The sequence below is a fragment of the Talpa occidentalis genome, unplaced genomic scaffold (genome assembly GCF_014898055.3).
Source record: "Talpa occidentalis isolate TD23 unplaced genomic scaffold, MPIMG_talOcc4v2.1 talOcc4.8, whole genome shotgun sequence".
Lineage (NCBI taxonomy): Eukaryota > Metazoa > Chordata > Mammalia > Eulipotyphla > Talpidae > Talpa > Talpa occidentalis.
Window position 1 is genome coordinate 36688118 of NW_023605194.1, and position 572801 is coordinate 37260918.

The 572801-nt window shown below is 50.9% G+C and overlaps 3 protein-coding genes and 1 long non-coding RNA gene across 8 annotated transcripts; 2 read left to right on the top strand and 2 right to left on the bottom strand.

Moving 5' to 3' along the window:
• Nucleotides 1-11144: 11144 nt before the first annotated feature.
• Nucleotides 11145-68844, top strand: ZCCHC24 (zinc finger CCHC-type containing 24). The gene is made up of 4 exons (XM_037497530.2): nt 11145-11478; nt 23037-23237; nt 58793-58957; nt 64283-68844. Exons 1-4 carry the CDS (start codon nt 11233-11235, stop codon nt 64394-64396), a joined length of 726 nt encoding a protein of 241 aa, XP_037353427.1. The 5' UTR covers nt 11145-11232; the 3' UTR covers nt 64397-68844.
• Nucleotides 68845-82848: 14004 nt separating this feature from the next.
• On the bottom strand, nt 82849-89964 carry PPIF (peptidylprolyl isomerase F). Its single transcript, XM_037496793.2, has 6 exons — nt 89773-89964; nt 88524-88554; nt 87862-87950; nt 85791-85887; nt 85297-85372; nt 82849-83850 (listed from the first exon to the last, which is right to left on the bottom strand). Exons 1-6 carry the CDS (start codon nt 89962-89964, stop codon nt 83715-83717), a joined length of 621 nt encoding a protein of 206 aa, XP_037352690.1. The 3' UTR covers nt 82849-83714.
• A 26448-nt stretch (nt 89965-116412) lies between these two features.
• Nucleotides 116413-343629, bottom strand: ZMIZ1 (zinc finger MIZ-type containing 1). 5 transcript variants are annotated; one of them, XM_037496161.1, is made up of 25 exons: nt 343587-343629; nt 296752-296849; nt 277347-277441; nt 259132-259208; nt 223543-223651; nt 217432-217545; nt 210459-210564; nt 151114-151258; nt 140724-140838; nt 139553-139770; nt 138762-138960; nt 137590-137880; nt 134710-134892; nt 133694-133771; nt 132889-133063; nt 132180-132321; nt 130472-130682; nt 129227-129332; nt 128132-128292; nt 127070-127137; nt 126718-126786; nt 126048-126292; nt 124885-125051; nt 121486-121743; nt 116413-120089 (listed from the first exon to the last, which is right to left on the bottom strand). In XM_037496161.1, exons 5-25 carry the CDS (start codon nt 223600-223602, stop codon nt 119982-119984), a joined length of 3219 nt encoding a protein of 1072 aa, XP_037352058.1. In that variant the 5' UTR covers nt 223603-223651; nt 259132-259208; nt 277347-277441; nt 296752-296849; nt 343587-343629; the 3' UTR covers nt 116413-119981. The 5 variants fall into 5 exon arrangements, with proteins under 5 accessions (XP_037352058.1, XP_037352061.1, XP_037352057.1 ...); XM_037496164.1 differs by having other exon boundaries at nt 137590-137862; nt 259132-259211; XM_037496160.1 differs by having other exon boundaries at nt 259132-259211.
• A 38714-nt stretch (nt 343630-382343) lies between these two features.
• On the top strand, nt 382344-442517 carry LOC129144964 (uncharacterized). Its single transcript, XR_008549860.1, has 3 exons — nt 382344-382407; nt 383090-383181; nt 442076-442517. It is a non-coding gene; the product is annotated as an uncharacterized LOC129144964 (long non-coding RNA).
• The last annotated feature ends 130284 nt before the right edge of the window (nt 442518-572801 follow it).

Sequence of the window (572801 nt, forward strand, 5' to 3'; positions counted from 1 at the left end):
GTGGGGGTACTAAAGCAGCCTTCTGCACGTGACTTTGCATGCTCCCTCATGATTAGACAGAGCCTGGGAGCCCACAAGGGTACTCACATCTATATTCTAACTGGAACTTCTCGGCCCTGGGAAGTAAGTAGGCAAAGCTCAGACCCCTAAGCCCAGATATTGATGAGAAAGCTGAGGCTCAGAGACTTGTTGAAGGTCCACAGAAGGGATCTCAGGGAGGGACACCGCTCATGCAGGGTGAGTGAGGCAGTGGCAGAAAATTTCGAAACTGGACACCTGCTGTAGATCCTGGGATGCTAAAGCTTTCCAGCCAGTAAGAGGGTAGGTTGGGTGCAGGGGGAGGGGAAGCACCTGAGACAGCTGCCACCGGGGAGAGAGGGAGAGGCAGGGAGAACGGAAATGGCCAAAGCTCAGAATGGGCTAGTAAATCATTACCCTTCATCGGAACACAGACGCTGCGGACTGTGATTATAAAATAATGAAATGAAAAGAAATAGAACAAATAGAAAACTCAATAAGGCAAAATAAAACAAGTATAAACATGCCAAACCATTTAATAAAAGTTCAGGAGAGCCAGGAACAATTGCAGGGTCAGAGTCTGAGGGAGATTCAAGGACAAAGCCTTTGGCTATAGACTAGGTGCCTGAGGGCAGCAAGGGGCAGTGGCACCTCGGCTGCACTCCTTACTCTGCTCACCTGACCCTCATCCTCAGTGACCTGACAGTATCTCTTATCCTTTTCCCAGTCTTCTGGTCATAGTGGGTGAGCTAGATAGGGGTTCACAGCCCGGGTTCTGCAGAGGCGCACTCTTGGAGACATACAAGGATTTTTTTTTTTAAATAAATGAAAGTATCACAAACAATAAATATTTTGTGCAGTGTATTCTCATAGTATCAATTCTTCTATTCCATTAAAATAAAAATCAGATCATGACCCATTAAATTAATTTCACAACCAGCCAATTGGTTGTAACCTTTATTTTTTTAATTTTTTTTTTTTAAATAGAGGCATGTTTTATTTATTTATTTATTTGTTTGTTTGTTTGTTTATACATGCACTGGGTACAGTCAGAAGCACGGGAGGGTGAGAGAATTCACCAGAGCCAGAGCAGGGAGCAGGGAGCAGAGCAGGCAGAAGGACCGAAGTACACTGCTGAGGGGAGCAGTGGGCGGCAGGAGAGGTCTACGCGCCATGTGGGACCCTCCTCCGGTGGCTGGGGAGCAGCCGGGGATCGAACCGTCGCGGCAGAGGCCGCGGGCAGACTCGCAACCCAGCTCTCAACCGCTGCGCCACCGGGGAAGCCCTGGTTGTAACCTTTAGATTGCACTGGTTTAAGAGCATTTCTCAGGCTGTATGTAGGCTGTGAAACATATTGTGTGGGAAGATGGGAAGCAGCAGGAAGAATCAGCCAGGAGAATGTTGCACAAATCCAGACACAAGAGGGTAGAGGATTGGGCAGGAGTGTTGGTGAAGGCGACCAGGCTGATTATTTTAGAAGCAGCATGGACAGGACTTATTAATGAATTCGATGTAAGGGGAAAGAGGACGAGGAATTAGTAATGACTTGGTTTTTGGCTTGGGTTTCTGGGGGAGCAGCAGTGTTGATTGCTGGCTTGAGCTACCCTGGGGAAGGAGCAGATTTGCAGTTAATGGAGAGTTCTGCTTGGGTCATGTCAATTTCAGTGCAATTCCACTCCTCTTAATTCTGCTCTAGGCTTAGAGTCAGTTTCCTGAAAGCACACAATAGGGAGAAAGCAGCTCCATGGTGAAATGGGAAGACAAAGCAGAAATCTTAGTTAATACCAAGTCATAGCTTCACTCTGTGCCAGGCAGTGTTAAGAAATTACATATATCCATTTAATTCTGAGGACAATCCTATGAAATGGGTGCTATTATTATCTACACTTCACAGAAGAGGTACAAAGAGGTCTCTTTACTTGTCACTCACATACCAAATTTCCACCAGAACTGAGATTTAACCAGATCTGCCCGCTAGCAAAAATTGAGCTCTGTCAAGAAAGATGTACTCAACCTCTGGAGAAGGCAGAATCTTGATTTGGAAAGATAATCACATGGTATAGAGTTGAATAACAAAAGCAGGATTCAAGTCATATAGTTTTTGATCTGCTTTTTTGCATGTGATGCATAAATAAGACTAGAATAATGTCGATCACAAAGTTGACACTAGTTATCACTGGCTGGGGGTTACAGGTGGCTTAAATTTTGACAGTGATAACACACAACCTTTATGAAAGAATTTCTTTTAAAACTAGGAAAAAAAAATGGACTCAGTGCTCTGCACATTTAGACCTCAGGTGATACAGACGTGGGTAGGAAGATGCTGCAGCGGACATGAGGGGGGTGTGTAGCAGTGGGGGACTTGGACTGTCATCCGGGGCTACTGATGTCTCATTGTGTGGCCCTGGATGACTCTCAAGCCCTCTGAACATCGCAAGGACCTCAGAGGGGATCTTCTGGAAAGGGCCTAGGAGCAGTGATGTCCCAGTTCGTGTTTAACAATCAGCTGTCCAAAAACCAAAACAGAATGAAAACCTCTTGATTTATAGCATTTCCTGATTTCCATGGGAGCACAACTACTCCCAGCAGTGTCAAGGCAGTGCTTCCATGACAGATGCGGGTGGGGAGGAGACATACAGCGGCCCACCATTATATAGCATTTCCACCATGAAAATCAAATACATAAACCATACAAAAACATTAGTCACAGCAAAATGGAATAAAGTAATTAGGACATGATGAGTTTCTAGTATGTACAACCTTTTATTTTAATGTAATTAATTTAATTGTAATCTTACATGACTTGGCTTTAATGACTGTATTTTGGGGAATTATAAAATCTCTACGAATTCAGCCACTAGCACTAGTGAGTCGGTACGAGCTGCCTCCAGCACACGGCAGCCTAGGAGCCTTTTGGGCTGGAGGTTGGAGGTCCAACGTTAGAGGGAGAGCTGAGCCTGCTGGGGCCACTGAAGGTGGGACTGAGCCCACTCCCACCTCCTTGGCCCCAAAGTCATCTCAGCTTGAATCACAGTCTCCGGAAGGAGCACAGGCGAGGACTCCAACCAGGAAGGCAAGAGCAGGAAGGGCTGGCGGCATCAATGTTATCGTGGGAGCTGTTTTTCTCTTATCAATGGCGGAGAGCAGGGAAAACAATAGCCCTGACTTAATATCACTTCATGAGCCAACAGGAAAAGCCCCCAAGTGTGGGTCTGTGATGAGCTGACCAATCTGGGTGGGCCTGGAATGTTTTCTCAGCCTTGAGCGCTCCCGTTCTGCCTGCTTCTGCCTCCCATGTTCTAATACTTGATGATGTAGCTCCAAGTCTCAGTTTCTCCTCTGAAATGACCTAATCTGCCAGGTCCTGGAGACTTCAGAGGGAGAGGCTGCCTGTTGCTCACTGTGAAGACACCGCAGAATCAGGGCCAGACTTCCTGCACCCTCCTTCCTGTGCCCTGCCTTCCTGTGCCCAGCAGGACAGTCCCTTCATGTCGTTTTTGCTTTGGGAACTGTAGGACAGAAAATATCACCTTCCTTCAGCAGATTTGGAAGCTGGGGCCCAGGGAGGACAGGGAGATTGACTAGTGTCGAGAGAACTAACTGTACACATATTTGGCAAAATAAAATCTGAAATCAAGTGTTGCAGAGGGTGTGGACCCATAGGGCCTCCTGTATTGGAAAACATTTAGCAGGATTTTATGAAGGCGAGGATTAGCTAGGTATTCTCCAATATAGCACATGCATGTACTCAAGAGATACTCCTGCAAGTGCATGTCAGGGAGTGTGTCCACAGCACCGGGACAAGCATGGTTGGAGAAATGATGCTATAGTCACCCAATGGGATAGAACAGAACAATCTAATGAGCAAATTATAGTGGGATCTATCAGTTCAATTAAAATTTAGCAGTATAATATTAATGAAGTAGGTCATAAAGATTTCAAGCAGCATGATACCCTTTTAACAAACAACAAATCAAACATTTATCTTTCGAATACATCTATATGTACTTATAGAGTATATATATTCTATATATATATGAGACATAACTCTATGAATAGGTAAGCAAGGGAATGGTTACAGGTGGTGATTATCGCAAGTTGGTGGGGAATTGACTAAGGGTGACTACATCAGTAGATATAAGTTATTGTCAAGTTCCTAGTTTTTTTGCTGGCTGGTTTGTTCACAGGACTTATATTAATAAGAAGTGAAAAACGTTATGAAGTGAGGATTATAGTTAGTGCCCTTTAAGAGCTTCGGCTAAACAAGAAAGGAAGATTAGCTGTTGAAATCAGAAGACTTGGCTGCTGTCGCCAACTAACTTTTCAGGGAATCCAACTCAAAATCACGGAACCAGACACCGTGTGAATTTCCTCTGCTAGGCATCAGTTTTCATATGGGCAAAAGGAGGTTTTCAGACCAGATCACTTTTAAGAACCTCTATTAGCTGATCTTGAGCAGACTCTGGGGCTATAACAAATAGGCCCCCAATCTCAGTTGGCTGAACACCGGAAGGTTTACATCGGGAAGTCTTCCTTGACAGCTGTTCTGCATGCTGATTTAAGGATCTGGCTTCTTTGGTCCTGGAAACTTTCACTTCCCACCTCAAAAATGAGAGAGAGTAAGCATGGAGAGCCCACATCTGCTCTCACTGCCTCACTGGAGACACTGTACCCACCTCCTGTTGCCCAGAATGAACCCCATGGCCCCAGCCCAGCTATAAGGGAAGCTGGGCAATGGAGGGAGGACAGGGAAGCTCAACAAGCAGGGACTATCCCTGCCAGGGCCCTTGAATTTCTGCAGTCCTCTTCTCTGAGTTGTTCCAGACCAGATCTGACAGCCTCTTGTCTCTGAGTCTACAAACCACAAAGACTTTCTTAGTTTATTCCTTCATTCCTTAAGTAAACAGAGGGCCTGGTCTGATCCAGCACTGGGTCAGGCAAAGGAGCTCAGAGTGCAGGGGAGGGGGTGGGAGTACTGGGTAGGAAAGGGGTGGCAAAAGAGAACTGACCATTTTATAAATATCGATACCATGTGAAGACTCTATAGTCAAGAATAAAAAGAGAATGGCTAAAGTGTATGTGGGGGTAGGGGTTGTGATTACAAACGGCTGCTTTGGAAGAGTCCTCTTTCACTTGTGTCTTGAGGAGTGATTGAAGACTGCCAGCAGGACTAAAAGAAGAGTTTCTTCCTGGCAGGGGAACGGCATTGCAAAAGCATGGAGGCAAAGAAGCCTGTATGAGTGGCAACAGTTAGTTGTATCATTTTGCTGGAGGTTGGGATACCTGTGACTTGTAGGAGGTGGAGTATAGGTTGTACCTGCAATTAGAATAGAAGGGTAGGCCTCCCCGTTAGCACAGCAGTTGAGCGCTGGGTTGCGAAGCTGCCCGCAGCCTCTGCAGCACCAGTTCGATTCCTGGCTGCTGGGCAAGGGTCCCACATGGCCCGCAGACCTCTCCTGCCGCCCACTACTCCCCTCAGCAGTGTACTTCATCGGTCTGCCTGTTCTGCTTTCTGCTCTAGCTCTGGTGAATTCTCTCACTCTCCTGCGCTTCTGACTGTACCCAGTGCTTATATAAATAAATAATTAAAAAAAATAAATTAAAAAAATAGAATAGAAGGGTGGTCAAAGGGCCTTGAATGCCATGCCCAGTAGATCTTTGGATTTAGTCCCTTGGGCAGCCATGGAAAGCTCCTAAGTAAGCATGGAAGATCAAGACTGGAGGGGTAGCAGTTCCTCCCAAAGTCTCCATTAGCCAGCTTCCCTTCCATTCTTTAATATGAACAAGACTTTCCCCCAAACAATGTAGAGAGTTCTGCACACTCAACTTTAGGGTGTCTTAATCCTCATCTTCTAAACAGGTGCCCCACAAGGTTAAATACATGGAAATTCCAGAGCCACTCCCTCTTTTCCCCCACAAGAAGACCCTCTGACATTTTGATCACCGGCCCTGAGTGACAAGGCATCTTCTTTCTAGTACTGGAGGCCTGGGGTCTGGGGTCTCTCCACTGGTTGAAATTTGATAAGAGGGTTGGGTTTTGTTTGTTTGTTTTTTTTTTTTAAGGTAAGTGGATATGAAATTGGAAGGAGGGGAGGAAAGTCATTAGTGTTCATCTTCAGGATGAGGAAGAGCCCATCTCTGCCCGGACACTTTTCTGAGGAAGCAGGGGGCCTGCTAAGCCTGCTTCTATGACTTCTAACAATCAGAGGTCCTGAGGTTCTGGCAGCCAGCTCCAGGTAACACACAAGGGGTGGGCTGAGAACCTTAGGCCCCTGACATCCACGCCAGCAGCCCTCACACACAACGCACTGTGCCCAGCCTTGAAACCAAGCAAGGACTCTCTGAGGGCCTTGTAGAGGCCAGGGCCATCAGCGCATCTAACACTTTCCTGCGTCCTGGGATTCAAACAACATTGGGAAGATTTTACACATGAAACAGTGCAGGGGAGGAAAGAGCGTGCCAATGTCACACGGCTAAAAGTGGACAGTCTCCAAAGAACCAGGCACTTTGCACAATTCAGAGCCTGCATGGAGTGGCTGGCTGGGTTTCAGGTTCATGGATCTACCCACTTTTTGTGGTTCTCTTATGGTCAAGAGTCAGGGTGGGGGGGTTTTCTGAAGTGGTCAGGCTGTCCCTGTGGTTTTACCAACTGAGCACTGCTCAAAGATATCTGAGGTTAGTGGGGCTGAATCCAGCTAGTTCTTACCAAGTTACAAGTCTGGAAATAAGGAGGTTGCATCCTTCGGTCAAGTGGCGTGTGCTGTGCACTCAAAGTTGCCTTCTAAACAAGATGTGGGGTAGCTTCTTTTCTGCACAGAGTCACCATCTGGGTTAGAGAGTATCCTGGGAGGGTAGATACCAGGCTGGAAGGGTAAATCACTCTCACCTTCTGGGTCAATTCCAATCCTTTGACAATATGGACTGCTGTGTTGAGAAGGAATCGCAAGTCACAGTCAAGTCTGGGAAGGAGTTCTGCACTCAGTGATTTCTGTCCTGGCTGGGGGGTGGGGCAGGAGAGTATTTGCCATTTTGCTATCACTGCGGTAAACTGACACCTTCTGTGTCAACACACAGCCCAAAGGAACTCAAGGCCTGCCTAGCCCTGGCCCAGAGGTGAGGCAAATCTCAGTGTCTCAGTGTTCTATCCTGTTTATCCCTGAGGTATGGGGTATGGGCAGTTTCAAGAGGGTTAGGGATTCCTTTGCATTATAAATCACCGTGAGACATTTTCTTAAAGAGATATAAGCAGAATTAATTCACCCAGGATTGTAAAGCATCCACTTCTTCTTCTGCTCATCTCTGCCTGAATTTCAAGCCCAAATTGAAGTCTCACCCCTTCACCCCATAGATCCATGTTTGCTCTTCTTTCCAAAGTTTGTCCTGCTTCTTTGAGCACAAAATTCTTGGTTTAAAACCACCGAAAACCCATGAGTCCTGTTGCCTGGGCAACATTAGGGGCACACACTTCTCTACATGCTCCTTCCTGCTCTTAATCACCACTTCACATAAAACAAATTTTACTCTTATTGGAATGATTAATACCACACTCCCCTCACCACACATACACATGCATGTGTGTGTGCGCGCACACACACACACACACACACGACTGTTTATTCATAGCTAGCAAAGTATCTTCCTGTTTGCATTTGCATTTGACCCCATCACTCACTAATTAAGAAAACTGAGATTTGCTGAGAGGGCAGAGACCTCTTCTTGGTCACTCGACTGGGTTCCTTTTCTTCAAATCCTGCCTTCTCTCCATTGGCCTATTCTGGAGATCACAGAGTGGACAGACTCAGCCGACAGAGAAGGGGGCAGGGGCCTGAGTCTCATGTAGGCATTCCCTCCTGCCTGTGGTTTTGAGCATAGTATGTGGGGCCAGGGTTGTCACCCAGAAGATTGCAGACGAGGATCAGTGAAGAGAGAGCTAGGATGTGACAGCAGAGTAGGGGCAGTCAGCTTAGCCTTCAGGCTTCTGGGGAACCTGAACAATGCTGGGGTCCTTTTCTGGGCCATGCTGTCTTGTCTATACTATGAAGGCTTGGGCCAAGATGTAAGATATTTCAAGACATGGCTTTTTAATGTGTACCTGAGGGAAGCGAGGAGATACCAAGTTTGGACTTGGCCCAGTCTTGAGCCTGGCAGCCAGGCCCCTGACACCCATCTGTTCACCCTTACCCATCACCCCCAGTGCAGAGGATGTCAGCTAAGGGACTAACTTCAGGTCAGTCAGCTGCTATCTAGGCAAATTGTCAGTTACTCAAATTCATTGATCACCTACTGAGTAGCGAGCCCACATATTGAGCAGGTGTGCTGTGGGCAAGGGGAGGGAGAGACGTATCAAACCAAAGAAGCCATTCAAGCTTCAAAAAGGAACGTAACTGGGCCATTCCTCACTCCATTCCTTCATCCAACCATCGACCTAGCAAGCACTTTTGAGTTGTCTATATCTGTGCACCAGGCTCTGTGTTGGACTCTGGGGCAGTGGGTGGGAGTGGGTGAAAGGGGCAGAGGTGATCAGCATAGTCCTGGGGTGTGACAAGCACCCACCCTCACAGCACCAAATCTGTAAAGGAGGGGAACCCCAGACTGGGTCTCACATTCTCAGTCTATGAACCACAACAGCAGAGTTTGTGTGGCCAACACTTTAGTTCTCCATGCACCTCATCACTACCTATTTATCACCTTCTATCTGGTTACCTGCCTGTCCCCTAAAGCAATCTGAATCTGGGCCTCCCCAGTGGCGCAGCGGTTGAGTGCTGGGTTGCGAAGCTGCCCGCGGCCTCTGCGGCGCCAGTTCCATCCCCGGCTGCTCCCCGGCCACCGGAGGAGGGTCCCACATGGCGCGCAGACCTCTCCTGCTGCCCGCTGCTCCTCTCAGCAGTGTACTTTGGTCCTTCTGCCTGCTCTGCTCCCCGCTCTGGCTCTGGTGAATTCTCTCACCCTCCCGCGCTTCTGACTGTACCCAGTGCATGTATAAACAAACAAACAAATAAATAAATAAATAAAAACATGCCTCTATAAAAAAAAAAAATTAAAAAAAAATTGAAAAAAAAAAATAAAGCAATCTGAATCTATAGCTCACACTAGGGGAAAGTGCCAGCACTGCCACAAAATGGGGCTACTCTCACCCAGAAGAGTAAGGGGAGACGTGACAGAGAGCCCTGGGCTGGGCTTTTGGGTCAACCCTGGGCTCCCCAACTGCCTGCTGTACAGCTGGAAGATGTCCCCTCTCTGAATAGCATTTTTCTCTATAAAATCTTGGAATCTGGAGTAGTGACTTCAAGTCCTATTCCCCTCCCTCTTGGAAGCTCAGTAGCAGAGTCCCAGAGATGACTCCAAATATTTCCAAGAGTAAAATGCTTACCACGTTTATTCCTGACAAATGTGTACCTTCTCTTAAAACAAGTGCATTTTACACTGTCTTAAATTACAAAGGGTTCTGCCTAGATGTGTCTCTAGTGAATAAAAATATTAAGTCGATAGGTTTATGTGCTATCATTTGTGTTAAAAAATCGTAAATTATTTGATAGACAAAAAACTTGAAAAAGGGATCTGAAACAGAACAAGATCTAAGGGTTCGTAGTTGGTGATAGGTAGGGAAGGGTGGCAACTGGTCATCGCTGAAGTCGTTTGGGACCCAGCACCCACAAATATCTGTCGGTGTAGACAGTGGGAGAAATTCTTGTGGAGGGGATGAGGTGAACACAGTATCTTCTGATACCAGGTTGAAACTAGTAAATCACACACATTCCAAGACGCAGGACTATTAAGTCCCCATTTTACAGAGAACAGGCTACCTCGCAGAGGTTAGGTCCCATACGAGGTCACTGAGCTGAAAGGTGGCGAGCTGGCACCTGAATGCCTGGAGGATGGAGGAATGCTCCAGAAGGTCCCTGGCACTGGTGCAGTGCAAACTCCCAGTCTACCAGACAGTGAAGGCGTGGAGTTTGCGGGTGTGTCAGAAGGCAAAGGTGGGGCGCCCCACAGGCAAACTTGGACAAGCTGGGTCATCCAAGCTCGGGGGACAGTCGTCTCCCCGAGCTCCCCAGGCGTCATCTGGGGTCCTGGGACCCGCAGAGGGAACGGGATGGGCTGGGACCGGGGACCTCGCGGAGGAAAGGGGTGAGAAAGGAGGAGCCTTCAGAACAGAAATAGGAGAAGGGAGAGAGGGAGGAGGGTGAGCAGTGGGGAGTCCTTCCTGGGGCAGGAACCCGGGGGCCCCCCTTGGCGGAGCCAGCCCGCAAAGCGATTCTGCAGATGGAAGGAATTAGGTGGAAGGGGGAGGGTCTTACAGTGATAGCCAGGGCGAGAGCGAGAAGAACTTGTGTCAGAGAGGCTTGGAGAGGGGAAAACAGACACATCAGACTAGACGTAACTGGGAGAGAGACAGACACACAGACAGACAGAGAGAGAGAGAGAGAGAGAGAGAGAGAGAGAGAGAGAGAGAGAGAGAGAGAGAGAGAACAGCCTGCCAGAGGGAGAGGGGCATGGGAGTTACAACTTGAAGAGAGAGCGAGAGTAGGGGAGAGGAAGGAAACAGAAAAGGAAAACCGAGTAAAAATGAAATAACTGGGATGATTGCAAAGAAGGGGAGACAGAGCCGACCGCAGAGCGAGAAGAGACTGGAGGCTGCAGCAGTGCTGAAGCGCGGCGGGCTGCGGGAGCTGGGTAGGCCGGGCGGGGTGCGGGGTGGGGTGCGCGAGGGGAGGGCCGCCCAAGGGCGGGCCAGCACCCTACTACATATGTAGATGAGCTCCATTTCCCCGGTGACCCCGCCCCCTACTCCATATTCAACGAGGCAGCCAATAGAGGGCGAGCACAGCGCCGGAGGGGGCGGGGCCTCCGGGCGCCCGCCTCCGCGAGCGGCCGCTGAAGGGGTAAGCGCCCAGGCAGATAGCGGTTTGCCAGGCGGGCGGGGCGGGGCGGGGCGGGGCGGGGCGGGGCGGGGCGGGCGGCGCTGGGGGCGGGGCCAAAAGTTTCCTGCCCAACTTTCGCTGCCTCCTTCCTCCGCCTGCGCGCGCTGCGGCTGCAGTCGGGGGGAGGCGGCGGTGGCTGTGGCTGCGGGCGGCGCGCGGGCGCAGGGCACGGGACGATCGCCGTCGGGGCTCGGGCGGCGGACAGTGGGCGCAGACTCCCCGGTGCCCGCCCCTCCACTGGAGGGGGGGCGCGAGCGGGCGGCCGGGGAGGGGCCGGCATCACCGCCGCAAAATGAGCCTCCTGTCGGCCATCGACACGAGCGCCGCCTCGGTGTACCAGCCGGCCCAGCTGCTCAACTGGGTCTACCTGTCGCTGCAAGACACCCACCAAGCGAGTGCCTTCGATGCCTTCCGGCCCGAGCCTCCCGCCGGCGCCGCGCCCCCGGAGCTGGCCTTTGGCAAGGGCCGCCCGGAGCAGCTGGGCTCGCCCCTGCACTCCAGCTATCTCAACAGCTTCTTCCAGCTGCAGCGCGGAGAGGTGGGTGCCCCTGCGCGCCCCCGCCCTCCGCCCCACCGCGCGGGGCCTTTTCTCTCTGCCCGGCTCTTCCTGGCCAGGCCCTGCTGGACTCGGTATTGCCCGGCCCTGCTTGGCTCCGTTTCGCCCTGCTCTGCCAAACTCTACGCCCGGTGTCCCCGGGGCGCCGGAGCGCGTCACCTCCCGGCTGAGGCCGATCGGGAGCAGCTTGGGCGCGGGAGGGGCCCAGCCCCCGCCCCCCGTTCCTGCTGCCCGGGGAGCCCTTCTCGACAGTCAGGGGAGGGCGGGTGGGCGGCGGATTCCGGATTCTCCCCAGACCGCCTGGGCGCGGCTAGGGCGGGGAGCCCCTTCCAAGTGTCCTTCCCACGCCCAACCCCATCCCCCTCTTGGCCAAAGCTGTCTGGGACCGAGATTCTGCTCCAGGCTCTTCTGGAGCGGCCTAAGGTCTTTTCTCCTCCCACCTCGGTGGTTCCTGACTCGAGGGGCACCCTGGAGAGCTGTGACTCCTTCAGAGGGCTTTTCCTGCTGTTCTCACACAGGGACCCCCAGATACGTCCTCCAGCTACTCGCCCTCCCCCAGCCACATAGGAAGTGGTTTTGAGGGCTTGACCCCACAGACTGCGCTGTCCCCAACCCTCCCAGCCTGGACGGAAATGAAAGGGAAATCCTCTTGAGCTCTTGGGAGGGGGGTTAGATAGTGGGGAGAGGTTCCAGCTGCCCAGTGCCTGCTCCAGAAACCTGGGCAGCTGTGTTGCGGAGTCTGCCTGTTGGGTGAATTCTAGCACAAAGTCTACCTAAGAGCAGTGCATCTTCCCCAGTAGGTTAATACACAGATTACCAGGACTTCTTATCCCTTTTGAGGTATTTTATCCAGAATCTTCCTAGATACCATCCCTTTTTCCTCTTTCCCACTTACTCCCTCCTCATTTGGGAATTGCAGATAACCTTTCTGTGGCCTTCAGTAGCTCCCCTTCTGGCAGCTTTCTGCAAAAGTGCAGGGCCAGGGGTGGAGGAGAAGACACACCTGAGGGTCACTTTGCTTCTGGACATACTAGTTAGTTTTAGGAAAGGCAGAGACCTGAATGGGTTGACGGAGGAGGCCTTTGTGTGGAAGAGTATGCTGGGGCTGAGAGGAGAGGCCTTATAGGAGTCCAACTCTGTAGTTATTGATTAGGGGAGACATGTGCATACAGAATGCTGGCCTGAGGCCTAGACATGACCCAGCCCTGAGAAGTACAAAACCCGTGAGGATAGAAACGGTGTTGGACCTGTCAGGCGTAGTTGAAGAGGATGAATCTGGAAAGGCACCCCTTGGTGCCAGGCAAACGTATGTGTATGCCAAAGCTCTTTGCAACCATAACACACACCCTCCACTTGCGGAATTGTTTCTGGCTGGAACTCTTTAGTTCTCTTCAGAGAGTTTGCTGTCTCTTGAAGGAACTGACTTCGTGGATCAGTGACTTTGAAGAACAGTTTATGAGGTGTTTCTTCAGTGCCTGGGTCTTCTCAGTCGTGTGTTCTCTTTCCAAACACATGTTATGCTCCATGGGGGCCCCTGAGGATTCAGTTACCGGCCAGTGAGAGCCATAGACTAGAAGACAGACAAACTGATTCAGTGTGAATTGATGGGTGATTTCGTGGGGGTATTGTGCGAGCCCTGAAGGGAGAAGGGTGACCATGACCTACAAGTCAGGTCGAGGTTCCTGATCAGCTTCTACCAGCCTCTCTTCGCTCCCACCCTGTGGTGGTTATGTTCTCCAAATGTGGGTGTTTACTGAGAAGGCCTGGGAAATTTTGGCCATCGAGAGTCCCTTTGGGAGCAGGATGTTGTGCATCATCTTGGAAATTTCTAGCAACCAGAATCCCTCCTGTCACTTTGCTGCTGCTTGCCTTAGTTTCCCCAGGAAGTGGCACATTGCTTTGCTGGAGTCAGTGTTAAAGTTGGTAAAGGTGATCTAGAGCAACAGTGGACCTGCTTTGGGGGAAGTCCCTGTCTCTGTCTGGACCTCAGTTTACCCAGCTGTTAAATTTAGTCTCGCTGTCCCCCAGGGTGGTGAGTGTGGGATTTGAGAGTTGTACAAAACAGGAGGGGATGTGCCTAGAGACAGTCTGGGTTGGTGGGGGGAGAGGAGGCACTTTTCCCACACTCGTAGGTCAGTGCTTCCCTGGAGGGGCTGGAGGGCTGTGCCTGCTGACTTCTAGAAGACTCTTTTGGCTTCAGGCTCAATTGCTCTCACCCTCCCACCCCCCACCCGCTTAGTCTCCTAAACCCTCTTGGAGCCCCAGCTGTGCTCCTGAGGACAGGCTTTTCCTACATCTAGGGCTTAGCCGGTGACCTAATATGGCTCCAAAATAGCAACTGGCTGTGAAGGCAAGAAAATATACCCCCCACCTGAATGCCACCAAGGGGCTGGTTAGAGAGGAAGCAAGTCGTGTGTAGGCTGGAGGGGACTCTGTGAAGGGACCCAGGGGCCCAGGAGCATCGCCATTCTGTTCAAGGCCTGGCAGACCTAGTGGCAGTGCCTGCGGATGTGACTTGCATGCTGACCGTTGACCACGGCCTGTCTGCGCCAGTCCCTGTGCCAAGAGCCCACCCCCTCCTGCACCACCCCCAAGCTGCTACCACCACAATAGCAAAACACCATGAATGCAGCTGGGACTTGGGAGGGGGGGCTGAGGACACGGGGGGCACAGAAGCCCATTGTGCCCCTGGAATCTCAGCTCTGGAAGCTGAAGATAAGCCAAGGGTTCTGAGTGGAGCACTGGGTCTGGGAGTGAAGAGGGATATGGCGGAGTTCATATACAAGTGCAAGAGCAAGCATCAGGAGGTGACTTGGATGCTGGGGGTAGGGGAGCTCCTCAGCTTCTCAGTTTATGCTAAGGGTGCCAGGCCAATGCAGGCACAGACACCAATTTATAAAAAAGTCTTTCAGTCTAGAAACGGGGCCCTGTGAACTTGTTTGAAGCCCTGATCTGTGGCAACACTATATCTTTGGAGAGAGACTCCTGAGGCCCTTGGCTGAGCCCCTCATTGCTCAGGTATCCAAAGAAAGCAGTTCTTAGAGGGTGTGAGGAGTGGGTGGCATAAGGGTCCTCCCCTACCAGCTTTGTTTGGAATTAAAATTCATAGCTTTGTGGGGGTTGTGAATCTACCGCCAGAAAAGTGGAGCTCTCCCCTTGTTGAGCATTAGCTCTGAGGCTGCTCAGAGGCATGCTCTGAGCCCCTCCTGGGGAGTCCTTGTACCTGCTCAAGGGAAGGTATGACTGCTCTAATGCAGGTCAGATTCTTAGGGACAGTTGTGGGCTAAAGGTGCAATCCCATAGTGCAGCGATGCTTTGTGGAAGTTAGAAGAAGCTTTGGGGTTGAATATATTTAGAAAGTGGAGCATATAGTCCTCCCCCTGGCAACCTACCATGCCCCTTAGCATAGTAAAGGCTCTGAGAAATTCTGCAGTAAAAGTCCACCGACCTTTCTTCAGCCCCCAATTTCCCAAATCCAGAGTATGTTTCGAACACAATACCTGCCAGTGTTCTAAACATCTCCAAGCCCAGGGAAGGCTTCATCAAGGCAGACCTTTCCCTTGCTGGATCATCCCAACCCTTGGGATGCTCATCCTGGAGCAGTTAACCCAGGATCCTAGCGCTGGCTTCTGCAGCACTGAAGATGCCCTGTCTTCACCATCCATCAGAGACTTGCAAATAGCAGTAAGAGTGCGTGAGGCTGAACAGACAGACCCCACCCAGGGCCTTCTGCACACACAGGGTATTAGAACTCTTAGAGGAGCGACTGGATTGTGCTGCCTTAAAAAGTCCCCAGGTCTTGACCATCTTCTGAAGGTTTTAATGAGCCACCTATAGGTGGAGATGAGCCAAATGGCCCCTGGAGGTGTGAATATGCAGGACGAAGCCACATATCTGAACAAGGAGGGCTGTTTGCCTCGCTGGGGCTGAGAGAGGGCTTCTGGAAATGACGCCTATCCCCCGCAGCCTCTGTGGTCAGCCCCACACAGACCCAGCGGGCAGCAACCCTGGGTCCTGGGAGGAAGTCGAGCTCTGACTCAGGCAAGGAGGACTGTCGTTCGGGGCCTGTTGGCTGAGGTGGCCTGACCCTCCCTCCATCAAATTACATTGATTGGGCAAGCCTATACTCAGGAGGGAGACCACACCTCGGGGACCTTCTGAGTCAGGTGGGAGGGAGCAAAGCGGCAGCATTAGTAGCTAGTAATTATCAGCGGCAAAGAGCCAGGTGCTGTCAGCACCAAGAGGAGAGGCCTGCAGAGAAGATGGCCCTTAACTAGCAGTCCCTTATTTTGGGGTGGGGGGTGCCCTGTTCTTGGCATCTCTTTCCTCAGAGCTCCCATTTTACAGAAAACAGAGGCCTGGTCGGTCACCTGGCAAGTCATTGGCGGAGCCAGATCAAGATCTCTCCCATATTCTAGTGATAGTTGTCTCTCTGGTCCATCCTGCTAGCCTCCAGGTTGCCTCTCACCTGGATCATTGTCTGAACCCCAGTACAGGCAGTAACCTGGGGAGTTGTCAGGGCTCAGTGCCTCTGACATCTTGTTCCTGACATTTTGTTCCTGATCCCACACCTTCTGAGGAATGGTAGGGATTGATCCTGACCATGGGGTGTCCTGCTCTAACCACTCCCCAGAAATCCACCAAGGGTGGCCTGGTGGGAGAGGCAAAGGAGATGGACACTGAGCACTTCCTAGTACTTTTGTCTCATCCCCTGGCCAATGTGCAGCATTCCATTGTCCAGATGGGGAGACTAAAGCTCTTCAAGAGAATGACGCTACCTGGGAATCAGCGTCATGCTGGTCTACTTGAGGTTTCTGAAAGCACCAAGTAGTCCCACTGCTCCAAACTTTTGCCCTTGCTCTGGCTTCTACCTAAAATGCTCTTCCCTGCCTTGTACAAGCGACAGCTTACTTCTTCTTCTTCTTTTTTTTTTAAAGATTGATTGATTGATTGATTTATACAAGTACTGGATACAGTCAGAAGCACGGGAGGGTGAGAGAATTCACCAGAGCCAGAGCCAGAGCGGGGAGCAGAACAGGCAGAAGGACCAAAGTACACTGCTGAGGGAAGCAGCGGGTGGCAGGAGAGGTCTGCGCGCCATGTGGACCCTTGCCGGTGGCCGGGGATCGAACTGGTGCTGCAGAGGCTGTGGGCAGCTTCGCAGCCCAGTGCTCAACCGCTGCGCCACCAGGGGAGGCCCTCAGCTTACTTCTTTATGGCCTATGTGATGCACCCTCTCTGAGATTACCTGGCCGACCTGAGGAGCACAGCTCCCTCCAGCATCTGTGTTCTGTGCAGATGACTTGTACTGCATCTGGTAAAGTGCATCGTAACGTTTGCCATTGTTGAGAGGTATGTACTTCGTGTGTCTGTCTCTATGGCCATGTTGTGCACTCTTGAGGGGAGCATCCTGTCCCTTTCCACTTCACAGTCCTAGCCTCTGAGGCTTAGTCAGTGCCTGGGGCATACTAGGTGCTCAGTTAATGTTTGCTAAATGGATGAGTGGATGGAGGACTTGAATCCTCTCTTTCAATCTTCCTTCCCTAGACCTGTACCACTGCTTGATAACACTGTTTTTATAGCACTGAAGAAATGATTATGGGTTGCTTGATGAATTGGAAATAGCTGACCGGGGATTGATGAAACCTCATTCCTAGAGGTATTCCAGAAGCTTAGGTGTGCTCAGGGCTCCTGACCACCTTTGCTTATAGGCCTCTTTGAGAAATGGAGGACAGCTAGCATTCCTCTCCTCAGCACAACGCACAGAACACAAGCATATGTGCACACACAGATGCACATGTTTGCACATGATTTCAAGGAGGATGTGGATGGCATCCTCAGGCTCACAGTGAAGCCCAAATCAATATCTTTGTTATAGAGGCTGCAGGTCAGTGGTACCCTAGACTGGCTCAATATTTGGGTGCTTCTAATTCTGATTCTCAGTTTTGTGCTTTCTTCTTTGTTCAACAACTGTGCTCTGGAAGTGAGAGGCAGCCTGATCCCGAGACCCTATGCTCTAGCTGGGCAGAGGACATACAGCTATGCCATGTGAACACCTGTCAGGCGAGTGGTGACCTGGGAAGGAGCAATAGGGACAGAGTGGGGAGAGGAAGTCTCCCCTGGGTCTTCTCTGCTTTGTCCTGCTGCCACTGTGCACCTGCATCCTCTGGTTCTCTCCTTACTCCACCTACCAAAACCACCAGGACTTCTTATTTTAATTAGACCCTTTCCCTGAGCACTGGCTGTGTGCAGGGAGTTGTGTAGGCATGCCCAGGGGGGTGGACCTCCAGGAGACAGTGGTGCCCTTGGGGGTCCTGGGTGATCGGCTGCCACCTCTCTTGTGGCCAGCTCTGCCACCCTTCTGGCCCACAGGTCAGCTTGGAAACAGGAGTCGAGCTGTGGCTTGACCACAGTTGGGGAAGCCTTCAGTCAAGACAAGACTCCATTTTCCCACTGACCAGCTCCTTACCCTGATAGCCAGTTGTCTCCTTCTTTTCCTGACTCAGTGCACACCCACCACTTTGTGTATATAGGGGTATGTGTGTGTATATATTTGGTTGGGAGGGGGCAACTGGATTCCCAGAAATCCTCAAGGGGTGGTGAAGTGCAGAGCCCCTTGGAGAAAGGGTAGAGTCATGGATGAATAGTTTCTTGTCCCAAAGAGAGGATTTGGGTGTATATGTGTGTGTGCCTGCGTACACGTGCATTTGTGTGTGTGTGCGGGGAGGGGTGTCAAAGGATGTCTTTTGGGGATAAGAAAGCAGTTGTTCATCTGATGAAAGAATCCCCACAGAGCTGGGGACAAGAATCTGAATCCTCCTAAGGAGCTTGGGGGGCAGGACTCAGCATTTGCTTCCACCAGCCTTCCTTGGACACTTCCCTTCTCATTGCCTGCCTGACTACCGCATCCTTCCCAGGGGTGCTGCTTCCATCTCTGCCTGCTTTCCCACCTCTCTTCTCTGTATCTGTCTCTTCTTTCTCTAGGCTGCTCTCGGAAGCTTCTGTCCATCTACACTAACTCCTGGCTGCCCACTTACTCTCTTAGGAGGTGTGGGAGGTGGATAACAACTTGACAGGTTGAATCAGGCCTGAGAATCTCTCTTTCTGCACCCCAAGTTCCTCTGCAGAACCACCAACCCCAGGCCCCCCCCACCACCACCACGCAGCCCAGAGAAGCAGGTGCTTGATCTTGCCAGGGTCAAGGACTTGGCAATATGGAGTCTCAGGGCCTCTCTGCCAAGGAGAGTGGTCCACATCTGCCCTTTTCCTCTGTGTCCCTCAGAGGAATATTACAGGCCAGCAGATCTGAGTGTTAATCTCCCCTCAGCTGCTGCCCACCTTGGACAAGTTTCTCGGGCTCTCTGAGCCTCAGTTTCTATCTCTATAAAATGTGGCCAATAATGCCCATCCTAATAGTGTTCTTGCCAGGTACTAAGAGAACTAAGAAAGGAAAGGATCCAGTCAAATTCATGGCACAACTGGGATGAGAATGCATTTTAGTGTCTTCCCTCTTAACTGTCCCCAATAGCCAAGCTAGAATGTTGAAGTCCCTTAGGCACATGTCTCACACTCTGCTCCCTAATGCTTCCTGCTAGCTGCTGGGATCACTGACCCAGGGGGGATGGTCCACGCTGGACCTTCCTCCGTCATTGCTTCTTCCATGCTGGTGATATGGACTCCGATGGCCCAGAGCTTCTACCTAACATATAACCAGGGCCCAGAGCAACTTAATTCGGGGTAAGGACACCTTCCAACTTATTCCACAGGAACTCAGACATCCCAACCTAAGTCCTTCAAGGCGTTAAGACATCCCTTAGCTCATTTGTCCATGGTGGACGGGCGACTCCCAGATCCTTCCCTGCACCAAGACAGCCATGGCATAAAGGAGCAGGAGCAGATGACCCAGGGTGCAGAATCTTTGCCTTCGGGACCTACAGCCTGTGGAGAGATGCACAGGTGTCGCCTGCAAAGAGATGGACAGAGACTCCAGAGCCCCCCTCAGACAAGAGAAAGGGAGTCACAGGGGTCCCCACCCAAGCCTACAGCATTGAGAGACAGGACTAGATCCCTCTGGAGGAGGCCAGGGCCTCTGTGGTCTGTGGGACGTTGAGGGCACCTGAATCTGTGCTTTTCATACTGCCTTTGGAGACCCTGGCCTAAGTAAGAAGAAGGGGTGCATTCAAGGCCGCACCCCTGGAGTCAGAACCAGATCAGGAGCAAGGCCCTGAGGAGGGTTGGATGGACACAGAGAGAGCATAATGGAGTGGATGCCCAGTGCAGAACTAGAAGGGGAAAAGCAGTTGCTGGAGGGATCCTGGGGGGAGAGGCTTGGGTGTTGCAGAGTTAGGGGCTGACTGTCCAGCCATCTCCAGCTGCAGATGGACAGATGGAGCTCCTGTTGATGAAGTGCCCTCTGCGTGCTGGGCTTTGGGGGGTGTGTTTTCAAGGCTTGGGTGCTTTGACCTGAAGAAAGCAAGATTGCAGGAAAGCTTGCCCTCCTTTTCCTCTCCACTTGACATTTAACACGTGGGAAACCCAAGAAGTCAGGCCCGCTCCACAGGCAGAGGGAGAAACTGCGCGTCCTGGCCTCCACCCTATCCAGTCCCCATAGGCTGTGAAACTGGGCTCACCTTTCACCTCCATGGCCTAAGCTCCTTCGAGCTTCACAGAACAAGCAGCTCCTGCCCCACCCACCCGCAAGCAGGACTCCTGGCTCTTCGGCCTGCTGTGTGCCCGGTCTGTGATGCTGGGCCTCTCTGGTCCTCAGTTTGCTCCCCTGTAAAGCGAGCATGAGGTTGGGTCAGCTGACCGCTCTCTGTCCTTTCGGCTCTGAGGAGGTGTCCTCTTGAGTCCACAACCGTGGAGGACAGGCTGGACTACGCTGGAGGTGGGAGAGACAGGAAAGAAGGGAGCACTGGCCTCCCTCCTCTGACCTGGATCTGCGTGTGCCAGGGGTAAAACTATGACCCTGGTTTGGTTGTGGATGGGGTGTTGAGCTGCCAGGGAGAGAGCAGCTGCTCAGAGGCCTCTGGCTACCCAGGGATACCACGGGGCTGCCCGTGGGCAGGGGAGCGTGGCCACAAGACGGGGGAGAGGTTTTTCACGGTGTAATTAGTGCACTTTCTGGCACCCACCAAACTTCCCCTTCCTCTTGACAGTTTGCTGCCAAAATAGTCCTGATTCCTGTGGACTTGCTTAAATCTTATCCAGGAAAAAAAGGAAAGAGAGAAAAAAAGAAAAGAAAGAAAGGGGGGAAAGAGGGCTGTTATTTGTGAAATTGCATTTCCCAGCCATGGGGTGAGTCACACCATTTGGAGCTTCAGATTTCTTGTTTGGATGAACTTTGCTCTGGGAGGCTGGGATGCTGCTGCCCTCCCTCAGGCCAATTTGGGTAGGGAGTCAAGCAGAAGAGCTACCTGAGTGGTTGGAAGGCTCAGGTGCTCCCAGGGCCAGGTGGGGCTAGGCTGGGTTGTGCTTGGGCTGCCTGGGAGAGCTTTAAGCATGTAGATTTGTCTGGGGGGGGGGGGGAGGTGGGAAAGAGGCATTTAGTGTTTCATGGGGACAGTTTCAGTTTGCGAAGATGAAAAGCTTCTGGAGGCAGCGATGATGATTGCACAGACTGTGGATGTACTTAATGCCACTGATTTGTACACTTAAAAATTATAACAGGTTTTATATTATGTATATTTTACCACAGTAAAACAATACAGGGTCTGCCCTTCAGGCCCAGGTGGCTAATTTGGGAGGCCTGAGGTGGGGGCCAGAAAAGTGTATTTGTTAAAAGTACCCCACTTCATTCAATACAAGTTTGGACATACTCGTCTCATCTGTAAGATGGGGCTGATGTCTTCAGGGCTCTGAGCATCAGCTGCTTGATACGGGTCAAGTTTCAGTACCTGGGCATAGTAAGTGCTCAGTGTACGTTACTGTTTTCTAATCTCATTTCCATCCTCCCCATACACCTAAAATGTGTCCATCATCGATTCCCACACCTCCAGAGATCGGGGGGGGGGTCCCTCTGCCTCTGTCTTGGGCCATCTTAAAGCTGGAGTCACCCTCAGTTTGACTGCAGACTTGGGTGATCTCTTCCTCCATCCTGGGCTGGATGGTAGCACTAGCACTGGGCAGCGGGACAGTAGAGGCGGCTGGGAGGGGCCTCTGAGTTCTGTGCCCAGTTACTCTAGGCTGCCTGTGTGTCAGGCCTGGGCTGCCCTGGATATGGTTATCTGCGTCTCTCCTTCCTGATCCCAGAGGGAAAGGGCTGACCCAGACTCACACAGCAGGGTGTCGGGGAGCTGGTGGCACTCAGATGATGAGGGCTGTGTTCTCTCGGAGGGGACAGGCAGACCCCTAGAGGTGGAACTAGTAGGATGTGTGCATGGGTGGGCTCTGTCCTGGGAAGAAGTGCACCTGATCTCTTGACGCCAGTTCTCAGCTCACCTCCCTCCCCTTCCCACACTGAGGGGACTCAGCAGAAATGGTTGTTCTCACCCTAGACTGCTGTCTGACCCATCTTTATCAGGGAGCTGGAGGCAACTTCTTCCCAGGGGCTCTTCCCCCACTAACCTAAGGACTCCCAAGAATGAAGCCATGTCTCTCTATTAGAGACAAATCTGTAGTCCACATATGCTGTTGGTGGGCACCTGAGCTGGAGCCCAGGGGATTCCACTGCTCCATGTCTAGACTTGTCATTGATCCTCTCGGGATGCTGCTGCTTTCCAGTCTTGGCTTACCCCAGGAGAGGGGCCCATGGCTATTTCTTGCCAACTTCACTGCAGGCCCCACCTCACTAAATTCCTATGTGCCTGGCTGCTCGGAGCCTGTGACTCCTATAAATAGAGGCTGTATCCACCAGGAGCGGTCCTGGGCCATGTCTGCTTTGAAGCCAGGCGAGACATCTGGTTCCTGTCAAATGGAGGTGGGAGAGGTAGGAGAGGTGGGCCACTTCCTCCCTGGGCTCCCAGAGCGCTGGTCAGGGCCTGGTTGAGGGCTCCCTAGACAGGCTACACGGGCCTCATGCCACAGGAGATTAGGTAAAGTGCTGAACTTCAGTCTTCATTTCTGTACAATGCTGCATGCTAATATTCCTCTTCCTTACCAGATGGGGAAACTGAGTCAGCTCAGAGCGAAGTGACTTGCCTAAAGTCATTCCTCCAGTAAGTAGCAGCACCCTAACCCGATACCTTGCCTCCTGCTTACTGTACCTTACGTCTAGGCAGCATGTAAGAAAGTAAAGATCACTGTCACTGATTGTTTCCTAAGTGCTGGAGGAGAGAAAGTGCTTCACATTCTTGACTCTAACATTCTAGAAATCCTGTTGTTCTTCCTGTTTTCCAGACAGGGCCAGGGTGGCTAGCTGACTTGTCCGAAGATGCAGAAGTAGAATTAGGGTTTGTACTCTGCTCCAGAAGGCCAGGGCCTGTGGCAGCTGAAGGGTCCTTTTGAATTCATCTCTGGTGTGTGGAAACTCCACCAAGGTCATGGCTGCAAAAGTGCATATACCCGGGCTTGGGGTCCCTCACAGCCTCTGTCCCCCACAGGCACTGAGCAGCAGCGTGTACAAGAGTGCCTCGCCCTATGGCTCCCTCAACAATATCGCGGATGGCCTCAGCTCCCTCACTGAGCACTTCTCTGACCTGACCCTCACCTCCGAGACCCGCAAGCCCAGCAAGCGGCCCCCGCCCAACTACCTGTGCCACCTGTGCTTCAACAAAGGACACTACATCAAGGACTGCCCCCAGGTAAGACAGCCTGGCCCAGGTGGGGCTCATGGGCTCCCTGCTGACCTGTGGGCTGACCTCTGAGAATAAAGCAGATGGCAGGGTCCCCTAGGGACAAGCATGTGGCCCATTGCCCTCTGCTTTCCACCTTTTCCTTCCCTCTGGTGTTTCTGAGCCAAGACTGGCTGGTGTAGATGGGACAGAGGCCCAGCTTGGGCTAGGACTGGTTAGTCAGTTTGGGTGGAGGACCCCAAAATGAGGTTCTGTGCCTTCAAGTCCCCCGCAGTCTCACAGCCAGGGTGAGTGCTATTACAGTGGAGCAGGACGGGAGCCAGCAGCCTCCTCACAGCTCTCTGGAGACCCCATCTTCTCACACTTACATGGAAGGAATGTGGGCTCTGGGCCAGGAATCCAGATGTGTGCCCCCCTCCCCCAGTCTCACCTCTGTCCGCTCTGCAACAGTACATCCTTCTGAGCCGGCTGTGGTGAGAGAGCAAGGGAGGGGGGTCCTGCCCCCAAGAGAGGTCTGGGTGAAGAGATCTTGGGCACTTTGGGACTTGGCATCTTTTGGGGTGGGACAGGGGCCTGGAGAGCAACCCTGTCTCTCATCCCGTGCTTCACTGTGACAAAGTTGGGCTGCTGGCACAGACCCCACTCACGGGTGACCCCTGACTCTCAGACAGACTTGGCTTGGGAATCCTGGGGAGTGAGGTTAACTGTTGCTTTAAACACAGTATGAGATTATCAGTGATTTTTTTCCTATTATTCCTATTTTCCAATGTTTTTATAATGTGGCACTTCTTTTACTTTACATATGTAATGGAAATGGAATCTTGGAAACTCAGAAAATCCATGCTGTCTTACTCTCCAGATGTTGGAATTGAGGGCGTGGTTGGGTGGGGCCAGGTCCCTGTAGAGCCAATGGGAGGCTAAGATGCACTGTTGCCTCATTGCTCTTCTCAGAAATGGCCATGCCATGCGTTAGGTACTTCTCATGGCACAGCTGCATCAACATTGCCTGGGGGCTCATCGGAAGTACAGAATCTTGGGCCCACCCAGAACCTACACTTTCCTCATATTCCTCAGGGATTCATGGACACCAGTGCTCTCTGCCTCCCCCACCCCTGGTCAGGAGAGGCCAGCTGGAACCTAAATAGTGGGAGCTGACCCCCTGGTGGCTGTCCTCCAGATCCACACTTCAATGGGCTCTATGTACCCCTCAAGGGGTCCTTGGTATGAGGGGATCTCAGCAGAGGGTGAGGCTTCTACTTGAGGGGTTCTCCGGACAGGATGAGGGACTAATAGGCCACCAAGGATCCACTTGGTCCTCAAGGCTGTGTCCATAGCCCTCCACCCCAGTCAGCAATCCTGTGCCCTCCCCAGCTAAGCCCCCAATGTAGGGGCACTGAGCAATGTCATGCTCAACATGACAAAACTTGCCTCTACCATCTCCTGCCTAAGCTTATGAAGTGGACAGAGCAGGACTTCCCTACTTAAGGAGACAAGGGTGTGTTAAGTGTACGGCAAGCATTATTTCTGTCAATGCTCACAACTACCTGTTGTGTTAAGTGCCCTTGTTAGTTTTATTTTATACGATGCTGCATGTGAGTCAAGAATTCACAGAGGATCATGGAGTTGGTCGGTGAAAGAATTGGAATTTTTACCCTGGCCAGGCAGGAGATACTCAGACACCAAGAGGAGCTCTTGGGGTTCCCAGGAAGTGTGCTTATGCTAGGCTGGCAGCCTAGGAAAACTTTTGAGACCAGCAGGACTTGTGTGGAGCCGACAGATTGATGGGAGAAGTGTGACAGTGCCCCCCGCGCCCCCCCCCCCAGCATATAGCATGACAGTATCCAAAGGCCAGTGGATGGTGAGCCAGAGGTGAGGGTGGTGAAGGGGTGTGTGTGTGTGCGCATGTGCGCATACTGCCCTCTCTCCAAATGGACCAGAGCTCTTTTAAATGTGGGGGCAGAAGGTCCCTGACCTCAGTGTCTCTCACTTTCCAACACAGTGCTAACCCTGGTTCTTCCTTTATGTGGATTACACAAGAAGTTCATTTATCTTGTGCAGGCTTTTAACTTTAGCAAAAATAAGAGTTATAACTCCATTTTACAATTGACTGTAAGCTCCAGGGGCAGGTGCTGGACTATCAATTCTGTACCCCTCCCTGTCTGACTCCCACACCAGCCCAAGATTCTGCCCACAGCAGGTGCTCAGTACAAGTCTGCCGGAATGAAGGAATAGGTTGACAAGACTTTTACAAGTCATGGAAACTTTTGTTTCAAATGAAATATGTGAGAGCTCACCATATTTATATATAATATGCAAAAGTGGAATGCTTGTTTTGGTAATAGCTTTAAGGAGATATAATTAACATCTCATGTAATTCACACATTTAAAATGTACAAAGAAATGATTTTTAGTATATTCACAAAGCTATGCAGTCCTCACTATCATCAATCATAAAACATATTCATCATCCCAGAAAGAAACCTCATACTCTAGCTCTTCCTTCCTGATCACTCCATCCCCTCGCAACCCCTAATCTACTTTCTGTCCCTATAGATCTGTCTGTTCTGGACATTTTATATAAATGGACTCATATCAATGTAATACATGGTCTTTTGTGACTAAACTCTTTTGCTTAGTGTGTTTTCAAGGTTCATCCATGTAGTAGCATTTATCAGTTCACATAATTTGGGAAGTGTTCATTCTGCTCTATTTTCTGGGTGAGTTTGTAAAAAATAAATATTAATTCTTCTTTAAATAATTGATAGAATTCAGATGGAAAACCATCCGTACTTTCTTTTGCAGATAGTTTTTTTTATTACTTATTCAGTCTCTTTACTCATTACAGGTCTATTTAGATCTTTTATTTCTTCTTGAGTCAGTTTCTGTATTTTGTGTGTTTCTAAATTTTCTGTTTCATCTAAGTTATCTAATTTATTGGTATGTGGTTATTCAGAATATTCTCTAGTAATCCCTTTTATTTCTATAAAATTGGTAATAATGTTTTCTCTTTCATTTCTGATTCTCCTAATTTCAGTCTTTTTTTCTTGGTGAGTCTATCTAAAAGTTAGCCAATTTTGTTGAGCTTTCTTCTGGTTTGGTTTATTTCCTATGATGTTTTTCTAGTCTCTATTTCATTACTGTCCTCTAATCTTTTTTAAAATTGTGGTAAAATACACATAACCTAAAAGTTACCATTTTAACCGTCTTTAAGTACACAGTTCTGTGTTTATTAAATATGTCCACTTTGTTGTGTAACCATACCATCATCCATCCACGGAACTTTTATCTTGCAAAACTGCAACTCTCCCATTAAGCAATAGCTCCCTCTGCCTCCCCCATGTCCTGGCAAACCACCATTCTACTTGCCATCTCTATGAATTTCACTATGCTAGGTACCTCATATAAATGGAATCATATAGCATTTGTCCTTTTTGTAACTGGTTTATTTCACATAGCGTAATGTCCTTACACTTCATCCATATTGCTGTATGTGTCAGAAATTGTCTTCCTCTTTTTAATGCTAAAATTCATTATATATACCACACTTTCTTTATTCTTTTATCCATCAATGACAACTAAATCGTTTCATCTTTTGGCTATTATGAATAATGCTGCTATGAACATGGGTGTACAACTCTCTATCTGAGTTCTTGCTTTAAATTCTTCATTCTAACCTTTATTATTTCCTTTAGCTAGCTTTAAGTTTGATTTGCTCATCTTTTCCAGCTTCTTCAGGTAGAAGATTAGGTTATTGATTTTACAGTTTCCTTTTTTATTTTTTTAAAGATTTATTATTTATGCATACAAGAACTGGGATGTAAGCCAGAGGTGCAGGAGGGTGAGAGGATTCATTCACCAGAGAGAGTAGGGAGCAGAACAGGCAGATGTACTGAAATACACTGCAGAGGGGAGCAGCGATTGAGACAGGAGAGGTCTGCTGTGCCACGTGGGTTAGCTCCCTGGCTGGGGATGGGGATCACACTCTTGCTGCAGTGATGTCAATAGGTTGATAGCGCTGTCTTTAACCCCTGCGCCACCAGGGAGGCCCCTATACCTCCCTTTTTTAATGTAGATGTTTACAGCTGTAAATTTTCCTTTGAGTTGCATTCCATATGTTTTGATATGTTGGATTTTCATTTTTATTTATTACTGGGTATTTTCTGATTTCCTTTCTGATCTTTTTTTTTTTTTAATCCATTGGTTATATTCACATACTTGGGGGTTTTCAAACATCTTATTTAAAATGATTTTTTAGTATCATCCATTGTAGTTGGAGAACCTAGTTAATATTATTTCAGTGCTTCTGAATTTCTTGTGATTTATTTCATGCCCAACTTTTGGGCTATCAGGAGAATGTTTCATGTGTACTTGAGAAGAATGTGTCTGCTGCAATTGGGTAGAGTATTCCATAACTCTCTGTATAGATGTCCAGTTGATTTATAATGTTTGTGTCTTCTGTCTTCTCGTTAATATTCTGCCTAATTCTTCAGGTGTTGAATTTCCAACTGTTATTGTTGAATTGTCTTTTTTCTTTAATTCTTTCAGTTTCTGATACATGTATTTTGGTGCTCTGTTATTAGATGTTCCTATGTGTACAATTGTATTTTTCTGATATGTTGATACTTTTATTACTATAAAATGCCCCTTTATCTCTAATGTTTTATGTTTTAACCTTTATTTTATTTGATGTTTGTACAACCCTCTTTTTTATGGCTGCTGTTTACCTGACAGATCTTATTTTATTCTTTTATTTTCAATCAATTTATACCTTTGAATCTAAACTGTGTCTCCTCTAGATAACATACATTTGGATCTTGGTTTATTTTTTATCCAATGTGATAACCCCTGCCCTTTTGTTGGTTCTTTACTCTATTCACCTCCCTGATAATGCTGTTATTAATGCTGTTTTCATACATTCTATTCTTGTTATAGTCAGATTTAGGTCTGCTATTTTACTCTTTGTTTTGTAAAATACTCATATTTTTTTTGTTTCCCTAATCTACCTATACTGCTTCATTTTGTATTAAGTGATATTTTCTAATGTAACATTTAATTTAATGACTTTTTCACTGTATTTGTTTTTAGCTGTTTATCTGTTTCCTGTAGCTATTTCCTTAGCAGTCACTTATGCTTATTTTGTACAGATTCTTAACTTACCACAATCTGTTTCTGGTTTATACTAATTTAACTCCAATGAGAGATAGGAAAAAGCTCATATATTTTTATTCTCTTTTCCCATTTTTGTGACATTTTTGTTAAACATACCACACACATATATTACAAATTCAGCAATACTTGTTATAATTTTTATTTTATTTAATTTCTTATGTCCTAAGCTGAAAAAATAACAGAGAACAGTTATATACCCACAGTTTTTGTCATATAAGCCTCCATATTTCTGGTTCTCTTCATTTATCCCTGTGGATTCAAATTAACACCAAAAGTCATTTCCTTAGCCCAAGTCAGATTTGTCCCATCTGCATTCTTTCATCTATTCTTGGCACATATGTTACATTTCTTTATCTTATAGGACAAATACTATAATTACATAGATATAATTTTACATAATTGCTTATTAAATTAGCTAATAGAAGAAAAGAAAAGAAATATACATTTATACTATCTTTCACAATTATATAATCACCTTACCAGTGTTCCTTATTTTTTTCATATGTATTTGAATTGCTATCTGGGATCATTTGCTTTCTATCTGAAGAGCTTCCTTTAGTATTTCATTAAATGTTGGTCTGCTACCAATGAATTCTCTGTTTTTGTTTCTCTAGGAATGTCATTATTGCACTTGCATTTTTTTAAAGATAGCTTTGCTGGGTATAGAATTCTTGACTAATAGTCCCCCCTACCTCTCCCTCCCTACACATGCACACTTTAAACACATTAAATATGTTATCCCACAGCCTTTTGGCCTCTTACCATTTCTGATGAGAAACCAGTTGTTAATATTATTAGAAATTCATTGTAAATGATGTGTCATTTTTCTCCTGCTGCTTTTAAGATTTTCTCTTCTTTTGGCTTTCAGCAGTTAAACTATGATATGTTCATTTGTGAATGTCTTCATGTTTATCCTACTTGGCATCTGTTGAGTTGCTTGGATGTATTGATTAAAGATTTTCTTCATATTTAGGAAGTTTTCAAGCATTATTTCTTTTTCTTTTTCTTTTCATTTACTTTTTATTTATTTAGCAAATACTTTTTTTAGCATAGTTTTTTTCATTTTTATATTCCCCATACAATTGCACCCCCCCCTTATTTTGACCCCAATCTCTCCTTTCCCCACCCCCCCCACATAGTGTATCTCTGGTTTATAGTTGCTTGTTGATTTTGATTTTTTCTTTCTTATAGTTATTCTTTTTCCTGGTCCCTTATTTAGGTTTTCTAGATTCCTGCTATGAGTGAGACCATCCGGTATTTTTCTTTTTCTTTCTGGCTTATTTCTCTGAGCTTGATCCCTTCCAGCTCCATCCTTGTTGCTGCAAATTGCATGAGTTATCTTTTTTGATTGCTGAGTAATTTTCCATTGTGTATATGTACCACATCTTCTTTTTTTTTTTTTTTAAGATTTATTTATTTATTTATTATTCATTTATTTATCCAAGCACTGGGTACAGTCAGAAGCGCGGGAGGGTGAGAGAATTCACCAGAGCCAGAGCGGGAAGGAGAGCAGGCAGAAGGACCAGAGCAGGCATAAGGACCGATGCACACTGCTGAGGGGAACAGCGGGCAGCAGGAGAGGTCTGCGCACCATGTGGGACCTTCCTCCGGTGGCCAAGGAGCAGCCAGAGATCGAACCGGCGCTGCAGAGGCTGCGGGCAGCTTCGCAACCCAGCCCTCAACCACTGCGCCACCGGGGAGGCCCTGTACCACATCTTCTTGATCCAGTCATCTATTTTTGGGAATTTGAGCTCTTTCCAAAGTCAAGCATTATTTCTTTGATTTTTTTTTTTCTCCTTTTTCTCCTCTTCTTCTGTGGAATGATTTTTAAATAGTCTAAATGTTTTTAAAATCTTAAATTACTTATCAAAAGTGCAGAATCCTAGGCCAGCTCCACCTACATCCTGAAGCTGCCGATGGAACCCCAAGCTCTGAGGAAGGCAGCAGTGAAAGTATAATTAAGTCAGTCATTGCCTGTGGCCTAGGTGGTAGAACACAGGAACCACAGGAGGGTAATCTGTTGATTCTTTTTCAATATTAAGGGTAAGATAGAGATGTCTAGAGCTTTGCTTTTCATGGGATTTCTCATAGGTTCCAGAGGAGGATTTGGCACAGACTGGGATACCCCAAAATACAGGTGAAAGTTTTGGGAAGCTGATTTCCAATGTCTCCCAAGGGCAGTTCCTCTTTGAGGGGTGAGTCTGTACCTGGGTCATGGTCCAGTTAAAACCAGTGTCAACACTGGCCCAAGACTTCTGAGCCAAGAATGTTTATCATTCAGTTCTTGAAAAACCTGCTTCTGCTGTTGTCACCACATAGAGTGGTAGGTCTCCAGTTCAATGGTGAGGTGATAGTAATAGTAACACCAGTAATAATAGACTCTAAGCATTGAGTTTATCGTTGAGTTTAATGTGTGATATATACTGTTTAAGTCTTACAAAAACTCTCTCAGGTCAATTGCCAGATGATAAAACTGAGGCCCAGAGAAATTAAGTGATCTGCCTAAGGTCACAGAGATACTGAGCATCAAAGCTAGAATTGGAATTCAGGGTTTCCTGATTCCAGAACCTATGCTTTTTCCACTAAGTCTTAGCATCTAGACTTTGCTCTCCACTTTCATTCTCAGAAAGCCAGTTTTCTTTAAAAGGATGGGCTGCTGGAAATAAAGAGGGGCGAGGACAATGTCAGCAGAGGCCCTACTGGGCTTGGTCTGGCTAAGTCAGTGTATCTGGCAGAGTCCACCCCTAGTCTACCAAGGGTATCTACTGCCTCAGTGCAATCAAGGAGGCCAAGGGTAGGCTGGGGCTGCCAGCTCTTGTGGTTGCAGAAATCCCAGCTGGCTATAGCAGAGGCATCTGCTGGGCATCTCATGTTGGCTTCTACACACTAATGCGGCAGGACTGTGAACCTGGGTGGCAATGTCTCACTCAATCATCTATACTGGCCTACATAGGTATATGTGTTTGTGGTAGGGACTTGGCTTGGACCATATCTGTGCCCAGGATATACGATCTGTCTAGACAGAGCAGACCCAGGACCTGTTGTAATCATCCAGCCCTTTCTGAGCTCCTACTATGTGCCAGGTCTGTGCTAGATAAAGCTCTTTACCTGTCCTTGTGGGACAGACAGAAACTCTGTATGCCACTCAGGGTGGCCAAGTTAAGGTCTGTGGTGAGGGACCAGCTCTGGCTGGGGCTTCATGGGAGGCCTCAGAGAGGAGGAGTCTGGCCCTGGGGGTGGGGAAGGCTTCCAAGAAAACCTGTAATAACAGAAGTATGCTTTCCGGGAACCATGAGCCCTTGGTGACGGCTGGCACTCTGGTCCTGAGGGGAGGAGCTAGAGGTATGGCCAGAGCAGGTGGTGAGGGGGTTGTGTGGCAGGCTGCACAAACTTGGACCTTATCTGGAGAGCAGGGAGAAACCATCCAAGGGTTTTAGGTGACATGCTCAGATTGGCATTTTGAAAGATCGTTGGTGGCAGGTTGGAGGCCAGACTGCAGAAAAGAAAGAAGGCAGGGAACTGGAATAGATGAGAAGACCAGATACAGGGCAAGGGCAAGCAAAGGTTGAAGGGAAGGGTCAAGTTCTGGACACTATGAGAAAGTAGCATCTGAGGGCCACAGTGACCAGGCAGGAGAACGAGGAGAAGGATGAGGTGTCAGGGAGGGCTCCCAGATCTCTGAGGTAGCCATCTTGGCAAACGGAGTGCCACTACCCCCAGGCTGTGCAAATACACCTGCCTAAAAAGGCAGGGTTTTCTTCATTTACTCATTCAGCAAATATTTGTTAAACACCTGCTGTGTGCACAACATGGAGAAGGTAGGTATTTGAGGATGCTGCAGTGAACAGACCAGGAAAGGTCTCTGCTTATGTTCTGGTTCCAAAGTCACACAGCACAATCTGCAAGAAAGTGAGGAGTTTAGATCGCAAGAAGTGCTGCAGAGCAGGCCAGGGCTCTGCTAGAGAACGCCAGCCAGCTTCTCCAGGAGCAGCACCAGGCACACCCCCTGGGGCTTGTGATTTCTTTAGGGCCTCTCAAAAATGTTCTAATTTTTAATTTTTTCAAAACTAGAAGAAAAAAAATGAATGTAATAATAATGAGTATGTAATAATGAATCCAGCCTGGATAATATTTGCCTTTATAGCAATTTAGTCATCACATATAATTTTAATAACTTTTTTATGGAAGAAGGGGCCCACAGGAGTCATAATGTGGCCCTGAAGAGTATCTGGTGGCTGCTTTAGATTGGGTGGCCATGGCAGGCCTCTCTGATGATAATATATGAAAACTCCAGAGAGTACCTTTCTTCAAAGCTCAGGTAGGGTCCAGAGACCAACAGTAAGGATCCTGGACATTCTGTAGAGGTCAAGAAAAACAGCTTCAAATTTATCACCCAGAGACCAGACTTCAAGTTCCAACTCTATTATTTACTGGCTGTGCAGCCTTGGACAGTCATTAAACTTCTCTGAGCCACCTTTTCTCATGTCCAAAATACAACTGCAATTTGGGGTAGTTGCAGGGCACCCTGCTTTGATAACCCACTCAGTACCTCTAGGAACAAAACTGGGGTACAGATGGGGCAGGGCTGCCAGGATCTGGTAACCTTGCCCTTAGCCCTCTGCCCACCCTTCATGGCATTCAGGCCCAGCCACACCCAACCTGGCAGCTACCCATCAGGCACTGGGCTAGGAGCAGAAAGTTTCTAAGCTGTCATTCGTTACCACTCCCAAAATGTTCTAGGGGAGCTGGTTCCTCCTTTGAGGGAGGCCTGAGGGGTGTTGTCACCTGTGCCTTCCGTGTCCAGCTAGGGACCAGGCTGGCCTAGGGAGGGCCTGAGCCCCAGGGGAGCTGCCATTCCTGAGTCAGCATGCCCGGGCTGCTAATGAAATCCAGATGTCAGACAGAAAACAATCATCGCCCCCACCCATCTGGCAGCTCGGGTTTCTTGGAGATTGCAAAAGAAGAAGAAAAATAGAGCAGGGAGAGAATCAATCCTAGAACAGCTGAAACCTTAGAGGCAGGATGTAAATCCTTTCAGGGTCTTGCAGGGGGGAGGGGCAGGAGACCAGGGAAAGCAGAGGCTGCCTTTCTTCTCCATGACTCTGGTCTCTGCAGCCCCTGACCCCTGGCCTTTGCACCTCTCCCCAGACCAGAGTAGGCTGTCCCCCTTGGGTGTTCGAAGGAGGCAGGGAGGGCCATGGCCACCAGCCATGTCTGATCCCTACCTGGGGTTACTAACCCTTGATTCTGGCCCTAACCTCCCTGGGCCTGGGTTTCCTCAGGAGCCAGAGTCACTGGAGCCCGGGAAGGCACTGGCAGAAAGGGACTGAGGATGGGTAGGGCTTCCCCCGCAGAGCTCAGCCCAGGACTATTGATTACTGCAGAGCCACTGGCCTGACATACTGATGGGGAAACAGGTTTTCTCACTGCACGAGGTCAGGACTACAGGTTATGAAAGATCAATAAAGGGAGGAAGGGAAGGAGAGTGGAAGGAATGGAAGGAGAGAAGAAAGGGGGTGGCGAGAAGGATGAAAGGACGGGAGTGGGTGGGGAAGGGGAATAAGGCAGGGAAGGAAGAAAGAGGGAAGAGGGTGGATAACAGATGTCGTTATGTGATTCCCGTGAGGAAGGACCGGGCCTCAGGCTTGCGGCCTGCCTCCCTACATAACTGGAATGGCCGGCTGACCTAAGTTGACAGGGCTTGGCTGTGACGTTCCAGTGCTTGTCACAGAGCCTGGAGAGTCGAGAACCCTCTGAGAAAGATGGCCGGGCTGGTGTTGATGGCCATGGTGTAGGGCCTGCTGTTGGGTGCTGATGTTGGGGTGGCCCCCCAAACCCAGTGCTGAGGCTTTGGGTCTCTTCTCCCTCCTTTCCCAGGCCATCTCCTTGCAGGTGGGGTTCTGAACCCTGCCCTGCAGCCAGCCCACCATGGTTGAAACCCCAGCACTGCTCATACTAGCTGTGTGCCTTTGGGAAAATTAACGAAATGTCTCTAAGTCTCAGTTTTCTCCTCTGTAAGATGAAGATAATAAAAATCTACCTCATGGGATGTTGTGGATATAAGTGAGTTATTTTATGTGAAGTGCTTAACAGGGAGCTGGGCATCTTGTGGCACTGTGTGAGCTGTTGTGACTGTCAGGATCACTATAGTGGTTCAGCTCAGCTTTCCAAACTGCTTGGAGTAGTGCCAGAGGCCTAAGAAAGTGCTTCAGAACTTTCAGTTGGGGTGCTCAGTGGGAGTCCTCGGTGGGGCTCTGGAATAGGCTGCAGGGAGGCCTGTGCTTCCTCAGGAGTCCTGGGATGGGGGCAGGGACCAGGTCCTGGAGGCCTGACTCTGCCGGGGGTGGAGTAGGGAGCTCCATGAGAAGGAGCGACTGGAAGGTGCCCGCTGCTAGCTTGTGGGCTGTCAGCTTCCTTCTGACCCAGGCAGTGGGATGGCACCGCCAATTGCTTGTCCTGGCATAGACAAGTAGAAACAGCTGCTGGGTTGTGGGGGTGGGGAGTGGAGGGCGGGGTGCAGAGTATAGGGGCTCATGGGGTAGCCACTTTTACATCCTTCCTGCCGCCCCAACCCAGGCAAGAAAGAATCTGAGAGGGCCAGTTTCACATCCTCAGCTGCCAGTTCTCCTTTTGAGAGGACCACAGACAGTGACTTGGAGCCCCCAGGAATTTAGTCATGTTTGTTAGCCTCACCTTCTCAGTCCTTTGCCCCAGTCCCAAAGGACAGGACAGGTGGTCCCTGAACCACCTGGAAGGCTTAGTGGTAGGAGAGCTAGAGCAGAGCAACTGCATCCTTGGGCTGAGTAACTCCTTGGTACACCCTCTTCCAGGCAGCCATCTCTGTTCTCCCATGTCCTCCAAGCTCAAAAGGACTGTTCTCTGATAATTACAAGGACTCCGTTCACTCACTTACTCACTCACTCACTCACTCATTTCTCACCTGCCAGTGGCCTTCCGTGTGGCTGGCTCTTGGCCTGTACCTCTCACACTGTTTTCCGCTTAGAGTAGCTCAGGGTGGTTCTGCAGACACTGCGGACACTGAAGATTCTGACTATGCCATCCCTTGCTCTCCTCAACCTACTAAGGACAGGGGATGCAGAATAACTGAGTCTGGCTGTCCTGGGCTTAGACTTCACTTCTTCCATCGCCCAGCTGCACGTTGGAGCATGCTGTACGACTTCACCCTAGCAGCTGTAAAATGAACTCACCCATTTTGTAGAGTGTTTGTGGGAAATGTGTGAGCAAAGCAGCTGATAGAGAACTTGGCACCCCACAAGCATTCAGTAAATGGCAGCTTTTGTTGGTATTACTTATTAGGTTGTTGGGCCTCCCCAAGTCTTATCTGCCCTCATTTGTGAACTTGAGGCTCAGGAGCTTGGATTTGCAAGGTTGATGGGGGGGAGATGAGAAGCTGCCTCAGTTACCACAGTCCCTGACTCTTCCTGCCCCCAGGCTTCACCACATACTCAGGTGCTCACACATACCTGCACGCGAGCGCGCGCGCACACACACACACACACACACCCCAGGGCTTGCTCAGCCTCTTTGTGTGGCCATGTTACAAAATGAAAGAAAGAAGCAAGAAAGGGAGGGAGACAAGAAAAGAGAGAAGGTGGGCAAATGGACTGCAGACCTGACCCCGAGTAAAAGGCAAAGCCAACGAGATAATGAGACAGGGGTGTTTCGTAAGCCTCTGTCTCCTTTCCTGCCTCCTACCCTGCTCCATGGACCTTCCTTTCCCGAATCCTTTGCCTGACTTCTCTGCAGCCCTTTGCCGGGAGGAAGTGGATGCTGAAGATTGGTGGGGACGCGAGCCCAGCTCTTAAAGGCAGGCCAAGTCAGAGGTATTACATCCTCACAGCAAACTTGCCCTTGGTCCTGTGGCTGGTTAGGAACTGTCTGACCCAGGGCCAAGCTTCTGCACTGCCCTTCTCTGCCCACAAGAAGGGGCCCATCCCTTGGGACACACCACATTACCTGCTGTGCACTGACTAGACAGAAATGAGGCTGCAGACCAGAGTGCACTGCCTGCTTTCAGCCTGCTTTGCACTTGTTACCACCCCCACTCCCACCTTTGGCTAGGGAGGGAGGCTTTTGTGCAGGAGTTGGGTTATGGTGAGGAGAAGGCTAACCCGAGTGTAAAGCTCAAACAGGGCGTGTGCCCGCCCACAGGCCGTTTGAGCTGTCTCTGTCCTCAGTCATTCCGTCCTCTGTGTTTCCAAAGGACCAGCTTAGTGCTTTTATGTTCTCTTTTAACTGTGATCTAGGGTTTGGGGTGGAGCAGGGCAGGAAGCCCACGAAATCACTAGCACATTGCCTGGCACACTGTCAGTCCTTAGCAAATACGAGAAGCTGTTGCTACTTTAGTGCTGACTCCCATTGTCTGCCATGACACCTGCTGCAGAGCTGGGCCATCACAGGGAGATGGTGTTAGCACAATAGTTGACATTCGTGGTGTCAGGCACTGCTCTAAGCCCTTTGTGTGTACTGACTCATCTAATCCTCGAATCAGTCGTCTCTGAACTCTTACTATCCCCTCAGCACAGAGGAGAAAACTGGTTAGCACTGAGAGGTTAAGTGACTTACCCAGGGTCACACAGCTCAGATCCAATCTCAGGCAAACTTCCTTCAGAGGCTGTGCTATTATATATATATATATTTATATATATATATATATATATATATATATATGTTTATATATATATATGAGGAAGGAAGGAAGAAATGAACAAGACTCAATTATGACATGGAAAAAAGAAGGCAGAGAGCTAATGTTGATTGAGCTCCCTCATTGTACAGGGATGGTGCAGAATCCTTGCACATCATTGATGTTCTCAGAGAAGTTAAGGAACTCCCCCAAGGTCACACAGGAGCCAAGGACACAACTGAGATTTGTGCCTAGTGAGCCTGGCTCTACAGCCTGATTCCTAACCCTCTGCTCCATCAACTCAGCCCACTGGGAGCCAGATCAGTAACCAGAAGGTTCAGCAGGGCCCCACTGGGGTCTCCCAGGAGGCCTCCAGCAGAGGAGCTGGCTTTACCTCCAGTTGAGTGGGAGGCAGGTGAGGGAGTCACCAGGTGAGGCCACTCATTGTCTAGGTATGTGGTTCCAGCCAGCCACAGAGGAGGAGTTTAGAGGAGGGAGAGCAGCCGGATGGGTGTCCGTGGCAGGGCCCTGGTCCTGGCTGCACTTCAGTGTCCCTGGTTCTGTGCGCCTGGCGATGTGGCTCGCCTGCCCCTCAGTGCTATGTGGCTCTCATGAACTGGGAATGAATTGCAGGCCAAGCTGAACAGAAATAAGGGGTTCTTCGGAATAAAAGGATTTTTGTTTATGAGCACCTAAAGGCTTGCTTCTCGGAGTGTGGTCTGTGGACCAACAGCAGCTGCAGCATCTCAGGAGCATATTGAAAATGCAGAACTGTGGGCCCCACGGTTGAACCGTGGGCCCCAGACCTATTGAATCAGAATTGGTATTTTTGTAAGCTCTCAGGTGACTCATGGGCATATTAAAATTTGGGAAACAGTGGTCTAAGGAATATCTGGGTCCCCACCTCCCCATTATGGAGGTTGCCACTTGGGCCTTCTTTCCATAGCCAATATGAATTCTTGCCTAGAAATCCCTCTCACTGGAGGAAACGCTGGCCCAGCAGGACCCCGACCTGCTAGAGGCTCTGATAGCCTCTGATGAGCACCTCCCCCCAATTTGTTTGGGAGTACAGCTCCCATTGGAGTCAGCAAATCACCAGACTTACAGCAGGAGGGAGGGAGAGTACCCTTAGCCAGGGTACAGGAGGGCTGGGGACACTTAAACCAGTGAAGGGCATTTGTGCCCAGAGAGTCACCATCTTCCTGTAGGAGGCAAAGGCTGAAACTGCAGCTGGGATGTTTCAGGTTGGATTTAAGAAGGAACCTCCTAATTGTCCAGAAACAAGCCAGCAAAGGCTACTGAGGGCTCTTGTCACTTCAATGTGTGGCCATGCTGTGTGAGGTGAAGAGGCAGAGCTGGAAGGATTCCCAGAGGTTCTCTGTCCAGCCTCTTCTTTGAGGTCATTTTCACCATGAGAGGCCAAGTGACCTGTCTAAGGCCTCATAGCGTGCTAGTGATAGCGAGGTCCCCTGGCTTCTGAGTTCCCAGGCCTGGGGTCTTTCTTCGTTTACAGGCCAACCTGGAAGCTGGGGATTGACCTCAGTGGCCTTCATAGTCCCATGCGACCTCCCTTTGAAACAACCTGGAGGGCTTTGTGCATGTGGGGGAAGGGAGGCTGACTTTGTGAGTCTAGAGGCCTCCAGGTGTCTCTGTCCTAGACCGCTTAGTCCCCAAGACTCCCAGAACACCCCCAAGCAGGGGAGCTCTGAGGCAGATGCAGCAACTTGGGGACAGGGCCCTTGGAGCCAAAGGGGCCCAGGCAGAGGAAGCAAGTAGAGGCCTGAGGGCCTGACGGTGGTGTGGAGGCTAAGGACAGTGCTGTGTGTCTTGGGCGTTACTTGCATTCTCTTTGTCCCTCCATAACATGGAAAAGATGGCCAGGTCAGTGTTTCTGAACTGGACCCTGTATTAAAACTACCTGGGGAGTTTCTTTTTAATGTGGTGCTGCTCATCTGTTCACCTTGTGTGTCCTCTCCAGCCAATGTTCTGTGGTGTGCGTTTCCTCCAGGATTTTGATCTCACGGTTCTGGTTCCCACTCTTGGCATTCCAGACATGGTCAAGCCTGGTGGGTGTTCTAAAAAGGGGAGAAAAAGGAGACATATCTCTTTGTACAGCGCTGTTGTCCTAAGGAAATAGTAAAACAATTTGGTAAATCATCTACTTCTTAGAATGTTATTCCACAGTCTACAGCTTCTTTCAAGAGTAAGGTTTGCAAAAAAGAATGTAAGGGCAAATCAAATGTTCCCCTAAATTTGAATCCTCTGCAACATGATGCTGGGCAGGGCCCGCAGAGCTCAGCTCTTCTGAGAGGTGGGGCCTGACGTCCAAGCTCCTCTGTTCCTCAGGAGAGCCAGCCAGCTGCCTCTGCAATTCACTAGGTCACATTTCCCTGCATCAGAGAAGAAGCTGTCAGAAGCCAGAGACCTGTATCCACTTCGGAAATGGTCCCTAGCACAAAAGCAGGATGGACGACAGAAGGAAAGACATACCATAACCACATTATTCTCAGAGTATTTATCTGAAGAAATGAAGTCTTCTATCTCACTCTGTCCCCCTCACTCCATTCTCCGCTCGATGCTTGTAACGAGAGGCAAAAATGTTCAAAGTAAAGGTTCCAGAGTAATGGTTCAAGGCAAAACCCAGGCCAGACTGCTTGAGTTTAACCTGATGTGCCACTAGTTATGTGGCACAGTTAGTCACCTTTTTGTACCTCAACTTCCTCATATATAAAATGTGAATAGTATTAATCAGCACCTACCTTTTGGGTTGAGAATGAAATGAGTTAATAATGTAAAGCATGTGGAGCAGCCACTGGCCTATGTAAAACTATCTGTGGGCGAGTGCTCTGCTCCTAATGTTGTTCCTAATGTCATGGTGAATCACTTGCTAGCTTCTGTGGAGCCCTGTCCCAAACAGTGGTGTTATCTATTTTTTTTTAAAGATTTATTTTATTTATACAAGAACTGGGGTACAGGCCAGATGCGCGGGAGGGTGGCAGTGGTGACATCTTATACACACGGCAGCTGCGCAGCACTGGGGAACCCTCATGCTCCACACGGAACCCCCCAGCTGAAGTGTAAATATCATGGTCCTTGATATGTTTGCCGGTGTCTGTGCTCCTGCCACTCCAAAACACCCACGGGGAGAAAAGGAAAAGAAACAAGTGCCTCCTTATAAAGGTTGTGCTGTGCGGCTAAATGACCTAATGAAAAGGTCCTGATTCTAAGGAAATTCCTCAAAATGTTTTTCATGGGGAATGGTACCATTATAAAAATAGGAAAGACAATGCATGGGCAAAACTTCTCCCTCAAAATATGTAACATTTCCTACAGATTATTAGACTTCTGAAATCCTATAGTCCACATTTAAACCACAATTGAAATTATTTCCAGGTATTAGCTGGGACTGTGCCATTGAATATAGCTACCGGCAATGTGACACTACCAATAGTTGAAATGTGGCTAGTCCTAATTAAAATATACGTTGATTTTGTAAGACTTAGTTCGAAAACAAAGTGGATAAAATATCTTGGTTATATATTAAATAATATTTTACATCTATTCTGTTAAATAAAATTATGGAAATTCAAAACAAAGTTTGGTGCTGGAAATTTCGATTCAGTGAATTCAGGATAGGCCTGCTGTGGCCTTTCTACAGGTCTCCGGCACCTTAGCCCAGGTGTGAAGTGACGCTGTACTCAGGCAGAGGTGGGGGAAACCTCTGCAGCTGAGCAAAACTGTCATTGTCCTCTGAGGTCCTGGGAAGGCAAGAACAATATTCCAGGAGACTTGGAAATGAATGTTCAGCTTCCAGCACTGTGATGTTCCCCCAGGTTACTTGAATGGTGTGGTTACCAAGTGTTATTATTCTGGGAAACTAGGCTTCCCACACTGGCTGTTTCCAACGCTGGTTATTCTGAACTGTGATTTGAAGTGTCTGAGGTTCTGAGAGGTTCTTAGCCATTGCGTGTCTAAACTATGCCATTCTGAGCTTTTCTACATTTTTCTATGTTTCATTGTGCTGCTATTGCTATTCTTTGAAATGAAGATTCTCCACATCTGTGATTCAAATACATCGTTATTCTGTATTTTACAGGTTCTAAGAATCTAGGCTATTACAGTACTAACATTTAAAAAGCGTCTAAATTCTGCCTCCCTGTCATCTGTCATTGCGTCCAGGCAGTTGGCCACCAAGACCGGGAGCCTGCCTGGCCTTTGTCTCCCCTGACAAGCTGGTGATTGTGTAAGCTTGGACCGTGCCCCTTTTGCTGCTTGGCCTGGGTGGCCTCTCAGATGAAAGAGAGGGTGGGAGAGCAGAGACCTCACTGCTGAGGCTCTTGCTCCATCGCTAGCTGTGGAGAAGTGCAAGGTGGAACACTGAGGAGGAGGTATTTGGTTTTGAAGGAAGAAGGGCAGCCGGTTACACATGCAGCAGCATTTCTCATTTGCTCTGTGCCCTGGACTCAGCTCACAGAAGTGTCACTCCCCAGAGAGTCAGCTTTGGTCAGACATCAGAATCTATGGCATCCAAAGCACCCCTCCCCTAAACAGACACACTCTTCCACTGAGGAAATAGGCCCAGAAGGAGGTGACTTGTCCAAAGGGCCCAGGCCTAAACCCAGGAATCCTGGGTATCCATCTGCTGCATAGACCCTGCTTCTAGCCCACCCTTCTCAGGACTTGGTCTTTGCATAGAACCATCAACCTTCTACAGGATTTTTGTGACAGGGCCCAGCTGTCTATAGCCTATAGCCTGGTGGATTTCCCCAGGCCAGGAGCACCTCTCCCTGGCCCCGTATGACCTCCCTGGCATTTCACACCTGCCAAACCACACACCACTCCCCCAGCATGTCAGGCTGGAGACCAGGAGACAGAGGGTGGGCTGGGCAGTCAGGCGTAGGGGGCCACCTGTGACCTTGAGAAAGTCCCATTTCCTCTCTGGCTTTTGCATGCCAGGGGCCAGGGAGATGGTAACTCAGAGTGACTGTGAAGACTGAATGAGATCCTGTGTGGGGAGACCTGCTGTGCTGGGAGGGGAAGCGAGGCCTCCCCTGCTGCCGCCTCCTCGCCCTCAGTACCAGATTCAACTCTGACCTGCTCCTCTTGTTTGTTGAAGGAAATTGAGTGGGTTTATTTATATTCACTCAGTGGGTAAAATCTGGGGTTTCAGAGATTTTTCTGGGGGTTTCAGAAAGCTGGCAAGATGGAAGAGAAAGAGTATAAAGGCCTTAGATATCTGAGATTTAGGCACATGTCCAGAATCTGATGATGTCTGCTATTTACTGAGATCTAACTATGTGCCAAGCACTTTGCATTCATGAGTTCATTCAATCTTCTCAAGGTCCCACCCAGTAGATATTGCTAGAACCCCATTTGAATGATGGGACACTGAAGTTCAGAGAAGTTTGGAAATGTCTCTAAACTCTTACGGCTGGTGATGGCAGTGTCAGGATTCGAACCCAGGACTGAAAGCTGCACAGCCAGAAATGGCTCACCAGATGGATGCAGCCACCTCTTCACACACCCAAGGAACAGAGACATTTTCTAGGAGAGAAATTTCTCCCAGTTTTCCATGCAGTTACTTTTATCATTTTGAGAAATCCAGAGCAACCAGTCCTGGACTTACCCTCACTCCACCGAGGCTTGTGGAAATGGGTGTAGGGCAAGGGGCTCACACAACCATGAACACACACATGTCCATGGGGCTTCCAGTTTGTGCCCTGGTACCTACGTCCTTTACTGCTATGTGGGTGACACACAGGGCTCAGGATGCTGCACATCGCTGCCAAGCCCCCAGGGGAGGGTGTGGTTGATGGGAAGTTCGGTGAGCCTGCCCCCGTTGGGATTCCCTGGAATCCCAAAGGGGACAATGCTGCCATCTTGGGCATTGCTTATCTATTGACTTAAAATGGAGCTGATAAATCACTCTAAGATGTGTGTCAGTGGGAAATACCCATGGTGGCATTCCGTTCTGTGCACAGAATCACCGCCCCTTTGTGGGCAGAACAAGTAGGCTTTGCTGGAGGGCTTCTACACACCAAGATCTCCAGGCAGTCCCTTCCATTCCTGAGATGCGAGGGGGCCAGGAGAAGGAAGGCTAGCCTGGTGTGGTCTGGCCTCTGCTGGCTCCTTGCTTCCCACCATCCCGGGCCTTTGCAGAAGCTGCTCCATCCACATGGAACATGGAACCCTCTCAGCCTCCCACCAACTACCCTAGTCATATGCTCCCAAAACAGAGGACTCCACTCTTTCAGAGCACGCCTCTCAGTGTGTAGACCAGTGTTTACATGTGTTGCTTTGTTTATTCGGCACGTGTTTATTAAGTACCCACTGTGGGCCAGGCACTGGGGGCTTTCTCTGGTGAACAGTAATGGCGAGGGAAGAATGCAGCTCATATGCTTGTGGACCACAGATAATAAAGAAATGGGTATAAACGGATACACTATGGTATTGGGTCGTACTCAGGTAGGGTCTTTGGGGACAGCTCCTCTGAGGAAGTGATCACTTGAATAGAGATAAATGAAGCAAAGAACAAATAATGTGGAGATATGGGGCGAGGGTGCTCCCGGCTAAGGGAACAGTAAGTGCAAAGGCCCTGAGGTGAGGCAACGATGTGTATGGCCTATTCCAGGAAGAGCAAGAGGGCCAGAGAAGCCCGCCCCCCACCCCCACACTCCCTGACAACTCTAGCTCAGAGGAAGAACTGGTTGGGAAGACAGGGACTGAGACACAGGGGTGAGCACATCCCCAAGGCTGCTGAGCCTTCTTCCGCCTCCTCCCCCAGCTGGGCAGCGCTCCTCTGGGGGACATAGACGGGCACTTGTCTTGAGAGCCCCTCCTCTCCCCCTGTGCCCCAAACACTCACAGCGGGGACAGGAAGTGTTGGCCCTCGCCTCCCAGCTGCCCGGGTGGGACGCCATCGCGCCGAGCTGGCCTGCCCAAGGAGGGACAGAGGCCCCATTGAGATCATTCTCTGGACCAGCCGGCACAATAGCCATACTGAGGACCAGGAACATCGCTGGCGTGCTTGTCCAGGAAGTCTCCAGGCTGCTGCCCTCCCCATGCCTCCTCAGCCCCTCCTGACTTGCTCTAGCTTCTTATTTCAGTGTGATAGTGACGTCCAAAATGGTCACTTTGTCCTTCACCTCCTCCCATAGGCTCCCTGCTCTGTGCCAGATCCTTGCAGATTGCAGGGACTGAGGCAGAATCCTCCAGGGCCCCTGTCTTTGGGGAGGGTCTGGGGAGGAAGTAGACACAAACCAAGTGGGTCCTTCCAAGTGCCTCCTAGGGGATGTACAAAGTGCAAGGGACCCTCCAGGTGTGGTTCTCTCCCACAAGGGCGGGCAGGGGAGGTTTCCTGGAGAAAGAATCGTAGTTCTGAAGAGCTGCAGCAGCCAAGGCACCTGTGGCACTGATGGGGGGCAGGGGGTGGGCAAGACAAGCATCTGTACAGGCCCTGGTGTGAGGGTAGCAGCGGCCTCTGCCTCACAACAAGCCAGGGGTGAGCACATCCCAGTGCCGGGTGCTGGGTGGTGAGTTTGCCTGCTTCTCCAACCTGCCTGCTGTCTAAGTGTGGGACGTTTGCACCCAAAGGAGCTAGACTGGAAATGGCAAAACCTCCAGTTCTGTGTACCCTTCACAGTCGCGCCAAGGCAGACATCATCAAAATCACACCATTCTTTTTTTTTTTTTTTTTGAATAGATACTTTTACTTTTTAAAAAAAATTTTTAATTTTAATTTTATTTTTATATTCCCCATACCATTGCAACCCCCTTATTTTGACCCCAATCCCTTCTTTCCCCACCCCCCACCCCCATAGAGTGTCTCTGGTTCATAGTTGTTTGTTGATTTTGATATTTTCTTTCTTATAGTTATTCTTTTTCCTGGTCCCTTATTTAAGTTTTCTAGATTCCTGCTATGAGTGAGACCATCCGGTATTTTTCTTTTTCTTTCTGGCTTATTTCGCTGAGCATGATCCCTTCCAGCGCCATCCATGTTGCTGCAAATTGCATGTGTTTATCTTTTTTGATTGCTGAGTAATATTCCATGGTGTATATGTACCACATCTTCTTGATCCAGTCATCTATTTTTGGGCATTTGGGTTGTTTCCAAAGCTTAGCTATTGTAAATAGAAAATCACACCATTCTTTTTTTTTTTAAGAGTTTTTTTTTTTTTTTAAAGATTTATCCATTTATTCATACAAGCACTGGGTATAGTCAGAAGCACGGGAGGGTGAGAGAATTCACCAGAGCCAGAGCGGGGAGCAGAGCAGGCAGAAGGACCGAAGTACACTGCTGAGGGGAGCAGCGGGCGGCAGGAGAGGTCTGCGCGCCATGTGGGACCCTCCTCCGGTGGCCGGGGAGCAGCCGGGGATCGAACTGGCACTACAAAGGCTGCGGGCAGCTTCGCAGCCCAGCGCTCAATCGCTGCGCCACCGGGGAGGCCCAATCACACCATTCTTGACTGTTGAGCGAGATACAGCTACAGAATCCTCAGCACGGTGCTCCAGCAGCAAGTGGTCAGAGTGGATGGACAAGGAGAAATGTTTGTTGCATCCCCTCACTGACTGGTGTTGAACATTCACATGGGGAGGGGTTTCATGCCAGGCATAGAGTATGTTGGAGGTAGCGTGCTGCATCGGGGTCCAGGTCGGGGTCCGGAGGTGGAGGTCAGAGGCTTGGGGGGGAGGGTAGAAATACCTACTTTAAAACAGTTCCAGTTGTGAAACTTAAGAAGCAGGGACAACCCTGTAGTGTGGCTTCCCACTCTGAAGAAGGGATCCCTAGTAACCTCTGGCTTAGCACCCCATTCCAACAAGGCTGTCAGCCCAACTTTAATTATTTAGGACACTTGTTTTCATTGTTTCCCACCTGACAATGAGTTCTTGCTGACCACCGTGCCCCACTGCCTAATGGACCTGGGGTGTGAGTGTTGAGTGCAGGAGTGGAGGACCCAGTGGCTGGGGTAAATGCACGTGGCAACTGTTCCCTCAGTTCTTTTCCCTGCTCCATGGCTGGTTGTTTGGCCCCTAGTGGCCTGTAGAGAACAAGTAGGGGCAACTTGGGCTGAGGCCTCAAGCTGGCCGGACAAACGCTAAGTAGTCAGCCCAGGCAGGATGGTGCCTGAGCTTCCTGAAGGGAAACTGAGGCCCAGGAAGCCACAGTAATGAGCCAGGAGACTTGGAGATTGAGCAGGAAGCTGAACCTCCTGCGACTCCTAACTTCTGGGCACCTAACCTGGCCACCAGCCTCACATCTATAACCCACGGGCTGGCTTTTCCTGACAGCTGGGCCTCTGGGGAGCTGTGTGTGCCAGTGCCAAGGCAAACAGTGGTGGTGGAGGTGGGGCCTGGAGATGCCTGCAGGCCCTGAGTTCCTTTGCTCTCCTGAACAGACGGGCCAGAGCCCCCAAGCAGCCAGGCCCCCTGCTCCTTCATTGTTCCCGATGATGGTTTCCAGATGCTGAGGAGTCACAGGTTTGGGGCTGGGCCAGGAGAGCCAGAGCAGCCCTCCCCCAGCACCCTGCCGCCACCTCCACCTCAGCCAGTCCTGCTTTTAAAGAGATGGTCCTTCCTCCCACCACAGGCTGTCCCTCCCCTCAAGCCCAGCAGCCTCGCTGTCCTACATCCAGCCCATTTCCTGAGGTGAGGAGGCCTGGGCTCACTTCCTGGCTCTGCCCAAACTTCCTGTCTGGCTTGGTCTGGTCACTTGCCTTCCTTGTGCCTCTGTTTCTTGGGCTGTAGAATGGGCTTGTGGACTGGAGGCTGGGGGCGGTGTGGAGAAGACAGTATCTGACTCACAGTCCTACTTAACGGACTGTTATCAGTATCACCTGGAGCAGTGGTTCCTAAAGTGGGTTCCTGGACCAGCTCCATCAGCGTGACCCAGGAATAGTAGGAGAAGCAGATCCTCAGGCCCATCCCAGACCTAAAGATTCAGAAACCAGAGATGGGCCCAGCAGCTTGCATTATAAAGAGACCCCCCAGATGGTTCTGCTGCATGCTCAAGTATGAGAAACAACCTCTACTCTAGAATTGAGAGTTTGGGCATCTGGAGTCGGATAGGTGGAACTCAGGCTTGGCAGCTATGTGGCCTTGGAACTGAACCTTAGTTTCTCGGTAAGGAGAATGGGAACTTGGGGTTCAGGGAAGGGACTGGACCACCTGGGGCCACACAGCACAGTTCCATTGGCCTGTCTCCTGCAGGCCCACCCTGCACCCACCACCCTCGCCCTTGTGAACCGTGAGGAAGGGAGGTGTGACCGACTTCTCCAGCTTTGGGTTGAAGAAGCAAGGTCAATTGCAGCCTGTGTTGGAGGCATAGTCACAGAAGAGTGGCTCTTCTGCTTGGCCACACCCTGAAGCGGGGGCACCCCGGGAAGTCTCCCCTGTGGTTTGGTGCCCTGTGGTAACCAGAAGAGGCACAATCACCATTCACAAGCACGCACCCTCCTCCCTGTGGGCATTCTCTGATTTCCAACACCGGTCAATAGTGTGAAACTACGGGAAAAGCTGGCAGATGCTTGGACTGACCTCTAGGGGCCTCTTAACCCCTGCTCTGCCTGATTACATTTGCCACAGATGACCTTGAGACTAGTCCTCGGCCTTCTGGACCTCCCTCAGTAATGAGGGAACGGACACCAGGCAGAAAGACCAGGGTTCCAGGCCTGCCACTTGCTTGCTTTGTGACTTAATAGATGACTTAAACACTCTGGACCTCTCTCTCCTCTTCTGGAAACGAGGTCACCATTAAGCTACCTGCAAGTCAGGCGTCCGGCCAGTGCCGACAGGCAGTGTTTCTCAGCGCAGTCAGCTCCTATCTGGTTGTCACAATCTCTTAAGCACCTTAGCTCTGACACTCACCTGATGACAGTTCTCAGATGTGGAAAACCTGCTTCTCTTTCTACCCTTCAGTGTGCAGATGAGGAGCTCAAGGCCCAGAGAGAGGAGGAATTGGTCTCAGTACAGAGTGAAGCTGGACGTAGGGCCTGCAGCCTCTCTCCCTAGGCAGCCGTGGGAGCCCCAGCCCCTGGCTCCTGCCAGAGTGGCCCCAAACTGCTGACTTCAGCGTTTCACTGGCCAGGGCAGATCAGATTTCTTTTCTGGCACTCAGCCACCCTCCACACCCTTCCCCCATCGCTATTTTGAGCAGAGTTCTGTCCCCTCCTCCCAGGCCTGTGGCCCTCACACCCAAAGCTTTACTCCAGGCTGAAGCCGACACCTGTAACCCAGCACCTTCCTGTCCCTGACCCCACAAGAGCCTGCTTCCAGGGAGCTGGGCCACATCCAACCAGGCCCCGGGACACCTCAGGTGCAGAACCAGGAACCAGCACACTGGTGGGAATGGGGTTGCTGGTCTGAAATGGCCCTCCAGAGGGGTTAGCGCTGCCCAAGAGGGACAGCCTGGGAATGACGGCCCATGCCAGGACCGACCCCTGCACTGCCAACTCCTGCCTGTGTGATTGGCTCTGGCCCACACACCTACCCATCAGGAGCACCGCCCACACGGAGATCTCTTCTAGCATGTATTCTGAGCCCCACCCAGGGTGCTTGGAGGGAAACAGGACATAATGGAGGCCCCTGGGATAGCCACAGTACTCTTAGACCAGTGGGAAGCTGGGCGCAGAATGGGCTAGTTTGCCAAACTTGTGGCCTGCTGGAGTCTGGGTCAGTGCAGGACATGACCCGGAGCCAAGTGAGTGGAGCAGACCACAAAGTCCCCTGGGAGTTCAGGGAGCTGGGACCTTCTCTGGGGGAGGCAGCAAGGGGATTTTCAGCTAGCCCAGCGGTCTGGGACTCAACTGGTGGAGCGAGCTTGCTGAGGAGGACAATTAACCCTGCACAAGATGGGGGAGGTCCAAGGGGGTGGTCTTAGAGCTTGGCCTTGAAAGATACAAGGTCAGTCATCAGGTGGGAAAATGTTTGGGGCCTCGGTGAGAGCAGGAGCACGGGGCAGGGGAGGACATATCAGTTGCAGGAATTTTTTTTTGGTTTAAGTGTAAGTTGTGTAGGAGGGAGAGCACAACCAAGATTAAAAAGTCAGCCGAGCCAGGTGGAGAAGGGACCCCAAAGCCTTGGTGTTTTGTCACAGTCCTGCAGGTAGTAGGGCCCCCAAGCCTAAAGTGGGCATCGAATTACCTGGGGAAACTGAGCCAGAGAGAGGACACAGTCAGAAAAAGGGGATACTCAGTAATCAGGCCCCAGACAGGGATGCACAGGGACCTGGAACCCCCCTCCAGAGGACAAACGCCTTTGAGACTCAGAGTAGCCCAGCAAATGGCAGGGTGGCTGCGAATCTTACGCCACACCCCTCTGGCAGGGCAACCCGCAATCGCTGTGTCTGCAGTCACAGGAGGGGAGGAAAACCTAGGTCTTTTGCAATCTCGGTGATTCGGATGTTTTCCACCCTTTGGACGGGCCCCCTCTTCCCCTCCCGCCCCTTAGTTCTGATCCGTGCGGTTTGCTAATGGAGGAAAGCCAGAAGCAGGAAACAGATAACTTAGGGAGTGGCTGTTCATGTGATTAAAAAGCCCTTGCTTTCCAAAAAGTTTTGCCTGAGATTACTGCAAATTGCCTGGCCTTGGAGTGGGATTTGGAGAGAGGGGTTTCTGTTGCCTTGGGGGCCAGAGCTCCTCGGCCCATGGGCACAGTGCCTGGAGGAATGTGGGGGTGCTGGGGCCTCTGCTTCCCTCTGGGTCCTGGACAGGGCTTCTTGGCGTCTGTGGGCCCTCTGCCCTCCGTGTCTGTTTTCTCTTTCCCATTTGGTTTATTTCCCCATCTTCTCTGCCACCTCTGCCTGTCACCCCCCTCCCACACTCCTGTCTTCTCACTCTCCTGGCTCCCACTCTACCCCCACCCACCGGTCCCTTATTCCTGAGGTCTCGCCTCTCTTCCCCTCGCTGCTCTGTGTCTCCCCCTTGTTTTCTCTCTGTCTCCACACCCCCACTCTGTGCCCCCTCCCCAGGGTTTTCCTGCGACCTTTTCCTGGCCCTGTGAAAGCTTCCATTGTTCCCTCGCACTTTGACAAACCCTAGTGTTGTGGAATCAGGATGGCATTTTTGCGGTGGCTTTGGGCTGGGAACCGGGTTGGGTGGGGGGGCGGGAGGCTGGGCTTTCTGGGCCCCTGCTGAGCTGCCGCAGGAACCCAGAGAGGGGAGGGGGGCTGGGGAGCAGGCAGGACGCCTGTACTCAGACAAGGAGGCCCTTGAGGCTCCAGAGGAAGCCCAGGGTGGCCTCTTGCCGCGTCCTTCCTCCCTCCAAGCAGTCTGCTGGCCGCAGGGCCCAGCCCACCTGTCCCTCTGATGGCCTGCTTCCTCTGGGGCCTCTGTGGAGCCTGCAGCTGCTGGCCCCAGGCTGCAGAGACGGAGGCAGCCCTTCTGGTGACCCCGGAGGCCCTGTGTGTAGACTCGTGAGCGTGTGGTCTTTGGAGGGTCCCGAATGCAGTGTCACTGAGCACAGCGAAGGAGAAGTGTGGGTTTCTGCTCGGGACAGACTTGAGCTCAGATCCTGATCCCATTGCTTAGTGATTATGTCACTTTGGACAAGTCACAGCCCAAGCTTCAGTTTCTTCGTCTGTCATTAGGATTAAGAGTGCTGGTTTCATCCCCAAACAAAGATAAGCTCAAACTACAAGTGGACTCAAGAAAGGCTGTAGAGAGTTCATACGTGGTAGATTTTTTTTTAAAAAAAGATTTATTTATTTATGCATACAAGAGCTGGGGTACAGGCCAGAGATGCGGGGAGGGAGGGGGTGGTGGTGGTTGAGAGGGTTCACCAGAGACAGAGTGGGGAACAGAACAGACAGACTGACTGAAATACACTGCTGAGGGGAGCAGCGAGCGAGACAGGAGAGGTCTGCTGCGCCATGTGTGTCTCTCCCTGGCCGGCCAGGGATCGAACTCGTGCTGCAGAGATTGCAGATTGCTTCATAGTGCGGTGCTTAACCCCTAACCACCAGGGAGGCTCCATGGCAGATTTTTAAATAAGGGTTAATAATAGAAGCAATAAGGATTTTGATGAATGTTCTTAATATTCTCTAAGTGGTGTTAAAATCCAACTTGCCCTCTCAAAAAAATGTTCTGGACTGGCATCTGGCAATTCTAGAAGTTTTATTTGTAAATGTTAAGATGTGTGCCATGTGCGATGTTTTGAATATCACTTCTATGTAATTCTAGCTTATAAATATTTTAAATAAAATGCTGGTTTTGTGGAGCTGTTGCATTAAACAGAGCTAATTCCATGTGTCAGGCCTTGGTCCCCTGCCTATCACCTAGGAGGCTGGGCAGGGAGTGGCCTCTGCCTGCAGATGTAGGGCCAGGGATGTATCTACAGGTGTGAGGCTAACTTGGGCTTGAGTCTGGAAGTGTGTGACTGAGGGTGTCTGTGACGGGCTTAGTGAGAAGATCACAGGGCCGACCCCTTTGGGAACTTCCAATGGTGAGAGCATTCCTCATTTGTCTAGTTTATTTTGCTATTTGTGGAACTTTCTATAGAGCCTGGTACAAAGTTGGTGCTCAATAAATGAAAAATTGAAGTGGCTGGCCAGGGGACAGAGGTCAGAGGTGGGGTAGTGTTCCTAGAAGCAAACTTGCTCTCTAATTTTCTCACAATCATTTCATGGTGAGACTGTGCTTGAGTTGGAACCTATCGCTTTGGAGCAGAAGATGGTGTCTAGACCTTGGCTGCATGGCTATGGAGCCCTGCACAGATTGCTTGGCCTTCTGGGTCTACATTTGCTCTCCTGCCAAATGAAAGGACTGTGGAGTGACAGGTTGGGAAGTGGCTGGCACATAGTAGGTGCTCATTAAATGTTGGTATCCCAGCCACTGCAGAGCAGACCCCTCACTTGACAGATGAAGAAACTGAGGCTCCAAGATAGGTATGAAGGAGCCAGGACTCAACCACCACCTCTGACCCAAGTCCCTGTTTACTCCCCACTGACCCAGGCTAAAGGAGAGACAGCAGGGAAGGCAAGGGCCCCTCTGGACCTGAAGAAGGTGCTTCTGGACGCAGGGCACTGCCTCCTCCAGGGTGAACCCTCAGCCTCCAGAAAGGACCCCTAGAAACCTCTTGAGCTGTGGGTCATTCCCCTTGCTTCCTCCCACACCCGAGGTAGCTGGGCTCCATCACCCCTGCCCCTCAGCCTCCATACCTTCATGTGTGGAAAGAACACCTCAAACCCCTGATATTTGGGGCTCTTTCTCTCTCCACTTGAAACCAGGAGCACCTCAGTAGCCCAGCTGCAGGACAGCATACAGGCCAGGAGGGAGTGTGAGCTGCCTCTGCACATCTACCCCTCCCCCGGTCCTCCTTCCTCTCAGCTGGACACTATGCTAAACTGGCCTAGCCCTCCATGGGGGATAGGGGCATGCTGCTGGTCACACACTGATGGGCCATTCCACTCTCATTCTGGAAATGGGGAAACTGAGGCCAGAGGGAGGAAAGGACATCCCTAGCCACCCATGCCAGAGCCTATGATAGTAACACCTCTTTCCTATTTCTCACCATCCTGACTTGGTGGGTTCCTCTTCTTTGTGTGATCCAGGGAGCAGGTGAGAGAGTAGCCTGGGTTCAAACCAGACTCTACCACTTACTTGCTATTGGTATAGCCCTGGGTGAGTTATTTAACCTCTTTATGCCTCAATGTTCTCATCTGAAAACTGGGACTTCGCTCATCAGGGGGTGGCTGTAGTACGAAAAGGGCCAGGCCCTAAATAGAGCCCTAATGAGTATGACCACTACTCTGTCCCAGCCAGTGGTTGGCTGGGCACAGGCTGTTCTCCTGGGCAGGCAGGAGTGGCGCGGCCAGGGCTGGGGTGAGCCCTGCAGCTTTGGTGTACAACCGGAGCTGTGGATCCAGAAAGCAGACACCGTGCATCTGGGGCAGAACCCCGCATGGGGTCACGACATGCAGGGCACAGCACAGGCCCCCAGCTTCCCCACCCTACTGCCACTTCTGGGACCAGTAATGCTCTGCCTTAGGCTGCCAAAGGCAACGGACTATGTCTGAAAGGGGTCAAGAGGACATCAGGCTTTTCCATGGAGAATGACTGGCTCGTGTGGACTTCATGATGCAGGGGCAGGGAATGGATGGGGAGAGCGACCCACCAAGCCCTGTGTCACGTGACAGGTGTGGGCGCTTTTGGCATTCCTCAAAATTGAGGGAAGCGTTGGATCCAGGAGGTGGAGAGTCCTTTCCGTGGCTGGGGTAGGACACTCTATGCACATGGATACCATCTGACAGCACCAGAGGTCAGTCGGTGCCCAGCACCCAGTCTCCTAAAGAGGTACATGCGTGGGCAGAGGCGCCATCTCTGATGGGCTCCCACCACCTTGGGAGAACGTAGGGTGCCCCCTTGTGGTCAGGAGGGGACTGCAGACCAGGGAGTCCACTGGTGAGCCATCCCCACCAGTCACACCTACTCATTAAAGACAATTCATTAATTAGAACATAATAAGCATAATAAGCAGAAATAAAATCATCAATAGGTCTGTCTCCTGGAGGTATCTCTGAACCCTCCTAGCTAATTTCCTGCTGGCCCTTTTCTTGCACATTTTTCTTTTTTATGGTTTTACTCTAGGAACAGTTTATATTCAATCGCTCATCTTTATTTCATTTCCCCAAGCCTTAAAAAAAAATCCTCAAAACTTTTTTAATTGTTTTGTTGTAATTCATCCAATGGGTGCAACATCATTTAGGGCATCGGTGTTCGAGTGTTTGGCTTGTTCCACTTTCTCACTGTAATAGATAATCTGTGCCACAAGCACCTCCTTCATCTACATCTCTGATAATTTCCTTGGGACAGGCACCCAGGAATAGATTTTCTAGAGGGGAGGGAATGGGTCTTTTTAAATGTATGAAGGCTTACTGTCAGGTTGCTTTATAGAAAGACAGTAGGGGGCCTCCCCTGGTGGTGCAGGCAGTTGAGCACTGTGAAGCTGTCCACAGTCTCTGCAGCGCTGGTTCAATCCCGGCCGGCCAGCAAGAGTCCCACATGGCGCGGCAGACCTCTCCTGTCTCGCCCGCTGCTCCCCTCAGCAGTGCATTTCGTCAGTCTGCCTGTTCTGTTCCCCGCTCTGTCTATGGTGAATTCTCTCACCCTCCTGTGCATCTGGGCTATACCCGTGTTCTTATATAAATAAATAAATCTTTAAAAAAAAGACAGTAGGGAATCTACCAATTCAGACCCCCCCCCACCCCCAGTAGCATCTGAGAGTCTGGGTCTCCACACCTGCCTGCCTGCTTGGCCTTCACCTGGAACCCGAGTTGGAAGGACTATGGAGTCGTAGGTGCCCTCAGAGCTACCTGGTCCAACTGCCTGACAGGGCAGAAGTTCCCCTCAACAGCATCTCTGATAGCTGCTCAGCTCACCTCTGCTGACATACCTCCAGTGACAGGGAGCTCACCACCTCCCAGTCAGTCACAATAAATCTCACAAACTGTTCGGAAGTCTCTCTAAACCATTCTGAAGAAGTGCCCAAATCATGTCAGCATCATCTGCCTCTCTTCCCAAGCTGCTGGCTTCTCTGGCTGGCTCCTCCCAACTTTGCCCTCTCTGCTCCTTGACACAAGGCCTCCTTCCCACTCCCACACCAGCCATGACCTGCCACTTGAGGCTGCCCTGGTCTGGAGGTCAGAGGACCCATCGCCTCCTCCCAGCTCAGTCCCTGGTTTGCTGTGTGCCTTTGAGCAAATCCCTTTGCTGCTTTGGTTCCCAGAGGGCCTGTCTGTGCTACCAGAGGTGGTTTCTGAGTCCCATGCAGCTTTGCCCCAGCTCCTGGCAGATGTGATTCCCCAGAGGGGTACGTGGCAGGGGCCAGGGTCAGGAGAGCCCGGTCAGGCCTGGCGTCCTTCCCAGCCGGCAGGGAGCCTTGAGCAGTCCCCGTCTGTCTCATGCTGAAGTTTATGAGAAGAGGCCGTGCCTTTCTGGAAGGCGGCTGGGGAACGTGCGGAGGGTAGAGAAGCCTTTGTTCCATCAAAAATTCCTACTCTTTGGCCCTGCCCTTTTCTGTGAGCATAAACAATATGGGGCCTTAGCCCTTCCAGGAAGTGACTCCTTGCTGAGAGCTCCCCCCGGCTTGTCCTCCCATCCATCCATGACCTCTTCACCACAGCTCTGTAGGCCATTTCTCCCCTCTGACCTGAAAAAGGGCAACGCCAAGGCCTGACCCTGGGTTTGGCTGGGTTGAGCTGGAGGCCCTGGGGGTTGGAGGATTTCTCCTCCTGAGCATTTAGCACTCACAGTGGGGCCACACTTGGAGTGACAGAACAAGTGAGCCAAGTGTGCCCTTGTGGAAGTCTGCTGGGCCTGTGGAAGTCTGCTGGGCCTGTTCCTCATGCTGAAACCCTTTGACTCCTTCAAGATGACTTGCCAGCCCTCTGTCATCACTAAAGCACACCTGCTCTCTCTCCCTCTATTACCCCAGGGAGAGATTCTTCCCCAAATCGGTAACGATTATTGAGCATTTGTGATGTCCAGCCACCCAGCAAAGACCTTCATCTGCATGAAGGCATCAAAATCCTTCTAGCAGTCCTGGGAGGCAGGCTTCTTATCATCACCCCGGGTGTCTGGAGAGGAATCAAGGCTCAGGGAGATTGAGAAACTTGCTGTGGGTCCCCCAGAGTCAGGCAGAATATGATCACAGCTCTCTGACCCTGAAGTCCACTGATATAGCTTTTGACACACACTAGGTGTCAAAACTGGGCCCTCCAGGTAGGACTGTGACATCAGGACCTGCAAGAGGCCAGAGCCCCTGCCCAGGGCTCAGTGGTTTACACTTCCTGAAGGAGGGCTCCAGAATGGGTGGTTTTCTAGTTAAATCATCTTCCAGGCGCAACACCTTGCTCCTCTCTCGCATCTTCCACCTTCTCTCTTTGCTCTACACTCTGTCTTTTATTTGTCCACCCTGTTCGCTTCTGAACCAGAGATTCTTTGGGAAGCAAGTTGTCAGTCCTGCCCAAGTCCTCACCCTTCTCTCTGCTGAGTGCTCCTGGGTGCCAGCCTGACCCCTGCCCTTTGCCCCAGCTGCGTGACACTAGGCGCCAGGTGCTGACCCTAGAGGCCCGCAGAACCACATCCCATGCTGAGCCTGGCTGGCGGGGGCCTCCAGACGTCTCCCTTCCACCCAGGAGTCTCAAATCCTCCTACCAGTTAGGTGCCCTGTGTTTATTCCCTTTTTACAATGTGGATGCTGTGAAGAAGGGGACACAGGGAACAAGTCCATCTAGTTCTTTCAGGATTGCTGATGAAACGAGGCCATGGAAGCTGGACTTGCTTAGAAGCTGTGAGTACCAGGCACCAGAAAAGACAGACAGAATAAGTGAGCCAAGTGTGCTCACCAGAAGGGGCTGGATGTATACTCTAACTTGAGACCAACAGAGCTCAGAGTGGCTTCAGAGGCATAAGTTGACCCTCTACTGCAAATAAATCGGGCCTTGGCCCTGACTACAGGCTGAGTGCTCCTCTTGACATAATTAGTCTCTCCCATAGCCTGACCAGTGCTAAGAGCCAGTACTGAGCTCTCCCCAGGGTATCACAGTCAGGAAAGCCAGTAAAGACCCCAAAAACATTGTTAGCAGGCCCAAGAGATCAGGGTGTTGGTGTTGATGGGGGCCCCTCTTTCTAACTATATTTACACAGTGAAATTCAAGTAGGCTGTCACTGAAGCATGATAATGGCTCCTGGGGGAAAAAGATATGATTGTTAAGGGTAGAAATGAATAGTTTGTATGCCACTATTATTATAATATTAACAGATGATAATAGTAACTCATATGTCTGCTTCACTTTTATGGCCAGGCTCTTCCTACACATACTATTTCATTGAATTCTCACAACAGTCCTGTTTGGTAGTTACTATCATTATCTTTGTGAAGTAACTTGCCCAAGATTACAGAGCTAGGATCACATGCTAGAATATGGGCGAACCTTAAAAATATTACACTAGGGCCTCCCCGGTGGCGCAGCGGTTGAGCGCTGGGTTGCGAACCTGCCCGCGGCCTCTGCGGCGCCGGTTCGATCCCCAGCTGCTCCCCGGCCACCGGAGGAGGGTCCCGCATGGCGCACAGACCTCTCCTGCCGCCCGCTGCTCCCCTCAGCAGTGTACTTCGGTCCTTCTGCCTGCTCTGCTCCCCGCTCTGGCTCTGGTGAATTCTCTCACCCTCCCGCGCTTCTGACTGTACCCAGTGCATGTATAAACAAAAACAAACAAACAAACAGATAAATAAATAAATAAACATGCCTCTATAAAAAAAAAAAAAATATTACACTAAGTGAAGGAAGCCAGACACAAGGACACCTACTATAGGATCCACTTATATGAAAGTTCCAGATAGAGCAATCTATAGAGACAGGAAGTAGGTGGGGTGGGGAGGTATGGGTAGGATGGGAAGTAACTTTTTGGGTCAAAAATGAGGGTGACAAAAATGGTCTAAAATTAGATTGTAGTGATGGTTGTATAACTGAATATACTAAAAACCTTTGAGCTGCACACCTTAAATGGTACAGTTTGGGGGGAATGCAAAGTATATGAGTCATAGCTCAATAAAGCTATTGAGAAAATACCATGCAGGAGAGAGCTAATTTATTTAATATCTAGAGTGCTGTTGCAAATCATCAGGAAAATAACAAACCCCAGCAGAAGAAAAAAAATCATGAAAGATGTGAACTATAACAGTTCACAAAGGAATTACAAATGGTTCTTAAATGCCTGGGGAAATTCTCTCTTGCTTATAGTACAAGGCTACTCTCTAAGATTTTCTACCTCTCAGATTGGCAGTGATGAAAACTTTGTTGTTGAGGACATGAGCCATTAAGCCGGTACACTTGCAAGAGGCAGTGGCAATTTGTCATTGTCTTTAAAAGTTAAAAGTGGACCTACCCATTAACCCAAGGATTTTCTAGGAATTTATTCCACAATGTACGCTGACATATGCAGAATTTTATGTGTATGTGTGTGTGTGTTATTCATTGCAGCATTGCTTATATTAGTAGAAGTGTGGAAATAAACTGGATTTTCTGTAATGGTAACTGGTAAACATGTTATGAAACTTGCATAGATTTACTACTTTGCAACTGTTCTACCGAATACAGTACTGTTTTATTTTTCCAGCTGACTTATGATGGGGGGAGCGTGGTTTTATACATATACATATAAAGTATGTTTTATATATATTATGTAATTGTAATATGTCTAAATTATATTATAAGTAAGAATGAGAACCAAATGCATAACCTGTTTCCATATGAGTGGAAAAGAAAAGCGTATGTCCATATGTGTGTGTTAGAGTTGGTAAATGCAGAGCCTGTCTTTGCAGTGGTCTAAAGGAAATGAAGATTGCCGCCAAGTAGGGGAGCAGGTGGCTGGGAGCAGGGGTGAGGGGAGACGGGCTTTCCCTACATACCTGGATGTATTCTGTGCCTGTGTCGCCTCTTCAGTAACCATTTCCAACACCCTCTCTGGCCACCCCCTCTTTATGCTGTCTGAGTTAAAGAAGCAATTCCTAGACTCTATACTTTGCTCCCCTGAATCTAAAAACAATGCGCACCATCCACTGTCTCCTGTGTTCTCTGTCCCCCTTGCGGGTCTCCCAGCCTCGGAATTCCTGGGTCTTCTCTGGATTGGGAACAAAAGGGGCCTGCAATTGGGACACAGGGTTTGAAGACTGAAGGGGAAGACCAGGGAACGCCACGGGAGCATGATTTTCACCTGATGGACCCCAATTCTTGTGTTTGCTTCTGTCCTTCTAGGCACGTCCCAAAGGTGAGGGTCTGACTCCATACCAGGGCAAAAAGCGCTGCTTCGGAGAGTACAAATGTCCCAAGTGCAAGAGAAAATGGATGAGCGGGAACTCCTGGGCCAACATGGGGCAGGAGTGCATTAAGTGCCACATCAACGTGTACCCGCACAAGCAGGTGAGCCTGGCAGGGCTGGCGCCACCAGAGTGGGGCTCAGGGGAGGAGCATGGGGCTAGGATGGGGAGTGCAGCTAGAGAGGGGGGAGCGTCTTTGAAGGGTCCCAAGAGGGTGACTTTCCTCCTTATTGGGTCCCAGGGAGGTCACCTCTCTACAGGTTGGCTCTTTCTTTCCTTGCATGTTCTGAAATGGGGGTGAGAAAGCCTGTTTTCTCAGGAAGGGGAGGAAGATAAAGAGACCACTGTCCCGAGACCCCGAGACCACAATTGCCAGGCGAATTTTCAAACTCATGAACTGAGGGTGCTGTTGTGAGACTGAGGGACGTGAGGGCAGCAGGATGCTGTATTTGTGCCGCTGACTCATGACACAGGGTCACTGCCATGTGTCGGACCCCAATTCTTGTGTTTGTGACTAGTGGCCAAGGGGGAGAGGTTGAGGTAGCTCTTCGTAGAGAGGATATACTTACTGGAGGCTGCAAAGAGGGGGCAGTATTTTCCCTGGGCTCTGAAGCAGGGAGGAAGCCTCCCCTATAACAGGTGGGCAGATGGCTATTCTAGGAAGAGGGTACCACAGGTGCAAATGCCCTGGGGTCATAAGAATTTGTTTTGCCCAAGGCTCCAAAGCTCGTGAAGGAGCAAGGAGCTAAATGGGGTGTTCACCAGAGCCCTAGGTGATTCATAAGGAAACCCTGGACCAAAGGACTTCCCGTTTCATTTTGAGAAAGTTACTCCGTTTGAATGTAGAGATTGAATGTGGAGCGTGCACTGGAAGGCCGTGGCCATAGACCCATGTGAACTGAGCCGGTGGCCCTGGACTAGATGTGACACAAAGTGCAGCTGGATTGGATGTGGAAGGTGAAGAAGGGGCAGGAATCCAGAACCACACTTTGGGCTTGAGCGCTTTAGTGGATGGAGGTGGTCATTAGGGAGGAGGGCAGCTTGGCCACAATCGCAGGGGTGACCACCCTCTGGGTGCTGTTTATTGAGCCCCGGCACACCCTTCTTGTGTGCTGTGCCCTCATACGGGGGTCCATTCTCCCCATCCCACAGAAGGAAAGCACAGGCCTGAGAAGCCATGGGACCTTTGCAAGGTTCCCAGGTGGAAGTGGTTCCTTGGAATTGAATTGCTGCTGCTTGAAGACAGGCTGTCAGACTGTTGGGAGGGCTCCTCTGAGGCAAGGCAGCCCTCAGGTTGTCTCCTGCCGCTGCTGCCGCTGAGCTGGCGGGTCTCAGTGGACAGGAATTGGAGAAATTAGAACAGCAGTGTCGATGGCTGGGCACCCTTAAGTACCTCATGTCTGTCGTTCTCTTAGCCACCCATGAGGTCAGCATAATTGTCTGTCCATTTTGCAGAGGAGGAAACTTAGGCAAGGGTATAACTGACCCTAGGTCAGTAGAGAAACATATTCATGAGCAGGATCAGGAGTGGGGCAGAGGGCCAGGTGCAGCCTGGAGGCGTGCAGATGAGTGGTCTGGAGGGGAGGAGGGGCGAGGGCCTGGGGGATTCAGTGTTCAGAGCTCTCATACCTCTGTGATCAGAGAAGCAGGGCCCTCCCCATGCACTAAGATCCAGACCCAACTCCACAGTGGCTCCAGCCTCCTTAACCCCTGCCCCTCTATTGCTCTGGCATCTGGCAGGACAGGGCCCCTCCCTGTGATCCTTCTACAATGCCAGGCCCATTCCTGCCTGTATCGCTACCCCCAGACCAGCTCCAGCCCTACCTGCCTCATCTCCATCCTGCAAAGCTCAACCCAAGAACAGCCTCCCTGACTCCTGCTTACCCATCTCCACAGTCAGAAGCAGATTCTCTGAGGTCCAATCCAGAAGGATCTTCCATGGGTACCTGTCTCTGTTCTTCCTCTCCCCAGCCATTCAACCCTAGCTTTTTGAGCACCTACTGTGTGCAGCAGGGAGAGAAGCCCAGGGAGGAGATAAGGCTTGAGCAAGATCACTCAACAAACCAGTGTCACAGGGGCTTCCCACCACCCAGCCCCCAGCCTCCTGTTAGGGGTGCATGTGCTTTTCTCTGTGGCTCTTCCCCAGAGAAGTTGCAAGCTGGGTGGGACAGGAGGTGAGGTGCCTCTACTCCTCTGCACAGCAGTCAGGGCCCTTTGAAGAGCTGAGAGGAGGGGCTAGGAGCCCTCATCCCCCTGTGGCACCCCCCATGCACACATACAGTGGAGAGGGGCTGGTTCATTTCTCTTGCCCCCTGAGCTCTGACCCGTGCGCCATCCATCTCCTGAGAGCCTCCCATTTTCCCCTCCTCCCTCCCTCCTCTACCACATCTGTTTCCTGTCAGGCTCCAGCTGCGGCTCCCCCCTGCCGGCCCTGCCCCCCAGGAGAAGAAAACACTGATGGGCTTTGCCTCACTGTTGAGGGGGTGGGGTGGGAAGGGCCCTGGGGTGATCAATCCCAGCTGCTGAATATTTTCCCTTTACAGAGGGGAGCCGCTTGACATTTCTCCCAGCTCCCTTCACCCCCCTGGCCCCAGTGTCTGGGCAGAGCTGAGCCAGGACCCATAGAGGGAAGGGGGCACTGATAAGGTCACAGCCAAGGAAGGCGCAGCGCACAGATGAGCTGCCGGCAGGGAAGGATGGCAAGGATGCTGCAGGAGTGTTTGCAGATGGTTTCCTCACTCCCAGCCTGTTCCCAGCCCTACAAAATAATAACAGTAATAATACATGATATTAACACCAGCCAACATTGCTTTTTTGTGTGTTCCAGGCACTGTCTTAATAACTTTGCATATATTAACTTATCTACTTTTCACAACAACCTTATCAAGTAGTTTCTGTTATTAGTCTCATGTTGTAGAGGAGACAGTCAAGGCACAGAGAGGTTAAGTGACTTGCTAAAAGTCACACAGCAGTTATAACTCTTATAGAGCTCTTATGGTTATAAAATACTTTATGTAGAAAGAGTCATCTCATTTACTTCTCAGCCAATGTTGTTAACCTCCTGCCTGGGTTACAGAAGGGCAAGCTGAGCTTCTAGAGGAGAAAGGTCTTGCCCAATAGCCCTTGCAGATAAATCAAGTTATAGGCCTCTAGGCAGGACCCTTAATGTCTTGGCGCCTCAGGCAGTTTTTCTTGTTTGTCAGGCAGATAGTAATACACCCTTCACAGGAAGTTTGTGAGGTTAGGTGGTATGACTTATGGGGCTACACTTTACAAAATGTAAACTGTGGGGGACAGGGTGGGATCAGGCTGCTCACTGTGGCCACCTGAAGACCAGTTCAGGGAGGGGGTCCTGGCCAGCATGAAGAGTGGGGGGCTATGCTTGGTCTGGGATAGGGGAGACCTTAGGAGCACCTACATCAGGCAGTCCTGTGGAAACTGAGCAGACAATCTGTGTGGCCCATGTGCCTGCGAGCACTAGGAGGAGGGCACAGGGACCCAGATTTCAATTCTAGATGAGGAAGTCCTTCTTACATAGCCTAGGAACTAAGCCTGGAGTTCAGCCAGCAGGGCACTTCCACCCCTAGGAGCCTGCAAGCAAGCATCCCAAGCCCTCGGGATGCTGCAGGTGCTCCTGGGGATGTTTGGGAGAGCAGGTGATGTTACCTTCCTAGGCCCTTTCAGCTTGGGATCCTAGCTTCACCTTTGGGTGACTCTCTCTCAGCTGGCATCCCCCTCCTAATAATAATAATAATAATAATAATAATAATAATAATAATAATTAGTGACCCATTAATAACTACTATATATCATGCTCTTCCTTTTTGTTGGGTGGTTATAATAATCTCTTGAGAGAATATAATCAAGATCCCCTTTTGTAGAAAGGGGAATGAAGGCTGCGAGGTTGGGTGACTTGCCCAAGGTGACACAGCCCATAGGTAGCAGAGCTGGTGTTCAAAACCAGGTCTGGCATTTGGTCAAACTCTTGGCCTCTCTCCCCTAGCCAGGAAAACGGGTCATAGAAAACCCCAGTCCTTTTCCCTGCTCTCCCTAGTGTGGCTTTCAGCCTGGAGGCAAAGGGATAGGCTCCGGGAGCCCTGGATGGAGCCCTGCCCACCATGGTCCCTCCAGTCACCCTCTAGCAATCTCTGATGTCTCCATTCCCCAAACTGCTCTGAGTGCCCCGTGGGGCCAGGCACCATGCAATTGGTCAGAAAAGCTACTGTGTGGTTCTGAGCAGTTCAGTTTGGTGTGTGTGGGTGGGGAGGGGGCGGCGTGCTCCCCCTCATGCTCCCTTCATGACATCCTGGGTCATGGCAATGAGGTTCCTTTGCCCCACACCAACCTGCACCCCATGTTCCTGTCCCCACCCTAGCCTGTGCCTCCTAGCTGACCCTGACCAACTTCCTTTGAGTCCCCCACTACCAAGTGTGTTTGGGGGACCCTTGTACAGGCACGGGTTCTGGGCTGGGGCTGCAGGCACCAGCCTGGAACTGCCCATCTTAGGAGGTGTGCCTAATAGCCTCCCCACATTTTCCAGGGAAACAAACCTTTGCTGACTCTTGAGAGCCAGGACAGGAGGGAGAGAGTGAGCAGGGAAGCCCCATACAGTAGGAATGTACTCAGATGTGCCCAGCGGCGCTCAGTAGACAGGCATCTGGTCATCTCCCAAGTCTTCCCATCATAAGGCGTGACAAAGGTTCACATTACAGATGTGGAAACCTAGTCTCTCTGAGGCCACTCATGAGTGAGTGCATCATAGATCTGGCCAGACACCTCTCTTCTCTGGGCCTCAGTTTCCTGAACAGGGCAGGCACTGTGTCAGGCCCCAGGGGTGAAGGCTGAACCAGAACTCAGGCTGCTGACCTCATGCATCTAAGGGCTGGCTTGCCTGAGCCTGCAGTGCCGTGACTGTGTTCACACCAGCTTCCCCGAACCCTGAGTCCTGGGTAGGTGTGGGGATGACAAGTGGCCAGGGAAGAAATGCTGGGCACTGGCAGGACATATGGGTTGGGATCTCCATTCTCTGGGACTCAAAGGAAGCTGTCCAGTTCCAGCTGGGGCCACCTGCTGAGGAGAAGGGGTAGGAACTGCAGTGCTCCCGGAAAAGGCATCCTCAGGGAGCACTAAGGGAGGTCAAATGGTGTTTAGACATGGGGCTCTGGTTAAAGATCCCCCTCCCCCACTGTCCCAGCCCACGGTCTGAGCCTGTGCCTTTTGGGACAGGAGCTTCATGCAGGCCAGATGAAGGAAGGGCCCTGGGCACATTGGGAATCAGCCTCTGTGACCATGGATGACCTTGTTACTCCTCTCTGTCTTTCTGCATCTCCCTCACTTTCCCTGCTTCTCTCTCTGTTTCTGGCTTCCTCCCCACCCTTCTTGTACCCTGCTCCCCCCTCCCCACCCTCTTCCTCCTTCTTCTTTGCAGAGACCCCTGGAAAAGCCTGATGGCCTAGATGTGTCCGACCAGAGCAAGGAGCACCCCCAGCACCTGTGTGAGAAGTGCAAAGTCCTGGGCTACTACTGCCGCCGAGTGCAATAACCTGGGCGCGCCTGCCGTGCCGGGCCACCCTCCCACCTGCCAGAGAAGATGGCATCCCCCTGTGTGTCTTCGTATCGCTGCGTGTCCCTGTGTGCATGGGGCGTCCTTGCGGGCCTGCGGATTTGGGCAGGGGACATCTTGGGTTCTGGTCTCAAGTGTGTTGACAAACAGTGTTACTGATGTAGCTGCCCCACAGAAGGCCAGGTGTCCAGGACTCAGAGGTGGGCCTGGGGTCTGTGTGGAGGGGACAGGGACGAGCAAAGGTCAGTGCACAGGACCCCCACAGAGCCCTTGGTGTCCCCCAGGCAGCCTTGTATTGGCCACAAGTGCACTAAATTTACTGTGAATCCCAAAGCCTGCAGGGGACCTTCTTCCCAAGACCAGCCAGGCTACCCTCTCCCACCCAGAACCTTCCAGTCTGCCCTGCGTGCAAAGCCACTCTGGGAAAACCCTGTTTTTCTGTCCTGTTTAAGTCAGCAATTGTGGCAATCTGGCGCCTTCTCTAGCAGCTGTGGGGGAGTGGTTATCTATGCCCCCTGCCCACTGTGAGCCCCAAACCTGCTGCCTCTGATGTCATTGGCATTATACCTGGATACTGCCCCCCATAGGCCCAAAGGTCAGGGACAGTGTCCCAGGTATGACCTGGGACACATGAGGGACACAACCTCCCACCTGCCACACACATTTCCCAGTTGCTAGAATTTTTGTCAGCCCCTCACCCCTCCTCTTTCACCTCTCACCCACATTGGGGTCCAGCCCTTGATTGAGGTTGGCATGAGGACATGGGCCTGGTGGTATGGAGACCTAGGTTCAAATGTGGGCCCTGCCACTGACACACTACACACCCCTGGGGAGGACTGCTCATCTGTGGGCCTCAGTTTCCCCACTAGTGAAGTGAGTAAGTGACAGTAGAGAGCAAAGAGGCCGTTGAGTTCTGATGTTCTGCGACTTGGCCTGGCTCAATACCATGCCTCAAAACAGACAGCTTTGCTTGGAGAATGGCATCAGGTCTCTGACTTGACACCTGTCACCTGTCACTTAGGAAGTCCATCTGAGGGATACCAGTCCTCCCCTGCCACTCCCTGCCCCCCCAACCTGTGCAAAAATGAAGGAGACAGACCCACCCCCGCAGGGGGCACCCTGAACCAGCTGCAGAGCCTCTGGTGTGTGCCACAGTGCAGTGGTTTCTGACCTGCCCGGGCTGCAGGAGGCATGTTGACAGGACACACCAGCCAGGGCGAGCCTGGCCTGGATAGCGGGAGGGATCTTGCTCTCCTCTGCCCCCTCCCCCAGTGAGAAGCCCTATTTTTATTGTTATATCATCCTTCCTTTCTCCCAAGGAGAGGGAAAGAGTCACCTGTCAGGACTGGGTCGCTTGATTTTACCCTAACTTTATGCCTCTGTGGAAAAAAAAAGTCAGACCACAAAATGGGCCTGAAATTCAGTGTTTACCGTGGCTCAAGGGCACCCGATTGGTGCCCAGTAGCCTTCTGTTTTCAAATGATAATGTTTTGTATGGCCGAGGAGTTACAGTGAAGTGTTAACCAGGGGTCCAGGGAGCGAGTAGAAGAGATGGAGTGAGTGTATTTGCAGTCAAGAGGCTGCAGCAGAGATTTTGGGGGACCATGCTCTCTGCGCACTTAGAGTGTATTTGCTCTGGCCTGAGCCCGAGAGCCACTCCCTCCCGCCCATGGAGGCTGAATGGCGGGCAACTGACTATGAACACCCTCACCACCTCCAGCATTGCCACTGAGAGTCCCACCCAGCTGCCCCTTGCCTTCTGCACGGTGTCAAAGTGAGCCCCAGCTGCCTGCCCAAGGCTCTCTGTCCCGCAGGAGAAGCTGTCAGTGACCCTCATCCTCCTGCACTGCTAAAGATCATGTTCACAGTGGTGGGCACTGAGCTTGTCTCTGTGGTGAGAACCAGGCCCCCACCCTTCCAGGTACCTGGCTCCACAGGAGCCTTGGATCCAGAATGCTTGGGCCCTGCCAGCTGAGCTGCTGGGGAATGGGCATTGGGGGAAGGCCACTCCCTAAAAAGACCCCGGGCTCCAGATTCCTGAAGGCCAAGGCCTTCCACGGGCCAACGAGAGATGGCACGTCACCCCAAAGTGACCTCGTCAGTGGGCCTGTCCAGCTGGCAGCCATGCCCCTGCCATCTGGGCAGAGCAGGCCACCATGGGAGCTGGGCTCTCTTGCCCAAGGCAGCCTTCCTGAGCAGCCCCTCCTGCACTGTTCCAGCTGGATTTGGGAGCTCTCTGTGGTCAGCAAAAGCCACTGCTGTCAAGGCCAGGTGCTGTGAGAACTAAGTGCTCAGAAGGCCTGGGTGCCCAGGGGACAAGAAAGTGTGTGGTCTAGTACGTTAAAAGGGACAATCGCTTGCAGTTTGTAGATCTAGCGATCTAGTCGGGAGATAACAGTGTTTACCCCATATGAAGTATTCAGTAGTTCTACTTGTGAATTTGTATTTATTTTGAGTTATACTTGACACAGAATTCCTTTTTTTTGTTTGTTTTGAAGAGAAATACTATGTGTGTATTTTGAACAAAAAATTCATAGATGTTAAAATTTCTGCATGGGTTACCAATTTTTCTCACAACACTGAATTTGTTATCTCCCCCCCAAAATCTTCACAGTGATTTTTGTCTGTATATACTTGAGGGCCTTTTTTTAAAAAAAGAAAAAGAAAAGAAAAATATAATTGCTTGATTCTTGAGATTATAAAAACAAAAAGAGAGGCATTTTCAAAACTTCAGGCCTTTCAGGAGGGCAATAGAATATCAAAAATGAAGATTTCTGGAAGTATTTTGCAAACCTTCTGGTTGAGCTGCGAGAAAATATTTATGGTGAGAACTTTTTCCTGTTGTTGTTTTGATTTTTTTTTTTTTACTATGCTTTGGTCTGTAAAAAGTATGCAACTGAACTACATTAAGAAGGAAATATTGTCTACATAGAATATTATATAAAGTTGGTACATAATTCTGATGAGGAAAAAAACCTTTGCAATTCTTTAAGCCATATTGTTATTCTGTGTTGTTTTCCTGGATGAAAATATCAGTATTAAGTAGCCAGCCTATTATTCAAGTGCTTAGACTTATTAATATGTTCCTGTCCTGTATTTATACATATGTGTATTTTGGAAAGTATTGCCTTTTTTTTTTAAGGGAAGCTATTAATAGATAAGTAGCAAAAAAGGGAATGGGGGGCCCTTGGGCCTCTTTGGCTGAGGATAACAAACACAGCATTGTAATCCATTCTCTTGCACCTTATTATTATCTTTTTATTATGGTTATTAATTTTGTAAGGGGGTAGGGAGTGGGCTGGGGGAAGAGGGGCCATGTGATTAGTAGCCTCTCCATGGCCTGCCCTCTCCAAAGATGGCCTCAGTCTGGTGAAGGGCCCCCGATCAGCAGAGCCCAAGGAGGAAAGGAAGCAGAAGGCAGACTTCTCCACAGCTTCTTTGGAGCTTTGCCATCTGAGCCATGCCCATGCCTCAGGACTCCGGGCTCTTTGAACTTGGACTTGTCAACTGGAGCCCTTACACCTGCCCTCCAGCATCTAATAGACTTGAATCTACTCTAAACCAATATCTAACCCAACATCACTACATTGTAGCCCAGTGCAGCAACTAACCCTGAAGTTTGGGAGGCTTTGGGGCCTTCAGGCAGGTGGCCAGGCCACTCCTCTCCCTGGGCTGGTGCTGCAAGCTCATCGCTCTCTGCCAACCTCACCGTTTGACCTCCTCTCGTGTGTTGACTCTCTCCGTGTCTGTCTGTTAATACGTGTGTGTCCAGCTAAAAAGACAAAACAGAACCCGAGGGCCCAGCGTGGAGGGTACACTGGGAAGGGTCCCGCCCCTCCGAAGGGCCGCCCTCGGGATGGCATTCCGTTGTGTGCCTTATTCCTGGAGAATCTGTATACGGCTTGCCTATAGAAACATAGCCTTTTCATGCTGTATTAAAAGGACTTTTAAAAGCAAGAGAGGCTGCTGGGTTTCCTTGTTTATGCAGAGCAACAGTGGGGAGGTGGACGTTTCACAGATGCGTGAGGCCCAGCGTGGTGGGAGGGACTTGGGCTGCCCGACTGGGCTCCCCTGTGTTTGGTCATCTTGTCCTCGCCCTGTCTCCACACCACTGACTGGCCTCCTCCCAGCCCCTCTGCCCCCAAGTGGACACTCCCTCCATGGCCAGGGCCCTCCCCACACTGGGCCCCTGGCTGGGCGAGATTGTCAGCACATTAGGTCACACTCAGAGATGGGGCTCCCGGGTGACCATATATAGGAGTGAATCTTCCTCAGAGACGGCAGCCCCAGCCTCGCCGCCGCTGCTCGTGTTTGGCCTTCTTGCCAAACTAGGGTCTTAGCCTCAGACACTGGGCATCACACATGAGCCAATGGGAGTGTCTGGGCCTCCTGGAAAGTCCCCGGGAGAGGGAACAGAGGGGCCCTTTTCTGAGCAAGGCCAGATGGGCTGGGCTGTCATGGGTGGGGCTCTTGCTGGGGGTCACGGACAGGCAGCCACATCCACAGGGCCGGGGGCTATGGTGGAGCCACCTGCACGTGAAACCTTCAGCTCAGGACTGGGCTCTTGTTGCAGCTAATCTGAACCACTTATGGGAGCTTTAAAAGCACTGAAGCCTTGGGCCAATCCCAGAGACATTTGAGAAATGGACCTGGTGTGTTCTAAGGTTTTTAAGGTGCTCAAGTCAGTCCTGTGTGCAAGGTTGAGGAGAACAGGACTTTGGAATGGTCGCTGTAGTTCTAAGGTGATGGTGATGTCAGTGGGGAGGCTGGTGAGGGGGTCTCTAGCCCCACTGAAGGGGAACCCCATTCTCAGCTCCAGCCAATTGATCTCTGAGAATATATAGCCTGGGGGCATTGGAGGAGGAACACTGAAAATCCAGGTTATGTGAAATGTTCCAATTTCAAAATATTGGAGGCTAGTTTACTATATTTTAAAATAGTTCAGCTCAAACTATGTGTCTGGGGGCCAGCCTGTGCCCCCAGCCTGTGCTTTCTGAATCAGAGCAGAGAAAACAAAACGTGAGTTCTTGGATTTGGGGACCATGACTGAGGAAGGGGGAGGGCCAGGCAAAAGAGACCTCCGACTCCAGATGCAGGCGCCCTTGTCTTCTCAAGTGTGTACAGTGAATCCTGGAAGCTGCCAAGCCTAATTATTGGTACAGAGGGAGACTTTGCCTCTTCTAGTGCCTGTCCTTGGGGGTGTGGATGGCCGGGACTATGGATAGCCAGGGAGGGGTGCTACCTTCTTGGTATTGATCTGAGGACATAGAGCCCTGAAATCTAAGTCTGTCTTGCACCCATCTCCCAGGCCATCTCTATCTCCCCAAGCTATAGAAAATGGAGCAGTAACTCCTTTTCTAGGCCCTGACTTCCATGGGGACGTTGTATGATAAGACAGCCCAGTGAACACAGGCCCAGAGCAGGGCTTGGCACCTAAGGAAGCCAGGGAATATGAGCCTCTCTCCCACTGTCGGTGGCTCAGGCAAAAATGTCCTGGTCAGGTCATAGAGGTGAGGGGGAGCCATTCCTGCCCCCAGGATCCCTGGGCTCAACTGCTCGCCCAGTGAGCACTCACTGCACACCTACTGTGTGCTGGTCCAAGGTTACCATGCAATCATCTGACCTCATGGTCAGGGTGCTGTGCCCAAGTGTTTGTTTTATTTTCTGTGAAAAGAAAACAAACCCAAGGCAAACAGCCTGAATTTCGACATCTCCCAGAGCCGTGGAAACCAGTAATTCCCCTGGACAGGAAGGATTTCCGGTTGGACTTAATGTCCATGTCCAGAGGCTGCCAAGGGCCCAGAGAGAGCAGAGTCCACCGCAGAGAGGGGGGGTCATGGGGCCCGGAGAGGATGGCCCGGTTTCCCTTCAAAGCTGACTCCTACTCCCACCCTCCTTTTCTGTCTGGGCAAAAACTGAGGCCCCTAAAGAGGAAGGGATCATTGAAGGTCAGTCAGCAGGCAGGTGGCAGGACCAGAAGTTGAACACTGTGTTCTTATCTCCCCGTGTGGGGATCTTTAGAGACAAGCCTGAGGTTAAGATCTGAGCAACAAGCTGTGCCCAGAATTATAAAGGTGGGACAAGGAGTGAGGGGGCTCAGTGGCTCCCACCCACCAGGGCCTTTGTGTAGGATGGCCCTTAGTGCCTGCTCCAAACACAGGGATGGAAAGCCAGGCCAGTGGCCCAGGTGGAGGGAAGAGGCTCAGCCACCCTTATCTCTTCCAGCTCAGCGCCAGAGCCACGGGAGCTCAGGGACCCCTGGTCTGGTCCAGTAGGCCCCTAGCACCACCCTTTCCTCAAAATGTGTGATGTGGAGCCTCCATGTCTTGGGGAGGGGGGAATCAGGGCACACTGGCCCGCTGCTGAGGTGCCCCCTCCCTCAGTCTCCCCTGGGAGCAGCAAAAGCTCTGGGTTGGTACCTCCTTCCAGTTCTGCTGGCCTGCTGTGGGGCTGCTGCCCAACCTCACACTAGGAGGCTGGGCCTGGGGGCAGCCGTGGGGCTTTGGTGTTGGGTCCTGGGCACAGGTTCAAGGCTTTCCTGACTCTCTGATGCCACCCATATCCTCACCACCTTGGCAGTAGCCAGGGTAGGGAACAATATGCCAAAGCAGCAGCCATGGAAGCTGGCACCTGGGGAGGGCTCTGATGTCTGAGACATTCAAATGGGGGCCTCCACGGCACACTCTGACCACCACAGTTTCTGAGCCTGACAAGAGACTCCAGGGTGGGTTCCCACGAGACTGCTCATGCCACTAAGGATGTTTCCTGAGGGGCTGGTGCCCTGAACCGGGTCGGGCCCCACGATGGGCTAAGCAGTCTGTTTGTGGTCACTCTCAGACACCCTGACCCCTCAGCTTAGGAAACCCAGGCTCTGGCATCCAAACAGCGCCCCAGCTGCTCTCAGGCCAGTGCTGCCTGGCCTGGCCCGCCCCCACCCCCCCCATGGTGTTTGGGAGCACAGGAGGTGCTGAGACGAAGGGGTGGCAGGCTTGGGAGAGATTCTGCCTCCCAAGTCAGGCATCTGCTTGTTCCAGGAGCTCTAGCCAGATCCAGGAACAGCCTGTCCTCAGGCACAAAGGCCCCTCCAAACAGCCCCTCGTTTATGCAGAGATGTTAGAGACCTGCCTTCACCCCTCCCAAGACACACATGCACATTCACACACTCACACACACTCACATAGACTCACATACTTATCCACACACTCATGTATGCACAAGCACATTTGTGCGCACACACACAGACACACACAAACAGGGCAGCTGCAGCCCCCTGGGAGTCCGGCAGGCATGGGGAGCTCTGGGGCGCCCTCTCCAGCTAGCACAGTGCTACTGCCGGCAGTGTCCTGAGTCCCTGCCCCCTTGCAGCCCCTTTCCCTGCACCTCTTAGCGAAGGTTCACTTTTAGGGACTGGGGAACTCTGACCCAGAAGGGTGGTGGAGTTCATGTAAATCTATCCACCCCCTTCCACTCAGGCCTTGAGTGCCTCACCAGGAGCTGGGACTCTGGAACCCCCAGGTGGGTGAGAGCAGCCAGACCCCAACTCTCAGCCCAAACTGCAAGGGAAAGCCTGTCCTTGTGTCTCAAACAGTTCAGAGAATTCAGATTTCTTCAGGTGTGATGATAGCACTGGGGTGTGTAAAAAATGTCCTCATCTACTTGACTGTGGAGTATTTATGGGCAAAATGAGACTTTTTTTCCCCCAAATAATCTAGAATGTGGGTTGGGAGGTGCTGGCAAAATAAGATGACTGAAGTGGGGAGCAGGCGCCTGGGGGTGTGCTATGACACCCTACTTTGGTGCGTGCTCCCCTCTTGGGCAGGAGAGGCGCTCAGAGAGGAGCGCCTGATGTTGGCACGGGCATGGTCGGGTGGATATGTGGATTGGACACCGAGCCACAGCCTCGCTAGCTGTCTGCCTAAGCAACAGCCTCCCCTCGCTGAGCCTCAGTTCCCTCCTTGTAAAGTGGGAATCACACCTGCCCATCTACCTGAGAGTCTGCCATAACTCGATGCTATGTTAGGGAAGGAGGCAAAGTGGTACCTGGTAAGTGTTCAAGGATTGTCAGCTTCTGCACTGTCACTACCAGAGGTGGTGACCATCCCGTGGGCATGTGCTGCCTCTGAAATGCCCCCCATGTCCCTCCCCCCATCTCCCACCCCCCCATCTCAGCTTCCTACTTGTCATCACCTTGAACTATGAGTACTGAAATCTTCATCCTGACCACTACGAGTGCTGAAATCTTCATCCTGCCCCTCGGTCAGGATGAAGATCCCACATTTTGCCCCTAGAGAAGAAGCTGAGATCTGTCTGGCCCTGAACCTGTAGGTCATTCTCCTCTCCTCCCCTCCTCAAGTACCCTCACCCCGATTAGTCAGTTCTAATGGGGGTTTTGCTTCAGTTTCCCTCTTGTGCTGAAACAAGGAACATTTCCCAAAACCAAAATAGCCCTCCTGTTCCTGTAGACCCGATCCCAGTCCAGCAGCACCATGTGGAGACGCCACTTCAAATTGCTAGTCCCTGCCACCCCCAGCCCCCCATCCTTGCCAGTTTACAAGCCCCTAGCAGGCCTCTTACTGGAATCAGCTGGTCTCCTGCTGCCTCCTGGTGTCTAAAGTTGAGCACTGCAATTCCTGTTGGTAGCAGGCCTGTAGAGGAGACTACAAGGGATTTTTTTGCTTTCCAAATCCAGGTGAGTTCTGATCTCCCCAGCACAGGGCTACTCTGGCTCATGCACCTGTGCTTCAGTAGAACTGTAATATCTGTTTCCTCTGCCCCTTGGTTGTAAAAATAATGCATGTACAATGTGAAGTGGAAACAACACAGAAAAACACATAGAATGTGAAAATTCCCAGTAACTAAATTTCTCCCAGAAATTCTAATGTCCAGAGTTTGGTTATATCCTCCCACAGTCTTTTTGTTTGTAGACCTATATGTGTGTGTCATGCACACGCTCATGCCCATGCACACATGCATTGACAGGTTGTATTTGACCTGCTGTTCTGGAACCTGCTTTGCTTTCATCATCATCTTTCCCTGTTAGCAAAGATTTGTTTCATTTGCTTAACATCTGATTTTATTCCTTTGTCGGGAAATGTATTTATCAATTCTCTGTTGAAGAGTCTGAAACTTTTTGTTTTTTAATAATCCTTATGTTTGGTACATGAGGAAGATCTGGGGTCAGGAAAGCCAGGGTCGGACTTGACAGGCCGCTGTCTCTCATCATACCTCCCAATACCCCTCTATCCCTCAGTCTCCCCATCTACACATTAGGGTGTTAGGCTCCATACAATCCTTAACTCTGACAATCCCTCTGATGTGTGATTCCATGTGGGGTTGGCAGAGCCTTCAGGCTGCCCTCGTGTCACCTATATAGCTTTTGGGCCAGTGCAGGGAAGGGAGCTAGGACCTAGCGACACTCATGGGGGAACCAGTCTGCAATGCTACCCACTGTCCTGCAGTGGGTGAGGTTGCTCTGAAGCAAAGCTGAGGTCTGACCCAGCCTCCTGTGCCAGTGCTCTCCAAGGGCATCTGCACCGACTGGATTCTCTGGGAGGGAACGTGAGCATCTATACCCCAGCTCACATTGTATCGTACCCAAGCAATGAGAGAATGCATCCCGCTTGTAACCAAGTCAAACAATGAAGAAGATTTCTGCTTCTGGTCAAGATAGAGTAAAATAGACTGAATTTACCCTACTGCTTTATTTATTTATTTATTTATTTATTTATTTATTTATTTATTTATTTATTTATTTATTGCAGATTTATTTATTTTTATACAAGAACCAGGGTACAGGCCAGATGCGTGGGAGTGTAAGAGGATTCACCAGAGAGAGAGTGGGGAACAGAACAGGCAGACTAACTGAAATACACTGCTGAGGGGCGCAGCAGGCGAGACAGATGAGGTCTGCCACGCCATGTGGGATTCTCTCTGGCTGGCTGGGATTAAACCCGGGCTGCCGAGGCTGCGGACAGCTTCACAGTGCGGTGCTCAACCGCCTGCACCAGCAGGGAGGCCCTACCCTCCTGCTTTAAACAATTAAATCAACAGGCAAAATAAGATACAATGGCTTTCAGACAGCAGACAGAAGGCGCACAGGGCAGGAGTTCCAAAGAAAAGGGATGCAAATGAGGTGAGCCCTGCAGCTGCACAGCTGGAGTTTCTGTCAGCGAAGGGAAAGCCACACAGAACCCAGCGAGCTCCCTTAGGTGCAGAGTTGGGCATTTAGGGAGGCATAGGCTGGGTAGAATTTTTTGATCAGAGCATTGGAAGGAGGAGAGCTGCAGAGGCCAGAGACAGTGTGGAGTAGTGCAGCCAGTGTGGAGTCAGCCCCAGCACATGTGTGTGAGGAGATCACCTAAGGCTGGAGAAAGGACCTCCCCTCACCCCCAGAAGGAACAGGCAGGGCTAAATTCCTAGGGTTCACAGGGGACCAGAAATAATCTGAGTTCCCACCAGCCGGTCTGGAAAATTTCCTAATAAACAGGGCACAGTTAGTACAATAGGGCCTCACTAGTGGAACAAAATTTATCTCCCTTGACATCTGGAGTTATAGTAAATTTTTATCAGTAGGGGGTACTGGAAAGACACTTTGTTCTTCAGAGCAATTTCTCTTAATAGGTAAACTCACGTGATGGTTAATCATATTTTATATTAAACATTCCCTGTTAGAATTACTATATTTTATCTGTACCTTGTTTTGACACTGACCCATATAGAATTGACACCGGGAGTGGCCCTCTGGTGTAAGCCCACAAAGTGAAATTTAGAGATTTGCTTGGCTGTGCCCAGAGCTTGAAGGCAAGGCTGAAGTACCTACCAATTGCAATGGGATGTTGGCAATCCCTGGCATGCAGTGACATCACAGTTTATCATGCTCTTACCTGTAGTTACGTGATGAAAGAAGCCTGTGCCCGGGGAGGCCAGATGGCTGCAGTGCTTGCCCATTATGGCGGGAATGATGAACACAAGGACTGTGGAGTAAGATGAATTATTTTGAGAGTGCTTGGTTGTTTATCAAAGCAAATGACAAACTTATGTCCTTTAATTCTCAGTTACACTTATGAGGATCAGGATGTTTCCATGACAACTCTAAAAGATTCTCTTATTTCTTATAGTCACTGATAGGTTGCTCAATTGCAAAATCATTTGAATTTACCTTCTCATTAAGTTTTTCATGTGAAAAGGCATTGATGAGAAAGAATGGGATCCTGAAATTTATAACGGGGATATGAGGTTGGATCCCTTCATACAAATTAAATACAATACTATGTAACCTTTCATGTCTGGCTTTTTTCTCTTAGTGTAATATTTTTAAGGTTCATCACATTGTAGCATGAATTAGTACATTCTTTTTTGTAGTCAAATAATATTCCACTGTGTGGATATACCACATTTTGTTCATGTGTTTTCCCTTTGACAGATACTTGGGTTGTTTCCAAATTTTGATTATTATCAATAATGTAACTATAAACATTTGTATACCAGTTTTTGTGTGGATATGTTTTCCTTTCTCTTGGGTAGATACCAAGGATTGAAATTCCCCTTGCTGAATCATCTGAGGCGATGCCAAGCTGTTTTCCAAAGCAGTGGGGACAATTTTACACCCACCAATAGCAATTCTCTTCTGCTATGTGGGTTGTTTTTCACATTCTTGATGGTGTCCTCTGAATCACCAACATTTAAAATTTTAATTTTAGTGGAAGTCAATTTATCTATTTTCTTTCTTTTCTGATTGTACTGGTGACCTATCTACAATCCATTAGCAATCACAGATATATTTCTCAGTTGTGATTTTATGGTTGCACTCATCAAAGGAATTCTTTCTTTTTGGTATCATTTTTTTTTCTTCTAGGATCTCTATTAGATTCTTTTAATTTCTTTCACATTAAGTCTGTTTGTCTTTACAACTAATGTGAGACTCTTGTGTGAATAATACAGATGAGTGATGCTTTTTTTTAATCAAACCTGTCACTCTATGTTTTTTGATTGGTGAGTTCAGACCAATAGAGTGATTATTGATAGATGAGACTTTTTACTATCATTCCTTCTTTTGTTGTTGTTTATCTTTCTGTTGTTTCTTTTTTCCAAGTGTTTCTGCTTTCTAATGTGAATGGTTTATCCTGGTGGCGCTCACAGTTTCTTAATTTCTTCTTCTAAGTGCCTCTAGTCTAGATTTTTCTTTTGTAGCTATCAGAAGCTTTGTGTTAGACTTTCTATAGCTAAAATAGTCCTTTTTGTGCTGGTATCAATGAATCATCATTTAATTATACAGATTCTGTCCTTTGCCCTATAGTGTTCTGTTGTTGTCTCATATTATTATTATTTATAATTTTTATTCTGTGTTACTTTTTACCACCTTGCTCAGGGTTTTGCATTCTTGTGGATTTTTTCTTTTTCATTTTTTTACAACCAAATTTATCATTTACCAGTTACCTTCCCATAACAAAAACATCCTTGTAATAAAAGACAGCAATGAAACAAGAACAAATGTCAGATATCTATCCAAAGGAATGTTTTTGGAGTAAAGACTTCAGATACCATCTACTAAGAGGACTGCAAGGGAATACTGGGAGGGATTTTTGGATAATGATTGCTATCTTCTCCATAGCTTAATAAATACCTCACGAATCAGCCCCATTGGTCTTGTCTCCTTGCTAATTAATTGAGACTTTTCTCATCACAGAAATACACAAAAATTTCATTCTAAAAGAAAATTCAATTATTCAAGAATATGTGTGTGTGTGTGTGTGTGTGTGTATTTCCAAGCCTCCTGGGATTTTTCCATGAAGTCATTGATGTGCAAAATACTCTTACTATTGAAATTATCAGCGCTGTACGAGAAAAAGCACAAAACAGCCTGTCCAGCCTTTCTCAAAGCTTCTTGGGGGCAATGATGGAGTAGGAGCATTCACTCTGACTTCTCAGGCTATTTATTTATTTATTTATTTTTTGCTTTAAGTATCATTTATTATTATTATATTTTTACTCTCTCCACCAAATCACCTGTGCCCAAACCCTATCTTTTCTTTTCAAGTAGAATATTTCTTGTAGGGTGGGTCTGATAATAGTAAACTCCACTAGCTTTTGTGTGTCTGAGAAAGCCTTACTTTTCCATCATATTTGAAGGACAACCCACACAAATATGCAAGTTTTTTGATATTTGTCAAAGTTAATTTTCGACAGGAGCAATGACCTTACAATGCAGAAAGGAAAGGCTCCTTAACTAGCGGTGTTGGGAAATTTGGACAGTCATATGCAAGAACAAATTAAAAATGAAAGAAAAAGAAAAGAAAAATAAACTACATCATTACTAACTCCATACACACACACCAAAAGAAAAAAAAAATGTACTAAAGACTTGAATGTAAGACCCCAAACCATAAAATACTTAAGAGAAAACATAGAAGATACACTCCTGGACATCAACTTCAGAGACGCATTTGGGAACTCAACTCCAACAGAAGGGAAACTGAAGTGAAAATAAACAAATGAGAAGACATCAAACTAAAAAGCATTTGTTCTATGAAAGACACCACCACAAAAACAAAATAGACAGCCTATAGATTAGGAGGATATTAGCACATGTCTGACAAGGACTTCATTAATTTCCAAAATATATAAAGAACCCATGTACAAATCAACAACAAAAGCAAACAACTCAATAACAAAAATCACTGGCAAAAGACCTAGTCGACACTTCTCTAAAGAACCTATATAGAAGGCCTACAGGAACATAGAAAAATGCTCAATGTCACTTATTACGTGGGAAAAGATAATCAAAGCCACAAAGTACTATCACCTCATCCCTGAGATAATGGCCCAATATCAAAAAGGTAAGAAACAACAAATTTTGGCAAGGTTGTGGAGAAAAATGAACTCTTACTGTTGGTGGGAATGAAAATTAGTGCCACCTCTATGGAAAATGGTATGGAGATTTCTCCAAAAATGAAAATACCATATGATCCAGCAATACCACTTCTTTGGTTTTCTTTCGTTATTTATATTCCATAAATAAGTTAAGCCATTCTGTAACTGTCTTTTACTTTCTGGCTTATTTCACTTAATATAATCACCTCAAGTTCCATCCATTTTGTCCCAAAGGAAACGATTTCATCTTTTTTAATAGCTGAGTAGTGTTGCAGTAGAAGCAGAAGTAGTAGAAGTAGAAGTAGTGTTGCAGTAGAAGTAGGTATTTACCCAAAGAATCGGAAAACACTAATACAAAAAGACTGGTGCACGCATATGTTCATAACAGCATTATCCACAACAGGTCAAGGTACACCCTCCACAGATGAAGAAACTGTTGACAGTGTGCACAATGCAATACCCCTCAGCTATTAAAAAAGATGAAATCGTTGTCCCGTTGGGACAAAATGGCTGGATCTTGAGGTGATTATACTAAGTGAAATAAGCCAGAAAGTGAAAGACAGTTACGGAATGGTTTAACTCATTTGTGAAATACAAATAACCAAAGAAAATGAACTGGCAAAGCACAGCAAAAAAATAATCCCTATTCTGTGAAAAATAGAGTGGGACCAGAGAGGAGGTGGGAGAAGAGGGTGGGGAGCGAAGGGGGAGGATATTGGCGCTGGAGTTTTGGTGCAGGGTGAGTGAAGCACGTGAACATATGGAGGGGTGAAGTGATACCCCCCAAATGACACAGTTATGTAAATAATTGACAATCAATAAAATTCAAGAAAAAGGTAAAAGTGGTATGCATTCAGAAACCATGAGACAATACTGTCTTGTGATGCTGGCTGCGGCCCTGAGCCGCAACTCCCAGGCAATATTTTTGACATAGGATATTTTCAGTTTATGATGTGTTTATTGATATATACCCCTATCATATGCTGAGAGATAAGTTTATGAATATAAAGAAGTTTATTTTAAAATATTGGCTCGGGCATCCCTGGTAGCGCAGGCAGTTGAGCGCAGCGCTCTGAGGCTGTCCGCAGCCTCTGCGGTGCGGGTTCGATGCCCGCCGGCGTCGGAGCAACCCACATGGCGAGCAGACCTCTCCTGTCTGGCCCGCTGCTCCCCTCAGCAGTATATTTCAGTGGGTCTGCCTGTTCTGTTCCCCGCTCTGTCTCTAGTGAATCCTCTCACCCTCCCTCGCATCTGGACTGTACCCCGGTTCTTGTATAAATGAAAATAAATCTTTAAAAAAAAAAATATTGGCTCATGCAGTCATGGAGGCTGACAAGTTCCAAGATCTGCAGCTGGCAAGCTGGAGACCCAGGAGAGCTGGTGATGTAACTCCAGACCAGGTCCGAAGACCCAGGATTGGAAGAGCAGTGGTGTGAGTTCCAATCCAAAAGCCAGTAGGCTTGGCAGCCGAGAAGAGCTGATGTATTAGTTTGAGTCCTAAGGCAGTGAAAGGTCCTGGTCTCCAGTCAGACAGGAGAGCCCTCTAACTCGGCCTTTGTGTTCTATTCAGTTCTTCTGCTGATTTGATGAAGCCCACCTATGTCAGAGAGGGCAATATGCTTTAGTCCATCTACCAATTCAAACATCAGCTCCATCCAAACGTCCTTCACAAATACAGACACACCAGAAACAATGCTTGACTAAATGTCTGGGCATCCCATGGCCCAATCAAGTTGTCATACAAAGTTAACCACTGCAATATAATAAAATACAATAATAAAAACATTATTCTAAACCATCTCAAAAGGCTGAAGCTGATGGGATAGGGGGAGCAGGGTGGATCTAGGGCTTTCTCTACCCACCCTGCCCTGGTGGACATTTACGCAGATCTGACCTCTGGCCCCCAGAAGAGATGCTCTCCCACCTGGTCCTCCAAGTCAGACCTTTCTCCTGGACAGCAAAGGAAGAGCAGTGGCTTCCAGGCAGGAGCTGCTCCCCTCTGAAACACTTCCATAGGCCGAGGCTGTGGGAAGCTGCCTTTACCAGCGCTGTGGACAAGCACAGATGCCCACCAGCCCCCACAAGTCTCAGGCTGAACATGCTGGCCCCCACCTGTCATCTGAGAATTATCAGTGGAGGGTCTCACTCTAGATACTCAGAATGTTGGGCAAAAAATTTTCCCAGAAGTAAACCGTGATTAGTAGTGAGCCATGCCCATCTTTTTTCAATCTTGTCCACTCTGGCCTACGCCCAAATGATTTTAAATTCAGATTCCTCGATCCCACCCTTAGATTTGTGCAGGTATCACATTGGCCCAGGAATATGTATGCTTTACTGACCCTTCAGGATTCCCAGGAGAAGCATTGCTTTAGGCCTTCTGGGCCTGGAAACATTTACATACATTTACTTTCAAGGAGCAAGATAAAATTAAAAAAAAAAAAAAGAAAGAAATAGAATTTAGTGGTTGCGCAAGGAGATAAAGTTTCTGGAGAGATGGAAATGTTCTGTCTTAATCTGGTGGTGGTTATTGAATGTAGGCATTTGTCAAAAGTCATCAACCTGTATACTTACATGTGCAAATTTTATTGTATGTATGCTGTACCTCAGTGAAGTCATTTGGAAAAGCTATCACATGTCTCAGAAAGTTGATATTTGAGATATTAAAAACATGTTTACAAGGTGACACAAATGATTACAGCTGTGCGGGCAGGGGCATGAGTCACTGCTTTGCTCAGACATTATGCACCATGTCAGCAACAAGTCACTGTTTCATTTGCATATTGGGTTGCCACTCTATGTAAGAAATACCACGAGTCTCCCATGTGCAGAGGGTAGGGAGGAGAATGGCAGACCCCACCTTCAGGAAACAGATTTTAGGAAATTCCTGTGTCCTGGCTTCATGCTCTTACCTCACACCAGGCCCCTCTGGATGGAGGCCCATGCACATGCTTCCTCCTCATCAGAAAGGAAAATCTATGCGGGGCCTCCCTGGTGGTGCAAGGGATTAAGCAACACACCATAAAGCAATCTGCAACCTCTGTAATGAGTTCAATCCCCGGCCTGCCAGGGTGCAACCCACATGGCACAGCAGACTTCTCCTGTGTCACCCGCTGCTCCCCTCAGCAGTGTGTTTCAGTCAATCTGCCTGTTCTGTTCCCCACTCTGTCTCTGGTGAGTCCTCTCACCCCCTGCATCTCTGACCTGTACCCCAGCTCTTGTATACATAAATAAATAAATCTTAAAAAAAAGAAAGGAAAATCTATGAATCAAACACAGGGCCCATAGGTCCTCTGACCCTGACAGATACCCTGAGACACCCTAGAAATCACTGAGGGACCAGGTAATCACTCAAAGGGCTACTTGTCCATAGCACCCCTGCTTTCCTAGTATCCAGATTTCAAGAAAAAACTCCAGAGGGACTGCAGTCGTAGTTTTGACCTCAGAAATCTGAAAAGCTCTGAATCATGTGTGATCTTGCATTCTGCAAGATCTCCAGCAGAATCCCCTCTGGATAGGCAGGGTCTTGGGTTCAAGCCCCTGCTCTGCCAACTGACTCACAGGGTCACTGTGGGCTATAAGATTCCTCTTGGGGCCTCATTTTATCCATCTATAAAATGTTAGTCTGATGGCGCAGTCACCAATTCTTACGATTTGGCTCAAGAGCCAGTTCTTCAAGATGGCTCAGTAAGAAAAATGAAGAGGCTCAGTAAGAAAAATGAAGGATATTTATGATTGAAAATGGGATTCAAGGGCCTATGGCACCAATAATTCTTTTGTTCTATTCCAAGGACCCTAAGACTCTTGAGATTTGTCTGAACACTACTAGGCCAGTTGAACTCCATGTACTGAACTCTTACTTCATAGAAACTCTCCACGATTTCATGACCCAACTCCAGCCACCATGACCTCAGAATGACCGCACTGACCTGTGACCTCACATGACCTACCTCAGGGAACCCCTACTCCAAATGACTCAACTCCAGCCCCTGTGACTTCAGTATGATAGTGGGGCCCTGTGACCTCAAGTCAGCAAGCTTAGGGAGCCCAAAGGTGAAATAATCCCACTAGATGCACAAGCTTGCCATCCATCTTCCTCTCAAGCCCCGATTCTGCCCTCTCTGTGAATTCAGAAGCACCTAGATATTAATTCCAAATGTAGATGGTACATCCAGGAGTCATTTAACCTTAGATGACCATGGCTCCTCTGAGGCCCTGACACATGGGAAACATCATCCTTTCATTCTGATCACACGCCAGACACTGTGCTCTGTACCTCACATGGTTTGCATGGAAGCCCTGCCCTGTGAAGTGGATGTTGCGATTCCATTATGCAGCTGAGGAAGACAGACTCAGAGTCACCTGGAGGCAGTGTTTACAGAGCGGCCACGATGCTAAGGTGTTCTGAGTCCAACTTCTTATCTGTGAAACGGGATGACAATAATGCTCACCCAGGTTGCTGGGGTGATCAATGAGACAGCCCTCGGCACAGCACCTGACAGCATAACTGAGGAAGGTTGGCTCCAAATACGTGAATTACATACAATGCTGCCGAAAACCACTGACAACAGACAGTGTTTTATAGAAAATAGGATTTATTGTCACATTTAAGGTAAACACAAATATACGTTCCAGAAGTGTATCATGTCTATAATTAAATTTGATTTACTAAACACAGAAAAAAAAATCAAAGCCCGCCAGGCAACACACGCTGACTTTCAGGGAATACAGTATTTAGGGGCCATTTCCAATTCAACACAGCAATTCACATTGACAGGCATGGCTCGCAGAGCGGTTGTTCCCAGGTTCACCTGCCTCTACCTCCCCAGTCTCCACAAACTCAACAGCAGCAAACCAGCGGGATTCACAGTAGCTGGGATAACGGCCTCAGCCACGGGACCTTTCACAGAAGCCCTGATTATGCCTCAAAGGCCAAGCTCTGGGCCTGGGTCACCAACTCAGGTCACACCACAGCATGGTACAGCGTCATCTCCAGGCAACCTTGCTCATCAAATTATTACAATTAGGAAGATGGAAGTAGACAGATACAACAGTCCCTTTGCAGCAACGGGTTTTCCCCTGTGGTCAAGAAAAAAAGTAGAGACCTTCCCTGGAAGATATTTCTCACCATGCTGATGTCCGAGGCACAGGTGAACATGGGCTGGGCCCTCACAATGAGGCCTGAGGAGCAGAGTGGTGGTGATACTTGGCCATGATGCACAATGTCCAGAAACAGGATTGCGAGGGAGGGTGGACACTGGGAAGCAGTCTGGTGGGACCCCATGGGGTCCCGGATTCCTGAGAGATCTTCCTTCAGTGCACTGATGGCGGAGCGAGCACAGGCCACTCTAAGGGTACCTTCACCAGAAGCCGTGGCAGCCACCCAGGGAGTCACACATGTGTGCTGCTGCTGGCCAGGAGCCCCAGCGGGTTAGCTCAACTGGCCACAGTCTGTGATGACAATCTTTTTGGATGGTTTCCCACTCTTGGAGCCAAAAGACTCTATTTTCTTCACAACATCCATGCCCTCTTTAACATGGCCAAACACAACATGTTTGCCATCCAGCCTGTGGGGAGAGGTAAACCAGGTGAGCAGAAACAGTTGTAGAGCAAAGTCACCCTACATCATAGCCTACTTACCAAAAACAGCAATTCTGAAAGGAACATACACTGAAAAGCTGGCTCCACCCCTCAAAGCTCCTAGTTTTAAGTCATGCTGAGCTCCCCCAAACCCCCAGAGGATTCCTGCCTTCCAGGCATATTTGCCTCACATGTGGTTTGACCTTGCTGAGGCCCATTCACCTGAATCCTGGTCACCTCACCTGTGAAGAGTGAACCTTGTTCTGTACAGGCAGCAAACAGGATATTGAACCACCCCAAAGAAATAAGAGGTCTATGCAAATAGAACTATCTTAGCAGTCATGAAATAAGAGATGAGCGCCAAGAGAATAAACGTGGTAAAATCATGTACTTCCTCAGCAGCTCTCAACCTGAGAGAGTTCCAAGAATCTAAAAGTAACTTAGTCCAGGGCCAGCAAAGCCCAGCCTGGTCATGGCCACGGTAAAACTGCAGGATCACTAAAGTCTCATGGAAGGAGCACAGTGGGCAGAGCCAGTCACAACCTGCCCAGCCCCAGATATCCTATCCCTTCTGGACTAGAGGCTAGAGGCCCAGAACCCATCATACCACCAGGCCACAGACATGTGCTTTATTTTATTTAAATTTTTTAAAATTTTATTTATTTATTTATACAAACACTGGGTACAGTCAGAAGGGTGAGAGAATTTACCAGAGCCAGAGCAGAGAACAGAACAGGCAGACTGACGAAATGCACTGCTGAGGGGAGTGAGCAGTGGATGGCAGGAGAGATCTGCACACCATGTGGGATCCTTTCCAGCAGTTGGGGATCGAACTGGCGCTGCAGAGACTGCGAGCAGCTTCACAACCCAGCGCTCAACCGCTGAGCCACCGGGGAGGCCCACATGTGCTTTATTAAGTCTTACCCCCTAGTGAATTGTTGTCTCCTTAATCCCAGATAACCCAGGACTAGGACACAGCAGAAACGTACCAGGATCACATTCCTAAAATCCAGGAGCCCGTGGGAAAGAGAGTTCTAAGGCATGGGTGGCTTTCTGCCAACTTATGCTAATGCCTGGTGAAAGATCTGATGTGATATTCCAATGCCTGCTGCTGCCATTTTTAAGGTGCATTTCAAGGTCGAAGTCAGTCCAGGAAATAATACGTTAAACCACCCTGAGGACTAATGTTTGGCAGCATTTCCCAAATGTATCTTATCAAAGGATCCGTGTGTGTGCACACACATCTAGTTAAGAGAGGGCTACAAGAGCCACCCACTTCTCCCTTCACCATTTCGCTAGCTTGCTTTTTCTCATATATAGCCCCAGGGACAGCAGAATTCAACCTCCACTTTGCCCTGAAGCACAGGTACCCTCCTCCTGTTGCAAGGCCACCCCTCTTCCCAGAGGCCTAGAGTCAGGAGCAGGGCACTTACCAGTCCGTCTTTATGGTGCAGATGAAGAATTGGGAGCCATTGGTGTTGGGGCCTGCATTTGCCATGGACAGCACACCTGCAAACCAAGCAGGGGTGAGTCACACTGACCCAGGAGGCACTGGGAAGTCACTGGGAAGAAAGGGTCTTGAGAGTGCTCTCAGTGGCAGAGCCAAAATGGGACTCCCAGCCTGACTCTAGACTTTTCCACACTCCATCTTATCTTGGATCTTAAGGTCAATATATCACCAGGGTTTTGCTTAAAGGTTCTCTCTCCAAGGCTCCCAAAGGAACATTTGTTTTTTAAACTGAGAGCTTGGGATGAAAAAGCTCTTAGAAACCCAACAGGCCAACAGGGAGTGCTGAAGGAAGGAAGGCGTGCCTCTGGATATTGAGCAATCAAAGATCTGACTGCAGCTGCCCAGGGCCTGCAAGGCGGGGCAGAGGCTGGGCCTAACCTCCTGGACACTCAGACAAGGGGGTGGGGCCCCACATACCTGGTCCCACGTGCTTCAGCGTGAAGTTCTCATCCGGAAAGCGGCTGCCATAGATGGACTTGCCCCCTGTGCCATTGTGGTTGGTGAAGTCACCCGCCTGTGAGCACAGAGCATTTTCTGAGTAGCTGCTACCCAGATGCTGCAGTGTTGAGGCAGCCCCCAACCCATCCAAGGCCCCCGTCCCCCCACCTCAGACATTGGGGGTCAAAACAGCCCTGAAATAAGGACTAACAAAATAAGGAACATAAGCTAAAATAAAGCTTAAATATTTTCCTGCCACAGTCACTACCCTAGTTTCTGAATAATTCACTTTTAGTCTGAGCAAGTTTTCAAATGATCCTCCAAGGAGTTAATCATTCTGAGATGATGCCGAGTGACCCAGACTTTTCAACTCACAATTCTTAGAGGGTAACTGGGGTCCCCATTCCAGTGTGGTGTGTGGAAAGCAGAGGTAACTGTCCAGAGCCAGTTCCACATGGTGATTCCCCTCTGTGTCCCAGTATCACCCCCAGACCTTGCAGACCCAGGACAGAGTCCACCCAGGGGTGACATCCTTCCTCAGCACTTGCCTATGGCTTCTGTGGGGAGCTGCTCATGGTCAGAAGAGCCCAGGGGCAGCCCCGACACTTAGTGCTGCCCACCTCCAGTCCTGCTAGTCATGTTGCTATTTGCTAAGATTGGATCTTCAGGTGAGAGGTGTGAGTAGCCAGGTGAAGCATCCACAAATGCCAGTAAGGTGGCCCAAAAGAGGAATGAGTCAAGAAATGGCCTGGCAGACCTCCCTGGTGGCGCAAGGGGTTAAGCACTGCACTGTGAAGCTATCTGCAACCTCTGCAGCACGAGTTCGATCCCCCGGCCAGCCAGGAAGCTACCCACATGGCGCAGCAGACCTCTCCTGGCTCACTACTGCTCCCCTCAGCAGTGTGTTTCAGTTGATCTGCCTGTTCTGCTCCCCATTCTGTCTCTGGTGAATCCTTCCACCCCCCCCACCCCCACATCTCTGGCCTGTACCCCAGTTCTTGTATGCATAAATAAATAAATCTTTAAAAAAAGAAAGAGAGAAATGGCCTGGTCCTCCCAGTACCATCACCTCCAGCCTCAGAGAGCCCTCCAGCCTTAGAAGTGCCTGCTCTGCCTACTGCTGTTCAGAGGAAGATCCTGGCCCAGCTCAGGACATCTGCCTCAGTTCTTGCTTCATCCACAGCCTAGGGTGGAGTTAGGAGCCTCTAGCAAAAAAAAAAATAAATAAATCTAGAGGCCTTGGCCAGGCCTATCCCCCAGCCACAGTCTCCCTCCCTGTCCCTGCATCCACCACACTCACCACGTCAGCAGGCCCAGCCCAACCTACTGCCACTCACATGATTTATAATGACAGCCACTGGTTCAGAAGAAAATTCTAGGCTGAAAGGACTTCAGAGAGGCCATGATATCCATGCCCCTGCCTCTAGGCCTGCTGACCTCTGGATACTAATCCCTAACCCAGCAGGGTATAAGCAACAAGAGGATAACCCACAACACACCTACCCCAAAACCTGACACAGCAATACTAAAGAACACTGTCATTTAACCGAGAAAGAGGCCCTTTCCTGGAAACAAAAATGCCAATTCCAGGCATGTGTGCTCTGGTCTATGCCTTCTCTCCCCTCCCCTATGCTCTGCCCCACCTTCTCCACTCTCTATCTCCTATACCAAGTGCCCAGTGGGACCTGGCCTCTGAATACACTGGTCTTCCAAATCCTTATCATCAACCCAAAGCACATGCACACCCAGTGCCAGTTTTTCCTCCACAGACTCAACTTTCCCCACACAGTTGGGTAGGGACATCCTTCCACCTGCCCTGTACCTGCTCCCTGGGGAAGGGATGGGCCATGGCAGCCAAGACCAGCTCCAGCCTTTCAGGGTGAGAGGAGAGGCCAAGGGAGTAATTACAGTCACCCTCCGCTCAGTACTTTCTAAGCACCAGGGTTCACTCATTAATCCTCATAATGTCCCTACGAAGTGGCCCTCACTACTATCCCCATATACAGAAGAGGAAACCGAGGCACAGAGAGGGCCTGTGCAGAAGAGTTACCTGGCACATGAAGGACGGAATCACTCGGTGAAAGGTGGAACCTTTGTAGCCAAAGCCCTTCTCCCCAGTACACAGGGCTCTGAAGTTCTCTAAGGATTGAAAGACATGTCAACTGGACCAGGCCTCAACTCCGGGGTCACATCTTGTTCCATCCAGCATCCCCTTGAAGCCCCCATTAGGTGAGCCTGGTGTGAAAAGACCCTAGGTCTGTCCCTGGCTCTGCCCTGACGATGTGACCTGGGACAAGTCATCTCCTTTTCTGACCTCAGGTCTAAGCGCTGTGGAAGGGAACACGCTCCTGGCTATTCCAGCACCAGGTCTGCAGGGAGAGAGTCCACGGGCTGTGTACCCATCACCCTACCCTATCAGGCAGCAGGAGGGAGGAAGCGCCTCAAAGGAAGTGGATATGTGCCTTCTGCTCACTCTGCTACTCTCTGCCTTCCGCTCATTAGGTACTCCTAATGGATAGGTGGGTGAGGGCCAACAATGAAGCCCAGAGAAGGACTGAAGGTTGCTCAGGGCACTGAGCAGCTGAGCCACATGTGTTTCTCCCATCTGGTTGGGGTCTCCGAGCCCCAAGTGTTCTACCCAGCCCACCTGCCCACCTCTTTCCTTTCTCTCTTCTGTCTAGATAAACTCAGGAGGCCCCAGCACTGTCTTACCTGCTGTCTTTGGGACAACATCTGCCTTCAACTGTGAGGAAAGAAGAGGGAAGAGAGGTTAGTCCCGAGACAGGTGAAGGAAAGGACCTCAGAACCACCCAGGCCCCACAGAGGCCAAGAAGACGGAGAGGCACGGTGGCCATTCCATTCCTGTTACTCCCAGTCTGTGTAGGAGGCCACCTAAGCAGCTAAGCAGCTATCATTTCTGCCAACTGCTTCCTGAACCCAAAGCCAGGAGGCAGCCTTGGTGTCCTAATCTGTCAGAAGAGATGACAGTGCCATCCCGCCGACTTCTGAGGGCAGAGCTGGCAGAGCTACAGCAGCAGCTGGACCCAAGCATCAGAGTGAGACTCAGGTCTGAATAGGGGCCAGTCCAAGATCCTCAATACGCAGAAGGGAAACTGAGGCTTCCCAGCTTCAAGAGTCACATGGCACCAAACACTTTAAATAAGTGGGACCACAGAGGGTGTTCTCCATTTTCCAGATGGGAAAACTGAGGTTCCTTTGTTCAAAATGGGGCCACGTTTAGGACAACATTAAGTTCCCTGTTACCTTTGAGACTACTTACTTCTGGCTTTTTTTTTTTTTTTTTAAAGGCCCAAAGGGTCAGGGCAGGCATTGAGTGTCCAAGCAGGATGGCTGGAGTTGGGACTGGGGTAGAGGGCGCCTGTCACACTTCCCCAGCTAGCAGGAAGGCCATTCTGGGGTACATACGATGGTTGGAGCCAGCATTTGGCCCAGCCCACACTGACGGTTGAAATGAAATCATCTTTGCTCAATGCCCCGCGCCCAGGTGTAAACCGCTGGCGGGGGCGGGGCCCGGGGCTAGATGCACGTTATGCAAGGGCCACCACGTGAGCGCCAGCCTGGCCCACCCCGCGCACGGCAGAGCCCCCAACAGCCACCTCCGAGATCCGATCCGGGTCTAGGTTCTGACCCAAAGGATCTCAGAAACCCGCCCCCACTCCGGGGCCTGCCAGCAGGGCCGGGGCCTCACAGCCTACCGCCTGACCTTGAGCTTTCTCCTTTGCATGCAACCCTCTCCCGCCACCACGCCAAAAAGTTCCAAAGGGTGACCGTGAGGCCAGTCTGATGCCCATTCTTTGAGCTGGGGAAACTGAGCTCCAGAGCCGGGGAGGGGGGCGCAGTGCCCCCCTGCAGGCCAGGCACAGCGCCAGGCCGGGGTCTAGGGCCCTCCCGGAACCGTGCCCGACCCCCGGGGCGGCGCGGCCGGGTCCGGCGGTCTCACCTCCAGCACCACGCGGCCGAGGGGCTGCCCGTCGGCGCCCACGTCCAGGTACACGAGCGGGTTTCCCGAGGAGGCGTCGCGGGCACCCCCGCCGCCGCTGCTGCAGGCCCGGGCCTCCGGGAACCGCAGCGGCGCGGAGCGCGGGGCCGGGAGCAGGCCCAGCAGGCGGGAGCCGCAGCGCAGCGCCAGCATCGCGAGCGCGGTCGGGGCGGTGGAGCCGCGGGTGGAACAAACGCGGCAGCCGGGAAGGTCACGCGTGCCCGGAGGGCCGAGTCAGCCCGGGCCGCGCGCCGCCGCCTTTATTGGCCCATTGGGCCTCGGGGCCCCGCCCCTGCCCCGCCCCGCCACGCCCCCCAGGGCCGGCCCGCGGGCGCCCCCTGCCTTCCCCAGAGGGCAGCGCAGCCAGATTCGGGGGATCGTGGAGAGTGAGGACTCTAAAGCCCCCACAAGGCGGAGAGAAATCAGCATTGAAAAAAGATAAACTCATGCAATTTGCAGCAACATGGATGGCGCTGGAAGGGATCATGCTCAGCGAAATAAGCCAGAAAGAAAAAGAAAAATGCCGGATGGTCTCACTCATAGCAGGAATCTAGAAAACTTAAATAAGGGACCAGGAAAACGAATAACTATAAGAAAGTGAAAATCAAAATCAACAAACAACTATGAACCAGAGACACTCTGTGGGGGGTGGGGGACGGGGAAAGGAGGGTTTGGAGTCAAAATAAGGGGGTTGTAATTTTATGGGGAATATAAAAATAAAATTTAAATTTAAAAATAAATAAATAAATAAATAAATAAATAAAAATAAAGACCGTACTGCAATTCTATCAGTAGTGAAGTCCCCAAGTGGAAACATGAATGTAAAGATAATAACTGTCGTGATCTTTCTTCATCATGACTCTCTCCCCATGGCAGCCAGACTAGGACAGGAAAAAAAATAAAAAGAAATGAGGGCAACTCACCACCTCGCTTAAGGAGGGGGGCTCCAGTCTGTGACGTCTTAATAGATGGAAAAATTGGGGAAAGTGTTAAATTGTGATTAAGGCCAACATATGAACATCTATGTGCTTTTACTTGAATATAACAAAAGTATAATTAAGCCCTTGGTAGAGGCCCCCCTCCTACCACAGGCCCTGAAGACAGACAGGGAGACAAAAGGGGGCACTGAGAGTTAAAGAAAGATGGAGAGGGCCTTCCTGGCACCGCACTATGAAGCAACCCGCAGCCTCTGCAGCACAAGTTTGATCCCCGGCCGGCCAGAGAGAAAACCACATGGCGCAGCAGACCTCTCCTGTCTCACCCGCTGCTCCCCTCAGCAGTGCTTTCGGTCCATCTGCCTGTTCTGCTCCCTGCTCTGTCTCTGGTGAATCCTCTTACCCTCCTGCGCCTCTGACCTATACTCCCCAGCTCTTATATAAATAAATAAATGTTAAAAAAAAGAAACAAAAACAAAGAATAAGGGTGTGAAGATGATCCTTACACTACTTATTCCTCAGGTCTGTCTACTGATAAAATTAACAGGAGAGAGGATTTTGCCAGTTGTTAAGTATTGTGCCCATGAGCATCAGTAATGGAGAGATTCTTTGTGCTCAGGGCCTGGTCTAGACAGCAGTGGGGTTCAGCTGCTGGGGCTCAGAGGTCTGAGGGGCCAGAGAAGAGGGTGGGCTGGCCTTGGAGTCAGGTGGGTGTGAGTTGGGGCCAGCTCTGGACTGCCCTGCCCCTGACTCTGAATCAACTTGTGGGAATGGATCAGGTAGCAAAGGGCTGGCCCATGCAAATCCACAAGGTCAGAACAGAGAGTCCGAGGCTGATGAAAATGCTGGCTTGGGCTCTTTTGTTGTTGTTGTTGTTGGAAGTTCACAATCTTCTTTTCAATTCCTGGCCCAGGATGGGGTGGGGTGGGGGTTGACCACTCAAGGATGTTCCAGCCACCTCCTGGGCCCCAGGTGGTCCCCAGTCCTTGGGGTCTCACTCTGTTCTAGGGAATGTTTCTTTCTTTCTTGTGATTGTGCCCTGAAGAACAGTGGGGAGCCTGCTTGGCCCTGCCAGATCTGGGCCCTCAGCACATCTCCCAGGCTCCACCCTCCCCTCCCATATGACTTCCTGTATATTTGAAAGAGGAAGCGAGGAATCACATAACACGTCAGTTCCAGGCCCTCTGCTCACACTGCCCATAGCATGCCAAGTGCATTAGTAGTACCTTAATGCTCCTCAGGACTAGTCCTGGAGAGCATCAGTTTATCTCCTGCACCCATGAAGGAGGATAACCCTCTTCCAGGAAGAGCAGCTTTTATTTACTTAACTACTTTAATTCTCAATGCTCTTAGCTCATCTACTCTCCACATCCTGAGGGGCAGTTTCATTTTATAAATGGAGAAGAAAGCCCAAGAGTTGAGCGAGTGACTTGCCGAAGGGCTGGTAGGAATCTGAGTCCACAAGGAGGCTTTATTGCATATGTCAGACCCTTCTCACAGTGATCAAGACCTGATGATTGGGGCATGGTGGAGAGGGGAAGAGAGACAAGCCATAGACAGACAACACAATGAGGTGGGGATTGAGGTGTTCCACAGGGGCTTGAAACTCAGGGAACAGATCTGCCTGGAAGATCAGCCTGGAGACAACTGCCTTTGAGGGACAGAGACACAAAAATGTGAAGAGATTTCAATGGGAGGATGAGCCAAAGTGAGCCCAGAGTTGGGAGAGCTGGAGGCGCCTTCAAGGAAAGACTGTGAGTTGAAAACCTGGGGCCAGGAATGGGAGTGACTGTGTATGTGACAATCTCATGCCCAGCCCTCCTGAGCACAGGCTGAGCGCTATCATTATTGTATGGCCATGGGGAACCTGCATCCCTAGGATCCTGGACTGGGAGCCAGCCTCCTTCACACATGCTGCTCCTCCCACCCTCATTGGGAAATCAATCATCACTACATCCTTCCTGAGTCAAAGAAAAGTTTCACCTTCCCCACAGTCTCAGCTGTGACATCATCCCTACATGTACTGTCTTCGGTGGTATCAGGAGGAGGGACAGTCCCTGGGTTGAGCCATGAACTGACACATGCCCAGCCCTCCTGACCGAGGTGAGATTGGACAGGTGTCATCACTGAGGCTGTTTATAGATTCTGTGTCATCCTCAGTGCAGCAATTTCTCTCCACTCAGTCCTACAGTTTCCTTATCCAGGTGTTAATGGGTTTTGTCACCTGGGAATGCTGTAACACCATTTTCAGGCCTCACAGATCCAATAAACAGTCAGGTCGTGCTGGACTCAGGGGTGACACTCAGGGGTTGCAAACCTCATGTCTGTGGGGGGTAGGCAGGTGACACATGTGCGTGGGTAAGGCCATAGGGAGAGAGGGAGACAGCACTACATCCAGATGCCCCAACTAAAGGGGCAGCTGCTGCCAGACCAGCCAGTTGTTGTATGCAGGACTGTGAGCTCAGTGTGGCCAGGTTTTCTCATTTTTTAACAAAAGCTGAAAACTTTAGGTTTTCTGGAAATCCCCCAATTTTTAAAAGTTGATAACCAATTTTAAAATAAAGTTAAACACTGACTGAGTGATAAAAACATATCTACAACCTGGATGAAGCATCTAGGCCAGCAGTTGCAAACTCTGATCTGTACAGATGAGAGAGCTGAAGCCCAGAGGACGGAGACTCGCCTGTGGTCAACCAGCTGAGAGCACCGGGACTGTGGTCAAACCTCTCTTCACTCTCACCACATCCCTTCCTGCAAAATTCACTCATTGTAGGTGTTTTCAGAGCATCTACTATGTGATGGGCCTGAGCTTTGCCCTGGGGATACAGAAAGATAAAGGTAAGGACAGGCGGTTATTTGCAGCATGATTTTAAGTGCTGCTGAGCATGCTTCTCCCGTGTGCATGGCAGGGATGAATGGTGCGTTTGTTATGGGGTATGAAGTTATGGTCCAGGAGGGGCTGGGGTGGAGGTGGCCCTGCTGTGGACATGGACTGGCGTTTTCATGATCAGTTGTTGCCAGTGTCAGTCACTGGGATGATGTACCTTAGTAGGAGGCCTTGGGTTTCATCTCTCTTTGTTCCTTTTGAGAGGGTTGGGGGCCAGGAGAGCAACTGCCAGGGAGCCTGGAACAGAGGTTCTTGGGCGAGAGCTCAGAAATGGAGCTTAGTATTGCCCTGTGGCATCCCCAACCTTCACGAAGTTAGGATGAATGCATTAGTCTCTCTGTTGGTTTCCGACGACATGGATGGATCTGGTCTAGCAGAGGCTCTGAAACAGAGCATGCTGGGGGGGTATGGAGAAATGGGAAGGGGAGGTTTTCATTAAGGGAAGGGGTGATGATGAACACAGTGACCAAAGAGAGGCCAAGAGGGAAGCACTCGGGAAATGCTGGTTTTATTTATTTATTTTTTTACAACATTATTCATTTTTAAACAATATTTGCTTCCCCCACCTCAGTTGTAGTCCTCATATAATTTCTTTCATCAGTGCACCCATGCACCATCAGCTAGGTTTTGAAAGTCATCATGTGGGCACCTGGGGGAGGCAGCCAGCTCGGCATGGCAGGGGAGGACTCCCCTCAAGCCCTTGGCTCTTGCAAAACCCACCTGGCAACAGAACGGAGCAGGAGAAGCTCACCTTTTGGTGTATTGCTGACCATTGTGATCTGGTTGACCCTGGGGGCTGAGAAGCACTACCTGAGGAGCTGCCATCAAAGGGAAGAGCTTGGAAGGACTGCGGAGTCAGGCCCTGTTGGATGGGATGGCTGTCACCCAGCACCAGGTCCTGGAAGTATAGGTTTTGGAGGCAGCAGAACTCTGGACACCTGGCTTCCTGTTCCATTTATTCATTCATCCATTCATTCCCTCCCACAGCTTTTATCTGCACCCCTGCGTGTGCCTGCAACTTAGGGCCTGGAAATACGGTGAGCAATAGTAAAAACTATAAGCTTAATTTCTTTTTTAATTTTAATTTTTTATTTATGTAGTTTTACATTGTTATTCGTTTTTTTTGTACGATGTTTGATAAGCTTATATTCATAGCAAAAAAAAAGAGATAGTGGGCCTCCCCTGTGGCGCAGCGGTTGAGCGCTGGGTTGCGAAGCTGCCCACGGCCTCTGCGGCGCCAGTTCGATCCCCGGCTGCTCCCCGGCCACCGGAGGAGGGTCCCACATGGCGCGCAGACCTCTCCTGCCGCCCGCTGCTCCCCTCAGCAGTGTACTTCGGTCCTTCTGCCTGTTCTGCTCCCCGCTCTGGCTCTGGTGAATTCTCTCACCCTCCCGCTTCTGACTGTACCCAGTGCTTGTATAAACAAACAAACAAACAAATAAATAAATAATATAAAAAAAAAAATGCCTCTATAAAAAAAAAACCAAAAAAAAAAAAAAAAGAGATAGTAACAATTTTTTAAAAAAAAGAATGAGAAGTAGGAAACCGATTTCAGAGAGTAATGTGTGTTACTCATGCGTGAAGCAAGGTGATGTGCAATGGGGTTGAGGGGTCAATGTGGCCTGACTAAGCATTCACACCAAATCACATGTGGCCATGTGAACTCAGGGAGGGTAATTGTGGCTTCTCAGGGCCTCTTCCTCCTCATCAGTATAGAGAGGTTAATTATACCTATGTCACGACAGCATTCATAGTAAGAATGATTTGGTGAAGGACCTTGAACATGCTCAGGACTCAGTGAATGAATTAATGTGTGGATAAATTAAAGACTGAATGCACATCACCCAGTCCAGGCAAGAGCAGGGTGAGAAGGGTGATTTTGAGTAAATTACATTGTGCCCTATTGATGGTTCTGTGGGCATCTTATGGGTGGATTTTTTTCCTACCGTCTACCCAAGACTCCCTTTAATAATATATTTAATAATAAATTGTTATCTGTGTCTTACACATGAAGGAATGGGAGTCAGAGAGAGTGTGCTATTGCCCAAGGTCAATTGGTAGGAAGTTCATGCAGTCCTTACACCAACTGGCTGGTACCATTTGGAGACTTTTTCAATTGTATTAACAGCCCTTGTGACTACTGATCCAGGTAATGCTCTGGGAGGTTGGCTGAACCAGGCTGTTTTCTCCTTTGATAGAGGGGTTTTCTGGGGCAGGAAGCAATGAGGAACAAGCAGCCCTTGGCTACATAGCACAGCCAGTGTTTGAGAGAAGTCATTGGGTTTGGGCTCTTTCTATAACAGGGTAATCCCCAGGGACGTTTCAGGTTCCCTGTCCCACCCTAAGGAAGGTAGAACAGAGCAGGGAGGAGAATCTAGAGGAGATGGGAGAAGGAAAGAAGGAAGGAAATCAAGAAGACCTGGAGGAGACAGAGAGGTTTCTTGGCCAAGGCTTCTTGGCCTTGGACTTGCACCAGGGACTTGGGGGACATGGAAGCAGACACTTGAAAGAGACAGAGATGTGGGTGACAGACCCACGGAGAGGTTAACAAGGGCAGCCTTTACCTTGACTTATATTTTTATTTTGCTCCGTTTGTCCCAGACTTGCCTGTCCCCCCACCCCCCATAGTTCCCTAGTAGTAGTCAGAGCTGGCATAGATTCCACTCTTTTCTCCTAATGAACAAAATGCAGCTGAAGAGCTGGATGCTACCTCCAAGATTAGGTTACAAAGAGACTACTGTTTGTGCCTTTGGTTCTTCTCATCTTACTCTTTTTCTTACCTCTCACCTACTGGCTGGTTGTGTCACTCAGATAGTCAATGGAGGAACGAAGGCCTGCCCATAACTGTGTGAGACATTTGGACCTAGAACTTTTGTAGCCTGCCAACAGGCACGTGAGTGAGCTTAGAAGTGGGTGCCGAGGTCCAAAAGACATCCCAAGAGACCTGAGCCAGAGGTGAGCAAGGCACGGAGCAGGTTCTCTATGGATCCAGTAGATGGGTTTAAAGGAGAGTCCTGGAGCTCTCAGAATTTTTTCAGGCTTTTAATAATCTTTCTACATCGTTTGTAGTGCAGGCAGGGGTGCCAGGGGTTCTTTGGACCCTCAGCACTCTGCCATTCACTGTACTCCACTGCACGGTCCTCTGCTGCACTGCTTCCTCTCTGACACCACCATTATAGGCACATTCTGTCAGCTCAGGTGTGCGCATTGATGCATGCCCACACCATGCTCCAGGTGTCCACCATCAGGCCTGCGTACCCCGAGTCCACACTCCCAAGTGTCTTCTGCATTCAAGGCCGCAGGTGATAGCCACAGAGGCCAATGGCGCAAAAGCCTAAGCAATCTTCATTTACCCTATAGGCACCCAGTAACCACACCCAGACGTCTGACCACAGAAACTGATAGCAAGTGCTTGTTGTTTTAAGTCAGTCTGTGCTGGGGTCGTTTGCTCTCTTGGAATAGACTATTAACACATGCAGCATCCTGCCCTCAGCCTGGGCCTGTCAGGGTCAGCTCCTAGCCCACCACTCACTCCATCTACAGCCAGTCACTCACGGGCCACCTCAGCAGGCTTGTGTCATCAGTCACTCTTGGCCTGAACTCCCCCCGAGAGACAGGGCTACCTGTCTTGCTGAAGTTGTGGAATGGCATGGCTAATTTTGTCTCATTCCTCTGAAAGTGAATACATGAAGTCTGTGAGAAAGAAGGAGCCAGCAGGAAGTGCCCAGCGAGAGGGCCTGAGCTAGGCTTGGTCATGGCTATTCAGTGTCCTGGGAAGGGAATGTATCTCGCTTTATGGCTCCATGCTCATTAAGCTCTGTGTTGACATTGCTCTGATCTTCAGAGTGACCACGCCCCCACAAAGTGGATATTGTTATCTCTGCCTTACAAGTGAAGGAAAAGCAGTCCAGAGAGGGTAAATGATTTGCTTAGTGAAACCCTTGTACAAAATTGAGGCGAATTCTTTTCAGTCCCCTCTGATTGTGCGTTTCTTTAGGAACTGGTGAACTCCAAGTGGTGTCTCTTACATGGCTTTGCCAGGTATCACTCCCTCCATGCAACTTTGTTTCCTAGTTAGCTTGGTGAGTTAGATCCTCAACCCCATCTAGGTCTCTACCAGGGGGTGTGCAGTCTCCCTGCAGTCTCAGCTCTGAGGCTGAGAGGGAGCCTATGACTTGCCCCAGACCAACCCATATTCCAGGTGACTGAACCGGATTTGAATCCAGGCCTTGCTGATGCCAGAGCCTGTGCTCTATCCCACTGGCTGAGTCTGCTTGCTTTAAAGAACTATCATAGGCTTTCAGCCTTGCATAATGCACCCACGAGTATTGGTGAGCAACATGGTTCTTGCCCAGGATCAACTGGAAAAGGAAAACCCCAGGCATACCAGCTTAGCTTTTGTGCATGCCCTGCTCCCAACCTTGGCTGATCATTTACTGATTGCACTGGCTTTTCTCAATACTCAATCCTAAGAAGAGGACCCAATGCCAGGTTCCCAAGTGGTGTTTGAGTCTGCCAAGTCTAAAATGCTGCTGGTTCAGATCTCATCTGAGCTCTGGGTTCTCTGCCCACTCGTTGCAAGGAGGCAAAAAGCTTACAGTTCTAGAGTCTGCTTTCCCTTTTTTGTCTGTTTCTCCTGTTGACCTGTGCAATTGTCTTGAATCTATTGACTTGACCCTCTTAATCTCTACTTACTAACAATGATACCACCTCTTCCTCCATTAGAATAAATCCCCTTCTAATCAATATTGCCTGCCTTCTAATTGATTTTGCCCACTATTGATGGCAAGTGTTTGTCTTTTCATTCATTTATGTGCTGCAGTCTTAGATACTTGATAATCATAAAGAATAACCACCATTTATCGCACTCTTAATAAACTACATGCGATAAGAACTTAACATCATTTCTTAATCTTCACATGGCCCTTAAGAACAAGTATTTGTCTTAACAACTCTTTATAAATGAGGTCTCCAAAGCTGATTAGGTTACATAAGCCACCCAAGGTTACAAGGACCTCCCCTTGAGTTAACTAAGCGGCCCAGCAGCTTCAGTTTGACCTGGCTCTGCCAACTCCCACAACTTGGCTCTTCTGTCTCTTCTGGGGCTGAATTTTAGTACAAAAGGTCAGCAGGTGCAGGTCAGGCTGGGAGAAGTCTCAATTTGTGAAACAAAGAGCTCATTTTTTAGATGAGCGGAGGCTCAGAAAATTGATAGACTCACAGGCTAAATCTCTAAAATAGCAAGTGGTATGACAGTCCTTCTTGGCTAGTCTAAACATGTCCAGAGATCACAGCAGGGGCCTCAGCTGTGAGTGAATGGGCCCAGCAAATTCAGCAGAAAGGCAGCCAGGAAGGTGTGCAAAGGACCCTGAGAATCAGGATATGATGTCACTCTAACAAGCCCCAGTGCTAGAGCAGAGAAAGGAGGGCCGACACAATGCCACCTCCAGAATGGGCAGGACTGTCATGAGCAGAGCACCGAGTGGGGCTCTGTTGACCTCGGTTAGGACCAGCAGGAGGCAGTTTGGCAGGTTTGTAGAGGAGAAAGCTTTCTGTCAATCAGTGAAATTACTTACCAGTGCCTGAAAGCACAGTTGACCCTTGAAAGACATGCATTTGAACTTCACAGACCCTCTGATACATAGATTGTTTTCTATTGGTATGGGCAGTTCTATTGTAAGCACATTTTTGGCTACATGGGGGTCTGTGTCCCTAATCCCTGCATTTTTCAAAGTCAACTGCAGTGAGAACCCCAGGGCCAGATTGATGCCACAGAGAGGATTCCTATCCCTGGGGCTAAGAACAGGCCATCCAGAGGTACCTTTCAGTTCTGAGATTTTGTGCTTTATGACCCCTAGGTTGAGGCAAATTGGGTGAGCAGAAAGAGCAGGGCCCAAACTCAAAAATCACATGTTGGCACATAAGTGAGTGAAATGTGAATGCACAGATGCTCAACTCTTTGGCCAGGGTGGTGCTCACTTGAGCTTTAAAGCGCACCCATTAGAAACTAGGCCTCCTCCTGGGGCGGGGGCACGGCACTGAATTGCCAGTAATTTTCTGCCACTGTAGTTTAATATTTTTAAAAATTAATAAATTAACTTTTAACTGAGGTAGCATAGGATATCCCCATCAGGTATTACCACCACAGTGCACTCACCATCAATTTATTACCACATACCATAATGCTTCGCTCCCTCCATCCCATCTTAGTATCTCAGTTCTATAGTTAGTTATCAAGCCTTCAGCTTGTCTTTATCTATTAATTTGCAATTCTATTGCCACTCCTGACATCAAGAGGTGGACTATTACTCCTCTTCACTTGAAGGTGGTGGGGCATCTAGCTGGCTTCTAACCAACAAAATGTGCCTGTCTTTCCATGTTAGGCCATTAAAGTGGCACACTTTCACCTGACTCTTGCTCTTTCAATCTGCTGTCTTACTGTAAGGAATCCCTGGCCACAGGAGGGCATGAGGAAGCCTGTGAGGACTCCAGCCTGGACTATGTGAGATCCCTACGTGAGAACCATCCAGCTAAGCCCAGCCAGCTCTATGGACCCTGACAAGTGGTAATAACCAGTGGTTGTTATTATCCCACACCACTCACGAGTGCTTTGTTATGCAACAACAGATAACAGAACACCTGGTGGAGTGGGGAGCGGTGGACACCCAATAGGGCTGGCATGAGAGCTGGATTCCTCCCTGAGGCCAAGCCCTGTCCATGTGGTTTGTCTATGGACTCTCAGACACCAGTGGGAGCTCATTACCCCTCCCACTCCCACCTTGCCCCTCCTAGATGTCAGTTGATGGCACCACCTTCCACCCAGGCATCCTAGTTGCAAACTGAATGTTACCTTTGAATCTTACATCCCTCTGACCTGTCCCATCCAATTTTCTCCTGTCCATCCATTTGTTTAACAAACATTTATAGAACACCCACTGTGTGTCAAGCTTTGAGAGGGAAACTGACCTGAGTCTGACCCTCAGCAAGTTTCCAGAAAAGCAAATTGTAGCAGGTCTTCAAATAATGCCATTCCATTCAATGTCATTTTGTTATTACATTGACAAGGGGTAAAAAAAATAAAGCAGTCTTGGCTGCCAAACAAAACAATGTTATTTGAGAGCCTGCTTTCATTATGTGTCATTTTGCTTAAAGGCACAGTTTCTAAGAACCTATCAACAACATTAACTGAGCATTTACTGTTTTCATTACAAGTGCAGCAAAAGCCTGTTTCATTAATTAATCAAAGCACCATGTTGAGTGCTTCACCTTCATTTAGTCATTGAATCCCTATAATAACCCCACGAGGAGATTATTAGCTCTAGAGATCGACCATGAGCTCCATTTTATAGATGAGGGAGGCAGGGCACTGAGAGATTGAGCGGAGTCTTTGAGGTTACCCTCTTTTAAGCAATTACAGCCTAGAGGGAGTTTCTTCCCAATCCACCCCTCCTATTCCCCTTTCTACCACTGCCATGCATGGGAAACAGAAGCCTAGGTATTCCTAGGAGTAGTCATACCTGTGAGAGTCAGGCAAGAGAAGAGAGTGAAGGGGCCAGCAAGACTGGGCGAGGCCAGCCTCAGCCTTCGATGTGGATCTGCCCACGGCTGGGTCCAGCAGGAGCTCTGAGCACAGATGGCCTCGAGTGTCTCTTTACCTCCTGGTGCATTCTCTGTTCAAACCATGTCTGGGACAATCTTCCTAAAACACACGTCTCTCCCCTATGAAATCCACTGCTAACACCCACCTCCTATGGATAAAGAGCAGATTCCTGAGTTGATGGTCAAAGTCTCCATCCACCCAGTTGACACCCTCCATGGCTCCACTGACCATTTAAGGACAGGGGTTCTGGACTAAGCCTGGGCTCTCTCCTACCTTCCCTATCAATTACCTGGATGACCTTGGGTAAGTCACTTTATGCTGCTCTTTGTACATCCCATGAAGGTTGTTTCGGGGTCCAGTGAGATGCTACAGGTAAATCACTTAGTGCTTGGCAGAAAAAAGGGCAGAAATGATCTTTTTTTTAGCCCAGATCTGCCTCTCGGTAAATATGGCCCCCAAGCACATAAGTATCTAACTTCTGGTCAGGATGTCTCTGTCTCCCCTAAGCTCTGGGAGAAATGAGCAGAGAGAGGTAGCTCTCAGGCTCTCTCTGCCTATTGAGGGACTAGAGAGATAGGGCCAGGCATGGCAGGAATGGATGCGGTCCCCTGACCACAGGCTGACCATGAGCGGCTGAGCTCAGGCAGGGAGGTAGGAGAGAAAGAGGGGGGTATTAGTGTGACTGCTAATATGGGTGTGGTGGGGATCTTGTGGATGGGGCCTGGGGATATGCTCACCCCACCTCCACCTGCTCCCCTTATCGTCTGTCCCTGCTCCAGCTCCATTAGGCTCTGCAGTTGCAGTGTTCAATGCCTGGTTCTGCTCCCATCTCACAGGCCCCTGTGTAGGAGGCCTTGTTCACTCTGAGGCCTCTGGTCCTGCCTGGCACTGACCTGGCCCACTCAGTGGAGCCTCTCCTCAGGGCCATCTGCTGGATCCATCTCCTTAACAAAAGCAACATTGTCCTCAGAAGGGCAGGTGATGTGCAGGCAGGATGGCAGCCAGGCCTACAGGGATTCTGGGCCATCAAATCAAAGAGGAATGACTGGAGCTGGGGTGGTTGGGGTCAGGGTCTATGGGTTTTTCATTATTTTGTTGGTTTTGAGCCAGTGTGGGATAAGGTTAGAGCAGGAGAGTCTCAGGCTGAGAGCTCAGGTATATTTGCCAAGTTGATAGCTGGAAGCTAGATAAGTGTCCCCTAGAAGGGATGCAGGTTTTCTACTTTATCCACTGCTTGGGGTCCCCCTTCAAGCCCCAGTCTTCAAATTGACCCAATGCCCAGCATCAGAAAGCTGGAATCCGGGCCTCCCTGGTGGCGCAGTGGTTGAATGCTGGGCTGCGAAGCTGCCCGCAGCCTCTGCAGCGCCGGTTCAATCCCTGGCCACCGGTGAGGGTCCCACCTGGCGTGCAGACCTCTCCTGCCGTGCCCGCTGCTCCCTCAGCAGTGTACTTCGTCATTCTGCCTGTTCTGCTCCCTGCTCTGGCTCTGGTGAATTCTCTCACCCTCCCGCATTTCTGACTGTACCCAGTACTTGTATAAATAAAATAAAAAAAAAATCTGGAATCCATCACCTTTAGGCAGGAATGAGACTACCCTTCTGCAGGCAGATTGTGTTTCATTTCTCTTGGCCAGATCCAGCAGACTACTGAAATGCCTGGTCAGGCCCATTGCTCACCTCTCTGCTGCCATTGGGTTGCCTATTTGCTGGTCCTACAGGGCCAGCTTTCAGACATCCACTAGCCACTCAGCCCTAGGGAAGGTGTTCCCCCACCACCACCACCTCTCAGAATAGGCTGACACAAGCAGAATTTAAACCAGTGGTGGGCCAGGGCTACTGACCATCTCATGCTATGTCAATAAAGGCTAAGTATCTAAAATGAGGGAGGTAAGAATCCCCTTTGATATTTGCAGCTCAAACTTGTTGAAACGGCATTATCTAAAAATATTGGAAGCCATGTCACAGAACAAGGACAAATAAATGAAAATTTCAGAAAGTAATGAACAAAAGCCACAGATTTTAGAATAGCAAAAGGATAGAAATCTGTCAAGGGCTTTGTGTATGCTGTATTTTTCCTAGCTCACATCATAAGCTCCTTGGAAGTCTTGTTCATCTCCATAACTCTGCCACCATTTGAAGCTCTGCCACCATTTACTACCTGTCGTCACTCAGTTCATGGTGATGGCAATAAATACTGGAATGATTGATGGCTAGCTGGATGGATAGATGTGTGGGTAGAAGGAGAGGATGGATGGGCGGGGATGGGGAATGAGTGTGAGGTGAATGGATGGGTGGATGGGCAAACTAATAAACAACTGACTTCACAGGTGTCAGATGGAGCCAGGTAAGTAAATAACTGACTCCTGCACTGGAAGAAGGTCAGAATAAAAGCAGCGTGACCAGCCCAAGCCGGGCTTCTCAAAGATTTCTTACAGAGGTTGCAAAGGGCACTAAGTATAAAAGACAGATAACTTAGCCTTTATTTATTTATTTATTTATTTACTTACTTACTTGCTTACTTAAGATCTATCCATTCATGCACACAAGAGCCAGGGCACAGGCCAGAGATGCCGGGGGCGAGAGGACCCACCAGAGAGAGAGCTGGGAACAGAACAGGCAGACCGCTGCCTGCTTGAAACACACTGCTGAGGGGAGTAGCAGGTGAGACAGGAGAGGTCCGCCTTGCCATGTGGGTAGCTCCCTGGCCAGCCAGGGATAGAACCCGTAGCACAGAGGCTGGGGACCGCTTCACAGCGCAGTGCCCAACCCCCTGCGCCACCAGGGAGGCCAACTTAGCTTTATTAAATTAGTAATTTTTGTTTATCAAAATATATCTTGAAGAAAATGTAATTAAGGGCCTCCTGGTGGCTCAAGGGGTTAAGACACACCCTATGAAGCTAACCGCAGCCACTGCAGCACTAGTTCGATCCCTGGCCAGGGAGCTACCCACATGACGCAGCAGACCTCTCCTGACTTGCCCACTGCTCCACTCAGCAGTGCATTTCAGTCAGTCTGCCTATTCTGTTCCCCTCTGTCTTTGGTGAATCCTCTCACCCCCTGCATCTCTGGCCTGTACCCCCCTTCTTATATGCATAAATAAATAAATCTAAAAAAAAAAGAAAATGTAACTAAGAGGTGAAGTCAGAGGCCTCCCTGGTGGCCTAGGGTTTATATCGTAGCATTTTCACAGCAAGGGCTTGAGTTCTATCCCCTGCCAAGGACCTAACCCACATGGCAGAGCAGACCTCTACTGTTTTCCCTGCTGCTCCCCTTAGCAGTAGATCTGCCTGTTCTGCTCCCCACTCTGTCTCTGGTGACTCCTTTAACCCCCTCATCTCTAGCCTATACCCCAGTTCTTCTACACAAAAATAAATAAAATCTTTAAAAAATGAGAAACTTCATTTTTTTTAAAAAAGGAAAGTCAGAAGCAGAAAGAAGGCATTCACTAGACATTTTGTCTGACTGACATTCATTTGCAGTACCTATGAAGAAACCATAAATCCAAGCAAAAAGCAAACAACCCAGTAGACAGTGGCCAAAAGATTCAAGCAAGCATTGTACCAAAAAAACAAGCATTGTATCAAAGGACCCATAAGCATATGCAAGGCCACCCAGCATCATTAGTCACCAGGGGAAAGCAAATTAAAGCCTCAGTGAGATACCATTATACAGACACTGGAAAAGTTAGAATTAGAAAGGGTTGGGGCCTCCCCCGTGGCGCAGCGGTTGAGCTCTGGGTTGCGAAGCTGCCCGCAGCCTCTGCAGCACCGATTCGATCCCTGGCCGCTGGAGATGGTCCCACATGGCGCGCAGATCTCTCCTGCCGCCCGCTGCTCCCCTCAGCAGTGTACTTCGGTCCTTCTGCCTGTTCTACTCCCCGCTCTGCTCTGGCTCTGGTGAATTCTCTCACCCTCCTGCATTTCTGACTGTACCCAGTGCTTGTATAAATAAATAAATAAACAAACAAACAAACAAACAAACAAACAAACAAATAAATAAATAAATAAATCTTTTTTTTTTTTTTAAATAAATAAATAAAAAGGGTTGGTGAGGAGGTGGCCTAACTGAAACTTTCATACATTGTTTGTGGGACTGAAAATTGGTATAATCACTTCAGAAAACTGCTTGGCAGTTATGTACTAAAGCTAAAAATATGCCTGCCTTTGATCCAGAATTTCTACTTCCAGGTATATGTCTAAGAGAAATGAGTATTCATATCTACACACAAATTCTTTATATGAATGTTGATAAGAGCTCCAAATTGGAAACAACCCCAATGCCTATTGACAGTAAAATAGATACATGGTCTGTCTATACAATGGATTACTACTTAGCAATAAAAAAGAACAATTATTAATATATACAACAACATTATTTTGAGCAGAAGCAGAAAGATTTTTATAATTCCATCCACATGAAGTGCAAGAGTAGGTAAAACTAATTCATGGTGAAAAATGTCTGAGTAGTGTTTACTTTGGGGGTGTGGGATGGTGGAAAGGGGGTACAAGAAGTTTTCTGGAGTCTTCGGTATGTTCTGTATCTTGATTTGGGTGGTGGATATGTAAAACCCATTAGACTCTATACTGACAATGTGCATGTCATTGCATTTACGGTCTACCTCAATAAAACATTTTTACTTTTTTTTGCTTTTTTTTTTTTTTTTTTTATAGAGGCATGTTTTTTATTTATTTATTTGTTTGTTTGTTTGTTGATACATGCACTGGGTACAGTCAGAAGCGCGGGAGGGTGAGAGAATTCACCAGAGCCAGAGCGGGGAGCAGAGCAGGCAGAGGGACCGAAGTACACTGCTGAGGGGAGCAGCGGGCGGCAGGAGAGGTCTGCGCGCCATGTGGGACCCTCCTCTGGTGGCCGGGGAGCAGCCGGGGATCGAACCGGCGCTGCAGAGGCCGCGGGCAGCCTCGAAACCCAGTGCTCAACCGCTGCGCCACAGGGGAGGCCCTCAATAAAACATTTTTAAAAGTACATGCAAGTTTCCTTTGTTCTAGAAGAAGTCAGTGTACCGACAATGGAAGTGGGATAAATAGAGGAGCCTAAATGGAGCACTGTCGCAGCCCTTCAAAGAGGCACATTTTCCAGATTCAGTGTAAAATATTGCAGGGAAATATTCAAGAAGGAGCTGTGTGCTTGCTTGAGGCAAGGGGCAGGACCAAATGACGAGGGAAGAGCGAGGATGAGGTAGATGACGATGCAGTAACACACAACTGGACATTCTCACCACCTCCTGCCCAGCCACTGCACTCCTCACAGGCTGAGGCACACAGAGGGGGTCAGGGGTCAGCTTCTATGTCTCTGTGCCCAGCTAGGTGCATTCTGAGGGGCAGGGTAGCTCCTCAGGAACTCCCCACCTACGGGAAAGAAGGTCTGTGTTGGCCAGCTGCAGCCCACCAGCTGAAATCACACACCCGAGGTGTGTGGGAGGAGGTAGGAGCTGAGGGTCCTCTCAGTTACAAAAGAAAGTGGGAGTGTACCTCCCAGGTGGTTCTTACTGGATTTCAGAGGATTCTCTGTGCACCCCTCACCATGAGCTGAGGTGGCTTAACAGGCCTGCACCCTTCTCCCTGCAGGGTAGCAAGCACAGCTGGAAAACCCAAGGCTTCTGCTGACCTCACAGGGGTGAAATCACCTGTACTTCTTTTGCCATGAGTCAGGGAATGTCACAAGATGCTGCCATGGGTGACAATGTGTGAGGCTTCTAGTCAGGGCAGGACACTCGGCACACCTGGAAATAGAGCAGCCCACCAGGCCCACAGGAATAGGCTGAGGATCCACCTATCACAGGCACTGAGAGAGGAAGCTGTTAGTCACCCTCGCCTCCTCCCGTTCCCACTGCCCCCACCCTGCCAGTCAGGAGTGCTCTCCCCTTACGACCCTCTGCACCTCTTTATATCCCTCTCATGCATCCTTCTCCCCATTCTGCAGCCTTGCTCTAGGTCCAGACCACAGAGCTTAGACCATGTGCTGCAGCACCAGCCCCTCAACGCAGCTTCCTCAGTGCTTCCAGGAGGAGGTCACTGGGGACTATTTTCAAGTATAATTTACATTCGATAAAATGCACAGATCTTAAGAATAGAGTTGAAGAGTTTTGCAAATGTATCTCCTTGTGCAATCAACACCCCAATCAAGGTATAGAACATTTCCATCTTATACTCCCTTCCAATCACCCACCAGCACCCAAAACCACCTCTGATATGACTTCTACCCCCACGCATGTGTTTTGTGGGTTCTTGAATTTTATATAAAATAGAATTTCACAGTCATTACATAGCACATTTTCCTGTATGTCTGGTTTCTTTCATCCAAAAGACTGTTTTCCATCCTCATCCATCCATCTTTTCAGACAAGATTTCATTTTATGAACATAACTCAATTTGTTTATCCATTCTCCAGTGGATGAACAGCTAGGATGTTTCCAGGTTTTTACTGTGTAAAAAATGCTAAAAATGTTATGAGTTTTTCAATTTTCTTGAGGAAATACCTATAAGTTGAATTGCTGAGGTGTACTGCAGATAGGAATTTATCAGACATTGCAAACTTTTTCCAAAATGGTTGTACCGTTACAAACTCCTACTAGTGACCCAGAAAGTTCTGGTTGCTCCACATCTACACCAACATCTGGCATTATCTTGTATTTTAGTGATCAGAGGACCTTAAACCACATCTAAACAACCCAGATGTCAAGCAACATATGAATGGATAAATAAAATATGGTTAAGTCCATACGGAGGGATATTATTTGGCAATAAAAAGTAATCAAGCACTGATAACTGGTAACATGCTGAAAAACCTGCTAAGTGAAAGAAGACACAAATGACCAAATATTGCATGATTCCATGCATATGAGATGACCAAAATGGGCAAATCTAAGGAGACTGCCAGTAGATTACTGCTTCCCTAGGGATGAGGGGAGGGGAGGGCTGAGGAATAACAGCCAAGAAGCATGGATTTCAATTATGAAATACCCCAAAATGGGTGGCCATGATTCACCACTCTGAATATACTGAAAGGCATTGAACTGCATACTTTAAATGGGTGAACTACATGGTCTGTCAATTGTATCTCCATAAAACACATAAAGCAGTTTAAACCACTCTACCACACTTAATTAGCCAGCTATCTCCTACCCTCATAGTTTCCCAATATTCTCAAGGTAAAGACCCAGATTCTCCAACCGGATTGATCAACGTTTCCCTCTTCCTCAGGCACAGTGGAAATGATGCCATTTTGACAAGCACTACATACTTCGTCACACATCTGAGTGTGTGCACATACTGTTTCTTCTTGCTAATTGTTCCACCTCATTCTGATTCATTCTTTATGATTCAGCTCATCTGACAGTCTTCTCTCACCCCTCTTAAGGCCATTCATTCATTCATTCATTCAATCAACATTCATTCATTCGGCAAATATTTAATAATCATTAGACTTCTGCTGTATGCAAGCTTTATTCTAGGCAGTGGGAATATAGCAGCAAACAAAATAGAGTAGCTCCCCCACCCCACCCATGGAGATTTTGTGACTGCATGAAAAAATGGAGCACTTAGTAAATATGGAGTTTTATGCCCCAGGCATAAAACTGCTCGAGCTTTGTTCCCTTATACGCTCTTCTGTTTTGATACTTACCCTCTGGACTTTTGCAGTCAATGGCAGTCTGCCTTCCCAATGAGGCTGGGGGCTCCGGGGATCAGGACCAGGGCTGACTCTCAGCAGCAGCAGATTGAGGATGATACCCCATCAGCATGTATCCTCCTCCACAGTTACAGAACCTTGCATAGCCCTGGTCTCATAGGCCTGCTCACCTCGGTGTTTGGCATGTGAGAAGTTGTGAAGAGGTGATGAGAAGGCAGGGCATCCACAGCCTGGATGGGGTATCTGAGGCCCTGGAGGACAATGGCTGGATTGATGAGGTCACACTGTATGGGGGACTTTGACAGGAAACTGACTTCTCCCTTCTTCCTCCAGCAGGCTCCTTGGGACCTGGCCAGCTGTGAATGTTGAGGACTGACCATTTCCCACAGCAGGAAGTGATTCCAGGTGCAGCAGGGACCATGGCCAGGGACTGGTGCTGTGTGTCACCACCTGTGGGCATTTCCATTACTCAGGCTGGAAGAGCTGTTGGCAGGATTGTTACTGAGTAGCAGTGTCTTCTGAGCCTTCTTCCCTGCTCTCAGCCTGGCTCAGGTGAATCACAAACACCTGAGCATGAATTCACCCTCTGAGATTCCTGTCCCAGGAGGTGTGCAGTTTACAAGGGAAGCCACAGGAGGGACACGTGAAAGCACATCTGCTTAATGGTGTGATTAATGCACAGGTGTACCCTTCACAGTGACACTTGCCTCCAGAGCCCCACAGACACTTGTTCCCTCTGATCTTTTCTGGCAGTAACAGGGGTAGGGCTGGCTCTTCAGCATGCAGTGTGGGATATCTGAAGCCCCCCTGTAACTTGTGTCCGTGTGCATTTCCAGTCCATTTCTCACTGGATGCGTGGGGTCAGGCACCCGAAGATTGGTGGAATCACTTGCTTGGTTTCCTGACAATGTCCTCAATTCCCCTGCTGCAGCAGGAGGGCAGGGAGCTCCCATAAGATCAGTGGTTCCCAGGATTCTTCCCTCCCTCTGTGGGCACCAAGTGCTGGGTCCTCCTGCACCTGGAAAAACCGGACTGTCAGGATATGCTCCCCCTTCTCCATCTGCACACCACTGGGGCCAAGGTGCCCAGCTCAGTTCAGAGGCCACAGTGAGAGCAAAGGAGATGCCTCTCTGGACCCAGGAGATACCTTGCATTGGCCTAAATTTGCAGACCTTCACCTGTCAGTCAGGGCCCCTGTGGTGGTGCTGATGGAGCTGTGTGGCCATTTTGAAGCCTCAGAGACTTTGGGGTTAGGAAAAGGAATCAGGACTGGGTCCCTCCTAGCACCAGCCTGCTCTCCTCAGACTGGAGACATGTGCCTTTCTGCTTGGGCAGGAGGAGCTTTTACCTCTGCAAAGCTTCCCACAGACCCTGCTTGCCATTGTCTCCATCTCTTCCCACCATTCTCTCTTCTCCTGGGACGTCCCTGCTTTTCTTGACACCACAAGAAAAATCTGCACTTTCTTGAACCCCTGCACTACTATGGGGCTCAGAGCACCTGTTTGGAATAGACCTGGTGTGATGCCTGGGGAAGATGGTGAAGGTTTATCCCCCATCCCCACTCCCTGAACATATTTTCTTCTAAAATAACCACACTTCCAGCACCTCCTGCAGGGCAAAGTTGAATTTCTTTCATGCTGATGGCTTGGTGACCAATGACATGACGTATGACATATGGTTTTATCATGTGAGAAATTAGCCCAGGACAGCAGCTTCAAACAACAATAGTGAGTGATTCTTCTCATGGATCTGGGGGTTGACTGGATCCAGCTCTGCAGTTCTTCCTTGGGGGAACCTCAGCCAGATGGTAGTTGGGCTGGGGTCATCTCGAAGGCTTCCTCACCCCATGTCTAGTATCCAAACTGAAAAGACTGAGACAGGCAGGGCTGGAGCAGCCAGGGCTCCATGGGAATCTCGTACTTTCTATGTGGTCCCTTGACATGGCATCTTCAGACAGCTGATGTTGTACCTGGTGGCTGAGAGCCCCCAGATCTATAAGAAATACTGTTTTTCTATCTTACATAAACTTGACTTTTTTCCTGACAGTAATCTTGATGTTACTTGATGTTTCAAGAGCTCCCACCCCTGCTTGTACTGTGAGGCATTGTAATGTAGCTCTGCTGTTGACAGTGAAGGGCATCCTGTTCAGATTATTTCATTTTAACTCCTGGTTTTCTTTCTAGAACACATAACTGGTGGGGAGACATTTCAGTTTGAAAGCAGACAGATACACACATAGACACGTGTGCACACACTCACAGTACACACACACAAACAAATATATGGTTCACAACCATATATTTCAGAACTGTTCACTTGAATGCCCCTGCAAAGGAGTGGGGGTATAATATTCCTAAGTGCCTGGAAGGTTAGGCGAACCAGGACAGAGGTAACTGTCACAACAGCTCTGAAAAGAATAAGACCAGGGCAAAGAGACAAGTTAGGAAGCTGTGAAATTGTACAAATGTGAACTGCTGGTAGTCTTGCTTGAATTATGTTAAGTCGCTAGGGATGGAGAAGAGATGCCAGATTAAAGAGATATTTAGGGAGCCAAGTCATCAGCACTTGATTATTATGGTCATAGGGTGTGTTAAATGTGGTGCATGGATGTCCTGCTTTTGCCCACTCCAACGATCTACTACATGTCTCTTTCCCCAGCATCACCCCTGTCCCCCCATCATTCAGTCTTGCTCTTTCTAGGCCTCTGACCAACTAATAGGCTATTTTCCATTGCCCACACATATGTGTATGACTTTTGTTTGTCACTTCTTTCTCCAGTACATGACCAGGTGTCCTGACCAGTCTTCTGCCTATTGGAAGGATCCCCTCTCACCCAGTTTTTCAGTCTCTTGACCTTTTGCCTCAGGCTCAGTGCACTTTGTGGTTTGCAGCCACATGCTAGGTTGTCTCATCTGTGAATCAAGCTCAGGAATTTTCCTTTTCTGTTGACCAGTTATAATAAACCCTCCATGCGGTGATAGATGTTTCCCAAGGGGGAGGACTTGGTGGGACTATTGGGTCTTAGGATTCCACTCCATCCCCCTAGGGGCCTGATTTTGGTATAAAGTCCCGCCTGAATGGAGAATTCAGCTCTACCCCAAGCTCTGCCACCACCACGATGAAGTCCTCACCTGCTCTTCACTCTGTCTGCTCTCCAGCTGTGAAGATAAGTGTTTCAATGCTTCCTGCCAAGAGGTTTCCTCTGACTCTCCCATTTTGTTTTAAATTGCCAATAAAGAGATCTGAGACTATAATTTCCTTTCTTCAATGAATCGGTGACACTGAGCAATCACCACTCAGTTCCATAGTTTTAATAGTTATTTTTTCCTCCTACGTCCCAAAGGCCAGAGACATTGCATTGACTGGCACAGTGCCCACCCCTACATGCCATTCCAGTTCACTGAAAGTGGAAGTCATACCAGATGTGTGACCACGCCCAACCTTAGGCCTATCCACAGTGGTGGGGCCTCATTCCCATTTGGTCAGTGATCAGCCTCCAATGTCCTGTCCCCAGAGGCACCTGCTGTCTTAGCATGTAGGAGCAGAACCTGAGACAGGCATTAAGATTCCACGATTTACTGAGAGTGCTCTTGGAGAAATGTGTAAGGGAGAGAGGAAAGCAGAAGAGGAAAAGGAGAGCTAAGCCAGCATATGGCCTCCTATAGTCTAGTCCTTCCACAGGGAAGACTCCAGGACACAAACCACACTGCAGGAGAGGCTGTCTTTAAATTCCCTTTAGCACCCAGTCATTGGCTGTAAGCTTCCTGTCATGGTGGGTGTGTGTGTGTTTATGTGTGTGTGTATGTGTGTATAGACTCCCAGATAAGGTGGTCCCTGTCTCCTAAGTGCAATTCTCTGGTGAAGGGAAGTTGTGAGCTGCTGGTAGCCAATACCCTTAGCAGTGGAGGGATGGGTGCCAGGTGGTAAAGGAGAGTTAACATGGTAACTAATGTTAGTTCAGGAGCCTGTAAAGGAGACAAAGAAGCACCACACCATCAAAGGGATTCAAGGAGGACTGAAAACACCAAAGAGGGGCGTGTCATGGAATCCAAGAGGAGTTTAAAGGGAGAAATGGCAACTCCCAAATGTAGCTGTGAGGCTCCATCTCCAAAGGTAGCATAGACATCAGCAAACAAGAGGTCACCAGGGAGCTTACAAGAGAAGTTGCAGAGAACTTCAGAGATGCGGACTGCAGGGCGTTGATGATGATTGGTGATCAGTGAAAGTGGGCAATTTACTTGACTGACAGAGAAGTCTGAGGAGGAGCAGGAGGCTGAGCACAAAGGGTGGGGGTGTTCCAGGCCCAAGAGAAGGAGAGGGGAGGACACAGGAAAAAGGCTGAAAAATACATGCATCTGGGGCCTCCCTCGTGGTGCAAGGGGTTAAGCACCGCACTATGAAGCTATCCACAGCCTCTGCAGCACGAGTTCGATCCCCCGGCGGTCAGGGAGCTACCCACATGGCGCAGCAGACCTCTCCTGACTTGCCCACTGCTCCCCTCAGCAGTGTATTTCAGTCAGTCTGACTGTTCTGTTCCCCGCTGTGTCTTTGGTGAATCCTCTCAACCCCCCCACTTCTGGCCTGTACTCCAGCTCTTGTATGCATAAATAAATAAATCTTTAAAAAAAATACATGCATCTAATTTCGTGTTGACACAGACACAAAACACATTTGGGTTCAGAAAAAGGTGCCAAACTAAAATGTTCATTCTTCCTGTGAGTGAGATAGGGGGTGGGAGTGGGGCTGGGGGAGGATTTCACTTTTATAAATTTCTGGATTTAGTTGTTTTCAAACCAGCCAATACTGTTTTTCCAATAAAATATGTGTATGTATTAAAAAATAAGTAAATAAAACTATTCGTTCAACCTAAAAAAAAAAAAAAAAACAACCACCCTAAAAAAAGAGGCTGAAGTCTCTCCCAGAAGAGGAGGTGATGGTGTCGGGGGCTGGGGGAGGGGCTGGCCCTGACTGGAAAAGGAACACCACATCCTCTGGGCCTGGGCGGAAGACGATAAGCCTGGGGAGGACAGAGATCAGTTTGTGGGTGGGTTTGGGGGACATGAGGGTAGTGAGCAGGGCTCCATGTAGTGGTTGGGTAGTCTGCTTAGTGAGAGGCAGGCACGGTTGAGCAGAGGAGGGAGCTGGGGGGAGGGGCTGGGAGACCAGGCCCAGAGGCCTCTGGAGGCTGGAGCCCCCTGTACAGTGTCTTCCCTCACGGACACTCTGCGGCCTTACATGGAAAGACAGTCATGGGACACAGGCTGGGGCCTTTTCGGGGTGGGTTGGGAAGAACAGAAACCCAAGATGACCCAGGTGCTGAAGGATGTGATGTGTGGTTCCAGGTGTGGGAGGGAAGGGCAGCAGGGGAGCCCAGAGGGGTGCTAAGCTCCAAGCTGCCCTGAGCTGGGCACTCTGCTGGGCTTTTCCTGTGGACTCTTCTCATCCCTAGAACTGTTCTCATTGTAGGACCACAGAAGGCGGAGGAGTTGGTGGGCTGAGACGGCGGTCTCCATGCAGCTCTGAGGCAGCCACAGACCTGTACTTAACTGGGTCACTGGTTTCAGGCTCTCAAGCTGGGAGGCCAGGGAGGTTTGCCTTTTATCATGAAGTTAGGGGCGCATACTGCATTCCCCTCTCCCTCCTCACCCCTTGCCCATTTCTGCCTTTCAAACAATGGCATTCAACCTTTTGTTTTTAACCACGACCCACAAGTAAGAATTAATTTTATGTCAGGATTCAACAGACACACTCAACTACAAGGGAAGTTTGACGATACAATCCTACCCTTACTCTTCAGGGTGTACTCAATGATTTCTGGTTGATTCTCATCTAGTTCATGAAAACGTGGTCACGCCCCACCAGATGGAGGTGCTGGGGCACTTGAGAAGCCTGGCTCTAAGGTGTAGGTTGCTGGGGGGGCCCTTTTCAGAAGTTCTCACCAGTGCTGCCCCCTCTCCTCTCAGAGGTGTGCTCCCAGGGTCAGCACCTCCTGTCTGGGTGAACAGCTTAGCAGTGACCAAGATTTCATTTTTAATGTAAATTCTCCTTCTCTCTTCCTGTCTTGGAAAAGGCCGAGTCAGGAGACTTCAGGTGGCCAACTACTCACAGGTAGCTCCCTTGTGGATGCAACCACACTCTATCCTGGCCCACTCCTGGGCACACACATGTGCACACGCGTGCACACACACACCTGCTTACACCTAGACCTTCATACTCTGACACACTTTCCCACACACACACTCCAAGGACTGTTTTGGGGTGGCTGCCAGCTCCTATATCCTTCTTTGGACTTGCCTTTGCCCACAATAACTGTGGAGGGCAGGCTATGCAACCACACGATTTTTTCTAGCTTAGTGGAGGAGGGGTGGTGATTGGCTGCTGGCTCTGAGTCAGATCCACTTTCCCAAACTTTAGCAAGAGACAGAAAGTAAATACATGCAGTTTGTGTCAGGTGCTGAGACTGTAGACAGGACCACGGGGGCCTCCCTGGTGGCGCAAGGGGTGAAGTACCGCACTATGAAGCAACCCGCAGCCTCTGCAGCACGAGTTCGATTCCCAGTCAGGGAGCAACCCACATGGTGAGGCAGACCTCACATGGCACAGCAGACCTCTCCTGACTTGCCTGCTGCTCCTCTCAGCAGTGTACTTCGGTCAACCTGCCTGTTCTGTCCCCCACTCTGTCTCTGGTGATTCCTCTCAACCCCCACATCTTGGGCCTGTACCCCAGCTTTTGCGTGCATAAATAAATAAATCTTAAAAAAAAAAAAAGACAAGACCATGACCAGGGTAAGGGCTGCAGCACCAGAACCCCACATAAAGCTGTCACAGAGAAACCCAACGTCCCCTGAGGGTGCAGGACAGGGGTGCTGGGAAGTGGGATGTCCAGAGACTGCCAACAAGGAGTGTGACTGAGGCAATACTACAGGTTCTGTGAGAGCTTAACTGAACGTCCGTTTCATCATTCCTTTGGACAGCATCTTTTGGGGGCTTAACCTGAATAGGTTCCAATTCTTTATATCGAGAAAATTCACAATGGACTCAAAATCAGGGATAGGCCAGCACTGCACACCCTCCCAGCCATGATCCCAACCAATTCGCACATGACCCGGTCCTGTTGAGGTACCCCTTCTCCCAGCCTTTCTATCCCACCAGCAGAAGTCCCTCCAGCAGCTGGGCCCTGGACACTCACCTGCCCCCAGGTTCCAGGGACACCGGGGCAGGGGCTCTTCCTACTCGACACTCAGCTCATGTGGCAGTTTGCTGCTGTTTTTTTTTCCTTTTCTTTTTTAAAGGGAGATGAGCAGGGGTGGTGGTTGAAAAAGAAAAAACAAAAAAACAAAAAAACACCCAAACTACTCCTTAGCATTCACAAAATAGCTAATTCGCCAAACCTTCGTTTTTTGTCCATTTATTTAGAAAAAAATTAACATGGGCAAATGAGATACCTCAGTGTTACAACAGAGTATAGAAATGTCTAGCAATAGTCAAATAATTTGATCTTTAAATACAAAATAACCACATGAACACCTAATATACAGGTTTCATCTGAATACATATTTATTAGATAAATATTAGAGGTTGTCACATCATCTAACTACATACAGCTTTGCAAGACTAGAAACCACAATTAGCTTTCTGACCAGTTTAAAATGAAATGATTGCATTGTACAGAGATGTACAAAGACGATGATGCTTTCTGTGGGAGTTACTTCAGGCCGCACTGTGCTGATGTGTGTACGTGTGAATCACCTGTGATCATGATATCAAAAATTATACAAAGTATGAATTTGGTTACAATTTTCTTCTGAAATTCCCATTTCTTTTCATTATTTCCATAGCACCCTAAAAATACACAGGTGGCAGGACTAGTACACTGAAGCTAAATAGTACATGTAGGTAAAATAAAAACAAAAGAGAACAAAAATTCCTTTCCACACAGGGTCAGAGTATATTACATGAGTGAGACAAATGCGGAGAGACCTCACAAATGCTAGCAAACAGGATCTAGTTTTTCCACGTTAAGATGGAGTTCCAAGCCTTTTTTTCTTGTTTTGTTTTGTTTCATAAAATAAAAACAATACACATTCCAAGGGAAATGAATGCATCTGTTAACATGTCTCTATTACTCATTTACATATGTACACACGTCCCTTGAGTCGCCGCTGCTGACGCTGTCCTATCAGGATGGGTCAGGCTGAGGGAGCAGACCTGGAGCTCTCTGTGGGGTTAGGGCTTCCATGAGGGAGAAAGTATTAAGAGATTTAAAAAAAAAAAAAGGTTACAGGGAACATGATACACGGGTAAAGCTTAAACCAAGAAGATGGGGGGTGATTGCCTGTACTTGGGCCTTCCTGTCTGCCAGCCGGCACCCTGTCCATCATGTGGAGTGGTGGCAAGAACATGCCTGTGGCCTGGGTGGATGCTTGTCATAGAGTGGCTTGCTGAATCCTCTTTTTTTGCTGAGGTGACTTATGGCTCCAAGTAGTTGTCCAAAAGAGTCAGGGAAGCATATCCCTGGAGTTCAAAACCGCCTCTGCTTAGGGAGGTTGTCTTCACTGAATCTGTCACTAGTTGGAGTTTACTCCAGCCCTGGATGCCTTTATACCTCCCTTACCCAGTCCTGGCTCCAAAACTCTGGAAGAGTATGTTTTACATCCCCAGAGTGCATGCTTCAGGCACCACGGTTCAGGAAAGCTTTGGGGAACTTGCTGGTGGAGGCTTGCTTGGGAGGGGACCCAGGAAACCCGCCTCTGGGGCTGAGTCCATGGCTCCCCCAGAGAGGGCTGAGGGAGGTGCCTGGAGCTTGGGCTGTGGGGGGTAGGTGGGCTCTCTGCAGGAGAAAACTGAGGATAGGTTGATGAGCAGAGGGGGGACACCCGCTAAGAACCAGAAGGGACCCCACGCCTTTCTGGGAGAGTAGCACGGCAGGAAGCAGAAACTTCTAAGGAAGGCATCTGTAAGTCTGGGGCGCAACATTCCCAGATGGTCCTACATAGTGTGGCGACCTGCCGGGGTTATTGGTCACCAGGCAAAGACATACTACGTGGTGTCATCTCATCCCCACCAGTTGACTGGGGAGGCCTCTAAATGGTGGACAGCCTGGTCTTCTCACTCACGGTACAGCCACCCATGCTTCACCCCTTCATCTGTTCAAATAGCCCTGGTGGCTTTTTTGTTTTTGTTTGTTGTTTTTTTAAAAAAAGGACTCGGTCTTTGTTGTTGAGTCAAGGTATTTTAAAAACACCAGCAAAGGCGATAACCAGGTCATGAAAATGTTGAATATTATCAAAGACGATACTAAAATATTCACAAAGATATTTACAAAAGCAATTCTTAAAATAATTGATTTGCATACTGAACACCACGCTGTTTGAAAAAACCTCGACAACAGGACAAAGGAAAAGGGGGGCAGGGCAGGCAATGGCAGCTTTCCTACAGAAAACCTTGTGCTGGCTGTCTGGTACAGCGGCTGGAAGTCAAAGCTGGGGCCACCATTCTGGGCAAATGCAGAGGAGTGCTGGGGACCACCAGTCACGGAGAGAGAGAGAGATGGAAACTGGGAACACAGACAGTGGCAGGGGGAGCCTGAGAGGGCCCCAGGCAGTAGCAGGGAAGGATGCAACGAATTTACAGAGGCGACCCAAGTGACCCAACGGCCCAGCAGCATCACAGGCCATGTGGCTTAGGGGAGCACAGATGAGCCTGAAACAGAACGGACGCACAAGCTACCCGGGAGATCCGAGAGCAGAAAGGTGGATGGAGCAAAGCCAAAGCCATGGAGGGAATACCAGAGGTTGCTTCTGTTGGAGCAAGCGGGAGTATGGGGTGAGCTTGCAAGGGCAGGGGGACACAAAGGGAAGGAGAGGCTGGCAGCTGAGGGTGGCATCTGAGGCAGCCACAGAAACACCACTCAATGCTCGTGGGCATATCCCAACACGCATGGTGATGAGCTGGGCTGGAGCCAGGGGCAGCCTTGAGTGCAGGGACAGATGGACAGAGAGGCTGGAGTGCCTGGGGCCAAGCCCACTCCGTGGCCAAGCCCATGCCTCCCCTGCCCCTCCGCCACCCCACCTGGCTGTCTGGGTGGACAAAGAACTAGGACAAAGGGCAGTTGGTGCCCCACGTAACAGTCTTGGAGAGGTGGGTGGGGAGCAGGAGGAAAGAAACAGAACACATGAAGAGAAATGGTTTGCTTGCTGTCCAAGCCTGATGTTCCTTTTCTCCAGATGACGTCATAGCTTTCGATCGTTGCTTAAAAACAGGGATTGGCTTGGAGCAGTTTTAAGTTGCCATTCCTATTTGACTCTGGCTGACTGCATCCTCCTGCACCCCCGCCCATCAGCTAAGGGCACAATAATTTCAATAGGGTACTTTAACTCTCTCTGCCCCCCAAAGCCAGGCCCCGGCCTGAGTCCAAAGGCCATGGGGCTGTCCGCTGCGCTGTCCTGGCTCCAAGGAGCCCCTGACCCGTCCCCACCAGTCCCCAAGCAGGAATGGCACGCCTTCTCTCAAACAGAATATTGTCTTTTCTCCGCTTTCTGAGAGAGTGTTTACAGGGTATCTTGGCTTAGAGGTCAGGGGTCAAAACGACGACCATGGCCCCTGAGAGAGCGCTTTCCCAGAGGTTTGTGCTTTTCTGTGGTGGCTGATGACGGTGGCTCTCACTGCCACCAACCGTCACTGCTCCTCCAAGGCTCCGGGCCCCCCTGGGTCTTGGGGGGCCTTCTCTCAGGCTCAGTCACTTGAAGGAGGCTCTGGGCCAGGAAGCAGGGAGGCAGGATCACAGTCTAGAAACTGGAAGAACCTTGGGGGCACTGGAGGGCCGTCTGGAGTCGGCACGCACAGGGGACCGGGAAGCCATCGTCAGCATGGGCCTCGCACCCGGCTGGTTCCCCATGGCGAGGGTCATCTTCGGGGCCTGCTCCGGGTGAGGGCGGGCCAAAGACCCACACAGCCTTCACAGTGCGCCCTCCCACCCCCTCCGCTCTGGGAAGGCCATAGCAGGGCGGTCTGAGGGCACAGCTCCCAGTGGGAAAGTGTGTGTGGGACTGACAAGGGAGGAGGCAGAGTGGGGAGGGGCGGCCCCGACGGAGGGGTGGGCTTCAGTTGTTCTCAAAGAGAGACAGGAGGTCATCGTTACTATTGCTCGGCAGGTCGGGGGGGTCCAGGTATGAGAGGAGCTCGTCAGGATTTGTGAGTTCTGGAAGGAGCTGGAAAAGAAGTACAGAAGCCCAGATGAGGTGTGGACTGAGGGGCCAGGCCACCCAGGGTGTGGAATGCAGGGACATCCCCGCCTACTTCCCCACTACCGGCATCCTGTATCCAGGACAGAACAGAGAAACTACCAGCACTGGCTGTCCCCAAACATATCCAGGCCACTTAGTCTGGGGCGCACACGCTCATTTCAAGCCTAAGAGAGAGGGGCCCTGGCCTACCAGCTGACAAGGCACCACTGTGAGGAGTTGCAGGTCACATGGCTTCTCACGTGAGTTTGCCATAAGGCCAGGTGGTCCCTGTAGCTCCCACCACCCTAGATCTCTACTAAGAAGTCACTGCTCCTTGTTGAGCATGTGTCTGGACAGCGACACTGTCCTTCCCTGTGGTCTCCCTGGGCAGAGGCTGTGCTGTCCCTACCCTCTACCATGAGGTCTTAGGGGTCCTTTCTGTTGCATGAAGACCCTCATGAGCCTAAAAAGCACCCTACCCTTGGCCTGGTCTGGGGAGGACAATTCATCCAGTTGCAGAGCTGAGTAAACCCCAGTGAAGACCCTGCCACTGCATGGGGCTGTGACATGAAGGATAGGAGCGCCGAGGCGAGAATAGGCCTCTTCTCTGGGAATCTAGAGCCTAGGGGTATGGGATGGGAGAGGTGGAGGCACGACCCTTACTGGCCAGCTGTGGCCAGTTGTCCAGATCCCAATGTTCAAGCCATCCCGGCCACCTTCCAGGCTATTCAGGTCTCAAGGTGGAAGACCACTAAATCTCAGCCGCCAACTTCCGCCTCAGTGACCCTCCCTTGACTTCGGCTGATTCTACTGTCACCCCACACGAGGGCCTCTCTCAGAGTGAGTGATGGAGCAAGCAGAAGCAGCCGGGCATGGACAACACATGGACAAGAAACTGGAGACAGACAGACGCCAGCGAGATGGACAGAGGGACCCGGTCACTCCGCCCCTCCCCTGCCTTGGGCCAGAGAATGTGGCAGACACAGAGATGGCAAACTCAATGAGGGGAGAGAGGGTAGGGGAGGAAGGGCAGGGAGTCTCCTGTGTTGCCTCCAGAGTCCCCACCCGTAGGGGCTGAGGGCTGGGGGGAGGCGGGGCAGGACTGTGCTGCAGGACTATGGTCAAGGAGACCAGGGGCTGGCAGGGTGTGGAAGGGGATGCTTGGTCCCTGGTGAGGCTTCCGGTTGTGGGAGTCCCTGGTTCTGGAGCCAGGAGAGGCTGGCTGGCTGGCGGGCTGGGCCCACCCACTGCCCACCCGCCCCCTCACAGCTGTACCTCCTCCACCCTGGGCCTTGAGCCCTCAACACCCACCCCTGCTCTCTGGGCAAGTCCTGGGGCCAGGCCTAGCCCCAGGTCAAGGCAAATGGTGACCCCAACTTACATCCAGCGAAGGCTCCGGCATGTCGGACGCTCCCTGCGCTCCGGCCTGACCCTCTAAGGCTGAGGAGGGGTTAAAGGTCAGGTCGCTGTGAGGATGGTTGCTGGGAGCGGCCTGTGGCGGTTGCCGGGGAGGCTGGGAAGGAGGAGGAGGAGCCCCACTGTGATGTAATGGAGGCCCTGACTGGCTGCTGGGGTGTGGGACGTGCAAGCCTTGTTGTATGGAGGGATGGGGCTGGTCAGAACTGCCAGCGTGTGGCATCTGTGGAGGAGGAGAGAGCAGGAAAAAAGAAAGGTGAGGTGACGAGGTACAGCGACGAGATGCCTGGAGAAATGAAAACCAAACAAAACCAGGAAAATAACAAACCCCCAAAACAAAGCCACCCCTTTACAAAGCTGAATGTTGTCTTTTTTTGGGAAGCAAAACAAACAAAAAGGTCCTCCCCCAGAGCCTCCAGTCAGGAAGGCTGTGGAGAGGAAGGCGGGCCAAGGGCCTCTGAGGCTGTGTGGGGTGGACGGGGAGGCGGATGGGGCTCTGAGACACACACAGACACTGAGAGCGGGGCCAAGGCCCTTTTGAGCCCCTCCGCCTCTCCAGCCCGGACACCATCACCACAATGAACAATAGCAAGGGCAGAATGGAGAAGCAAAATGGGCATGTTTCCAGGGAGGTGGGAGGGGTGCTGCTGGCAGTGTGGTGCAGGCCTCCTCAGGGCCAGGGCGGTAGAGAGCAGACATGGACAGACAGCATGGGGCAGGCGTGCAGCTCAGGGGTGGGTCTGTGCCTCCCGCTGGGCAGGGAGTGATCCTGGCATGTAGGTTCCTTCAGGAGCTTTGGCACAAGCCCAGCCTACTGCCTGTGGTGGGTGTGGGATTAAACTCAAGACCAAGGAACAGGGCAGGGCTTCCCAGTACTGCTGGACCTTCCTCTTGGACACCCCATCCAGGCAGTCACAGGCGTCACCACAGGTTTCTAAGGAAAGTGGGCAACTGCGCCTCCTGATTCATTATGGGGGTACCTTGTTGAGGTTGGGGCAGATGATGTTTCCCTGGCAGATCACCTAGGGGACCCACAGCCTCCCACGTGTGCATGCACTGTAACACTAGGCTGAGGGGGCAGGGGTATATGCAGGGTGACCACACGACCATGGGGTTGGTGACCCTGGGAGACCACGTGTGGGTGAGATTAAAACTTCCCTCTTAGTCTGTCTGCTATCTTCCCTTCAGATGTCAGATCTCAGAGACAAAGGCCCAGTCCAATTCTTCACAAACCCCCCAGAATCCCCCCATAGGCCCCCAGGCCCACTTGTGCTCTGCCTATCAAGGGGAGCTTGATACTCCAGATGCTCAAGTGCCGCCTTGATTACTTAGTAGCCCCTCCTTGCCCTGCCTTCTGGCCACACAATTATTTACATTTCCTTGCGTTGTGGGTTTGGAAACCACCCACACCATCCCGAAACTTCTCCAGACCCTAGTTTCTCTTCCTGTTTCTCCTAAAAGCTGCTTCCCAGGCCTTCTTGAAGGTTGGCCTCTGCCTGAGGTCCAGGTGACCCCATGTAGCACAGCACCCCTCCACCCCCCTATGAACAGGATGACTGCATCACCAGGGGGCCATCACCATGCCGTCAGTCTGAGGCCAACTCTTGACTCCCAAATATGTCTGTGGATGCCCCACAGTGCCCATTCTGGGGGGCAGGGAGGGGGTCCACAGTCCTGGAGTAGCCCAGCCCAGGACGGGCAGTCCCCCAATGTACTGACACAACTCTCCCTCTTGGCCTTGAAGCTTGTTGGAATGATCCAGAGCTCTGAGGAACAGGTGCTCTCTGGGAGCTGCTGGTATACATACACCTGTCAGCCCGCCACCTGGCATGGTCCAATTTTTGGGCCAGTCAGTGCCTGGCTGGTACCCCCCACCAATCACTGTGCACATGGGAATCCTTCTCAGTTGCAGGCTTGGCAGGGACCAGGCCATTCCAGTTGGGCAGGTATGTCTGCACCACCCCACCGTGCACAGCTGGACTTCTGGGTCCAGCTGACCTCAGGTGAGAGCCCAGAAATAGGGAAGGACAATGCATATCTGGAAAACATTCTGGGGATTGTGAAGTCAATTCAGAGATCTTTTGCAAAGAGCCCAGGTAGCAGGGCTAACAAGGCAACAGAAAGTCTTGCTGGACACAGGATGTATATGGCATTTTTTCCGATGGTGGGAATTGAAAGCAGCTATTTCTGGCTTGGCATTCTGGGGCCCTTATGGGGAAGCTATTGCAGAGCCCCTCACCAGAGACCTTCTGCCTCCTAGTTACTTTGTCTGAGAACCCGGTGACTCTGGCCCACAGGAAAACCCCTGGCCTAGTGGCAGAGCACAGTACAAGCCAGAGGCCCTTCCTTTTAGGCCATGTGATGGAAGATGGAAAGGTCCAGAGTGGTGCCTCAGGTACCAGTATCAAGTGTCTTCACCACCAGTACTGGTGACCAGGCACTGGTGAGAGCCCTGGGCCCTTCTCTCCAGCTGATATGGCTCAGGGCTCCTACCGAGGCCTCACTGACCATCCTTTGTCCTCCATAGATGAGAGATGAAAAACAAACAGAATGACTGAGGCCTCAGACTGCAGCCCCCAGGCCTCGGTTTCTCCAAAATGGTTTTTCCTGTCAGGGACTACCAGAACTTTTGCTCCAATAGCACAAGGCCTGTGTCTGTCTTGCCTATCTCTGGTATAAGGTCCGGTCCAAAGCACAGGCTCAGGAACTGTCTGCTAAACAGAGTGGACCATCAATGCCCACAAGATGAGGACTTGAGGTAGCCGGGCCTACTAGTCTGTTGGGGCCAAGGAAGGGGAGGCTTCTGTGTGGAGCTGGAATTCAGATCCACAGGGGGCTTTCTCAGTAGCACAGGTTATGTATTAATAAATGTGAGAAAGGATGAAAAGTGAATTCTCTAAGGCTAAGTAGTCTTCTCAGCATTTTGTTTTGCAGGAGATGGTGGCAATGCTGAAGAACCAGACCCAGAGGAATAGGGGTCTGGGTTGGGGACAAAGTTTTAGATGGCTGGGGTTACAACATGTTGGTGTAAGAGTGTGTGTGAGTAGGGGAGAGAGGGGATAGGTGGTGAATGGGGGGCTTGTGTAGGGATGTGCATATGCGTGCTCAGGAAACACCCTAACCCTCCCCCACCCCGCCATCTCTTTGGAATCTGGAGTCTAAAGATGCTAAAGGGCCACAACTGAGACTTGGCCAGGCTGTCACTCTTCTCTGAGGCCCCAGTGCTGTTCTCAGCCCTCCTGTTGGTCTGGGAGGATAACAGGCAAACATTGGAAAGAAAGGTCCTGGGGGAGTCCTCTGGCCTGTTGGCCCCATACAGAGGCTGGGAGGCAGGGGGAGTTCGGGGTGAGGAAGAGGTACTCACAGTTTCCTGCATGGGGTGACTGAGGGGTTTCTCGAGGGCGGCCATGTTGTTGGGCATGTCCGGGGGGTGGGAGAGCTGGGGAGGCCCATGCATGAAGTCATTCATGGACGTCCCACCGGGGTTCCCATGGGGGAAGTCAAAGTTTCCATGGGCCTGGTAGTTGTTGCCTAGGGAGGGAACAAAATGGGGGGGTTGTCACTCAGAAGGAAGATGACCCACTCTCAGGGAGCAGAGAGTGTGTAAATCAAGAGCCCAGTGCTGGAGACGGGAACTGGTGGCCCGAGGCTTCCAGGCTGTGTGCAGGGGCAGCATATGGCCTTTGCACCCCAGGGCATGTGCCACAGCCACAGGAGGGGCAGTGGGAGAAAGGGGTGGATGGGAATGAGGCCCACGTCTCAGCCTTCCACAGGATCTTCTGAGCTAGACCCCAGGCCCGTTCTCCTCACTGCCTCACATGGCTGTGCTTCACCAGGAAGTCCCAGGCCCCGCAGAAGGGTCAAGGCCAGAAGATCTAAGAGCAGGACAGTGCTGGGAGCTGCCTTCCCATGTTTGAGGCGATGGGGACTTTCCAGGAACCAATGACAGAGCAGGTGAAGCATGGTCAGGGCAGCAGAGAGTAAGAGGGAGTGACAGAGGTTGGAATCTAGGTCTCAGGACTGTCCCTAGGAGGGAGAAGAGTTGCAAGGACAGGGTCACAGGAGGGTGGGGAAAGCAGCAAGAACCACAGGCGGAGTACTCTGTTACAGGTTCCCGGGAACACTCGTGCGGGGGAAGAGATAGCAGGTGTGCCCCAGCAAAGCAGACTCTGAAGCTCCTGTGCATGGCACCTGCCTGCTTGGAGTAGTTGGCTGGGAGCTCCAGAGTCAGGAGGGGAGGCTGGGCAGTGTGGGGTGGGAGAGGCAGGAGGTTGGCTCACAGGGCAGATTCCCACTTACGCTGTCCCTGGGGGTGCCTACACCCAGGGCTGGATGGAACCCAGAGAGTAGATGACGAGGGGAGGGTGGCACTGTAGGTGCTGTCGTACTGATATAGGGTTGTTTCTGGGGAATGTGTTACCTTTATCTCCTCCATGCCCACCCCCTGTGCCTGCACCATCAACCCAGAGACCTCATGCTCCTGCTGGGACTTGGGGCTGCCCTCCCCCCCTATCCCACATCACCCACCTTGGCTGCTGTAGTCATTAGAGCTGGTGCCCCCAGGGGGCGGTGGGAGTGGGTAGGGGGACGGGCCAGGGCCCAGAGCGGCGATCATCTCCATGACGTTGGGCATGATCATTTGGCTGGGGCTCATGGTCTTGAATCGCTTAGAGGGGATGCCATCGGGGTCATCCTTAATGTGAAGGTCTGACTTGATGGGCACTGGCCGCCAGCTGCATGTGGGGTCGATGGTGACCTCTTCAAACTCGGAGCTGTGGAGAGGAGGGACTGCAGCTTAGGCTCTGGGACGCTGGGCTTCGGACATGAGTCCTGAGCTCTAACAGACACCGAGGGGTCCATGCCCATTCCCTGCCCCCATTCCCGCCATGCTCTGCACATGACAGAGGGGTGGGGGATTTTTACAACTGTTTGAAAGTGGGGCAACTGCGGTCAAGAAAAGAAAGTGGTTAGACACTGAGCAGTTGGAGGCTTCCCCGCTCAGGAAGCAGCTGTCAGGGGCTGCAGCTGAATATGATCTTTTCTGGAAGCTCATTTGCCTCCAAGTAGTCAGAGAGTAAGAGATGTGGGTTAGTGGTCTGCCTGCTTGGAGAGGAGAGGATATCAGGGGTGCCCACAAGCTCGTCAAATCCAGGCTGGCACTACACCCTTTGCCCCCACCTCGGGGAGGCCCACTTACTGTTGGATGGCATTCAGGATGCCCCACATGTACTGATCCACCTCCAGGCCCTCGAGCAGAGCGGTTTTACTGGAAAAAGAAAGGGAAGCATTTGGTGTTTGCCCCTAGACCCTAGGTGGTGGGGGCCCAGGTATGCAGGGAGACCCCACCCCTGCCACCGGTTATCACGGCAGGCACTGAGGCAGGCCTTGTGGGAGCTTGTTACAAAGGGACTGTGCCCTGAGCCCTTCTGCTTTGCTTTCAGGGCAGGCGGAGGAGGCTGAATCCCAAGGAGCAAGGCCAGAGGAAGTCAGTGGCACGCCTCCCCTCTGCAGCCAGAGGAGAAAGTCCCCTCGGGGTGGGCGTCACTCACTTGCACACAGGACACCTCCAGGTCCCTCTCTCGCAATTCAACTGCAGATATGATTCCAGGTCAAAACACTGCGGGAGTTAGGAGACAACACAGACAGGCCGGTGAGACCAAGGACTCGGAGAAACTGTCCAGACACAAGCACCACTGCCTTTGGGACCCTTATGAAGGCCTTCCCTCGGGAAGGTACAGGTGGGAGAGGCCCACAGCTGGAGGATGATGACCATGTCATCTTTCTGCTGTTCAGTGAGCAGTCCAGAAGTTCCTCATGCTCTTCCCAAGCCTCCTAGGACCAGCCCATGTCCTCTGAGAAGGTTACTGGTTCCCCCACAGCTGCCCCTCACTGATTCTGCTCCGCGACAGCCCCTCTCCAAGGGTGGGGCGAGTGTGGACTCCCACCTTCCCACCAGTGCAGCCCAGGCAGAGGACACATTAGGTCCAGCTCATCAATGTGTGCAGATGGAGAAAGTGACCGCACATCCACAGGAGAAGCCCTAGGAAGCAGCTGCGTGCAGGGTAGGGCTCAGAGTTCGCCAGGCAAGGACCCTGCTGCCCACCCTGCATCCTCATTCCAGGCTGCTGATTTATGGGCTTCGGGGGGTAACTTCTAACCCCTCTTCTGGGATTCCTTCCCTGAGCAGCTCCCACCCAATGAATCTGGCCCACACCAGCACAGGGTTTTGTTACAGTCTCCCAGACTGGCGGTCACTCATTCTGTCACTTCCCAAGCACCTGCTTGGGGCCAGGCTTTGGGACACTGCAGCCGCCAGGCAGAGGTGTCCCTGCTCTCAGGCCTGGGAACAGCTGAGGTTGCATGTGTGGAATCTCCAGTTGGCATCTGATATCTGCCAGGGCAGTGCCTGTCTAAATCCAGGTCAGCCATCCTCTGGGAAGCAAGCCCTGAGCATGCAGAGAAGATGCTCTAAGGACAAATGGCGGCTGAGGGAGTGAGTGGCATCACCTGCTGATGGCCACAGTTTCCTTCAGGGATCAGAGTCAGGCCCTGCTTCCCCTGCCTCCCCCTCAGACTCCAGAGCTGTTGTGCCTGCCTAGGGGACTGCCCACCTGGACGTGTTTGCAATCATGGCCTCGAGCAGGCAGCTGGATGCGCCGGAATGTGATGGGGCACTTCAGAGACACCTTGATGGCTGTCTGCTCCACACCATCCTCCCCATTGAGGGTCGTGTTCCCCGAGGAGGCAGCCACACTGCTGAAATTCCGCTTGACTATGGGGTGGGAGGCAAGGGGAGATGAAGAGGGAAGGGTGCGCCTGCACGTGCCCCCCCACTCATCTTGTGGCTGAACGTACCTATTTCTCTACCCCCATCCCCTATAAAATACAAGTAGGGTCTATGAGTGACTGTAGTGTCTCCCCGCTCCCCCACTCCCTTGATTAAAGTGCAGCTTGGCCCACCCAGCCCTCTGGAATAGCAGGGCCCTTAGGCAATGAGTGGTGGACACGTGCCTCGGAGGTGGCGCGTGTCAGTTTCCCAGTCTCGGCAGAAGAGGCTTTGCCTTCGCTAGTAAGGGGGACTTTCTGCAAAACTTGCAGAAACTCAGTCTGGCACTTCATTGACTTTCTGGGTCAGTAGAGGGCTCCCCAGGCACCTAATTCTGCAAGTGTGGAAATGGACAGCTTCCTGGTGAGATTTGAGAGCTCAGAGGTAAATGGGAAGAAGCACAATTAAAGGGGGGTGCAGGGTACACTCTCTGCACAGTATCGCCCCCCACTCTGAGTGGTCACCTGGCTGTTTCCTCCAAAGGAGTAGACCCTGAGCCATGCCTTCCTTCCAGGATTTAATCATGAAATATTGGGGTGAAGAGGCAAGAATTTACCTCTTTGCCTCCCTCCTGGTGAAGATGCCCCATTCTCAGTTCCTCCTTTTCTTCCAGGTGATCATTTCCTCCCACATTTTGGCCTGTCTATACCACATTTTGTTTTATTCTGCCTCATATCTTTTCTACCCTTGGTGGGTCTGAATTCTCACCAGTTCCTGTAGCACCAGGCTCAACTCGTCACCCACACAGTCCCAGTGGGGGAGCATGTGTGTGGGGGTGGGGGCAGGGATGACTGGTACCAAGGAACCTCTGGACCCAATGACCACTTCCCAGCCCCAAGCATAGGTGGGCTGGGCCCGCTCTCCCCTCTGCTCCACTCACTTTTCGTGATGCAGTGTTCTGCGGGCAGGAGGCGCTTCTTGAGGAGCCCTTGTAGCACGGAGCGCACAGAGGGCCGGTGGACCAGCTGCAGCACGAAGAGGTGGGACTGCCGAGAAAGAGGGGATGCTAGGGGTTGCCCAGGGCCCCATGGTCTGCAGTCTCTGCAGACCTAGGCAGCCCTGCCTGAAGGTCTCTAGAGGCCAAGCCCAGGAAAAGGCCCATTGTCTACAGTGATGCTACCCAGCAGCAACCTCCTGGGACCTGACGTGAGAGAAAGGTGGCTTCCTGGGACCTGTGAGTCTGCTGGATCTCTTCTAGCCTTTCAAGACTGACTTTGGCATTAAAACATCCATGGGATGAGGTTAGGGGGCCCACTGCACAGGACTGGAGGTGGTCTCATCCCTAACCTTGCCTACCATTGCATCCCATCAGGCATTCTCTGCCCTCCCTGTCAGAGGGTGTCATCCTTGTCCTCTGTCTTCCAAGAAGTCTTCCAGGACTGCACACACCAACAAGCCCCCACATGCTGGGGGCATCCCTGGTCTTGCAACCCCTATCTCTAGGTGGCCTTGGTGTCCCTATGCTCGTAAGGGCAGGATCAGAGCTCTGCCATCTCCTATGTTTCCCAAATAGGACAGCAGAGTAGGGCTGGCAATCCACTTCCATACAAGTCCCCAAACAAGCCCTGTATGTCAGACCCTGATCTCTGGGGAACAGAAGCTTGGTTCAGATGTGGTCCTAAGCCAGTGAGTCACAGGTTGGAGGGGTGTACACACACTTGCATTCTGACAGCAGGACTGGGTGAAGAAATGGAAGTTCACTCTAGATTTGGTGGAGCTGAGTCTGGGGAATTTAGAGTCTGGTATTTAGAGTATACAAATTTCTTACAAACAAGTCAAGACAGAGCCTGACTTTGGGTATATACACAACTTTACCAAGGGAGTAAGGTGACAGGCCTGGGGGAGGTGATCAGGAGGAGGGGCACAGGAGTAAGTAGGCATGAGTGTGTAGGTCAGATGGAGGGTGTAGTGTGAATGAGGAGTGCCAAGACCAAGGCCAGAGCCTGGAGGCTTCGTGGGCCACCTGAGTCTTTTATTCCATAGCCTGGGGGAATTGCTGTACGTTTCGGGAGGAAGGGTGGTGTTCCAGAAAGCTGTGGGGCCAGCGATGGGAGACCCAAAGACAGGGCCCAGGGGGATCTTGGCTCCCCCCACTATGCCCTCAGCCCCTGCCCGGCACACTCACGCAGCAACAGGCCGTGACGGTGATCTGGATGGTGTTGCGGCCTGGCTGGCACACGTGCTTGAGGTGCAGGGGCTTGTGGGAGGTCTTGTTGTCGCCACGCTCGATGGTGAGGGGGGTGGCATTCACGCTGACCTGCACCGAGGCCGGCCAGTTGGTGTTCATCTGTCGGTCCTCATGGTGGTAGCACTTGAACTGCAGCTCCAGGTCAGACCTGGGGGCAAAGTGAGGTTCACAGCAGCTCTGCGAGGGGGCTGCCCAGAATCCCTGATGCCAGACCAGTTGCCCACCGCTAATTCACCAGTCCCATGAGAGTCCCTCAGGACCCTGTCCTCAGCTACAACTGTCCCCTAACTTCCCAGAGGTCTCCTCTGCCCCCAAAACTCCCCCTGCCCAAATCTCCAGTCAGACCCATCCCAACCTCCCAAATTCTTCTCTATCTCCCATGTGCTGTTCCCTCCAGCCACAAACCACAGGGGTAGTCATGATGTCCCCTGACCTCTTCCTGGAAGGGTGAATTCTATCCCCACACCCTCCCGCCCCCCAAAACAGACAAAGGGACAAAAAAGAAAGACATTAATTTGATAAGAACAATTGGGAAGCTGATCATGCTTATCCCCAGCTCCTGTTGGGGGCAGAATCCCAGGCCAATGTCATTTCTGGTCAGTCCTCTCCCACAACCCCAAGTGGGCCCTGAGCACAGGGCACTCACTGAAGGGGCCACACAAACATAGCAGTGACCACATGTGTGTGGAAACCAAGTGGGGTCAGGCCAGGACCGCAGAAGCCTCTCAGGTGAGGATACTCATGGGTGGGTGAGCAGGGCGCCTGCACTGTGGTCTCTTCACCTATCTTCTTGAGGGAGTTTCCAAGTTTGCACATGCACCCCAGCTGTCTCTGGCCCTCACCGTAGCCTACTCCACATGGCCAGTGCCCTGGGACAGCAGTGTGTGCGAGCTTGCCCAGTTTGGACCTATCTCGTGCCCTCAGCTGGGCAGCTGAGGGGCTCTAGTCACAGGCACTGCAGTGCTGTGCTGTGACTGAGTCCTGCCTGAGGAGCAAGGACCAAGGTGGAGACCCCAAGTTCTGGCAGCTAAGTGAGCAGCCCCAAGTGCCAGCTCTGCCCCTGGCTAGCTGTGAGAACTCCCGCAAGTTTAACTTCCCTAGCCTCAGTTTCCTCACTGTCACGGGGACACACACTGTCTACCCACAAGATCAAAGGAGGTCAGGAGAAGAAGATGTGGGATACCACAGGGAAGTCTGGCTCTGCACGCCCCGGTGTTGAGCAGCCAGTCTGCAGGACTTGTTGGTCCTGTCCACCCAGCCCTGCTCCCATCTCACATCTCTACATTCCCAGCTCTGGCCATGAGCACATTCAAGTTCCTTCTTGCCAACTCAGGACCTCCACTGGAATACCCTTGTTTTCAGTCTCTAGGATTGAACTAGCCACCTTTTCCACTGGAAGTTACCCCTGCCCACTCTCTCAGGATTGGGGGATTGACAGTGACTCCCTGCCCTCTGGACACTAAGCAGAGGCTGCCTGTTTGTTTCCCCTGTGCCTGTAAATCCCCATGGCACCCCCAGGGCCATGCACAGAGCAGGGCCCAGCATGTGATGTTGAAGAAGCAGACACTGCACCACCTGGGTGCAAAGATGCACCACCTGGGACTCCTCTACCCAGCTTGGGTCCAAGTCCCCATCTGACACTCACCTCCACATCAGTGTCTGGTGAACCGTGGGCCTCAGGTGAAAGACGTGGTTGCTGACAGCCAGGTTGTGCTCGAGGCGGAAGGGCTCCAGCACCACGCCATCCCGCACAGGGAACGTGAGCCGAAGCTCGTCGTTGTGGTTGGCTGGGAAGGGGAAGGGGCAGGATGAACCTCCTGGCCAGGGGCACACAAGACCGTAGGCTCTGAGGCCATGGTGGGGCTTGCTCAGCCATGCTAAACACATGGCAACACAGCCACGCTGAGCATGTGTGTAAACAGGATTGTGAAGGGTGGGCCATTTGCCCAAGTGCATATCAGGGAGCCACAGGTCCTGCCAGTCCACCCAATGCCACTCTGACCATCCTCTGTGTCCCATTGACCCCGCTCTACATTCCCTCCCATCCCACCAACTCCTCCACCAACTCCCTGCTCTGGAAGCCCCAGGTCCTGCCTCCTGGCTCTCTTACAGCTGGTTTCCAGGGCTCGGGCAGGTGGCAAGGAGGGCTTCTGGCAGTGTAGGCCCCCCAAATGTCCCATTTGGGTGGGGGATTTCTAGGTCCCTTACCTGCTCTCAATTCCTCCTCCTGTTCTTTCCACATTCCCAGCCCCCACAGGCAGCCTAACTTCCAAGCCCCGGGCCCTGGCCTGCTGCAGGCCCCATGGGTGCTGGCTGAGAGCTGAAAGGCAGAGGGAAGGAGAGCGGGTACTCACCTGGGGGTGGCGGCAGAGCACTCATATTTGGCTTGATGTCAGGTGGGAAGGGTGGTTTAACATCTTGGCTGGGGGACAGATAAGGGGGGATGCTGCTCCCGGGGGTCATGGGGGGTGTGGGGTTCCCTGGAACAGGTGAGTGGGGGTAATTTGCCACAGGAACTGGCCTGGGAGGCTGGAGGGAAAGAGAAACCATATATAAGTTCTAGTGTCACAGGGCTGGGGGAAGTGGATATGTACTCACCCATCCAGGGAAGACTTCTCCCCCGTAGTTGGCACTGAAGTCTCCACCCCCATGAGAAGACAGATAGGCCTGGGAAGGGCCCCCACTCCCGCCCTCCATTATTTGGCTCTTTGCACTTCTTAGTGCCTCCAGTTTCAGCAGGGACAGGGCCACCCATCCATTTGACAAATGAGGACACAGGTTGACAGTAATGGGAGACTTGCTTAATATAACCCCAGGGGGAGAGGAGAGCTGGGGTGAAGCCCAGGTTGTCTCCTGCTCATATCATGACTCTAGCCCCACCCCACTGGTGCTTCCACATGGAGTGAGGCCTGCAGGATCAGGGGCCAGGGAGTCCCCCAGGAGCCCTCCCTTCCTCTCTTGGTCTACACTCAGCCCAGGGCCACCCACCAAGCACAGCGGATTATCTGTCCAGGCATCTCTGTGCCTCAGAGCAGAAGACCCAGGAGTGCACCCCCATCTGAGGGCCCTTCTGATGTCCAGAAGGGCTGAAGCCAGAACCTGTGATCCCTGAGACAGTGTGTGTGGGTTTTAATTCCTAAATTGACAAGTGGAACATACCCTATTCACATTCCCTTGGCTGTAGTTACTGTAGCTGTTTCCCGAGAAGGTGTTATTTTGTCCATTAAATTGCTCTGGCTGTTGAAACAAGATAAACAATGTCATGAGAGGAAGGCAGGGAAGCCACCAGAAGCCTGCTCTCCCTCCTGATAGGAAAATCTGCCACAAGTACCAGGGACGCTGTAGAGGCCTGCCCTGTGCGGGGTGGGGTGGAACAGGCAATCCCCGGGACAATGGTTTACCTCTCTCTGCCCAAAGCTATTAATTTAGCCAAGGAGTTTACAAAAATAGAAACACCTAAGTGTGCTGAAGCTGGAGCCAAAACAGTAGACCCACATGGCAGGTGGTCATGTAAGCTGGCATGATTCCTTGGCAAATAAATGTAAAATATTCCCAGAGTCGTCCTCACTCCGAGCATGAACTCCACGATCATCTCAATGAAGGAAAAAGACATGTGCCTGGAAGAATTGTCATCGCTGTGTTTTTGGGGAGTGAAAAATCAGAAACAACCCAAACGTCCAATAGAAAAGGGAAGATAAACTATGGCATGGGTGTCTCCTGGGGAGTGTCTGGCAGTCACCGGAAGTGAAAACCACAGAGACTCGGCAGCCAGAAGTATAACATGCTCATGACTTCATGTCCAGTGAAAGAAGTGGATTCAAAACCACAGCCTCAGTCATATCTATAGAACATGAGGGCGCCCACCTGCCCAAGGAGAAATTACAATGATACGTTAAAATATATTCGGGTGTGGGCTTTCCCTCGCTAGGAAGTGCACCTCTTTTCCTGCTATCATCTCATGTGCAATCAATAAAAAAGGAGATGGAAAATCATCATCTGGGCCTGGTGAAAACAAGGACCCATGAAAAGCTGGGCTGACACTTAGGCTACCACATGCTCAGCAGTGGGCACACAGGACACATCCAGAAATCTCTGCCTGCCCTTTGGGGATGTCAGAGCACACACAGGGCCAGGATGACACAGGAAGGGATAGGGTGGGTGGTGGTGGGACTCACCTTGTAATACTGCCCCATGTTGACTGTGGGGGGCGGGTACTGCCCGGTGCTCGGCTGGCTGGGCATTCTCTGGCCAGGGTAGTTGGGAGAGGTGAGCGGCCTTGGGGGGTTGGGGGTGGGGTACTGGCCTGGCTGGGTGGGGAACTGGCTGTTTGGTCCATATTGCTGGTTTCCATAGTTGGGCTGTGGTAAAAGAGAAAGGATGGGGAGAAATCATTAGAGTCACAGAGCCAGGGTTGTCTCCCACTCCTTTGTCCCTGCTTTTCAACCCATAAGACACCCCAGTTACAAAGGGGAGAGAGAGGCTGACCCACGTGATGCCTGAGGCCCTTTCCTGCCCTGACATCCACATTGTGCCCATCAATGTGCAGGCTGCCTCCCCACCCAGCTGCCTTTCTCAAAGGGCCATGCCCCTCGCCTCTGCAGCACCATTAGAGCCTCTTGTTGCTGCCACGAGGAGCGGGAATCAATTCTAAAGCCCACCTTGCGTCTCTCCTAGTGCTTGTATGTCACAGGGGATGATGACCACAGGATGCACCTCCAGAAAGTAACTGCTCTACCCTTGCACTGAGGCTGACCAGAAGGTGCTGTTCTGTACCCCACACTAAGCAAAACACACTGGGGTTCAGTTCCAGCCATCTGTGCAGAGGGTGGGAGAACCAGGCTGGTGATGAGATAACACAAGCCTTCTTGGGAGAGGCAGTTGAGAAGGGAGAGGAGACACAGTGCTGGGAAGGGCAGGGTCCCCGTCCTCAGAGTCCCAGGTGACACGAGGTGACACATGTCACTCCTGCTCACACTGGTTTCCACATGTAAGAGCAGATGACCCTCGGGGTCACCTGCCATCCAGACAACCCAGGACGTTATGTCCTATGAGGTCAGTGTTTTTTTTCCTGTCTGTTGAAACTCCTAGTCTATAACGTGTCTCTTGTGCCCTCAAGGCTCAGAGTCCAGAAGACAGCTGGGTCCAGGGTCTGACTGAGAAAAGGTCCTCAAAATACTGGATCAACAAATGAATGAAGGACTTGTGGGTGAATGTCAGAGGGTGGAGACACCTGTGTCTTTGCTTAAGAACTGCGTCCAGCTCACACTGCTGCTTAGGAAGACGGTCTCCCATCACGGCAGGGGGGCAGTGAGAGTGGGGCTAGAGAAGGGAGTCCTCTGTAGGACCAGGGGACCTGCCTCCAGTTCTGCCCCAGGTCAGCGGTTCAGACAGCACATGCCACTGGGAGGCAAGGGCAGCGTCCCCAGCGTGGGTCAGATCACGCATACCAAGACCACCCAGTGTCACGGCCCAGTGTTGGGCATCTTGTAGCTGGGTAGCAGCAGAGCACACTGAAGGGAATGGTTAATTTAGTAGAGATAATTGAGAGTCTTTGGTGGCAGGCTGGAGCTGGGAGCATGACATTGGTGCAGGTGCCAGGCTGATGTCGGGTTAATGGCTGGAAAATCCCTGCCTTTTCTGCAGGCCCCTCCCTAAGTGCCAGTAGCTGATGCATGGTCTATGGATGCATCCCCAGCCAAGGGTTTGAGCACAAAGGGGTCCAGATGTGCATGGGGGCTGTGCATTTCCAAGCCCCCCCAGGACAGACAGGACCTCGGGGGCCAATTTCTTTCTTGCTCCTGCCCTGAACTGGTGCTGAGGGTTAGTCTTGACCCAGGTTCCTGGGTGTTTGAGAGGTCCCTGACTTCTGCCTCCTGGACTCGGAGGGGAGACTTCCACCAGCAGCCAACCCTCCTTCTAGCCTGAGCTTAGCGTGGATGCCAGAGGGCGTCACAGACCTTTCCAGCAACTTAAGGTCTCTGAGCTCCAAAGCCAGTGGAAGCCCACACTGAGGGTCTGAGCCAAGAGGGCAGGGGGAAGCTGACTTGAGAATGCCATGGAGCAGAGCGCTGGCGGAAAGGCTCAGGAAGAATCTTATTCTGGGGGAAAAAAAATCAAGGCAGGCTTCCCAAGGGGCATGTCTGGGCTAGGATTCTGGGTTCCCCGTGTCTTCTGCAGGTGAACCAAGTCTTTCACAAGCTCCTTAGTGTCAACTTGTTTTCTGAGTGCTCATTGTAGGCCCTGTGACACCCACTCCAGGAAGTCTTCCTCTGTTCGAATATTGAATTCTGTACACTCTGCTGTGCATCATATACTTGGGGGCCCTGCTCAGACCTTATCATTTCTACTAAAATCCTGGTTCCTGGAGGGTAGGAGGTGTGGGCTTCACTCCCCTAAATCTTCACCCATATTTGGCTGAGTGGGCTGGCAGCCTGGCGGGCGGCACACCTGACAGGGCCTCTGGCTGTCCATAGAGAAGAGCCCTCAGAAATTAGCTGTCTGCCTTCCAATCATGTCTCCAGTGGGCACAGCTTTTAGATATGTACGGGGTTTTGTCTCCTCTCTCATTTTTAGAAGGAAATAAGGAAGCCCTCACATAGGCATGAGGAATGTAGACCCAAAGTAGTCTAGTCCTTACTAAAAATCACCCAGGTCATGTCTGAGCCAAGACAAGAGACAAAAGAGCTGCTGCGTGCTCAGTGCCCGGCCATGCTGGCCCAGGGCCACAAACCGCATGTGATCCCTTAGTCAGGCCCTCCAAGCAGCCAGAGGAGGAGGAGGTAGGTTGGTTGGATAGTTACAGCCATTTACAAACCAAAAAGCTGACTCAGGCAGGCTCCCTATCTTTTCCAGGCATGGAACTGGCAGGCCTGGGACATGGCAGAGCTGGTTTCAGACCCAGTGGCACCTCACCCTCAAGGCTCTACCTTTCGGTCCAGGCTTTTTGAAGGTTAACCCATACCCTCTCCAAGGAGCCACCCACAGCCCCAGCATCTTTGAACCCTGGGTCCTCCCCATCTCCCACCCTGCCCACCACCTGCCCATGTCACACTCACCTCTCCTGGGTATGGCCTCTTTATGCTTTGAATAGGGAGGGACTGGGGCCGGGGGCCCGGGTAGGTCTGCTGGGGCATCCGCTGCCCATGCGTGCCAAAGGGGCTGATGCCGGGTGGTCGGGGCTGGTTCATGCCCATGGGAGGGCCGCTCATCCCCGAGGGTGTCATGCCAGCCGCCATGCTTGCGGGGTTCATGCTGCCCCCCATGGAGGCAGGGCCCCGTGGCCCGGGCTGGTTCATGAATTGGCTGTTATACGCCTGGGTGGGACCCATCTGGAAAGAGGAACAGACCTTCAACGGGAGAAGAAGAAAAAAAAAAAGAATAAAATGCCACATGCATTGAAAGTGCAGGGAGAGAAGGGTGGGGCAGGTGTGGGGCTTGGAGTGGGTGGGGGGGGTGCACTTTCCTGTGTGGCTGCTGCTGGTGACCAGGCCCCCAAGGGCCCACTGACCTCAGGGGCTCGCTGCTGCCCTCTGCAGGCCACACAGGAAAGGTGCAGCCCAAGGGTGTTAAGGGGTGGGACGTGGTCACTCCAATGCACAGGCAGCATTTCCAGGGAGGCAGGCAGGGAATGGGGAAGAGGGTGCAGGGGTAGGGAGGGACATGGGAGGATGGAGGCAGATGAGGATGGAGGCAGAAGCCCCTTTCCTGGAAGCCCTGGCCTCGCCCTTGGTCCTGGTCAATGTAGACATACCCTCCAATCACAATGTCTGATGGGGCCCCAGTTCTCATCTCTACTCTGCCCACTTCCACACCTGTCCTGAACTCCGACAGGGGCTACCCATCACCTCACACCCCACCCATCCTGAAAGTCAGGGGAACAGAGCTGGGACCTGGCAGAATCCACAGATGGGATAACTAGGAAAGCACTGAACTTCAGAGGCCACCCAGGGGACAGAAGAGTGACAACACTATTTTTAGATACTGGGCCTATTCAGGATCCTTTCCTCCTATATGCAGACATACATGACATACAAGGGGCACCAAATGCACTGGCAACCCCCAAGCATGCTGACACAAGCATATCCTAACACGCATCCTTCCAAGAAAACTGAGATACGCCCTGACACCATCAGCTCCCCCATAGGCACCAACACCCCAACTCTGATTCCCTGGGGGCTGTCTGCTTGGCTGGCTGGTGAGCCTGGACCAGGACTAGCAGGGCCCTTACCGGTCCATACTGGTTTATATCCTTGTTCTGCGTCTCCTGCAAGGCTGCCACAGTGGCTGTGGCTGTGGCCGTGGCCGTGGCTGCTGCTGCTGCTACTGCAGCTGCTGCGGCAGCGGCCGCCGGCTGAGTGAAGTCAGCAGGCGGCCGGGTGTGCGGAGGGATGCCCATGCCTGCAGGGGCATTAGGACCCCCAGGGTAACTGTGAGGGAGAAGAATGGAAGAGTTAGATACTGCCTGAACCTAAAGATGAACCCCCAAGTCTTGGGTTGGGAGGGAGAGGAAGGGATGAGGTCATGATGGTCTGGGACAGAGTGGGGTGGCAAGAGGAGCAATGGGGAGCCTTTGCCCCACCCATGATCCCAACTGCCCTCTTGGGGTTCCTTGCCCCTTGCTGCCGAATGGAGAGATTCCCAGCCTCTGCACAGCTCAGTCTCCACAGCCAGCAGGGAGCTTCAACTCCTGACCCAGCTCTCTCCAAGTCTTTCAACTTACACAGACATAAGGCAGAGAAGGGTCTTTTTGAGACTGGCTGAGAACATGGTCCTCCTACCCTGTGGGGCTGATGCTCTCACAGCAATACCCAGCCCCTGCAGCCACCTGAGCATGGGGGACGACCGTGCCCTTTGGCTAATGGGAAAGCTGAGGATAAGAGAAGTGCCAGGCTCTCCCACACATCGCAGGCCCAGAAGCAGGGTGCTGGGATTTAAACTGGACTCTTCTGCCTGGATGGAGGGGAAGAGCAGGACTGACATGCTGCTTCTGAAGGCCTCTGCCCGGGCCAGCCCTCTCACCTGGCCCCGAAGCCCCCGCTGCCGGGGTAGTTGGGCCGGCCATACATGCTCTGCTGGATGTAGGGCTGAGCAGGGCCGGCCTTGGCCGAGAACTGCTGCTGCTGCCCAGCAAACTGGGGGGAGTTGAGGCCGGGGTTGCTGGTGGTCATGCCCGATGCCATGGGGTTGCCGCCTGGATTCATGGGGTTGTTGGCATTGGCCATAGGGTTCCCGAGGACCTGTGGGCAGAGAGAGTGGTTGCCCCAAGCTGGTACCCCAGGCAGTGTGGAGGGGAAAAGGGAAAAATGGGGGTGGAAGGGTTGAAGAGTGAAACAAGGGGGGATGATAACAGAGGAAAAGGAGAAAACAGGGGAAGGGGGAGGCAATATTGTTCCCAGAGTGTGCAAATGATCACAAGGGGATACCAGGCCTGGAAGCAGGCAGTGCAGGTGCTGAGAACCTCGGCCTGTGATGGAATGAGGTGAGGGGGCGGTCAGGATAAAGCCAGTGCAGTAGTGCCTGGAGCCTGGATAGCTCCAGGAAAAGGAGTTGAGACCCTGTCAGGGAAGGCTCGGTCCTGCACCAGATGGCAGGTGGGGACAGCACTGGACTTCTCAGCCACACCCCCTGTAAAGGAGCCTGGATGCACAGAGGATCAGGCCATGTGGGCCACGTGCCAGCTCTGGAGGGCAGCAGGATCCCGATGGGGAGGCCCCCGTGGCCTGACCCTTACATGTGGCCACAGCAGAGGCCGAGAGATGGGAGGGGAGGGAGTGGAGGAAATAGGAAACAATGAGTGGGTTGACTAGAAAAGTGGGTAGAGGTTTAAATGCGCATTTCATTGAAATGAGCTTTTCATTGAAATTGTAGCAGGCCATCCAGGGTCCCAAACTCCAGAGGTTGGAGTCCTGAGGCCAGTAACAGGAATTGTTCCTGTTTATCTAAGCTAAGTCAAAGTCACCTGGGGAAGAGTCCCTTGCTATCAGTGAGAGAAAGCCATTCTCCCTGGAAGGCGCTGTATGGGGTCAGTCCACAGGGGTCAGCTGCTGCCCTCCTGAGTGGAGACGTGTCCATAGCTAAGTGTGAAAACTGGTCTGTCCAACTGGGCAGAGCCTGTCCAGTGAGGTGTGTTGGGCTGGTGCTATGGTGACCCCAGGGTTTGACAGTGGTGGGAGGTGGGACAGGTTCTTACCTGGCTCTGGGACGTGTTGGTCACTCCCCAAACTGTGGTGACCACGGAGAGGGAGCCGGGAGGCTGGTTGGCGCTCTGCTGCCAAGGGACAGAATCGTAGGGGAAGGACCCATCACTGCAGAGGGAGACAGAGGGGGCTCCTCAGTGCCTGGCAGCATGGGGCACAAGGAGCTGTGCCCCCACTCCTTACCAGGCTCTGCAGCTCCCAGCCAAACAGGAGGACCCCGTCTTAGTCAGCTGGGGATCTCCCGGGCCTGGCACAATGGCTGATGTGGAAGAGGTGGGCCTCACCTCACAGGGACATGCCATACCAAAGGGACCACCTCTTCACCCATCGCTGTGAAACCACCACCCTATGTCTATCTGTCTTCCCTCAGCCGTAAGTCTGCAGGCCATGCCACAGAGGAAGACTCCTCCCTCAACCACACTCAGACTCCAAGAGCCTCCGCTACACCAGCTTCCTGCCAGAACTTCCCAGTCTCTTCTCTGAAAAGACTGGGGGATCAAGTTGGAGTCTTGACTCTTCATCCTTCCTTCTGACCCCTTTCAGTCAGTTGGCCACCCAGCTCAGCTGATCTGGCCTTTGGAAGGGGGACTACCTTATGCCATCCTTTCTCTTCGACCTCACAGAGCAGCCACAGCCTACCTGTGGCGTTTCCTCCTCTACTCCAACCCAACTGCTTCCGCATATCCCCCTCAAACACCCAGAACGCCCGGCACAATGAAAGACCTTTAGTGGCTTCCTGTGTTTACTGGGCAAAGTCCAAACTCACTTCAGAATGATTTACCCAGTTGCCTAATCCCACCCTGGCCAGTGTCCCATTTGGCTCCCACCTCTTCCGGAGTCCCGCCATCACCCCCATGTCTCCCCAGTCTCCTCATTAGGTCCAGCAGTGCCAGATGTTTGGTGACATCTCCCAAGGAGCCCCCAAACATCAGAAGAACTGAACATTAGGTCTATCACCCACCCTGCACTAAACAGCAGTTTCTATCAGTTGCTGGGGTGCAGATGGTGTAAAGTACAGTGAACCCTGGGGAGAATGCAGGGGCACATAGTGGAGAAGAGGGCTCCCCCCTCTGCCCGAGCCAGCCCTGCATGGACTCTAGCACCTCTCCCTGAGAGAAAATCCCAGACACGGTCCCAGAAAAAGCAGAACAGCAGGGCGCCCACAGCTGTGCCTATCCCAATGGGAGTGAGGTCTGCCAAGCAGCACAGCTGGGCACTGGGGGGAGGCACTGGAGACTCTGGAGAAAGGGCTAGAAAAGCAACTCAAGCCTCTGTCTGCCTTGTGCCCTTGCCACAGAAAACCAGCAGGAGGCAAAAGCTCTCACACTCCAGAGGTTGAGGAAACTGGAGCCAGCCCAGGTCAGGTCTTCCAGGAGGAAGGTGGAGTCCTGTTTGATGGGCAGGCAGAGGGGGTTTGGAGCTGAGCCTTGTGTCAGCTCCTTGCCTGGCAGAGCCCTCAGCAGTGATAGTGACCAGACTGGGCAGCAAGACCATGTCACCGTCTGTTCATGCTGGCTCTTCCCCTGCCTCTCCAGCCTCTGAATTCCTTCCTGCCACCTCACCGGAAGGGTCTGTCCAGACCTCCTGGTATAAAAGAGCAACCGCTTTCCCTCTTCTCCTGGCTTTCGTTTATACCCTGGACACAAGTTCTGGTTCCACCCCCCAGCACCAGCTCAAAGTCCAGGTGTCAGTTTCTGAGCCTGTCTATACTCTGTCTTCTCATCTGTAAAATGGCATAAGAACAGCAGCCCCTACATCCAAATTGCTGGTCATGAAACAAAAGCAGGGCAAGATATCAAAACAGCACGAGGGGAAAACAAGGGAACAAAACACAGAGTAATCAAGTGGGTGCCCTAATAAGGATGAGTGTCATTCCTTGAACTTACATCTTGATTTCAAGTATAAGTATATGCACACCCCGGGTCTACATCTCTACAGGGTGTAGAGATCGTGTATTTACTGTGGGTCTCAGTCACTGAAGCTCGAATAAGACATGCTTCAGTAGTGTAAGTCTGATGGGGCTCAAAGAGAATACAGACAAAAAGGCTTTCTCAAATGGAAAGTGACACAGAGTAGCATTACTCATGGCTTCTGGGGGAAAAATAGCAGGCTGAGAGTTGGGGGGAGGGGCACTGTCCTCAGGGAACCCAGCCCTACTGCCTGCCCCTCCCTCTGCAGGCCAGACATGCCATGGGTCAGCAGAAGGGTTGAGGCCCAGATGCACAGGCCAAAGGTGACACAGCTCACACTCTGCACCTGGGGCAACTGGCTAGGGACCTGGGAGTCCAGTGAGTACGGGTAGGGCAGAGAAACACAGGGGAGGAAGGGGTGAGCCTGCTTCTCAGTGCAGCTGTGCTGGAAAAGCCCCTTCTCTCCCAAGGCGGGGTGGTCACTGGGGACCTGGGACACTGCCAGTCTCACAAGGAGGCCCAGTAGGCTCGGTTTTAAACAACAGAGACCCCTGGATCTTCTGCAGACCCCTGGTCCTAGGTGTGACTGGATTGAACCCAAGACCTCCTACAATTAACAAAGCACTGAGTCTGTCTTCTCTTCCCAGAACTTGGGCCCCACAGCTCTCATCACCCTTACAGGCTGATGTCAGGTTCTGAATTAGGCTTGTGTGTTCTTTTAGAACGTGCCTGGAAGCCTTGGGAAGTCAAGCCTTCTGGGAACCCCCAGACTCCATCAGGGTCCCACCTCAGGCAGAGAGGTTTCAGCTTACAGGGATACCGCACAGGCCCACAAAGAAGCTCCTGACTGCCCTGCAGCTCCGTGGGTGGGCCTCATGAGCGGAAATGGGCTCCTTCCTGTTTCGACCCCTCCACCCCAAACTAGGTGAGAAGCAAACTTAACTAAGGCTCCCAAAATGGGCATCCCTCTGTGTTGCTGGAAGGTTCACCTCAAGGCCTAGGCACACACCCAGGTGCACACACACTTATGGGGGGATACATATGTGTACACATACAGGGGCCCCGCTGGCATGAGCACCGGCTCGGGGGAGACAGGCGCACGTAAGTAGAGGCGGTCTCGAGGCTCACTCGCCCCCACTTGCACCTGCTGCAGAAGCAGAAGTGGCAGCCGCACCGACAAGGCTGTGACTCATCTCCTGGGGAGACAGCTCCTGCTGTCACAGCAAAGGCATTCGCCCCCACAGGCCCACGGCGGCAGTCGGCCTGCAGACGCCTCTGCCTGGACTCAGACATGGGGTGGGATGGGGGAGGGCACCCAGCTCCTACACTCAAAGATCATAGATGAGTCAGGTTCCTGTGCCTTACCAGGGGTGGGAGGGCCCTAGGGTCATGAAGAGTAGGTCTAGGGGGTGTCCTGAGGCCCTACCCTCATCTGGCTCCTGTATTGTTTATCCAGCAGATATACCAAGTCCAGTCAGAGGCCCCTAGCATTCCAGGCCACCCATTGGGAATTACTTCTCTCCTTTTGGCACACATGGCCACAGTTCAGAGGGAGGTCAGAAACCTGGGACTTGTGAATTCACTCTTGGTAATCCTGCCTGGCTCTGGACACCCCTAATCCACCGTGGCTCGAGATCATACCATAGTCCTATCCAGCCAAAAGTGCCCCAAGAACACTGTTGCTCCTCCAGAGGCACCAGTGCCAGAAACTACTTGGCTTCCTAACACATGTGTGTGTGAGTGTGTGTGTGTGTGTGTGTGTGTGTGTGTGACTTTCCCACCTCCGCACCTCTCAACCTGGGAGGCTTCACCCCACCCTGAAATGCCACTCATCTTGCTAGGCTCCTCCAAAGGCCACCTTGTCTGGAAAGCCCTTGCCATCTCCATCAGCCCGAGTCCCGCCTGCTCCTCATGTTCCTAGGGCCCCAATAACAGCCCTTCTGCTTTTGTCCTTCTGCCTCAGGAGCCCAAGCTCTCAGGCTCCCTGTGCCTAGAGCGATGTCTTTATACATCTAGAGGGCATAGGAATCCGGTGTCAGGGAGCACTTCCATCTCTCTGAGTTTGCCCTCAGAGAGGTGCCTGAGAATGAATGAACATTTCATTAAGCCTGATAGCTGCCCACCTATAGGACCTGGAAGTGGGAGGGCTTGGGACCCTAGGGAGAGTGGCAGAGGGAAGTAAAGGAGATAGCTGCTCATCAGTGTCTCTAAAATGGGATGATAGTTCTTTCCCAGAGGCTGTCATAAGGAGTAAGTGAATTCACACACGTCAGGCCAAATGACCATGTCCAGCATACTCTGGGCACCCTTAAAACTGCGGGCTGCTCTTATCATTTGCTATAATTTATTGAGTGGTTTCTCAAAGCAAGGAATTATGTAAAAGTGACTTTGACCAAAAACTCATTTAATCCTTTTAAGTGCACAAAACAAACACATCTGAGACTCACAGGGGTCTAAGAGCTCGTCAAGGGCAAGGTGGCTGGGTCGGCCTGGCCATGTCAGGCACAGTGTCTCAGGAAGCTTAAGATCCAAGAAAAAAGCTGCCCCCACAAACACGGTGACAAAGCAAGGGAGCAGGCACTGCAAAGGCAATCTAGAAGTCCCCAAGAATTCCAAAAAGGAGTGCAGCTATGCAGGGGCTCTTAGGGAAGGCGCCTTTCAGAAGCCACCCAGCACAAAGGTACAGAAATGTAAAATTTGGTCTCAAAGACTGTGTTCAGAGTAATCCCAAATAGTATCCCAGGAAAAAACACTTCATACATCAAGTCAGTAGCTGTAGTCTGAACTATGTAGGAAAAGAATCAGGGACTTTGACTAAATATATATATTTTTAAATTTAATTTATTTTTTTTAAATTTATTTTATTTTTTGCATAGAAGAGATGGGGTGTAGGCCAGAAGTGCAGGGAGAGACAGAGTGGGGAGCTGAACAGGCAGATCTACTGAAATACGCTGCTGAGGGGAGCAGCAGGCAAGACAGGAGAGGTCTGCTGTGCCATATGTGGGACAGCTTCCTGGCCAGGGATAGAACTCAGGCCGTGGTGATGACAGCACTGAGACTTAACCCCTAGGCCACCAGGGAGGCCCTGACTAAATATTTTTGAGGTTAATATTCAAATGCCAGAGCAGAAGCATGGTTAACTCTCAGGGCTCTGGACTTAATAGTCTTTGGGGCTAAACTTTCACTCTTTCACTGATGATTACTATGACATGGGACATGTTATTTAAGTTGGTCTCAAATTTCTCATCTGTAAAGTGAGGCTAATACTCTCCTAGGATAAAACAGAAATCTAGCACAGTGCCTGGCAATCTGAGCTCAGCTGTACTTCTGCTTTTCTTGATTTCTTCTGTCTGTGGTATAGGTACCCACATTTCCTTACTAGTGCAGAGATGGTGCCCAGATGTTTTGCACGTATGCTATTAATGGGAGAGAGTATTATTTTCATTCCTGCCTGCTGACCATATTTTCCAAGCTTCTGAGGCTTTCTTCAGTGTTCTCTGCCTTCTTTTCTCTAGTTAGTCAGCTCCTACCTCTACGGCAAAGCCCAGTCTAGATAGTCCCTTTTGTGATTATCCTAAACAGAACCAAGGGCATTTTCCTGTTTCCTCAACACGCCCCACTTTTTCCATATATTTTACAAAGAGCCTTTTATATTGCAGTTACAGCAGATGCTTTACAAGTCTGTTTGCTAGCTCCATGTTTGGGGGGGTGGGGCACTGACCAATGTTTGCTGAATATGAGAGAACATTTTAGAGCCAGGAAGAGAGTGATGATTCTGGATTCTTGAGACAATGTCTATAACGACATTCATGGATGGAAGGAGAGGGGAGGGCTGAGTTATTCTTCCCTTGCACTTGTAACAGCCACTTTATTTTGGAGAAATAACAAATTCCTATTAAGGGTATTGTCAGACCCTAATTAATTTCCCTGATCTGGCTATATTGGTCCTGTCTCCGTGCAAGACTATAGTGTTAGTACTAATGAAACACCAGCCAGTGAGGCGCTGAGGCTCCCACCCTCTTTAATTTAGGGGAACCATTAACAATGCTCTCCATCATCACAATTACTGGGGCCTGCTTCCTTCCCTCCCTGCGGTGAAACTCAGAGAGGAACTTGTGCAGCTAACTGCATATTAGAGGGTTTTAAATTTTTTCAATAGGAAAGAGGAAAGGAACATCTTGGCAATCTGGAACTGATGGCGCAGAATTTTCTGGGGGGAAAAGGGCCTATTACATACTGAATTTTAGGAACAGCTATGTGAAAAGAGTTTTAGAAAACAAAAGGGGTGAAGGTGATGTGACATAACTAGGGAAAGGGGAAGGTGGGTTGGTTTCGATTGACACCTTCATGTTAGTTAACTATGAATGCGCATGTCAGTTCCTGAGGGCGCCAAGCTGAGGGTTGGGGGAGTGATGACCAGTCTGGCGTTCCCTGTGTGTCAGGCCTGGCAATGATCTCACTGGAGACCCTGCACAGCTGTTATTCCATACTATAGATGAGGAAACTGAGGGACAGAGAGGAGCACCGGGATTGGACCAGAACATCAGAACCCCACTCAAGATCTGAGGGAAGAAGGGATCTCTGCTCTAGATCCAAAGGGGGAGGACACCAGAGGGCCTGCCCAGGATCCAGGGGTCGCACAAGGGGGTCTACCCAGGATCTGCAGGGAGCCCCAGAAGTCCTGGGGAACATCACAGTCCCTGGACTCTCTCCTCTGGGGGCCCACAAATCTCTCACCTGGAAGAAGAAGAGTGGCACCCCTGGTCTTGGAATCTTTCCCAGCTCTATCAGGGCTTTGATTGTAATCAAATTAAGGGTGTAAACAAGATTTATTAGGCTTTTAATTACCTTTGCAGCACTGATTTGCATACAAACAATGTGCTAATCACAAATGGCTTTTTTAACTACTCATTGAAAATCTGGGAGAAGGCAGAAATAGTGGTTGGCATCCATTGCGTGTGACTGAAGGGACTGTGAAGGAGTCTGCTGTCCGGCTACAGGTCCAGGTCCCTTCCTGCACCGGACTGGCCTCCCCAGCCTCCCGCGCCTCTGTAGGTGGAGCGGATAGGACAGCACCCACCTACAGCTCTGTGGGGGAACCAATCAGGGAGCGAATCCAAAGACTGCTCCACAAACAGTAATGCTCTCCAAATGTGTGGGTACTCAAGAGGCCCCCTTACCACTGTCACCTGCAGAAACTGCCTGGGGGCCGCAGCGGTCTGATCTTTTTCTAACACCTAGCTCTGTGTGCTTAGCTCTACCTCCGCCCAGCAGCTCTTCAGGGGTCACGGCTGCACTTGGGGGCACAGGCTTTACATAGAAGCCTAGTGCTGGGGTCAACGTCTGTAGCCTGATGCCTGAGCTACAGAGGTATGGCAATCACAGGGTCCCTAGAGACACCCCGAGGCTTCTGCTTCCAGGGGTCCCTCATCCTCTCTGTGACTGTCCTCAGTGCCTTCAGAGAAGGGGACTCAAGTCTTCAGAATAGCTGGGGTACCATTTAGTACCAACTCATGCATATCGCAGGGTCCCCAAGCTGAGGACCCCTGGCCCGATGTCTCCTTAGTGAGAAGGCTAGACCAGCCTCCTTCCTTCAGGCTAGTCAGGACATGTGGAGGATGATGATTAAAATGGTTTCTATCTGCCAAAGTACCTGACTTTCTCTTCTACTCTTTCTCTTCATTGGGTAATTGATTAGTGACTTAAAACGTGATGTACGTTACTGGAGTTTCCCTGGAAATGAGGGAATCCCCCCTGGGGAAATTCATAAAGTCACAAGATAAGATCCCCAACTGCCACTCCCCCAACCATTATGGGTCCTCAGAACAACTCTGGACCTGAAGGGACATGGGTTGGTCCCTATACAAGAGGTTATTATTTTTTTTTAAAGATCTATTTATTTATACAAGAACGGGGATACAGGCCAGATTCGCAGGAGGGTGGGAGGATTCACCACAGACAGAGTGGGGAACAGAACAGGCAGACTGACGAAGTACACTGCTGAGGGGAGCAGCGGGCAGCAGGAGAGGTCTGCTGCACCATGTGGGGCCCTTGCCCACCGGCTGGGATCGAACCGGCGCTGCAGAGGCTGCGGACAGCTTCACAGCACTGAGCTCAACCTCCTGTGCCACCAGGGGAAGCCCCCAAGAGGTTATTTTTGGCCTCAACCAACACCCTCTTAGAGTGGGAAATAGGGAGCTGATCAAATTCGGGTTAACAAGCAGATACCATTTGGGTGATCCTGAATGGTGAGCAGAGGGCGAAGAGCTAGGCTGGCTAGGCTCATTGTGGTTCAATGCCCTGCATGCCCCTTGCTCGCTGTGTGTTCTTGGGCAAGTCACTGTCCCACTCAGACCCAATTTCCCTTCTAGTTCTGCTACTAGGGATGGGAGGTACCATCTAGGATATAGGACACCTCATTGTGCTCTGCCAGGAGACTGGGTTCCATGGATCCAATTGGTCTATTAACACTTAGCGAGTTTTCGGGTGCACACAGCTCTCCCCTTTGACAGTTCTCCTGTCTAGGATCCCAAGCACACGCACAGCTGAGCCACTGGTGGTGGCAGAGTTGCCAAGCACTGGGTTCCAACCAGGCTCCTCAGGCCCACAGCATTTCTGGGAAGTCAATTTGAGCTCCAAGGAGCACTTGCTCGGTGGCCAGTCTAAGTCCTTCAGGGTAAAAGTTCATGTTCTTTGGGCAGCCTCATGACAGCCAGCCCGGCCCATCTTCCTCCTTCTAACCCCCAAGGCCGAGACTGCCAGTCATGTAACCCTAACCTTGCCTTTATGCCAGCTCTTGATTTTTGCCTCGAGCTTATTTCTCCAGCTAGTGAGAGTCAGCTCCTGGAGCACAGGCTCCCTTCATCTGCTCAATCCCAGGACTGAACAGTCTCCTGCCTTCAGCTCAATTCAGCAAAGACCTGGCAAAGGGCTGGCCATGGGCCAGAACCCTGGCACTCTGGGGCTCAACGGTCATGCCCAGGTAGCTCTGAGGCAGGTCTCTGTTGGGGCCCTTGGGGTCCTGGCCTGCCATCAGCAACAGCTTTACTGAAATGACTTGGAGGAGGGAAGGTTGGGGAGGACATGAAGTATGGGATGATGAGAGGCAGGAGGAGAATTAATGAGCTAAAACATTGCAAGGGTAAATGCAAATTACACAGCTTAGGTTGCATTCAGCCACAGCCTATGCTTGGTTCAGAAGACCTGTGGAACCAGGAGCGAGGGGTGAAAGGCAGATGAAGGCGGGCTTTGCCTCTCTAGAGCAGGGGTTCCTAACCAGGGAGATACTCCCACTCCACAACATGTGTGATGGTGTTTTAGTTATCTTGGGGAGCAGGGGCATGCTAAAAGAATCAAGTGGGCTGGGATCGATACATTAAATGCTCTGCAAAGTCCTGCACCATGAAAAATTACCTTGCCCAAATACCAACCGCGACTTCTTGCAAAATACCCATGGGGGGTCGGGTGAGGGGCTATTCTGAAAGTCAGAGCTGACCTTGGCCTGACCCTAGGTGTTGATGTGCACTTGCTATCATGCAAAGTGCTTGTGACTGTGGCAGGGAACCACATTTGGGGGCCACCCTGCTGGACAGGACACTGAACTCCAGTTGCTCTGAGGTCCCTTCTGACACTGAAGATCAGTGGATTCTAATTAGATTTCAAAAGCCTGGTCAACACCTGGCTCCCCAGCAGCACATTTATGGTGTGACCCAGGTCTCTGGGCTGCAGCTCCCTAGTCAAGCTGGGTAATGAGAACTGAGCTCTGACCACAAATGCCCCTTCTGGTGATCTCTGATGACAGCATGAAGGGCCCCGTTGTTCCAGAGATAGCAGAGCTTGGAGAGGGCATCCCAGCTCAGCAAGGGACCTGCAAGATGATTCACTGGGGAAACTGCCCATCCTGACCATGAGTCGTTCTGAGGCTGGTGCAGGGCAGCCAGGCCAGCTCTTTCATGCCGATGGCCTGTGTTGAACCCTTCCCCACCTGTGCTGCACTTCCCACCCCATCTCTGTGCTGAGCCACCTTCCAGCCTGGTGGGCCTGTGTTGGCTGTCCCCCTATCTGGGAGTAGGACCACCAGTCCAGGAACTTCCTGAATCCTTTCTGATTCTGGTTTCTCTGCTTTTGCCCAAGACCCTGCTCAGGAGAAAGGGAAGGCCTGAGTCCAGAGCAGCCAAGAAGTCCAGAACTTCTGCCAGAAGTCTAGAATCTAAGGAAGAGGCAGCTCCCCATGTAAGGGACAGAACATCCGGGTTGACTAAATCCAGCACTTTCTACCTATTTTGATGGGGCAGAAACCACACTCAGCCACAAGAATGTGAACAACTGGACTTTAGATGTGACATCCTCAAGGCTTTGCAGAAGCCCCCACCCCTGTTCTTCCCTGAGGGCATCTCCAAGAAGACTATGGGCCTGACAGTGGCTGCCAGTCCCCAGTCAAGCAGCCTGGCCCTGGCGGCACCTGCCCGCTCACCTGTGCGACAGAGTGGGTTTCATGGAGCTCATGGAGTTGAGGGGGGGCTGCATGGGGAGTTTCCCAGGGGGGTCGCTCTGGCGGCTCTTCTGATGTCGGAGCAGCAGCAGGCGGCCGAGTTCCTCGCACCAGGAGGACAGCAGGGCTGCAAGGAAGGACAGGATGGTCAGCGGGCACCTTGGCCACCACACCCTGCCACGCCTGCCCCCACCTCTGTGTAACATCAGGAGAAGACTCAGTATTCGTAGCTGAAAAGTGGGGCTGACACCCTGGAAGAGGACTTAAGAGCTTCTGCTACTATAAAAGTAGATCCAAGGAGGCTGATTTCAATGGCAACTAATTTAAGGAGGACCAGCCGGAGGCAGCAAAGGGGAAAGAGTCAAGATGAGGGCATGGTGCCAAGTGAAGATGGTGGGAATGGGGTGGGGGGAATGGGAGGGAACGGACAGACACACATGCTGTGTGGGGCAAGAGACACCATCATTAGCACTGCCAGTGGCCCCAGGCTTCTTGGTGAAGCTTGCACCCCCCACCCCACTGGACTCCTGACCAGGAGCCAACAACGCTGCTTCTTCTGGGCAGGGCCCAAAATCACAGGGTTTAAACATAATCCGGAGCCTTTCTGGAGCCTGCTGATGATCCCAGGAGTGATGGCAGGACCTCCCTGAAACTTCCAGAAAGTGTTCTGCTGAGCACGTGAGCACCTTCCCAAACCTTTGACCCGGGACTGGCCCCACACTACAGGGCACAAATACCCCAGAGTACAAAGCATTTCCAGGCAGAGGGCGGCGCAAGGGTGCTGACGGAGGGTCTGCCGGGGCACCCGAGTCAGGAGCACAGGGAACCCTGCATATCTACTCTTACAGAGGTTTACAGGCCAAGAGAGAAGCCATGAAGTAATGGGTGCTAAGAGGAAAGTGAGTTTCTTTCATGCTTCACTGTCCCAATGTGGCAATGCGGTGGGGGGGACCAAAAGAACCCTCAAGGTCAGGGTGTCAGGCCAGTCCTTCCGAAGTGCTTGACCACTGAGTGTGGTTGTGGGGAGGGAGCTGGGAGTCGAGAAGGCTGGGCTGTCACCACCTTGCTGTGCAACTCTAAGGAATTCACAGTCCCTCTCTGGGCCTCAGTTTGCTTGCAGGGGAAGAGGAGTAATGAATGACTCCTGCCTTACATTCCACCTTCCTCCCAGGGCTGTGAGGAGGGGCAGACAGAGGAACTGCTAAGTATGTACAGAAACAAAGTCGGGTGACCACATGCCCTGCTGTGAGACTGCTGACACATTGACCTGATAGTTCTGGAAGCAGTCAACCCAGTCACTGGCTGAATGCAAAGACCCCTCCCTCACTTCCAGGCTCTCACCTCTGGGTGCTGGACAACACACTTCTGTCCTTTCCTCAAGTCAACCCCACATGCACCATTATCCCTATTCTATAGATGGGAACACTGAGGCACGGGCAGGTAAAGTCACTCATTTCAGGAAGCACAGTCAGAGGTGCAGGGACATCGACGGTGACCCTGCCCCAAGCACTGGTGGTGGATCTGAGGCTAGATAGAAGGTGGGGAAGGTGATGAAACCTATCAGAAGACAAACTCCGAGGGGCATGGTCTCAGCTCCTCCAGTTCAACGAGGAAACCCTTAGGCATCCTCTGAATCACCCTTCACCAAGTTCAGCTGGCCAGGAAGGATGACCAGAGAGAAGCATAATGCCTAGGCCTGGAGAGGAGGGCTGGGAACCCTTGGAGCCCTGCCAGGCTCTGCCCCTGTCCAGGGCCCAGGTAAGCTCTATCAAGGGCGGGGAGCGAGGAGGACCATCAGACACTTCTGCGCATCACTGGGTGGGCTGGATGTAGGAAGCAGCTTTTGGGACTAGCAGAACAACCCCATCCATCCACTTCTGCCTTGGGCAAGCTGGGAGGGAGGTGCCCACATTCCTGGGGTTCTTCTGGTGTCAAAGGACAAAGTGGTTCTTATAGGGAACAGGGAGAGGTGGGGTTAAGGGCTCCTGCCAGGGCTGCTGGGTTTGTTAATTTGACTTGTGTGGTGTGCAAAGATGCCCAAGTAGGAGGTGAGCGGGACTGAAAGCCAGGGGGCACACCTGTTTCTCTCTCTAGGCAGGGTGCCAATGATCGGCTATGTCTTAAAAGATGCAGTCTGCCCCTCTCTGTGGGGCTCACCTTACCTCCAGCTGCAAAAGCAGGAGGGTGCCAGAGAGGAGAGGCCCCCACCCTGTGTCTGTCTGTCCAGAAACTATGGCAAAATGCCCCTAAAGCAGGCAACCAGCATACATCTGCCACAGCTGGGGGTGTGTGTGTGGGGGGGGATTTGGGGGAGTGGGTGGGAAGCAGGCTATTCAGAGAGGCTGCAACAGACAGAAGAGAATTTCCAGATTGCTCCATTCTTCTCCCAGGCCCCTAGTTACTGCTTCTTGTGCAGGGGGCATTGGGCATCTGGAAACTCATTTGCACACCAAGCACGAGCCCTGCTGGATCACAGCGAAGGAGGGATGGCTCGGCTGCCAGCACAAAGGATGGCCACAGATGGTGCTGCCCGCTGCCCACAGCCGCCCCTCCCAGCCTCTCTCCAGGGGGCCAGCCTTGCCAAGTGGGAGGGGATGGGAGGCACCATAGGGGCATTCAGAGATTCCCTCCAGTGTCATAGGCCACCTCCCTGCTTGGTCAAGGACAGCCCTCATGGCCTCCCTATCACTGGTGAAGTGGTTTTCTGCAAAGGGAATAAAGAGAGGTTGGTGGCATGGCAGGGTCTGCATGCTGTAAGCAGATGTGATATGTGTAACAGGCAGCCACGACACAACACAGATGCCAGGACAGCGACGTTCCTACATCCAACAGGGGAAGGGGGGGAGGCAGCAGATGAGGAGGGAGGCAGCACACCTCACCTCCTGGGCCTGAGAGGCCAGCTAGTACAGAGGCCATGCTGGCAGACAAGTGGCAGGAGGACGCATGGAGGACGGACACAGTGCATGCTCCCATCACGGTGCAAACCAGCACGAGCTGCTCAGAGGTAGTGCTTGCTAATGATAATACATGGCAACCTGCAGCCAGAAAGGGAGTCTAAGCACTCCCAGAGACCCTGGGGGACGATCAGAAAGAGGCAGGCAGAGGATGACAACATCAGACAGAATGGCAGCTCAGCTGGGTGGGGTCTACGTGCCTGGATCTGGGCCATGCTGCGTGCTCCTTCCGTCCTGATGTCTTTCTTTGGGCACTGGTTGGGGCAGGGCATGAAAAGGGACCACTGAGCATAGCACAGGCCCTGGGATTTGGGAGGGATTCCAGGCATGTAGACTCCCAGGCTGGTGTGGGACTCATCTTTTAAGACACAGGCATGGCGCACAGAGCCTGGCCTGCAACAGGATTTCCAGGAAGAGACACCAGCCTCCCTAACCCATTGCAGGCAGGGTCAGGAATGCCCCTCCGACTGTCTCGCCAGCTGCCATGACTAGCCCTGTCTCATCCTGTGAGTACCACTCCCCAGTTGTAACAGGGCTGACCCCAAAAGCCCCCTTTTCACACAGAGGGCTCTAATTTTCATATTAAGATAGCAGCTATGACTGTGTCCTTTCCCCCCGTCACACAGCACAGCCTGCTTGACTTCACCCAGGTTTCTAAGCACTTCCGCACATCGCAGCAAGAAACATGTACGCCTGCGCTTGGCTCTTGAGCACATGGGGGCCTCCCGTACCCCTCCTACCTGGCATCTTTATTTGCCAGGTTTCCCCCAATCTCACCTTAAGTACTTGGTTGTTTGATCATTTACCCAGTATTCACTCTGCAAATGGCTGCTGAGTACCTACTGTGTGCAGGAGTTCCTGTGGTGAAGTGGGTTAGGTAAATGCCCTTGCTAAGACCTTTCATAGCTTCCACTGGAAGTGGAAGTCGAAACGTGTAAAATCGAAAAGACTAGGAGGCAGCCCTGACCCTCATTTTCTATTAACTTTAGGGACCAGTTATCCCTCTGGGGTTCACCAGTGGGATCCCAATATTCTTAGTTCCACTGCTTAGAGTTATGTGGCCTCAGGCAAATCACACAAGCTCTCTGCACCTCTGGCATGAAGTCGGCACAGAGTCCCAGAAAGCTGTGTGTGTGGTCTTGGGAGAGCAGGTGGGACATCTGCAAAAGTGTCATTTGCTGCAGGCAGCAAAGTGTTTTGTGAATGGGAGGAAATTTTCCCAGCTCCCTGAAGGGGTCAAGGTCACCCACACCAGCCTAGGAGAGAGGAGGGGGTGGGATGGGTGTGGGCAGGTTGGGAGCCATGGCTAAGCACACTGGCTTGGAGTCCAGACCGGGTTCGAGCCCCATGGCCTGCCACAAGCTGTGAGATCTCACACGGGCTGCTTTACCAACTGAGGGGACCCCAGTTTCCCCATCTGTAAAATGGGTTAAACTGAAACTTCCTGCTTCAGAGTAGAGGTGAGCTGTTAATTAGTATCAATCGGCCAAAGGGGTATTCAAGTGGAAGTCAAAAAGCAGCGGAGGGTGGGTAAAGAACCAAGGGACCCAGTAACCCATGGCAGCCTCTCAATCCCACACCCACCACGGCCTGGTGTATCTCTGGGAGAGCTGGTGAGACCCCCGACTCCAGAATAACTGGCAAGACCTGACCCAGCTGGGTGTCCACCACCATCTGACAGCTCCAAGAGGCCTAACCTTTCAGTGCCTGTTTCCTCAACTCTAAAATGGGGGCCGGCGGGGGAGTCTCCTCATCTCATAGGGTTGTTGTAAGGATAAGCTGAGTTAATATCACTAAGCGTAGGAAGAGTGACAGGTAGGCACAGTCCAGAGGAAGCAGAGTCCTGGGGCGTCAATGAAGGGAGAGGAGACTCCAGCAGGGAAGAGCCATGACTGGCTGCCTCTTCTGCTCCCACTGCCTGTACCTGTCTCTGTACTTATCCTGAAAGCCACAGGGGTGCAGGGGTTCCTTATCCAGACCTGCCAGGACTTAAACGACTATGGTCATTGGCTAGAGGCATGTGTGCAGAGTTGATGCTGTGTCTTGGTGTGATTAGCAGGTGTTTTCCTTCCAGGCGGTTCACAAAAAATAGTCTGAGTGACCACAGGGGCATCTCCTATTAATGGGATCTAATAGACATGTCTAGGCCCCCCTCTTTCCCCCAGAGCTAAGGATAAGGCAGCATGAACTCCTCTGGAAGTGAAATGGAAGACAACGCCCAGTCTGAGAATCAGGTCTGGGAGAGGCACTGAGGAAGAGCCACGTCCCTGACATTTGCTCACCAAGATCTTTCTGGTTACTCTGCCTGCAGCGAGCAGCCACCCGTGTCCTTTATGGACAAAGGAAAAGCAGATGTAAGTGTGTGTGTGTGGGGGGGGGGGGCAGGTCCACAGTGGAGTCCTGGGTGTCAGTTCTGGTTTGCCCCACATGTACCCTCCCTGGGGACTGTGCCAGGCCCTGCATTTGCCTCCGTACCTTAGGATGAGCTAACAAGATGAGGTGGTGCCTGAGAGGTGGAAGGAAGAGGCTGCACGTCCCAATTCAGGAATGACCCGGGCTCCAGGTTGGGGCGGGGGGAGGCAGAGCTGCCTTCTCCATACCAGTTTATAACTGGCAGACAATGAGCTGGTAGGGAGTAGAGGCTGGAGTCAAAGCATCAAAAAGGCATACGAGCTTGCCTGGCACATGTAAAGGCTGAACTCAAGTGAAAAGCCAGAGGCAGCCATTGTAGCCACAGAAGCATGGCATTTATGCCTATGGAGGCGAGTAGAGGGGTGTTCACACAGTGTGAGGCAGCATGCTCATTTCTGGCATGGTCTGGGGATCAGAAAGGGATGGCAGCAGCAGTGGTACAGGAAGGAGGGTGCAGAACCTGGTGGTAAGGGCCAAGCAGGAGAATTATGCTGCAGCCTGAGGAAGCTAGATGCAAAATGAGACAAAGGCGTATTAAGTATCAAAGAGCATCTTCGTGGCTAAAAGGCTGCTGGAGAACAGAGCAACCGTGCCTGTGTGTGTGTGTGTGAGTGAGTGAGTGAGAGAGAGAGAGAGAGAGAGAGAGAGAGAGAGAGAGAGAAAGGGAGGAGCAGGCTTCTGAGGCTCAGGGATGGGGTCAAGTGCCCAGGGCAGAGAGTGGGTGAGGAAGAGTCAAACAGAAAGCACCCCTGGGAACATGCAAGTGCATTCCCTGTTCAGTTAAAAACATGAACATCCTTCAGTGCTTCCATATATCAGCTTACAAAATCATCACAAGACCCTCTGAAGCAACTACAGGAGCATCTGGGCGCAGGCAGCTGGAGGGCCTTGCCCGAGAGCCAGGGCAGAGGCAGGTTCCCACCTCCCCTTTCCTCCTTTGCATGCCCAATTTCCTGTTCCAGCATGTCCTCCAATTCCCAGGAGCGCCTCCAGCCACCTCAGGAAGGTGCCCCCCACACCCCCTGCTCTGCCCCAGCCTCTGGCTATTGCGGCCTGATTAGCTTTGCAGTCTGTCCCCTTTGCTTCTTGCCTGCTCCAATCACCTTCTGCAGCCTTGTCCGCTCTCCCCTGAATTATGACAAGCGCGTCCCATGATGTATCTCAGTCTCTAAACCCACCTCCCACCAACCCTCACTGCAAGGCGGCCAGAGGAGTTTTCCCACAAATGTATTCTGATCACCTCTTTCCAGCCCGTGTCCCCAGAGGCTGCCCAGGGCTCTGTAGACAGTAGATGCTCAATGGCTGCAGGAATGAGAGTCAGGTTATCTGGGGGAAAGATGTGGGGTTCTCTAGTGACAGCAAAACCCTGAGAGCCACCAGGAGACTTGAGGGGTTCACTTGTGGTGTTTGGCAGAGGCTATGCAGCCAACACATGACTAAAGGACTGAAATGAGTCACAGCTGCAGAGGACAGCCCAATACACAGAGGACAGAAGGAATTGACGGACAGCAGTCACACTGAGTAATAAGGGCACTGCCTGAGGCTTTTAAACCTCCCTGGAGGCAGGAGACCCAGCCTGAATGGAACCCTTTCACAGATGTGACCAGAAATTGGCACTGTCATCAAATAAAATCTATAATTGAGTCAAGTAACACGTATTCTGAGGTATGCGCAGCCACCGTGGGCCGTACTGAAATGGGGGATGAGAGGGAAGCGGTTTACAGACACAGTATCAGTTGGTGTGACGTGGCGGGTCAACGGCAGCCCTGGCCGCTCTCGGCTCATTGGGTTGGCATCAGTGTTGATGTTAATGGTGCCTTTCCACAAGGGAGGGGGAAGGATGGGCCCAGAGAGGCTCAACCAGGACTCCCTGGAGATGCTGCTGCTGCTGTTCCTCCTCCTGGGCACGACCCCTCCTGCCCTCTGACCTTTTTAGCTGTCAAAATTGGGGTTCTGAGACTAGGCACAGAGAAATGCCAGGATCAGAGACAACAGAGACTCCCGTGGGGACCTGGACTCCAGACGCCAAACCCTGGCAGAAGAAGAGAGTAGTAAGGGTCCAGGAGCGGAGGGGGAAAGGTGACACTGGAGTTTGAGGTGACACAGGTCTGGGCTTTCACATCTGCAAAGTGGGGAGACAATGTGAGGAACCTCTGCTCACGGTCCTGGCGTGAGGAGCCCCAAGATAAAGGAAGGGCTCTGAGCTTTAAGTCACATGACAGAGATGGCGACTCTTGTGCCAGGGAAAGAACAGGAAACTCCCCGCTTCGCATATGAGATGCAGACAGCCCAGACTGGGTCATCTCAGTGCTCATTACCTCTCCTGCCCCCATGCGGCAGAGGGGTCAAGAGCACAGACTCTGGAGTCAAGCTGTCTGAACTCAAACCCCAGCTCTGCCACTGAGCAGCTGTGTGATCTTGGGTGAGTTACTTAACCGATCTGTGCTTTGGTTTCCCTTTGTGTAAAATGAGGATAGTACCTATAACCCAGCTCCTAAGCTGTCATGAGGATCATAGAAGCTAATACACATGGCACTGTAGAACAATGCTGGCATGTAGGAAGGAATAATAAGAATGAACTGTTACTGTTTTGTTTTTTTGTGGTGCTTGAGTCCCTTTAGGACTAAGAGGCTTCTCTGTCTTCCTATTTACATGTTACTGCTCATGTAAAATACAAATTTCTTTCACCTATTTCCCAAAGGATCTCAAAATGATTACACGCCTTGGTCTGGTCTTGCACCACCTCTCACAGAGACAGGCAATGTGGCTCCCTAGCACCCAGCGGTGCCCACACCCCATGTTTTCCCTGCCAGACACCCGGTATCGGGCAGACCCTGGGACCTGTGGAACTGAGCCCGGACGGCTGGTCCCTTCTGCCGCAGCTCCTAGGCTACTTGGAGTGGAAGCGGGGAGCACCGGAGTGTGGGGCCTGGGGCAGACGTCGCAGCGGTCCTGACCACACTGGACCAACAGAGGCTGACAGAGGGCCTCTCGTCTGGCCCCAAACAAGGGAAGCCCGGGCCACAGACCAGCTCTCGGATGGCCCATCTTCCTCCCCATCCTCGTTATGTACCACATGGGTGGGGACAGGGGTCAGACCAGGAGTCCTGCTCTCGCCCGGATGCTCCCAGCAGGAATGGGTGGTCTGCCTGTGACCCCTGAGAAGAGCTGTCCACAGAACTGTTACTCTGCCTGCCCTCAGGACTGGGTTTCCTGCCCGGCCTCCTGTGGGCCCACCACTGCTGGGCGCCCCCAGAAGTGGAAAAAGGACCCTCCCTGCTGGCTAGCTCAGTCATCTCCTCCCAAAAGGAAACAGCACAGGATGCACATGACCAAGGCGTGGCCAGAGCCAGGGGCAGTGACCTGGAGCCCCAGGGCCAGGGCTAACACGGGGACCCTGAAGTCATGATGATACTTTCCTTTCCCCAACTGGCTGGGAGCCTCACAACCTTCTAGTGAGGAGCTGACCTAGGGGGAGAGGGTCTGTATTTTGTGAAGCAGCCCGAGGCTCAGGGGGTGAATCAATCACAATCACACTACAGGTCGAAGATGCTGGTCCAAGATGGTTTCTCTTTCATCACCCCCAAGTCTGCGATGTCGCAGACTGAGAGCAGGCAAGTCCCCAGGAGAAGGCTCTGTGCCCCCGTACACCTCCCACTTCTGCGACTCAGCCCCATCCCAGCTTCTTGTCCCTAGTGTGCCACCAAATTCCTGCGTGGCCTCAGGCAACTTCCCCCTTTCTTTGGGCCATATGTGAAAGAGGGGGTGGGCACTATGAGCTCTGAAGTTTGTGGTCTCATGAATCAGCCTGGATTTCACAAGGGGCCACATCTCTTGGGGCTCAGACCAGCTTCATCTCTTCTCAGTGCTACAGGAGCTGAGGGATGGGGCATCATCCTCACACCTGCCCCTAACCCCAGCATGGGTTATAGATGGAAGGAGTTCCAGAGATCTTACCTGGGTACCCCATTTACTAGGGTCAAGAGCCCAGAGTGAGCTGGTGTGTGTGAACCCAGGGCTGAGAGGGAGGAAAGGACTCTGCAATCTCAGCTGCCAGGAGTTCCCCATGGTTACAGGAAATGTCTTTCTAGGGGTTTGTAGGCTGGACTTGGGTGGCCCTAGCAGTTGGCCCCTGGAACATAAAACCCGAGAGGTTTTCCTTGGGGGTAAACCTTGCTCTCTTGAAAAACAGCTCTTTCTGAGCCACTACCAGCAGCAGCACACTATCCAGAGTTTCAACTGCTTCTGGTTTTTCTAGATCGTTCTCATACTCTGCTCGGTCATTTCCCATCACCATGTGGTACTACGTTAAAACAAAGAGGAATCATCTGCTGGCCCTTCAGTTGTCTATGACCTCTTTATCTGCCTGTCCCTCATCCATGCTCACCTCGGGCCCCAGGTACAGGGTGGACCAAGGTTGGTGGTGTGGAGGTCCAGGGTGCACATGGAGGCTTTGCCCTGCCCCACCTCATCCTACCTGCCTTCCTATGCCTGGCCTCTCCTCTCCCTCCCTCCTGGAACACTCCTTTACCTCCCTATCCCTCTCCCCAAGGGCTGTTAGGTTGGCAGGAGTTAGTCTCAAGGCCTGTGAACTCACCCTGGGAACTGAACTCTGGGGGACCTGAGAGCCAGCAGGACTGATTCCCAAACCGGTTTGGCCATCCCTCTGCCAGTGGAGGTTGGGCCTGGAGGCTGGGCCTGCAGGGCAGGATGCTTGGACACAAGAGCAGATGCCAGACAGGTTGAGCCTGTCTGTGGGCTTCAGGAAAATCCCAGCCTGGAAAATTCCCTGCTCACCTCACACTACCATCTGGGCCTTCCTAGATAACTCAGGTTCAAATGAAAAGACACTCCAAAACTAACTTAAGGGAACATTTTCATCAGAATAAGAATGCCCCCTTATTCTAGGTGCTGTCCCCTTGGTCCTGCAGCCTGAGGGATGGGCCTGGGCAGTAGGCAAGGGCCAAAGTACTGCTCTTGGTTGGGAAGAGTTGGCAGGGGCCACTTCACCCCTGTGGACCTGGCTCACCTGCCCCCGTTCTGGCAAGCCACCTGGTGATGGGGTAGTCAGTCACAGACTCCACCTTAGAGATTGCAGGTGGGCACAGGGAAATGAGGTTGCTGGCTCAGAGCACACTTTGGGGCTCCAGGCAGGATCTTCCTAGTCCAGGGATATTTGCTGGCAAGAGGGCAAGGGTGAGGATCTAGATCACCTCAGTTAAAAATTACACAGCATTAACTTGGAAAAGTATGTGTGTTGGAGAGAGGAAGGGGTCCCTGAGCCATCCTCCCAGTAGACTGAAGCCAAGAGGCTTTGTGCATCTGTCCCCATGTTCTGGGAGGCCATGGTTTTTCAACAGGACAGGTGCCACTGGCTACCCAGGCAGAATACCCACAGGCGTGAGGGGAGGGGAAAGTGTAGAGTGGAGGAAGAAGCATAGAGTGCAGAGTCCACACCTCTGCTTCACTCCAAGCTCCAAGACAATGCCTGAGCAAGGCAGGGGAGTATCCAGAGGCCTAGGGCAGGGAGGTTACTCTCCCCACACCAGCAGGCCCTGGGACATTCCCAGCACATCTGCAAGGTGGGAGGGGCCAAGCCTCACCTGCCCTGCCTCCGCAGGCCTGTGAGCCAAGCCTCAGGAACACGGAGCCCAAGTGTGGCCGGTTTCAGTGGGGCTCCTGCAGAGCTGGTTTTCTATTCTGCACATACAGTGTATTCTGCACATACAGTTTCTCCTGGGGGCTAAACACCACGGCCGTTGCTGGCTCTCAGGGAGCCGGAGGGGTAAGGAGGGGTTACGGAAATCAATTTCTTCCCTGGGTAATTTACTTTTCTGAAGCTTCCCAGCTGGGTACTTGCAGTTTGGCTGTGTCTTCCTGCTGTTAGCAGGAGTCCCCCAGCATAAGGAGAGGTGCGGGTGAGGTTGGGCCCTTGCCAGGGTCAACGAGACCCCTGAGCCGAAATCACTGAGTCTGAGACTGAGAGGTGTCGCCGTATACTCTCCTCTGTCCCTCTGGCCCCGTGTCCAATTCCAGGTCCTTGGAGCTTCCTGTGGGAGCCAGGAGCCAGCAACAAACCCCAGGACTCCATGCATGGAGGTTGCCGCCACCCAACCTAGGTTCATGTAACCAAGGGTAGAATGTCCAGGGGGTCTGGTCCTGAGACTAAGTCTTGGGGAGGTGCTGACCCCAGAGCACCCAGAAAGTGCTAGGGGGAGATGGTGAGGGTATCCGCTGCGGTGATAGGAGCAGGAGAGAGATTTGGGGCAGGCAGCACTTAGCCAGGGGACCTACAGTTGGGTTTAGGTCACTTGCTGCTCTTTGAGATTCAGGAAAAACCTGCTAACCAGACCCAGCTTCCCAGCCTTCAATCATTAGGAACCCCCTCCACCCTCACTACTCTCCCCCTCATCCCTGGTTAACCTCTAAGAATCTCAGGTTCCCTGTACAAGAAACACAAGATAATTCCTTCCTTCCCACTCCAGGCTTGTGAGGGTGAAGACTGAACCTCACCACAGCTGGGGCCACAGATCAGGTGGCTTAGAGGTGAGACAGGCTCCTGTTCCACCTGCAATTGCTCTGGAAGTCAAGCAAGTGTCAAGTTCCATGGGTAGCATTCAGGGGCAGGTCCAGAAGCTCCTTCCTGACCCCACAACAAGGGGGAAGACACATTTCTAGTGAGTTCTCTATCTAAAACCCAAAGGAAAACCTGATGCAGAATTTTCTCTCACCCATTCATCCAGCAAGAGCAGCCAATCATCCACAAAACTCATACTTCACACATCTATGTCTAGGCTTCCTAGTGGGTCACTCCACTCCTTTTCTGAGAAGCCCTAGTGTGGATGCAGCACGGAGCCCTGGAAACCACCCATGCTCGGCCTCTTCAAACTCTGCAGGTGCCCAGCAGCAGCTGGCAAGAATCCTTTGGCTTATTCTTGTAGAGGATGACCTGGTTGTGTGAAACAGACTGGCCTCCCTTTGTCCCTGGGTTCTGCTCAACTGCAGGGGTCCCTGCTGCATTATGGAGACAACCTGTCATCCTTCGAGCACACCATCTATTTGTTTTAGTTATGGAGAGGTAGGCACCCTTCAAAGAAAACCTGACACAGAGACTGAATTTATAGAACACTTGGGGGGAGGGGGTAGCAAACGAAAGAGAACATTTTTCTTTTGGCAGAAGCGCCTTTATGTGATGAAATGATTCTCTCTGAGGTTTCATTAAACATCCAGCTGCCTGGTTGCAATGAAAATAAGAGTCGTTTGAAAGAATTCCATTTACATGGAGTGCTTCCTGGCTGCACCTGTTACTCCGAGTGTAACACACCTGGGTGATATCTGGGTGAATCTGCACCCCTAAGTAGTGAGGTCCCAGGGCATGACGAAGCACCTGGGACTCAGGGAAGGGATTCTCAATTTTCTTTGTGCATCAGAATCATCTGGAAGGCTTGTGAAAACAGTGTGCCAGACCTCACCTCCGGTGGAGGTTTCTGATTCAGTGGGTCTAGGATGGAGCTTAAGAAGTGGCAGTTCCCATGATGCTCTTTAGTCAGGGGACCCCACTTTAAGAACTACTGCTCTAGACCTAGGGGCGAGTTTGGTTGCCATCTGATGTGTGAACAGAAGGGCAGGAACTAGTCTTGCCTCCCGCTTTCTGGGTTCAGAATGCATGCAAGCTCTCGGTTCAAGAAAAGCCTGGGCTTGGCATTTGTTTCCTGCTGCTGCTGGCACCCCTTCCTCTTTGCCTTCGGGGTCTGGAGGTCTGACCCTAGATTCTTTTGCTGGCTTTGGTGCAAGAGAAAAGAACACTGGACAGGGCATCAGAAATGGGTAAGCCGGTCTTGTCTATTAGCAATGAATAGTGTGTTCTTGGGCGAGGCCCTGACAGGTATAATCAACTCCCTTTCTTCACCTGTATGCTCTAAGAGTAAGGGGGCAACCTGCACAGTGACTACTGCAGATGGAGAGCTTGATTCTGAACACACTGCATGCACTGTGCTACTCAAGCCCGCACTTGACCAGGTAATTACCACTGTCTCCCCGTAATGGTCCCCTGTTGCCAGCGTGTTGGCTGTGTGGCTCTGAGCCCTCTCTGCCTTGGGCTCCCTTACAGAGTGGCTGTAAGGACTGAGTTAGATCCTGCAGGGCTCGACATCCCAGCCCCACGTAGGTAGGAGACAGACAGCAGCCTGGGCCATCTGCAGTTCAAGCCTGGCTCCTGTTTTTTCCTCCCAGAGCAGCTGGGGGCGGGAGCAGTCATTTGTTTAGGCCTCTGCAGTGTTTAATCACCATCCTGCTTCTCCCTCCCTTCTCACCGCTCCACCCTTCAGTGCCTACTCTCTCCTTGCAGGCAATGACTCTCAGTCTTCTGTCTCTGGTGGAGGCCATGAAAAATTAACACAGCACCCAGAGAAGGAAACTGGGGGTGGGGGATGGAGTGGGGTAGGGCTGAGCTGAGTGACCAGCTGGCCCCAGCCGGAGTAGGCCGCAGTTGTGCAAGTGGGATTCTGACAGGGTCTGGGTGGCCTGCAGTCTTGAGACTGACCACCCAGCGTGGCTACAAGGTCTTGGATGGCCTCCAGGATGGGGGTCCAGAGCAAATCCAACTGCTTTGGAGGATATAGGAATGCAGGCCCCGGGCTTTCATGAGATCTTGAGCTCTAGGGGAACCAGAGGACTGGATTCTCTGGCTCTACCCTGAAGAGAGCCAAGCCCTAAGTCCTGCAGGCATGTGGTCTGGGAAGGCCAAATGCAGGCCAAACAGATACTCCATACATTCCTCTTCTCTGTTCATTTTCCTGACAATCTCGTGAGGTCAGAATCACTACCCCCATTTTACAGGAGAAAACGTGCTCAGAGAGGTTAAGGAACCTGTCAGAAGACAAGCAGCCCAAACAACAGGCAGAATAGAATCTATGTGTAATTAATAAAGTTACTTTGTATACAGCTTTAAGAATCACATAAATTCCTTTTCCTTAGGAAGCTAACATTTCAGATAAACCAGAAGAGGGCTAGGACCCATGTCTACCAGCCCCCCAAAATCCATAGTCCTCCCATTACATCTGGTGGTCCCACCTCACGGTTCTATTTCACCCCCCTCTCTTCTTAACTTTTACTTATTTTAAAATTTATTTATTTATGCATACAAGAGCTGGGGTGTAGGCCAGAGGTGTGGGGTGTGGGGTGAGAGACAGAGTGGGGAGCAGAACAGGTGGATTGACTGAAACACACTGCTGAGGGGAGGTCAGTCGCTGCTGACCATCAGGGACTGCTGATGGGTCAGTCCCTGGCCAGGCAGTGGTTGCAGATAGCTTCATGGTGCTGGCCTCTCCGGTGGCGCAGCCACTGCAGCACGAGTTTGATCCCTGGCCAGGGAGCTACCCACATGGCACAGCAGACCTCTTCTGTCTCTCCCGCTGCTCCCCTCAGCAGTGTATTTCAGTCAATCTGCCTGTTCTGTTCCCCACTCTGTCTCTAGTGAATCCTCTTACCCCCTGCACCTTTGGCCTGTACCCCAGTTCTTGTATGCATAAATAAATAAATCTTTTTAAAAATGAATTAATTAAATGTTACTTTGAAGAAGTCTTGAAGAAGTAATGTATGTATGTAATTAAAAATATATAGAGGTAGAAAAAAAAGGTATGTCCTGAGAAACTGTTTCCGCTCCACCTCCATCCTTCCTGCCCAGTTCCTCTTACCAGGGGAATCACGGTGGTGGCTTTTGGTTTTGCTTCCCAGAGTTATTCAGTCATTTACATAGATCACAGCCTGGACAACATCTGCCTGGAAGGCTCTCGCTGTGAATTTTCATATGGGTCACCCCTTATCCATTGTGAGAGCTTCCCTGCCCTTTCCGGTTTATAAACTCTAACAGCTCCCTGCCACCCCACGCCACTTCTCTATCCTGCTGAGCCCTTCTCCGTCACACTGATTACCTTCCACTGTTTATCGTAGTGACCATCTGATGCCCCACCACTCCCTGTGCAGAGGCTTCTGTGTGCTGCCCCCACTACCACATCCTCAGTGCCTGGAAAGTGCCTGACCCGTGGAAGACAATCAACAGCAGCGGCTCTGGGCAGGAGCATGCAGATGGGTCTATGTTACCCTGGCACTGAGGGTGGCGTGTCATACATGCTGCCGGCGACCTCCTTTTTAAGAACATGTTTCAGCTCTCCCGGAGGGGAGGGCTGCTCTTTCTATCCTTTTTCTCTCCCAAGGACCCACTCTGGACTGGGCCATGCAATAGATGCTCAGAGCTCAGAGTGACCAGACTGGAAACGTGACCCCTACCTCACACCACAGACCAAAAAAAACAAAAACAAACACACAAAAAAAAACAGAAAGCAAAACAATACCTTCCCTAGAAAATTTATATAGGAGATTATCTCCATGCCCTTTGAATTGGAGAAGATTCTCAAAGAGAACACCACTAGCACTAACCCCAGGGGAAAATGATACATTTTCCAACATTAAAGCTAAGAACTTTCTGGTAAACCAAAATACCTGCTGAGAGATGGATGGCAGGGAACAGAAGCCTACAATATATAGTGGGGCCCAGATTCAAGGGCTCTGGGTAGTCGGGCTGCCCAAGACTGGTAGCAATCCAGGAAGGCTTCTCAGAAGAGGTGGAAGATAACTACATCTTACTTCTCCCCCAGGACTAGCCTCTTCCTTCTCCTCTCTGAAAAGTCAGAGACTTGAGACAGACAGAACATGCCCAGCCCCCCTCCCCTGACCCACACAGAGATAACGAAGCAAGAAAAACACATTAAAGAGCCCAGGAACCTGGCAGGGCCCTGAGAAGTTTGGCTTGACAGGGCAACAGCATTTAACAAAGCTCACATCATCCATCACTGGGGCCCAGTCATTTAGATACTGGGCATTTGATTAAACTAATATGGGTGGCTGGGGCGAGGCATGGCTGGGCGCTTCCTACCCTCGCCTACAAATTAGACCGTCACACACAATCCGATTACCTTGACTGCCACATTTATCTCCGGAGAGGAGCCATCCATCACTCCTCAGCAGCTGGCTCTGAGCCTCCTCCTTCAGGAGGAGAGTTAAGTGGGCCCCAAGTTTCAGCAGGCAGTGCTCACTCAGATGTTCATTCCATCATCCACTCAGCAACACTCGCCCCCAAATGCCGACCCTGGGGCAGGCCTTGGGCTGAGTACTACATACAAGGTCTTGACCCTGGAGGAGTCCACAGAGCGCCGGTGAAAAGGCAAGTATCCCAGCTGGGTTGTATGGTGGATGGGTCCAGGTTTGCACGCCAGCTCCCTCCCCTCCTCTCCAGCCAGAGTCCTGAGTGTGATATGGCGCTGACCTCAATGTCACGTCTGTGACATGGTCACATGGGGCTCTGGCTCTGGGGTTGGACATCACTGACACATGGCGTGCTGCCCGTCTGGAGTTGGAGTGAAGGGTATGGGAGACAGCTTTGAAATGCCCAGCACAAAGCTCTGCATGTGCCAAATGCTGGGCAAGGGCAGGGTCTCTTCCTTTTCAAAGGAAGGCTGGATTCTGAGGTCAAGAGTAAGAGGGGCTGTTACTTGAAGACCCTGAACTGATGACACGCTCGCCTTTGCCATCTTGTAGTTCAGTGAGACAGGCAGACGACCCCATTTTTAAAGAAAAAGAAGAGAGGTGAGGATGACACAAACCATATAGTGGCAGAGCTACAACTGGGTCCAGGTCCTGCCTGGGCTTTGAAACTGTCTTCCCACAGGACACCTGGTTACCCAGGAGACACACAGCAAGAGTAGGGCTCCTGAGGGTGGGTCTGCAGCCTCTCCTCTCAACACCAGCATCAGGGAGGTAGGTGCCAGGCACAGAGGCACCCCAGAGTTGCTCCCGATCCCAAGCCCTGCCCAGCTTGCCCCAGCCCCTCAGGCTAAGCCCAGGGTGGCAAGGAGGCCCCTTCAGATGGTAGGCAGAGCTGGAGCAACTGACAGAATGTTTGTTTCTAAATACTATACCAACTCTGGATGGAGTCCTGCTCTGAGACTTTTGCAGTGATCAAAGCAGCCAGACAGGAGCCTTCATGACACTAGGACCTGCAAAAGCACTTAGGGACACCAGCTTCCTTCTGTTTTACAGGAGGCCAGCTAGCACAGGTGGGAGGGCTGTCGGATATGGGTTTAAACCAGCTTCTGACACCAGGAACCTGAATGAGTCCCCTCAGTGAGGACCTGACCATTCCCCTTGCGGGGCTTCAGTGGGGATGCCAGGTGCTAACAAACCTGGGAACAGAACCCGGTGCCCTGCAAGTGTGCTTGTGGGGGCCTGTTCAAATTAGTGGTATTGTCCGGTGGTTTAGGGAAGCACAGAGAACCCATAAGACCTGCGAGACCCCAGCCTTTGTCCTTAGGTCTGGGATGAAGTAGTCAGGCAGGGGCACAGAGCAGAGCAGGGGCCTGAAGACCTGCCCTTTTCACCGATCTGCTGTGTGATCTGCACAAGCTGCCTCACCCCAGGGTCTCCTTTCTTTATCAAAATCAGGGCCTCCCTGGTGGTGCAAGGGGTTGAGACACAACCTATGAAGCTTACCGCAGCCACTGCAGCGCGGGTTCTATTCCCGGGCAGGGAGATACCCACACGGCGCAGCAGACCTCTCCTGTCGTGCCCGCTGCTCCCCTCAGCAGTGTATGTCAGTCAGTCTCTCTGTTCTGTTCCCCACTCTATCTCTGGTGAGTCCTCTCACCCCTCGCACCTCTGGTCTGCAGGGTCCCCCTCCCCCCCCTTCTTGTATGCATAAATAAATAAATCTTTAAAAAAAAATAGTGAAAGCCACAAGCATGTGCAAATCCTTCTGTGATGATTAGATGGAGCAAGCAAAAGAATTTATAACCTGGGTCTTGACAACTCTGATGGAATCTAAGTGAGCCAGTGGGGAAGCTTTCCTGGTGACTTCAGAGCAGACTGACCCTGGAGAGAAATTGCTTCCCCAAGGGAAGACGTGCCCCACTCCCCATCCCAGAAACAGGCAGAGCTTAGGAATGCAGGCTTCAGACACTCAAGAGGAGTCCTGCTGGCAACTGGAAAGAGGCAGGCCCAGATCTACAAGAGGCCCATCTTGTGAGCCCCTCTCAGAACCTGCTGGGGTGGGGGCCAGCAGGCTCCCAGGAATGGGATGACTTGGCCCACTGGGCTGGGCAGCAGGGGAGGATTCAGGAACACATTGCAGCTATAGGAGGAAGTAGATTGCCCTGGATGGAATGTAGGCGGTTCCTACACAGGGCTGGGGCATGGGGAGGGAGAGTTACAGGATGGGAGCCTAGAAGAGCCGAGAGCAATGAGGCAACCAGACCAGTAAGAGTGAGAGATGTGGTGGAAGTGGGGAGAAGGGCATACCAGGAGAGCTGAGGAAAACTCCCCACAACATCCTGTGGAAGGTATTTGTAGTCACTCACACATTAGTATAAATGAGTTTACAACAAACTGGGGCAAGGAGCAGTAACTGAAGGAAAATGAATGGGGGAATGAATAGGCAGATCTCCCTAGCAAGCTGCTTCCTCAATGGTAAGGAAGGTCCCCTGAGAGCTCCCCAGTGGGGACTTTTGGCTGCCAGGACCACCAGCATTCTCCCTACCCCTTCCCGAAATGCCAAAATGCCAACACTCTTTTGTTGCCACTTAAACCAATTTGGGGGTAATTCTGCAAGCAATTGTCTTCCGATTTACAATGCGGCTCAGTGATTGCATCGAGGCTGATGGTTCAGGCTGTAATTGTATGGTAATCACTTCTGTTTATGATCGATGCGGAAATCACCATTGTTTTCCAGCAGGCTTGTTAAATCAAAAAAAAAGTGCAGGGGTGGGGAAGGAGGGTTTATTTCTGAGAGTTGGAGCCCCGGGAAAATGAAATTAAGCAGAGCCACCCAATGTGGGGGGAGGTGGCTCTAATGGCAAAGGCACCCCTCACCAGCGCAGAACTGACAGAGAGGCACAGAGGGACACACAACTAGCGACAGAGACGTGGAAGGTGCAGCGGGAGAGGCACAGAGACGCAGGCAGGTAGACACAGGGAGCAGACAGTGTCTGACTTCGGACAAGGATGGTCAGGTACATGGATACAGAGATGCCCAGTCAGGGCCCACTGATCAAAACTGCAGAGGTGCCAAGAGAATGATACTTGGGGGATCCCTCTTAAGCACATCCAAACTTTACCAGACCTGCTTTCATCCATTCCTAAAGAGGTGGGGACCCAGGTGCCAGGTGGCAAGTTGGGCATACCCTGACCCTCAGAGCTGGAGCCCCTTACCAACCCCATCTGGGATCTGTCTGCTTCTCCTAGCCCCAGCCCTGAGGTCTCCTACCTGCTGCCTGGAAATGGGGTGGCAGATGGCACCTGGGGGGCTCAGGTGGCAAAAGCAGGGCAGAGTTGTGAGCTGCCCACCTGGCAGGCAGAAACCTGAACCTCCCAGAGGCTGCAGCGAACAGGCCTGGGCTGGGTGGGAGGCAACACCTCCCAGGGCAGCCCCAGGCATTCAGTGGCACCACAGGACCGAGCCAGCCCAGGTTGTGGCCATGGCCCACAGGGAGCAAGCAGGCACCAGCTGGTGCGCGCAGTTCAGACAAACCTCTAGGTTGCAGGCTGAGCTGGGCTACAGGCATAGGCATTCTCAACGACACACCCTTCTTCTCCAGAAAAAGTGCTACTAGGTGTTTGGTTTCCAAAGTCAACAGGCATAATGGCCCTGGTCTCTGCCAACTTTCCTTTCATTGCCTGCCCGCCTCTACCTGTCGAAATCATCCTCCATGTTCCATGGTTCTGCCTCACCTCTCCAGATGCCTTTCCCTACCTTACTGGACCCTCCCCTCCCAGGTCCATGGCATGCCTGTTATACAGGACCCTGAGGCCCACACATCTGGCTCTAGTAAGCCCAGTGCTTGAATGGAGCTGAGGAAGCATTGCCCTGTCACTGGTGAACTCCCAGCGGTGTGAGCAAGAACAGCGTTCAGCAGCTCTCCTACTACATTTCCCAGGGGCATGAAGCCCATCCTGACCTGATGATGTGACTTCCCTCAGACCCAGAGCACCCCGACTCTGCTCTTGTGTCCTGCACGTTCACCTCCAAGGCAGCCAGGACCTGGCATTGTGAGCAGTAAGCTCGACACTCCATGAGTGGGAGACAGGACCATCCCTTGCCCCCCGCAGGCCCTCCTTGGCTAGGGTTCAGGCTCCTGAACTTGCCCCGGCCCAATCCTCAAACAAGCCACCCCCAAGCCAGGCTGGGCCCTGAAGTGGGACACTCTGGCTGTCTAATTAGGGGCTCAGCAGGGCATGCCAGGCAGCCACTAGAAAACCTTAGAAGTGGAACAATCACTCCTAATTGGACTTCCAGGATTCAGCTTCAGAAAACAGAATACTTCTCCCCCGGGGACTTTGTTTCTGAAGTATAGACAAACAAGTGATAGTTGTTCCACATTAAAAGCAAAGTTGGCTAAAATGAGAACTAAAGCTCAATGAAGTCTAAATGGAGATGGACAACGAAGGTGGAAGAGTGTGTGTGTGTGTGTGTACATGCACACAGGTGCACAGGTCTGTGTAATACCACACAGGGAATGCTAGACACTCAGCAGGTGGGTATCCTTTGGGGTCACAGTCCTCTGCTCAGGGAGCCCAAGCCAGGATCCTGGGGTCCGGACCCACATCGCCTCAGGCACTGTTAGGCATGTGAGAGGGAGTCTTCAGCTGGTGTGGAAGACACAAACCCTGAAGGCGGAGGCCAGAGCTGAGGCTTCCACTCACCACCTCGACCCAGGTCCCCTCCACCTTCAGTCCCCCTACGTGCCCATGCCAGCAATGACAGTCTTCTGTGCTAGGGACAGAAGGTACCACGTAGGTGGAAGTATCTTTCTGGCCTCTGGAGAGCTCTGAAAACACTTCTCCAACTGTAGCTTCAACTTTGGGAGTGTGGTCAGCAACCCAAGCAGCTTACTTAGCACCTAAAGTCAGATTTCTTGGGGGAGGGAGTTTAAGGCAAGGCCACCTGGCCAGGGCATTCTCCCTCCCCGCACCCCAAGGGAAGAGTCACTCACTTGAGCTGGCAGAGCTTGTAGCAGGACACAAGACTCAATGGGAAGAGACCGGGGCGGCTTGAGAGGGAGCCAAGCCACAAGGGAGCCCGCTACTCCCTCCACAGTGGCTGTGGCCAGAGCAGGGCCGGGAGAGCTCAGAGACCAGTCCGCCTCTGGGCCTTTACTCCTGGCGCTAAAGACAGGAATCAACAACCCCATTTCTTCAGATGGGAAACACAGGCCCTGCGGCGAGTGAAAGAAGGGTCTTCCAACTCCATGGTGCCATTCAACCAATAACCTGAAAGTCTCTGCAGGTGGCTCTGAGAATACTCACAGAACTCCCTAGACAGGTGAAGAGGAAGCTGAGGACAGCCAGGCCTCCATTTCTAGGCAAGCACGGAACACTGTTTCCTGAAGACCTGGGAGGGTCCACAGTCATCTGCCAGAGGATGGGATGGTGACCCACCCTTCTGGGGTCAGCTCCAGCCAGCCTCCCCAGACCCTTCTCCCAGCCCCTGGAGTGGCACAGTGAGAAGGGCCCCTGGTCTAGAGGACCTTGTCATTTCTAGACATGCCCAGGCTTTGGGGTGCACTCCCTCTCTGAACCCCAGGTTTGAGTGGGGAGATTGGGGGCAACATCTCTCCTACCATGGCCTTATGATAACTAACAAACTAACATTCATGAAACGCATGCTTTGTGCCTGCACCTAGACTCAATGGGAGCCGGATAGCAACCACCTGTCCAGGCTGTTGTCATCACCCCTCTTTCTGAATATAGAGGCTCAAGCACAGGCAGGACTTCAGCCACCTGCTTGAGGACCCACAATGGCAAGTGGATGGGCCGGTCACACACAGACTGACCCTGCTTCTTCCTTGAGGCCGCCCAGCCTGGTAGGGAGGGCTGTATGCCCAAAGAGATCAGAATGTAGTGACGCTCACCCACACACGACCTGGCTCCCAACGTGCCCCTCTTATGTCACAGACCCTCACACAGAACCGGCGAACACCCCTGACACCCTGTGTTCGCGAATCTGCACAAACATATAGGAACACCATCACCCAAACATGCTCACCCAACAATCATTCAACTTGTCACATGTCTACATGCATGTTCAAGCGCAGGGGTGCATGATATATGTACACAGATGCAAAAGCCGAGTGGCATTTTCAAATGACCCATCTTCTACTTCTATTCTCCAGCACAACCCCCTGTGATAGACTCGCTTCCATTTCACCTCTTCTCTCCCAGGCCCATGTCCACCCTGCACACACAGTGCCTTCCAACTCCGATAGTCGCATCTGGGGACTTGAAGCTCCCAGAAGGGAGGAACCCTGTCTTTTTTCACATGCTCACAGTGCTCTACCCAGAGTGCGCTCTTCATTGTTCATTCATGCATTTAAAACACATTAGTCTGCCCATTTTGTCGATCTGGATGCTGATCATAAAAACTGGAATAAGCTATAGCCATGAACTTGTAGAAATACAATTTCCTGCGCAAGCCAAGAGCTGGCTGTAGTGCTGCAGTTATGGCACGGGGAACCGGGAGAGGGTCCTTGTGTACGTAAGTGCACAAGTGTGGAGGGTGTGCACCAGCACCTTCTGTGGGATGCATACACCCATTCCCAACAGGCCGATGAGGTCGTGGCCATTCCCAGTGGCAGAGGGAAGTCCCAAGCTCCAAATCACCTAGGCAGGGGCACAGCAGGGAGGGGTAACAGGTGCCTAAAGTCAGGGAGGTGTCTGGGGTGGCCAGCCCAGGCTAGGCCTGTGGGATCCATTTGGGCAAGAGTCCATAGGGCATCAATGGGGTAGCACACTCCTGGAGAGAGAAGGGGGATTCAGGAAGCCACAACCCGTGGACACAAGAACTGTCCACGGCAGAGGCTCTATCCGGAGACAAAGGTCTCATCCAGGTCACTGAACGTATTTCTCAGAGAAGGTACAATTCCGTGCCAAGCTGTGAGAGGATTATCGGCCCCTGACAGATATAATACTGGGAAGGCTTAATTCCAGCCTCACTGCAGTTTGTGGGGAGCTGGCTCACTGAGGTGGTGGTAAGGTGATGCTGCCTCTTCTAGTGCCTTTGGGCAGGGGCATGAAAGGGTGAGGAACCATCTCTGCTTCAAGGGGCAAAGCAACCCAGGCACAAGAGCCAGAGACTCACAACAGGGAGCAGAAGCATGGCTCCGGCCCCTTTTTCCGATCTCTGGGCACCAGATTGGCCTGCCTTCCAGGGTGGGGAGGGGGTGTCCAAGCCCAAAAGTCACTAGAAACTCAATGGTTAAGGTGGCCCTGGATCCAGTAAGGTGGGGGTGGGAAGTGGGGCGTTCCCTGCTTTTTGTGCTCCTGCCCTGAGCCCCAGGTTTGTCATCCCTCCGAGGCATCCCTGGGAGCGCCCAGGAGCTTTCCAGGCTTGTCCTTGGCAAACAAAAAGCAGACACACCTGAAGGTTGCAGAAGCCATTCCCAACACCCTGTAGAGAAACCACAAGTTTCTCTCAGCAATCACAGAGAGAGCCCTGAGCTCCCAGAGGTGAGGCAAGGGGGCTGATGCCTTCAGGAGTTTTCAGGCCTGTGGGGGAGGGCGTTCCACATGTGGGCCAGTTCAGGGCTTGCACTGAATTAAAAGGTGCCCCACGCAGGCACATGTTGGGTGGAGGAGCAGGGAGTGTTCAGATTCATTCAGGCTGCTGCGAGGATGAGGCAGGGAAGTGGGAGGATGTGGCCCCGGAGAAACAGGCCCTGCACTAATAGGAGACGCACAGCAGTGCAGCAAGGACAGGGGAAGCTTTCCAGCTCTGAGCAGCAATTTGCACTGAGCTCAAGGCTGGAGCTGGAATATACTCTGTAATCCTCCCATAACCTGACGAGGTGAGTGCCACTCCTCCATTTTACAGATGAGGAAACTGAGGTGTGGAGATGTTAAGAGGCACCAGTGTGTGGAGGGAACAGAAATAGAGGGGAGAGATAACTGGTGACTGAGGCTCAGGAAAGAGACCTCTGAGGGGGTGATGACCTCTAGCTTCTTATGCTGGGGAGGGTGCAGAAGAGGGTGGCACCTGGTCATGCCCTGCCCTCACCTCCTCAACTTTTTCCCGTAAGACAGAACCAGGGAAGCCCCTTGATCCAACCCCAACCGTCTGCCCTGCCTGCACCCTGCCTGCACAGAGTGGAACAGTTCCTGAGACTGTCCCACCTCCCGGAGCCCAGCATGGAACACACCTTGCACTGAGTGCCTTTCCTGAGCGCTTTGGACAGCTGGAAGTCAGGCCTGGACCCTCAAGCCCTACTTTCTTCTGTGCTGTTGGGGCCCCAAGAGCCCCTGTTGGCACCACACGTGCCACGGCTCCTAGACCCTCTGTCCAGAAAACACACCACACAAACAAACGCTCTGTGGACCTCAGAGGGGAGAGGTTCTGTGCAAGTCACCTCGAGTATAGACCTACAGCTCCTTCCCCAAAAGGGAAAGGAAAGTGGGTATGTGTGCAGGCCTGTGGACTTCCTCCTGAGCAGGGACACAACCACTGAGACCTCCCAGGTGGCTGCTGGTTAGGGGCTGCCAGTGGGGACAGCCTGCAGCTCCTCATCAGGACAGAACAGGAGACAGCCCACTGGCACCCCTTGTCAAGCTCTCCTGTTGCAGGGAGAGGTCCACTCCCATACAGCAAGTTCTCTCTGGTCACAATTCCAGGAGCATCTTACAGATAGGGCCACTGAGGCCTGAGGTGGAGGCAGGGCAAGAAACAAGTCAGTCTCGCAGACTCGGGAACGCAAGGGAACCCCAAAGTCCAGCTTGTTTTGGCAGCTAAACCCTAGGTAGAAGGGAATTAAGTCAACTGATGGTAACGAAATTGGCCGTTTACTAGCAATTACTATGCAGCAGAAACTGAGCTTTCAGCCCCATTTCATTTACTTACCACTGAAACCCTTCCAGGCAGCTCTATTTATTGATTAGGAAAGAGAGGCTTAGAGAAGTTAAGTGACTTACCCAAAGTCACCCAGTAAATGATAGATGTGGGTTTCGTAATTACTCCCTCACACTGTCTCGGTAAGGACACTGGGTGGCCCCATGTTAAGAGACCCAGGATGAGGGTGGGGGGATGTATTTCACAGAATCAGGGCTAGGCTTCACAAAAAGGACAGGGCAGGGATGCGGGGAGAGAGTCTGGGGGCCTGTACATGGGGGTGGGGAGGGGAGGGTGGGCAATAGGAGCAGTAGCTGGAGCTGCCAGCAGGGAGACAGTCCTCCATCCTTCAGGCCTGGGAGCTTGCCTCCCTGTAGAACCACAGATCAACAGAGCCACAGGGGCCCTCAGAGACCCTCAGGTCCAACTGCCCAACAGAACTTTCTGTGATAATGGAAATGTTCAGCCCTTGCACGGTACAACACGGTGGCGGCCAGCCCCCATGGGCTAGTGATGGAGCAATAAAAATTTCACTTTTCCTAACAGACCTTTAAATAACCCCTTTATCAGACAGCACAGTAAATCCAGTGCTTCTTCCTATAGGCGGGAACTTCAAGAAGGAACAGTCTATCACCCAGTTAATTTGGGAAGCCAGAGCTGGGCCAAGAACTCGGGTCCCTCGATTTCTTCTGGGGTGACTGCTGTTGTTATGACCTACCTATGCTGATCATTTAATGACTCTTACGGAACACCCAGCCCTGATCCAAGTCACAGATGCCCCTCCCATAACTTGCAATGAGGCGGACACCTGGGCGGGCAAGTGACCACATAAAACAGATTGACGTAAGGTCCGGGGTGTACAAGAGTGAAGAGACTGCCAGGGGGCAGGGACCACTGCAGGGGTGCGTGCTGGGGGTGGGGCCATGGGAGGCCTCCAGAGTCTCTTCAGGCTTCTTCTCCCCTCCCCTTTGAAACACTTTCCTCCCTCCCATAGACAGGGGCTGAACCGGACCCTGTTCAGTCTTCAGAGCACACCATGAATCTGCCAACCAGATTACACTCTTGGGAGGCGCAGAGAGTGCCTATAAATCTCTAGCCACCGCAGGGCCTAACCAAGTCCAGAGGCTGTCCCTTGCTACCTGTCCCCTCCAGTCCCAGCCCACAGTGGTGTAGACCCTCTCTGGAGACGAGGGGGGGGGGGACACAGACTCCACAAACAGTATTTTCTAGGAGAGAGCAGAGGGCGCCGCGGGGTGATCTGGACAAGTTCCACCAAGTTCCCGGAGTTTCTCAGAAGGAAGAGCTGGCTGCCCTGGCCCCCCACCTCGGCCCCACCACTGGCAACCACAAAACAGGAACCCTGCAACAAGACAAGGCTTTCCATTGCGTCAGCAGAGGCAGGGACATTCCCGCAGCAAACTCCGACCTGGCACCGCTCCCCTACTCCTCCTCTGCACACATCCCTGTCTGCAATTCAGCAGCATCCATGCTCCTGGGAACCCTGGAGGGAGTCCCAGTGGACGCTGTGGCTCCCCACTGTCCCCAGGATAAAAATCTGTGCCCCCTACTGGGGTTTCAGAAGAGCTGCACTCCCCCTTCCCCTAACACCTCCCATGATTCACCTGGAAGGACACCTTCCCCTACTCCGCCTCCCCCCCACCTCTCCTCATTTCCAAACCTTTACATCTACTAATCTTCCCACTTGACATTCATTTCCCTTCTTACCCAACACCCAAATCCTGCCAATCTCCCCAAACAAGTTGTACCTGGAAGAATTTCAGGCTCCTCCAGCCACAAAGTCGCCAGTCACCACGGTTCTTGCTTCTACAGCGTTTAGGGCATCAAGCCCAGGCTGCTCCATTAGGGCAATTCTCCTCGGCCTGCTGCTCCTCGTATTGCCCCCTGCATCCTCGGATGCTGCTGGTAGCCGAGGTCAAGGCTTTCTCATCCCCTCTTCCCTCTCCCCCCTGACCTAGAATCTACTAGCACAAGACCGGAAGCTGAACTCCTGGAGTGGAGTCTACCTCTCAGAGATGAGACACAGAACAACATTCTCAGTACAGAGATGAGAAGAGAGGTTCCCAGAGGGGAAGTGACTTAGTAAAGGTCACACACTAATTTGGCACCAGATCATAGATGTCATCACTGAGGGCTAGGAGCCCTGTTTCCACAAACAGTATCAGAATTATCTGGGGAGCTTTACAAAACTAAAGCCAAATCTCAGAGGCTGGGCCCTACCCCAGAAATACCCAATCTCCACGGTGACTGGGGAGCCCTGGCCTCTTGTGGGTGTGAATAAATGTTGGTGTCCTCGCTAAAACCACCATTTCCCAAACACTCCTGCCCTGGGCCAGGCATTCATAAGGCCTGGTCTCACCCCACAGGTGGGAAAAGGAGAACCCAGAAGGGTCCAGGGGTTTCAGAGAAGCCTCAGAAGCCAGCTCCAAGCAGGCGCCAGTGCTCCGTCTGGGACTCCTGAGAGGGAGGCACAATTCCTGAGCCTGCCAGGTGGGAGGGCGCAGCCTGGCGTGCCCAAGCTAAACACTCGGGGTGGTGGGGTGTCCGTCAGACCTGTAGGGCATGCAGCCCATTGGACTGGGGGAAAACGAGAGCTGGGGGCATCCCTAGGGACAAGCACAGTAAACAAGGTCCTTAAACACTGCGCCTACTTCAGTTTCGGGGACTGGGAACTAGAGAGTTGCCAAAGGTCTTTTCACCCCTCAAGCTGCCCTCGACGGGCCTTGAAGACCCCCTTTCAGGTTTGCTGGGGTCCATGGCAGAGAGTCACCCCATTTACAGACCTCTTCTTTTAATTGTATCAGAGCCATAGGAGTTGGAGACTGAGGGGAAGCCTGATGCTGAGGGGAGGTGGGCACCTAAGGACACAGGCGCAGAGACAGGGTGACCTCACCTCAGGCTGGAGCAGGAAACTGAAGTAACGACAAGTGAATCTTATATAAACCTCAAGTTCAAAATGGCAGACTGGGAATTGCAGGGGACTCCAAGAGGACATTAGCTCCCTCCCAGGCCTGTTCTGCTGTGTGACCTTGGGGCAGGAATTCCCTTCACCCATCTGGGCAGTGGTGGCCAGATGTCTCTCCCTTGCTTATGGCTGGCAGCCTGCGAGCTCCCGAGAAGCTGGAAGTGCTTGGAGGCTAGGGGACTTGTTTTTCCCTGAGCAAGCTCCCTCATGAGGCTGCTGCTTCTCTGCCAGGCCCTGGGAGAGTTTCCTCCTGCAGCTTTTGAAGAGGGGCTTTTGGAGAGGGGAGGGCAAGGGTGGCACAGTGAATGCCCATGATATGAAGGGCAGCAGGTCCTGGCAAGGTGGGAGCAAAGGGCATTTTCTGCCAACCAAACACCCCCAAATTCCTCCCTCCCTTGGGTTGGGGCCTGCATACCTCTCTGGGGCAGTGCTAACGAACCTGGCCCCAAGCCCAGGGACACGGTCCTTCCCCGTGGAGAAGAACCAGGCTCTCCTTTGGGACCAAAGCTGCATCGATCAAGGTAAACACCTCCTCGCTCAGAAAGACTCTCTCCCTTCTTCCAGCACAGAACTCTCTGTTCCTGGGGAGCCGAGGCTGAGCTGGCTCTCCCGCCTGATCAATGGATGACTTCACAAAGACTGACGCCTACCGGGCACCAGGGCTGTCCCTGGGGAGGTGTGGGGCTGTTTCTGGGCCTCCTGCCCACCCTTGCCCCCTGGCTGACCTCTGCTGGGTGGCAGAGTCCTGGTGGAAAAGTCTGAGACCTGGGCCTCACATTGCCCCCTTGCTGGGTGACCTTGGGCAAGAAGGAAACTTGGCTTTCTCCCGTGTTAACTGGGAGCCCCTGGCTTGGCTGTACCCCTCATCTTCTCCCTCCTACCCCCCAACCCACCATGCTGTCAGGAAATAAAGTACTAAGAAAGGGGAAGTTTCTTCGGGGAAAGGACTCATCCTGCATTGTCACACCTGTGGGCTCTGGACAAGTGTCCTCACACTAACTTTCTGTTCTAAGTTCCCATGCTTCTAGACCAGAGAAGTCCAATGGAACTTCCTGTGACAGTAGGGACTACCCCAATCTGGTATGTGGCTGGTGCAAATGAGAAACTGAACTCTTACTTGTAATTATTTTAAATCTATAAACAGTCACACGTGGCCAGGGCCTACCAGACTGGATGGTGCAGTTCTAGATGTGGCTCCGTCATCCTTCTCCTTGGTATGTGACCCACCAGGAACCACCAGGAAGTTTCACAGGTAGGGCTTTGGGCTGAACATCTGGGAGCACCTTTCCCAGTCTGACTGGCTGACTCCAGACTAGGGACTCACCTTAGAGTTCCCAGGAGCTGAGCAGAGCCTGACTTAAATCCAGAAGTGTTCTTGAACCCTTCCATCACCTCCCCACTCCAAGAGAGAAGGCAGCATTTGCCAGCTCTCTGCTCAAGTTGCCAATACTGAGCAATCATTGAGCCTCTGTCACCTGTGGCTGGCACTAGGGTAGACAGGATGAGTGACATATGGTTCCTGCCTTCAAGGAGCTCCCAGTCAAGACCTTGCTCCAGTGGGAGCTCTGACTGGCTTCCTCTAGCTCCAACTCAATGGGGCTCTGTTTTCACACATCAATTTCCTCATCTGAAACTGGGGATCCCAAATCCTTGAGCGCACAGGTGGTGGTGAGAACCAAGAGGCAAGACAGAGAGGTGAAGGGGCTCTGGTGGACATGGAGGTGGTGTGGAGACAGTATTATGAAGAAAGTCTCAAACTGTGCAGACTGCTGCTTCCGGTAAAGACCCAGATTCTCACCATGCATTGCTGTTTGGTGGTTTCTCACTAAGGAAGTTCAGAGTAAAAATAGCTCAGGAGGGGACTTGAATCCAGCTAGTTGGGGGTAGTCACTGCTTGGCTAACACACAAAAAAAGGGGAACAGGCTTATTGGTAACCACGTGGACCCCAAGACTCACCAACCCCACCTGCCCAGCCCCCACATGGGACAAGGCCTTATCCTCTGTAGTGGATGGGAAATGTGCTTCATGCCCAGAGCCCCAGAAATGGAGGAGCCTGAGTCTCTATACATCAGCTGGGGTTACCCTGCCCACTTCAACTCATTCCCCAGTCGGTTTTATGGTCCACTCCGAGGACCATTCTCAAGGACGGGCCATTAAGAAGCACTCTCTGGCACCATCTCCTTGCCAGCTGCCACACAAAAACCTTACTGCTGGAGAACCCATCAGCCATGAACAGCAATTGCTCCCCAAGAGTGTCGATTGTCCCTGAAGTCCATTTCAGGAGGCACCGCCTCCCTGCACTGGTGCAAAGGGTTAGGGCAGGAAAAGTCAAGTCCTCACTTCTCCCCTGTTGGCCCTAGGAATTGGGACCTACCTACTGCCCTGGACACCAAAGCTTTAAAACCCGACACCTAAAGCCTGTGCCATAGCCTGGGGCAGTCCTCTGAGATATCCTCTCTCTAAGGTCTTAAACAAGATCTTCCCAGTCCACCGTCAGGATCCCCCCCAAAGCTCCTTCCTGCCCTCCAGTGCAAACCTTTCTCGCCTCCTGCAGCTGGTTTCCCAGCAAACACTTGTCAGAAGTCTGCTCGGCACCCACCCAGTCTCGGAAGGACTCCCTGCCACAATGATGGCAACACTGGGGGCGCCCCTGGGGGTCTCTGGGTGCCTCCAGCGTGAGGGCTGCATTCTGACAAAGGAGCAGTTTGAAGTTAAGGACCCTTGGCCGCTGTCTCTGCGCAAGGCTTCCCGGCTGATTCTTATTTTGCAGTAAGAAACCAACCGAGCCTTGTAAAATGTCTGCTGGAGAGCCAAACCTTCACCTTCCGGGAGCGGTTGCGGGGGAGCACCCTGGCCCCGGCCGGGAGGAGACATGAGGGCCCCCTCCGTGGGCGCACAAAACAGCCTGGTGCACGCCGGTGCCACTCTCGCGGCCAAGCCTCGGGCTGACACCATGCAGCACACGGTGCTACCCACAATGCACCGGCTCCTCTGTCACACACAGGCACGCACACTCACCCCCGCGCCCCGAGCGAGCCCGGGCCGGGCCCGCGGGCGCCCCGGCGGCGACCCCTCCAGCCTGGCACTTACCTACAAGTTGCACCGGCCGCGACGCAGCCCAGGCGCCCGTGGGGTCTGGGGCCCGGCCGGGGGCGGCCGCGGCGAGCGACTCCGGGCAGGGTTCAGCCGGCGCTGAACAAAGGCTGCGCGCAGGCAGCGGGCGCCGCCTGCATCCCCGCTCCGCGCCGGGGCCGCGGCGGCAGCGCGGGGGCCCGGGCGGCTCCGGCGCCCGCTCGCTCCGCGCTGCCCGCTCCGAGGGCGCTCTGGCTCCCGCGCTCCCGCTCGCTGCTGCCCGCCACCGCCGCTGCCGTCCGGCTACCGCACCGCACACATCAATTATTCATCGCCCGTCTCCAGCTTCCCGGGCGAAGCCAATCACAGGCGGAGGCTCCGCTAATGGGGCCGCCGCCGCCGCCGAGGAGGCAGCCAGCCGCGCGCCCGGGCGCAAGCGACAGCCCTCCGGGGACGGGGATGGGCCGGGGCGCGCGGGGGGCGGGGGCGCACGGGGCGCGCCGGCGAAACTTCCCACGGCCCGCGCCCTGCGCCGCGCGCCCGGACCCCGCCGGCGCGACCACCCACCCCGCGTGCGCCCGCGTGGGGCTGGGGGTTCGGGGGAGGCCCGGCGCGCCGCAGCGGGGGGAGGGGAGGGAGAAGGAGGAGCGCGGTAGGAAGATGAAAGGCGAGCAGACCTGCCTCGGCGTCTCCAGGGAGCCCCGGCTCGCGCGCGCCCTCCCCGCCCCGCGCGCCTCGCTGTCCGCACCCCCGCCCCCCAGCCCGCCGCCCGCACTCACTCGCGCGCGCAGACCGCCGGCCCTGCCACTTTGCTGCGAGAGCGCGTCAGCGAGTATGAATTGGAGGCAGCTCACATTTCAAACTTGCACGCAGGGGTGGTGCTGGTGCACGCCGCCGCCGAGCGAACGCACGACCCGGAGAGTGGCGCTCCAGCCTCCGGGCGGGGGCGGCGACCCGGCCTCCTGCCCTCCCCCGCCGGGGCAATTAATTGGAAGCAACACTTGTGCGAGTGGATCTCCCGGAGCGCTGTCGCCCGAGGGGGCCGCCGGGAAGGCGCAGGAGGTGGATGACTTCGGGCGTCTCCCGCCCCCCGGCGAATCCTCCCAAGTGGTCATGCTAATGAGGGTCCAAGACGGGGTGGGGGCGGCGGGGGGAGCAGGCCCCGAGGCGCCCCTGATCGCAGGGAGGGGGAGAGGGCGGGGCAGGGCTGGGGCATCCGGATTGCGACCGAGGTTGAAAGGATTTTCGGACCTGGCTAGGGGACAGAGAAGGCAGGTGGCCTGGCATCTTCCCTGGCACAGGACCGCTGCCGCCTTTGGGATTCCTCGAGGACTGAGTCCGGGGACCCGGGTGAGCAGGCGCACGTACACGGTGGCTCCCTGACTTCGGGGAGTTCCTGTGCCCTGAAGCCAGCGGCCTTAGGGAAGCCGGGGGCGGCTGCAGAGCGGGGCCCCGCCCCGCCCCGGGAGCGGCTGCCTTCCTGACAGTGCATCCTGTGGTGGCCGAGGCCTCTTCCTTCCAGCCTGTCTCCTGGGCTCATGGCGCTGAGCTGAGCTGAGCTCAGCTCGCCCCCTCTACACCCCTCCGCCCGCAGACACCCCTGGAAGCCCACCCGCTGCCCCCAGGGCTCTGCCGCCCTCCCTCTTTCTCATCGTCCCGTCACCAGCAACCTCGCGGAAGAAAATACATTTTATAGCCCCCTCCCTCGTTCCCGCCCACCTGCCATGGCAAGTTTTTTTGAACAGCGACCTAACTGCCCGAGACAATTAGAAAGTTTAATGGGGCCCATCATTCACCCTTAGGAAGGGTAGCCAGAACCGTCTCTAAAATCTCCACCCTGGACTGTCCTATTCTGTTCCTAGGAAACTGACCAGAGCGACTAGTTTTTGACTTTGCTTCTCCTGACTCTTCCTTCTGAGATACCTCCCCACCCCCACCCCTACCCCCACCCCCCACCCCCGCCCCGCCCCGCCCCGCCCGACCACCTTTTAATCCGAGCCTCTGGCTGGTCCCTAAACCTTCCCGTCTATCGTACTGCCTGCCCTGGAAGTGGCTGAGACAAATCACTTATCTCGAAATTAATGTTTTTGCTCCTTGTTTGACATAAATCGTTAGCAGGCTCTAATCCCACCCACTGCCACTTGAAATATCACTTTTGGGGATGGCATTTGGAAATGCAGTTGTCATGGGCTTTCCCTCCAAGGAGCTGGTTAAATGGATTAATTCATACTTCATAACTTGCTGCCTTTTGGACAAGAACTAGCTTCCTGCAAGAGAGATTAATTGGCATCCCTTCCTCCTGGGCCAAGCTGGGAGCAGCAAGAGGAAGGACTTCTCTGCTGAGCACTGATTCCAGAATCTGCTCAATCTTATCTCCTTTAAGGAGCCTTCCCTCTTTTTGGCTTTTAATGCCTTCTTTGGGGGACAGTCATTTATTTACTGAGACATTCATTGGGGCCCTGTCCTCTCTAGCAGCCCTATTGGGATTTGGGATCCCAAGAGGGAAGGACTCTGGCCCAGGGACGACTGCCCTCTTTCTCACTCTGTTGGCCCAGTCCCCATAGTAGATCCCCGAGATGATGTGCTCCAGAGTCCAGTGCTCAGGCAATGGCACTTACCAGGCAACTCCAATATGAAATGGGTTGCCTGCCAGAGGGTGGGTCCTCACCCATGCACTTAGGAGTTCCTTCAGGATATCTTCCTCACTCCTCCCCCAACAACACCAAGAATGTCACAGATGGAAAATAACAATTTGGCCGACCTTTCAGAATGGATGGCCCTAAAACCTGGCCTCTGACATTTATCTATCTGATTTTATTGTAATGTCAGGGCTCCTTAATGACATAGAATTCAAAGAACCAGCACACCTTTTTTCCTGGATCCTCCTCTCGCAGAAGTTTTATGCAATGATAGTTCACAATATGAAGCTGATCCTCTGTGCCTTCTGGTCCACCAAAGACCCAATGCTGGAAACTTCCAGGTTCGTTCTCAAATACTCTGTGTGGTACTACATGACCAGTTCCAGAAACTGAGATCAGAAAAACCATGGCTATTAAGTTGAGCTAAAATCTGCCCTGGAACTGAGCAGAGGTTTTACACCAGATGGACACAGACCTGAAACAGTCTTTAAAACTAAGACAGCCCTACCAGTGCTCCTCCCCCACTGCCAGTTCCCTCAGGGTCCCAGCCTGGGAGAAGCCGCAGGGTACAGTGGGAACAGAGGATTAATACACTTATTTAAACTTCAGGCCTGGGACTAACCGTATTTTTACTTTCCCCAGGTAAGCTTTAAAAAAAAAAGTAAACACTCTTCATTAGCAGATTTATGTAATTAGGAAAACAAATTGTTTTCAAGCATTCATTCTTTAGCCAGCACAGAAGGCCTCCCGGCAAAAGCTAGGGTTTTCACATGCTAATCTCAAGGCCTGCCCAGCCCTATTCAAGTCCCTCTCTGGCCCACTTGGTTAACAAGCTCTTATTAATACTACACGCCCTGAGTCTACAGAACTACGGCTACTCCAACCAGTTCTTGCTTCAGAAGGGCTTCTCCCTATCCTATAACAATTCCACATTCCAATTCCACTTCTCCAACTTCCAAAGATTTGCTCACAGGCCAGGCCCGAAGTGGCCTGCTCCACCCCCTGGGCGCCTGCCTTGATAAGATCTACAGGAAAGGGGCCCACAGACAAAGGCGCCCTCCACCTCGGCTCGCAGTTGCTCGGCCAGCTCGCCGAGTGACCTCGGGGAGGGGGCACGGCCCGGGGGAATGACTGGGGAGGCAGAAGAAAGGAAGAGAAAGGGAGTGCTGCGCCCGGCGCCACGGTTTCTTGATGAATGCCCTAGAGCGCTCAGGAAGGCTGTTGCGGGGATCAATAGCGGGTGGCTTTTCTTGTGGGTGTTTGAACTCCTGCCGTGGGCCCTGGCGAGGAGGAGCCGCCAATAAATCACAGGGCTGCAGCAGGAAAGGCAGCAGCGGCTCACTCTGAAGAGCACAGGAGGGAGGAGGCTTGCCTAGCTGGGGAAGCCTGCCAGGCAGAACCACCCCAGCAGGACCAACCTAGGCCACCAGGGGAGGGCCCCTGTAGCCAAGCCTGGGGTGCCAGGGAAGCCTCTTCGGGGATCCCCAGCTTGTCCATAGAGGGATGAGTCTCCTGATAACTGTACTACTCCTCTGGCTAGTAAGGAGTGCAAGAGCAACAGCACCTAGGATGTAGGTCACCCGGGTTTGAAAGTGGCTCCTCCGCTTTGTGGGTTTCCCAGCTCAGGGCTGCACCACTTCCTGCTTTGTGAGGTGGGGAGGCCTGGGGGCATACAAAAGCCTGAGACTGAGGATAGGCCAAACAATAAACCCAAGAAGAAGCTGCTCTTCTGGAACACTGGGTTCTACACTACAGAGTTAGGGCTTCCTCAAGCAGGGCTTGCAGGTTCAGCTACTGGCCGGGGCTGGTCACCCAGGTGGGCTCTGGCACTCAGAAGAGTGAAGAAGACAGGGAGGTCCTGGGGCAGGTGTGCCTGTGAGTGTGACTGGTACAAGCTCAGGCCCAGTTGTCTAGATCATCTGCCTTTGCACAAATGGTCCTTCTCAGGACCCCTGGGAGGGAGTGCAGGGTTTCTGCCCACCCCTGAGGGTCAAGGCACGAACTCTGTGTCTCCTGATAACACTGTTGTCTCTGCCCCTTTCCTTTCCTTCTTGGCCCTAGTTATCCTCCTCAATTCTCCCGGTACAACCTTGGAGAAGGAAGGCCCAGGTGAGGTTTTGCTCCCACTCAGTGCAGGTGTACCTGGCAGGCCTCAGAACTCTACCCACACATGGGGACAGCAGGAGGGCACACTCCCACATGGGAACCAGCTGATCACCCCAAGCTGGATCCAGGCCTTCCCTCTCTCTGTAACAGCTAGGAGCTCCTGGTGACCAAGTGCTTGCTGGTTGCCAGGCATGCATAGTTTCGGGCATTTCCACCGTGGTGATGTAGCATTGATAGTTGCTCCCAATCTACAGAGGTAGAAATGGAGGCACCAAGAGGCTGAGACAATCTGCCCAAGGATTTAAGTCACTCTGCACCCTAGCACCATCATCCTGTACTCCCAAGAAAGGGCCCCAAGATATAGAGGAGAGTAGATCTGTTAGGGGGAAAAGGATGTCCTAAAGCTAATTCCATACAGGCTTTGTGGACTCCACCCCCACCCCAGGCCAAAGCCAAAGACACTGGGAACTCCAAATCCCATCACCACCAAAGGGAAGGTGGCTGGGACCTGAGGGTGGGGTTAAGCAGCCAGGTTGGTATAAAGCCAGACACGTGGGCTTTGGAGGGTTCCCCCATTTTGGCTCTTCGTCAGCTCGCAGCGTCCAGCCAGCTTGGAGAGTGCTTTTAGGGTTTCCAGGTCAGCGGATCGGGTAGGATGCATTAAAGACTTTATTTCCCTATTTTCTCCCTGAGTTGTACATTTTCCTTATTTCCTTTTCCATTGTTAATAAACCTTTTATTAACCTTTTGTGTGTGCCTGTAGTGGAGTATTAATAAGTCCCTTGTAAGCGCGGGTGAGGACCCACAGCCAGGCAACCCGTTCAATATCGGGGCTGCCCTATAACAGACTTTCAAGGTATCCGGAGAATCAGAGTTATGATGAGAACTGTATCCCCCAGACTCTTGTTTCATGTACTTTCCAGCACTCCACATTAGATATACCGAAGTCTTATCTTTCTTGGCATGTTTCTTTTTCATATTTAGCATCGGGGTGATTACAAGCATACACCTGACATACTGGGATGGCAGAGCTCCACCTGTGGGGGTTGTAGGATTTGGAGGCAAAAGGCTCCTCCCTGGCTCCTCCTCCTATCACTGCACCCCATCTTCCTCCTGGATTTATCCCCCAGAAGGGCCTCATCATAGGCGCAGGCTGCATTCCCAGAAGCCTGCATTTGGCTTCGGCCCAAACCTTAGAATCATTTCATTAAGAAAACAAAACCAACCCTTGCCCCACACCTACATTCAACACCTCTGAGAAGCTCGAGTCATTGGAAATCCAGGAATACCTCCTGGAGTGAGCATGGGGGGAAGGAAACCTGGTTGATGGGCACAAAATGGGCATTCAGGGGGTAGCAGTCTTCTGGAGCTGTCTGCTCTTCTACCTGCTCAGCTGGGAAGGAGGCCACACCCCAGGCATCCCATGCCACGGGATGTCCACAGTCACACAGCCACCAGGGTATCTGGTGGGCAGAGAAGACAGCAGGCGGGCAGGAGACAGGAAGGAACTGGTCACATCCCTGCTTGCCAAGGAGCGGTGGAGGGAGCAGACGCGGCTGGGCTTGGAGGCTGAGGCTCAGGAAACAAGTACTGATTATCTGGTGGCCCTGGACAAGTCACTTGAGTTTCCCAGACCTCTAGTCTTCTCCTTTGTAAAACAGGAGTGAGGTCATCTAAGGCCAGGAACTAGGGGGACCTAAGGATTTCACAGTGACATTTCTCAAGAGGCTGAGAGACTATGGTATTATAGGATGAACTATGTTCCCCCCAAAAGATGCTGTAGTCTTAACCCCCAGTTCCTGTGAATGTCACCTTATTTCGAAATGGGTCTTTACAGATGATCGGGTTAAGATGAGGTCACTGGGGTGTTCCTTATCCCATATGACTGGTGTCCTCTTAAAATCAGACATTTGGACACAGAAACCGATATGCAAGCACCCGTGGGAACACTGCTGCCAGCGCCTCTGCCTCCAGGGTCTGCAGACAGACACCTTGATCTTGGACTTTCCAGAACCTTGAGACAAAAAAATGTCTGTTGTTGATGCCCCCTCCCTCGCCTGCCCCAGTCTAGGGCACTCTGCTATGGCGTTCCTAGCAAACATACACACAACAAGGCTGTTAACACCCAAGTCACAACACACCACTTTGCTGTTTAAATCCCTTCCGCTAGGGGCTCCTGCTAAGTGAGTGTAAAAACCCTGGTCCTTGTTATGACCCACAAGACATTGCTTGACCTTTCCTGTCCCCCTCCCAACCTCATTTCCTTCTCTTCCCCCAGGCTCCAGCCTCACAGCATGCAAACACCCCAGGCTCACCCTCAGGGGGTTGCTGAGCAGACTTCTCTCCTCCAGGTGACCCCTTCTCAGAAAGCCTTCCTCCTGCCATGCTGCCAAAACTGCAGCCCCTCCCAGCTTCCCAAGACTCTCCTGACTTAGCTTTCTCCTTCACATTTATGACTGCTGTACTTCAATTATTTCTCTTGTTTAATGATGTCTCCCTTCCGAGCTCCGTGTCAACAATGACTTTTTTATCTGTTTTTTTGTATAGGTTATATGACAGTATCTAAAATATGCCAGGCATAGATGTGTGATACTTGCTGTACATAAACAAAACAAGAACCAGCTGCCTGAATGAATGATTGAGCAAAGAAATGAATGAATAAATGAATGAAAGAATGAATGAATGAACAGTAGGGTCTGTGGAGCTCTGCTCCCCCTGCCTGCCTGCCCAGAGTGGAGGTTTCCAACCTGCTGTCTGTAAGAACATGGGCTGTTTCTCCGTGGAAGCAGCCCAATGCGACAGGAAGCTCAGGCTGGTTAACAAAGGGGCTGCCGCCGCCGGAGGTGATGGGGCGCTTGCCACCCAGGCCTCTAATGAATCTCATCCCATTGATTTCTGGAGTCGCCTTTGAAGGGAAGGGACGGCCAAGGCAGCTCGAATGTCTGTGCCTCAGCAGTCCTGGGGTTTTATTGCTTCTCCCAGGACACTGCTTTGACAGGGGGCTTCCGGATGGCCCCCAGGTTGGACTGACATAAGCTCCCTGTGGTTAGAAAGGCAATTTCCCTTCCTGCTGAAGCTGTCAGTCTGTCTGCGCTCCTGGCTGTGCACACCTCCCTGTCTGGGCGGGGGCAGCCGAATTCCGCTCCTGATGCTTCCAAACAAAGGCTCGCACAGGCACCAGGAGATGCCATCCTCTGCAGAGTGCAGAGGCAGAAATGAGGCTCAGATCAGGGCAGGATTTAAGGCCACACACACACACATCTGGCCCCAGTCTAGGGGCCAGACAGAGCTGAGTGCAGGCTGCCCCAACAACCTTTTGCCAGGAGTGCACCCCTCAAACCTGTGTGTCCTGTTCCCTCCAGCCCTGTTCCCTCTAGAGACTCTACTTGCCCAATTGAGATCATCACCTCTGCCAGCATTGAAATGAAAAGACCCTTGTCTCACTTTTCAAATGAGAAACTGAGGCTGAGAAAGGGGCCAGGGCTTAGCAATAGCAAATTAATGGTAGCAAATTAATAGTAGAGCCAGCACTGGACCCAGGACTCCTGGCTTGTTCCAGAGCTGCGAGCCTGGAACAAGGGCTACGTTATTATCTATCTCTACGTTACCTATGCTACATTATCTACGCTATCTCTCTTAGGGCTATGTTCCAGTCAGCTATAGTGTCGAGGGTATGTGATCTCCAAACTGTAAAGTGCTGGCCAGATTTGAGAACTTACTATCTTAAAGAGCTCTTGTTCATCAATTGCCTCTTTCTCCAGCACAGTGTGGGATTTGGAGCTGGAGAGGTTTGGATGGAGCCCACCCCACTCTAACTCTATTCTTCCTCCTCCTCACAGGAGGTGGGGGCGGGGGGGGGGGTCAACCCCTGACCTTTGAGGTCCTTTCCTCATCCACAGTGGGAGTCACATACTCCAGGAAGATAGGGAAGGGCACCAGATTTGGGTTTGAAAGAATGAAGGCGCTTCTGATAGTCCAGGCTGCCTGGGATGGTGGTGAGCACTGTGTCACTGGAGGATGGAGAGGTGCAGAGGGGATCCCACACTGGCAGACTGATGGCTTCTGAGGCCCTTTCTGCTTTGGGGCGCTGTAATAGGGAAGCAGGGATGAAGGGTGACTGAGAAGTATGCCTAAGCACCTCAGTGAGTTCTAGGCAGCCATGAAACAGCTTTATGGACTCCCAAGCCCACTGCAGTTTGCCAGGAATCCTTCATCACCTGCTGGCCTCCCTCCCCCCCTCTTCTGACAGTCCTTGTGAAAGGACTTTCTCCCAGGTACCTATTCCCTTCCAGCCTCTTGTTCCTAGTCCACAGCAGCCCAGGGGATTCGGTGGCTTCCTTCACTCCTCAGTGTGGTTCCAGGTGTCCCCCACTCCTGGGGGCTCAGGACGTGAGCAGACAGGCCACGGAGGAATGTCTGTCTGGGGAAAATCCAAGGTGGCCGCCAGGGCAGGGCAAGGAGTGGGAGGCCTGATGTTGAAATCAGGATCTGCAGAGCCGAGCTCGGCAGGTGGGAACAACACACTCCTTTGCCCGGAGGTCAAGTCCCCAACTGGATAGATGCCGCCTGGGAGAGAGGTTTGGGGGTTTGCTGTGTGACCAAGAGCATGTCACTATCTGTCACTGGGTCACATCTTCCCCGCCCAGTGAAGACCCCTGGTATTGATGCTGGACCTCTCTTTGCTGCTGGGGCACAGGCTTCCCCAAGTCTGGTTGGGAAGACCCAAGAAGGGTTACTATTGAGCTGATCCCCACTGATGTCCTATAAGCCCAAGCAGCCAGGCAAGATGCCTGGGATATACATAATCCTATTAAGACAAAGAAACTAGTCCCGAAGTATCAGTCCACTGCGGTCCTATTATTTGCAACATATCTGTAAGCATGGCATTTTTGGTGACCTATAAGCTCCACGAGGACAGGGATTTTGACTGTTTTGATCACTGTCACATCCCTGGTGCCTCTGTATCTGGCACAGGTTAGTTGCTCAACAAATATTTGTTGAATAATGGTTATTCACCAAGTTAATATCCCATGGTAGTGGGATTTCAGCTATTCTTTCTTTATAATTTTCTGAGGAACTTAGACTACATTTGTGATTAGGGGAAAAAATATCCTGGAAAACTTTCATTTTAGAATTAAGAAATCTTGGGGCCTCCCTGGTGGCACAAGTGGTTAAGACTAAGCAGCACTGTGAAGATATCGGCAGCCACTGCAGCACGAGTTTGATCCCTGGCCAGGGAGGTGACCCACGTGGCACAGCAGACCTCTCCTGCCTTGCCTGCTGCTCCCCTCAGCAGTGTATTTCAGTAGATCTGCCTGTTCTGCTCCCCACTCTGTCTCTGGTGAATCCTCTTACCCACCACATCTCTGACCTGTACCCCAGTTCTTGTATGCATAAATAAGTAAATCTTAATAAAAATAGAATTAAGTGAGTCCAAAGTTAAGACTTTCCCCCCTCTGAAAGGTGCTGTGCACAATCTTCAGGACCACTAACATGACAGTCGAGCATAGAGCAATGGCAGCATCACCAACTGAGCTTCTAAGGGTCCCACCTGCAGAGGCTTGGGACAGGGCATGGGGAATAGGCATCACTAGAGAATCACCACCTGTCCCATTTGCTCTACAAATGTCATAATTCCATCCCAGCTCTCTCTCTCTCTCTTTAAAGATTTATTTATTTATGCATACAAGAACTGGGGGACAGGCCAGAGGTGTGGGGTAGGGGGGGTGGTGGCGGTGATGAGAGGATTCACCAGAGACAGAATGGGGAACAGAACAGGTAGATCTACTGAAATACACTGCTGAGGGGAGCAGCAGGCAAGTCAGGAGAGGTCTGCTGCACCATGTGGGGTCACCTCTCTGGCGGGGATCGAACTCGTGCTGCAGTGGCTGCGGATAGCTTCATAGTGCTGTGCTTAACCCCTTGTGCCACCAGGGAGGCCCATCCCAGCTGTCTCTTGTCTGGACACCTGGAGCAACCTCCAAACTGTTTTCTCTGCCTTTGGCCTCTAGGTCTCTGTTCTACCTGTTGAGGCTTTCTAAAAGGCAAGTCTGATTATGTTACTCTGTTGTCTAAAATCTTCCATGGCTCCCCAGTGCAGTCAAGACCAAGTTCAAGTTCCATCTCCTTAGATTAGCATTCAAGGTGCTAGAGATCTCATGCAAGGTCTCTAGGAGGGCCCTTTTGCTACCTTCAACCTACATGCTCCTGTCTGGGTACCCCTGGATAGTTACAAACCCTGGTTTATAAACCCTGATTTGCTCGACTATACTGGAAGAATGCTTTCCCCCCAAGCCCACATGTTAATCTAAGTGCCAAACAGTGGCTGGGTGCCAGCCTGCAGCTGGAAGAAAAAATGCCACAAATTCAAAGGTGGCAGGGAAGCTGAGCCCCACCCTCCCCCGAATCTGGGTGCCCTTCCAGGAGGATGAGGAAAAGTGGGGATAAATCATGGGCCAGCGGTCTGGGCTGAGGTTCTTAAGAAGGGGAAAAGTCGGCCCTGAGGATCTCAGCCCTGAGGATGTTATGGTTTGGGCCCAAGCAGTGCTGCCTCTTCCCTGACTCAGTTTCCCCAGCTAGGATGTACCCAGTATTCTCTGATGCACAGTTGGAAGTCACAGTCCTGGGAACCAAGCCAGTGTTCTTGCTGCCCCCCCTCAGCAAAGGGAGCCCACGCCCCCTTCGGGCCCCAGACAGACCTGGGAGTGTGGTGTGTAATTGAATTTGGCCTAATTACCTAATTGTGCTGAGGAACAACTAGTACTGACAGAGGCCTCGGGTGTTGGGGGTGGCTGAAGTCAGGAGCCAAGAGGCAGCCTCCAGATTCCCTAGGCGTTCAGGGAGTCAATGCTAGGCACTAGCACTTTTTTGTGACCTGGAGAGCCAGGTGACACTGTTTCCATTCTCCAGGCAAGGAAGTGGAGGTTCAGAGAGAAGCATATTATACAGGGACACCAAATCATAGGAAGCAGAGAGGACGTTTGCTCTGGGCATAGTGTCTCCTTAGAACTTTCTCATAGGATCATTTCTTCGAGAACGCCCTCCCTAAGCTCCCAGGTTCATGGCCCCTCCACCTGTCCTTTGTAGAACCTAGCAAAAGAATTACCTCATTGTCGAGGGTGTTTATTCCAAGTCTGTCTTCACCAAGCCTCAAGCTCCCGGGCAAGGACTGCATCTGCCTTGCTCACACATGTCCAGGCATCTAACACATCCAACACGGACATGGTGGAACTCAATATAATGTTTGCTGAATGAATGGAGAATAACCTCTAAATTCTGTTTTGTCCCCAGTCTGTTCCCCATCACTGGCTGGATCTTGGGGGTGGGGGGGTCTCATCTGCAAGGAGTATTGCATTTGGGGTTGTGCCAGGTGACCTCAGAGTCCCAGGGGGGCTGGAGCAATGCTGCATGCAGGAAGGAGGGACACAAGGTCTACCCTGTGAGGTCTTGTGCTGCGGCTTCAGATATGAGATCTCATGCTTGGTGGGCAAAGGGACAGGCTCCCTGCTTGCAAACAGAGCAGAACTGGAAGCCAGACCTGTCTGAATGTGGGAGCTGGCCACGCTGGTCCTCACTGTGTGACACTGAATGACAGAGCAGATGAACAGGCTAACCTATAGAGGGACAAGTACTTTAATCCAAAGAAAGCCACTTGAATAGTCAAATAAGGCAGGAGAGAGACAATTAGATCCCTTCACAAAGGCAGTGGCCCTTGGGCTAATACATAAGGCAGCTCTGCTCCCAGGACACAATGAAGCTCCAATATCTCCAAGACCGGGGCTTGTCAAGCCTCCTTCCTCCTTCTGGAAGGTGATCAGAGCTTTGTACCAGAGTGTGCAGTTCTGGAGTGGGACTGTCTGGGTTTAATTCTACCCCTGTGACTTGCGAGCTGTGTGGCCTTAAGCACATAATTAACCTGAGTCTCAGATTCTTCTTGATATTTTTATAAAGATGAAAGGAGAGGAGGTACATGCAGTATTTTGCCCAGTCCCTGGAACATGGGAAGGAGTCAATAAAAATTAACACCTTCATTGATGACAATGATGGGAGTAACAGGATGAGTAGTGGTAATGGGAAGCACATGAGTAGTGAGCATTGTGTCATGCCAGCCCCAACCCTGGCATGAAGGGGGATGCTGGGAAGATTGTTTCTTCTTCTCTGTGCCAGCCTCTCCAGGTGGGGGGTTTGGACCCAGTCATCAAAAGGCCCTCTGCATTTTGACATTCAAGTCCCTAAGTAATAGCAGCAATAAAACCAGTACTACTACAGACACTTAACACCTATTACTAGATACCTCTCGATCTCCAAAAGGACACTGTCCACCTGCTTCCTGTTTGCTGTCCAGCACACAGTATCTTCCTTCCCCACCCAGTCTTCTGCTCATAGCTGAGTTTTGGGGGTGGGGAGAAGGTACTATCTACCCACGAGTTTTGCCTCAGCTGAGACACGGCAAAAAGATCCTAAGTTTCAGAATCGGAAACTAACAGCTCCCCCACATCACCCCATCTAATTCTCAACCTCAGCATAAATGACCCTGGGAAAAAGTAATGTTTCAGCCCCATTTCCTGATGCCATAGCAAAGGCTCCGAGAAGTTATGTCAGTTACCTAAAGTCACACAGCTTGAACGCAGAGCAGGATACAAGCTCAGGGTGGACTGTCTCCATGGCTGGATGCTCACCATGCAGTTGATTTCTATGCCTGCAATGGTCCTTCCTGCTCACCCCCTTAGGTTCTGCTCTATCCACTCCCCAGCTGATAGAGCAGGCCTCCTGTGTCCATACTGAAGATGGCCTGGTCCCACGTGCTCTGCAGACCAGCCCTTCCTCCTCCTGTCTGTATGGGGTCATCTGTCCGCACCTTGGTCCTTATGATTTAAGTTCCATGCCTCCACTGGCGAGCTGAAAGCCAGCCCTCCATGGTAGCTAGACTTAAATTCAGGTCTTAAATAAGAGGAGGGTGACAACATGAAAACCCTCAGATTTATTGCATAAATCTGGAACTAGAAGTTCTGGACATGTGTCTTGTAAAGTCTCAGGTGGCCCCTGTGTGGTGGTTGCTCATTGAGGGTGCTGGGCTCTCAAATTTCCCAGACCTACTCTGTATCTTCAGCCTGGATGCCACTGCTTTGTGCCACCTCCCAGCTATGTGGATATGTGCAATGCAGGGCGAGGCAGCCCCTCCCACACAGGGGGCTGGGACCGGACCCTGAAGCCTAGGCGTGGCTGGTCCCGGGCAGCAGTGCCCACAAGGAAACAGACTGCATCAATGGTGCCTCCCCCCTCCAGACTCCCTTTAGAAGGGCAGTGCCTTTTTTCTTCTTGTTTTCTCCTCTCTCAATTCCCTCTTCATTTGGGGTGGGGGAAGAAGAACCAGATGTTGAGGCCCTGTCCCCAGGGGGTGGGCATGCCAATCTCTCCCTGGAGACCACCAAGGAGCCTGGTAGAGCTGCTCACAGCAAAGTGAACAGGCGGGCATCTCGCTGCACTTCCAGGCGCTTGGCTTCCCCACGGAGCTCAACAGCGCACCAATTTCCCACAGTCTGTGCATGGGGAGGGAGAGTTCCCATTTTTTCTCTTCTAAGACCCATTTGCACAGACGTGGGCCCTTCGCATACACAGGCCCCTTGCCTCCCGGCAGACGCTTAATTGGAAGGAAGTGATTCCAAACATCTGGGGCGCACATCTGAGAGTGGGCTCAAGACCACATGAAGCCTGGAGGAAATGGGGAGTCATGCAATTATGTCACTTCCGCAGCTCAGGGTGCCTGGGAGGGGCAGCCCTAAACAGCAGCAGGCATTGCTGGGGGTGCAGCTCAGAACTAATGGGGGCAGGATCTGGATGGCATACTAAGGGACAGTGAGCCTGGAGCCTAGAGCAAGAGGCAACGGGTGAGTCCAGGGCAGAGCTGAACTGCAGCCAGGAGGGCCAGTGGTGCATGGAGCTGAGGTCCCAGGGGAAGGGGAGACAAAGGAAATGCAGGAGGAGGGGGATGGAGAGCCAGGGAGAGGGAGGGGCAGGGAGGGGAAGAGAGAGAAACAGAAAGAAAAGGGGGCAGAGGACAATTTTGCTCAGCTTGGAGAGAGGTTTTAGGCTTCCAGAATATGGAGACTCTCTGGGCAGCCCACCCAGAGAGCTGCGTCCTGTCTCAGGACTCCCTGTAGAGACAGGCCGGCTCAGTTCTCATCTTGGCCCTCTGTGTGACCCTGGCACAGACTTCACTGCTCTAAGCCTCAGTCTCCTCATCTGGAAAAGGGCTGCTGTAAGAGTTAAGGGGCTCACCTTTCTAAAGTGATGCAGGGCAGGAGTGGGTCCCTTCGACCCCTCCTCTTTTTCCCTGAGCCCTGTGTGAGAGCTTCCTGCTGGAAATGGCTGGCCCCAGTGGGTTCCAGTCCTCCCCTCTCAACTGCCTGCCTGCTGATGTGGGTCTGTTAACATTGTCTTCTTCCTAAGCACGTCAGGTCTGTGAGCTCCTGAAGGGCACAGACAGTCTCTAGGGCTACCTAGGTGCCAATCATAAAGTCTGCACATAATAGGTGCCCATGCACGTTTGTTGAAGGGGTGAATTTAGTTTATCCTTTGCACAGAGTTTTTGCTGTCATTATAATTATGTGCCATTTTGAAAGGCAGACTCCTAATTTTTCTCCCCAGTAATTCCTGTTTCCTGCCAGAGACAATAGTGGCTCTTCATCCCAAACAGGTGAGACTGGGTCCTTTGGAATTCCCTACAGGAGTCCAGCCCCAGGCAGTATTTCCCACCTGGCCAGCCTCAACAAGCCAGGAAATGTTCCTAGGAATATAATGAAGCAGCTGTTAATAATTCTTCAAGGAAAGTCATTGGCCAGGGTACTCATGCTCTGGGGTCTGTTTTTCTCTGGGCCCAGGAAGAGCGAGGGCCACCTGCCCGGCCACCACCCTGTCCCCAGAGAGGGGAATTACCACCTTGCAGAGCTTTCTCTGCAAAACACAAACACCTGGTTGCCTGGGCAGCACCTTGCCAGGGTGACGCGATCCAGATGGTCTCTTGAGAGGCAGCTGGGTTGCCATGGAAACAAAATTGCTGCTGCTCCAGTCAGGAGACCCGGATTCTAGATCCACTGGACCCCAAGCTTAGAAAAGTCGTGCGGCAAGTGGGTTTCAGAGCCTGCACTGCAATGCAGGCTTAATAATCAGAACACAGAGCACTTTTGAGATGCCAGCTTGTGTTAAGTGCTTTGTCCCCATAATCACGAGAGGCTGAAAGACGTGACCCGGGTCACACAGAGCGTGGCAGTGATAGAGGCCAGCTGAGTCCAGATCAGCCTGAGCCTGAGGCTGAGCTTAGATCCCCACTCTGGTTTCCAGATGTCAGCTCTGCATGCCCTGCCTGTGACTAGCCCTATCCCGAGGTGAGCTGAACTTGACTTGGGGGTCACTGAAAGCGTGAGACCCAGAGTTTCCAAAGCCTGAATCCCTGTTGACCTGGCCAGCTCGTAAGGGCAAGAGGGCAGAGGTCTGTGGACCAGGTCCTTCTTCCCTGTCCCAGTTTGGCAGGTGGGGACAGGTCAAGTGAAGGGGACACTCACAAGGAGCCCCATCCTAGGGAGGGAGAGAGAAGGCATGGCCAGGGAGAACAAGGAGCAAGTACTTGGTCCACACTCCTCTCTCAAGCTCTAGCTTCTTTCCTTCTCTTCAGCCCCAACAGTCAAACATCCATCCATTTAGGGCTGCCTAACCATGTATCCCCTCCTTGTTACTGAGGAGGACCTCCCTGGTGGTACAAGGGGTTAAACACAGCACTGTGAAGCTGTCCACAGCCTCTGCAGCATGAGTTTAATCCCTGGCCGGCCAGGGAGCTGCCCACATGGCGCAGCAAACCTCTCCTGTCTCACCCGCTGCTCCCTTCAGCAGTGTATTTTGGTCATTCTGCCTGTTCTGCTCCCCACCCTGTCTCTGGTGAATCCTCTAACCCCTCACATCTGTGGCCTGTACCCTAGTTCTTGTATGCATAAATAAATAAATCTTTAAAAAAATAACAAAAAAACGAGGACTAAGTTACTCTGAGCAAATGACTACATCTCTGGGTACAATCACTTTTTCAATCAATACAATGGGTTGGTCCTTGAGCTGTTGGTCAGTGCTGATGTTCATAAAATAGCTAGTACTGGCGTCTGGCATGAAGCAGGAATGCACAAAAGCGTACTTTATATGTTGCTTCCTCTCTTGAAAGAAGCTTGGGAAGCATTGCTGGGAAGACTTGGTGAGATAAAGGCCCTCAAACTCCCCCAGCACCCAAGACTCAGACTGGGTGCTGTTGGCTCTGTCTGACCTCTCTTAGCTAGCTCTCTACTCTCTACTTCTGCAGACCTCCTGCCTCTCCCAGCTTCCCCTTCTTGGGGGTTGGGAGCGGGGGAGGGAGATGCGAACCTTTGCAGTCTTATGGCTTCTGGCTCTGGCCCCCAGGAAGCAGCCATTCCTCTATCTGTGCTAATGGGATCCTACTCATCTCCTACCCACTCAGTGGGATGTGGTTGGCATTCACCTTGGCTCTATCTATGCATACAGCTGCCATATTTCCACAAGGTCTGTGACACAAGGTCAGGCACAGCCTACCTCCAGGTTTGAGAGGAATCCTAAGAGAGCCTGAAAACCAATGTGAGGAATAAAATTGTCAAGCCATACACTGCGTTGTATACACTAGACCTTGTTCTGAGCACTGTACACAAATTAAGCCACTTAATGCCTACGATACTAGTATTATGGTTACCTGTTTTTATCAACCTAGGAAACCAGACACTGTTATTTCCATAATTAAAAAAATAAAAAATAAGCAGCGGTAACCACGGCAAAGACAGGTGAAGTGACTTTTCCGAGGTCACACAGCTGGTGAGTGGAGGGTGAGGTGGGTTTCATATCCAGCCAGGCTGCTCCACTGGCTATGCTTTTAACTACTATTTTTTGAACAGTTTCTGGAAAAAATAGTTGAAATTGGGTTGGCCAGGACATTTGCCAGTAAGCGCGCTGACATGCATTGAAGGCTTACTGGGTATTGGGCATCCTGCTACCCACCATCATGGGACGCAAAGATGGGAGGGTAGTTAACTTACCAACAAGGGGAAATCATTGTCAACACTGTCAAATATGCAGTACCTCCACCTGCAAGCAATTCAGTTACTCTTGACATACTCTTTGAGTCTCTAACACGTCTTTCCCAGGCTTCATTTTCACCTGCTCAACAGACAACAGGGAGCAGCTTATGGCTCCAGGGTCAGATATTCTTGTTTAAATCACAAGTCTGCCTCTTTTTAGCCAAGTGATATTGGTCAAATTATTTGGTCTTCTTAACCTCCCCCCATTTCCACATCTATAAAATGGGGAGGACGCGGGTCTGGGGACATCATGTGGGTGAGTGAGTTCATGGGTGTGCCATATAGAGCCTGGTACTGAAAAAGCATTGACCAAATGTTGGCTGCCATTGTGACTGAAAGGAGCTATATATTTGATTTCTTCCTAATCCAGACGCCCTGGCCTGGCCTGGCCCTGTAAATCTAAATAGGCTGATGATACCTGCACCATCGTTAATTCCTGTCTGTCTAACCCAGAAGGTATTTACAAGGCTGTGGCTTGCAATGCTTGCTTAAAAAGTTCCATAACCAACTCGCCCACTTTCTGCCAAGGCCCTGCTCCATTTCACTCTCACACCCTGGAATCCCTTGAAATCCCTCCTCTGGGGGTGAGAATGCTAAGCTCATCTTAAAACCAAAGCTCTGGCTTCTTTAATCCTCTTACCTGGCTCTTTCCTCTGCAGAATTAATTGCTGCCGATGGCTTTATTAATGTCTCGGGCAGCCAAGGCATCCTTAGGGCATTCTGGGGCGGTGGGAATTGTTTGGGTAGGTCGCTTGTTCTGGATGCACCTTTGGGCTGGGCGGCACTATGGCTGCAGGGTGACAACTTTGGTGCCTGTAGGGTGAGCCTGTAGGGTGATAACCCTGTGGCCCTGTATCTCTGAGAGACTTGCCAGCTGCTGGAGGGACACCCACAGAGAAGCAGGGGTGGCCCAGGCACAGCTCAGGTTCTAGTTCTGCCCTTGTCCTCAGAGCCTCGGTGTCCTCTTCCCTAAATGGGAGTAAGCCTGCCTTGGGGATCTCATCGGGCTGTCTGGGTGTAGGATTACTGTCATTTTGCACCCACAGAAGGGGAGCATCATTTATTTCAAACCTCTAGTGCAGGTAGGGACGGAGTGTGTTGTATTTACATACATTTGTGGCCCCGTGCTTAGTGCTGAGTGGGCTTGGCACAAGACATAACCATTCCTTGCCCTTAAAAGTCCCATTTAATATTTTTTGAGAGGCATGCTCATGCCCACAAGCTCATCATTCTGTAGCCATGAAGGTAGAGAAACAGCAGAGATCACTGGACTGTGGGATACACTAATGCTGGACGGGGCACAGGCTACGCAGGGGAGGTAGGGGTGGAGGGTGGTGCCCAGGCCCCATCTTGACTGGAGCACCCTCAATTGTGGACTCAGGGGGTAGCCCCACGATGGTTTAAGTGGACCCAGAAAGACAACCACTGCTAATCAGCTTCTCCCCACGTTTGGGCTGTTGCTATTTCAAGAAGGGGAATCTCCCCTTCCTAAATCCTTACCTCCTTGTATAACTGACAGAGAGCTGGCCCAGCCTCAGCCCTGAGCAGGCACCAGTAGCTACACTCAGACACAGAACATGGTTTCTACTGTCTTTATTTTGATAGTTTCTAAATGTGGCAAGGGAGCCTGGTCAACCAGGTATAGTAGGGGTATAAGACACAAAGTTTCCTCTTAGCAATCCCATTGAAGTAAAAATAAATAACAATGTAAAGAATACATCCATAATAAAAGGGGGCTGAAAAATGGCAGGAATGATGAGAAAAGGATGCCAATGACTAGAAATGGGCAATAGCCTCATGGCTGGCACCCTGGAAGCTTATCACACGCCCTGCACTCACCATGTACACGACTCTATGGGGTGTCTTCACCAAGGTGACTGCTTGAGGGTACTCCACCCAAGTAGCCTGCAGCCAATCATGGATGCCAGATGCTGAATAAACACCTCCCCATCCTTGTTTTTTAAGTTGTCGAAGGAGGGGCAATTTCTGTTCCCCAGAGCTCTCGGCAGGTGCCCACAGTGGGTAACGTGCTTAAATGCACACTTGTCATCAGCCTCTTCCCTTGCCTATCTCATTTCCCCAATTCTCTACCTGTGTTTTCGATGGTCCTCTTAAGTAAAATCACTTGCACTGGAATTTTTGTTGCAGGGAATGCATCTGGGGAAACCCAAACTCAGATTGAGGTGCCTCCTGCAGCCTCACCTACACCCACCACGTAGTTCATGAACCCCACCCCATCCCTTGCAGACCTCAGGTGCATGGAGTCCAGTTTGGGTGTCAGGACAGAGATTGCAAGGGTCCAGGTAAGAGAAAAGGCCCCCTCTTGAAGGGTTCTGCAGCCTGTCAGGGCCCTGTGCCCCACTCCCCCCATGCCTTCTTCTTCCTGCCCCCTCTTCTTTTGGACAGATCTGAAAAGCAGATATCCCCCAGTTGAGCCTTAGGCAGTCCTGTCCTTGCAAATCCTGGCTGGGGGGAGGGGGGGCCGTGATGAGCTAATCCCACAGAGGAGAGGAGACAGAAAGAGTAGCCTTCCAACAAGCAGAGGCCTGCCCCCCAGGGGCTCCAGGAACCAGAGAAGACTTGGTCGGGAAGCTGCTGAGCCAGCCTGGAGACAAGGGCGCTCTAGTCTCACCCCAGCCAAACTCCAAGGGAACTCACAACACCCATAGCTGCTTCTGCTTAAAAACAGAATGCCTGCTCCAGGCAGAAAATGTGGGACATAAAGAGTCACCTCCCTCCTCCATCCAGATAAATCCATTATTTATAAGTTGACATTTTGGTATAGTCCCTTCTGTTTTCTGTGCCTAAAGAAATGTATATTTTGTTTTTTGCACCTGGTTGAGGTCATACTGAACACACCATTTTGTCCATTTTCTAAAAAAATTATTATTATGTCACAAGCATTTCCATAAAGTAATAATTTGGGGTGGTGGGGCTCATTTGTAGTGGCCATAACGTGGCTTAGGAATACTCAGCTCCCTTTTCCAGGCCCTTGAAGCTGTTTACAGATAGACTTTCCCTCATTCTTTCGTGGCACTGCCCCCCTCCTTAGTGATCACTCTGGACACCCCAGGGACCATCACAGTCACCCTCCCCCCAATTCCTTAGCCTGGGAACGCTTTGTCCGCAAACCCTCTGTCACATGGGCTCCTCCCCACTGTTCTTTTTCTCCAAGAGCTGACTGAGGCCACTGGATCCCAGACCTTGGCCCTCAGGGAGAGGTGGGGGGGAGGGAGGGGAGCCAGGGGCTACTGGCCTAGGACATCACACCCACCGGCTCACTCAGGGTCACTCAGAGGTGGGTGGCTTTCTGTACTCCAGATCTGACCATCTGGAGGCCAAGTCCCGCCTCCAGCACTGGAGGCCAGGCCACCTGTGTCTGTCACTTCCTTGGGGGAGTCTCAGTTTTCTCCTCTATAAAGTGGGCTTGCTGGTAGGTGTCCCAGTGGTCTCTCCCCCAGCATGAATGGGTGGGAGGTGAGCACATGAACAGGTTTTGTCCAGCAAACAGAGCTGACCTCGAGTTGTTCCCAGGGGCCTGGTGATGAAATCCAGAGCCCTTTCCCAAGTAGGACCTGACCTGGAGCAGAGAGGCTGCTGAGCAGGAGGAAGGAAGCCAAGTCCCTCCCCACATCCCAGCTCTGCTGAGCTCAGATGTGGGGGTGGGGGCTGGTGTCCAGGAGGAAGTCCGTTCTGGCCTTGACAAGGCACCCAGCAGGGCGGCCTGGCATTTCAAGGGCGAGGGCCCTTCTGCCCACTGTCTCTAGGGAGCTGGTGAGCGTTAACAAATCCCCTGCAATTTGCACCCACCAATCCTGCCTGCTTGCCGGGCGGCTGTGAGCCGTTTTTCACGCAGAGCTGCGCACAGCTTTGTCTTGGAGAGACAGCTCTGGCAGGGTGTCCCTGAATGAAGCCATTTGTCCTGTCTCCGGTGATGGTGACTAGAAGGTGGCTGTGTGCTCCGGGATGGGCAGAGACAGAGGCGGGTGGAGTGAGGACACGGGGGGGAGGCGTGAAGGAGGAGATAGGCCAGGAATGTCCCCACCACCGTGCGGGGTCTGAGAGTGCCTCATTCAGCCAGGTGGGACCTAGAAGGATCTTTTTCAAAGACAGGGGGACAGTTTATGACCCTCCTCTCTTGCTTAAGGAGTCCTGGGTAGAAGCAGCGCACATGACCCAGCTGGTCTCTGGTGTCTGTGTCCCTTCCCAACCCTCACCCCAGGTCTGGGGGGCAGGTCTCTCTCTGAGCTCTGGGCTGCAGCGCAAGTTGCTACAGAAGCCCCGGATCCTCTTCCCCAGTCCTTCCGTGGGCCTCGGGCTACAGACCTGGGGAGGAGAGGCAGGGACCCCATCACGTTCCTGATTCTTTATCTCCTGCACTGTTTGGGGTTGGGGGAAGAACATATCTCCGACCCCTTCCCGTTGACTGCTGTTGTCTGGAGGTTATCAGCACCTCAGAGAAGCCACACCGAGTAGATGTTGGGTTGACACAGCAAGGGATCCACTCCTGGGCCTGGGACGCAGGCTGCCATGTGGGGTGTGAGGGTGCTTAGAACAGAGGTCAGAAGCACACGTGTCCATAGCAGGGGGATTGGTGGGTTTCCAGCTGCAGGAGATGTTTGGGGTGTGAGACAGTGGGGGATGGGTAGCACAGCACCTGTTTGAGGGGTCAGCCACCACCCAATCAGCTGTGGGTTGTAGGTCCAAGATTCCCATCCCAAGGAGCCGGGCGTTTGACTTGACAGTGCAATCTCCCAAAAATCAAATGTTAGCAGCTAAGGTGCATCTTTTAAGCCTTCAAGCAGTGGGACCTCAGGTATCTATGAACCACATCTGGCCCAAAGCTGAATGATTGGCAAGTGCCCTCTGCTGATCCCTAAGGGCAGCGGACTTCCTCTCCCTGGGTGTCTGCCTCTTCTAGCTCTAACCTCTCTGAGTTCATTGGTTCTCTTCTCCAAATATCTGAGTTCATTGCCGCCTTCTCCCCAGGATGTCCCTAGGATGTCCTGATACCACTCACACACACACACACACACACACACACACACACGCAAGCATGCAAGCACACAAGCACACACATGCACAAACACACACACATACACATACCTCTCTATAGTTTCCACTCACTATGCTATGCTAATAGCCTGGTGTCCCTCACCTCTCAGGACGAGAGCCTAGGGAGACAGGCTGGAGGTGAGGACTTGCAGTGGACACCCCAATCTCATCTGATCTCTGTTGCTGTCTTGCTGTGATATGGACCAGGTTCCCCCTTCCCTGGGCCCTTGGCTCACCCTCCCTTGGGTTCTGATGTACCTACTCTATTATTTTAACACACTGCCGGGCTATTCACAGGGGTCAGCTGAGAGGACACAGGGATAGAGGGGATAGTGGCTGAGGGATGCCTTGGGCTCTTGGGGGACTCGGACACAGCAACTGCCTGGTGCTTGGCGCCCACGTAGCCAGCAGGCGTGGGCCCGCGCGGTGCCGGGGAGGCTGACATTTCAGCGTTGCCTGCCAAGTCACTGAGGGCTGGCACGCAGTGGTGGGTGGGGTGGGCATGCTGTGGTCTCGGGGGGCCAGGGGATGCACAGGCAGGTGACCTTCTGTTCTGAGGCAGAGAAGGGAAAAACGGGCCCCCAAGGACCTTTCCAACCAGGAGGCTCCTGGTGAGTGTGCGCGTGTGCACATGCTCCCGTGTGCGAGCACACAGGCTAAAGGCTGCACCAGAACAAAGAGCTGGGGGCTGGGTATCTGAGGGGCCCACGTGGAGACGCCTGACTTGGCGGTTTGCTGCAGTGTCTGCTCTGCGCTCACGCTCCATCTCTGTCTGTCTCTCTCTCTCACTCACTCTCTCTCTCTTTCTCTCTCTCTCTCACACACACACATACACACACCCGCACAGCACTGCCCCCAGGCCTGAGCTCCTGCTCCAGAGTCCACCAATGCCGGCATGCACAGCCCAGCCCAGCTCCCCACCATCTCCCCTGACAAAGCACCGCTCCTTGCTGTATGATCTCATCCCATCGGCCCTCATCTGGCCTCAGCTTGGCCTCCTGACAAGAGAGACAGACAGGGAGATGGAGCAGGAGAAGAGGTGGGGGAAGCAGAAGGGGAGAGAAGGGAGAGACACTCAAGGGCACAAGTACCAGCCACACAGAGACATGCACCCCCACAGAGGCACTTGCAGACATGCATACCACATCCAACATGCACAGACACGCTCCCCCTACACATATGAACATATATGCTCCCCACCTCCCACAGACATGCCCTTTGCCACACACACACACACACACACACACACACAGAGGCATGTGTACAGCTTCCAACACACACAGACATGCTCACCAACACACAGAGAACATACACCACACAGGGAGGAAGTCTGAGGGAAGACAGAAGAGAAGGCTAGACAGAGACAGACATACAGACGTCAGAGATTCCTCAGAGAGAATGGTGAGGGGCAGACTGGAAGGGAGAAAATGGCACAAGCCAGTCAGACAGAGTGGGAGTTGAGACAGAGACTGAGAGACAGGAGGGTGGAGAGGCTCAGCAGGCTGGTGCAGGAGCTCCGAGGACGAAGCAGGCTCTGCGCTGCAGACACTGGCCGGGGAGACCTCAGTCAGCTGAGGGGTATGCCTGGCGTGACTGCAACACATGCATACCTGAGGCTGCAGGGACCCTCACGGCTGCAGCCAGAGGTGAGTTACAGCAGGTCACATGGCCCCTTGCAGAGCCTGGGGAGAGAGGGGTCTTGCTGGGGCAGCAGAAAGGTCTTTAGATAGGTGGGGAGCCAGGTTGGGGAAGAGACAGATAAGCCAAGAAGGCAGGATGCAAAATAACATTTGCTCAGCACCCACTGTGTTAGCTGGGCCCCTCATTTCCATCATTAGGGGATCTCATTTAATCCTAGCAGGCAGTCTGAGGTAGATGCATAACCCATTCTTTACAGGTGAGGCCACAGATCTGGGGGGTGGGCAACATGATCAAGAGTGGGCCAGTGCTGGAGTGGTCTCTGGAACTCGGGTTCTCTGCTTTGCTCCCCCAGCCTCTGCCTCTCTTATGGCCCAGACTGCGTGGGCGGGCCCTTCACCCTGCCAGTGAAATGAGCCTGGAAGCCTCCTCCCTCAGACTGGTGCCCTGCCTTCTGGGAAGATGGGTTGGGCAGGGGAAAGACTGGGATCCTGAAAGCTGTGAGGCCCACACCCGTGTGTGTGTGTGTGTGTGTGTGTGTGTGTGTGTGTGTGTGTAGCGGGGGGGGGGTGCCTAGTCACGGCTGTCAGAGCTGAGGAGAATTTAACTCCTAATGAGGGAACTCAAGTGATAGCTAAGCCTCAGGCATTGCTGGGCCTCAGTGTTCTCAGCTGCAGAGTGGGGACACTAAAAACTGGCCTCAGGGCCCCAGGGCATATCATGTGACTTAGTAGACACAATGCACAAGAAAGGTTTCTGTAGCCTGTAAAAAGCTGCACACAGCTGGGGATACAGGTGGAGTACAGACAAACCCCTGTTTCAGGACAAGAAGCAAGGAAGGAAATCCATTCAGAGGTAAGCAGGGCCGTGATAGACTTCAGTCAAGTAAAGGTCCCTCCCAAACATAGTGGCTTCCTAGCTCCTGGCCCATGAGAGCTGAGGGCTCCTAAATCTGGGTCCCCAATCAGTCCCAGGTTGAGCTGTGGTGGTGTAGGCACAGCCTGAGACCTGGACTCAGGAGTTCATGAGTTCAAGGCCCAGTGCTACCACTGATGAGCTATGTGACTTCAAGTAAATCACAAGACCTCTCTGAGCTTCAATTCCTCATCTGTAAATGTACGTAATACCCTGTGTCTCATGGAGCTGGGCACTGAAGTAAAACAGAGTGCACCCAGCATGTACCAGTAAGGGCATAAGCGACCCCGGCGTCAGGGTTGGGGGTGGCTGAAGAGGGAGCAGTGGGGGCTTCAGGGACAGTCCTTTCCTGTTTTCCTCCTACCCCTCTGGCCATGTTTCCTTGTCTTAGTTTGCTTCTTCCATATCCCTTGGATTCAGCCTTTCTCTTCACTTCATATGAAGTGGAGCCTTTCTGGTCTAGCCACCATCATCCTCACCCTGACCTCCCCAAGCCATCTGTCAACTGGCCCCTGCAGCTGCTGGTCCCCTGTGCAATCTGTCCTTTTGTAGCTGGAGTGATCTTTGAAAAATGAGAATTTGGTTGTGAGCTTTCTTGTTACTCTTAGGAAAAAGACTTCAATTTTCAAGACAGGCTCTGGGTCTAGTTGCTGTTGACTTCTGCCTCTGGGCACTGGAACCACAGCCCTCTCAGTTGTGCCAGAAGCCATGTTCTCATCCCAGGGCCTTTGCACAGCTGGTTCCCTGTATCTGGGAAGAAACTTGTCCTCCTAATCTTCATCTACTCAACTTTTACTCAAACTTCAAGTCTCTGGGAGTCTTTTCCCTACCCCTGAGTGGTCTCCTAGCACCCCTGACTTTTCCTTCAAGGCACTTATCATAGCTTGGATTACATCCACACATCCACACTGTTGATTGTTTGATCAATACTTTTCTCTCCTTCTAGAGAGCTCAGGAAACTCCAGCCTATGAATCTGCTTTTGAAAATACATTTTACTGGAACTAACCACACTGTCTGGTTGCTCTTGTAGCGCCTGGAAGGCCCTCAGTATTGACCATCTGGACCTTTACAGACAATGTTTGTTGGCCCCTGCTTTAGACTGCAGGTTCCCCGAGGTGAAGCCATATCTGTTTCCCTCCTCATGGTAACCCAGTCCTGGCTAGGGGCTGGCACAGAGCAGGCCCTCAGTGGAGACTTAAGTTATTATTAAAACTGCAGATTCCATCACGAATAGACATAACTCATGACATTCAAAGACCATTTTCTGGCAAGTGGTTCACTACAATAGCGGTATCCCAACACAGCCGGCCCGTCAAGCAACTCCGAGTAGCTATTAGCTAATGAGACCTCCATGTGCCTCTAACCAGTGACCCACGACCCGCACGCACAGACAATAAACACACACAGAAGGGAGAACAAACCCGCACTCGAGACATTGTGGGTTTAGCAGATTGATGAAAACACAACGTGAGATATCATTTAAACACTTTCATTAAGGCTGTTACTGTATATACCCCAAAGAACTGATTGACGAATACAGAGAAAACGTCTGTTTTATTGTTGTACAGAGGAAATAATTGATTTTTTTCTTTCTCAATGCATTATTCTGACTCGATAAAGAATGTTAACAACATGTAGACACTGTGCTTGGCACTGTACATATTTCGAGAACTTACAATGACACCTGCAAGGTAGGTCTCATTGTCACTCCTGCCTCCCCAGGGGGATAAACTGAGGCTCAGAGTCCATGCCCCTAGTAAATGACAGGGCTGGTTGTCACCAGTCTGTTCAGTTAAAGCCTACATTGCACCCCCTGCCTAAGCAAGAGACTGAGGGTGGTGGCAGATGTAGAATTATACCTTTAACATGCTTATAGCCCTCACAGACAGAATCTGCCCCCTGGGCTGCAGAGTTGCAATGCAGAATACTGTGCAGAGCAGACTTTTAGAACCCTGGAGGAACTGATTCGTTCTTCATTTTAATTTGTGCTTTTTAAAAAATAGATATATATTTTTGGTGGTGGTGGGGTGGATATAGTGGAGAGTCAGTGTTAAGAATGCTGACGCCCTAGCACAGGACTGGGCTTAAATCCCAGTGCTGCTATTTTCCAGGTGTGTGACCTGGGGAAATCTCTTCAGCTTCTCTGAGCCTCATTTCCCCATCTGTAAAATGGGGATGATCACAGTGCTCTGGCCAAGGACATACTTTGGTGATCCAATGAAGTGATGCACTTCTGCCTTCAGCACAGTGCCTACTGTGGGGGCCAGGGTACAAGCCCTTCAGTGTCCCTGAGGTACCTCCACAGGTAAGAATAGTTCTCGAGATCAGGGACAAGCCTCACAGTAGGCTCCAGAGTCCAGCATATGAGCAATGGATGCTCAGGGGCTCACAACATGCCTGGAAAAACCGAGGTTCCAGCGTATAGGGGTGGCAGCCAGTCTGGCTTAGAGTCAGTTCCCCACCCATCTCCCCATGAGGTGATGGAGCCCCAGGGGGCACCTACCGGCAGACTTCGGAGTGAACTTGTCTCGGTTGGCGGCACACACAGCCAGCAGTCTGTAGCCGAGGTCCAGGTCGAACCCTTGCTGAGCTGCCACCCGACTGACCACCTGCCAGGGAAAGAGGGAGGAAGGGCAGGGGTGAGCTATTGCTTGTGTCAAGTCTCTGAGTCCAGAATGTGGATATCCATTTTACAGGTGGGCCAGGTGAGGCAAAAGGGTTAAGGCTGGTCCCCAAGATCAGGTAGAGCCGGAACTCAGACTATGCTTTGTCTGGTATTCATCAAACACTAAGAAGTACCTCTTTCATGAGAGTTGGGTCCCGGTCCCTGCTCTCAGGGGTTTCCAGTCTGGTGTGTGGGGAGTAGGGAATGGGGGGAAACCCCAAAGTCCAGGCCCTACTGCTTTCAAGGCTCATATCTGTCCACATTCTAAAAGTTGGTTGGGGGCCTCCCCAGTGGCGCAGGGGTTGAGTGCTGGGTTGCGAAGCTGCCTGCAGCCTCTGCAGCGCCGGTTTGATCCCTGGCCACTGGGTGAGGGTCCCACATGGTGTGCAGACCTTTCCTGCCGCCCACTGCTCCCCTCAGCAGTGTATTTCGTCAGTCTGCCTGCTCTGCTCCCAGCTCTGACTCTGGTGAACTCTCTCACCCTCCCGCGCTTCTGACTGTACCCAGTGCTTGTATAAATAAATAAATAAATCTTTAAAAAAAAAAAAAAAAAGTTGGTTGGGGATGCAGTACCGGTACCGAGTTTGCAGCAGCCATCTGTCTTTCCAACCCTTTTCCAAGGCTCTGGTTCCCAGGAATTCTCTCATGCCAACCATCCCTCCTACAGTCACTGGGCTCCTATGCCCACCTTTCATGGTGGGGTGATTGCTCCCTTCACTACTCTAGAAACAGTCCCTGTCCAACAGCACTGGCCCCTCCTGAGCCAGAATCTTCATGGAAGAGAAGCATGGACGGAGGATGCTCTGCTCCCACGTGGCCACGCGGCGCTGCCTGATGGCCGGCTGACTCTGCCCTAAGTGGCCAGCTCTCACTGTCCTCGGTACTTAGCTTCTTGCCAAGCACCCAGCTGTTCCCTAGGCCCCCCGCTCAGAAACTGCAGGATTCTCATGCTCAGCCTGGGGTCTGCCTCCTGCACCAGCGCTGTTCAGCACATAGCAGCTCCCATAGCAGCCAGTGGGAGCTTGTCAACATCTGTGTATGTGGAGCCTGGCGCCCCACTTGTGAGTCGTGAACCTCAGAAGCAGAACCTGAAAGAAGTAGTGGGGGGAGGCCAGGGAATGGGAAGGTTGTCAGCCTCTGGGCATGGGGTGGGACAGGGTTCTCTAGGGCCCCAGAATGGCTCTGCAGGCTCACACCCATCTGGCTTCTCTCCTTCATTCCCAGGTGTCCCGACACTGCCAGATCTGCTCCCTCCTGCCCGCCTTCCTCATTAACAACAGCAAAATTAGGTTTCCTTATTAAGAAGGAAGGACCTTGGAAAATGCAATCGTTTCAGGAAGCAGCTGGGGCGGCTATGGCTGACTGGGAAAGCAGTGCTCCCAGATGTGGGAGGCCCTTCTTTGGAGAACGGGAAGACTCGAGCGAGCGTCAAGTCCCGAAGAGACCACCAGCTCCAGAGGCACTTGGCGGTCCTGGGAGGAGACTCCACCTGCCATGGGGTTTAGATCAGCCCTGGAACCATTAGAGGAGTTCCCCATTAGCTGTTTTACATTTAGGGGTTTGCTACAAGATCTCTAGGGCTAAGAAGGTTGGAAAATCCTCTCATTTAGAGAGCGGGTCCATGGTGAACCCAGAAGACAGGGGATCCCCTCTTCCAGGACCACCAGAGTCTCTTGAAATGGGACCTGCTCCTCCCGCACCCCCCCCCTCCCAACTCTGTTCAGGAGAGGATAAAGGACTCTCAGGGTAGAATGTTTGCTCAGTTTGCTGGTCACAAACAGAAGCCCCTGACACAGAAGTTTCCTGATCTCCCCAGGCTCTTTCCCATTCACCCTTTTTGGCCCGGTGCTGTGATTCTTACGACACTCCCCACCTCCAAAACACACACACACCATGTTCCAGAGTCTGAGACACCACAGGGTGGGTGGGTGGGGGCATCATCACTGCTAGTCTCACTAACCAAGTGAAAAAACTAAGGTTTCCAAGATTCTTTAGGGCTTGTTGGATACTTTAAGTCTTTAGATAGACGCTGTGTGAAGCGGGGAGAAGGATCATGTTAGCTCAGATATTGATTATGGTGACTCCTTTCTTTAGTAGGAGAAACTTGGGGTGGATGCAAGTACATCGACAGGTTTGTTTGGACAGGTGCATCAGTGAGGCTGTGATGTGTGGGAGATGTCGATGCAACAAGCAGTATAATGAGGCTGGCTCCCAGGACAAGGGCTAAGTAAATGCTTTGTAAGCTGTGAAGTACCAAACTCTCTCAAGAGCTCCATGAGGTGGTATTGTTAGCTCTGTTTTACAGATGAGGAAACTGAGGATGAATAACAGCTCAAGGTTACAAAGCTTGTTCTTAAGGAGCCAGGATGCAATCCCAGGCAGCCAGGTCACAAAGTCTGGGCTCTTACCATGAGAGGACTTCTATTTTACCCATCAAGGGTTAAGGCCTTAACTTCCACCCACCTTAGAGAGCTGTCAGGCCCTAGGTGAGGGCAGGAAGGTAATGGTCCCTTGGTTTGGCCAATACTGGCTACTCCTGTTGTTCTGGTTTAAAAGCTAAAAGAAAACAACTAGCTAAGTTGACCAAGAGGGGCCTGGTACTAGTATAAGTGTTGCCCTGCAGCACAGGGAGTGTCGGCTTGTCACTAAATTCCCAGAGCCCCAGTGTTCAGAAGGGTCATTGGTTCCAATAGTCTCCTTTCACGACAAGGAAGCTGAGGCCCAGAGAGGGAAGGGCCTTGCTGAAGGTCACACATCACAGTGTGGCAGTGGGCTACAGTGCCTCATGTGCACCCCTAGCTTCCCTTGGCCATGCCTGAAGATTCCCCAGAACAGTCCTGTGAGGTGGGGTCTGACTGACAGTGATGGGGAGGGTGGGCTCAGCTGAGTGGTCAGCTGTGTTCTGAAGAGGCCTCTCCTACCCCAGTGGTCATGGCACCCAGGGAAGGTCCTGTGGGGTGGGAAGACCCCTCCTCACACAGGCCTGTGGAAGGTGGCCAGGGCACTGCTGCCCTCTGCTGGCTGCCTGGGCCCATTCAGCCCAACCCAGTCTGCCAGGGCTCCAAGGCCCAGACCATGGGTCTCAGGGAGGGGAACTACAGATTAGTGAGTCCAGCCCCTCATGTCACAGAGAGGGAAACTGAAACCCAGAGATGAGAGAGGGGGTTTGCTCAAGACCATGTGGCCAATTAACACTAGTGCCATAAAGGTCGAGTGTGGCCCTGAAATTCCTTGAGCCTCCTGGGCAAGAGGCAGGACAGGCTGTCTGGGAGATGCTAGAGAAGGGGTGTCTGCTCCCAGTGAGAGGGAGGGGACAGCTGAACCTAACAGTCCTTTCTGATTCTGGCATCCTCTGAGGCAGTCAGGGAAGCTGGAGGCATGCTGGGCCTGTGCTCCAGTCCTGTTCCATGCTATAATGTGCATCAGGTTCCTCTCTGTTAAGGTGTCGGGATGTCCCCCATTTCCAGGGGTGAGGATAATGGAGTCTGACAGTTCCATGGGGCCTGGCTCTGTCTCCAGGGCTATACTCATGGTATAGGGGCTCTCCTCAAGTCCCTCGGGGCTTGGCCCTCATTCCCACCTGGTGTCATACTCAATACCAGGCTAGGCAGCAGGTGCTGCTGCTCTTTGAAGTCGGACCTGAGAATGGGTTCTGGTTCTGCCACTTACTAGCTCTTTTATCTCACTCAAGTGACTTCATCTCTTTGGGCCTCAGTTTCCTCAACTGTGAAATGGGTATAAAATGTCCTTCTTGCAACAAGACGGGTAGACAACTCAGTGGATGCTGCATGCGACCTGCCAGCCCTGGCTTCCATGGGGCATGCTTTGAGGGGACACCTCACTGGAGAGATGGGGAGGATGTTGCTAGTTGGCTCCCTGGTTTCTGTTTTCCTTTTCCACCTCCTCTCCCACCTGTCTTTCCTCTCCTGTGCCCCAGTCACCTGAGTCTCTTCTATCCCCTGAGCTTTCCAGCATGCTCCCCTTCCGGGGAGCAAGAAGGAGCATGTTCAGAGAGGACTTATTTCGACAGACCCCCAGAGAGGCAGCTGAGCCCTGCTGCTAAGGGAGGGGGTCAGTGGAATGAGCTGCTGGGGAGAACCCGGTCCTGAGGGGAAGAGGTAGCCCAGGACTGATGCCCCAAACTGCCCCCACACTGCATCCTGGGGTCAGAGGGTGTGAAGGGGAGGGGGGACGGCCAGTGGGCTCTTTGTCCCAGGGCTCAGAGCCTCTCACTTGAATTGTGCTGAGCTGCTTAGAAGCAGTATTAGCAAAAGAAGAAAAAAAAGGTGTCCATTTAATGCCTAAGACTGAGTGGTTTTTAATTTATATTGTTTGAATAAGTGGGATCCAGAGGAATTTGCTGCCAGAGTCACCTGGGGGATTGTGGCAACCTGGAGTGCTCAGTGCCACCTGCACAGGGAGGGGTGCATGCATGTGTGTGTGTGGGGCGTGTGTGTATGACAACCTCCCCCTGCTTAGGCCCCTTGGGAATCTCTGATCACCCTATTCCATTCTCCCATGGGGCAGGGCTGGGGCTGAGGATGCCCAGGGGGAGGGGAGGATTGGTAGCAGGGTTGGGGTGCTTAGAGGATCAGCAGGACCAGCCTGGGACTGTAGCAAGTTGCTCCCCCTATCTCACTTGTTTGTAAAATGGGGTGATGATCCATTCCCTGCCCATCTCTTCATTTATACCCCTCTCCCTCTCCTTTGCTCTGGTTCTCTGAGTCTTCTTGCTATTTCATGAACAAATCAGGCCTTCAGGTCTTTGCACTAGTAGGTTCTGCTTCCTGGAGCACCCTTCTCTCTCAAACTCCATGGCTGACTCCTTCTTGTCTTCTACCTGGAGGTCTCTTCCTGACTCCACAGCCTCCAGGGTGTCTGTCCTCATTTAGTGTCACTTTCCTCCTCTGGAAGGTAAGCTCCTGGAGAGGGGGCTGGTGTGCTCACGGCACTTCCTCTGATGACCAGCGCAGGGCTTGGCCCACAATGGGAGTTATGTTTGTTGAATGAATAGGCGAATGACAGAGCTGGGGCTGTGCCAGTCACTGGCCATCTCATGCCCATCATCCAGCAGGGCCAGGTTCAGGGTGGGATGGTGGCGTGCTGAGAGGTTGTGACCCTGAGCTGTGTGGGATCCCTACCCTCTCTTTCATTATGGCTGGGTGAGAGTGAGGGGGCTGGTAACATCTGTTCCTGCCCACGGGGCTTAGCGTGAACCAGGATCCCTACAAAGAGGATTAAGGGAGCTAGAGGAAAGAGAGGAGAGCTCAGGGGCTGACGGATAAGGAGAGCTAGGAGGTTCAGGCGGCCACCTGATTTGGGCTGGTGACCTCAGGGAAGCCAGATGGTGTTGGTTTCTTGCAAATGGAGGAGTCCTGGGAGGGTCTTGGCTGCCTCTCTGCCCGGTATCCCCAGCGGCCACGAGCATCCTCTCCAAGGCAGACGGGCCCGGGTTTCTCCCAGGTCCACTTCTAACTGGTTGGGTGACCTTGTGAAATCAGTTGCAAGTCTCCATTTGGGAAATATGGTAGGACCAGGCTCATGCAGAGGGAGTGATGACTCAGTGAGCCGGCACAAACAATAGGCCAAGTTCAGTGTCACGGAAGATGCACTGTGCATTGGTGGTCCACGTTATTGCCACTATTTCTTTTGTTCCAGATCAGGGCCATGGAGCTTCCCTCCTGTTTGGAACTTCTCAGGAAATATGGTTTCCTTGGACTTTACTCACTGCTCCCTTCTAGCCAGGCCTCCATCTTGGCCTCTTCTCTCCAAGCTGGGGGATGGCCAGGCTCCCCTGCAATCTGTTTCCCCACAATCCCTTCAAAGTCGACTCAGCGTCCACTAGGAGCTGCCCTTGCTGGCCACTGAGGCCTCTGACACTTATGGACACAGGTCACATGGCTGGGAATGCGTGTAAGCTTTGAGCTTTCCACATGGCTATTGGCCCACAAACTTATAAGCTTAGAAATCATGCTGAAAGCCCTGAGCTGGGCCTCTGATAAGCTCATATCTTAGATCCCTACCACAGAGTTAATTTGACTTTGCGGGGTTCTCTTGTACATCTGGAACTTCGCACATGTTGTTCCAAGTGCTAAGAGAGCTCTCGCTATCCTCTGTCAATTGGCAAACTCCTACAGATGCATAAGTGGCCTCTCTTAGCTTTTCATGACCCACCCAGCTTCCCAGGCAGTGAATACTTCCCTTCTTTGTGCTGTCTTCATCTTGTACATGATTTTCTCAGTCATCTCTGTCCACAAAGAGGAAATTGGGTTTGGCAAAGTCTTATTCATCTTTGGTTTCCCAGAACTTAGCGAGGGGATCGTACATGATAAATGAGAGATCAGTCAATGTTTATTTGGATAGATGGATGGATGGAATAGGAACTCAATAAATGTTTAGCTGAATGGATAGATGGATGGGTGACTATAAAAAGAGTTCAGTAGATGTTTGCCCAAATGAATGAATGAATGATTAGATAAAAGGACGGCAGAAAACCCTTCGAGTCTTTTTGCTTTGTTTGTAATGGAACATTACCTCCATTTTACTTAAAACTCCCTCAAAGTTGGCCCTATGTTTTTCTCACCAAATGTGGAGCACTCACATAATCCCTGGGGGTTTAGGTCTTCCCTCAGGTTCCCTGACGGAGTATGCGTGTTTGGGGGTATAGGCAGAAGGGTGCTTCTCTCTGGCACCAGTGTCTTCCTATCTCTCCTGTCCCTTTATCTGCAGGTTCTCCAACACCTGGACAGACAAACTAATCCCAGCTGTCTCCCCAGGGCACGAGTGCAGGTGGGAGCGGGTACAAACTCACCGTCAAACAGCCCATCAGGCTCTGCTCGAAGGGCCGCTGGAAGGCTCTCGGGTCTCCACACCAGTCCAGCAGCTCCGTGGCAGCATTGTGGAAGTTGGCAGGGTTCTGTAAGTGCTGTGGGAAAGGAAGTGGAGGTCTGTGAGGCACTGGGAACAAGGCAAGCATGGGGAGGAGGTGGGGGTTTGGAGCAGGGGAGACCCAGGTCTCACTAGGGAGGAGACTCGCAGAAAGGGGCAGATCAGAGTAACAAGCTTTCTCAAATCCTTCTTATTCTCCTTCCTTTACATGCCCACTCCACCTCATCCCCTGGCAGAATGGGAAGCAGCCCCACATCAAAGATAGGAAAACCAAGGCCTGGCCATGGGCAATGGAAGTAGATATGAAAGTGTTTTCTGGATGCTGGCAGTAGCGGGAGGTGAGCCCTCCTGGACTCTGCAGGGTGGTATGTGGCTCCCACACTTGAAGCTGCTCTCCCTGGTCCAGGGCAGGCTGGCCCTGGAAACCCCTCCTTGATGAGCTCCCTCTGCGGATCTGGCATCAGAGCCAGCTGTCCCATAGCCAGATAGTGTATGTGTGGGGTGTGGGGACCAGCCTGTAGGTTTGGTGGAGGGTGGACTGAAGCACGCTGTGTGCTGTTATTGCCCCACTATGGTCTGGTGTATGCAGCTTTACAAACCCAGTTCCCCAAACCCAGTGCAGTCTGGCTTGGATCAGGGGACTGCTGGCATTGTTGAGTGGTCCTGACCCGAGCTAAGGCCCCTCCCAGTCAAGGGTCTGAGTCAACAGAGATTGAATGCTGGGGCCACGGTCACTAGATTCTGCTGCAGACAGAGGTCACAAGGCTGGTGAATGGCCGTGGTGGCTTCCAGGGTTACCTCTGTGATCTTTTTTTTTAAGATTTATTTATACAAGAACTGGGGTACAGGCCAGATGCGAGGGAGGGTGAGAGGATTCACGAGAGACAGAGTAGGGAACAGAACAGGCAACAGAACAGGCAGATTGACTGAAATACACTCCTGAGGGGAGCAGTGGGTGCGACAGGAGAGGTCTCTGCTGCGCCAAGTGGGATTCTCGCCAGCCGGCCGGGATTGAACCCACGCTGCAGGGGCTGAGGACAGCTTCACAGTGTGGCACTCAACTGCCTGCGCCCCCAGGGAGGCCCCACCCCTGTGATCTTGAATGCTTGTCCATGGCTCCCAGGTCATGCTGAGTTAGGCCCTGAGTCCAGGAGAAGAATGATCCTCTCAGCATCACAGAGCAGGCGAGGAGCAGAGCTGGGACCCCCATGTTAGGTGTGATCACCTGGGGGTCCTCCCACAGGACCCCTAGAGGGTGTCTACTGGGGTCATTGTCAGCCAGCTGAAAAGGGGGAGGTGGGAGCTTCTCAGGCCCTTGTGGCCTGTGTGCCGGGAGGAACAGGAATGGCGGCTGCCCAAGACAGCAACTCTAGCCTGCAGAGCGTCAGCCTTGGAGCCAGGGCAGGGAGAGGCCTTGGATGCTGCTAGGTCCTGGAATTGGGAGAGGAATGGAACATGCTATGGGAGCCCACTTGGGGCAGGGGCCCAGGGGTCACACTCTGTTGTCACCTCCTCCTGGTCATTGACTTAGCCACCCCCATTTCCCTCCCCTTTCTGAGCCTCAGTTGGCCCATCTGTAAAACGGGGGTGGCAGGTCACAGTTCCAGGTTCGGAGATGAGAATTTTTTTTTCTTTTACTTAGGGTTTCATGACTGTTACATGGTGGTTTGTGTAAGGTAAGATTTAAAAATGGATGGAAGAAAGTGAAGCAAGTTGGAATCTCCTCCCTCTGTGGGGGAAAAAGGCAGAGGGAGTGAGGATGGAAAGAGGAAAGGCTGCAGCCGCCCAACCTCTGTCGCAGGGCAGGGCGAGGATGACATAAGAGGCTGCTGGCAAGGCACCTGGTGCGTGGGCTACCCCCACATGGGGCTGCCCTTAGCCGGGAATAGGTCTCCCAAAGGCTCCCCGGAAGCGCAGCTGCACTCAGCTGCTCTCAGCTGCTCTCAGCACTGTCTCTGCGCAGAGCTCTTTCTGCAAAGGCAGAGCTCCTTGCATCTGATTTGTAGAAGATGGGGAGCTTCCACATATAGAAACGTGCCCTTTGAGAGGGCAGCAGTGTGTCCTCACTCACCTCTGCTCCCCTACCCTCTCTTTAAAATGTGCCCCTTCAGAGGTCATGGGCAACATCGGAATCCATGTGGAAGACCATGCAAATTGGCTCATTCCCTGCCCAGCAGCCTCGCTCGGCTAACCAAGTTATTCCGTTTATTTACGTGATGTCACACCCAATTATTGGGGCACAGCCACCATGGGCTGCTCTCAGATCTGCCTGCCCTCAGAACCCCTCATGTCTGGCACCTGCTTTTGGGGTGCTGGGTCAGTTTCAGGGGGCCCAATTTTGTTCTGGCTTTTAGCCTTCCATATCTTCCCTGTCTGTCCCTGGCTTCTCTACCCTCGCCCCAGCCAGCTTGGCCTTCAGCTTGAGCTCTTGGTGGCCACTTGTGGGTGCAACTCATTGGCAGAAGGATCAGGCATTTCATGTGATGGCCTCAGCCCAGCAGCTCTGCGACCTTGGCCACGCCCTCTCCCTCTGTGCTTTTGTTCCCTGTTTGATTATGGCTGGAGTGACAGACTGAGTGACGGTGAACTGTGCCAGGCGGATTTGGAAACCCATCTCTGTCACTGAGTCATGCTGCCCTGGGTACTTTCTGAGCTTCAGATCCTTGACAATTGCAGGATTGCTGCACAGTGTGAAAGCAACACACATAACAATGCCCCTGTTACAGCGTAAGTGCGGTAAGGCTGCTACTCCCTGGGATGCCAGGCCTCTGTGTGGTGCCTTATTTCTCTTCTGAACGCCTTGGGGGTAGAAATAGCTCCCTGTTCACCCCTGGAATGTGAGAACATGCTAGGCTGCCCCCCCCCACCCGCCAAAAGTGGTTGTTGAGCAGTTAACTGTCTGAAGGTTAGCTTTTGATGATCTGGGGGCAGGATCACAGATTTGCTTCAGAGGCCAAGGTCTGCCTGGTTGTGGCTGTTACTAACACTAATACCAGAAAGTATGCCTATGTCCACAGAAGACCTGGGCTATATGCAAAGGCTACCAAGTCTGGTGGGGCAGGAATAGAACACGAATACCCAGACCAGGGATCACTACCCAGGTGCTGAATTTATCTTATAAATCCATCTGTGAACCAAATGGTCCAGCCCTTCACCCATCCATTCACCAAAAATTACTCAATTTATCCACTCATCCACCCCCAAAATGAATCAGTCCATCCATCCATCCATCCATCCATCCACCCACCCACCCACCTGCCCACCCACCATTCATCCATTCACTACTTTATACTGCACACATTTACCCATCCATCCACCTGCTTACCTATCCAGAATTTATCCTGGTACCCACTCATCCATTCATCCATCTATCTATCATCTAGAGCTACCCACCCATGCACCCACTTAACTACCCATCTATATGCCATTCTATCCATCTATCTATCTATCTATCTATCTATCTATCTATCTATCTATCTATCTATCTATCTATTGATCGATCGATCAATCAACCGATCTTCTGCCCCAAGGAATTTAGTCTGTGGGAGACCTGATAGATGCGCCACAGGAACATAGGAAGGGTGAGTAGCTAAGTGCCCAGGAAATACCAGGGTTCAGAGATGAGGGGTGCAGATGTCGAGAAGCGCACCTGGGCCTTGGGGAGGCTGCCTGGCAGGAATTAGCATGGGACAGCAGGTGCGTGTGACCTTAGTGTGGGACACCTTGGAGAGGGAGCACTGGCTTTCCCTGTACCCCAGCACTCAAAGGGGGAAGGGAAGCCAAGCCAGAGGCCTAGAGGGAAGATGGACAGCAAGGTCTTGGGTGGGGGTGGAGGGGTGAAGGTGAATAACAGCAATGGATAGAACCAGGATCTATTGGCTTTATCCATTAGATAGAATGGGAGAGGGAAGGCTATACCAGAGAGGTGAGGTAGGACAGAGAGTCTGAGGCTGTGAGGCCCCACCAGTCAGAGGTAGGTACAGCCAACACATCCGTCATCCTCAGAGCACGCAGACCTTTCTTTTCTGATTAGGATACAGGACGTCTGAGAATCAACAGTCTCAGCCAGCCGTGGCTGCCCTCTGGGGCAGCTGTGGAGCAGACAGACGTCAGTGCTGAGCTGTGTCTGACTGGAGGTGGGGAGGAGGGGTATGATGGATGCAGGGAGCTCTGCATGGCCCGGGAGGCATCTGGCCAGCTCACACGCACAAATGCGCCACTGTCTGGCCCCGTGCAAAGCTCTCCGCAAGCGTGTGTACACATGTGTGTGCATGTGCGGGGCAGGCTGGGGGAGGGCACACTGGCTGATCCCTGGCCTCCAGCTGCTCTGGCACTCACTGCCTGGGGGGCATTACGATGCTCCTTCTATAGCTCCAGAGAGGTGAAGCACAGCTTAACCCAGGCCAGGTAGCAAGTAGGGGGTGGGACAGGACTCAGGTTCGATGACAGGTAAATTTGAACCCTATGTGCCATGTTTTGAAGGCTGCTCCCCAATAGGCCTCTCTGCCCATGTTGGGCCCTGGGAGGTCCAAGGCTTCCATGGCACCCCGATTCCTGGTGATGCAGAGCCATCAGTAGGGGAGAAAAGCCAAGTTGTGGGCAGGCCTTGGGAGGAGTTGTGTGCTCGGCACATAGAGGGGATGAGACACAGTGGGGAGCGACTGTAGTGTAGGGAGGGTGCTGACAGCTGATCCCTTTTGGGTGGGAGAAACTGGGTCAAAGGCAGAGCTGGGAGAGAGCCCTGCAGAGCCCTGAGGAGGAGGAGGGAAGGGCAGGGGAGGAGGGAGCTCATCGTCTGGTTTCTATTCTGTGACCGTGAGCAGAGGCGTAATTGGCGTTTGGGAGAGCTGTTCGGGCTGAGTTCAATCTGTAACAAGTCTTCTTCAATTTCCTCTCCTCAGGCTGCACTTGGGCTCCCGAGATTGCTCTGCTTGATGCTAATGAGAAGACACACGTCCCTCACTCCTGAGCTCTAGCCTCAGTGCCGCTGGCCTGGTGCTCAGGGGGGACAGGCCTGTTGGGGTGGGGCTGAGCTCCGTGTCCATCAGGGCCTGAGGTCAGCAGCCTTTACTGCTTACCTGAGCTTCCTGCCAGGCCCATGCAAGCCAGCTATCCTCTCCCTGTCTCTGAGGACAACAGCTCCCACTCCCACTGGTGACCACCTGCCTAGTGCCAGGGCCAGCTAGAAATGTCACCCACGGTCTCACAGCATCCTAGGAGGTAGGATTTACTGGCCCTATCTGACATTGGGGACACAGAAATGCAGCGACAGTCCTAAGATGGCACCGTGGGCACACAGAGGACTGGGAATTCAGGCCGGTCAGTCTGATGCTAAAGCCCCTGCTCTCCCATTATAGCTGCCCCATCCTGAAGTTAATCAACACTTTGCCTGGGCTCAACCCATTCTCTTTAAGTGGGGGCCAGTGGGCCCCCTCCTCCAAACAACTGAGATGGGGAACTGGCACGTGACTCACCTCCTGAGCTTGCAGAGATCACTGGCGGGAGGGAAATTCACTACCTCAGCAAAGGGGCCCTCCTGGCATCTGTGAGTCTGGGCTGCATGACTTTAGAAGACTCCCTCCCCTTCTCTGTGCCTCAGTTTCCTTTTTTTGTACCTTTCCCAGGCCTTTTCCTTTCTCTTTCTTCATAGAGAGCTGGAGCAGAGGGACAGGTAGCTTAGGCATGGGGAGGGGCTGGGAGAGAGAGACCTGTGTTGGGCACTTCACTGCATCCCCAAGACAGCCCAGAGCACATAGCAGAGCCCAGAGAGCATAACACTGGTTCCAAGTTACATTAGCTGGCAAAGAGACAGATGGAGCTGGCATTTGACCCCAGGCGTGTGTGATCCCAGGGCTAAGCTGGTCTCTGTCAGCAATGTTCTCAAGAGGTGGGTTACTGCCCCAGGCAGCTGGTCCACACCCACATCACCTCCTCCAGGGACCCCCATGCCCAGCTGCACTGCAGCTGGCACCCCCACTGCTCTGCCCTTGGTAGCTGCAGGCGGGGAGGAAGTGAGCCCAGGCCACACACGCACCTGTTTGATGCACTGCAGTCGGTCATTGGTCTGCTGGATGTGCCTGTCCATAGAATTCATTCTGGCCGTTGAGCTGGGTTCTACCCGAGAGCCATGAACGTTGTCCAGCCTGTGGAGAAAGGAGAGAGGGTGTCACTGGGGTTAAACCAGCCTCACAGCCACCCTCTGGCTCCAAGACCAACTTCCTGGCCCCAGAGGCTTCCAGGTGGTTCCATCCTTTGTGAGCTGCAGAGGCCTCTGTCTAAGGCCACCCTTCTGTAAATGGGGCTCTGAGGGAGCCCCTTTTGGGCGAAGGACAGGAGGTACTCCTGGGTATTTTCCATGTAAGCATGGGTATGAGCATTTCTGCGCGCATGCGTGTGTGTATGTGTGTATGTTAGGTGGTACTTATGTTAGGTGATTCTCAGTTCAGGCACAAGCCTACCTGGACTCTACATGTGTGCACACACGTGTGCATGCATGTGTACAAGTGTATGCATGTGGATGGGATCATCCCACATCGCAATCTTGCCCTGCCTGTGGGTCTAAGTGCAGCGAGCAGGTCATGGGTGCCACATCCCCCAGAGCCCCCATGTGTCAGAGTTTTTCATGTTTTACAAACCACTCACAATTCTATTTTCTCCCTTCCCCTCCTGGGAAAGAAGGATCGCAGAATGAGCACCATTTGCATTTTCCAGGTAGGGAAACTGAGGCTCAGGGAGCAGAAGAGAGTTACCGCCAGCCTATGGCCAAGTGGTCAGGGAACATGAACATCCCGGTCATCAGTCTCACCCTTCCTGTAGGGGGTGGGCTCTGGAACATTGACATGAGTGTGAATTCCTTCCAGGTAGAGAAGCTACATAGAGATGGTGTCCCCAGCTGCAGAAAGCCCCTGAAGTCTCCAGTCCTCCCCAAGGAGTCCATGACAGCAAAGTCAGAGATGGTGCTAGAGAGACAGAGACCGAGAGAGGGGGCAGAAGGGTCTGCCCAAGTCCACCTACTGCTCAGGGACCAAAGTAGAAGTTTGTCCACAACCCAATGGGCATTTCAGGCTGCAGACACATGGTTTAGACACGGTGCCGATCTGAGGCCTGTGGGCCTGGCCTTGACCACCATCCTACGACCCTTGCCTCTGGTCACGTCACCAAAAGCCCTGCTTACTGGCATTTTCCATATTCTGGGCCCTGCATTCCCTCCCATATCCTCATGCCCACTCTCTAAGACGAGTATGTACTCCATTTTATGGATGGTGTCCAGAGATCTGCCACATCCCCACAGCTGATGGGACTTTGGACTATGTGCGCCTGACTGTCTGCCCCCATCCCTGTATCTGCCTCTGGAGAGAACCCTTTGTTGAGGGAACCCAGAGCAGCCTGGCCCCAGCATTGGGAAGAAAGCCCTGCTCCTCCTCTAAAGAGCTTGCAAGGGACTTTTCTACACAGTTCCTTGTAAGCACTTCTCATCATTCCCTTTGTGTCTGAAAAAGCAACTCGTCTGTGTGGTTCAAGAATCAAAAAGTCCCCAAGAGTATCTAGTGAAGTGCTCTCCTGTGCCCACCTCTAGGAGCCCTTCCTGTGACAAGCCGTGTCATCAAGATCCTCTTTCCAAGGGTCTTGGCTTAGAGAAGCAAGGTGAACTGTCCTCCACCCTTTTCCTGAAAAGTACATGATAGCATTCCATACATACTACCTAGCCCTCCCAGAAATATGTCAAAGCTGATTACGCATCAAGGCATAAAGAGCCTTTTATTTTTGACTGGCTGCACAGTATTCCAAGGTATGGCTGAATCATTCATCCAACTAACAAGTGAGTGTCTACCCTGCCAGGCAGTGTGCTTAGTCTCCAGGCCCTAGACCAGGCCCTTCTGCTGAGGGCTCACACTCCAACCTGAGTGATAAAGCCTGAAGCTCTTACCAAATTTTATTATTGCAAACAGTGTTTGTACTGTTACACTGCAGTCACCTTTCACGGTGGCTGCCTCATACACGTGCGAATTAATCTAGAGAACATACTCTTTCAAGTGGAGGTGCTGGATCATTTGCATCTATGATAAATGCTCTCTGGGTTTACTTTATCTTGGAACTCTCTTACAAAAAGGTAAAAAAGAGGGAAGAGTCCTATTTAATTTTTCCACCTTCCCCTGCCAACCACCCCTCCATTCACTTCACCTATCACACCTGCACCCAGATATCCAACTTCATCATTTGGATGAAGCCCAAATGCCGGTCTGTCCATCTGCCCTTCCAAACTTCAAGAATGCTTCCAACTCACCCAGTAAATACCTTTCAATATTTATACTGTGCTGGGTCCCATGCTAGATTTATGGGGCGTGCAGAGATGGAAATGAAATAACTTTTTGTGTTCAAGGAATTCCTGGTCCAAGCCTATATTCACTGCAGGTCACCAATTACGTGACTATCTGTTGAGTTCCTGCTGTAAGGGAGGCACTGGTCCAGTATGAGGCACACACAGACAGTTACTGTGGCCCCACTTTGCAGATGAGGAAACTAAGGCTTATAAGTTTAGGTTACAGTAGCAGCTGGCTTCAGAATCCTGGCTTTCTCTTTACAACCAAAACTTTTTTTTTTTAAAGATTTATTTTTATTTATTTATTTATTTATGTATTTATGTATTTATGTATTTATTTATTTATTTATTTATTTATTTATTTATTTATTTATTTATTTATACAAGCACTGGGTACAGTCAGAAGCGCGGGAGGGTGAGAGAATTTACCAGAGCCAGAGCAGGGAGCAGAACAGGCAGATTGACGAAGCACACTGCTGAGGGGAGCAGCGGGCGGCAGGAGAGGTCTGCGCGCCATGTGGGACCCTCCTCCGGTGGCTGGGGAGCAGCCGGGGATCGAACCAGCGCTGCAGAGGCTGCGGGCAGCTTCGCAACCCAGTGCTCAACCGCTGCGCCACTGGGGAGGCCCACAACCAAAACTTTTGTACCGGTACTGGGGAAGGGACAGGGGTCTCCTCTGGAGGCTGCAGTGTCGCAGATTGTATAGAGGAGAGGGGAGAAGAAAGTGGAGGTTTCACAGGGCAAATTTCTCCTCTTGAGTTTACTTGACAGTGCCTTAGCCAGCATTCATAACAGCCCCCCCCCCCCGGGGTCAGGGGCAAGCCATGACCTGGGAAGCACCAGAGTGGAAGTGAGCCAGTGCACCCTTGGTGAGGCTACCTTGGTTCCTGAAGCCAGACTCCAGCTGAGCCCAAGGGACTGTGGTGGTCTTCTAGGATCCCAGGAGGTTGGGAAGCGCCCCCATTAAAGGGTACAGTTTCCACAGCCAGGTAAGGGCAGGGATGCCAAACAGGATAGACTTGTTCAACAAAGCTTTGCATCAGGTTAGGAAAAGGCTGACAGAAGTACAAAGAAACCCCAGGTCTGTGCTGGTCTCAATCTCCCTGTCCACAGGCTGTAGTCAAGGACAAAGAGCCTGCAGTGACCCATGTGGCCAGCAGGGAGCACTGTTGCCGAACCTAAGCGCCTAGAGAAGGCTTGGGAGGCTCTGTCCTCAGAGCCCTTCTTCATGGAGCATCTGAGTCTCCCCATCAAGAAGGTGTTGTGAGCTGGCTTCTCCTGTTTTCTAGCCTTGGTTTTCCCATTTATTCAGCATGATGGGGTGAGGGTGGTGAGGGAAATTAGGAGGCTTCCTAAGGCTCTAAGCAGAAACTTTTCTCAGGTTGGGGCTGGCATTTTTCCTAGCGCCAGAGACTTATTGGGACCATGGTAAATGGTTGTTGAATGACTAACAAATCACTTCTGGAGCCTAGAGGTCCTTAGCCACCCAGAGAAGCCCCAAGCAGGCAACCACTTGGGGTCCAGAGGCTGTTGTTCTCTGTTGAGCCCCATTGGGGAGAGGGACACAGGTCTCACCTCAGGTAGTAAACAGAAAGAGGGGAAGATAGAACTTTCTCCATGCTGGCTCACAGGCAATCCTGTCTGGACACCAGTGGCTGAACTGAATTGGCTTCTGGATCCAGAGTCTCAGAGTATAATTGTCCAAAAGTGCTTTGGGGTCTCCTGCCTCCCTAACAATTCAACTGGCTTTACTATAGGAAGCCTGAGGCCCAGAAGCAGCTTGTCCCAGGCCACACAGCACATCTGGGCTGGGTCCAAATCCCAGGAGACTTTTCTCCCAGACCAGGGCTCATGTTCTTGGAATCAAGAAATGAACGGCTGGACCCGGGACACCAGTGAAATCCAGAGGGTGGGTGGGCGGCTCGCAGGAAAGACATCCTAGATCAGAGGGCCTACTGTGTGTGTCTTAATCTATAAAAGAAAAAAAACTTCTGCCTGATTAAGGGGCACTCAGAGGTGAGATGACATCTGTAAATTGCCAAAGTCAATGGTAAATCAGGACTGGATGGGGCTGGTGGCTCCCTCCTACGGAAGAAGGAGGAATGCAGGCATGGAGAAAGGAGGAATAGGCCAAGGGAAATGTGAGAGAGGTAGCTGGTTGAGGGGTGGTCTGTGGTCTTTCATTTATCCTGCTATATGCAGGTACCAGGCCAGGCCCTAGGCAGTCCTAAAAGCTCAGAGTGGTGTGGTGACTTGCCTGGGGTCACAAAGCCAGGAAGGCGTTGGGCTGAGATTCAAACCCACTGCCTTTCTAACCCTTAATGTGTTCTTTTTAGTTCTCTAAGACCGAAGGCTACAAATGGGTCTGAGATGGGCCAGAGATGTTCCTCTGGCTCCACTCAACCTGTTTAAACCCATCCACTTGCTCCAAGTGCCACTGGGCTGCCTGCACGCTGGCACAGAGTGGAGGGGAACACTCAGCAGCCAGCAGAGGTCGCCCTCCACCATGGCACCATTGCTCAGCTTGGCCACTGCCTGGCTTCTTGAAGCCTGGGCTCCTTTAAGCCTTTACAAGTTGCTACAAATCCTCTGTGGCTGTAACTCCAGTGCGCAGCCCCCACTGCTGTACTGGCTCCCTCCCAACTGGCCATAGCTGTCAGCCTGGTCCCGGGTGCACCGCTAGCCTCAGTCTTTTCTGCCCTTGACTGGGGACAGCTCTGTGGTGTGCCCCAGTCCCTCTCCTGCCTGAGCAGCCAGAGCCCGAAGGAAAAATAAAGCTAGTCAGCTTATGAGACCCTGCTTTCCTGACCTCCTGCTGTGTGTACAGGGCAAGAAGCTTGGCCTATCCTGGTCAGCCTCAGTTTCCTCATCTGTAAAATTCTTGAAGACTAGCTATATCCCTTCAAACTCCAACATCTTGCGACTTCTGTGTAGGAGCTCCGGCTGTTTGAAAAACTCCACCTTGATGAGTATAGAATGTTTGGCTTTAAAATCGCAAAGCCTGTCCCGAGGCAGGCCTATGGGGAGTCTGCAGGCCCAGGAAACTCTGGAGGAGAGGCTGTTCCAGCAGAGCCTAAGTCGGCAGACGCTCTTTCAGCTACACAGTTTGCCTTGCTCCTTATGCTCAGTTTGGCTTAAGGACACATCTGTAAGCTTCCTGATGGTGACATCTGGGCTGGCCTGTTCTTCCCAATTCCCAGGTGAGCTCTTGAAGGGCCAAGCTTCTGTCTGACACTTCTCGCCACCTAGCAAAGCACCAGCCCAGTCTACACTCAGCAGTGCTGAGCACAGAAGACACACACAAGAAACATTAGCTTCCCCTACGCACATAGGCTGCTCAGAGAGGAGGATCCTGACTGCAGCTCGGTGCCTGGGCGCCCCTGGCCCTGTGTCCTCATGTTGCAGGATGGGAGGGAGGAGCAGAGAAGAAAACAGACACGGGGGAAGACAGAAGCCAGGAGGGACTGAAGCTCTCTGGCTGTTCTAAGTAAGTGGGTCCTCCTCGGGCCCCCTAGAAACATTTCTCCTGGTCTGAAAGGTTGGGGAAGGCACTCTGCCCTCAGCAGGCTCCTCTCTAGATATAGGAGGTAGGGTGCTCCTTTGATGCCTCATGGAAATGTGCAGCTCGAAGCTCCCAAGGGTGGCGGGCCAACAGCAGTTTTACTGACATCCATGGACTTTATTTTTCACCTTTGAATCCAAGTTAGTTAACTGGAACAATTAACACACATACTAATAAGGGGACAGGCATTTACATATGTGTGTGCACACTCACATACATGTGTAGCCACTTGCACATATAAAGGAAGGTCCATGCACACACTTGAGTACTGGCACAGATGCACTGGAGCACACACATCTCATGACAGCTTGCACAGGCAAGTGGCGGAGTCCCCAGGGGAGCTGTGTGAGCAGTGGTGTGCAGAAATGATTCAATCACCATGCACATCTGCAGCTCAGGTCCCCCGGGGCGAGTGGTGCTGGAGGCGGGGGTGGGGAGCCTGTACCTACATCCTGCAGAGAAAGGCTGTGTTCCAAGACATCGCCAGGGCCAAAGAGCTTGGGACCTGCCTGCTGCTCAGCCTGATGGAACGCCCCAGGTGTGGGGACCCATCCTAGCCAGCCCTTTCCCAGCCTTCAGGTTCCCAGCGGGAACATGTCATGGGCCCTGGGTTCAGCTTTGACCTGCCAGCCTTGCATGTGTCAGAGTCAGCTGGGTTCTCCTCAACCTGGCTTCTACCTCTCACCACCCCTGCTCCAAGTATGTCTCCCACAAGGGCTGACCCCACCTCTTGGATCTGAAGATCATGCTTCCAGGTCTTGGTTTCTGCTGCCCCTAGAACGCCTGGTCCCCTTCATCCCTCAAGGCCAACTGTCACCCCCTTTGTCGGTTTCCCCAGCAGAGCTGTTCACTTCTACTTCTATGCCCCCAGCGTCTCTATCATCGCCCCACCTTCTACCCCAGTCTGAGGTACTAGACCAGTGGTGTGTCTTTGCATTTATCTCCCCCGTCAGCTGGGAGGCCGTCTAGCTATGGATTCCCAGAGCCCAGTTCAGGGCCTGGTACCCAGCAAATGCTCAGCAGTGTTTGCTAGATGGGAGGATGGCCACTGTTGGGTATACACATGGCCTAGAGTGCAAAAGCTGAAAACCCAGTGGCCCAACACTACTGAGAGAAATCTCAGGACTGGGGGTGACATTGGTTACCCAGACCTGGGTTTCCAAAGAGCATAGTGTGCACCACTGGTAGAACAAGATGATTTTAGGTGATCCATGGACATGTTTTACATTTTCATAATGGAGTATTTCAATGAGATTATCACTGGTGGGGTTCATATTATTACTTTATGAGTAATAAATAGGTTAAATTAGGGAGCAGTGGCAGACCTAGGTGGATTAAAGAAACATTTAAACATGGTGTAGATGCATGAGGTTAACACAGCACTAATGGAGTTTGACACCCTTCTCATCTTAAAGGCGAAGGAGCAGAAGCTCAGAAAGGTGCACAAGGTGCTTGTGGTCACACAGCATGTGACTCACTCTCAAGCCTCAGAAGCCTGCATCAGGCATGCTGTCCGGTGGCAGAAGAAGAGGGTGGTAGAGTAATGAAGGCAGCTGGAAGAGGCTGGCTTTATGTCCTACCTCGGGGAAGTCAGGGAAGAGGGCAGAGGGAGGCAAGGAGTACCCCAGTGGCTGCCCAGGCATAGCTCCTCCCACTCCTGGTTGAGCAGCTTGGATCCTTGACCCAGTGGGCCCCTGGGCCAGCTTGAGGCCTTGCACAGGGTGAGCTATTGGGAGGGTGGGCCCTGACAGCCCACCCTTCCTGGCTGCGAGATTGTGGAGGCTACTTTATCTCCCTGAGCCTCATCTGTCCAACAGGAAGGAGCATCCTCTCCCTGCCCCACTGAGCTAAGGAACTGAGTAAGTCAAGTCACCTAGGGGTGACTGAAAAGGGAAATTCTGATTTTGACAACAGCTCTTTTAAATCAAGTTCCTCCTTCCTCAGCTCAGGGAGTGTCTATGCCTAGGGATGACAAAGCCACACACCTCCTGGCTACAGAGGTCAGAGGCTTTGGCTTGGCACTCAAGGCTCCTGGAAAGATGGACCCACTTCTCTTCATGTGGACCCCGTGTCCCAGCACCCACCCTACTCTACAGAGAATCCCTTGCCAATGGTGGTTAATGGGGCAACATAATGTACCCTTGGTGTTTCAAAGTGGGGGCTTCCTGAGGGTTATACTCATATAGCTATAACTGACCACCTGTTCTGGGTCACAAAAGTTAATCCAGAGGAGAAAAACTTACTTGAAAGAACATGTGCTGAAATTCCCCTGACAAAGTGCCGGTCCCTGTCCTGACCCTTGCCCTACTGGGAATCTAAATTGCATTTGGGTGTGCCTCATCCCTCTGGGGCTTATGACGCCTTAGCAGGCCCAGGCCATGCACCTGATGCCAAACTCCTGCCACCCCCTGGCCACACTCCAATCTCTGGCCTCACAGTGAACTTCCTCCGACAGCTATTTTCCCCAAAAGGCAAAGGAGCCCTGGATAAGGTCGTTGGGTTTTTCTCATCCCCAAAGCTATGCTCCTGCCCTGCCTTTTGTTTCCTTAGAGTGGAGAGAGAAACTAAACGACTACTGAACCTATATGTGCCTAACACTAGCTTTTCTATTTATATCACCTCACTAAAGCCTCCAAATTCTTCTCGATGTTCCAGTGACTATTACAGATGAAAAAGCTGAGACTCAGAGATGTCCAAGGGCTTGCTCAAAGTGACACCACTGAGAAGTGGCTATGGCAGGATTTGAATTCCAGTCAAATGACAAGATCATGTTTTCCTAAATCACACTCCCATGGAAAAGTGGCAGGCCTTCCTCAGCCAGACTGCCTTTCCTGGCACCCATTGCACTGCACATGAAGAAGGTGACTATCATGGCTGTGCTGAGGAGGGTGCTGAGATCGAGAGTCACAGTCATGCCTGATGTTGTCCAGGGTGGGGCCCAGGTCAGCCCAGGACAGCAAAGCTCATACTGTGGTCCTGACCTAGCTGTGCCTCAAGACACTCACCTACAATTCCTTAGGCTCAGATGCCATGAAGGGGGGAAAGGAAGAGTAGAAACAGTTTCCCAAGGGGTCTTGGAGGACACGGGGTGGGACAAGGCTAGACATGGAGCCAGTACCCCCTGACTACTGGATGGTAGCCTCTGGAATGCTGTAAATGCCCTGCAGATATTCTTATAGCTCTGGTTTTAGGGAAAAAGCGGTGTTTTCCACTATCTTCTCTTTATCCCGAATACTTAAAGTTTCAAAAATACCCACCTGGTATTCTGCAGGAGCTCTAAACAGGGGCAGGATCAACAGACACCCCAGATAGAACCAGGTGGATTTTAGGGACCATCTAACACTGGGATGGTAGGGTGTGGTATGCAGGGTGTCTCCCCCACCTCCTGCACCGTGGCAGGCATGGCTAATCAACCACCACACTCTTGCCACTGAGTCAGACATGCCCAGTCAATCCTGTCCAGCCATTCTTAACAAGCTGGTACCTGTACATGAGAAGGAAACTTCTGGGAGGCTCCATCTTTGAAAGGATGGTGAACAGAGATCCAGAGAGGGCCAGGCTTAGCCTGAGTTTACCAGTCAGTTAGGCATGAGCAGAGATCCTCATGCAGACTTCCCTATTCCTGCATTTTATGACCTTTCTGCTAAACTGTGAGTCAGAGTCAGTGTCTTCTCAAGCGGAGAGCCCATGAACAGACACCTCAGATGAGCCAGCCATGCTTCAGAATATTACATCACAGTCTCACAGCAACTTGCAGGCAAGTATTATCCCAGTTTGCAGATGAGAAAATTGAGGTTCCAAGGGAATGGGAGAGTTCTACCCAGTCACATAGGGAAATGTATCTGATCCAGAATAGTGGCTTTTTTCCTGGTCCTATGCTTTTATTTTTACTAACTATATATGTCTTTTCTTTAGTTACTTGCTATGAACTATCAGAATATTTTTTAATTTTTGGAGAAAAAAATTAGGACACATAGGAATCAAAAAGCAGACATTTGAGCTAAAAAGCTGTAGATAAAAAAAGAGAAATCGTAGTTCTCATAAACTTAGATCTGGAAGAGGACTCTGCGCAGGCCTATCCTAACATTTACAGATGAGGAAACTGAAGTTCAGGACAGAAGTGCAGTGGGACAGACTCTTGAAATTCCCATTTTGGGTCACAGAGAAGGCCAGGGACCACATCCAGGCCTCAGGAGCCCCAGCAGCCTTGACCTGGCCCTCTCTGATTCTAAACACCTCCATGTCTGCCCAGATGATATCCTTGAGGCTCACATAGGCCAGACCTGCCCTGGGGAGTGATCAGTAGCCTTGAGATGGGTGGGGTAGGATATGGTGACTGTGACAGGCAGTGCCAAGGCTGATGGGAGCAGGGACTCTGTCCCCTGGGGAGAAGCTGTGCATCTCTGCAGGAGTCCTGAGAGATCACTGGCTTCTTCATGTGGAGGTTCTCAGCATCCCAGTTGGGCTGAGGCTGGTGAACTGACCAACCCACCCTCCAGAAGGGCTGTGGTGCAGGGAGCAAATCTGGGTCTGGCACCCATCAGTCTTTGGATGTAACACTAACTGGGGACTGGGCCACCTCCAGTCCAGGCCAGGAGTGGGAGCCTCATCCCTGGGACCCCCCAGGGACAAGCTGGGCACCCCATAGGCAAAACAAAAACACACTTCCTCAAGGTCTGCTGAGGGACAAAAATTCACGAGAGCTAGGTGCACCAAAGCTGTGTACCACAGATGCTCTAACAGCTCACAGCACTCTACAGTTTACAAGGCACTGGTGTCATAACCTCATGTGGCCCTTGTGTCTACTTATCTTACATGGGCAGTGCCACTTAGTGCCACTAGGCTGCCTGGATTCAAACCCTGGCTCTGTCACTTACTAGCTTCTGTGACCGGGGACAAGATGCTCCCCCCATGTGCCTGGGCTCCCTGACTGCAAAGGAAGCAAAAATAATCACTGTAGCCACTTCATAGGCTGTGGTGCTGTTAAGTGAGTTAGTGAATAGGAAGCACTTAGCACAGCCCGAGCACATGAGCTTCGGCTCTAGACGGCCCAGGTGGCCTTATCATCTCCATCACAGACAGGAGGAAACACGGGCCTGAGAGGAGCCGGTGCTTGCTGGGGGAGGTGGTTAAACGCCATTACTCTAGACACTAACGACCCCCCGCCTTATTTTAAACTTATTTTTAAAACATGTAATTTTAACCTTAGGTGGAAATTCAATTTATACAACGAAAGGGGCAGAGCTCTGGATGGAGAGTGGGGGCGGGGCTGCCTGCTTCATTCACCTTCACCCAGGTGCCTGGGAAGCCCCAAGGGTGCCGTGCAGGGACTCGGAGAATATGGGTGGTCGAGGCAGGGGCGCTGTGGCTACCTGACAGAGTGACAGCTTGAGGAGCTAAAGGGATCTGTCCTAGTGGCAAAGGCGAGTTGTGGAAAGTTCCAGAAGGAAGGAGGGATAAGGGTGGAGGTTGAAGACATGTGAGGTGAATGCTGCTGCTTCAGGGCAGTGGTGGTATGTCCTGGTTAAGTCTGTTCAGGTGTCACTATGGAGGCAGTGAGACTTGAGAGGAACCCCTGCCATTTAGGGCCAAAGGGGGACCGTGGCGGGGCACCCCAGAAGAGGATGCCCACCCATTTCAGGAATCCAGTCTTGGACACTCTCCCCAAATGAAGGATTCTCTGGTCAGATGAGCTGGGGAAAAGTTGCATTTTTCATACTCCTCTGGGAACCTGGCTTTTCCTGGTCTCAAAGCACTTTTTTTCATAAACTATGCTTTAAAACCCCATGAAACTAGTCTTCCCAGGATCTGGCTTTGAGAAATATCAACCTAAGGAGAGTACCTACATAACGGAGAGGATGGACAGCAGGGACAAAGAAAGGAAGGCAGACAGGACTGACGAGGGGTGACAGTCGGGCAGGGACCAGATGCTGAAGTGTCTCTGGGAAGAGAAGGCACAGGTGCCAGCGCCAGACCCCAAGCTGGGGTCCTGGATTCTGAATCCAACACCGGGACCAGCTCCACGAAGCCACTGCCAGCTAGAAATACCAACCAGCCAGAGCCTGCCTGGAGGCCCCCCATCTCCCCATTCCCAGCAAGCTGGCTCAGGTCAGGAGAGGAGCCCAGACCACTTCCTGGAAGGGCAAAGGTCAGAGCTGGAAGGTCACACTGCTTCTTCAGAGGCTGAGAGACGAGGTTATCTGGGGAGACTGATACTTCCCCTACCCCACAAGCTAGGCGCTCTAAGGGAGGGCTGCCATGGCCTCAGAAACTGCGGGCTCTGGTCAGGGGTGACTGGGACAGTAGAGTCCTCTCCCTGAGGCTGTGGTGGCTCCCAACAGCTATCTGAGAATCTCTGTCTGTAACTATGAATAATAATGAAAATGATACAGGTATCAGTCATTATCTCCTGTGTTCGGCAGTGAATTTGGCATTTTACGTGAATTATCTTTATAACGATACAGCCAAAGGGAGCGTGATCAGCACTGTCTATAGATGGCAAAACTAAGATTGAAAACGATCATGGAACTTCCCCAAGATAAGAAAATGGCAAAGCTGAGATCTGAACCTCACGCTATCAGACGTGAAAGCCCAGGATCCATCCCCCAGTCCAAGCTACCTCCACACATTCCAGGGCTGAGGACCCCCTTCAGTTCTGTCACTCACCAGGCACTGCTCTGTTCTGTGCCTGCTGTGCCCAGCCCAGGGTTGGACACAGGGACAAGAGTCATCTGTGCCCAGGACCACCCGGTCTAGGGTGTGTGTGGGGAGGGGGCAGGGGTCCCCAAGCCTTCCAGCACACATGCAGTGCTGTGGGCACATAGCTGATCTCTCTAGGCTGGTTACTCAGTCCCTGAAGGATGGGCTGGTTGAGAATCATGCAGCACCTCCTGCACCTCCAAACCTCTAAAGATAGGAGCGGGTGGTGATTCGCTCTGCACTAGGCCTCACCTTATTCTCACACTGACCCGGCAAGGGGCCCATCACTGCTCAAGCTTTACAGATGAAGAAACCGAGGCTCGGAGAGGTGATGTAACCTAGGCAAGGCCACACACGGGAGCAGTGGGGCTGCTGGGGTTGAAACCCTGGTGGGACTTACTTCAAAGGCGTTGGCCTAAGCTCCACTGGTAGCTCCCACTTGACCTGGTACAGGGTCAGACAGTGTGCAGGGGAAGGAGTCTCCCATGCCACCCTGTGACTGTGGCACTCAGCCCCTTGACTCTCTTGCCTTAGTGAAATGAGGACTGGGGAAGGTGGTTCCTAAGGCATCTTCTAGCTTTAGCGCTCTAGCAGGAGGACGTGAGAAGAAAGGATTAAGCCAAAAAAAGTAACATAGCATCCCTGACCTGTAGAAGCCTAAAGTCCAGGTGAAGGTGATAAGCCCCCTGCCAGCACTGCCTACTATAGGGTTGGGAGTTGGGTTAGACTATGGAAGGTGCGGGGCCGGGCTGGGGGCATCTCTATAAGCTTTCAGGAGCAAGAGGGTTGGGGACGGACCTCGAGGGCTAGGACAGTGTGGCTAGGCAGATGGCCAGATGTGGGGGTGGGCTGGGCTGGGGCAAGGAAGACCTATCTTATTTTGGAAATAAAAATACATGCCCAGGGACCTCCTTGGTGGTGTAGGCGGTTGAGCGCAGCGCTGTGAAGCTGTCTGCACCCTCTGCAGTGCCGGTTTGATCCCGGCCGGCCAGTGAGCGTCCACATGGCGCAGCAGGCCTCTCCTGTCTCGCCCGCTGCTCCCCTCAACAGTGTTTTCAGTCATCTGCCTGTTCTGCTCCCCACTCTGTCTCTGGTGAGTTCTCTCACCCTCCCGCGCATCTGGCCTGTACCCTGATTCTTGTATAAATAAAATAAATCTTTAAAAAAAAATTCATGCCCAGCATTCTTTTGACCAGGTCTGGCCTGGCAGCCTGGCAGGGTGGCATTGGGGTCTTTCTTAAGGGAGAAGGTATTGAGATGAAGCAGGACGCTCACAATTCATCTGCTTTTTAATTAACTCGCCCTGCTGCCTTAAGTGATTCCCTGCTTACACTCATTCTTTTGAAAATTCCAAAGTGCTATTTCTGACCTGTGATTTACTATTGCCGTACGTCTCTATAAGCAGTGTTTTAGCTTAAGTGGCAGTTGCATATTAATTACAAAGTTAATTATGTGCTGTGTAATCATGCTGTAATTCATTAGTTTACTCTACACTCTGAGAGCCTCATGCTAATAGCAAGATCTGACAGAGGGTTTCAGGAATCACTAAAGAAAGATCTGTTGAAAATCCAGAGTGGGGCTGAAATGGCCTTCAGACCCCACCAAAATCCTTCCTTAGGGCCTTGGCCCATTTGCTTGCCCAAGTCCAGGTCTTTCTGTCCCTTGTAGCTGTTTCCCAGGGCAGATCTCTGGACTTGTTTGCTGTCCAGAGGGTTTTAACAGACCCAGAGCCGAGAACACACGCTGAGGATGGTGGAAAACCCAGCCGGGTCTTGTTTTTTCCCCCACGGAAGTGCAGGGACAGGAACAGAATTTGTTTAAAATTACTTACGGAACAGAGAGTCACTTCTGGGTGAAAAATTAACTGCTCAGAGCAGTAAAGCAAAGGGGAACTCTGGCGGGGAGGCAGACCTGGCAGAGGCTAGAGAGGATGCAGGTCCCAGGCAGTGGTTCAGATGGGGAATCCCAGGACAAATTTGGACCCCATACTCATTATTTCCTTTATATCTTTATATCTTTTTCTGTCTCAGCTGTATCCCCCCAGCATCCAGGCATCTGAAAGTGAATACTGACCACATTTTTCTCTCCCTTCTTTCCTGTCCTTTCTTTGTGTGTTTCTCCGTAAAATGACCCACAGGGTCCCCAGGCGCTGGCTGTGAATCTTGAATCTACTCCTCAATCTCAAAACCTTGCTGAGGCCCAGGGGCCTTATCTGTGAAATGTGGTGAAAGCTCCCTGCTTCCCGGGTTGGGAAGGGAATGTGGGCACTCCAGACCCTCCTCAGAACTTGATGCTCAGGAGGTTGTTTTCTAGAACCATTTCTTGCCAGGCCCAGAGTTGTCAGCCATTGAAGAATCATCCATGATCCTCCAATGGCATTTAAAAGTCAACATGAGTAAAGACAGGCCGGCTGCAGCCCCCCCTCCGCCCTACCCCCCACCCCCGGGGCAAATCTACAGATCAAATTTCAAGCCATTGCTTCGTGAGGGATACAAAGGCTGTGGCCTACCCGGACATAGCCACCGGTGGCTGAGACCCTCTGCTTTCCAAATATAAACCTGCTTGTTTTATTTTTGCTGACAGCTGAGCGAAGAAGAAAAAAAGACATGTAAGTCCTTCCCCTTCTGGCTCCAGTCAACAAGAGGAGAGAAGGACTTGGAGCCCCAGCTGGCATGGGAGGAAGATAAATAAGAAAAAACAAAACATGTCCTTGTGCTACAGTGGAATGTTTAAAAAAGAGGTGAAAAGCACAAGGTCAGGGGCAGATTTCATTTTCTGTAATTTCAGCAGGCCCGGGGAGGAGGCAGGATGCTGCCGACTAGACAATTTCAAGGGAATCAGTTTTGGAGGGAACTCATTTTCGGGGGGGAGGGGGGGTTGGACAGAGGCATCTTAACAGCCAAAGCACTGTGGCTTCCTTTCCAGGGAACACATTGGTTTCCCTGGCAACAGGGAAGTCCAGCCTCCAAAGTTCTGTGGGGAGACCAAGGCTTGGCCTGGGATGCTCCCGACAATTACCCACAGCCAAGGCCTCATCATGCTGCTCAGCGGCAGTGAGCTGGGTGGGAGAGGTGCAAAACTGTCCGCTCTGCAAAGAATGTGGGCAACCGTCCCTGTCTCTCCCACTGCTCTTGTGCAAGCAGCTACTCATCCCCAGATCACCGATTTCCTGGGTTTTATGGCTGAGCAGGTAAAAATGCCAGAAACAGCTTGGAAACAAGCTGCATCTGACAGCATTTGAGGACCCTCAGGAGAAGTAAGCTCTGGGGTGGGTGGTCAATGGACCAGCAAGGGCAGCCTCATGTCCAGTCGCTTCAGTGAGGCTGGCCCAGGGGAACTAAATCAGGAGACAGCAATCTGAATTTCTGAAGTCATCTCCCTCTACCCAGGCTCATTCCAGCAGCTCCAGGGGCACCGCCTGGATTTCATATTTTCCTAGAGAGAAATACGTTCATGTCTGGCCTGGGAAGATGCCATCCATGCATCAGGTATGGGAGGGCCCAGGGAGTGAGGACTAGAGGAGAGAAGGCAGGGAGAGGCTGGGGTGGGGGGGGGTGTCACATCACAGAACACCAGAATGGCCTGGCCGAATGGGCCCCGTGGTGCTAAGAGCTGCATGCCAGTTATCTCATTCAACTTGCTGTCTAGTTGCCTGTGAGCAGCTGCAATTATCCCTTGCTGGAGGGAATGGAGAGGTTAAGTGACTCGTTCAAGGCCACCCAGTAAGTGAGTGGCAGAGCCATGCGTCACACCTGCCATTCTCTGAGCCCTGTTCTCAGGAGAGGGGTGACGGGCGGGAGAGGAGAGCAGTTCTGGCTAGTGTTACACTGCCATGGTGGCAACTGGGAGACAGAGGTTCCTGGAATTCCTTTCCTCTGCTCCCCTCTCTGACCTCCCTCCACATCTAAACATTCCCCAGGAAGGCTGGCCTCAGAGAAGAGCCACCTGGAGGCTCCCAACCAGGTCCCATCTGCACACCCTACCTCAAGGCAGATGGGCTGATGTTTCCTGAGGGCCTGGCATTGCTGCCTTGGTAAGTTTCATCTCCTTTAGGCCCACAGAGAGTCCATTTTTATGGATGAGGGATTCGGGGCTCAGTAGCATGTCCAAGTTCAAACAGGCAGCAAGAGATAGAGGCAGGGTCCAAGCCTTCGTCTGACACCAAAATCCAGACATTCTCAGGGAAAATATGATGATGATGATGATATCCAAAACTCCCAGAGGTCTTACTATATGTCTGTTCCTTTTAAACATTCTACATGTATTAACTTATTTTGCTCTACCATGTGTGAAGTACATGCTACATTGAGTCCCATTTCACAGATAGAGAAACCAAGAGCTCTATAGGCAACATGGCTAAAGGCACACGACTGGTAAGGTCAAGGTTTGAACTCAGCCAGGGCATCTCCTGTACTCACATTCTTAACCTATGGGATGGCTTTCTCCAACCTGCCTCCTGGGGGAACTCTTGATGGGCAGGTTCTGGGATGCTCTAAGGCTAAGCAGCCCGTGAGGGCCCAGATCTCTCCCTTCTATAAGCTTAGCTCACTGGAGTGTGCTTCTCCTGCTTGGGCGGCGATTCTGTGTGCGCGAGTGTGCACGTGTGCGCCTCAGGCCCATGCTACATCGGGGTGTGTGTGCAGCTGATTTATAACCCTCAGAGAAAACAGAATTGCAAATCTCACCTACAAATCTTCCCTATCGAAGTACGAGTGACATGCAGACATGCTGTGAATCCCCAAGAGCAGATAGACTTCATCCTAGCTTCGGCCCCCTCATACTCCTTGCTCTTGAATTGGCCCCGGGGCTCAGGCCACCCATGAGTCAGCTCTCTTGAGGTCTGCCTGGTCAACTCAGGCCTGGTGTGACTCAGGGGGACCCAGTCCTGCTAAGCAGAAACACTGGCTCCGGAGTGACCCAGTCCCAAAGAAGCCCCATTTGGCACACCCTTTTCACCTGGTGGGTTCACTACACTGCCTACCCCCACTCTGGTGGTACCCCCACTGCCTACCTCCACTACACTGCCTACCTCCACTCTGGTCCCTATTGCTTAGATGGTGGGAGCAGGGCCTGCATCCCCCACAGAACTGAGGAGGATACTAGTGACCATCTGTGGGCTGGGCTGTGCGCCTGGTACTATACTAAGTGCTCTAGATTAGTCTTGCTCAATCATCACATCATCCACCCTGAGAGACAAGGCTGAGAGGTTATGTGACTTAATCCCAGATCATAACACAGGCAGCCAGATTCCAGAGTCTGTGCTGGGAACCACTCTACTGTGTCCCTCAAACCCCCAGGCTCCTCAAATCCCATTAGGGTCCTTGGATCCTTATACATATATTAATAGCGCAAACCTATCTCTAGCACACAGACATTCACCCCATTTTCCCCAGATGGAATGAAGGGAGGGTTCAAGTTTGGGTCTGCCTGGAGTCCCCGCATAGGTATTTAAGCTCATCCCAGTTCCCAAGTGTGAACTTGGGAGAAGTTCCACCTTCTGTATACTGGTGCTGCCACATGCGGGGTCTGGCCTGCACTGTCCTCTCCAGGCCCAGGGGCACTGCAGCAGCAGAACAGAAAAGGGATGCATGCGCTCTCCACCAGACCTGACCCTGATGATTAAATTATTTATTTATTTATTTTTGGATAAACTTTTTTTTTTTAATAGAGGCATGTTTTATTTATTTATTTATTTGTTTGTTTGTTTTGTTTGTACATGCACTGGGTACAGTCAGAAGCGCGGGAGGGTGAGAGAATTCACCAGAGCCAGAGCAGGGAGCAGAACAGGCAGAAGGACCGAAGTACACTGCTGAGGGGAGCAGCGGGCGGCAGGAGAGGTCTGCGCGCCATGCGGGACCCTCCTCTGGTGGCCGGGGAGCAGCCGGGAATAGAACCGGCGCCACAGAGGTCACCAGCAGCTTCGCAACCCAGCGCTCAACCGCTGCGCCACCAGGGAGGCCCCCTGATGATTAAATGAACACAAGGAAGCCCTTGGCCCTCTTGAGAGGTATGCACACACTCAAACACACACCCCCAAAGAACACGTGCACGCACACATACATAACCTACACACATTCTTAACCTACACACATACATACAAACACACAGAACACAAGCAAACACACCCACAACCCACCAACATATACATGCAGACACCACAGATCGCACATGTGTACATATGCACATAGCTGGTGCACCCACAGAACATATGTGTATACACGTGCATGCAGCCACATATGCAAATACATATGCATGCACACACACGCACACACAGAGCTGGGATGACATCAGGGTATAGGAATCCCCATCCATGCCTAAATAGCTCTCTACAACATGCCCGCTGCCCTTCCTGTGAGGTGTTTCTCAGGTCTGGCACCAGGGTGAGGGTGCCAGCTCCTCCCCTTCCAGCTTAGACGCCCTTAGCCCCAAACCTATAATCCCCAGCAGGGAAAATGATAGCCTTATCCAGTAGTTGCCCTTGGCTGACAGGCGGGTTGCTGGGCAGTGGCTGGAATGGTGGTTGGGAATTGTCCTGGGATGCACAGCCGTGGAGTCAGGGGAGGTCAATGCAGGGAACAAATGCCATGGTACTGTGGGCTTGGGGCAGACAAACAGTTGATCAAAGATAAGAGGGCAAGGGATAGGCACTAGGCCCCAGGGTTAGGTTGAAGTTAGCCCTCTGCAGGACAAGGTCCAGGGAGGGTCAGTAAGGGGTTGTGACCCTGGAACTACAGCACACGGAGGGACTCTGCCAGGGAGGCTGAAATTACATGGTCTAAGATCCTCAGGCAGGCTAATCAGGCCCCCGGAGGCAGTAAAGCAAGTGCTGCACTCACACAGCTTGGGGTTTGGGTGACTACAGACACAGATTCCTCCTCCTTGGGAGAGCCTGGGAATCTGCATTTTAATGCTCCCCTAGGATCTGGTCACAGATGGCTGCTTTAGAATGTTTGGACTTCCTCTGCCCCAGGGAGGGGCTGGGTTTCTCCGGCTGTGCTGCCTCGCCTTAGCACCCATCTCCTTTTGGTAGGAGGGTATGGCCACAGCAGTGGTGCAGAGCCTGGCCCACCTGCAGAGCTCACCTGTTCATGGCTGTCTCCTGGGGCAATTGGGGTGGGTGAGTCAGCAAGGCTTTGTCAGTGGGGGAGTACAACCCCAACTCCTCCCCACCAACAGCAACCCCCCACCCACACTCTCCTGGAGCTCTCTATCCAGGGCTACAAGGACCTTAACCCATCTGAATGGGGAACTGAACGCTCAGCCTCCAGCGAAAGGGACATCCTGCCCCAGGCAGCTCTGCCCCATAATCCGAGGCCTTGGACAAGTCACATGTTTACTTGAGGTTTCCTCATCTAAGACAGGAAGTGGGAGGAGGCTGACTTGACAATGTACAGGCAGAGAGGGAAGGTAATGCAGGGTGGAAGAGAAACTGGGGTCAGGGACAGCAGTTGGAAACATGCCAACCAGAAAGTTGGGGCTGAAGCTGGGTCTGGGGATAGGGTCAGGCTGAAATCATAGTTAGGATCAGCGTTGAGTGTTTCTGACCATCTGAAGGGAAAGTCCCTATGGGTACTCACAGCCAACAGGAGCTCTTGGCAGCTGCCCCAGTGTCTCTGGGTCACACAGGGGACTGGCCAGGGCTATCTGCTCAGAGGGAGGTGGCAGTGTTTGCTTGGGGTCACTCTAGAGAGTCAGCTTGAGCTCTCACAGCATTGGGAGCCTGGACGAGATGGGGCGGGGGGCAGTCTGTCTCCCTTGGAAAAGTCTTAGCAAAGAGGAGGCAGGGCTGGAGTCTACTGGGGGAGCTGCTCCCACAATCAAGCCCGGGGGTGACAGCCACAGGACACATGGTACCCAGGTCCTGGGGAAAGAAGAGCTCATTTGGGCTCTGGCCAGGCTCAGGATTGTGGCGCCAGGCCAGCTCAGGCCTGGAGCCAGAGACACCTGCCTGGGGCTCCTTAGTCCATGACTCTGCAGGCATCCCCACAGCCACCACCACGCCCATTGATCTGCTGGATATTTGAGACCCAACTTCTGTTAATAGGGTTACACTTGAGGACAGGTCACCTGGATGACCCTTGTCTCAGGGGAATGCTCAGATATACACAGCCTGGTACCTTGAGCATTTCCTCAGTTCACGTCAGTCCATAGGCCTGGAGCCCCAGGGCTGGTCTCTGCTGGGGAGCACCCCCCTACCTCCTCACTGTCCCCTTGCTCTTGACCTTCAGGATGGTGTGAGACACAGGCCCATCTTTAGCCTAAGCATCCCCAGGAAGGGGACAGATGGACAAGTGATAGAACAGATGGACAGGTGAGGGGTGGGTCAGTGGAGGATGCGACTGCCTGCTTTTCTCTGCCCAAAGACAGAAGGATGGTGAGCTGCAGCCAGGGACCGACGTGAAGAAGGATGGCACAAATGGCAATTGCTCCTGTGGCCTGCCCACCAGGTGCGCCTGCTCACCCGCCGCCTGGTCCCTCCTTGGCAAGGCCTCGCCAGCCCCTTCCCTGCCCCCTTGTGGGCCTGAGATGGCTGTCGCCATGGCAACCTTGCTCATTCAGTCCGGGATAATGAAGCCAATGTGTTTTTCATTTCCATGAGCTGGAGTGTGGAGCAGAGCGGGGGAAGGGGCTCTCCTTTCTTGGCCCCTCCTTGGGGGAAGAGGCAGGCTGGTGAGGGAGAGTGTGGGGCCTGCCCAGGGGAGGCACAGACAGGAAGGGGGTGAGACCTGGAGTCACAAGTTCTCTGCTCACCACAGTAGCCATTGGCTGAGCAACTCCAGCTGGAATGGCATGCCTCCCTGCCAACATCCAAACCAGAAGAGGTGGCTGGGAGCCAGGCAAAGAGGGGCTCTATTTCTAGCTGTGTGACCTCGGGCTAGTGACTTCACCTCTCTGGGCTCACTTCAGTAGAACCAAGTTCACCAAGCACTTATTGGGTCCTTTCTGAGTGTCTGGTCCTTGGGGAGCCAGCGAAGACAAAGACAGAGCCCCTGTCCTCCAGGACCCACACGTCAGCCGGAGGACTTTGTATCGGACACATTTCTCAACTAAAAGCATGAGGCCAGTAACTCTGACCTGCGGCTGCCTATCTTTGGTCACGATACGTGGAGGTTTATGGGAAGTCACACATGTGAACACACGGTATGTGTTTTAGATGTACTAGCCTCCCTTCATTCTGGGTCCCTGGTCTGCAGCACAGAGGTAGCAGATGTTTAAGAAATTCTCATGTGTGAGTCAGTAGCCAAAACTGCCCAAACACCTCTCCTTCCTCCCTGTGTCTGAACAGAGACCTGTCCGTTTGGGGGTGGGGGGTGGGGGGGGAAGGAGTAATGGCCCCTGGCCAGCCCACACCATCAGTGACAAGGCTCACCTGTGGCCCAGATCAAGGAGAGCAGGGCTGTCTGGGAAATCCACGGTCCGCCATCACCCCCCTCCCCCTACTCCTCTCCAAGGGCAGGAAGCCAAAAGCACTCACGCAGAAAACCCTGGCCTGTCTCCCCCCCAATAATTCAATCACCTTGGAGGCCGGTGGCCCTCTCCCCTGGCTGGACTGACAGATTAGAGGGGGAGGGAAGAGAAGTATGCAGGGGACGAGGAGGGGGAGACCAGGAAGCCGACATGGAAAAATCAGAGCCAGGCATGAAAAATGAAGAAATAAACCTGCCAGGAGGGACACAGCCTCAATCCGTCCTCCATAAAGCTGTCTTAAGGCCACCAAGGACGTGGGCGGGGTGGAGGGGGCCGGAGAGGGTGCCTCCTAGGACTCCTGCTACTCCCACCCAGCTGGGCTCCAGCCTCGCCTGATGGGGGGCCGTCAAGGAGCAGGGTGGGCTTGTGGGCTGAAAGAGGCCAGAGTGTGGAGGCATAATGGTGGGGAGAACAGGGAGGGCAACCAGGGCTGATCATTATTCGAGCAGACCCAGACACGTGCACACAGTAGGTCTGTCCACCGCCCATGACTGCAGGAAGGCCTCACTGTGTGGAAGGCAGCCGCTGAGCAGGGTCTCTGTAGCAGGCTGACTAGCCACCAGGACTCCAGAGAAGCCCGTTTTCCAGACAGAGAAACAGGTCAGAGAGACGCAGAGTCGGCAGCAAATCAGAGCTGCTCAGGTTCTCGAACCCAGGGTCCAGGCCAGGCTGCCTTCACCAGAAACTCCACTGCAGGGTTGGGGGCCTCTCCCCCTGTGTCCCTGACAATGCACATCACACCCAGCCCACGCCGGGGGTCAAACAGACCGGTGAGGGGGAAAATGGCCCTGGCCTTCCTCCAAGCCATTAAGAATCACATTTTCTAGTAGCAGCTAATGACCCCAAAACCTGTTAAAGACATAAGTCCACAAGAGAAGGAAGAAAATTATAAAGTGACTAGAAAGAAATATACTAGCATGTTGACTGGGGTGGCCTCTGAGTGAGAGGATCAAGGGCAGTTTTTATTTTTCTTCCTTTAGCTTTCGGGCGACTTCCAGAATTTCTACAACAAACATGCAATACTTTTACAATAAGGGGAAAGAGACCCAATTAAAGTTTAAAATAAATAAATCATTTCTGCTAAATGCTACTTGTGCAATCTTTAAGTCTCTCCATTTACAGGACAAAGCCAAAGAGTCTCTTGCTAGATCAGGCAGCAGTTCTGCTTAGGTTTGCTTGTCCACACTCGAGAACCTCCCTTGATGGCCTGTAGGCTCTGTGAGGTCACCCCAGATGGGAAGGAGATTGGGTTGCCCTCACTTTGCCATGTGAGATGAGTCCTATACCTCTGTGCACGGGTCTTTTCTCGTGGCCCTTCTCACAATCCAGGATGGGTGCTGAAGACTCGTGGGCGTGCCTGACTAAACTTGGACAACTTCATGAATTGGGGACCCTGGATTTCTCCTATCAGAGGGTGCTATCTGGGGCAGAGGGGGCAGCTGAGGTGCCTCTAAAGACTGGGCAGGTTGGCACAGGGTGGAGAAGTTGAACCAAGCAGTGCCAGAAGGCGAGGGGCCAGCTTTCACCCCCTGTTTACAGTGGAAACACAGACTTGAAAAGGTTTCACTTTTCCACTGTTTTTGTGGTAGTGCTGTGGGGAGCAGGGCTTCCTGACAGCCAGGCCAGCTTTCCAAGGCCACACCGAGTCCAGCCCTGCGCTGGCCTCCGACAGGAAACATCATGTTTTCAATTTACGGGTCCTTGCCAGGCGCAGGGAGAAGGCCTGAGTTCTACCAGCCTGACTGTGTGGGGCAAACAATTCTAGACGCTGCCACAGTTGGGGACCCATGGCCGACCCCGTGGAGCACCAGGACCCGGGAAGGACTCACGGCATCCCTGGGGGTTCTTGATCCCCAACAGCTCTGATCTGGGTGCTTGGCACAGCAGTTGGCACAGCTTTGCTAGCAGCTGATGTGCCCAGTGACTCCCCTCTATATCCCAGTCCCTGACCACTAGGACTCAGATTAGGGAGTCCTACTCCCCAGTTGGATAGATGGGGAAACTGAGGTCCAGAGAGAAGAGGCTTTCCAATGCCACCAGATTCTTTGTGAAGAAAGAATGATCTCAGCTCAGACAGGAAGATCTACAGGGGAGTCCCCTGGCAAGAGGGACTGTCCCTCCTCTACCCCCCCCCCCCCTTGATGGTACTGACTGCTGGCCTCCACTGCACACCTAGAGCCAGGAACTGTGAAGGCATTTAAAGCACAGAATAAATTTGTGATCTGTCTTTCAGATGTCTTACAGATGAGGAAAGTAATCTAGAGGTTTCTAGGATTTATAAACCTCTCTAGGGTCATGTGGCTTGCAACTATGGAGCTGGGAGTCATAGACTGCACCCCAACGCTGTCATCTGCTTCTTCCAAATGCTTCTCTCAGTGCTGCTCCTTGCTGTCTGGAGCTGCTCGTGTTCAGGGGGCCAGAGAGCCTCACTACCCCACAGGTCCTGCCAGCCCCTTCCACCTCCAGGCGCTTGTGGGAAACTCCCAGTAAACGGGCAATACCTGCAATAGCACAGGAGGCTGTGCCCTGGCACACAGGGGGCCTGCCCCCCACTGCACAAACAGGGAGAGTGGACAGGCGGTCAGGAAGGCCTCGGGGCTCCAATGACCTGTTCCTTCTTGGCCCCACTATGATGTCAATTCTCTGAGGGTGGCAGCCTGGCCTCCTGCTCCCTGAGCTGCCCCAAACACTCAGCAGAGTGCTGGTTAATGGTGGTGCTAAATGACTGCTGAAGGACTGAGGGGTGGTGGGGTGGGTTTGGAAGCCTGGAAGCTTTTCCCGTCAACCATATATTTATTTCTATAGGAAGAGGAGCCACAGTCTCACCCTGAGGGTCCCCAAGCCGGGACAGTGGCCCCATCCTAGGGTTCCATCGGCTTTCGGTCCTGGCCCCATCTGCACAGCCCTCCCTGTGCCCCTTTTCTCACTTTCTGGGACTTGCTGGGCTCCAGCACTAGACAAAGGGCACATTTTCAGGGATCATAATCCTTTGCTTGTTTGTGTTTTTCATAAACTGTCCCCTCCCTGCTTTTGCCCATCCAGGGCATTCCTGTTCCCAAATGGGAGACACTTTCCATACCAGGGGATGGCCAGTCCGTGAGCTGCAGACATAGACACAGGGCCTGCTTGGCACAAAGAGCGCCAGCGCTGCCAAGCAGGAAGGTGTTCTGGGCTCAGGCTCCAGGCTGCCCTCCTGCTGGCTGGCCTACGGGAACCAAGCTGTGCCCTGAGGAGGAGGGAGGAAGCTTGGCCTAGTTCACAAGGGGAGTGTGTGTGTGTGTGTGTGTGTGTGTGTGTGTGTGTGTGTGTGTGTGTGTTGGCTGGGGGTTCTCCTCTGGCAATGTTCAGAGTGGGTGCTCAAGTCAGATAGTACCAGGTTCAAATTCAGATCCCACCTCCCAGTGGCTATGGGATCACAGGCACACTCCTTTACTTCTGTGTTCCACAACTTACTTCTTTGCAAAATAGGGTCTAAGAAGATTAAATGAGATGATGTACATAAAGTACATGAGGTGGGGGCCTCCTTGGTGGCGCAAGGGGTTAAGACGCAACCTATGAAGCTGTCTGCAGCCACTGCAGCATGAGTTTCCAGTTTGATCCCTGGCCTGCCAGGGAGCTGCCCACTTGGCACAGCAAGCAGACTTCTGACTCGCCCGCTGCACCCCTCAGCAGTGTACTTCGGTCAATCTGCCTGTTCTGTTCCCAACTCTGTCTCTGGTGAATCCTCTCACCCCCTACACCTCTGGCCTGTGCCTCAGTTCTTGTATGCATAAATAAATAAATATTTAGAAAAAAAATAAAGCACATGAGGTGAATGCTAATTAACACAAAAACCATTAGAATTCTCCAACACACACACTCTCTCTTTTTCTTTCTCTCTCTCTCTCCAGTATATCATAGTGATTAATAGAAAGGACTGGGTCTGAAATTCTGGCTGGGTGACCCTGGGCAAGTCACTGGCCCTCTCTCTTTGCTGATCTAGGTCTATTCTTAAAATTCTTCCTATTACTGTCCAGGGCGACCCTTCCCTTAATTCCTAAAATAGTAGCAGTTTGTCCTCCAGCTCTCAGGAATTTACTAGCAAGTGGGCTACAGAGGGTGCCCTCTGACCCTTTGCATCCTCTCGGCACTCACAGCCACAGTTCCTGCCCCCTTCCAGAAGCTCCCAGTAGGTCCACCCTCACTGAGGTCTCCCCGTTTCTGGTGCAGAGACCATATATTTGGAAAAGTAATGTTGAACTGAGATTAAGCACCTTTAAGTCCTGTTGAATCTCCCATCTGACTCGCTGCTTCCTCCCCTGGCTGGCCCCATAGTCATTGCCATTTAAACACCTGAATTATCAAAGTGCCAGGCACCAAAGGCTGGCAAATAACTTACTTCTTCTGTTAGAAAAAAACCCATTCAGGGGAAGGGTCTGTTCACTATCCACTGGGTGTTCATCTTCCCACAGGGCTGCAAGGCACCAGAAGGATGGGTATAAGATCAATAATGGAAGACTGCAAATGATTTTTCAGAGAGTTTGTGTCCTTTCTGTCAAAAAAGATGCTGGGGTGGGGGGTGCTCAAATTCCCTTTACTGGCAGTGAGGGCTGCGCGAGAGGAGCCCTTGGGGGAAAGGAAGAACAGTGAGGAGTTGGCGGTCAGGTGACACTAGTTCCTATTCTAACCAAAGACAGTGGTTTTTCCTCTCTCACCCCTGGACCCACTTGAAATCCTTTGAGTGTCTGTCTACTCCAATCAGCCTCCTCCAGGAAGCCTACAAAGCCCCCAATTCCCAAGGATGACTCTGATCTCAGCACCTCCCTGGCCACAGGGCACTAATTCTCTTTCCTGTATGGGAGCCTTGGCCTAGACTGTGCCAACCTGCAGAGTGGCAGAGGGTTTTCTGCTTCCTTGTTTCCCCAAGAGTAGAGCACAGACCCATATAAACAGTAGGTATTTACTAACTACTGCTGCCTTGCTGACTGCAGAGGGAGAATGCAGGAAGGAGAGATTGACTTATGCAAAGGCCTGGAGGTGGGTCTTGTACCAGGCATATGTGAATAGTGTGAATGGAGTGTGTTGGACTACTGGCCTGGGGAGGAGACAGTGCCGCCTACCCCGGCCTACACCCAAGGCTGGCTATGCAAGCAGGATGCCAGTGGTCACAGAAGTGCTGGTCCTTCGACTGAGTGACAGCGCAGCCCAGACCCTGAGTCTCAGGCTCTGACATCATCCCAGGTGGGGGCGGGGGTGGGGGGGGTGAAGGCCCTAGTGGTGAATCATTCCTCTTTTGTCACCTGCCAGGGCCCAGCTGCTTCAGATGAGGTCTCTTTAGGACAGGGCCGGCTTTTCCACCTCTGCTTATTAATTCTCTTGTGTACTGGCAAGTGGAAAAGGGGAGGGAGCCAGGGAGTGAGAGCTTTTCATTTCTGGAGCATGCTGCCCTCTGCATGGATATTCCTGGAAACCTTCCACGCTGGCTGGGGCAGGAAGACCCAGGAGCTGAGTGGGGGCTGCTGATTTAGGCTGACAGTGTGGCTCAAAGACAGCAGCAGACAGCACCTTGGTTCCTATCCTGAGATGGCCCCATTTCTTCCCAAGGGCTGCGGAGGCTGGGGGAGGCTCAGGTCTGACATGGCTGCCCATCCCAGGTAGATTGCCCAAAAAGAGGTGTGGGTAGGTGGCATGGCATGGCCCAGGATCAGACTGCAAGATGTCTAGGTTCCTGGACTGCTCCCCATTGTCTCCCACTCTTCCTAGGTGACCTGGCAAGGCATGTAACACCCTGGGCCTCAGTTTCCTCATTAAAAAAAGGAAGGGCTTCACAGGGCCATCCTCCAGTTTTAACACTCTATGTGTGATAACTATTAAGGCCTAGGGGCCCCTCAGATTTGCTGGATGACCTCACACAACCTTATCCTCCTCAACTGGCTCAGAGTGAGTGCTTCCAGCTCAGCTTGCAGAAGAGATCTCAGATTTGAGTGAATCCAGCAGTGCCCAATGATCTAAGGCCTTCTGGAAGGTTCAGGGGAACTACCTCTAAACGGAGTGTTATGTCCAGGGAACAGCTTTCATGTCCCTGTACCTCTGGGGCTGGCAGGAGCTGCTGACCCAAAGCTCTGTGGCCAGAGGGAACGGGGCTGAAATCCACAGCCCTGCCTCAGGGAGGCTGGCAGAGAGAATGCCAGGGAATGTCCTTCTAATTATCATGGGGTTTTATGAGCAGAAAGAACCTTGAAAGATCATCTAATCTGGTTTATTCATGAGAAAACAGAGCGACAGAGAGGGAAGAGCATTGCCCATGTTTGCTCAGCGAGGCTGCACCACTGTCAGGGCCCTACCTCCAGGCTCCCCCAATTACCCCCCACCTCCTTGCAGGCCCCATTGTGTCCCAGACTGGCTGATCGGAGATATGACACTGGGTTCTGGTTGAAAATTCAGAGCCCTGGGCCCAACTCTGGACCCACAGAAAAGACTCCAGGAGAGGAACCTGAGAATTTGCATTTAAAAGGTGTCTCAAGTGGTTTGTGTACTTTGGCACTTGCGGTTAGAGCTGCATTTCCACCTTCAGGTGTCATCCTCAAAGTATCCACTCAAAATCTCCAGAAAGGGAGACCAGTATCCCTGGAGCAGTGAGTATCTGGGTACTGGAGTGGTTGGATCCCAGTCCCAAGCAAGGGCACCAATGCTATAGGTAGAACCTTCTACCATCAATAGAGAAGACCAGTGCTGTCCAGCTACTGTGGCCTTCCAGTCCCACAGCACTCCTATAGGCAGGTGGGCTTGTCCCCATTTTTCAGATGAGTAAACAGAGGATATTCTCTATGAAGTGACTTGTCCAGATTCACCTAGTTGATAAGGGGCAGAGCTGGGTGGGATTTGAACCCAGAACACCTGTCCCTAAAAGCCATGCTTTAACTACATTGTACAGCATCCTTTAAAATTTACATGGATGACCCCTTGGGTAGTGAGCTTTCCAGGATTGGGGTGGGGGGTACCAGTGGCATCTAGAGGAAGCCCTGGCAGTATCAGGTCACCTTGATCAACCATGTTGGAGCTGTGGCTGGGGCCAGGCTAAGCTGGTTAAAGGACGCAGGGTGTTCTTTGTGTTTCCCCTAACATGGAGAAATGTGTTCCAGATTATTTACAGGTTCTAGTTCCTCAAAGTTCTCCAGATTCAAACCTTGCCACCCTGGAGCGGCTGGGTGAAGAGTTTGGGCTGAGAGGGCCTTTGTTGGGGGCAGAGATGGCAAGGGTAGAGGGACTGATTCTCTAGGTGGTGACAAGGTTGGGGGGGGGTCTGTTTGTGGATGGGGCTGAGAGAACCCACCAGGGGCCTCCTGGGAGGGCTGTCACATGCTATCTATCCCGCCAACCGGAGTATGGGCCAGACGGCCGGGGCTCCGCGGGAGCATTCCATGGAGGTTATGAGGCAGAGATGCTCCCACAGGCTCCAAAAGAGGCCCCCAAAGATGTCTCAGGGAAGCAGTGGAGGGTCCCAAACAGCTGTGAGGCAAGATGTGCTGCTTCCCAAACCGGAACTGAAGAAGGGTGAGAAGCACTTAACGGGAAAGACAGATGGGAGGGAAAAGCGTCCATGGATTCCTCCTCCTCCCCAGTAACCAGAGTGTGGGTGTGGGGCTGGCACTCCTCAGTCCACTCTTGGAGGTGTATGTTGTCCCATAACCTGGGGTCTCTGGAAGGTTCTCAGGGGCACATTTTGTCTAGCAGTCAGGGCGGACTGACACCTGAGGGACCCATGAAGTCACTGCCTCTTCCCTAGGTCCACACTGGCCACAGTCCAGAGCCAAGACACCTGACAAGTGGACCTGATGCCCAGGGAGCCAGGGCTGAGAGGGCAAATGTGCGCCACGCAGCATACAATATGACTTCTCATGGCCTGTGCATAGTCAGAACCCTTAAGAGCCCATTCAGCACATTAAGAACTGGCTCACTGGGCAAAACCTCACTGCCATCTCTGGAGGAAGCTGAGGGCACACAGGCTGGGCGCTTGCTTGCTTTCTGCTGCTTTTCAGCACTGGTGTGTCAGAACTGTGCCCAATCACTGGGGGTGAAGTAAGAGCCTGTTGTGCGCTCTCAAGGAGCTTACAGCCCAGTGGGAGAGACAGCAGGCAGCTGACATGGAGGAACAGAGAGAAGGAGAGGCATGGTGGGTGCATGAGACTGCAGAAAGGATGCCTGTGTCTCACTGGGTTGGGAAGAGGAGCTTCAAGCTCAGTGCACTGAGCTTGGCAACGCTTGGCTGGCCCCTCTGAGGGGCTCTGCCTTGGGCAGTGGTCCCAGTCCTGTCTGTGGTAGAGGACCATGCTCAGAGGTCAAGGCCAGCACCTGCACCATGACTTCCCACCACACTGCCTGAGCAGTGGTAAACAAGAGTGCCAAACTGTCAACAGAGCACCCGGCAAACTGCAGTGGAAGGACTGAGGGTGACAAAGGGGAAAATCCATTCTGGCGGCCAGAGGACTCCGGAGGGCTGCCCCAGGCTCCGGTGAGACAGGATTCCCTTCTCCCCCTCCCACTCCTGGAGATCTCCTGCCCCCGCCTCCCCATCCTGTGCGCTCGTGGAACACTCTATGGGGACCTCTGTAATCCAGACCTCATCCTGGATGACATGGGAGAGGGTGGGGGACAGGGATACCCTTCCTTCCTGGGGGGAAGGTGGGAGCTCTAACCTGAACCCTGCGTGCTAGGCTGTATGCCTGCTGCCAGAAGGCTGGGAACAGTGAGGGCTGGTTGACCTCACACGGCACAGCCTGTGGTTAGTCGCCTGGGCTGTTTGGGGATTAGGCAGGAAAGCCCTGGGACATTGGAACCTGCTGTGGGGGGAATGGAACCCTTATACCACCTTCCTGCTGATGGAGGCTCAGTCACCCAGGTACTAGCCACAGACTTGCCTGCCTCCTGCTTCCTTTATGACCAGTGAGGAGGCTCCCAGTTCCTTAGTGTGAATGGCAGGATGGCGGCTGCCTTGCCTAGAGTGCACACTCATGATCATCTGCAAGATTGCCTTTCCCACGCTCAGTTTCCTTGCCTGCCAATGAGGAAACTGGGTCCACCAGCAGCGGGGAACCATGCATGGCGATGGGACATAGACACCTGCAGCATGGTGTATGTGTTCAATACATACCGGGCTCCAAAGACTTGGGAGGAAAAAAGTATCAGGGAGGAAAAGGTCAGGGCCCCTGAGAGAGGAGGTCATGGGACCCTGGGGAAGGAGGCCATGCTCAACCTCGGGGAGACAGTGTAGCTTGAAGAAGGCTCCAGAAGGTTCAAGCCATACGGCAAAAGCATAGGGCTTACGAGGCAAGAGGAAGTGCAGGAAAAAAGCTGCAGCAGTGGGGTGTGTGAAAAAGATGGGAGTGGGCTGCCTGGTGGGCTGAGCCCAGACAGAGGCAGTGCATATAGCTGTGAAGGGAGGCTGGGGCCAGATGGTGGTGTCTCTGAATGCCAGATTGAGTTGGCTGGACACACAGCAGGCTAGCTGATGGGAGACAGGCTCGTGGGAGCCCCTACAAGGGCATCCAGGTGAGGGGAGAGGAGTCCTGCCACCTGGACCCACCAGCCCACCTCACAAACCATTGAGAACTTCCAGGCCCGCAGTTCTCTGGGAGTGCACCCTCTAACTTCTTCTCCCGTTGGGGGAGGACAGTTTCTTTATTCATAAGCACAAACTCCTGTCAGGCAGCATGCCTCTGGACACCTCTCTTTTAATTATAGCAGGAATTTCACTAGTGCTAGAGGGAAAGGCCAGATTTCCAACGGCCCCTGTGAGTGCACACAAGCCTCTTGCTCCCCTATTCTAGCCTATGGCCAGAGCCCAGGATGGCCTAGAGCGGCCAGAGAGGCAAATCTCTGAGCCTGGAGTTGGGTCTCCATCTTGAGTGGTTGGCACGGGCGGGTCCATGGGGACAGGAGGTGACTGCTCCCCACTCCTTGGCCACACACAGTGAGCAGTCCAAGTGGCTGGAGTGTGAGGCGTTGCCTTGGACACCTCCAAAGAGCAGGGTGGGAGGGAGCTGTATGTTGGCCAGGGCTGGATAAACAAAGCGAAAGGGGTGGCAGGTTGGAAACCTGGGAGGTCTCAGTTGTGCAGAGTCCTGGCCATGATGAAGGTGATGACACAGAGCAGACACAGCACTGCTGGGAAGCCTGGCGAGGAGGGTCTCCAAGGGAAAGAAGCAAGAAAATGAGACGGCCCTGGGGCTCATGGAGAAATTCCAGAAGGGGGGTTATAGCGGGAGTCACAGATATGACAGCACAGGAGGGAGGGCTGTTGTTGTGAGGAGGCAGGAGAAGGGCATGGGTACAGAGAGAACCAGAGAGACAAAGACAGTCACTCGGAGGGACACACACACACACACACACACACACACACACACACACACACACACACGGTTGAGCTGAGATTTGGAAGCCAAGGGAGAAGTAAAGAAACAGCTAGGCCATGTGGGCTGGCTGCTCTGAGGACTTCCCAAACCCCAAAAAGACCTGGTTCCGCAGAGGGGGACCTAGCTGGGATCACTCAGACACTTCAGGGTTGTGATTCTGGAGCAGGAGGCACAGGCCTCTAAGAGACCTTGTTCCATGATGGGATGGGAGATCATTGCTCTTAGTCTGCATATCCCCTGGGCAGGGGTCCAGGAGTTCATCTCATTCCCCCACACTGACCCTCTGTCAGCAGCACCGTGGTAAGCAAGGTGGCAGGGCCCTTCTGGACAGTCTGAATGTGAGGCCAGAGCCAAGTCTTGTATGTGGAGATGGCCTGAGGTGCCAGGGTCTTGACAGTGAGCTGCACACAGGGTGGGGGGACTCACACATATGTGGGCACTCTCTGTCCGTCACACACGTACACATATTCCCACACCTCACTCCTTATATGCCAGCCTACACAATCACACCCATATCCCCATACCTGTTCATGGCTAGGTACCAACACACACACACACACACACACCCCTGCACATCCTCCTTCCCTCCAGGGAAAGCAGACACCAAAGCATCATTGTCCTGCAATGTGCCCCTTTCTTGGTGACCTCCTCCAGCTTCCCTCTGGGAAGGGGTTCTGCAGGGGAGAGGTTCCACTCTCTGCTAATCCAGCCTCCCCAGGGTCCATTCTGGAAAGCCTCATGCTCTCTCCCAGACTCAGGAATGCTCTGAGGCCCTCCCACCTGCCACCTGAGTGCCCTGTGCAGCCCAACTCCAGCTTGCATACTTCTCAGTGATGAGGAGCGCACTACTCACCTGGCAGAGCAGCTTTAAATAAAAATCTCCAGACAGCTCAGACTCTTGGAAACTTGAAATTGAGCATGCCAGGGAGATATTGTGGTTGCCACCGAGGGACCCAAGCTCTGTTGGCCAGAGTCCACTGGCAAGACTGTCTTTTTTCATTAGTGTGGAAAATGACAGAGCCGGCCCATCACCTAGCTGTCTACTCTGAATTATAACAGAATTAGAGAAACAATGTCCTTTAGCCCAGTACTCCCTCCATGATTAATGGTAGCTAACAAGGATTCAAGATAATCACTCATTCATTCACTCACTCATTTAATAAAATGTCAATTGGGCAGCCACCAGGTGCCAAGCACTAGAATATGGCAGTGAGCAAGGATAATAATTTAATATTCTTTCCTAGTCTGACAACTGCCTTTCACCCATTTCACAGGTGGTAAAGCTGAGTCCAGGAAGAAACAGAGACTTGCTCAAAGTCACACAGGGGTCTGATGGTTAAGGGCAGAGCATCACGTAAGCGGCTGCAGGCGCCGACCATCTGCCAGCCCCGCAGGGAAAGGTAAAAGACTGCACACCCACCAGCCCCCGCCCAGCGGTTTCTAGGACATGGAGGTATTGATTACCACCCTCGCCATGGAGTGGTTTTCTTTTCTTTTTCCGTCAAGGCTTTCTGTTCTTTTCTATTTTTTTTTTTTTTTAGAATAAACTCCACGCCGCTCCTATGATTAATTACCAGCTGCCTAATGCTCCGCCACTGGCAATTTCTGGAAAGGGAATGAATTACCTTGAAAAACATCCGAAGAGAGAACCCACCGTGAAGGAGAATTTCAAAGGTTACCTCACAATTAGCAGTGGGTTCCCCTAGCCTTATCAAGTAGCCGGCAGGCCCTCTGGGGAGAGGCAGACCGCCAGCCTTGGGGGCCACCTCTGGTTCCTGAGGGCAGCTGGGCTGGGAGAGCTGGGTAAAGGCTGTAGACAGAAATGGAGGTGGTTTCCTGAGCACTAGCTGGGATTCTGACCCTGGTTCCATCCCAGGTCTCTAAGGCATCGAGTGCTGCTGAATTCCAAGGGACCTGGGTTCAAATCCCTACACTACCACGTACAGCACTATGGGTTTCTTAACCACTTTGAGCCACTGGAGAGCAAGGCCTTAAACACACCTCCTCAAGGGATTATGCGGGGAGAAATATGTATTTAAGGAGGGTATTGCCTAGCATACAATATACTCTCACTAAGCTGTTAACATTTAAGATCATTCCAGCCTGTTAAGCAGCCTCATAATTTTCCTCTCTGCAGTGCTGGTACAATTATCTTTGTTTTCAAATGAGAACACTGACTCCCACCAGAAGTAAAAAGACTAACCCAAGGTCATGAATCTGAGCAGGGAGCTGGGATTTTCTGCAGCAGGATGAAAGCTCCCTGCTCCAGAGCCCAACAAAATGTGTGAATCTCCAGGGCTCACCTGCCCTGCATCTGGGCCCGAGGGAGCACAGAGGCTAAGGTACTCTCATCTCTGGATTGGGAGCCAAAATAAAAAGGGATGACACAGGTGACCCTCTGGCATTGGGTTGAGTGAGATCAACCCCGAAATACCACTCTGATGAGACAGGCTGGTGTTCAGGTCAGAGGCCTGCCTGGGAAGCTCTGTCTTGGGTCCCACTGACTCCAGTGGCTCTTTCTCAGGGCTCTCTGAGGGACCTTAGCTTCCCACCTGCGGGGGCACCAGTCTGTCCATCTTGGCATTGGTGGGTCCTTTGGGGAGAGGGGATAGAATTGAGGTATGCAGGAAGAAGGAAGGTCCCAGCATCCTTGAGGGAAATACTGATAAAACTTGTATGCCATCGCTCTTTTATCGATAGCAAAGAGGCCAAGAGTAAGGGTGGACAAGTGCCAGAACCAGGATTTAAACTCAGGCATTGACCCCAGAGTCCAGAGACTTTGAGCGCTCGTGTGTATACCTCAGCATGGTGAGTGGGGTGGGGCAACAGAGCACCCAACTCAGTGAACAGCTCTCTCTGCCACCCAGGCCTCTTCCTGTGTGGCTGCCATGTTGTTTCACACATGAGACCCACATCCTACCAGGTACAGAGTGGGACGGAGTGGGCATCAGTGAGAACCACAAACCTGCCCCTCTCCTTGGGTGTACCCCACCACTCTAGAGAAAGGTCAGGTCTAAGAAGTCTCTGAGGAAGAGAAGCAGAGTGCAATGAGGTCTAAGCAGGAGTAGCTACACTCAAAACCACACATGAGGCTTGAGGCTTCTCAAAGACACAGAGGAACTGGGCTGTGCCTGCCTGGCATCCAAGGCCCACTGCCTCCCAGCAGCCCAGCTGAACACCTACCTCTGTGACCCTCGAATCACCAGCGTCCCACGTGCTGGTCAGCAGCTCTAGGCCCTCTGCCTCACTCCAGTTCCATCCTGCTGATATGAAAAGGGGTGGTCAGTGGGTCCACTCATAGCAGGGGCCCCTGAACCCACTGTGCTGCCACAGCCCACACGCCCACCTGCTGGGAAGTTTTCAGCCAGCAAAACTGAAATATCCCCATTTGATAGATGGGGGATCTGAAGGACTGAGAGGAAAAGGAGTATAATGATGGGGTGCCCAGATGCCAACTGGCCCCTGTCACCCCACATCTGCCAGTTCCCAGCTATGAGATCATTGATATGCTTCTGGTTTGTCTGGATTTTTCATCTGCTAAATGGGGCCACAATCTCTCTCCTGGGGTTTCTAGGAGGATCTAAGGACACAGGATGGCAGCACTTGGCATTCATTCATTTAAGAAACATTTAATGATCATCACAAGTTGGTGGTCCCTTGCTCTCATGGGGACTCAGACAAAGCAAAGAATCAAACAGTACATAGTTAAAAGTGGTGTCTGCCAGAAAGAATGAGTATGGCTGCCTAGCAGAAACTCAGGGATGGGAGGTGAAGTTAAGAGACAGCTCTCCTATCTGCCTACCAAGTCAGCTGAGGCACCAATTATCCTGTAGGGGCAGGCACTGGGCCCTGAGGAACACTGGGCCCCCAAGCTCTCAGAGGTAGCGCAGCATCCCCACCCCAGTACAGGAAAGAGGATGTGTTTACATCCTGACCCTTTGACTCTGGCAGCCCCCCAATTCTGCAAGCATGAACACAAAAGCCCTCTCCCATTTTACAGAGGAGGAAACTGAGGCCTGGAGAGGCAAAAATTGTTCCCACCCCATGCAGGAATCACGCAAAAAGTCCGCAACTGGGGCAAAACTGAAATCCGCATCCTGCTTCCCCACCACTCACAGCGCAGCCTTTCCCAAAGGCAAGCTGGCCTACAGACCCGCTGACAAAGAGAAAATAATTATTTTGGCAGCTGAGACAGAAGCCAGAGCCGGAAAGTCCTCGCTCACTCAGTGAGGATCGCCCAGGCCCCAAGGGAAGACGTCCGCCCAGCCGGTCTCTCAGGGGTGCTTGGGCTCGTGGCACACACTAGCGTGCCTTGCAGCTCCCAGACACCCCAGTTTCTTGGTACTGGCTTTGTGCAAAGGGGCAAGCAAACCAGAGAAGGGAAGAGACTTGCCCAAGGTCACATAGCAGTAAGTGGAGGCATTAGGATAAAGAACTGGGGCCCGGGTTGGGGAAAGAACCCCCACCATGAGGTGAGGAGTAGGAGGCTCACCTTTACTGAGTCCAGATTGGGGGTTTTCCTGGAATATTTCCTTTAACGCTCAGTGAAATGTTGTGAGGCATAAACTGGTACCTCCAATTTACACACGAGGTCCAGAGAAATTCTATAACTTCCTAAGGAGCTGATAAGAACGCAGCCAGGGTGTGAGAAACAGCCTGCGCCCGCTCATCCTCTGTCTCTCCAGGGCCACCAGCCAGGCAACCCAAACCCTGCTCAGCTGCTTGGCGCTGCTCAGCCACCCTGCACAAGACCGGGTGGCGCAGGGCACCCAGGCCTCCCTGCCACCATGCAGGGCACCCCTTAGACCGTACTGGGTTCCTGGCTGCCCAGGCAGGCTGGGGTGGGTGGGTGGGGAATGGCGCTTAGGAAGCAGGAACCCAGGCGGGGCTGGGAACATGGAAGTGACATGGTGTACCCTGGCCCCAGCCCTGCTGGTGCCCTTAGCAGAGGTTCGCAGCCCGTGGGCTTGGCTACCTGGTGAGGCCAGGAGAGGAGAAGGCAAGACAGGTGGGATGTCACTGGCTGCTCCCAGCCTCGCCAGGCACAACCAGAAGTAATGGGGCCACTGCAGGGAGCTGTTCTCTGCTTAAAGGTGCTCATAGGCATGGATCTGGGTGTAGCCTGAGCCTCAGGGCCAAGTGGGTTGGTGGCGCCATCCAGTCTCCCCAGGGGATGGGTACCCCACTCCCCATAGGGCTCTTGTGGGTGTCTTCAGCTCATGGTTTTCATTTGGGAGTTGGGCGGGAGGGGACACAGGGTGGCTCTGACTGAGGGAGAAAGGGGCGTGTGCAGGCCACAATAAACCAGGCCTTTTTTCTGGAGCACCAAGGGCAGGGCAGGGCAGGGCAGTCAGGGTGATTGTTTTGTAGAATAGGATACTAAGCTTCCAGCGAGGATGAGGATGCCAGAGGGATCACAGCCAGAGAGAGTCAAGGCAGGGTCTGGGACACAGCAGAGGTCACCCAGGTGGAGACTGTCTTAGGACCCAGAACAATTCTCTCAACCTCACCCCCTTTTCCATTCCCACCTCCCATTCCCACCTTCTCCTGGGATCCCCTAGGGGGACTTGGGTGTGGACTTGGTGGAGGCACCTGGGGCTGACTGGGGCTGGGGTCAGCCTGCAGAGACACAGGGTGCATGAGGACACCACCAGCACCCAGGTGGGCTTCAGGAAGGCTCTATGCTTGGGACTCGAGACCTGTGGCAAAGAGACTCCCGTTCTCTACAGCTGCCAAGACTGGGAGCCCGCATTCTGGCTGGATCCTTGGCCCTGTCCTCAGTGGGGAGGTTAAGGGCATGGTGGGCAGAGCTGGGTTTGAATCCCTGCTTTGTCCTTTAACTCTGGGTGACCTTGCACAAGTCACTTAGCCTCTCTGAGCCTTCATCTCCTCTCTGAACAGGGGCTAAGTGCCCCTCCAGCAACTTCCCCACCAAGGGAGGCTCTAGGCTTTCCCTGTGGAGCCTGGACCAGAACACACACTTACCCACATGCCCCTGGGGGTCGGGGCTGGACTGACCCAGTGTGGTGTGTAGCACAGGAGGTCACTCCGTGGCACCTCTGAACCAGAGTTCAGGCTCCTGCCACCTGTTGCTAATCATACATGTGCCCGTGGTGCCCTGGTGGCTGTGGGGACTTACTCCTATGTAGATACAGGAGCCACAAAGGAAGGAGCAGCTTAGTCAACAGTGACTGTTAAAGTTCAGGGTGGGGGGAGATTAATTGCTCAAGGTCCTCAGTGGTCACGTGGGGACCAGAACCATGCTCATGTGGGCATCTGCCCAAACTGGGTCCAACCTGCTGCTCCACTGGCTGAACTGACCTGAACTGGCTCTCGCCGGTCTGACCCTCAGTGCTGGGGCTACACCAGAGAGCAGTTCCTACCCCATTTTACGGATGGACCAAATAGCTACTGGTCCCTTGGCCCAGACGCCAGGGGCTCTGCTCTGGCCCTGCACAGGGAGGGTGGCATCAGACCCAGCTCCCTGGCTTTCTAGGGTGACATGGATGCCCCCACTCCAGAGATCCACCCAGAGAAGCATCCCCTTACTTGACCCTCATCATCCTCTGGCGGCCAGGGCTGGCTCCAGGAGCAAGGCAAATATTTACCCCGATGGTTATCCAAACCAGGCTGGCGCCCCGCCTCCCACATTCCTGGAATACGTATTCCCTGACCTCACCAAGCTTGGGGGGGTTGGTGGTGGTAGTGGTGGCTGGGAGGAGGAATCCAGACATAGGGGAAGAGCCAGCCAGACAGAGGGTCCCAGGCCTACACGGAAGGCAAGGCCCACTCACTAGGGGGAAAAAGGGCAGCTTTAAATGGTCCTGGAGCTATTTACCCACTAGGAGAGGCTTCAAGCTGATCGTGTAGAATAGAACATCAGCCAGAGCACTGACCTCCCCACAAGCCACTGGGGGAGGGGCTGGACTGCTCAGTGTGGTGTGACAGGGTAGGGGCTACAGAATGTCACCTCTGAGCCTGCAGTGCAGGCCTCCAGCTCCTTGGACTTACTGCCAAACACCCACACACACACCCACGCACACACCCATTGTGCCTACAGATTGAGCAACACAGCCTGCTGCAAACAGGGCACATTCTCCCACCTCTCAGAACCCTCCCCCAACCCCAGCAGCTCTCACGGTCTCACTCCATCCTCAGTACAGTCCTGCCGCCAGGAGCTGTAAGCTCCCCTTTACAGGTGAAGAAACTGCCCAGCAGAGACCAGAGGTCATGCACTGTAAGCAGCAAAACACACGCCATCTCACCCCAAACCATACTTTCTATAGCTCTGCCCATCGGAACCCTGTTCATCCTTCAAGGCCCAAAGGGCCTCCTCCTCTGTGCTGCCTTCCCTGATAGTCACTCCTCTGCCCTCCCCTCTCATGATCTTTCCCTTCCCTGAACATCCAGACATTTTGATGACTTCTTTCTCTTTGCATAATTAAACTCGATCCCTGCTTATCTTAACTATGATTGTGAGGCCCTTGCACTCAGCTCAGGCACAGCAGAGTGGAGCCTAGAAACTTGGGTGGCCCTGAATGCTCAGGGGAGGACAGAATTCCTGAATCTTTTCACCGGGAGACCAATAGCTGCAGTTGGCCTCAAAGAACAAACAGATAAGAAAGAAGACCTGCAGGTTGGTTCTCTTGGGTGTGGGGGGGTCCTCCTGGGCAGAGCCGCCTATGAACCATGAGGCACCCCTGGTTCAATCATCCTGTCTGCCTTCGCTTCCACTGGGTATATATGGAGCTGTTCTGGCACCCTGCCTGCTCCCAGACTCAGGGAAGGCTGGCCCCTAGCTCCATGCAGCAGGCTTTCCAGCCTCCCCCTTTCCTGCTGGGACCCTCAGAAGGAACTAGGGAAAGGTGCTGGGAACCTGGAAAGCCAGGCCTGGGAAGCTGGGGTGAGTCCACTCAGGGATGTGAGGGATGCCCTCTGGTGGGGAAAGCCTGGGAGCCAAACCCTGGCACTATGGGAATCCCAAAGAGTGGGTGTTGGGGAAGGGTGGGGTTCCTAGAACTGTCCCTGCACCCAACATCTCTGAGACTTGGTTTCTTCAGTTGGAAAGTGGGCATTGTAAACCGAATTCAAGGAGTTGATCCTTCTTTTGCTTGTTTATTTTATTCATTTGTTCATTCCTTTCTTTCAACAACTAATGACAGTGCCTACTACCTGCCAGAGGAAGGATGGGCACAGCTGCGCCCTTGCCAAGGGTCTGGGTCTTGCCCATAGGGGTATCTGGCTGGGGTGGTCAAACCTGGCCTCCTAGTACCCAACTGGGCACATGCTACTCCTAATGCCAATGATCTAACTGATTTTTTGCCAATAGCCCCCTCTTAGGGACTTTGTCTCTCACCTCTGTCCTCTCTGTGTGGGGTGGTCTGGCACCTGGCACCTGGTCCTGCACTGACCATTTAAGGGCTGTTCAGTGGGCCACACTGAAGGAATGCCCCTCATCCCTACCCCTGGGATGCCTGAATACAGGCACTCAGGAGAATCTTGGAAATTCTGAGTCCAAGTCTTTCACCTTACAGAGGTGGGGACATAAGAGAGGGACAGGGCAGGCCTATGGCCAGGGCTAGTACCCAATGCAACTCTGGCATTGGAAGTAGGGCTGAGGGGGAAGTATACTGAGCAGCCAAGGGGTCCACTCCTACCCTATGAGGAAGTCACAGTCCCTCCAGTTTGTTTCCACATCTGGTGCTCACACTGGCTTCAGGATAAGATGAGGGACATTACATGCATGATGGGTGCAGGGCTGGGCAGCACCCACAGCTGTCAGCCCCAGGGGGCAGCCTGGACTTCAGGCCTGGTGCTCCCTCCACTTTAGGAGGCAGGCAGGCAGGTCAAGAGGCTGAAGGGCATGGGCATCCCAATGGCACAGGCAAAATGCCTAGCACCAAGTGTTCCTGATGAACCCCTTCCTGGGCCAGAGGGCAGGGCCCTGGCAATCATGTTCCCCAAACAGACATCCCTCTGGGATTCTGACCACATGTGGGCCAGGCCAGTCTGAAGTGATGGCCAAGGCCCAGATTTACAAATGCTGGACAAAGGACAGCACTGTTCTTGCTAGCGGGAGGTGGTGGGTCTGAGCACGGCACTAACGTCACCCAGGCCTGGGTGAAATCCTGGTTCTGCTACTCACAAGCCATGTGGCCTTAGCCAAGGTCCCGCACTCCCTCCCCAACCGCCCACTGCTGACTCGGTTTACTCAAAGGTGCAATGGGGAGGGAGGAGATTTAACTGGGATGAGTGCATGGCCCAAACCCTGGTGCTCAGAGGAGCCAGGCCCTGAGAAGTCTTGCTGCCTGCAGAAAAGCCAGCTGTCTCCAAGGGCAGCCCAGTTGTGGTCTCCAGGGGAGCTTCTGGGAAGGCTAGGGAAAAAGGGGGTTGGGGAGTGTTAATCATCATACTGCACTGTGCCACCTGTCCCAAGGTGCGCTACCAACACAGCCTCCCAGGGAGGCTTGACTTTCCTCACTTGCTGGCTTACAGTAAGGCAGGGGCCCGTCCTGCCTTTGCCATATAGCTTCCTTCACCTGGGGCCAGTGCTTCCCTCTCCTTCGGAGTCGCCATCACTTCTACAAAGTGGGAGGAATGGTGCCTGCCTAACCCCCCAGGTTGCTGGGAAGACTCTAGAAGATGGAGGGTGTGACCAGATCCGGTATGGGCAGTATGGAGGCTCCTGTTCTACTGTGTACAATGCCAGCCTTGGCTGTTCCTGCCTTGCCGGGCAGCCCAGGACCCAGCCCTGTCTGAGCCGTCACATACCCAGAGCACGCTGTGGGCCCTGCCGGGAGGCACTGAGGACATCCCCAGGCATTTCCCAGCTGGGGCCATCAGGACAGGCCTGGGATGCCCCTCCTTCTCCCCTGAGTCTGGGGTTTCCCTGAATTATAGAAATAGGGGCGCCCTCAGATCAGCAACTTAGTTGGATTCTTTTTTTTTTTTTTTTGAGATTTATTTATTTATGCATACAAGAGCTGGGGTACAGGCCAGAGGTGCAGGAGGTGAAAGGATACACCAGAAACAGAGTGGGGAGCAGAACAGGCAGATCTACTGAGGGGAGCAGCAGGAGAGACAGGAAGGGTCTGCTGCACCATGTGGGTTTCTCCCTGGCTGGCCAGGGATTGAACTCATGCTGCAGAGGCAGCGGATTGCTTCATAGTGCAGTGCTTAACCCCTTGAGCCACCAGGGAGGCCCTCAGTTGGATTCTTGGGGGACCCTCCCTGCACCTGGCCACCCATCCCTGGGACTGACAGAATCTGCCCTTTGGGACCAGACCCTTCAACAGGCTAAAAGGTGAAGCCAGATCAGCCCCAGGAAGGGTGTCTTCCTCCCAGCCACAGGGCTTGCAGGTATAAGGACTCAGAATGTTTGCTGGGTGAGTGAATGAACAGTGATGGGCACGGTGGCAAGAACACAGCAAGATGCTTGCCCAGAGCATACCACATCCATGCCAGGCCTGGCTCTAAGAGACACTGTTACAGAGAGGACTCCATTTAGTCCCAGAGAGATGCTGTAACATAGGAATGTTATTCCCATCTCACAGATGAGGAAACCTAAGCTCAGAGACATAAAGATTTGCCTGCACTGTTATAAAGAGTGAGAGCTGGATTCCATGTAGGCTGAGTATTCCAAAATCTATACGCTGGTCCACAGGGTAGCTTGGGGCACCAGAGAGGCTGGGGAGAGCAGCCATCAGAGGCCAATCAGACCAGGGGTTCCCAAGCAGGCTGCAGGCTTGCCCAGGTCCTGATTTATCTAGTCTGGGGTAAGCCACCTTTCATAGCTGAGAACCTCTGGCCAGTTCAAACCTTATTCCTCAACCATGAAGACTGGCTTAAGGAGGGAGGGGATAGATCACGGTTACTCTGTGTGTTAGAGGAGCCTGGCAGAAGGCCCTTGACGTCGCCATCGTGTGTTCTTGGAAACTAAGCCCTGAGACCTAGCAGAGCAGCCCACGAGGCGCAGAGGCGGGTGGGAGATGAGGCAGAAGCGCGGGGAAGCCAGCCCAGCATGCAGCCAGATGACACAGAGGCTCAGCAATTCCTGACTCATAGCCACCCATCCCGTGACTCCACCCACTGCCAATGTCCCCACCCTGGCTCACACTCAGCCCACTGCAGCTTCTGAAGTCCCTCCCATTTAGGACCAAAAGCCACAGAGGGAGGAAAGAGTAGTGGGGCCCCACCCAGGGCTGGGTGGGAAGCTCAGAAAACTTTGAGGTGGGAGGGATTGCAGGACACCAGAGGACTAGGCATCGGTCTTAGCGCTGGCTCCTGTCCCTCCCTGCATTGCCCCTCTCCCCCCAGCCTGAGCTAGTCAGTGCCCCGTGGACTTTGCACCCAGTCTGCAGGAGAAAAACTGAGGCTGGCTGAGCCCCGCTGGTGTTGACATCTACTTGGATCAAACTTCTTAGCCATGTGACTCCTCCTGAATCAGGGCCCCACCACACCCGCATGAGTATGCCAGGCGTCCCTGCTGCCAGTTCCTCTCCCCAAGAATGCATTACTCCCTTGTCCCAGAACCTTCAATGGCTCTCCATTGTCTATGAGGCACAATTCTAAATCTTCAGCCTCATAGTCAAGGTCCCAGCCTGACTCTTACCTGAACCTTACCCTAAACGTGTCTGGCCTCCCCCCTATTGCACCCCTGCCCAATTTAATCCTGTTGCCAGGAATGCCCCATGAGCTGAATCACAGAAAGAAAATTAATACTGAGGGGCCCCAGGGTGTCAGACACTGTGTTTCTAGAATCTCAAGACTCCTCAGAGCTCCCTGCGACACTGGCTCTGAAAGGTCCATTTGACGGATGTGGATGCCAAGGCTCAGAGGGGCGATGTGTCCAAGGTCACTGGTCTTCCCTGTGGCTCACAAGCTTTCAGTGATCTCTGGGAACTCAGTGGCCCAGAGTCTGTGTTAACTCATCCACTGTCATGGAGACATGGGTCTACTACCTTGGCTTCCCAATCTTCCCTCTGGCCTGCTCAGGGTTATAGCTGACAGGCAGACTGCATGCCCTGCTGATACTTAGCTGGGCTGGGGAGGAAGGTCACAGCTCAGAGAAGACCAAAGCACAGTGGCCATGAGCAGCAACCCTGGGGCCAGGTGTCCAGGTTCAAGGCCCAGCGTAACCACTTTGGGAGGTCTATTCAGCTGTGCCTCAGTTTCCTTCTGGAAACAGGAACAATAGGAGTAGTCGCTGTGACAGTGATCATGGATTTCTTTAGATCATTGGAGCCACATCTCCAGAGCACTAATGAAGCATGTAGAGTTTTCAGTATCACCCTGCTCTTCCCAGCACCTTGGGCTCAATACCACAACCAAGGGAAAACGAAGACCTCAGAGGACCTCTGAGGAAGGAGGAGGTGGAGGGAGGGTGGCCAGAGTGCCTGCCTCTCAGCATCACCCCACACGTACCACTGACCTGGCTCACCTGCCATGCAGAGCAGAGACACTGGGAGTGAGGGTGACGGGAGGCCCTTTCCTGCTGAGATGCCCAGATTTGCACTATGTGTCAGAAATGGGATGATCCAGTGACGGACAGTGTCAGCATCACCCCTATTCCCCAGGGGGACACTGGTAGTGTCCCCTGCTCAGGGGCTATCAATTACAACAAGTGCCCCCACTGGACTAGAGGCAGGGCTGGAAAGCACAGGGGGGCGGTATGGCAGGGGGAGGGAGGGGGAGTATTAATTTCTAATCAAATCCTTCATCCCTGGGACACTCATGGGCAGAACACTCTCCTTTTTTTTTTCCCCCAGATAAGGCCCAGAGTGGCCTTACCAGTCGGCTGGTAATGGATCCTAGGCCAAAACCCCATTCTCTAGGACCCCTGCTTAGCTCCATTATGAGGGTTCTCTTGCCAGGTCCCTAAAGGTCACTGAGTGTCTAGGAGGAGACAAGTCATCAGCCTGTAGGAGGTGAGGGATGGGCGTGGGCCCAGACTTCCACTGATGGGAGGCCCCAGGAGGGGGTCAAAACAGGTCAGAGGCAGGCAGTCGAGAGCCTGAGGTACAGCTTCCTTTCTCAAGAGGGCATGATTCCTGGCAGCAGCTCCTACGGGAAATAATAGAAGAGCCACCCGAGGCAAACAGGGGGTGGGACAAAGAGGGTGCCTGGGCAGGGTTTCCTGTTGGGTGGGCGGGTGGCCACTCTCTGAGGTCGAGTGACCACAGTGGCTATGGTCCTGAGGCCAGGCCAGGGTTGGGTTTCACCTCATCCCTGGCTCAGACCCAGGCCACCCTGAGTCCCATCCTCCAGGCCCGCCCTGGCTTCCTGTCCCACTGGTCCCACCCAGCCCAGGAGAGAGGGAGGGATGGCCCAGTGGAGTCTTCCTCAGAGGCAACAAGGTTTTCTGGGACAGGATTGGGCTGGCTGCCCTGGACCTGCTTAGTGGCCTTTGTCCTCTGACCTTTAGGCCTCCAGCTATTTGATTTCCAGCAAGAGGCTTGACAAAAGCACCACTGGGCTTTCTTTCTAGGAGCTCATAACTCCAGACACAGCTGAGCAGGGGCTATAGATCTCCCCAATTCTGAGCAGAGGGGCAGTGGCCCCTCTAAGGAGCTGAAGGCACCATGATAGGGGAAAAGCTGAGGGAGAATTTCAGATCTCAAAGACAGAACTTTCTAGGGGTCAAAGATGAGGGGTAGTGTGGTATCCAGAAGGTGTGACATCCCAATCAGGCAGTGCAGCCCTTTCACCAGGAGCAACATGATGTCAAACCATTGGCATAATGCCCAGAGTAAGACCCCCTCCCCTTCCACCCCTGCTCTGCATGCCCTGATGCTTAAAGTGACAGGAGTCTGGGTGGCACAGGAACACAGCCCAGGGGCTGTGGGGCTACCCATGGCCTTTAGGTGAATCTGATCCATTCCCTGTGCTTCAGGAGCTGGGGACTCACCTGTCCATGGGTGGGGATATGCGAAAGTGGGCAGGTTGATGGCCTGGCTCATGAGAGCGAGAGGTTTGCACAAGGGACCCCACCCCCATCCCTGCTCCCTTGGTTTCTCCAGGCACAGGCTGTGGGATCCTTAGTCTCTATCAAGGCTGCTTGCAAATAGGTGACTCAGAGAGCAAGCAGGCCAGAGAGTGGGGAACTCTTCCAGCCGGTTTGGGGGTAGGGATGTCATGTACATCTCTTAGCTCAGCATCGGGGAACAGTGCAGACAGGAGTTAGCTTGGACCTAAATGGGACTGGTTTACTTGATGTTGGCCCAGGGACAAGGGCAGATCTGGGACCCAGGTTTCCTGCCTGCACAGTGGAATGCCCAAGGACCTCCTGAGGACCCATTGCAATCCCCTCGTGGCCCCAGGAAGGGGTGTGACAGGAAGATGAGTCTGCTTCCTGGGCAGGGGCTGACTTTAGCCACACGTTGGCTGCCCAGACATTGATGTCTTGTTCACATTACAACAGGCCCCAATGGGCTGGTTGTGAGAGCAGCTTGATGCTCAGCCAAGGGGTATGAAGCTAAAGGGGAGCTTGGTCAGGGAGTCAAGAGGCTTAAGGTCGGTGGGTGAGTGGGGTGAAAGTCAGAGCCTGTTGGGAGCCCAGGTACAAGTTTCCAGGAAAAGTTACTGAGGTTGTCAGGGGGTGGTAGTAAGTCTCCTGTCTCTGGGGGCAAGCAAGCCAAGGTCGAGGACCCATGGGTCTACCTGGTATTCTGGAACTCTAGCCCTATAGCTTAAGAACCAGCCCTGCTTACACTCTGTATTCATTCATGGTGACGGGATGGCTGGCCTGTGTCACCAGCTCAACCACACACCACCCTGCCTCCATCCTTTTCTGGAGGGGAATTTGCTAGTGGTAACAAAACAGCCTTGAGCTCACAAGCCCAGGGGGCCCATCCAGGTTTAACACCCAAATCATATCAGCAGCAGAGACCAAATCTGTTAATATTCTGTGTAGCCCTGATGCCAGCTCTGTGCCCCTCATGCCGAATACCTGGTGGCTCACCATCACCCATGCAGGAAAAGTACCCCTAAACTCCCCAGAATTCATGGCAGTCTGTGGGGCCAGCAACACACTGACCTCTGTCCCTGGCTGCCTCTCTCCTAGGCCTCAGCTCAGCCTGGACCCTTGGCTGCCCTGAGCTATTTCTTGATGCTACTTCAGGGCCAAGGAATACAGGCCTGGCACAGACTCAGCTGCGCAGCAGTATCTGTCAGAGGAAGGGGAGAAGAAGCCAGGAGAAAGCAAGACAGACAGACATGTGAACCCAGGTGGGTGCTCACAAGCATGGCCCTCACAGGTCACCACAGTTGTCTGCATCTGGGCCCCAGGGAGACTGTGCCTTTGATGGCCACACAAGCCTGGTAAACCTGGAGAAGGCCTGGGAGGCCAGCTCGGGCATTCCCCTGAGCAACTTTCCCTGGGCTCTGTTGCCCAGGTGGACTCAGAGAAGACCCCAGAAGTCAGCCTCAGCGCTCTGTCCACCTCTGCTCTGGAAGTCCCCACCTAGCACCTATTATCTGGGGGAAGGGGACCCTCGCCCTAGCCACTCAGTCCATGAGGGACGTAGTGACATCTCTTCCTTTCCTGTTGCCCCTGCCGAATGCTGGGGTTCCATCTTCCCAGAATGACTGGGGTGGGACATGACTACCTCATAGTAAGAACAGTCCCCTGCTGGGCAAGGTGAGCCTGCCCAGCCAATAGGGGGAAAATATGTCACAGGTGTGTGGGATCAACAGAGGTTCTGGAAGATCTGTGTTTTTATGACCCTACTTCCTGCCCAGCAGAAAGTAGGCACACAGTAGGCACTTAATACCTATTTGTTGAATTAATCATTGATCTGATGCAGCAAGCAGAAAGCCTGACTTAAGCACTACTTCTGAGAGGCCAGGACTCAGCCCCGCGCTCCTGGGGACGTGACAGACAGGAGAATTGTCCATGTGTGCCCTTCTCTGGCCTGGGTTCTGTCTTTTTGAGCTCCTCCTAGACAGAAGATGCCCACCTTATCCATTTCAGGGCTAGGATGGCTCTCTGTGGTCAGCCCAATGCCCTCTTGACAGACGGAGGTGCCAGGCCTTCCCACCCCAAATCCAGAGGCCCAAGAGCTCCAGACCTGGTTCAGGGCTGCCCTCTGCTCCTAGCGAGCCCTGCATCCACCACCCATGCCAATGAGGCCCTCCTCCCCTGGTTCCCCATCTCAGCCTCCTGGCTGCAGCCGGCCTGCACTACTTACTTGGACCAACAGTGACAACGGCCATGTGACAGGCTAAGATTTCCTGGATTGGACACACACACACACACACACACACACACACACACACACACACGGCCACTCGTGGCAGGTCAGGTGGTCATGCAGCCCAGCACGGCAGGGACTGAGCCAGCTCAGGTTTCCGTGTCTCTGAAGGACAAGTGGCTGGGCCTGCCTTTCTTCACCCAGAAGAATGCCTTCTCCAAACACTTGTTTTCTGCTTCCTGGACGCGCCAGGGACATGCTGGATGGGAAGTGAGCAGAGTGGGGGGAGCCGAGGGGAGAGAAGGGGGAGGATCACACCCAGCCCGAGCCTCTGCTGGTGTTTTCCTTCTGCCCTCCCCACCCGGAGGGCAGATGCCTGCTGGGAAACTATGGCCACCCAGCCAACCTGACAGCAGGAGAATCCCAAAGCCCAGTGTTTGGATGTGTTGGAAGTGAGACGGGAGGAGAGCTGAGGCTCAGGGAGGGGTCTCCATGTGGGCCAGGACAGACCGGAATGGCTTTGCACAGGACTTCATGGCACGTCCCTGGGGTGCAGGGGAACAGAAAGTGCGGGAGAAGGATTGTCTAGTCAGACTTGGCAGGAACAGTTCTGCCTTTGTTCTGTTGTTAGATAAAGATCTGTGTGCCAGGATCTCAAGGGCTCTTCCAGATTTGGGGGCCTGTGCCTTAGCTACTTCCTGAGAATGACAGGCCTGTCTTCAAATCCCTGACACCATTCCACCAAGGGAGAAGGAGGCTGCATCTCTTGACAGTTAGGGCCGACATTCTGCTCTGTGGGCACCAGTACAACAGTACCTGTTGTATGGGAGGGGTCTGTGGCTGGCTCTTCACCTGCCTTGACCCCAGAAACTCACTGTAGGGGCATCTAAGTAGGGCCACAGAGAAACAATGGGTGTGACTGTGAGTTCGCAAATGACAGCCGCCAATCTGGTCAGACCCCTGCTAAACCTTTCATATATATCTCACTGAACTCATAACCACCAGAGGAGGTAGGCAATGTTGTCACCCCATTTTATAAATGAGGTAGTTACAACCTGAAGTTAAAACCTAATGTTAACGAGGGCAGGAATCAGGGTCTGAACCCAGAGAGTGGTCTTAACCAGCACCCCACCAGATCAGGGGCTGGGTCCCCATCTTCAGGAATAGGCCCATCCTTTACAAAGTTCTTGGCAAGGTTTCGAGGCCAGTCCCAGGTTTCCCAGGGATGCAGGCCAGCCAGCCCCACCTCTCACCCTCTGTCTTCCTAAGGAAGCAGCCCCTCTAATGGCTTCTGGGAAGCTCTCTAAAGCAGAAGAGGCAGGAGAAGGGGTGTGTGTGTGAATATGGGGTACAAACAAGGATAGAGAAAGAAAGAGCCAGGGAGGAGGTGGGGTAAAAGGGGCAGAAATACCCAGAGGAAACAGAAATAAAGGGAGAGAGATGGAGTGACAGAGCAATGGAGGCGAAGAAAGATGGAAGAGATGACACTGGGAGGGAGGGCGAGGGAAGAGGAGGTGGGAGTGATCACAGGGAGGGGAGTGGAGGAAGGAAGCAGGAGCAAAGGGGAAAGAGGGAAAGGCAGACAGGGGTCAGGGAGGGAAGCACACCCACCCCCCTGAACATTAAATACCTAACAGGAGATGACAAATCAAATGGGAATTACTGCGGTAAAAACATAATTAGAAACTTGATTGAAGTTAAACAGAATTTACATAACACTGCAAATTAACTTTACACGGAAACTATTCACTGGGAAGGCAATGAAAAGGCATTTCATTAGTAATCTATATTTAAACAATAGGCACAATGGAGCCTTCTGATGAGGAACTTGGTGCCTTCAAGCAGAGCGAGTGCGAGAGTCTGCCAGAGGACAGCAGCCAGTGGGTGCTGCAAGAGGAAGCGGGCAGTGTCCAGGACAGGACCCCTGCGCCCGACGGTGGGGGCTCAGGTGGTGGACACACGACGCACGTGGGCCAGATCAGATTCTGCCCTAGACTTGCTGTGAGGTCCTGGACCATTGTCCTGCCTTCTCCGGCTCTCCCCTCCCTCATCTGCAAAACGAAGACATTAGAGAGGAGGTAAAGGTACCTGCAAGCCTGGATATTCTAGGAGTGTTTGGGAGATGGTAGAGGGCAAGTAGGAAGATTCAGATTATCTGGGGTCAAACCCCTGCCCTGACACTGCTTAGCTGCAACAGCTTGCAAGCTTCTTCCTCTCCAGCCCTGGTTTATCCATCTGTTCAATGGAGATAAGTCCACTCCCACCCGATGTCACCCAGGCAGTGGAAGGATTTATCGAGAGATGGGGTGGGGCCAGCTTAAAGAAAAGTGAATCTAAAGGCAGAGGATTACTTGACTCATCTGCCTGGCACACTAATTAGATTACCAGTAGCCTCTTGCCACCAACCTCCCACGAAGCCATGCGTCAGCAGAGCACCTTCCCAAGGCTCCTCAAATCCCCCTTGCAGACTCTGAGGGGCAGCTGCTGGAGGGATGGGGGCTCACCAAATCCCTGCCCAGCTCCATCTTATCCTCAGCACGGAGAAGTTTTGCCATATCAGGGTGCATTTACTCAGGACAACAGCTGGACACTGCCCTGCCCCCTTGGTCCCGTTAGCTCTCCTCCCACCTCCCATGGCCCTGCTGAGCATCTGCCCGGCCTCAAGGCAAGTTCAGGGGCAGAGGCTCCTTCCTGCAGCCTTCCCAGAATGAGCTGTGACTCACTGAGTACTGGTGAGTCCTGAACATCACAGATGCACAAGGGGAGACTCTCAGGCCCCCCAACATGCACATGACTGCCTACCTAAGGCTCCACCCCTTTAACTGGGGAGTTCCAGTGGACAGCTCTGGCACACGCTCACAGGCCAGGAAGTTTTTATAGTGTCTTTTAAGGTAAAGGATCCAGGTAGTGCTTAGGGTTCAGTAGGAAGCTGTGGGCCCTGACCCCTGGGGCAGCAGTTTGAGTCCTGTGTTTTCAGACAAATAACAAGGCAAGGAGAGGGAGGTGAGAGGTCAGCAGAGGCAGGAGGTTCTTGAAAGAAAGTGCCAAGCGTGCAGACTTCAAGGCAAGAAGCTCATCTAAGGCCAGGAGTGCTGGCCAGGGCAAGGGAGGGTCTCAGACATGGGCTCACCCACAGCCCAGCCAGTCACCACTGCGTGTCCAGGCGTGAAGGGTAAAGCTGCTCCAGGCTGCCTCCTTCTCCACCACCCTTCTCCCCGGGTGGTTCATTTACTGAGGTCTCAGAACCTTTGGTCTGCTGTCCCCTTTGCTAGAGTGCCTCTTCTCAGCTTCACCAGTAAATCTTCCCTGGCCATTAAGAGCCTGCTCGCCTACTTCTCTTCCTACATCCTTGACTGGGCCTTCTCCATGCCCATTACTGCCCCCACCCACTCTTCCCTCTCAGGCTGGATGCCCTATGACTCAGATTCAGGCTTCTGACCACTCCATCTCCACTGACCTCTGAGGTGACCTCATCAGCCTCATGGCTTACACCACTGTCCACACACGGCAGCGCCTACATGCGCATGTCCTGTCGGGACTGCTCTGCCTCCCAAATCATCTGTCCCACAGCCTCCTCCGCCCTTCCCCTTGGATGTCTGAAAGGCGTCTCAAACAGAACATGCGACTCTGTTCAGCCCTCCCCTGCCAGTAGCCGTGGCTGAGTAAATGACACTTCTGTTCTACCCGTGGCTCCTGTCCCAAGCCTAAGGGCCTTCCTTGATCATTGCCCCACCTCTACTCTACCCGCAAGCCCATCTGCTCTGAAATATATTCATACTTTGATGGCTTCCCACCTCCTCCCCTGCTGCCTGGAGCCTAAGCTTCCCCCACCATGTCCTCCCTGCTCCACTCTTGCCCATCGACATGAGTGGGACCCCCAAGTTCTCTCTGATTTCCCCTCCTCCCCCTCATTCACTGTAGCCACAAGGCTTCCTTGAAGGTGCCAAGTGCACCCAGCTCACTCCCTTCTGGCAGTCATGTTACCTTGTCAGAGGCCATCCTTCACTACTCTATCAAAGAACACTTTGCCCCACCCCGTAGACTCTTACCCAGCTTAATCTCCCTTCTTAAAACAGCACAGACAGTCCCTTCCCTGGGCAGAGACACTGTACAAGCTCTGAGCACTGGGTCGGGAACTGGGTCTGGCTCTGGGATCATGTGCTGCCTCCCCCATGGGTGACAGTGCTCTTTCAGGGCAGGGCTATTTCTGTTCCATCTTCAGAACACAGCCCGTAGCGCAGGCCTGAGCTGGTACAAGGGTCAGTGAGCACTTGAGGTATGGATTAATGAGCACATGAATGGTTGGATGGACAGATGAGTGAATCAAAGGATGGCAGGATGAGGGGATGGATGGATTAAATAATGGACAGAAGGAGGAGTGGGTGGGTAGGATAGTTGGGTGAGAGGATAGTCAGACGGGAGGATGGACAGATGAGTAGGTGAGTGGGTGGATGCTCAGTGGGTAGATGGACAGACGGCTACCACCACAGGCAACCGATAAAGACTTGGCCTCAGTAGCAGTACTTCCCTGGGGAGGAGGGGCTGGAGCAATGAAGTATATACAAGCAAAAGGACAGAAGCTGGTACAGCCAATAGGAAAAAGCCGGGCAGCTCTGGTGCAGCCAGAGCTTGTTGTGTGACCCCTAACAAGGCCATTAACTTCTTTGTGTCTTGGTCTCATGGTCTGAAAATGCAGACAATAATTCTCGCCCAGAGCTGTCAAGGAGATCACTGTGGAGTTTCAAACACTCCACAAATACAATCACGTGCACATCCAGCAAGACACACCTTGGCCAGGTTTGCTTTAGAAAAATCCTTTCTTCTCAGGCCCCATCTGCCCTGCTGACCTTGTTTGTGGCCTTAATGCTACATCCACAGGGACTGAAACCCTTGGTTATACTACTCCAGAGTTCACACAGAGCCAAGATGCTAGGGTGGCTTAACTTCAAATAACATCCAAGTCCAAATGATTTCCATAATCTTCCAGAACTGGAGTAAATGGGGTCCATTTTAGAGATGGACAAGCTGAAGCTGACACAGTCTGTACAGGACACCACACATGAAGTTACAGAGAAGTCGGGCAGCGCGGGTTAAGAAGCTCTGGGAGAAAGTGCCGCCAACTCTCTGCTTGTCAGTCCCCAGCCCTGCTCAGTCACTGCTCATTCACCCCCATGGCCCAGGCGTCAGGGTTTTGGGGTCCGGTGTTACCTTTCTGGGAGTGGCAGCTGAGTGATGGACGTTGACTCTTCTCCTCACACCCCTCGCAGCATTGGTCTGGCACAGCAGGCCTCCTCCTCTGTCGTCTGGGTACACAGGAGAGACAGGACACTTATGAGCAGCCACGCACCCAGACAGCAGTGACTCCCTCCTAGCTCTGTCCCTCCCAGCTAATCTCAGCGGCCTCTTGGACCACTTAAACACGCCCAGGATGCCTGATTTATCAGTTGGCTGTCTCCCCCACCCTGCAGCATTCCCACGAGCAAGTCAACTCCTCCAAATGGGTTTTAAGAATTTTTCTAAAACATATATGTTATGTTTTTTCTAGAGCTTCAGGGCTTTGCATTCTTGTCTTTTCCTTGGTAAGAAAAGCAGAGTGCCATGGCCTCCTTGTGCGGCCCCCAGGCAGGGTGACAGGGAGAAGCTGTCGGGTATTTTTAGCTAGCCTGCAAGCCCTCGCTGAGTTCTTCTCTGTGCTGCGCCTGGCTTCGGGGAATTATCTCACGCGCCGGCAGGCAGCCACTTCCAAAGCCACTCTCTGACCCCTGCCTGAATTCCTTCTCCATTATGAACCGCTCACCAGATCTCTGGCCAATAATGAGAGCCATTTCACGTGGCACACCTCCTTGGGAAGACCAGCCCACTCCCCGCCGCGTCCCCTCCTGCGGGTAGGCCTGGATGGCTTACGTCAATCTACTCAGGAGGCCCAGAATCAGGCTTTAAAGCCTGCTTTAAAGAAGAGCCCTGGTGATTATTTATTTTGTGTTCCCACACTTCGGGCCTTCGCCTATGCCCTTCATGATTCTTGGTCCTAGCTGAATCCCATCAGTATGATGACTGAATTAATATTTATCTTAACTTCAGCTCATTATTTTTTGGCTCCAATAAATCTAGACTTGTCCAAAGTCATCCTCTCCATTGATTTCATATGCTAGTATATATTTCTAATAAACCATAATAAACATATAGCTAATGAAAGAAAAATATATGCTCTTTCTGGTACTAATTCTAGAATCTTGTCACAGGTTACCAGAGTTATGTGGGCCGAGCTTTGGCAAACTCACATGTTTATCAACCTACTCCGTGCATGGAAGGAGAGAGTTGTGGGGGGAGGTGACTGGCTGACAGAGCCCCAAAATTTATTGGACTATAAAGCCATGAGAAGTAAGGGGCCAAGGTCAGGGAGTCCTGGAAGCTTTCAATACTGTTCTTTCTTCCCTGAGCTGGGTGAGGCCATTCCTTTCCCTGAACGTTGCTGTAAGAATCCAGGCAGATTAGGCACAAGGCCTCATGAGAAATTTAGTCTCAGGATGGGCTATCCCAGTGGAGGGCTGCAAGTTATGCAGAGACCTAAGGTCCAAAATGGAGTCTTTCCCCAACATCTTGAGGCCTCTGGTGTATCTGCCTTTTTCCATCAAGCTCCTCCAGGTTGGAACGGGGCAGCACTGGGCTAGAAGTATAATTCCCTCTCAGGTTAGATTTGGAAGCACAGAATGTATCTCCGAACCCCGCAACCTGAGCTCTTGGCTCTCTGCTGGGTTCGTGGGGTAGCCTCTGGCTTTCCCTGTGCCAGGGTTTCCCTAGATGTGTCTTGAGGGGTACAGCCTGGTGATCCCAAAGGCCCACTTCACAGCTCGTGGGACTTGTTGAGCCTCTCTGCCCTCTCGCTCTGCCCACAGCTCAGCGACCCCAGCTGGGCCCCTGGGTTCGTGGCCTGGCTGCCAGCCCCTCCTGCAGAGAACAGGATGTGGGTGTCAGGAGGTGAAGGAGAGTGTGGGGTCGGGTGGGGAGTGGCCTCGGGACGGGACTTCCTGAAGCCAGATCGGTTTACCACAGTCAGTTGGGCCCAGGACCGCACAGCTGTGAGTTATAAATGTCCCTGTCAGAGCCCAGGCTGAGGGGCCCTACTGCCGGTGGAGGCGCCAGGGCCTGCAGCACCCACTTCTCTGGGGGCCTCCTCAGCCAGGGGTGCCCTGCCTGAATGTCTGTCCCTCATGACCTTTGGGCTCTCTTGACTCCTGTCCCAGAGATGCCTGATGTGAGAAGGTCTGCTACCAGCTCTCCTGCTGTTCCAGGTGTGAATCTTGTGGTTCCAGCTACACTGAGAGCAATCAGGACAGGGTCCATCATGGGCCTCTACCTGGCACAAAACTGGGGCTGGGAACAGTCTGCCAGCCAGGCAACAGCTTTGGGGCAACTATTCCAACTCAGCAACCTGCTTCTCATGACCCCAGCTGTCCTGTCTGTGTGCCTGCCCACTGAGGAGGTGAGGGAGGGAGGGCTCCAGCCTGTAGCACAGGGTCACCCGGCCCACAGGCACAGGTTTCTGTACCCTGTACATCCGGGGGAACTTCCCTGAAGGAAGTTCTGCCTGTCCTCAGAGGTCCTTCAACGTGGGGTGTGGACCACACAGTCTCAGAGGCAAGCGTGCCCATACATGACTGTCTCCAAAGCAAAAATGAGGTCCCTCAGCTCCAGGACCCAGGTCATCCTCTCCGGCTGGGACCACCTGCTAGACCCCAGACCCAGACATACAGTAACAATAAGCAGGGGTGGTCCAGGCTTGCGGGACCTGCGGTGATACTATTTTGGAGGTCCTTACATCAAATTACAAATACATATTTAGAATAGGGGAAGAAATCAAAACAAATTCCTAGAGACGTAGTGATCCAGTACCTTTCTCAAGAGGCCCCTTTATACAATTTACCAGAAATGCTCATAAAGAAATGTTCCTGCCAGCAACCTGCTGGCCCTCCCCACCTAGAACACTCTACAACTGCCAGCAAAACTCACCAGGGCATGCAGGGGAGGGACGGGGCAGTAGGCTTAAGCTTCAAGAGCTCCCCAGAAAGTTTGCCTCTAATCAATAAGAGCGATAAAACTGATGATAACAACAACACTGAACATTAATGGACCTTTATCTGGTAAAGTTCTAAGCACTTCATTTGAATTAACTCATCTAATCTCACCACAGCCTAAGAAATGTATGCTGTACCCATTCGTAACAGATGAGGACACAGACACAGAAAGGTTAAGAAACCAGCTCAAGGTCACACAGCAAGGATTTGAATTCAGACAGCTTAGTGTTGGTGCCATTGTGAGTTCCCAAATTCTTTGCTACTTCTCTGGAGGGACCAGGAGAGTTTTCCCTTCCTGGGCAGCTCCAGCAACAGCAGTGACCCAGGTCCAACAAATCCTTACATGCCCAGCACCAAGCTCTCTGTAGTCAATGGGAGGCTCCTGCTGTTTCTCTCTTCCCAGAGCATGCTGGGGTGGGTTCTCTCCATGGGCAGACATAGGCTCCTGGGAAGAGGGGGAATCAATCCTAGAGATGCATTTGACCTGCTCCAGAATGATTCTGGCCAGGGGGCGTGGTCTGATAAAGGTCATGCAGCATGCTGTCCAACGCCTTCAATTTACAGATAAGAATAAAGTGGCTTGGAGAGAAGTGACTACGCAAGGGTCAGCCAGAGAGTGCTGGATGCATGTGCGCTCCAAGGCTAGTCTCTGGAGGGTGGGGCAGGTCTCCTGCAGCCTGAGGATGGCCACAGCCTGGCGCTGGCGGGACAATCTGGCCAGGCGGCAGAGGGAGGAGGCACCCTGTCTTTTGGCCTCCTGGGAGCAAAGCCTTTGTTTGTTCTCTTTGTTTTCCATCTGCCCGAGCCCCTGTGGCCTTCCAGGCTTCCCCTGATTGTGTACAGGGTGATAAAAGGGCAGATGAGCAGGAGATCTGGCGGCAGTGGGGTCACCTTGCACAGACATGGTGGCGGCGGGTGGGTGGCCAGGAATTGGGCTCTGCAATGGCTTAATCTGCAGGGTGGGGGAGAAAATGGTATGCGTTGGGGGCATGGTAGGCCTGGGTGAGGGATGGGGCCATGGTGGCCTGTAGTCAGGGACTGGCCAACTCTGCCCTCGGGCCCTAGCTGACCCTGCTGGACCTCCTGACCTGGTGTTCTCAGATCCTCTCCAAGGGTGTCCTCAACTTCAGTTACTAGTTACTTTAAACCATATCTATGTTCCATCTAAATTATTTATGTCCTGTTATTTCAATCACTTTGAACTAATCACTTTCTTTTTACTTAGCCTCAGCTAAAGCAACATTGTCTTGGAACAGGGTTTGATGTGTTATTTATATGTTTCGAATCACATGAAAATAAATAAGAAGTATGAAGATGTGAAATTCAGATCCCCGTGCCTGTCCTGGCAGTCCCTGGCAGTGCCCAGGAGTTCCCAGCAGTCCCCAGCTGGTGCACAACCAGGGACTGAGGGAGCAGAGCCCAGCCCTGCACGGGGAAATGGGCGGCAGCCGAGGTTTCCACGCACCCACAATGGCTTTGGTTTGGCTCATGGGCTCAGACCAGGCCACCTCTTTCCTCAACTCAGGTTGGAGTTTGGTGCAGACATCCTCTAGCTGCAGATAAATCCATCTCCCTGCAAATTCCTCTGATAAGCACTGGAGGAGGAGCCCAAACACCTGGGTCAAGGGTCTTTCGCTACCGCCATCCTACTAGACCTCAGTTTCTCCATCTGCACAGAAACAGCGAATGAGCCAAAGTTTCCTCCAGTTTTATCAGTCAGACGACCCCCTGAACCTAAATGCCGGTGATTTGTGGTGTTTCTGTGACCCCCAGGACCCTTTAACTACCTCTGCGGACCTCCCTTGGTCGCTTTCTTCCACACCTGACTGGAGACCTCGAGTGGCATCTGGGGTGCAAAGGGGAGCCAGGGCTATCCTGTGTGACAGCTATAAAATTAGATAATCAGCTAATCACCAGCAAATTAGCATCCCATCTTTACATAGAACAAATATAGTATTTACGTAAAAGTTGTTAGGAGTTTCTCTCTTTTTAATTAGCAGAAATAAATGCAAAATGAATGGTAATTAGGCAGCTGATGGATTCGGTAGTACAATTATGCCTGCAGCAGTGCCCCAGTCCTTAAACGCTGCGTGCTCCGAGGAATCAGAGAAGCCTATTTATATAGTTTATTTATAAAACAAAGTTAGCAGGAACAGAGGGGCGAGGCTTGGGCAATGCTGAGGGAGGGGGGTTCTTGGCCACAGGGGCAGGGTCCTGAGAAGAGAGGGTGTTTCAGTGTCTAGAATAGGGGGCTGCTTGGCATGGGGCTGTGAAAGTGTACCACCAAGGCCCCCACATGTCTATTTCAGGCCTCACATATGTCGCTGGGAATGGTCTCCCTGGCAGGAAGTAGGCTGGAGCAGTGTGGAGGGGCTGGGAGCAGCTGTTCTGTGCACTCCAGCCTCTTTCCCTCCCTTGGTCCCCACTTCTCTCTTCTTTGCTGGCCCTGTTCCTTCACTGAACACTTCTGTGTACTGCACCAAGAGGCACATTCTTCTAAAATATTCTCCCTTTCTGTCACAAATTCAAGGTGAATCAGGTCTAGGACTAATGTATTCAAATAAGATGAAGACCTGAACCAGTGGAATACTCAAAGGAGTACAGAGAAAGGAGTCCTGAGAGGACACAGCCCAGAGGAAGAGAGAAGAGTTGGGTTTTGAAGGATGTGTAGGAGTTTCTGAGAAGGTGGGAAGTAGCAAAGGACATGCATGGGCAACGGCAGGGAGGTGGGATAACATCCTGTGACTACAGGAAAGAGTGCATGGGGGATAGAGGCTGGAGAAATAGGCAGGGCCTCATTGGAATGGGTCCCAGTGCCAGTCCAAGGCTTTGAACATGATCCAGAAGCGGTGGAAAGGTGTGACTCAAAGGAATGGGGCAGAGTCCCTTCCCATTCATAGTTCTCTTCTTAGCTTCTCTTCCCCCACCCCTAGGGAAGGAGAGGGGCAAGTTGACAGGCCATTAGAGGCAGCTGGCCCAGCTCAGCGGAGCGAGCATGGAGCAGGAGGCTAACCTGATTACAAGGGACAGGAGGTTTGTCTGTGGGGGAGGGAGGCTGAGTGCTCTGCAGGCGAATGGAAGAAGGCAAGAGGGGCATGCTGGGCCATTCTTGGGGTTCCTGGGTAAGGGGCTTGTCCCCCAATCCTGACTGCTGGGGAGGCCTTAGCAGCCCTGGTAAAGGGGCGATGGCAGGGCCTGAGAGGCTTCCCAAGCTGGCACCCTGGCTCCACCACTGCCTTGGGCTGTGACCTTGAAGAGCCACTCCCAACTCCAGGCCACACCTTCTTGTCTCCAAAACAAAGGTTGAACTAGAATGGAGGAGAAGCAGTGATACATTCCTCCGAGTCCCAGGCAATCTATGCAAGGCCTTCTCTGGTTTGCCAAAGCCCTTTCCTGTCTTACCACCTCCCTGCATCCCCACCCAATTCACACACTCATGTGGTATGCTGCAGGGTGCTGAGTTGAGACCCCTCCATGAAGACCACCTAGGTCTTCCCAGCTGACAAGTTGTGACCCTGGCTTCAGCACAGTGAAAGTCCAGGGCTAGGTAAAGGGAGGGCAAAAAAGGCCCGTGGTAAGGGGAGCTTCCCTGTCATTACCTCACAGAGAGAAATGGGAGCAGGGTGGTTGTTCTTTGTCTGGAAGCCTCTGCCCCAGGAGCACAAGCAGTCTTACTCCCACCCAGGGACTGACAGATCTCCACTTGGGCTGCCTTCTCTAAGTTGGGAACAGTAATATCTGGCCACCCAAATCCTGGGGTAATTGAAAAGCTCAAACAAACCCGTGCTCCTGGCAGTGACCCTGTGTGGTGGGTCAGCATTGACTTTGAAGACTGGAGGTTCTGAAGCATTTCACAAAGGGAGTTTTGCACTCCCCAGCACAGACAGCTGTCTAACCCCCAGAACCGCCCCTGAAAAGAAGCAGCGACCCAACTCCGGCAGCCCCACCAAGGTCTGGAGAAGGAGCCTGAGCTGTTATCCGCTGTCACTCTCCAGACCACGCTCTGAACTTGTAAGGGCAGACAGATCACACCGCACCACTTCTCTGCTCTGTAAGTTGCGCTCCTGCCTTTGGCCAAAATCAATAAAAATCTCCACTATGATCGTTTCACCAGAACAAGGGCCCCTTGCGATGACATTCCACCCGTGGCAGGCTGAGATCTCCCTTCATCACACTGCTGCCAGCTCCTGCAGGCGGGGTGACCGTGGAGGTGGGTGGTGGATGGGAGGCAGCACAAGGGGGGCAGTGGGGGCTGCACAGGGCGCCTCTAAGTGCCTCTCCAAAGACCAGGCTGGTGCTATTCATCAACTGGTTTTCAGGGCTGTGAGAAATCAATGGCATTTGTGCTGCAAACTCATCATTAGGACAGGAAAAACTCTGCAATGGAATTGATTTGTTTAAATATAATAACACAATTTAACAGAGATCTGTGGGGGAGGGGAAAGGACCCAGGCAAACAAAACACAGGACACCTCAGGGGCCCAGGGGAGGAACCTGCCTCAAGAAAACCCTCCAATGGACAGCCCAACCGGGTGCCCCTGAGCCCTTCCTTGCCGCTCCCAGATCCGAGAACCCAGCGCCACAGAGGCCTGAGTGGGCATGATACGCTGTCCCCCAGCCTGGCAGCCCACAGATGGGCACAGAGGGCCGCTGGTCAGTGCTGTGTTGTTCTTGGGGGACTTTGGCTTGGAGAATGTTGCTTTAACCTCACAAACTCTTATTCGGCACCTACTGTGCTTTGGGCACCTAAGAGAAACTGCTTCAAACTGGTCCACAACACCTGAGATTGGTGCGGTTCAGGCAGGTGTGCGGGTGACAGCACAAGGTGGGGGAGGACTGGGCTTCCTGGTGTTCTAGGAGATGCAGGAGAGGAGTGCTGGGCTAGGATGAGGGACGGAGGGGACAGAGTGGGGGCAGTAGAAGATCATTCAAATTACCAGAAGGAGCCCATTTGAAGGGCAGGACCCTCATTTCGTGGATATGGTGGTAGCTGCCAGCCCCAAGGATGATGATGTGCTCTGACTTTATTAATGCTGAAAATGTCCCAGGACCCTGCAAACACTTAACATGGATCATTTTACTGACTCTCACCAGCTGGTGGAGGAGTGACTATTTTTACCCACACTGCACAAATGATATCACTGAGGCCCAGAGAGGTTAAGTGCCTGCCTGAGGTCACACAGCTAGAAAGTGATGGAGCTGGGATCAGACCCCAGAGCCTGTACACTAACCACTGTACCTCCTACTCTCATTCAAGCTTGGTCTCCAAGTGAACTGGGGAGACAGATGGCTCTTGCCCTCCTGCTCTGTGAGCTGGGGCATGAGATGCCTGGGGCAGTTCAAGGCAGAGTTTGAGAAATGGCATGGAGTGGACAAGGCACTGGGCTGGCATCCTGGTCACAGGCTCTGATTTTGGAGCCCTGGGTGCAGAGCTGGCCAGGTACTTGGGGTGCCCTGACACCTCACGCGGGATCTCTTCCCAACTTCCCCCAAGGAATGGGGGTCCTGGAAAGGAAAAGGGGTAGATGAAGTCCCAGGAAGGCATGCCTTCACACAGGGAGGGATGCCAGGGAGGGTCTCAGCCATTGTCTCAGGGTAGAGTCCTGCCTGAAGTCCTCAGGAGAGGACTGGCAGCTCTGGACTGCCTAACTGAGCTCAAGAAGGGCCTCAGGTCAGCCTTGGAATGTGGACGTTATTCCTGGTGACAGTGGGAAGCCAGGGCGGGCAGTGGAGGGGCGGGACGGGCTCAGTAATTTAGAGCAAGAATAACACCAGTGGTGGGGGATGGGGTGGGGTTGTGGAGGGCACACAGGTACAGAGTTAAGGAGGTTAAGGAGGTGAGGGAGACAAAGGTGCCAAGGACAACCCAGGCCTCAGGAGATTTGAACATGCAGATTCGCTGAACCAGCGGCTGCCTAAGTCAATATGAATTGACCAGGACCCCAAAGAGCACCGGGCCCCTCCCCCCAGGAAGCCTGGCCTGGGGGAGGGCACTGCTGGCCGGCCTACCGCCACCAGCTCCGCTCTGTCCCCCTGCTGACCTTTCTCCTTTGTCAGCAATGCTCTCTATCAATGCACCGGAAGGGCCAGTGCAATCTCTCTGGGCTGCCTGGGCCAGGGTTGGGGGCAGGGTCTCCTCTCTCTTCCCTCTTTTAAGGAAGAAGTTTACAGAGTGTGTCTAGAAAGCCCAAGCAGAGGTGCCAAATCTCTTCAGTACAAACAGGCACACTGAGTCTGGTAAAGGGCAGCCCAGGACTCACCAACCAACTGTAGGCCCAGCCCTCAGTACACAGAGTCCACTGTGGAGACCCAGGCCTTCCTGCTGGCAGAGGAGAGGGAGGGAGGGGAAGAAGGGGCCTGGGGAGCTGCAGCTAGGCCAAGGGGGATGGGTAGGGGTGTCTGTCTACAAGAGGGGAGGTGGTCAGCAGGCTCAGAGTGCACTTGCCAGCCCCGAGGCCAATAAGTGGGATGGGGGCCAGAAGTCTTAGGAGCGGGGTGGAGGAGTTAGATGCGGCTGGTATGGTCAACCGTCCTGGTGTGCCTGGAACTGAGAGATTTCTGGGATATGGAACTTTCAGTGATGAAATGGGGGGGATTCAAATGGTTGGTCACCTAGCTGGACTGAATCTGAATTCTGTTTTTGATCCTATCACTTTCAGGCTATGCTTGACCCTCAGTTTCCTCATTTGGAACATAAGTTATGAGTAGCTGGTGTGGGGTTGTTATGAGATTAAAGAATATATGTAAAGTGCTTCTAGCAGACGCAGCATCTGATCCTAACCACGCAACAAATGCAGGTGGCAGCTGTCATTATTACAGACCGCTACCATAAGTGTCACTACGACTACTTCCTAACTCACAATGAGCGCTCGTGAGGCCAGACCTGGTCCTCAGTGGGGTACCTGTGCTGCTGCTTTAATCTCAGATGAGGAAATCCAGGTGTTGGGGGTTAAGCCACTGGCCAAGGTTCTCGCAGCTGGCAAGTACAAAGCCAGTAAACCACTTCCATTTCCACCAGGCTACCCCACAGTCAGGGGTGTGGAGGCCAATATCAACACAATTCTGGTCACTCTGACCCAGGGCAAGAACTGGACAAACACACAGGCAGGGCAGGTGTGGCAGGGCCACTCTGGAGGGGCACAGGGATGGGTAAGTTCTCCTGTTTCAGGAAGACCGAGTACCCAATTCTTAGCCTGGGTCTCCAAGACCTTCCCAGTCTGGTCCAAATGCATCCACTCAACGTCTGAGGTTTCAGTCTGTTTGGACAAAGGAGAAGGAAAAGCCCCCTGGGGTGTGTTCTACTGGCCTGGGGCTTGTCTCCCTCTCCATGATTGGCACTTGCCTCATTTCATTCTTGCAAAAACGCTACAAGGTCAGCTATGATGTCCATTTCAGAGATGAGAATAGAGGGGCTCAGAAACGTGCTAAGCTCACACAGCTGGACTTCAATGTGTCCAACTGTGTGACAAGCAGCTTGAAGGCAGGAGAGCTCACACCTTGTATGTCCGTGTTGAGTGGCACAGTATAGGAACAGTACAGGATTTGAGGTGAGCACCAGATAACGCTACACAGGAAGGGCACCCCCTACCCCTTTAGAGTCTAGGTAATTCACAAGAAACTCCAGTAGTTCAAGGAAGGGCCCAAGACCCCAAGATAGGGTGGCCAGTCTGGCAGGTATACCCCAAAAGGAAGATGGTGGGAGGCCAGAGTTCAAGTAGGGGCCCATCATCCCTCTACTTGGGGAGCAGGTAAGCCTTGCAGAGACCCCTCTTCAGTCCTGGGAGCTGAGCATGCAATGCTATCCCTGTCTCAACCCCTGGGAAGTCCTCAGCACAAGGAACTGCATGCTCACAAAGCAATTAGCTTCCAGCACTCAGGAAAAAGGTCGCCTAGGCAGGCAGGCAGGCAGGGAGGCAGGCACTGGCTGGGCAGGGGCCTGGGAAGCTGGGCCGGTTATTTTTAGCATCTTAATTCAAGAGGGAGGCAGTCCTCTTCCCCACCAGGTAAATGTCAGCACCACCACTGGACCCTGCCAATTAAAGTAGCAGGAGCCAAGGACAGAGACAGTGACTCCACTCCTCACCCCCCAGGGGCCGGCTCCCTCCACCTCTTCTTCCCAACCCCACCTGCCTATAAGCAGGAAACACTGGCTTGATCCCTGATGGAGTTTGACCGGGGCCTGGAATCCTGGGTTTAATTCCGGCGTTGGCCGTGCAATCCTGGCCAAGTCTTGTGCCTTTTCTTCTCCTGACTCTAGTGTCCTCTTCAGGAGAATGGGCCCCTGCTGAACCAACCTGACATTACAAGGGTGATAGCAGTTGGGTCATGATAGGGTTTTGCCATGAGGACAGCGTGCCCTTCCTGCATGAACTGGTTGCTCTGTTATTCCAGAAAAGAATTCTGGGCCTCCAGAGCAGGAACACAGGCCAGCCTGGAGCTGACGGAGCCTGAGCTGGCTGCTTTGCAAACTGCTGGGGGGATTTGCGCAATCCTAGGTACTGGGAGTCCAAGAGCCTGTGGCTGCCGCTCCCCTGACAGGCGAGGGTGAGAGAGAGGCTGCTGTGGGTCAGTGGAGGTATGGCAAGCGACCTGGCCTGAGCCCAGGTCTCCAGGAGGAGCCACACCCAGAGGGCGCCAGGTACCCACAGCCTGCAGACCAGTAGACCACAGGCCTGGCCCGTCTGTCAGTCGTTGAGCTGGTGGTCATGGACTTGGAGAGGGGAGGCTACCCCTGCCCCCCCGCAAATGAAGAGGGAATGGGGCAGCTGTTCAGAGGAAGGAGAGGGGAAGCCCATCTCACAACTCATAACCCACTAAAAAAACCCTTTCAGCTCCTGAGTCTACCCTGGAGTCCAACCATAACCTAAATGGAATCTGCCCCAAGGGGCCCAATTCCCCATCCTCTCAGACTGGAGGAGACTCCTGGCAAACCCCAGGAATCAGAAACCAGCTCCCTCCAGCCAGAGGGAAGCCCCGGGTCCAGCAGCGGTGCTGTGGCTGCTGCCCACTAACTCCTGGAGGAGGAGAAGGGGGAGTCCAGGATCCTGGCACCTGCTCACACCCTCCCCAGAAGAGACCCTTCCACTGAGGCACTGCCCTGATGTGGCTCTTAGGTGCCTGGAACTCTGGGGAGATCTGAGGGAATCCGAGGCACAGAGGTGGGGCAGTGACCAGCTTGAGACATTTAACAAGTTAGAAGCAAAGTACAAACTTCCTCCTTCTGTCATCTAGCCTCCAGGGGGCATCTCCAACCTCATTTCCTTCACTGGGTCCTCCACCCACTGATTTGCCCCCCAGGATGCTTGCCCCAGCTGCTCCCTTCACAGCCACGGTCATTCTTCTGGGCCCAGCTGGAACTCCACCTCCTCCAGGAAGTCCTCCCTGATCCTCGAGTCCCTTGGAGCCCCCAGACACTTGTCCTGGGTACTGCAGATGCTGACTCTCATTCAGTAGGCAGCTGGGCACCCTGCTGTGCCCAGGTTCAGTGGAGGGGACTAACTAGGGACATGGGTGGCTCCAGGTTTCCTGATTCTACTTTCCTTCCTCCCTCTCTTGCACCTGGTCAGCTTTCAAATTGGGCACTGGCTCCAGAGCATTCTCTCTGCCCCAGGCCTCTGGGCCTGCAGTCTCCAGGCCTCACTGGCTCTCTGGGTAAACAGATGGGAGGAGAAGCTCTAATGGTAGCGGGCCTCAGCAGGAGGTGGTGATCACAGGAGGCAGAATACAAACGAGGCTTAATAGTCAGGTCTGAGGACGGCCCCTGCACTTCTCAGTCCCAGTTCTGGGCTGATCTCCAAAGACCCCTAGAACTTCCTCAGTTCTATTCTTCACACCCACCCCAACCCCTGCCTTTCTGCGAACCAGCATCTACATCTGCCATACATCCAAAGCAGCTTAAGATGGCAGCAAGCCTGGCTGAAAGCCTGGAGTGCCATTCTGGGCCACTGCCAGGTGTACGCTCCTATAGCTGAGCCTCAGTTTCTCCATTCCTACTATGAGGGGCTGGGCCAAATGATTTTGAAGACCACTGCTTCCCCAGGCAAAGGTGCAAAGGTGGATGCTGATTCAAATAAAGATGCCACCTTTGCTGCCCCACCCAGTGTTTGCTCTTTTACTGCAAGTCACCATGGGCATGGGTGTGACTGTCTTCACCCTCAGTGTGTGGCTTATGGACCAGAGGGAGTTCAGTGAGATCCAGGTGAGCAAACATCAGTGGGAGGGAGAAGCACTCAGTGAGTAACACCCAAGGAATCCTTCCCAGAGTGTCTACCGAATCCTTGGAGAGCCCTGCTGCTGGTTGTGGTCAGAGGTCCCTGGGGTCGCATGTAGCCTCCCCACCTACAACGTGATCACACACAATTGGTGAGATTCCCAAAGGAATCTGGGAGAGCTGGGGGAACCCAGACCCACCTCCCTGGGGGAAGGATGCCTCTGTCTGGCTTACCAGTCCCTGCACCCGCCACAAGATGCAATGTGATCTGGGCTGGTCTCTGGGCCTTTCTGTTCCCCCATGTCACTGAACAGGTTTGTCCAACCCCTCCTTTCTAACCCCTGGGCTGAGGTCAGACCCACATCAGGCAGGGGTGCAGACAGCAGCAACAGAGGGTGGCTGCTGGGCTCCACCTGGGCAGTTTCACATTTCAGCATTTTGGAAGACTGGTTTCCCCTGGTAAAGAGCTCCAGTCTTTGCCCAGGAGAGGCCGCAGGGCTGCCGGGTTGCTGAAGAGGGACTGCTGTGTCCTGGAGTCTGGCCATCTGGAGTGGACACGCCCCCCAGCACTGCTCTTCTCTCTGGGTGAACACCCCCCTGGCAGGCCAAGGCCAGGTCTCCCCTCCTGGCCCCCACAGAGGAGCAGCCACTGGTTCACAGTGGCTTTTGACTTCCCACTCTCCAAAGAATCAAGGTCACACTCTTGTAGTCAGCATTCTAGGCCCTTAGGAGCTGCCTCAGCACCTGCCTCCAGCTGCGGTGGAGTGAATACATTCCAGCTGGGCACCTTGACCACCCAGCAAGCTGTGTGGAGACACCAGGAGCACCCTACTCTCTACACCTCTATATGGGAGCCCACCCCTCCACCCCGCCCAGCAGTCTCCCCTACCTGCCTCCTCCAGTATCAGGGAAAGCTGCTCCTTCCAACCCTTACTGCCTTCACGATCCCCTGCAAGGAAGGCTCCATGAGATCTATCTGAGCCACGGGCTGTTCTCTCCCAGCTCCCCAAATGCAGATTTACTTCCAGATGCCAGTGTCAGTGTCTAGCATGGTGCCTAGCATGGAGCCTGTCACTGGCTGATAGAGTGAAATAATGTATGTAATGAGATAATGTATGTAAAGTGCCAGTTACAGTATTTCACACCAGTAGAATTTCAATAAAAGTTAACATCCTTTTCCCAACCTGTAAACACACAAGTACCTACTGGAGACAGTTTGATATAGTGGGGAAAACAAAGATTATGGTGTCAGATAAAACGGGCTGAATCCCAGGTCTATGGATAAATCTGTGACCCCAGGTAAGTATCTCAATCACTCTGTGCTAAGTTTCCTCCCTCACAGTGTGGGACGATCCTAGTTTTACTGGGGTTGTTGAGACCCTTGAGAAGACTGCATTGTGGTCCCTGATCTGTCCCAAACTTCTGGTTTTACAGACCAATGAACAATTGCTCAGAAAGGGGCAGTGACTTACCCAAGGTCACCTAGGCAGGTCTGCAGTGGGACTGAGGCTTGAGTCCCACCCTGCTGGCCCAGGGAGCACCCCTCCTTGCCCAGCGAGCTGTAGATTATATCCAGTTCCAGGCTGGGGTAGGGGTGGCAGGGCCAGGGCAGCCTGCAGAAGCTGGGGCCCAAGGGCCTAGGCTGCAGGCAACAAATTCCAGGCAGGGAGAGGGAGGTGTGTGCATTCTCAGCTGGTGCTGATGACTGATAGGCATGCCACATGGGGACCCTGGAATCCCAGCTCTGTGTGGCCAAGGCCAGGCCTGCTGTGAGCTGGGCTTGGTATTCAAGTTCTTGTAGCCAGTCCCAAGTCTGCCCTGTGCCCTGTAACCCTGGAAGTCTGCTAACTGACAGCTGAGGGTGTACATTCTGACAGCAGGCAGCCACAAATCAGGGGCTGGAGGGGCTAGCCAGATAGAGTGGCCATCACCCCAAATCCCTGCCCACAGAGCTCAGATCAACAGCTCCTTGTGATCACCTCATATAGAACCCAAATTCAGCCCAACCCCAATCCATGCTGGCCTGCTACATCATTTCTCGAGGGACAATCCAACCATGTCACTCCCTTGGAACTGCGACTTTAAGGGAGATGGCTTACAATGGAAGCAGGTCCTCAAGTAAGGTCCTTTGGTTCAAAGTCCACTGGGATTCTTTTTCTCATTGATCTTATAATGAAACAAGGTTTTAGGGTATGACATTATTCAAGGACCTGCAGTACATGGCTTACCTTATGGAATTCCTCCCACCTCAGCAAAGAGGTTCTATTATTATCCCTGCTTCACAGGTGAGGAAATGAGGCCCAGAGAGGTTAAGCCACTAATCTGAAGTCACAAAGAAAGAGGAGTGGCAGCCTGGAAAATCCCAAAGCCTAGCCCAGAGTCTATACCCTTAATCATATCTGTGCCCTGTAAATTCATTCACCAAAGGTATCCTGAGTACCTTTTATAAAGTGTCAGCCACAAGGGACAGCTTGTCCTGCCTCTGACGAGACACCTCTCATCATATCAGCCCCTGTGGGCTATAAGCCTCAGACCAGCTGGGGCCTTCTCACTTCTGCCTGATGTGGGACTTACTCAAGCCTTGGAGCCACAAGCCCCTGGCTCCAGTCCGCCTGCAGTGGGTACTGGGCCAAGTCGCCAGAGGGAGGAGCTGGGCTAAGGGCATGTCTGCTCCAGCTGGCCAGACCTCCAGCCGCACCAGGCTCTTTCAGCAAGCCTGGCACTTCTGGAGCTTTTCACCAGAGAGAAACACCAGTCTTCCAAAATGCCAAAATGTGAAGCTGACCCAGAACAAAGCCCAGGTGCCACCTCATGTTGCCACTGCCTGCACCCCTGCCTGATGTGGGTATCACCCCAGTCCAGAATTCGGGTGAGGGCTGCACCTCTGAGCCTCTGTTTCCCCAAATGGTAAACAAAAATAGGACCTTTAAGGGCTGGCACCATGGTCTGATGGGGTGTGAAAGAGCTCTGTGAACTACAGAGAACTCAAGAGCGCAAGAGGTCATTGTTACTGGAGGGGCCATAGGGCAAAGGTCATGAGGGTGGGGTTGGGGTCAAAGAAGACTCTGTGGCATCTGACCTGCAGGAGTGAGTCTGCCATGCACAGATGGGCGAGGCAGGGGGTAGTCAGGCAGAAGACTTTGCAAATAAAACACAGAGCAGACCCCTGCCCCTCTTCTCCCCACCCCACCCTGGCCCCCTACTACCCCACCTGTTCCACCTCTGTTCTGTTGGATTTGGAAAAACTAGGCTGACAAAGCTCAGGAAATCCTCAAATACCACTGCCTGTGAGAGGGGCTGTAATCCCACCCTAAAGGAAGCCATTGTCCTGGGACTGCTGAGGACAAGCTCGATGTAGGCACTGCTCGGGGAGGGCAACATCTTTCCCCTGGGTCATGAGACTGACAAAGTGGGAGAACTTGCCCAAGGTCACTGGCAGGTAGCTGGTGGAGCCTGCAGGGGACTTAGTTCTTCACACTGAATCTCACAGCAGCTCCCCTGTTCTACAGCAGACTGGCTTCACGGGCACTGGCACAGGGCCTGGGACTTAGAAGGACTCCACTGCTATGTAATGTTCTGCTACACCACCTTGAAAACCCAAGTTATTTGTGAACAATGGGCCCTGCATTGTCATTTTGCCCCAGATCCCACACATTGCATAGCTGATCCTGACTCTAGGGGAGGCTGAAGAGCACTGCTGAGGGCCAGTGGGGAGACCAGTGAATGAACTTTCATTCTCTGGAGTTTTACCAAAGCTGGGCCCTCTACTTGGTCTTCCTTTTCCCTTTGCATCAGCCTGGCATCCTTTTCCCTTTGCATCACCTCCTGGGAACCTTTCTCAGATTTCCTCCCCATATGTGGACCTGACCCCCCAACCAAGCGCCATGGTTCCATACCCTGACACTACTAAAGAGCCTGCTACCAGGTGTGCAAGCAGTACCTGCCTTCCCCAGAGCCAGGGCACCCTGGAACTTCCAGCAGACCATGTTTCTAAAGGAAATTTTATGAAAGGGTCTTGAAGAAGAAATTGGGTCTTGAAGATCATGCCCAGATGTAGGCCTCAGAGAACAATCCACTTTTTCACTGGCAAGGAAAAGGATGCTTTTTTTTTTTTTCTGGCCAGGGAATACTGTGCCAGGCTAAAACCCAGGAGCCAGGAAACTCCTGGAGATCCCCTATCAACTTGGAAGGGAGCTATTGGGAAGAAGGAAGAGAGAGGAATTCTTGACTCTGGGGGTACAGCTGCCACTTCCTAGCTGTGTGGCACACTCACTTTCAACCTCAGTTTCCTCATCTAAAAAATGGGCGTTAAATGACCTGTTCTCAAAAGGATTTCACCGGAGAAAAGAGCATAAACTCTGCTATCTGATGGCCTGGTTCTGAAGCCCAGTTTAACAGGTAGGAGTAAGAGTCTTTGAGAACCTCGCCTACCCTCTCTGTGCCTCAGTTTCCTCATCTGTAAACTGTTGAGTAAGGTCTCCCTTGCAGGGCTGTGGGGGATTTAGTGAGTGTGTACAAGTAACCTGCCTGGAACTCTAGTGGGCTGGTGTGACAAAGCTGGCATCACGGACCCCGTCTTTGCAGGAGTCCCAGGGGAAGTGCTGATAGGGATGGGTACAGATGACGTAGACTGCACCGCTAGTTATACACATGACTCAAAGGACAGCCAGGAAGTTGAGATAGAGACCCCAGGGGGGAGGGGAAGATTCAGGGGCCCACAGACACAGCATGGTAATGCCCTTAGCCCCCATAACCTGCTCTCTCCTCATGGGAATATTAGTTCTGATTTGTAGATGCTAGAGTGGCAGGAGTTGTTCTTGCCCCTGTACACTGGTGATCTCTGACCCTCACGATCACCCTGGCCAGGAGCTGGGGGGTGGATGGTGACTATTTCCTCAGGAAGCTTTCCTGGACTTTAGACTGCACATTCACTCCAAATTGTGATGTCAACCCCCACCTTAAATCACAGCAGTTTTTCTACCCTCATGTCCACTCACTACCAGCCAACAGCAAATCCTGCCAACTTCCCTGCCTCAGCCTCCTGGGATTCTCACTCTATGTCTGTGCCCATCACTCCGGCCCTAGCTAGGCCTCTGACCTCTCACTGGGCCCTTGACACCCCTCATTAGTCTCCTTGTTTTTAACCAGGGTCTCTCTAATGCAGTTACATTCAGTTGGCCACTACCTGATTTAGAACCTTCCTTGGCTCCCTACTGTGCGGGAATCTAATGCTCCAGTCTGATATTTGAGACCCTTTAACAACTTCCTATCCCCTTGCCAATCTGGCCCCTCATCTGACCAGTCTGTACAGTCATCCCACTGTCCCTGGCTGCCCACAACGTTACTCACTTTTGGTTATCTCCCCAAGAACGCTCCCTTTTAGTCTCTGAATCCTTGGACCCCGTGTTATAGGACTTGCCATATCTACTGTGGCCTCCCTGATTCTGTATCCAGCACACAGAATGGGGCAAGGCCATTGCCTCTGCATCCCCAGGCCTGGCATACAGTAGGTGCTTAATGGAAGCTTGGGAAAATGAATTTGGGAGGCACAGGGAGAGCTTTAACCAGTCAACATACCCCTCCACTAGAAGGGGTCCTGGGTGCCACCTCATGATTCATGTCACATCATATCCACAAATGAGTCACGACTCCAGACAACCAGCAGCCACTGTCACCTTATAAAATCTCCCTCCCTTTGCCTTGAGTTGGGACAGGATCCAACCCTCTAGGGACATCCATGACAGCCTCAATCTCCATCCTCAAGAGGTCAGCGGAGTTGGGCAAGGCCAGCATGAGGGGCTGGTGTACCGAAGCCACACAGACCTGGAATTGAACCCCATAGGGCTGAGTCAGATGTGTGGCCTTGGGCAGGCACCTGCTGACCATAGCCTCAGTTTTCTCATCTGCACAATGGGGGTGATGACAGACTCTCACAGTCTTGTTGTGAAAAGTGCTGAGCCAGTGCCTGGATACAGCTAAGTGCCCAGAATGTAGAGGATGTTCTCATTACTCTCGTGTGCTAGTTGAGTGAGTTGGGGCTTTCAGTAGTTGAAGGCAGAGCTACCCATGGCTGCACTGGGGGCTGGCAACAGAAAAGAACCAAACACCGGAGTCCCTGGCCAGGGCTTGCCGTGCTCTACACTCTAGCTCCCTCTCAGAGGAGGAGGCAAAGGTGAAATAAAAACTAAAAAGTAAGCCCCTCCCCCTAATGCCTCCGTGATGGCAGCCTAGCTCTGTGCTCTCCAGGCCCAGAAACAGCAGAAGTCTCTTGGGCCAGGTCCCACACTGCAGACCAGACACAGCACCAGGAGCCAAGCAGCCTGCTTACCTGCTAAGGCCTCCACCGACGACCAGGACTCAAGGCTGCTGTAGGAAGGAGGCAGCAGCCCAGCAGTCTGACTTGGATGAGTGCAGTAGCTGCAGGTCCTGTGAGAGAGAGCAGAGGGCACAGTGAACCCCAGGTTTGATCCTGCAGGCAGCCTTCACCACCTTCACACACCTCCAGGCCCTGCCTGCTGCATAGGCCATTTCCTGGTAGGCCCAGCTGGCCCTAGCCATCCTAGAAACCAAATGTTACTCCCTACCCCCCCGTGAAGTCCCATTTCTTGTACTTCACATATGAGGCCCCAGAACTGGCCCTAGCACCGAGGTGAACCCTTCCATAGGCCAACACCACAGCCAGAGCCAAGTGGCACACCCCCACTGCACTGCAGTCGGCCCGGCCCCCCTGGCCCTGGGCCTTGGGACATGCTAGGTGCTCTGCCGGAGCCCTTCGCCACAACTTCTGTCTTTCAAAGTCCCATTGGCCTTTGAGACTCTGCTCAAATGCCTCAGCAGAGTCCTCGCTGAGCTGCCCTCCGTCCTTTTCTCATTCCTTCAGCAGGCCTGGGTCTTGCTGACTGTTCTCCTCCAGCATTCTGGAAGCTAGTGTCTTCCCTGTGTGGAGCTCCTGGACATCAGGAATGAGATCTAGTTTATCTCCCTATCCTCTGACTCTAGGAAGGCCACAGAGATGGACAGATGGGCGGATGGACAGACGGACGGATGGAGCAGTGGAAGTGTTCAGTGAACAAGCTGAACAAAATTGGCCAACTGACAAGTATTGAAGTGAGGACGACTGCTGAGATCTCCGAGGGGCTCCTCCCTGTTAGATTCTAGAATATAGGGTTCAGGTTGGTCAAAGGAAAAGCACTTGATAAGAAATGGATTTCCTCCCATGATCTCAGTGCAGAGAGGCAAGGTCAGATGCAGAGCCCAAGTCTCCTGCCCTTGCCTACTGCCTGGAGCTGTCATGGATGGGGGCTGCAGTGAAAGTCCCCCCAGCTGCGCTGACTGTTGGGGGACCAAACCAGTCATGAAGCAGCCTCTGGTAAAGAAGAGGCGGCAGTGGAAGGGCCCTAGGGCAGGAGAGATCCCACGCAGAACAGAGCCATCTGGTTTTAGGGTGCCACTTGCTGCAGCCTGGAGGCCTGAGGTGTAGAGAGGACAGAGACAGCATTATCTGGAGCCCCAGGATCAGAAATGTCTTCCAGTGCAGACACCTCTCTGCACTGTTCATCTTCACTTGTGGGGGTCTTTTTAAAATCCTCACTGCCTATCTCACTGCCCTCGAAGAGACTCTTAGCCTCCCTCCTGCCCCCAACACTGCTGGTGGGGCATACACTGGTTACCAGCCTGGAGGACAGTTTGGAAGTACAGGAATCCCCGGCTTTTCAAAATTATACTGCTTCACTTCTATAAAAGACCTACATGAGTACCTGTTTTCACTAACCAAAAGAAATCCGAAGAGGATGTTTGCTTTTACGACAAATATTGTCTTTGCAGCAGCTGTTCCAGCCTGCACCCCCATCAGCAAGACAGACCCACAAAGCTCCTCCCCAGAACTGCTTTATGAAGGCTATGGAGTTAACACATCACTCTTGCTTTTACTAGATGTCAGTATTGTTTTGTTTGATGTGTTATATGGTATGATTTAGAAGGGATTTTTGGGTCGGGGAATGCTCAAAATATTTTTCATGTAAAGTAATGGTCATTGTTTCATTTCCTTAAATCATTTCTGTTCATGAAAGTTTTCATTAGCAATAATCTACTTCCAGAGAACAAGGAAACCTGTATCTTCTGCTCTGTGGCCTATCAACAACCCAGCAATTCCATTTCCACAGAAATGCACACACATGTTCACCCAGAGAGATGTACTAGAATGTTCACAGCCCTGCAATTCATAATGTCCCCCACAAAAGAAACTCCCCAAATGGTAGAATATAAATTGGTATATCCACACAATGGAATGTCACACAACAATGAGGATGGATGATCTGTCCAACCAAATAGATAAATCTTTTTTTTTTTTTTAAGATTTATTTATTTATATAAGCACTGGGTACAGTCAGAAGTGCAGGAGGGTGAGAGAATTCACCAGAGCCAGAGCGGGGAACAGAACAGGAAGACCGACGAAATACACTGCTGAGGGGAGCAGTGGGTATGGCAGGAGAGGTCTGTGCACCATGTGGGACCCTCGCCGGTGGTCGGGGATCGAACGGGCGCTGCAGAGACTGTGAGCAGCTTTGCAGCCCAGCGCTCAAACGCTGCGCCACCAGGGGAGGCCCCAAATAGATAAATCTCACCAACATAATGTTGACCAAAAGAAGCCAAACACAATAGTGAACATACAAGGGTCCATTATATAAAGCTCCAGAACAGGCAAAACGACACTCTGCTGTGGCAGTCTAAATATGTCCATAGGCTCTCCGCACCACTCCTATCAAGAGGCAGGCTCTAGTCTCCATCCCCCACATCTGGGCTGGCCTTGAGACTTGTTTTGATAGTGGCACTGAGTGACTAATAGAGAGGAAGGTTCTTTTTTGGCCCTGACTGCCTTGGCACCCTGCCTGGCCATGAAGGAAGAAGGTGTATCCCACAGGAGAATGGAGGAGAGCTGAGGCTGCTCCGCCAACAGCCAGCTCCAACTGCCAGATGTGACCATGGCCACCTCTGACCTTCCACTTTAGCGGAGCCCTCAGGTGACAGGCGCTCCAGGAGTCCAACGGAAACCACAGAATTAGGGGACACCGTAAATGATGGTTGGTTGTTTAAAGCCACTAAGTTTTGGGGCAACAATAGATAACTATATGCTTGTTATGTTGTTAGTTGTTACCCTGGAGGGGGATAGAGATCAGAAGGGGGCACACAGCAGGCTCGAAGGGGTCTAGAATGTTCTGTGTTTTGATTTGTGTGGTGGTGTAGTGTGTTGACGTCATGGCAATGGCCAGCGGCACACTTAGGATAGGTGCACTTTTCTGCATGGATGTAGTATTTTGATAAAAGCTGAAAACAAACTTCCTCTGCGGCTCTCTGTCAGGTGCACCAGGTCCCAACCTGCCCGGGCCTGCCTGCCTCTCTAGGAGGTCCCTGCCCTGCTGGCTTCACCTTACTTTCCTCTGCACGCTCACAGCCCAGCTCCCCATCTCTGCACCAGGGTTGCCCTTTCCGTCCGTACTACGTTTCATGCCTGCAGGGAGGTGGAACCTTTTCCTGAAAGGCTTCCCTGTCCTCCTCAGACCTCACCCAGGTACCCGTATTCACACAGTTCTCTCTGGGGTTGGTCTTCCAGAGCATGAGGTGAATCTTTCTCTTCTGTCTCCCCAGCTCATGGGGCACTCCAAGGAGGATCCTGAGAGTGAGAGTCAGGCAATTCTCCTCTTCCTCTTTCCCCAGAGTCGAGCCCCCCCCCCCCGCCCCCTCAGTGACATTCGGTGATCAGAGCAGGCTTTGGGTGTGAGAGGGTTTGGGGGAGCCTGGTGATCACAAAATGAGTCATATACCATCATCTGTAGGGACCCAGACTTCTCCCATATAGATGGAGAGCAGGCTGAATTTGGGGGTGCAAAGGTGTACAGAGCTCTTGGGAGGGAAGACTTTGCAGTGAATGATGACACCCATGAAATGTGTACCACTGCTTCTCTCTTAATTGTCTATTAAAATAAAATAGCAAGTCTGACTGGCAGACAGCACTGCATCTCTGCAGAAACAATGCAAACTGGCAGGCAAAGCAAAGGAAGAGTTGTAATCCAGACAGACAGGCATTCACTCTGCTAAAACTCCTCAATGTATTGACTCTTCTCCATCAATGCTGAGCAAGAATGCAGAAGTCCTTGCCTATCCTTATCAGCCTTCGGGGCTCTGCTGATCCTTGCTGCAAAGGGCCTCAGTCCTGGGCACCCTCCCTGGGGCTTTTGACCCCATCTTTGCAGCCCCAGCTATCCTTAATGGATAGATGACCTTGAAGAGAGCCCCCTCTGGCCTCAGTTCCTCCATGTCATCCAAGAGATCAGGATTACTCAACAGCCTCCGATGAGTCACAAGTTTCTCTCCTGTGGGCGGAATGACCCCGGACAGGCCAAGGCAGTTCTGAGGCCCTGCTCGCTTTCTGCCTCCCGCGGCTTCCCCCAGGTACTGATGATGGTGCCTGCCAGAGGAGGCAGGTACACCCACTACAGTCCACCACAGGAGGCCCCAGCACCATGTTACCTATGCCTGGGAAGGTGCACCCAGGTTTGCTGTGGAGAGTCCCTCCCTACCCCCATGCCTGGGTCATCCCTACGGTATTTTCTTTGGTACTCGGAACACTTTGCTAAGGAAGGAAGCTCCCTGGCCAACAGAGGCGCAGATAAGCCAGAGATTGACCAGGAAGGGAGAGGGCAGGATACTAGGTCCCAGGAGAAGCAGTATATCCTGTACCAGAGGGAACACACACACACACACACACACACACACACACACACACACACACACACACACGGGCAGCCAGGGAGGTCCCATCTAGTGCCAGAAGGAACTCTGGGCTGGAGTGTGTCTTCTGCAGGTAGGTGAGCTGGCTCACAAAGTGGTGAGCATCCCATCCCCAGAGGTGTGCAAGCAGATGGGAGTGCCCATTTGGTGCCGTGAGTGTTATAAGGATCAGAACTGGGGCTGGACTCTGTTTTTCCCAAACTTCTTGATAAGAATCACCTGGGCTGCTTGTTAAGCCCACAGCTTCCCAAGTCTCTCCCCTGAGAATGGAAGTCTGTGGGTCTGGAATGCTGCCCAGAAATTTAAATTTTTAACAAGTCCTCCCAGGTGATCTTTTGCATCTGGAAAGTTTGGGGGAGCATTGGCAGATGACCTTCCAGGTCCCTTAGGGCCCTGAGATTAGTAATTCTGAGCCCTCCCACTGCATACCGCCCCTATCCCATCTGGAAGACTTGGGCAGGGAGCAAACTAACTGCATCATTAAAATTAAAATGACTTAAAAGCTTTAGAAGGGGGCAAAGATGTCAGGGGGAGGGGGGTTCAGTTGGTGGTGGTACCAGCAGCAGCTCCTTCTTAGCCCTCCTGGACCCCCAGAGTCATCCAGAAAAACTCAGCATTGGTGGTGGGGGGGGAGTCGACAGCTGTTCAGAGGCTGCTCAGTGAGACCCGGAAAAGCAATTATCTTGCTCTTAGCAGAGAGGCTCTGGCTTTTACCCACCCCCTTCCTCCCACCTTCACACACGCGCACACACACACACACACACACACACACACACACACACACTCCCTCCCTCTGCACATGCACCCAGGCCAAGATGCTGCTGGCTGGCTCTGAACCCGCCTCCCCCACCCCCAGCCTCCAGATTGCTCTGACTTGCTCACCCTCCATCCTCAGAGCACATTTCCAACACTTAAATCATTTAGCCCGCTAAACCGGAGACGGCAAAATGGGTGCTATTCCTTAAAAACATACAGAGAGCATATTAAATTATTGATAGCCATTAAACAGGGGGAAAAAATTAAACAGCTCTCAGCTCTTATCAATCATTCATGCAGTTTCCACTGGGGTGTTTTCTGGAGAGTGATCGCACGGGCAACCCAGGGAGCCGGCTCCTGCCAGCAAGGAAAGCTTGGGCTTGGTGGAAACGGGGCGGGGGCCTCTCCATTCCCTAGCAATCAAGGTCTCGGAGGCTGCAAAGGGGCTCAGCCTTTCTTCTGCCCACCTCCCGCCACCCCTCTTCAACTACATCATTAACAAAGGGACACTCCAACACTGCTTTCAGGAGCCCCCTTAATTAAATCCAGCCTGCTTTTATTGAGTGTCTACTATATATCAGGCATGCAGAATACACCGATAAATATGCCTCAAAGCATTCATGGGGCAAACAGGGGAGCCTTTAGCAGGGGAACATGACTATACTACTTTGTGCCAGGAGCCTGAATGGAGGTCAGGAGCTCAGAGATAAAGGGTACAGCTTTGGCTGGAGGAGCGGCTGCCGGGGAGGGCTTCACCAGAGAAGTAATACTTGGGTCAATTCTTGGATGGGAAGCAGAAAATGGCACAGAGGACAAGTGGGGATGGGCATTCCAGGAAAGCAAGACAGCCCCACAAAGGCATGGCAGTGGGACCCGCCTCTGTGCCCGTCTGTCTGAGAGCACCATCCAGTCAGCAGCACTGCAGGTCTTTGGCAGTCAGTTGCCATGTGGGGCAGGGGGCTTGGACCTCAGAGTCAGCTATTACCTGGGATCTCCTCCAGGCACTGGTCAAATCCAGGCCAAGTCAGGGAGGGATGCTCATGGCCAGGTCCCCTCAGAGTGGAGGGGCGGAAGGCTGGGGTTCACCCTAGCTGCCCTGCCCGGGGCAACGGCACCTCCACCCCCGCAAGGCAGATCCATTTCCTGGCTCTGACTCAGGACACCTAAGCCAGCATGACGCAGACCACAGAGGCTGCAGGGCTGGGACACCTCTGGTCTCCTAGCCACAGCCAGGCCTGGCAGAGCTGCCCTCTAGAGACAGGCTCCCTCCTGCCACTCAGCTGTGCCAAGGACCCGGGCACTAGGGCTACAGAGCCAGCCCTGCGGGATACCTGATACTGCCCTGCCTCTCTGCTTGGGGGCCATCTAAAATCAGAGGCCATTTGAGGCTCCCAGGCCAGGCTAGGCTGCTAGCTGCTGCAGGAAACAAAGAAGCAAGGCTCTGGCCTGCCCAGCCTGGCCAGCAGGGCACCCTATCACACCAGGAGAGCTCCACATTCTTGAATGCCTTTCAGAAGCTCTTGCTTCTCAGGAGCTGGAGCTGGGGAGCCTGGAGCAGGGAGTGGGGAGGAGGCCCTGCCAAGTGTTGATAGCACCATCGCCAGAGAAAGCTGCTGTCACAGGGAAACATTCTGGGGAGAGCGCTTGTTTACCACCAACGCCTGGGACTGTCAAGAAATAATCAGAAGGAATTAAATTTGCAAAGTTGAACAGATATAAAGGAAATCCCCTCCCTAAATCCCAGGACATTTCATCTGGGAGGATCAGGCAACACTATTTTGCTTGGTTCTGGGAACATAGCCTTAAATCTGCAGGGGGTAGGGGAGCAGGGGAGGATATGGATGCAGTCCATCACAACTGGGTGACAGAGACCCTGTGCTCTGCTATTGCCATGTCCCTCTCAGCCTCAGAACGCACGGTGACAGATACACATTCGCGCTCTGTGAGACCACGCTGATCTTATAGGACAGGGGTGACCTAAGCTGTGTATCCGCAATCTGAGAGGAGCACGCAGCTCCTCAGGCCTGTCTCAATACCCCAGCCCCACCTATCTGAGGACTTGGATCGACAGATCCAGAAGAGTCTGAGGAAGTTTTCAGCCTTCCCATCCTCTGCACAGATCTGTACTCATGCCAACGGCACTTGGTTTTGCTAGGTCCCTGTCACCCTCCCCTGTGTCACCCCGTCCTTCTAGTGCACCTCCACACAGGTGAGGGGGCTGAGCTGGCACACAACAGGCTGTAAAAGGTTTGCTGACCAGCAGAATCAAGACACTACGAGATAAATGACTCTAAGGCTCAAATCAACATACCTGTCCCTGTTCAGCTACCAGATCTGACCCCCGACGGCCAGCAACTTCCACTGACAATTTCCCTAGTCCTAAGCCCTTTAACTGTGAATTGTGTTCATACGTCTATAAGTCTCTCACACCCTCTACACTCCAGCCATACCACAACTACTTAGCCCTCCCATGAACAACCTCTCTTAGATTATCATGCCCCAGGGCCTTAGCATGTGTTATTTCTTTCTCAATCCAGTCAAATTTTGCTCTGGGTCAAGCTCTACTTCCCCCTTTGTAACCACTGCAATACTTTCACATTACACTAGACTGGGGATAGGGGGTGGGGAGCACCATGAAAATAAATGGAATTCCTTCATCAGCACTTGGCACGTGAGAGCAGAGAGAGGCCTCTAACTTTACTACATTCAAACCAACCACCTCAGCCCCTGGCCTGCAGCCCAGAATCAGTTCTTCCTAACAGCTAACCTGCATCTTCCCTGCTGTAATTTTAAAAGCCATTCCCTGGATAGTGGGTGAGATGTTTTCAGCCAAGTGTAAATGAGACCGTACTCTTGGAGCTCCTGGAGTTGAGAGAAGGGGCAGGCTTGGGAATTTCCAGGCAAAGGCCAGCAGAAATTGGCCACAAATGAATCATTAACTCTCGAGTTGAGAGCTTGGTGGCTGGTGCCAAGGTCTCAGGCTTTGGCCTGTGTGGGCCACTTAGCCTCGCTTGGCTCAGGCCCGAGGGTGGCCCTGCCCGTCAGCCATCTGCTTCACCCCATGGCCACTGGTCACTGAGAGCAGAGGAGGTCGAGGCCAAAGCAGCCCAGATGTCTTATGGGAGAGGACACGCCTTTCCCCAGGAATGGCTCCAAATCTTTGCCACACACTTCTGTCCTTCTGTAATGCTGTCCCTTCCAGCAAGTAAATTCCTCTTGTCTTTCAAGGTCTGGCTCCAGCCTGGCCTGTTTCTTCCCTTTCTAGCCTATCTGGGTCCACCTTGACTCCCACAGAGACTCTGAGCCCCTGAGTAGGGGGCTCATTTCTTCAGCAAAGCCCCTGCCAGGATGGGGACTTTGCATTTCTATGAACCTGAGCAGCTGGCATGAGGCAGGACACAGACCAGGGAGCCCATCTGTGATGGGGGTTGCTCAGGGTGCTCAGCCTGCAGCTGGCAGAAGTACCTAGGCTGTCAGTGGGGGTTACAGTCCTTGCCTGGCTCAGGTAAGACATGTTACCTGAGCAACCCCTCTGGGCCTCTTTCAGGACCTCAAGCCAGTGGGGTACAGTGGAGGCAGGGTCACAGGTGACCACTGGCCTCCCACAAGGAAGTCAGGTGGTTTTGGGGAAGCCCAGCACCCTCATTCCCCAAGAGCCAACAGAGGTCATTACTGGCTACCTCCTTCCTGGGGGGCTCCCTCCTGCAGGTTGGGATGTGATTTTGCCACAGTCCTTCCAAGTTGCCCTGAAGAACAGCTCGACTCTTCTCGGGTGGGGAGCTGAAGTTTGGAAATGCAGGTATCATTGTAATATGATATCACTATGTGTCCCCAAACATCGTGTCTACTTGTATGGCAACAAGGCTGGCAAAATAAATGATAGATACTTGACTTCTGATTCCATGTTCACTCCACACTCATCTCTCACAAATCCGTCCACACACCACTAGGTAGATACAATTAACATGTCTATTTGAAAGTGAGGAAGCCACAGTCCTAGAGATTCAGATAAAAATGCAGCAATCTGTCCAAGTCCCAAAGCTCAAGTATGGCAGTTGAGGGTTCAGAGGCAGGCATCTGACACCCGGGCCCTGCACATCACCACCCCACAGGCCCAGAGGCCCTCATCTCCTGTGCTCTGAGCCAGAACAAGCTCTGGGGTCATCCTCCTACCTTTCTACCCTCCACACCCTTCACAGTCCTTTTCTCATCTGATGCTCAAAATAGCCACAGGAGGTGACAAGTGAGGGTCAGCTGGGGAAACTGAGGCCTACTGAGCCCTTTGAGCCTCACACAACCCTCCAAGTGGCTGTTGTTAAAGCCATTTTGCAGAGGAGGATGGGAAAGGCACAGGGGTTGCTACCCCAGGCTGGTGACAGCTGGGTTTGTGCCCTAACCTGTCTCACTCCCGACTGGGGCTCTCCCGAGACACAGAGCTGTTCCCAAGGCTCGGCACAGAGTTAGTGTGGGCCTGTGGGCAGGAGTGGCAGTCAGGGGGGAGGCGGAGTGGTGGGGGAGAAACGGACAGTGGCTAAAAAGCACAATGTGAGGACCTGGGAGTGGGTGCTGTGTCCCTCCCTTCCAGACACCCTACAGGGATGGGCTGGTGCTCTGGAAGTGCTCTGAGGCCAGGCCCAACTCCCCACTCCCCTGTAGGACTCCTGGGCGGGGCACTCTGTGGTCATTTCTGGCAGCAGTCCTACTAATGAACCTAATCTTTAAGCAGGGATGTCTCTGTACGTCACACACATTCACATGCATGTGTGTGCACGGGTGTGCCCCTAGTGTTCACGGGGCCCATCTAAGGAATACCAGAGGAGGTGACAGCCTTTTGCCCACAGGCACGTGCCCCAATACACCTGGCACAGACACGGAGTGCATCGCCACTCACACAGATGCGAGTGCTCTCCTCAGCAGGGCACGCAGAGACATGTGCACTGGGCACACATGTGTTCATCTGCACACATGCTCACACCCAGAACAACACACACCTGCATTCAGGGCTGATGCAGCTTGGGGGGCCGCTGAGCAGGGATGTGGACAGCCTGATGCACATGTAGGCACTGGGCCCGGGAGAGTGGGCAGGGAGCAGGTGGGCAGGCGGCCATCTGCAGCACTGTGCTGGGAGTCCCTTGCTGCCTCTGTGCTCATGTAGTCAGGCCTGTCTAAAACAGGACCATAAATCAGGAAGCCGCCTGCCGCAAGCATTAAATCACTGTCCCCAGGACGCAGCGCTCAAACCAGAGCAGCAGCCAGCATCAGGCCGGGGCCCACTGTCTGTGTGGGTTGGTAGTGGGGTAGCTGGTATATGGCATCCCCCAAACAAGGCTGTCTCCCCACCCTCACCCTCTATCAAAGCCCCTTTCCTACTAGTCTGCTAGGCTCTGCCTTCCTCCGGCCTTTCCTCTTCATTCTTCCTTGCTTCCTATGTTCTGGGCCTGAGACCCTGGTGTTCCCCTGCTAGGCTGAGGGCTGTCCTCCCATGCCAAGCACTGAAGGCTTTTCTTAGTGACTTTGGTGTGCCTGGGCTGGAGGCAGGAGTGAAGGGCAGTCTACTTTGGGGCAGGAACACTGGGGTATTCTTGCCCGACCGAGGATCTGGTCCTGGGGCCCAGTTTCAACTGCCCTCTGGTGAGTCACCTCCCTTTTCCTGCCTCACATACACCATCTATAAAGTGGGACCTCCAGAGGCTGCTTGTCCTGAGGATTTGATGCCCAGGGAAAAGATCCTCTGAGGATGCTGATTAATTATGACTATTAATAATACGACCATCTGTATCTCGTGGTGGAGCAAGGATGATTAAAACTGGGCCCCATGCCCCAGTGGCAGAATAAATGGGTCTCCGGGTGGACTGGGGTGTTAACACCAAGCCTGCAAGCAGATCTGTGGTGGCTCTGTGTTGGGGAGGGGTTGTGTACACCGCGCTGCACACACAGATGCAGAGGAGAGACCGGCAGGCAGGCAGACAGACAGACTGTGGAGCTAGCTCATCAGCCAATGAACAAAAGACAATTACCCCATGCCAGGGCTCCCGGGCACGGCTCTTTTTGCCTCCTACTGAAACAAACCGACTTGGCCTTCCCACTTCGCCTCACCCCTTAACCCACTGCACAGTGGAGTCCAAAAGTCTCAGCTGCAGGAGGATAACAAAGGAAGTTAGCATGGGGGCCTGCCTCTGTCTAGAGAAGTCCTAGACACAGTCACCTGTGTCCAGGCTAGTCCCCTAGCATGGGCACTCTATGACTAGGCCCTGGGACCGCTCCATCTCAAGCCTCTGTGCCCTGTACACTCAGCCTGGCAGGCCCTCCTTCCCCTTCGCGAGCCCTATTCCAATGATTCCCTTTGAGGGGGGAGCCTTTCTCAACACCTCCTCCTGCAGAGGAAGGGATGTACTCTTCCTACAGCACCTGTGTCTTGACCAGTCCACCTGTAATGCGCTCTCCTGGCATACATGTCCACCGCTCACCTCCAGTCACACATTGTGAGCTGCTCTTCGGAGCCCCCTTCCATCACCTCTCAGTACCCAGCACCAAGGGGGAGTCTCACACTGCACACGGAACAGGTGACTATCACCAGCAGGGTCTCCAGAACCCTCACCCTGAGCTGGTGACTGTTGACCTATTAACTGTCACCACAGCGCCATGTGCCCATTTTAGAGAAGAGGAAACTGAGGCACAGAAGGATGAGGAACTCACCAAAGTTCACATGGCCAGGAAGTGGGTGCAATGCAAAGCAGACCATTTGGCTACAGAATTTTTTTTTTTAAGATTTATTTTATTTATACAAGTACCCGGGTACAGGTCAGATGCGTGGGAGGATGAGAGGATTCACCAGAGACAGAGCGGGGAATAGAACAGGCAGACTGACGAAATACACTGCTGAGGGGAGCAGTGGGTGAGACTGGAGATGTCTGCTCACCATGTGGGTTGCTCCGAGGCTGGCGGGGATTGAACCGGCACTGCAGAGGCTGCAGACAGCTTCACTGCACTGTGCTCAACTGCCTGCACCAGCAGGGAGGCCCCAGGCTACAGAGTTTTCACTCACTAAGCTACAAAGTTTCCAACTCAAGGAATGTTAAACACCAGAATGTACAAAGCCTTTTGAGTGATTATTGCAAGTGGATGGTAAGGCGCTAGAAAACCAGTGTCATGGGTTACCCAGCTGTGTGACCTAAGCAAGTCACTTGCCAACTCTGGGCCTCAATTTTCTTAGCTATAAAATGGAGGCAAATGGGGCTGCCATGTCTACTGGCCAGATAAGAAGGCAATGGTAGAGTGAGCTCTCTGAGAATGATGAAAAAGCATGACAGTGACATCTGTATACCTGGTGATCAGGATTTCCACACCAGAAGCCTGCTCTGGGGGACCTTCAGGAACAACAGATGAGAGATCTGAGACCGAGGCAGCAGAGCAATTGTCTGGTCAATACCCTTCCTGTGCATCTATCCTGTGTGCAGCCCTAGTGGGCAGGGGGCACAGGTTTCATGAACACAGGGCCAGATGTTTACCTTCTGGCACCTCTGACATGGCTGGGGGCGGCCCCCTGCATAATGGGCAAGTGTGACCCAAGGAGCACATGCTTTTTCCACAGGAGCTTCTGGCTCTATCAGTAGCGACCCCTATGCCTGGTGCTGGTGATGCAATGGGGACAAGATCCAGCGCAGCCTTGGGGAGCTCCCAAGCAACAGTGAGGCAGGTGTGCTATCCAGCTTCCTTCCCACATCCCTGGCAGCCACTACTGATCAATCCCCATGCTGGCTTTCGGAGCTCAATTAGGACGTCAGAATTACCTTTCTATGTAGCGTTCTGAAATGTCATGTCCAGGCAGGGCATAAAACAAAACTTACAAGTATTCTGCATCCCTGTTAGAAGAGCAGCTACTATACTCCACCAGCGGTTAGCCACATCTGGTGGACATAAGGCCTGGAACAGGACAGGGTCTCCTGCTCTGGAGGGTGGTAACCATCTCTGAGTATCATGCGGTTGGAAGACAAGTCGCTGAGACATCCTCACAGCAGCCCCACCCCATCCACTCCTTCCACAGGATAAAAATCAGTGAACACGCAAGGAAAGGGCCGACCGAACAGTACGCAAATCTCCTCGCATTTCCAAGGCATTCTCCTGGTTTTTGTCATTTCCTCCTGCATCTAGACGGCTATTTGTTTAATATTTTTCTTCAACTCAGTTCACAGTTTTTGCTGAAATACATTTATTTTAAAAATAACAACTTCATGGTATTACCTTAAACACAAAATTAGTCTCTCTCGCCACGGATGGAAGTTAAGCACAAAACAAATGCAAAGAGAGTGAACGATGGTTCCTTTGCTGCCTACCTGCTGGAGGCTCCACAGGGCTCTTGCCATGGAAAAGGGGGCCAGGCAGCATCTGGGCTCGGAGGCTGTCCTGGGAGGCTGTGCTTGGCTCGGCCAGAGGGCAGCAGAGGGCTGGCAGCGGTCATGATCAATGCCGTCCATGAGCCCCCAGCATCACCTTTGTACACCCTGGACCAGCACAAGCACAGCTCAGTGACACCAAGAGGTGGCAGAGAATGTCTCTGTTACACAGATGAGTAAGGAAGCTCAGAGAGGTGAGGCGCTGGTTTGAGGTCACACAGCAGCGAGTGGCTGAGTCAGGCTTCTGATTTGGGGCCCCGACTAAGCACAGGTTCTTTCCTCGCCGCTGCTGCTGCCTCCTCCGTGCCCACGGAGTCATTTAGGCAGAGCGAAGTCACTCTGACCCGTGGTGGCTCGGTAACGGTTTTTACACCTGAGGTTAACAACTGTGATTTAAGAGGTTATTTGTCTTAATTTTCGGGAATCAGTTTCGCAGGGAGGAGATAACTAACACATTGGACTTGGGAAGCTAGTCTTTTTAGAAAATATTTATAGCATTTCAAGACAGTTTGGTGGCAAATGGATACAGCATCTGCTATTTTCCTCACTTTCCACCACAGTTCTAAAACCCAGAGCAGTTAAAACACACACATGCATGCACACGCACACACACACACACAACACAACAACCACATCAATGCTGATAGGAAATCAAAGCCCATCTCTTCTCCGAGAAATAAAACGCAAAACTGGCACGATTTCTGAGCGTTCTTTACTGCCTCTGGTTAACCCTCCAGGCACCTCCAATAGCTGGTCCAAGGCCGTTGCTCAGAAAAGCCATGGCTAGTGGGCCAGTCCCAAGGCCATGGCGAGGTTCACTGCCTCTGAATGAGGCCTGGCAGCACTCCCAGGCTTGGGATCATGGCTCTCCCAGGAAGCCCCAACTGCAAAAGAGTCTTCCCCTAAAATTGGGAATCTGGTTGCAAACTGGAGAGGGGCAAGGAGAAGGCAAACTCCAGAAACTGAAGACATTCTAGGAGCAGAAGCTGAGCTGGTCTCTCTTCACATTCCCTCAGGCCACTCAGGAGTAGTTATTCTTCCCTCTCAGGTCAGTCCTGAAATTACCTGCCACTCCTACCCCCCATCCCCCGCTTTACAGATGCCAAAACAGAGGCTTTAAAAAAACCAAGAGATTTTCCTGAGGGCCGAGTGTTTGTCTGGTACGCTGGTTCCTTCGACCTTACACACACACAAACACACATACACACACACACACACAGAGTCAGGCGTTCCTACCTCATTTCCACTATAATTCTTTGGGCAGCCTCTATTTCATACTCATCTGCTCCATCTCAGGCCCTGAGGTGTCTCTGCAGTCCAGTCCCTGGGGCTTTTCTTACGCCACGACCCTCAGTACCAAACCTCTGCAGTGACTCATCCAAAGTGGAGTCCTGTAGGACCAGCCCTTCCACTCCATCCTGGTGTCTCAGGTGAGATTTTCAAGGCCTCGGGGAAAGGAGGGACATGTACAGGGTCACACAGCTAGCTGGTGACAAAATGAAGGAGAACCAGGTTTGCTGTTAAAAACCGACTCGACTGCAGCTCCCTCCATCCTTCTCATGCTGGTTCAGGTGCATAAGGAGCCATTGGTATTTCACAAGAAGTCAGTGCTGCTGAGAATGAGACTTGGAAACAACACCCAGGGCTTGGGTCTAGCCCGTGGCAAATGGTGCTCCAGTGCCCCCCAGCAGGGCACCTTCTGGTGGAGACAGCCTAGCGGGTGTCTCAAGCGGGTAGAGCTTTCAACCTCCTCTGCATTGAGGCTGCCAGCCATGCCCCTCCCTGCTCTGCCCCATGCTCACCTTCACACCAGATGACTGGAAGGTCCTTATCCATGATTATTGGATAAAACTCTGGGCCAAGCCCTGTAGGAGTGCCCTCCCACAGTGCCTAGCTCAAGGCTGGCAAAGAGTCCCTAAAGGGAGAGGGGCTGCACCAGCTGGGGACCTGGCGTGCACAGACATGGCAAACGTGTGTGTCCAGCATGGCCCCTCCTCCTGATCCGGTGCTCCCTCCACCCCCACTGACCCCTTCTGGATCCAGTGTCCTCCTGACCCTTACTCCCAATCCAGGCATTGAATCCAAGTCAAGGAATCACCCTTGACTCTGATGTTCCTTCTCTGCCATGCCATCTGCCACTTCTGTGGTTCCCCCTCCCTGTGTTCTAGTCTGCACACCTCTCACCAGCTCCTTGGCCTGGGTGAGGGCAACAGTCCCTCACTGGCCTCCCTCTCTCGCCTCCCTCCTGCAATTTCTTATAATTGTAAAGTAAATTTTTTCTTGTTTACAGCCCTCCTCAAGTGATCTCCATGGTCCACATGCCCCATGTATCTGGCCCTTGCCCACCAAAGTGCCCTCCAGCCCTAGTGGTTTCCCTGCCCTGGTGCCTTTGCACCAGCTATTCCGTCCAACCACCTCCTCCCTTCACTGCAGCTGACTCTCTTTTATTTAAGCTTCTCAGGGATCTTTCTTGATTGCCCTTGTCTAAAATACAGTTCCTCATCCCAGCTCCAGCCACCCTACTACTTATCTCTCTCTATTATTTCTGTAGCTGATTATTGTTTATGGATATATCCAGTGGCTAGAATAGTGTCTGGCACAAAAATGATGTTCAGAAAGTGTTGAATGAACAACTGAGTGAACATTCATCATCCTATGAGCTCACTCCTACCCCCACCAGACAGGCTGGGAATTATCCCACTTCATGGATGAGAGCACCGAGACACCGAGACGAGCTCTGCATGCCTGGGAGCACAGTGGTGAAGGTTCATTTCATTTGGGACTAGGCAAAGGGTCACATTCATTTGGGACAGGGTCTGCTGAAGTCCAGACCAGGGGAGATACAGGGGTTAGGGAATGAGAGCCCATGGAAAAAGCATGAAATTGTGTGGCTCCAAAATTTCTCTTGCAACTTGAAATGTCGCCTGTCTGAAAACCACATCCTGTCCCTTGTGAGCTGGTCTTGATCTTTGCTCCTGGCTATAGGCAACTTCACTGAAAACACCCACTAGGCTCCTGCTCTTAGTGGGTCCCAGGTTTCCCTAGCCCAGCCCCAAGACTGATGGAGGGGAGGGCAGAGAGGCAGAAGTGGGTTCCACTCCTGGGTGGGACAGGAGAAGGGGCAGAGGCAAATGCAGGTCACGCTGCTGTGCCCACAGCCCTCCCAGAGCTAAAAATAACCCTGTTTACACACTTCCAGAGCTGGGATTTCTGCCCTGCTGTCAAAGAGGGGTCCAGGACTTCATTACAATCCATGTTCCCCGGTCACACATCTTCAGCTCAGGCTGGATCATGCCCGGCCCAACACAGGCGAGAACCAGGGCTTTCTGGATTTGTCTCCTTCGTGTGTTTTAGGTGGAAGGAGGTGAAGAAAGCTGTACAAGCTGGAGATTTCATCAGGCGAGCAGGGAGATAGTGCTGGGAGATAGCTCCCCTCTCCCTGGGGTCATAGATGGCAGCAAGAGCAGGAGTGACAGAGGAGGTGGCTAGATCCTGGGCCCTGTGGGGTTCCAGTTGGTTCATCCCAAAGCACATGGTACCATGGTGCCATCATGGTGGGGGGAGTCTTGGTTGCTGGTTGGTGGTCCTGATTGCTGTGTGACCAGGGGCAGGCTACTTTCTCTCTGGTCCTCAGTCACCTCTCTGGTGGTCAGTAATTAACAGCTTATATCTCCAGACTGTGGCGGGCTGATGTTGCATTTTGTCTGTGTGTATGTGTGTGTGTTTTGGAAGGGGGGGTGCAGTGTTAGGAAGTTCATGGGGCCCCGAGACCCTGACCCTGTCTTCGTGCAAGATGACAGGGCACACCTGCCAGGTCGGCCATCACCTGGCTGCCTGGCCTCCTCCCTCTCTCTCCCTGCCCTGTTCACCCAGATGGACTTTAACACTGGAGGGGCAGGTGCTGGTTGCCTGCCTAGAGGCGGCCCCTCCCTCTGGACAAACAGGCCCTCTTCTTAGCTTATGTGAATATGGCCAAGAAGAAACATGCAGGCTGTTGGAGGGCTGGCACAGAGGCCAGTCACCCTCCTTGGGCAGGCAGCACCTGGCATGCACTGACCTCCTCCAGCCCCCCAAATGCCCACTGGGTTAAGAACTTCAGGGCCCCTCAGATCTAGTAGCCCCTGGCCTATCTTCTCTGAATTGGGAGGCCCGACCTACTAGGTGCCCCTAGATGGGAACAAAGTCCAAGCCTTCTGGCCTGACTTGCAGGGATATGTTTGCCTGACAATATCCCCCTGGGACTCTGGGCCTTTGCAGGTACTGTTCCCACTGCCTCAGATGACCTTCCCTCACTTCTCAGCCTGAGAATTTTCTGCTCTTTCTGGAGGACTGACTCAGTTGCCTTTTCCTCCAGCATGTTGCTAATAGTTCCCTCCAGGCCAGGAAACTGTCTGGGTCACACACGGGGCTGGCTCAGGCAGGGCACTCTGCAAATGGTGGCAGAGTTAACTCTCAAGGTCAGAACTCAGTCCTCTTCTCTCTGGCCAAGTTCGCACCCTGCAGCACCTCTCTGTAGATGGTTTCAAGAGTCTGCATACTGCAATCAGCTCCGTTCTTCCTCTGAAGGATCTTGTCCTCTTGGGACCCTTGAATCCCAGGCTCTGTGACTTGCACTTGTCAGCCAGATTTCTAAATGCTCCTGTCCAGCTGTGCTGGGGTGAGGTTCAGCATCTGCACTTTTAAGCAAGCACCAGAGGGTTCTGTGTGCAGAAGCCCAGAGGGACAAAAGCACTCACAGCATTTGGAATTTACTGCTCTCGAATACCACAGCATCCAGTGACCCCCATCCATCCCACCCCACCAAGCAGCACTGTATGCGGGTCCCTGCCAGCATTGGCTCACATGTCTCTCTGCTGGACCATGGCACAGGTCCTCGGGAACCACTGTGAGAACATCCTCCAAGCAGCTAGCAGCTACCACAACATTGGCTTCACAAATCAAGTCTGTCTGTATATGTCACTACTCACACTAAAACCGTTTCTTGTTGATCCTACATCTAGGCTCAACTAAGGCACACATGGCATTGAAGGCCCTATGGGATGTGATCAGGGCCCTGTTGAGTTCTTTGCCTTACCCCACCTAGGAGATGTCTTCCACCGTCCTCTTTCTGCTGATTATTCCCTGACTGATTCTTTGGGGGAACAGCTCTAAGGTCATCTCCTCTGAGAAGCCCTCCTTGAATGCCCATCTCCAGCAGGCTGACTTGAGTCACTCCACTCAGCGGGGCTCTCATTGGGGCCATGAGGCCCTCCTGCTGTAGGAAGGTGCTGACCTGTCTTATTCCCTGGCAAGGTTTTGAGCTCCTGGGGTCAGGCCAGGACCAGTCATCCAGAGCCTGATTCAGGGGTGGTACTCAAGAGCAGACATGTTCCAAACATCATGGGGCAAGGATCAGCATAACCCCAATCAGGTGGACATGAGCACCCCCATTTTGGTGATGAGGAAAGTGACATTTAGAGAGGTTGAGGGTTTGTTTAGTTGTGGTGGAACCTGAGCAGGATAGGACCAGCCAGTGCCCAGGTGCCCACCTGCCTCTACAACCAGGGACTCCTGGTAGTGATAAGAGGGTCATTTGCAATTCCTTCCAGTGCACCTTGAAGCTTCTCTCCTCACCCAGCCCCCACTCCCACAGGGCCTGGGTTGTCTCTAGGTGGGAGGGGATACTTCCTCTAAGCCCAAGCCCTGGGGGTCTAAGGAGAGAGATTCTTTCTAGGCAAGTCACCTGTGAATTGCAGGACCAGGAACAAGTAGCAGTGTCCTACACTCAGCATCAAAGGGGGCCAACAGGGGTCACGAAGTTCCCAGAGGCTCAAAGGAGCCTTGGACAGATCCAGACCCAAGCACCACCTCTCCTGGCTTGCAGTGTAGTGCAGTGCTGGGCCTCTCTGTCTTTTCCACACCCCAATCTAACAAGATTGCTTCCTCTTTCCTGAGGCCCCAGGGGGCCTCACAACCTGGCCTTCCTTTCAAAGCAAAAACAGATGCAGAACTAGCCAAGAGTAAATCCTGGGGTTCCTGGAAACTCTTCTTGGAGGGAAGAGCACATTAAAGGCAGGCCCATGGGTAAGGGGCCCTGTGCTCAGGGGACCCCCTAGGAGCACCGGTCTCCTAGTCCTGGCACATCCAGAGTGGGTCCTAGCAGATCACGGCTACATCAGGACAACGCCCCTCAAGTCCTCCCCTGCTTTGGTTCCTAAGGCTGTGGAAAACGAGTGGCTGTCAAGGAGAGTGAGGGCCTTGCTGGTAGGGGACAGCCAGGAGCATCTGAACTGTAGGTAACCCATAGCTGGGATTTGCTAACAAAGTGGTTCCCATTTGGCTTATCTGCCAGGAAGAGTCAAGCTTCTCCAGCCAAACTCCAGGAGCCAATACTGACCCTCCAGAGTCCCAGAGTTTCTCCAGCCAGTGCCCGGGCTCCCAACCAGCGAAGCCTAGCTCACCCTGCTATTAACCTCCCTGCTGATCCTCCAAGGGGGCCGAACCTAGCCCCACACCACCTCCTCCTTGTGGACGCTAAGGTCCACTTTTTCTCTCAGCTGCGCTCAAACCTCAGCTCTGCTTCCTGCCCACTGTGTGAGTCTGGATGCCTTCTTTGCCTCTCTGAGTCTTAGCTGTTTGGCTCTCAGGTTACCAGGGGGCTGAGAGAATTGGGCAAAAGTAATGTCAGTATTTGTCAGGGGCTTGCAATGTACCAGGTCCTGGTCTAAGCTCTACACAAGCATTAATTCATCTGTGCCCATAAGATGCCTCCGAGGTAGGTGGTTATGCTATGACACCCCCATTTTACAAGACTGAGGCTCTTGGTGGTTGAGTCCCTTCTCCAAGGTTGCTCAGCTACAATGCAGTCCCAGAAGTCTGGGCTCCAGCCAATCTCCACTAACCACCAGGCCATGCTGCCTCCAGGGAGCTTCCACCCTATCTCAATGCTGCTGGGGGCCACTCTGTCAAACTCCTTGCTCCCCCATAAATTCCAGGGTGTACTGTGCTCTGGGCCTGTGAGCTCCCCCTCTCATTTCTGGCACATACTGCCACATTAGTTCAGTTCTAACACCTGACCCTTAGGTAGATATGACCACTTGACCCCTCCCTGCTCCCCAAGTCCTTGGCTTCCATCAAAGCCAAGCAGTGTTGAGGACCCAGAAGGGACTCAGTAAATGCTTATGGAATAGTGGAGTAACCTGCGGGGTCAGGTGCAAGGGCCTCTGGCTTTGCCTATCTACTCAACCCACGTCGCCTGAGAAGTTCTTGGTTAGGGTTCCAGGCTAGGTATTCACCCTCCCCCCAAAAGCTCTTGTTCCTCACACTACTGGGGGGGGGGTTAGTATCCCAGCAGCCCCACAGAGAGGTGCCATGAAGACCACATATGTAGTGAGCACAAAAGCCCAAAGTGACAGAAATTGATAAAAACTTCACCGCACTGCTGACACCCCATATATCAAAGGCCCCAAATCTCATTCTCTGCTTGCCTCCAATTTCTATCAGAGTTTGCCAGCTGCACATTTATTGAGAAGTTTGTGATCTGACAGGCACTGTATTACCAACATTAATGATGCATCAGTCTCTAGAATTACTGGGGAAACAGTCCAATTGATTTTATTATTATCTTGAGTTCTTCACATTTCATTCCAGGCAGCTTGCTACCAGAGTTCCTGAGCAAGGAGCAAAGTAAATAAATAAAGGTTGTGGGGACAGGGCTGACCTCAGGTGGGGAAACTGAGCCAGTCCTGGGACCCTTGGGGATGGTCCTTCTATCCCTCTACCTCTTCCCTCCTTGATGGCAAGACGGTCCCTGAAATTCCAGGTGGTGGAGAGTGGCAAGCATGGCTTCCCCATGGAGAGATGAGCTAGGGGACAGATCAAAAACTCAGGCCAGGCCTTCCATTCAAGCTACAACAACTGAGGTGGGCGGCAAGAAGAAAGAGGTAAAGATATCATCTGTCACCTGCCCCTTGGCTGGGGCAGGGAGCTAGCCCCATGTGGAATCCACAAGTAGATATGGGCCTTGTCCACACCTGGTCCAGTAGCACACCTATCCTATAGTCTGCTGTAATTGGTAGCAAATGGAAGACCCCAGATGAAATGGGAGATGTGGGTGGTGTCCACCTCATCTCAGACCACATGGCTCCAGTCACACCAGACTCCTTTTAGTTTCTAGAACATGCCAAGCTCTTTTCCATCTCAGGGCCTAACTTTGCACATATAATTCCCTCTTGGTGCAGGCTCTCTCTTCCCCCCAGCCCCATGTCCTCATGGCTCTCCTAACAAAGGCCTTCCTGCCTAAAGAGCAGGTACACCCCTGCTATTCTCTACCCAGCACTCTCCTTGATTCTTTCTTAGCACTTATCATAGTTTATATAAGGGTCACTGGTTCACTTTTTGACCTGTTTTCCCCCTTTGGCTCCCCGCAGATAGGGATCTGATCTGTCCTGGTCACCATCATATATCCCCAGAACCTAGCAGGGTGCTGTCCCCCACAGGTGACTAAACCCATGAGTGGAATGAGACGAGAGTCTGACAATCATCAGGGACTGAAGGAGTCAGTTTCTAGCAATCCCTGTCGGCTGCATTTGGGGTCAAGAAGTTCTCAAGAACACGGCTGGATGTTTCAGGGCTGACTTCCCCCTTCCCGCCCCTGACCTTCACGCTAGAAGTTCTGTGAAGCTCTCACTTCTAGCTCTTGTGCAAACATTTGTCCATCAGGACTGATTTTCTCCTCCCCTCCCAACGTATCCTCTGCCCTTAGCTTCTTCTAGGAGCTCTCAGTGGCAGCAGGGCCAGTGGAAACTGAGGGCTTGCAGTCAGGTCAGAAGCGAGGTTCAAATCCTGACCTGGCTCCTTAAGCAGAGCATGTAACTAAGTTCTGCCCAAGTACCTTCCTATAAAATCAGTGTGATTTTATATGGCCCCCACCACGCTGTCATTTCACAGGGACCTCAGGAGATGGCAGTTGCAACAAAAGTGTACATATCCTCAAGTGGACACACAAAGTACAAATGTGAGGTGCCTTTACTGCTGCCTACTTCTGGGTTAACTAACCATAAGTAATGAGGTGCAGGGACCAAGTGGTCATGAGACATGGGTCCCCAAAAGGCTTGGCTCAAAAAATAATTGACCCTGAAAAAAAGAGATGTACTGTACCCTGGAGAATAACCAGGTGCCTCAAGGGTCACAGAAGTCTGGGTAGTGTCTCTGGGTGCATCGGTACCAAGGGCCTCATCCATGTGGTGGAATTTGTTTGGTGCGTTCCAGGCCCAACGCCCCAGACAGGCACAATGAGCTGTCAGAGGAAGCAGCACGTCTGCCCTCGGAGTCCTCAGATAAGAAAGGCAAGCTGATCCCTATCAGAGGCTGTCCGGCAGGAGGGGGCTGGTTCAGTTTGACCCAGTGGGGTTGTACAGTGGAGTCACCTGAGTTTACCATGGAAGTTCTGGAAGCTTGCGGGGTAAACAGGTATCATAGTTATTATTGCTATTATGTATTATCTGGAGTTAAATCAAAATATTTGACTTAGCAGTGTTCTGATTTGAAAGTACTTTTTTTTTCTTGAAATAAAGATTTTAGGCATAATCTGTGAGCATTCATCACGTACCCCGCTCTATGCTAAGCACTAACCATACATTCTTTTTGTGTTTGTTTTTTAAATATGCATTATTCTATTTCATCCTAACACCCCCACATTCCCACTTTATACCCATGTAGACTGAGGTGCTGAGAAGGGAAGTCGAACCCCTGAGGTCCCACTGATGAAAGCTATGGAAGGTGCAGGATATGAATCCAGATTAATCTAAGAGATGACGCCTCTGGACCTGGCGGGCAGAAGAAGCTCCCTCTGGCCCGAGGGCTCCAGGTTTCTGACCAGCATTCGGCCCACTGCTTTCAGAAGAAAGGACCCATGTCTCATGGCCACTTGGGGTCCCTGTACCTCATTATTTGTGGTCAGTTAACCCAGCAGTAGGCAGCACTAAAGGCAACTCACATTTGTACCTAATGTGTCCACTTGAGGATATGTACACCTTTGTTGCAACTGCCATCTCCTGAGGTCCCTGTGAAATAGCAGGGCTGAGGAGAGAGGGCGGGGGTAGGGGTGCACAGGCTCTCACCCTGATTTTATAGTAAGGTACTCCGGCAGAACCATGGAGGCCTTGGACTTGTCCCAAGTTGCCCAGTTATCCCAGAACAGGGCAGGGACGACCGATACATCCACGTGGACTTCATCTCAATTCTCAAAATAACCCAGGGAAGTACTACCCATTTCATGGGCAAGGATGCCAAGTCTCCAGAAAGCAAAAGGACTTCCGTGGCAGCATGAAGGTTTGGACCCAGCTCCAGAGGCGGCCTGGTAACCACCTCGCAATAGCCCAGACTCCCAGAGCTGCTCTAGCACCTCCCTCTTTCCCTCCCTCCCAGCTGTGGTGGAGCAGAGGCCCGGGTCCTGGCAGCCTTCTGAGTCGCCCGACAGCCATTGCTGCGGGTTCTGTACCTGGCACGCAAGGCCAGCAGCCACGGTAAACAGGCCCGGCCTCAGCCGGACTCACCCGGCTTGCCTGTGCCCAGGGAAGCCAGGTCGGAGGACGGGATCCTTGGCATTTCTAACCGTGTGCTCTTACTCAATTAGGCCCTTTCTGTCCAAAGGGCAGCTGTGACGTGCGGAACGGGTCTGTGGTGTCAATATGAGCCCGGCATTGTACAGCTGGGGACACACAATGCCCTCGGTCGTCTGTTTATTTATAAATTCACCCAGCGCTCACTGCGGCCTTTACACTCAGCTCTTTCCCAAAATGCAAATTAGCTTCTTCCTGTAAGTCAAACCGGCTTGCTCAAGCTGATAAAAATCATCCCAAACGGGCTCTTTTATCTCCCCAATACAGAAAGCGCTTTGCACCCACACCTCCTAGAAAGAGGAAGACACCCTCACAGGGCTGGCTTCTCGGGGGGCAGGCCCAGGGAGAGGCCCTGGAGGGTACCCGGGGGGCGGGCGGCAGGAAGGCAGTGGGACAGAAGGTTCTAGGCTCTAAGATCAGTGTTCAAATCCTGTCTCTGACCCGTTCTAGCTTTGTGACTGGAATCTCTCTGAGCACTGCTCCGTTTGTACATGCATGTTCAGTGGGGGAACTGGCCCTTCCTCACGGGGTTCTTGGGAGAATTGCATGAGATGATGTTCACAAACCGCTTCACAGTGCCAAGACCCTAGAATCCTCCTGAACACAGTGGTGGTGAATAATAATACAATATTTGTCATGATTATCACCTGAAGCTTGCTGCCGCCACTCAGTCCCTCTTCCTGGGTGGCTTCAGGACGTCCCTTTTGCTCTGAGCCTCAATTTCTCCCTCTGGAAAGTGAGACTTGTGGAGCTTTGCTCCTATTGGCTGGTAGCTCAGCCCCTTGCCTAATTGCATCATATTCAAACAGCTTTGGGGGCACTGTTTCCGGTAGCCTGTCTCTTCAATCTCTCAAGGGCTCTTTTTATCTTACAAAACAAAATATGTTCTAATAAGAAAAAAACAACAGCCATCTTACAGAAAAACCAGATACCCGACCACCCCTGTGCCAGCTGGAGTTGGCATTTGTAAACAGCTACAGCATCACTTAAAGGCACACACCGTGTGCAAGGCTTGTTGGGAGTATCAGGATCTCATCAGGGTTTGCTACCCATTAGACTAAAAGAGGCTTCAGGAAGTGGACAGGAAGTGCAAGTACATGCAAAATGGACCTAGAAGTCGCCAGAGATCAAAAGGCGCACACCGGAATCTCTTGGTGGACGTCCCAGGTCTCACAAGGAGGCAATGAAATGCTGTTGTGACAACTGGGTTTGCCAGGAGATGTGGGTCCCTGCCCATGGCGGGACACCCAGCCTCGGTCTCCTAGCATGGAGCAAGACTTCACCACAACGCTGAGCACCCAGGTAGGCAGAGATTAGTATTACAGACCCATTTTAGAAGGAGAAAGCTGAGCCTGGAGGAGAAAAGTGACTAGCCCAAGGTCACATGGCACATTGGTAATGAAACCCAGGTGCCCAGATTGCCTCAAGCCAGAGAAACAAGGGAGGCAGCAGCCATAAGAGGGCTACATCACTATGGCCACCAATTTTCAGGAAGGGGATAAAACCTGACAATGTCAACTCACAAAGACTTTCCCCACCCTGTGCCTCATTTACTTCAGAGCAGCTGGGCAGACAGGTTGGGCAGGGGTTGCTACATCTCCCCATTTTCTAGTTAAAGATAGAAGCACAGGGCCACTGTAAGAGAGCAACTGGGTCAAGCCTGCTCCAAAACCTGCAGAACCCCCTGCTGCTTCCACCTCTTCCTCACCCCCTCAACCAGGAGGGGCTGGGTGGCAGGAGCAGCCTAGCCCATGCTGATCTTTCATTCCCTGGATCAATTCTTGATCAGTTTCTCTGGCATCTTCCTTATATATCGTTCTTATTCTGCCAAGTAACCAAGGCTTAGTTCCCGGTTCAGGATTTTTGTTTGGCCATCCTCAAGAAATACTGCCTTAGCCTATGCCCCTAGGTCTCCTGGATACAGAAGGCAGGGATCTGGCCTTCTAGAAGCAGTTCATTTAAAAATAGGAAAATAACGAAGGAATTTACCCGCCTGCCCCTCCCCTCCCCCCCATTCCCCCGCCCTGCCACCTGCAGCCTTGTGAGTCTGCAGCAGGGAAAGCAGAGGGGACTGTAGGAATGCTGACCAGTCCAAGTTCTTATTCTCCATCGGGGAGGTCCCGACCATGCCAAGCACAGAGCCCTACCCTAAGGAGACGCTCCAGCAGGTCTCCCGGTGGACTGATATTGCAGATGAGTGATTGCTCTGTCACATTTTAAACAAAGGAGGTCTGGGTGGGGGCCTGGAAAAGGCAGGTCGGTCTCCAAGGCTGGGGCTTTTACCAGCAGACAAGCAGGAGAAAAGACTGGAACCTGAGTAAGAAGGAGGCTCCCTTGGCCCAGGGGGAGGACCAATCCATCCTGACAGAAAAGGTGATGAGAAATAGGGCTGCACCTAGCCCTGCAAGGCTCAAGGGGCAGGGTGACCCTGGAACCGATATCCAGGGCTCTCTCAAAATAAGTACCCCATAAGCCTTGGCTCCCAGAAAGTGTCAGCCTCGTGGGTGGGCGCTGTTTTTGTTTTCTCTTTTCTGAGCAGGCCTCTCCAGATGGGCTGGCGATGGGCAATGCACCACTGCACACTGCTGGCTCTTGGCCTAGTGGGCCCTGGCTACTATCTGCAGCTCCGAACATCTCTACAAATGGTTTCATTGTTCTTGCATCCTGGAGAAGGGCATGGCTTTCTAGAGAAATAAATAAATGGGCTCCTACATGTTAGTGTGGGGGCCTTCAGCCACACCCCCATCTTCAGCTCACTGTTACCCAGTTTGGTTCACAGCCCACTGTGGCCCCTGGCCCCATACTCCAGGTCTTTGCCTGGCTCCAAGCTCATGTGGCAACTCACCGTGTCCTTCCTCCCTTCAAAACCTCTTCCAAGCTGGAACTCCCTGTGAGTCTTAAGCAGTCTCATCACAGCTCAGGAGGATGGGGGGGAAAGTACTAGAGCTCCCCCACGCCACCCCCTGGGGTCATGAGGAAAACTCCCCCAACTGCAGGCACTGCACTATGGTACTGTCAGCAGCTTCCCTCTGGCTGCTTCAGGGGTATTCTGGGTAGTTGGACTTGGAAGCCCCTATCCCTCCAGAGCTTGCTTTCTCATCAATAAAATTGGTGGTTAGATTTGATGAGGAGCATGCCACCTCCCAGGCCCCGACTTTCATTCTAACTGACTGTGCCAGAAGAAACAGCAATAAGGCCGGTGCCCTGAGCAGCGCGGGGAAGCCAGGCGGGAGGAAGAGGAAGGCAGGATTGAGGAAAGGTGGGGTTGTCAATAGCTGCAGGAGCCTTAAAAGCTGGTAAAAGACTTAATCCTGCATAATGATTTACAAAGTGACAAGTAAAATAGATTTACTGTGACAGCTTGAAAGGAGAACCACAGAAATAAAATTACACTTGGCTCATCCTGTCTCTGCAACCTGTCCCCTCCTTTCCGAAAACCAGGAACTTGCATGCGTACCCAGGGACATATGTGTTTAGGTGAAAAAGGAGCAGGTGGCCCAGAGGGTGGGGTGTGAGAAGGACAGAAGAGGAGGTAGACCTGGCGCCTGTCCTGAGATGGCCAGTTGGTCCTCTATTCCAGGCGCGGCTATGAGGTCTTACTCCTGCCCACAGAGGTGACACTCACAGCAGCCCTCCAAAGCCGGGGCTGGGGGGGGATCCTCATTAACAGATGAAGACATACCTGGTTGACAGAGCCTGCGTGGGATTCCACCTCCTGGGAGCACATAAGAGGGACCCTAAGGACCTGTGGGACTCAGCTTCCTCAATTTCTACCTAACCCTTATCTGAGCCAACATTATAGTCTTAAGTCGTCTAGTCTCCAGGTTTTCGGGGCCCAGGAAGGGGTCTGCTGCCTCTCCTGGAATAAGGCAGGGGACTCGAGCAGCACTAGGTCAAAACCAGCCGAGAAACACGCTCAGCCAATTTCATCTCAGAACAAGTCACAGGGGCATCTTACTTTTTCTGTCAATGCCATGACCCTGAATCTGTGCTTATACAAGTGTGAAGGGGTATGAGTTCGCCCACTGAAGGGGGCCTGTTCAGCTTCAACAACTTGCCAACGCTCCGGCCTCGACCACAAAGATGCCCTCCTCAGTGCAATAAACTCCACTGGCTGCTTCCGGCTCAGTGGCCACCCCCCCCGCCTCTCCCTACCCCCTTACTCCTCCACTGTACCCCAACCCCTTGTGCCACACTGGGCAAGAAGGCACCTGCTGGAACCCACCAGTCCATGGCAGGGGTTGGCAATCATGCCCTTAGGGTTACTCATGTGCACCAGCAGGCATGGATTTAAAAAGAAAAATGAGAAGGGTCATGCGTAGGGAGAAGGACACCAGATTCCCCTAAATAGCTTTGGACCTGTGGCAACTTCACTCCTCTAAGCTGCCGCTCCTCCTGTGTAAGACAGGGTGATACCACCCACTTCAGGTTGTTGTGACAATAGCCAGACCCCAAAGGACTGTGTCGGCGGCGCACACCAGGTTTTCCCAGGGAGGTGGGTGTGCTCAGGTGAGCATGGACTATGTATTTGCAGTGGGCCCAGCCAAAGAGAAGCTCTGATCACAGCGCTGGATTAGTAAATTAATCTGCATCCAGGTCCCAGGGAGCTGTTTGTGTTGCAGTAGAGAAAAGAGTACCAGAGGCTGGCTCAGAGACCCTGAAATCTCCTGCAATCTCTGTTCTGCTTCTGACAAAGACTGGACACGCCGAGTCCCAGGCACGGTCTGTGGAGACCCTTGTCAACCTCCTGGTCACTCTCGGGCTGACACCTGGCAACTCCTTGTTCAGGGAAATGCCGTCCTATGCCTCTGACCGATATAGCACAGGGATGGGCCTAGGCAGGCCTGAACACCCTTGTTTACCCAACAGAAGAGTGTCCCTCCCTCCACCCTCCCTCAGCACCATGGCAAGCCAGAGCGCATTTGCCCATAGATTCGCTTGGTGTGGACAAGACTCCAGCCCCTGGCCCTGCCCAGGGAGTCTTGCCCAAGAGTTCCCTGAGGCCTGACCAGACTGCTGCTGCTGAGCCAATTCTCCTGGGAAGCCATGCCGAGGAGGGTAGCGACTGGAGCACAGCTGACTCCCTGCAGCCTCAGACTGAGGGAAGATTTGGGCAAAACAACCCGGCCCTGAGAGGCACTCCTGGGCATCTGGCCTTGCCTAGCCACCCCTGTGACTCAAACTAGAGAAGGGGGTGGCAGAAAAAAGGAGCCAGTGGGTCAGACTGTATACATGGGGCAGCTGGCACTCTGGGGACTGAGTTATTCAATTCTTTCTCAAGCAAAGTATGTAAGTCACTTCCATGGCACCCACCAAGAGTGTAAATATATATATATATTTCGAGTGTAAATATATATATATATTTCTAAATCACAACCTAACAGCGTTGCATAAAGTATGGCCATTGTTTATTCATTCACTTATTCAGCAAACATTCTGAATTGTTCATTAGATGCCAAGCATGGTGCGGGGTGTCGGGGAGTCAGGATCTGCCCATGTCTGGGTACCCTGAAGATAGATGAGATTCTGCCAGATGAGCATTGCAACTGTGGTCAGAAAACCATGTTGGGGGAACTGGAGCAAGGGCTGGAGATAAACCCACTTTGACCCGGCTGGTGTACAAGAGCAAGCTGAGGCTGGAGCAGGGTTTCACAGGATGTCTAGGAGTTCACCAGGCAGACAGAGTAGAGAAAACATAAGTGAGGGTTAAGTTGGGACCAGAACAAAGGGCCTCAGAGTGCCAGGCGGTAGGCAGCAGGGAGCTACAAAGCAGTTTTCAGTAGAGTGGAGGAGGTTATCAAGATCAGAGGTGCCTTTTATTAAGGTCACACCGGTGTCCAAGTGGAAGGAGGATAGGAAAGTGGGTGCTAGAAGCAGAGACCTGGGGAGTGGGCTGCTGTGTTTAGAGAGGAGGGGTAGCTTCAGAAGCATTCAGGAGGTGAAGTCTGGAAGCCTCAGTTCCCCGAGTAAGTATTCCCACTGGCCGGGCTCTGGAAAGGGTACTGGGGGACAGGGAAGATCCATTGTCTTAGGTTGCAGTTACAAGGAGGTGCCAAGAGGGATTCCCGTTTCATTCCAGGAAGTGAGCTATTGTCTCACTTTTGTCCTTACTGTGACTTTACAAGAATTAAAACAAGGCTTCCTTTCCTCAAAATGCTTTATTACCATCCACCAGAAACTTCATCAGTAAATGTATAGTCTATAGGGTTATAATGTGAGTGCCTTCCGAGTTGTGCAGTATGCAACATACACTACCCCACATGACAGTCCTAGCAGACACCATGTCACTGAGCAAGCCCTGGGACAATGGAGGTCAGAGGCCAAGGGTTCAGGCAGAAAGAACAGGAAGATAAAATCTAACACACAAAAGAAAAAACATGACAAAGGACAACAAAGCAAAGTTTACTCCCTCCCTGCCTTTTTGGTATGAGAAATCTGACTAAATGAGAAGTAGAATTATTTACTAGATGGAATCCAATAAAGAAAAAAGGAGCTATTTAAAAAAGGTAAATAGAGGAAATCAAAAAATGCCAGACAGACAGCATCGACTTTAAAAAATGGGGATCAGTTAAAGATATAGAAAACCAATCCCTGGTCTTAGAGCTAACTAAAATACTGATTTTTTTTTTTTTAAAGATCCTACATACTGAGACAAACTCCAGCAAGCGAACTTAGCATAGGTCTCACATGCTGAAAAAACTGGGTTTTCTGGCCAATTTTCTGGAGCTTCTGAACTTTCTGGAACTATCTGGATAGCAGGGGGTTTTCATTCAATCCATCACTCACCAATCAGTGCTTCATTGAACCCCTTTTCTGCTCCAGGCCAACTGGGGATACAGGAATAAGATGCAACTGGTACTGCCAAGACGGGACAGTCCAGTAGAGAGGAACGCAGGGAACCAAGGGAGTCCAGAGGGGGACACATGACAGCAAAGGAGGAGCTCATGACAAAATGAAGGCTCCCCCAACTGGCCACAGATGGCAGACCTGTGTGACCAAAGTGAGAGCGGGGTGAGTAGAGGTGACATAGGCAGCATTTAGCCTCTGGAGGAGGAGGTGGGATGCTGGTGTAGGGAGTCTAGAAGTAAAAATGCTCAAATAGACTTTCAAAAGAGAATCCCATCTAGAAACAGCCTCGATGCACAGCTGGGGAAACTGAGGGCAGAGGGAACCAGGGTTTGGTGAGTTTGATCATGAAGCTCATCTGTGGTCCAGGAGGGAAGTGGGCAAGGTCTTTCCTGTGGCCAGTGCTGCCCTAGGGGTGTTATTCAGCCCAACAGCAGACACACAGGGAGTAGAGACAGGCAGAGAAAGCATGTCCAGATGGCCACACGGGTCTCTGGCCTCTGGGAACCACTGAGGAAAGGAGAGTTACTTCCTCTCCTTTATATGCAGTTCCAGACTCTTGTTCTTGAAAGGTTCAGGTTTTTGTTTCCAAAAACGGTGTCCACCAGAGTGTTTCTCTGGCAGAGGCCTTGCTTGCCTCCGGCTGGCAATCCTATCAAGTTTTTTATTGGCCACAAACTGTCTTCCCCAGCCTCCCCTCCTGGCAGCCCTGGGAGGTGGGCAGTCTCTACCCCTTTTACAAACGAGCAAGCAGGCGTAGAGAGCCCCAGAGGCTGTCACCTCTTACGCATTTTCTCTCTGGGCCTGGATGGGAAGGCCAGCACACTCCTGAGCACCAGGTGGGAATCAGGCAGATGTCCCAGGCTCAGACCTCTGCCCATTAAGCATAATGGCAGGTGAGCATTTGGCCCAGGGCTGGGCCCAGGGCTAGGCATCTCGGAGCTTGGGCCCCACTGGGGTAGGAAGCCAGATAGATCCGAGCCCTGCATGGCTGCTGCAGAGCCCCCAGACCCACCCCGCCCAGGAGCTGCAGGGCTGCAGAGGGTGCTGGCAGCTAGGCTGCGGTTTTGTGCTCAGCTAACTCTCGGCTTCTGAGCAATGAAGTGGAGAGAGAAGAGACACAATTGAGAAGGCGCTGCCCACCCACTCAGCCCCATCACTGTGGGCGGGCTCCTGGGCTGCCCCAGGACTGCAGCCTCAACCTCTACTTAGAGCAACAAGGCATTCGGCAGAGGCAGCAAGGCCCACAGCAAACACGTCTCTGGCCATCTTCAAGGTGAGGGAAAGAGACCCCGGAGCCTGCACAGGTTCAGACCAGAGTGAACTGACCTGGTAGCGTCCCACTCCAAGCTAACTTTTTGCTCCCCGCTGCCATCTTGGGAAGTGGGACTTGCCTCTTTATGCCTCTGTAAGTCACAAGAATCCCACTTTAGCCATCAACTCTGGGATTTTGCGTTTGCTTGGCTCAGGCAGGTTTCTTGGAGGAGAGAGATGAACAAAACTGAGCCCCAAAGAGGGCAAAGGGTCTACCTGTGGCTGTGGCAGAGTCCGAGGCACAGGAACAGGGAATATTAGAGCTGGAAGTGTCCTCAGAGAGCAAGGCAATCCCAATGCGGGGGGGGGGGGGGCGGTAAACAGAGGCTCAGGGGTAGGAAAGGATCTATCTGGCAAAGGTGACCTTGAATCATTAAGAACCCTCTGCTGATCATGCTGGGCTCATCCTATGAGGCCAAGAGAGAGCTGCTCTCTATGACCCCCAATCTCAAAAGTTAGGGGAGTTGCACCACTTCTTTGTTTCCATAGTAACTAGCTACAGCTCCAGGAATACACTGAATGTGCCGGCCCTGGGCCAGGTTGTGAGGACACAGAGGAGAAAGGAGGGATGTGAAGGGAGCACAGACCCAAGCCCAATTTTGGTTGATCCCAGGAAATGGAACAAGGGAGGGAAAAGAAGAACTGTGAGTGAGGAGGACATTCCCAGTGTCCAAGAGTGCCAGGGAAAGAGTTCAGCAGTGGCGACTTTCAAGATAGGCTCTTAGGGGATACACAGGAGTTCACCAGCTAGAATGGTCGGGGTGGAGGAACTGACATATGCAAAGGACCAGAACTTGAGGGTGCAGGCGTGTTAGAAAACAACAGTGTGCAGAGGATATGAAAGTGTAGAAAGGGAAAAAACAGTGTAGAAAAGGGATGGAAAAGAATCATAATAAAGATCAAATGCAGAATGGCAAGATGCAAGTGTGGACTAGTGTACGAGAAACAACTCACTGTGCCTCTGTTTTTTCTGTTGTTAAACAGGCACCTTTTTGACGCAGCAGCTTATGGCTACATGGGAGGTGGCAGGCATAAAAGGAAAGCTTTTAGGCCCACAGGACTGGGAGACCTCCTGCCTGCTTTGCGGAGGTGAGTAGGCAATCCCGCTGGATTCCGGGCATGACCTTGGTCAATCTTCAAGATACAACCAGGACTTGACATTGTCTCACAATCTCTACTGAATCTGTCATCTAGGCCACTAGCATTCTTACCTGGGTTACCCTAGAAGTTGCCCAGCCGGCCTCCTTATTTCCAGCTTTCTCCTTATAGTCTCTCTAGTCAGAGGATTCTCTTTTAGAGGATGTATCAGATTGTCTTGGTCCTTTAATTAAAACCATCTAGTCCAAATTACTGAGCATGAAATCAGAAGTCCTTCTTGTGCTCCATAAGGCCCTCCATGACCTGGTCCCTGATCACCTTCCTCTCTTACCTTCCTGTCTTATCTTGCCTCCTCTTTTCCCCAATTCAACCACACTGGCCTCCCTGCCTTTCTCAGAGCATGCAAACGTCTCCTGCCACAGGACCTTTGCACAGTTTGTTCTCCAGCCTGGAAATTCTTCTTTCAAATGTTTCAGGATTTATTCCTTTACCTGCTTGAGTTATCTGTTCAAACACAACTTCTTCAGAAGCTTCCCTGGTCTCTCCATCAAAAGCAGCCCTATCCCCTACCCATCTCTCTGTGTCATCTTATCCTGATTTGATTTTCTTCAAACTACTTTTCTTATTATGACATCATACATTAAGTGGTTAACTTGTTGACTATCTGTCTCACCTATGAGAATGTAAGCAAGACCTCTTTCAAATTCACCACTGTATGGCCAGAGCCTAGAATAGTACCTGGAACATACAGGCACTCAAAAAACTTGATGAATAAGTGAATGCATTTTTCTTGGGGACAAGGGGAGGCACAGAAGGATCCCTGCTCTCCCAGGGGCAGAACAATGGGGGCTGGAGGAGCTAGGAAACCTTGTACTCAAGCTGGCATAAGGACCTTCCCACATGGAACATGTGCCTCCTTCCCAGTGCACCAGCTCCCCAGCCCTCCCCAGGGAAGCAGGGCCTGGGGGGCTGGAGGAGTCCTGAAGGAAAAACAGCAGCCGCTAGTCAGCCCAGTGTCTGGGTCCCATACACACCTGGTAGGGTAGCTCAGGAATCAGCCGCAGGGAGTGAAGTATGGAAGGAGGCCAGACCAGGGCAGGGAAGGAGGAATTAGTATCTGGCTGGCTCTGCAGTCAGCTTCCTTCTCTTTTTGAGTCTCCGTTCCCAAATCTGGGATGAGATAGTTTGGGGCCCAGGTGCCTCCTGCTCCAACAATCGGGGCATCTTTGGGTCTTCAGAGCCCTGAGAGGGATTGTTATAAGTTGAAACTACGGCCACAAATTCAAGCCCCAGTTCAGGGCAACACCCTGTAGCCAGCTTGGCCAGACACCTAAGTGAGGGCTAGGTTCTTGGGGAGCCTGCTTGAGGAATGCAGGACAGCTGGCAGAATGCAGGACAGTCCTGCCTAAGCCAAGAGCTGAAGAATGTCCTGTCTGTGCCATCATTCCAGGCTGGGGGTACTGGCAGTCTCACAGAGGCCCCAGGGAACACCTACCTGCCCCAAGGCCCAGCAGTGCAGGTGAGCACAGCCCAAGGCACAAGGCCCAGGAACTGTGTGAGATGAGGGTGATAAGTCCCAGGTGAGCCAGGTGTCATCCCCACCACTATGTCTCACTCCATCCAAGGATTCCTGTCCAGCGATGAAGAAGCTGGGATGATAGGATTTTAGCTCCAGCTCTGTCACACAGTTGCCTTGTGACCCTGGGGAGGCCTCTGTCCCCTCTGGGGTCAGACTCAGTGGCTTAATGAAGGGGTTGTTCTGGATGGTCTCTAAGGCTTTTCTGGGCTGACATTATCATCACTGCGATAATAAAACATGGCCCTCCTCAACGAGGTGACACTGCATGCACAGCATGCAAAAGGCTGGTCCTTCCCTCTGACAGTCGCAACAGCCCCAGAGGATGCTGTCAGGAGGCAGTGCCAGAAGTTCTGACTCCAAATCTAGAGCTCTTTGCAGACACCCCAGATCTCTGGGTCTTCAAGACACTCAGGCAGGATGTTCCCTGACAGAACTCAAGCAGCAGAACAACCAGAGCCAGGCTCAGGAGGAGGCGGGTAGAAGCAGAGAGGAAATGAACACTTCTCACCAACCCCGACCCTTCAGCAGGGGCCCATTTTCAGTGGTAGGTGGGCCTGCTAGGAGAGGCTAAGCATCTCCCAAACCACCGGCCTGTTTGGCCCTACTCAGAGAATGGATGTCAGGCCACTTTCTTCCCCTTGGACCACTACAAGTCACTGATGGGCTCTGTTTCCATGCCTCACGACCTGGGTTAGACCATGTCCAGGGCAGGCCTGAAGTCTCCAAGCTTCCAGGTTCTTACTAGAGACAGAAATAATGAGAGACCCCAGGGAGAGACAGCTAGCTCCTCCACGAAGCCCAATCTTGCCCATTCCAGTCTTGGACTCAGTCTGGAAAGGAAAAGTCTCTGGGGGTCTAAGCCTTATGTCAAGCATGGAAGGGAATCCTGAGAACTGAATTCATCATATTCTGCATGGTCTTGCGATGACAACTAGGGGCATGTATCCTTCCAGGCTCCATATAGGATGGAACTTCCTAGGTGGAGAGAGCCACTGGGAGACAGGGAGCAGCCTGGAGGGATGCTGCAGATGGGGCCGAAGATATCTGTGTAACAGGCATCAGAAAAGGTGACTGCCACCAAGCTCCCTTGTGGTCTTGTGAATCAAAGGTCCAATGAATCCTGGAGACAGCCATGTCAGGAGCCTCTGGGGAGGGGGTATAACATGGGCCCAGAAGTCTCTAGAGAGCTGGCTAGTAGGGCAGCCATCCATGAGTAAAGTTCTGGGAATTCTGGGGCCCACAAGGATTTGAACCCCCAAAGCAGTTCTACTCCTTCTGTGTAAAGGGATCAGCCCTGCCAAGGAAGAACAAACAAATATATGAAGGTGTCAGACCAAGCCACCCTTTCGCAGGAAATCAATCAATGCTGAATCCTTTGCTTAGAGGAAGCTCCTTTCACAGCCACAGCCTCATCATCAAAGACCAGGCAAGAAATCACACCTGCGTATCCTTTCTTTTCCTGGGATCTGAAGCACAAGGGGGTCTGGGAGCTTAGATAGGCTACGCAAGATGGGGAAGGGAAGCTGATGATCAAGGGATCCTCTGGCCTGCTTCCCACTGGCCACAAAGCCCACTCCTTAGAATCCGAGAAAGTCAGGGACTTGAGGACTGTGAGCCGGCGGCGGTGGGGGGGTGGGGTGGGGTGGGGTGTGTGGTGGTGCATAAAGTGACTTGTCTATAGTCACATAGAGAGCCTGCCAGCTGGGGCCCAGAGCTCTCCTCCCCAATAACAGCAGCACGGTACCCGAAAGAGAGGCTCACAACTAATTCATACCAGCAAGGCATTGTGAAGACATGGCGGGCTCCCCTGTATGCAAATGCAAGCAGGCACCAGTGCCCATGAAGAGGAAACATTAACCTGAGCAGGAAAAACAGGCAGTGTAGCCAGCAGGGTTGAACTTGGCCTCCTGACCCAGAGAGGTGGCCCTAAACCAGTTGTATACAGCCTTCCTAGAAGAGGGGGTGGGCGGGCACTTCCTTCCTTTACCCTAATACCTAGCTCTTTCTAGGGCATTAAATCCTTTCTGAAGATGCTCCAGTACATTGTGTAGAGGATCAGACCAAATGGTCTCAGCAGTGAAGCAAGCCAGCATGAAAGTCATCCTCTGGGGTACGCCAGCTCCTGTGACAGGTCTTGTGTCCTGAGGCCTAGTGCTGTGAGTGACCTTGGTCAGGTCTCTTCCCCTCCCTTGGCCTCCACTTTCTCACCAGCACAAAGTCTAGCTGGATTAGAAGATGGACATTGATCACAAATGCCTCCAAGATCACAGAGATGGATGGGAGGGGAGCGTCTGTAGGCAGGAGTGGGGAGACAGCACAGCACCCTATTCCAGAGACCCTTGGATTAAGGCCATGATTCTTATGCTCCTTTCAGCTGTCCAGACTGACTTAAGAATCCGAATAAAGCCATGGACCATCTCTCCAGATAAACATGTTTGCAAGGCTGTGCCAGCAGGTTCAGGGGTTCACAGCCCCCCAGGCTGGCTATAGGGCCTTGTCTGCTCTGACAGTCAGCAAGACTTTGAGGCCCATCTCTAGGGACATGGCAGAGGTCCCGGCCTTGCGTTAGGGACTGCCCAGCCGCAAACAGATTTGTGGTCTGGTGACCAAAAAGAGGATAGCCAATGCAAATAACACAGACTGGGAGGGGACTGGGGGGGCGGGGTTGAAGTCAGGTCTAAGACCAAGAGAGCAGGCTGGGGAGGAGTTCTGTCCATGGGGAAGTAGACTCCCTGAGAAGGTGGCTCTTCAGCAGGGAAACCATCTGCTGGACCGAGTTGGAGAGACCAGAACTGGAAAGGACCATCGAGTCTGGCACTTCCGAGATGTTCCACAATAGTTATTTTCATAAGAATACATGGTGGAGGAGTCTCCTGTAGATTGGAGAAATGCTGGGGGTGGCAAAGGGGTGACAATTTCCCAGTAGAGCGAGGGTAGGCTCTGCCATCCTTTCCTTTCCTTACCCTACCTACCAAAAAAAGTCTAATAACTTAAACCAAAGTTCCTGAGAGAATCCACTTTGGGAAAACTTGATGTGGTCTCAACTCACAATTTTCAAATGAGAAAACTGAAGCTCAGTCAGTTATGGTTTCTGTGATTCTGTGAAAGTTTGTGTTTGACAAGGCCTGATTCTATCCATGCTCTTCTTTTCTCCACACAGGACGAGCCAAGAGGAAGATATTATTATCACTCGCTTCAATTTACAGGTGAGGAAAATGAGGTTCTCAGACACCTTCCCAAACATCTCTCCAAGGGAAACAGGCTTCAAATGGACAGCAACAGGGAAAATCAAATGTACTTGGGCTATTACAGGGGGCTTCTGACCCACTAGTCCTTTCTGCTACAAAGGTAAGACTGTGGAATATGGCAGAAGACTGGTGTCCAGAAGCCTGGAACCCGGGTCAGGCTTTGGTTGGTCCTGAAGGCCCACGTGACCTCGGGCAATCCACCTGACCCAAGCCTCCTCCTCTGTAAGCTGCAAGTAATGCAGTGCTAACAGTTGCCCCTGGATCCACAAGAACAAGGGCCACAACACCAACTGAGGCTGGCATTAATTGAGCATTTATTATGGCTCGTTATCTGTATGCCATCTCATGCACAAGGCAGCATGCTATTTTTACACTACTAGTAAGCTTGTTGTGCAGATTTGGAGACCACAGTTGGGGAAGTTAAACATCAGGAACCCAAAGTCATAAGATCACAAAGAGTGGAACTGAGAATCAACCCAGGCAGTCTAACAACTTAAAACAAATTAGCTGCTTAGGAAATGCCAGCTATTCTGATTTTTATGGTAGCTTTAGGTGAGTTGTTTAAAAGATGTAAATAATAACAGCAGGAGTGCCAAAGCATGGCATCAATAGAAAATTCCACCCCTCCTCACCATGCACTTGGTTCCCCTGGGTACCCTAGTGCAGGTGAGACATCTTGCTGTGTGAGCCACCACCAGCACCTTCATCTCTTTGGCCTTTACCTTACCTACCAAAACAAGTAGGTTGGACAAAGACTCTTAAAGGGACTTTCCCGCTTGCAAACACCAAGTAAGGGCTTCTGGACCTTTTCCAAGCGGTCTCTCTGTGCCCCGTTTGTCGCTCAGCCCTGTCGCAGCCTGGCTGTGTACTAGATTTCCCAGCTTTGGTCAGGGTCTACCTGGGAGCAGAGTGGGAGTTTGGGTGAGAGCCTGTGGACAGGGCGAGGTCCAGTCACTTGGCATCTCCTCCCTTGTCCTGTAGCCAGGCTGGCTCTCACAGGGCCTGAAGCAGGTGGCTCTCAGGGTGGAGTGAGGAGGCTCCCACCCAGCTTCTCCTTCCACAGAGGAAGTGATAGCAGGAAGAAGCCAGCAGGCAGTAGGCCTACAACAGCCTACAAAAGTCAGCAGAGGAGGGCTGTTGGGGGCCAGAGACAGGCAGAGGAAGCTCCCCATCTTAGACTAGAGAGACCTGGGCAGATAAGAAACCCTGTGCCCTCCCAAGGAGGTTTTGACTTTACACCAAACACAAATCCAAAATGCAACCAGCTTATTATCTTTTAAGAAATAGGTTGCTGAGCTGGGGCACTGATGTGACTCCCTCCAGCTGCTTAGAACAGGGGTGGGTATCACTGGAAACATTCTACCCTTCTTCCTTACTCTGAAAGCTTAGACAAGAACTGACTTGGGTTTAGCAGTTCCTCCCAAGTCAAAGATGGAACAGCATTTATTTATGAGGCTCTGAAGGGTGGCTAACAGGACTGGGCCTGGCCAAGAGTACATGCTCAATAAATGTTTAATGAACTAATGGACTGGGAGAGACAGGGTTCCAGGCCTGGCTCTGTCACTATTCGCTGCTGCCCTTGGATATGGCCAATCGTATCTTTCCATAGCTGGGTTTCCTGGGCTAGAAGAGGAACAATCAAACTAGGTAACCCCTCCTAAATGCTTAGGGAGGCAAAACCCAGAGCCAGGGAGCTTCCAGACTGGAAGGAGATTCCAAATATCTCTGTCTGCTGTTCCAGAATGAAGAGGAAGACAGGGTATAAGTGCTAGGGGGAGGGGGGTCCTCCCTCCCAGGCAGGGGCTCTGAATGCAGGATAGCCACCCCCTCCCAAGGCCCTGCAAGAGCCCACCTCTATGGATGGATGCCTGGAGCTGGTGGGGAGTGAGGCTGGGGGTAGGGTAGCAGAAAGGTTAGGGAGTGAGGACAGTTTCCATTTATGCCAGCCACCAAAAAATGATTTGGGAAGAACAACTCACTGAAAGTACAAAGAGATTGTATTTTAATACCATTGCACATAACCTTCTTTGCTACTCCTCTTCCATCAGAATAGTTTTCGCTTTTTTTCTGGCAAAGCAATAATCTGCACTGAATTGGACCCTCCAATAGGTCAAAAATCTGAGAGAGACATCTGGGGGAGGGGGGAGCAGCCTCTCCGTCTGGTCTGCAAGCTCTGGGAGAGGCAGACCTGAGACCTCAGCAGAAACCCTGGCCAGCAGAGGCAATGGCATGTATGTGAAGACAGGTGGGCATGTACATTTGGGGAGAGACCAGGTAATGCCAATTAGGGAGAAGAATTTGCAACAACAAAAAATGCCCCAGCCCCTATCTCGGGGGTGGTGGGGGGGGTGGTAGACTTCTCTGAAGGTTCACTGACCCCTGAGCAATTCCAGATTTGCCCTGAGGTTTCTAGGGACAAAGATCACTGAATCAGACAGCAAGTTCCAGACGTCCTGCCAATAGCAAACATTTAGGTCCTGGGCCAGACCCTGCCTCTTGGGGCCTCAGTTTCCCCATCTATACAGTGAAGGTTTTAAGCTGATTTCTAAGGGCCATGCCTGTTCTGACGGTCTGTGACACTATGATGCTACGGAAATGCACGACACCTACTATTACTCAGACCCCCACGCCAGAGACCTAGAAAGGGAGTCCCCAGCCCCCGCTGACTGTCTAAGGCTACGGCTGGGGCAGAGTAGTGTCCCCACACCGTCTGTCCTCAACAGCCTGCTAAGGCTGAAACCTTCAAGTGGTTACAATTACAGCCAGGCTAACAGGATTAGGGGAGCATTGAAATCTAAGAAATCTAATTAGCTCAGACACCCCGGCCTCCCCCAGCACAATCCTGCAGTAACCCCGGCAGCTGGGCCTGACAGGCAGAGCCCAGGGCCCTCCAGGCCTATGGTCATTACCTGTGCAGGTGTGCCAGGCTGAGCCAGGCTTCCTGGGGAGGTGCCAACTCAGCCTGCTCCCCACTCTGGACCCTGCCAGCTGCAGTCTTGTCCTGGGGTGACACTGAGGCATTCCACAAAACCAGGTGCAGGGTCCTGAGGAGCAGGTGGGTTGTGTCAGGGGGCAGAAGGAACCCAAGACCCCCCACAGGGCAGCCACCCCACGCGGCCTGGGCACTGACTCAGCCAGAGGCGGGGCAGGCTGAGTCAAGGTCTGTATCTATAGAAACCATCTCAGCCCAGAGAAGTACCTCAGGTCACACAGGGAGCTAGGCCTGGAAGCATCTCAGCTTCCTTCTTCAGGGTCAGGATGAAGCCAAAAGCAGAAGCCTACCTACTCCCAATTGACATTCCTTCCTTCCTGGGCACAGTTCTTCCTGGTTAAACTCAGTTTCCCACAACCGCCATTGTCAGGGACCACACCAACTTCTGTACCCAGTTCCCCAGAAAGGTCTGGGAAGGGGACTGGGGAGGCGGTAGCAGAGTTGACATTGGCAAGGCCTGGGCTTTTGTCCTGGCTTAGCACAAGCCAGGCTCTCTGAACCTCGATTCTGTCCTCTGTTACGTGGTGGTAATGTCTAATATCAGCAGCCTATGCTGTTGTTACTGGGATTAGACCAAACGGGAGAGTGCTTCTAGGTCCACCAAGTGCTGTGCAAAGGCGAGGGGCCGGGGTTACTGCTGTCATCAGGCACTGTGGCAGGCAGCCAGCTGCTGGTGGTTAATTATTTATTTGGACTGATCTTTCTGCCCTTACTGGACTGTAAGCTCCTAAGAAACAGGAACTGACTTACACATTTCTGGGTCTCTGACAGGCCCCCATACTGTGGGCTCTCACTAGGTATCTATGGCATCAGTGCTGGGCCCTGACCTGACTGCACCCCTGTTATGTATTTCCTGCCTTCTCCTCATGCCCTGTCAAGGAGAAAGTACCAAGAGGTGAATTCAGCACACAAAGGCAGATGCCAGTGAGCCCCTCATGCGACCCTCCTCCATTCCCCACACTCCCAGTAAGGGCAAGAAGTAGTCATTTGAAAGATGTCACCTCACTGTGGGTCAGTGTGGCCCACCTGGTCCTGACACCATAACACTGAGGAAAGATCAAGTCTGGGATGTGGAGGATGCCCAGCACCTCTAGCCCAGAGTGAGGGTCAGGAGGGTTGATTTGCAGAAGGCATGCTCATATGCACTGAGCTGTCCGCTGAAGGCAGATGTTACCTCAGGTGGTGAGCCCCCTGTCACAGACGGCATGCAAGCCCAGACAGCACAGTGATTTGCCAGGGAGGTAGACTTGGATGGAAGAACAGCTTCTGGAAAACACTTCTGGTACCCGCCAGTCTAACTCTTTTGTGCTCCAAAGCCTGCTAGAACTTCGGGGGACACAGGCCCAGGGCTAGCATGGCCATACCTACCTCACAGCCATCAAATAGGATGGGAGGGGTTCTGCCCTAGGACCCATTTTACAGATGAGGAGACTGAAGTCCAGCAGTGACTGCTACTGGCCCCAAAGCAGCCTGCCAGCTACAGTCCTCTCCCTCCTCTCTTCAGGTAATGGGAAGACTTGCATAATCACAGTGGGTTTCTGGAGTCTTAACCCAGAACCTGTGCCTGGGACTGGTTTTCTGTTTCTCTTCATCCTCCCTGAGGGCAGGGCCCAACCTCAGAATCACCTCTAGAGCTTAAGCCAGGAAGGCCTTGCCTTCCCTCCCCCATCCTCAGGGGCTCTAAGGGACAAAGAGTCCCCCTTGGAGGGTGTGGACAGAGGCCACCAGTCATCAGGCCACCAGTCACCAGGCAAGGCTGCAGCAGGGGTCCAGGGTAATTAAGGCAGCCCAGGCTTTGTTGTCCACACAAAACTTAAGGAACCTCATAAAGATGAAGTAGTGATAGGGGCCAGGCAAGGGGCCTTGGGAACAAAGTTATGAATGAAAACGTATGGGACAGTCACGACCTGGCAGGCCCTGCTTCCTGGTTCTCTGACAGAGTGCCCAGAGAAGCTTCCGGAAATTAACTTGTTGGTGCCCAAGTCTCTTACAGCAGCATCACACCCTGAGGCTAGGGTCACAGTTGCCTGCTGGACCCAGGCCAAGGCCAGAGAACTTTGTATTCGTGGCTTCACACACGGGTACTCTTGTGACAAAATACTCAGAACACAGCAGGCCTCCAAGTATCTGCCTTCCTTATCCATCCCCCATCTCTGTCACTCAGGAGGAAAGTGAAGCTGTAATTCTCAACTGGGTCCTTCTCTCAGCAATTTTCCAGGTAGAGACCTGTCCTATGTCAAAGCCCATCTCAGGGGGTATGGTAGGTGGTGGTGGTGGGGGGCGGTCAACAATGGATATAAAACCCCAAATCAAAGGTGTATGAAATCTTAAAACTCTGAAGAAAACACCACCTTCCTCCAAATGCATTCCTTTGGTTCCGAAGTAACACACATTCTATGGCAGATAGGGTTTTCAATGTGTTCCTGGGGATAGGGGGGAGAGAGAGAGAGAGAGAGAGAGAGAGAGAGAGAGAGAGAGAGAGAGAGAGAGTGTGTGTGTGTGTGTATGGGGGAGCAGGGAGGGAGAGAGAGAAGCCCTGACTCTGTGGCCAAACTCCACAGTCTCTGGACCTTTCTCCACTTTGCTCCTGGCTGTGAACAAGGCTCCTCCTCCACCTCCCCCCTTTCCTTAGGAGGAAAAAGGGACATTTTGTCCCCACAAAGAAGCCAGAAATCCTTTTTTTGCACAGACAGGGTTAGTTATCAAAGTTTCCCCAGCAATTTCTTATTCCCAGTTCTTCTCTGTGAACCATACCCTGAATGCCTCAAAACCCCAATCCAAAAGCCATTTCAAACTCTTGAAAACTCCCTACTGCTCCACCCAACCCCCCACCCCCAGTCTCCCACCTCCATCCCCTAGTCACTGCCACCAACCATCAGAGTCTAAAGTTTTGAGGTTTACATGTGAAAGCAGCATTTCATAACCTCGTGACTTGGGACAAGGAGATGCTTCTGTCCTTCTGGGACAAACAAAAACCCAATCAAAATCATAAAGCTCAGAAGAAAACACCATCTCCCTCCAAATGCTTTCCCTTGGCCCCAAAGTCACACGTGCTCTGTGGCAGATAGGGCTTTCAATGTGTCTTTTGTTTGATGCTGGTGTTTCAACATCCTCAACTTGAAGACAGAAAGGTCAGCATAAGGCTTGGGGCATTCACAAACCTCGCCACCAGGGCCAGGCAGCAGGCAAGCCAGCAGCCAGGAATCCTCCTATTCTGGACCCTCTCAAAGAGCAGCCAGGACAGAGAAAGTTAGAAGCGAGAAGGCTTGCTCCTTCAGCTAAACTTCCCTGATCATTTGCTAGCAACTTTTCAACTCTGAAAACCTTACAAATGCCAGGGAAGGCAAATCAGAATTCACGCGAAGCCCAGCCGCCCATTCTTCAGCCCCAGTGCCTGCCTCTTTATCTCTACCTTCAAAAAAAAAAACAATAATAAGCAAACTCAGGCACCTCTGGGAACAGCCTCTGGCCTCCAGCCCTTCCCAGTGTAACCCGCCTGTCCTCACACCCACGAGGGAGGAGGAGACCGCACTGGTTAACCCTCTAGTCTACCAGGCTCTGTTCCCAGGTTGCAGCAGGGAGACAAACTGTTGCTCAAGAAAATCCTCCAGAAAACCCTTGGCACCAGGAGGCAGCTCCTAGCAGCTCTGCTCAGTGCCAAGCAGGGGCTCTGAGGGGCGGCTTCCCACTACCCTTTTAAATCTGAGGGGTTGGGCCCTGCTCTGCCATGCCCTGGGCAGTCCACCCAGGGGGCTCCAAATGGCAGAGCAGGGAGGAGGAAAGGCTGGCCCAGCAGTGCCCTCACCCTGCCAGCTTCTTGGAGGACCTCTGAGAGAACATTTGTTTGGGCTGCCAAGTTAAATCTTCCTCCCTCATGTCAGGGCATTGGAAAAGCAGCCAGGGGAGTGGAGAAGAGGAGGGGGTGGAGCAGCAAAGGGAGGGAGAGGGAGGGGGGTGGTGGGAGAGAGGACCGCAGGCTCTCAGAGCCCCAGTTACTCGGGCACTGCTGCCCAGGAAGCGGCTCCCAGGCACAGCCAGGACACTGGGCACCTAAGCAGAGGTCCAGCCGTCAGGCCTCCAGGGTCAGGAGCCAGGTACCAGGCGCCCTTGGCCCCTGCCCGAGGAGAGGCCCTCGCACGGTGCCTTGCTGGAGGGGCAAGGGAGAATAGGGAAGAGACTAGAGGAAAAAGTTTGCGGCAGGGCAGGTAGAGGGGTAAGGCAGGGCGGCCCTGCAGTCGGGCGGTCCCCCGGGGAGGGGTGGGGGGCCCGGGCCCGCTGCCCTGGCGCGCTCCCGCCCGGGTTGTTTACATTCCTGGAGTGTCTTTTAAACCCCGGGCTAAGGCCGGCTCCCGGCCTTCTCCGGCGGCGGCTCCGGGGCAGTCTCCCGTGAAAATCTGCTGGCGCACAATGGCCGGGGAGGCGACCGCCCCTCGCCCGCGCCCCCGCTGCTCCGGGGCGGAGAGCCTGCCCTCCGCACCGCGCCCTCTCCCCGCCCGGCGGGCTTCCTGGACAGATGTCCCCGGCGAGGGGGCGATGCGCGCCCGCTGCCCGCGCCCCAGACGCCGAGGCCGTGCTCCCCACTGTTTTCTGCCCAGTCCAGACGCCAGGAATGTGGAACAAGCTTCCAGATCCCGCCCCCCCACCCCAGCTCCAGTCTTGGCCCCCCAACCTCCTCCCGGGCCGGCCTCCCACTCCCCCGGGGCCGTCGCAGCCGGAGACCGAGAGGAAGAAAGAACACGGGGAAATTACTTTCATATTTGCAACGCGCGCGCGCACACACACGCACATCTTCCCTCCGGGCTACCCTCCCGGCCCGGGCAGTCCGGTCCAGGCGTTGGCCTTAATGCCCCCCGGGCTTCCAAAGACCTACCACGGGAAGCCCCTGCACATACCCCTAGGCGTTCCCGGATGGCACGGTGCGCCGCGTCTCCCCGAGCAATTCACACACAAACAACTTAACCGCGCCCCCACCTCGCATTTACAAAAGTGTGTGTTTTCTCTGGAAATTCAGATGCACAACTTAACATTACCACCCCTTGCCACCCCGAAATCCGGCGCCTCGCTTGGCGGCTGTCGTCCACACCGGCGCGCAACTTCGTGTCTCCCCCAAGGGAGACGAGGAAGACCGCGAGGGTCCTTCCCCGGTCCTTCCCTCGCTCGCTCCCTCCCTCCCCGAAGCTCGCTCCGGCCCGGCCCCGGGTGTCCAGAACCAGGGCTGGAGGCGCGCGGGCAGGAGGCGGACACCCGGTCCGCGCGCGCACCACCGCGCTCCTGCCCCGCACGGCCAACCCGCCCCGGCCCCCGCGCGCAGCCCGAGCCGGCTCCGCGCAGCCCGGCGTCCGCCGTCGCCTGGGCCTCGGCCCCCGCCCGCCAACGGGAGCGCAGCGCAGCCGGGCAGCCGGCCGCACGCTCGGCTCTCCCGGCCTCGGCGGACGCTTCCAGGGAAAAGCCCCAGCGCCCGGCGCCTCGCGCTCCTACCCCAAGAGTCCACGGGCAGCGAGAGGAAGGCCCGGGGCCAGCGGGCGCCCGGGTCTGTCCCCAAACTTACCCGGCGCTGCGAGCGCTGCTGCCGCCGCTGGAGGACGCGCCGCCGCTGCTGCCGCCGCTGCCCGGCAGGGCCAGTCCGGGCCGGGAGCCGCGCGGCGAGGGTGCCGGGATCGGCGCTGCTCCGGCCGCTGCTCCGCGCAGACCCGGGCGAGGGTCACCGCGCGGCGCCGGCGCTGCTCGCCCGCCCGCCCGCTCGGCCGTCCGACCGCTGCCCGCCCGCCCGCCGCCCGGCCGCTCGCACTCCCGGGCGCCCGCCGCCGCTCGCTTTTTAATGTCCACAGACAGTGAAAAGGAACTCGGCGTTAGGGGGTGAGTAAGTGAATCAACTCGCCCGGAGCCGAGCAAGTTGAAGTGTCAGATTACATTGGCTATTCTATTTCCAAAGGGCCCCGCGCCGCCGGCCGCCGGCAAAAGCCGGCGCGGAGCCGCGGACGGAGTGGAGTGCCGCGCTCCCGGCGCCGCCGGCGCTCGGCTCGGCTCGCGCCCTCCGCGCGCTCTCCCGGTGCCTTTTCGCCTCTTGCTGGTTCTCGCCTTTTCTTTCCCGTCGTTTGCGCCGTCGCTTCCCCGCTCCTCGGTCGCGGCCCTTTGCGAGCGTTCCCCGGCTGCGGCTTTGATGGGCTTCACGCGTCACCCCCCAGTCACTCACCTCCCTCTGCTCTCCCCCTCCCTGCGCTACTCCCTGCCCGTCCCCCGCCTACCCACCCCCCCCACCCCTTCCTCCGCCCCAGCAAGTTTGGAGTAGGAGAGAAACGCTGAGCCCTGGAAGGGACCCATTTGGAAGGGGGGGTGGCGGGGGGGCGAACCTCCCCCGGCTCACCGGACCTCCCCCCGACTGGAGTGCACTCGGGGCCACGAACCTGTCAGGTACCCAAATTGGGGGTTGAGCGCATTGCTGACAGTGCCGCCACCCAAGGCTGCCCCTGAAGGAGACTTTGGGGGTTTTCATCAAGCCCGGGGATTAGCGGATGGGACGAGCAAAGGACACCCCTCCATCCCACCAAGGGAAATTTTGGGGGAGACTGGAGTGCGGTCCCCCGACGACTGGGAAGGAACGGGGATCTCTCTCTGTCCCCGGGACCCTGCGCCGTCCAGCGGCGCGAGGGTTCCCCGAGGTCCGAGGAGGAGCGCCCAGGCGGGGTGGGGGCGAACGGACCCGGTCCCCCCTCGATCCCGAGGGGACCCAGCCATAAGCCTCGGAGAGTGATGGCACTCACACGGAGCAGCTGCGTGGCCCGCCGGCGGGGGGTCGTCTCCCACCCCCGGGAGCATGTAAGTACGCACCCTCTTTGGCTCACGTCCACTGCCACTCACACAGAAACTCCTACACAAACGGCACCGACATTCGCGCCCACCCTCAGGATGGCAAACACGCGTGCACACTCACCAACACGCGTCCACGCTCCCTCCCAGTTATGCCCATGCACACGGCCACAGCACACACTCAGGCATACAAGCAATTGTGCACACACGCTGCTTACAAACCCGCACAGTGCAAAAACAAAATAACAAATGTTCCTCTGTGCTCTGCAGCCTCACGTTCACGTAGACACACAAACACATGACCTTCCCCCCACTTCCTCTTCCACACCCCTTCCTCAAGCTCCCCGCATTCGTCCCAAATCACAACCAGCGCCCGCGCGGCCGGGGCTGGACACCCGCGCGCACGCACGCGCTCCCCTCCCCGCACCGGCGGGGGAGGCTTCGGGGCCCCGCGCCGGCTTCGGGTTCCAGGTGTAGCGGGAATTCCGCGCTCCGCGTTTTGCAGGCCGCCGCGGTGTCGGAGGCGAGGCGAGCAAGGGAGCTGGAATAACAAAGGCAAGTTGGGGAGAGCGCAAGGGGGCGCAGCCTTGGCCGGGCCGCGGGGGGAGCCCTGCTCGGCCCGGGCTGGGGAGGCTGCGGGGTCTCGGGCGCGTGGAGCTGGAGGTGGGGAGGGTGGGTGGGGGTCGAGGGGCGGGGCCGCGGCGTGACGTCAGAGAACAATGACACCGCCGGGGGCGGGCACCCGCGGGCTGCCGGGGCGGGGGTCTCCCCCGGGGCCCGAGACGAGCGGAAGACGTCCGGCCCCGGCTGGGGCGGCCGCCTGATGGACGAGGCCCGCTTGGGAGCGCGGACGTGCCACGCAGACTCGCAGATCGCCCCGACCTCCTGGGCAGTGATCAGCGCCGACCAACGCGGGGAGCAGGCCGGAATACCCCCCACTCCCACCTCCATTTTAGAAACATCGTTCTCTGACCTCGGCTTGAACTCCTTCGGAGTCGGCGAGATCATTCCTAAACGCCACCGAGGAAGAGGAGGCCAAATGCATTTGTCAGCCCTGAATTCATTCTCAAGGCTACGCTAGTCTGACAGCCAGCGAACTCAGCCTGGATTCCTGAGGGCTCAGAGGACTGCAGCTCAGGTCCACAGGGGCATGGGGGGGGTGGGGTGCCGGGAACCTGTTCGATTTCCCCCCCGGGGAAATTCGCCTCCCTCTGTTGTGGATGCTAGGGAAGGCACCCATTTCTGGGCCTCAGTCTCTCTGTCACATGGACTGTTATCAGGCTGCTAGTTTGCACAGGTGGGAATCCCTAGGGCTGGTGGATGGTATGAAAACGCTTCCAGACCTACAGGGGCACCACGGAGGCGTGGTCCTAGCACATTCCTGTGGGAGGGATCCCCTCTTCCCCAGCCTCTGGGTGGCCCAGGTTCATAAGTAGGGACTAGGGGACAATCTGAGAAAACCTTGAAGGCCTGACCTAGGGCTGGATGTGGGAATTCAGCTTGCTGAATGGTGATTGGAACCACAGCTGCCTTCCCCAGCCAGCCCCCCAGCAATCCATAGCATTGCAGCAGCCAGATAGCTACCCCCACCCCAGGCCCCAGACCTTAGGGTGGAGTTTCTGGGAATTTAAGGACCTGGAAGGCAAGAATCCAGCTCCAGTCAAGAACTAGACCAATTTCTATTGCCTTGATGACCACCTAGGTCAGGGTGCTCTCTGTGCTTTGTGCTCTCAGCATTTTCTGTCCAAATCCTACTGTGAGTGATGAGGGCTCATCATCTCCTGGAAGTGGGAGATGCAGGTGACCTTGGGGGTGTTCCAAAACTCCTGTCCAGAAGTCATCCCCTCAACCCCCACCCTCCCCTGTTCCCCTTACATTTGGAAACTAAGGAAGCAGCTTCAAAGGGCAGAGGAGCCAAGCCTAGCACTTGAAACAGACCCAACTCTTGTAGCATGGGGCCAGGGGTAATTTCAGCTCTTTCCAACTGGGCAAGCATGACATTTGATGGCAGCAAGTCCAGGAAATCTCACCTGGGCCTTCGTCTGCTGAGGCCTCCTGGGCTCCATTCCTTGGTACTCCGGCCTTTGATGTCCCTGTTCATCTTCAGGGAAGTAACAAAATAGCTTGGATTCCTATGAGGTCTTGGAAGAAACTGTGACTTATTTAGTACCTACCACGCACTGGAAATTGTGGCACTAGATATTTGCTCATTGAATTATCATGTGCTATTATCACCTCCCCCTTTAGCAAAACTGCACTGACTTGCCCAGAGTTGATCAGGATTTGAACTCAGGCCTTTCCTAGCCAAGTTTCCTGCTGTCATCTCTGCCCCAGCTCTGCATCCTTGCCCCAAATCTTTGTGGCCCTAGGCTAGTTGCTTTCTCTCTCTGGGCCTCTATAAACCAAGAGCAAGGCCTCATGGCAGTCTTTGGTCCTCTGTGGGAATTGTGTGTCCTGACCTCTGTGGGTCTAGAGGGCTAGGGGTGAAGCAGAGAAAGGAAAGGGCTTTCAATTCCCAGCCACTGAAAGCTGGAAGACAGATCCTGCTCAGCCAATGCTGAGCCATAAATCACCTGGCTCCAGAGGCAGCGTCAGCACCCATTAGAAGTTTTGGGTTCTATGGGGCCAGCCTGCGGGGTTGGCCTGTACCCACCCTTAGAGCAAATTCAAGTGCTATTAATTTTCTCATGGTCAGGAGCCATCAGCGGGTAAGAAGGCCATTGCTTTGGCCTGGGCTGAGGAGCAGGGAGAAAGCCAATGATAGGAGGCTTTAGGTCCTGGGGCGAGGTGGAGGACCTGTTCAGGGTACGGTGAGTATGGCCCTGTAAGCCAAGGGGCCCTCAGTGGTCTGGGGATTTGGGACTCAAGGGATGAATTCCTGCCTCTTCAGGACTGCTTTCTCTGTCTCCACTCTCCACCCCTCACTCCCCAAAAGGGAGCCAGGGACATCTACAATTGGTACTAACGAGGCAGGAAAAAAGTCACATTTATTGAGCACTTACTGTATGCCAAGTAAGCAGTGTGTTTACACACTGACAGGGAAACCCACATTCTTTCATTTCATCCTCTCCAGAGGCCAAAAGGTGTAATTCCCTCCTGAGGCGCCTCAGGGGCACCTGAAAGAGGCTCAGAGAGGTTAAATGACTTGCTCAGAATCTCATAGCTACTCTGTGAAGCTGGTATTGGACTTCAGGTCTGAACTGGGTCTCAGGGTTGAGAACAGGGATTTGCCTTCAACTCACTACCAGTCATGGAGCAGACAAGGTGACCTGGGACTCAGCTCGAGCAGTCTCTCACCTCCCTGCCAGGAAGCCACCAGGGCCCCTGGGCGGCAGTGGGGTAACAGGAGGACATTTAGTCTTCACTCCTGGGGTAACAGGAGGACATTTAGTCTTCACTCCTTCACTCCAACTCCGGGAGACATTTGGTCCTGGCTCAGTTCTGAGCTCTGCCTCTAGGGGTGGCTGGGTCCAGCAGAGTGGGTGTGCCCTCTAGCACATCAGGCTCCCCTGGCTTGCCTTCCCCCTGTTTTCCAGTCACATCGTCGCCTCTGTTCTCAGAGGCCCCACTTTCCCAGCTTCCAGGCCTAGCCTCTCCCAGGTCCTTCTACCAGGAGTGGATTGTCTAGTTTCCACCATCGAGCCCTGCCCAGAGGTTCCAGACCCAGCTCAGCCACCACCCTCTTCTCCTGGTGGGAGACTGAGAGAATAGACCTAGAGCCTGCCCCTCTGCAGCTGGGACACCTACACCCCAGCCCACCACTGCCAGAATTGCTGTGTGGCTTGAGCACATCAAGACTCTCCGTGCCTCTGTTTCTCCATCTGCCAAGTGAGAAAAAGTGGCTACGTGGGGGATGTCCAAAGGTACTTCTGCCTCAGACTGTCCTGTGGTTTGTAGTCTGAGCCTGATCTGTGTTGTGCTTGAAGGTTTGGAGGGGGGCCTGCTTTGGGGAGGGTATCCAGAAGTCCCCTTTGACCATCGGGACAGGGAAACATGTGCATGAAGGGAGCTGTCCAGGAGGGGCGCCTGTCCAGGCCAACACCTCCTCAATTTGCAGAGGCCATTTGATGGGTAACTAAACTAAGCCCCAAAGGAAGGTGGTGGCTTTCCCCTGGCCACACAGCTGGGAAGTATCAGAGCTGGGGGAAAAAAAAAACAACAAAAAAACAGATCTTCTAATCCTGCAACCTCTCACCTGTACCAGTGTGGCCAGGGGAGCCGCCTGGGAGCTGGTATGTCCAGCATTGCTGGGGACAGTCTGGAACAAGCGACCAGAGGAAGATCAAGCTCCTCATCTTTAGGGGTCCCTCCTCTCTGGCATTGGATGGGGTGAGAGATCTCAGAGCCTGCACATCTCCCCCCTTACCTGGACAGCAGTCTTCCAGCCTCAAGGCTCATGCCCCTTGCCTTGAACCTGTCTTGCAACTGTGCCAGATGAATTGTAGAACTGCCAGCACTGTATCATAACCTTACCACCTCATGTTCTTCCTGCCTCCAGGGGCACACCCTTACCAGCCTTCAAGGCCATGGCTACCGCCACCTGCTCAAAAGTCTGCTCTGATAACTCCAGAAGATATTCTGTATCCCTGGTCTTGCCCCCATATGCTGCTCTCCATGCCTCCAGTGTCATCACTATCATAGCAACTAGTTTCTCCTATGTGCCAGGCACTGAGTAGCTTATATACACAAATTCCTCTAATCCTCAGATGAAGACTCTGGGAACAGGGCATTGCATTTGCCCAGTGTGACATGTCACCACTGGTCAGGGATATTTAGTGTGCACACATCACATCCCCTGCCCCCAAGATTTCAAGCTATAAATGGCTCACTGTTCTAGCCCATCATCCAACGAAGTTCCCGAGTGACTGACAGGCGGTTAAGTGCAGTAGGAGATGCAGGAGACACACAAGAATGAACCAGACCCTGCCATTCAGGAGCTTAGAAGCTATCACGAAGGACAGCCCACACCAAATGCCACTCTTAGAGTTTGGGGGAAGAGTCTGCATTGATTGTCTTGAGGACAAATTATGCTGGGGACTGTGGGGAATCCGATCAGAGTGAGACATGGACCTGCCCAAGGTCACACAGCAAGTATGAGGCATTAGTGGGACTGGGGCCCTGGACTCCCAGGGTGGCGTGCTTTCTTGCACCTTGCAGCCAGCTGTAGGGCCTCTGTGTCTGTACTCTTTTTCAAGGACACACAGTCCCAGGCGCCTCCATGATGCTGAGCTGTTCAATGAGTGGCTCCGGTCCTTCTCTCCCCTCTATTAAAATTTAAAAAAAAAGAAGAAGAAAGAAAGAAATCCAGGCATTGTTCCTGACTGCAGCTGGTGCCAACTAGAATCCTGCCGAACAGAATGGAACTGAGAGCCCGGCCGCCCAGGGGCCTGGCTGCTGACACAGGGCCTTTCTATTTTCTTTCTACCGAGGGCCCAGGCTGATGTTGTGGGTCCTCCATGGGCCGCCTCTCCACCTGCCTCCCTGGCCCTGGCCCTGGGCCTCCTGCTGCCCTCACCGTCTTGGCAAAAGTCAGATGCCCCTTGGGAAGGTATAGGAGCACTACCACCCCAGCTTTCCTTCCTCATTCACCCGCAGCCTGGGCTGAGCTGGGCCTCCCGCCTGCCAGCCTGTCCCCCTGCCCTACAGGGAAGGGCCTTCAGTTGCCTGCCCTGAAGGATGGCAGAAATCCTTTCTCTATGGAATCTTTTAGAACACTGGTTTGATTTCAGAACATACCAAGATTTTCCATCCCACCCCCACTTGACTTGGCAGGTGCCAGTCCTTAGATTACCCTCTAAGGCAATTTGCAATAGTGAAGACCTGGGGGGTAGGGGAGTGGGGGGGGATGGGAAGTGACAACAAAGAGTTGTGTAGAGACTCAAACAAGCATTTTAAAGCCAGTGGCTCCCCTCTACTCACTGGTCCAACAGACTTGGTTTTAGAAGAAAAAGTTTTCCCCAAACTCTCCCTTGCTACTTCATTTTCTGTCTTGCGCTGCCACACTGCACTCCCGAACCCCCCCTCACCCCCTCTACACCAGCTGGTCTGGCTCATATTACCCCAAATATCAGCCTCGAGAATAGCAGCCTGGTCACCATCCAGTGTCCACTGGAAACCCTGGGGCTTGGCCAGGCCACGAAAACCAGTTTTCCAAGCTCCCCTCTTCATCCAAGGGGTTCAGCAGCTCAGAGCTGGTTAGTTATGAGCTACTTTATGTCTCTCCCGAGTGCTGCAGCAGCCTCCAGAGACACTGAATAACCCACTTTGCAGAGGAATAACTGGAGAGTTCAAGAGGCCAAGTGCTTTTGCCAAGGTCATACAAGGGGAAACAGAGTAGATATTTAAACCCTGTTCTCTTGATTCCGTGTCCCTAAGCAGAAGGGGGACCAAGTAGTAGTGGTCTCAGAGGAGAATATTCCCACAGCTCCAAATGCTGCCAGGAGACAGGATTCCAGACACATGGATTCATTTTAACAGATACTCATTGAATACATGCTGTGTTCCAGGCACAAAACTGGACACTAGAGTTGATCCAGCAGTGAACACAAGAGACATGAGCCCCACAATAGGAACTTAAGTTCTGGCACAGGCGATAGACACCTAACAAACTGCGAGAAGCTCTCCCATCCCATCCCCACCAGCTCCATCACATGCCCTGGAAAATCCATGGTTGGAAGGCTGGAGACATGGGGTCTAGTCCAAGTGTCACCCCTAACTCCCTATGTGAGGTTGGGTGAGGTTTTCCGCCTGTGAAATCGGTAAGCCCCTCACATGTTTTCTCACGTCCTGCCCTACTCTAGCCTCTGAGTCAAGTAGTTAATGATTTCCTGCCATAAATAATTACCCTGATTTTTTTTTTCCATAAACCTGACTTTCTGTAGGTTCTCAAAGTCAGAAAGGGGTTCCTGGGGTCATCTGAGAACCCCTGAGCCTCATTTTCCCCAGGAGGTGACAGTCTCAGCTTGCGTTCTTCTGGGAATGGGGACCTCGCTCCGTCACATCACAGACAGACTGCCCAGCAGTCAGCTAGTCCTTGTTGAGCATCTGGCTCTCCAGAGGGAAAAACCTGATTTGTGGCATTTGCCCATTTACGTGGTGTAAATGTCTAGTTTCAAGCGGCCGATATCAACCGACTGGTGCAGTTCTGAAAATTAACTGAGTCTTGTGAGCCAGTCTGAGCCGACTGCAGCACACTGCTGCTGCCTTGTCCCACCGAGGAACCTGTCCACCCTCATTAGGTGGGAAGTTCTTCCTGGTATTGAGCAAAACCGTGTCAGGAACTCCAGCCGGAAGACCTGAGCTACTTCTCTGGGATGCCTTAGGACAAGGGAGAACCTTGGTCCCAGAAAGCCCCTCGGGGAATTGGAAGAATTGACCCTCTCTCCCCTTGAGGGGGGAACTTCTTGCTCCAAGTGGGGCTAATCTCTCCACCCTCCCTCTCAGTCTTTGTTCCCCTCTCACCCTCCTACGTGCCCTCCCTCCACGGATATTTGCTGGGCCTCTGTGACACATGGGTAGTGTGGACAGAGGAACCATGTTTTTGCTTACTGCTCCCAGCCCCCAACGGAATGCTCCCCACTGAATGTGGCCTCCTTTGAGGCTGCACTTAGGTATCACCTACTCTCGGAAGCCTGCTCTGACCTCCACTGTTCCCCTTGAGCCCATGGGCTCTGCCCTCCCAAAGCTGTTATCGGTCCCTGTTTGGCATTTATCACTTTCTACCTTGGATTACAGCTATTTGTGTACACTGCTTATCTCGCTGCCAGACTGAGAGGCAGCGCGGGCTTGTTGAAAGAGCATGGACTTTGGATCTGCACAGCCTGGCCCGGAATCCCTCCCTCGGGGAGCTTACACCACCTTTTGGAGCCTCAGTTTCCTTGTCCGTAAACTGGGATTGGTGATGGCCACCAAGGTGGTTTGACCATTCGGTGAGATCAAAAAAGGGAACCTCCTTTTCTGTTCTTGTCTGGACCTGCTGTCCTCTTGGGGACAGAGATCTTGTCTTTTCTTATATTCTCCTGGTTATAACAATGAGAATATAAATATAAACAGTGATAGTAAACACTTGCATAGCAATTACTGTGTACCGTAGTCCCCCCTTATCTAGTTTTGCTTTCTGAAGTTTCAGTTACCTGTGGTCAACCATGATCTGAAAATACTGCATACAATAAGATATTCTGAGAGCAAGAGACCACATTCACATGACTTTTATTACAGTATATTGTCACAATGTTCTGTTTTATTAATTCTTGTTAATCTCTTCCTATGACTAACTCATAACTTAAACTTTCTCATAGGCATGTAGAGGAAAGAACAGTTTATATAATATTTGGTACTATCCACAGTTTCAGGCACCCACTTTGGGTCTTGCAATGTATACCTAGAAGATAAAGGGGTGAGTACTCTACAGGGTATTGTTCTCAGGACTTACATGTTCATTCGTTTCATTCTCATAACAATCTTGGCGCATTGGGAATTCTTCGTATTCTTCTTAACAGACAAACAATCTGAGGCACAGAGAGGTTAGATAACAAGCCCAAGGTCACACAGCTAGTGAGTGGGAGAGCTGAGATTTGAATATGGGACAATATTCAAAGCCTTAGCTGTTGAATCCTGTTATATGGCCAAGGTACAGGGACTTGGAGGGGCTTATGGAATGGTGTAGAAGTGTGCACCCATGGTGCCCTGGCCTGTGGAAGTGAGGGTATACGGAGAAGTTCTTGGTCTGCCCTCTAGGACCCTCCAACAGGTAGAGTTTAGTGTTGAAGAGAGGCATATCCTCAGTCTCTGGTTGGTAGGGGACTGAGACAAGGCAATCAGAGAAGGCTTCGTGGAAGAGGAGGCATTTGCTGTGGTCCTTGACAGATAAGGAGGATTGGGACCAGAATAGACAAGACAGAACTGCAGGAACAAAAGTGGAGGTGGAAGAGGTATGTTACGGGTTCATTCTGGGTGAGGCTAGACACATTCTCAAGTTCTGGTGGATAGGTGGAACAGAGATAGTGGATGTGGGGAGTGGCATGCTAGTGGCCCAGTCTGTGATTCAGGAGCAGCCAAGGGACTGGTTTCAGGGATCATGAAAGCCAAGGGAGACCCTAAGAGCTGAGAGTGAATTGTGCTGCCCTGGAGGCCAGATTGGCATTTTTGTTTCTCTACCAAGTCCTGAGTTCCTAAATCCAAATCTGCCTCTTGGTTACATCCTCCCACATCTCCGAGCCTCAGTTTCCCCATCTGTAGAATGGCCACAAAATGTTGACCTTGAGAGCTAGAAGGATAAGCAGGGCTGGGGGCGCAGGGGTCCTGCTTACCTGACACCCTAGTGCTGGAAGTATGTGGGAGGTACTTGCTGGGGAATGGGGAACTGGAAGGGGGTGGGTGGTACATGGTGGGGAATGGGGAACTAGAAGAGTAGAGGGGGTGGGAGGAGCTCCATGTGCACAACCAGTGAGCGCCAAGCCTGCCAAGTTGGCTCAGGTTGTTCCTCGTGATTCTTTTTACACCACATGCTCCGTTTTCCTGGCACTGCCAAAGGCTGCCCAGCTCTACTGGCTTAAAAGCAGTCTTCCTGCCAGGCTTCTGCAAAGACAACTCCTGGCAGGCTCAGGGCTGACCCTGTTCCTCCGGCCTGCCCGGTTCAGCCCCACCATGCCCCCTCCAGGTAGCGCTAATTGTACTAACGAATCCCTTGAGAGCATTCATTGTGTGCCAGGACTGTCTTAAATGCTTCCCTTAACTAATTTAATCCTCACAACCACAGTGATTACCTTCATTTAAAATGAGGAAACTGAGGCGTGGAGAGGTTAAGCCAGGTGGTCTCCCACTGCCGTTTTCTGGCAGGGAAGGGAAGCCCAAAAGATGGTGACAGCCTGCAGAACGTAGCCACGGGGCCTGTGAAGTGGTTGTTTGTGTCTGTTCTAGTTGTTTCTCTGTGAGAAATACTCAATTCTGAGCCCCCTCACTCTGTTCCCATCTGTTCAGTTCAGTGTTCTCAGACAGCTCCTCTGTCCAGCCGTGTGCCCACTGGACACCACGGCCTCCCAGACTTACACAGACACTCCCGCATGAGGCTCACAATTGTGTAGTCACAGACGTACGCCATGTGCACATTCTGCGGTCCTGGTTCTGAATGGACAGGGCGAAGCAGCCTGAGCTGGGAAGGTCTACAGAAGCTGAAGCCCGACACCAGCAGAGGAAAGGGAACGTGCCGCCACAGAGCCTGCCAGGGACACAGAAGTGTGTGATGATGAGGCACAAGTGAGTGTCCATGTCCCTCACATAGTCTCAGGTCACCCACGCACACAACGCACACTGTCCAGGCTTCAGCCTCTGCAGATGTGCCCGTCCCAGGCATCTTCCTTCATTCCTGTCTATTCAGAACCAGGACTCCAGAATGCGTGCATCACTTTTACTGTTGGTTCTGACAAAGCATTGCCCCTGCTCTGCCACCTTCTCTAGGAACAGGCCTCTGGTGTGGTAGTGGTGGTGGGGGTGGGGGGGGCGGGTCAGGGGATGGCTACCCTTCCCCCAGTGCCTTGGGCATCGGAAGGAACAGCAGGAAGAGGAGAAAGAATTAATCCTGGCCTCCCCTCCTCCGGGCTCTCTGTGATGCTAATTCCCTCTGCCTTTGATCCACACTCTTTCACCCCCTACCCAGGCCCCTAACTCTGAGCAGGAGCAGGCACTGGGCTTGGACCTGAGATTAGGGCTGTCCCAGGTGCTCCCCCAAGCTTTCCCCCTTGTGGCAGATCCTATGGGGATCCCCCACCCCTGGGGAGAGGGTTTGGGGATTAGAGCCCTGGTTACTGACCCTGGCATTTGCAAAGCTCTCTTCTTTTGCCAGAACTTTCTCAGTTCTTTTTTTTCTCTCCAAGGGGAACTGGGCCCTTGTACTAAGGAGTAGTGTGAGTCCCCAGGGTGAGAGGATCACAGAGGTTTTCCGATGGGTGGGTGAGTGGTAAGTCCAGGCCCAGAGCAGAGCGCCTCCAGCCTCCATCAAATGCTGTTTCCACTGAGGGTCTTTGTTCTGGTGGGTTTTGTTTAAACCTGTATTTATGGAGTATTTGTCACATGCCAGGAACTTAGAGTGCTTCATCTCATTCAGTCCTCACAGCAGTTCTGTCACGGTCTCATGTTACACTTGAGGAAACTGTTCCACGTCACTGTGCTCTGGGGGTGAGCTGAATTGCAACCCAGGACCACAGCCGAGCAGACTCCCTGACTGTACAGACAGGGCACTGAGACCCAGAGAGGGAAAGGATGTGCCCCAGGCAGGTTGGCTGGGCATGCATCCCCTACCTTCCTGGGTACACCTGGCCTTGCTCTGGAAAGAACTGGAATCTTTATGCACCCAGTGGAACCGGGACAAGAATCCCTTGCACTGCCCCAGAGCAGAGGCTGGGGCACCTGGGAGGAGGCCAAGCTCGGGTAATCACATAGAGGCATCACAGCCAACGTGGCCTTGGAACATCCCTATAAACTTGGGCATAAACACAATTAAAACTTTTATTACATTATATTTCATACATAAAAGACTATTTGTAAGCTATGAAACAAATTAAAATGAATGCTCATGACCACTGTACTTAAGAACGAGAGTGTTACAGACACCAGTGAAGCCCTGCCCTGCCTGGCCCCCCTGGCTTCCCAGAGGAAAGGAGCCACTACCTCAAGTTCACTACTTCCTACCCTCCTCGTTTTCAAATGACTTCAGCACATGGGGTGGGGAGGGATCCCTGGGTTAATTACACTTTTGAGACATTGAATTATATGCTGCATTCCCAGAGAAAGTACCTTCCTTAAAAGGAAAGGGGCGGAACCTTGAGGAGTAACTTGTACCTCAATATGCCCCTTCCCTCCAGAGCTGCCTTCTGCGGTTACCACACATAGGGGTTATTTGCAGTGTGGTGCCCCGTTTTGCCTTCTCCAGAGAATGCTCTGAAACAGGACACTTCTTCCTGGTGCGGCCAGCACAAGCAGGGTGTTCTTTGAACCAGGAGTGCTGCCATGCCTTTGCACAGGCTGTTCCCTCCACATGAAATGCCCTTCCCATCCAGTCTGCTTGGGAAACCCAGCTCCTCCTCCTAGGTCCAACTCCAAGGTTTCATTTCTGCGGGGAGGTTTTCTCCATGGCCTCCAGCAGGGTTGGAGGTGCCCATCCACTCCCTGTTGGACTCCCTGGGCATCTTGCTAGTCAGCCTTTATCTCGGGGCAGATGTTCTAGTAGCTATAAAGACCTTTATTGCCCAGAACCCAGGCATAGTCAGGTGTCAGACCCAGGCTGACTTTTCCAGAGTGAACAAGAGAGAATGTTGCTGCAGGTGAGAGCAGGTGGACATCCTGTGCATCCCCATGGGTCAGAACCTCCAAAGTCAGTTTGCCACCTTGCCTCAGGGACTACCTGGTTGGGGGATGTGTGGGTAAGGCTGGATGCAGCCTTGTTGGGGCTTGTGTCTATTGTTAATCCATCTGCTGCACTGATGTGTGTGTAAGACACATGTACAGGCCAGTGGGTGTGCCATCGAGTGGGTGTGCACACGTCCACACATGTGCTCACATGTGTGCACACACATGGCCCTAAGTATACAGACCCTGTGGCACATGGAGGGTCTACTTTCTTTTCCTACTTTCAAGTCTCTACTCCCGGATGAGACTGATTTCTCTTTAGCATCACAAGGCACACATTTATGGAGCACCTGCCGTGTGGGAGGCCTGAGGGCAGAGGGGTGCTGGGGGAGAAGGCAGCTGGTCTCTGAGGGGACAGACTGGCATAAGGCTCACCCGCACCTTCCTGTCCTGCTCCCCGCTGTGCACCAGCTCTGAAAGCCCCTCCACTGCTTCCATCCCCCAGATGAGGCCCTATGATCTGGGGGCCATAGAGGGGCACCTGTTGATCAGCACTGGGACAAGACCAGAGCTCTTCCCTTTCCAAGGAAATCTGGCATCAGGAGGGCCTGCCCAGAACCTTCCCTCTCTTTGTGCTTTCCCCCCAAGGAGACTGTACTTGTGGTGCATTTCCCTGAGAGTCCTGTAGGAGGGCGCCATAGCTGTTAGCAGCAGTAGGGATGAAGGGCAGCGCCGGGCTGCAGCAGTCAGGACAAAGGGACAGCACCAAATGTCTGAACTGGGCACCAGCACTAGCATACGTGCGCACACCAGGGCACTTGTGTGCACACACATGCACCCCCAAAGAGCTAGGGGGAGTTGCTCAAGGTTACACAGGTAATGCTCCCAGGCCTGGTTTGATCCTACAGCTCAGGCAGCGCTAAAAGGGGAACTACTATTGCCAGTTTTCCTTCCTGCCCGCAGCTGAGAACCAGGACTGTGGCGTTGAGGGAGGTGATCTCAGGGGGTGACTGGCTGCTCCTCCCAGAACACCATCAGCCTGCCTTCAGGTGGGAGGGTGATGTCAGTTAGCCAATATGAAAACGGAGGCTGGAGGAAGGGAGATGGTTGCCTTTCCTTCTCCAGGATCCACACACAACTTAGAAGTTTCTGAGCAAAGACTCTCCTGTGATGAAGGACTCCGTGATTGCACAATCAGAGTCTTGGGCTCTGTACTCTGACGGCCCTGGGCAAAATCTGGGGTGCCTCGCTTTTAGCTGGGGTGGTTGGAGCAGGTGGCTTCACCCTGCTGAAGCTCAGTCCTGAATCTGCAAGAAGATGAATATACTCAGTTCATGTGTCTGGAGACAGTGGCCCAGGCCAGTGCTTAGGACATGGCAGTTGGGGTGGTAAGTGCCTGCGCAAGGCCAAGTGAGTTGCGTCCAGTTCACCTGAACACAGGATTGGGTCTGCCCCTGGAGCACTGCTTTACCCACTGGGCGGCCTCACTGGCCTTTCTGGACTTTGCCCTCTCAGTCCCAAATGGACACACCAGTTGGAGTGTCACGTGGGACGAGCGTGACCAATCAGTGACCAAATGGCCTTGCAACTCCTAAGGTTGTGCCTCCTTCTGGGGAACAGGTACCATCACCCCCTGGTGGGATGCACTGTCCTTTTGCACCGAGACCTAGTGTTCTGGCCTACAGTTGGGCTGAGAGCTGCATGATCCCCTCATTGTAGGGGAGAACTGTGTTCATTTGGACATCCTTTGTAGGCCCCACACCCGCCTACCCAGAGGCCCCTGGGCTGCCAGGTTGGAGAGCCTTCTCTCAGGGAGCCTGAGGTCCCTTTGAAGCTGGGAAGTTTGTGCTGGAGGGGCAGAGGCAGCCTGGATTCAAAGCCACTCTCCTGGCCCTTAATTACCCTTCTTCACCCATAGGTGGAATTTCCACTCGAAGAGCTACAGAAAGGCACCCGCGAAGCCACTGGGGACTGGGTTTCCCTGCTGCCTTTGTGTGGCAGCCGCCAGCGCGGCAGTGGCACACAGCTCGGGTTTCTGATTTTAATGATTTCCTGAATTCATTCCATTTCCTACCTCAGGGAAAGGAGGAGAGGTGATCCTCTTGAAAATTCACATAATTGCTTTTATTTGATTTTTATTAAAATGCATTCAGGAATAATGTGATTGCCCCCTTTATTACGTTGTTCATCAATCTGGCAAGGGAATCAGCCTTGGAAAAAGCAGAGGGTGCAGGAGCCTGGTGTGTGGCCGACTTACACTGGGGGAGCCACAGCCCCCACTGCTTCTGTTTGGGGAGGTGGGGTAATGAGCCCCGCGAAGCTCACTGTGTGACGTGCTGAGGGAGTGGGGGGCAGCACTGAGCGAGGCATGTGGTGGGCATACTCTAGATGTCCCCCACCCCAATCTCTTCTTCCTGCCCGAGTCCCCAGAAGCTGAGAGCCGCGATGGTCTGTGTTTCCCTTCTGCGCCCTGCTGTCTGTGCCTTTCTCTGCGCCTCTTTGCTGGTATGTGTCTCCAGTTCAGGACCACAGCCTGCTAATGGTGCCACTCCCCTGCTCGGGAACCTCCATAGCTCCCAAAGACCCTTTACTGCCAGGGCCTTTTGCTTTGGGTTCTTTGGCATGCAGGGGGCAGAACCCAGACAGGTCAGCTGATTCCAGTCCTTGGCATGCTACACATGGTGGGATGTGGGACCAGCTGCCACTTTTTCAAGACTCAGTTTATTGAGTAAGGTACTAGAAAAGCCCAGACCTCCCCAACTGGGTCGTTGAGAGTACAGAGTAAACAGGCAAGTACAGGGGATTTATAACTTATTTGTATGTAATGTGTGTGGGTGGAATCATGTGACCTTGCCTATCAAGAGGCTGGAGGTGCTTAGGAAATGCCCGCAGGCAAGGAAGGGCGGATCCAGCCTGGCCAGCTGAGGTGGCCGCTGGGATAGTGACAGAATTCACCTCTAGTTCTCCTGCCCCCATCCCCTGCAGCTCCTCCCCTCCTCCTAGTGGACCAGCTGGAACTTTCAGCCCAGCAGGTAAGACGGACCTTTCACTTGCCTCTTGCTCGCTGCCCTTCTGGGGGCAAGGATAGGTGGGCGGTTGCCACCGAGAGGGTCAGAAATGCATCTGTTGGGGCCTCCCTGGTGGCACAGGGGGTTAAGGTACAGCACGATGAAGCTATCCGCAGCCACTGCAGCATGAGTTTGATCCCTGGCCAGGGAGCTACCCACATGGCACAGCAGACCTCTCCTGACTCGCCTGCTGTTCCCCTCAGCAGTGTATTTCAGTCAATCTGCCTGTTCTACTCCTCACTTTGTCTCTGGTGAATCCTCTCACCCCCCACACCTCTGGCCTCTACCCCAGTTCTTGTGTGCATAAATAAATAAGTCTTAAAAAAAAATGTATCTGTTATGCTTCCTGACCTGTCCAGCCCCCCAACCTTGCCACTTGTTGCAGGCACCCCAAGGCATGTCTTACTACCCTCCTTTAGCAGATGAAGTAACTGAGGCTCAGAGAGGGTGAGTAACTTGTCCAGAGAGGTCCTTAGGGCTCAAGGAACTAGGATGACTAGTAACCTTCAAGCCCCAGGCTCTTGGTGAGATGCTTTGAGTGGGTGGGGTTTGGCAGGTGAGCCACCCTGAAGTGTGGTTGGGCCCATGGGTGTCTGACTCTGCCCTCTCCATTTGGCCTCCAGTTGGTCTCTCTCGGGGTGGGGTGGGCTGCACGGGGAGCCTGGGAAGCCTGGGGGCATGGGCATCCATGTTTAGAGCCCCTCTGGGGGATTTTAATTTCTGTGAAAAGCCCATCTTCACATAAAAAGCAAACAAACAATGGCACACCAAACCTTTGTTGTCACGTTTTTCTTTTTTATGTGTTTGTTTTGATGCAAATCATTTGGCAGGGATGCAGTCCAGGGAATTCAGAGCGGAGATGGTAGATTTAGAAATTCAACTATGGGGCCCTTGAGGACCAGTTGGGGCCCCACCATCTAACTTGGCATGCTGCTCACCCCAATGTCTGGCCTCTCAGCTTTTGCTTAAGCTTTTACCAACTGGAACACACTCCCCTGCACTTCTCAGCTTATAAGTCCCTCGATGCCCATGCCAAGCCAAGTGTCCCTGTACTTGCTTCTCTTCTCGGTTCCTGATACCTGCTCACTCTGGCTGCCTGTCCTTGTCTGGGCCCCTGGGACATGTGCATATCCAGTCTCTCAATTACAATGTAATTCTGCCCCAGGGGCAGGTCCAGTCCTCAGCCACACAGAGGGCATGGCCTCTAGAGTCTCATTAGAGAAAATCCCAGTGCAAGGGGTAAAGAGTGGCCAGTGATTTCCCCAGGACCCAAGGGTTTCAATGCTAAACTGGCACAGTCTTGTCAGCCTAGCTAAAGCCACTTGCTCAGGGCTGCAGAGCTCATGACCCTGGACCTCCTGATTCCTGGGCCAGTACCATATAAGTTCTGATGCCATCATCATGAACAGCCAGCACCTTCATTTAGGGGAGAGAGATGCTGAAGCACTAGGGGGCAGAGACTGGCCCAAGGTCATGGGTCATTCTGCTGCAGAGCTAGACACAGACATCCCCAGACTCTGAGCATCTGGCTGCTTCCCCAGCGCAGGCCCATTACTTCTCTCTGAGCTACCTGGGGAGGCGGACAGAGCCCAGAACTGATCAGACACCCAAAAAGAAAAGTCTGCCCCAAGCAGAGCCTTGCAACGCCGGTGCCAGTTTTGGTGCCATCCTGGGCCACCTCAGATTTTGACCTTGAGCTCAGCAGTTGCAAGAGGGCTGAGCCCCTGATAACCTGCACCCCACCCCCCCCAACTCCTGAGCCCAGATCAGCAGAGCTCCCTTATCAGATCTCCGTTGCACTCTCGTCTGTTCTCTTCTGCCAGGCCTCCGCCCCCACCCTCCAGTAGCCCTTTCCTCTCTGAAGCGATGCTTCTTTTCCTGTTACCAGCATACCCAGCATGTGGAGATGTAGGTTTCTGCTGCTTTAAAAAAGTTTCCTTTCAGCAAAGGGGTTGAGGGGGTGTTTACTGGGCCTGCAAAGTCTGTGGGTTGCCACTGAGAAAGCATGGTGGAGGGGGTGCCTGCAGGGGCTGTACCCACAACCTTGAGGCTCTGGATTCTGTGTAAGGTAAGGGATGTGGAATAAACCATGGGCTGAGCCTGGCAACACCCTCTGTCCACACCCCCGAGGGAACCTACCAGGTAGGCCAGAGGTTGGATTACTCACTTCCCGCAGGAGGCAGCTAAAGCACAGCAAAAGTGCCTGGGGCCCAAACTCTGGATTTGTGGTGTGGGCTCTCCCCCCAGAGCTGTTATTCAACCTCCATTTTATACCTGCCATTTTTCTCTACCCACACACGGTTCAGGCTCTCTCCGGCCAAAGGACACAACTTCCTGGGCACGTGACCCCTTTGTGGATAGGGTATCACTACTCTCACCATTCTAACTACTCAACAGGGCTAGGTTTGAATTTTAAGTCCTCCTGCTGTGTGCTCTTCAGCAGGTCACTTAGCCTCTCTGAGCATCAGATAGCTTAACCATCAAGTGAGATGCTGGAGAAGTTTCTGAGAGTCTGGTGGACTATGAAGACTGTCAGGGAAGGGACTAGGGCTTCTATATGCTTTACACAGGCCTTAAGAAGTTTCAGTTATCATTCAAGTTGGGAAATCTAGCTGAGGTGATGGGGAGCTACTGAGGGTGGATAAGCAAGGGAACACCATGATCATATTCCAGAATGATCATGTAGGCAGAGTAGAAGAGGGTGAAAGGGAAGAGGTAGAGGCTGGGAGATAACTAAAGGGCCTTTTAACTCCCTTTACAGAAAAATAAGGTGTCCCCATCCCCATCAACCAGGAACAAGAACCATGGTGGTCAGTCCATCCCACCTGGCCAGACCCCAGGACAGACTCCCTGGCTTGGCCTCTTTCCACTGTCAGCTGCCACGCCCTCGGGAGGAGGAACTGGGGGGGGGGGGTCCTAAGGTGTTCTCAACTTCAGGCCATGCCAGCAGCCAGGTGTGAGATGGGGTGCCCTCCTCTTCCCAAGCCCAGGGCAGCTGGGCATCCCTGAGAAATGATGGTAATGCAGGCCCATCTGACAACCATGCCTTCTATCTCTTACTGACTTTCAAGCCTCCCGACCACCCTCCACCCCAGCCCTTGAGACCACTCCCTCCAGCTCCTCACCTTATGGGTGAAGAAATGTCTGTCAGAACACAGTAGTGGCTGCACCTGCCATCCACCCTTGCACCTCCAAACTCTCCTACACCCAGAACAAAGGAGGGGAGCTCCTGAGGCCAGAGAACTGGGTGGGGATTCTCCTTTTGTGAAGGAAGCAACTTTTTAATGAAGTGCTTCATGACCCCTGACCTGTTTCTTCACGTATCAGAGGCATTCTTGAGATGAATCACCCACCGTATCTTACTGGGGTTCCCTTGGGATACCCCACAGCTTAGCATAGTGGTCACTGAGGAAACTTTGTTTCTTTCTTTTCTCCCAAGTTCTCTAATAAGGGTGTGGAGAGTGGGGCCAACTTGTCTCCATCTGCTCAGGCAACTATAACAAGTCAACATATCAGGGGGGCATATCAACAGAGACAGTTATTTCTCACAGCTCTGGAGACTGGAAGCCCTAGTGCCAGCAGACTCGGCGTGTTGTGAGGGCTGCTTCCTGGCCCTCGACAGGCGTCTTCGACAGGCGTCTTCTTGCTGTGTCCTCACCTGGTAGGAGGGCAAAGGCGCTCTTGGGGCCCCTAACGAGATTATCTCCTCAAAAGGCCTGGCATCCTAATGCCATCACCCCAGGAGTAGCATTTAAGACACACATTTTGGACCATAGCAACCTTGTTCTTGCAAAGTTTCTTTCTTTTTTTTTTTTTTTAAAGATTTATTTATGTATGCATATAAGAGCTGGGGTATAGGCCAGAGGTGCAGGGTTCACCAGAGACAGTGAGGATTCACCAGAGAGGATTCACCAGAGACAGAGTGGGGAACAGAACAGGCAGAATTTCACAGTCCCACTGTGCCCATTTCTCAGACAGGCAAACCAAGCGTGAGAGTGAAGGCTCCTTGCTGGTATGCGGATGCTGACTCCCTGGGAGTTCCGTTAAGAGGGAAATTCTCTCTCTGTCGGCATCCACAGCAGCCCTTCCCTGCCACTCCCACTGCCCTCGGTACGTGGCTAGTGCCCTGTATCTTGCACGGGGGGTACAGTGCCCCTCCTCGCCAGCCCTGCTCCTGCGATGCTAGGCTCCTGCGCTGCCCGCATGTTCAGCCCTGGAACAAAAATACTTCTCCAATTAATTCTAATTTTAACTCTCATTAGGACTCGTATCACCTTCAAGGCTGCCAGCCAGACACTCTGGAAATGAGCCTGCCTTGCCCTCTTTCCTGGTTACAGAGGCCTCTGGAGGAGGGAAGTGGTACTAACTAGGTGCTTTGGGGACCGTGCTTTGCTGTGTGACCTTCTCTAGCTAGAGTTTTTACACTCTCTGGGTCTTTCCTGCACCATCTGCAGTGCCTGTTTTCATGGATTACAAGGATCAAGAGCTCTGGGTACAGGGGTCAGAAGCCCTTCTCTGGGTCAGCACCAGGCAGGCACCTTCTGTGTGGTTTCAGTGTAGCCTCACAGCACTGCCAGGTATTAGACAGAATGGCCTCCGTGGACCCACTGAGGGGGGTTCTGTGCAGAAGTTCTTTTACAGATATCATGCTTGTTATTCCCCTGATGACCAGGCCTTTATTTTTCTTTACCTGAGTGGTTTGGGGGTTGTAGTAGAAACTGCCCCAAGTCCAGACTCTTTCTCACAAGAGGCTGCAAGCTGATGTGGAGGGCCTTTGAGGGCAAGGCCCTAGGAAGGGTTGTCCTCTGAGGACTGGGAGCAGAGGTCTGCTCAGCGGGCCTGGCCTGGGTGTGACCATATCTCGGCACACCTGGGAGGAGAGTCCTATGCCTGCTCCAGCCTCATGCCCAGCAGAGCAGGACACCATTGGCATCAGGGGCTGCACCATCTCCAAGTAGGAGGTTGTCTGCCGTGGCCAAGACAGAGTGGAGATTGAAGGCCAGGAGCACGAGTCTTTTCCTTCCTGAGGTTGAGGAGAGAAAGCCTGATGATGGTGGAGGCTGGATGTACAGAATTTAGTTTCCTGAGAGAAAAATCCAGAATGTGATATTTTTTGCAGCTGTAAATTTTGATATACCATCATGTCCTGGGAATAGTCCTATTATTCCCACTGGACAGGAAACTGAGGCTCAGAGAGTTTGTGATTATCCAAAGCATCTCTCCTGGAACTGGCAGATCAGGGTCCAGAACCCAGCTTGTTGGTGTCACAACTGCTGCAGTTTTTCGCCTTTTTGATGCTTTCTTGACCAACAAGGCCTCCCTACTGTGGGGGTGGAGGGGAGCTAGGTGGGACAAGGTGAGTGACACAGCTAGGAGGTGAGGGAGAACTCCAAGCCCAGGTTCTGAGACACCAGGGTGCCCCTCTCTTAGTCCTAACTGTCCATGGTCGATCCAGTACCCCTCCTTCACCACCCATGCTGGGCACCTAGCCTCTGCTCTCAGCGTGGAGAGCAGAGATGGGTATGAAATTTCCCTTGTGGGAAGGCTCTGTGATTTAAATTTTTGTAATAGATATGGAACTATTTATATTTTCTATTAATTTTGGTACTTTGTGTTTTTCAAGGAATTTGGTTATTTAATTTAAGTTGCCAAAGTTATCTCAAAGTTGGTCATAATATTATTTTGTTTTCTTTTTGATATCTGTAAGGTTTATAGTGAGGAAATCACTTAGATTTATATGAATAATTTGTTTTATTTTCTTTGATCAATCTAATGGAAGGTTTATTGATTTTTATTGACATTTTCAAAGGCACAAGCTATTGGTTTCACTAGGTTTTAAGTAGGCCCATTTTCTAGTCCACTGATTTTTGTTCTATATTTTTCCTTCCTTCTACTTATTTTGTTTTTTTTTTTCCCAATTTTTTTTTTTGAAACTTCCTTAGGAGAATCAATGTGTGTCAGAAGTTGCCAAGGCCACCTCCATGTTGAATGATTTTCTAGGATCACTTATAGGAGTCACTGTACAGTCATACTCATTGTTAAGATATTCTAGAAAAAGGTACAAATCAAAACTGCAAAAAGTAACTTGGTGTGAGTTTGAGGGAAACCAGGCACAAACTTCCAAGAATCTGTTTACACTGGCATTACATGACTTAGTCCTTCCACAAATGAGTTGTGCCAACACCTGACATTAGAGACTCGGTGCCCAGTGAATTTCCTGGGAGCTCATCATGTAGGCATCTTCTGCCTGGCACATACCGGCATTCCGAGACTACCAGAAGGAAAGCTGTATTAAACACACACCATACTGTTTACATGAACCATTTAGGTACAATAGCTACTTTTTCAGGGAGTGATGGGAACCCTCTTGAAATGTAAGTTCACAGCTACCAGTCAAAGGTCAACTTTGTAAACAGGCTTTCTAAAGCTAGCTTCAGGCCTTCTTTTCTGCACAATGTTTTAAGATTGTTGTTTTATCTAATAAAAGCAGTTAAATCTATATATTTCTTATCAGTTACTTTTTTAGCTGCAGCCTAAAAATATAGCTATATTGTTTTTATTTTTCCATTTTGTTCAAAAATATTTTCTAATTTCCCTGGATATTTGTTCTCCTATCTCCAAGTTCATGACTTTTTTTTTTTTTTGTCTATAGTGTCTTATCTGTTATTAATTACTTCCTGTGAAATTTTCATCTCATATATTGTATTTTTCAGTTCTAGAAGTTCTATTTGTTTCTTTTTTATGATTTCCATTGAGCTCTTCATTTTGTTTTCTTTTAATTCTTTGAATATTTTTAGAATAACGACTTTAGTGTCTTTATTAATTCCATAATTTCTTTATCTAAGTCTGTTTCTATTGAGTTATTTTTTTTTCCAGTTGTGGCTTAATTTTCCTGCTTTTCAGCCTATCTGGTAGGTTCTATTTGGATTCGGGACATTGTGCTAGTCCATTGTTCAGTGTTTGGATTTGTTATCTTTTTTGAAAGTATTAAAGATATTGCTTTGACAGGTAGTTGTGGATCAAGTCAATCCTTTTGAAGCTCATTTTTAAGCTTTGTTAAATTGATCAACAAAATCTTTTTATTCTGAATGTTTGGAATGTCATCTCTCAGCTCTGTGAGCTCTGCTAGTTGTTAGTCTCCTAATTCCTTGGTACTAATTTTTTTTCCTGATATTTGGTCTTTGCTTGGTCTCACTGAGTCTCTTCCTAGACATACACATCTTATAATTCTTTCTAAGGCTCAAGACAACCCCTATGCAGATTTCTGAAATTTCCTCTGCCCAGCTCCTTCCCATCAGGTTCTCTGCTCAGAACTTGCACAAGCCGTAGCCTCCCTGAGCTCCAAACTCCGTCTCATCAGCGCAGTGAGACTGCTGGGCTCCACTTGGGTTTTCTCTGTGTTCAGTGGCATGGAACGTGTATCCAATTAGAATACCCAGACAATCTCAGAGCTTACTTCATCTGCTTCTCTACTCAGGGATCAAAGCACTTCGATGTGCAAATGGTGTGTCTATAGTAGTTCAGTTGCTTTTTCTTTTTTCCTCCTTTTAAAAATGATGATAGGGCTAGTCTGCTACCAGTTACTCTGTCAGGCGGACATCGTTGATTCCCACTTCATGGGAACCATTGCTGATGTTCAATTCCTGCTGAGAAGCCCAGTAGGTGAATGAAGGGCGAAGGTGGGAACCCCTGTTGAAGCCAGGTTTTGATGGGGATTGGAGAAGGGAAACTGATGACATTTTCTTAAGATTTTATTTACTCTGTGCCAACTGTTGTACTAAGGTATTAGTAAACAGGTTCTGCATACCATTCCCCTCCCACCCTCCAGACAACTGTTTAGATGATGAGAAAAATAGTGCACCAAGGAGATAAGTGCTGGGGCAAAGGAAAAGCAAGAAAATGTGGCAGAAGGGGAGGGAAGGGGACGGGGGAGAACAAAGGTGCTGAGTGGTAGATGGTAGGTGCTGTAGGTGGGACTGACAAGGCTTCCCTGAAGAAGCCAAGGACTGAAGGAGGCAATGTCTGCTGGGCCGTGGAGGAGAGAGGGGTGTGTCTGGCAGAAGGGACATGTGAACACAGAGCCTGTTGGAGGCGTAGGGCCAGTGTGAATGTGGGGTATGGTTGGATTTGAGCTGGAGAGAGTCCTGAGACAGATGGGGAGGGTCCACAGGTCATATCCTTGTGCTTGGTTTTTACTTCACAGACACTCTTAACGGGATCCAGACCTCATCCTGTGTCCTAACCAGCTCCAGCCTTTGCTGGATCCCCTGCTCACAGCCAAACTGCAAGGCAGAGAAGCGCATCCAAACAGTCTCTCCTTCTCCCACTCCTCACCAGTCAGGGTTGGTGGATCCCAGCAGTGGGATCCATTGAAGGGCTTTTAAGTTGCAAAGTGATATAGTTAGGGTCTATCTATTTCAGACTGAAGAAAGGTTTGGGTGTCAAAGTGCAGTAGAAATAGCAATGGGGAGGGTGTTTTAAGTATCACAGGGAAGGGAAGGTGGTGACCTAGGCAAGGGCACTGGAAAGAATTTATTTCAGAGCAACGTAGAGGTAGATGTACCAGGGTCTGGTGACTGATTTTATGTGGGGAGGGTGACAGAATGAAATTAGATACAATCCCAGGTTTGGGCAATGGAATAGAAGGAAGTGCCAATCCCTGGAAGACAAATAAGGAGGGGGCAGAAGGTATAGCAATGATGGGTAAATTTGGGCATTGTTGAGGTTAAAGTGCCTTGGGACCTCCAGATGGAAAGAAAGAAAGCAGTTGGACATTTTGTCCTGGAGAGGGAATCTTGATTGACAAGATTCAGATACATCCCAAAATAGAGATTTGGGAGGTGCTGGCATATATGAGCGGATGAGCTTGATGGAAATGAGTGAGGAACAGGGTGAGGAGAGAGCTCACGGGAGAGACTTGAGGAACACCAGGATTTAAAGAGGAGGACAAGGGATATACAAGCAAGACCGAAGAATATGGCATGGAAAAGAGAGGGGAAGAGCGAGGAGTGAGGCGAGGAGCCAGGAGTGTGAAGGAGAGGCAGTGGGCACCAGAAGGCTTGCTGTCCAAGAGTCAAGTCAGACGAGCTACAGGCCCCCAGGATGGCTCTTTCCTGGGCCCTTGGAGATGACCATTCAGGAAGAGCAAAAGCCAGAACCCTGACTGGTGAGGAGTGGGAGAAGGAGAGACTGTTTGGATGCGCTTCTCTGTCTTGCAGTTTGGCTGTGAGCAGGGGATCCAGCAAAGGCTGGAGCTGGTTAGGACACAGGATGAGGCCTGGATCCCGTTAAGAGTGTCTGTGAAGCAATCAGCAGAGAGGGGTGTTCTATTGCTGGTAACAAACCACCCAGGGGGTGAGAGGATTCACCAGAGACAGAGTGGGAAGCAGAACAGGTGCAACTACTGAAATACACTGCTGAAGGGAGCAGCGGGTAAGAAGGAGAGGTCTGCTGCACCACGTTGGTAGCTCCCTGGCTGGGAATTGAACTTGTGATTCAGTGGCTGCTGATAGCTTCATTGTGCTGAGACTTAACCCCTTGCTCCACCAGGGAGGCCCCAAAACAACCTTTTATTATCTCTCACAATTCCTGGAGGGCTGGGCTCAGCTGGTTCACAGGAGGCTGCAGTCACCTGTCAGTTGAACTAGAACATCAGCTGACTGGGGTTGGCTGTTAGCAGGGGTTGGGGATCAAACCGTCTTAGTTTTCCTCCATGTGGCCTTTCTACCCAGATGGGGCTTCTCTCAGCATAGCATCTGGAGTCCAGAAGGGAGTATTCAAACTGACCAAAGCAGAAGCTGCAGATGTCGTAAGACCCAGTCTTGATGCTACGTAGTGTTACTTCCACTGCATTCTATGGGTCAAGGAAATCACAGTCAACCCTGATTCAAAGGGTGGAGACATGATCTCCATCTCTTGAAGGAGGAGCTGTGAAGAACATGGGAAATCTTTAAGGGACTATAGGAGAAGGTGAGCCTACAAGAGAATAATTGTATAGATCCATTAAAAGGGTGGCGGGACTTGGGGCCCAGGGCTCATGTAGTGGGGTTAGTTTTAGAGAGAAGGGCTTGCAATGGGGTTCTGGGATGTTGGGGTCATCTTGTATTTTACCAAGATGATCTGAGCAGTCAACTCAATGGCCCTGGGAGGTCATTTGAAGTCAGTGTTTTTATACCTAATTTATAGGTGAAGCAACTGAAGCTCAGCTAATCAGTCAGTCCCTCCCTCCTTCCCCATACCCCACCCTCACCTTCCTGAGTGTGTGAATCTCTGTGCTGATTTCTTGTACATGAAAGATGTTTGCTTTTCTCTATCTCAGGAGCATGTAAATGTTATAATAACTCCACAGAAGAGAGAAACCATAATGAACTCTGAGTGACATTCTTTTTTTTTTTAAAAAAGATTTATTTATTTATGCATACACGAGCTGGGGTACAGGCCAGATGTGTGGGAAGGTGAGAGGATTCACAGAGACAGATTCACTAGACAGAATCCTGTTCTGGATTCACCGGAACAGGCAGACTGACGAAATACACTGGTGAGGGAGCAGTGGGCGAGACAGGAGAGGTCTGCCACGCCTTGTGGGACCCTTGCTGGCAGGCCGGGATTGAACTGGCGCTGCAGAGGCTGCAGGCAGCTTCACAGTGGGGTACTCAACCACCTGCGCCACGAGGGGAGGCCCTGAGTGACATCCTTATCCCATGAGAGGGGGGTCAGGGATTTGGGGGCACCAGTTCAGGCCCTGGAAGCCTGGGTGGTTGTGGCATCCTGGGCAGGACTGGAGCCTGGGATTGTGAAGTCCAAGCCCCTCAGGCGAGAGGATGGGAGGAGAAGAGATGCTTGGCCGCAGAAGCCATGGATTGGTGACCACCATTCCTGACACCTAATGGTGCACTTGTGATATTAATAAAAATAATTTATGTCATGTGACTGCTTTTTAACTAGCTGCTTTCAAGACTTAAGACCGGGATTATAAAAGGCATGCATTTATAAATTATTAGCCCAGAGCTCATAAGCACATATACTTTGGGGAACACTTTGGTAGCACTTTAAATTAATTTATTGTCATTCATTCCAGCTGTCCGTGATGTAAACCTTCAGCTATAAATTTGTACCATCATCTGACACACCATTAACTAAGGTGCTGCCCGAGCCAGAGCATATAATAAAACATTCGAATACAATTTCTGTAGGGACGTATGCTTCCCTCTTCGCTTCTTTTTTCCTCTCCTCTCCTCCCTTCCCCTTTCCTTCCCTCTCCTATTGATAACATGGAGAGAAGGCAGGTACTTGAGAATTGTGTTGCAAAGGAAGCAGGGTAGGGAAGGTCTACTCTGCCCCACGGGCCTCCACAGAGTTTGTGGGATTTCATTTCATTGTGCAAATGGGACATCAGAGATCCAGAGAGGGCATGGTCTCGTCTAAGGCCATACAGCCAGCTGAAACCATGACCTCAGTTCTACCTCAAGGCCTTGGTAGACAGGCTGGGTCTACACTCCTGAGAACTTTAGCCTGATCTTGAGTGCCTCTCAGGACTCAGAATAAAGCCAGGGACAGGATCTAAGGTTTCCTTGAGAGGAGTTTCTGGTGGGGCTATCAGGAAAGGATTTTGGGAATATGGGCAAAGCGAAGTGGGGGGACAGATAGAGGGATTAATGCCACCATCACTGCCCTTAAACACCAGAAAGGTAGAGAGTAGCTTGTTTGTGGGTCCCCAGGGGCCAGAACCGACACAGAGGAAGCAGTCCCAGGCTCTCATAAGGAGGGGCTTGGTAACAGCGAGAGCTGGCTGAGCTTGGAGGGAGTTCCCTCTCACCAGAGGAATATAACTGGAGGACTTGGGGGACATGGAAGTGTATAGTTCCCTAATTCTGCTGTAAAAGCACCATAAAAGGTATGACTTAAAACAACACAACTTTGTTACTTTATAGTTATGGAGCTCAGAACTTCAAAATGGGTCTCTCGGGCTAAAGTGAAGGTATGGGAAGGGGGCTACTTGTTCTAGAGACCCCAAGGGAGGATCCAGTTCTCTTTCCCAGCTTCTAGAGCCTGCCTGCTTTCCTTGACTCATGGCCTCTTCTTCCGCCTTCAAGGCCAACAATGCAGGCTGTGCCCCTCCCACCTGCCACCTCCCTCTTCTCTCTTTTGCCTCATTCTTCGCCTGGCTCTACTGGGTCAAGGTCAGCTGATTTGCAACCATAGTTCCATCTGCAACCTGGCCCCACCCCCAGTGTAACCTAACAGGAGCCTGTGTTCCAGGGACAAGGGTGTGGACACCTTGGTTGGGGGGAAGTGGGGGTAATGTTCTGCCTGCCATGTATGGGGATAAGACCTCAGAGGTCTCCCCCACACAGAGCGATCTTTTTATCTAGAACTGGGGCACATTTTATTGCTTTTTTTAAAAGCAAAAATGAGGTATAGTGAAGGAAAGGGAAGGAGAAAGAAGAGGCAGGGCTTGGGAGTAGAACAGAAGGAGCGAAAAATGGAGCAGGAGGAGAAGTAGCAGAAGAAAGTGGAGGATGAGGATGAGGATGGAAAATTGTATTACAACCTGTGAGAAGACTTCAGGCTGTGTGCTGTCTATGAGGTCAGCGGCTGAGCTTTAGGAGATTTGAACTTCAATTTCCGTCTTGCTGCAGGACAGTTATATGACCATAGACCAGTCTGTTTCCTGCTCTCACCAACTTTAGCTTCTTCATAGGTAAAATGAAGTCCCTCTGGTCCTGGCCTTTGATTATTATCCAAATTACCCATCCGATGGGTGACATCGAGGGATACCACACTGAGGCCTGGCCACTACAGTGGGAAGTTCCAGAGGGCTGCCTGGCAGGAGGGAACACCCTCTCCCAGTGGTCACTTGGCCATTTCTGCTCCTTGAAAGGGGGACTGAGAAGTCCGAAGGTTCTCAGACTCCACAGCCTGCAGACACATGACCACACCTTAAATATAAGGGTCTGTATATTTGCTCTCCTCCATCTGAGTTAAGGGGAGGTCTTTTGTCCCCCTCCCTAGCTTCCCCCTACCACCAACTTGAGCTTCTTTCCCATAAGCCCTAACCACTGGGATCTAGTCCTGGGAGAGTTTGGTGGCAGCCTGGAAGGAGGCCTGAGAGAGGCTGGCCATTCTCTGCTGACAGTCATGGCACTGATCTCTTGCTCACTGAAGGGCAGGGCTTGGGCCTTCCTAGACCTTCCTAGAACCTCATCTGTCTACCTCTCTCATTTCTCTTAACTCCTACAGATGAGATCCTTATCTTGGATAACAGCAGTACTTACCTCAAGGGCTTTGGATAAGGCAGAGAGACATCACTCTGAATGGCTCAGAGGCACGGTGCCTGGCCTGCAACAGAAAATCAGTGGTGGGTCATGGCTTAATTGCTCATGCCAGCCTGGAGTGGACCCTCAGAGAACCATAGACTGTAATGTCCCAGGGGCAGATCTGTGTCTAGCTGACCTCCTCAGCAGCTAGACCGTCAGCTCGACACTTAGTAGGCACAAAATCAGGTGCTGGGGTGAATGGTTGCATCAAGGGAGAGGTGAGGGAGTGAGCACTCAGCTGGGAGTTCATTCACTCAGCAAGCAGGCTCAGCACCACCTCTGTGCCAGGCCAGGACGGGGGAGCTGCCTCATGCTCTGCCCTCCAGGCACTCACTGGGTGGCTTCCACTTTCGTGTGCCACTGTGGGAGGTATGCAGATCACGGACAGCAGAGTAGAGACCTAGGTTGGGATGGAAGCACCTGCGATCCTTGACTCCCTGGCACCCATTCTGTGCTGGTACTTGGGTCTCTTGTCTCTGACCAGACCTAGAAGAGCCAAGGACCAGTTCTAATCAATTATCTGCTACCTGTTCTGAGAATAGGGCTGCTGGCTAGATAAATCCCAAGGGAAGGGCAGGGGTGCAGGAAATAGGGTGCAGAGCCCACCTCCCATCTGGGGCCCCCCTCCCACTCTCACATACACTACTGTGTGATTTTTGGGCACACCTATTGACTCCTCAACCATGCACACAGCCCCACACTCTCACAAGGCCTTTGTACGTGCACCCTCATGCACTTGAAACACAGTCACACCTGGACTCTCCCACAGCATGACCCTATACACATACCTTTCTACACCCACAGGTTTGCATGCATGCTGTGTGGACAACAGCTCCACCAGCTCCATCTGCCACCAAGCCTGCTACCTTCCACACGCTCTGCCTACCTCCACACTTCTGCCCCATATCTTGACAATCACACACACCTCTCTATACCTGCCTTGTTGGCACCCATGCTGAGGTCTTTCCCTGTGGCCCCCAAGATGTAGAGGACACAAGTATGAACTGGTCTTATGGGGTTTCAAGCAGATGGACTATTATCTGGAGCTGGTTGGTTTGGTCTGAATCTTCTGACTGTGCCACCAGGAGACTAGAATTGACCTCAGGGTTCTTTATTCACTAGCCCTGTGGGACCTTGGATAAGTGCCTCTCCCAAATTGCAGTGTCCTCATCCATGAGATGGGTGTTTCCAGGATCCAGTCATAGAAGTGAAAATGTTTCATGAACACATTCTGTCACTTGTTGATCGTCAGGGTCCTCTGGAACACAGGAAGCCCCACAAGGTGTTTGTGACTGCTAGTGACCAGGAAAAGCTGACTTGATCCTGGTCAACTTGAGGGGATGATACTATCACTCCCAACCTATGATTCCAGACTACTGAAGTCCAGGGTCCAGCTTCTCATCCAGACTGCTTGGCAGCAAGTCTGTCCAGGCCCTCGGCTCCCCCACAGCCACATCTGACCACCTCCCTTGTCCATACCCATGCTTTCCTCTGCCCAAGACTTTGGGTACAAGTTTCCACTCAAGGCATCGACAGCAGAGGAGGACGTCATGCCTCATGGGGTCCCAGGAGAGCTCTGAGGAGCCGAGGTCCATGGCAGCCAGGTGGGCAGTGGCAAGACTCGGGATGGGTGTGTATGTGGTGTGGGAGCTTGCCCGTGGGTGTTGGGAAATGTGAGGGGAGTGGGAGTGTTGGTGGGTGTCAGGGAGTGTGTGTGGGGTGTAGGGACTTAGCCCATGTGCATGTGTGAAAATCAGGGATGCACCTGTGCTATCTGGAAGCGAAACTGTGGGTGTGGGTGTGCTCTGTGGGTCGATGTGTTTTTTGGTGTCTGAGGGGAACAATGTGGCATGCATGTGTGTGCAGCTGAGTGTGTATAGCCTTCTGAGTATGCACTGTGTGGGGGATGGGTAGGGCTCCTGTGGTGCTAGAAATGTGGGTGTGGAGGTGGGTATGAGTATGGTGTCCTCTGTGTGTGTGTATGTGTGTGTACGTGAGTCTGGCTGGGATTGTGTATATGTGATATTTGGAGGGGCTATCAGTCTGGCTGGGAGTGTGTTGTATGTGTGTACATTTAGTGTGTCAATCTGGCTGGGAGTGCGTTGTATGTGTCTACATTTAGTGTGTCAGTCTGGCTGGGATTGTGTTGTCTGTGTGTGTGTGGTATGTGAGGGGTGTGTTTTGTGTATGATGTGTCAGTGTGTGGAGGGTGTGTGTGGCAGTTTGGCTGGGAGTGTATTGTGCGTGTGGTGTGTGTTTGTGTGTGTGTGTGTGAGAGAGAGAGAGAGAGAGTCTGGCTGGGAGCGTGTTGTGAGTGTGATGTGTGGGGTGTGTCAGCCTGACTAGGAGCGTGTGTTGCATGTGGCAGGCCCGTCTGCCTTGGTGGAAGTGTGGGTGTCTGGAGGGTGGCTGCGGTGCGAGTGTGGGTTTCTTTGTTGGGCATGTGAGTGTGAGTGCAGTGTGTGGTGTGAGTGTGTGTGGTGGAGTGAGGTGGGGAGGCAGTTGTGGGGGGCGTGCGGCAGGCAGGCAGCCAGGGCGCTTCCCTACTCCCCGGCACAGTGGCTGGGCTGACAGCAGGGCGGAGAAGAAAACTAGACGTCAGGGAAATCAGTCAGAGACAAATCGATTCCCTTTAGAGGTGAGAAAAAGCAGATGCTGCGGCTGCTGGTGGCCTGTTAGGCTCTGAGCCACAATCCTCCCCAGCCTAAGCCGCCCTCCCCCACTCTTCCTCCCTGCTGCCTGTGTCCCCCTCCACCGCCTTTGTTAGGGGCCCTGCTGCCGGCCGGCCTGCTGCCCAGGCTGCCTCGCATCCCCCCCCTGCAGGCCAGGGGCACAGGCCTTGCCCGAGCCAGGCCGGGGCTGTGCATGTGTTGTATGTGCTTGTGTGTGTGGGTACATGTGGTGTGTGTGCACATCTATTCATGCTTGTGGATGTGTTTCGGGGTACATTTCTTGTTAGGGGTCTTACCTAATGCAGAGTCCCGTCACAACTTCAAAGACGATGGCCAGGACAACCTGGCAAAGATCCTCCGGGGGCAGGAGGCAGGGCTGGACCAGAATGCAGGCTGGGTACTGACAAGGGCGGGTCTTGGTTGAGACCTTCCTGCCCCCACCCCCAGGCAGGGCTTCTCTGAGCAAATCCTTCTTTTCTTCTGCCATCATCATCTGTTCAGGGACACATGCAAAAGGCGCTGCCCAGGCAGCTCTGGCCCCATCCGTCCTCCTCGTGTGCTGTGCCGGTCCCGGGCCCCTGTGCATCACTCCTACTTCCTGTATTCAGTGACAGTGACTGCCCCAAGTCCTGCTCTCTGCTGAGCTGGCCCAGATCAGCACAGTGCAGATTTAAGTGGGGACCAAAGAGCAGCCTTTGGCCTCAGCCCCATAGTGGGGTGTCTGGGGGTGCCTTGACGATAGTCATAGTTGCTGCTGCTGTGAGGTGGAGTCCTCACAGTCCTGGATCTTACTGACACTTCAGCTGTGGTGTCCTCCCTTACTCCAGGCCTTCACTCTACCATGCCTTTTTTCATTGGGTAAAACACGCAATATAATCAAGAAACTAGAGTGAAGCTTATTTTTGTACAGAACTGGTGATTCTTCTAGATGCAGGGCTCTTTCCCCCAGTATCTCCTATTTCCCAGCCAGCCTCTGGAAGCACCCGCACCACACCGCAGAGCTGCTGAGCATTTGCTCTGGGCCAGATCCCAGACCTGCGCCCAAGAGCCAAGCATCCTGCTGGGGAGACACCATGACTCTGGCGGGGACTGACAGGTGCAAAGGGCCCCCTACCAAACCTAGCCTCTTCCCTGTTCCGTCTCTAACTTCCTGGGCTCCAGCCTCCTCTCCTGGGATGTGTGGGCTCTTGACTTGTGCTCAAGTCCTGTTCTTCCTCAGTACCCTGCCTTTCACCCCCAATTCCAGCGAGTGCTCCCTGAGCTCTCCATATGCCACCCTCTTTCCCACAGTGTTCTCCAGCCAGGAGGGTGGATCCCACTTCCTTTCAGAGAAGTCGGGCTTTCTGGGCGCTGCCACCTCACATTTGACCGTGAAGTGGAGGCACAGCTCAGAGATGTTAGAGGTTCATTCCAGACCACCACAATAATGCAAAAGGGTGACTACACCTGAGAGGAGGGGAGCAAATATTGTTTAAAAATGAACAATGATGTAAAATATATAAAAAAAGAGACTTAACATAAAAAAAATTGCAATAAAGTGAGTTACATGATTTTTTTTGGTTTCCCAGCACCTATAAAGGTTATGTTTACACTATACTGTAGTCTATTAAAGGTGCCACAGCATTATGTCTAAAAACACAATATACACACCTTAATTGAATGTGACACAGAGATAAGAAGTGAGCACAGGATGTTGGAAAAATGGTACCGATAGATTTGCTTGATGTGGGGTTACCACAAACCTTCAATTTGTAAAAAACGCAATCTCTGCAAGGTGCAATAAAGCAAAGCACAACCCAAGAAGTTATGCTGGTGTTAAGATGAACTGCTGCAGTGAGCAGAGGGTGGAAGTGGCTGTCCCAGGGCCTTGGTTTCTGGATATATGCATCTACAGAGATGCCCTCCCCTCTGCCCTGCTCTCTGGACCCTCTCTCGGGCACGTGCTGACCATGTGCATATGTCCGTGCACTCTAGGCCTGTTCCTAGCCATGCCCTGGAATCTGGAGATTTCCCAGACTATTCACAGCTCTAGCTCTCCCATTCCTGGCTGTGTGTCCTGAGACAGGCACTAAACCTCTCTGAGACTTTTTTCCTCCCTTGCTAAGTGGATGAGGAGCCAGGTCTTGCTCTTCCTGGAGGAACACAGAATGGGCGGCAGTTCTGAGATTGCTCAGAGGAACTGTGTGCTTTTGTTACTGGTGATCAGGGTAAGGCTCATGGAACACTTTCCAAACCCCATCCCTGGCTGAGATTCCCAGTGGTCAGAAGATGGGCGAGGCCACAGGTAGATCTATAAACAGACTGAACCAATTTGGGGCCGAGTCCTGTTGTGGACATTCAGCACCCAGCCTAGTGCCTGGCCCATGAGATGGTCCAAAAATGTACAAATAAGCAAAAACCTGCTGAGAGAAGGAAAGGCTGGTTCCCTGGGTGTGGACGTTGCTGGCACGTCCCTGTCTCTAGAGTACTTGCTGTCTCACTGGAACATGCTGCGTGGGACAGGAGGGTAGGTTCTGATTCCAGCTCTGCCCCAGGTTTTGCCCTGCTCCTGGCCTTCCTATTTATCCCTCAGTAACATCAGGAGCTCTGTGACCTTGAAGACCATTTCCTGCCGGGATATTAATACCACCACTAATAATAACAGTAGCCATCGAGGCAGAAGCAGGCATGCTAATATTAGCTGCACCTGTTTAGGACATGGCACGTGCCAGTCTCCCTACATATGTTATGATGTCAGTCCTCAGAGCTCACTCCTGCGTCCTGAGCTGGGCTCATCCTCTCCATGTTGACAATGAGAGGACAGATGCTCTGTCCTTGCTCAGGGTCCCAGAGTGAGGACAGCACTCCAGGCTATTTTGGTTGGGCTCAAGGAACACAGGTACTCAGCTGACCCCAAGGAAGGCAGGACTGAATGAAAAGAGAAACAGCACGAGGATCTAGGGCCAGCCAGGTCACTGGGCAGCAGCAGGCTGGACTGGGGTGCAGAACAGGGGGGTTCAGGGGACCTCAGCAGGGCAGGGAGATGTGCCTGAGGCTGCAGTGCCAGCCTCACCCTAAGTGGCTCCCATCTCCCTACCTCCCTGCTTCTTGTTGTTTCATGCCAACTCAACATTCCCTCTCTCCCCTCAGTGTTTGTGTTCTAGACCCCAGCCCCGAGTTCTCATGGATGCTTCTGCCTTGCAGCCTCGATGCTCCCCCTTGACTTCTGACCAGGCATTTTTTACTCCCTCTCCCCCAGCTGCCTGCCCACTCAAGGTCCATAAGCCAGGTTGTCTGTCCACCCCCTGAAGGCCCCACCCTGTCTGCCTCTGGATGGGCTGCCTCACCCTTGTGCAATCAGCTGCGGAGGAGGGGCCCTCTCCTTTCAAGTGGACCTTCTGCAACTTGGCCTCAGGACTCTGTCACTCTTACAAATTATTGAGGACCTGAAAAATTATGTCCGTTTATCTTATGGACATATACCATATTATAAATTAAAGCTGAGACATCATAAGATGTTTATTCTTTGACAACCAGAATAAACACACTCTATGTTAACCTAATAGATTTTTCATAAAAAATTACTTTTTTTAACATGAAGGAATTAAGAGTGACATCACTTTCTGTTTGTTGCAAGTCTCTTTAATAATCCACTGAAGAGAAGGCACTGGGTTCTCCTGTCTGCTACTGCAGTCAATCTTTGGGAGCCTTTGGAAAACCCCACTGCACATTCCTAAGAGGGTATGTAAGGCAGGTAATGCCTCTAACCTGACAGAGTCTGTGTCTTAGAAGGTTTCTGGTGCAGCCCCTGCAGGGACTTGGGTTGTACCCTGGAACCCCCTGAGCTGCCCAAGGCTGCACACCAGGTGCTGAGCTCAGCAGCCCTTGGAGCTGCTAGATGGGTCGTGGGGCTCTGGGAGGGTGAGGGGAGGCTGAGAGCAGCTCCCCAGTCTATTTGGAGAGGCCGAGGGGAGAGGCAGAGTCTTCCAGGCAATGGGAAATGATTGGGCACATCTTCAAAGTGAGAGGTGAGGCACGGGGCCAAGGCGGCCGAGACCTCGAGGGCTCCGAGCACTGAGATCTCGAGCTCACTCCCACCCTGCCTGGTAACTCAGAATAAAGTTGATGTTCTGCAGTGACACTCAGCTTCCTTGTATGTTGAGGTTCAAATAGTCTCTTCTTTTTTTTTTTTTTTGTTAAAGATTTTATTTATTTATTTATTTATTTTATATATACCAGCACTGGGTAAAGTCAGAAGCACGGGAGGGTGAGAGAATTCACCAGAGCCAGAGCAGGGAGCAGAGCAGGCAGAAGGACCGAAGTACACTGCTGAGGGGAGCAGCGGGCGGCAGGAGAGGTCTGCGCGCCATGTGGGACCCTCCTCCGGTGGCCGGGGAGCAGCCGGGGATCGAACTAGCGCTGCAGAGGCTGCGGGCAGCTTCACAACCCAGCGCTCAACCGCTGCGCCACCGGGGAGGCCCCCAAATAGTCTCTTCTTAGATTGCAGAACTGTGGGTAAGTGCACAGAAGCTGAGCCTGCCTCCTTTCCGTGTGGGGCTGCTCTGCCTCTTGCATCAGATAGGTGCCTGGAGTAAATGAGGAGCAGGTGGGTGGGGTGGGGGAGATGAGAAGGACCTGCCAGTACTCTCAGCCCCGGGGGGTTCAGAGACTTACTGCCGAGGGAGGATCTGCGCTGCCCATCCTGGAATTGCCCTGGGTGGGTGGGGCAGCGGTGGTTAAAGCCCCACCTGGAATCTTCGGATCTGGGTGGGTGGCAGCAGTCTGCCCTTGGCCTCTGGTCTTTCTCTTGTGGGGCAGTGACCGCAGAGGACATGGAAGGAATGCTCTCTAGGGAACAGCAGAAGTCAGGGACCCCCCAGGCCTCAGAGAGCTGGAGGACATGCAGCTAGGTCAGGGGTAGTTCAGGGGTGTGTGATGGTCCACAGATCCCCTGATTGCCTGAACCCCAGCCCTGGCCACTTACTCGTGCCTCAGTTTTCTCATCTGTAAAACAGGGATGATGAGGGCAGCCCACGTAGTTGCTGGTAGCAAAGGGGCATGAGATAGAATGGATAAAGCATCTGGTTCTAAGCTTCCTTTCACTTCACTCAGTGCTGTTGATCATGTCCTGGTTCACAAGAGTTGCTCAATATGTAACTGTCGAACAAAAGCATTAATAAAGGCACACATCAGTGGCTCCGCCAATGCTGTTTCCTTCCCTAGGCAAGGCTTAGCCCAACTACCTGTAGCAGGGAAACAAACTCAGAGAGGGAAAGGGACTTGCTCAAGGTTATGCAGCGAGTTAGTGTCTGAGCTGAATCCTGAATAGAGGCTCTGCTACCATCAGCCACAAGACCAGGTGGAAGGAAGGGTTTGTGTGGGTGAGGGCTGGACTTTCTTCTCTTGCATGTGCATGCATGAGTGTGTATATGTGTGTGTGTGTGTGTGCATGAGTGCACGCATGTGTCTGGGAAGTCAGGAGACTAGCTTGCCTTCTTTCCAGGGCTCCTCCCTTCTGCCTGAAGGCCTCTTCTGGGTGGCTGGCTAGCCTGGCCCCTGCATTCCTCATTTATTTGGGATTTCTGTGAACCCCCTACAGGGTGGTGCTATCTTCTGAACCGAAGTCCTGTTAGCAAAGAGGCCATCTGGCATCTAAGAGCACCCAGGCTGTCTGCTCCAAGCATAGGTGGGAGATGGGGAGCAGATTTGAAGAGGAGGGCATGGTTACCACACTTTCCATATTCCGTCTCAGGGCAAACCCCATCCCTACCCCTAGCCCAGTGAACCCATCTTGGCCATAGGCTTGTTTTCCAAAGAGTTTTATAAGTCAGCGGCTCTGCTTGACTCTAGAATTTCTCACAACGTGGTCTGGGAACAAGAACAGTAGTGGGCTGGTTAGAAGGGCAGAATCTGGACCCTACCCCAGACATCCTTCCTCTTGTGGTCCCATCTGTGGAAGCCTAAAGAAGCTGCCCTAATGCAAAATGTGCAAGAGGCAAGGAGGAGGAAACAACATTTACTTGACATCTATTGTGTGCCAGGTATTTTCACATGTGTGGTGGCATTTCACACTCCCAGCCTCCCTGTGCCCTGAGTAGTATTCTGTTGATTCGACAGATAAGAAAACTGAGCCGCAAAGCAGTGGTGGGACTTGACTGAAGCTACAGAAACTGAAAACGGCAGAGGTGAGATTTGAACGTTTTCCTCTGCATGCAGAGGCTATGTTCTTTCTTTTGTTCCATGTTGCCTGGTTCTTAGTGAACCTGGGGATCAATAGCTAGAAACTGAAGGGCAGGCAGATTTGGACATGTGTCTAATCATCTGTATTGTCTAGAGGTTAGAAGGCTGATTGTGAGGTGGTGAGCTCTCTGTTGCTGGAAATATGCAAGTGGAGACTGGAAAGACCACTGGCCATGGTGGTGGTTTTCTGCATGTGCATATGCTTGCGTGTGTGTGTGTGTGTGTGTTGTGGCCAGGTAATCTGGAGGGCCTTCTTTCTTCCAATGTGGGCCTGCTTGGGCCTGCTTCAGGGTCAGTGCCCCTGTGGATGGAGGCTCTGCAGCCAGCTGCTCATTATCTGTGGCTCCTTTGAGGGGACCCTGCCAGCTCCCAAACAGGAAATCTGTCCAGAAAGCTGTAATTAGAGCTGGGAGCCACAGGCCCGAGAGGTGCCTGTGCAGCTTCAAGTGCAGACACGCTGCTGTGGTGAAGTCCCTGAGAGAGAACTCAAGGAGTCAGGTCCTCAGACCGGCTCCCTGCATGTGGCACCCCTGCCCCACCCATCCCTTGGAAGGAAACCAGCTTTCACTGGGAGCCTACTGAGTGTCTGGGTTTCACATCTGTTCTCTCATTTCCGTGCCTCCCCAGAGCCCTGGGAAGCTTCCACCACCATGCAGGTGAGGAGCCCGAGGCCCCAAGATGCCATATGACTCACTCAAGGTCATCCTGCCATGCTAGAGGTGAGTTTTGGGGCCCTGTGTTTGTGGATGCCGGTCTAACCTCTCCATCATTCCCAGGGAGGATGTCAGAGTCAAAAGTGGGGAGCAGTAGCTCAGGTAGAACCGACCAGAGTGGGTCCGGCTGAGTCCTGGGTCTGTCCTGATTGACCACGACTTCCCTCAGCCTCCTTGGAACTGTGTCGCGGGGCTGGGTCCCTGCTGTGCCACCCAACCGGGCTCCTGGGCAATCCATGGCCATGGCAGTGGCTTAAAAATGTGGGCACACGTTCTTGTACTCCTCCCTTTGAGAGAAGAAGTCTATGTCCCCTCCTTTTGAATGTGGGCAGATTGGTGTCTGCTTCACCCCAGTGAAGATGTCAGAAGGGATGTGAATCAGCAAAAGCTATGTGACTTCCACTTTGCTGGAACACCACTCTTGGAGCCTGGGGCCACCGTGCAAGAAGTGAGAAGAATCCAGTGATTCTTCTGGATTCCCAAGGCTGCCAGGTTGAGAAGAAGCCAAGGCACGTGGAGAGGCCATGTAGGCACTGTGGTCAACAGGCCCTGCTGAGCACAGCCAGCTCGCCTCCTCAGCTGTTTGGCTTTCCCCAGCAAAGGCCCAGACGTCATGGAGCAGAGACAAATCAACCCTGCTATGCTCTGTGTGAATGCCAGACCTACTGAATCTGGGAGCAGGATAAAATTGTTTTGTGCCACTGAGTTTTCAGGTGATTGGCTATGTGGCAATATACAGGTAACCTGGACAGATGCATCTTGTGGTCATCTCAAGGTCCACCCAGATCTCCTCCTCTGTCATGGGGAGGTTGGCTGGGTCACACCCTTAGTACAAAGCATAACTCCAAGGGGAATGGATGAGAGTGGGCGGGTTCTATATCTCCTTGGGATTGCACTAGCATAGCTTCCTCTGCCCACTCCTTGCTCAGAGATGAGTTCCCCAAGTCTGGGTCTGCCTCAGGCCCTTTATGAATGATTAAGAGTCCTGATCCCCTGTTCTACCTCTTCATTGTGGTGAGATCTTGGGCAAGTGACTTAACTCAGATTCTTTAGTCTGTAAGATGGGCATGATAAATACCTACGTCAGAGGGTATTATCAGAGCAGCGCCTGGCATATAGTAAATGCTCTGATTAGTGTGGCCCACCATTATTCCTGAAGCTACCCTCTTTCTGGTGCCTTGTGCCAACATATATACATGCATATATATATATAATATATATAATATATATATATACACATAATATATTATATATACAGATTTCATGTATAACTGACCAGTTTCTTTTTTTGCACTTGCTACCAGGAAGCTCATATGTAAAATTTTAAACCTTTTGAAACAATGTGTAATCTTCATTTTTGAACCAGCCAGATTTCTGGCTTATTTAATATCTTTACTTCTGTTTTGCTTCTTACTTTTCTTATCATTATTAACTTATGTTAAAAACTCTAATGTATGTTATATATCTGTTAAAACTCCCAGTGATTTGTGTTTGCTTTAAATCATTTTCCTTGCAACAAGGCAAGATATAACTGAGTGTACATGTACAGTACTTCTGAACACAATATTCCCAGAATGACCCAGGCTTAAGTGACAAATGAAAGAGTGTAGTTGTTGAATGTGCTTTTGTCACACAAGCTTGTCTCCCTCCAGATTTTGGCTATATTTACCCCAAGAGATATTGATGGTGGGCCATTGGACAAGTGGGGCAACAGAATCAAAGGATGTGATTTACCCAAGGTCATACAGGAAGTCAAAGAACTGGAGGACTTTTGTCTATGCCTGGGTCCACTCTATCATACCCCCTTTCACCTCAGAAATAGGGTTCTTACTCTCCAGTGGAAACTGGGGTGCATTGGTTCCTCGTCAATCACCCTCTGACAAGGGGGGTGGTCACAGTCCTTTGAGAACCCCCTGCCCAGACAAAGTCATCTATTGCCAAGCAACAAGGTTCTAGGGGATGCAGTCCACATCTGAGGACCTGCCTACTGTGTGCAGAAATGGGGATGGACTAGGAGGAGGTGCATGGGGATGGGGACTGTGTGTTGGGAAGGCTTCTTTTTTGATCTCAACCAGATATGAGAGTCTACTCCTCTGATCAAGTGGGGCTGCCATGTTTTCTCTGGAGCCATATGCTCTCTATATCCTTCCCATGAGGCCACCGTGTTCCCTTTGGTAGTGGTGGGAGTGGGAATTGCAATCTCCTTATCTGACACCCACCCCTGCCTGGGCGTCCAGCAGCTGTGTGTGCCTCCCTCTCTGAGTGAACTCAAACATGTTCTTTCACTCTGGGGGTCCAACTTTTGTCCTCTGCTTAATGGGACCCCGGGTCCTTACCCACTTCCTTCTCAGTGGTGTTGTGATAACCAGAGCCTATTTGTTCTAGAATGTTTTCCCAGCTCACATCTGAAATGTTGTGCGGGAATGAATCCCTAGGGGACTCTGCGTACCTCTTTGCTGCTCTCTCCTTGCTGAAGGAAACAAAACCCCTCCAAAAAAACAAAAGACATCAGTGCATCAGAATGCATGGAGCGGATGGTGGTGTTTGAATTGGAAATCACTGAGGTGGTTTGGTTTCTATTCGGTATCAGAGCTTTATTCATGCACTGAGAATTTGTTAAGATTTTGTTCTGTTCCCCAAATATTTATCGAGTGCGGCTCCGTGCTGTGAGCGGGAGCTGGGAAGTGACAGATGTGATGCGAGGCGGGGACCACCGCCTTGGAGGCAGTCAGACATGGCTCTCAGTTGCCACTCTGGTCCCTACTGCCTTGCTAACCTTGGGCAAATCACCTCCCCTCTGAGTTTATCCCATGTGTGAAGGGGACTATACTGGGACTTTCCTCAGACTGTTGTTGTGAGAAGTAAATGAAGAAATGCAATGTTTTTATTAATAGTGATTGGAATGCTGTCTGTGATTATTGTTTTATTAGGAGCGATAGAAAACAAGGGCCATGCTCCCAAGGCTGTCATGGTTCCGGAAGCTGTTAGTTTTGAAACAGGGAGCTTTGGGCTGGGGGAGCATACATAAGAAGCTGTGGGTGCCCAGGGAAGCCAGAGAGGCTTCTTGGCCTTGACTTCTTGCAGGCAGCTGTGAACCCTGCTCAAGCTGCTAGTGGAAGGTACATGTAAGATTTAGAGCGGATCCTTCTAGATTTCTGGTGATACAAATCTTGTGCATGTTAGCTATCTCACTCAGATGCTCCCCTCACAGTCTCCTATTGGCATTTCCAGGAAAATTATAACCATGTATATGTCTGGACTGAGTTCAGGGAAGGGGAGTGTAGTAGTGGGGAAGGAGTCTTAGTTGGCCATTGTGACTATAACAAATACTACAGACTATGCAGCTGAAGCACAGACATTTATTTCTCACAATTGTGGAGGCTGGGAAATCCAAGATCAGGGTGTTGGCTGATTCGGTGGGGACCCTCTTTCTGGCCTACAGGTGGTGGCCTTGCTGTGTCCTCCCATGGTGGACAGAGATGCCACATCTCTTAAATGTCTTCTTACATGAACATCAATCTTATGACCCTCCAGACATCCCTCCTCCAAACATCGTTACTCCCCCCAATGTCAACAATGTTAACGTTAGAGCATCAACCAATGAATTTAAGGGGGACACCCACTTGCAGTTCGTAAGAGTGGGTGAAGTCTTTGAAGGCTCCCTGATAGAGGTAGATTGGAGGAGTGTGGGGGAGGTGATTTCAGGTGAAGTGAGGCAGGGGATGCACATGTGCCTGTGAGTACAGGGCGGAGTGAGGAGACAGTCCCTCCAGGCACCCACCACCCTCTTCTCTCTCCTGCCAGCGCTTCCACTACCCAAGCAGTTCATGTTGGCATGCTCGGGTGCCAGCTCAGAAGTGACCAGGTAAGAGGGGTGTGCTGGTTCTCAGGTGTTGTGGGCAGGGCTGGGTCAGGGTTAGGGTGCGGTGTGGGGAAGACAGGTGGGAGATACACAAGCTATTTAGGTGACTGCAGCAGTAGTAGTCACCAGTGGGACTAAATTTCAACACATGAATGTGTCTTCTGGTTGGGCTGAGCTGCATGGAGCACCCATCAGCTCCCGATCCAGCAGCCTCATGCTGATGTTCCATCTGTGCTGCTGAATTTTCTCCATTTCCCCCTCATATTAATTTTTCACCTTTCTCACCTGCTCTGTGCTCTGGGAGGATGACTCCAGTGGACTGAAGCAAACATTATGGCCTTAAATTGCAACCATTTTTTAATGCTTGTCTATTTTATGGGTCAGGAACTCAGAATATGCATAGCAGGGTTAGTTTGTCTCTGACCCACGGTGTCTGGAAACTTGGACTGGAGGCCTCCAAGGCTCCCTCACTTATATGTGTGACAATTGGTGCTGCTGTTGCCTGGGCCCTCTGGCAGTCTACTGGAACACACCCACGTGTGGCCTCCCCATGTGGCTGCTTGCACTGTTGCACAGTATGGTGGCTAGCTTTGAATAGTGAGCATCTTCAAAGAGAGCCATTATGGAAGCTGCATTGCCTTTTATGGCTTAACAGATGTCACACTTTTTCTGTGATCACAATCATACTCAGATTCAAGGAGTGTTCAAGTCCCATTGTAAGAAGAGTATGTGGAATGGGAGACATTGAATCAGTTGTTTGGAAAATGAAATCTGCTACAGGATGAATCCACATCGCAGAGTCCTTCAGTCACAAACTCAATTATTGATGCAATCAACAAACATTCCATGGCTTCCATTCTGTTGGACTGTGGTTTAGTAGTAATGACTGTTCTTTTACCAAATGCTGCAACTCTCATGCAGCCCTAACTCCACGGGGGTTTCTGGGATGATTCTTTCCCCTTTCTATTTTAGCCCTAGGGGTGGCAGTAGCTCCCACTGCTAGTAACCCCAGGGTGCTATACCAGCCCTTTGTGGATTCCTTTAATCCTGTCCATGATTTTTTTTTTAAATATCCAAAAGGGCAGGTTTATTATAAAAGGGAGAGAAAAGCACAGGACACTTGCACAGACACAAGCAGGCAGAAACAGCTGCCCCAAAAGGGACAGGTTTGCTTAGAGAGAGGTAGATTGGAGGAGTGTGGGGGAGGTGATTTCAGGTGAGGTGAGGCAGGGGATGCATATGTGCCTGTGAGTCCAGGCACAGGTGGGCAGCCTTGGGAGGAGAGCTGCCGCTGCTGCTTTGCAAGGGGAGAAGGTCAGTGAAGAGAAGCAACTGCATTGTCACAGGTGGGCAGGAGGGCTGCTGCCTGTGTTTTTGAAGTCCCTTCATTAAAGTCTCTTAGTCACTCTCTCAACTGATTTTTTCCTGCCAGGCCTGTCACGGATGCACCAAATATCCTAGAAAGAAACAGGCTTAGGATGCCCAAAGTCCCATAGTGAGTGCCTGGAAGAGGCAGGATTTGAATTTCCAGCTCCATGTCCTGTGCTCTCTTCCAGAGCACCACTGGAGATGTGCAGTCAAGGGAGCTCATCTGCACAGTAGAGTCAGCCTAGCTCCAAGCCTTCTTCCCCAAAACCTGGTTCCCCAGGTGCAAGTTTCCTGGTAACTGATTCCCTGGGAGTCAAGTTCCCCTGAGGATCACAGTTCTCTTTGAACCAGGTTCCCCTGGGAGCCCTCTAGTGCTCCCTTTTCTGCTGCAACCAGCTCCTGGCCTGGTGCGGCTTCATTTATGTTACCTCCAGGCTGGTAACTCCCTTGGCCCACCAGCCCCAGGCTCTCCTTAGGTCAACAAGAGGACAGCATGAAGGGGCGAGTGAACCCCTCCCCCACCTGCTTACATCTACTGGGTAATCAGGTTTATTACTTCTTTACAGCTGGACTCTTTGGCCAGAGAGGTGAAGGTACTTGCTTTTGGCCACACAGCATGTGAAATGAGACTTCTCAATCTGGCGTCAATCCTGCACACCTACTAGTAGTGGCCAGTAGAGTTCTTACCTGATGAATTATATGATGGTGATGAGCACCAATGCTACTCGGGAACTTGACCTACATCATCACCTTCAATCTTCCTCCTTAAGAGTATTCAAAATTTGGGGAGTTTCTCTCTCTCGTGAAAGTTCAGGGTGGCTCCTGGGGTGCGCAGCTTTCTAATGGTTGCTCACAACTTCCCTGTGTAGCAGGCGATCACTCAGTGATGGTGCCATGACTTACTCAGGGCCACACAGTTAGTAAGAGGCAGAGCTGGGATTTGAACCAGGCTCTGTCTGACCGTAAGCAGCATGCGCATCAGTTCTCTCCGCCCACGAACAAGCAGACTCAAAAGGATTGAGTGACTTGCCTCAGGTCACAACAATGCAGGAGCAGTGTTCCCCTCCAGCCAGGTCTCCTCTCTGTGTCTCCTTTGTGTGAGTGAGTGTTCAAATTTTTCTCTAACTGCCAATCTGGTGCCGCCCCCTCATGGGAAGCACTTGCAGGAAGCTTAGGGGTACAGAGGTAATTCCATTAAGTGGTTTGTTCCTTGAGTGCAGGGTTTACCTGTCTTAGTTCATCCTAACTCCCAGCTCAGAGCCTGGGTGCAGCTTAGGGTATTGGCATTTGGGAAATACGTGTTAAATGACTCAATGAGAGAGTGAATGAATGAATGAGTGAATGAGTGACTTCCGAGACTGGGAAGTGAAACAGTCAGGAAGACGACTGAGGGCCCCAGGTGAGCAGAGAACTGCCTTTCACTGGGATGACTTCCTGTTGATTTATTCTAGGGGAAAAAAACATAAAAATACAAATCTGACAACAAAGCAAGGCTGCGTGATAATTCTATTCCCAGATCAAATCATAGCACGGGGAATGCGTTATCATCAACGTGATTACCTTGGGGGAACAGAGACAGGGCGTTTTATTAAATGAGGCAATCTCGCTAAAAGGAAGCCTTACATTAGACTTTAGGCCTTAAATAATATTAGTGTCAAGAGCTGACAAACATTGCACACGTAGTGTCTGGGAGCAAACCGCCTTGGAGTATGTGGCTTTAGAGGGGGGCGCTGCACTGGAGTGACTGGGGCAAGTGGCAGGTGGTTCTTCTGTTCATTCTGGTGGCTGCCAGGTAAAGCAGCTCAGATACAACCTTTCTTTTAGGCCAGCGGGCCTCTCCCTTCTGGTGGCAGGGGACAGAGAGGCCCTCTATATCTCTACATGAGAAGGTTCTGCATTTCCTGCCCTGGGTGCAATGAACTTGGAATTGAACAAGCCCCCACCAAATGGAGGTAGTGATCAGCTCCCAGATGGGGTTCCCTTCCTGAAAACATGTTTAGGCTACCCTGGGATGTTGTACCTAGTCTTTCTGTGCCCTGTTACACCCCTTCCTCTTCCTCCATCTGTCTCTGTCCTGATGGGGAATCCAGCGCTAACACGACTCAGTGGTTCAGAGCATGGTCTTTGGAGCCAAGGAGGTCACAGGGGGCTGGGTTCTAGCCCTGCTTCGCAGACCCTGTGACCTTGGTTGGGCATGTTAATCTCTTTGGATGTCAGTTTTCTTGTCTGTAAAATGGAGTACTGGCTCTGATCTCATAGGCTTGTTCTGAGAACTGAGTGAGTTACTCCATATAAAACTCCTAGAATAGTGACTGGCATACAGGGAGTGTCCCACTCAGGTTCTCCTTGCTCCTGTCTCTGCATTGAGCCTCCTTCCCCAAATGCATCCCCCATACCCCTACCTCCTAGAAAAGGATAACAGGCTGTTTTTCCTCCTGTCTGGTGGGAGAAGATCATTTCATGGAGACACTATTCCATCTGGGAGCTCCCAGGGGTCATCCAGTCCAGAGGCTCCTGTCATTGATGGGGAAACTGGGGTTCCAGATAGGACCTTCCAAAGGGCAGCAAACTGGCTATTGCCCTGGGTGTTGGCTCAGGCCATGGAAGACAGTCCTGAAATCTGCCTGGGGCCTCACAGGTTTCCAGAAATCCAGCCCAGTGTACCTTGAGTCCAAATCCCTACCTCTCCTTTACCTTTCAGCCATGGGATAATTTATGGAGTTAAATTAACAACAATATCTCTCATTTTCCAAAATCTAAGTGTGCTGGGCCATGTGCTGACTTTGACACGATGAACAATGCCATCTAACCAGTGAGGTGGCATTCCCAGTTGCAGAGGAGTAAACTGAGGCTCAGTTAATCAATTGGTTAATTGACTGGTCCAAATCACACAGCCAGTGGGAAGTGGAGGCACCTGGGGCATAGTCTGATGCTGGGGCTGGCTCAGATAGAAACGGCAGATCCCAGGTTACAGAGCAGGGCCCTTTCCTTGGCAAGGCCAGTGACAGGATGGTAGCTTGGGATCCATTTCTTCTCTGTTGACCTTAAGAAGTCAATTACCCTTTCTGAGTCTCAGTTACATTCCATGTAATGCTGGCTACTGTATCTGCAGTGCTCACTATGAGGCTTAGAATCCAGGAGTTCTAGGGTGGAAGGGTTTTATAGCTCATCTGCCAGGCCCAATATCATGCCAGAGGGGTTAACAACATACCAGGGTCATGGGGGTGGGGATTTGGTGCTTGACTGCAGAGGCTGTGCAGCATAACCTGATTTTCAGTTTTACTTCCTGGGAGGACTTGCACCCCAACACTGTCACCCATGTTGGCTCATCCCACTCCTCTATGGCTCTGTCACTGTCCACCATGTCTTTCTCATGTTACCTCTGCAGCCTCTTCACTGTCCTCTGTGCTCAGCCCAACTCAAAGAAGGAACAGGACAGAGCAGTAGGGACTAGGTTGGGGTTTATGGGAGCTCTTGTCCAGTCCAGCTTTGATATTGATGGGGTGTCTGGATTCTGCAAGTACCTCCTCTTTCTGGCTCTTGGAGTCAGACGGGACCATGGTTTCACCTATTAAAAGCTAGACAAGTTCATCTTTCTCCAAAGTACATTCCTTGCACATCCCCCGTTCAGCTCCCAGGCAGTACACAGAGCAATTCATCATGAAATTTTTGGGAAGTGCTGGGTTAAACAAAGTTAAACAGTTTTCGTCTCTCAACTCTTCTTTATTTAAATAATTGATTTAATTTCAAAGGCAATGCCTGCTCCCTGTGACTGGCGAGGTGTACCGAGGTGCTCACAGCAGATGCCGGTGGCCACAGCCTTCGTCACTCTCACTCCGCAGAGCAGGTGACGCGGACAGCATGGGCTGTATTTTTGCACTTCCCTCTTGGTTCTCGAAAAACACACATGCAAACACATATGTGCGCACATAGGGTGTTTAAAAGCCTTGTCTTGTTTTCTCTGAACGCCTTGTCTGGAATGTGCTGTGGGCCTGAGACCCACAGCAGCTATGCTGTGTCACCTTCCAAGTACTGGACCCTGCGCATCCCCACAGAGCATGCTGGGGCACACCCTGGCTAGGCTGGTTGACATGACCCCCGCACTCAGGCCTCAGTGACTGGCAGGTTCGCAGGTGGGTGCAGGCTGCTGGGAGTAGATGAGAGCACTCGGGAGCCACACTAGCACAGAAGCACTGGGCCTGGGTGGGTGAATGGAGCACCAGGGACTGGGGCCTGCTGAGCTGGTTGAACTTCGCCTGCTCCTGAGCATGCCAGGGGCAGAAGCGCGCCATGCCTGCAGGGAGCAGGGGAGCTCCTATGTTGGCGCTCATGTCTGAGGAAGAATAAGAGCCCGACTTGGCCCTCAGAGTCTGGTTTTAGCTTAGGTGGATGCTTTGGCCTGACCAGTCCCCTCAGAGCGGGCCTCTGCCCATCATCTTCACTGTGAGCCCCGGGTGTCAGGGACATGCCTGGGATCAGCTAGGGACTTGGCATAGGTCCAGTTCACAAGCTAGGACCCAGGATCTTATCCAGACTCCTCAGGTGACTTCAGGTGGGCCATAAAACAATTTGGGGAGCCAAACCCAGGTACCCAAAAACTCTGGTTTTCGGTCCTGGTCTGCCACCCAGAATACTGTCAGACCCTGAGAAAACCTCTAACTTCTGGCCCAGGTCTCTATCTTCCCAGTTGGCTAACACTGGTCCTTGGCTTTGCAGGGTTGGGGGGGGGGGCGGTGGTTACAAGCTCCTTTGGGGAGCCTGGGCCTGTTTCTCAGAGCTGCATACAAGTGTCCATGCATCAGTGTTGTGTAGGATGTGAAGGGGGTGGCCTCCTGTAGCTTGAACACTTTGGGATAATGCTTAATTTTTGAGGACCTACCTACTGGGTAAATGGCTTGGGGGGGCAGAGGCATGGGGAATAAGTGAATTTGTGGTCTCTGGGACCATTCAGTTTGGCCGAATGGTCAAAATGCAGTCACATGGAGCTGTTCACATGTCCAGGTGAATGTCAGAGAAGGTGGGAGTTCCCAGGGGCTAAGACAGAGCATCTCTGTACCCAGAGTGGTCAGGGAGGGCTCCCTGGAGGAAGCTAAATCTTGAGGAGTGGACAGGATGTTGTTCTTGGGCAGGGGCACAGTGTAGAGAGGCATGGAGTTATGAGGAATCAGTCCTGGACAACTTTATTGGGAAGGTGATTTGGTGACCCTCCAGGGACCCCAGTGAGGGGCCGAAGGATTGACTTTTATCTCCACTGTTGGTTCAACTCTGAAGGCAAGAACCAGGCAGTGTCAGCTGCCTCCACTTTGGGGAGGAAATCTGGCCTCTGTCCCCATAACGAATTCCCACAGCCCAGAGCCAACTGAGGGATAAACATCTTTAATCGTTAATTACTGTCCGTAGTGTGATTTTATGACTTTGCAGATAAATGTTCTCTAAGGGAGTGTCAGCATTACGGACTTCCAGTTTAATGATCTGGGGTGATGATTTAAGGGTGGGGTCCCAGGCTGGAGAAAGGGAGCAAAAGCTACTGGGAGCAGGGTGGGACCCCTTAGGAGGAAGGCCCAGGATTCCTGCCGGGGTGGGGCAGGGCTAGCCTGAACCCCAGCATCCGGCTGGGTGCGGCTGGCTGCTCCTTCCCGACACTCTGAAGCGGTCCACTTGCTGGCTGCTCCCTGTGACCCACATCCCTGGCCAAGCATTGCGGGACTTTTGGAAACAGAGGTCCTCCCAGTCCTTCCTGCTGTCTGCTTCCTGAGCCTCACCTGCTGATAGCCTCTCCCCTCTTACATCTTCTTCAAGACTAGTTGCTCACCAGGAGTTCACTTTCCCTTTCTCAGGACACATCTCTACTTCCCACCTCTACCTACCCTTTAGCCTACTGCTGTTAAGGAGCCTCTGCAACCTGGGGCTTAAAATCGCCCTCTCCCATCTTCCCTGAACTGGAGGCATTTCTGATTCTACTGCCAGGCTCAGGTTGGGAGCTCTGGGAGGCCTGGGGCTGCAGGATGCATCTTTAACCCCCTCCAAAGCCAGGCTGGCAGGAGCACATGGGGGAACCTTCTTTAGTGGTCACAGCATTTGGCTCTCTTTCAGGAGAAGAGCTGCCCTGGGGCAGAAAAGGGCCAAGGTTATTCCTCACTGAGCCCTACTGTGTGCTGCATGCTGGAACTGGGCAAGGCCCTCTCCATGCCTTTGCATGGGGTCACGTCTCTGGAGCCAAACTACCTGGGCTCAGTCTGCTGCCCTCTGTCCCCTCTGCTTGGACTTAGGCAAATAGCTCAACCTATATTTTCTCTTCTGCAAATGGGGTTCCCAATAGTACCTGCCTCATAGGTTTATTGTGAGGATTAAAGGAGTTAACACGTGGGAAGTTCTTATTGCATTTTCCGCACAAAACTGTGCTGCTAATTTGCTGTTAGTAGTCTGTTTCCTGGATTCCTTACAAACTCCAAGTGATGGACAGGGATGATACGATGAGAAGCAGAGAAGTGGACTGATCAAGGGTTTAGGTACAAGCTGGTCACCCTGTTTCATTCCTGGTAGATAATTCACAGTGGGCCTGGGAAAGGCGATTGCTTTCCCTGGGCTGGAGTTTTCTCATTTGTAAAATGCTGATAATAATAGTAGCTTCCTCCTAGGATTACAGCTCTGATTCAACGCGTTAAGACCCATAAGGTAGGTCGCAAAGCATGTAGCAGGCTCTCAATAAATGGAATGTTGCCTCTAACTGGCAGATGGGAAAGCAATTCAGGGAGGGGAGGGACTTGCCCAAGGAGGTCATCTAAACTCAGCTCCAGACGAGTCCAAAGCTGAGGCCTGTTCTTCTTGAGCTCCCTCTCCCCCATGGATAAGGGTCAGGTTCCGGCTTTTTTGGGTGCCCTAAGTCCTTTCTTTTGTGCCTGTAATTGGAAAACCCTCACCGACCTCCTCCCACCGGCCTGATGTGTGAGCTAATTGAACTTTGGTGAATTGAAGTCTCCAGGGCACCTTTCCTCCAGAAAGCAGGGCCAGCCAAGGCCATTCCACTGACCTCAGCAGGCATGAAGGGTTCCTGGCCAATCAATCCCCTTTATGACCAAGGCCACCAATTTTCTCCCCTTTACATTCGCTCTCCAGTAGCCTGGTGTGTCCACTCAGCATGTGGTCAGGAAGCTGGGCCCACCTCCCTTGCTTTTGATTTTATTTTTCTCCTGCCTGGCCGCCCTGCCACGTGGACAGTTTGTCAAGTGCAATTTCTGTCTCTTGCTGCCGGCCTGCCCTCTGCAGTGTGCTGACCGGGCAAGCAGCATCGGCTGCTCGGTGCCGCAGACATCATTCTCCTGTGATAAGGGCCAGTGCGCACCCTTGAATGAGAACTTGTCGTTCCTCACTGTCCCAGACAGCCAGGCAGGCAAGGCCGCCTCTCAGACCCAGAGTGAGCAGACAGCCTGGAACAGCCACAACAGGTCCTGCAGGAGGCAGATAGGGTGCCCTTGAGGTGCTGAGCACAGGGCTGCCAGAGAACAGAGCTTCAGGCTCTGCCCTTGGGGAGACAGGTGCATGTCTTCATCCACATGGCTGCACATACCATCAGATAGGCTGGAACTCTGGGGTGAAGCCAGCTTGTGTGCTCATAAAAATGGCTAATGACGTGGGCCTCCCCAGTGGCGCAAGGGGTTGAGCACTGCACTATGGGGCAATCCGCAGCCTCTGCAGCATGAGTTCGATCCCTGGCCAGCCAGAGAGAAACCCACATGGCGAAGTAGACCTCTCCTGTCTCACCCGCTGTTGCGCTCAGCAGTGTATTTCAGTCATTCTGCCTGTTCTGCTCCCCACTCTGTCTCTGGTGAATCCTCTCACCTCCTGCATCTCTGGCCTGTACCCTAGCGCTTGTATGCATAAATAAATAAATCTTTAAAAAAAATGGCTAATGACATGAGGTCACATTTCATCACATGTAGGTGCCACATGTGAGGGATTTCAAATGTGCCTGTGTATTCTTTAACACTCCACCTTCAAAAATGTAGCCGAGTTCCCATCCCCTTAAATACGGGTGGCCATTCCCCTTACCCAGGCCAGGGAAAAACCCTGGGTAGGGTAGAAATGACAGCAGTGATCAGTGCTGCAATCCCCTGGACACCCAAGGCCAAGACCCTGGCTAAGATCCTCGAATCCACCAAGGGTAGATACTTTTGTTTCTATCCCTTCCTCAAAGATGAGGAAACTGAGGCAAAGCCAGTTTAAGCAAATCACTCACTACATCAACTAATAAGTCACAAAGCTGGGTTGAGCCTTCAGGGCCGGGTCCTCAGCCTCATATTTAGCCCCTAGGCTACCCTGCCACATGGAGCCCCCTGAGCTACTTGTCATGAGGCCTGGCGGTGGGTCCCAGCACCTGCCTCGAGCAGTGTCCTCTCCTCTCTGGCTGGGTGAAATGGGTGTGCTGTTCCCTATAGGTGACTGTGGAACTGAGAAGATGCATGAAGAAAAAGGACCGAGGGTTACTTCAGAGCCCACCTGGAGTTCTGGGGAGGTGGCAGGAGGCCTGAGAGGTGGGAGTCAGCCCCCTTCCTGGAGGAGGAGGACGCGGGGGTCCCGGTCAGCAAGGCGGAGGAGAGGATGGTCATCACATGGACTGCGGACACAGGGGCTCTGGAAGCTGCCCTGGCTAAACTTCGCACACTGTAGACAACTTTAACAAAATGCCAAACAGATACTGCTTGAGCAGGACCGTGTGGTTTTGGCAGCCATCTCAGCGAATTCTCATTTCATCCTGGGTGTGTCAGATTAGTGACACCCCACCACCTACCAGTCCCCCAGACAAGATCTGAGGGGTTCTCTGTGTTCTTTCTGCCACCCAAGTCCCTCCTTTGTCAGCTACTGGCATGTCCTGCCTCCTGACTTTTCTGCTTCTTTCCACCCTACTTCTATGCTGCTGGTCTTCATCTCCTGGTCTGCCAGGTTACTCCCATCATCTCCTGGCTGCTTTTCCTCCACTCAGTTGCTCTTTCCTCTGCCCATTTCTTCACCTTTCAGTCTCAGGGAACTTCTTAAGGCACCACAGAGTTAATCCTCCTTTTTTCCCTTTCAAATTCTCAGGGCTTCCACAGACCTCAAGATCAGGTTCAAATCCATAAGCATATTTAATGGAACCTTTTGTGTTTCACCCCCCAGGGACACAAATCCTGAGTCATGTCATTGAACTAGAAAACTACTCTAACTAGAGGTTATGGTGGTAATCAGAGAAGACTTCCTGTAGGAAATGACAACTAGGCTGGGGCTAAAGAGAATCCATGCCAAATGCCACACACCGGAAAGGTGCTCTGGGATGACAGCCATCGAGAACCTTCCTTGAGTTGTACTCCCCAATCCCTGGGCCCTCTCTCCCCACCCCTCCCACTCCATGCCTTGGGATTTCCGAGAGGAAACAGACTGTGGGGTCATGCCTAGTTGTGCAGCATGGACTTTCTGGGAAATACCGCTGGCCAGTGGCTGCCATCCACACAGGAAGGGGGATGCAGTGCTGGTTTTACTGAGCCCAGATAAACAGCCCTGGAATGACCAGAAAGGAAGCTTCTGTGTGGGAGCCTCATGTGTGCAGCATGTGTTGACCAGAATTGCCACACAGATAGGAGGTAAAATGACTAGAGGGGGCTGCATCTTGGGGAACAAGAGAACACCCTGCAGGACAGAGAAGGGGTCATGATTCTCTCCCTAAGGGGCCCAAGGAGAGCCTTGGATGAGTTCCCCAGTGAAAGGAGGAGTGTGCACTCTTTAAGCCATCTGCTCAGGTGTGTCTGTGCAGGGGGCATGCCATGCCTAGGAAGCTGGGCCGCCTAAGTGATGTGTTTGTTCAGGAAACAGGACTGACCTAAGTAATGATTTGAGATGAAACAGTCTCTCTTCATGGTGATTTGTCTCAAACTCAGCACTTGACTCAAGGAGTAACAAGGACCCCAGAAAGGACAAGACCTGGCCTCTGTGAAGATGATAGATCACAGCCCTCCAGCTGCCAGTTGCTACCAATGTAGGATTCTAGGAACCTGCTTCCCCCTTTGAGGATCTCAGTCTTCCCATGCGTGAAATGGGAATGTTAGCAATAAACTCTCTGCCTCCAGTTGGAGGGTCATATAGGTTAATGAAGGTAAAGTTACACAGGCATTTAGTGAGCTATGTACACCACGATTGTGGGTGCAGGGGATTAGGAGATTTCATCCTCGCTGTCATACAGCTTACAGTCTGTTAGGGAGGTGGAAAAGTAAAAATCCCAAGTGGAAGGTACTCTGATGGGACAGTACAGCATACAGCAAGGAGCACCTCAACTAGGAGCTAAGCTGATGTCTGAAGGAAGGAGGAAGATGCAGGTAGGAAGGATGGGAAGGTAGACTGTTCAGGGTAGAGGTCAGGGAGAAAGTGGAAGGAAGTCATCTGAATGACTCTTACTTGTTCAACATTTTTAAAATATTGTCTTTTGGAAGTTTGGTAGGAGTTGATGAGAAACAGAATCTGACAAGTACTGTGTGTCTACCATTGGTGGAGAGAAAAGGGTTCTGGATGGCGGGCTTGACTGTTCGAAATAGTTAATCAGATGCAAAAATTAATCTTAAGAGGAACCCCAGAAATTAGTGTACCATCAAAGAATGCAAAGATGTAGGCCTATAACATATCCCCACTCAACTCACAGTTTGGTTCATGCAAACACCAAGTGGAACAAATATGTTGAACTATCACCTCCACCAAGAAAACCTGATGGACTTACCCTGGGCTGAGTGAGTTATGACCTCCTGAGAATCCCCATGACTCCCAACATGGGCCCCACTATACCTGCATCAGCTCAGGGACACCTCAGACCCTCCTGCCAGTTGAACCATCCCAGGGCAGAAGGTCTCTGGTCTAAGTTGTTATCTTGAATGATTGGCAGTTGTTTGTATGGTGGCCTGGTGACAAGTTCTAGTGCCTTCCAATCTGCTTCATATCTGCAGTCCAGGAAGGCAGGATCCCTGAAAGGGGGCTTTCAGAGATATCAGCCCACTCTGGGAAAATCAGACTTACCACATGCAGATATTTGCTAATGGAGACCCTCATTACTTGTCATAGCATTAATTTTAGGAGATAGTCCTCATGCACATTAGGAAGCTATTTTAATGTCACACGAATTAGACCCTTTATTAGCCATTGGAGGTCAGGGAGGTAATGAAGTACTTGAGATAGAAGGGAGAAATCACACTTCACCTTGAGTCTAGTCATTTCCCCCGTGTTTCACTGGAGTCAGCTCATCTGTCAGGCACTGCCCACGGCAGGCAGAGGGAAGGCCTGCACGGATGATCTGATTTGTTGCACATCAGGGCCAGACTGGTGTGCATGCATGTCTAGGAGCACAGAATTACAGTGTGTGTGTGTTAGAAGCTCGTGTGTATGTTCACACGTGTGTGTGTGCGCGTGTTTGTGTATCTAGCAGGGAATTGCATGTGTGCAAAAAGCATAAGTGGATCCTATGCATTTAGTACGTGTGTAAAGAACTTTCTAATTGAGCTGGAGGAAAACAGCACAGGATCCCTGTGGAGTAGTGACCTCCCTGTTATTTGAGGTTCTCATCGAATCTCTAGATTCAATGGCCTCTCTGAAAGACCCCTTGTCAGGGAACAGGGCCTGGCAGACATGGCAGGCAGACTCTCAACTTTGAGATCCCAGGATTCTAGATCTCTGAACTGGGATCTAGGAGATCTGCTTCCTTGAAACAGCATTGCCTAGTGGCCAGAGGGACTCCTTTGCCCCCTTAGGGTCTCACTCTCACTGCCCAAGGGGCTCTAGATGGAACCAGGAAACCATGGGAGATCCATTCAGGCCCTTTTTGTAGGATTTTGGGCCAGGCTGGCAGGCTCTCAAGTAGCTACTGGGTCCTCCAGGCCAGTTCTGTTCTTCCAGGTTGGGATAATCAGACCTGCTCTAGGGTGTCCGCGCCTTTCTCCGGGGCTGTCAACTTTCCTAGTGATGCTTCAGGAATACCCACATGTGTCCTTCGGTGAGTCCCTCCCCCATCTGCCACTCTGATTTCCTCTTGGCTCTGGGAGAGATGCTGAGGCTGCAAGGATCACAGCTTCTCTGATAAACCAGCACATGTGAGGATTCCCCTCTACATGCTAGGGTGTGGAGCAACTTTAAAAGGCCTGGTCTCCTTTGCACTCATGTGTATTCACTGGCACTCCTGGGGTGCACTCATATGCCATGGAAAATGGCCCAGCGCTCCTTCTGGCAGCCCAGGGCTCCATGGCCCCACAGTCACACTGTCTCTCAGGGCCCAACACTTTATAAGTCTACCAAGGGCTTCCTTCTCCACTTCTCAAAAACCCTCAGTAGCCCTGGCAGCAGCCTCAGCACCTAGGACTGTGAGGAGAGGGTGAAAACATGTTGAAGCTGAGGCAAGAAGCCAGGGACTGAGCTGGGTCTAAAGACCCTGTACCCCAGTGGGGGGACCTGTACTCACACTTCCTCTCTTTGCTTCTCATGCTGACTATGGATATTTCTCCCAGCAGAGGCTGAAGCTTCAAGCTAAGGGGGTAGCACGGGAGGGCTGGAAGATGGCCTCTTTAGAGTCATCCTCCAGGCCTGGCTGGGTTCCGCTGTCACCTTGGGCAGGTCACTTCATCTTTTTGGACCTTCCCTTTTTCATCTGTGAAATCTTACAGGAGGAAATGAGGACTTGGGGAACTTCTAGGTATGTCACCTGTGGTGATATTTCCTCCTTTTCCTTCTTCTTAGACTAAGTGGATTAGAATAGGTCTTGGGTCTTTTCTGCCAAGGGTCTATGTGGGAACTAGTTCACCTGTGAGTATTCTGGCGTGGTTAAGCCCCTTCATTCCTACTCTGTCCCTCAAGCCCTCTTGTTCCCTTTCTTTCTGGGCTGCCTGGTAAGCTCAGGTGGACCCATACTGGTGGGAGAGAGGACAAGGTGGGAGAACACAGAGCCAGGGTGGGTGGGCAGGTGTGGGGCACTAGTGCTTCCCAGCCCTGCCTTCTTTCCAATTCCACAGGGCCTGAGTGGCCCAGAAGGGCCCTCATCACATTTCCCTGTCTGCAGGAGTGGCTGTCTGCGCCATCGTTTTCTGTTCCAGCCCTTGATGGGTGCCTGACACGTGGTGGCTCTTTTTGGAATAAATAGATACATTCAGTGGTGGTGAAGGGTCTTGGGGACCTCGCAGAAGGCAAGGCAGCTGGTTCTGGCTGGGAATTTAGAGTTTATTCATGGTCTGTCTTGGTGACATAGGAACTGAGGCCTGGTAGCAGAAGTCTCTGCCGGACCCATGGGGATGGAGGGAGGAGGAGATGGCCAGTAGCAGGTAGGAGGGCTAACAGTGGGGAGGACAAGGGAGAAGCATGGGTGGGTCAAGCGTTTTGTAGACTGGGAAGAGCAGATGGCAGCCTCTGTGAGCAGTCATGTTTGGGACACAGAGTGAGAGATGGACAGAGCGAGGACTAGAGCCCCATGTGGCCAGGATTTTTGCCCGGTGCTCACTCCATGGTGTTCCCTACCCAGGTCCCAAATCCTGCATAGGCGGGAGAGGCTGCAGCCCCATGCCATTCTCCTGGCCTGGCTGTGAACTGCACATGGGGAAAGGAAGCCAAGGCTACTCTGGGCCCCAGGCCCCATGGTGGATGAATCTTGTCGCCTGGTCCCGGCGTGCGGCGGTGCACATGGTCTGTGTCTGCAGACTTTACCCAGACACCCTAGGTCCCCAGCTTTGTTTTCTTGGGGTAGTAAGATTGAGGAGGAAGAGGGAGTTAGGGTGATCTCCACACATGGTGGGAAATTTGGGTTAGCGATTTATTTCTTGCTCACATGATGCAGACTGGCTGCTGCTGGGGATGGGGGCCAAGGAGGCTGCTCCTTAGCATTTTAAGTTTGTAGATAATTGGAGGAAAATAACTCCAATAATGAAATCACTGCTGGATCACATTCTGATACGTGACAAAATCAATTCATTTATGATACCTTCTTTGTCACACTGAGCCATTCTGGTGCTCAGTGGAAACCTCTTAAATTAATAAAACTGTTAAATCCATAAAATCCTCCGTTTCGAGTAGCACATCACAGCACAAGTTTGAATCATTAAAGAAATAAAACTGATAAATGTGAGCTGGGGAGTGTCTGTGTCTGCAAAGAGGGGCTGGCTTTTAAGACAGATACAATATAATAGTCATAAGCTCCAATATATCCTTACTGTGTATAGCGGGGGGAGGGGAGGGGCGGGGCTGTCTGCACCTTCCGGCAAGGACTGCTGGTGGATACAGGCCTTTGCCAGCGGGGGGGAGGCTGCTTTAGTGATGATTTGTGAGGCTTTAGCCTTTTAAATAAAATGTGATTTAATAGTAAAGAGAAAAAAATAAAGTCTTTATTGGACCCTGTCGAACCTGAGTTAGTTCAACAGGGATTTGCCAAAATAGCTGCACTTGTCGGAGGTGAAGGATGGCACAGACTGTCAGATCACTCCCTGACCAGGGAGTTGGGGTCTCAGCAGATAGGGGAGGTGGAAGGGACTGACCTGAGGGCCCAGGCAGGGATGTGTGGCCTCCCAGCTTAGCAGCCTGTTGCTGTGTGATCTCGGGCAGGCTGCTGTACTACTCTGAACTTCTGTTCCTGGGCTATAAACTGGGAATGGGGATGGTAGTCTCAGAAGAAGCAATGCATGAGCTGATGCATGAGAAAAGAGCTTTGTGAGCTGTAAAGTGCTGGGGGATGGTCAATTAATGATCAATCATGAACATGATACCACTGCACAGGGTTGGATAGTTTGGTGCGCCGCATATAGGTCAAACAATACTGTCCCGGTGGGGTGAACAGTCAAGTTCTGAGTAAATAAGCAGCATCACCTACACCCCAGCAGTGTATGCCACGTGTGCATGTCCCCTCTCAAATGCATGCACCTAGGAAAGAGCCCCCACATTTCCTATTCAGGCTGCACGAACTCAGGTGAAGCCAGCGGGGCGACTGGCACACAGAAAACAGCCATGTTAATCCAGTTTGGAAAGCATTTATAGGAGCGTTCAGGGACCCCAGTTTGCAGATCACTAGGCAAGGAGGGGCAGGTGGGAGTCACAGGGAATGAAGGAGGCCTCACCCTGTGGGTTTCAGAGGGCCCCTTTCTCCTCCATTAGCTGTTCACTCCAGGGAAATGGGAAGCTGCCTGGGCCACGGTCTCTGTCTTCTCTCTTCTGCAGGCTCTTCGCCATAAATGAGCTCTGGAGGGCATGGGGTGTTCAGCTCCCTTTCTAGAAACTTGAGGATCATCCAACGTAAATTCAAACTTCATTTACCCGCAATAAAAAAACCTTTTTATATTGCATGCAAAACACATGTACATGATTTTCACACATAATTGGAACCTAGTTTTTAGGGGAAAATACCTTTTCCGCATGTTTGAGATTCTACTGTATTCTGTTCCATTCCTTTCCATTCCTTGGATTCTTGTTTTTAAAAATGCTGTCTTGATCCACTAATTAGTTTTATGATCCACCAACGGATGTGACTAGTGGATTGTGTAATTCTGATCTGGCCTACCTCCTCAACCTTCTGACAGGGTACTTGCCACAGGCCACACAGAAACGACCAGTGTGGCCCCGACTCCCCAGGCTGGGAGGGCCCAGGCCCACAGTCTCCTGGCCATCAACCCTTCACAGTCATTCCTCTCTCTGGCTCAACCTGAGCCCCACTAGGGCCCTCTCTCTTGGTCACTCGGGGTAGGACTCAGGGACTCCGGAGCGGGGAGGCTCGAGAAAGCTGTCACCAGCTGCCTTGGTCCACCTTCTTGAAAAGAGAGTGGAATTGACAAGACGGCTCACCTGCCCTCTCCACCCCACAGTGATCAAAAGGGTCTGGGGGCGGGGGAGCCCGTGCCCCTGGCATAATGAGCTATGTGGACCCGGCAACCTGACAAGCCTTCACTCCCCCCAAGCATCAGGAGTTCTTGACAGTCGGCAACTTGAGCGCTAATTGCCAGGCAGGGTGAGGGTGGCAGCCTCGCAATCCATATCAATTATGGGCATTGGCCATGGCTGAGACACAAAAGGTTCCTCGGAGGCTGTCAGACCCTGGTGTCATTACTCGGAGCTGCCGTGCCTGCTGGAAGCCAGTGGGGAACAATGGTCCCTGCCACCCCCTGCTGCCTTGGCGGCTTGGCCCTGGGCACTGCTGGCTTGTTGGGCAGGGCCTGACAGGTGTAGGGGCAAACACGCAGTCTGCCTGGCCTGCCTTGATGTGTTGTCACTGAGCTTGTCACCTGGGACTGATGGACGGCCATTCCTCGCCACTTTCAGGTTGGGTTTTTTGTTTAATTCAATGATTTTTTTTTCCTTGTGGGGGGATGGAAATAGCTCCCCAAAGCATCACAACTGCTGGCTTTCAAACTAAGAGTGGCTGAAGGCAAATGGGAGGCTCAGTAGGTGACATTCTGGACACTCATTCTGTGTCCAGTTTAAATCTGTTTTTCAATGTGACCACACTGGTTCTCAGAATCCCCTGGAGGGTTGGTTAAGCCAGAGAGTATGCCTCCCAGTGCCAGAATTTCCCTTCCTCCCCTAAGGGACACACCTACATTTCTAGTAAGTTCCCAGTTGATGCTGAAGCTGCTGGGCCAGACACCACCCTATGAGACCCATTATTCTAGAGAGAGCTCCCACCTCTGTGTGTGTGCACTGCAAGTACATGGAGACTTTCCCCAAAATACAGGTGCTAGGGCATCAGTCCAAACTAGAACCTGAATTTTCAGACCACTGCCGAGTCAGATACCCTCCAGCACATACCTGCCCCAAGTTGCTGGAGGCAGATCAGAGACAATCATGTCCTGCTCAAGGCTAGGAAGCGCTTTTTAATGTTGGGAACTGTACAGAGAGGCAAGGGCTGTCTAGAGCCCCCATGGGGCCCAGCTTGGGTAACCACCTCTTTAGGCTATGCTGGTGGGGACCCTGACTAATATGGAGGTTGGATGGGGGTCTTCAAAGGCTTTCCTTCATAACTGGAGCTTTGGGACCAGAGACTTTGGCCTGGACTTAGATTTAGGGGTTACTTTCTGTTCCAGGATACCCCGTTACTCTGAGCTTTTATTACTCACCACACTTGCCTTCATGATCTGTTCATTTTTCAGGCACCATCTCACTTTCTCCCCTAACTGATCCTCCATGCCGCGCCAGCCCATGAGAGAGGCAGGCAGCTGGTGACCATTGGCAGATAAGGAAACTGGTCCAGGAAGTTTCAATGGCTTGTCCTGGAACCTCCTGGGAGGCAGGAGGCTGGGTCACACAGCACTGGTGGTAAAGGAGACCAGCAGCTGGGAGGCCAACTCCGGGGCACAGCTGAGTGAATGGCGGCAGGTTTTGTGAAGCGAGTGAGGCGCTTGTAGGGAGCCTGGTAAAGAGGCCTCTGATATGTCCACTGCCTTAGGACTTGGGTGGATTTAGGGATCACGCCTGATTAAGGGGCTTTCTGGGGCTCAAGTCCCTGTGTTCTGGAGGTCTGACTGCTCCCAGAAATCTGAATCCAGCACTCTGCTCCTCTATAGCCAGATTTGCTGCTCCAGGCCTTTCAACTGCTCCTTCCTCATGCTTATGTCGTGCTGTGGCTTTTTAAGAAAACCAGCTTTATTGAGGTATAATTTACATACCATAAAAGTAAGTCATCCATTGGAAGCACACAGTTGGGTAAGTCTTAGTAAATTTATACAGTGTGCAGCCTTCAACACAGTCCGGTTTTAGAATATTCCCCTTATTCTCATGCCTCTCTTCTGTCAATTCCTGCTCCCATTCCCAGCCCCAGTATCAACTTGCCTTTTCTAGAAATTTCATGTAAATGGAATCAGACCACAAATAATCCTGTGTGTCTGGCTTCTTTAACTTAGCATAATGTTTGTTAGGTATACCCATGTTGTTTCAGGAGTCATTACTGCATTCCTTTCTATTGCCAATTAGTATTCTAATGGATGACTGTGCCATATTTTATTTATCCATTCACCAGATCACAGGGATTAACAGTGATTCCAAGTTTGGGCAATATCAAATAATGCTCTTCCAAAGATTTGCATTTAAGTCTTTATGTGGATATATATTTTCACATCTCTTGGGTAGATACTGAGGTGTCATATGCCAAACTGTTTTCTAAAGTAGCTGTACCATTTTATAGTCTTGTCAGCAATGTATAAAGATTTAGTTTCTCTACTTCCTCTCCAACACTTGTTATTGTCTATCTTTTTTATTAGAGCCATTCAACTGGTTATGCAGGAATCTCTAATTTCACCATTTCCCTAATGACAATGGTGCAGTTTATTTTCATTGGCCTATTAGTCATTCCTATGTCTTTGGTGAACTATTAAGTCAAACTTTTTCCTTTAATTGGGTTGTTTGTTTTATTATTGAGTTGTAAAAATTCTCTACATAGTCTCAATACAAGTCCTTTATCAGATACATACTTTGCAAGCATTTTCTTGCAGTTGGTGGTATGCCTTTTCATTTTTAAAGTCTTTTGAAGAGTGAAAATTTTAAATTTTGATGTAGTCCAATATATCAATTTTTTCTGTTGTGGATCATGTTTTGGTGTCATATCTAAGGAATCTTTGCTTAACCCAGTAACAAAGACTCTCCCCTATCTCCCCCTAAAGATTACATAATTTTAGCTCTTATATGTAGAGCTATGATGTACTTTGAGTTAATTTTGTGAATGAAGAACTTAAGCTAGGTAAGAACCTAAGCTATTTTAGTTTTTATTTATTTGTTTATTGCATATAGATATCAAGCTGTCTCAGCAACTATCCTTTCCTAATTGAATTGTTTTGGCATTTGGTCATAAATTAACTGATCATACATATGTGGGTTTATTTCTGGATTTTATATTTTGCTCATTAATCTATATGTCTATCTTTATTCTGATACTAGGCCATCTTGATTACTGTAGCCTTATAGTAAAATTTGAAATCTGGTAGTATAAGTCTTCCAACTTTGTTCTTGTTTTTCAAACCTGTTTTGTCTACTCTGGGTTATTTTCATTTTCATATAAATTTCAGAATCAGATTGTCAATTTCTACAAAAAAAGACTGCTGAGATTTTGATAAGGATTTGATAGGTATTTTGAAGGCATTTTGAGGAAACTTTCCATCTTAACAATTTTGAATCTTCCAATTCATGAACATTTACTTAGATAGCCATTTATTTGGGTCTTCTTTGATTTCTTTTAACTGTGTTTTTACAGTTTTCTGTGTATAATTCTTTTATTTATTTTGTTAACTATATTCCAAAACATCTTTTTTCTTTTTGATGCTATTGCGAGTGAATTTTGTTAACTTTGCAGATTGTCCATTGGTAGTGATAGAAATGCATTTGATTTGTGTATATCCATCATCTGTGCTGGGGTGGGGGTGTGCATTAAAATCAACATGTCTTCACTCTCCTCCACTGAGCGATAAGATCTATGCCCCTTCCCTTGAGTCTGGCTTTGGAAATTCTTGATCAATAAGATACGGCAGAGTAATGCTATGCCAGTTTCTAGGTCTTTAGAAACTAGTAGCCTCATTCCTGTCTCCTGAGCCACTTGCTCTGGGAACCCAGCCACCATGCTGTGAGGATGTACAGGCAGGTCATGGAGGGTCCAGGTGAGGCCTATGTGGGGAGGAAGGGAAGCTTCCAGGCCTCAGCAGCTCAGACTTGCTGGCCGAGGGGACACCGTGTGGGAGGTGTCTGCTCCAGCCTCTGGATGAACTGCTTTAGCTAGTGCTACAGGGAGCAGAGACAACCTGTCCTGCTAGGCCTTGCCTTAAAAGCAGGTCTGTGAGCAAAATGAAGGACCACTGTTGATTTGAGCCACTAAGTTTTAGGGTTGGTTTGTTTCACAGGACTAGCAAAGTGGGACATTTACCTTTGGGTTTGATAAAGTGTTCCGGTGAGAAGTGAAAAATGCCAGAGGGAAAGGCAGAGGGAAGGAAGGGAGAACAGAAGGCAGGCAGGAGCGGGAGGAAGAGACTCTGGTGTGTAATGTGTTGAGTGCCTGCTCTGGGCTGAGAGTGTGTCTTGATCACTGGAGTTTGACAGCCTCACAAGCGCAGCGGGCCCGCCAAAAGCACACTGTGTGTGCCTGACCTCCGCAGGGTAGTCCTCCCTTGGGCCTCACTCTCTTCATCTGTACAATGGGAACACTAGATTCTTTCTGTCATGACCCAGCAGAAAGTCTGAGGCAGGTGAGATTCCCGAGGCTGAAGCTGAAGGGAGTGTTGTGTCTGGAACCACCTGGCACTGGTGGCTGCCCTTGGGGGGCACTGGTGGCTTGGATCCTGAATTGCTTTAAGAATTGAACTGCATCTTTGTAAGCCCATGTGCCTGAGAAAGGAGAAGGAGAAGAAAGACAAAAAGAAAACCAGGAAGAGTCATAATAATGACAATAAAACTTTGTATTGTTATACTTCCTTCCTTTATACATTATTTCTAATTAAACCTTTTATTTTGAGGTAATAGTAAATTTACATGCAATTTAAGAAATAATACAGACATCCTGTGTATCCTTTACCCAATTTTCCTCAGTGGTAACATCTTGTAAAACAATCACGCAGTATCGCCACCACGGCGTTGACATTGCCAGAGGCAAGATGTGGAAACTTTCCATCACCAAGCGGGTGCTTCTTTCTCAGGAGTAGGTTTTCGCTTCAGTGGGAAGGTGGACCCAGGGATGCTGGGTAGCTCAGGGCACAGCAGAGGAAGGGCGGTCCTCTGGACTTCCTCCCTGCTGGGGACTGATGTGTGTGGGGGAGACAATGGCAGGGCAGAGGCCACGGAGCCTCCCAGGAGCAAGGAGCCACTGGCTGGGCCTGGCTGTTCTGTCTCAGAAGAGAGGGCTCTGCTGTCCTGGGCCTGAGGGAGACAGAAGGGGACAGGGGCCTCTCCACCTGGAGAGCAGAACTAGAGGGTTGAGTTTAGGCTCAGCATAAGGTCCTAGGAGGCTTGTCACTGGAGGTACCTGGGGAAGCTGGACGGCCACTGTGGTGGAGTGTGGGTGCCCGACGAAGCCTGGACTAGAGGATGCTGGGAGCCCTCTCCCAGCCCTGAGAGGCTGATGTAGGGGCTGGGGGCAGATCAGAATTTCCCAGGCTCTACCTGAGGGAGACAGCTGGTCTGGCTGGGCTGCTCTGGCTGCTCCCTACCCCCTACTGTTCTCTGGCTAGGCATAGCCCTTCTCAGTCCTGGCCTGTCCCATACAGCCCAGGGTGCCGTGTCACCCTATTTGATCAGGACGAATCAGCAGTCACGACCTTGTTCAGATCTGTTTGTCTGGAGTTGTCTGGAAAGCAAAGACCTGGATCAGAGGGGCAAGGTAGGGAGTGGGCAGGACTGACAGGTGGCCTCTGAGTCCTGCTTGCAGGTGCTGCTGGGCAGCCTGGCCCCTCTGCCGCTGCTCCCTTCTTGATGTGTGGATCTTTGCGCTCCATTCCCATGGCCCGGACCCCATTTTCCTTTGCTGTTTTCAGACCTGGCTCTTCTGCGTTCTTTATTACTCAAAGGACACCTCCTCAGAGAAGCCCTCCTTGACTGCCACAAAACCCACCCCTTCTTTCTTCTTTGATAGCTGTTCTAATGCTTACTTGCTTCATTCTTGGCACTATCACAGATAGTCAGTGTCTACTGTTCAGGAGTTCTTCTTGGTGTGGTCTGCCTGTCCTGCTGGCCTCTCAGTGTCACCTGGGTGGGTGCACCTTGGCCCTGTTTGCATCTGTGCTCCCATGGCCTTGGACAGCAGGTACCCGCTGAATGGATGAACAGTAATAAGACTTGCAGCATATTTATAGGTGTCAAGCCCTATTCTAAACTACCTGTATTAACTGAACAAATCCTCTGAACAATCAGTATTGTAGCTGCTATTATTATCCTTATTTTACAGTTGAGGAACCAGCAACAAAAAGTCTGAAGTTTTCACAGTGAGTGAGTGGTGAGGCCAGGATTTAAACCCAGGGAATCTGGCACCAAAGTGATGCTCTCCAGGCCCTGAGAGCATGAAGCCCACCTGCATTTTGGGGGGTTGCTTCAAGGAGGCTTGTGGACAGCAGGCTCCACTCTTCTCCTGGACACATGCCTGAGTTCCCTCAATCTCCCCGCCCTCTTTGCCTCTCCTTGTGGAAGCATCTGACTCCCATGGCCTGATAGCTTCTGGCAGGACTGTCCCTTCCCAGGGGTGCCAGGGTGAGGAGGCGGGAGGACTTGCCAGCCTCTTATGATAAACTGAGGATCTGTAGGAAGACAATGTGGCTGCCTGCCTCCTGCCCAGGTCCTCTACTCTGCCCTTGGCTGCTTGACCATATTGCAAGTCAGAAGATCTGGGTGGGCTCCCACACAGGGGTCCTCTTATTTACCAACAGCCCCAGGAGATGGTCAGTAAGTATGGATTTTTATCCCCGTTCTGCTGATGGTAAAAATAAGGCTCGGAAAAACTGAAGCCTTTATCTATGGTCATTTTGTAATAGGGTGGTCCGCAGGAAAGGGGGAGGTTCCAGGTTTCCTGCCCCACCTAAGGGAAGGTGGAGCTGAGCAGGGAGAAGAAGAAGCTGGAGAGGAGACTGAGGAAGGAAGGAAGCAGGATGGAGCCAGAAGGAGACCTGGAGGAGGCACATGGAGCAGAGAGTCACGTGAAGAAACTGCGCTTGCCTTTTGGTGGTGGACTGGATGACACAGATGTGGGTGAGAGACCCGTGGGAGTTGACAATGGCAGCTTTTATTTTGATTTTGCTCTTTTCCTTCCAGACTTGTCTGGTTGTTTCTGATCCTTTTCTGTGGGCCCCACTGAAAGATGCTTTAGACTTGTGGCAGGCTTTTGGGCCTTGCTCTGGGCCAATCCCATTTGGGTGGATTTTTACCCATGAGGGGATGGGTAACTTTGGGTGCTGGATTTAGAAACTATATTCTTTGCCTTTCCTGTATTGATTACTAATTGTATTAAATTTCCTTCCCATTATATTCTCATGTTTTGTGTTGATGTGGTGGATGGCAGAACCTATTTAGAGCAGGCAGGTTTGCAGGGTCTGGGGTGCCCCTCTTCCTGCCCTGTAACAATCTAATTGAAGATGATTCAGACTTCTTGCCTTCCAGTCTTGGGGTCCCCCAGGATACCTACAACCTCAGATGGCAGCAGTTTCTGAGGGTCCTCCACAGGTTAACCTGCCCCAGAAAAGTCAAGGAGGCTGACACATACTAGGTAAGCAATATGAAGCCAAATTGCATGGGTGATAATCTTTGAGATTTAGGCCGAGCCAGGGGTAAATGAATGCTTGAGTGCATGAATGATTCCCTGATGTATATATGCAATCGATGTTTAGCACCAGAGCTGGCACCTATATGGGTGCTTCAAATGTCTGCTGTCCACAGTCCTCCAGAGCCAGTCTGTGGGGCCTAATAACTCCAGCTGTCCTCTTCTCTAAGACAAAGACAAGTCCAGGCATATGGAAGGTCAGAAAAGGCTTCCTGGATTAGGTGACCTGACACTGGGCATAGAATGTTGGGTGGAGCAATGGTTCCTGGGCTCAGCAGTAGGAGACCTAACAGGGTATTGGAAGCCTGGATTCAGCTAGATTCCACTACTGGGGTGGTGAGAAGGGCAGGAGGGAGGAAGGGTCTAGACCCAGGGGGTGTGGTGGAGGTCTGGTCATCCCTTGTAGGTCCCACATAGTCTGGGTCCAGACAGGAGGGTCATGCTCAGGTCTCTCCATGCTTCAGAATCTGAGTCCCCACCATTCTCCTGGCTCTTCCCAACACCCTGAAACACAATACCCTGGCAGTGAACTCCAAGGACTTGCTGTTTTAGATTGAGATACCTGTGGGTCCTGCTTCCAAAACTTGTAATCTGTGAAAACCCACACTCTGGGGAAAGGGAATTCCATTTATTGAACCTCTCAGGGAATGAGGCATCTACATATGCTCATTTCTTCCTCACAAGAACCCTTGAAGAAGTTATTGGGTTTTTTTTTTTTCTTCAACAGCTTTATTGTTTAAAATTTGTACAATTCAATGGGTTTTAGTGCATTTGCAGAGTTGTGCAAGCATCACTATAATCTAATTTTAGGATATTTCATCACCCCCCAAAGAAACCTTGTGCCCATGAGCAGTCACTCCCCATTTGCTTCCCTCCCCCACCCCTTACCAAAAAAGCAGAGAGGATAAAACTCCTCTTACTTCACCACCCAACTCCTGTAACTGTCAAATTCCATTCTGCTTCTATCTTTTCTTTTGATGCAGTTGCTGAAGAATCTTAAACTCATGCGCCTTATGTCCATGGACCAGCAGCACAGGGTCACCTGGAACTAGTTAGAAATGCAGAATCAGGAGCCCCCCAGGCCTGCTGAATAGGAATCTGCCCATTAACGAGAGCCCCAGGGGACTGGTGTGTGCACTGGTGTTTGGGTAGCTCTAGGACAAAGCAAACCCCAGGTTGCTTTTCTGCACTTTGACACGCATGTCTGAAGTGGGAGCAGTCCTTCCACAGCCTCTGGGCCTCTATCACAGCTGCTGAAATCAGCAACAGCGCCCATTCTGAAATGTGGAAACAGACCTGGAGAGGTTAAGCAACTTGCCCTGGGGTCCCAGCCAGGAATGCAGAAAGGAATTGAACCCAGACCCATTTGGCCATTCACCTTTCTTCCCCTCCCCCTTGAGTTACCAGCTTTCATCAAATTCAGCCTGAAGATCTCGGCAGAGTGCTTCCTAGACACTGTGACTAGGGAAGGGGGTAATGGCACTGGGCTGCATTTTGGCCTGATGACTGCATGATCACGGCAAGTGTCACAGTCAGCACACAAATGACATGTGAGAACAGAGGGAACTGCTGGCCACAGGGGCGGGCATCAGCCTGTATCCACACTCTACCTACCACTGACCTGCTGTATGACATAGGCCAGTTCTTCTTTCAGAACTTGTGGGTCCTTCTGGGGAAGGCCAGGTAATGATACCTGAGCCTGGCCCCAGGCAGCAGGGTGCACCATGTGTTTCTACACAGCGCCTAGCTGGTGGGCCTTTCTGGATATTAGCATGGGGTGCTAACTGGGTAACCTCATCCTTCCTCCCCTGCTTGAACTCAAACAGGAAACTGTTGACTCAGGGGCAATTGCTCGCCAAGAGGTACCTGATAAGGAAAAGAGGATCGGTTCTTTGAGTTTGCTGTGGTGAAGCAGAATCAGGCACTAACCTTAAGGCCTGCCAAGAGGGGCCTGACCCTATCCTGGGTGTTCTGGGGGACAGCCAGGGGAAGAAAAGTCTGGGTATGGCCCTCTGGTGCTGGCAAGCTGACGTGGAGGGAGGACTTGGAGCAGATCTTACCCTGGCACCAGCTCAAGTTGCTCAGACTTTTCATTTTATGAATGGGGAAACTGAGGCAGCATAGCAAAAACTTGGGGCTTCTTAGGGATTTTCTGGCTCCAATGATGGTCTGCTGTGTCCAGACTAGAAGAAAGGCCATGTGTGTGCTAATGAGACTGTTTCCCCATCCACTGAGCTCACCCGGTCTGTAAAGAAGCAGTCGGGGTGTGGTCTCTGGGGTCAGGTGGCCTGGGCTAAAACTCTCTTCCTGTCTCTTGCCCGGTGTGTGACCCCAGGTGAAGCGTACAGTAGCTCTGAGTGAAAACAAGGAGTGAGCCTGGAAACAGGGGGGGATCATCACAGCTTGCTTTGCCTGAACACTTTCCCCCTCTCTTTTCCAGCTAAAGTGTATCTTTCAATTGTTTTCTGAACTGGTTTCTTTCCTCCAGACCTTTGCTCATGAGATTTAGGCCGAGCCAGGGGTGAATGAATGCTTGAGTGCATGAATGATTCCCTGATGTATATCTGCAGTGGATGTTTAGCACCAGAGAGTTCCCTCTCTCTGAAGCATCTTGCTAATTCTTACTTTCCTTCAGGGGTCAATTTAAACCTCCTGTCCCTGGCAAACTCTCCCAACCCCAGTTGAGTTGGGATCCTCCTGGGGGCTCCCCTGACCATCTGCCCTCGGGTTCTACATTCCTTTTGTTTACTTATTGGCTTCCCCACAAGACAGAATTCCATGCAGCAGGGGATAGGCCTGCTCACTAGATGTTCCAGGGAATATTAGTCCAATGATTGAAGGGGTGTTGCCAGTCAGCATACAGTAGGTGTCAAATGAATGCATGCTGATTACACGGTACACACTGTAAGAAGTGGTGGTAAGGAAAAGCTGTAAGAGGCAAGGTTTAATCATGCTGTATAGGCAGAGAGAAAGGAAAGACATTTTAATTGCTTTCAATAAATGTTTATAGTCACGCATCACTTAACATCATTTCGGTCAACGATGGACCACATATCCGATGGTGGTCCCACTAGACCGTACTGTACAGTGTGGTAGTGTAGTGGGCCAGACCATTTAGGTTTGTATAATTAGAGTCTAGGACACTCGCACAATGACAGCATTGCCTGTGATGCATTTCTCTGAAGGTGTCCCCACTGCTAAGCAAAGCATGACTGTATTAACATGCTTGACTTAGTGGTAGGCTGCCTTTAATCTCAGGAAAGCTTTCACCCATGCAGTGTATATAGGGAGCAGGATCCAGGGGGAATTTACATTTGAGACAAATATATCATTGATGGAAATGGAAAGAAACTATACAAATCAGGGCAGGCTTCAGATTGGGAAAGACTTCAGATAGGAGGTGGCACTTGAGAAGAGCTTTGAAGGACACATAGGAGTTTAAAAGGTAGGTAGGAGAGGAAAGTCAGCCTGTGTCAAGGGAACAGTTAGTGAGAAGTCTTCAAGGGCAGGAGCGTTTTGGAAGAACATTGAAAAGTATATGCATGCATGGTGCCAGGATGAGTATGGTCTTGTTACAGTAACTTGGGACTATTAAGCCATGGAGTTTGGAGTAATCTTGTACTCAGTTATTCAGGCATGTGTTTTGCTAATATTTACTGGGCATTTACTATGTGCTAGATGCTGAGCTTACCCTAGGTGAAGCAAAGATTTGGTCCATCTTGTGGAGACTGAGTCTACGAGTGACCCACAGACAGTTCTTATGCAATAAGTGATGTAAGCAGCCTCGGATCTTGAACAAATGAAGTATTATGGTAGGAAATGAAGAATGGATGAGAAGGCAGAGATAGGAGGCTGGTTGGAAGGAGCTGAGAAGTGTACAGTAAGCTATGAGGGTGGGAGCAAGGGACAGGTGGAGCGTATGAAAAAGGGTTTTATGTTACAGATTGAAGATGTCTGGGCATTCGTTCCTAGTCCTCCCATCAAGGGGTACAGTCTAACTTTTTTTTTTTTAAGATTTATTTATTTATGCATACAAGAGCTGGGGCACAGGCTAGAGATGCAGGGGGTGAGAGGATTCACCAGAGACAGATTGGGAATCAGAACACGCAGACTGGCTGAAATACACTGCTGAGGGGAGCAGCGGGTGAGACAGGAGAGGTCTGCATGCACCACATGGGTTGCTTCCTGGTCCGCCAGGGATCAAACTCATGCTGCTGCAGAGGCTGCAGATTGCATCATAGCACGGTGCTTAACTCCTTGCGCCATTAGGGAGGCCCAGTCTAACTTTTGAGCCCTGAGTCTGAGCTAGCTGTAGTGACTTGTTTGACCAACAGAACGTGGGCAAAGTGCTATTTGGGACTTCTGAGGCTGGGTCATAAGATACTTCACAGCGTCCTTGGGTCCCTTATGACACTGTATGGGAGGCTCAAACTGCCATGGGAGAAGTCCTGCTATCCCATGGCATCCATGCTGCAGGGCCACATGCAGGTGCTTTGGGTACAGAGGCCCTCAGGAGGCAAAGCCAGCTGGGCCCACCCACTACATGGGAAGAAGAAACCTGTCACAGGTGGGGTTGAGGGACCAAGGCATATGAATTAGGATTGCCAGGTCTAGCAAATGAAAATACAGGATGTCCAGTTAAATTACATATAATAATATATTTTTAGTATAAGTCTGTTATAGGGCAGTCCCGATACAAAACGGGGTTCCTGGCTGTGGGTCCTCACCCGTGCGCTTAAAAGGACTTATCAATACTCTACTGCAGGCACACACGAAAGGTTAATAAAAGGTTTATTTACAAGGGAAGGGGAAATGAGGAAATGTACAGCTCAGGGAGAAAAGTGGGAGACAAAGTTTTAAATGCGTCCCACCCGATCCGCCAATCAGGAATCCCAAAATGGCGCTCTGAGAGCTGGCCTCCAGCCAGGAGCGGTGAAGCCAGGAGGCGAGAGAGCAAGCCCCTCCAAGGCCCACGTGTCTGGTTTTTGTACCAACCCTGGCTGCTTAACTCCCCCTTCAGGTCCCAGCCACCTTCCCTTTGGTGGTGACGGGATTTGTCTTTCCCAGTGTCCTGATGGCTTTGGTCTGGAGTGGGGGTGGAGTCCACAAAGCCTGTATGGGATTAGATCAGAACATCCTTTCCCCCTAACAAGTCTACCCCAAGTGTGTATGGGACATACTTATATCAACCTTCCTTCCCTGCTAATCTGAAAATCAGATTTAACAGGGTATCTTGCATTTACCTGGCTGCCTTAATTCAAGTTGGGGGGATGACCTGTGTAAACCTCCAGGAATGGGGAGCTAGGACAACATCAGCTTGACAGATCACGGGGTGATGGGCTCTGAGGTCAAACCTCAGGGCCTTCTGGGAGGATAGCAAGGGAGCTGGCTGTACGGAGTGTGGGTTGGGGAGGGCTTTGCTGGATCTGTGATGGAACTGCTGTGTGCTCTCTTGGGAAGGTGCCTTGGCAGCAGAGGGCCGTAGGGCCCCTACTAGGGCCCCTCAACTGTATGTAGTCCTCGTAACCAAGGATACTGAAGTGCAGGATGCACTGCCACTGACAGGGTACATCCCACAGTCTGTGAGGAATGCAGCCTGCTAAAATCTCCCTGCATGACTGGGCTTCTGGCCTATGGCCCCAAGGGCTACCTAGAGGCATCTTCTACCCCAGGCCATTGGCTATCCTTGCAGACTGCTATCTCTGTAAATGCAGAATTCTCCCTGTCTTCAGAAAAGCTGCCACATCGGCTAAGTCTAGGGGGTAGTCAATGTGTTGAGAGCCCCCAATACTTCTCCCTCCGGCTGGTAGAATGGGGGCTCCCAAGGCCAGGGAGAGGGAGGACTAGCTGCCCACCCTTTCCTTTTCAGTCAGTGAGAATTTTAGTTCTTATGCTCCCTGGGAACCATGACTTTCCAACCCCAGCCAGACTGCAGGAAACAGCCGTCTGGCCTACCCCAGTTTGCTTACTGTCTTTTCTCCCAGCTGTTCCAGACACGCTGTTCTGGTCAGCATGGCATGATCCCTTCCCTGTGCTTTCTCTGCACTTCTTAGGCTGTCTCCTTGTCAGGAAATGATCAGACCAAGCTAGGTGCTCTAGAGGACACGTGTGACCTTGAAGGGTGAGCAGTTCCCTGGGGAGACAAAGAGGCGGGAGACAGATGGGCAAGCTGAGTCAGAGCTCCATGTCTACCCTCCAGAGTCTGGAATCGAGAGCCAACACTGTGTGGTGTGGCTACTACGTGACCTAGGAGCCGTGGACATGTCCCCGAGGTTTCCTTCCTGTACCACAGTCTGAGAATCCAGCCAGAGGGCAACTGTAAAAGCACTTCGAAATTGACAAGGATTATTTTTGTCTCTGAGAGCCAGCTATGTTTATTTGTTTGTTTTGAATGTAAAGCACTGCTCTGCAGAATTGGAGGACAAATCATTCCCTTGCAGCAGGGGAGGCGCCAAGGAGGAAAGGACACTTCTGTGAAGATGAGATAAAGGTGGAGTTGGGGAGGGGCGGGAAGGGTGTGTGGGCTCTGGGAATGGCATGTGCAAAGCAGTGAGCAAGCTGGAGGCCGAGGGATGCCTGAGGGACAGGCAGGGAGCGCAGGGATGCCGCAGGGGAGGGGTCACCCTGGGGTCAGTGTGGGAAGGCTTTGCAAGCCAGCCGAGGAGTCTGGACTTCATCCACTGGACGGCAGGGAGCCCACGAAGGCTTTTAGCAGGAGAGTGACATGATAAAAAGCACGCCTTGGCTCTTCTTGACAGTCTGCTCTTTGCACCATCTTGCAAAGAGATGGAGATCCTCTATGGAGATTGCCCCAAATGTCCCAAATATCCCCACTCTGGATGTCAGTGGAGGTAAGACGCAGGTGAGCTGCCTTCCCAGTGCGGTGGCAATCCTCTCCTCTCACCTCTAGCCCTCCACCAGATCGCATGCTCTTTGAGCACACTTTAATGCACTTCCCCTCTTCTCTGTGACACTGGCATGAAACATTCAAATGCCATCATGACTGGGGGCAGCTTGGATGGGTCAAAGTCTATTTGACTTTCCTGGATTACACTCAAGCTCAGTGACTGCAACACCATGATCTGCCCCCACTCAGATTGAGAAGAGTGGTGGTAGCTGGACCTGGTGAGTCTGGTCTGTTTTTATCTTTTAACAGCTAGAGTTGTCTTGTGGCCAAAGATGAAGTGGAAGAATCATAAAGCAGAGGTTGGAGGAGTGACTGCCTTTGGAGTCCCAGTGGATGGGGACACAACCTCCAGGAGCCCCAGGATGACCTCCAGTGCCACCTTCATTCATAGACGCCAGGAATTCTGCATGCACAGCATAAAGGCTTGCAGGGTCCTCTGGTTCTATCCTTTACTCAGAGAGGGAGAACCAGACCTGGAGCAAGAAGGCTTGAGCTGAGATCAAATTGGGAGAAGAGGCATTTAGTGGCAGAACCAGGAGTGCAACCAACGTCATGCTCTTCTACTGGGCATTTTTCCTACAAAGGGACTAAGCTTTGTAGGGTGTAGGAGCACTTGGAGGGAGATGCTGATGTTGAGGATGGAGAAGAGAAGAGTCAGCAAGAGACACTGATGCAAAGTTGGATCGAGGTGTCAAGGGGCAGATCTTGTACAAAATTGTACATTACTCAAGTTTCAAAGTTGTGATGTTATCCCCCAACTCACCTCCTCCCCCACAGGAAAGGTGGCCAGTCTAAGAAAGTCAGATCAATATTTTCAAGTTTTTGAAAGAATGGAGGGAAAGGCCTCCCTTTGCCTCTGCCTGGGGCAGGACCTGAGGAGAACTGGGTAGTAGCTGGGCATGTACTATGTGCCAGACATCCTCCTGGCCTCCATCTAACCTCTGCGAGGCCCTAATAGGTTCTGGTGCTAAGGACATAGTTTGAAGACTCTTATAACATACGAAGAAGAGGGCTGGCGCAACAAGAATATTCTACATACAGAGCAGCATGGCTAACCTCAGAGTGTAAGATGGGCAGTCAGTGAAGCCTTCCTGGAAGAGGAGGCACCTGAGATGAGTCTTGAAAGATGAGTGAGAATTAAGCAGACTGAAAATGGACAGGGTGCTGTCAGCAGGTGAAGCAGCGTGAATAAAACCAGGGAGGCATGAAACTGTGTAAAATGACGGCTTTATGCTGTGATAACACACGCCCTAGCTCAAGAGTGGAGAGAAGGGACAAGCAGGGCTCAGGGAAACCTTGTCTGGGGACTGATTGGTCACCCTTAGCAGTTAGAGTTCATCCTACAGGTTTTTTTTTTTTTTTTTTTTTTTGAGCTGGAGAATAACTTGTTTGGATTTGTGTTTTAAAGGATGGCTCTGGCAGTAGGGCAACAGCTGACTCAGAGGGAGCAAAGGCAAGAGGCAGAAGGGACTGTTGCAATAATCCAGCGAGAGAGGATGAGGGCTTAAACTTGGGCTGCGGTAGTAGGGCCGGAGGGGAAAGGAAAGGTTGAGAAACATTTAGGAGGGCAAGTTTTCAGGACCTAGAGACTGGATGTGGGGAATGAGCGAGGGTGGGGTCAGGGCTGGCCTTGTTTGGGGCTGAGCAGTGGTGCAACAAGGCCAGAGGAATTCAGGGGGTGGGGCACCCTTGGAGACTTGAGGCAGATCTCAGGTTGAGACTCGGTGAGTCTTAGGTGCCTGGGAAGTGTTAAGGTGGTGACAGAATTTCAGGAGGCAGCAGGAAACCCAGGGTCTTGAGCAGGGTCCCGCCTCTCAACAGAGAAGCCTGAGCAGCAAACATAGATCTGGAAATGATGAGTATCTGGCCATGGCAGGCCCCACAGGAGCAGTGAGATGGGGCGGGAAGACCTTGGAGAGGAAGGAGGGGCTCGTTCCCTGTGGACCCTGAACTTTGGGGGGTGGATGAAGGAAGGAAAGGCCCCACTGGAGACTTAGGGGTGATAGGCAGGTAGGAGGATATGTAGAAAAAGTGACGCCACGCAGGCCAGGTGGGGAATGGCTCTAAGAGCGAGAGTGGGTGGCAAGTGACTGCGGCAGCGCCTAGACGGGACCTGGACTGCAAAAGTCCTGCAGGGAGAACCAGGGGCAGGTCTTTGTAGTATGAGAGAAACCTGTGCGCATTGGGAGGCCTGGCGGAAGGAGGGGGAGGTCTTGAGAGAGAGGCATTCTGTAGGCCCAGAGACACTGTACTGACAGGTTCCTAAGTGGGGTAGGGGCAGCGGGGCTGCCTGTGAGCAGGCGAGGGAATTTCCTTTCCTTCTGATTCTGGGCAAAACCCAAGTAGGATGTGGGGGTTGTGTTTGGAGGTAGAACAGAGGTAGCGGGTCACACTGGAGGACCTTCATGTCCTCCAGGAATCAAAGTGGGCAGAGTGGACATCGGTCACAAGGAATGGGGTGAAGGTCAGTGAGGAAAATGGGAACTGGGAGTCCACCAAAGTAGGCCAGTGAACTCTGGGTCATGTCGAGGATCTACTCAGGTGGAGACCCCACAGTGACATTGGTTCCAAAGCTTCTTGCTCTGGATCCTTGCCAGCCTGTTAGTGTGGTGCAGAGATTGTGGTTGGGTTGGCCCAGTTAGGCTGGACCGATAAAGGGAGGGTGGTGTGAAAGGAAGGAGCAGGCGAGGTCATTCAGATGACCGAGCATTGGAGCAGTGGGGAATGAGGTCAGAGGGAGAGGTGTCAGGAACTGCTGAGTGGTCACCGGGTTGGGGGTGAGGGAGCATAGCACTGGGGGCTGGGCTTGAGTAAGAGAGCGGGTCCCTGGAGATTCCAGGTATTGGACGGCATCAACACGGATGCTGAAGACCACCAGGCTGCTGGCAGGCTCTGGAAGGGGGAAGCAGAGACAGTGATCTGTGGCTATGTGGTCAAGGAGCAAGAGACGGTGCTGGAGAAGGTTGGTCTGAGAGACACAAAGGCAGGGAGCAGGTAGTAGAGTCAGGTGGCATAAACCCCGAAGAAGAAAAGCCCTGTCACATGTGTCTGATGGAATTGTGGTCTGGAAACACCCCCTGGGAGTGCAGGGAGTGTGGGTACCCAGCAGGGCCACTCCAGGAAGTGAGTTGAGCCAACAGGAACCACCTCCCTCTGATAGCACCTAAGAGATGGGGGTCATCAGGCTTCCATTGCAAGGCCAAGGACAGTGGAAAGTGTCCTTGGGACTACATCTTGCTTTCACAAGAAGAGAGATGGCTTCTGAAAGGAAATGGGCTGAAGCAGGGCCACTGGGGAAGGTGTGGGAAGGAAGGTGGGGTAGGCCTGGTGAGGGACAGTGCACCCAAGGCGAGCTGACCAAAGGAGGGTGCAAGTGAGCCATCTCCAAGGATGCATGGTGAGAAACATGGTGCAGTCACAAGGTTTCCAGGAGGAAGAAAGCTGTGGGATACAGACAAGCTTCCTTGGTGAATAAAAGCAGGGGGAGGCAAGAGGGAAACGAGCTCAAAAGAGGGACTAGGCCGCGCAAAGGCCCACACGTTCTTTCTTCAAACATTATGGATGGCTTCTTGAGACAGGAACTGTTTTCCATGTGATGAGTGTGGGATGAGTCGGTGAACAATGAGGATTCCTGCTCTTGTGGAGCTTATATTCTAGCTGGGAGGTGGTGGACAGACAGAAAAACTAACAAGCATGACAGAAATTATTTTAGAGTATGTTAGAGGGCGATGAAGCTGTGGGGAAAAGAAGCAACAGGAGCTTTGCAGCTAGAGCAGAGCAGGGGGTGCTAGAGCAGAGCAGGGGGTGCTAGAGCAGAGCAGGGGGTAGGGGAGTGGGTTGAAATGAAAGGATGGTGGTCAGGGTAGAGCCAGCTTAGTTCAGGCCTCTGGGTCCACTCGGCTTGACATGGGCTGGTGGTAGGTGTTGAAGGCCTGGGGAGAGGCACCTGCACGATGACCCTGATGGGCGGTGTGGAGGGGGTTTTTATACAAGATCTTGCAGGTGGGGAGAGAAGTGATGGGGAATGGAAGGAAACGAAATCAAATATTCATGGGCGTCTGTAAAGAGCCAGGCATGTCCTCAGGCCCCCTTTTTACTCTGTCTCTGCTAGGCCTCGAGACAAGCCTGTGAGATGGAACTGCCTTTATTTGTCCCGAGTTTACATGAAAACTATGGTAGTATCAAAAGAAGCTAAGATTCAGTGTGGTCCTGAGCAAGGCCTGGATTTTCTTCATGCACACTCGCACCCCCTAATGAGGTGAGTGTCCTCATCTCCCTTTGCTGATGAGTGCGAGGGTCAGAAGTGTCAGCTCAGTGGCCATGAGCACAGGCTCTAGAGCCAGGCCCCGGCTACTAGCCGTGTGACTTCTGCCTGCTTTTCCCTACCTTTCTAGACTCAGTTTCCTTATATTGAGTCTAAGGCACCCACTTGAGAGCGTTGTGAGGTGACTGAAACAAGCTAATCTATGTAAAACAGACAGAGCAGGGCACAGCACATAGTAGGTGCCTCCTGAGTGCTCACAGTTACTATTATTATGCAAGCTCATTCAGGCAGGAGGGGCAAGAGGAGGGTTTGGGATGGAGCCCTGTGGGACTGACCGCTGCAGCTCCTCTCAGCTGACCTTGGCCCTGAGTAGAACTGGACGTGCTGACCCAGGCTGAGGAAGAAGGAGCTGTTGGGAGCTGCTCATCTGCCACCCGGCCTGTTGTTTGCTGCAGGCATGTGACATATTGTGGCGTGATGTGTTTTCCCTCATGGTGCAAGATGTGACTCAGAGGGGCATGCTGGGGAAATGAGTTTCTTGGATTTGCCCACCTCATCGCCCCTGTGTTCTTTTGAATTTCTCTGAATCAGACTTTATATCTGGCTCTGCCATTCACCAGCCTTATTTATGCAGGGAATGGGCCCCACATTTCCAACTTGCTCAAAGATTCATCTTTGGGCCCCAGGAAGGGAGCAAAGAAGAGGGAGGGGGAGGAAAAAGAAAGAGAGAAAAAGGAAGAAAGAAAGAAAGAAAGAAAAAAAGAAAGAGCCAGCAACAATCAAAACAACCCTTTTCTCCCTGCGTAATCTGGGCAGCTTCCAGGAGGATAATGTCTTTCCACCGTGAATCGCCCCCTCCCTCCCAGGCTGTTTTCACAGGAAGCAAATCCTGGAGCATTTTCAATGTGCCCCTCGAGGCAGAACAATGAGGCCCTTGAAGCCTCGGAACGGCGCTTCCTCCAGTTATCCGGAGCCTTGGCCGAGCCCCTCCGGGAGCGGCGCGGGGCGGCGGCGGCTGCGCGCCCGGAGGGGTGCGGGGACCGTGGCTGGGAACTGGGGGAGGGGGAGTCTGCAGGGTGTTGCCGAGCCGCACGAGGGAAGCCCATTAGCCAAATAATAGGTTTGGATCCGACTGTTTTGCCAAGGTACCCGGCATTTATCCGGCTCCCCGATTGGGGGCGGGGAGCTGGGAGGAGGCGGCGCGGATCCAATTACGGCAGCTCCAGCCCGGTCGCCGGAGGGGGCGGCGGGCCGGGCCGGGCCGGGCCGGGCCGGGCCGGGCGGGAGGGCTGGAGGGCGGGATCGTGTGCGCAGAAGCCGGGCCGGCCGGCCGGGGGGCGCCTCTCCCCGGGGCGGCCCCGGCCCCGCGCCCCGGCGCTGCGCCCCGCGCGGCTCCTCCCGCCCGGGCCGGCTCAGCTGCCTCATTGTTTATTGTGGAGCCCGGCTCTCCCCTCCCGGGCCCCGGCTCGCGCGCCCGCCCTCCCCCCTCCGCTCCCCCCTCCTCCCGAAAGAAAGAAGAGCCCGTCTGTGGAGACGAATGAGTCATGAATAAACAAACAGCGTGGGGGGAGCTGTCACTCCGAGCTGACTTCCTGGCCGTGCTCCGCGCGGCGACCTCCTGGCGGGGCACAGAAGCCAGCCTGGCGAGGGTGGGGACCGGGCAGTCTGGGCGACCAGCATGGGGGGCGGGAGGGGAGGGACCGGGGAGGGGCTCAGGACCCCAGGTCCGAGGCAGGGCCAGGGCTCTCAAGCAGCACGGCTTTTTGAGCGCTCGGATGTCCCCAGACCCCTCTGTACATGTGTGCACATGTGTGCTGAGGGCTGAGAGGCTGATTTCCTTGGGTTTGACGAAAGCTGTGCGCTGCAGACAGGCCTGCCTGCGCGCATCTGCTGTGTGGGGCTGCCTTCCCTCTGTGGGCTCACCCTCTGCGTGTGTGTGTGTGTGTGTGTGTGTGTGTGTGTGTGTGTGTGTGTTTTGTCCGGGTGGTTTTTCCCCCACGTGGTGTGTGATGCACACCCAGGGACACTGGGAGGATGTCTATATATGGGGTGTGTGTGCATGTGGTGGATACACATGAGAGTGTCTGGGCTGGTGGGGTGTGTGTGTGTGTGTGTGTGTGTGTGTGTGTGTGTGATCAGTTTTCTGGCTGAATTTGTTTCTGCCACTTTAAATTTTGAGATTCTTGCTTTGTGCTCAGTGCTTTACTTGATCCTTTTTCCTTCCCCTTGTGTGATCCTGTGGGTCATTTGGGGCCATCTTTCCCCATTAGTGAGGCCCCAGGGCCCCAGCAGACCTCCAGAGTCTGGCCTGGCTGGCCTCAGTGTCCAGCCAGCTGTGGCCACACGCAGACTCACAAGCGCTGACTCATGCCTGGCGAGAGCAGAGTAGAGCAGAGTCTGACCAGGGCCCAGGCTGGGTGAGCTCTGGGGCCTGGCCTGTGGTAGCCTCATGGGTTCTTGAGCTTGGGGAGAGAGCCTGGGCTGGCCCAGCATTCTGGGGGCTTCTGGCATAGAAAGGGGCCTTCCTCTGGGTTCAGAAGCAGGGGCAGCAAAGGAGCATTTCTTCAGGCTTCCCTGGCAACCACACAGCCTCATAGAGGTCTATTCCAGGGCCAATGCTGATGACTAGGCTTTCAGGAAGAAGACTGGTGAGGTGGAAGTAAGGCTGTGGCTCAAGCTACCCTGCCAACCTTGGCCCTGCTCTCTCTTCATGGGCTGGCTGGCCCCAACTCCTAAAACTCAGCAGCTCTGGGATGGATATTCGCAGGCATGGACAGATCCCCCAGAAGCTGAAATTGAAGCTAAAGCAGGATGCAGTTTTGCTGTTTCCCCGGATTATCACCCTCTCTTGCAGCCCCACTGTAGCTACTTGATGGATTTGGTTTCTCCCTCAGAGAATCATGGTGTTGGTTGTGGTTGTAACTGGGGAGACAGGCCCTAGGGGCAGCAGGCCAGCCCTGGTCATTTCCCAGCCTCCTTCTCATCCTTCAGCTGGCAGGCAGTTTGGAACATAGGTTGAGAGGTCAGCAAAAGCTGGCTCCTTCAGTTTCTAGCTGTGTGATCTAGGGCAAGTCACTAACCCTCCCTGAACTCCATTTCTTTAAAATGTGTGTACAGACCTCAAACTCATAGGGTGGTTGCAAATAAAAGAAGAAAATACCTGTGAACCTTAAGCATTGGGCTTGGAATGGAATAGCGGCACATAAAAGGAATTGAAATTCCCTCTTTGTCCATCCCCAACCCTGCTTGGATCTAAATCATCAGGGCACAGAATTTTACCTGTCCAATCTTGTTCATCCTCTGATCCAAGGAAGTGCTGGGTCCTGTGTGCCTTTTCTGGAATTTGAGCATTCAGAAGTTGTCCCACATGGTAGTTGGGGGACAAGTAGCTGGAGAGTCACTACTACTCCAACATAGTAGTTGGAGACCTAGAGTAGTATAGGGTCTGGACCAGGCTCACTTAGGCAGGGCAGCTGGACCCACAGGATCCTTCCCAGGCTTCTCTGTGGGGACAGATGTCCACCTCTCAGGTCAGGCTCTGGCTGTGTCTGGGCTAGCCTCGACTTGTAGACAAGTTGTTTGGTCTACATGGGATTTATAAAATGGCCAATACTTAGGAAAGCATTTCGCATGACAATTTTCAACTGCCTTGAATAATTGGAACATTTGGTCACACTAGGCTCACATTCCAATGTGACAGCTGTGGGCTGGAGTTGAGAAGTGGAGACCCTCAAAGCAGGATATGTGCCCTCCAGGTTACTGTAGTCTCCACTGTTGCCAACTACTCTGGTTCTCAAACTTTGGTGTGCTGGAGAATCACCTGCTGGTTCAATAGAGCTTGCTGAACCGCACCCCAGAGTTTCTGTTTCAGTGGATCTGGGGTGGGCCTGAGAATTTGCATTTCTAATACATTCTCTGTTGCTGCTGATATTGCTGGTCCAGGACCCACATTCAGTACTCCTGACTGACCTGATGTTGAGGCCAAAGGTCAATTACCACACATCATCACACTTGGCCTGTTGTTTTTCTGTTGAGTAGAGGGATCCTCCTCTCAATTTAGAATTCTAACAAAAGTAGGGGGGAAAGAACAGAGAGTATCATTAATTCTAGTGAAATGGAGAAGTATATATTTCTTTGGGAACATGAAGGATGTGTTTGTGTTCACATGCAAACAATTTGTGCATATGTCAAATAAACTGAACTTAAGGTGCTGCAGAGTATCTGTCCTGTGCACAATGTGGGGGGTATCCCAGGGGTCCGCTACCTATCCTGGATGCTCATGCCTGTCCACATCACTGACTTTACCTGCCTGCCTGCGCAGGTGTGGAGGCTCCTGCCCACTGAAGGTTATTCATTGAACAAGCCTGATTTGAATCGGTTCTGTTGCTGCATGCTGTTAGGCTATGGAGACAGAGTGAATAAAATAGTCATAGCCTGTACTCTCGTGGGACTCACAGACCATTGAAACAGACACACACACACACACACACAAAATTGAGCAGACACTTGAAAGAAGGAATTGCAAATTGTGATAACAATCAGAGTGCTTGGATGGAGAAAAATAGAGTGGATATGGGGACCTCCTTTAGTCTGTGTGGCCAGGGAATCTTCTCTGAGGTCTCTAAATGGTTGCAGGAGAGGAGAATGGAAAGCAAGAATCCTGAACCAAGTCAACCTGAATCTTTGCCCTAAATAATGGAAGCCAGACTTCAAGTCAGGAGACGAGGGCCCTTATCCTGGCCCCGGGATCACTTCTTTTAGGCTCCCCCATCTCTATCATTTTAACCTTCAATGCCCAGCTCCCAAGGACCTCGTGTTCTGGCCCAGGTTGCTCTCTCTCCCTGCCTCTTTCTTCTACCTAGTGTTCTTTCTGTCCTCTGGCCACACAATGCCTCCTGTGTGGTTAAGTGGTTTCATACAGCTCCACCTGTATGTTCAGAAGGCAAGATGCCTGGACCATCTTGTCCTATTGTCACATACAGACGAGGAAGTTCAATTCAGTGCTTTCAGATTCTCTCACTTCCCAGTAGGTTTGCCAATGTGGGTTGAAGGGCAGAATTCCTTCCTTCTTGACTTTTCTCAGAGTCCAGCACGGAGTACAGAGCAGGTGTTTCACACAGGCCAGGGCCAGCGCATGGGACTGGGAACAGATACTTTCCATATCTGCACCTCCTAAAATAGCTAAAGAATCTTGTCTGACATGGCAAACCAGTGACAAAGTCTTCCAGTGTGATGCTTACGGCAGACATTACTAATCAATCACTCTTTCCTAATGAGCCCACACACTGCATCAGAATCCTGCTCAACATAGACCTCTACAAAGGTGATGCCAGAGAATTGGAGTTGATTTGTGGGAAGACATTGCTGTTTTAGGAAAAGGACTAATATCAGGTGGGTAAATAAGTAAAAACCTGGGATATAGACTGAAGACGGGAATTGAAGCACCTGAGTTGGGCACGGAAGTAGGGACTGGACTGGTCTGTTAGCTGATGGAAAGAAAGCTGTTAGAGGTTGACAGACACACTCAGAGTTCTGCCTGACTGTATTTCTGAAAGCGGGAACTCCAGGTATAGGGCAATAGAGTGGAAGTGAATACTGAGGTAGAAATGGGTTCTGAGAATGAAGAGGGGGCAGCAGATCCTGCTGGAGATCCCTGAGTCTGCAAAGACTTCTTTGGCTATCCTGAGTGAGGACACCAGGAAGCAGAACCAGCTGAGGCCTACCTTCCTTCCCCACCCAGGCTGAAAAGTCATTGCTTGGAAGGGCTTGAACAACCCGCTCCTCTCTGAGTAACAAGTGGAGGCGACCCAGGGCATTTTAGAGGGTTCAGTTGTAAGCAAAAGAAGCTTTTATGGAAATTAAATGTGGATATCTGTGTTCCGGGAACATCAATATATTTGACAGAGCTGCATCCTTAGAGAATGCAGAAGGATGCTGATGTCTGTCATGGTTCCTGTAGGGGTTCTAAGGAACAGTCTGAATGTCCTGTAGTCCCGCTTTGACCAGAGGCCTGGGCAGTGGGCTGGGCCTGAGTCCTGGTACTGGAAGTCAGCAGGCATTCCAGCAAGGCCCCTGCCTCCCCATACCAGTTCCCATGGCCCTTTGCTGTGTCCTCTCTTCTGCCCCCATTCCTGGTGTGGTTGTGACCCCCACCACAGTATCAGCTTGTTCTGCATTCTGCCTGACCCTAGCACTGACTGGTGGAAAGAATTGTACTCTGCTTTTGTGTATTTGTCATGCTATTACCGCCTGTTGTCTCTGCGATGCCCTCAGCTTCCTGAGGGCTGAGGCTAAGAGGTCCATAACTACATCACAGCTCAAGCCATTCCTGCACGTGGCAGAGATTCCCAGACTGAAGGGGAGGCCACACTTTATGGTGGCCTTTGGGCTTTGCTGACTCTGGGTCTGGGTCACAGGAGGCAGTTCTGGAACTAGCGTCCCATTGACCCTTAAAATACTGGGCACTGCTCACCATTCCCGAAATTCGGCTGACACTCCCTCTTCCATGTCTTTGCTTCCCTGTTCTCCATGCCAGGGCCTCCCTTCTCTCCTCCATTTTGTCCCATCCAAAATCCTCTTGGTTCTTGAAGAACAACTTCAGGGTCATATCATCTCTAGGAAGCCTTGCCTGGAGAAGAGCTGGGCTCCTGCTGTCCACACTGCAGCTGCGGTCCTCATCATAGTGACTGAGGGAAGCTGAGGTCATGACACTTATGCGGGCTGTAAGGGCTATGAAAGGCCTCACTGGACCTTGAGAGTAACTCTGAAGTCTGGTCCTGTCGTGGACCCCAGTCCGCTCTGGCCAGGGAAGACATCTGGATCTTTACCTCCCAAGAACTCTCACTCACCTCGATGTGTGTGGGCCACAGGCATGAACAGACCTGGCCTCTCCCTGCACAGCCTTTGCTTCTTAGCTTCGGGGCTCAGGTGCCAGGCTTTGGGGATTGGACATGCATGGCATGTGGTTTAGGGTCTGGGTTATGCACCCCAGCTGGATGTGTGGGGTCTGTGATGACTCAGCTCTCACAGTTTCAGTTTCCTCAATTATAAATTGGGACACCTTTGTAATAAGGTTATTGTGGAAATTATAGGTGCCAATGCATCCACTTCCTTCAGACTTGGGTTCTTTCTGCTCGAAGTATGTCTCTTTACCTGGCCAGATCCTAGTTACCCTTTAGAAGGTCAGAGATCAATGTCATCTCCTTCTAATGCCCTCCCTGGCCCTGGTTCTTTTCAGGTTCTCATGCTGTGGGATCCTGATTTCTTCTTCAGTGGGTCCTATCTGTGTGTCTGAGACTCCGTTTCGGGTTGGCCTTCCCCATCAGACTGGGAGCGCTAGGGGCAGGGGCCAGTATCTACCCCTGGTACCCAGTCGTGGCCTGAGACTTTAAAGGCATCCAATGAATATTTGTGAAGTAATTAGCACATTTAAAGTGCCTTGTACACAGTAAGGACCCAATACATTGAAGCCCCCAGGTGCCAGGTAACTGCTCCAGATCAGAGGCTGCCTGGCAGAAAGCTCCCTTTCCAACTTTACTAGGCCTCCCTCTCTGGGGGCAGGAAGTGCCTGCCCAAGCTGGTTTTACATCCGCTCAGCCCCTGAGGCAGCATGGGCAGGGGAAGGACCCTGTGAGGTGCACCTGCAGTGCCTGCGCCCCCATGTTGGTCACTGCCTGCAAGAAAGCCCCCTGTGCTGGGCCTCCCAGGATGCATCGTGGCCCAGAGAGCATCTGCCCACAAGCTGGTTTGTTCCCTTGGCTTGATCAGCAGGTCTTGACTGCCCCTAAACCCACAACGAAGAAGGAGCATCTGTGCTCCCTTGTGCTCATGTGCTGGATCTGGTTTCTGGGCTCATTGTCCATACCTCTCCAACTGTGTCTGGCTCTTGAATCCACTTTGGACCCCAAGCCTGCTGTTCATGTCTCCTTATAAAGCTACCCACATCCTGGGTCCTTTTCACTCCTCTAGGCCTCAGTTTCTTCATCTGTCAAATGGGAATAAGAATCGTGTGAATGGGTGGTATTTTGAGAATCTAGTGGATTAACCCCAACACTCGTTGCACTTTACACACATTCATGTGTGTTTCCCTTTGGGGGAACCAGAGGTGAATGGGTACATGAGGAAGTACAGTGTGCCACGGTGTGGGTACACTCTGGAGGCACCATTCATGTGGATGTAATTGTGTGTCCCTGGTAATAAAGCAAGGTGGCCATGTGGTAGCCTGGGGCAGACAGCTGGTAGGGAGTTCTGAACAATCCTTGGAGGAGACAGGTCTGCTTTGCAGGTTCACAGCTTACCCAAACTTCTCAAGTCAGCTAGCTATGTCCAGAGGGTCCCAAGGCACCAAGAATAGCAGCCTTGAACTCTTTGCCTTGGGCCCTATCTGCCTGACCATAGTCTGGATGGCCTGAAGGATGGACACATTCAAGACAGGGACATACCTGCCTCTCAGTTCACACAATTCACTTATAAACATATGCACACACACTCATGTACACACAACATGCACACTCAGAGTCACATGCTCTAGGTTGCCCTCTTCACTTGCTTGGACCTGAGTGAGTGTCTTATTCATTTTCTAGGCAGGATCCATGGAAAAATGATTCCTAAGCAACTTCAAGGAAGACTATTCTAGTTTCCTTCATCTCCCTGTTACCCCCACCATTTAAAAACTGGGAAACTGAGGGTGAGTAGTTGGCTCATGTCCTACAGCAGGGCAGAGGCAGAGCCAACAGTAGCAGGTCTGACTCTGGGATGCCCTTGCCTGGGTTGAGGCTTCCCAGTGAGGTGACTGCTGCCCTCCTCACTGGGCACCCTACTTCACAGACAGGGAAAGCAGACTTGGCCATGATTACCTTCAAAGGATGCTCACATCCAAGTCCTGCAAAATGGAGACTCACAGGCTCTGAGCCGGACCCCTGGGCTGTGAGTTTTGCCCAATGTAACTGGGAAACTCCAGGTCTGTAGCTGATGCCAGAAGAACAAACCACATTCAGACTATAACTTAAAAATAAAAAAGGGAACTTAATAAACAGAGTGCTATGCAGAGACCCAGGGGGCTACCCATTTGGGGCTGCTCCTCCAGAGCACCTTGCTTCAGGGCACCCTGGCTGAGCAGCCCTCACCTCCTGCCCCCAGTCCTGCTGACACAGGCTCCTTCCAGGCCTGTCACCTCCCAGCCCTCTCTGCCCTCCCGCTGGCAGGCTGTGGTAACAAGATGCCCTTTGTGTGTGCTGGGCGGGGGAGGGGGGTCCTGTACTGCTTCTTGCTGCTGAGTCACAGCTCCCTGCCGGGCTCCGGGGACAGAGTCGCAGGTGACTGGCCAGGCTACATGGAGCCCAAGACCTTGGAGATGACCTCAAGCAATCCCTTCCTTGCTGTGTGTGTGTGGAGGGAGGGTGGGTTCAGAGGGGGAAGGGTTGCTTCCAGGGACCAGACAAGATAGCAAGATTAGGCCCCCCTCCCACTGCAAGGCACCCAGGCTGGTCATCATAAGTGTACCCTCAGAGTGTTCCGATTCTACCCTGGAATGGCCTAGGTGTGTCTCTGTGTCCATATGCACACACGCTCACCTGTATGTTTGTGAGTTCATGCTTGTGGGCATTGGAGAGTGAAACTGCTTGAGTGTGTTTGTTTTCTAGGTCCCCCCTTCTGCCTGCCCCACCTGTGCCTTCTCTCAGAGACACCCACGGCCTGTTCCCCACAGCACTGCCCCTCTGTCTACCTCTCAGGGTTTTCCTGGGCTCATCCTGACCCCTGGCAGGAGGTCCCTGCCTGGAGATTTCTAGCCAGGTGGGGGAGTGCCTGTGACAGGCAGCTCATTCGCTGGCAAGTTACCTCTCTCAAGCTAAGGTAAGGGGTCCCACTGTGCCCCTGCACTGTGCTGTGTAAGACTCCCCAGTGGAGGCTCAGCCAAAACTGTGGGGTGCTTAAAAGCGTGAACTCCAGAGCCAGGCTACCTGGATTTGAATCCTCTGCCATTTCCTAGCTATGTGACTCAGAGAGGTGACTGTTCACACAGCTCCATTTTCTTACTGTAAAATAGGATAATAATCCCCTTGCCTCACAGGTTGTTATAGGGAATGAATTTGTAGACCTTCTTAGACTAAGGTGCAGTGCATAGTAGGCCCTCAAGAAATATTAGCAATTATAATTATTTTTCTTGACCACAAGAGATCCTATAGGACACCCAAAGGCCTGAAGGGGATTCAGCAGCTTCTGGGCCACATGGGAGGGCCAGTTCCTTTGCTCATAGAGAACAGAGTGTCCTAGGTTAGTGACTATCCCTGGGAGGAGCTGCCTGTTCTGGGCTGTGCCCCCTCTGAGTGTTGCCACCCTGAATATTGGTGGCCAAGTGAGGCCTGCACAGAGTGGGGCCCACCCCGCCTCTATGTTTGCTGCCTCCCTGGCCTCTGAGTGACGCCAGGCCCCAGGAGGCAGGGTAGGGCGACCATGTGGCTGGAGCTGGCACTTCTCCCTCTCCAATAGGCCTCTGATGGCCTTGGCGGGCTGTGGGCTTCCTGTTGCTGCTGCTGCAATGTCCCACCTAGTGCCTGGGACCGCCATCTGGGCCTGAGGGCTGGGCGAGGGGCCCGCCGGCCATCTGCCTGCTTGGAGCTGGTTGCTTCCGAAAGGCAGCAGGGTGTCTGCAAGAGCGGGGCTGCTGGAGAAGGCCTGGGGGCGGTTCTCTGGCCTGGGCAGCCTGTCAAGCCCCACACTGGCTGCCATGGGGAGGCCCAATCCCCACAGCTTCCTGCCCTAATTCTCCCTCCATCCCTCCCTATACCACACAGAGCTCAGGAGTGCGGAAATAGGCCTGTCATAGCAGCTAAGTCAAGGACTGCCCTGTGACCTTGAGGAAGTCCCTGCCTACCCTGGCTTTCAGGTTTCCACCTATACATTTGGGAGCCTGGACTCTGGTGCCTAGGCCTCTCCAGTCCAGGCAGGGCTGCCTCTAGGCCTAGGTCTGGCTGGAGGAGGTACTCAGGGCTCAGAAGGGCTTCTCAGCTGCTACCTTTTCTCTCAGTTCAGACCCTGAAAGCCAGCTTCCTGGCCATATGTGGAATTACACAAAGCCTCAGTGAGGAACATACAAGTCAGGTCACCTGATCAGGTTCTTGCTCAGACTCACCTCAGCCCTGGTACCTTGCATGGTGGGTGCAGAACGACAAGATCTGAGAGACATCTCTCCAGAGAGTTGGAGGTTAGCTAGGCTGAAGAGGCAGCTTCTCACTCACTCACTCATTCAGTCAGTCAGTCATTTACTTACTTGTCCACCCACTCACCCCCGCCTCCACCATATCACCCGTCTACCCAAGTTTATTGAACATCAGCATCATGCCTGACGCTGAGCCGGCTCTGGGGACTTGACAGTTAGCTAGAGATAAACCTGTGACTCACAGTGTGATAAACTCTAGGGTGGGATGACCTAGCAGGAACTTACTACAACGGTGTTTAATCTCCATAGTAACCTTATGAGAAGGTAGGCACAATCCCCACTTCACGCAGGGGGGAAAGTGATGCTTAAACAAATAAATACACCAATGGCTTTCTTAGTCTCACACTTCAGTAAGTAGCAGAACTGGAATTTGAACCCACATCTGTCTGACTTCAAATGTCACTGGGCCTCTATATTCTCCAGGTTCCTATTAGACAGGTGCTGCTGACTCTCTGGTGAGACTGGCAGACATCCTGAGCAGGTGAACACCCCTCCTCTAACTGAAGTTGGCGAGCAGGTGGCGGAAAGCAGCTGTTCTACCTGCCTTTTTTCTTAATCTTGCTGCCCAGGGTCAGTGTGTGGCCTGTGCTTTCAACTGTGAAAGAGTCCAGAATGAGCCATGTACCTCTGCACCTCTTCTGAGAACAGCAGTCAAACCTTGGTTGCCTGGGGAAGGGACCCCTGGTCCATGGTGGTGAAGTTGGCTGCGAGCTAAGAGTTCCAGTCCTGGTTTACTGTGGGTACCCACTCTCACCAGTATTAGTTGTTGGCACTGTTGTTCTAGCTGCTTGGTTTCTTTCTCTGGGGTAAATTCACTGAAAGGGTTTGGGCAAAGGCACTGTGGGCTCTGCCCCACAGGCATTCGTGGTCAAATACCATGTACTGGGCACACTCAGAACTAGGGAAACATTCTCTTCCAGATCTCTTCTTGGGGGGGGCGGGGTGGGCTGCCATTAGGCTAGTGTCCATACCTTCTAGACTCAGGGAAGGCATGTACTAACCTCAGAAGGCTGGGCTGGCCCTTGGCAGGTTTCCCATCTAAAATGATGATAGTTTACCACAGACTATTTCTCTCCAAGCCAGTCTTTGGACACTTCCACAGTCACTCTTGAGCCCTCTCTTCTTTCTTGATTAGAACCAATTCCATTGAGCTCACCTGGATCTTAAACTTCTCCATGTCTCCATTCCTGTCCATACCTTCATCTTCTGTCTGCTAGATAACTAAACTAGACTTTTTTTTTAAAGATTTATTTATTTATTTATTTATTTATTTTTATTTATTTATTTATACAAACACTGGGTATAGTCAGAAGCACGGGAGGGTGAGAGAATTCACCAGAGCCAGAGGGGGGAGCAGAGCAGGCAGAAGGACCAAAGTACACTGCTGAGGGGAGCAGCGGGCAGCAGAAGAGGTCTGCGTGCCATGCAGGACCCTCCTCTGGTGGCTGGGGAGCAGCCGGGGATCGAACCGGCGCTGCAGAGGCTACGGGCAGCTTTGCAACCCAGCGCTCAACTGCTGTGCCACCAGGGAGGCCCTAAACTAGACTCTTAATTGGGCTTTCTGGGTCCCTTCCTGCACTCCTAAAATTGGGGTCCCTTCTCCACACAGATGCCAGGAGCTTTACAAACAAACTGAGTGTGGCACTCCACTGCACAACACTCCCCCATCCTCACCTTCCATGTACCCCAACTCTCTGGTCCCATTTTCTCTTGGTATCCTGCCCTCCTCTCTCTCCTGACTTCCTCACTGGCCTTTGCACCTGGAATTCTCTTTCCCTGGGTCTCTGTGGGGCCTCCCTTCTCACCTAGGTTCAGGTGACATTCCTCAGAGGCCCTCCCTTACCATGAGGTCTGATACTATCCCCACCCACTTGCATTCTCTCCCATGACCCTAGTTTGCTTTCTTCAGAGCTCCCATGGGTTTTGTTGGTGTCTCCCCCTACCCCGTGTGCTCCCAAATGCAAGGGTCTCATCCCTCCCGTGTCCTGCTGTAGCTGAGAGGCTGCTCAAGGGACACTTGTCAGGTGGGGGAACTTCATGGTGCCATAGACTCTGAGTTGGAGGGAGCTTAGTCTTTCCTCTACTGGATCTTAGCAACACAATCCTCCTCAGCCCCAGGGGAAAGAGACCCCACTCCCTCTAAGACAGCACTTTTCATTTCTGGACAACTTGGTCTGTTACATGTGGTGCTTAATCTGACCTGAAATCCACTTCCAGTGACTCCATGGGGCCTAACTGACATATCCTCTGCAGGAAGCTCCATCCAATGTTTGAAGTGTGATAAGGACAGAATGGGAGATAGAGTCGCAGGTCATGGGTTCAGGTTCCCTCTCTTCCCCTTTGCCAAGGTCACTTGGCAGACACTGAAGTCTCTGACCCTCAGTTTCCCCTCTGGAAACACTGGGAGCTGTGACCCATGGGGAAGTGCTTGAATTAGAGGAAACGCTGCCTGCACGCCCCACCTGGGGCCAGGCACAGAGCTGTGCTTAATAAGCGTGTTTGAGTTTGGACAAGTCTCCATGATTCTTCACAACTCTAGGGCACCCAGGTCCTCACTACTCCCTCTACCAGGGGGGTCGGGGGGCATCTCCAGGGGGTACATAAAAAAAATCAGAGACCAAAGACCCTCCTGCTCAGGTGGACCCTGGCTGGGTGTAGGTGGTGTGCCAAGTTCTCCCACCGTGATTTATAGTGTTTTGCTTTTTTGGATAACACCGCAGTGCAAGGTGGCCCAAGGTCAGTGCCTCTGTTCTGTGATAGCTTTATGAAAAGGGAGAAGAGAAAGTGGGCAGCATTTCCAGTTTTTAAAGGAGTTGGTTGAGAGCCAGCTGCTAGGCGGCAGAGGAGGGTGAGCTGACTGCACTTGTCCACATCTCACAGAAGCTGCAAGGGAAGATGCGCTTAAGGAGCAACTGTGTGCCAGGCCCATGCTGGGCGTGCTGGAATGGCAGCTCTGGTCGTGTGCTTGGGATAGACTGAGCCTTGGCCAAGGCTTTTGTGGAACAACTAATTTAATGACACTCAACCTCACGCCACTTCTGTGAAAAGGTATAATCATCCCCACTTTAAAGATGGGTTGACTGAAGCAAGGGGAAGTAAAATGTCATGTCCAGGGTCCCACAGTTAGCATGGATGCTGTTTAGTCCTCAGGTACTTGGAGATGCTGCTCATTATCAGGGCAGTCCATAGATGAGAGCTCCAAGACTTGGGGGGTGGGCAAGCAATTTGTCCAAAATCACACATCAGAGGAGGGTTTGAATCCTGGTCTGGATGGCTGCCAGGCAGAGCATGTCTCTTTGGTAATCGACCTCATGGGTTGCTTTTCCCCACTTCCTCTGTCCCCTGAAATAAAAGGACCAGGGAAGGGTTTGGGCGGGCAGGGAGTTGCTGACAGTTTTCAAGGACCAGGAGGGGTAGTAGGAGCTATGCCAGTCCCAGACCTGCCTTGGGCCCCTCTGAGTGTCCTACCAGCAGTGCCTTGGGCTTATGTGAACGGCCGTGTTTCCAACACAGACCTAGAGGAAGAAGCTGAAATCCCTAGTAAACCTTCTGCTCCTAGTTAAGCTGCTTGCTTTGTTATCAGAGGGGTGTCAGGAAAGACTCAGATAAAGAGGTGATGTTTGGACTCCACCATTCTGGAACAGACCCCCACACATCACAAGATGAAGTCTTATGGGAGAAGTTCCTGGCCTGGAGCCAGGGATTACTTGGGGCTGCGGAGTGCATTGGCTAGCATGCTGGCTTGCATCCACATGCACAGTCCTCTCTGCCCACTTCAGTGACACCCCTGCTCTTCTGTGCCCACCACCATCAGAACCTCCTCCTGGGAAAGGTTGGGATGTCTCTCAGAGCTTGGGAGCCCCTGGAAGCCAGGTCCTTGTCTCTTTGTGACCATCCCAAATGGCACACTGTAGCTGTGCCAGTGTCAAAAGAGTCCAGCCTTGAGGTCTGGAGTTTGGCTCTTGTGCCATCGAACAGTGGCTACGTCAGGACACATAGCCACATCCTAAGCCTCAATTTTCTCTTCTGTACAATTGGTATCATAAAGTGGCTCCACAAGTCAGCAAATGACAATCAGATGGGGCAATGGATCAGAAAACACTAAACCTGGTCAAGTCTTGTCCAACTGCCTGCAGTTGCTGTACTGTTCTGTAACCCTGTGGTTTCCAAATTGGGAGTGGTCCTGGAGCCACCTGGGAATTTTGAGACTGGCTCCTTCCACAGGCATTCTGACTTAAGTATTCTGGGGTATGACTGAGTCATCTATGAGCTCTAGGTGATTCCAACATGCAGCCAACTAAGAGGACCCTGTGAACCCCCCTTCCATTCTGTGATTTCTTTGGATCCTCAGGCCACAGGGTAGCTGGCATCACATCGGGTGCAGGTTTTCCCCTGGGATGCCTGTTCTGTTCCCTAGATCTGTTTCAACAGGTCCTGCTGAGGGTCTTGTCTCCTAAACACCCGTTTGTATGGAACGTGCCACTGGCAGCTGTCTGGGCAGCAGTATCCTGGGATTTTGCTGACCTCCTGTGTGGACTCTGTGTTGGGGACAGAGGAGGAGTGGAGACTTGCCCTGGGCCCAGTACTCGTTACTTCTGCCAAGGGCTCCTTCTTCTGGGCTCTCAATCTTAAAGATCAAAGGGAGAAAGGGCTAGGGAACAGACTATGACTGAGCACCTACTGCCTGCTCAAGACTCACACAGTTTAGCTTCACTAATGGAAGAGCGATACTGTGGGACAGGCTCTGTCACCCCCCTCACAGAAGAGGGAATCTGTTTTCTGATTGTCTCTCACAGGTTCTGAACTCACCCGGGATCTCTCAGATCACAAACAATAGAAGACATCCTGAGCCCTGACTCTGCCCACCAACCCTGGGCTGTGCTGGGAGAAGACATGCGGCAGAGGACAGGGAGGCGTGTTTCAGTGGAGGCAGGCAGGACTGGGGGGCCGAGGTTAGGGTTTCGGGAGGCACAATGGGTCCAGAGTCCCCTCTGTCCATTCTCTACCTTCTTCCTGGGGTTCCTGAGAGCAGAGTACAGCTCTGGATGTCTGAGGCAAAAAAGCACTATGAAGAGGCATTTTGGGCTGAGCCCTGGGGACCTGGGGGCTAGAGTTTTTATCCTGCAGTGCCAGGCTACGTTACGGCTCTGGCTTCACTTTCTTCGCTGATGGCATAACCAGGAGGGGTCAGTGATTTTGCTGGTGGGGGTGGCATCCTCAGTCTCAGCAAGTGGATCTGAAGAGGCCCAGGGAGTCAGGGCTGGGTCAGGACCTATAGGTATCACATGGTAAGGCGGCCAGCTGGAAGGCTCTATTTTTGTGGGGTCCTTGGTGCCACATATGCCATCCAGCTTAGGTGGTATGTAAAGAGTGGTGTTCTGGGCCTGATTTATCCAGAGTTCCCCACAGACTTGGGGGTGGCTCTATTTCACCCAGCCTCACTTTTCCCTATCTGTGAAATGGGAGGAACGTAAGTAATCTTTAAGGTTAGCACAGGGACAGCCTTATAAAAGTGCACGGAAGCCTCGACCCACCAAGCTTCCTTCCAGGTGACAACCAAGTCTTACAAGCTCCTTTGGGGAGGTACCTCTGAGCAGATGTTCCCAAAGTGAGGGGAGTCAGAATTATACCTGCTTCCAGGGGCTCTCAGTGGGGAAGCTAGTGATGAGGGCGAAGGAGGCCACCAAAGCTCAGCCGGAGCCTCTGGACAGGCTGGATGGAGAACGTGTCCTTTGGGCTGGCTGGAGACAAGAGTGAGTTTGTCCAGTGGGTGAGAGTGTAGGGGTAGCTGCAACACAGAGAATGGCAGTGGGGGTAGAATTTGGGACCCCCAGTCTTCTTCCTTGCTGTGGCTGAAATTTGGTAATAGCCACAGATGAAGCTATCAGTGGGGGTTTCTGAGCCAAGGCTGAACATGCTGAGTCCTCACTTCAGGCAGAAGATTTGCTTGTCGCTGATGCCATGGGGTGGGGGTGGGGGGAACTGCTGGCAGAGCGAGGCAGGGCTAGGGCTGCCCAGAGGGTGGTGTGCAGGTCTGCCCTGCTCCCCCCAGGAGAATGAGCCACCTCGTCCCCCACCACCCCCTCAGCATCTGTCTCTCTTATGCAGTGATTCTGCAGGTCTGGAGGTCTGTGGGCAGACAGGCGCTGGCAGCCAGGTAGCGCCCAGGCTGGCTCTCATCATTCCCCATTCAGCCCCAGTGGAAGGAGTGATGCTGTCATTTGCATTTCAAAACCTGTATTTCCCTGCATCTTCCCTTAATAAGAGCCAATTACACCTCTGCCCCAAACCGCAGGTTGCCTGCCTGTCATAGGACTTTTATCCTGTTTGGGGTAGGGAGGAACTGCTCCCTTAAATGTCACATTTAGCATATGCAAATGAAGAGATAATTGTCCTTAATGGAAAATGAACTCACCTGCTTGCTGAGAGCTCCAGACAAAAGCAGGCATTGATGAAATGGGCACAGGCTGGGCTTGGGGTCTGCTCCTCCGTTCCTTCCTCAACCAGGAGCTCAGCTGGCCTTGCCTACTTCCCTCCTCCCATCTGCAAGACCGCAGGCCAGGAACCTTAGCATTTAGAAGGTGGATTTAGACATCATTCCTCCATTTGTCAGGTGTGGACACTGACGCCGGGAGGTGGGAGACTGAGTCACAGTCACAGACTGAGTCAAAATTCTTGGGGGAAGTCAGAGTAGAGGCCAACAGCAGCTCAGGCTGGGGGAGAGTCAGTGGAGATTAGATGATTCTCCAGCGAGGCAGGGAGGAATGGAGAGACAGGTCTGGGATCTAGTACTAGCTGGGAGGGTGTAACCTTAGTAGGTAATGGTTTCCATCCTGGGAGTGTGCTTGGTAATCCAGAGGCTGAGGGGAGAAGACTGGAAAGGGAAGGGGCTTTGGAGACCACCTTGTCCACTTCTCCCTGGAACAGCCGGCCTCCGCCCACTCTCTTAGAACCAAGAGTGGCGGGTGGAGTGTTCTCAGGGGTGTGGACCACTGGCAGTGTGCAAGCGCATGGGCGTATCCTGACATGTGCTTGCACACAGTGTGTGGCTGCCCAAAGAGTGGGGGAGGGAGTTTCTCTTTGAGAGTCAGTCGTGATTGTTCATGCCTTGTGCCCTGAGCTGACCACAGGATGAGGAATTTAAGGAGTCACAGGCGTAGGTGGAAACAGGAGATCTGACTGCCCCTCTCCAAGAATCAAAGCCCCTCCCTAATTCCAGAGTCAGGAGTTGGGACTGTCCCTCATGTCTGGGTCCCAACCTGGTGGTTCCTGCCTGGCCTCAGAGTCCTGCCCTTATCTCCTAGGGAAATGAAGGGGGTGTGGAGTTTGAAAACCTAGATTCTAGCCCCAGTGCATCCACTTAAGTTATATGACCTTGAACATGTATCTTATTCCCCTCTGAGCCTCAGTGTCCTCTCAGTGGAGAGGACATGGTGATACCTGGCTCCTGGCAGTAAGGCAGAGATGCCCCTAGGGGCTCAGCATGGTGTCTTGTACACAGAAGGGACTCGGTAGAGATCTATTTGAAAAACCATTCCCCAGCCTGTGGAGGCACTTGCCTCCTGCTGGAACTTCCAGATGCCCTGTGCTCTGCCTACCAAGCCCTGCCCAGCTTTCCTGAGCCATCTGCTTCCCATTGATTCCCATTGATTCTTTCCCCCGCATAGCCTGCTCAGCCCAGCCCACCTCCCTGCTATCTGACCCAAGGAGGCCCATGATCTTGGGTGATGAGATGCTGGAAATCTCCAGACTCTTTCCCCAGGTGTCCCAGGATCTCAGTGAGGATAAGGGATTTTCCCAAGGTCACACTGAGAGGTCAAGGGCCAGCCAGCCCATCTCCAGCTTTGATGGTCTATGTGCTTCTGATCACAGGGAGGGACATCCCTGTGGAACACAGAGGGCTCAGCTGTGCCAAGATGAGGCCCGAGCTCTTGGTGCCTGAGTAGTGCTAGAAAAAGACAGGGTGAGAATGGGGAGGCAGGGTCAATGGAATCCCAGCTCCTGGTAGATGACTGTCCTCACTCCTATTGTAACAGGGTGGTCCCCAGGAATAAAGGAAGTTCCAGGTTTCCTGCCCCACCCAAAGGATGGTGGAGCTGAACAAAGAGAAGAAGCTGCAGAGGAGACTGAGGAAAGAAAGAAGAAGGATGGAGAGCCAGAAGGAGGCCTGGAGGAGGCACATGGAGCAGAGAGACACGTGAAGAAACTGCGCTTGCCTTTTGGTTGTGGACTGGGTGACACAGATGTGGGTGAGAGACCTGGGGGGAGGTGACAATGGTAGTTTTTACCTTCATTTTGATTTTGCTCTTTTCCTTCCAGACTTGTCTGGTTGTTTCTGATCCTTTTCTGTGGGTCCCCACTGAAAGGTGCTTTAGACTTGGGGTAGGCTTTCGGGCCTTGCTCTGGGCCAATCTTGTTTGTGTGGACTTTTACCCACGAGCGGACGGGTAACTTTGTGTGCCTGATTTAGAAACTATATTCTTTGCCTTTTCTGTATTGTTTATGAATTGTATTAAAGTTCCTTTTCATTAAAGTCTCATATGTTTTGTGTTGATGCCACAGATGGCAGAACCTATTTAGAGCAGGCAGGTTTGCAAGGTCTGGGGTGCCCCCTCTCTGCCCTGTGACACTGTCACTGTTGTGAGCCTCCTGCTGTCTGCCAAGGCTTCTCCAAGAACCCTTTCCCCCGGGGCTGCATAGATCAACTCCCTGGAAAGCCTGCTCTGAGCGTGTCACACCTGGCTCACAATCCCAACTTGCCAAAGTCTGCCAGTTTGCTAAACACTTGGTCTTGGGTGACTTCTCTGGGCCTCAGTGTCCTCACCTGTAAAATAGAGATGGTGATGCCTACCATGTGTGGCGTAGGGGAAAATGAGATTAGATATTTATACAGCATCCAGGGCCTGGGTTCTTGTGGACATCGAAATAGACCAGACAGACACAGATCCTAACCCTCACTCTGCCACTCTCTCCCATGCCTCTTCCCTCTCTGTTCCCTCCAGACCCAATCCACTAGGGCCAGTCCATACCACAAATCCTTCTCTGACTTCTCTGTGCCTCTGTCATATACACTTCCATTTCCTTCCAACCCTTTCCTAAATGCATCTCCTCTGCCTTGATTTGGATAATGGGATGGGAGCAGAATCAAAGGGTGTTAGCTATGAGGTCAGGGGTGTCTTCTACTTTCCTTCGCCACCTTGGTGACCATAGAAGCTTGTGGCGGTTCCAGTGATGAGAAGACCTTGCTGCCCAGGTCTGATGGTTACTTTAAGCAAGAAATTGACCACTTTGTTAAGTCACTGGGATTTGGGGACTGGCTGTCCCTGCAGCAAAACCTAGCCCATTGCGGGGACCATGCAGGCAACTTAGTTATGAGGAAGGACCAGTTTCTGGCAGTGTGAGTGGTGTAGAGCAGTATGTCTGACTGAAAACTACATGTCCTACCCAAAGACTTTCCAATGCATAGCTTTTGAAAACACCTGCTTTGGATCTCAGAGGCAGAGCACATGTCCAAAAGGTAACATCTCAAAACAAAATTACGGAAAGAGTTGGAAAGAGACCTACAAAGTGGCAGCTCCAACAGCTATACCCTCTTGGTACAATAGAGGAGCCTGAGACTCACTGAGGCCATGCACTTGATTTGCTGGGAGTCATTCACTTAGAGAGAATTGGGCCACTCTCCCAGATGTTCGAAGTCCAAGTCTAGCATTGTGACTTCCACAAGTTCAAACTAAGTCTACTCAGGCAGCTCTCATGCCTACCTGTGACTACTGTGCAGGTGCCTCTTTTAGTTTTTCTTTCTCTCTTTTCCTTATAAACCTGTCCTTAAAGAAAAAAAAAAGAAAGAAAAAAAAAAACTAAGTCTGCTCTGATTGTGTTTTCTCATAATTATCTTATTAGGACCATTGATCGACAGCAATAGTAACAGGTCCAACAGAGGCACAAAGCCCTTGGACCTGGAAAAGATAGCTCCCACCCAGTGAGGCTTTGGGGATATATGTAAACACAAGTAAGCTTTAATGCCATCTTGCCCTTGTTTCTCTTTCTTTCTTTCTTTTTTTAAAAAAGATTTACTTATTTATGCATACAAGAACTGGGGTATAGGCCAGAGGTGCAGGGGGTGAGAGGATTCACCAGAGACAGAGTGGGGAGCAGAACAGGCAGATCTACTGAAATACACTGCTGAGGGGAGCAGCAGGTGAGGCAGGAGAGGTCTGCTGTGCCATGTGGGTCATCTCCCTGGCCGGGGATCGAACTTGTGCAGCAGTAGCTGAGGATAGCTTCATAGTGCTGTGCTTAACCCTTTGCACCATGTTTCTCTTTCTTAGTCCCTTCAGGTACTTTTGCACATGTATGGCTCTAAGTGACTTTTGCACATGTATGGTGTTTTAGAGAACTCTGACTATAAACACAAGATGTAAAAAGAATAATATGTCAAAAAAACAAAACAAAACCCCACCATGCTGGCCCAGTACCGCCCCTCTGCCAGCGACTCAGAGAGGGCCCAGGGCCACAGCTGGCTTCCTCTGCTGTGGACCAAGGCCTGGGAGATTCATAAATCAGTATGGGCACCCCCACAGCATGGGACTCATACAGGGATGTGCACACAGGTAGTGAGAGTCCTTTCCCCAGTTTGCAGAAAACAAGGCCGTGAGAGGAAAATACCTTTGGTCACACAATGATTCCATGGCCAGGCCAAGAGCAAAGCTCGAAACTTCTGACCACAGAGGCTTTCTCTGATGCCTCACTGGATGAAGGCAGGAAGGCACGTTGGTAGAAGGGCACTTCTGCCCTTGTTTCCTGATTTCCAGGCCACAACTGGGGCTGGCTGCTTCTCAACAATTCCCTGGGCATCGGAAGGCAAGCCACTGACAGATGGAGTCGATGCTGGGTCAGAGCAGGAGCCCCGACCTCCCTTGGGACCTTGTGGGGAGCGCCTTCCCAGCTCCGGTCTCCTCAGCCTGTCTTCGAGGCTGCCCGGAAGCCGTCTCCCTGTGATTAATGATCATTTCCCCTCCCCTGAGCCCTGTGCTGGGGGACGGGTGGGATGTGGCTTTGGCCATTGTGGGTCGTGCTGGGGTTTGGGGAGCCTTGGAGCGTGGGCTGCAGCTGTTTACTTGGCAGGGCTTTGCCTGCAGATGTGAGGCTGCCGGGCTGGGTGGGGTTGGTGAGGAGTGGGGTGGAAGCCAGAGAGAAGCCAGTGTCTTCGCCCCTCCTCAGGAGAAACCAGTGCTCCAGCCCCGTGTGCTCCCGGAGAGGACTCACACCCATTGTTCCACGTTCAGAACTGTGGATCTCAGAACCCGCCCCTCTGATGGTGGCCAGCTGCCTCCAGATGTCTCTAGATGCTGGTCCAGTTTCTTCCTGGCCTCCACATCCTGACCCTAAGGCCCCTCTTATTCAGGCCAGTGTGGTTTTGGTTTTGGGGTTGAAGCAACACTGGGCTCAGGCCCCGGCTCCAATTACTCTGGGCAGTGGAATCTGAAGCTGGGAGAGGCCAGGTTTGGAAGTGTTCTTAGCTAATGGAAAGATGGAACTGTGGCTACTCCCTGCTTAGCTCATCCCAGGGGACAGGGCAGGCCCTCCCTCTTCCTAGAGTGCAGCCATAGGTTTCCAGGATGTGAGATCAACCAAATGGGTGGGGGTCATTTTCCCACCCCATCTGTTCTTTGTCCAGAAGGGCCTGCTAGGTCCTTTTCAACCTGGAAGGAAGAGTGGTGAGGGATGAACTAGCCTTCTCGAGTTATTGGCAAGAAGTGTGATGAGATCAGTGAGTGAAGAGGGGGCTCAAAATTCTGTTTGTGCTGAATAGTTTTGGGCTGGTTGATATGAGTAATCCATCCATTCCTTCTTCCATCCTTCTAAGCTCTATTAATTTATCCATCCTCCAGTCAAGTCATCCATCCCTCTGTTATATAATTTCTTCACCATTTTTCTATCCAAACACCTGTCCATTTATTTTTCCATCCATCCATCCATCCATCCATCCATCCATCCATCCATCCATCCATCCACAAACTTAAGGTGATTACTTGTGCTGTACCCATTACTAGGATACAGAGATAAACACTCCACATCTCTGGCCTGAAAACATTCACAGTCTGGTGACCAGATAGTCAAATAAACTCCACTGTCTCATCAGCAATATCACATTGTAATGAATATAAAAGTCATTTCATAAATCCAGAGGATTAACTGACTCCAACTCAAATGACACCTTCTCTAGCATACTCTTTCTGGTTCTGTCATGTGGCCTGAGGAATTTGGCAGACAGAGAAGAGGGTGAAGGGCATTTCTGGCATGCAGACCAGGCTTTACCCAGCTAGAGCTATGCAAGTACATGGCATGTTTGAGGGAAAGCAGACCATGGTTAAAGGGCGGGGGATGGATTGGAGGACAAGGAGCAGTGATGCCCAGCGGCGGAAGGCCTTGAGAGACTGGTTAAACTCTTGGAGTTTCCCTGTGGTCCTCGAGGCCCCACAGAGCAGTGAGAAGCAGAGGCAAGGCCTGGTATATTTGCAGATTATCTGAGCTCTGTTAGGTGTTTTTGAGGTAGACATACTTCAGTTTGGACCTGACTTTGCTACCTTTTAATTTTGTGACCTTGGGCAACAAATTAACTGCTCTGAGTCTATTTCCTCTTCTCCAGATTGGAGGTGATAATCTCTATTTCATTGGGCTGTTGTGAGGCACAAATGACATCTTACCTGAGAAGTGCTCGGCACAGTTCTGCCACACAGGAGACAACCGGTAACCACCTTAATCTGGGTTCTGCCAGGACCCCGCTGGAATGAGTCCTTGGCTTTTCCTTATTGATTCCAACTCATTGTGTGGTTATTGGTCAGCCTCTTAATCTCTGTGGGCCTCAGTTTGCTTATCCACAAAGTAGGTATAAAAGTAGCCACCTCAGAGGATGGCTGTGAGGAGGGAACAAGGTGATGGGTGTGACTGCCACGTCACCTGGCTGCAGGGACAGTGAGGGTATCACTCAAACAATTGGTGACACCCTAGCTTGGGACTTGAGGACTGGACCAGTGACCCCGGGTGATCTGGCAGGGGGCCACCCGAAACTCTTCCCGCCCCTAAGCAGTTCCCTCATCCCCGCCCTGCCCTGCCCTTCCTGGCTGCTCTGAGGAGATGGCTCCCTGGCTCCACAACCAACCGCAGCGGCTAATCCCAGGGAGCAGCGGGCTAAGGCGAGACCCAACATGTCTGTGGTGCTTGGCAGCTGGGTTTACCCAACTCTGGCACTGTGTCATCCCTCCAGCTGTGGGCCTGGGACTGGTGCCCACCACCCCTGACTGGCACCCCACACTTACTGTGGTTCTTGCCAGACCCTGGATCCTGATGGGCTGGGGAAGAAGTCAGAGGACGACATATCCAAGAGGGTGACTGTGTCCAGAAGGGCCTAGTCCACTTACCCTTTGCAAGTCACCAGGGAGCAACAGCAAGATCTCGTCCTGATGACCTCTCCTTTCACATGTCACATGGCTGCTGAGATGCTAATTTGGCTCATCTGCAAAATGGGAATGATAACACTCATCTCACGGCTTCTATCTGGGAGTCAAGAAAAGAAAGGGAAGGGAAAAACCTTTTTCAAGTGTAACTCACATGCGTTCAGTACCTAATGGCAGAGTTACCTAGTTGCTGGCCTTGTTTTCTTTTTTTTTTTTTTTTTTAAATAATAAATTTTATTTTTATATTCCCCCATACAATTGCAAAAGCCCCATTCTGACCCCAATCCTTCCCTTCCCACCCCCCACCCCCCAAAAAGTGTCTCTGGTTCATAGTTTTTTGTTGATTTTGATTTTCACTTTCTTATATTCATTTTCCTGGTCCCTTATTTAAGTTTTCTAGATTCCTGCTATGAGTGAGACCATCCGGTATTTTTCTTTTTCTTTTTGGCTTATTTCACTGAGCATGATCCCTTCCAGCGCCATCCATGTTGCTGCAAATTGCATGTGTTTATCTTTGTTTTCAAGGAGTATATAATCTTTCTGTGGGAGCAATGGGCAGGCCTGCTGAGGGGTGGAGCAGGAACCCCTTCTAGAATGAAATAAAGAGTTCTGGGAAACTAGGATGCAGGCAGGTAGAGCAACACTTGACCCTGATTATGCTACACAACCACACACTCACCACCTAGAGTCATCCATGCACCTGTGACACAGATGCCTATGAGTGCATTTACTCAACATCTCTACACATAACACAGCACCGAGTGTGCACAGGTACTCACACTTCTCCAGGACTCATTCACACATTCACGCACAAGTGCACAAACCCATGCCTGTAGCCACAAGCACACACTGCACAAATGATGACTATCCAGGGGTTAAAAGCAAGCCCGTCAGCTGTGTTGACTTTGATATCTAGAATAAATATCACACTATAAAACCGAAGGTCTGTAGTGCTGGAAAGCAAGGGAGGGATTATATAGAGTGGTCCCTTGTCCCCTTTGCTTGCTGCTTGTTCACTTGCAGATGGGTAAATGAGAAACCAAGAAGCAGGGCCATGGTCACAGCTAACTCTGTGACTGTGGCCAAGACAGATTCTCAGGGTGGTCATGGACAGACCCCTCTACAGCTCACGACTCTCCTCCTCCCTTCTCTGCTTCAGGCACAGAATCTGGCACCCCTCATCCCCCACCTCCACTTCATCCAGTCCCTCATTGGATGTTCAGATCCTCATTTGGGCAGGGCAGAGGTAAGGCCCCTAACTCGGGGGCATGAGAAGCCTGTGCTGAGGCTGACACAGATGGGCGGGCCACTTGGCAGCTTAGTCCTTCATAAGGACAGGAAAGCCTGAGCACACCAGCGAGGGTGGTAAACTTGGGCTCGTTAATCCACGGGCTGCCCAAGCCCAGGGTTTATGGATTAACATCTTTCCAAGAATATTTGATACCTGAAAAAAAAAAAAAAAGATCAACTTCAAAAAATGACTGCAAATCAAAATTAATTGATGTTTAATTGAATATGTGCATAATGTAACATCATGTCAACTTGTTAAATTCAACTCATCTCAGCTCCTATGAAGTTATATGTAAATGATAGTTGAAGTGGGATGTAGACGCATTCTGATGTGTTTATTATGATGTGGTATGACATTCCAGAGTGAGGGGGGCTGAGAGGGGTGGACGGAGTTATAAAGATCTAAAAACAGCTCTATTGGGGTGTAGTGGGGTGAGGGGTGCTGCCTATAATAGCTGAGCTGCCACTTTCTCACTGTCCTGCCAAGGTTAGCTGGGGACCCATTGAGGAGTAGAGCATTTCCATTAACCACAAATGGATACGCTAACCTCAAGAGGGCTATTTGAGGTTGAATATTCTAGAATCCTCCCGGACAACCCATCAAGTTCATGCTGACTGAGTATGCTCTGCCTGCCCTGGCCTGTCTCCCCAGGGCTAGTGATGCACGTGGAGTAAGGCAGAAGGGACCTAGGAGCTTAACCTTTGCCTTCACAACTGAGGCAGTCCAAGGGTCATGGGCAGAGCTTTTGGGACAAGGCACTGCCAGATTTCAGGTGACTGTCTGCAAGAATGACAGTGTGGCCTGCTAAAAAGAAGAGCATCTGCATAGCATGCAGCTATTTGCAAGGCATTTTTAGACTCTTGATCATGTTTTCTCTTGAAAACTAAGTTGGGGGGTGAGGATCAGTTTACATACCTGGATAAGGGGGCCAGTGAGGCTACAGAGGTGAAATGAGTCACTCAGGTTTCCACTGTTGAGAAAGGACAACTTTCTGACTAGAACCCACCTGGCAGACATCCCTTGCACCACCCTTCCTCACACTATTCTTAGGATCATTCGGGAACTCTCTGACCCTCTGTCATCCTGCTGCCAGGACCAGTAGGCTGTTAGTGCTCATAAAGGGCCAGGCGCTTCTGTGCTGAGACCAGGCACTGGACAGCCAGGACAGAGATGTGTCTCTTCCAGGTGGGGCAGGTGCTGATTCGTCCTGTAGCTGAGGAGTATGGACTGCAGGGCTCTTACTTGCCTGGCTCCTCTCTCTGGGGGACTATGGGTGTGTTTTGGTAACGTCTGTACCCAGTAATGTTGGAGCAGCTGTGGGCCTTCTATATGTGTAAGTTTGCCCTCGAATTATAAGCTTCAGGCCCAGAACCTGAATATGCCCCCAAGGCTGAGGCAGTTGGCATATGTCTCTGCCACCTTGGTGCAGCATCTTCTGCAGTGGCCTTGAGGGATCAAAGCCCCAAGATGAAGGACAGATGCTTGTGTGACTCAACCCTTTATGTAAGCGAGGATAAAGTTGTCCTGTGAAGTCGTGAAGTCACCGAGGTTCGGGGACTTGTTTGTTACACAGCTTAACCTACAATGCTGACACCCCTCCCTCCCAAGCCTACTCATCCCTCTCATCCCCATTTCACAGAGGGTCCCGAGGAGGATTTGTCTTTGGCAGGTGGCATAGGTTGTGGTGGAGGGGCAGGCATGTGGGGCTTGCTTCCCCCAGAGATAGGAACCATGTGAACTCAGCTCTGTGGACATCAATTTCAGAAATCTGAGTGCTGAAGGCTTGGATTGAAGACATGTGTCCCAGAAGCTTCACAGAGACCAGCCTTCTCTCCCAGAAGACTTCAGAGTGGAGCTTAACTCTCAGCCTGGGGTTGCAGGTTAGGGGCAACTTTGGGAGTTATCTAAGAGTTCTGGGCCCTTAGGGAAACCTGCGTCCTAGAAGTCCAGCACCCCTGCTACTGACCTCGAGAGGGAGGCCAGAGGTCGCTACCGAGGGCAGTCTCTTTCTCCTGGCATAAATGGAAGTTGGGAAGCAGATCAGCAGCCTTGATTTCTGGCACATCTGTTCCCAGACATGGATCTAGAACATGGCTTAGCCCCCTCCTGGGAGATGGGAGAGGCTGCAGCTTTGGAAATTTGGGGAGCTGGGAAAGAGGTGGCTGCATGCAGGGTGGCTTCTTGACCCTCTCTGGGAGACTGGGGTGGGTGGCAGGGGTGGGGAGTAACTGTGGGAGTGCCAGGGGAGGGGGAGCCAGAGCTACAAGGGATCCACCTTCATTCTTCAACAGCTAATTGACTGTGCCATGTGGGGCTGTAGGTGGTGGAGACATATATTTTCCCGGCTGCATATGCTATGTAGTGGGCATGTCCACCATTTAATCTAAAGTGGAGATTGTAATGCCTCCCCCTGGAATGGTGGGAGGGCCAAATTAAAGAATTCTCTGCCAGGAGCTAGCAGTGGCTCTGGCCCAGAACTGCACTTGGTACAGTTATATGTTACAGTTACTACCATAACGCTCTTTCCTTTCCTCATAAATATTCATATAGTTTGGTAGCTCCTGGGCTACTAAGTAAGGGCTTTATGGTCTTGGTGAAGCCCCTGGCCAAGAGGGGTTCAGATCCTGTATCTCTGCCCTGTGATGCACTAGTCTGGGTGATCTGCAGGTCCCTATCTTACGGTCCCACAACGACCAGGCCTGACCAGTCAGCAAAGCTTGAGGCCTGGCGGGTCTTTGTTGCTGCAGCTGCAGGTAGCCTCTGAGGCTTCTCAGCCTGAACTAAGCTCTAGCCTCAGCGGCCGCTGTGGGACCCTGGAGCCTGCACTCCGCCAGCTCGTCAGCCCTTCTGGGTGTGTGAAGCCGCATCCATAAACTCTGACCCTGAAGGATGCCAGCTTCCAAATGCCCTCTGCTCTTTCCGCTGCCTGGCGAGGATCCAGATGACTTCCTTGGCTTTCGCTGGGAAAGGCTGCTCCTCACGCTGGGTCTTATCTGGAGGCCTTGCCCTGAGTCTTGTCTCAGGCCAGGTTTACTAGCCACGGAGGCTGAAACGAGTATTCCTGGACTGGTGGTGTGTTGAGGGGACTTCTCAGGAGAAACAGTAAGGCAGGGAGGGAAGGAGGAGGGGGCAGGGAAGGAGCTAAGCCGAGAAGTGACCTTCTTTTAGCCTGATGCCCTGGGGAGTTCTGGAGTATGAACAACATCAAAGATTTGTCCCAACTTGAAGCAAGGGGACTGAGATTTAAGCTCCAACATCTGTAAGTCATAGGTGGAAGGCTGCTGCTCAGAAGGAGGGACACATTTCCTGGCATCTGGTGCAGTGCCCATCAGCCAAGGGCAGTTCAGTGGAATAGGGTGAGCTCTGTGTTGCTAGTCACCGAGCCCTCAGTGGCTGGGGGATGAATCCCCACAGCAGGACCAGGGGATCTCAGCAGGACACCAGCTATATCTGCCATTCCCTCCATGGCCATGTCTTTCTATGTGGATGATGTTGTGTTCTTTCCAGATTGGATTCTGCTTAACTAAACAGGTACTGAGTTATCTGGACACATTGTTCCTCCTCTCCAGGACTGGTGAGGGCCTGGGTGGGCTGGAGTGCTCATGGAGGTCAGGTTGCCATGGTAGGGTCTGTTGCTTCTGCTGGGAGCTTCCATGTTTACCTTCCTCTCAACCCTTGGGATTTGCTCCTTTGCTCCAAGGCCTCTCCAAGACCAGGTTCACCAGGGCTATGTGAAGTGTCTGCCCCAAAGAAGAGGCAGGACAACCTGGACGGTGTGTTTTCTGTTAGAAATGGTATCCACAGTTAGGGTGGGGGGCTGGTGAAGTGAGGTGGAGGTTGGATCTAACAGGCATGTGGGCTGCTTTCCCTTTTGCAAACTCTCAGAGCCAGGCAGAAGAGGCAGCACAGAGAGACACTCTCTCCTGCCCTCTACCCCACCCTCTCCCTCCCTGCTGGGTTGTCTCAACTGCAGCCCTGGCCTTGTAGCTACTGCTGGGGAAAACAGAAAACCACAGCTATGCGGCACCAAACAGGCCTGCATCATGTTTACGCAATGACAGAGGCCTGGGCCTGTCTCCAAAGAGGCTGGGGCTCCCTGCGGCAATGCAGACAGCCCTTCTACATCCAAGGCTCTGCTTCAGAGGCCATGAGGGCTGAAAGGCCCTTGGCGGTCACTGCCTCCAAGTCTCTCATTTCATCAGGAGGCCCAGAGACAGGGAGCAAGTTGGCCAAGGTCAGGCAGAGTGCCGAGATCTGGTTTGGGAAATGTGGGCAAGAGGCTGAGGTTCCTGGTGGGGGCTGAGGAGGGGCTTTTCACAGCCACTGCGGTCTACTTTCAGCCTCCTGACCCTTCTTCTCCCCTCAGGTCTAATCAATAGCCACCTTCACCTGAGGTCACTGTCACTGGAACAACAAGGAAAGAAGGCAAAGGAAGCTAGGCCTTCAAGGCTGGTGGTGGAAGCTCCATTTTCTCAGCCTGACATCTTAGAAGGTGCGAAGGTGTGAGAACGCCCCCCTCTCCCACAAGGGAGAGAGGTCTAGAAGCCTGGGAAATCATGCTGGGGACTTTTTTTCTTCCCAACACCCCCACAAACACTTCTAGCCTCTCCCTATGCTGTTCTTATTGGATGACCTTTCCCCAGTCTCTGTACAACATTGACATGTTCTTTTTCCATTGTCCAAGTGTTCGTCACCGGTGCCCACCTTGTCTGTCACCTTCTCTCTCAGCTTGACAAGAGGAGAAATCAGCGCCCCCCCCTTTGCCTTCTTCCTGTACTGTCCCCACCCCGCTGAGACTGGCCCAGCAATTTGCCTCTGCCTCTTTTCCAGCACCCACCTTGCCCCAGCTCGGGGGCTCTGCTCTCTACACACATGCTGGTTCAGTTCCTATGTTTGTCGCTATTTCCACTTCTCTGAGAAAATGTGGCAAGTCGTCTTCCAAACTTTTGTTTCCACTCTGCTCCAATGGCTATGGGGGTCCCCAATGAGCTGTCACACTTCAGTCTGATCCCACTCTATCTCTGTTCTGGATCTGACACTATGACTCCCTCCCTTTTCTCATTTATTTCTCTTCCCTTTCTTGGATCAACTGTCTGACCCTCCTCAGCCTCCATCAATGCTTCCTCCTCTCTCTGATGTCCAAAACTGGGTCCCCCCTGACTGCTCCCCTGCCCTTGGCTCTTTTTGCTTAGGAATGACCATGAAATAAGGAAAGTTTCATTTATTTCTATGAATACAGCTACATCTTCTTTGTGGAGGACTTGACAGCCATACTCTGGATAACTTGTCTGTCCTCTGCTCTGAATCCACACGGACCATTGCTTATCAGGACTTTGGGTGTCTTCCAAGTTTTTAACTAGAATCAGCATCTCCTACAATAAGTGCATCATCCTCTCCACCATCCGCCTCCATTCTTGGTTGAAAGCACCGCTTGGTTGCCAGAGCTAGAAATCTGGGCTTCATTCTTGTGGTGGGCTGAACAATGCTGCTCCCCCACTCCAGCTCAAGATATTGACATCCTAATCCCTTTGCAGATGTGATTAAGTTTAGGATTTTGAGATGGGAGATTATCCTGGATTATCCAGTAGAATCTGGTGTAATCACAAGGGGCAGCAGGAGGGTCAGAGTGAGTAGCAGGCAATGGTACAAAGGGAGCAAGAGTTGGAGTGACGTGGCCACAGGCCAAGGGTTGCCAGCAGTCACCAGGAACTGGAAGGGACCAGGAATGGCTTCTCCTCTGGACGCTCTAGTGGGATGGGACCTGCTGTCACCTTGATTTTAGCTCAGTAAGACTCATTTGGACCTCTAACATTGTAAGATAATAAATTTGTGTGTTTTAAGCAATTTAACTGGTGACAATTTGTTTTAGCAGCCACAGGAAACTGATAGACTCACTGCCTGTAGACATTAGGTCTCAAATTCTGTCTAATTCTTCTCCAAAATATTTTTCATGTTTGTTCCCTCTTTTCCACAGTCAAGCCATGCTACCATCATTTCTCCCAAGAGCTTCTGCAAAAATCTGTGAACTGATCACCCTAGCTTTCCAAGCCATCCCTTCTATGCCTTTATGAGATAGGTTGTGACCTGTGTTTATGGAGAATATTGTCCCTTCTCCCACAACCTGGGCATTCAAGCTAGAACTGGAGACTAATGTATTTAGACATGAGGAGCCATGGAAAGTACCATCATCAGTCTCCAACCCCAATCTCATGCCTGCATCCCTACCTCACACCCTACCATTTAGTCACATAGGGCAAAAACAGTAGATGCTTTGCTCTTATGGGTTCCTTGCCCTGAAATACTCCCCTGTGAGTACTAACTCTTCAAGTGCCTGAATTTTCTTAGGACCTCAGCTTTCTTGCCTATACCATTAAGACACTTGTCCAGATGAGCTCCAAAGCAGTACAAAATATTTCAACCTGAATCATTCAACTAAGTAGATTTCATGGATCACCAGTACTGACAAGGCACGTCTAGCGTCCTTTAACCCACCCTGTCTTGGGGAGAGATGGTGCCAGATGGGTTGTATTTCCCAATGATGTTCTCTCAATTAGTGGGGTGTGCATACATGTGCTGCATATGTGGACATGTGCTTGCATGTTTTAGGGGGAACAACAGAATTTTAAACAGTTTATTAAAGAGACGCTAAAGGCGCCTTGGCTATGAAATTTCTCCAGAACAAAAAAAATCTCTATTTTGATGATTTAAGTGTTAATGATTCAAAACCATATGGATCACATTTCCCTGCCATCCGTATGGTTTTAAAAAGTATCAGAGAGACTGCTTAGGGCAAAATGCGTTTATGATTCTATCGATCCTGCAGCCTTGCGAGGGCTGCTCGACAGCTTTGAGTGAGAGGAGGGCCCAGCCGGCCAGGATGTGGGCCTTTCCCTGGGCGCTCTCCACAGTCTCCAAGGAAAATCACTGCTGGCGTCTGGGGAGAGTTTTCAACACACAACTTGGTGGGAAAGGAACACTGCATCCCGGTGGGGCTTTTGCAAAACCTCCAGAACTAATTTTAAAATGACTTAGGTTTTGGCAGGCTGAAGAAGTGTTAACTCAAGCCCGGGTGTATTTCAAGGGAAATGTAATTAGAAAAATGCTCTCCTAGTTAGCTGGGAGACGGTGCCGAGAAGTAAAGATCCTTGTTGGAGAACTGTTTGGTGAGATAAAAATGTGCTACATCAGGATCAATGGGCAGACATCACGTGGGCTCCCGCCTTCTCCCCTGGCCTGGCCCTCACACCCATGCACCGGGACGGTCCAGCCCAATACAAAGTAAACACGTGTGGGACCACGGAAGGGGCTCTCCCCATCTCTATCATTCTGCCCCTAAGGACCAGGCCACAGCTGAGCCAGTTACCACTGGTCTCTATGAACCAGAATGGGGGGATTTGGCTGATGGCGAGGCAAGTTTTTGACCCATACCAATACCTGGGCTTAATGTCTTTCCAGTCCAATCAAATGATTCTGAAAATTGGACAGATCTGGGACTCTCTGGCCTATAAGTCCTACGCTACTAATCCGGGCACTTCGCAGCAGCCTCAATTCCCCTTGTCAGCTCTATCTTTCTGCCCCCTTCTACCATGTTTCCTTCGTAGTAGCCTCTCCCCTTCCCCCAGTAGCCGTTCCATGATTCCACTCCTCCCCACCTGCTTCAAGTAGCTCTGCCTGGATTGCCAGCCTCCCTTTCTGCTCCAGGAAAACGTCAAAAACACTGCAAGCATCCTGCGTCCCCCGTGGAGAAGCCCCTGTGGGAATGTGTCCCTCCTTTCACTCTGGCCCTCTGAGCATCGGGAACACACACCTAGAGCCACACGGCCACTTGCCATCTCCCCACTGGGACTGAATCTCGGTCCCGCTTTGAACTCCTGGAGGGAGAGGACTTGTCAGAACTCTGTACGCATGGCCTAGCATGATGGGGCTAACATAGGGCTTGACATGTGGTCAAGCAATCAATACATGTGGAATGATTAGGCAAACTTTGAGAATCTCTAGTCTGACTTATGCCGTTCATGCATCTGACCCCGTCTACTCATTTCACCCCGTGATTGATTTCTCTGTCCAGCTACCCACTATCTTTCCTCTCTTTCTCCTTCCTTCCTTCCTTCCTTCCTTCCTTCCTTCCTTCCTTCCTTCCTTCCTTCCTTCCTTCCTTCCTTCCTTCCTTCCTTCCTTCCTTCCTTCCTTCCTTCCTTCCTTCCTTCCTTCCTTCCTTCCTTCCTCCCTTTCTCCCTTCCTCCCTTTCTCCCTTCCTCCCTCCCTCCCTCCTCCCCCACCCATGTATCCATGTGTCCATGCATGCATGTATCCATCCATCCGTCCACCCACCCAGCTGGCACTCATTCAAGAGATTAGAAGCCTTTTAAAAATCACATTGCATTTCATATAAAGTGGTCTTATAATATTCAAACACTTAGACTCTACTAGCTTGTTATAACAACCATGGGCCACCCACCCAACGTTATCTTTTCTTTATCTTATCTCAATATTATGCCATATTTATTTCAGATTTTTCTTTTTAAGAGTCAAAACTCTGTAGATATGATTGAGGCCCCCTATGTGGACCTCCACAATTTTGTCCCTCTTCTTCCCTCCCCACCGATGGTGTTCCTTATTCTTACATTTTTGTTTTTATTTTAACCATGTAGTTATGTGTTTATAAGGGACACATAGTGTGGTTTTCAGGTTTAAAAGGTGAATATAAATGATGTCCTGCTGCTTGTCATTTTATGACTTGATTATTTTTTTCTTATTCTGATGATCCCATAGTACTTTTTCTGTGTCCCTCAATTAAAGCAACTGGCTTGTCATGTGATCAGCTCTGTCTCTCCGTTTGGGTTGCAGGTGAGCTCCTGAGGGCAGAGAGCTCTTCTTCACATCACCACTTTCCCAGAGCCGGGCAGTCTTGTTGACTGAAGGTATGGTAATGGGGAAACCTTCTCTGAATGCCAGCACTGAAGGTATGGTAATGGGGAAACCTTCTCTGAATGCCAGCACTGCTCCAAGTACTGTGCTCTGGGGGTGGATGCCAGAGGTGGCTCAGCCTCTGAGGTGACACAGACTACAAGACAGCACGGATCAAGAGTCAGGCCAAAGATGGGAGGGGGTCTACGGAACAGGCAAAGGAGGGATGAGAGATTCTATGGGCTGAGGCTGAGTCAGGGAAGGCTTGTCACAAGGTAATAGGAGTTAAGTGTCGAAAGACAAGTAGACATTGTGCAGTCAGATTAAGAGGGAGTAAGACATTCACGGCAGAGGAAATAGCACAGCTGGAACTTGATGGTATGAAACCATTTGCTCTTGATAGCTTGCTTGGGTGATGCCTCCATTTAGAACCGTTTCTTCACTTTAGGTCTTGGGTCCTCCATTCAGGTAAACTGTTGGGTCCACTGTGGACCTTTCAAAGCTCTATCTCACCTAGCCATTCATTGCTTCACTCCTCTAGTCTGCAAATATTTCCTGAGCACCTACTTTGTGCCCAGCTCTGCCCAGGCTGGGGCACAGCGGGGGGTCATGCCCTCAGCCTGGGGGTGGGAGTGAGAGATAACAAAGCAAACAGTTAAGGTGGTGAGCATTCCCTACTCAGAGTCCTTAAAGGGTCTGGTGGGATTTTGAATCACAGATAAGGTACTTATTGGGATGGCAGGGATGGCCTCTTAGAAGGGGGCACTTTAACTTGAGATCTGAGGGAGAGGAAAGGGGCAGTCATGGGAAGACTGGGGGAGAGCACACAGAAAAGAGAGAACTCAGCCTGTTCAAGGGAAGGAGAAAGGCCCATGTGTCTGGGGGCCAGAGTGTGGTAGGAACACAGGCAGATCATGTAGGAGCAGGTAAGAGGTTTGTGTTTGATTCTAACCAGACAAGGAGACTTAGGAGGGTTTTAAATAGAGAAGTGATAGGATCCAATTGCTTTTATTTTTTTATTTTATTTTTAAAATTTATTTTATTTTTATACAAGAGCTGAGGTATAGGCCAATAGTGTGGGAGGGTGAGAGGATTCACCAGAGACAGAGTGGCAAGCAGAATAGGCAGAAGGACCAAAGACACCCCTGAGGGGAGCAGCGGGCGTGACAGGAGTGGTCTGCTGCGCCATGTGGGATTCTCACCCGCCAGGATCAAACCTCTACTGCAGAGGTTGTGGACAGCTTCACAGCACTGCACTCGACCCACTGCGCCACTGGGGAGGGCCCCCAATTGCTTTTAAACGAATTTAAGGTAGGGGCCTGAGTCCTGCCCTGGGAAAGGAAATCGGGGTTCCTGTACATTCTAGGTCCAGATGGCCATTGGGAGGTAGATATGACAGCCCCATTTTACAGATGGGACCTAGGAAAACTGAGGAGATCTGTTCAAGTTCACAGAGCCAGGGGTGGATCAGATTGACAGGCAGGCATCTGTAGCTCATGTCTCTGGCCCTGGTGGGTCCCCAAAATTGGTCTTCAGACCAGCTGGGCACCTGATTAAGAATTCAGATTTTGGGCTGGACCTAGACACCTGTGTTTCTCATGTCCTCTGCCCTCCCCAGGATGTGGAGGTACCTCACCCCAGAGCCTCGGGGAAGAGACAGCTGGGGCTTGCTCTGGCCCAGCCTGAGGCACAGGGATCTGGCTCTGAGGCAGCCCCAAGGTGGACCCTTTCAGAGGCAGCAGCTGGTGGGCTGGCAGCTCGAGCATGGTGGGTGTCTGGGGGCAACGGGGAGGGCAGGTGGAGTAGGGGATCTGGCTCAGTCAGAACCAGGACAAAGGCCTCTCTGCCAGCACCCTGGGCATTGGCCCTGCTGACAAATGGGCCACAGCTTCTCTCATTAATTTGTGGAGTGGCCTGTAATAATAAAATGCTCCTTAAAGCTGGGACATGGCATGAGTGACTGCTTTTTCAGGTCCTAATAAGGATCATTAACTGCATATGAAAAGGCTTTATAAACATTTGTTAAACTCCCCGGCTTACTGTGCCCATGGCTCGCTGCTCCGCACGATGTCACTGCCAGCCAGAGCCAGCTGGAAAGGTAAAGACAGGCCCAGGCTGCTGCTGGCCACCTTCAGAGGCTCCCCACTCCCGGCCTTTCCCACTGGGCTGTGAGGTGACTCAGGGCAGGGGTCCAGGAACCCTTGATTGTGAGCAGGGCACTGAATATCTGTTGGATGAAGGAGGCGGCAAGTGAGTGGAAAGAGAGCTGACTCAGCCTCCACAGAAATCTGGAACTTCGGGCAATTTCCTTTGCCTCTCTGAGCCTCCAGCTTCTCACCTGTGAACCAGAGATGATATTTAGTTCCCATGTTTGTGGGGAAAGGTTTGGTGAAACGCAACACACAGAGAATGGGTTTCCAGAATATTCTCCCTTTCTCTCCCTCCACCCTTCCCTCTGTCCTTGTTTTCTGTTCCCTCTCCCCTCTCCTTCCCTCTCTCTGTCCAGCCTGCCCCTCTCCATCACTCCCTCTCTCCATTCCTTCTCCTCTGTCCCCCTCCCCTCTCCTCCTCTCCCTCCTCTCCTCTCCATCTCTCCCATTTTTACTCCTCTGTAGCTCCCAGTTTCTTCCCTGGGAGCTCAAGAAGAAAGCAGAATTGAAGATGCAGGGATTCAGAGAAAAAGGAGGGTGAAGGGAACCAGAGGGTTGGAGGAGAAGACCCCCCACCCACCACCACCACCACCACCACCACAGGCTGGACCCGAGGGAGGAGCTGGGGCCTGTCACCTGTTACCTGTCAGATCATACATTTTAACTTGTTTCGCCTACTCTGTGTGTAATCACCTCCCATTGCTCCCCAATGTCAGGAAAGTTCTGTCATACTTAATAGAGTGTTGCTTGTAGCCTTCTGGAAGAGGGTGAGCTGACAGGGCCACGTGGGGTGAAGAGAGTGGCCTGCAGGGGGAGGTTTGCTACCAGCAGGGCCTGGTTCAGGGCAGCCAAGACTCCTCCCCACAGGGTGTTGGGGGCCACACCAGAATGAGAAGGCCTGGCTCCTGGGCCTCTGTGTTAGGGGAGGAAAGGGAGGTGCTGAAGGGGCTGGCTGGGTCCTACCTCTCTCCCACCTGCAGGGTGACTTGGCAGCCTTGGAAATATTCTTTCTTGGTTCAAAGAATCCTGCACCCCTCCTCATTTCCTGTACACGGTTTCAACAGAGGCCTGGGGGCACACCCCCGAACTGGCTGGTCACCAGGACCCTTCTCCCCCCACCCCCAGCCTTCTCTCTGTCTGTCCCTGCCCCCACCCTCTCTCACCCTCAGCTCCTACTTCTCTTCATTCCCGAGGAAACTCAATTATGAAACCACAAACAACACTGGCTGCTTATTTAAACCCATACGCTCATGTGGCGACTACCCCAGGCCGAGCAAGAGTTTCCAATAGGACAGCCAGGGAGGAAGGGTGTGGTAGGTCCAGAGTAGGGGGAACAGCAGTGAGACAGGTCTGTGAGCTGGGAATGTTTGCAGAGGAAAATCATTGTGGGAGTGGGCCTGCTGGAGCTGGAGCTGGCCATGAAGGCGTGTTTGTGTATGCGTGTGTGTGAGAGTGTGTGCATGTATGCATGCGCACACACATGCTTGGTGAGCTCTGGGGAGGGCAGTTGGTTAGCACACTTAGATTTAATACCATGTTCCCAAACAAAGGACTGCAGAATGGAAATTCTGCCAGGCACATGTATATCCACTTGACCATGGGCTCTTTACCTGATCGCCCAGGGCTGCATGCTCTTTTATCCCCATTCTGTACATGAAGAGAGCGAGCCTTCAGAGGTTAGTGTCTGGGCCAACACCACGCTGCTGAGTGCCTTTCTAGTGAAAGCCCATGAAGCTCCTCTCTACTGGGGCTCCCCATGGCCTACAGAGCAGCGGCCCACCCTTAGCACGGCAGGGTGAGCCTTCCTTTGCTTTCTGATCCTTCATCCCTGCTGGCACCCCTAGGTGCTCCTTCTCCATCTGGAAGCTCACAGAACTTCCTTGAAGCCTCAGATCAAATGACTCCAAGTCCACTTGTCTGAACTCAATCAGAAATCCTTCCTCTGTGCCCACACCTTGCCCCGCCTCCTCCAGCACTTGGCATGTGGCATTTGAGGGGCTGGCCATGCCAGTGTCTTGCCCCTTGCTCTGCACCCTCAGGGTTGCATGTCTTCTTTACCCTTTAACATCAATATCTGGCTCAGGTGGCAAAACCTGGGAAGCAATTAATAAATCTCATGGATAAATCAGTGATTGACTCCACTCAGTCATCCCTGAGTGGAAGAGGGTGCTCCGTGAGATGGGACTCGCTGTAGTGGCCAGTTGGCCAACCTATAGCAAAGCCTGATCCCACTATGCTTTTTGGTTTCAAATTGGCTGCTCATCAGAATCTCCTGTGTAGTCCTGCTGGCTTTTGGGGTCCTGCAATGCATATGTATTGAGCCTCCCCAGGTAATTATGATACCTGTCTGACAGGGGGCCCCCAATGCAAGCCTTGTACTGAGTTTAGGGATGGGGAGACATTTTAAATGACTTGTTCTCATAAGAGAGGGAGAAAAACCACTATCGAATGAGAACCTCATAGCCAGGGCTTCTGGAGAGAGAGGAAACTGAGCCCCATGGAGGTGACAGGCCTACGCAAGGGGTGGGCAGGGCTGGGACCAAGTCTCTGATGACTTGTCTCCTGGGCCCTAAGCTCAACCTTGTAGCTGGAGTCGAAGTCAGAAGAATGAGCAGATATGAAGTCAGGGGAGGCACGGGGAGGGGGCTGAAACTACATAATGCTGTGGGCTTTTGCTATGAAAACCCCTAGTTGCCTCACTTAGTTAAATTTATTTCATGTCAGCCAAGCACATTCAACCTCAGGCATCTCTTTCGTGAAGCTAGAAGGAAAAGCTGGAAAAGAGTTTTAAGATTCCTGTTTAAAATGAAAAGAAGAAAAAAAAAAATCCTCCCTGCTCTTTTGTTCCCTCCCCTTCCCTTAGGAGAAAAATATGGATTGGAGATGTTTTCAGTTGCAGCATTTCCTCGCAGCTCCTATGGATGTTTGTCTAGCTCCTCATGGGTGCTGCAAATTTACAGCTTGGCATCTCTAAAGTAGCTTCGGGGAGAAAGATGGTGGAATTTTATTCTTGCTAATTTAAAACAATAATAATTGTTCACACGTTAGGAAGCATTCCTATTAAATCAATCCAATCTTTTGGAACGACTGGAATAGAAAGAAACAAAATCTCCTGATTGAGCTTCTGCTGGCTTTGTGATATTCATTTATCCATCCAGTCTTGTGTTTTGGTGATGGCTGAGAACTGACCACAGACCGGATCTGTGCCAGGCACAGTGTATTGCGTGGGGGGCGGGGAGGGGGGAGATGGCAAAAAATGGTGTGGGTGACACCTAGCCCCAGGGCTGACTTCTCAGGGAGCAGAAGGACAGGTGTGTCAGTCACCGGGACATGGATATGGCTCCGGGACTGACAGAACTCACTTTGGTGTCTCTGGGGATCTGGGGGCATCTCTCACGAACATTAGGACTGCGGAAAGAGACTGAATTCTGTGGAGAGTCTGAAAACTCATCTGGACATTTTTGTGATTGCTTGTAGTGAATGTGGGGTAAACCTGATGGGATCAAGTCCAGGAGGGGGTGGGAACTGGTCTCAGGTAAACCAAGACCTGAGTCAGACAGGAGGTAGGCAGGGGTTTGGCTACTCTGAGAAGTCAGGGTTGGGAGAAGTGAGAAGAGATGGAAACTGAGAATCAAGTTGAAAGGGGAGAGGAAAATGTGGGGTGGGCATCCATTCCAAGGGGAGAAGAAACCTAAGGGTTCTGACAGGGATGGCGGCAGTGACCAGGAGTGTTGGATGGTCTGCGTCCAGGGGTCTGTGCCCAGGGGCTGAGCACAAGGCTGTGTGTTTGTGCTGAGAGCTGGTCTTTCCTGTGGCTCCTCCTCCATGTGTGGGGTAGACCAGATGTCCACATGTAATTGGGACCTGCACAGGCTGCAATTGAGACGGCTCCTTCATAGGCCTGTGGGTCATCCTGGAGATTCCAGAGGCGATTGGATGGCGCCATCTGCATCTAGAAGGAAGGTCTGAGCTAGAAAGAAGAAAATTTGAGCCATTCTCAGAGATGCCAATGTCTAAATGGGGCCTCTGGACTCTTCTCTGAGGTGGGCATTGTAGAGCAGACAAGGTTGGCAAGGGCGCTTGGGACTAGAGGTCTTGCTCACAGGAGTCCCAATTTGCCCGGGATGGTTCTGGTTTGTGCCTGTGTCCTGTTAATAGTGCCCCTTTCAGTCCCAAAGACCCGGTTTGGATGGTTAATGATAATGTTTATATTATAATGCCATCTAAAATAAATTCAGCACTCTGTGGGCCTGCCCAGGTGCCTGTCAACAAGGCTTTGCCTTGAAGAAGCTCTCTGCCTGCTCTCCTAGTGCCAACCTTATTCGCTCGGCATCCTCTGCCTTTCTGAATCTCACTTTTGCAAAATGGTCATCATATAAATAACACCAGTGTGTTTCCTGGGGTTGTTGCGCTTCTCACATGGATGAGAAAGAGATTTATAAGGCCTTTACAGGGCCCTACAGGAGACTAGGAACCCTCTCTGACTCTGCGTATATGAAGGAGTAAGGATATTTGACCTGGAGAAGACCAAGGCCAAAGAGTCACCCTGGGGGAAGAAAGGATGATTCCGCTTTCTAGAGTTAATGTCCGATGAACTAGACAGTGAGTTCCCCACCCTGGAGGAAGGCAGCAGAAGTTGCCTAACTGCTTGGCGGGGACAAGGAGAAGCAACAAAGTGTGTGCAGGGGGCTGGACATTGACTTCCAAGGCCCCTCCCAGGCCCGGGCTTCGAGGACTCTCCCCACACCAGCTTTTGCTTTTGGCAGCCAGCTGCCTTCTGGATGAGTCAAAAGTCCGCCCAGCTCTGGCCTCCTCACTGAGTAGGGCTCCTGGGGAGCCTCCAAGGCCTCCTACTCCTGCTGCACAGGGCCACTGTATTCACGGCCTCTGGGGTGTCTCTTGCAGTCACCCCCTGGAGTCAAGAACTGAACACATTGGTTAAACAAGGAAAAGACAAAAATCATACACGCACACACACACACACACACACACACAGACTTTTGTCTGAAATGAGAAATGCCATCATGCACTGGCCTTTTATCATAAACCCATGGAGATGAATATTCTGACCTAATAATCAAAACAGGCTGTAATTGCAAACAGACTCTCAAGTCTGCTCAGCGAGGAGAGAGCAGATGAGATACCTGCTGAGCACAGCAGGCCGGGCCCGCCAGCCCTCCGCCTGCCCGCGGCCGATCAATGCGGCCGTCCAGCCGCACACCATTTTGCTGGCCTGGCTGGATCGAGCCCTGCTCACATTCTGCCTTCCTCGAGGGAAGGCTTCCTTTGCAGGGAGGCCAGCTCAGAGGGAGACAGCTCCCATCCTCATCCCAAGGGAAACGTGATTAAACACCCAGCAGCATCCTGGAGGGCCCCAGGAGGAGAGAAGAGGCTTTACTGCCACCTCCCCTCAACTCCACCTCCTCTTGGCTCCAGAAGATGTTCTCCTGGGTGCGCCACCAAAGCTGGAAGGTCTTTGTGTCCCCTCCCTGCTCCCAACTCCTTTTTGTGTTTTGTTTCAGACACACCCTCAGCTCAAATTTGCTTTGAAGGTCAGTAATTTCCATTCCCTCTTTTCAAAACAATGGCATGAATCTTCTGGGACCCAAATGTTAAATCTGTACTGAGGAATGAGTCTCCCTCACAAGTACATTCTGGAAACAACCAAGCAGCATCTCCAGTGGGCAAGCCATGCAGGGGGAGCAGAAGACGAACCAGGTCTGAGCCTCATCCCTAGAGCTGTCCCATGAGGGAGGATCCAGACAATGGTGTGTCATGCCAGCGTGTCTTCCCTTGGGTTCTCCCTTCTATGGAGCATGGGATCCCTGAGGAAGACTTGGGTCAAGATAATAAAGGAAGGTGAACTAAGTATTGAGGAATGCAATTAGCAATGAAACCATTTGTAATGCTTCTACCATGTTCCAAACACACTATAAACATTATCCCAAAGTGTGAGGGGTCTGATAGGAGAAGAGGTCAAGGCTCAGAGTTGTAGAGGACACTCCTCATTCAATAAACATTTCTAAAGCCTCTGACATGGACATTTGTTACACTTGAATTGGGGCTTTGGGCCAACCCCATCCTTGCTTATACAGAGTCATGTTGGGACACCAAGGAAGCTCTAATCTCAGAGAGTCTGCATCCAAACCAAATACCCACTGTTCCCCAGACCCCTGTGTTTACTTGCTAGCTATAGATAAGTTTTTCCTGAGACAATCAGGGCCTAAAGGGCTTCTTCCAGATCCCTCTCCAAACTCTCAGTGGGGTCCTATGTCTGTGGATGGTCCGCCCAGCTCTGGCCTCCTCACTGGGTGGGGCTCCTGGGGAGCCTCCAAGGCCCCCCAGGTACTTGACACTCGGCCCAGAGGGGTCCTGGCTCTCCTACCCCAAACATATCTCAGGATGTTCACAAGCCCTCCCACTGCTCTTCTGGTCTGTATTCCTCTGTATGTTGGCCAACACTGGGTTGGCAGTTTCTCTGTTCCAGAATCTTCCATGGCTCTCCAGGGCCTGTTGACTTCAGTTGGACGGCTAATCTGGTATTCTAATCCTCAATCTACTCCACCACCTTCCCCACCCTCTCCTGACTCCTTTCTCTTTTGCCATTGACTCCCAGCAGATCATGTGTGTCTCTCTCTGCCCAGAAGGATGGAAGGGTCTGAATCTCTCCAGAACTCAGGAGTCTGGACTCAATTCCTCACCTCTGCCCTGCCTGAACCTTTTTTAGGGTCTGGAATCTCTCCTTCCTCTGACTGGCACACACTCTGCCTTGCAGGACTTTTATAAATTGCTCGATAAAAATGACAACTGAGATATCCCAGTGCTCGGAAACAGTTTCCAGGCTTCTTCAGGCAGTCTAAGGGGACGTCAGTCGTGACGATATTTTGCCTTATTTTTTTCTCTCTAAAAAATGATATTTTCATACTAGTGTCACCAGCCCGGTAACCATAAGTTCGTCATCCTTGCTCTGTTCCAGAAGACAAAACTTCAGAAACCAGCAAAACAACCTGAGCCCAAGTTGGAGAAATTCTGTAGTAAATCATTAGCCCTTCCCCTTAACAAGTGGGCCAGCCCCATCCCCGCATTGGTTAAGATAACGTCAAAATAGTACATGCTGGCCCACTCATTCCACAGAGCCCCTGTCCCTTTGAAACACCCTAGTCAACTTGAAAGAGGAGAGATGGACTTTGAGACAATAGCTCGCTATCTCTCAGGTTGCTGGCGCCTGTTTAAACCTGATTCCTCCCATTCAAACTTCTCTCTTGAGTTTGGGCTTTTGAGTGGCGAGTAGCTGGATCCTGGTCCTGGTAACACCAGGAGAGGCATATCCTGAACCAAGGCACGTGTCTTCCTCGTAAGACCCCTCATGGGGTCACGGTAGGTAAAACAGAAGCAAATGTGACCTGTGCCAGAAGTGGGGTGGGGAAAGGGGCATCTTCGGAACAGCAGAGGTGAAGACCCGGATCAAGAGCATAACGCCCCTTAATCCCATGCTCCTGGGAGCTGGGTGGGGTCCACTCCTTCGTCTTTGGTCTAAGAGGGGAAGAAAGAAGAGGGCTCCTGGTTTGTTTCTTTGGGCGGTTCCATTCCCCCTTCTTGCCTGTCTCGGTCTCACTGTCCTCAAAGCAGGCCCTGGGCGTCTTCTTTTTTAAAGCAGAGACTGGAGGAGTCACCTAAAGAGAAGTGCTACTATTTTGACATCCTTGGGAATTCTTACACGGAGACTCCTGGTCATGTGTTTATTTATTCATTTACTCATGAACTCACTCATCCTTCAGCAGCTGAGGCTGGGAGCTCAGGGGCCAGGCCACTTTCCACAGCAGCTGGTCGGGTGGTGTTCAGCCAGGTGAGGCGCCTCTGCTCACCTTTAACTTCATGTTCACCACCTGTTTGCTGGTTATCTAGAATACTCTGGACTGGCATCCTGGCGTTACTTCCTCCTGTGACTCTGCCAGAGGTTCATGTGATTTCCTGAGGGTGAGGCCAGTCTGCCTCCTTCAGGTACCCACAAACCATGGCTCCTCTTGCCTTACTGACTTGGTCAGCAACTGAACTTCTGCTCAATTTCTATATGGGGGCCCCATTCTCCCCTTGGGCCTTGGCAGTACCAGCAGCCAGACCAGTCACCCAGGTTGGGGTGACATTCCTGGTCACATGGCATGGGATCCACCCTCAGCTGCTTTCACTAGCTGCTGGGAGGACCCCACGGCTTCCCTGTCCCAGGTGAATTACTCATCCTTCCCTGCAGGACCCCTTCATTCCACCAACATGGAGAAGTGCCCGTGGTATGCCAGGTATTGCACTCAGGGTCGGATACCTTGGGACTTTTACTTTTCTTCCTTGGTAACATCTCTGGTTTCCAAATGACCTCATAGCATGTGTCCACGTGTCTCCCTCACTATTGATTTCTGTATCATTAACACCTGGGACCTGGGACCTGAGACCCACAATAAATATTGGTTGAATGAGTAAATGAGGATATTTAGGAAAGGCTCCCTGAAGAATGAACAATTGATCTGGGTCTTAAAGAGATGTAGGAGTTTTCTAGGTGAATAAAGGGCCGGGAAAGGTCATTCCAGTAAAGGACACAGCATGAGCAAAGGCTTGGGGATGGGAGAGAAAGAACTTGGGTATTGGGGTCTGGCGAAAGAATCCATGTGACTGAAGGTAAGGAGAGCTCATCCTGGGATCGAAGCTGCAGGGGAGGACTGCAGGAGAGGGAGGAGCCTCAGAGAGTCTGGAGACTTGAAAGATTTGCCCTTCAACTTGAGGGAGGCCAGTGGTGATTTTTGAGACTGGCAATAATGCCACTTTATTTATTTATTTTTCAGTTCGGTTACTGAGGATGTAGGCAGAAATGGACTCAAGGGGAGAATGACAGAAAGGGAAACTATTTAGACTGCTTGGAAGGTTCTTTGATAGTCTTTTAAACCATCAATGTGCTGATAAGGGATCAGCTAACCTAAAAATATATCCTGATTGGGAGAACAATAGACTTTCAAATTATTCTCTTATTTACATAGAATCAAAGAGCCCACTTTCCCAGGAGGACTCACCTGTAATTGTCATGGCATTACTCATGTGTATTTAACTCAACTTTTTGCTATATAAAATAATTTGATATTTTCATAGGCCATCCATGTTGCCATCAGAATGTTATTATTCAGAAAACAAAGTTCATGTCACAGCCTTGTTTGGTACATAAGCTTTCCTGGGTAAATGAGACACCTGATTTTTGTTAAGCAAAGCTATATGTAATATTTGTCACACAATTATGTGGACATGCTTAGCATACCTGCCAGGGAAAAAAGGCTTTAGGGGTTTAAAAGCTTGCTGGGCGCATTTATGCATGTTAGAGGTGTTGCACTTCCCCAGAACCCTTATCTGTTTTGAAGGCAGTGGATGCTAGAAGTGAAGTCTCAATGGTCTGGTTGATTGCTGGCATCTGATGCTTGGCATTACCAGTCAAGTTAAAGGACTCTGAAAATAAGCACATTTGCACTGAGCATGTACACATACATGTGTGCACACACATGTGTGCCCAATGATGCATGTACACACATGTGTCTGTACCACATACATGCTTGCATACACGCACATGTACATACACATCTCTGCCTGTAACTAAATGTTAAGATCATGATTCAACCTCTAGAATATTACTGCTGGAAAGGGTTTTGAAATTATCTAGTTACTGACAAAGTAACCCACCATACCCCAGAAGAAAGAAGAGACACCTACAGTTGCTCAGCAAGGAAGGGCTGCTGGGGGACTTGGAGGCAAGGTGGCTAAATCTTATTTCAGCGAGTACATAACCAAAATGATTTCCTTTCAGCAAGGTGTTCCTGGCAGGCTGTGCCTTCAAGGAGGGCTGGGCTGAATTCAGCAGTGTCCCAACCTTAGCTGAGAATACTGACTGTAGACAGTGTTGGCTACACCACATTCTTGTTTAACAAAAGGAGCTGGGTGCAGCCTCAGAATTGCTTTTCATAGTCCAGTTTCCTTCTACTCATCTAGTCCCTTGGGGTTGGCAAAACTTGTGAATTAAAACTGCCCCAGAGAATGGAGTCCTGGTGCCCTGAGTCTCTGCATGTTATCCCCTTACTGGGCTGACCATAGTCCTGGACTTTGGGCACTGCTCCCGTTTAACATCCTAGAAGTACAACCCCTTATCTTTCTTCTTCTTCCTTCTCAAAGATGTGGGGAGGAATTATTCTCTGTTGGTGTTTAAGCAGCAAGACTTTGCTGAACACCTGCCACACATGAGCTTTCTGGGTAGAGGATGGAAGGGAAGCCAAAGAGGACAGTGTGGGATTAGCCCACTGCAGGCATGCACTGACAAACACCATCATATCCTAAAAATCAGGGGCCACCTCTTATCATTCATTTGTCCATTTACTGATTTCCTTACTAACCTATCTTCTTGTGAGTAAATGACAGTGCTTGCATTGAAACGCAGTGTTTCATTTGCTATGTCATAAGGACGTGTTTAACATCTTTATGTGCATTGCTTATTTAAATCTTTTTAATATAAACATCTATTGAACTCTCATCATATGGCAGACAAATGATCCCATAGGTGCCTCTTCCTAAATATATATATCATTTTGTTCCTATCACAGTCTTCAGAGACAGTTATTATTATTACTGCCATTTTCCAGATGAGATAAGTGCATTTTGTTTCAGGTTTCACAGGCCTGACTTGCAGTCTACTCCTGGCTTTAGGGATGAAAGGGCCAATTGGCTGACTGGCTCATGAGACCCCACCCTAAACTTGCTATCCAGGACCAGCTGGTTCATGGTCCAGTGAGAGATGCCTTGGGCTGGGAAGGGCTGGGTTCCTAGGATCAGGTCCATTTACATTATGTCAGTGCCCTTTGGGCCAAGCCCTGTTGAGGGATGTCAGGCCCAGCCCTTAAGGGCTCCATCAGCAGGAGACTTCAGTATCTAGAGAAGAGGCCCTGGTCCTGCCTCTGTTGGGAAAACCTTGAGCAAATGTAAGTGAAAGGACAGAGGATATTCCAGGGGAAGGGATGGGTGGGAAGGGCCAGATTGGAGGGTTGAGAATGAGCTCTGCACAGTGGCTGAGCAAGCCAGTTCTGCCCTCAACTCCTCAGCTTCTTTGGACTCCAGTTTCCAAATGAGAATAATAGGGGTAGATTCTGATGAGGTACTTGTGAGCCTTAGATAAAAGACCACCTGAAATGGTGAGAAATGACCCTATGTGCCAAGGTTTCTTAACGAATGTTAGCTGTTATGAGTGATTTTATCATGGCTGCAAGACAGACTTTATAATGTGCATGCATGTGTGTGCTTGAGTGTGTGTGCACACACATGTGTGTCGTGATCAGGGGGCAGGGGGAGGACCATCCCTGTGGGCCCCAGGGTTTGGATTTAGCTCAGATGTTGAGAAGCCTTTGGCCCTTTACCAGCAGGAGACAATGACCCTTGGGGTCAAGGTCTGCATGGTGGACTGGAGGGGGCACATCATATCATTTAGGATATGATGATGTTTGTTAGTGCATGCCTGTAGTGGGCCCACAGGCCCTCACCAAGCTTTCACAGGAGGCTGAGGAGTGGAATGAGTTTAGGAGCAGTTCTGGGGGTAGAGCCCACTGGTCTTGAAGTCAGATGTGAGTGGAGGGCATGGAAACAACCGACTTTCTGTGAGAACAATAGTGGCTCAGACTCCGGGGTTTAGAAAGGGGATCAGGTTCTGTGGGTGGCTAGGGAGTTGGCAGGTTGGCCTTGGGGAGGACTATGATCTTGTTTGGAACTTTGAGTAGCCACTAGGGCACAATGTGCAGTGGGAAGAAGACCCTATGAGATCATGGGGAGCTTAGCAGAGAGGGCTGGGATGAAAATGGGCCATCCTTGGCTGTTTTTGACCAAGGAGAGCATGTATGTAAAGAATATCAACTGGGAGCAGTTTTGGTCACCAAGGGACATTTGGCAACATCTAGAGACATTTTCGGTTGTCAAGAATGTTGGGTGCTATTAGCATTTAGCAAGTAGGGGACCAAGATGCTGCTAAAATCCTATAGTGCTCCTAGAACAAAGGATTTTCCAACCCCCAAAATCAGTGTTATGCAGCTTGAGAAATCCTGGTGGAGAGTGAAAAGAGAAGAGCCCCAAAGCTGGAACCCTGAGAAACACCCATAATATGGGTGCAGGGAGCTGGAATTCTCTTCATCTCAAGAATCTTCTCTGACACCCTGGAGGGCTAATTGCCCCACAGGGCTGTGATAATTACAACCCCCACAGGCCTGAATTACAGCTCTCATTGTATATATTTAACAAAGCAGGCACCCAGGGCTTTCTCTTTAACTAGAGTGACATAGTCACAATGTCAGGAAATACGTCTTCATTGATTAGTTCTTCCAGGACTGATTCAGCACACAGACCACTGGGCCATCCTGATGCTTTGTCACCTCCAGCCTCATCCTCCTACCTCTCCTCTCCCATCCTTGTCTCCTCCCGGACACCTAGGTATGTCTGATTCCAGGGACCTTCAGTGCCTTTTCTCTGTCCGTGCCCCAATTTATTGCCCATCTCATAAAAAGCAAAACTTGGGAGAGAGAAGATTGAGTTTGCTTCTTGCAGCAGGATTTGATTTAGGGCCAAGAAGGTGGCAATTGCTGCAAAGCGGAGATCGGCTATTTCGGGAGAGCTGTGAATGATTTTGTTCCATCTCCAAATGACCTTACATATATTCTGTCTCCTGCCTGCCCTGTGTTGGGATTGATGGAGGGGTGCTGCCACTGGACCCCCGTGCTGCATCTAATAAATCTGTCTGATGGGAGGAAGGACGGCTGGATGGGCCGTGGTTTAACACCTGGCATTTGGGTGGGCTTCCAGTGCTCCTCAGTGGTCGCCAGTGATGCCAACACGGTCAGACGGGAACTGTCTCATCTGTCTACTGTGCCCTGTCACTAAAGGCTCTGCCTGCGAGGAGAGGTGATCCAGTACAACTGTCTTTGAGTACAGGAAGGAGATTCCTCCTGCTCGCCCCCTGATCTCTGCCTTCTTGTCTCCACGGTATCAACTCTTCAGTGTTTTCCACATGCCTCTGCAGCCCTGTCCCAAGATATCAGGAGGTGTCCTGCCCTGTGTCGGGAGTTTAAAGAGGGGGTGTCCATCACTGATACAGTGGGCACTTATTCTCCCTTCTAAGCCTCAATTTTTTATCCTGCAAAATGGGGGGTAACTAGTATAACCCATCCTCTGGGACTAGCAAAAGAATCCTGAGCATTTGGGATATGAAATTGGGAGACTCAGCTTTAGTCTCTGGCTCCTTGATGCCTTAGTTTAGTTGATGTCAGGGACATTTTCCTACTCTCAGTTTCTCCACCTTTAATGAAGACCACGTGAAGTAATGGTGTGTAGGTGCTTTGTGATCCAGAAATACTTTGAGGCAGGCTTCCGAAGAAGCTCTGCTTAGTGCTGTTGTGGGTGACTCCTCTGTCTGCCCAACCAGGTCTGCCACTGTGTTCTCTACCTGCCAGGGCTGCTAGGCTGTAGCTCTGTATGGAATTTAGAGGCTGAGTCTCCCAGAAAGCATAGAGGAGGGTGTTTTGATAAGGAGCACTTTTTAATTTGGCTGTATCAAAGTTCCCATATCAAAATGAAAACCATTGTCCTTTATTTTCAAGGACCATGTCTCCTCCTTGACTCTTGACAATTGCTGACCCCTCCCTCCTTTTCTGATCTGCTTTCACTTCTCACCCTCACTTCTGGTGTTCACCCTAAGAATGGTGTCTGGCCACGGCTGCAGAAAGGTGAGGGTGGAGGGGGTGACGACAGTCATTTCCACACCTTCCTTGATGACTGCAAAAAAGTAGCCAAAAATCAAATGTGTGGTTTTTAGACTGAGTTAATATGTCTCTGCATCAACAGGAGAGTGTCAAAACATGGACTCAAAAGCAGTCACAATGTCAGGCTTGCAGCGCAGCGGGGTGGAAGTACCTAGAGGGAGCTCTGGCTGCCTCTGGAAGCCAATTCCTTGGGAGTCCATGGAGCTCCAGGGGGCTGGTACCCACATGAGCACAGGGGACCGGGCACTCACCCTGGAGAAGGCTGTGGGGCGGGCATTAGCCTGGGATGGAGCCGCTTCTCAAGTCAACACTATTTCCCTCTGCATGAACACACAGTCCCTCCACTCCCAAGATAAGATGGAAGCTCTGGTTCTCCTGAACATGGCGAGCTTTTCCAGGGAGGCTCCTGAAACAAATGGGTGGCAGGAACCAGAGTTGGGCTGGCCCACCTCCCTCTTACTACTGAGCAGGAGTTGAAGAAAGAGACTGGGTGGCCTCAGAGCCCAGAGCGAGGGCGTCTGGGACAGACAGGACCTGCATCTGCTGGCCTGATGCCCACTGCTTCTCACCATAGCACACACCCCATTAATCGCTGCAGGGGATTTTCTCATGTTCAGCTGAAATTTATGTCAATTTTCACATGAAAAAAACTCCTCCATTCTATGAGCCTTTATATGTGGACAGGGTAAAGCAGCATCTGGGTGTATTGAAGGTGGAAGAAGGAGGAAGTAGCATTCTCTGTGGCTATTGCTTGCCTGAGACTTTATGGGGCATTTCCCATGATTTCTGATCTAATCCTAATAACAAAAGCTGTGACACTATTCTTATTCTCATTTGCTAATGGAGAAATAAAAGCCCAAACAGTCAAGTTACTTGAACAGACTCCCTCAGAAAATAAGCAGAACAGAGCCTGGGATGTTTTTCCTTATAGCTGAGTGAAATATTGCTGTCCTCTGGGAGCTAACATGGTTAGGAAGGGAGATGAAACAGGAATTCCCTCTTCCCTGTCTCTCCTTGTCCAATTGCTCATTCATTCACTCATTCAAATATTTGATGAATAGTTTTTCTCTGACAGGCACTGTTCCAGGCACTGGGGATATAGCAGTGAAGAAAAAAAACTTTAATCTTTCTCTTCATGGAATTCAAACTTTAATGGGGGGAGGTGGTGGGGAGGGATATGAAGGGATGAATAATAAATAAAACATGTTGAATTATTTGAGCTTGCTCTTATTCCACCATTTTGATCTATAAAAACAGTCATTTCATACTACTTAAGCTAATAAGTAAAATATACAGATGGTGATAAGTGTATGGAGAAAAATAAAGGCGAGAGGGAACTGGAGTTAGAAAGTGCTGCTCCTTGTCTTCTCTGTTAGAAGGATCATTCCCGCAAGCTCATCCAACCACGCACACTTCTTGCCTCCATCCAAAACCGTGCCCAACTCCTTCTTGGAGAGTCAAGACTCTGCTCCAGTCCCCTCCACCTCTGTCCTGCTGTCAGCCCCAAGGCTCCCAGAACACAGCCTGCTCTGTCTGCCAGGCAGCAGGCCCTCGATGAGACTGCCCTGACGCCATTGTCTGCTGGCCCTTCAGGCCCAGCTGGATTGTCAGTGCCTCAGAAGCGCCTTCCCGAACCTTGCCCTTCTTCTCCCAGACAGTTTTAATTGCTCCCTCCTCAGCACTCACACACCACTTTATTATAGCACTTAGAACTGCTCTTCTCTTTAGAAGACGCTGTGATTTATTCATGCGCCTTATTAATGGTCCTATTCCCAGTGGCTGGTGCAGGGTCTGGTATGCAGCAAGGCTCCCGACAGACTTGAGAAGGGAATCTAGGAAGAAGAGATGCTGAATGGGAGCTTCAGGGAACGGAGATTCAGGAAATGGGGGTGGGGAGGGCTTCATGGAGAGGGTCAGAGGAAAGAGATCTTGAAGATGGGGGGATATCCAAGGGAGAGGAGGAAGGAGGTCCACACTGTTCATACCTGCTCACCTGCTCCCACACCGCCATTCAGCTCCACTTCCTGTCCTCCAGCCATACCAGAATTGCTTTTCCTGCTGTCCTGGAGGCTCTTGTCCTCACCCCTCACCTCTCCAGAGCAATCCCTTGGTACCCTTCTGGGAGTTCTTTCCTAGTAGGAGATTGGGGAGCATTCCGAGTTCTCCTCACGTAATGCTTCTTACAGTTGGGGTGCCTGTTGGGAAGTGTAGTGCATTAGCTGAGTGGATGGTTTTTGGATCAGACAATCCGTGTTTGAATCCTAGCTGTAACCTTGGATAGGTTAGTTGTCTTTTCTGTCATTTCTCAGTCATGTCCTTTGTCTATTTGTAGCAGCCATTGTCCTGGCCCACAGGCTATCGGGTGACATGCAGAAATGAACACACGTGGAGGGGCTCGCCCAGGGCCAGGCACATGGAACCTCTCAGTCAGCACCAGTTCTCCTCAGGTATCTCTTTCCCTCAGGGTGACTCCACCAGAGTACGGGGCCTTGAGTGCAGGGGTGGGGTGTGGAGGCAGAGAGGCCGAGCCCGTTGTTTTCTGTGAGATGAAGACCAATCTCCCCCTCACACACCTTAACGAGGGACTCTCCACCCATCTGGGAACAAGACTGCCAGAGAAACCAGAGATGCCTGAGCCCACATTTGGCTTCTTGCCGAAAGGCTTTTCTTTGTGAGATTATATATTCTGTGCCACGTCCCTCCCATCGACACTTCCTCCCTCACTTTACTCCCTTTCTTACTCTTCCATCATAAAAATCTCCAGAAACAGGTTTTGTTCAAAGTGAATGAGGCAATAAATTCTCTCTTTCTGACAGGCCAACATGAGAGATAAATTCTATAATGGGAGATGCTGCCCTGCTCTCTTGCCCTGCGGAGCTTTGGCTGGTGTTCGGGGCTGTCCAGAGAAAACGGGGCTACAAGGGAGGAAAAGGCGAAGGAGGACCGAGGAGTCCCGGGCCCACGTTGGGACCTTAGCTCAGGTGGGCGGCTGCTGAGCCCAGGGGGACTCTCGGTCCTGTAGCAATGTGCGCTCAGCTGGGGCAGTTCTTCGGGTTTTTCTACTTGGCTAACTGACAAGCTGGGTGGAGGGAGTCTCATTCATTCATTCACTCATTCATCCATTCATCCATTCATTGATTCCAACTTTTCTCCATCAGTTCATTCTGTAGTCACCTAACATGGATAAAGCTTGTCTAATTTCCCTCGAGTATCAGCTTCTATTTTTTAATTTATTTCTTTTTTTAAAGATTTATTTATTTATACAAGCACTGGGTACAGTCACAAGCATGGGAGGGTGAGAGAATTCACCAGAGCCAGAGCGGGGAGCAGAGCAGGCAGAAGGACCGAAGTACACTGCTGAGGGGAGCAGCGGGCGGCAGGAGAGGTCTGCGCGCCATGTGGGACCCTCCTCCAGTGCCCGGGGAGGAGCCAGGGATCGAACTGGTGACACAGAGGCTGCAGGCAGCTTCGCAACCCAGCGCTCAATCGCTGCACCACCGGGGAGTCCCTCTATTTTTTAAAAAGATTTATTTATTTATGCATACATGAGCTGGGGTGTAAGCCAGAGGTGTGGGGGTTAATAGGATTCACCAGAGACAGAATAGGGAGCAGAACAGGTGAATGTACTTAAACCCACTGCTGAGGGGAGCAGCAGGCGAGACAGGAGAGGTCTGCTGCGCCATGTGAGGCACCTCCCTGGCTGGGGGATCAAACTCATGCTGCAGTAGCAGCAGCAGCAGATAGCTTCATAGTGCTGTCGCTTAACCCCTTGCGCCACCAGGGAGGCCCCACGTATCAGCTCCTTTAAGTTTTCCCACAAAGGACCGAAAATATTTGCAATTCAAGTCATAGCAAGAGATTGATTTCCCTGGTAAATAAAGAGCTCCTACAAATCATTAAGAAAAAGAAACAAGTTAATAGGAATCCTGGCAAAGGATAGGAACAAACAGCTCATAAAAAGGGTGTGCGAAGGGCTCTGTGACCAAGGTGTGAGAGAAAAAGATCGCTTTTTACTCATGATGACAGCAATGAACACGGCCTCACTGAGAGTCCCCCCTCTCCTCCTCAAGCTGCTCAGACCATGCTGAGGAGGGAGTGGTCAGGCAACTCCGTTGGACAGTGAGCAGGAGTGGTACAAATACCATGGGGATCAGTTTGACCCAGCTCCCCTGGAGGATGCCTTGGCAATACCTCACCCCACTTATGCACACAGCCTCTGCCTAGCAAGCCTGCCTCTAAAATTTTATCCCAGCTCTACAGGCACAAGATTATTGTGCATGTACAAATTGCTCACTGAAGCCTTTTTTCTGTCCCTAAATATTGGAAAGAGCCTAAATGTCCATCACTAGGGGACTGACTGTGGGCTTGTACAAATTGAGCACTATGCAGTCATTTGAAAACAGGTAATGGCGAATACCTTTATGCACTAATATGCACTGAGCACCAAGATGCATTTTCAAGTGTCCCAATGGAACAGAGTGCAAAGCATGCTGCTGAATGATTTGTGTACAAACATATGCCTATATTGTATTATATCCATCCATGGATGTATGTTCACATGCCACATAATGTATATATTCATTTTCTTCACTTTAATATGAATAGTAGCATAATTTGTACATTATGTATGATACATGGAGCATGACCACATCTATTCACAAGCACATATTTTGGCGTGTGCGTCTATATATTTACCTCTGGGAGGGCAAGGGTCTGTGAACAATGACTGCTTCTGGGGAAGAGAGCCAAGCGCTGGGAGGCTGGGGGACATGGGAAGGAGGGATTTAGATTTTGCATCTTATAAATGTGTTACCAAGTCCAGAAAGAGAACTGTCAACATTTTTTTAAAATAGAGAAGCCAAGGGGAGTCTTCCTCAGTTCTTTGAGCCGAGGCTGAGGCCTGGGTGTGGGTCACATGAGTAGACGAAGGACCTGCGAAGGCTGAGGCCCAGAGAAGTCTAGCATAGTTGGGGACTAGCCAATAGGGTGTGGTTGGAGCATAGTTTGGGGGAGTCTTGGTGAAAATGTGGTTGATGAGAAACACGGGATGGATGAAGACAGAGTTCATAAGGTATCAAGTGGAAGGGCTTGGATTTTATTCCTGTGAGGGGCTGTTGAGGGCTTTCAGCAGGGATGGGACTATGCTATAGTTTAGGATGAGCCTCTTGGAGGCAGTGTGGAGAGTGGCCTGGATGGAGTGAATGTGTCTGATTCTGCACCCTGCCTGTCCTGGCATTTGCTCATTTCATCTTCAGTGATTCTGACAGATGGGTAGAAGGAATTCCACTATATATGGAGAAACTGAGGCTCAGGATGGATAGAATATCCACTTTAGAATAAATTTTTTAAAACTTTTTCAAATAAAAAAAAGAATGTCCACTCTGCACTTGGCCAAAGTCTCCATGTCTCTCTTGTTCATTTTGTATCACCGGCTGAGTCTTTGTAGCTAATCCTGTGGGCCAGCACCTGAGTCACTCGCCTCTTGCAGAATTAACCTCATTACACATGGACCACTGATGCTCAGGGTCGTTGGGTAAGTGGTCTAAGTTCTGTCAGCCTAGAGTCAGGTCAGATTCAAGGTGGGGTGTCTCTGAGTATAGCTGAGTGTAGCTTCGTGAGCTTTGTGTGTGCTCATAGGTCTGTGAGGATCACGATGTGATGCTAGTGGCCTTGCTTTGGGCCCCTTTAACTTTGAGTATTTGGCCATATTAAGTTGATAGATGCAACTGTAGGATCTTATCAACAGGTTCTCACAAACTCTCTGGTCCTTACGTTTACAGACTTTCCAAGTCCCTGATCTAACCCATTGGAAGAGACACAGCAAAATTTTTTATGACCTGGCTTTCTCTTCTAAGGTCTTAGCAAAACTCAGAGGCAGACTTCTTTCCGGCTGTAAGAGGAAGGGTTAGAGGGAGGGTCTCTCTGGATGGGGTGTGGGAGAGGTGCATTTGACTACAATTAAGTCAAGCCTTCTAAGTTTCCTGGCCATTTGATTTGAATTTTCTTGTCATTTTTTTTTTTCTGCATTTCCCTACAACTCCCATTTTATAAATGGGAAAACTGAGACTCAAAGAGGCAACAATTCACCTGAGGCCACTTGGTTTGTCAACAGTAGAATCTGCTCTTAAACACTGATGGAATTTCAGATCTTCAGCCATGGCTTGCTTCCTTTTCTTAATATTAATTTATTTGATTTCTCATGAAACAAACACATAAATGGCTTTCACTTTCAGTAAAGAGAAATCTGTATTCTCCTTGGATGCTGGTGTTTTCACCATTTGTGTCCAGGTGTCAGGCCTATCAGATGCTGGGCCCTGGGGCAAAATGGGTGCCCGCTGCTGGAGGCTGGACCCAAGAGCAGGGCAAGACAATAGACAGCTCAAGAACAAGGCCCTGCTGGGGACAACCATTGGCTAGTTTAATTAAGAGGGGGGGAGGGAGGGGTACACAGGAGAAGAAGGGTGCATTGTGTCCAGGGAGTTGATGAGGTCAGCAGAGGGGGGTTGGGAGGGCCCTGGGAACTAGAGGACGTCCTTCTACCTCTGGGGATAGTCCAGATTCCTAACAAGAAGAGGGGACGAGCTGTAGTGGAGCTGCTTCCAGGTTGGCTGCCTCCTCACCTGCTGAGACCCTCTCTGGCTAAGGGTGGAAGGTCTCCAGGTTCCCTTTAGGCTCTCTGGGGCTTCCTCCTGGCATCCCCTACACCCTGCCCCCATGCCTAACCCAGATTCACATTTCAGTTCTGCCACTCATTCACTCTGTGACCTTAACTAAGCCCCATCAAATTTCTGAACCTTAATTTTTTCCTATGTAAAGTGGGAGCAAACAATGTCTGCTTTCTCTCCCTCCACAGCGTTTTGGGTTCAGGTAGATGGGTGCAATTCAGAGATGGTAAGGCACTGTGCTGACACCAATGGAAATGTCGACACCAATGGAAACTTCCCTGCCAGCCTCTCATACTGCCTTTAGCACTTGAGCTTTACCCATCCCCTTCCTCTCTCAGGGTAATTGTAGGTTCATCTCGATTTTAATTGTTCAATTGAAATGCTATATGAGTCTTCTAATTCTAAAATTAGTATAGGTTAACTGTAAAACATTCAGGAAATATATATATTTTTAGAAACAAAAAAAAAATCAAGATTTCCATTTTTGACATTGTCACCACATGACTTGGGGGACACCATTTCACGTGCCTGGATTTGGTTTCCCATAGAGCCACTAGATCAAAGATGACATGTAACCAGTAAACTGTCCTGATTCGGTCCTGTGCTCCCGGCAGATCTCACCAATGGATCACAGAAGTCTTTCGTGCTGTGCCTGGATGCTGCATCAGCCTTCTCAACACAGCCTCCAGGCAACCACTGCCAATCTTCAGAGTGGCTGGGAGAAGAAGTCTACTGCCTGTTGTTCTGGAGCTCTGATGTTCTCCTGACAGCTTGGGTGAGCGAGCCCAGGGTTCGGGCCCTGGAGAGGAACTTGGAGAGTCCCTCAACTTGTCCCAGTTCAGCAGGGAGTTTCCTTTTATCTGGTTCAATCATCTCAAGTATTGTGCAGCAGATAATGGCTTCCACTGGGAGTTTCCTGAAAATTTTCAAGAAACTAAAAACAACAACAACAAAAAAGAACGAATCTTGCAAAGTCAATGGAATGCAAGTGAGTAACTTAATAAATTCACACCCACACAAATGCTTGTGCTCCTTCATCTCAGCATGAAGCTGGGAGTGGCAGAATGCTTTTAAAGCTCTAGCTCCCAAAGAGCACACAGTGTGTGGAAGGAAGTTACTGTGAGCAGGGACCCACTCTGTGGCGGCGTTATCCTCTATTTCTCTCCCCCCAGAGGTGAATGATCATAGTCCCCCACTTTACAAATGTGGCAGCTGAAACTGAGAGAACGAATGGAAACAGGCTGTCCGAGGTCATCTGACTTGTAAGTGATACAGCAGAGACTGGTCCCAGCTTTGGAGGCCCCTGCTTTTTTGGCCATGCAAAACTGCCATGTAAAATCCCCACAATTTGGAATATTTGTGTGAAGTATAGGGTTGTTTCATGGCTGACATTTGGAAAGACCTCACCTCAGTGTTAGCCTCCACAGCCACCATACACTCATCCAGCCCCAAGTTGGATCTGGGTCCTTCCCTTCTCTGATGTGCTTATGGCTGCAGAAGTAAGAACCAGGCAGTTCAGGAGCTGGGATGGCGGGTTCTGGTCCAGCAAGCCAGTAGTTTTGCTCTTCTCTGGATTCTCTGGATGTCCCTTCATCAAACAGTGAGGGGACCCCACTAGCAATCCAAGCACGACGATTAAACGTGTGGCTTCTAGAGCCAGACTGCCTGGGTTCTTCAGTTTTGCCATATATTAGCTGAGCAACCTTTGACCTCTTTCAACCTCATTTTCCTCATCTGTTAAATGAGAATAATTCTATTCTGAACTTCATAGGGTTGCTGTGAGGGCTGAGTAAATCAACCCAGGTGAAACAACCATACAATGGCAGTCAGTAAGTGTTAGTTAAGACAGAAAGGACCCCAAATTTTATACCTATAGACCTATGCAGAGAGAAGGGAAGGGTGACTTGTCATGGGGGTCCCTTGCAGATTTCATTCTGCACATTGAGCAGGGGTAGCACCTTTGCTCCGGGGTTCTCTTCAAAGAAGTTGTAAAACTTCATTCCAATCTTTGGCCAAAGTTCAGCATCATCAGATCCTCCTCCAGGAAGCCCTCCTGGATGGGCGGGCTGGCTTGCTCAAGCTCCCTGCTGTGGGCTCCCAGCCCCCTGTTGCCAATGCCACCCTTTGGCCTCAGACAAAGCGGGCACCAGCAGAGGCAGCAGCCAGGCAGGCTCAGTGGCTTTCATGAAGCTGGAGCTCCCCGGAGCCTGAGCTGGGCTGGTCTGCTTTGAATGCTATTTGCATTGCAATAGGCAAGCCTAGCCTTCAATACAGGCCCCTTCTCTTTTGACAGAACAGCCTCACAATTGCCTATTGACCGGGCACCTGTTCCTGCCCCAGACATTATGCAAATGCTGGCCAGGAGCGAAGCCGCCAGCCCCCCGGGCCATTGTGCATTGAACCCTGATGGCGCCCTGCCAGCTCCCAGCCGGCCTTTGTTTCTGGGATGCACTGAGCTACCCCCTCTGCAGCCCCCACCACCCACCCGAGGTGCCCCGCCAAGGAGCAGCCTGCTGACAGCTACTTGGGTCCATGCACCTGAAGAAAGTCCCTGTGAGCTGGAGGCTGGCTCACGCTGAGCCTGGGGTTGGGGGCCTTGGAGGCAGCAGGGACTGGTTGGGGCCTTTCACATCCTGACTGCCCTGGGGACCAGTGAGAGGGGCCTGGCAGGCGGAGGAGGGGGCAACCCCAACCATGCCATCTGGGGGAGGGGGGGATTATAATAATCACTCTCACATCTGCTGAGGGCCTTCCAGTTTGCAAAACCCTCTCATGGCTGTTCTCCCTGCAAGGCACACCTGCCTCTTGAGGAGGTGGGGAGGCCAGGGGGGCTGTGTGCCTCTCACAAGAGGGGACTGGTTTCCCTGGGGGGACTGGCTGACCCCCCAGAGAGTCACAGGCAGAGGGAGATTCAGACCCAGAGTTGTCATGCTTTGGGCACTGACCTTCTCTTGTTTCCTTCTTACCCACCTGTCCTTTGTTTGTGTATACCTGGGACTCTCCTGAGTACCCATGGGATACTCTGCACAGCAAGCCTCAGTCCACCTCCTCTTTTTGGTTTCTTGTCCTCTTCTGTATTTTTGGCTTTAACCTCACTCACCTCAAAGCCTGGTGCCGTATCAGCAGCCCCAGCAACCTGTTAGAAGTGCTGATTCCCAGGTCCCCGCCCCTGAATCAGAGCCTTGTGGATGGGGATGGGTCTGTGTTTCCACAAGCCTCCCGGTGTTTTGGAGCCTGGGCAAGTCTGAGGCTACCTCTCCCCACCCACATCGTGGCTGACACCATTCCCCCCACCAACAGCCTGACTCCTCCTCACCTGACTCCCCAAACCCACCTTTCTTTTGGAGCTCCAGCTGTTGGGTTTAGTGAACATTGGTGAGCACCTGCCCCACCCCAGCTCAGGGGCCCAACTGCAAGAAACTCAGGGCAGTGAGTGCACAGCTGGCTGGTCCCAGCTCCTTCAAAGCACTACTGGTCAAGGCCGGTAGTGCTATTTCAGGGGTTGGCGGTGGGGAAGAGGCAGCCCAAGGCTTCAGGGAAGGCCCCTGCAATGTGTGCGCTGTAGGCAAGGTCTCTTTGGGGTGACGATGGAGGATGGAGATGATGCTGAATTCACTCGTGTGGCCCAGCTGTCTTGTCACAACTCCAAGGACTCACCTTCCAGGTGGTTAATGGCCTCTCACGTCTTGAAGGAAGCAGGCGGGGTGCGGGCTGCCGAGAAATGGAGGTGGTAGTCAGCACCCCGATGCTGCTCCAGCCAGGGGCACTTTGCAAAGGTGGTCGAGGACAGAGTGTTCCCATGACCCAGGCTCTGAAACTGGAGCAGCAGATGAGCTTGGTAGGGTGGAGCGCCAGCATCTGCCCTGTCCCCTCTGTCCAGTTTCCTTCCTCCGAAGAGCCACCAGGATGGGGAATAGCAGGAGCAGAGCAAAGCACCACAGTGACCCTGGGCGCCATCCAAGCTGCCCCCCGCCAGCCCTTTGGCCCTAACAATCTTTTACTGGATGCCAAAGAGCTTTAAAGAGTTTGGCCCAAAGCAGGGAAATCTGATCTCATGAGAGGCCAGGACAAGGCTTTCAGAGCCAAGTGTTGGTCTGGTCTCACAATTTATCTTCCTCAAGTGCTGTCAGAGTGCTCTTTGCCTAAAAGACACATCTAAAAGAAAAGTAAATAGAGTCAGTCCTCCTCAGCCCACGTTTCTTAGTGTGGCACTCAGGGCCCCAAAGGGTCTGGCTTCCTGGGCTCTGCCAGGCGTGTCCCTCTGCCTGAGGGGATGACAGTGTCATGTCAACATCATTTGAGGCTACTGGGTTTACTTCTGCTCCTGCTAACAGACTCTTTTCTTATGTCTCCTCCAACGGGGAGAGTTTCCTAATCTATTCTTTTCAAGAAATGTTTATTAATTACCCCCCTTCTTCCCTGGGTATCAATGTTCTGGACTTTGAGGGAAAGGTGCTGTGTGAGAAGTTGCCCGTCTCTCAGGGAATCCCCAGCCTAGCAGAGGAAGCAGAGCACTGTAGGATGAGCATTAGGTGGGCACGAGAAAGGAAGGATAAAGAGAATTGAAGGGAAACCAGCTGGAGACAGTTGAGCCTGGAGTGTCTTGGGATGGAATGGGGAGGAACTAGGAGAGACTGCAAGTTCCTGGACATGTGGATGGTAAAATAACCCCTAAGAGAGAGAGCGGAGAGAGAGAGAGAGGTTGGGGACTAGAAGGGATGATAGAGAGTAGAACTGATCTCATGAGAGGCCAGGACAAGGCTTTCAGAGCCAAGTGTTGAGATAAGCTTGAATGATCTGTTGCAGCGGAGGAAAGATGTGCCCCCTGGCAGCTGGATGAGGACAAGCTTCATGGAGGGGTTGAGACTGAACCCTGGGCCCAGAGTACTGAAGAGGAAGGGGTCACGGGGCCCCTTTCTCTCTTTTTTAAAAAAATAATTTATTTATTTATACAAGAGCTGGGGTGCAGGCCAGAGGCACGGTAGGGTGAGAAGATTCACCAGAGACAGAGCGGGGAACAGAACAGGCAGACTGACGAATACACTGCTGAGGGGAGAAGCGGGGGAGATAGAAGAGGTCTGCCGCGCTGTGTGGGTGTCTCCCTGGCTGGCTGGGAATCGAACGGGCGCTGCAGAGGCTGCAGACAGCTTCAAGTGTGGTGTTCAACCTGCTGCGCCACCAGGGAGGCCCGGGACCCCTTTCTCTTGTGCTCTCCAGACAGAAGTCATGGCAATGTCAGCTGTGTCTCTTGTACACTCCCCCCTCTTCCTCCTCAGTGCTAGACATTCTGCATCCTCATCCTCAGCCCCACTGACATTCACACGCCAGGAAGCAGGGGAGAGCCAGACTCTGGATCACTGTGGCCTGGTGGCTCACAGACTTCTTGATTCCTCTGCAGCCTCACCACGTGACTCACAGCTCTCTGCTTGCCTCAGTGAGGAAATGTCTAAGAGCAGCATTTGGAAGGAGAGGGCCCTCTCCCTCTCTCCCCCTCCCAGTGTCAGACATAACTCATAGCAGACACTGCTGTGACTTCTGTCTGGGGAGCACAAGAGAAAGGGGTCCCGTGACCCCTTCCCCTTTAGTACTCCGGGCCCAGTGGTCAGTCTCATCCCTTCCATGAAGCTTGTCCTCATCCAGCTGCCAGAGGGCATGTCTTTCCTCCAGTAGTAGGGTGAGACCAGAACTACCCCAGAGAGAGAAGATGCTACCCCATTTCACAGAGGCAGAAACTGAGATTCAGGAAAGAACAGACATTTTCAACTACTCTGTGATGTCAGCAGCAAGGGCACATGCAGAGGGAAAGACAAAGATCTACTTCTGCTGATGGGGGGTCAGAATCCCACAGAGGGAAGGTACCCACCCAGGCTCACGCAAGGGAGACCAAGTCCTGACTCCTGGTTCAGGGCCCCTGTCCTGTCTTCCAGGAGGGGTGACAGTCTTGAAAGCCTGGGGTTTCTGGCCATCAGGACAAAGTGCCCAGTTAGGCCCTGATATCCAGTGTGCCCCAGCCAGGCTCAATAGAATGTTCCAGTCCCCACAAGGCATTTGGAAACTACAAGTGGCATCTGCCTTGCCGAGAACTGCAGTGTGCAGGTTGGAATGGGAACCAGGCATCCCAGTGACTCCAGGGACTCTGAGAAGCAAAAAAACCTCCTTCCCTTCACTAGGAGACAAAGCAGAGGGCAGAGGGATTCTGCTCCCGACTCACCCCCATCAGAGGTAGGTGAGGAAGAAGGGTTTGAACTAAGCAGCCTTTCCTCTCTCCACCACCCAGCACAGTCTGTTTTTGGCTCCTACAGCTCTTCGTTTTGAGAGGGGCCCCCTGGGATCTTGAGACTTGTCTCTTGAGCACCACTGTGCAGCTGTCCTCTTGGGTTCATGTCCATCCGACCCAGGAGAGAGGAGACAGCTTTGGACTGGGAGGCCTAAAAGAAGGCCCAATTCTGCCACCCAGGGGGCCCTGGTGAGGTTCCTTCCCCTCTTTTTCTTTTTTTTTTAAGATTTATTTATTTATGCATATAAGAACTGGGGTACAGGCCAGAGATGTGGGGGGTAAGAGGATTCACCAGAGACAGAATGGGGACCAGAACAGGCAGATCTACTGAAATACACTGCTGAGGGGAGCAGGAGGCCAGACAGGAGAGGTCTGCTGCGCCATGTGGGCCAGCTTCCTGGCCGGAGATTGAACTCATGCTGCAGTGGCTGCGATAGCTTCATAGTGCTGACGCTTAACCCCTTATGCTACCAGGGAGTCCCCACCTTTCACCTCTTGTGGCCCCATTTCCGGTGTGCTCAAGGTTGAGGTGGGCCTGCCTTGTGTTTGCAAGAATTTTTTCAGCTCTGGCCACCTCCTCTGGTGAGTAGGCCCCCATGGCTGCGGAGAATGACTTTCTCTGTGGGTTTGGTGAGATGTACACTGGGAATGGTGATTCCTCTGGCCACCTCCTCTGGTGTGTGGGCGCCCACGGCTGCGGAGAATGACTTTCTCTGTGGGCTTGGTGAGATGTGCACTGGGAATGGTGATTCAGGCTTCCTCCTTCCTGGTTACCAGCCCCTGATTTACAATCCAGATAAATTGTATTTTCTTTGTGACTTGAGATGGGGGTATTGGAGATGGAGCTCCTTTCTCGTCTGTCATAGGGTAAAACTGCCTGACCGACTGGGCTCTCGGAAGCTCATCTATGGTGGCTTAAAGCCAAGAGAGAATCTGTGGGCCTTTGTCCATTGAGTCTGTCCCCTCTCCTCCAAGGCTTCCACATTTCCATGGGCCTGCACGGCCACCCTGTCCCTTGGACAGCCATCTAATCAGCTCTCAGGCCACCAGCTCTCCTTGGGGAAATGACTCAGGCTGTGTTCACTTTGCCTTCACTGAGACTCACGCACTGTTCATCTACTGGGCGCCAGGTCCTGGGCCAAGCCCTCTGGGCACTTTCTCTTTTTATGTTATTTTTTTTTCCCGTCCAATTTTATAAGGTAAGAAACTGAGGTGCAATGGGGTGACATGAGCAGCTGAACTAGGTGTGAGATGTACCTGGACTAGAACCAATTCTGCTGCCTTGCCCCTTGTCATTCTTACAATTTCTTGGTAATCCTAATGTTCACTTTCACCATGTTAAAGTGCAAGAACCCCAGAGTGGCTTCCACTGATGTCTACTATACCAGTCAGCTTCTCTTCACACCATCCATCTCTCCCGCCTGTGCCTGAAAAATCTTTTCTCAGTTCTTAGTATCTAGGAAGCTGATAACCCTGTGAACAGAGGAAACTGTACACAGCTAGGCCCTAACCAAGTTCTACCAGAAAGAGGGTTTGGACTTTAATTCTTGTTATAGGGCTCACAGAATATTCCAGAAGCAGTAGAATCTGAGTTTAGCCAGCTTGTCCATCTAGGTTTAAATCCTAACACTTCACAAATAACTGTGGGACTCTGGGAAAGTAAATCACTCTATGCCTCAGTTTCCTCATCTGTCCAGCAAGGATAGGATTGCACACCCTACCCCATAGGGCTGTTGTAAGAAATAAATACATGTGTGTGCATGCATGTGTGTCTGCCACATGTAGGCCTTAGTCAATGCTGTAGTAGTGGTGTCATGCGTGCTGGGCCTGAGGAGGGGACTAGATGCTTATTCTGGCTTTTAAACTATATTTTCTCCTGCTACAAGGCCCATGTCCTGAGGCCTAAATAGGGAGTTGAGGCCCGGAGGCGCTGCCCATCTTGTGTGTCCTTATTCTCAGCCTGTGTGTCTGCCCCTGGTGAGGACACAGAGAGCGAGGGGACCATTTTTGCATCCTTGGTTCCTGGCAACCAGCTGGAGAATACATGGAAGTCCCTCTCCCCTGAAAATTCCAAGGAAATGTTGGCCAGATTGGGTGCTCAGTGTAGCCCTGGCTGCAATGCATTACACGTGGTGCACAGAGCTTGGAGCTTAGGAACAGCGGGGGCATCTGTGGCTCTGCCTTGGACCTGGTGGCTGTTGCTGGAGCCAACAGGAAACACTGCCTGAGACTCCAGGAAATGGGACGAGGCCTGTGGCGCTCTCTTCACTCCTCCTGGACAGTCTGGCAGGTAGTAACCTGGTGTTCCCTCGGTAGCCAGTGGCCTAAGTGGCAGTGCAGAAATTTATTTTAGGGGCCCTTAACCTGGGGTGAAAACTCCCCTTCCTTATGGTTAGAACTGAGCTCTAGGAAGGCAGGTTGGGCAGAACATCAGGGGCAGCCCGCCAGCCTGCTCCCCTTGCCTCTTCCATGGAGCCTGCCTTCTTCCCTATATCCAGCCACTCCTGAGCTTACTCAGCACAGCTGGAACAAATGGCGCTGGTGGCAAAGCCAGCATAGTCCCTGACCTCTGTTTTTTTGAGGGGAGGGAGGCACTAGCTATGTCTGATGCAGCGCGATCAGTACAGGCTCTACAGGAGACTGTCCCAGGCTGGTGTAACCTAGCAGGGCTTCCTGGGGGCAGGGAGCAGCTCAGACGTGATGGACAAATAGCCAGGCAGGGATGGTTAATAGAATGTTGAGGCAAAACTAATGGCCAAACTAAAGCCAGAGAAATGAGGGCATTGGGGGAGGAAGAAGGAGAATGAGCACAAGGGTGAGGAAGAGGAAGAGAAGCAAATAATAGTAGTGGCAGCAGCACGTGGCTTGTCTGTGCCGTGTGTGAGGGTGAGGATGGCGACACTGCATGGGGAGGACAAGGACAGCAGACCTTGTTCACCGTGCTATGGTGTGTAGACCCCACTGAGGGTCAGGGAGGCCTTGGGGGGTTTGTGCTGAACAGAGAGTTTAACTCCTGCTTCACAGAGTTCACAGACTCTGGATTCTGTGTGGGAAACAAGGAAGGAAAGGAGCAAGTCCAGATGCAGGGAGCATCTGAGAGCTGCTGTTGTCATCCAGGCAGGAGAGGGGGACTGGCCCATGGTGGTAGATGTGGGAATGGAGGGGGGATGGGCATAACTAAAGAGTCAGCTAGTCTTTGTGATTGAGTGAGTGCAAGTGAAAGGAAGAGGGAAGACTTAGGAGTAACATTTGCAACATTCCTGCCAAAGTTTGCACAGTCTTTTCTTGCATACCCCCAGTAACAGGCAGCTCACTACTTGTTTAGCAAGATAGTATTTCCTTCAGCTTAACTGTCTACATATAGGTCTTATAGTGCAACACCTAACATAAATATTGTTCTGTAAGAGCTTTCCAGGAACTTGATGGCAGTTTAGTTATACATCTTCTCTCTTTTTTCTGCCTTTGTCATTTTTGTTGTTGTTATGTGAATATTCCCAGATTTCGCCATCTAATTTGGACAATCTATTCTATTCTATTCTATTCTATTCTATTCTATTCTATTCTATTCTATTCTATTCTATTCTATTCTATTCTATTCTATTCTATTCTATTCTATTCTATTAACAAATAAGAACACCAAATAACGAATTTGCAAGGAGAGTTACACCTGTCATGTTGAATAGAATCCCCACATCATCCTTCTTAGCACATTCTCTCCTGGTAGCTGATTCGACGAGGAAGTCAGATTATAATTAGAAGGTCACTGGGTAAGCATGAGAACAGAGTCAAGGGAGTTAGCTCACTAGTGTCAAGACGCTCAGAAAGGAAGTAATTTGCTCTGAGTCACATATTAACAAAAACTCAAGTCCAGGTCTGCCTGGCTGCAAAGCCTGAGAGCACAGCCTCTTTCTGCTTCTCCGTGGTGGGCAGGGAGGGGCAGGACAGCAGACAGGAGACCAGGTAGGGGGCAAGAGCAGAAATCTGGACACAGCCACATGGTGGGGGTGGGGAGAGGGTAAGCCTGGTGGGAGGCTAATTTGGAGATGGTTTTCTTAGGACTTGGTTTGGGGTGAGTGGTTTTGGGGAGACATGGATGACCTCAGGTGGCTTGTTGGGGTACTGGTGAGTGGTGATGTACTGTGTTCCCTGAAGGGGGCATCCAGGAGGAGAGGTCACGAGCGGTGAGCCTGTATGTGACTTGGGGTGTTGGAGTACAGGTATAGCTGCGGGGCCCCGAGGAGTGGCACAGTGGGTTGTGGTACTGTGCTGGGAAGCTTTGTTGCCATTCTTCCCCCCACTGGCTCTGGTGCACGCCCCTCCAGGGCAGCTCTGCAGTTGGCAGAGCTCCAGGCCTGGTACAAAGGACACCGTCCACTTTGGTGTGGGACAGCTCTCTGCCTCCGGCCTGCTCTGCTCGTCCCCACCCACGACTCACCAGAGACGCACTTCCAGGAATCCCCAGGCTACCAGTTACCGCACATCCTCCTCTGGAGTCAGGCTGGCTGATCTGGAAGAATCTGGGTCAGTTTAAGCCCAGAGAAGTTCAAGGATCGGCAGCTGTTGCAGTTGCGAGAGCTGTCAGCAGAGCCTCGCTGGGCACTGTGAGGCCAGAACGCACTGTGTACAGACGCTCTGATCAATATTGGCTGAGGCCCCTGTTGGGCGGTGGCCCTGACAGCTGTGTGACCTTAGACAGTCTCTGGAGCTCTGCCTTCCTCCTGGGCACAGACAGAAGTGAGGGCCCTGCAGCCTCCCCTCCCTTCCTCGCACAGGCCTTGTCAAGAGCAAACGAAGTACTAAAGGTAAAAGGACATCACACACACACACACACACACACACACACATCAGGTAGAGAGCAGCTTCACTCTCCAGGCTGTGTGCTCTCTGCTGGGTCTCCCATACCACAGAGGACTGACCTGAGTTTAGGGTCCGGGTGAGGGAGTAGAGCAGGAATGGAGGCAGAGGAGAGAAAATGGAGATAGAGAACATACACACACAGAGAGAGACAGAGAGATGAGAGAGAGAGAGAGAGAGAGAGAGAGAGAGAGAATACCCAAGGCAATATGCACAGAGAGAGACACTGACACCCCCTCACCCAGTCAGACAGACAGGCAGAGATAGAGCGAGACAGAGAGATGGGGACAAGGGCGATAACTCAGAGAGGAAGGGAAATACAGAGAGGGAGGGAGGAAGAGAGAGAAGCAGAGAAATAGAGTGAAGAAGACAGAGAGAAGAGAAGATCTGGGCCAAGGGAGAGAGGCAGGGAATTGGGGAATCAAGAGGCAGCGAGAAAGAGGATAAAAGAGCAAGTAAATGAGCAGAGACAGGCAGTGGCCCCAGTGGTAACCTTGCCAGGACTTGTGTCAACAGGACATGGTACTTGGAAGGGAGTTAGGGCAAGGGCCTAGAACCCAAGCAGGGAGACTAATCGTTTCTTCCTAGAGGAAGGGGATTGGGTCTGGGCTTTGAGGGATTAATAGGATTTGAGGATGGGACCTGGTGGAAAGGTGTGGTATGCTCATGAAAGTATTTGATGGGGCTAGATCCTGTGTTGTTGGGGTACAGGGTGGGATTCATGGGAGATGAGGTAGGAATACTAGGTTGGAGTCAGATTGTGAATGACCAGAAGCTCAGGCATTTGAATTTTTTTCTGCGGACAGTTACAAACCCCTATGGTTATGATCCTATCTGTGATTTAGGAAGAACATCCCTACCAGGCAGAGGATTGGCATCTATAGAACAAGGGGCTATATTGAGGATGACAGACCTTGGAGTTGGCATGGATAACAATGATTTTTATGATGATATTGATGAGGGTGATGGTGGTGGTGGTGTTGGTGATGACTTGGTGTGCTAATAATGGTAATAATGGTGATGCTACTGGTAGTGATGAGGACTATTAATGATGGCGATGGTGAGATAATGGGGATGGTGGTGGTGGTGGTGATGATAGGGATGATGATGATGATGATGATGATGATGAGATGATAATGGTGATGATAGTGACTGTGGTGATGATGGTGAGTGATAAGGGTGATGATGACAGTGATGACGGTGGTCATGGTGTGGTGAGGTGGTGTTGAAGATGATGTGACCTGAGAGAGGTGAAATGAAGAGGAAGGGCAGTTTAAAAGTATTCAATAGTTGGGGGTGGGGGGTATTGGGAGAGGCATTTGAGAGAGAGAGAGGTGACCAAAATTTCTGGTTTGGGTGATAGAATGGTTGGTGATCCTCATTTTGAGATATGAACCCCAGTAGGAGTTGGGTTACAGGGGAAGAAGGTAGTTTTCCTCCTGGGCAAGTTCTGTGTGAGATGCCTGGGGACTTCAGGACAGGTGTGCAGTGGGCAGCAAGCACTAACGTATGGAGCACAGCATGATAGAGGTTTGGGTAACTGGCAGAGTGGGCCTATCTGTGGGGGGGGAACATAGGCCCCCAGAATCGTGCAGAGGAACAGGGCAGGGGCAGGGCTGTCAGGACCATCTGGCACTTGGGAGGTAGTCAGAAGAAGCAAACTGGGAGCAGGGATTGCAGACAGCGAGGGATCCCAGCAAGTGGCCAGGGCCTGGGGGTGAGCACTGCGATGAAGGGCTCCATACCCCCACCTCCCTTAAAAGGGTCAGCATTGATCTGTCTGCATGTCAGCTTTTGTGGAAGATGCCTTTGGGAAAGTAGAGAGCTGTGCTAGAATATACTTTCCTAACTCAGATGGGAAACTGTGGTTCAGAGGGGAGAGGAGACCTGCTTAAACGACCCACTGGGGTGGCAGATTTAGGTCCCCACACCAAGCTGCTGCTCTACATGTGACACACTGTCCTCAGCCACTAGGGGAGATAGGTGTGGGGGTGAGAGCTGACTCCTGGGCTGCCTTCTCTCCTCTCCCTCCATGAGAACAGCACAGCCCCCAGAGCCCTTCACAGGAGGCTCAGGGGTGGATGAGCCCAGAGGGAACGAAACACTTCCAGCAGCCAATGAATATTACCTGAAGCAGTGTGGCTGGTGCAACCCAGATGTGGAGCCCAGTCAGTGCAGGGGTGTGGCTGTGCCACTGGGCCCAGCCCAGCTGGAAATGGCAGCCTGGGCTGTTTCGCACTCTTCTGCTGCAGTCCCTTGCGCCAGGCCAGAATGTCCTCAGGAAGCAGGCTACTTCTCTCCAGGGGGTGCTTCTGGATTCCCAGTCACAGCTTCAGCCAGGGCGTTTTGCAATGGGCTTAGGGAAAACTTCTTTTCTGGGAAGAATCAAGGAGTAGAATGCTTCCTGCCAGCAGGAGTATGGGTGAGAGGGCACAGGGCTGCCTGCAGGGCTGTGGTGGGGAGAGGTCCAGAGTAGGGTGGGCTGGTGCTGAACTGGCTGCCTCATTGGCCTATTCCTCAGCCCTCAGGGACTTTAGCCCCTGTGCTGTTTATCTGTCTGCTTGTCCGTCTGAACTAGAGAAGCTGACGGGCTCAAGGCAGACTTTGCCTGCAATAAGGCAGCTTGAATGCTATTTTATTTCAGTTTTGAATACAACCTAAGTCATCACTAAATGGAAGGTGTACTCACCTGCCCTGCTCCCTCCAACGGCTCTTGCAACATTGCCCCATAAGTAAGCTTTTTCCTCCCTGTTTTTGTTTATTCTAGTTGCAAAAATCAAGCAGTACAGATCTTCATTTGGCCCTCCTCCCTCCTCAGGCTAGCAGCAGCATTCTGTGGGCATTGCTTTTGCCATGCAACAGTGTTATCCGGAGGGCCCTCTGCTCCGCCGACATGGAGAGCTGAGGGAGGGGGTCGGTGTTTGGGTTTTTAAACCCCGGCGCCTCTAAATTTGGTGCTGAATTCTGGGGACAGTCAGACTTTCTATTTGTTTTCCAGGAACCGCAACCAAAGGTTTAGGCTCTTCCCTCCCTTTGTGCAGCCCCACCCACACCTGCTGCTTCCCTTTCCCATGGGGCAGTGTGGCTGATCGTGTTTTGCAGGGGAGAAAAATGGGAAATTGAGAAATCAAGTAATGCCTACAATAAATGATGAAGCCGGTGATTTGAACCCAGATCAGTCTGGGTCTAACTGCCTTCCTCTTTGTAATGTCACACTGCCAGGGAATTCAGGGTAACTTCACAAGAGCCAGTGGAGTTTCTGAGTCCAGGGAGGGCCAGGGACTTTGTCAAGGGCACCCAGCTGCACACGAGCAGTTCCATCAGGCCAGACACTTGAGTTCTCCCACAGGTCAGTGGAGGCTCCCCTGAGGACTCCTGGGACGGAAGAGACCTTCCGTCCACAGCCAGGCTAAAAGCCACTCACAGGAGTCCCCACTAAAGGAGTGAATAGAGTTATACAGGTGACATGCCGTGGCAGGAGAGAGCAAGGGGGAGGACATAGCACATAGGTAGCAGATCTGGGGGGATCTCCAGGTCCCCTGACTTGTGGTCTGGGCATCTGTCCAAGATCCCAGCTCACCCTCACCCAACACCCTCCTAACCTGGCAGTCTTTTTTTTTTTTTTAATAAATTTTATTTTTATATTCCCCATACAATTGCAACCCCCCCCATTCTGACCCCCATCCCTCCCCTCCCGCCCCCCACCCCCAAAAAGTGTCTCTGGTTCATAGTTTTTTGTTGATTTTGATTTTCACTTTCTTATAGTTATTCTTTTTCCTGGTCCCTTATTTAAGTTTTCCTGATTCCTGCTATGAGTGAGACCATAACCTGGCAGTCTTTTCTATGTCTGCCTCACCTCACAAGCTTCCTTTTGTTTTTTTTATTTTTCAAGATACCATTTCTAGGCTCCACTCACCCGGGGTCCATGATTAGACGCCCTTTTCATTAGAGTTCATTGAGCAGGACTGGCCTCTGTCAGCAGCTGGATGTCTTGTTCATGAAATCTTGGCAAAATTGGCAACTGAAATAACCCCCTGGCCAGTGCAAAACACAAGGGGTTAACATGTGTGCATGTACATGTATGCGCATGTACACGTGTGCATGTGTGTATGTATGCCTGTGCATATAGGTGCATATGTGCTTGTGGGACATGTGCACATATGTGTGTGTATGTGTGTGTTTATGTGTGTGCATGTGTATATATGTGTGTGTGTAGCAAGTCAGCCTCAAACACAGAGACCTACATTCTTCACTCCAGGATCTCTCGGTATCACTTTCTGTGGTCTCCTGGTGTCCCAGAGATAAAGTTTTAAAGCTCCATGTGTCTGGAGTGGACTTCATATTTCTTCAGAACAACAAGGTGTGGAATGACTTGAAGTGAGCAGCAACCCCTGAGTGCAGGCTGTGGCGCCCCAGGACCACAAGATCGATACCAAGTTCATGCTGGGCCACCTTGGTGAGGGAAAGGACTTGGAAAATCATTTCCTCTCTCTGGACTTAGTTTTCTCCCCCACAAAATGGGGATAAGAACTACTTTGTTTTATCCTCAGGTCATCGTTTAGGTGAAATGAGCTGTTCTTTTTGGAAATTATGCTGTTCTTCCAAGTTTTTTTTTTTTTTTTAAGATTTATTTGTTTTTATACAAGAACTGGGGTACAGGCCAGATGTGCGGGAGGGTGAGAGGATTCGCTGGAGACAGAGCAGGAAGCAGAACAGGCAGACTGAAGAAACACACTGTTGAAGGGGCAGTGGGCACAACAGGAGAGGTCTGCTGAGCCATGTGGGACTCTCGCTGGCCGGCCGGGATAGAACCCATGCTGCAGAGGCTGCGGACAGCCTCACAGTGTGGCACTCAACCGCCTGTGCCACCAGGGAGGCCCTGATTTCCAAGTTTCGCAGGCAAAAGAAGTCTCACTGTGTTGCTCTGTATAAGTACATTTGTGTCGCTATGCAAGTCTGAATATAATTTTGTATGAGTGTTTGGGGCCTGGGGTCATATATCTGAGTATGTGGGTGCTTGTGTGGGTTAATCACAATTGAGTGACCTCCATTGGAGCAGGGGAAGGCCTAGAGATGCTTGTGTCTGAATCCCAGGTCCTTCATTTGCTTAGCGGAGTCTACTTGAACAAACTGTATTACCTTGGGGCCTTCATGATCTTCATCTGCATAAGGGCTAAGAGTGGCCATGTCTGGGCTCTCTTGGAGATTTAATGAACTAAGCACACAAAGCTCTTGGCACAAGGTGTGAGCCTCACTTGTCTTCCAACATTAGCAGTCCTTAGTTCAAAAGGAACTAGAGGAGAAATACTGCAAGAAATACTGTGCTCACCCCTCTAAGGCCAGTTATAAAAAAAGAGTGTGGTCTCCCCCAACTACCACCCCCTAATCCTTTTCCTTTTCCAAATGCCTGGATGTGACTTCTTAGGTGCTTGATATTTGGGGTGGCATTTTGAACTTGAAAGTGAAAATGTTGGAGGAAGGTGAAGGGAGACTCTCCTTCCCTGGATGTTCCTTTGTTGTGGAGGAGGTGGCCCCACTCCTGGGAATCAGTGACCTGAAGGACTTAGGGAATCCCCCATTGGCTCTAGCTGCTCTTCCTGAGCTGCAGCACTGGATAACTGGGAACCTCAGAATCTCTACCCTCACGGACAGCAAAATGCTATTGACCTGGTAAAGATGCAGTAAAACCCGCAGTAAACATATAATCTTAATTTGGTCTAGCCCAAAATTTCCCAATCACACTGGGCTTTTGCATAATCTCCACAGGAATCCCTGCGCGGTGCCCTGTGACAAGCACGATCCACCAAATCAATAGTATGGAAATCAGCAAGACCATGTCTCAGGGTCACTCTCGGAATCAGGAAAATGATAGGTGATAACGTGACGAACGCTTCAAATATCAGTGACTGTGCATGTCCTGGGAGCTTGGGCGCATGCAGAGTCCAAGTCGGCAGGTCTAGGTGGGGCCTGAGGTTTCTGTGTTTGCCAACAGGGTTGCAGGCGAGACCCAGGCTGCTGGGCCAGGGGCCACACTGGAGTGAAAGATGGGAAAGGAGCCTTAGCTCTGGTGGGATTTCACCCGAGTCTGTCCTTTCCACAGCATTTGGAGACCAGTGATCACCCACCGCAGCTCCCCAATCAGGCGACTAGAGCCATCACCAGCGAGAGGATCTTGTCTTTCCTGCCAGAGAAGCAGCTCTGTTTGGGGAAGGAGTGGCCAGGCTGGGTTAGTGACTAAAGCAAACGCAAGGACTTCGGTTTGGGGGTGGCAGTGTTTCTGAGCTGTGAAATCCTGGCTGAGTCTGCCTGAAAAGATGACAATCAGGTTGCGCTTCTGCCATCTATTCCTGTCTGGGCAAATAAGGTTGGGATTGTTAGTGTTTAATTTATTTATTTATTAATTTTTAAAGAGACATTTCCCCCTTTCTTTCCTCGGGTCTGGAGTCATTAAACAGGGATTAGTTGGATAAATAGAGGAAGTGATTTTTAAACTGTTTGCAAACTTAATGTGAAGAGCCCAGCCTTGCAAATTATCACGTCTAATCAGAGGCCCTCGCTTCACTGCTCCAGTAATTGTACTGGTATTAGTCAAATTCTTGTTGTCTCCTCATTAGCCGTGAAAAGGAGACTCAAGATGTACTTCATTAGAGTGTCCTGGAAATATATTGCTAATGTGAAGATGGAGGCAGAGGGAGGGGGAGGTGTGTGGGGCTTGGGCAGGAGCATGCAGGCCCACCTCTCACACCCCGAATTGACTCCTCACCCCGCTTGGCTCCACCTCAAATGTCTGGGGTCATCTCCTATTCCTTCAAAAAGAAAGGTAAGTGAGCCGAAGTCTGAGGGCCCTTTCTGTCTGACACTCCTGGGCCTTTGGGTCTAAATTTTCAGGCTTTGGAGGACAATAAGCACTTCCTGTCCTCTTGGATCCTTGAAGTAGGCCCTCCCAGGAGCTGTGCTCACCAAGCGCAGAGAGGGCTTTGGGAGGGCTCAGGCTGGTCTGCTCACCCTCTCCCTCCCAAGGTGCAACAGCAGAGAGCCCTGAAGTCAGCCAGACACCAGCCTGCGGTGTCCTTGCTGGTGTCTGACGGGAGGCGTTATCAATATGTCCTCTCTCCTCCCTGCTCCCACTTCCTCCTTCATCCCTTCATGCTTGTTCTGAATGTATTTTCTTTATTATTGTCTTCTTACCTTTCTTTTTCCCCAGCCCCTTTTTTCAAATCCTTCTTTCTTCCTCCCTTTCTTCTATCCTATAGACACTTACCCAATAGAGTGTCTGGTCTTGCACCCATTTAAATTTAAATTAATTGAAAGAAAATTTTAAAAGTCGGTTCCTCGTTCAGTCTAGGCATCTTTCAAATGCTCAGTAGTCACACGTGGCCGCTGCCTGCCCACACAAGGGTGCAGATGTTTCTACTGGACAGTGCTGATCCAGTCTCTTTCTGTCATATCCTTGCTAAGGACACGGAAGTGTGGACCTGACTTGGATTTCCCCTCCCAAAGGTGCTCGCAGTCCAAGGGAGTGGCATCACAGTGGTGCACCTGGACAATAAGGCAAGCACTAGACTGTGGCCCACGCCAGCCGTTGCCGACCTGAGAAGCTGGAGAGAGTCAGCTCCCCAGAGAGCAGGGCATTTTTATAGAGGCCTGGCTACGTTCATGCTTGTTTTAAAGATGAGACTGGCTCATCAGTGCCATGAGCAGTGAAGTCCTCTCTCAGCATCGCTGCCTGTGGGTTGGCCTTGCGCACTGATGGACATGTAGCATGTCTGACTCAACTCCCAGTGACCACAGAGACCTTTCTAAGGTCAGTGGCTTTCATTTCTCTGCAGGGGCCAGGTGTTCCTGCGCTCACAATCTGGTGACCTTAACTGGCTGGTATCTGGGGTATGCTTGGGACACTTACCTTGGCAACCCTCTCCATCCCCTCTCCTGGTAGAGTTCTCTGGGTAACCACCCCCAAGGGGCCACATAGGCAGCGAGAAGTACGTGGCCTTCGACATCAGACATGTCTGAATCAGGACTGATGTCAGGTATCACTTGGCAAGTCCACTGAGCAGCATGGACTGCAGCTTGAGCCTCAGCTGTGAGAACTGTAAAATGGGGACAGGACCAGCTACCTTGAAAGCTGCTTGTTGTGGGGATCAGTGAGGAGGCATGCACAGGGCCTGCCATGGAGTGGTGGGCAATAAATCAAGTCTTATCCTCCTGGTTCTCCTTCTCTTTCTGTCTCCCTCCCTCTCTCTGCTTTTTCCCTCCTACCTTTGTTCTAGATGGAAACTTTGGGCTTCTCACCTCTTTGGCAGTAGTCCTTTGTCTCTAGGGCTTCTGTATGTAGACCTGCCATCCGCTGTGGCCTGGAATCCAATTTCTCTACCTCTGAGAGCACAGAAGGCTGAGTCAGCTCCCTGGAGATTCACTCTCAAGGTTCCAAGGAGTCTGGGGGCCTCAGCGCCAGCTCTCAGACTGCTAATGGACTCAGAATGGATTCAGGGCTGATGACACAGCCCTGAAAAGTGGAGTTCACTGGAGGAGGCAGGGTGGTTAAAAAAAAAAGATTTTATAACTTCCACACAATAGTTTTCCTTTTAATCAGGAACCGGTTGTCTGCATTTCTGGCTTCTGGTAACTTCCTTCCTGGCCTTACAAAGGCGAAGGAGGATCAATTAGATGCCCCCGAGGGAGGGATGGATGGAAAGGGGCCAAAGAGCTGCCCCTGGCCCCTTCCTCACTGTCCTGGGTGGCGTGGAGGAGCCCCAGAAGGGAGCCCACCTCACTAAGCTCTCAGTCCCTCGGGACACAGAGGGCCCGGCACTGCATTCACAGACCTGCCCACGCAGAAGTCAGAGGAGGCTGAAAGCTTTGTGCAAGATGACCTGGGAGGCCCGGAGAGGTTAATTGACCTGCCAAGGGTCATGTAGCTGGTCAGGTGACCCAGACTAGACTCTTCTTCCCAGGGTCCTTTCCACACTTGACCCTTAATCAATCAATCCACCTTCTTTGCCCACCCACCCCTTGTGAGACACCATGGAACACACAGATGTGTATTGCTTTGTATCAGTTCCTGTTCCCAGCAGAAATGCTTTGTTTTCATTTTGGCAGTTGCCCCTCCAGCCTACTGTCAGCTGGGTAACAGAAGGAGGTCTGGACGCCTATGACCTTAATCCTGCTCTTTCCCTCCCCAATCCAGTCTTTTCATCTGCAGTTGAAACGTGGTAATGGCTCCATCTTTGGCAGGTTGCTATAAGGCAGAAAGGAGGTGCCATGCCAGTGTTCAATAATCTCCTTACTCAAAATAACCTCTTCTAAGGAAAAAGGTACTATTTCCACTAAGTTTTATAGGGACTGATGGGTTAGACTTCACATTCTCAAAGTGTGGTTTTTGGACCAGCAGCAATAGCATCCTCTGGGAACTTGTTAAAATGCAAACACTCAAGTTCCTTCTGCACCCACTGAATCAGAAATTCTGAGGGTGGGACCAACAATGTGTATCTTAGCAAACCCTCCAGGCAATTATCTTGCATCTGATGTTTGAGACTCTGCGTCTTGAGGAGGGAAAGACCATTACAGATGTGGATGTATGCTCAGGGAAAGTTTCCAGGGTTTTTATTAAAACTGAACATTGCTGGGCAAGTAGTTGCTGGGTGCTGGGGAGGCATTTGGGTGCTAGGAACAGTGGATACTGTCGGTGGGACTATGAAAGGCAGATCTGCCGAAGCCTGGTCTATGCCCACTGACGCCTATAATGTGAGAAGAGTGGCTGCTCAGACCAGGGTCAGTTCCACTTTGAATTAAACTTTCACTTTGATTGGATTATCACAAATGTTATGTTTGTATTGGTCAGAGAAATTAGGATGCCCATCCATCCATCCATCCATCCATTATTTCTACAAAAATTTATCAAACTGTTACTCTTTGCCAAGAACTATGCCTCTCTATCTATGCCTTCGGCTTGCAGAGATGAGACAATCAGAGATACTTGCTTGTGTGCTTTCAAAGTCAATCCCTTAACTTATGAAGTCAGGGATTGAAAAATCAGCTTTAGTGAAAACAAGTTTCCTTGCCTGAAATATCAGATTAAATATTTCTATGTGGCATAAAACAGGAATAATATTTAAATTTAAGACTGGTGCCATCTTTGAGGAGCTTCTAAGACTGGGTGTAGGAATTAGATATTTTAAGAATGGAACTTCAGGGCCTCCCCAGTGGCGCAGTGGGTTGAGCGCCACACTGTGAAGCTGTCCGCAGCCTCTGCAGTGTGGGTTCAATCCTGGCCTGCCGGTGACAATCCCACATGGCACACAGACGTCTCCTGTCGAGCCTGCTGCTCCCCTCAGCAGTGTATTTCAGTCAGTCTGCCTGTTCTGTTCCCTGCTCTGTCTCTGATGAATCCTCTCAACCTCTCGTGCTCGTGGCCTGTACCCTAGCTCTTGTATAAAAATAATAAATAAATCTTAAAAAAAAAAAAAGAATGGAACTTCACCCAGGGGAGGGTCATGAATAACTGTACTAATTTGTTTAGTGCTTAGAGTTTCCTATTTCTCCTTATCCACTTTCTGATTTAATCCTGAAAACAATACTGTGAAGTCTGAAGAAATTCAGGCTCTGAATTTAAATGACTTGCCCCAAGTTTATCAAAGAAATGAGCTACTGTGCTATGACAAAACCTGACTCCTCAGAGTCTTCCTGATCCTGAGCTCCTGCGCTGACTTCCATTCAATTGGTGGATGACCAGGCACTGTGTCGGGCAAGGTGGGACTGGTCTGGGATGTCCAGGCTGCCTACTTTACCCATGTGAAGGGGCATCATGGAGGCACATCGAACCCAGTAAGTGGCTCAGGAAACACAAGACCCATTTCCACAGCAAAGTCATCCATTTTCCAGCATGGATATTGGAGGAAAGTGGTGATGGGTCTACCCCCAAACAGGGCAACTCTAAGATCAGAATAAGAAATGCTCCCAGCCTTCTAACACCTGGTGATTTCCAAGAATTTAGCAGCTCTCCCATGCCGACAGGTCACGGTGGGGGGAAAATCAAAACACACTCTGGTAGTAAAAACGTGGCTCTTTGAACAATATTAAAACACTTCAGCAACATTTCATATAGAATTAATTAACATAAAACCCAGCATCCTCATTGCTGCAGAGCCCTAAAGTGGTTGCCAGAATTTAATTAGACTTAACCTTTTTTTCCTACACCAGTACCACTTTATAATAACTGCAAATCATTATTAATTCCTTTGGTGTTCACTGTAATAACATTAATCATGATGAACTTCTTTCTGTAGTAATGTGTATGTAATATGTAATTCCATAGCAATTTAGTATTAGTTAAGGCTAAATTGAAATTAATTTCACAAAAAGATACTATTTGTTATTGGATACTGTATATTCATAAAATAATATTTTAGAGCAATTTATATTAAGGTGGCTGGATTAGGAGGCATTTGGCAAACTGCTAAAAGTTCACAGATAGAACTCCTTGCTGCTGGTTACTGGAGCATACCTGATCTTATATCCCAAGGTGCCTGAAATATTAAACCAGAGAATGGGTAAGCTATTATGGGACGGTCCTTTGAGATGCAGAACTTTATCAGTCTGAAGGCATATGTGTTGGATAAGAACATATCTTGGAGTCGTTACCAGCACCCAAGGCTCTGTTTTTATGCAAGATCTCAATATTCAAGTCTCCAGTTGGGCCTCTCCCAGGCTCAGCCTTCTCTTCCATAAAATGGTTGTATTAATCCCCTCATGGTAACCTGCGGGGACCCCAGGAATGTGATGGCGTTGAGAGTGACTTGAAAAAAGGAATAGCTGAGAACTGGGAAAAGATAAACCATGGCCTGTGTACATTTTATTTTGTTGTTTCCTTTCATTTATTTTTATGATGGGATGTTTGGAAGTAGAGATGCTGAATTAGGCCCTGATCAGTCAGTAGGGAGGTTGGTGGCTGGGCCTGGGAGGGCACCCAGGTGTATACTGGATGATACCCTAGCTGGATTCAGGGCATGATGGGGCCCCAGAGAGTACTCTAGGTGTTCAGGGAAGCATCCTTCAAGGAGGAGAATGTCTGATGAAAGTTAGCTTGGGCTAAGAGCAGGGAATAGCCTTGGTCCAGCTCAGAAATGGGAGGCCCCTGATGTGTATGAGATGGGAACTCCAAGCAGTTTGCCACAATGAGGGACCCAGTCTCCAGAGGATCCATGAGGAGGGCTTCATGAAGAACTTTGTAAGCTGTGTTGGGGGACTTGGACTTCAAAGGCTGAGGCCGGGGATGGGGAATGAAACAATGAAGTAGGAATATTGCTTTTTTTTTTTCTTTAATGACCTTACAGTTATGGTAAAAGTGATCTATACCACATAAAAATTAAGCTTTCTGCCTAGAAATAGATATCGTAAACGAAATCATAAGACATATGATTTTTTGTTGTAAGAAAAGATTTATAATATATATTACCAAAAAAAAAAGGGATAGCCTTTATCTAAAATGACATTTTCACAAGTTGATAAGAAAAAGACAAGTAACCTAATAGATAAATGGACAAGAAAAATCCACAAATAACCAGCAATATAGAAAAAAAAAGACGACCTGCCCTAACAAGAATAAAGGAAATAAAAATTTAAATAACAGCTAAATGCCAGTTTTGAAACCAGATCAGCACAATTTTATAATGTTGGTAGTGTCCATCACTTGAGAGGGAAAATGGGCACTCGCTTACTTAGAGGGTGGGAAGGTAGGTTGGGCACAAATTTTTAACTGTTAAGTTTTACAGTGAACAAATTATTTTGATTAGAAACCCCATTTTTTGAAAACTGAGCTATAAAAGTGTGATATACAAAGATGAGTGGAGATGTTTAAAAACCCCAACTGTTCACATATATGGAAATGTTCAAATAGAGTATTTCCATGCTACAGAATATTAATCAGTGACTTGAAGGGATGCCTTTGGTAAATACTCGGTGAATTGCATCAGAATATACACTATAAGCCATTCATGTTAACCAAAAATGTGCTCCTTAATTCTAGAAACTAAGAAACTACCACGAAAAGAGAAATAATCCCTGCCTGTAAAACATGATCCCCAGAAATCAAACCATGTAGATATACCTTCATAGAAGTCTGCATAGACAGGACTGTAAGGGTGGGGTCCTGTCACGCAAGCTACTTTTAAATAAAGAAGTAATGATATTTAATTTTAGCCTATTTTAAAAGGAGTAGAAGAAACTAAAGTGAAATGGGAGGAATTGCTCCATTTAGAAAAATATTTCTTCAGCACAAGAGATATTATTTTCTAACAGATTCCCTCTAAGGGATTATAAAAAACATTAGGAGGTTGGAGTCAGTTTTAAAATGACATATTTTAAATTTACACGATATTGATTGACTTCCTGCTGAGAGAGATGAGAAGATCAGAGCTCTCATGCTCCCCCACCTCCCTCTCTCACTGCCTGATAGTGCTAGTTATATTAATTTTACATTCTAACCTTCATAACATTTCTATTTCATTCTACAGGCATAATAACATCTGTTTTTAAGTCTTAGAAAAGAATTTAATGAACTCTATAGATAAAACCAATGCTTCTCCACAGCTAAGTCTTTTTATTTAAATAAATCTGTGAGTTGACTGGTACGTTCATCAGAATTTGATTGTTATTCCACCTAACGATGACAACAAAAGTGGTGACTTAAGCAAATTAAAAGTTTACTTCTTTTTCCATACAAAATTAGCCTGAAGCAGCAGTTCAAAGAAGGTGAACAGATCCAAAGATTTATCAGGCAGCCTTGGTCCCTTAGCTGTCTTGCCTATCACCTTTAGTTTTCGGACTCTGTCCTCATGGTTTAAAATGGCTGCTATAGCTCCATTCATTACATCGGCCATTTAGGTAGCCGAATAGATGAAGGCTGAAGATGGATAATCCTCCTCCCCTTTCATAAGATTTTCTGGAAGTTATGCCACCACCTCTGACTCTCTCTATACCATTTTCTAAAACTCCATAGCCTGCTGCAAGGGAAGCTAGAGGATAGTTGTCTAGGAAAGTGATGCTTTGTCCAGAGAATCATTAGGAATCTTATGACCAAGGGAGGAAAAATAATATTGAGGGATGATAATACATCTCTACCACTGGATTGTACCACAACTAGCTGTATTTCATCATCGAATAGTTTTTCAACAAGGGATCAGGAGTGCTATCATTCCTTACATTCTTTCCAAGTTGGAAATGCCTTCTGTGCTTTTATTCTTGCATGATATCTTGTTTGGATATAATGATCTTGGTTTATATTTATTTCATCAGAATTTTGAATGCATTCCTCCATTGTCTCCTGTAATTATATATTCCTACTAGAGACCAGCTCAGCTGGCTTTTCTACCTTGACTATGGAACAATTCTGTTTTCGTCCTTAAAGTTCAATAGCATTACCAAGTTATGTTTTGATGTTGATTTTTCTGTGCCATCTCCTGCCACTGACGTCAAGACCTGTGGGAAGAGCGTGCTTTTTAATAAGCAAATTCCATTATTTCTCTTTTCAGGGATTTAAATTTTCTATTAATTTATTTTTATTTCATTTATTAGGCTTTCTACTGTGAAATCACCAGTTATTCAAATATAAAGCCAACATTGTCCACCAAATCCATTATAATCTCACTCTACTTTAAATTTTCTATGTCTTTCTTCTGCATTCACTGTGATCACCTCAAAGAAGGTTGTCACATGGGACCACAAGGGCTGTGGATTGCAAAGCTCCAGGGTCCCAGTCACATTATTGACTAAAATGTGCAAATGGGGTTCCCTGGAGTTGTACAACTGGGCAGCACATTCTCAGGTCTTTATTTGATGTCAGAAATTAATTTGTCATCTGTCTTTATTCTGTTCTTAATTTTTAATGATTTATTTACTAGTTCTATAGTGTTATTAGGATGGTTCTCTTTTTATTTCATTGACTCTGCAACTCTTTTCATATTCCATTGCTTTTTCAAACAGAATTACAGAGGTATAATTGACATACAATTAGCTGTTTATATATGAAGTCACAGTTTGATATGTTTTGACATATGAATATAACCATGAAACCAATAACACAATTAACATAGTGTACATATGCATCACCCCCAAAATTTTCTTGCACCCCTTCGCAATCTATCTCTTTTTTGGCTTTGAAGCTCTTCACATTTATTTAGTTATTTTGCTATTTTAGCTTTGCTTCTAGGGTTTGTAGAATATGAAATTTATTTTCTATCTTCACTTGATACTAGGTCACTTCATATATGGTACAAGAACCTTTTACTTCCTTTCTCATCTCCAGACTTTGGACCTATTATGCATTTTCTTCTATATATGTTGTATGCCCTACAAAAATTGTAATTATATTTACTTTAAATTATCAATTATGTCTTAAATAGATTTAAATAACAAGAAAACATCTTTCATGCTTACTCACATAATTATAATTTCCAGAACTCTTTAATTCTTTAGGGTATCATTTTCCTACCATTGGAATGGTTTTATTTACCGTTTCTTGTATGATAGGCCTACTTTTGATGAATTCTCTTAGTGTTTGTTCAACTGAAAAAGTCTTTACTTTGCCTTCATTTTGGAAGAATAATTTTGCTGAGTATAAAATTATAGGTTGGTAGTTCTTCTCTTTCTGCATTTTAAAGATGTAGTTCCATCTTTTCTGCCTCATTGGCTTGCTTGTAGAATTTCTCTTGATCACTACTTATAATCAGCTTCATTATCTGTGGCATGGTGTACCCTTCTGTAGGTTTCTTGAACTTGGGGTTGTCTTCTTGGACCTTTGTGTCTATAGTTTTTATCAAATTTGGAAAAGTTTTGATCATTATTTAAAAAATATTTTCTTTCTATTTTCTTACCCAGTGCCAGGTATGCTGCTATTACAGGAGTTTTTCCCACCATCATGTTTTATTTCATTTTTTGTTTTATTTCTTCATGTTTAATTCTGGATAATTTCTATTGCTATAGTTGTAATTTTTGAATCTTATCTTTGTGTGAGGGTTTATCTGCTATTAATCCCATCTAATATACATACATATATATATTTAAGATTTATTTATTTATGCATACAGGAACTGGGGTACTGGCCAGAGGTGTGGGGGGTGAGAGGATTCACCAGAGACAGAGTGGGGAACAGAACAGGCAGATTGACCAAAGGACACTGCTGAGGGGAGCAGTGGGCAAGTCAGGAGAGGTCTGCTGCACCATGTGGGTTGCTCCCTGGCTGGCCAGGAATCGAACTCGTGCTGCAGTGGCTGTAGACTGCTTCATAGGTTATGTCTTAACCCTCGTGCTACCAGGAAGGCCCGCATCTAGTATATTTTTAATCTTAAATAGTGTTTCATCTCTAGGATTTTGTCTTTGGTCATATGTACATTTCCAGTTTCTGTATCCATTTGCTCCACTTTCTTGAACATAGGAAACATAGTTATAGTTACTGTTTTATTGTCCTTGTGTACTAATTATATTATCTGTGTCATTTCAAAGTCAATTTCCCCCCTACCCCCACCATCACTTGTATCTCTTTGTCTCTTCCTCTCCTCTCTTCCTCTTAATCTCAGACCCCTCAGGTTGTTTGTTGATGTCCAGTAGTTTCTGAAAGTGTTTTACATGGTCAATTGTCTGTTATATGAATGTCCAATATTTGTTTTAATCATTTGAACTTGCGTTGCTGCCTGCAATTTTTTTCAAATCACCTCCACTTTGTTGAAAATGGCTACATTTAATCCTTTCTTGTGGCTCTGCAATATAAAATGGCAGGTGTGTATCACACATTTTGACCCATTCATCTGTTGAAGGGGGTTTAGGCTGCTTCCATATCCTAGCTATTGTAAATAATGCTGCTGTGGACATTATCGAACATACAGGGTTTTGTTGTTGTTGTTGATAGTTTCCCATTATATGGCTATATGCCCAAGAATGGGATTGCTGGGTCTTACAGTATTTCTATTTCTAATTTTTTAAGGTAAATTCAAGATTGCTTTTCATAAAACTTTCACCAGTTCACATTCCCACCAATAGTGTAAAAGAATTCCTTTTTATCTGCATCCTCTCTAGCACTTGTTGGGGGGGGGGTCTTTTAGTATGTGCCATTCTCATGGCTAGTATCTCATTATAGTTTTAATCTGCATCATTCTTTCCAACCCCCTCCCCCACAGCCCCTAATCTATCTGCATCATTCTTATTAGAAGTGTTGATGAACAATTTTTCATATGTCTTTTGGCCTTCTGGATATTCTCTTTAGTGCATTGCCTGTTCACGTTGCTACCCTTGTTTGTTGAATTATTTTTGTTGTTTTTGTTGAATTATATGAGACTTTTATATATCTTGGATATTAACCCCTTATCAGTCATTCATTGTGTAAACATTTTTCCCATTCAGTAGGGTGTCTATTTGTATTTTCTTTTGCTATATAGAAGTTATTGAACTTCACATAATCCCAATTGTTTATTTTTGTTTTTGATTCCCTCACCGTAGGGGTTGGGCCTATTATTTTATCATCTGTTCTTTAGACTCTAGTTTTGATACACTCATTTAAAAAAATAAACCTTATATAAAATAGGGCCATGTTCTTCTATTACTTAGGTTTATTTATTTTTTTTCCAGACTGGGTCTTTGCTTTCTTTTCTGAACAATGTTTGCATAGTTGTCATGCTGATTATTTTAATCTTGTTCATACCTAATAGAGATTGCTTTTCAGTTCTCAACTATGAAACTGTGAGGGGATTTGTCTTTAACAATGTTCCCACTTTAACTTAAACGTATTTATCTTTATCTCTAAACTACATTTTAAGTCTTAGATGTTTTATTGTATCAATCATTCTGTAGTTGGGAGCACAAGGGGAGGAGGACAGATATAAGGAAGAAAAAACTTTCCATTTTACCCAGAGGTCATATGATTTTAAAAACTATTCTGGGAGTTAGGATAGATAGCAGTGTTTTATATATATATAAATATATTATATATATATATATATATATATACACGCACATATAAAATATATGTATTATATAAATATATATAAAATATATATTTATATAAAATATATATATATATAATTTTTTTGTTCAGTTTTTTGACTGCTGAACCCCTATTTCCTAGAACAGTATCTGGCACATTGTAGATTCACAACAACTAAGATTTGAAGGAATAAAGGGAATTGTACTTATTTACTTATTTATTCTCTGTTTTATTTTAACTACCCTCCTCCAGGAAAGTTCAACTATCTTGGACAATACATGGGTAGACAGAGCCTCTAAAGCAGCAAACTGATACTGAGGCTCTGCAACCAGGTAGATTGAGACAGCCCTTGGATCAAAGTTATTTCAGGCAGGGATGACGATCAGCAGAATGGATAGGACCAAGTAGGACATGTGGATAGGACATGTGGCCACATGATTTATAATCTAGGATTATTTCAACCCAAGTCAGTGGGAGAAATCCTGGTCTCTTAAGTTCAAAGAGCCCATTTAAGTGGGACACAGCTTTCAAATGCCCCTTTGTGTTTGACTTCCTTCTTTGTCTATAACACAGACCCTCCCAAGCACCTTCTTCATCCTTTTCTAGGGTGAAACTTATTAAACCATGTCTTGATCCACATTCATTACATGGATGTGTCATTGTACTCATTCTAATATTCCAATTTTTGGTGAGGAGATGGATTGGGGGGAGTCTCACATACAGGCCAGACTGTTGGAATTCCTGCTTTATTTGGTTAAACACCAATAGATGCTCATCTCATCTCACTCCTTAGGTAGCAAGAATGTAAACCATCCATAGTGATTCCTTTCCTTGTTTCATCTGTACTTCCTCAAGATCCTAGTGACCTGTATATTTTCTGTCGAGTTCACTGACTTCAGACAGTCTGTGTTTATTAACTACTGTGATCTATTACCCCTTAAATATAACTCATTTCCTTTTGATCATTATTGCCCACTCACCAACATTTTTATGCCCCATAAATATTGTGAAACCTTGACTCCAGTGCAGTGTTTGTTCTAACACATGTTAAAGCCCCTTCTTCACTTTTTTTGGGGGGTGGGGCTATTCAGAATGGCCATCAGCACCATTGGTCAGTCTCACCAATAGATTTTGGGAACTCCTGGAAACATGTTGCCCAATGGGATAGAAGAAGGCAGGACAAGAGTGGTGAGGTCCTGGGAGACTCCCAGTTAATGATGTGGATTTGACCCTGACTGCTTTTTTGGGGTGTCTGCCAAAAGTCAAGTTGGGGTCAAGATAATTGGCTGAGGAGGCTCACAGTGCAAAGAGAGAGCCTTTGCTGGTCTCTAATGAGAGTATCCAGGAAAAGGTCGTGAGTTCCAAGCTTGCCAATATCTGAAACAGGGAGAGGAGTGACAGGATGTGCACAGAAGAGCAATAAAAATGATTGAGCCTCCAGAGAGATTGATTTATGACAAAGGCTCTAGGAGCTAAATACATTTCATTGAGGTTTAGCTGAGCAAGTGAGGGTGGTGGGATTATTTGCAGAATCAAATATGGGAGAGTGGCAGGATTAGAAGTGGGCTTGAAAGGGAAGAAAAGGTACTGGGAAATAGGAGAAGGGACCTGGAGAAAGGGAAGGAAAATATAGAGAAAGAGAGGACGAAGTTTTCAGGGAAGCTATAAGGATCCTTGTGCAGCTGCAAGAGCCCAGGATGTGAGGGGCAGCAGGGGATGCTTGAGGTTACCCTGGTCAGTGTTCATCACTTCCCTATCAAGGTCAGAGCTGGGCTTCTTCTCATCCTCTGTTTGGGATAGCTCCCTTGACTGCCTGGAAGCACTGTTCACTCAGTACACTGCCTCCCCTGGACTGCAGGCTTCTTAGGATTCCAGCATCTAACACAAGTTTTGATACAGAGTTGAGTGCTCCTGGAAGACTGCTCAATCTATGTTCCTTAAATTTGGGGTAGAAAGGGTTGTTCTGGCATAGGGGAGTTTAGAGATAGTCAAATGTTTCCTAGAAAGCCTTTGCTCAGTGCATCCCTTTATTCCCACCCAAGAAGGCTTCTGGCTGTGGAAATCTCTTTATGTTACATTTAATAGAAGCAGTAGGCTAGTAGGAAATGATGCTCTGAGACTCAGGACTGAGTCTTGGAGAAGTATGAGGTTGAACTGTTAGAGAGGTGTCTCCAATTCCACTTCCAAAATTACAGTGTAAAGTTCTTCAAAGAAGAGATGAAATAAGGATAATCATAATAGTCATGGTGAGGTCCCCCATTTCTGTACCACTTATAGGTCACAGAAAGCTTTCACATCCATTAACCGCTTGCCCTCGTAACATCCTCGCCTATCTCAGTGGGTTGCCAGGAAAATCAAAGGTTTCCCCTAAGAACTGAGACTACAGGCATGCCCCACTTTAAGCAAATCCTGCTGTGAGCATTTAGGTGAAGAAAGCGTGCTTTGAGGAGGAATTTAACGACATTATTTTAAATGGTGGGTACCCCCAGCATGTGAAGAAATAAGAGACAATTTACCAGAAGGCTTGATTGATTGACATATCTTGTTCAGAATCAGCTGCATGCCTTTAGCATCTCATGTGTGCCGAGCATGGCTATTTGTGGTGGGAGATGTGGCCAGGAATCTGATGTGCTCAAGTCCCAAGAGAAGAGAGATCTTTGTATCTCTGAGGCCTCCAGCGTCTTCCTCTGCACATAGTCTTCTCGGCAGCTGCCTTACATACACGTAATGAGTGGGACGGCCTTAGAACTGACCCTCAACACTGACTAGGCTGGACTTTTCCTGAAACCTTTGGTTTAGATCTGATGAAGAGAGGCAGCTTCCCTGCAAGAAGGAGCAGGTGGGTGTTAAACTCAGGAGCTGTTGTAGTCACTTGCTGCCCTTGGCAGAGAGCTGGGCTTCACCAAGCAGTGAGCACATAAACATGGCCTGGTGCCACCAGGGCCCCGGATCTGGGTCTCTTGACTCCACCACTCTCCATCTTCTCATTTTTTTCAACTCTGCAATCTAGCCACGCTCTCCCCTTTTGATTTAAATGGGCTCAAGTTAGGTTTCTTTCACTTGCAATCAAAAAAATTGCTAATAGAATGCTTTGCTGAAAAAGCCAAGTTGTACACACACACTTCTTTTGATATTTGCAAAGGCATTAAATGTGGTGGTTGAGAGTTGGGGTTCAAATATTTGAACTAGCAAAGATTGGAAATACCCAAATGTCGACCAAAAGGAAAGTGGTTAAGTAGATTTTGGTATTTATTCATACAAGGGAGTACTGAGAAAAAAGTAGCTTAAAAAAATAGTTTATACTCTGATATAGAAAGAACTCCAAATCATTTCAAGTCAAAGAAGTAAGAATAAGAATGAGATACAAATACATACTTATTGGAGTGGCAGAAATAGAAACTGCTGGCAATAGCAAGGCTGGTATAGGTGCAACACGGGAGGTAAAGTCACACTTAGCTGGTGAAGGCAAAGTGGAGCAGCCATTCTGGAAACTGTTGGGCAGTTTCTTACAAAGTTTAAGCTTTCATGAACCTTTGGACCCAGCCATTCCACTCTTGGGTATTTACCCAAGAAAAAGGAAAACTGGGCCTCGCTGGTGGCACAGGCCATTGAGCGCAGCACTGTGAAGCTGTCCACAGCCTCTGCAGTGCAGGTTCGATCCCAGCTGGCCAGCAAGATACCCACATGATGAGGCAGACCTCTCTTGTCTGGCCCGCTGTTCCCCTCAGCAGTGTGTTTCGGTCAGTCTGCCAGTCTGCCTGTTCTATTCCTTGCTCTGTGTCTGGTGAATCCTCTCACCCTCCTGCACATCTGGCCTGTACCCTGGTTCTTGTATGCATGAATAAATAAATCTTTAAAAAAGAAAAAGAAAAAGGAAAGCTTATGCTCATACTGAATCACTGAGCTTCATAACAACTTGATTTGTAATAGCTAAGATATTGGAAACAACACAAAAGTCCTCCAGCAGATGAATGGAATGGAGAACTGTGCTGTGTGCACACAATGGGAACACGCAGACCTAAAAGGCATGGCCTGTTGATACATGCAAATGCTGGACAGCTCTCAAGGGCACTGTAGCTGAGTGGCATGGAGTCAGTCCTTAAGGTTACATACTGTGTGATTCCATTTTATGATTTATTATTCTTGAAGTGAAAAAATACGGTGATGGAGAGTAGCCCAGTGGTTGGGAGTTTAGGGTGCGAGGCGTGTAAGCATATGGGATTTTCTTTGTGGTGAAGGAAGAGTTCAGAATCTTGATTAAGATGGTGGTTAAACAAATGTACACATATGAGAAATCTTCATAGAGCTCTGTACTCAAAACCTAAAAAGTTATTGACATAAAACCCAAATAAGGTCTGTAGTTTAGTTGTTTTGCAACATGGTGAATTTCCTGGCTTGCTAGTCATACTATGGTTAAGCTGTCATTGGATGAAGGGTACCTGGGAATTCTCTGTACTATTTTATAACTTCTATATGATTCTAAAATTATTTAAAAATTAAAAACAGGTGTATAACATCTGACCTTTTAAATAAAAGGGCGGGGAGGGATAAAAGTTGTGTTCATATTTACTTATGTATGTCTAAAGTAACTGCAGGTTCAAATTGAGAAGAAGGTGTTTGAAGATGCAGAATGAAAATGTACATATTTGGCACTTAATGGGTTTTGAGTAATATTTTCTTAAAAATTAAGGGAAGGTGAACATGGATTTTTGGAGTATGTGCAGCTAGGTTTGAATCACAGTTCCAGTATTTACTGGCTGAATTGCTTTATACAACCCAATTTGCCTGTTTGTGCCACAGTTTCCATATCTGTGAAATGGATATGTACTCTGAGGGTTGTTATGAAGATTGAATGATCTAAAGTACGTAAGATGCTTAGAGCATATTATGGAAATATAGTGGGTTGTGTTCTTTTCTACAGATGAAAGCTGAAGTAGTTCAGAAGCCCACTAATAAACACGGGCCCTTGAACTCACATCCAGGTCTGTCTTAATCCTAAGACCACACTCTTTATACGTGTCTGCTCCCATTTCTGATTTTTCAGCTGAAAGAGGAAGGAAAGGGAGGCAGCCAGACCCAGAACAAATGAATTGTCCCCTCCCATCTTTTCCCTGTATCCAGAGAACATTCTGAATCCCACCATCTCAGCAAGCAACTGCCTGGGATGGGGTGGGTTATGACCATGGCCATTGCCAGGTACTGGGCTTCCAGAGTCATGTCTCTGGAGTGGACTCCATCCTCAGGCTCCTAGCAGCAGAGAGCAGAGAGAGAGAGTAGCCCTGGGGTCTGGTGCCAGATTATATTCTAATCAAGTAAATTAATTTCACATTTCAATAGTAATATGTTTTCTATTACGTGAGTGGTCTTCCCAACATGTCTTGTGTTGAGTGAACATTGCATGAGGGTAGCACTCAGGTCTTCTTCTGGAGATGTGGAATTTGGGGGCCTTGTGCAGCTTCAGCCCTCTCCCCAGGATGGGCTGTATAGGACATTGGGCCCCAGAGCATGGGCAGTGCTCTGAGAGAGGCAGAGGGGGAGAGGCCCAGGGAGATGCCACTCGCATCTCACACCTCACACAGCCCAGCTGTGGACATACTTGGTTGACAGTTTATGGTTTGACAATATCATTTCTTCCTGCAAGTCTTCAGCTCCCTCATGTGAAGCATGGCTGTCAGAGACTCTATATCCCTTCTACTTCCAACACTCTTGGCTCTGTTCTCAGTTTTAGAACCTGGAGATGAGGTGAAGGGAAAGGAGAGGATATAGTTGGATTGGATGCATGGATTAGGTTTTGAGGTAAGGACTATTGAGGTAGAGGGAAGAGAGTGAGCAAAAGCAGAAAGGTTTAAAAATACATGCAGTTTACTCATCCATTCAACAAACATTGTCTAGCCCCTACTTTGTGGGGCCTTTTCTTAGTTGCTATGGATACAGGGGTATATAATCCATGGCTATCAAGCGACTCCAAATCGAACATCGAGATGAAAGAGTGGTGCCTGTGGCAAGGGTTACAGAGAAACACAGTAGGAAGGAAGGAACAAGGAGGCAGAGGGGAGAGTAAAAAGAAGGTCCAAATCCATCATTTACATAAGGGAAGAGACTGTTTCAAGATGGTGGCCCATGGACCAAATTCCAGATTGGATATATTTTATTTGGTCCCATAAAGAATGTTAAATTTTAATAAACTTCTAGCTGGTCTTTAAGACTCAGCAGCACAGACTGCACCCCCATGAAATAGCTGGAGCCAAGCAGAGGTTGTCCCTGAAGGAATGGGCTCCACAAATCTCCAGTCTCCACCACACCCTATTACCCCTTGACTTTACTGATATCTGAGTTTGTGACTGCTGGCCTTGTAGTCCTTTAAAGGGATGACTGGCTTCGAGGAGGGTTGTATTCTGGGCCAGAAGGGTAGAGGCTGCCACAGGTTTCCATACCTGAAGCTACCTTGTGCTCCTGATCATCATAAACACAATCTGAGACCAGGTTAGAAGGATGGGAATTGTCCTCCAGGCCCAAACAGTCTCCGTTGGTAGATACAGAAGCCAATTCAAATTGTTTTTCATTTTTTTATTTGCTCATCTGAAAAGTCCTCCCAGATTCTCGTTCTTATTAACAACCTGCACGCCATGCTGTGCTTAAAGTTCAGAGCACCATAGGATACGGAGTTGTAATTAATCTCAGTCCCGAGTTCTAGAACACTTAGAGCAATTATAATTTACAGTCGGAAAACCAATTTGGGGAAGCGGCGGTGTTCTTGCTCCTGATCAGGGCTCCACCAAATGCCACTTCCTGTCCACGTGCTGCCTGCTGGGAGAGCAAGACCTTTAGTCTGAGCACCTCTGGCAGGTGACACGGAGTGGAGAAGGCAAGAAGTGAGAGGAGGGAGGGGGCACACGCCGAGTGTGCACGGGCATGCTTTCTGCAGCGGGCATGGCCTCTGAGCTGGCATATCACTGCCGCAGGTACTGCTTATTTTCCAATTTACTCCAATTTTACACTGTCCATGTCCCTACTGAGTCCCAGCCACTGGGCAGGGCAGATGTGGAAGCCCATTTCCTCTCTTCTGCCCGCACCCCTTTCCAAGCCACCGCCCCTGCTTCCCTGGGCCACACTCAAACTCCCAGCTCCATAGACAGGACTTCCCTTCTTTTCTCTTCATTTCTTTTTCACTCAAAAGGCCAGATTGTCATCCTCGAAATGGCTCCCAGATGACTGGGCCGCACAGACTCACCAGGCACGTTTCTAATTATCCTTTGGCAACAAGAGTGAAGCACACGACTCAGATGGAGACGCACGCATCCAGAGTCAGGGGCACACAGACTCGATGCGGCCCTGTATTTCTGGCCTGTCTGCCTTGCTGCCTGCGCTGTCTGTGGTCAGGAGCCATGTCCTGATTTTCCATTTACCCCAGGACCCAGTGTGAGGCCCAACACAGAACTGGCTGGTAGTGAATGGAATAGTTGCTTAGTGGAAACGCACACATACATCAGTGTGTGTGAACGGAAGTACCACCAGGGGAACCAGGTAATAATGAACTGCATTCATTCATTCATTCATTCATTCACTCACTCACTCATTCAACCAACCTGACAGGCCCCAGGTCCTGTGCCTGGGGATATTGAAATGAATGTATCCTTGTTTCTAATGTCAGCTTAAACATTTCCAAAATCCAACGTGATAAGATATCCACTAGAGGCCCATTCATGTTATGAGAACATGAAGGAGGGGCCTCTCCTGACTGGTGCTGGCAATGCATCCTAGAGGAGGTGACATCCCAGCAAGGGATGATGGTGCTTATCTCCAGCACTGCATTGCAAAGTTCTTCTAAGTTCATCTGCTTATGTGTTTGTGTCCTCAAGGAGGCTGGGGGTCCCCTTTAAGAAGAAACTATGTCTTAGATACCCTTGAATTCATAATATCTACAGCAGTGCCAGCACGTGGGGTAATGTAATCAAAGCACACTTGTTGGATTTTTTGCAGGGCAAGAAGGCAGAGAAGGTGTATTTTGTGCTGGAAGGGGCTGACCTGGCCTCAGGCAGAGAACCTCTGACTGGGGCTCCCTGGGAGACTTTTCTGTGTCCCCACCTGGGGTAGACTGTCCCCTCTTGACTTTGCCTTGTTTTCTTGTCAATTTCTATTTATTCTTCAAGGCCTGACTCAAACAGCACCTCTTCCTGGAAGTCCTCCTTTACCCCATTTCTAATCAGACTCTCCCCAGACCAGCTCTGTTCTTGTTCTTATGCAGCTGTACTGAAGGGCTCCATGCTCATGGGAGATGTAACACATCCAAGGCTGAATGTTGAGTGAATGCCTGATCTACTCGCAGTTGGGACAACATTGCCCTTTTTCCAGTGGGCAGATAGTACAGACGGGACATTGAAGGATTTGGCTGGGCTCACTGTTCCCTGACCTGACCCTCTAGGTGGCGCAGGCCCTAGCACACAATAGGAGATGCTGCTTTGCTAACATTAAAGTGCTTTTGAATGTGTACCAGACTGCTCAGCTCCAAGAATGCATTAACTCATGTACTATAACCCACAGGTGCCATTATCGTCCTCATATGAACACACGCTGGCAGGACTGTAGTCACTTGGCTCTGGCATTATCTTTAGCTGGAGAGGAAGGGCCTGTGTCTGGCTGAATTGGACAGAACCTCCTCCTCCCATATCGCATCCAAATACTAAGATTCATCACCTAATGGACTTTTTTGGGTCCTGCTGTTGCTCCCAGAAGAAGCTTCCTTGGCTGCCTAATCCCTTGTAGCTTCTCTAGTCCTTAAGTGTTGGGTTACAAGGGTGCTCTCACCAAGCCCTGTGCGTGGGTTTTTCTTAATCATCTGGCCTGCTGGCTGGCTGGGGTCACGGATTGGGCCTCAGCACACAGAAGGTGCTTACTAGAAACATGGCTTAGACATGATTATGTCCTTCCTGAAGATTGCCCAGCCCCACACATAGCTACCTGCATTTCCCCCGTTTAGGGCTGCTGGTTTATCCACTGTCCATTCTAATTGGCATCCATCCTAGATGGCCACCAAAATTGATTTAACCCATGGGGAAGGCCGGATGCCAAGGGTTTATGTCTTAGTGCAGGTCATGCTTAGATTGGCCTTGGAGCTTTGCCTCTGGGGTCCCCAGATCCTCTTCTGTGAATGGGAATGATCAAGTGTGTCCTTCAGGTGAGAGTTGGAGAAAATTCAGTGATGACTCTTTGTATCTGAATTTTGGCTGAGCTGTCCAAGGCTGAGTCAAGCCAGTCATGCCATACCCTCTGATTCTACAGGAGGTGCCAGACCAGCAGTTGGACTAGAAGGGAGATGGATGACAGTGGGTTTTGTGACTTCATCTCAACACTGACCTCTAGAAGCAATAGGGAAGAGGCCCTTGGAATGAAGAGTGAGGATGCTGGGAAATTCTCCTTGCCCCTTGCCTCAGCCTAGTGAGAGGCTTTCAAGGAGGCTGTGCTAGTCAGGGTTATTCAGATAAACCAAATACAGAAGTGAAGACACAAAATAAGTCCTCAATGACATTGACATGTCATTGGAAACTGTGACATTGGTGAAACAACATATAACCAAACTTCTAACTCCCCTCCCTGCAACACTTCTAGTATTAAACAATCTAGTTCCAGCTCAGGATCTCAGGTGGCAACTCAGGGTGCAAGGCAGGAACAACCTTGGATAGGCTGCCTTCCATCAAAGGGTGTATCACACCCCCACGCTCACTCAGATGGCTCCTGCCAAGGAGCCCACCATGCACATCATTGGAATGTGGGAAAAAACTGGAGTATCCAGAGAAAAATCATGCAGACCTGGGGAGGACGTATAAACCATGCTGGTGGGGGAATTGATTGGTTTTTTTCATCAGCATTGTACCAAAACAATATTGAATGAAACATTATTCAAGGACCTCTGTATCCAGATCTGGATATAGATACAGATGTAGATGCAGGCAGAGGAGTAGAAGTAGGTGTAGGAGTAGGTGTAGCTATAAGAGTAGGTGAAGCTGGAGCTGGAGTCATCACTGAAACTGTCAGGAACAAATACAGATACAGATGCAGATATAGAAGGAAGAGGACTTTTCTATTGTTGACTCATGTGACTTTGGAGGCTGAGATAGCATGCCACAGTATGCCGTCTGCAAACCAGAGACCCAGAAAAGCTCCTGGTATGACTTAGTTTGAGCTCGATGTCCCAAGAACCTCAAGAACTGATGGTGCAACCCTCAGAATCCGAAGTCAAGGACCTGAGAATCAGGAGAGATCAGGGGAGGGACATTGGTGTAAGTGCTGGAGTCCAAAGGTCCCGGAACCTGGAGCTCTGAAGTCTGAGGGCAGAAGATGGATGTACCACTCCAGAAGAGAGAGAATTAGCCCTTCCTCTGCCTTCCTTTTTGTTTTATTGGGGCTCTCAAGGGATTGGCTGATACCCGCCCACGCTGGAGAGGGAAGATCTCCACTCAGCGGACTAATGCAAATGCTAATCTCTTCTGGAAACACCCTCACAGACACACCCAGAAATAATGTTTTACCAATGATCTAGATGTCTCTTAGCTTGGTCAGTTGACACATAAAACTAACCATTATAGAGGGCTTAGCCAGGAGGTCCCCTTTATAGAGAGGGAATTGCTTTCTCTTGCCACTAAGAGTGCAGGTGAGTGCCAGTGTTAGGGGCTAGCTGTGGAACTCATCTAAGGAAGCAGGCCAGAGGGAAGGTGTGGCCTCAAGAAGACCCTCAGGTGCCCAGGGGCTAAGGAAGTAACTGGTGGTTGCTCAGCCAAAGCCCAGGGGATGGAGTTTCCAGCTGGAGAGTCACGTGGAAGCCGCACTTGAGAGGTGAATTTCATTCATTAACACCAGAGAGTACAATGCGGGGTTCCTGCTGCCCTGCTGCAGAAGGTGGGACTTCCTGTCTTGAGCCCTTCTCCTGCTGGGGTCAGAACCCAAGGTCATGCATTGAAGAAGAGGGCAGAAGTCAGGGAGGGGCCAGTGGCATTCCAGTCCCAATGTGCAGAGGGGAGAGGGTAGAAATGGGATGAGTGTGGTCTTGACTGGGCATTTTAATTTAATTTTATTTTTTTAAGATTTATTTTATTATGTATACAAGAACTAGGGTGTGGGCCATAGGTGTGGGGTGTGTGTGAGGATTCACCAGAGACAGAACAGGGAGCAGAACAGGCAGATCTACTGAAACACACTGCTGAGGGGAGCAGTGGGGGAGATAGGAGAGGTCTGCTGTGCCTTGTGGGTCAGCTCCCTGGCAGGGGATCGAACTCATGCTGCAGTGGCTGGTGATAGCTTGACAGTACTAAGACTTTAACCCCTGTGCCACCAGGAAGGCCCTTGGGCATTTTAATTTTAATTCATGAACTAAGACTACTTCTACAACTACAACTACGACGACTACTATTACTACTACTACTTCTATTGATGCCCAAGACTATTAGAGAAAGATATGGGGATGGCTGTTGGAGGTGTCATACCGCTTAGGGAAAGATGCATGTCCAAGTGGATTTAAATTTTGATATTTTATGCATCCTGATTTTTTGGTATTAATTTTGTTTACAGCAAATGCTTACATCATGTCACGTGGCTAACCTATGTGGAAGATGCCATTTTATCTTCATTTTTCAGAAAAGTGAGGTGACAGAAGCCAGGCAACTCACTGAAGTTCACACAGCAGATATGTGGTAGAGCGAGGATTTGCACCCAGGTGGTCTGCCTCCAACGGCCATGCTTGTATCTAATATCACACCTGCCTCCCTGGAAGATGGTGCTGTTATTAGGTGTCACCACATGTTGCCTGGGCTTTAAGCCACAGGCTGGTGGTCCCACTGCTGATGTGTTTGCAGTTTGCTCTCATGGGGAACTGATGGTTAAATCCCAACTTTCACCTACAGCCAGGTTTATTCCCCAGCTCCTGCCTGGGTACAGTCTGCTCTGTGATATGCAGCTCCCAAGCCTCTGTGCTATCTCCTGCTCCCCAGAGGACCCCTTCGTCGATGGGCAGAGAGGAGGCAGAGGGTGGGCCCGGGAGCTGGAGACCCAGGCAGCGGCCCCAATGAGAGCCATGTCCAAGCTGTGCTCATTTGCAGATGGAAATTTACATACATAATGTAATTTGGGCCAATTGAATTGTCGATTAAGATGGAATCACTTGACATGCAACACGTACTCTGGCGGGTGACTGAGGAGACAAGAGGCCCTTGAGATGCCTTTAGCGAAAACACGCTTTTGTTTTTGAAGGAGATGGCCTTTTCCAAATTCCACATTTTAACAACCTCCTTTCCTAAGTCCCAGTTCCCTCCAGGTCACAGCTGGGATCTGTTGAGATGAAAAACTTTATGGGCAATTAGCATTTAAATTTGAGGTACCATAAGCATGCCCCTGGGTGCAGCTGGTGCGGTGGGTGACTGGGACTCCCTCATGGACAGGGGCCTGCGGCCTTGGGCTTTGGGCTTGAGCTGGACAACCCAAATTATAAGTAAAAAAATGGATGCATGCTGGGGCAGTAGGGAGGGCAGCAAACCCTGGGGCCACCTGGGTCTAGAGTTGAATTAAGATACCTATTTCCTGACTCCGTGACCTGGGGCACCTGGCTTTACCTCTCCAAGCTTCTATGCCTTCATCAGAGAAATAGGGAGAAAAGTTCCACCATAACCTGTAATGACCCTGGTGGGAAAAAAATGTGATAACCTGAGAACACTAAGTCCTCATGCGATGTTTATCAAGTGGGAGGTAACAAGAGCATTGCTTGTATGCCCCAAACACTCCTTCTGCTCTACTTATTTTCTGACTTACTAAAGAGTTAAATTTCTTGTTGTCTCAGGACATTTGCACAGGTTGTTCTGCCCAGAATTCTATTCCTCTCTTGTGTCCACCTTTGCCTGGTGGATCTCTTTTCTCTCCCCAAACTTCAGACTAAATCCACATTCCCAGGGACTTCTGTTTAATGCTCTCAGTTTCTAAGCTCCAGCAAGGCAAGGACTGTGTTTGCTGCTGATCCCATCCCTGATATGAAGTAGACATTTAAAAAAAAAAAAAAAAAAAAAAAAAAAACCCAGGCACTACATATTGGCAAAGCACACTCTTCAGCTCGCTAGTTTTTATTAATAATTTAGGTCTCAGAAGAACTTTGCACACCAAAGGTGCTTAATGAAGGCTGTTGAAACCCTAGTTGGAATCCTGAAGCTATCGTTGCTCACACTGGCCCTCCTACCCAGCTGGCTGGAGCAGCATAGACCCACAAGCCCGTTTACAAACCTAAAAAAAGTTGTCAGTCACCGGAGGTGCAGGCACTCAGTCATCGAGTGCCCACTGTACTCTAGTAGATAACTCTCTTCTAGGTCACTGAACCCAGTGACCCAGCAGAGTTCTGGAGTTTCACAGATTATTGTATAAGAAATTGTGCTTAATCTTGTGGCCACAGAGCTCACATCTTTTTGCCATTTCGAGTATAAAGACAGGGGAAATAAGTCAACACCTTTTGGGGAGTCTTTCAGTCCTGTTGATTTTCTTTCTCTCCCAGAGCCATCTGCTACTGTCCATGTGCCTGAGTGTGGGGCTTCCCAAGCTGCCACTCACGTCTTTGGAGTCTGGGTACATGTTGACCTTGGGAAAAAACCCTAGTCCATTCCCAAGGGGTGTGTCTTTTGGGGGAGGAAGACAACACAAGGGAGGGCCCCGGCTGTTCAGGCCTGTCTGTTTCTCATACCCCAAAGAGGTTGCCTCCTCTTGCCTCCCACTCCCTTCCCCTCCTGAGGCTGAGGGTCCTCTTCCCCCCGCCACCAGTCGAAGAGGACAATCTGTGGATTAAGTGTCCTCTGAACTGCCTTGCTCCTTCCTTGGACCTGGCCTGTCCCTGGCTCTCTGTGGGCCTCAGTTGCACGTTGAAAATGCATTGCTCTGTGACAGTGGTGTTTGTGTGAGTGCAGGTTTAGCATGCTGGGCACACATTCAAACTCCTATCCCCAGCGCAGCTCTACCACACGCAGTGGGATGTCAGGAAAGTCCCTTCTTTGCCTTTTAGTGGCCCCAACTCTAAAGTCATGGCCAGTTTAGGTGGGGAATTGGGTGCAATAAGCCTCAAGGACTCTTCTCACTCTTCCGTTTTTGGATTCTATGAATCCTAATAGCAGTGACTTAAAAAGAAACTATTTAAAGAAAAATCCCTGAAAATCATTATGCTGTAAGATTTGATTTCTCAGAAATGATCAGGAAGGGAGAATGTGGGACACCTCAAGGTGGTGGGTGTGCGGTTGTGTGTTCTTTTTTCTTTTCTTTTTTTACACTCCAGTGAATCAATCTTTGCCGAGAGTATGAAATGAAAATCTGCCACCTTGCAGTAAAATTAGAGCTGGCATTGCTGTCCTAAAAAAAAAAAAAAAGCAAAAAGGCAGCCTCAGAAAAATTATGACCAGCTGCCTGCTGGATTCACCCTGCCGAGAAGGCGCCTTGTGACACAGTTTACGACCCGGAGGATTATGGCGGTCTCGATGCTATCATCTTAATTGAAGGAACAGGGCTGCAGCCAGCAGGCTCCCTGGAGCCCCCGTGCTCTGGCCCACATGAGGAGCCCAGCTCTTGATCTGACAAATTCTTCTCTCTCACTCTACCTGTTCCAAATAACTTTGTGGAGGTTGAAGGATTCCTGGCTACTACTGATTGTTTTTTTTTCTTTTTTCTTCCTTCTTAAAACAGGATTGGAGCAGCCCAAAGAGATGGCAGGAGTTAGTAGAGCCACTCAGAGTATCCCCCGAGATGGAAGGAGGGGTTGGAGGGGGGATCCTCTGAGCCACAGCTGAGTCAAACACAGGATGCATCTCTGCGTTTGGGGATCACAGGCAATGCCGGGGGTCGGATCTCAGCCTTGAGACCAAGGTATCACCAACATCCTGGGAGCCCACAATCCTTGCATGGAAGGGATGGAAGAGAGCTTCTGGATCGAGACTTCACATGTGTGGGGTGTCCTGTGTACTCTCCAGATGCTGCGTGCGGCAGTACAGCAAAGAGGATGCCGGAAGCTCTGGTCTTGAAACCAGACATCTAACGCGTCACCCCATGTCCACAATGTATTTGCTCTGACCTGAAGAAATCTCCCTTCTTTTTCTGGGTCTTGGCTTCCCATTTGCAAAACCGGGACTTGAGATTTGAGCTGAGTTTAAATAATAAAGGCCCTGAGATTTAGCCTATGGAAGTTGCTTTGTTTGGCCTGAATCATGCTTTTAAATTTATATATCTAGATGTTGTGTTTAAATTTTTGCTATTTATTTAATATATACCTAAATTGTATGTGTAAGAAAGCCCAAATTTTTGACTTCTTTTGAAAAATCTCATGGACTTAAGAAAATACCCTTTGTATTCTCATGTGGTAAAAAGTGTCTGGTCATAGAAATTGATAAACTAAAATGCATCTAGGTCAAGACCCAAAATAGTCAAAATAATATGGAAGGACAATAAAGTTGCAGAAGACTCACTTCCCGATTTCAAGAGTTGCTACAAAGCTGCAGTAAGAAGAATACTGTGGTACTGACACAAGGATAAACATACAGATTACTGGGAAGAACTCAGAGTCCAGAAATAAACCCTAACAGGCATGAAAGGGTGTCATTTTCCACTACGGTGCTAAACAATTAAAATTCTGAAAAGAGTCATCTTTTAAACAGGGTGATGGGACAACAGGAAATCCACATGCAAAAGAATGAAATTGAAGCTGCTGCACCATATACAATTTAAAGATATAAATGTGAGAGTTGAAACAACGAAACTCTTAAAAAGAAAGCGTGGGTGTTAAGCTTCATGACCTTGAATTTGGCAGTGGTTTCTTAGGAATGACACCAAAAGCGCAAGTTCTTTTCCCCACTCCAATTAGATAAATTGCATTTCATTAAAAGTTAAACTTCTGTGTGGCAAATAGTACCAAAAAGTGAAAGGACAAATCACAGAATGTGAAAAATGTTTGCAAATCATATATATGATAAGGAGCTTGTATTCTGAAAATCAAAATAGATGGATATTTATCCAAAGACGATATGCAAATGACTAGTAGACGCTCTCTCTTGCTGCCGTTCACCTGCCTATGACCTTGAGTCCTTCCATTCTCTGATTCTGTTTCCTCAGAGGTGTAGGGAGGCCTTTGGACTTGCCCATCCATCAGTCTCATAACTGTGACCTTCTACAAGTCTATGAACTTGAGGGCTTTGGCCCTTACTACCTCTTCTCTCCCCTCTCCTCTAACTGATAACCTCCAGGGGCTTTGGAGGGCACTGGTGTGGGAGGGGAAGGGCTGGGGGATAGCATGAAGGTCACAGGCTTGAAATTCTAGCTCAGCAACCATAGGGTACTCTGAGGGCACTACCCTTTTTGTCCAGGAGCACTTCACAGCAGAGCATGGCTTGGGAGGCAGTTTCTCCCTGGCCACAAGACCAGGATGGCCCAGTTCCCCAGACCAGACCTCATCCCAAGATGACCCACAGCTGGGAGGCCATTGAATTGTCCATCTGGCAGTCCTTGGAACAGAGGAGAGAGATGCCAGGGAGTTAAGCTGTTACCAAGTATAGGAAGGGATACGGGAAAGTGGTCTCCCAAATACCTCCTCCCCTGCCTTGTTTCAAAAGAGAATGAAAACCTGAGATGTGGGTGAACGGGAAGGGGAAGTGCAGCTTTTCTATACAAGCACAGTTGTCATGTGCCAGACGTGCTCTAAGTCTTCTGTCCTCTGCTCTCTCACCTCCCCAGGAAGGATTATTGAGGTTGTTGCTGCTCTTGCTATTCTAATTATCCCCACTTTTTAGGGTAGGAAATTAGAGAAACAGAAGCTATCACAGCACTTGCCCAAGTTCACTCCATGAGGAAGTGGCAGAGCTTGGATCCAGAGTCCATGCTCTTAACTGCAGCATAGATTGAGGGTTTTATTAAAACTTTTAAAGCTCACTTCTCACCACCCTCTGGTTCATAAGTTGGAGTGATCAGAGGTGGTTTATTTTCAAATCCATCTACCTGGGAGTGGTTGCTGAATGGAGAGACTCAGAGGGCTTGCTTCCTGATGAGGCAGAGCTCCTTTCCATCAAACACACTGCCGGTGTGTGTCTGCCCTTGGGGAACGGTGCAGACCTGGGCCCAGACAGTCAGCTCCTGGTCATTTACTGTCTTGGAACTTGGGATGGCTGCTTTGCTCTTCTGACCCCTGGTTCTCTTGATGTGGCAATGTGTCCATAGAACAGTGAGCAGGAAATGCGCTGATGTTTGCAAACCAAATTTCACATAGTACCTGGTAGGTAGAAAGCCCTCAAAGAATAAGCAGCAGGGCCGTCACTCCAGCGATGACTGTTGGCTTTGACATGATGGTGAAGCACACTGGGAGCTGTCGCTATAACTATGCTTCTGGCAGTAGAGGACTGAAGGGACTCAGTCTTTGTCTTCAAGGATAGGGAGGAGGTTGGGTCCACATGGACGGGCCTGCCTTTCAAGTTCAGCTGGAATATGAATCTCATCTCCTATTGCATTCTAGGCTTCCTGTGCATGGGCATATTCCTGCAAGCTGAGGGGTTCCACTGCACCCTTGTTCAGCCATAGTGTGTGTGTGTGTGTGTGTATGTGTGTGTCTTATCTGGGGACAAGTGAGAGTTGAAGCAATGAGCTGGAGGAGTGATCTAATTTAGGAGCAAAGAAAATCTCCCAATTCTTTCTGTAGACCACAGATCCAAATGACTGAAGGGATCAGGCAGGGCTTAGACATTAGTGATGCCAGAAGGATGTGATTGACAAGAAGGAGTAGTGGGGTTTGTGGCAAACAAAAGACCACAGCCTCTGTCTATAGACAAAGCTGCCACTGGTTCCACCAACTGATGCTTTGTGAGAAGCTGCCTCCAGAAATGCTTGATCTTTTAAGTTTTTTTAGTAGAAACCGGAAATCACTATATGTTTATAAAGTATACAGATTCTTAAAAGCACTGCACTGGCCAAATAGAGTTGTGTAATGCTTTTAAATGTTTACCTGCAGGTTTAAGCTATGGGTCACCAGTTTGAGGTCTGTTCTTTAGGGGACAACCAACAGGTCACTGGGCATAGGGGTTTCTAAGAGTAATTGGCCTGAACCCAAAGGCACCAACCTGTCATTCTGGAGATTACCTGTGCTTCCTTCCTAGCACTTAGTGCCATGGCTGCCATATCCACCTTGACCTCAGTTTCCTCACTGGTAAACTGAAGTAGTTATTCCAGAGATAAAGAGATTCTTCTTTTTTTTTTTTTTTTTTCAAGGAAAATCTTAAGTTTGATCCTGAAACAGAGAGAAGTAAAATTGCCTAGATTTTGGTGAGGGGTGGGGTCTATGTTGCTACCTACTCAACTAGTCTGGCCCCAGGAGCCCTGGAACAGATGGGCTGGGCTGGATGGTCTCCAGATTTTGGGACACCGTGTAAAAGAGACTTCTGTAACCATTTCAGGGCTGAAAATGATGGGCACCCACAACCTGACTGGATGGGGGAGGCTGGTAAAGACTGGGAAGGGAATCGCCCATCCTGGCACCCACTGATCCCCTCCTCTGACTCTGGGTCACGCAGCCTGCAGGGCCAAGAAAAGTGTCTCTCCACCCACATGTCCTTCTGGCCCTGGGGAGCAGGGGGAATGTTCTAGTCTGTTTGGACCCAGTCCTCCTTTCTTGCTCCCTGGGAACCTTTTTTTTTTTTTCAGAGCCATCAGGAATCCTGCTTTCCACCCCCACCCAGCTTGATGGAATGTGGCAGGGGAAAGGAGGGGCAGCAGCCCAGGCTGAGGCAACGTCTTGAATTATTTTGCAAACACTTTGGGTTCACCAAAGCCCAGAATACATCTTGTCCCCAGCACCCTCTCCCTGGATGTGTGAGCCCATATGTTCCCGGGCAAATGTGCTCCGTCTGCCCGGGCTGCATTTGCAATTAGCTCATCAGGATGCTGTTCTCTAATAGCCCTTTGATGTCCAACGAGCCTCCTAAGCCTGTGTGTTTCCTTTCCTTTGAAGCAGGACATCATGTTTTGCCAGAAGTCAATGAAACGCCCTAGTAGAACAGAACAGTTTAATTCCCTCCTTAGATACAGGGCTGACGAAGTTCAAACGGCCTTCCGCCTATGCGGTTCTCCCAGTCGGCCTGTCAGATGCCCACCTCGGAGGCTAGCCCTTCCAGGGAGGCTCTGGCTGCCTCTATCAGGTAAAAGCCTGAGCTGCTTACAGCCTTGACCTGCCTTTGAGCCCTTGGCCTCCTTTCCTGACTGCGTTTGGATTTGGCCCTGACCCTGGTTCCTGAACTGGCTCTCACCTTGATTTGCTGTTTCCTCTGAAGTGGACAAGGCATCAGACCCTGGCCCGGGCCAATTGCCCTCCTGGGCTGTGGTGCCCTGTGCATCCTGGCTTGACTCACTTTGGGTTTCAGCATGTCCCTCTCAGCCCTGCTGGCTTAGGGAGCATTCTCTCACGGGCAGCTGGGTCACAAGGTCAAAGCTGCCCTTGAGTAGTCTACTCTTCACATGCTGATTTCCAAGCTGGCATGCGCACTGGTGTCCCATGCTCTGAGTCTGTCTGCTGCCATGGGGACTTCACAGTCTTGCAAACTTCCCTTCCTTGGTGTTTTGTGAGTTTCTAAGGTTACAACTCCTTCACGCATTTTTAAAAAATGTGCTTATCATCTTTGCTCACTAAGATTGCCAATCAAGCAGACATGAGGGCCCTGGCCACACCAGAGCCAATGTGCCAGGATGGACCAGGTTTACCTGCAGAGCTCTGCTTTCCTAGAGCTGGACATGCCTGAGCCCAGTGCTGTGAGCTGTCCTGGGGCCCTTATCAGACATCTTGGTCACTCTAATCATCCACTATTAGCGTCAGAGCTCAGCAGTTTAGACTCAGCTACTGACCTGATGTGCAGACCCCTGCATATTCAAGAAATTAGGAGGAAGATATTCTCTGCCAGGGAGTCTTATTGTTTTAGGGATGGAAAATTCTATGGCAGGGCTATTTGGGTCCCAATGAGTTATTCATTCATTGATTCATTTACTCACTCAGATTTTGCAAAACTCCCAGTAGGTGCTGAGGATACAGGCGTCTTCATGGAGTTTGTAGTCTAACAAAAGGTCTACCACGTTACACAAACAAATAAGAGATGTTTGTTTCTGGATCAAAGGTAGGTTGGAAATATGGTAGGGAGTCACCAGAGACCTGTTTAGGTGGGGTGCTCGAGAAGCCCTTTGAGGAACTTCCATTAAGCTGAGCCTGGGATGATGAGCAAGAGCTGGGCATGCAAAGTCCCAGAAGGAAGGCATCCCCGAGGGAGAAGCAGCAAAAGAGTGGCTGGGGCTAGGGACAAGATGGGTGGATTCAAGGATCAGAATGAGGGCTAGTGTGGCTGAGGCCCAGTGACTGAGCTGGAGTAAATGAGGTAGGAGATGATGGGGGAAATGGAGAAGGCATTTCACAGAGGTCCTTGTGGATTAGGAGGATGGGTTCAAATTGGACTCCAGTGAGAAGGAAAACCCTCAGAGGACCTGATGACCAGAGACTGGGATTGGATACAACTAAGATAAATCATCTCATTTCTCTAAACCTTGGCTAACTCATTTGTAAAATGGAGATAATAATAATACCTACTTCTTAGGCTGGAGTAACGAGTGAGGAGTCAGCAGCAATATAAACTCTATCTTGAAATATGTGCTGGGATAAATGATAATAATTGAAGGTATCTCTTCTTTTTCAGTTTCTAGGAAACTAGGGTAAAACCAAAACAGGTTGTCTGGTATAATAGTTACTCAGTTCAAGAAGAAAGGTCATGTTCATAGCCCAAAATGTAGAAAGGCATTTATCACCGAACACTTGGATGCTTGTCCCTTGTTTTGCTCAATATTCTGATGCTCCAGAGATGTCCCAATTGTCCTTGGCCACTGGCCAAGACAGGCTAAGCCTCAAAGACTCATTTGGAAATGCACTGGGGAGACAGCAACAGGCAACCAGTTATTCCTCACTTGGCTGTGAAATGCAGCTTTACCTGTAGATCAGAACACTTGCCAATGAGCTGCCACCCTCTGCTTTCTCTTTCAATGCCCTGCCCTGATCAGGGGCTGGCGAGTGCTGACAGTCCAGGGTGGCTGGATGAACCTGGTTCCTGGCACTCATGTTTACTTCTTTTGGATTTTCTCATTGGAAATTCACAACTTGCAAATAAACCACGTGTGTTATAGGTAAAGATGGAGCATCTGGTGGCCACTGGGCATAGCCTGACTCCTGCCATGATTGACCCTTAATAAGCCTTGTGATTGGGGCAAATCACATTCACCTCCTGGGGCATGGTTTCCTCATCTGTAACGTAGGGTCAGGATCTAAGATAATGCCCCATCTGGGCTGGACATTAAAAGGCTCTCTGAATGGTTCTTTGTATTAATGAACATAGCCACAGAGGCAGAACAATAGCCACATTACAAATTAGCAATGTAAAGCCTTTTGGTTCCAAGGCTAATCAATTGTTGATTAAGTCTAGATCTTGGCTAGGCAGGTGACTTTTGAGCACACTGTTAAATGCCTTTTAAAAATTAATGACTATGGCAGTTCCAGACACTCTTCCTGAGTCCTCCCATCAGAAACAGGAACTTCCAATGCAGGGAGATAAGGGGGTGAAAGGACTACTCCAGCCCTTCCTCATGTCTGTGGCTGGGAACGGGGCAGGGAGTCCTGGGGCAGATGCTATGACTTAGCCCTTTCTCAACCACTTGCAGCAGAGAGCACAGGCCATGCTAAAGAAGGTGCCTAAGGGAGGTGGACATTCAAACTCAAGTTTACTGATGGCAAGGACCTGTGGTTTTGATCAAGGTACAACTGGGTCCTTCAAAAATAACTCAAATGCACAGGTGTGTTTGACAATCCCCTGGTTCGGCTCATGCCCTTTTGTTTAGTCTTCTTTTCTGCAGACTCACTCTATAGATATTGTCCTTTACTTTCTTCCCTCCTGCTCCCATGCATTATAGACACTCATGCACACACACACACACACACATCCCTGCAGGTGCACACACTCAGCTCAGCGTTGCGGTATGGTTAAGAGCCCCATTTAGGTGGCCAGGGCTAGATGCTGGCTCTAGCACTTCACTGCTGTGGAATCTTGTTGGCAAGTTACTTCACCCCTGTGAGCCCCATCTGCAAAACCGATAGAAAAATAACATGCACAACTCTTGGGAAGAGAGGCCTGCAAGCACTCCACATGACACCTGGCGTGTAGGAAGTCCTCAGTAAAAGCTGGTTATTCATCCCACAATGTCCCCACATGCACTTCTACGCCAGCACTCCAGGGTAAAGCACATCTAAATATGCAGCTCAGAAATCAGGACTTTCCCCTCCATGAACCACTGAGCAAGGAGAAAACCAGGGTCGTAGTAGGGCCAGGATGCAGGGGCTGGGGGTATTAGTCATGTTGCTCCTGGTGTTTGTTCTCAGAGTGGGGGTCTGGCCTACCAGGGCTGTGCTGGGCAGGGAACAGAAATGGATGGAGCCAACAAGACCCCTCATCCCCCTGTCAGGCAGCCACAGAATAAAAGCTGGCTGGCTTTTGTCTCTATCAAGTGGTCTTTTATACAGAGAGATAACGAAGGACAATTAATATAGCAATTGGGAGCAACCTTTGATGCCCTGGTAATTTCTCTGCCTTATAATTATTGAACAATCAGGGGTTTCCAAGCTCCCAATTAAATCACAGTTGGAATCAGAGATAGCCAGAAAGTGGACACTGCAACTATAGGCCACATGGACTGGAGGCAGGACAACTGTGACTCCAAGGAAGCAGGTGACAGCAGAAGGAATGGTCTGGGTTGGAATAAATGTCTCCTGCCTGGGTGGCAACTGGACCAGTCTGGGAGAATACCAGATGCCACTGCTGATGGAAGGTCTTGGAGGGAGCATCTGGCTTCTGGCGTTGGCACACCTCTGAGAAGCAGGCTCTTGGCACGCCTGTTCACCCAGCCTGGTACACCCTGCGGCCAGAAGCCAGCCTTGTGTTCCATCTGGGGGAGTCAGTGACAGCTGAGGCGGTCCTTTAGCTCACTGGGGGCCGCAGACAGCCACTTACTGCTCTCTGGGCTTCGCGTCAGCCTATTGCATCTCTGAACTTCCCACAAGGGCAAGTTGGGTGATTCATGCTGAAGCAGCATCAGGGAGAGAACAGTCACTTCTCCTTGGGAGGCGGGTTCCCTGCATGGAGCACCCATTGTGGTGGACACACTCCCCGCTGCCCTGCATCAGGACAGCTATTCCAGCTATTTACAGCTGGGCTACCTGCCCAGTGCTCTGCCACCCGTATTGGACACACCTCCCTCAGTCTGTCTCCTCCTTCTCCTCCCTTATTATTAACTTCATTCCTTGAATCCCTACCAAGTGTCAGGTGGTGGCCCCCCAACAACCTTCACACGAAGAGAAGAGCTTGCATGGTTAATGGCCTCAGGAGGAGAGAAGAACATTCCTTGAGCATTTGTAACTCACCTGCAGTCACACTGCTCTTAAAGGTACACACACAATTCAGACCTTTACCTGGCTGGCTTCAAAGCTATAGCTTAACCACCAGGCCACAGTGCACATTTGATTGTTGCGAAATAGACAGCCACCAGGCTGACAGACCCAAACAGAGGCAGCTCAGCCTGCAGGATGTGTGTTTGGAATGCTGCCATCAGCTTGGTCGCTGCTGGACACTTGTCACCACATCTCTGGGTGTTGGATAGCTCTGTTCAGTCACCTTGAGAAGCCTCCAACCATGCCTGTGTCTTTGTGTGACCTGCTTTATACTCACTCCAGAGTGAGAACATCTGTTGATCAATTCTAAATCCCCTTCTCCTGTCCTAGAAAGTGGGAAAAGAAATTTCTACCTCCTGGACAAGGGATTTGAAACCCTGAACCCCACATCTTTTGAGATATAGACTATTCTTTTAACTCGGAAATGTGTTTGGATGGTAAGAACCAAAAAGACAAAGAATATCTGTCTAGTTGAGACTCCAAGGACACACTCCCCTGCCCACATGTGGGGCACGGCCGGGATGGGCCTGTGATGTCTGCGTCTGTAGGGGAAATGGCACAAGCCACAGTCTCTATCTGACACCCCATCTCGCGCCCAGAGAGGGTAAAACAGTGACAGGCGATTGCAGTACTTGGGGGCATTATGAATATCGATACAAATGCCCTGGGCTTCTGTCAGTTTAATCGGCCTGAATCAATGAATGTTGAAAGGCCTTTCTCCCCTTCCCTCCATCCCTTCCTTTCTCTTTATGTGAATTAAAAGCCCCAGGGGTGATACAAATTCCTCTGAGTCTTGATCTCTGAGCTGGGGGAGCTCCCCAGGGATGCCTAGGGTTTGGGGAGAGTGAGCAGAGGGTGCCCAAAGCCAAGTTCTGTTGGTTTAGACCAAAGGCGTGGGTCTTGTCATCCTCCTTCCTGAGGCCAAGGAGCATCTGAGCCATAGAAGTTCTCAGAAGGTTGTGAGGAAGAACACTGGTAATTTCTCAGGTTTGTTAGGGATAGTGTTGCTGACAGAACATCCATGGTAGGACAAATGGCCTGCCTCTGGGCTGTGCTGGGGACACTCCAGATCGTGTCCTGCAGATATCTGTTTCCCTGACTGTAAAGGGACACTGTGGTGGGGCTGAATTGACAGTGCTGTCACGGGATTAGGAGGTGTGTGATGCTAACAGTGCTCTGTAAACTGTGACGTGTGTGCCCATGTGCTGTTCCTACATTTTGTGAAACCAGTGGTCTGAGGCCAGGGCCTGTGGGACTCAGGGGTCTTTGGAAGCCTTAGGCTCTGAAAAGACTGGGCTTTAACTCTAAACCTGCATGTTCTGCTGTTCTTAGAAGAGAGTTTTGGAGAAAGCACATGACATCATGGAGCTATGGTCGGATCCTTGCACGACCACCTGTGATCTCTGTCTCCTGCCTGAGCTGCCTGGCTAGGCATCTAGGCCCATCTCTGCTGATTCCTGAGTCTCACTTTTCCTCATCTGTAAAATGAGGCAAACGGGGGAGGAATGAAGGAGTAGTGAGGAGCTCAAGGTCCGAGGTGAGGACGGAGTTCAAAGCCCAATGTTGTCACCAATGAAGTATCCAAATTGCTTCATCTCTTCATCCTCCCTCCCCAGGCCTCAGTTTCCTTATTGTGAAAATGGCACAATAAGAGCACCTATCTGTGAGGGTGCTGCGGATATCCGATAAGTCAGCACAGGTAACATGTTGAGCATGCTTCCAGCAGTGAGGGCTAGTGCTCAAGCAATTTGACACTGATTTCTTCTCCCTCTGACTTGATCTGGGTCTATGGAGAGGGCTGGGATGCTTTGCGGGGAGCAAAGTGACCCGGAGTAAGTGAGCGGGCACTGCACCCAGGGAAGAGGAATGGCGGTGGGTAATCTGCAGCACTTTGTTCCTACTAGGCATTAATTAATGATCCCCCTCAGCCAGACAGAGCCCCTAACCAATTTACCCATCTTTGGGGGACCTTGGGTGGTTCATGCCTGTGTTTCTGAATTCCTCCCTCCCAGAGCAGCCCCGGGGAGCCTCCATGCCAGAGCTGCTCTTGGTGATTAGGAGTGAGTGACAGCCCAGCACGGTGGGGGTTAATGGCACCCGGCAGCTGCTGGGGTAGGGTGCGTGCTCGCTGGTCCAGGGACGGCAGGTGAAGGGTACTTTATTACGATGTATGACTAGTTTCTCGGCTGCTTCATCATCTGCCAATGTGCACAGAGAGGCTAATAAGCGATTCGCTCTATTTTGCCCCTGAGGGTGCCTCCCGAGGAGGGAAACCATTGATTTTTAACACCAGACACATAAACTCTAAGCTATTCCCTGTATTCTGTGGTCCCCAGCAGCGCCCTAGTGGGGAAAGCCAGCGGTCTCAGTCATCAGTCACACATGCAGTCAAACCAGGTGGTGATAACCTGGCCACTGCCAAGGCCAGCCTGTGGGGACCCCTCTCTGGAGATGCACCTTCGCATTCTCCGCCCTGGTTCTGAGGGTTGTGGCGCTGGCCTCATTCCAGGCCACTGCCTTTCCTGAGTTTGTGGGGAATGGATGGCTGAGCAATTGGAGGAAGTGAGGTCAAGGTCGGGGAAAGAGGGAGCTGACTCGGGAGTAGAAGTGAGCACTGGACTAGGGCTGTGGTCATTAATCTCTTCCCTCCAAGCCGTTATTCACATCTATAAAGTGATGGAGAAACACTCACTCTGCAAACCCAGAGACGATGGAAGGAAGAGTTTTGTGCACATTAACTGCTGCTCTGGCCGTGACCCTGGGCCTCTGCAGGGTGTGTGAACAGTACAGGCTCACCTCCACCAGAGCTGGCAGGTGGAATGGGAACTTTCCCAGCTGCAGCTCCACACGTTCATTCTACAGATGGAAAAACTGAGGCCCAGGGAAGGTAAGTTGCAATGAGTCTTCTGACAACCAGTTCTTCTTCTGCTTCATTACCTGAAATATTAGACCTCAGATAAAACACCTAAAATGTTTTCTACTTATTATCTGTGCTCTTTAAATTTTCTAGATATATTTCACTTTCTTAATTTGAAAAAGGATAAAACTATTACAATAATTCAAATCCATTGCCCCCCTTTTCTTCTAAAGACAATGCAGAAAAGGAAATATCTCAAGGACATTTGAAGAAGGTACAAAGTTTAGCAAATATCAATCACATCACTCTTTTTTTTTTTTTTAAGATTTTTATTTATTCAAGCACTGGGTACAGTCAGAAGTGCAGGAGGGTGAGAGAATTCACCAGAGCCAGAGCAGGAAACAGAACAGGCAGAAGCACCGAAGTACACTGCTGAGGGGAGCAGCGGGCGGCAGAAGAGGTCTGCGCACCATGTGGGACCCTCCCTGGTGGCCGGGGATCGAACCGATGGTGCAGAGGCTGCGGGCAGCTTCACAGCCCAGCTTGCAATCGCTGCGCCACCAGGGGAGGCCCAATCACATTACTCTTAAAATCTCCGATTTTAAAGAAATTTTAGTGATCTTTTCCCACCACCTGCAAGAGGAACCTAAACCCCTTCACCCAGCATCAAAGCCTCCTCCTATTTATTCTTAACCACCTGCTTCCCAATCCCACCTGTATTCACACATAACTGCCCCCTACCTGCTGCCCCTCCCTTCTGGGGGATGCCATTCTCCCAACTCTAAGCTACCACCTCTGAACTTCCAGTTCTCCCCTGGTTCAGCATTTTATCTCATTTAAGAAAGCTAGGTGTGGGCAGCATTTCAGTGATAGTGTCAAGACCTAGGCTCTTACTGCTCCCACATTTTCAGCATGCTGCATATATGCCATGCTATCTGTTGCTTCATGGTCACAAAATGGCTGCCATAGCCCCAAGCATCAGACGTGTGTTCCAGGCAAGAAAGAGCAGAGACCAGCACCAGCAAATCTCATTTATCAGAAAAGTCATCGTTTCTCAGAAGCCCGGAGGTGATTTTCCAAGATACAAGATGTCTCATTAGTTAGACTTATGTGACCACTTTTAGTCGCAAGTAGGCTGTGATAGTAAACATCAGCCAAAAGTGAATAAAATTACTCAATTGACCTACAAAAATCATGATTCATTCATAGGACACATTGACATTCTGAATAATACTGAAGGTTTGATAGTAAAGAAGAAGAGAATGACTTTTGGGGAGGTGTTTTCTGGTGACTTCCTGGACACTGTGGTTTGTGATTTAAAGTCTTTCTTTTCTTGATCTTACCCATAACCACACGGGTAATTCCATATATTGATCCAGCATTCCATTGATTCATCAATTTATAACAAGCTCCTAAGAATTCCTGGCTGGGTATCCCAAGGTCTAAGAGACCTCACCCAGCCAGTACCTTCCTTCTCCTCGCCCACCACTCACGTTCCACCTTGGAAACGCTCCCCTCTAATCTTATCCTGTCTGACTTCAACTTTCCAGACCCTTTCACCCTCTGCTCTTCTTTGGTTTTTCATTACTTTGCTTGTTTAATTTCATCTGGCCTTCTGTCCTCTATCCCATAGTTGCAAACCTTTGCTTAAAGGATCAGATGGTAAATATGTTACACTTTTCAGGCTGTACAACTGCTGTTACAACTATTCCCAGTGCATTGGCTTTGACCTCAGGCTGTAGTGTCCTGCCACCTGCCCTTTCCATCCTCTTGCCCTCAGTGCGCCCTCTCCTCTAGACCATGGAATGTGACTTTCACCCACCTCTTCAAGTCCCTGGGTGTCTTCACCCCTGTACTACTAATTACGATACAGCCGACCTTTAATGAGAACATTCTAGGCACCAAGTTTTAGGCCGAGTTGCCTTACCGATGAAGTGGAAAGCATGAATCCCATTTGCTCATGGGGCTCATCGAGATAGAGGCACTTCCTCAGAGCCGCACGGTAGCCAGAGCTCCAAACCCACACCATCAGCCAGCGCTCTCCCCTGCTCCCTCCCCCTCGGCTGGTTCCTCTCCCTGACCTGACTCTGTCTGCAGTGGTCCTGAGGCTGCTGTGACTGACGGAGACCAGAGTTTTGCCTGAACACCTGAACCCCATGGACCAGGTCTTAAGGGGGTCTTCCGAAGGCTAGCCATCTTTACTTGACTCAACCCCACTCTAATCTACTCAAGTCCACCCTTTTCCTTCCTTTACCACAAGATCAGTCCTTTGATGTCGCTGAGAATATGGAAGTCATGGAACAAAAACACTCTTCAGTCTCCACCTACCCTCTTGGTTCTGTGTGGATGCCCTGCCTCTCCCTTTCCAAGGTTTCCTGGTCAGGTCTTATTCTTCCTCCATGCAGGGGACCCCACCTTTGTCTGCCCCGTCTGGCACCTCACTTCATTAATTACATCTGGATCTATATTCCTGCCCTGATTCTCTCATCTTAAAGCAACAAAGCAAACATAGAAATAACAGTTCTCTACTCTATCTGCCATCTAGATACTGGTCCTTTTGTCTCTTTCTTTTTACATCCAAGTGTCCAAATATAATAAGAGCCTCCCCTCCTGATCTGCACTCTCTCATCTGCCATTAACCCTTCAACCCACTGAAATCATGTGTTCTCTCTCAGTACTTCCCTGGAGTGGCTCTCGCTGAGGTCACCAAATGATCTACTAATTGCCAAGTGCAATGGGCTTTTCAGTGCTCCATCTTACTTGACCTCTCTGTGGCATCTGACCCTGAAGACCATTTCCTGCTTCTTGAAACTGCCTCCTCCCTGGCCCTTCTCCCCAGCTCTCCCTCCTGACTCCCTCCTTCCAAGTTCATTCTCAGTGTCCTCTGTGGGGTTTCCCTTCCCCAGCCTTTTGCTTGAGTGCTAGTGTTCTCTCTGGCCCCATGTCTCTTTGGGTGAGAGTGGAAGTTCTCTTGGCTTCAATGATCACCATTGCTGACTTCTAACATTGAATTGCTCTTGCCCATTCCTGCTACTGAGTTGCAGACCTAAGCATCTGGAAGCTTCTAGAAATTTCCACCTAGATCAATATGCTGACATTGACTTATGATCTTTTCTACAAAAACCAGCTCCTCTTATAAACTCTCAATGCAGTCATATAAGCCAAGAGTTGAAAGCCATCTTAAACATGTCTCTGTCACTCAATCTCCACATCATATTGGATGCCAGAGTCTATAGATTCTGCCTTTTTTGTTTCTCCAATTAAATTCATTCCTTGTTCTTAAGTTCTTCTATTTACATCTCTCTTGGAAATAACCCAATGTTTGACATAATCTCTATACTTGGGCTGCTGGAAAAATCATTCAAGTCTGTGTCTTCCCTCCTCATGAATGGTGGCCTCCAACTTGAACAGGATGCTTCCCATAGCTCAGGGTTCCTTCCTTTGTGGCTGGTCACCCCCTCCTTTTGCCTTCAATCTCTGACCCAAACAACTGAATCTCTCCAGGATCCCCACTGCCCAGGGGCCCTTCCTGCCCTCTCACAGACAATCTAGACTTTATTTCATGGGAAAATCCCAAGGCTCATCAAGAGCTTCCTTGATTTTCCTTTTCAAAGTTTCATTAATTAATTTAACATTGAATGCGTCATTACACATATGGTAAACAATTTAAATATTAAAGATATAAGCAGACAAGGAATTCTTCTCCGAACACCTCAGTTCTCCTTGGCAAAGGCAATGGCTGTTACCAGTTTCTATATTTTTTTTTCCAGAAAGGCTGCTAGCACATATGCACAAATGAGCATTTTAAAATTTGCATTATCCAACACCATAGCCACATGTGCCTATTTAAATTTTGGTTGACACTAATTAAAATTCAAATTAGAAATCACATTGGCCACATGTCAAGCATTGCTATCTGCATGTGGCTGGTGGCTCCTGCACTGGACAACACAGGACTTGAATGTTTCCATCATCACAGAACGTTCTACTGGACAATTGATATAGTATTTTGCACCTTGATTTTGTAAAGGTTATTTTATGTTAATAATATGCCTCCATTTCATTTCTTCTTGTTATTGCATATTGTTAGTTTTTAATCAAGTTCCCTAGTGATGAGCATTTACATTGTTTTCTGGCTTCTGCTACTAAGTACAATGTAACTACAAACTTTAGGTACATACACATTTATGTTCATGCACAAGGGTAGCTACAGAATAAATTTCTACAAGTAGAATTACAGGTTCAAAAGGTATGTGAATTTTAAAATATTTATTAGAAAATTTTCCTTGGATGACAATTACTCTGTAAGAGTAGGGCATATGTATTTCCTAATGTCTTCTTTGACAATATGCATTATTATCAAGATTTTCAATCTTTATCAATTTGATGGGTAAAACATTATACTATACTGTTGTTTTATTTCTCATATTTGAAAATATGAGTAATTATAAGTCATTCATATATATTTCTCTGCAAAATGTTCATTAATGTCCTTGTCTTTACTTTGAATTATAGTTTTTCTTGTTGATTTTAAAGATCTCTTTACATATAATAGCCCATTGTCATCTGGGTTACCATTACTGTAATCTAGTTTTGTCTTCATCCTCCTCCCTTGCCAGGATGAATTGTTTAGTGTTAATGTGATCAGCATTATTACTATTTCAGTAACTTCTGAATTTTATATCTGTCTTAGAAATATCTGTTCTACACCAAAATTTTAAAGTGATCTCTTTTGTTTAACTTTTTCTTTCCAATTTGATCTATGTGGAATTGCTTTTAGTGTAAGGAGTGAAGTAGAGACCATTTTTTCCAGATGGTTAGCTAGTTTCAAATTATTTATGGAGTGATGCTTCTTTCTCCTAATGAACTGAAATGTCAACTTTATTATACATGAGTTGCAGGAACTTCATTGTACCTTGGTTACCAAATTTGTAAAATGAGAACAATAACCAGGAGTTGTTATAAGGGTAAATGAGATAATGGCAAGGATGTAGAGCAGTCTCTGGCACAGAGAAGGTGGTCAGTAAATGCTGTCATTATTGATATTCCCTCTAGAAGTGGATGATATGTTTCTGGACCTAATATTCTATTCATCTTGTTTGTGTATCAGCCAGGATGTGAAGTAGCAAACAAGGAAAGGTACTTTGCCGACTGGACAAGAAAAGGAATATAGTAAAGACTGCTGGGTGGCTTTATGGTGTTTGCAGGAAGGCCAAACAGAGATGGTGGCTGGGCAGCCTCCCTATTGGGTTGTTACAGGAAAGATACCACCACTGGTGCCTCCACTGGGCACAAATACAAGACCATCCCTGATGGCACTGGCAGTGGCTGTCAGAACCCCTAGTATCTCTGTTATGTCCCCCATCAACAGGGTCCTGTGTAGCACCTGCTTTCCCTGGTACCTGCTCTGAGTCCCACTCTCACATGCGGGCACTTAACTAGCAGAGTGTATGTCACCTCCATGTGGAATAGCTGTTGGCATTTCTTATTAGTGTTTTTGCTTTTAGAACAGTTGTTTTTTAAAACTGGGACTTTCTCCTGTGTTTTAAAATTGTGTAATCAGATCATCAAGACATGAAGATAATTTTGCATCCTTCTCTCAGTGCTATGCCTCCTAATTCTTTCTCTTATTTCATTGCATTGGCTAAGAGGTCAATGACATTGCTTTATGATAGTTGACAGTGATTATATCTGGGAGTGGGCGTATTGGCATAACAATGCTGTCTAACAACCCACTCTAAGCTCAATGTTTAAAACAATCATTTATCCTTGTCCATGTTTCTGCAGGTCATCTGAGGGTAGGCTGATCTAGGCTGAGCTTGACTGGCTTGGCTCCAAGCTGCAGGTTGGGTCCAGCTCCGCTCCATGTTATCTCATCCTTCCTGACCAGCTAGTACACTATAGCGTCCTCTTCTGAGGTGATGTTGGAAATGCATGATCCTTCTTAAGTCAGTGCTCAGAATTGGTACTCTTTCTGTCCACTTTCCACCAACCAAAACACGTTACATGGCTGACCTCAACATCAGCGGGGTGGGGATGTGCTATGTCTGTAGGAGGAGAAACTGCAGAATAACATAGTGAATAGCATGAGCTCAGGGAGGATTGGAGACTTGCACAATGATCAAATTTCAACAGCAACATTCTTTGTTCATTCCCTACGTCAGTGGTAAAGATTCTAGTGCTTTCTCATTAGAAGTGATTGCAAGTTTTGATTTGAGTTTCAGATATATATCTCAATTCACAGTCAAGAAGTTCTGTATTGACCTACTTTATTAAGAGTTTTAAATCAAGAATCAAAGTTGATTTTTTTAATCAATTACCTTCTTAGTATACATGGGGAAACATATGACTTTCTTATTGATATTTTCTTATTATAAATTATATTAATTGATTCCTTTATAAGGAACCATCCTTGCAATACTAGAATAAACTCCCCATGGTGGTGGCATATTATGACTTTAAAACATATCTGTGTTTTTCTTGTTAATATTTTCTTTACGATTTTTCATGTATATTCTCTTAAAACAGAGCTATAGCATTTTTGTCTTTTTTAAATTTTTTTCCACAATTACACTGGATTCTTACTTATTTTAGTTCTCCCTTGATCCCTACAGTTTTTAGAATAAATAGCATTACAGTTATGTGCTACTTAAAATTGTGATAGATTTTACCTGTGAAACTGTGGGGGGGGGGTCACATTTTTTAATGGATAGTGGCTCTTTGACAACATTCTCAATTTTTTCTCTGGTAATTGGGCTGTTTAGATGTCCCATCTTTTTTGAGGTTAGTTTTCATCATTTATGTTTTCTAGAATATCAGTCATGTGCTGATATTGGCCCATGTGCTCAAATTTATTTTCAAAGCGTTGAAACGAGTTATCCATGTGGTTATTTCCCCATTCTTGCTTCTAGTTCTGTGTAGTGTGCTGTTGGTTTTTTTTTCCCCCCACTCCTATCCATTCTCTTCCTTCCTAAGGGCTGATCCCACCACTGCTGCTTTGGGTTTTGCATCTCTCTTCTCCTCTGGGATTTGCTCCATACGATATCCCTGACGTGTCTTGTTTTTCCAGTCCTTTCCTTTCTTTTGTGTCTTTCTGAACAGCTTGTAAACATTCACTAGATCCCCTTCTAGCAGATGAGTGGTATTTTTATTTTCAAAGGCTTTCTGGGAATGCTTTCCCAGAATGCACACCATAGAATTACTCCTCAACGACTACACTTTTCACCTTCTCTGTGCCAGTTCAGCTGCTCTGACTGATGCCATCTCAGAGCCAAGGCACCGGGCACTTGTCTGGATTTATTTCTTTTTTCTTTTTTTTTTTTAAACAGGATTTTCTTGTTCTTTTTTTTTAAACCATACTGCTCTTTTTTTTTTTTTTTTTTAAAGATTTATTTATTTATTTATACAAGCACTGGGTACAGTCAGAAGCGCGGGAGGGTGAGAGAATCACCAGAGCCAGAGCGGGGAACAGAGCAGGCAGAGTGATGAAATACACTGCTGAGGGGAGCAGAGGGCGTGGCAGAAGAAGTCTGTCGCGCCATGTGGGACCCTCGCCGGTGGGCGGGGATCGAACCGGCGCTGCAGAGGCTGTGGGCAGCTTCGCAGCCCAGCGCTCAACCGCTGCGCCATGGGGGAAGCCCTGTCTGGACTTATTTCTGTTAACTCGGGTGGCTTTGGCCAGTGTTGATCATTCTTTCCTTCCTGAAACTCACTCTGTCCTCTGCTTCTCTGACACTTCCTTGGTGCTGCCTCCTATTTCTCTATTTCTTCCCAGGGCCCTTTGCAGACATCTATTGTGTATACACTGATACACACCAATCTAGGCAAGGTTCTTGGAGACCTTATCCACACATTTGACCTGAAGGGCAACAGACATGCAGAGGACTTCCTATGTTCTATCTACAGTTCAGATCTCTACTCTTGTTCTCGAGAAGTGCCCTCAGTGTCCCACAGGCAGATTCATTCTGGATTTTATCATTCTCCCCTTGAGATTTGAAATTATCTGCTCCATAGTCTCCTGCTCTATGAGAGTCCCTTCTAACATACCCTTTCCAGGGGACATTCTCAGTCTTAGGCCTGCCATCTCATTTCCCTGCTGAACTTCTTCAATGACTTTCTGTGGCTTTTAGGATCAAGGGCAACCTCCTAGGCTTTTCTCTATGATCCCAATGCCCTGGATCATGGCAGCCACTTCCAGTGCAACCTCTAGGCCTGCCTACAGGTACCTTTGCTCCAGTCACGTGCCTTAGCTGAGTTTCCTTAAACATGTTGCCATGTTTCATGTCTCTGGGGATTTTCTATCTGGTTTCTGCTTCTTAGAATTGCTTTCTCACTTTTCTTCTCTGTTTCTTAAAAAATTAAGATTTACCCACTTAGGGGAATCATTCCTGACCTCCACCACCAGTCTGAATTTGATGTCCATTTGGGGGGGAAGAGTCCCATTCCAAATGCAGTTCTCCTGCCATTGCTGTCTCTGAAGGCTATCTCCCTTTAGCCTTCCAGAAGGTAGTCACTGCTGGAGAGAGCGTGGATCTAAGCCACAGAAAGAAAAGGAGAAAAGGCAAAGGATTTGGAGTTGTTCAGATGTAGTGGGATGACTCCAGGCTTCTCAGAGCCTGCTCCTCATTTGTAAGGAGAGGGAAAAGGAATAACCATCACCTATTTCTAGGATTAATTGAGATAATATACATTTGCACATGGAAATTAATTTTTTTAAAATGCATTTGTTTCTTTCCCTCTCCTTATTTTTACCCCATTGGGCATTAGAAGATTCCTTCAAAGTTGTCCTATGGCAAAGTCCTTCTATGAAATAATAGCCACATCAAGTGTTGGAGGCTATATCCTATGGGAATACACTGTGGGAATATAAAATGTTATAATCCCTTAGGAAGACAGTCTGAAAATTTAAAAAAATTTAAAACACATACCCTGAGGCCCAGTTAACCCATTTCTATATATTTACCCAAGAAAAAGAAAGTTAATGTTCATATAAAGATTTGTACACAAAGTTTAGCCAAAAATACAAATGTCTAACCAAAAGATGAATGGAAAAGCAAAATGTGGTATATCCAAACAATGAAATACTATGCAGCAATAAAAAGGAAAAGATGATAGGTGCACACAGAAACATGGATGAATCTCTAGAGAATTATACTAAGTGAAAGAAGCCAGACCCCCAAAGTCCATGCTGTGTGATTCATTTATGCAAGCTGTACAAATTGTAAGCTGATCTACAGTGAAATCTCATTACTGGTTTCCTGGCGACAGTGTCGAGGAGCAGAAGAGGAAGAAAGGTACTTTTGATGTGATGGATAGGTTTGTTATCTTGATTGTGGTGATGGTCTCAGGGGTTAAACAGATGCTAAAGTTTATCATGTCATACATTTTAAATATGGCAGCATTTAGTGCATGTCAATTAAACCTCAATAAAGCAGTTAAAGAAGAATTCACTGATAAGACAAATTTGGCTGCCTGCCGATCCAATATTGTCCCTTATTTTAGCTTAATGGAGCCCCAATTTTCTTTGGGGTAGCAGTGTAAATGGATCCCAGTTGGTCTAAGCCACCATAATAATCCCATTACCCACTTTCCCTGCCTCTTTTACAGCTGTGAAAGTCCATGTGACTGAAGACCAAAGAGACCTCAGCTGAAGGCTTCTGGCGGTGGTGCTGGAAAGCTGTAGCTCTTTCAGAAAAGGCTAAGGTGGCTGGTATTCCCACCACCTCCCACCTGGTATTCCCCCTTTTCTTTCTTCCTGTTTGGAATTAAACATGATATTCAAAGCTGTAGAAGCTCTTTTGTCACCTTGAGGGAAAGACCAAGAGAATTATAATGATGCTGGCTTTGATTTCACAGAACCTTTGACTAGTCACCATCCTCTGTTTATTTTGTTTTTGTTTTATGTGTGGAGGAACACAAGAAAATGCCTCCTATTTGTTTAAGTCTTCTAGAGGGTTTTCTGTTACTTACAGCCAAACACTTTCCTATTATTTTACCTGGATTGATGATTCAGTTATTTACTGTAGATAACAGATCACTTAGAACTTCAAAAAATAATTTTATTATTCTAAAAATTCTTTGGGTCAGAGAACATCAGGAATGTCTTTTCTCTTTTCCATGTTTGGAGCTTGAGTGAGAGATGGTTGTGATATATTGACTAGAGAAAGGGCCTAGGCTTTCGTTGGGCTGGAATATCTAAGATGATCCTTTTGCTTCTATGTTCAGTGCTTGGACTGGGACAGCTACAGCTCTGGCATCATTCTCTCTCCTTGAAGGGCCTCTTTGTGTGGCTAGTTTGGGGTTTCTCAAGGCATGGCTGTCTCTGGGTACTCAGTCTTTTTACATGGTAATTAGCTTCCCTCCAAGCAAGTGTATCAAGATAGGCAGTGGAAATTCCCAATTCTCTTAAAGGTTTGGCCTAGATCTGCCTTAGCTCCTCTTCTACTTAATTCTGCTGGTCAGAGAAGACACAGGCTGGATTCAATGGATAGAAGAATCCCAGCTCTTTTTAAGGGAATGATCTACACATAAGGGGAAGGGGGAAGTTGAGTTGCCATTTTGGAGACATAGATCCAAGGTCCAGTCCTGACCTTGACGCCTTCTGTGATCTGTGTGTACACCGTCCTCTTGAACCCTCTGGCCAAGTCCAGACTCCTTGATCTCAATAAATAGAACCTTTCATATGACCTTTGGCTTTGGCCTCATTGAACTCCCTACAGATTTCTTACTACCCTGAGACTCTCTCCAGCTTCCAGGCCTTGGGGAATGCTGCTCCTGATGCCTCAGATTGCTCTTCCTCTTCCAAAATCCCAAAAAGCAAACTCCTACTTATCCTTTAGGACTTAGCTCCAGTGCCCCTGCTCCTAGAAGCTTCCTGACAAGCCCAATCTTGGTTTGGTTCTCCACCTGTGGGTTCTTGTCCCAGCTTGGTCTACCTCTCCTGGCTCCTCAGCGTGGCTGCTTGCTGATCTGTCTTACCCACCACAGTGGGTAAAGGTTGAAAGCTTTGAAAGCTGACACCTCGAGTCTTGATCTTTATACCCCCAGTTCTCAGTACAGTGCCTGGCAAAGAGTTGGCAGGCAGACATTGTTTGTGGACAAAAAAATAGGAAGACTGTAGATACACCTAAACTATACAAAAAAGCATATCCGGTGATTCTCACAGGGATTTTTCCCATTGGCATCCTCTCTGCTCCCATCCCTCCTGGGGATAGCTGAAATTCAGGACTATAATTCTTACACCAGTATATTGAAATATTCAATGGCTATAGAACAATGTTTGCTCAGCGCTTGGCTTAGGAACTGTCAGCATCCCTCTGCACATGCTACTGCATTTCCAATGCTGCATTTGTCAGATCCAGCTCACACTCCAGGCTGATAGGTGGGGAGCCTTGCTGGCTCAGGCTGCAGCAGCCTCTCCTGCTGGATCCCTGGGGCTGCTGCCTTTCCCACTAACAACACATATTTTTAAAATACCTATTTTGCACTCAGCTCTTTGCTGGGCAGTGAAAGAACAACATAGCACCTGATAGCAAATTTAATGTATCAAGTGAGAGAGTGAATGGGCTGGAGGGCAGAAGGCGAGGCTGGGTAGAGGGAGACGTGGCCACACATGTATTTAGGACAGGATCTGTATGGGACCTTCTAGTCTCTTTGATCTTTAGCTAATACTCAACACTTGGCCTTTGCTGTTTGCCTGAATCTTTTCTGTTAGGTGGATGCCCTGGCATTATTGATTGGTCAATATCATGAGTCCTGTCCCTTCCCTTCAAAGAAGGAAGTTTGGTCTTTATCCTAATAGAAATGGAGAAATATCAAAAGATTCTTCACAGGAAGTGAGAAGATATCCAATCTGGGTTTAGAAGGATGCGCCTGGCTGTGGATGGCGAGCAGCTGGAGGAGGCGTGCTGGAGGCAGTGATATAAAAGACTGCTCCAGGCTCGTGAGGGTAGATGTTAGCAATTGCAGAATGATGGGGCTACAGGAGTGGGAAGAAGTGGATGGATTCAAAGAATGTCTGGGAGGTGGTCTTCCTGTTCCCGATGGGTGGGAAGTTATTGCAGAGGGAGAAGGAGGCAAAAAGGCTGATGCTGGAAAGGCGAGCTAGGAGCTGACTCCCAGGAGATAGTGAATACTTTGGTAAAGTTGATGGATGGGGTCAGTTCTGGTCACTTCCACTGATGATTTTTTTTCTTAAACCACAACCACCACACTTACCTTGATTTTCCTCCATCCCGGAGGTGATCCAGAGAGAGCTTTCTCATATCTGCATTTTGACTGCCCCTGCAGCTGTGCCTGCAGCTCCATGAAAGCCAAGGTCATTTATGAGCAGAGTCTCAGTTTCCTTTGCACTGTGACTCATACACCTGCAGAGTCACTCTTGGAGACTGGGTTAGGTGGCGTTCTTACTCTCAGTCACCCTATTAGTAAACTTCCCTGGGGTATCACACCCCGTAATATGTGGAGAGAGATACACAGAGAAAGTGCCCTGAAATTACAGAGGACAGAGTATTCTGACCTGGGGAAGAAGAGGAAGGCTTTGCAGAGGGTTTTGACATATGAATAGGAGTTTTCAAGGAAAAAAGGGGAGAAAGGGCACTCCAGGCTGGTGGAAAAATAAGAAGAAAGGCATGGAGTGGGGACTGGAGAGGCTGGCCAAATGGAAGGGGAGTGGCTAGAGATGAATGAGGACGAGGGACTACAGTGCTGTGCTCCAGAGGTTAAGATTCACCTTGTAGTACAGCGATGACAAATAGCTTTCCTTTTGTATGTCAGCTGATTGACTGGTTGCTGGAGTGTGTGCTAAGAAGGATTCTGAGGTGGAATCAGGGGGTAAGAATGACAGGAACAATAGTGACACCTGCTGTGGCTGCAGGAGTGGCCCCACCTGGTAGTCTGGGTGCTGGGGATTTGCCGTCTCTGCTGTAAGAGAAGGATAGTGGAGGGTGGGGGCTTAGGGACTGTGTGGGGAGAAGATCAGTTGGGAGCTCTGGGGAGCGCCAGTTGCAGGAGGCCAGACTAAGGCCACATTGCCAACACGCGGCACTGAGTTGTAAAATATCTGAGGAAGGAGTGAACTACCGAGTGTCTGCAAGGCGAAGGGGAGACCTTATTGTATCTGCTCCAGTAATGAGGGCGCGCAGGAGGAATAAAGGATTTCAGTGCAAACACTGTCAGTCTCCCTCTCCCTTTAGCAACAACACCCAGGGTGAAAGGAGCCACACGCACGGTAATGACCCCACGGAGGGCCACTTTCTCCCTCCCCTTCTCTGCTCCCTGTGAAGTCAGTGCATAATTACCGGAAAGCATTTTTGACTGAATTTTAGATGAGCATTTTGACAAAATATAATATTGGAAACAATCTTTATCAAACATTCATGTGTCGTGTGAGAGATAAAGCCCAGAATCCATAATTCATATGGCGTGTGTATTACCAAGTGTGCATGAGAGGCTGAATTTCAATGAGGCAGCCTGAACAATATTTTCTGCCAGACACGGGCTTTCATCATTTACATTATTCACTAGGTTTTCCAGAACAGTAAATCTTAAATATATATTTGTGTTGGGAAGAGCCCGTGTGCATGTCTGTGTACACACAGAGCGACGCGCACCCGTTTGGGTACGTTCCAGCTGGAGGGGCACGCGGTGACAGCAGGGAGGCTTGGCGCCGCGGATGCACAGGGTTCCTTCTGGAGGACAGCCCGCGTCACCATGGACTCCACAACTCGCTGCACAGGCATTAAATCCACCCACCCCGTTGTCTCCCTCTTCAGACCCATCCAGCATCTTACTTGCAACCCTAAAATAAAATAGGGCTCAGAATAGGGGCATTGCCACAGATGCTTAAGGGCAGAGTGACTCTAAGCTAATCTGCTGTTCTGCTCAGATAGCAATTGTCTCTTCGCCTCCAAAGGTCAAGATCAGAAGGAAGCCATTCATAAAGTTTCTTGAATTTTGCCTCACTCCGGTGCTCAAATCTCTTCAGCTCTAGCTCTGGCAGTTGGTAAAATTTCTCCGCTTGTGTACAGTAGAGACAGAGAGATCTGCACCTCTGGGGCTTGCCCCAAGCTACCTCCTAACATTCAGAATGGCTCAGAGGTCCTCCCTTGACTGAAGTGAAATTTTTCTTCTGGTAATTATCACCCACTGTTGCTGGGCCACTGAGTTCCCACTGGACAAGTCAGCCGTCAACACCTGGCTTCACGCCCCTGGAATCTTCTTTCCCAGTCTTTGTTCATGTAGCTTTTCCAACTGGCTTCTGTGGTGACTCCTCTCAGGACCAAGGAATTTGTTCTCCCACAGCCAAGAGTGTCACCTGCTGATGGCTCACAGCCAAGTCCCTCCTAGGACTGTCCTGGGCAGCAGGGATTGACTTACCCAGGATTTCATCCTCCCCAGAATCTACACCTCTGGGACACCATTCAAAGCTCTAGACCCTCCACAGTGTGGGCTGAGGAGCTGCTGAAAGAGTGGTGACTTCAATGTTTTCCTCAGCCTTACTATGCAATTATTGGTTCCCATAGACAGGGATTCAGAGATACAGCCCAATAAGCTTCCTGCGTGCAAAGCTTCATAACACAGTCTCAGGAAAATAACCAAAGGCCGCCGGAACTAGGAGTGGGCTGAGGATGTAAACTCTAAGTAGGATTGTTGAACTGAATCCTCTGCCAACCTGGGATCATGAAGACTGTCTCTGGTGGTGCGTGCAGGACTGAGAGCTCCCGGCCCATGGTGAACACAGGTGCAATGGTTATGGTTTTTTTCCAGCTAGAGATACTGGGATGGGATCCTCATGGAAGAGCATGCAGAGCAGGCTACAAATATCACAGTTTAAGAGGATTGAGGAAATTAGTAATTTTGAAGACAATGGAATTGTATGACTTATTCTAAGAGTGATCGATTGATTAGGGGAAAAAATAAACAATAGGAGACTGTAGGTGATTAATTACCAATTGAAGGCAATGTGTGAAAATTTCCCTGGCTACATATAGAGTCTCACTTCTCTTGCATATGGAGAGAAGAGAAAGATGAGGCACAGGATCCAGATGTAATTGTAATGGTGGCACTTGGAGAAGACCACATAAGCATTCTCACCTGGGTGAGTCAGCTATGCCAAGGTCATGGCCTTGATTGGGAAGGAACAGTCTTATGAAACTTGGAATAAGGCTACCAGGGTCAATGAACTTGAGAACTTTGAATCCCCAGACTCTCTGAGCATTGGCTACCCAAGTGGCCTGCTCCCTGTCAGGGAAATCTAGCACTCTCCCTGGCTTTGAAGATGTGGCAGAGGCCCCCACCTTCCAAGACAACTGTCTACTTGGGATCAGCCTCACTCCCTCCTAGACAAGGGTCCTCTTACTGGAGCCAGCCACTGCACAAGCCAGATGGGGAAGTGGGGGACCTTGTAAGGGAGGAAAGGAAGTTAGTGCTAAAGGAGGTGGAGGACTTGGTGCATGATCTGGCAAAGTCCAGGAGTGTCGGTTGGCAAAATGAGAGTGCTGAGTCAGGGACGGAGTGTGAGGCTCGATGAGTGAGCCTACTAATGTGGGAGTCTTGGCCCGATATAGGATTCCACATTGTGACAAGTTTCCTGGGAGATAATGCTAGTAGGCTGCTTGGGGACTCTTAGAAGTTTAGAAGATATGGTCCAGCATTAGCATGGCAGATGGCAGAGAATGAGTAAAAAACTCAGAGGTGTGAAGATGCTAGGGGGGATTTTCCAGGAAAACCTTCTAGCTGACAGTGATCCACAGAAGCGCCTGAGTGACCAATCACTTGCCAAAGCAATGAGAGACCCCTGGTGTGGAGATACCCAGTCAGGGAGGAGCTGTGTGGCGGGTATCGTCTATAGACCAGTCCTTATAGACCTGTCTCCCTGCTAACCATTAGGATCCTAGGAAAGATGGAGTGTCAGGTGGGGCTTCTCTGTGGGAAGCAAGGTGGCATAGCGGTGGCAATGAGCTCTAAGGTCAGAGTGATGGCAAGGTAGCCCTGAGCTGCAGACTTATGGGTGTGGCTAAAGAACATGGTGTCCCGAGGTGAGGATGAGCAGTTGTGCTGGTTTACTCAGAAGTGAGAGGGTTTCTGGGACACAGTGTTTACAGTGCTAAATCCAAGAACATCCTCCTTAGACTGGGATGGGGTGGGTTGCCCTACCTGAGAGTCAGTTAATAAGGTTACTGATCAATCTAAAAACCAAATGAAATCAAAGATGCATGTGCCAGTTTGAACAAAAACAAACAAACAAAAAAGCAATATTACTCAGAATTCCTGCTCCCATTTGTGGATTTGAGTTGATTGATTTTCAGGTCCAGAACCCACTAACTGAAGGATAGGTCCCCTTAAGGAAGAACCCTCCATCACCATGGCAACTAGGTTCAGTGAGGATTATCCCAGTTCTTGCAGGGCTTATATACAGAGGAACAGCAAATGCCCAGAGTCGACATTGATAAACAGGGACCCAGAGTCATCAAGGTCACCATTAGCATGGGTGTGTATGGAGGATGGTTATAAATTCACTCCAGGCACAGATGGGACTCGTGTGGGTCCACAGCTTCCACTGGACCATTCCAGGGACATTTCCCTATTCCCTGAATGCATGAGTGTAATGAATACACCTGGTAGTTGGCAGAACCCCTGCATCGGTTCCTTGCACTGTGGGGTACAATGTGCCCTAGTGGAAAAGACCAAGTAGAAGCCTCTGAAATTCTTCCCACCCTCACTCCCAATTAAAATAAAGGGAAAGCAATTTTGCATTCAGATGGGAAATGACAGAGATTAGAGTTACCTTTAAAGTCCTAAAGAATTCAAGATGGTGATTGTTTTATTTGACCATTTCATTTTCCAGCCAGAGTCCACAAAAATGAGCTGGGCCTTGGAGGACGAAAAATTAACAGTTTGACCAAGCAGTAGCTCCCTGCCACTGCTGTGATTTTGCCAGAGCATTGAACAACGTCAAGTGCAGGGTGTGTGCTCCTGATGTCGATGAGGAAGGAAGGCCAGAGCAGTTAACATTCTAATGGGGGGTGGAAAATCACACACATTTAAGTTCTTTCTCCAGGGTTAGGTAATGCTCCCATCCTCTATCATAATGCAGGCCCAAGGACTAGAACTGTCTAGACAATTTGTAAAACATGGCATTGGTTTGTTGGCTTGATGACCTCATGTCAATAAAACTAGATGAGCAAGAGGCGGCAAGTATGTGGAAGGCCTTGGTAAAAGACACGCTCCAGGGAGAGGAAGATAAACCTACAGAGATTTAGGGACCGACTCATCAGTAATACTTTTAGGGGCTGGGTGTTTTGGGTGCATGTCAGGGCATCCCTTGCAGCGTAAAGGACAAATTGTTGCAATTCAAACTTCCCATCATTAAGATGGGAGCACAACCCCTAGGGGGTAACTTTGGATTCTGGAAGCCAAACACTCCACACTTGGGAAGCTGCTCTCAGCCATTTATTGAGTAACTGTGAGAAGAGCCCTCCCTGCAGCAGGTCCAGGTTCTTTGTACCAGCAGACATACTGTGTGAGCCACTGGGAAGATTCTGTGATATTACAAGTAACTGTGGTGGTAAAAGGAACTGTGGCATTTTGGTAAGCTGCAAAAGGAAAATTACAAAGTAGGCTCCTAGGTTTCTGGAATAAAGCCATGCCATCTGCAGTGGAGAATTATACACTGTTCAAAAAGTAACTCTTTGCATACTACTGGCACTGGTACAGATGGAGGCCCTCATCATAAGACGTCAAGTGAGCATGAAGCCAAAACCAGCATGAACTGGGTTCACACGGAGCCACCATGCCATGAGACTGGGAGATACCAGCTGTATTTAGAAACGGGGTGCCTAGCATGAGGCATGAATGGAGCCAGATGACACCAGGAGACTGCCTCTGAAGGAGACCCAAACCTCCATGTGATCCACCACTGTTGCTCAACTCCCGCCTCTGCCTCCATGGTGAGGTCCCTAAGACTAATTGAAGGAGTAAGATAAAATTAAGTTCTGTTCATGGATGTGTTGAGTTAGTGTATGGGCAAACTGGAAAGGAACTGTTGGTACACGCTACAGTCTACAGTCCCACTCAGGGACCCCTGAAAACAAGCAGAGAGGAGAAATCTTGCTGCTGTGTGGAGTCCCAGCCAGTGTCCCTGATCATCAGTTTTGCATACAAAGAGAAATAGTCTGATTTGAAACATATACATGGGACATGTATGTGTCCTGAATTGAAACAAAACATGGGAAATAGTGACTAACCAAACTTTAGATCTTGGTTCTGGAAGGATAAAAATTAGGAGAAGTGATAAGAAGGTCCAGGGAGGGGGCCTGTGAATGAAATTGTGGGAGTGGACATGGAATGTCACCACACACTAGAGACCATGTACATGGAAGAGGCACCAAGTAGATAGAATGACTCAGACAGCTGATGCCATGATGCCAGCTAGCTCTGTCACTGGCCAATTTCATGCTGGCAGAAATGGACTCAAAACAGGAAAGAGATGGGGGCAGCAGCAGAAGCTGCATGTGTTCCCAATGGCATGGGATCCCTGGTCATCCAAGCCAACTAGATATTGTTACTGCCCAATGTCTACCCCAACAGCAGCAGAAGTGAACGCTGATGCACCAACATGGCACCATCCTTCAAGGAGATCAACTATCACTTGATGGGGAGTTGATTACATTGAACCCCTTTCACTCTGGGAGGAGCATTGTTTCATTTTGATCAGAATTGACGTAAATTGTATGTATAGATTCACTTTTCCTCCTGTAGAGTCTCAGTCTGTGCCACATCTGATGGCTTATGGAGTGTTTGATCCATCAATACAGAATTACATAGAACATTGAATCTTATGATTCAAAATAATCACTTTATAGTAAAGGAGTGTTGGCAGTAGGCATAGGACCCCAGGACCCTTTGGGCCTATCACATATTGCGTGCCCATGCCTAGACAGTGCCACCTTGTAGACTGTCAATTCAGAAGTCCTGTCAATTCAGGACAACTCTGAAGGGCCATGCACACACAAGAGTTTGCTGAAAGTTTATTGAGGCTTTCATGGCAACTGTAACATAGTTCTGCTTCTCACTCTGCCCAAACTTTCTTCCTTCACTTCTTCACAGGTGGTGTTCCTGTGAGCACTCACTAGTAAACTTACTATAAAGAAATCTGTGTCTTAGAACCTGTTTCTTGATGAACCAGTCCTACAGCAGCAGGGTTTTGAGATCTTTAGTGTCTGTTTCTGTCATATTTTAGAATATCAGTAGCCCTATTGACAGATAGAAGTAGAGCTCTGATTTTTTAGGAACAAAAAGAACATTCTCACCTCCTTTACTGTAGACCCTATACATTTATTAACATAATCAAAGTTGCCAAAAACTGTTGGCAACTTTGTCACAATGTTGACTTTCCTAAACTCACTCTTGGTTAACACTCCACATCTTTTCTAAGTCTTGCTGCTATTAGATCTTGTATCTCCTATCAAGCATGTGCAGTTAGTTTTAGAGGGATCAAGCGCAGGTCTTAGAGTCTTCAGTTTCATCTGGTTGGCTACCACTTATCATTCCTACCTGATGAAAGATTTTTGGATCAGACTTTCATTTGATTCATTTGTCTTTCCTTTCAAATTCATGTCAGACTCAAATTTGATAAGCTGGCCTTCTATGTCCTTATTCAAGCAGTTAATGAAAAATTCTCATCAGTCTGTTTCAGGCCTTGCTGGGGGTTGGCTGTCTTCTTCCTGGAATGGGACAGAGCGCTCAGCAATGTCAGGAGACAGCACATCTGTTCTCTTCTCTGTGGTGTGTATTTTGGGGAGTTTATCATTATCATTGCCAGCACTTACTGGCCCTTTGCTCTATGCTACCATTCTAAGCACTTCACCTAATTCTCCCCCTTAGTCCTCACAACAATCCTGAGGGAGATACCTGCTAGGAGGACTAGGTAACTGGCCCAAGGTCACACAGCAATTCAGTGGCAGGGCCTGCATTCATAGCTAGCTAGGTTGGCTAAAGAGCAAGCTGCTACCCACTAGGTCATATACCTTTTCCAGAAGTCATTTTCCAGACTGGCTGGTGCTTGCTGCAGGGAGTGTGAAGAATTGTGTGGAGGGGGCCTCCCCAGTGGCGCAGCGGTTGAGTACTGGGTTGCGAAGCTGCCCGCGGCCTCTGCGGCACCAGTTCGATCCCCAGCTGCTCCCTGGCCACCGGAGGAGGGTCCCACATGGCACGCAGACCTCTCCTGCCGCCCGCTGCTCCCCTCAGCAGTGTACTTCGGTCCTTCTGCCTGCTCTGCTCCCCGCTCTGGCTCTGGTGAATTCTCTCACCCTCCCGCGCTTCTGACTGTACCCAGTGCATGTATAAACAAACAAAACAAACAAACAAACAAATAAATAAATAAAAACATGCCTCTATAAAAAAAAATTAAAAAAAAAAAGAATTGTGTGGAGTGATGTGTAACTTGGGCTAGGTCAGGGGAAGTGAGGAAGATACAGAGACTTGGAGAGAGATCTGTCATCCCTCTTCTCTCTGGGGAGAAGGTAAGCCCTGTGAGCACAAGATAGAGGAGGGGGGAGTGTTACCCCTTTAGGTAACAATAGCACTTGCAGAGTGTTCACTGTGATCTGGGCATAGCCATCCACATGTACTAACCTGCTGTCCCTAACACTCTTATGACAGTGTCTGTGGCACCTAGAGGTTAAGTAACTTGCAGTGAGTCACAAAGCTAGTGAAAGAATGAGGCCTGGTTGGGAAACCACCAGTCTCTTCTCAAGAGAATGCTGATCTCTCTGCCTAAGTTTACAGAGGAGCCAACTGAAGCCCAGAGAAGGGACAAGAATGCTGCAAATCACATTGGAAGCTGGCAGAGAGTCTTCACAGCAAGTCCATCAACTCTGCAGATCATATTGCCATTTGCCACCCTCACTCTGCTTAAATATACACACACCACAAGGGCAGGAGTTATTAGCTATTTATTTTCTGATTTATTATAGTGTTCTCAACTCTACTAACAGTGCTTGGCACAAAGTAGATGCTCAATACATTAATTGCCCACCAAAAATGGGTTTATGATCTCTAAGGTACAGGCCAAGGACGCAATAGCCCTGTAACAATATGTAACTTAATATACATCCCATATGATTACTCATGCAGGGGTCACTGGTGTCCTGGGTCTTGTCACCAGCAGTTAATACTTGCAAATTGGCTGGTCCTTTACAGGATGTCCTCCCTTTCTGGTACCAGCAACAAGCAGCTATTCTTTGCTGAAATTGCTGCCCAAGACTTGCTCAGGTAGGATTGCGTGAAGCAAACCTGCACTGTTCTAGCAGTTCTCTGTCGCCGCCCTGTCTGCTGTGCCGCCCACACAGCACCTGGTCTGGGCTGGGCACCAGATAACTGACTGCTAAGGGATCTTGCAGCTTCATGCCAGAAACAGCTGGCATTTTTTGCTAGGCAGGTTGTGCTGTTGTTGAGATCTATTTCTTTTCCCCTATTTTTTTTTCACACAGTTTAGGAGCACACAATTCTCTTCAACAATACTAAGAATTTGTCCCAACAAGTTCCTCCATGAGTTACCAGTAAATATTGCAAGAAACCCACCAAGGTTTTAATTATGCATGGTTGTCCAGCCTGCAGGGAGTGAGAAGCGGGAGCTGGTTCCTTTGGAGACCTCCCTGGAGAGCAGTGCAGGAGTGGGGACAGTCCTAGTCCTCAAAGGGCCAGGAATCTGAGCCATTTCTTGATTTTAGGACAGACTGAGCATTTAAAATGGCAGAACATATTTTAAGAATTACTAGTCAATAACAAAAATCCACTGGGCATGAAAACATTTTGAAAAGTTAAAATGCAGTGGCCTGTATTCTGCCTCTGGGCGCAGAGGTATGGGCCACGTGGTCTGTTAAAAGATCTTTTCAGTCTTTGGAGTCATGACACAATGGCAGCCGTGGTCCTGACAGTCCCCACCCTGGGACTGTGCTCATTAACTCTGAGCTTCCTGCTCAATTGAGGGCGCTGGAACTTGAGTGGATCACAAGCATCTCCCCTATGGTAGAAGCAGTCGAGACAGCAAAAGTAGCTTCTGGCTCTGCCTGCCAAGTCCCTTCATTTTGTTCTCTCTGCCACAAGGCCATTTTTCCACAGTGTCCGGTTAGGACAGTTCTAGAGTTTCACAGATGGCCTCTCTTGATAACAACACTCAATGACGTTTTAAAGGTACATGCAACTGTCTTGTGGAGTTTGGAGCTGGGAGACCATCTAGAGACCTTCTCAGCTTTCATTTCCTTCCAGAGAAGAAAAAATGATAAGCAGAGAGATTCAGGACTTGTCCAGGATCACACAACTTGAAGCTGCAGAGCCGCAATCATCGTCAGGCAGGTGGGCTTCCAGATCTTGCTCTCCACCAGTGTCTTGGGCTGCCTTTCTGATTCAGGTCCAGAGAAGAAACCTGCCCGATTCATTCAGCAGGTAGGGTCCTGTCGCTGTTTGCTAGGGCTGCTGTGACAAAATCCCACAGACTGTGTGGCTTAAGCTGTAGAAATTTATTCTCCAACAGTTGTGGAGCCTCAAAGACTGAGATCAAGGTGTGGGCAGGTTTGGATCCTACTGAGAGCTATCAAGGAGAATCTGTCATGCCTCACTGCTAGCTCCTGGGGGTTCCCTAACAATATGTGGTGTTGTTGGGTTCTAGACACATCATCCCTATCTCTGCCTTCATCTTCACATAGAGTTCCTCCTGTGTGCATCCAAATTTCTCCTTTAAAACAGGGCATCAGTCATATTGGATTAGGCTCCCCACCTATTCCAACGTGACCTCATCTTAGCTCTATTTCTAAAAATGGTCACATGCGCAGGGACTGGGTAGGGGTGGAGGTGGCAGGACTTCAACATATAAATTCAGGAGGAACCAATTCAACCTATAACAATTTGATTCTTCTAATGCTTAGATTATTATCTTATTGTCCAGAACAACTTATAATTTAACAAATTATAATAAAATTGAATAAAATATCGGTTCTCAGCTGCCTGGAAGGCCCTATCCTGCCTGTAAATAACTGAACAATGCACCCGCTGCCTTGACTCTGAACTACCTCCATGTAAATTGGTTGCCTTGGGCCTGCTGTTGTTGGCACAACCAGCTGTCTTCAGTGGTCTGATGGAAGACAGAAGAATCTTGGGAGAAGAGAGGAAGGGCCTACACCCAAGTCCCCATACCTCACATGTTATTTATTTGAGGGTGCATTTGCTTTGTCAGTCCCTGTGCTAGATATCAGCTTTGCTAAGGCAGAACTGGAAACAATTGGTTGACATCTGTACTGACTGTGCAGTGAGGCTCTGCGAGACCAGCTCCCCTGCTCAGGGATCGATGGGGCTGAATACACCCTCTTTACCACACAGCAGTAGTGATGCCTTCTTGACTCATTTCAAACTTGTTTTCACAACTGAGATGTAAGTCCTTTGGGGTCAGAGATCCCCTGTCCATCTCAGAATGCATCCCAACTGGCAGCCCTTGGCACTGGCGTCAGTCTCTGAGGGACCTACAACTTTATCTTTCTCCCCCTGGACTGAAATCCCAGAAAAGTCTTAAGGCAGCCTCAGTTCTAAAGAATTATTATGGAAGCATAATGCTTCACCATGGCCTCTCGCCCTCAATCCTCTGTTCTCCCCACCTCGCACTCCCACCCATTTCTCCTTGTGTAATTAAAGGGAAAATGTTCTGCATTCATTTACTTTATACTTTATCAAATAGCGGAGAGATGAATTAAGAGGTCCATATTTCTATTTCAAGGTTCATGTGCTTTCACAAACTGTGCAAGTTGTGCTCTTAAAACCTGCCACATCAGCAGGAAGTCTCTGCTCAAAACACGGCCATCTCTCCCCCTTCCTCTTCTCATTCCCCAGTGCAATTTCTAAATAGATGTGATGGTTAGGAAGTCTGCATAGACGATCGTGAAATAATATTCAGAGTTGTCAGGATTTTCCAATCTACCTCTCGCTCCCCCTCTCTCACATATTGCTTAAGAAATCTTCTGGAGGGAGAGACACTAGGATTTTGGCTCAACTAATTTGACTACAACAAACATTTATTCAACACTTACTTTGTACAGAGGATCGTAGTAGACACCTCCGAGGAAATGAATGTTCATGTCTTGAATTTCTTTCTAGTCAACAAAACACTTCTGTGTTCTCAAGTGCATTGAATTCATGCAAAAACCCTCAATGTGGATATTATTATTATTAGTTTTGCCATTCTATGATGAAAAAAGTTGAAGCTGAGAGAGATTAAATAACAAGTGTTCTTTATTTACAGTGGATTAAATATATCCTTGGTATATTGATGAAGGCTATGGACCTATCTCAGGATATTTTTTTTAAATGTAGAAAACAAAATGCATAGACTCAAAAGATTAGCTATTGATACTGAAATGCAGTTTTCAAAATACCAAAGAAGTTCAATATAGTTATTTATACACTTCTTTATTAAGGCATTAAATAGCAAGATTCTAATAACTATTGTAATTTAAAGTAATGACTTTAAGGAGTGGTGCAGACTAAGATCTGAATTATCACTTGTGTTTGTAAATAACATTTTACTGGAATTCAATCACACCTGTTCATTTTCCTATTGTCTATGGCTGTTTCAGAGCTGCAGCAGTGGAGTTGATTAATTGTGACAAAAAATTAATGGTTCATAATACCTAAAATATTTACTATCTATACCTTTACAGAAAAGTTTGCTGACTTAAAATATCTCCAACAACTTTAATGGAATAGGAAAATACTGATGATTGCTACTGGTGAAAAGAATCTCAGATATCACAAATACTACTGGAAACTTACCTCCTTTTGTAATTGAAGCATATCATTTTTCTCATTCAAGTTCATGGACCCTCAGAATTCTATCTAGGAGACTGGTGGGGCTAAAATTCAAGTCCAAGATGGTCTGGTTAAAAAAAAAATCAAAACTGTTTTTGTCCTATAATGCCTTGAAGTCTGGTACTTGAGGATCTCACCATCTAGTGGAACACACACTACAACTACCACAACCACCACCACCACCACCACCACCACCACCACCACATATTCCTCTAGGCTGGCAGTCCCTGCCTAGTGCCATCACCATGGATCTCTGGGGTAGGTAGCCATGCTCAATCCTTTAACCTTCTGGAGTCCTTGATAAATCTAGTGTCACCACATATGGTCTCATGGGTTGACAACTGACCAACAGGGTAAAGTGAACTCTAGCTTAGCTACCAAGTCTGTTACATTGGGGGTAGGGAGTAGGATGCCTTTCTAAAGTTCACACGAAGGTTCTCTGTAGGTGAAGGAGAGTCTGAGCCCGTCTTCCCTTGACCCCTATGGATAGGTCTATGATTGGGCTTAGACTCAGAGTATTATCGATGCATGGTCAGTTCTTTCAGAAACAAACACAAGTTCATTGATGGATTGACTCTTGGATAGATAGTAATAAAAAGGGAAGGTCATCATTATATTGAGGGCTTTTAATGACCTCATTCTGCAAACTTCTTATTCACTCATCCGTACACTCACATCTTCTTCCCTCCCTCCTACCTAATAAACATTCATTATTTAAATACTCTTTGCCAGCTTCTTAGGTACTTCTGTGATATACATGATCCAGAGAAGTTTAGTTCATCTTCTTATTTCCTAGCTATGTCACGTTGTATACCTTGCACTCTTTAATCTCCATTAGCCTGTCTATAAAATGGGAATCACAAATATACCTGCCAGCTACCTCACAGATCTGAGATGAATCCAAGGAGATAATAGATGGTAAGAGTGATGGGGAAAAAAATGTTTTATAAATTGAAAGGAAGGTGAGCTCTTTTGTTCAGGTTGGTTGGGGGTGATTCACTAAAGTGGCCTTGAGTCAGACGTCAAAAATTTGGCAGGATTTGAAGAGGACAGTGGTTAATTGAACACAATGGAAGACACTAAAATGGCACCTTGAGTGAGGGATGGGAGGCTGTGAAGGAGCTGTGTAATCTGGCTGTTTCCCTGAGGAGCTATGGCACTCAGCACACTCCCTGATGAGATTTTAGAGCCAGCCAGGAGGCATTGTTATGAGAATGTGTTTATTATTATCATCCTCATCAACATTATTATCATTATTAATAATATGATATTTGGAGCATTTATGCACATTAATTTTAAACAAGCATGTGCAGTGGCAAGATTTGATGCTGCTACCAATAAACAGCCATAACGTGGATCTTTAATTTACATAAAATCATTTATGCTAATTTAATTAGTCCTTTGTTTACAACTGAGGCTCACTTACCACTGGGCTGTGAGATGTGCTCAACTGCAGCTTCTCAGAGCCGGAAGCAGGCACACACGTGCATTCTGCAGAGACACTCCTTTTACAGAGAGGGGAGAGTCACCCACTCTTTGGTATGAGAATATATTCAGAATAAGTGATCACTGGCAACATGCTCCCTGTAAGGGAATATGCTGGGTGCTGCGGTATCTCACAGTTATCCTGCAACCACCTTGTGAAGACCAGAGAGGTTTAATGCCTGCACTAACATCTCACAAAGCTACCAAGTAGAGACGCAGGTATTAAATCCAGGTGTATTGGTTTCTAGCTCTCAGTCTCTTTCTATACCTTTACCATAGCACTTAAGTAAGAAGAGCTAACACGACTTAGTACACGGTATGTACTCAGTTAAGTGCTAGTTGAATAAATGAATGAATAGCGTGGTTCTGGTTAAAAGTGCTTTAAATTCATTTTCTCCCTGACATAGTGCAAGAGCCCAGAGAGATGGGTTTGGCTGGCCTTATTTTGCAGAGGAGGCTGAGCAGGTAGGGTAATGGAGAGGGCATTGCACTGTGAACTAGGATTTCCCCATCCTCCTGCTGTTTGTGTCATTGATTTATGCCCTGACCTTTGCCCAACCTTGATCCTGGTCAAAGTGTTCCCCTCACCCCCATTCCTCTATTTCCCCACTTGTGAGACAGAAAGAAGAATCCCTTGTCCTTCTAATATGACTGGCAGGAATAAAGAGAGAGAGAGAGAGAGAGAGAGAGAGAGAGAGAGAGAGAGAGAGAGAGAGAGAGAGAGAGAGAGAGAGAGAGAGAGGAGTGTGCAGGGTGCCTGGGAATTATAAGGTGGTATTTGTCAGACTTGCCTTGGGAAACCTTGAAAAATTGAATGGAAACCACTGGGCTCATTCATCTCCTTTTAACAGCCCCATGTCATCCAGCCTGGTCTTTTCCATTCCTGCTCTGTCCAATCCTGACAACATAATTTAGTTCCAGGGAACTTGAATAGAACACAGTGGACTGATATTTCCACACGCTCTGGCCTTGATTAATACCATCAGGGCAGCTACTGGGGAGGATGAGGAGGCAGACAGGATGATGGGCTGTAGCACTCCCGCCTCCTTTGCTCGATGCCTCTTCCCTGTTTGGGGATGCACTCTTTACAGTGTCTGCAGGTCTGTTTCTCCCTCCCATCTCCTGCCCAGGCTCCACTCTGAGTCTCTTACTGGGTGCATTTGTTCTTACCACTATCCAGCCATGCATTCTGCTAACAGGCTGAGGATTCAGAGTTAGCTAAGAAGCAGCCCCTGTCCTTCAAGAATTCAATCGCAGAAAAATGAAGACCAATGGACATGAAGTCATGCAAGCAAAAATGGGTTAAGGGATAGAGTGAATGCTAGAACAGGGGTGGGCGCAGTCTGGGGTATACAGAGGGGTTCCACTCCGCCTGAGGAGGATGAGGAGGAGGTGGCTGTACAAAGGATACACTGTCAAATGGAGAGTTTTAAAATGAGCGTAATGTCCCCAGGCAGAGTGTATGGAGGGGGCGGGAAGAGTTTTCTGGCAATGGCCGCAGCATAAACCAAATTGTGAGGCCCTGACTTCATGGGGATGGCAAGTGGTCTGGGTGGCCTTAGTTTGAATTGGGGTGATGAGGTGGAGGTAGGAGTGGTGCCTGGAAAGGGGGCGAATCCCCTCTGTAAGGCAGATATTGGTGAGTTGCATTTGTTCTGGTTCTGGTGGCAATTTGGGAATGCACCCAAGTTGACCTAAGGATGTGAGGACTCAACAGCATTGGGTTAGTGAGTGGAGAACTGGAAAGCAGAGAAGGGGTAATTCCATCCGCATCCTTACTCGGGGAGAGAGGAGGCAAATCTTGAAGACTAGCTGGGTGAAGGGAGCAGGTAGATGGCAGAGGCTCCTGGGCAGGTACTCTCTTTCATCAGGGTGGGCAGAAGCAATAATGGCACCACCCTGGCATCCCAGGATTCTCTGAAAGCTGTGTATGCTTCTTTCTTTATGGACCTTTTTTTTTTTTTTTTAAAACCCCGCACCCATTTAGAGCTACCTGGAAACCACTAACTACACACAGACGTCCCTCTCAATATTCTGCACAAGAGTGCTCTTAACCCATCACAGAGGAGGCAGAGTGCCTGTCGAAAGCATCCCTGTCCCTGCCTAACAACACCTGCATTGACGACTTCTTTCCATGGATATCAAGATTTATTGTTCTTCAAAATCAAATATTGACCTTGGCTTTTTGTCCATCGATATATGACCTTTCTAGTCAATGAATCTGGATATTCTAGTCAATGGTTACTTATTATTTCCCCTGCACTGAAATGGAAATCTCAGACCCCAAAGCAAGGATTAGACCACAGTGATGATCTGTTTATAACCCCTTGCACTTGGCATTTTGACTGAATTGTTCATGGACAATCTGCATGGTTCTGGGGAACCTGCATGCTCTCTCTTTCTGTCTCTGGGACTTCAGAAATCACTCATGGTGGGATTGTAACAGCCATCTCCCATTCTCATTGAGAAACATTTTGGTATCTTGTTCTAATGGGCTGGGAGTAGTCTCAGGCTGTTGGGAAGGACAGTGACCCTCTCTCGAGCTCTCTAGTGCTGCAAGGACACAGGTGTCTTTATCGAGCTAATTACAGGGATGGACCCTTTCAATGGACTGCCCATTTCTGAAGTCCTGCTGCACCAAAGACCTCTGAGAATCCGGGAAGAGGTAGAGGAAGGGGTAAGCCTCAGACCTTCTACGTATGAATTATGAATCTTTCATCACTAGTCATTAGATTTGGTTAACTGTTTCTGTTCATTCTGTCTATGCCTCAGATTCCTTATATGTAACAGGGGTTGGTGCAAGGAGTCAGAGAAATAACTTATTATGTTACTTAATCATTGTGTGACAGGGTGTTAGTGCATGGGGAAGACATGACTGCTGCTCAGACACATCTGCTGCTCTCTTCCAGACACATGGAGGGCGACACTGCCTTCAAATTCCGTGAAGTCAAATGGACCAAGCACCAGATTCAGGTCTATGACATTTGAACAGAAGTCATAGGTGTCATTTCTGAGGTAGGAGCATGACCAATCTGTGCGTCATTCTCTAGTATTTCCTCCTGCTGCAGCCACAGTTATTGAGATGTGTTGTGAGTGATGCAGTTTTGGGGGGTGAAGGGGGCGTCCCAAATGTGTCGTTGAGTAACTTCACGGAGAATACCACCCTGAGCATCATGTGAGCAAGAAACATCATTTGTTCTGTTAAATCACTGAGGTTTGGGAGCTACTTATTGCTGCAGCATAGCTCATGCTCTTCTGACTGCCATGGGCTTCCATAAATACTAGCAGGGTTTAAGATTTTTACGATTACAGACAAGTAGGCTGTGGCAGATGTTTGACCAGGACCATCAGGAGCTCTTGTTCAAACCCAGGTTGGCTATGGATTCTGCCCTGATCTTCTGCCTTAGTATGATGATTACATGCCTGTCTTCCCTCTTTGCCCATGTGCCTGCAGCTCTTGTCAACCCTGAGATTAGATCTTTTTACTCCATTAAATGGCCATTTTCCTGATGAGCAAATCAATCTGCCTGATACTAGGAAGGTAGAGAGAGAACATGGCACTGGGTGTCAAGAATCCTGGGTTCAAATACTAGCTTGCCTGCCCCCACCCTTTCCTGAGTCCCTGCCCAAGCCAGGAGGGGAGCTGGTTGTGGCCCATGCCTCCTAGATACCCTGGACACTCTCCTCCCAGACCTAGATGTTCCTCAAGGGCAGGGAGCTGTCTGGATCCTCCATGCTTAGTTCACAGCATAAAGTGTCCCCCCTCAGTGAGGACTGACTTAAGAATGGCCTCAAAGGAGAAAGGCTCCTGTTCTGCCAAGGTCATAACTTCCCCAGCCAGGGAGACTGTCTTTCAACAACTGCCTGTTGGGAAACTCAGGGTTTGTCTGAGGGAGACCGGCAGGCACAGGTGGCCCAGTACACACCCAGGGCAGCCCCAAGTCTCTCATGGCAGGTCAGAGTCCAGAGGGTCACATGTGGAAAACTGCTCTTCTCCAAGATCCTCATCATGCAAATGGGGTCCCCGAGGCCCAGAGAGCACAGTGGTGACCTGGTCATCGTGGAGTGTCAAAACACCATCCAGCATTGCTTTTCTCTTGCCCTTAGCTTGTTGCATCTCATTTTGTGCAGTTTCATACCACTGAGGTCAAGGGGTGACCCCCTCGCATGGGTACTGAAGACAATGTCAAAGGCAGGGTGTAATGACCAAGGAACACAAGATATCAAATTGCCCTGGCGTGGACTCTGGGTCTACCATTTGTTAGCTCTGTGCCACACTTAGGTGATAAGTTATTGAGCCTCAGTTTCTCATCAATTAAATGGAGATAATGTTAGAACACACATGTAGACCTACTGTGGGCATCTGATCAGATGGTACATGGAAGCATAATGTCATGCCTTGGTGATGCCACCCACCTGCCTCCTTATTCTATCAAACTCAATGAGCTCATCTGGATTCTGTGCAGAGCAGCTGTCAAGTCAATCATCTTTTTTTTTTTTTTTTTACTTCCAGAAAGAGCTGTCACAGGGAGAGAAAAGGGTCCCTAGACCTCAGAAATCAGATTAGAAGCTTTTGTGGTCTTTCTTCACCTGGTGAAGTCCTGTTCTACTTCTAGGTGTCATTGTGAGGCTCACCTCCTCTGAGAAGTCCCCTGATCCCCTCAGATAGTTATACAAGCCTCTTCCCTACTCTCCATGCCATGTGCTCTGCCCATGTAGGACCAATCACCCCTGCAGATAAATAAGTGACTGTGAGTGATGTTTTGTCTGCTCAATTATCTCTCTCCCTCTGAGGGCAAAGGACTAAGCCAATTTTGTCTCACCAGTCGTGAGACCTTGACACCTAGTAGGATATCAATAAATATTGTTGAATGAATGAATAAATGGTTTGAGGCATCAGTGCTTAAATTCCTGCCATATGCCAGGCTTGAAACTGGGAAGCCATGTGCATGGTCTTGTATGTGTCTTATGTGTGCCTGGTTGGGAGGATGACTTGAGCCTAAAAGGGTTCTTGAAGCAACTTTGGGCAAAAATATTTATGATTGTGAAGTAAGAAGCAGAGAGGATCAAAATTTCTCATAGTTACCCAGTGACTAGCAAATCACAGCTTGAACCAAGTTCTGAGTGTCTCCTAAAACCCACTCACTCTCTTTCCCTCTCAGCACCACAGTTCCATAGAATACAAACTTCAGTGGACATCAGAATTCCCTGGGGCATTGGCAAAAATGCAGATTCCTAAGGTTTATCATCACTGCTTCTATTTTAGTAAGTTTGGAGGCAGGGCTGCCCATAGAGTATATGGGGTCCTAGGCCATTATATTTTTGGGGGGTAAAAGGGGGGAGACAGATGATGCAAAGCAATTTAAGTTATGCAAGATCATGTGAGCACCTTTCTGGAGGCCCATCTTATGTGATTTAGTCAAGGAAATACTTTGCTGGCCAGTGGGAGCAATTCACTTGCCAGGCCTCCTGCCTCGTGCAGGGGCCAGACCATGGAATCCAGGGAGAAGGCTACAGGAGTGATTCCTTGGAGCACTTCAGGCATCTGGTCAATGTGCAGAAGCAGTGGGTAGAGATAGATTAGGTGCAGAGTCTCTGAGGAAGAGACAAATGGGGAACTAGGTCCAAATAAAACCAGGTCCAGGCATGGGTTACCCTACGAGGTTGGCACTGTGAACCCAGGCACGAGGGAGGGCTGTGAGGCCCATGGCAGGCACTCCCATGGTAGGGGAAAACTGCCTAGAGGAGATCTGGTAGTCTGAATATACAGCAGCACCCCAGGGGGTGCCAATGCAAGGGTGCGGTAGGCCATACTTTGAGAAACACCGCTCTGAGAGCCTAGGGATCATGCAAGTAGTTAGTGCTTTCTGAAACCCAAAACTAGTCAGGGTTGTAGGCACTGCCTAGGTCTTGGGTGAGCTCTGCCGAACCTGGTGGTTGTCACCACACCCCCCCATCTCCCACCCCCCATCACACACACCGCCCAGGAGTCCAGAACTGGAGGAGGTTGGTGGGTGGGCTTTGGAGGGAGACTGCCTCCCGTGGGGCGTTCTGATCAGACGGGGCGCTTGGCAGCCTCCTAATTTGTCTCCTCCTCGCGGTGCCAGTATCAGCTTTCTGATGCAGAGGGACCCTGGTAATGAGTTTCTATTAAAAGAGCTGAATCCCCACTCTCAGAACTCAATGTTCAGAATAAACAATGGGGCAGAATCCTATTAAAAAAGGCTTCCAACACGGACAAATTAAGCCCTTGGGAATGCCTTACAAAGAATACATTTTTCCAGTGTCGAACCAAGATCAATAGAGAAAAACAAATAATTTCAAGTGGGAGTCATCTTAATGATACCCAGGTACAGGCAGGGGTTGGGTGCGTTATTTTGGCCCGAGGACACCACGGCAGGGATAATGAGGGGGCAGAGGAGTGGAGCTTGTAATGGGCGTGAGGGGTGTCTGGGTCTCCCAAGCGACTGAGCGAGGAGGTTGTCATGTCTCATTTGTCTCTGTCGAGACTCCCTCTTTCTCCGGGGGATGGTTAAGCCTGTCTTGCCTTGCTCAGCCCATGATGGGCTACTGCAAGCCGGGAGCGGGGTGGGAGACCTTGGCTTTTTTCACCAGCAGAGAGAAGATTTTGTCTCTGCCCATGCAGGGGCAGGGAAGCTCTATCGGCTTCACACTCTTCCACCCCCTCCCTGTGGTGCTCTAGCAGAGAGAAGATCGCAAACATCTGCACAGATGCCTGAATTGTCACCACTCTGGCTCTGTCACCTCCTCCTCTGCTCTCTCCACTTGTGACTATTCTGTGAATATCATTCTTGCAATATCCAATTTTGTTCCCTGGAGCTGAGCAAAATCATACTCATCATTCCAGGCGGATCACGAGTCCGCCTTCTCCAGAAGACCTTTCCTGAATTCTCCCCGCCTCTTTCAGATCGCTAATGATCTGAGTAAGACTCTGGAGTATTTCACTTGCCAGGCAGGCTCCTGGTCTGACACATCTCCCCACAGTTTTCTCCTTGGATCCTTTCCCAGTGCTTTTGAGCCACTAAGTCATCGCCTCTCCTCCTTCCAAGGACCCCTGTGCCAGGTCTACCTCACTGAACAGGTGCTCTAAGGTGGTTTCCATGCTGGGCTCTGGGAGACCCAAGGTTGGCAGAGACACAGGTTGGGATCCGTTGAAGGCAGGGACTCACCCATCTTCCAGCCTGGTCCAGCCACATCCATTAACAGATGAGGAGGCAGGGGTGCTGGGAAAAGGATGATGTGGTCAGGGACAAACAGGCAGTGGGTGATGGAGCTAGAACCATCTCCCTAGAGGTCTTAGTGCAGAGCATGTTTCTACCTGTTCTCTCTGAATGCACGTCAGGTGCACAGTAATGCCCGAACAAGGTCGCATCTTTTTCTCCATTTTAAAGGTGAGGAAATCAAGAAGAGGTTAAGTAAGCAGCCCAAGACCTTGAGCTTCAGGTGGTCCAGTCTTCTGTCCTTAGTCAGCTTCTATTTCCTCTCATCACCCAAAGAGCATTTCAGAGCGGAGGGACATGGTGCAAGCAAACCTGCACAAAAGATGGGGGACCTTGCAGCCTGGGAATCTGCGCTACAGAGAGAATCAGGAAGGTGAGGAAGACCCTGAGTTGCTGGTATTCCTGGCTGACTTGCGGGAGCATGGCTGTTGTCAAGTACATGAAGCCATTTTGGGAGTGTTCCTCTGTGACTTTTTTGTGTTCCTCTGTGACTTTTGTGTCCATTTTGTGTCCAATGGCAATCGTAATTGCTCATTGGATCCCTCAAATAAAGGTCCTGAAAAGTCCTGCAGCAACTTTGTTTTTCCTAGTGTCTAGCAGATGTACTTGCGGCAGAATTATGGATGTGGATTTTCCTGGATGCCAAAGGAGAGACAGGATTTCCAGGGTGAGGAGGAGGTCAGCGGTGTTAAATGCCTTAGAGCTGCTGAGGAGGATGAGGTGGGAGACAGTCTTCAGCTTTGGCAAGAGGAATCTGGAATATAAATTGTATGCAGGCACCCATGTTGGTTGCTGGTAGGAGTGCAAATGTGTGAGGTGACTTTGGTGGGGTGTGGGGGCATGGCCTACCTCTTAAAGTTCAGAATGTGTCTACCTTATGATGCAGCGATTCCACTTCCCATGGACCCAAGAGAAACACACACAGGCTCACAGAAGCCTGTTCAAGGACATTTACTGCCGCCTTGTTAGGCAGATTCAGAAATGGAAACAGCCTTAATGCCCATCAATAGGAGAATGACTAAAAGCCTATGGCATGTTTATACTGCAGTAGTTAGAGGGGCTGGGGAGAAGCTTAAGTGCTGACACACAAAGGTCACCAGGAGAGTATTAGATTAGCAAAGGAAGGGGCAGAGTGTACATACAATGTGATACTGCTTAAGTGGAAAATGCACATACATTTTGCACATGCACACACACACAGATGAACAGATATGCATACACACATGCATAGAACGCACACGCACACATTCACATACAAAACACTATAACATTGATGATTAAGAGAGCAACTTCTAAATCCAGAATCCCAGTCCTGCCACTTACTACATTTGCAATCTTGGGCAAACACCCTAACATTTCTCTACCTCAGTTTACTCATCTACAGAATATGAATATTTTTATTTTAGCCTCAAGAAATTATTGAGTGGAGAGGTGATGAACTGAGTTAATGTGAGTGAAGTACTAGTGAGAGCACCTGGCCCAGGGCAGGGGCTAAATAAGCTAGTTGTTACTATGGACGTATTTTATCTATTCTAACACACACATCTTTTTCACATCTTAAACCAGCAATTGAGATGTGGTTCACAATGGCCAGCTCTTAACATTGGGTCATGGTTTCATGGGTAATTTTTTTCCTTCTTGATAATACATAAAATGAAGGCACATCTTACGGTTGGAGAAATCACGACTCAGTGAAATAGAATATGCTCTCCAAGAAATATTCACTAGGGCAATGGACAACCATGGCCAGTGAACACTGGGATACATGCTTCTAGCTCATGCCAGTGGTTCCCTCTGGGAAGAATGCTGGGAAGGGGGTGTCAGGAGGGCTGCAGCCTTATCAGGCCTGCCTTAGTGTTTTACAAGCAGCGTGGACTTGTGTTTACATGTGGTTTCACTTAGCATTGCTTGGCTGCAGCCGGCAGACACTAACACTGGTTAACTTAAGCAAAAAGGAATTTATTGGCAGGATGTTGGGAGCTCACAGAAGTGACAGGAGCCTGGAGAAGCAGACTCAGGGAGGGGCAGGGGCCTGGGTCGCTCCCAAGGGCCTGGATTACGAACCACAGCCACCACCTGGTCGCAGGAAACATCTGGTCCATATGCTGCCGCGACCTCCTACCTTCCCCAACGTCTCTGGGTCATCTGAAGATCTCGCCTTCCTAAGGCTTGAGAAACTCACTATCTTAAATGGCAGGGCACAGCAGAATAAGCCTCCTACTTGGAGAATGGTGGATCCATGTGGTCCCAGCAGCCTTACTAATAGGGCACAGGTGAGTGAGGACTCTATTTGGTCAACCACCACGCCTGCTTCCGTGCAGTGAGCCAAAAGCAAGCCAGGAACAGAGCAGAGGCACATCTCTGTAGGGGGCAGAAGGCTGGAGGCAGCAACTGCAGCAGCAAAGGTTTCTTCCGGGGCATAGCTGGGCCCCATGTCCTATAAGTTCTATGCTCAGGGTCGAAGAGCATGGCAGTACAGCTGTGGTGTCTGGCTTCTGAGCATGGTTGGCTGTGGTCAGCTATGGTCTGGCCTCTCTGCTTGTCTCTGTGTTTCTGGTGCTGGTTACTGGCCTTCCCAGTGAGTCTAGCTCTGTTTCCTTCCCTCTTTTTGAAAAATATCTCTTTCTGATTCAATCTGACCAAGTTGGAGTGTGTTGCCAGCAACCAATAAGCCTGGCTGACACCTCGTGTCACTCACTCTAGATACAAAGTCCCAGAAGAGAGGTCAGGACACGTGCCTACTCCCTGGGGTGGACCAGGACATGCAGAAAGCTGGCTTTTGTAATGGGAGACAGAAGTCTAGAATTCCCCTTCCCCAAGGCCACACACAATGGGGAGGAAGCAAATTCCAGAAGGAAATCATGTCCCCTATTAGTGAGGGGTATGTGCAGGGGGGCAGCAAAACATGACAAATACTACTGTTGTTTAACCAAAATAGTAGGAGGCAGGCTTGGAGGAACCTGAATCACTTATTCACTAATTCATTTGATCATTCAACAAATTAACGGCAAGCCAGCTATGTGCAGATATAGTCAGGCACTGGGGACATCATGATGACAGGCCTTCAGGACTCCTGGTCCAGTGCTGATAGCAGTAGGGACGGGCAGTGGGCCAGTACCACCACACCAGATGGCCCAGACACTGTAGCCCAGGGATGACAGTCAGGGAAGGCTCCACAGAGGAAGTGGCAAATGATCTGGGCCTTAAGAGGAGAGACTCAATGGGCAAGAGTTGCCAGGTTGACAAGGGCAGGGTCGCAGAAGAAAGGGGCAGGGAAACATTGTGTGTCCAAGCTCAGGATCACCAAGGAGTACCCTTTATGATTTGGGAGAACTTCAGAGGATGGCCTAGGGTGGAGTGGAACATGGGGTGGCAAAGTATCTGTAGGAGGACAGAAATGATGGAAAAGGAACATGAGAATCAGACTGGAGC

Coding starts and splice junctions, on each gene's coding strand:
- ZMIZ1 (XM_037496163.1), bottom strand. CDS start 223,602: ATGAATTCTATGGACAGGCACATCCAGCAGACCAATGACCGACTGCAG. Junction 132,322..132,888: donor TGCTCTGCCGCCACCCCCAG/GTGAGTACCCGC, acceptor TCCCCTTCCCAG/CCAACCACAACGACGAGCTT. Junction 121,744..124,884: donor GTCACCCCATGCAGGAAACT/GTGAGTACCTCT, acceptor CCTCCTCCACAG/ATGCCACACGCTGGCAGTTC.
- ZCCHC24 (XM_037497530.2), top strand. CDS start 11,233: ATGAGCCTCCTGTCGGCCATCGACACGAGCGCCGCCTCGGTGTACCAG. Junction 11,479..23,036: donor TCCAGCTGCAGCGCGGAGAG/GTGGGTGCCCCT, acceptor TGTCCCCCACAG/GCACTGAGCAGCAGCGTGTA. Junction 58,958..64,282: donor ACGTGTACCCGCACAAGCAG/GTGAGCCTGGCA, acceptor TCTTCTTTGCAG/AGACCCCTGGAAAAGCCTGA.
- PPIF (XM_037496793.2), bottom strand. CDS start 89,964: ATGCTGGCGCTGCGCTGCGGCTCCCGCCTGCTGGGCCTGCTCCCGGCC. Junction 87,951..88,523: donor TGTTGTCCCAAAGACAGCAG/GTAAGACAGTGC, acceptor TTCAATCCTTAG/AGAACTTCAGAGCCCTGTGT. Junction 85,373..85,790: donor GCTGAAGCACGTGGGACCAG/GTATGTGGGGCC, acceptor CTTGGTTTGCAG/GTGTGCTGTCCATGGCAAAT.